The following is a 515238-nucleotide window of genomic DNA, read 5'->3' on the forward strand; positions in this document are numbered from 1 at the left end:
GGTGACTCATTTACACTGAAGTGACCCCTCTTACATCCATTTTAAGTAGGAAGAGTGCCTTATTTAGGCCAAAGGCGTCCATCTCCAGCAGTGGCATCTCAGGCCTCTCCAAGTTAACGCGTTAGCTGGGGGCTCCAGAGAGCGTCTCCACGTCAGTCTCCTTATCGCGCTCCATGGGAACAGGCAGGGGTCTTCTTCCAGCTACTGGCAGCTGGACGGTGGTGGGGATGGAGTAGAGCCCAGCGCACAGAACCTCCCATGGAGCCCAGCTCAAGACGTGGGAGTCACGAGGTTTTGTGTGGGAAAGCACTTTGCAAAACGACCATTGCAAAATGTGACTGCACAACACAGAGTGACATTCTAGGGAGGAAAGGGAGGAAAAGATTGACCCAAACAATTGAAAGCTTGGGCAGGAAAAAAAAAAAAAAAAAAGGCAAACTGGGATTACTCTCGGGAGACAAAAACCTAGAGCTAGAGAGAAAAAAACACCATGTGCGACACAACGTCTGCCAGCAGCTGTGCTCCTGAAAGTCACCCAACAGGAAGAGCGGGCCGCCAGATGGAGATGCCAGTGCAGGAATGCATCAAGGAGGGCCAGGGCTGGTGCGGGCTGTGGATGAAACTGGAGCACACCTGGGACCAAGAAGTAGCAGGGTCCCTCTCTGCACGTGCCCAGCGTCGGCACACGTGATGTTCAGCCCGACTTGGGCCAGAATGAGCATTAATTGCCCGGTAATAGCAACAGTCATGCCATATTTATAGATGGTAGCTCCTATGACCACGAGCAGTCAGTAGTGAAGTGCACTCAGCCAGCCAAGACTCGGGGTACAGGACAACACATTATCCTTCTGGCAGGTTTTTTGTTTGTTTGTTTGTTTTTTTGCCTTAAAAAAGATTAAAACATTTTTTTATGCAGTTTTTTTAAAGGTTATTTTCCGTTTACAATTCTTACAAAATGTTGGCTAAATTCCTTATTCTATAAATACATCCTTGAGCCAATGTTACATCCAATAGTTTGTACCTCCCACTCCCCCAACCCTTATTAGTGACCCCCCCCCCGTCCCTCCCAACTGGTAACCACTAGTTTGTTCTCTATTTCTGGGCTTTTATGTTATATTCATTAGTTCGTTGTATTTTTTAGCTTCCACATATATGGCTTTTGGGTTTTAATGCAATAAAACCTCTTCCACCCCTGTAGAGAGTTGCAAGCCATAAAGGAGCTCCAACAATTTAGGAATTCATAGGGTCTCTGGAAAATTCTATGTTGCCTCCCTAACTAAGTCCCTGTGTTCAGGCACTTGGATCTGTAGTTGATCTTCCCAGGTGAGTTGGGATAGTATGTCCAGAGTCCCCGAAGGAGGGAGCTCTGAAATCCCCAAGGGCCGAGCAGACACAAAGCTTCTGTAGTCCTTCCTGGGAGGGGCACAGATGCGCAAAGAGCTGGTCCCTGGGAGCATCCTGTGCAGCAAAGGCCACTGCCTGGCTCGAGTCTAAGTAAATCTTCACAGTGTAGTTCCGTGGGGGCTGCTACTCTTGATTTAATCAATAGTTTGTTTGTTTGCATAATTCTCTGCAGGAAGGACTATTAGCACATCAAAAGGATGCTAAAAGTATCCTGGTAATAATAGAGTAAATACAAACCTGGTTTATCTCTTTTGTCACTTTCAACAAACACCACTCTGATGTACTAACCTTTCCCAAAGAGGTGCCCTATTTAAGTCAACAGCCAGCCAAGTGGGAAATGTGAGTGCAGGACAGTCTGTGAACTACTTCATGGTGAAAAGCCAAAATAATTTCTATAATTATATATATATATATTTTTAATTTTCAGAAGTCTGAAAAATGCCAGAGGCATATGTGTGACTTTCCCTCCCTCCCTCCTTCCACTTAAAAGCTTTTGTAGAGAAACTGCTGGGCTGAGAGTACTTTCTTCGTATCTCAAGGGAGCACTTTGGAAAAATGTTTTTAGAACACTAATTTTTATAACACCCCAAGGAAAGAAGGGAAGGTGGGCCATTTACATAAAATCCAAGGATTTCTGTATAGCCCGTTTCTGTTTAGCCCGTTTCTGTTCTACCTCTCAAAGAAAACAGAGGGAGAACAGCAGATCTCCTTGAAATTTTAGGAGCCAGCTGAGGTTTGAGTCAAAAAGAAAAGGAGGAAATCAGAGACCGGAGAGAATGACCAGGCCTTCAGCAGCTTAAGACACGTCAAGAAGCAGGTGAAACCAGTGACCCCATGATGTACATGTTGGGCTGGGATTGGGGAAATTTCTTCCTATGTGGCAAGAATACTCAGCAAAATCTCTTCAAACTTTCCATGGGAACTTTGGCATTTAAGGCTTGGGGACTAAAATTTAACTCCTTAGCTAAATATATATATATATATATATATAAATATATATAAAAAATATATATATATATATATATTTTAGTTATGTATGGACTATATCCAGCCTCATTTTCTTGACACTGAACATAACTTTAAGTTTTTTTAAATGATAATCAACTGATATGTGTAAGCCTGATCACATAACCTGGCAGCTAGAGAAGTAAGTTCAGAAATCAAAATATCAATCCCAACTCCTCACCTCCACTTACTCCTGGGCAGGGGCTAATCTCAACTCCTTGCCAAGGCTTGGTTCAGAAATGATCATACATTCATTCGGACCAACAAAGGCAAAAGGAGAGGTTTTCTGGAAGACTGGGGGAAATAGCCTTGTTCTTCAGAGACTGCCATGGAAAGTCTCTCTGGACATCACTCTTCCTGGATGTGAGGCCAACTGCTACAGCTGTCTTTCTACCAGGCTGACGATGAGGTTATGAGTGGGAAGAGGACAGAACTAAGAGAATTGTAGGGAAATCAAGCCAGAGCCATAAGACCCCATCAAGCTCAAAGCCTCAAGTCCCTCTGGACTTCAGTTGTGTGTGCTGTACTTATTTTATAAAGCTTGACTTATAAAATAAGTTTGGCTTGACTTTTCTGTTGCTTATAAGTAGAACTTAACTAATACAAGTTGTTAAAGACCCCCAAATAGTACTAGTGACAATGACAAACATTTGCCTATTCAAGGAATGTCATATTGACTAAGGGACACAAAGAAGAGAAACTGCATTTTAACATAACAAGATGGCTTCATCTGCAGTGAAAATGATTAAGTTATGAAATAATTTAGCACTTAACCTAAAACCTTATCATCACTTAGGACAGTTTGAATATGACCAGGTAAAAGGACCCAAAGTCTTAGAAATGGATACCTGCCGCGGCCATACTCAACCTTAGCACTGGACCTGTTGAAGAGGATGAAGTAGACACATCCTACTGTACAGTTCAAAATGGCCCTCAGGATGCCCTGGTCAAGAGACCAGAGACTGTTCCAGAGGCTCTGACAATAGTAATACAGTTCCTAGCAGGTGGGGCATGGCCTGGAGGAGGGTCAGTCAAACTTACGGAAGCCAAGGCTCATTTTGTGCATAAATAAAAATGGAAGCCTTTAAGGAATTGGAAAAGTGTTCCCTTCCCATCTGAAAATCTCCCTCAAGTCCCTGACATTTGAAATTATGTTAACTCAGGAATAAAGACAGCCCCTTAGCAACAAGTGATAAAAGACCTCAGATACAATTTCCTTGAGGGCACTAATACGGTACTAAAAACTCGGCTTTGCTAAAGTGGACATCAGTTTACTTTCTGCCCCACTCGCTTTAGAATATAAGCTTTGGGAGGCCAGGGATGTTTTTGTCTTGTTCGTTGTTTTGTTTCCTGTAACCAAAATCGGGCTAATCCATAGTACATGCAAAATAAACGTTTGTGAGTAAGTGAACAAGTGAGCTAGCTGAATCCTTACCAAGAGCAAACTTTCATAGGAGAGAAGAAACCTTTAGAGGACGCAAAATGGCTGAAAGAAAAAAAGGAAAAGTGAACCATGTGGGAGCAAAAGGGACAAAAAAGGGGGGAGGGGCAGTTTTTTTCTTACATCATTTAGTTGAGGACAGCTTGTGATTGGATTCTCACACTAGATCCACGTCAGGGGGTTGAACACCCAACATCCTTAGGCTGGAGAATCACAGACCGTAGTTAAAACAAGTAGCAGAACCACGTTGCACCTGCACTCTCCACAGTCTGGTCCTTGTTCTCCAAATTACCAATGCCCCCAAATCCCCACCCCAAGGTCCACAGGTGTATTTATCATGAAGTTGATACAGGTTAAGCTTTGGTGCCCCCATCTGCTAGGAGGAACCTCAGCAATGCATTCACTTGTCATGTCTTTTTGCAAAATTTGTAAAAGTCATATATTTTAGTCATAATAGATCGGATGGCCATCTCTTTCTACTCCAACTTGCCCTCCTACCAGGTGGCATCCAAGTGGCTCCAGGCATTTGGGGCGGCCAGCTAAGGCAAGTGCAGTCAGAAATATATTCATTTGGGTTTAAAGGGATGTGTTTATGTGATTCCCAGTCACTTGCATATATAATTATTCCTAGTCATCCTGTGGTAGGATTGGCTTTCAGGAACATTTCCACAGCCCACTGTGGAAACTCATCTGGTGTCATCACGTAAAGTCACACGTCTAAATGTTGTATCACAGTGGGGATGTGCTCTATGATCTTAGTGGAGGAAAATAAAGCTTTGAAATAGAGCCAGAAGACATTCTGTAGAAAATTCTTTCTAATCAATTTTAAACAAAGGGTTAAATATTCATTGACACCTACTCAAAATGAAATTCTTCCCTATTGCGAATACACATGAAGATGCAATTATACTTTCGTCAGGGTTTTTTCTAATTTTTAAATTTTTTTATTGAAGTACAGTCAGTTACAATGTGTCAGTTTCTGGTGTACAGCACAATATCCCAGTCATGCATATACATATGTATATTTATTTTCATGTTCTTTTTCATTAAAGGTTATTCCAAAATATTGAATATAGTTCCCTGTGCTATACAGAAGAAACTTTTTAAAAATCTATTTTATATATCACACAATAAAATTATTTTTCATGTATTTGCATATGCAGTCAGTAGAAATTATTCTGACATCTAAAGTGAATTGTAACCAAAAAATATCTTTCCAAAAGTAGTAAATCATTAAGAGGAAGAGATCAATTGCTAACAGAAATAATAAATAGGCTCTTGGGTTATTTAATGATCCAATTAATGAAGAAGAGTTAGCTATATGAACATATTTGATAAAATATTTATATTTCTTGATGATTTGACAGGAATATGCATATCAACAAAAATGATGTAATTCATAATACACCATTCTAGTGAGGACATTGACAGCAAAGTAGTTAGCAGTGAATACCATCAAGTCAAAACCTTCAAGATTAGGCACTAAACAGCAACAACAATAACAAACTGGAAATGCTCTGAAATCCTATGGATAACAAAAATTTGAAGTTTCCAAAATTTGAATATAACCCTAAACACCTATGGGATGATGCCAATAATGAGTCGTGAAGCACACAGAAACTTTTCTAAATCATTCATTTGATCAACCATTCTATAGGAAAGATTGATTTATCTTTACACTCTCTGAAAAGAAAACATTAAAGAGCTTTGTCATGTGAGGAAGTAATCCAACAGTAGGGAGCCCCCAAAAATGAAGGAAAAATCTACAGGGTTATCAGAAAGTTAAGAAACAAAAATATTATGGATTTTCCATGGATTTCTTGGAAATCTATGGATTTCGTGGTGCTTGTGGCACTTAAATATTTTTTAAGTGTAATTTAGGGTGTTTTTTAAGTCATTCTAAATAATGCTCATTCTTGAACTTAATTTTGTATTAGAAATCTTTTTCTTTTAAAAGGCCTGTTAAATTATAGAAGCTTCAAATCCCACGAGCAATAATATAGTAAGAGGAAGAGATCCTGAATCCCCCTTCTATTCATTTCAACTCTGGATTGATTAAACCATTGCCTAGATTTTAAAACAGACAACACACACACAGAGAAAGAAAAGAAAAATTTATAAAATAGGTGAAATTAACTAAAATGAGTTTTTTCATATTATCAATCTTTCCTCAAAAGTACAGCCATCCTGACACTCCTTTGGATTTTGGTGGTAGGATGGTATATATGTACTGGGAATGCAAGGAAAATAATGGGGTTCTGGAATTCAGGAGACCTCTTAGGGTTTATGAAGTGAAAAAAGAAAAATCACTGCCCTAGGCAATGATATCTGGAGAACAGTGAGAAGAAAATTTATTTTGGACTCGGAGTGTCTTGGGTTTAAATCCCAGTCCTGCTGCTTAAATAGTTGTATGACTGTGAGCCTTGATTTCTACATTTGAAAAAATAGGCAGAATATTAAGTGCCTTTTAGAGCTTATGTGAAAATTAAATGCTGCTACTGAAATTAAATGAAGCTATAAGGATTAAATGAATAGGGCTGTTCTAAAGAGTAAATGTGCTCAGTAATAGGTGTTCTGTAAATGTTAGCTTCCTTCTGAAATATATAGAGCAGGATGTCAACTTATGCAAAGAATGTAAATTTGTTCTGGTCGTAAATGTCAATGCATTTTCTGACAATGCCAGAGAATTTGCACAGACTATATGGATTATAGTTCACCTTTTTGCCTTATCCTGAAGCTAATATCAAATAGGGCAATGACAGGTAGCGGCAATATATGAGAGGAGAAATAAGAATGTCTGGTAACATAGAAAGAATCGTTTAACATACCTGGTCATCAAACACAATGTAAACAATTAGATACCCTTTCATCTCTCAGATTGGCAAAGATAAAGAAGGATGAGAATGCCTGCCCACCATTGGTAAGGATTTGAGGGGAGGGGCACTTTCATAACATCAGATGGCTGGAGTTCAAATTGGAACAACTGTTTAGAGGCTAAATTAAAAGTAGACCAATTAAAAAAAAAACTTAAAAAATGTTTACCCTGCATTTAAAGATATTGCCTCTCCATGGCCTAGTAATTCCACTTCTAGTCTGCGTCAAAAAAAAAAAAAATGTGTACTTACATCCTCCAAAAAACATGTACAAGAATGTTCCCAGCAACTTTATGCATATAGCCTAAATGTCCATTAGCAGTAAAATGAACCAATACAGTGTGTGTTCAAAAAATAGAATACCACACAGCAATGTAAAGAATGAATGATTGCAATACAGTACACCATGGATGAAGCCCACAGACATTATGTTGAGAGGAAGGAGCCAGAAACATAAAATTACACACCTTGTCATTCCATTTAAATGAAGTTCAAGAACATGGGGTAGGTATTGACTAGGGAGGGACATGTAGGGGCATTCTGGGGTGCCGTGAAGGGGTAATACATTGATGTGGGTACTGGTTACCCAGGTAGGTAAAATTCAACTAGCTGCACATTTGTCATACATATGTTATACATCAACTAAAAAAAAATTTTTTTTAAATACCCTTGAGTTAGCCATTATGTTTTTATCCTAAAGGAAAAATCAGAGGTTTGCTTACAAGGTCCAACACCACAGGGTTATTGATAGTAGCAAAAATCTAGAAATAAATCAGTTCAAGAAGGAAGTAATTAAATTATAATACTTTCAAATAGAATGCTATATAGTCTTTAAATACAATTAAATAGAGGAATAGTTAAAAACACGAAAACATGTTCATAATATACTGTTGAAAAAAGGCAGGCTAACCAAAGGGTATTTAAGTTTTAATACTATATTAGGTAGAAATATATGTGTGTAAATAGCTAGAAACACACATATTTTAACCAAATGTAATATAGATTTTGTGTGTACCTTCTAGGTGTGCCGTTAATGGAGGTAGTCAACCTCTGCAAACTCAGTTTCTGGCTGTAAAATGGGAAGAATAATACCACCTATTTTATAGCGTTGTTTTCTGGATCAAATTAAATAACCTGTACAAAATAATCATTACTGAGTGTTTAGCAGTGTCCAACACACAAACACTTTATAAATATTAGCCATTACACTACTCTGGGATGCTGGCTAAGACCCCTAAGTTATCAGTGTTACCGAGTCCAAACTCATTCTGCTCACCACACGACAGGCCAGTAAATTGGGAGGCGAGGGGTTGGTGCGAGGAATAGCGACTTATTCAGAAAGCCAGCAGACTAAGAAAATGGGGGACTAAGGTCCTAGAGAACTATCCTCTCCAAGTCAGAATTCAGGCTCCTTTTATACTAAAAAGGGGAGGGGGTGTGGTTGGTTGTTGCAAGCTTCTTGGTGTCGGAATCCTTTGTTCTTGCAGCTGTCCACATAGGTCAGGTCACAATGTTCCTGTAAACCTCCCACAAGACAAATATTATTTTCTATTCTGCAAATTTTTATCTTTATATGAATGGGAAAGTGTTATACCCTTAAAGGTCAGAGCCTTGAGAATAGGCTCTCCTGTATATTTCAGGCTCAAGGCAACATTCTTTCACAAAAGGGGCAGAACCAGTATGACTAAGCCCAGGAAACAGAGCACAGGGTTAGAGCCAAAGGAACAGATCTAATACGGAGTCAGCTTTGTTCTTCCTACTACACCAGCACTAACTTACCTGTGCTTCTCTCCACCTTAGGTATCTGCTGACCTGGTTATCACTAGTTCCTTTAAGGGATGACTAGAACACTGCTGGGGGTGGGGTGGCTAATTCCACGGGACAACCCCGTCTGATCAGGGACATTCCTTCTGAAAGCCAGGTCTCAGGGTTCTTCCGCAGATGCATCGAATTCCAACTGATATGGGAGCCACAAGGACAACCCTGTGAGTCCCCTCAGAGGACCCTGGGGCCCAGGTTCCAGAGAATTCCGAGACCTATAAACTCAAGGAGAAGGTTAGGAAGAGCTGGTTTGCTTTCTTTGTGGGTTTCCTCCTCCCACTCACTACAGAGGTGTATTGCACAGCCGGCTTGCATTTCATTTTTTTCATTGTGTCTCCTCTTTCCCTGATTCCTGATTTCCTTGTTTTTTTGTTTCTACTTCCACTCTTTTCTGAAATGTTCCTTTCCAGAGCTGCTTCTGTGCTTTCTTCTCCCAGCACCAATCCGCCCCACCATCTCCTTTCTCCCCTCCTTCCTTCCCTTTCTCTCCCTTCTTTTGCATCTCTCTTGAGACAGGTCTAGTGGCCTGGTTGCCATCTGCCGCCTTTTTTTTTTTTTTATGAGGTTGAGATCAGATGGCATCTAATCGATCGTCATGGTCTCCATGGTTACCAGGGTGACAGAGCACTTGGGGGAGAGACACGTTCTCCAGCCTGGGGCTGTCAGACCATTCCTGAGAGGGAGAAAGAAAATAAAACCTCTTCCATCATATTTACACATTTACATCTTTCTCAGATGCAGCAGAACACAGACCCTGTTTATGTTTTACACAGCTACCTAGTGGCTTGAGGCCAGGGAATGCAGAGAGACATTTTTCTATCAAAAAAAAAAAAATGCACAAGGACCAAAGTAAAGATTATTTTTTTTTGAACCTCAAAATTCCCCCCATCCCCACTCTATACACGCAGAATCGCGTTTCCCCTTTTAATGTTTAGGCATTAATTTAGTAATTCTAATGAGGTGCTATCCTTCCAATAAATCACAGAGTAGTTCTAAAACTGACAATTGACAACAATTTGCTTCAGAAAAAGAAAGAGCCACTCATAAAATGACCAACACTTGAACTTTTGATTAGGATCAGCAGTGACATTAGTGGTGACTTGTTCTTTGGTCAAGAATTATTTGTAGTACAGGAAGCCATTCTTCCCACGAGGAACAGTCACATATGCTGAAATGTAAGCAAAATAACCCTTCTTAATGCAAAAAGGTGCCGGGGCATGACTGGTCTGTAACGCTTTATTGCACCGGGGCTGGCCAATCCGGCCCTTATTATAATAGAATATGATGGTGTTGACAGCCCAGGTCTGGTTGAAAGAGACATGAGAAAGGGCTTGGTAATAAGGATGTATAACTAATGAAACAAAGGCTAGGTTTGGGGAGAAACTCAGAAGAAAACAACCAATCTTCATATCATTAAATAATGTTAAAACTGCAAATGGAATCCTGTCTTTGATTTAGTCACACACCTTTAATGCTAGACACAGATGACTTGGGGCTATAAGCTGTTTTACTTCCTCTTCTGGTAATATTTTATGCTTCATAACACTTATTAGAAATTCTGCTCTTTTTTTATCTTTGTCAGAGAAAACTAAACTTAAAATTATGACACAGGTCCAAGGCCTATAAGTAATTATTTTTCATTTAAAGAAAACATATTGCAGCGAACGATGGGCACTGCCTCTTTTCTTCTTTCCTTTGTCTCTGATGTCCCTTCAGACCTCCTCCATCTCCTCTGTACAGTATCTTAGTAAGATTCAGATATATTCATCTGCAGTGCCTTTGGCTGTTAAGTAAATATCACACTGATATTTGAAATAGAAATGATGCCATCAATTGGAGGAGAGACTTTAATATAAAGGGAGAATAATTTCTCGTGAACATGAACCCTCTTATTTACTTCGGACCTCGGCATCTTTGCGGATGCCCTCCTCTCTTCCCTCTCTGCAATTCTTCCCACCCTCCCCCTCTTTCCTGGTGATCTCTAGAGGGTGGCCAGGGGAACTGCTTTTACTTTTAAGTTCCACATCCTCAGAGGAGCCATCTCCTGGCCACGCGCCATGTCACAGAGACCTGGACTCCTCACTTATGGTTCTCATGGCCTACACTCCTCCAGTACTCAACCTGCGCTGCCTTATATTCTTGCTGATATATTTGTTATGTAAATTTTTTGTCTCTCATTTCAATTGTAAGCTCAGAGGGAAGAGACTGTGTCCCCTGCTTCTGGGCTGTTCCTAGTTAGCCCTCACTAAGTTTGATGACAACGACCAAAGCCTGTTGTCTTTCCTTTTTAAGGCCTTGATTCTTAGCACGTCATGATCTGCAGTGATTTTACTTTGTGTCAGTCAGGAAGCTACCCTTGCGTCCTTGTCTCCCATACCCTGGTGTACAAGCTTGCTGCTCAGAGAAGGTGGGTTCCACTTCGGAGTGAAAGGAGTTGGCTGTTGCCATCAGGACAACCGCCACAGCATGGTGTCAACTCACTCCTGCCTTTGGTAAATTGAGTTTGTCAGTGCTCAGCCACACAGCTGAGTGAAATGTTGTGTGATGCGGGCTGTCTCCTGGGAGAGAGAAACTGGCATAAACCACATCCTAATGGGATCCAGAAACAAAGAAGCGTGAATGAAGTGTTAATTGCATTCATAAAGACATTAACAAAGGAATTAAAATGGCAGCAGCTTCCGTCCCCCACTCAAGATTCACAGGAAAACATGTTACCCCAAAGAATGTTTTAACCATAATCATCAAAGTTTATTGCTTGCCCACTGCAGAGATAACTCTCAATAAATATTAACTTTTCAAAGAACAAACATCTTTTTCGTTCATTATCTTGAGTACATTAGCTAGCAGACAGTTTAATCTGTCCCACCTCCAGTTCTCTTCTCGCTCCTTGCTGCCTTTGTATGATTTAAGTTTCCAAAGAATCAAGAGGCCTTTTCAATGCTGCTTCATTAACCATAAGGATGTTTGTTAACAGTTTGAACCTAATCAATGCTACAGTTCTTACTAGAGCAAAATGCTCATTATCTGGGAGATTTTTTTTTGCCTTTTGAAGTAAAATTACAAGACTAGGTGTTTGTCTTGAATATTCCTGTGATCACCTGCAGTGTGGGCAACCTGGGGCTTCTTCCCCCTGCCCTTTGGCAGGGCCCCCCAGCTGCTGACAGCAGGGCTAAGCTGGCAAAAGGTCAGAAGGCTGCGTTCGGCTGAAGATGGATCACATTGATGAATATTGCGTCTGCTTAATGAAGACAAGGCCACGGATTTGGGGCCTTTTATGGTTCCTCTCGTCTCATTCAATTTCACCCTCACAGCCCACACCGCGAATCCCAGCCAGTCATTTTGTATATGTTTTTGCAACCGGTGACTCAGTGACTCGATTAAAATAAATGAATCTCGTCTAGAAAACAGTGACCAGAAATCTCTGTCTACAGCGGAATCAGAACTAAAACGTGTGTTCACATAGAGAGTCTCACGCAGTCCACACAGCAGCTCCAGGAGATGCAGAGAGGAGATACTCCTACCCTCACCCCGCAGAGAAGAAAACACAAACTCCGAGAAATTAGGTAAAGTCCTGGGATTAGAATTCAGGTATTTTTGATCCTCGGACTGCTCTTTCTATGGCAGGAGTCTAACTCTCTTGGGATCTCATTTGATTCTCACAAGAATCCTGTGAAGTAAGGCAGGTTGCATAAACAAGTGGGTTGATTTGTCAGGAGCCATATTAATGCAACCAGAGTGAGCAGGTGCTCGTAAGCCCACGCCTAGAATTTGGCTGAACCCCCAGTTACCCAAACAGCTGTATTTCCCAGTCTTGCCTAAATCACCCTTATTCATGGATGGTGGAAGACTTGAAAGTGACAGAATTCTAGTCTATTGTACGCGTCTGGGCCGACCAACGTGGGCCGGTCAGAGGAAGGGGCTCGGAAGTGAAGACAGCATCTCAGGGAGCTCACTATCATCACAATCAGACCTGCTGAGTCTCTGGTCGCTTCTAGTTCTGTTGAAGACATCGGAGTTTTTTTTCTGGACATGACTTATACATTAAATTTCAGGAAATCACAAAATTCCTAAAATAAAAATTTGGGCAATTCTATGCTGCTCTGTTAGTTTCAGTCTCACACCTATGTTACCAAGCACTCAAAAGATGATTGTTTTCATTTCTCGTTAGATCACATCATCAATAATACTTGATTCCAAAACCTTCAAGCAAATTGAGCGCCAGTGTAGACATGCCACCACGTTGTTCAGGAGTCTATCCAAATAGCACTTAAAGTTAATTATCTAGAAGTTATTAATATTATCATTTGCATTTACTCTATTTGAATTTTTGTAATTTTCTGTCTTGATTAGAGGGTCCTATTATACCTTTATGTTGCTCCTCAGATAAAAGACTAGTGAATTGCAATCCTACTTGCCCAAGACTAAAAGTGGGATGCAAAGATTTATGATAAACGAGAAAGAAAATCAAAGTGAACAGTTGGTCAGTTACATATTCAATCTAGACAACTGATGTTAAAACTTTAGTTTTTCACCAATAGCAGAAGGCCTGAATATTTTTCCTTGGAATTTCCTGGGTCAGAATGCATCATTTTCACTTGCTTAAAAATGATGCTTGAGGACGTGGAGTCTGCCGCTATAATTATCTGCTGCTATTCAAAACACCTACATAATTATCTGGTAAAACATCTAGTCTTTAGAATTATTTTCTTTTCATTTTGTTAGTTGGATATTAAAGAGACGCAGAACCAGATGTCACCTAAATCTGGGGGACAGGGGCGGAGGAAGGGTGGGATGCATTTTCAGGCCTTTATTCACTCTATTTATGTCAAAATTAAGAGAATTAGTTCATGCTCCTAAGCCAAAATTGTGTCATTATCATAGGGTGATCATTCTCATCATTCATTCTTTCCCACTCATGGAAATCCAAATAGAGGAAGTCATGTAATAGGGCTATACTCTGAATTAAGGTAGCTACTAGTCAAATGTGGATATTTAAATTAAAAATAATTAAAATTAAAAATTAAGTTCTGTATTCTAAGTGCCCAATTGCCACATGTGGTTAGCGGCTACTGTATTGGGGAATGCAGATTTATAGAACGTTTTGGTCACCACAGAAAGTTCTATCAAACAGAGCTGATCTAGAGCAAAAGATTGAAATCCACTCAGGCCACAGAAATACATCCTATATCCAACCATCTACCTGTAGAACAATATAATTTCAATGCAGTGGCTTGTGGGCCCCGGCTGCTGGGGCCTGGGCAAGGAGGAGGAGATGGCCTGCAGCCTTCTCTCTCTGAGTGTCAACTGGCCCTGTGCGCCATGGGGGAGGATAAGCCAGATCCCTGGAGAAAGGGCAGGTGCAGATGAGCCATTTCTATTTTCCACTCCTGCAACTCTCAGAACCTCGAGTCCAAACCTGCCGCCAAGTCATGCTTGCACAGAAGCCCAAACCAAAGAGCATTTCGGATTAATTTTCTGGCCGTTACTTCTTTGCAAAATCTATCTTGTGCCTTTGATTAAGGACTTTCTTTTTGCCATGGATTTAAATGAATCCGAACCTCACAGTGGTTTCCACCAGCCATGGCATTTAGCATAGGCATTGACCAAAAGGAATAAGGCTTCACACAAGCAAGGGTTATAACAGAGACAGAATAGTACAGGGGGTTCCTGGACTGGAGATCTTTAAGTGAACACCATTCATTGGCTCATCATCATCGCTACTCAGCGAGTAAAACTATCAATGGACTGAAGTTCTTCCTCTAAGATAGAAAAGGTGGGAACCATCTTCAGTGTTTGCTGTATGAGCCACGTTAAACTTGTAAAAACTTAAAACTAATAAATCACCAATCCTATCCTTTTCTCCCATGTATCTCACTCTTACTAGGACTATCTCTACTATATCAAGAAAAAGATTGAGGCAGGATGTTTTCATGAGATTTTTCAGCTATTTGCAATAAGCACATAAGATATACAATTTTCAGTACTTTTATCATATACTTCTTCAAAGCAGGCTTGTTGGGAACATGTTTTATATTCTTAGTAGACTAGAAGTGCCTTGAAACTACTAATAAGATATGTTTGCATCCCGCAAGTACCTGATCCAGTAGAAGGTGCCTTGGTTCAATTCCATCCACAAATATTTATCTAACAACCTAATGAATAAATATGGAGATTACGAGTGACAAATTTGTCCAGGCTGGTAACTTTCCGCTGATAGCTATAGGAAGGGGGGATGGGAGTGGAAGAGGTGCAGAATTTGAGAAGAAACACAGATTGGGAGCTGATTGAAAGTGTATCACTTCAGAGGTTCTTGAATTTCCATAGTGTGATTGTTGCTCTAACACAGGTTCTTGTCTTGCTGCAGAAAGAATTCTGAGATGAGACATAAAGGTCAGGAAAGTAAAGTGAGGACTTATTAAGCAGTAGTGCACTCTCAAGGGGAGAGCGGGTGGACTCAGGTGAGTACTGTGCTGAGTTTCTTTGGCGAGCTGGTTACATAGGGTGTAAAAAGGAATGGGCAGAATATTTATTGGGGAAGGAGGAGTTTGGGGTTGTATTCCCTGATTTTCATCTCAGCCCCGCCTTCCTGAGGGAAGGAGGGCTTTTTGTCCTTATTTAATCTTGTTTGGAAGCGTCATGGCATTGATGCATGATGGGTACTTCTTATTTGCAAGGCTAATTTTATTGTAATGAGCGTATAATGAGGCTCAAGGTCTACTGAAAGTTGACTCTTTCACCATTTTGGATCTAGTTGGTTCTAACCAGTTCATGTCCTATTCTCAATGATTGTGTCATTCTTTTAATGGTTGTGTCCTGCCGCCTTCCCTCCTGCCTCATTATAATGGGAGAGAAAACATTTTTAAGGACAACTGTGTGTTTCAGTTGGTGGAGCAGAGGTTCAGAGATGTTCACCCAGCCTACTGTCTCCTTTACAGAATTTCCCTTCTGATATTCTTCCTGGAAGTAGGGAACCTAAAGTATTGTATGAATTTGTATTACATTGTTTTGTATTGATAGCTGAGAGGCACAATAATGGAGTTAGCTGTCACTGAAAATGATTTATACAATTGAGCCCAAGCCCATACACTTTTTTTTACAAACTGAGTGAAAACAAATTCTAAAACTAAAGTGACCACAGGAAAACCTTGAAATCCATCCCCATGCTTCAAGTCACCCCTGATAAATCAGGGTTCAGCTCTATCTCCAACATTTCCAAGAAAAGAGAACCACAAGTGTATGCTAAAGGCCATAAAAGGGAGTTTAAAAAATGTAACCTCTTTTGGGTTTTAACACCACCAGTCACTTACATAAACAATTTTGTGATGTAACTTTCTAGGTCGTGTATCTTTAAATCACCATGACTCATATTTGTCTCTTATTCCAACAGTTTTTCTGGTGTCTCTCTTGCCGAAATGGTTTCAATTAGAGCCTGGAAAGGGTTGATACAGAACTCTTGTATGGTGCTTGCCAACATGGGAATTGGTTTTAAACATGGCTGTTTTTCATCCAAAAAAAAAATCCCCCCTTCCTGCCCTGGAGTTAGAAGAGATTATTCTCAGACAGGCATTTAGCTGATTTTTAGTGTCAAAGAAACTTAATTTGCAAACTCGTTAGAAACTCTTTAGTAAAAGCCGCCTAGTAAAACAGATGATTAATATTGGTAAGCTCCTCATTTGCATATTAATTAGTCTCCATACTCAACTAATTAAAACTGCACTGCCTTTTTGAGGACTTTCTTCTAGACTGCTGGTCTTGTTTCTAGGTATAAGCATGTATTTTAATGAAATAAGGGTTAGTTTTGGAAATAGTGATTAGCTAATCTTATTAAGTACTTACTGTACGCCAAGTACTCTGCTCTTTTATTCATATTCTGAGTTCATTCTCATAATTTACAACCTAAATCCTATCATAACCTCCATTTTATTGATGAAAAGTGGAAACTTATTGGTTTTAAGCATCTTGACCTAAGTTGTTCAGCTTATCATTGGTGGAGCTGGGCAGTGAGCTTAGGCAGTGTGGAATCAGAGTGGTCTCACATGTCACATCTTATTGCCTCCTGTTTCCTGTAGCAATGGTATTGAGGGAAAAACCTTGATTCCGCCTTGATTTATGGAGAAAGTAAGTGGTCTGCATACTTAAAAGTCATGTAGGTAACAAGCACAAATGGCGCCCCCTACAACTGATTCTGCCGTGACACCATGACTGGGAACCACTGACGGAGGCTTGTCAGCACAGAGGGAGAGGATCAAGTGGTCTGTGTGTGTGAGAAGGGCCGTGGTGTGGACATACACACTCCTTCTTTCAAACTGGTGTGTGAGGACCATAACAACCCTTTTATTATCCTTCCCAGAGCTACAGAGTTTCTGACTGTTTCTTTCAAGGTGATAGTGACTGTGGGAAACCACTTAATATTTCTGTTTTAAACGTAGTTTTTAATGTTACGTAGATATGTGTCCAAAATTTGTATTTTGGGGGGAAAAAAGTATGGCCATTTAAAAATCTGAATCAATCTTATACGTGAACTAGATGCCTGCTAGTATGAGTTAGGAGAAAAATTGTAAGTCCAAGCAATTCATTATTAAACACCTAACGGCTGAGTATAGTACCTGTGGGTGGAGAGGCCCTCTCCTTTGAGGAGGTAAAAACTAATTGCAAACACAGAGTTGCTGAGAAGTCACACTGGGAAGCATGGGGTTCACGTAGCAGTTGTTTTCCATTTGCTGAGCCACATTAAAAGAAAGGTGGAGATCTAAGATGGAAAAAAAAAAAAGCATTTAAAATCCCTTGGGAAATTTATTCAATGACTAGGCATGAAAAAGAATAGGTGATAATGAGAGCCAGTGAGAGAGGCAGTAAGGGGATGTTTACTCTGTGTTGCAGGGAGCTCTGTGAGTGCTGAGGCTTTCAATCCCTGAAAAGACACAGGCCTGGCACATAGTAGGTGCTCAAAAATTATTAAAATAGCCAGCAAATCAATGAATGGTTGGCTGACATTTTCCCCTAGGTTTGAGAAAAGAGGAAACTTTATAAATATTATTGAAAGGAGTACCTGTTATGGACTGAATGTGTATGTCCCCCTCAAATTCATATGTTGAAGCCCTATCCACCCCCACCCAACATGATGCCATGGAGAGATGTGACCCTTGGGATGTAATTATAAGCATGGGGCCCTCGTCCAATGGGATTAGTGCCCTTCTAAGACAAGACACTGGAGAGCTTGGGCTCGCTCTCTCTCCAGCTCTACAAAGATGAAGTCATACAAAGACCCAGAAAGAAAGGGGTCACCTACAAGTCAGGAAAAGAGTCCTTCCCAGGAACCAAAAAGGCTGGCACCTTGATTTGGGACTTCTCAGCCTCCAGATCTGTTAGAAATAAATGTCTGTCGTTTAAGCACTCAATCCGTGGTATTTTGTTATGGAAACCTTAGCAGATTAAGACAGTACCTATATTCAAGACTTTATATATCTTTTATTTTTAATGGAATTACTGGGGATTGAACCCAGGATTTCAAGCATGCTAGGCATGTGATCTACCTTTGAGCAATACCCTCCCCTCTCTTAAATGCCTTTAAATCTTGTTCTACTTGAAAAACTGTATAATTGTACAACACGACAATATAATATATATATGTATATATTATATATACATATATATATAATATATATATTCATATGTATATATTGATCTTTTTAGTGTTTTGTTTCTCAATAAGTAGTTAACTTTGAATGTAAAATAACCTCCCTATTGAACAAAAATCACACTATTATCTATGACTCAGAGGTCCATGTTCAAGAAGTTGGTATTTAAATCATGGGGCCATAACCAGGGCCCTGCAGTCAAAGTGATGGTGCAATGCCAACACACAGGCAGTGCACCAAGGAAGAAATCTTGGTTTCTACACTATAGATAAGGTACAAACCCACACTTTGCAGCTCCATTTCTCTTGTTTTCCCTCTTTCTTTTTTCCTTGTATTGGGCCTTTGGGACACGTAGTAGATAGAAAAGTAAACAGAAGGCCATGTGGCCTCAAGATGGGGTGTGATGGCTGTTCTATGGGGCTGTCATAATAAGAACTTTCAGGGGAGGTTCAAATCCCTAGGGCCCCGCTTCCTGAGGTTGAGTTTGTAGGGCCGCAGAGCATCAGCAGATATATCTCTCTCGCTTTCACAGTCCTCTTCACAGTGAATGCAAAGCATTTGTGAGCATCAAATAAAATACCAGCAAGTCCCAGTTACAAGAGCTCTTGCTTCACCTGTGGGAACAGCCCCTTCCTTAGGTATACATAGCCAAGAGCTGATAGCTTTTGCTAAAATCTGTCGTAAAGGTGAGTGTGTCCATGGGAGAAAGGTATAGTTAAAGAGTAGCTAAATTCTGGAGACTAGGGTTGGATCTAATCTCTACTTCTTATTAACTGTGTTCCTTACTACCTTGCTTAATCCTTCTGAGACTTTCCCCTTCTCTGCAAAGTGGGGCTAATAATTTCTTCCCCATCTGCTTCAGTGACTTGATCTCAGAAACAAATGAGGCACAGTTTGGACATAAAACCCTTCCGTAAAATAGAATATTCTACACCAGCCATGTGCAAACTCTGGTCCACAGTCCAAATCCAACCCTCTTCTTGTTCTGTATGGCCCTCAAGCTAAGAATGGTTTTTAATTTTTAAGTGGTTAAGAAGAAGAAGACTTCATAACATGAAAGTTATGTGAGATTCAAATTTCAGTGCCCATCTGAATGAGTGTAACTGCTCATTTGTTTATGCATTATCGATGGCTCCTTTAACACTACCATGTCAAAGCTGAGTATGACCCATAAAGCCCCAAATATTTGCTCTCTAGCCCTTTAATGGAAAAGTTTGCCAACACCTACTCCACACAATTCAAGGGATCATTCTCTTTTTATTAAATGGATGCACATTTATTTACATGGTTTTTGCCAAGCAACTGGGCCTGCCACTGAGGTTGAGAAGGGTGAGAACTACCCCTCTCCTGGCCACAGTGTTGGGTATGCCCTGCAGCTGTATCATCAGGAGAAGTGGTGTAATATATAGGGCAGGCTGATCATGCCCTAAAGATGTAATAGTCATATGAGCAGATCCTTCTCCATGATTGATCTGCAATCCATTCCTATGGTCTTGGATAGGGAGTGGGGGAAAAAAGCAAGCCTTGTTTAGAGATGGCTCCACGTGATTTGGTGACACCAGTGGAAACAGATGGTGCAGCATCACAGCTCTACTCAGGGTGGCCCTGAAGGACAGTCAGGGAAGAAAATCACTCCAGAAGGTGGAACTTTGAGAGGGACACAATGCACTTTTTTTGGAGAGATGGCCTGAGATCAGGATTTATTCTGTTTCATAAGCAGAAGCCAGTGGTTTGGTTGGATGGTCAAGGACTAGGCAGGCACAAGATTGGAAGATTGACAGCAAGAGCGTTTGGAGAAGTAGGTTATAGGTGCCTGAGAATGGTCCAGAAATATGAGACTATGGCGTCTTATGTAAACATTTACCCAAAAGTCTCCTCCAAAGGGAAAGATTTTAATTGCATGGAGGAGATTACCTGCTCTGAGTTGTCACCCTCCTCCCCCAGGTACTCTAGGGATTGTTCAGCAGGTTCCTGAACAACAGTCCCTGGCAGTGGAGGTAGAGTCAGACATCTTCCTAGGCTTAACGTCATGGCCTTCCTTCTGTCCTGCTGCAGGCTTTGGCCTTTTCTGAGTACTTGACTTGCTCTGTGTTCATTAACCCAGGGTCCTAATATGATTCCATATTCCCCAGGGGCCCAGCTGACCCCTGGCAACATTGGACTCTTGCCTTCAAATGGGAAGGCAGGAATTTGTCCTCCCTGGAGTAGATCTGCGCTCTGGGTTCAAAACTGTTTTCCCTGCCCACCGTTCTCCTACCCTCCTTGTTTTCCGTAGGAGTAATGGTGCCTAGCACACTGCCATGGCATCCCACACACCACTGGTTCTGACCAAGGAACTCACTGTGCTCTGAAAGAAGGGAAGCAGTGAGATTCACAGGGCTTATTCCCTATCACCCAGAAGTAGCTGGCCTTATGGAATAGTAATGACAACTGAAATTTACATGCCGGGCGCTATTCTAAGAAGCTCACATGTGCCAGCTCATTTAACCCTTATAACAGCCTTCTGAAGTAATTACCATTATTATGCCAACTTCTAACAAGAGGACACAGAAGCAAGAATGGTTAATAAACTGCCTCTGGTCACTCGGTTAGTAAGGGGGACTGAGATTTGAATCCAAGCAGTCCAGCTGCAGAGCGTGTACTCATAACCACCACCATACACTGCCTGCAACAGGGGAGCAGAACGGTCCATCAGAGGCTCAGTATGGAGCCTCACTAGAACAAGAGTAGGTGAGGTTACAGCACAGTTCTAGGAGGTAAGGTTTGTTCTCTGAACCAGTGGCCAACATGTGGGGCTTTTTCTGCCATAGCAAGAATATACTTCAGGGAACCATACTGAATATCTTGTAATAACCTAGAGTGGGGAAAAAAATCTGAAAAAGAATACGTGTATATGTGTATAACTGAGGCTGTACACCTGAACCTAACACAACACTGTAAGTCAACTATACTTCAAAAAATTTTTTTTAAATTTCAAAAGAAAATATGACTATCTGGAAATCAAGAAAGCAGAAGTGGGAGTTATGTCTCACTCCCCCTTGGGAAACTCTGCTTATGTTCCCCATGACTCAGGGCCCAGCTGAAATAAAAGATTTATAATCTACAGAAGGAAATTAAAAGCTGGGGCTGTCACTGGTCATTTTAGGCTCCTCATGCCAAGGGAACAGGCAAAGGGAGGGGAGGCTTTCTGGTGCAGATCAGGGCTTTTGAGCCCAACTATTTAAGGGGAATATATCACTTACGGTGCATTTGGCTTTAAATAACTAATACAGCGATACATTTAAAAGTGACCTAACTGTATATAAAATAAGTCAACAAGGACCTACTGTTTAGCACAGGGACCTATATTCACTATCTTATAACCTATAATGGAAAAGAACTGGAAAAAGAATATATATATATATAACTGAATTCCTTTGCTGTACACCTGAAACATGATAAATCAACTATACTTCAATTAAAAGAATAAAATTAAATGGCAGAAATAAAATTAAAAGGTGATTATAATAAAATTCAATAAGTTAAATTACTATTCAAAAATGCTACTAATCAAATACAACAATTATAACCAAAAATAAGTAAATAAAAGTAACCTACTCCTAACAGCCTAAATTGCAGGGAGTCTGGAGGAAGCTGGTCCAGGCGTGGGTTCAGTGGCTCAAAGGTGTCATCCAAGAACCAGACTCCTTCAGCTTTTCATTCCTTCATCTTCAGCTGCTTGATAATGTCCCCCTCCTGGTGCCCACAGGTCTGCCGCAGAGCCTGGAGGGAGGTGGGGGGGGGGGAGGCAGAGAACCAAGGGAGACGAGGCAGGGCACAGAGGATTTGCAGGGCAGTGAAAATACTCTTTATGACCTATCACGGTGTCATTATCCATCTGTCCAAACCCACAGGATGTACAGTACCCAGAGCGACCCCTCAGGCGGGGGCAGCCCCATCCGTGTGATCTTGGTGTGGCTCTCTCTTCCTCACCTCCGTTTGTTCCTGGTCATTTTCTGACCCTGATTTTCCAGCTTTCCCAGTGAGTCGATGAGCTTCAGAATATCTCTTCAGTACATCTTTTTCCTACTTAACACCCGCAAGAACTGATTTTTGTTGTTTGTAGCTAAGAGGTCTGACTGATAATTTGAGTGTTTCATTGGTTCATTGAAAATGAGAGGTTTTTTTCTCTCTTTCTGTTGTTGTTCTTTTTGGTGTTCTCAGAGAGTTTCAAAATATGGCCAGAGAGTAAATATACCATTATTAGAATGTGGGCCATATTTACCAATTCTCGCATTACTTTAATGGCTTCCCCTCAGTAAAGTTAGCCCATACAAGCCCCAAAAGATGGCCTGGGAGAAGGGATACAGCCTCCCACAAATGCCGTTTATCGAACGCTTAATAGGAGCCAGTGCTATGGAAGCACGTTAGTGTGAATTCAAGTCTCACATCTTCCTAGGAGGAAGATGTTACTGTGTTGTCTGTGCTTTACAGATAAGGAAGGTGGTTTGAAGATCAGTCACACATGGTGCAAATGACCCAGGTCTGCCTGACTGGGTCCCTCCAGCGTACCAGGTTATTATTTTTATTTACTTATGCAATCAGAAATCAAAGGGACAGAGTTGACCCTCCCGAATCTCCACACTACTACTCAGCCATTGTTGAAGTTAATATCAAAAGCATCTATCTTGGAGTCCATCCAGAGGATTCTGTTCTAGAAGGGCCATAAAGACATTGATCACTTTTTAATGTAGAGTAAGGTCAGTAGCCCAAATGCTGAGGTGACCTCTAAAGTGTGTCTCCAGGCAATGCACTCATTTTAACTGAGCTTCACCTACCATGTACTGGACTTGTTTATGAAGCTTGTCCACCCACACGCCCTCTAAGAGAAAGTTCCACTGCCATCCAGTCCCTGGAGCTGAAGCAGACACTTTTTTATACTAATTGCCAGCACTGACAAGCCATGGACAATTTGCCCAAAGGCTACCAGTTTATAGACTAGCCTGTGGCTTATGCCAGGCTTGAAAATATGGACCATTCAGATAGCTCTCCTGGGACCCAGGAACTAGGAAACTGAGAAACCGAGTGATTTAGCAAACAGAGCTGGAGGGAGAGAGATGCTCTGAGGTCAAGCAGATTAAGAAATCACACTACTGCTAATGTTAGGAGGAGGCGGTGAAGTCTATGCTCTATAAAACAGAGGATGAGGAAGCTGGTTGATGGAGAGAAGAGGACAGAGTATACAGGCAGAGACACAGAAACACTCAGAGAGAGAGGAAAAGAAAGGGGAGTGGCTGAGGGGAGACAGGGGAGGGAAGCAGAGATGCTAAGAGAGAGACCCTGCCCTGGGGCTTCTGAGATTTTCTGAATTTCCCAGGAAACTTTGGTGGATATCTGTTCCTTCCACCTACATGATCCTGCTTGAAACTCTCTTTCTCATCAGCCTTTAAAAAGGAAACTTGTGAACTTTGTCTTTCATCTTTTTAGTTTTATTCCATTCTTCCTCTTGTGACCTAGCTCATCTAAAGGCTGGAACCAGGAGAAAAGTGAAATGGAAAGCAAGAAGTCAGGATGCTCCACAAACGTAAGAACCGGAGTCTGAATGCTAGAACCAGATCACATTGTGCTGAGACCTGGGCTTTTATAACCCCTCTGCTCCCCTCTGTGGATAAAGGCAGAATTGAGAGTATTTTTTTTTATCCTGTAAGCTCAAAGCAGAAGCAAAATGTAAATCTTTTTTTTTTTTCTCTTTTCATTTCATGACGATGAACTAAACACATCAATCCACTTCCTTACAAAAGATTTTTTTTTTTTTCTGATTCAGAAACCTACTCTACTTAAGTCTAAGGTGTTCTAAACACCCAGATCCTTCCTCTAAAATGCCAGGCAGGTGGTTTGAGCGAGAAAAGCTGGAGTGGGCAGTCATTTTGCTATACGTTCTCTAAAAGGTAATGTTTCTCCTCCACACTAATTTGCTTCATACCAGAGTAGCATCAGTTAACAAAGACTGAGGGCCCCTCTGCCTTTCTGAGCCCATGATAACGATCTCCTGGGACAGCCCAGCTGATGGAGGCATTGAGGATGGTTTCATCTGAGGCTGTTTGGCTTTCAAAGCTCCTTGAACCAGTTCACAGAGAAGGGTCCCCGGGCTCCTCCCTGATTCTCTCACCTCTTATATGCCGTTGTTTTCGTTGCTCGACAGAGCACGAAACAGGACTTCGCAAAGAAGGGACCATGGTGTGGTGCTTCTAGGGTTCAAGTCTTGCCTGTGCCACTTAAAAATAGATAGAACTCTTGGAACCTCAGTCTCCTCACGTGTAAGATGTGGATGATATTATTAGTTTCAGCTGTAGGACTAAGTGAGTTAATATTTACACAGGGTCCAGGATAGTGCCTAGTACATAGTGAACCACTGTCAGCGTTTGCTAAATCAATAAACAAATCTGGTGAGGGGAGGAGGGTATAGCTCAGTGGGAGAGTGGGTGCCTAGCATTCACGAGGTCGTGGGTTCAATCCCCAGTGTGTCAGTTAAAATAAATAATTAAATAAATAAATAAACAAACAAACAAACAAACAAACCTAATTATCTCTCCTATCCCCACCAAAAAGAAAATAAAAATTTAAAAAATAATAATAATTTTTTCTTTAATTTAAAAGATAAACATACCTGCTCCAAGGAGACGGGACTCTTCCTCCTAGATGGAATAGCCAGGCTGGTGGAAACATTGTTTTACTTGAAAAGAACTGAATTGTGTTTCTGGTTATAAAGTGATTTTTTTTTCCTTGCAAGAAATTTCCATTTGCTAATTTGTATCTTTGCTAGGCCACTGAACGTTTTAAAGTAAGAAAGTGTTTCAAATTATAGGTCACTTGTTTTTAGGGTGGGGGGAAGAAATTAAATACAGAACTGAACCATTTCATCAGGGGTTAATTAATTGGCAATTTAGAGCATGGAAACCAGCACCAACAAAAAAGAACGGAGGACTTGGAGGGACCTGTGCCAAAAAACCTGGGCTGAATCCCAACTCTGCAAGCTTTTAACTGCTTGACCCTTGGCAAGGCCTTTCCACTCCTTGAACTTCAGTGTCTGCATGATGGGGACACTTTCCCCGAGCTCGCAGGGTGGTCGTGAGGATGAAGTAAGAAACCCAGCACAGGGCAGGACATCGTGTGGGGCACTTAATGACTCAACAAATGTTGGAACTTAAACTTGAAAATAGTTTCCACTGAGCTCACCCACACACAGCCCTTCAGCGTCTGGCTCAGGACCTAATGACTCCTTTTTTAGGCACAGGTCTACCAAGCTGGGTCATCTGGTCACCCACAAGGGGGGAAACTCACTGACAAGTGATAAAAGAGACAGAGCTAAAAGAGATGATAAATATATAAAGAAGGAAAAAATAGAATATTTTATAAAAATAAGACAACATTCCAAATTTAGCTATCTAGGGTCCTTTAGTGCAGTTAAAACTAGTCATCCAGACCTAAGTCTCCACTGAGGGACTCACTACCTCACAGGCCAGTGTGGTGATTGAGTCATGTGTCTAAAGCCTCTTGGCATGCACAAAGATACACAAAGAATACTGGGGAGAGATCCTGTTGGGACTGAATGTGCCTGCAGCCCAGGGGAAAGGGACTTGGAGGAGGGACTCACCAGATCCTCTCAGGTTATTTGCAAATGAACTTCAAGGCCAGGAAAGAGGAAGCTTGAGGTCCCAGCTCCTCACTATAGGACTTTTAAAGACTTGAAAGGCCTGGAAGGATACCGTTTCACCAACTGTATAGGGGAAGAATCATTTGGAGCCTAAAGTAAGCGTCTATCTGCTGGACAGGAAACCGTCTCCTGCTGAAGAGGGAAAGAAGGCCTGTGACTGAAAGGACTGTCTGGGAAGGTGGGACTGGTCCGACCACAGGGCAGGTCTCAGGTAGACACATGGTGCAGAAGGCAGGCAGTCCCTTGTCACAGGTGGCTCCTTGCTTGGCTACTGGAGCCAGACGAATGGGTTCCAACCCAGGTCTTCCTCATTATTTGCCTGACCTCCTGCTTAATCTGACTTAATCTCTTCCATGTAAAATAAATACCTTCCAGCATTGTTGGGAGGGCAATTATGTTAATATGCATGAAACACTTAAAAGTGTGCCTGGCACATGGCGATAATTTGACCAATGTTAGCTACTATCAAATGCACCTTCACATATATTTTACTTTCCTGTGTTTCTCATCATGGGTTGTTGGGTTGCCTCAACTCCACTCACCAAAAACAATATTGTGATGAACACTTTCAGACTTTCACTCAATATGTATTCACTGAGTGTCTAATATATGCTGGGCAATGTTTTTCTTTGGTCCTGTGCAAGAATTAATCTCCCAGAGACACAGACCCAGGAATGGGTTACTCACCTAAATTTACTGACTGTTGGTCACCTGCTCACTAGTTTATACATTTGCTGGCAGCACAGGAAGGTTCTTGTTTCCCCAGTATCTTTGTCAACACCCAGTGTCGTCAGACCTTTCCAATTTTTGCCAGTCTGATTGATGAAAAGTAGCATTTTAAGTTTTATGTCTGTGGAGAGTGAGGTTGAGTACATCTTCTTATACTTGGTAGCTATTCCTACATCTTTTCTGAGAATAGTCTCTGTGTATATTTTGACTGTTTTTCTTTTGGGTTTCCTGTCTTTTTGTTGTTGATTTAAAGTTGTTTCTTTATATTTTAGATATGTAGCACTTGCTAATGTTGAATATTAGAAATGTCTTCTCCCACTTCATTACCTTTTTATGTTTAGATTTTCTTTATTGAACAGAAATCCTGTGGTGAACTCAGCTCAACTCCTGACTAGACTGATTTAATCCTCCATAGCCATGGTCTGTCAGAAAAAAAATCACACCTATTTCTGGACATAAACACTATTTATCTCAGTCTCAACTGTTCTACACACAATGTCCAGCATTCAATAAAAAATTACAGGACATGCATCAGAGAAAGACTAATACTGTATGATATCATTTACATGTGGAATCTAAAAAATGCAACAAACTAGTGAGTAGAACATAAAAGAAGCAGACTCATGGATATAGAGAATAAAGTATTGGTTTCCAGTGGCAGGGGGGGGGCAATATAGGGGTGGGAGGTACAAACTGTGGAATGTAAAATAGGCTCAAGGATGTATTGTACAACATAGGGAATATAGCCAATATTTTACAATAACTAAATGGAAAGTAACTTCTAAAAATTATATAAAACATTAAAAAAAAATTTTCAAGTTATAGGACTAAAAAAAAATTTATAAGACATACCAAAATCAAGAGGTTAAAACAGTGCCAAGCAATCAAAGAATCTGATCCAGATGTTCACATTTTTAGACATGGATTTTAAATAAGTGATTTATATCACTTATTAAAGGATAATGGAAGGATCTAATGGAAAAGGGGGACAAGAAGCATGAGGGAATTTCAGCAGAGGTGGAAACCGCAATACAGAATCAGAAAGTTACACATTCCATTTTCATTCTTCTCCTTATTTCCCTAAGTTAAGACCTTTTCTTATGTTTATTTTCTCTCTCTGTCTCTCTCTCTGTTATTTCATTTGTTTTGTTTCTCTCTTGATTTTGCTGTTTGTTTTGATTGTTTGGCCAGTTCATCAACCTCTTTCTTTGGCACCTCTAGGGCTGAGACTGAGAGGCAAAACAATTTTGCCTTCTTTTCAGGAAAAGGAAACTTCCTCCCATGCCTCCATTGTGATCTCCAGGCGGTGAATGCTTTGAGGGAAGTGACCCTCAGTAAAAATAATAAGAAATCACCACAGGGCTGATTTAAATGGAGGATCTATATGGGTTTATGAAAAGGGTTAATTTGCTTTTTGTTTGAGTAGAATATCTCATTCTCTGATAATGCCACAAAATAACATATTGCCTCCACTTACGATCATATTGCTAACAGGCAGTCAAATTAGAAAAACAAAACAAAATAAAGTTCATCATCTAATAATTATATTATTTGTCTTACAATTATGGTTTTTTTTTGTTTTGTTTTGTTTTGTTTTGTTTTGCCCAGTAATGTAAAGTCAGACATTTTTATTCAACAGTCACATACCCTGAAATACTCAGGTTCAGATCAGACATTTTAATATTTAATAAGCTTCGGTTGTGCAATTTTTACATAGCTCATATTTCCCTTCGTTCATTCGCTCACGGTTTTGATATCCTAGACGGGCTCTTTTGATGTTCTAGCTGCAAGACAGGAATTATTTGATGTTAGAGAAAAGTTGCTGAAAGAAATGGGGAGTTTTACACATTGGCCAGTTTGCTCCAGCATGTTTCATCACTGGAAATAAAGAAAATTGGACCTATGGGGACGTGACACTGAGATACCGTCCTCTGGGCTATGTATCCATCAGGCGCTGAAGGCACTGTACCTTTAGCCTCTGAGTTTTTTGAGGACTTTTAGAAATGTTTGAGACTTGAAATAAACTGTCTCTCAGATACCAAAGGAAAATTTTGTGTTCCATATGCTACGGGGTAAGGTAGTGGGGCTCCAAAGGGACAGTACTTAGAACCTATGGTGGTCCTAAACCAGTCTAGAACCTCCTGAAAATGATCCTCCCCCTGCTTTGTTCTTTGTCTACAGCTTGTGCTTTGAGAGCACCAGCTGATTGAGTACAATGGAGAGTAGCAGAGAACTGGAACGTTTAATGCTGAAGGCTGTAATGGAGACTGCCTATGCAGGTTTTCAAACTGTGCCTCAGATGTAAAAGGAAGGTGGATGCAGTGGGGCTCTGGTCCATCCTGCTCCTGTTTGTAATCCTATCTCCTACAACCCCCTGCCCTTACCGCTCTCAGAGCAGCACCACCTGCATCTGTTTAATATATTGGGGTTTGTAAACCTTTGTTTGGAAATTGAGTTCACTGCTTAGTGTTAGAAAACCACCAATCTATTCTGTCCTCACCATTTTGTTAATAAGTGCCCCGAGGCTCAGAGAATTTAAATAAGTTACCCAAGGGCTCCCAACTAGCTAATAAAGCCAAGTTTCCTGAATCCCAGTTCAGGGCTATTTCTTTAGGCAGAGACTGAGGAATCCTAGATATAAGAAAACAAGTTTATTCCAAAATCTACCCTTGACCTTGCATTGAGAAGTTATTGCTGTCTTGGGAGGCGTGTGGATTTTGCTAGAGCAGTTGGGATGTGGTTCCATCACCATTTCCTATGTGCATCTTGTAGGTCAAGGTCACATTCTGGAGGAGATCTTTTTGAAGGGCTCATAGAGCATCTGTGAAGCTGACCAGGGGGATTAAAAATCATTTTATCTTATTTTTAGTACATGGGTTTTCCTTTGACTTCCACTCCTGGAGAGGACGTTCTTCTTTCCCATTGAAGAAAAAGAAGATCTGTTTCTTAAAAAACAAAGATTTACAACTAACAAGAAAACTAATATATAAAAATACAACAAAACCAGAAAATATATAAAGGAGTAAAAGAATACATCTATGATAGCAAAGAGCCACTATTGACTAAGCAAAGTTTTGCTAGTTACTCAAAAAGGCTGTGTAACCCGTATGGTAGCTGGTAGCCACACGTGGCCACTGAGACCTTGAAATGGGGCTGGTCCACCCTGAGATGTGCTGAAGGTGTGAAATTTACACCAGAGTCAAGACTTAAAATGAAAATAATTTTTAAAGAATGCAAAATCTCTCAATAATTATCTATTTTATTGTTCATGTTGAAATGAGTCTATTTTGGATATACTGGATTTAGTCAATTGTGTCAAAATTAATTTCACTTGTTCTTTTTGCTACTTTTAATGTGCCTCCTAGAAAATGTCAATCACATATTTATAGAGAATGCTTGTATTATATTTCTCTTTGGACAACGCTGGGCTGGAAGTAACTAATTCATGACCGTGGCAACTGAGCTGAGAAGGCTGGGGTTCTTTCCAGGAATAGCTGCCCGCTTGCATGGCCAGAGACTAAGGTCTCCATCAAAGAGCAGCGCCAGGCTCCACACTTAGACTCTCAAATTATGTGCTTTCAGGGAGTGGTCATATACAGTCATTTCCATCAGAAACTTGACTTAACCTGGGGCTTTGTAGTTTAGCAGGTTTTCAGGGTTATGAGATAATGACCAAAAGGGCAAATTCCATCTAAGTTGATTTTCCAGCACCAGTTATGTGGAATCAAAGCAGCAAAGCAAAATACTTTCTAGAGTGAATTCCTACTTTCTAAGTAGGTGGGTGGGACTGTATCTGTTAAGAGCAGAAACATACTAAACCCATGCTGCTCAAGGCTTTGCCTGACGGAAATCTCTGATGTTTTATCTGTTGACATCTCTAAAATGAATCTTTCCTCAGATAAATATTTACGTGTCGTTTCACTGAAGGCACTTTTCAGGAGAGACACCTAATGTAAAACAAAACTGAAGTGTTCTGTTGACTTAGGATATACTTTCTCTTTCTTATAAAAACAAAGTTTTAGTCTGCGAAGAATGAGAGGCTCTACACTTTGAGCTGAAGTTTGATTAGCATTGAAAATCGCTGGCCCTCTGAAGAAAAAAAAACAATTATGAAGAACCTGTTAGAGTTCTAAAAATAAACCAAACCCAAAACAAACATTTACTTTTTTAAAGAGACAGTAAGATAGAAATTCAAATTTGAAAAAGACCCAGGGTAGACTGAGGAATGGCCCTCAAGGATACGAACATCCTAATTCCTGGACCGAGGATACTACCTTATATTGCAGAAGGGACTTTGCAGATGTGATTAAGCAAGGCTCTTGACATAGGAAGTTTCTCCTGGATTATCCAGACAGGCCCTAAATATAGTCACAAGAGTCACTGTTAAGTGGGCAGCAGAGGAATATTTGACTACAGAAGAGAAGGCAGTGGGGAAGGGTATAGCTCAGCCTGCACCAGGTCCTGGGTTCAATCCCCAGGTACCTCCACTAAAATTAATAAGTAAGTAAAAAAAACCTAATTACCTCCCCCCCTAAATAAATAAATAAGTAAATAAATAAATAATACAAAAATAAAATAAATGTTCTAAAAAACATTAAAGAGAGAGAGAGAGAGAGAAGGTAGTGTGTGTGACCATGGAGACAAAGACTGGAGTGATGATAAAGGAATGTCTGCGGACACCAGAAGGCGCAGGGGACGGATATTCCCCTGGAGCCTCGGCAAGGAACAAACCTTGTGGACACCTTGATTTTAGTCCCATAAGGCTCATTTCAGACTTCTGGCCTCCAGAATTGTACGAGAGTAGACTTCTTTTGTATTCAGCCACTATATCTGTGACACTGCGTAATGGCCACAATAGGACCCTAAAGCAGGACCCCAGTGACCTGATAAAATTAACCCAGGGACTGAATTTTTTCCCCTTCAACCACATTAGTTTTTATATGCTTAAAGCACGGACAATAGAAATCTTTAAGATAAAGGTCTTGGGAAAACACAGATCAAAGGTTTAAGTGCTCTAAATGGCATTTGCTCCCTCACCTTTTCTTAGTTTTTTTTTTTTTGTTTTTTTTTTAATTGTAGTCAGTTTACAATGCTGTGTCAATTTCCGGTGTACAGCATCATGTTTCAGTCACACATATACATACATATATTCATTTTCAAATTCTTTTTCATTATAGGTTACCACAAGGTATTGAATATAGGTCCTAGTGCTATACAGAAGAAACTTATCTATTTTATACATGGTAGTTAGTATCTGCAAATCTTGAACTCCCAACTTATCCCTTCCCACCCTCTTCCCCTCTAGTAACCATAACTTTGTTTTCTATGTCTGAGTCCGTTTCTGTTTTGTAAATAAGTTCACTTGTGTCTTTTTTTCTCTTGTTTTAGATTCCACAAATGTGTGATATCATATGGCATTTTTCTTTCTCTTTCTGGCTTATTTCAGTTAGAATGGCGATCTCCAGGTGCATCCATGTTGCTGCAAATGGCATTATTTCATTATTTTTATGTCTGAGTAGTATTCCATTGTATGAATATACCACAACTTCTTTATCCAGTCATCTGTCGATGGACATTTAGGCTGTTTCCATGTCTTGGCTATTGCAAATAGTGCTGCTACGAACATTGGGGTGCAGGTGTCTTTTTGAATTAGAGTTCCCTTTGGAGATATCCCCAGGAGTGAGATTCCTGGATTATACAGTAAGTCCATTTAGTTTTTTGAAGACTCTCTGTACTGTTTTTCATAACGGCTGCACCAAACTACATTGCCACCAGCAGTGTAGGAGGGCTCCCTTTCTCCACACCCTCTCCAGTGTTCATTGTTTGTGGGCTTTTTAATGATGGCCATTCTGACTGGTGTGAGATGATGCCTTACTGTAGTTTTGATTTGCATTTCTCTGATAATTAGCGATATTGAGTGTTTTTCATGGCCTTTTCGTAGCCTTTGTCCCACCCTCTCGCCTTGGAGTCTCCATTCCCTTGCCCTTCCTTGCTCTCCCTCTTCCAGTATCCTCCACCCCGAGGTTAGCAGCCCATCCAGATGCAACGTCCGATGCACTTTGGTGTCTGACATGCCAAACCTCCATCGTGTTAATGAAGGCGTTTCAATTTTCCTTGTGAAACCACGGAGGGGGATCATAAGAAATACAACTATCAACTCACGGTTTATTATAAGTGTGACTTTATTGATTCAACACATACTTGCTGAGTGCAGCTATGCCCTAGGCACTGTGTTAGATCCTGGCAGAACAGCAGTGAACAAGGTAGATGTGGTCCCTGCCTTCACTGACAGATCAGTAAAGGAGGTGGGCTAAAGCAAGTAAACATATAAGTGCATAAAATGACCAACTGTGGTTAAAGGCTGTGATGGAGACAAAGAGAGTGCAGTGACAGAGAATAACAGAACCAGCCTTTCTTAGAAAGTGGCATTTTGGTTGTAAAGGGACTCACCCTGTAAAGAGCAAAGTGGAGATGAAGAGAGCATCCTACATAGAGAGATAACACTCAAAGACCTGGTTGGGACAAGAGCTTAGTATGTTTCAGAGATGGAAACAACCCATCTGGACAGAGCACAGTGGAAAAGGAGGACAATGGCACAAGATGAAGTTAGAGAGGTAGGCAGGGGACTGATGACCTAGGGATTCAGAGATAATGGCAGACATCGCTGGTCCCTTGTCTCCTGCTGAACAGCCTGAAGGTATCAGGAGCTGGAAAGCCTCTTGCTAAGAAATATGCCAATAATTAAAGCTTTATCAGTACAGATGCATTCCTTTAAGTTTGGAAATTTTAGAATATCTTCAACCCTCCAGGAAGCACTTTAAACCATTATCAGTTAACACATTGGTGGGAATTCATTTTCTGGGCTCCTTTCCTTCACTCAACACTGCATGTCCTCTTGTGTCAGACAGCCCCGTTTGGGGTGCTACATGTGTCCGGGTGTTGAGGGTAGGAAAAAGCCTGGCCCTGTTCTCATCTGAGTACCATGGTGGGAAAGTGAGGGGAAATTACAGGGAGCAAAGGAGAGTGGCTCACCAGACACCCCAGACTGATCTGGGCCAAGGAAGAAGGCTTCAGGGAGGAGGTGGTACTTAAGCAGGAAATTGAAGGATGAATAGGAGTTGAGCAGGTTGGTGCAAGTGTGGAGAGGAACTGAAGAGGAGGATTCCAGGTCTGTCTGGAGCCCTGCGGAATTAGCATGCTAGAGGAGCTGAGAGAAGTCCAGTGCATAGAGATTAAAAGTGAGGAAGAAGGAGAGAGGACCGTGTGGGGTAACTGGCAAGATGGTGTGGGGCCTTGGAGGCTGTGGTAAATGAATTTGGGCTCTAAAAACAAAGAGAAACTATTAATGGAGTTATAAGCAGAGGCGTTCCAGGCTCAAGTTTGCATTTCAAAAAGATCACCCATGTTTTGGTGTAGAGATTGGGGTTGGAGGTAAACAGGAGTGAAAGCGAGAGACGCTGGGAAGGTGATTACTGGCCCTTGGGCAAGAAACGATGGTGGCCTGGATGAGGATGAGATTTCCTAGTTTCAGAAGCTACTTAATCTTCATATTTACACTTACTTACAATTTAGATTAAATATCAAGTCTTTATCAGTGATGTTGGTCATATATTGGGTATGATTTTTATTCCTTTGCAAAGAAGTACAGTATTTTTTATATAAGTGAAGTTAATTTCAGTTTCAAGCTGTATTCTCCTGGAAGTTGTAAATTTGACTTCAGTCATTTTGGCGAGGGGAGGTGTCTCTACTTCTTCCTTGGTATGAATCTGAATTTGGGGAGGAAGGTATGCTGAGATCTTGTATAAGGTGGGTGTCAGGGGACAATTTTGCCCCGTTGATTGTGTTCTACCCTGGAATCCACTGACACATCCTTGGTCTCATCTGACCTATGGTCAGAGGCTCACCCAGGCTTCTGCTGCACACTCTTTGTTCCATCTTGATACCTCCTTATGTCCACTGATCCCTACACCATGTCTAAACTATTCTCCAAGGATAACAAAAAAGTTCTGCTTCCTCCAAAACAATCTGACAACACTACGAGACTGTCCTGGTCACGTTAACACACCACGTATCTCTCTTCTGCTCTAGAACCACGTTTGGTGTGTAGGACCAATAGTTTGTTGCTGGATCTTGGGGACAGAGTCAAGACATATTTATAAAGAAAAAAATGACTGTACTTGATGACTCATATAGTCAAGAGTGAGGTTTCAAGAATAACTCCGAGATGTTTTTGCATGAGAAACTGGATGTTGCCTTTCAAGGAGGCAGGAACCTTGGAAGAGGAGCAGGTGCAGGGCAGTGGGCTAGAATCATGAGGCCACTTTAGAACATGACATGTTTGAAATACTCAAGATGAGATATTGATGAAGTGGTTGGTAATGGGGAAATTGGGGGCTTGGAAAAAGTCTGGAATTGAGAAAACACACACACACTCACACAGGGGTTTTCAGTTTTCAGTGTAACACAGATGGTAGTGGAAACCATGGGATAGCATGAGATCCCCTGGAGAAAGAGAAAAAGTAAAGTAAAATAAGAGGAAGGATTTGGAAAAAGTCTGAGGAATATTCAAAGATTCAGTAGGAGAACTAGCAGAGTAACCCTGGAGATAAGAGTAAAACAAGGAGGATGTCATGAAACAAAAGTTTTAAGAAGTGTTTCGAGAAGAGGGAGTGGTGAACAACATTACATGCTAACCTTGTGGAGTAAGATGAAAACTGAGAAGTATCCTCTGGACTTAAAAGTCATTGGTGATCCTGGAAAGAGCGAGTCTAGGGTGTGGAAAAGATAAAAGCCAAACTGGTGTGAAAAGTCTATGATGAACATGTAGGGCAGTCACTAGACTCTTCAGAAAAGTCATGACCTTGTTGGAGGCTGAAATTAGCCCTGCACCAAAGGCTACTCCAGACCCACTTCTTCAACAAAGCTTAAAAACGAGCTTCAAAAGTCAAGCTGATGCACAAATAAATAAACTGCCTGCTACAGCAAAAGCTAACATGCTGTAACTAAGACAACAAAATCCAGTGCTCAATAACAAAACTTCAAAATTTCGAGCTTTCAATAAAAAATAAGTATATATAAGAAGTAGGAAACTGGGACTTAAAACCAAGAGAAAACTCAGTCAATAGAAACAAGCCCAGAAAGGAAGAGATGAAAGAATTAGCAGATTAGTAGACAAGGACTTCAAAACAGTTAGAATATGGCCGTGTATTTAATGGAAAACATGAACAAAATGAGAAATGAAGATATAAAAAAGAAAATATAAGCAATCATACCAAGATTTCTTTTTCAGTGAGCACCCCCCTCCCACCAAAAAAAAAAAAAAAAAGCAATAACCAGCCCTGCAGCCTCTTTTCTGTAAAAGATTTTGTTTCAGATAACTTTGTGCTTTTGTTTCCCTGTATGGAAGTATGTTGAAATGGCCTTAGGGACTATCTTATATATAATTTTTAAAGAAAGTTTAAAGTGACCTTGGCAGGTGCTGGGGAAGGAGGGAGGGAGGCGTGGTTGTGATAGAACTCCAGATGCACTTCTGCCCTGAATTGACGTTGTTTGTAGAAAGTACAATACTTCCTGGTCAGTGAGAGCAGAGCAGCTGGCTAGGGCTGAAGGGATGACCAAGGTGCGTGTTCTCCTGAACAGGCTGGTGTCTCAGGTCCACCTGCCCGTTAATCCATCTGAATTTAAGATCTAGCAGTCCTCAGCCTTACTGTGGCGGAACTCTCATATTTGCTGGCCCTGTTATCTTTTCCCTGATTCTTTTAACCATCCTTTGGGAGCTTTAAGGGTGCTTTTTAAGGTATACTTACATTAAAGAAGAAATATTAATTAAAAGGAGAACATTAAAGTTCAGAAGCTCATCTGATGTATTTGTGAGAGTCTTACCATAGCTGTATTGTCTTGGTCACATTAAGCAATTTAGGGTAACAGGAGAAAGTAAGAATCTTCTCACCTAATTCTGCACCCCCATTAAGGAAGCATAGGTCACCCCTAAGGATATTCATCCCAGAAACATTGATCTCAAAGCTGAATTTTCAAATTTGAAATCCCGCATATTATCAGCTTTTCCAAGTTGGTCCATATGGTCCAGAACTCATGCAGGCTCACATTACTTTAGTTTATAGATCACTTTAGTTCCTAAAACATTACTACCGAGCTTACACTTTAAAATTCTAAGTGATTGGGCATATTTCTACTTACACTCTTTAACTGAAAACGTATTTATTTCTGCACAGTCTCATGACAGTACGAGAATTAGAGATCGTGTTTTTACTGTTCCCTGGATGAAGGAAAATAGAAATGTGGGTCTCAGTTGAGTGCACCAAGCTGTCATGCTTATGTTTGGTGCCAGCCAGTCCCTTTTTGGCAGGGCCTGAAGAGAGGCCCAGGGACAAATCTTCCTTACCTTCTACATCCAGCTTCAAATAAAATATCTCCACCAGAACACCTTCTCCCTGTGCAACTACATCACCGAATAGAAAACTTCTTCGCTTAAGTGATGTCTAGTTATCAGCTTGTATTTTCATATCCAACAAACTAAAATCTAAATTTTTAGTTTGAAGCACTTTACAAGGAGACATCCGTCTCCTTGAAACAGAGTGTTTTTATCTCGTATCTCACACATACACAGCTGAAAAGAGCAATGATAAAAATAAAAACACAAAATGACTCAAATATCTTGATTCAAATATCTTTATTATCAGTTGTACTCATTCATTTTATGCCATAGACATTTTGCTTCTAAAAATCTCATCTTCTTTTACTTCCTTTAGTTCTTCATTTTATTCCCAATAGACAGATCTCATGTCTCCACTGTGGGAAGAAGATGGTGAGGAAAAGGCAAGCTCGTTACCAGGATGCTGTACATGGCAATGACACATCATTAGAAACACAGTCATTTAACAGGCCAGGCGGAGAATACATAATTAAGAACCCAGACAGAAGATCATCGTCTTCTACCATCATTTAAAATTACAAAGTACCTCCAAAGGAACTGTGTACTGCTTTGTCTGCAAAAAAGTACTCCAAACAGTAAACCAAAGAGACAAAACATCTTTTCGTGGATTGTTAGAGCATGGAAGGAGGTGCAAATTGTAATTAGCCATGTGCTAGACTTTCACAGCCCAATAGAAAGATGCCTGATGGGGCAGGATCTCTGTGGCCCAGTTTTTCAGGTCAAAAGCAGAATGGCTGTTGAGTAAGGAATAATCCACAAAGGAGAGCTACCATGCTATTCCATTCTCTGGCTGCAAACATAGCAGACGAGCACTCCTCCTGCACACGTTCGTGACTGCAGTCACATCACTAATTCGCATATATGCCCAACGAGATAGAGTTTCTGGCCTGGGAGACAGTGGGGGAAGCCCCTCCTAGCTAAAGCCCAGACCTTAAAATCGTGGGTCTGGGGACACATTTACTCTGTTTACAAAGGAATCAGAGTGCAAATGTGTTGCAAAGATAATGTTGCTCTATATTAATATTTCCAGGTAAGAAAAAAAAATGGTTTAGAGATGGGGCCTATACCAGAGTGTGGTCTCAGGTAGTAAAAACAAAAACAAACAAACAAACAAAAAACAAAACCCACAGACTTTTGAGAACTTGGTTTATGTCCTGCTGTGCCAGCTACCTATGTGACTTTCAGTAGACCCCTGAATCACCTAAAACCTGTTCTCTAACCTCCCACAATCTTAATTGAACATGTTTATAGTGGGGGGGTTGGACTCAGTGATTTCTGAAAAAATGGCATTCAAAACATGTGTGCGTAACGCAACACTGCAAATCAACTATACTTCAATTCAAAACAAAACAAAACAAAAAAAAAGAAATTGCCAATAACATAGGAGTAAAACCAGGGGAAAAATGTATGTGTGTATAAGCACACCCTCTCATTTTCCTGAGAAAAATACATTAACTTTCACTAGATTTGCAAAAGGTCCTGTGACTAAAAAAAAAAAAAAAAAAAGTGAAGTGAGATTCTCAGGCCTGGTAGGAGTAGAAAATGAAACTGAGAACATTCAAAATCTTGTGCTGGAACAGGCAAGTGACAGGAGGATTTGATTTACTCTGATTGGCGGAGAATGAGACACTCTTCTCAAATGAAAACGGATGAAGATGAGCTTATATCACTTAAGATGCAATATAATCTTTTGGCTCAAATTGCTGTGTGCCAGTAAATTAGGGATTAACTTGGTACTGAAAATCATGCAAATTCTCTTTGTGAATTTGTGCATTAAGTGTAACTTTCTACCAAGTGACTTTCACTACTACAGGGAGATGAGATTTGGCTAATTCTTCTTAAGGCAGATAAACATAGGGATAAGAGCCTTTAGACTGAAGACAACATAATGGATACCTTCCTTCTTTATAATCTACTTGGTTCACATTGCTGTGTTTTGATTTTGGGTCCACTTCATGATCAGACAGTCATGCAAGTATGCAAATTTCCAAAGTCAAAAACTCCACCCTGCTCTCACTCACTCGACCTTACCCTACCCATCCGGTTTTGCAGCCAAGAAAGTCTTCACTGGAAGGCAAGTGCCACTAGGGAGAGTGAGAGGCTTTGCTGATTTAACCCTGGATCCCTCACACCTAGAACAATGCACCCAGCACATAGTGGTTGCTCAGCAAGCATTGTTGAATGAATTCTAATATTTAGGATTTTTCAGAATGGTTTTGGGATTGGACACTTCTTTCTGAGACTGAGCAGATCCAGGATATCAAAGTTGAGTCTCTGAGATCTACTTTGGCCCCCTGTTTTCTGAAGTCAATGCAAATTGCTGGTTTTAATTTAGAAAGCCCAGTTGGAGTTAAGAGTCTGGATATGCAGGTTACCATCATCTTTGTGCAATATTCTACCAACTAAAGTGGTTCAGGCAGTTCCAGTAGCATTCAGATTTTAATCCGGGGCAACTTTGAGGCATTTGTCCCAGTATAAGGCAAATTTTTATCCCCACACTACTGAATCATAGCCTCAACTGATCGACCCCCCTGCGTAGAGAAAATTCTCCCTTTCAGTTGTGTAGGAAATAGCACAGCAGTAGTAAGAGTAGCACCGCCACCACTGACCTTTTCATTAAAGTTGGGCGCTCAGGAATGAATCTCTGACTTAAATGAATGTCCTGTAAACAGATAATTCTAAGCTCAGTGCCTCTTGGGACAACATGTAAAACTGGACTCAGAAAGCAAAACACTCTACTATCTAAATTCAAACCTAATTAATGGCTAATTTCCCTCATATTTCATCTCTCTGCTGTAACCTCCCGAATTTTAGACCTAACTCTATTCATACTCTTTTGTTTTATTGCTAAGGTTTGAGGCATGGAAATGGCCAATTTCTCCATATTAAATTTAGATCTATTTTAGTATATACTTTCACTCACTTAAGGATGGGTTTTGAATGATAGTTGTTGGTCTAAGAGGCCAGATGACGGAGACACGTCCATCTCACTGCTAATCTGCTAATTCTTTTTACTTTTTTTTTTTTTTTTTTTGCTTTTTCTCCCTCTGTCTTCTTGCTTCTTCCTCCCAGACATCTGCCCACAAATTCTGGCCTCCTTGTGATCTGGTCATTCCCATCGTATTTGCTGTGTTTATATCAACTTAATGTTGACAGAGGTCTTGGTACTTTGGCTATCTGTACTGAGGTACGTTGCTGTGGCATACTAACAATAAAGAGTTATCTCAGCATGAAGAAGTTTATGCGGAAGGAAAAATGTTCTTCAGATTTTTTAAAAACACTAATAACCCTGGGTACATTTAGGCAAGTATACAACATTGATTTCCAAGGATCTGAAATAACACTTCACACACATGAAGTCTATTATCTTACACACCAAATTTCAGTAGCCTTCTGGGACACAAAATTACCAATTAAGCAAAAGGCATGAAATGACACAGTGGTTAGGTGTGCAGGTTTTATAATAAAAGAAAGAAGATGATGGTGATTGAGTATATTTGCTTCAAAGCTTTATGTAATTTACCAGCTAAATTTAAGCTTTCTTCCTTTCACAGCCCCAAAGGTATATATTTGACAGACACTCTATTCTAAACATTATTTACTTTATTATTTAAAAAAATTTCATTACTCCTAGCTTATAAAAAGAAAGATACAAGTACTATAAAATTATGGTAGGAAAGGACTTAAGAAAAAGAAAAATGAGAAAAGAATGGTCAGACGGAGAAAATATGCTCTCAAAATGGAACTCTTTGCTAAGAGCCACAGATGCAATACCTTGAGCCTCAGGAGAGCTTTAATTAGTCCAGCTCATCCTTCAGCGCGTGCTCAGAAGCTCTGGCAGGGACTGTAAATTAGGGCAAGGAAATCCAGCAGGGACCTGGGTGGGTTAAGGGGGAAGGGCAGGATCTTAAAGTGGCAATGACCATTTAAAATAGCAATGCCTCTGGGCTCCACCACTCCTGTCTTAGACCTTTCAACCTTTCACCACCAACCTGCTCCACCTTCTGCATTCCCTATCTCACGATCTCAGTTAACAGTACTGCCTCCCTTTCCCAGTTATTGAAGCCAGAAATATAGGGATCATTGCTGATTTCTTTCTCTTATGCTTTTGCAAAATGAATCACTATCAATTTTTGCATATTTTACCTTACATTTGATTTCACTTCTCCATCCCTATTATCATTGTCCTGGTTTAAGCCCTCAGGCCCTCACTGGGTCCTGCCTGGGCGCTTACAACACTGTCTCAACTGGTATTATATGCATTTTCCACTGCTGCCAATCATCTTTTACAAATCACACCACTCCAGCTTAAAAACCACTTCAGTCCCCATCATCTGTAGGGAAAAGTTGAAACTCCTTAGCACTGCGTACTTGGCCTCTGTCAACCCATAGACCTCATTTCTGACACATTCCAGGTTGCATATTCTGTTCTCACAATAACCAACTGCTGTTAGCATGTATGTTCCAATATAATGTGAATTAACACTGAAAATATAGAAAAGTTTTTGGCTCACTTAAAATATATTAACTTTTAGGGAATAAGATGAAATAACTTAATTTCTGCTTAACACTCAATTTATTAATTCTGCTATAAATCATAAAATATTGATTTATAATTTTTCCACTCCCACATATCATAATATCAAAGGAAAATTTCAAAAGTTAAAAATATGACTCTCTTACCACCACAAAATGAACTCATGCCAACAATTTTATTTTAATGGATGAAGGTACCGGTAACACGGTAAAGCTGGTTCTAAGAGCATTTGAGGAACTGATTATTTCTAGAAAAAAAATGTTGAAATAAGATTGCTAGATTACATACAAAATGAATTAGTGTTTTAGAGGGCAATGAAATAACAGATTATCTATTAAACATAATTATTTACATCTCTACCAAACAAAAATCTACAAATTTACTAGTAAATGCACAGTATCTGGACTTTAATTCATAGCAAATAGCCAAGTCAAACACAGGTACATTTTCCTACAGAATTGAACAATTAAAAAATCCTGGGGTGGGCTTGTTGAATAATGCTTCATTACTACTTGAAAAGACATATAGTCCTTTTCTTGCTTTCTTATTACTTTCAAAAGTGCAGTATAATTTTTCTTAACAATGAAAGTTTTTTCTTTTTTTTTTATTAAAACACTTCACATTAATCTTCTTCATCTGTGTTTTGACACCACAATAGTCACTTCTTGAGTCACCTAACAAAGTTTTCCAGAACATAACATTTTATGTCCTCTTAAGTTTTCTCAGATAAACCACTCTTGGAATCTCATGTAGTTTGAAAAGAGAATAGATATGTTAAATAACTACAAACATTGTAGGACAGTGTATAGTTATGTGGATGTTAAAATGCTGAGTGACTACCAAATAGTGCATCATCATCATCATCATCATCATCATCATTATGATGATGATGATGATGTAATCTGTAGCACCCCAAAATAGCAATAAGAGAGAATAGCCATATAAAAAGGGCTTTAAGACTCCAATAGATGGCCAGGAAGGAAAAAGAAAGAAGATGGTAAACACAAAACACTAAATAGCAGAAATGACTCCAAATATATCATTCACAATAAACATAAATGGGTTTAACACACATGTTAAAAGACAGAGACTACAAAATTAGAGAGACCAAAAAAAAAAAAAAAAAAATCCTGTCATAAACATGCCTAGAACACAACAAAACTGAAAGGATGAAAATAAAGGGATTACAAAGAAAATAACAACACAAACCTGATGCAGCAATATTAACATTTAGATGGAATAAAAATTAAGACAAAAAGCATTAAAAGAAAAAAGAGGCATTTGATCATGATGAAAAGAATGATTTGATTGGTATTCTCATGAACTTTCACAAATAAAAAGAGAACTTGATAAAAACTCAAAAATGATAATCATTTTGGAAGATTTTGATACATTTATTAAGAACATATATCCAGCAGAGGAAAAGCTAGTAGTAATACAGACTACTTTAACAAAATTAACGAGCTTAATTGAATATACAGAGAACCTTGCACCCAAATGGAGAGTATTTTCAATACATTCAGCACACTTTTCTAAAATGACCACATACTAGGTCACAAGAAAATTCAGTTTCCAAGATTTAATATCCTCTGTATTAACAAAGCATTTAACTTAGTAATCAACAATAAAAAGATGGTTAAAAAATAGCAACAATTGGAAACTTTAAAAAATGCACTAATAAAGAGCTTATTGGTTAAAGAGAACATTACAGTGTCATGGAATATTTAAAACTAAAGACAATGAAAGTACCACGTGACAAAACTTGCGGGACAGAGCAAAGTAGTACTTAGAAATGCATAGCCTTATGCATAATTATTCTTATAAAAGGAAAACTGAAAGCAAAAAACTAAACTTTCAAGTCATGTAGGTAGTAGAAGAATTACAGACTAACAAAAACAAAGAAAATAACTCATATAATCCATAAAATAGAAAACTAAGACACACAGAAAGAAAAATCATAAAATAAAACATGGATCTTTAAAAAAGTAATAAAGTAGACAAACTTCTAGCAAGACTGATAAGAATGGGATAAAAGTGAATACTATTAAAAATAAAAAATGGGGCATAAATACAGCTAGAGCATGATTTTAAAAACCCAAAGAGAACAAGGATGAAAAGTTTATTTCAAAAACAATAGAAAAACCAGATAAAATAGAAACACTTTTAGAAAAAAACTAAAAGTAATTCAAGAACAGAAAGCCATAAAATATGTGACATCTATCTATCTATCTATCTACCTACCTACCTCTGTAATAAAGAGGCTCCCGGTGCAAAACAAGCCAAGTCCAGATAGTTTAAAGAGTTTTACCAAACAATTCCAATTCATTTTAAAGCTACTATAATCTTACAGGCAAATCCGGACAAGAACAGTAACAAAAAAAAGAAAACTATAGGCCTCTCTCACTCTTAGATGTAAAATCCTGGATAAAGCGTTAGCTGGTCACCTCTTCTGTTCAGTACTGAATTGGGGGCCATGGCCTGGACAATGGAATACTATGCAGTTGTTAAAACCAACCTAAAGAGGTGGAAGGGAACGAGGGGGCTTAAGGCAGGTAGCCTGCGGCGTCCCGAGGTCCTGCTACATCCTCGTCTATTTCACGCCTGGCAAACTGCCATTTATCCTTCCAGCACCTTGCCAGCCATCATATCGTGTCCCACAAATTATTCTTTCCTCTTTTCTATTTCCTTAGTACCTCGTGCATAATTCTATAATCAAATGTATCTCTAGTTTTGCACGAATTTGGTTACCTGTGACCTAACCACATAGAGTTCATAGAGAGTAGTCCACACAGAGTAGGATTGGAAAGAAATGTTGAAGAGCACTCTTCTCCGAAGGATCTAAAACCCATTCCCACTTCCCTCATTTAACTGATTTGTATAAAAGGACAAATAATGCTGAGCCGTCACCAGGTGCCCCGCCCCGAAGCAGGGCCCACGGCTTAGGCGCAGCAGCCTTTCCCGTGTTTCTCCATCCGAGAGGATGCCTATGCCCGCGCCCACTTCCTCTTCCTGCCCGCTTTAAGCGGGCCAGACACCCATCCCTCTCATAAAAACATCTTTAACAGGAAGCGCAGAGGCCCGGGTACCCGGGATCCTGCCCCGCCCTCGCACGCCCTCGGCGCCCGGGCCGCCGCCCCCGGATCCCGCGCGGCCCCCGGCCCCGCCCGCGCACACGCGCCGCCCGCCGCGCCGCCCGCCGCCCCGCCCGCGTTAGCGCGCCGCGTCCGGCTCCGCGCCCGCAAGGCCGAGCGGGTGCCGGGCGCCGAGGGGTTCGCGCGCCGGGCGGGCCGGGGAGGGCCGCGCCGGAGAGGGGGCGGCGGCAGAGCGGGCAGGCGCCGGGCTCCCGCTGGTGCCTGGGCCGGGCCGAGCGCGCGGCCCGCCATGGAGGTGGAGGAGGCTTTCCAGGCGGTGGGCGAGATGGGCATCTACCAGATGTACCTGTGCTTCCTGCTGGCCGTGCTGCTGCAGGTGAGTCCCCCGCCGTTGTCCTGGCCGCTGGCCTCGGCCGAGACGTACCCTCTCTGCAGTCCCCAACGCCTGGCCGGGATGCCGAGGCTCTGCAGACACCCCAGGTGTGGCGAGCCTCCCCCGCCTCCACCCCCCAACCCCGGCGAGGGCGGCGCTGGGCGCGGCGCCGCGCGGTGGCCGGGGCCCCGGAACGCCAAGGTCGCCGGCCGGCCTGTCAAGCTTTGAGCCCGCCCAAGCCTCGGATCCTCGCCAGTTAGGCGCCCTGCTCCCCTCCCTTCCAGTGGGGAAGGAGTGTGTTGAGGGGATACCAGTCCATGAACTGGTTAGTAAGAGATGCAGAATTCCGTTGTTACCTGTAATACGCTGTGAATACGAAAGGGAATTTTTAACCTGTGGCACTGTCACCTTGGAATCCGGATCACAGAGAGGGCCCTGATCACCCTCTGACAAAAGATCCGATCTAGAGCTGCCTCTTTCAGCGCTGGTATCTACTTACCATCTTTTCCTAGATTTGGGTGGGGGGCTCCCTATTTCAGGGGCTCTCAATGCATAGGGTTTATTTCTCTCTGGTTTAAGTTCTGCTGGGTCATTCTGTTCGGAGCCCCCTTGGGTTGAGACTTTTATAAAAGTCGATAGTGCCATTACAACGCGCAGTGTAAGACGGAATCACTTCTTCCTTGTACAGAATCTTCAGAGACCGGTTGCACACTCCAGCCTAAAAATGTGGCTTTCATATGCTTGAGGTCATTACAAATATGCTTTGCTGGGCAAGAGTTACTCCTCCTTTGCCAGCTTAAATGGCCCATTTGACATCAATTACTTTTTTTATTCTAGAGTCATTTCATCCGCAAATCCTTTATTAGTATTACTATTGAGTCGGCCATGATACTCATTCCTTCATTTAACACATATTTAATGAGTGCCTACTGTGTGCTTAGCAGGGGCTACAATGTCAGATAAATCAAAGCCCCTCTCCTGTGAAGTTTGCATTCTATGGAGGGTGAGGTGAAGCAGGCAGACAGTTAAATAATTACAATTAACGTGTGATGATAATTATTCAGAGGGAAAGGGAGGGCGGTCATGGTTATAACCAACAGTCCAACAGTTGCTTAAACCTTGCATAAGTCAGCTGCTCAACAGGAAGATTGGGGGTGAGGGGAAGGTAAAATTTGACTTAGTGATTCTCATTTGCATTAAAATGTTTGAAAGTTCGGTTGATTTCATCACCAGCCAGAAGAACCATTCAAATGATGCCCTTATCGATGAAGTCAGTTCTTTCTCTAGCAAAACAAGTCCTCAGTTCACAGATACGCAATATTCTGAAGTTCCTTTATGTTTGTTGTTTTAGCTTTAAATGCACTTTCCTGTGGGGGAAAAGTATTTGTGCTAAATCACAACAGAGTATTTAATGAAGAGAGGATAGAATTATAACTATGACGTCTGTTGTTCATTTATAATACTTTGAGAAAATTCTTTTCCTCTTCTCACCAAGAATTTCAGGAACATGATTCCCTGTGAGTAATCCCACCTCGCTGTCCCCACACTCTTACCTCCTGTGTCATCATCTCACCTGCCTAGACAGGTATCCATGACCTCGAATAAATTTGTCTTGAGTGGAATGTGGCACTGAAAAAGCCACTGTTCTGAGTTCAGGATCTGTTAAATTTCCTTCACTTACTTTTCTTTATGGTTGATCTAGTTGGTTAGATTTTGGTACCAAAGAGGTCTAAGCCCATGACTGTGAACTGTTCACGGAACTCTGCCTGACATGTGGTCAGTATTCACCATAGAAGAACTTGCTCTTAGACTGCTGACAATGAGTGACTGTTTATCTGTGGGGAGGTGCCCTGCAGCTGTGCTGGTCCCCAAAGAGTAGGTGCCTAGGTCCAGGTAGAAGTAAATTCTTCACAGCTGTTACCTGTTTATGAGGACTCAGTTGCCCCAGTGAGAGGCACGATCCCTCTCTACCAAGTTGGAGATGATTCAGGCCAGGCGAGCCGGCCTGCAGGGTGTGAGTCCTGGAGAGCCCCGTTCCACAGCTGTAATATGATGCTTTCATCATTCTTGTGGGGTTGCCTCCTCTAATAGAGGAAAAAGTAAGAAGCCTTTTTCAGACTTGGCTTAAATTGAGGGAGATTGATGTTTGTCTGCTTTTAAAACCAAAGCACGTGTCTGCCAGTGCCCAGAGAAGGTACACACCAACTGCAGAGCTGCTCTGCTGGAGAAGGGGGGGGCCCTTCGGACCCCTGCATGTTGTAGATGGGGCTGCCGGGGAGAAGGGGCCTCTGTCTCTGCAGGAGCCTTTTCTGCACCAGCCGTTTGGTGATGACCCACCTCTGTGAAGAAACCCAAACCTAGAGGAACAGCAATGGCAACTTTACAGCTGCTTTTGCGTTTTCTTCCTTCTAAGACCCGTTAATTATTTTTTAAAATGGTTCTAACTCCCTTTACTTCAGACACATCCAGTTTCAAACTAAGAGGACAAAACCACATTCCAAGCCAACTCTAAAGGTCATTTGGTTAACTGTTTTCTTGAATTATTGATACCATCTGTAGCTCCTCACAAGTATTCTTGTTATCCAATCTCCTTTGGCTCAGAGGCTCACCTTCAACTCCTCGCAGACACACACGGTCTTTGGAATCTCCATAGTGGTCAACTTTCAGACGCGTAAAGATTAGATGCAGATTTTGTAGATTTCTCTTCAGTGTGATAAGATGCAAGGGCTCTGATAATGGTGATAATGTGGTTTTAAAGTACATAAGCAAAAAGCTAGTGGAGAACAGTTGCCTTTTGTAAAACTGGTTGTCTTATGAATAAGCAATAAGATTTACAGTTTTGCAGTTAGAAGAATTCTTACCCTCCTCCCCAAATATACATGCTGGCTGTCCCTTGGGTAAGAGTTACTTGTGGTATTTATTTTAGTTTTGCTTTTATTTTTGAAATTTTACTTGCTTATTATTTTTCACTGTCTTTTTGAAAGTCTTGTATTTATTTATTTTTAATGGAAGTACTGGGGATTGAACGCAGGACTTTGTGCATGCTAATCATGAGCCCTGCCACTGACCTATACCTACCCCACTGTGGTATTTAAATATGAATAATTCTGTTTACTTTATCACTGTTTCTATTTTCCAATCGCAGTTCAGAGTTGATGCCATCATCGCTGTTTTGTGTTTGTGTTTGTGTGTGCTGTTTGGAGGAAGGCTGGAATACAATTCTTTGTTTCTTGATCCCTTTGGGCATAAAGTGGAAATGGACCATGCTTTGTTCTAAGCCAGAGACCCCAGGTCATTCATTTTCCTCAGGCTTATGAATCATAGGTTGTTGTATAATTTGCACAGGCTTTAAAACATCCACTGACCAACAGGAACATGTAACCTGTAATAAGCATTAGTTTCACCAGCAGAATTGTGACGCTGCTGTGAACCTCAGCTTGAGATGCAGTACTGTTGTGTTTCAGAATGAATTATTTTTATGGAAACTTTTAATAGCCCCAATCTTATTTTTCAGATCCTAGAACTACAAGAGCATTCAGATCATCCACGCCATAAGTATCTTTTCATAGTGTTTTAGAAAGTAGAATGATTGAACAGGTATTCTACCAAAGAGGAAACTGTGACAGTCAACACATGGAAAGATGTTTACCTTCCATGGTCATCTCGGACAGGCATATTAAAATGACTATGAAACACCATTTCACACTTATTAGATTAGCAAACAGTAAATAGTCTAACAGTATAAGTATGATGAAAATGAGGAGTAGAAACTACCCCATTTAGAGAACAGCTTGGCACTGGCTAGTAAAATGACAACCAGCATTGGACTCCTAGGTAGATGTCCTACACCATCTCTTGAACATGTGCATAAGGAGATATGTGTAGGATGTTTATTGCAGCACTGTTTGTAATAACAAAAATCAATAACTGTCTAAATGACTCTGAAAAAGGGACTGGATAATTAAGGAGTTTTATAATTTTGATAGACTGTAACAGTTAAAATGAATGAACTAGATCTATGCACAACCACGTGGATGAATCTCTTAAAACACAATGTTAACTGAAAAAATAACCAGTGTGACATATACACAATGTGAAACATACTCTTACTATAAATTTTTAAAAACTAGGAAACAGTACTGTATTTGGCATATGAATGTATATGAATCACATAGGAGTGTGAACACATGGAGTAGGTGGATCCACACGCAATTCATGAGGTCAGCTGCCTCTTGGGAAGGCAGAGAGGGGCTGGGGCAGGGGAGGCATACATGGGAGACGTCTTCTGGACCTGTAACATTGTATTTTAAAAATCTGAAGCAAATAGGATAAAATGCCACTAGTTAATTGTGGTGGGTTCATGAATCTTCTTTTATTTGTTTTGCTCTTCTGTGTTAAATTAAAAAAAAAAATTTAATGATAAGAAATCTGCATACCTAGGAGAGAATGCTGCATTTTTACAGTTCACTGTCTGAGAGTAATTGTTGCTATTCCTTTAACCAGTTATGGCTGGCAGTTGTGGTCATTTGGCACCCAGGAGGGGTGAGGAAGAGTGAGTTCTGTTAGGATGCTTTACCTCCTAACTTTGTGTAGAACATCACCCCAGCTAATGGCTCCTGCCTGCTTGCATCTGTCTCCATGTCCACTCTCCCCATGAGACTCTTAGGAAGGCTACCTTTTGATGAGGTGTCACTGAGATGGACAGCTGGTGGTCCTAACCTCTCAACATAGGTGAGTGATGAAGTCCATACCATAAACCTTAGCAAAGAACTCATCGTCTAGCAGTTATTAAGACCAGTCCTCATGCCTTGGGGATTCTCACCACCACCAAGGGTTCAGTCGTGGTGAGAACTTGTGGGACTCGTAAGAGCTTCTGTCATGACTCCAAAACATGTGACCGTCTACCAGGGTTCTCTGCTAGTCTGAGCAAATTTTATGCCATGCTGACCCTCAGATTTCCTTCTTCCTGCCCCCACACAATGGATCAGAGCGTGGATGATAATCTGGGGAACCTTTGCCTGGTGTTCCTTCCATCAGTTTGTGTGAGTGGGGCACCGTTGGTCAAGGAGACCTTAGCTACCCTTGTCCACACCATGGCCTTAGGGAAACTGTTGTCTATAGACAGACACTGCCCCCTGGTGTAAAGCAGATGAAGCTGCAACTCTATCAGACCCTCAGATTTCCATCTGGGAAGGATACGGAGATGTAGGAGGCCTCCAGAAGGTTTAGGGAGCTTCTTTGAGCCAGGAGCATCTCAAGAACTGGGATGTACCTTGGAAAGCAACTAGCCTGACACCTCTATAGCACCCAAACCCCCAGTAGCATGCCTGGCCCGAGCCACCCACAGCTGCTTGACCTGTGCTCTAAGGTGTTGCCCTCCAAGACAGCACAAGGAAAGCCATTGAAAATATGAAGGCAGACAATGTGAATATGGCGATGGGAACACTAGACTTGAGTGCCGTGATGCTGCGCTGCAGGTGGCTTCCTGCAGCGTCTTCACTGTGCTCTTGGAAGTGGCTGGATCAGAAAAGTTGATTTTTTTTTTTTTTTTTTGGCAAGTTCAGGATCTCTTAAAGTTGCCCAGTGGCCCCGCAATTAGTTGGCATTGTGTCAGCGTTGACCTTGGGGTTTTCAGAATACTGGCTTGGCTCATCTCCACAGTGAGAGTCTGCGTTGGAAGGAAAAGCCATTGGAAATCTCCTCTCGAACTTTGATCAAACGATCAAACAGAAACTAACATCTACATCGGTGGGAGTCATATGGTACTCAACAAATAGTTTATGGTGGTTGTAGAGAAAAGAGAAGATGTAGAAAAGAGAAAAGAAAAAAATCACCAGAACTTCTACCAGCCAGAAGTAAAACATGCTCACGTTTTGGCGGATAGCCTTCTAGGCTTCTTATTACACAAACGTGTACATTTGTCGCTTTTACAGAAATTTGTATCTTAACCTGATTTCATCTCTCAGCAGTACTGTGGATGTCTTTGCTGTGCTCACAAATGAACAACTCCCCATTTTTTAATGGCTGCAGCGTAGCATTCCAGGGCATGGCCATCCCAGGACGGGCTTATTCAGTTCTCAGTAGGTTGGTGGTTTTCTCTTTTTCACTGTCCTGGAGCTCCCACGGCCCATGCTCGTGGGCAGCCTTTGGCTCAGGCCTTCACTTCTCCCAGTCCCTTGTGTACCCCTCTTCTCAAGCCCAAATTCCTGATGATTCTGTTCCTCTCATTTTCCCCAGATGTTCTTTGTCCCAGCTTTATGGATGAGATGGAGGGTACCAGGTGTGAACTTCTTAAGCATCCTTTCCTTTTACTTTAGAATTAATTTTAGATCCTCGCCTATCGTAATGTTTCTCCACAGTGTCCAAGAGGAAGACATATCTCTGCCCTCTTCCCTCTCTCACTTTTGCTCTTGATTCCATACATTGGTTATATCTGATCTTCTCTCTGCATTCCCTGACATCCCAAAGAACGGCCTGTGTGGTGGATTTTGGTGGTATGTGGAAATGGTATTAAATAGCTTTAACTCATAAAGGGAGAGGATTATTTCCTTTTCAGCTCTTCTTCTACCCTTCTGTTTATCTGAGAAGAAAAGTCTCATTTGGTGCTAGCCTTTCTCAAAACACTTGCAAATACTTCTGTTTTAACAAAAGGAATGAGCCAGAATTACAGAAGGTTCAGCCTTTGGCAGAAACACTACTTAGTTAGAGTTGAATAATGATATTCTGCTTTTATTGTATTCATCATTTGTTTTGTTTTAAAAGTCTTTTGAATTATGAAACATTTCAAACAAAGTACAGAGAGTAACATCACAAACACACATGTACCTATTTCTAGGCTTTATAAATGCTAATACTCTGCCGTTTTGGTTTAAGGTTGAATCAGTCATAGTTCAGCCAGAGAAACAGAAGAACTCCTAGGAGGGAGATGTATGTGTTTGTATATGTGTGTGTATATGTATCGTATGTATGTATGTGATTATAAATGTAACCAATGAATAATTTATTATGAAGATTTGATCCAATACAATTGGGAGCTGGTTCGGCAGTTCCTGTAAGACCTCTATATCTGATGTTGGAGCTTGAAGTCTGCAGGAAAGGCAGCCTGGAAGGGAAGAAGATACGATGTGGAACCCATCAGAACTGACTGGCACCTGTGTCATTCTCACTGCCTGCATCCTTGATGAAGCAAATGCCTTTCACCTTGGAACTGAACACACACCTGGCCCAAGAGTCAGAGAAGCTAAAGGAAGGTCCAGGGCAATGTGGGTCAGTAGCAGGTCCAGCTGCTGTGTCACACCCACGAGGTGAAGCAGCGAAGATGTGACAGTGCAGTGGACGTGAGGCACAGAAGCACCTGCCCCAATCTTCTGAGCATGAAAACCAATGGCTGCTCCTTTGCATTCTCCCTTCCTTCCAAATCTTGCCCAAAAATATCTCTGGTGACCCATCTTACATAAAAACGTCCCAGCCAACACTTGGCATTGTAACAGGGTGTTTATTTTGATGGTTCCATCTGACCAGTTAGACTTGTATTGATATACCATTTTATTTCGCTGTAAATTTACTTAACTTAAAAAAATTGAGTCAATTTAAAAGCAGACCATTAAGTACATAATAGAAAACAGAAATGGGCACGTAAAACCCTAGCAGGGGGCACACAGGGGACTGAAGTTTGGGGAAGGCTGAGCCTGCCCTGTAATACTTCTAGAAAGAACGCTAAATATATGTTCTTTACTACCCTGACTCTGATTTGACTCTTTCTTTGGCCTAAGAATTCCTTCCTTGGTTTTTGTGTTGAATAGACCACTAGCAGTCTTCCTCTGCCTGGCTCAGGTGTCACATTTGCAACGGTTTCCTTATTCCCCTAGTTGGAAGTCACGTCTGCTTTCTTCGTGTTCTCATTAACTCACTTCCACTCGGGCTAACACAGCATTTGTCCATCCCTGCCTTGTATTCATGGCTTTGGGTATCTTTGTTGTCCTCACTTGAATGTGTGCGCTTAGAAGGAAACAATGTTTTTTTATTCATCATTGTTATCACCCGAGGCTCATAATACACTGTGTTGCAAAGTGTTGATACTAAAATTTCTTAAAAATTGAACTGAAATAACAGAAGGTGGTCAGGTGGTGGTGTTCCCATTTTATTTGGGAGATAGAGAGTAACAGATGCAGGTCAAATAACGTGTCCAAAGTCTTAATCAGTGGTTGGAACCAAGATTAGTTTCCAGAGTAACTGGTTTTTAATCCATCATCATTTTTTTTTTTGCCACACTATCATGCAAGGAATTAATGATGTGTATCATAGGCTGAGACACAGTGGTGCGTTGGGTTTCTCAAAAGGATGTAGAAGGGTAAGTTAGGGTTTCTTCGGGAGATGATAGATCATTAGAAGAGAAAATTTGAACTATCTCTATATGGTCAAGTAATGGTACAAAATAATATTTCCCTAGTAAATAATACAGCCATTGAATGCTTTGGAAATTAAGAAAGGAGACATCAGCAGGGTCCACGGTGGTTTGCTGAAATTTTAGAAAGAAGGCTGAGCTTAAGCTGAACTTTAAAGGTTGGGTTTAGAGAGAAGTGGGAAGGTCGTTTCAGATGGAAAAACATAACACTGGAAAAAGTATAGAAGAGGAATAACCTAGACCCTTGCTACACAAAGTGTGGCCCAGACCGTCAGCATTGACTGCACCAGAGCTTGTTAGAAATGTAGACTCTCAGGCCCTGTCCCAGCCTACGGAACCAGACCCTGCACGTCAAAGCTTGGGAGGCCCTGATGCGTGGTGTTTGTGTGGTGCCCTACCGTTTACTGTTGGCTAAAGAAACATCCCCTTGGCCCCCAGAATAGATCAGTTAGATATGAATGAATGAGATAAAGACATACTGCTAGCGTGTGGTCCCACTAGAGGAAAATGTGAAGTTTAGGGGAGTTTTGATTGGCTGGAGCTGAGGTTCAGGCTCAGGAATACAGATTCCATATGGTTCTCACAGCACACCATGAAAAGTCATGTTTGGGGAACTGGATAGGCTAGTGCAGACAGCCTGAATGCAGATTGGGTAGCAATTGGGCCATGTGGTTGGAACCTGGATGCTAGGACATTTGTCATTTGTCCGTGAACATGTTGTGACTGAAAGAGGTTCATGAGGAATGTCTCAGGGAGACTGATCTGGTGACATCCTGTGGATAAATCAGAGTTAGGGAAGGAAGAGGACTCAGAGACACTGGTTATTCAGGGACTAATCACTGAATTTTTAAAACACGAGAAAGTAGGCAGTATCAGGAAGTCGCCCCACAGATGTGTGTTGAATGCCCACTTCGGGCTGGGCATCTGGTGCTGCCTTCATGATGTGGTCACGCTCATGGAATGCTTTTGGTCGCGTCAGTCAGATAAGCTGAGTACTAAGTGCATAAGGTACTAGCAGTGATGACAGTAATGAGGTCATCTTTGATTTTTTTCCCCCCACTTTTTTCTCTGAAAAAAGCTCTGGCCCCAGAGTTGGGTGGCTGCCAGCCTCACCCTGGTTTTGCCATTAGTGCTTTACGTGCCCTTGAACGACCCACTTAATCGCTCTGTGGCTGAGCTTTCCCACTTTACAGCGTGAACATCGCATCTCCCGTGACTTCACGGCGCAAGATATTGTGATGAGGTCATTTATGGGAGGCGTTGTCGGTTTCCTGAGTGTCATAAAAGCTTATAATGCTGTTAGGATGAAATTACGTGTAAAACGTTCATCTGAAACTTTTAAAATTTCAGTCCCGTAGTGCATGTTAGTCACTTTTCTAATTATAATGACACTGAAAGGGAAAAAACAACCCCGCCATCTGTGGCACTTGTTTGCCTTCCCTGGAGGCAGCGCTGGAGGAGATGACGGTGTATCTGAGATGTTCGTCTCACTCCGAAGGAGAACGGGTGGCGATTTCTCGATGTGGCTTTCAGGTGCCGATGGGCGCGGTTCTCCGCACAGAACCACTGGGGAATGTGTGCCCGGAGTAGTAGTCCGGGGCAGAGGGAGAGAGAGTGTGTGCCCTTGGGGAAGAAGCAGGATGAGAGCTCTGTCACGCTGTCACAGCCAAGAAGGCAAACGAGGAAAAGCACCCCCTATTCCGTGTGTGGGTGGCGCCTCCCTGGGACTAGCTAAGGGCTAAACCATCTTTGACTTCATAGGACCGCGGGGCCCATGTGTGTGGCTCTGGCGTAAAGGACCTAACAGAAATCTATGCAGCGTTTAAGCATCGCCCCTTTTACCTAATCCTCCTGGTGCCTTTTCAGAATTAGCATTATCATGCGGTTTCACAGCTGCCTGCCTGCTCTGTCTCTTACCTTTAGCAAAAGCAGGCATGGCCATTTGTGTCAAAGCCAAAAAGGCTGACACCACATAGAAAAGCGTGTGTTTCTGATCCCTCTGGTGACACAAAGCCGTGGCCCTACATATTCCGTTGGGGTCCCTGGGAGTGTGTGTGTGTGTGTGTGTGTGTGTGTGTGTGTGTGTGTGTGTGTGTGTATGGGTGGGAGGATGGCAGAGAAAATGAGACAGGTGGAAAGTGCGTATTCAGCTACAGACTGCTAGAAACAATACTGACTGGTACAGATAATACTGATCTGCTAAGTTTCACTGCTCCCTGCATTACAAACAAGGGTGTGTAACAGCACTACCTCTTTGTTTTTTAACTCCTTTCTACGCTTCATAATTTCTTCCAAGAATGGCAGGCTCTGCAAATGAAATACACCTCAGATTAGAGGACCCTTTGGAGCATTTTACCTGGAACATTTGCTTATCCTAGAATAACCTAGATAAAAATAAATTGTGTTAGTGTATTTTCAGCAGGAACTTAGAATGGTGCCTGGCATACAGTTAGCATTAGAGAAGCATTTGCTGTTCTTTTCTAGTATTCCGTCGTGGACATTCATTCATTTACTGATTTGAGTGCGTGATACCATCCATCTAGGCCCTGAGGTATTTGCTTTGGGAGCCTAAATGTGAATCAGAGATCCTGCCCTTAGGGAGAGTGTATTCCAATAGGAAAAAATTAGACTCACAAATACATAAATACAGTGCAGTGAAGAAAATGATATGGGCTATGAAAAAGATCTAGATGGAGCTTTGCGGGGTGAGCAGAAGCAGGAGGGGGCTTCTGAGGGGTTGGCAGGAAGGCAGGATGGAGGAGGGGTATCTGAGTTGCATCTTGAAGGACGGGAAAGGTCCAGACATTCACAGCAGGAGAGGGTGCTTTCCGGGTGAAGTGAAGGGTAGAGACAAAAGCAGAAAAAGCATACTTAGAGAGAAAACATGACTAGTTTGTTTTACCGGATTGAAGGCAGTACGTTTACCAGAACATATATTTTGTGTCATCTGAGTTCCCTTTGCCCCATTTTTGTTTTCATTTCTTTACCCATGAATTAAATTTCAGCAGATTGTAATCAGGAAGGGCAGTTACTAAAACGGGTGCGAGTGGCTTTGTAATTATAGCTGCTGCTAAATGTGTGCTCTATCTATTCTCGTGATTATTAAGGTTTTCATTTTTATAACTTGATCGCCTCCTGTTCTAAAACTTCCTTAATAGTATGCAAATAGGGGCCAGGAAGCGATATAAATCTAGAAACATGTTTTCCTTTGCATTTTACAATAAATCACCCCCGCAGACTGACCTGGGGCGGCTTTGTGCATCTCCAGAGGCCCACAGTCATTCGGGCACAATAGATGGGGGCTGCCTTTTGCATCCTCCCAGCCTTACTGAGGAGGGGAGAAAAAAAATCAGATCCTGGGCTTTACATTAGCTTTCTGTTATGACACACACAATGTCATGACTTCTTTTCTCTTTCCTTGACAGTAATTCCATCATCTACTTGTGATAAATTACTCTGCCTTCGGCGATTTAGCTTATCCACTTAACAGCTGAATATGCCCCTGCAGAATGGTGTGGAAGGAGCTGGGAGTTCCCAGCAGTGGAGATGATGCTGTTGGCAAGTCTCTCCGCCCTGTTATATCTCGGGTCAGCTCATCTATCCAGTGGGGGTGTTACTATATGCAGCAGAGAAACCACATGCTTTGTGTTTTTTAAACACTTACTCTATTTAAAGGTATTAAAAGCCTAAGTTCTAAGTGAATAGCAGTAATTTGGGGCGGGGGGGATCTTTCTTTATAACTTTTTTTTTTAATTGAAGTATAGTCCGTTTACAATGTTGTATCAATTTCTGGTGTACAGCATAATGTTTCAGCCATCCATATAATAATAATTTCTTAAAGTAAGACTGTCTCACTATGGAACAGACTTTTTTTTTATGTTTTCCTAATAAATTTTAAGCTTGCAGTACTCGTGGAACAATGAGAGCTAAATATAAATGGACCCATAGCAGAAAAAGGCTGCCCAGGGCTCAACAGCTTATAAACGCAGTTGTGAATAGCTGTCAAGCCCAAAACAGTCAGTGACAAATGTGAACACCTACTCCTGGGTTCCTGAATTTTTTATATCTTGTAAGTTGTGTGCTATACTTTAGTACGTACTCGGGTACATATTATGCTTCCTTGCTTTAATAGAGCGCCTGTCCTCCCCCTCCTCTGCCCCTCTCCTCCTCCCCCCTCCCTATATATATACATATATAGATGTCTGTGTCTGAGGCATGTTTTTGGAAACATTTAAAACTATGCCACAGAGTGTTTTCTTGTTTAGATAGTGAATCCAAGAACAAGATACTCCTGGGCTCTGGTGACACCTTCTCTGAACTGAGTGTAGTGTTGAGGAGGAAATAGCTGGAATGTTAGTCTTCTAATCAGAGTCAGTAATATCACCCCCCAACGCCCGCCACCCCCACCCCCTGCCATGTGCGCACCAAGGGCTGGTTGTTGGGTCTTTTATAAGGGAGGGAGGGTCACAAGGTGCCTGATTGGCTGTAGGTGAGGTGAGAAGTTTAGGGTTCCTAAAGGGCGATGGGGTTTGTGACTCTGATAAGGTGGGCTACACAAGCCAGCCCGAGCTGTTGTGAGATTAGGCATCACCTAGAGCTGTTAGTTCATTAGGGCAAACACGCCCAGTAAAGAATGTACTTTGTCTGCTGAGGGATCACAGGCAGACATCTGAGAGCCCAGGGATGGGGGTCCTTGGACTATGAGGGATGTCAGTTGGCCCCACACCCTAGCCAGTGTGGAACCACCTCTGTGCCCTGCCCTTAGCATCAGATGTATCTCAACATAGAAGAAAATCCTTGGAGGAAGCATAGGGTGCTTTACAGAGGGGCTCATGGTGGCCCTGTTGGTAGTAAATCAGGAAGCTTCCTTTGAACCGTTTGCTCCTCTGTTTCTGAAGTGTCTCGTTTCTTCCGCTCCTACAAACACACAAGCAGGAGCTGATCCCTCGTGGTTTGTGAGAGTACCACTTGCGTTGTCAGCATCAGTGGTCTTGTGTGTTTCCTCTTTCAGCTGTACGTGGCCACTGAGGCCATCCTCATTGCGCTGGTCGGGGCCACGCCGTCGTACCACTGGGACCTGGCGGAGCTGCTGCCGAATCAGAGCCACGGCAACCAGTCAGCCGGGGAAGACCAGGCCCTGGGCGCCTGGCTCCTGACCGCCAACGGCAGCGAGATCCACAAGCACGTGCACTTCAGCAGCAGCTTCACGTCCATCGCCTCTGAGGTACCGGCAGGAGGGTGGGTGGGGAGGGGACAGGCCCTCCCTCGTTGAGTGTCTGCTGCTTGGTCTTGTTGACTCAACTTCAGCACATCCAGTATCCCTTCATTCCAATATTGTTTTAGTTTTTTTTTTTTTACCATGAATGTGTGTTGAATTTTGTCAAATATGTCACTTTGCAATTTTCCACATGAAATGCAGAGATCATGTGATTCTACCTTCTAATATGGTGAATAACATATGTTTGATTTTCAAATACCGAACCAGCCTTACATCTCTGGATGACATATACTTTTTGTATGTTGCACAATTTTATTTGCTAATATTTTGTTAAGGATTTTTGCTTCTACATTCATGAGCTATGTTGGTCTCTAGTTTGATTTTTTTTTTTTTTTGTACTATCTTTGTCTGGTGTTGGTATCAGGCTAACACCACATTCATAAAATGAATTGTGAAATATCTGTCCTTTTCTGTTTTCTGGAAGTGATTGTGTAGAATTGATGTTAGTCCTTTCAACATGTGGGAGAATTCTCCAGTGAAATCATCTGGGTCTTTAGGTTTCTTTTCTGGGAGTTTTAAAATTATGAGGTCAGTTTCTTCAAAAGTTATAGGACTATTTAAGTGATCTGTTTTGTATTGTGAGTTGGGGCAGTTTGTGATTTTCAAAGAATTGGTTCATTTCATTAAAGTTTTCCAATTTATATGTGTAGAGTTGTTCATTGTATTAACTTAATATCCCTTTTGATATCGGCAGAGTCTGAAATACCTCCTCTTTTATTACCTGATATTGGTGATTTGTGTCCTTTCTAATTTAATTACTTGTCAGTCATGATAGCGTTTTGCCAATTTTATTGATCTTTTTAAAGAACCAACATTTTGTTCCATTGATTTTTTTTCTGTTTTTCTTTTTTCCATTTTATTACTTGTTGCTCGTATTTCCTTCCTTCTGCTTGCTTTGGATTTCTTTTTCTCTTTTTCTTTTTTAGGTTCCAGAAGTGGTAGTCTGAGAGTATCAGTGGGAGTCTTCCCGCTTGCTAATATAAGCATTTAGTGACAGAAATCTCCCTCTCAGGACCGTGTTAGCTATGTCTCACAAATTTTGATCCATTATATTTTCTTTTGCATTTAGCTCAATGTATTTTTTTTCTCATTGAGACTTCCTTTTGATCCAATGATTATTTAGAGGTATGCTTTTTAGTTTACTAGTGTTTGGAGATTTTCCTGTTAGCTTTCTGTTTTCTATTTCTAGTTTGATTCCATTGTGATCAGAGGACACTCTATGATTTCAGTTCTTTTAAATTTCTTGCTGTTTCTTTTATGGTGTAGGATGTAGTCTCCCTTGGGTATGTGTTCCATTTGTGCTTGAACCAAATGTATATTCTACTGCTGTTGGGTGTTCTATAAATATTGTTTAGATCCAGTTGGTTGAATTCTTCTGTATCCTTGCTGATTTTCTGTCTAGGTCTGTAGACTATTGAGAGAGGAGTGTTTATGTCTTCAATTACAGTTATAGAAATGTTTATTTTTCCTTTCACTACTTTCAGTTTTTGCTTTCAATATTTTGTAATTCTGTTGTTTGTTATGTATAAATTTATGATTGCTATGTCTGCTTGGTGGACTGACCTTTTTATCATTTTATAATACCCTTCCCTGTCGCTGGTCATTTTCTTGTTCTGAAATGTGGTCCATTTAATATTAATACAGCCACACCTCCTTTCTTTGATTAGTGTTAGCATGATATGTATTTTTTCCTCCTTTTACTTTCAATTTGCCTTTATCATATGAGAAATCAGTTTTTTATAGACAGAATATAATTGGATCAAGTTTTTTAATCTATACTATCAATCTCTGTCTTTATTTATATATTTAGATAATTTACATTTAATATAATTCTTTGTATGTTAGGGCTTATCTCTTTCACTTCATTATTTTTATGTTGTTCTCTGTTGTTTTTTCTTTTTCTCTTATTTTTCCTGCCTTCCTGTAGGTTCTTGGAACATTGTTAGAATTCCGTTTTGACTTACCTATAGTGTTTTGGGGTATGTCTATCTCTCTGTGTATAGCTATTTTAGTGATTGCATTACATTATATATGCATAACACCACAGTCTACTGATGTCCTGTCACCAGTTTAAGTGACAGAAACTCTACCTTACCTTATATCTCTTTGCCCTCCCCTGTTTATAATTGTGTTAAATGTTTTTCTACATACTTTTTGACCCACATTACACAGTGTTATAATTTTTGCTTTAACCATCAGATATAATTTAGAAAACTCAAAAAGAGAAAGTCTGTTGTATTTACCCACATTTTTCTTCCATTGTTCTTTCTTTCTTCCTGATGTTCCAAAATTCCTTCTTTTATGTTTCCTTTCTTTTTAGAGAACTTCCATTAGCCATTATTTTAGGGTAATTCTGATGACAATAAATTCTTTCAGTTTTAATTTATCTGAGAATACGTTGATTTCCCCTTCAACCTTTGTTTTCACTGGTTATAAAATTCTTGGTTGACAGTTCTTTTCCTTCAGCATTTAAAAACTCCTTTTGCAGGAAGAGGGTACAGCTCAGTGGTAGAGGGCGTGCCTTACGTGCACAAGATCCTGGGTTCAATCCCCAGTACTACCATTAAAAAAATGAGTAAATATATTCACTTGATTACCTCCCCCCATTAAAAAAAAAAACTATTAAAAAAAATCCAGAAAGGATTTGGAAAGGCAGCTCATCAAATTACGTTCAAAATTCAATTAAAATAAAAAAAATTAAAACTTCTAAGCCATTTCCTTCTGGCCTTTATGGTTTGTAATGAAAAATGTGATGTTATTTGATTTTTCTTTTTTTTTTCTTATAGGGAAGGTGTCATTTCTCTTTTGCTACTTTTAAGGGTTTTTTTGGTTTTCTTGTCTTTAGTTTTTAGTCGTTAGACTGTGGTGTTTCTTGGTTTGGATTTCTTCAAGTTTATCTTGTTTGGAGTTTATTGAGCTTCTAGGATCCTCAGGTTTATATCTCTTGACACGTTGGGGGATTTTCAGCTATTATTTATCCAAGTACTTTTTTTAGCCTTTCTCTCTTTCCTTCTAGAACTCCAGTGACAGAAATATTAATTCTTTTGTTATAGCCCCACAGACACCTGAAGCTTTGCTCTTTTTTTTCAGCCTGTTTCTTTTTTTGCGGGGGGGGGGTATTTTTCATTTATTCCTGTTTGGAGGAGGTGCTGGGGATTGAACCCAGGACCTCGTGCATGCCAAGCATGCACTCTACCACTTGAGCTATACCCTCCCCCCTTTTTTCAGTTTGTTTTATCTTTGTTTCCAGATTGAGTATTTCTGACTGTTCTGTTTTCAAGTTTCCTGATTCTTTCCTCTATCTCCTCTATCCTGCTGTCGAATCCATTTGTTGTATTCGTCAGTTCTAAAATTTTTATTTTGTTCTTTTTTTATATATTCTCTTTCTTTGCTGAGACTTTGTGTCTTTACTGAGTCTTTCTATTTTGTCATCTATTTCAAGCAAGTTTACAAGTGCTCATGATGACAGCTTTAAAATCTTTGTCAGATATTTCTATCAACTCTATCATCTCAGTGATTGTCTTTATTCATCCTACTTGAGATCTTTCTGATTTGGGGTATGCCAAATTATTTTTATTTGAAACTTGAAGTTTGAGGGATTATGTTAGGAGATGCTGGGTTTTATTTAAGCCTTCTGTTTTAGCTGGCTTTCTGTGACACTGCCCTGGTATGGGAAGAAAGGAGGGGTGCCTCGTTACCACCATGGGCTGAAATCCAGTCTCTCTGCATGGTCTCTACTGACACTTGTGGTGGCTGCGGTGGTGGTGGTGGTGGTGGTGGTGGTGGTACTGGGCTAGGAGGGAGGGGGGCTTTGGTAGGAATGAAAGTGCTGGCACCTTGCTGTCTTTTTCTGACATCACGGAGGTCAAGGAGGGTGGAGGTGACTCACTACAGCCTAGCCAGGGGGAAGCCTAAGTTCCACACTTAGCCTTTGCTAGTGTGGATGGGGTTGAAGCCACAGATTTGGCTGTGTGGAGGGGAGGGTGTGTGTGTTGGGGTGATCATTGGCCAAAATAAAGCAGTTATTGCCTGAAAGTTTTCTGTCCTGCTGAGCAGCCCCTCTCCTGGGCCTTTGTCTAGAGAGAGCAGGCTTCCTTGGGGCTCTTGTCACTTCGTCTTAGCATTTCTGAGTTGCTGGGTTTCTCCAGCACCCAGACTGAGATATGTGAGCAAAGGGAAACCCAGGGAACTGACCACTGTGTCATTCGTTGGGTCCCAGGGTCCTTAACTGGTCTTCTCCCCACCTTTAAAGTTGTCTTATGTTTGTTTTACATATAATGTCCAGGATTTTTAGTAGTATACAGTGGGAGAAACAGGGAAAAGTACATGCAGAAGGGTTCCTGGACCCACTTCCAGCAAGCAGATCTCGGATGCCGGCAGCATCGGTGAGAATTCAGCTCAACTGTGATGGTATCTACCCGGGGATAGATTTGAATTCCACAGGTAAAGGGCTCAGTCCCACAAGACTGCCCTCCGCTTCAGATGACAGCCACAAACACTCATTGTTACCTGTGTTTCTGACTGGCTGGCTACAAATTGGAGGTTCCAGTGACCCCCTCCAATTCAGGATGCCAATCCAAGTTCAGGTTGGTACCTGTACTTCTAAACAACTGATTATAAATCAGAAGTTCCCAGGACCTCCCCTTCAGGCTCAATTAATCTGCTAGAATGGCTCACAGAACTCAGGAAAAAATGTTTATTTACTAGACTACTGGTTTATTATAAAAGGATGTTAAAGGATATGGAACAACAGCTGGATGAAGAGGTACATAGGGCAAAGCCTGGGAAGCCGTATGGAGCTTCCGAGCTCTCTCCTAGCACCACTCTCCCCAATCCCCACTTGTCTGCCAATCCAGAAGCTCTGAACCCCATCCTTTTTGGTTTTTTGGAGGCTTCATTGCATAGACACAGTTGATGAAGTCATTGGTCAGTGCTGATTGACTTAAATCTAGCCCCTCTCCCCTCTTCCTGGAGGTTTGTGAGGGGTTGGTGGGGGTGGGTTGAGACTGAAAGATCCAACCATTTAATCACATGGTTGGTTCTCTTGGCAACCAGCCTGCACCCTTGGGTGGGACCCAAAAGTCACCTTACCCACAGCATTTTTTAGGAACTGAAGACAAGAGACCAAGTGACTAGCCCATTGCTCTTAACCTCAGCTCAGGAAATTCCGAGGGTTTTGGGAGCTGTGAGCCAGGAACTGTGGATAAAGACCAAATATATTATGACAGATATCTCTGAATTTTGGTCATCTGAATGGCCACATATGTATGTTCTCCTATAAATTACGAGACTGCAGTATGATTACTCCCTCTTCCTGGAGCTGAAAGTCCTCCTGTGTCCTTTTAACATCCCCATCTTTTTTCTTTTTTCCTTTTTGAGCACTTTAAAAAATTTTAGCTGAACAAGACATTCCAGGTTTATCTTGCATCTCCTTACTCCTGTTGTGGAATTAGCCATTTCTCAAAAAAGCTCTGGTTCTATTTATTACCTCCATTAGATTTTGAAATGGCCGAGAGCCATAGGTCTGCAGTCCAACAAACCCATTCACCAAATTATAATGAAAGTGGATCTCAGACCAAATTCTGCCACACATAGAGACGAACTTGTTAACTGAATTCTTATTATCAAAGAAGCACAAAATAAACTACCTTGCAGGCTTGAGAAGTCCTAGCTCCTGGTTTTATAGGTGTTCTGCACACTGCTTGCATGACAGGTCACTACAGGCAAACCCAATTTTACATAGTGAGGGTACGACACCTACCTTCTCACCAGCTTCAAGCAGTCAGAACCTTCCAGAGTTCTGTGGGCTCAGGACTAAGGAGGGGTTTTAACCTAGGGCATCACCTCGGTACAGAACAAACTGGATTATCTCACAAATTCATAGAAGAGGAGTGAGTGTCAAAAATAGGTTGAGCTAATCCATGTATCTTGAATGTCTTTCATTTCACCAGGGATAGCCCATTTTTTATATTCATCATTGCTCGTCAACAGGCCACTATTTTGGTCAAGAATAAGCAAAGCACCCATTGTTGGTGGAGACAATGACTACAGAAGCCCTCGTGGAAGCTCCCTCTGGAGAACGGGCTTTGAAGGGAAGGCCAGCTGACCGCCTGCTGGACAATGCAACCTTGATTAGAAAGCTCGTGGTGCCAGGATGAAAGCTTGACCTAAGTAACAATTATGCAGAATTGCCCACTGAATGTGCTTAATGCTTTAAATGAGGTAACATAGCAGCACAGTGCTTCAGCACGGCCGACTCTCAACGAATTTAAATGCGATCGAATTAAATCAATACTTATGAAATCTGTAATTGGGAGCCCTTTTAGACACCACAGGAGGGACACCATTCTTAGCAGATGTCACCGAGCAGTCTGATGCCAGAGAAAGCCTCAACACAGGAAGGAGAGTGCTGACAGAGCCTGCGCTCTGGGACCGCAGGAACAGGCACGCTGGTACCAAGCACATCTCCTGTGCTGGCGCCTGGGAGGCTCACCCTAACACCGCTTGCCTGGAGGCTGAATGTGGAGGGAAGGGAGCCCCGAGGGCTACTGCTCCCAAGACAAAGAGTTGGTAGAAGCAGGAGAAACAGAATTGAATAACTTCCCCAGCAAGTGCTGAGGATTTTTAAAGCAGCTCCGAGAAAAAGATGATAAAAGTCACCTAACTCAGATGGCCCCTCCCTTCCCTTCCTGTGACAGGAGTCCCATGTCCCTTTTCTGACCACCACGGGGGTGTACCCGTGAGTCACCATCTCTCTTGCTGTCCGTCTTGGTCAGGCTGCAACTATGCATCTGTTTTCCTTCCCTCCTCCTTTCCTCTCCGCATTTCCTATTTCCCTGTCTCTGGCGTTTTGTCTTTCTGAGTCCACTGCTCTCTGTCCCCACCTCTCTCCATCTCAGTTTCTGTCTCTCTGTATTTGCCTCCCATTTCTTTCTCCCTGCTGTCTCTCTTGCTCCCTTTTGCTTTCTCTCTCTGTCCTTCTCTTTGTTTTTTGCTCTTTCTTCTCCATCCTCGTTCCCTTTTCCTGGTTCCTCGTCTGTCCTCTTGCTCATTCCCACCCATGTAGATCCACCGAGATACACACACTTGGATGTATATGCTGTTCTGCATCTTGATGAAACATATATCATCATAGATTTATAAATACACGGCACTGTCCTCCCATGGTATAGAGGCGCACATTATATTCCTATCCTGTCAGAAGGCCAAACGGTTATCCACCTCAGAGGTGTATCTTCAGGCACAAATATTCCCTGTGCAGTAGAGACCCGCAGTCCCCAGCAGGGGCTCCACGATATTTGGGGAGGGGAGGGGGCTGCCCCGACATGCTGCCACCTGTGGGATCTCCAGGGAAGCCCCTTGGGATAGCTGAACTATCTTTGGGGTGTCCCAGATGCTAAACTGCCTGCTCCCAGCCGGAGTGGGTTCCTGATGCTGTCAGGGGTGGCTGTGGCCCGTCCGACCTGGGGCTGGAGGAGCACGGGGCCTTCATATACAGTCTGTGTATGTATGTATGTGGTTCATTTTGAAATTATCTGGTGTAAAATGAGATTTAAAAAAGAAAACAAGTATAAAGTCTTCAACAAAACTCATATTTCTGAAAATAAATATCTGAAAAATTTCTGAAAATAATTATCAAGATAGAGTCTGCAAAACACTACAGTTCAGGGAGACCATGTTAAAAATACAGATTTGGAAACTCCCACTCTGTGCCTTATTACATTCAGGTCAGGCCTTGCAGAAGCTATTCATGCAGGGTTTTGGGAAGGGTGAATAAAAGGTTATGTAGATGTGATTAACTTGGTATTAATGCAAAAAACCCCCTCTAATCTAGGAGTCTTGACTATTTTAAAATGAGCTAATAGCCATTGGGGTGAATTTATGTAGCAAATTGCTGTCTGCTGTATTCAAATTATTCCCTGAGCTCTGACTCATTCAGAAAGCACCAAATATCACGGAGACACACAATTATCATGCTTAATTAATGTTTGCAACCAAAAAGAGTAAGGTTGGAATCTTTAATATCATTGTGGATATTGAAGAACTGAAATTGACTGATTATTATCTTGAGATTAATATATTTTCCCCAAGCCATACCCTAGGGTCAAAAGACAGAGTATTAAAACTATTTGAAAAATTCACTGCAATAATTGCTTTAGGGGCTAATTTTTTTTTAATGTCTTGCTTCCTTACGCCTGTACTACTGATTGTTATAGGCTGCACACTTCACCCATTAAGTGGTAATTCAGAGTGACAACTACATTGAAATGAAGCAAGTTAGTTAATCACCATGAAACTGTTTCTGAACTACCCTGTCCAAGTCCTGCCTAATCACAGGAGGCCTCTGCTTACCTGCTTTTCTACTGAAGGGAGGTTTTCCTGTACATAGCTCTAAATATTTTTATGGGACATACAGGACAGCGGAGGGCTGAAGTTTGGTTGGAATTATTCTAGAACCGTTCAGAATTTGTCACAGAACAGTAGCCAGCGCACTGGTGGTGTGGAGCCCTCGGGGACATGCTGCAGGGGTGTCGGGGGAGCTACTGTCTGTTTCAGCCCTGTAGCCTTGAAATACTGGCAAATTGGGAGGCTGTCTGGGTGGGGCTATAGTGCTTGTAATCTGTCTTGGTTTTCACCTGCTTCCAGCGGCAAGCAGGTGGATCAGTAACACGTGCCCAGTATTGTTTGGCCAGCCCAGACAGCCAGGGGAGGCTGCCTTAGTCTTTATTTTTCTTTATAATCTGGCAGGCGACATCCTCGAATAGCAGTGGGCTCTGTCCCCATTCCAGGGAAGGCTGAGTTGGGACTAGTGATCTACGCAGCTCGTAGGCAAGTAGGCCTTTTTCAGGAGAGACAGGGAAGCCGGGTGGGGGGCTTGGGTGCCGCCCTCCAACCTGCCGTGGCTCCTGCCTGGCTTGTGGGCTCTCTGATGTTCTGTGTATCACGCACGGCCAGATTCTTACCGCTGCGGGACCCCTGTGCTTCCTGCAGTGGGGTATCTGTGGACCAGTGGAAGTGCTTTCGGGGCCACACGGCTTCAGTTACTCTGGTGTCAGAAAGTAGATGTTTCATTGGCACAGATTCTGCCTTTACAGCTTTTTCAGTCAGGTTTCCAAAAAACTGCCATAGTTAATTTTCTCCATAGTTTTCTTTCTCATTGATGTAGGGCTAAAGATGAAACCAAAGTGTTTCATATGTCAGACTGGCTCTAAGAGGAGGGCAAACCCCTCAAATTCCAAATCTCCCTCACTCTCCTTTTCCCAAGAAAGCCATTCAGTGGCTCCAAGGAAAAGGTGATGAGTTAGGCAGTTCCCTGCGTGTCCATAAATTTACAACTTGATGCTTGAAGTTGTGACGTTGAGATGGTGTATATGAAGATGCCTGTAAGACTATAGCATTTGCTCTTCTTACATAAATAATTCAGCAGCTGTTTAATTTGTGCCGACAGTGTCAGATACGCACTTTGGGTACAAGTGTGCCATTAGGAAGTTTGCGGCATCATGGGGAGGGGGCAGGTAAACACATGACTCACTGTATATTACAGTAGAAGCAAAAATAGGGAAGGAGATGGCAGAAAGGATAGAGTGGGCAGCCTGGCGCCGTGAGTCAGGCAGGACTTCACGAGGAAGGAGGAAGGTTGAGAGGAGCTCAGCAGGGGAGGAGGTGGGGGCTGGGGCTAGCGCGGAAGGACAGGGCCACACGAAGGGTTGTCATGTCCTGTAAGGTGCCAGGCTTCTTGGCAGAAGGGGAGTGAGCAATGTTTGTTTTCCTTTGGGGAGCCGTGCCCTCCCTGGCGGCTGTGAGGCATGACCCTACATTATTTATGTGTGATTCAAGTATGGCTAATGCAGAGAAGTTTACTTGGCCTTGGGCCACAGCAAGGAGGACAGGCCAGCACAACCTCCTTGTGGGAGGGAAGTGACCCTTGTTTGAAAAAGCTTAGGGGAAAGGGCTCATATTTACCATGCACTGCCCCTTGCATTAGAGTGGTCTGTAGTTCTAGCATGTTCTCAGCCCCTGTTCCATGAAATGTCACCATATATTAGTCGTGGGGAATGGGTAACCAAGGTCACGGGGGAAAACGGAAGCAGAGATGGACGAGTTTGTGGTATCGACAGCCGATGAGAATTCGCTCAGAGCAGAGGCTGGATGTGCGTCTAAGGGTCCTTCTTGCTCTTTAGTCTTCCTAGTGTTCATGACCAAGTTAAGAAGCATCTCTTATGGTCTGCATTCTCGGCCAGTGGGGAAGGAGAAGGCAGGTTCTGATTCTGTTACCCGGAGCACAATTTGGCGGAAGAAAGAAAAGAAAGCAACCTGGGGATGGTTGGTTTGTGTCATGTGGCTACACCAGGATATCAGATGGGAAAGGAAGGGATAAACGTTCCATTAAAAGGTGGAACTTTCACTAAGCATTTGTATTTAAAACATACACTGTAGAACGAGATAAATCTGCTCCTAAAATAATAAATAAATAAGCAAAACCAACTTGAAAGTTGATTTTAAAATGAATTATTCTGTTCTCCTCGCCCCCGGCCTTCTCCTCATCATTTCCCAAGCACACAGGCCACTGAACCTTAACTTCACATTTGACATGCAGTCTTCCTTTTCTCCCTTTTCCCTCTCTCTCTTTCTTTTTTTTTTCACCAACCCCTGGTTCTGTTACCCTAAGCCACAAGGACCTACTCATTTCTAGTCTCCTCCCTAATATTCAGTTGATTTTTTTCAGAGCTTCCTGAATAGAACACGTGCTAGAAAACAAAGTCTCTACCCAGCACTTTGTAACTTCAGTGCTTTTGGTTTAACACGCTCAAATATGCTGTTATGTCACTAGTTTGCTCCAGAATTCTAAGACGTAACCAAATTCGAGCATATAGTGCTCAAAGAAGATTTGGGGACAGATGCCTTGGCATTGGGACCAGGGTCCACTGCATACTCTAGTATGATTGTGTCTGAGCTGTGGTTGCATCATCTGTAAAACGGGAGTAATAGGTAAACGATTCTAAAAGGTGGTTGTGTGGAGAATAGTATGTGAAAGTTGGTTGGTTATTAATTATCTGGTTTTAAGTGGCATATTCCCATTAGACATACCTTTTTTATTGAGGCATAATGGGCATAATATCATTATATCCGTCATATTAGTTTCAGGTGTACAACATAATGATTTGATATTTGTATATGTTGTTAAAAGGTCATAATAAGTCTAGCTTACATCCCTCACCATCCATAGTTTCAAAACTTTTTGTCTTCTGATGAGAACTTTTAAGATCTATTCTCAGCAACTTTCAAGTATGCAAAACAGTATTAACTGAAGTCCCCACGCTGCACATTACCTCCCTGTGACTTATCTATTTTGTAACCGGAAGTCTGAATTTTCTGACTCCCTTTACCCATCTTGTGCCCACCTCGGCAACCACCAGTCTGTTCTTGGTATCTGTGAGTTTTTCTTTTTTAGGGTCCACATGTAAATGAGATCATATAATATTTGCCTGTCTGTCTTTCTCTGTCTGACTTACTTCACTTATCACAATGCCCTCAAGGCCCATCCATGTTGTTGCAAATAGCAGGATTTCCTTCCTTCTCGTAGCTGCATAATGTATGTATGTACACACATGCATACATGCCCACATACACACACATCTGACATTTTCTTTGCCCATTCATCCATTGATGAATTCCTAGGCTGTTTCCACATCTTGGCTGATGTAGATAATGCTGGGGTGCATATATCTTTTCTAGTTAGGGCTTTCGCTTTCTTCAGATAAATACTCCGAAGCAGAACTGCTGGATCATATGATAGTTCTATTTTTAACTTTTGGAGAAACCTCCAGACCGTCTTCCTTAGTGGCTGCACCACTTCACATTCCCACCAACGCTGCACGAGGGTTCCCTTTTCTTCATATCCTCACCAGCACTTGTTGTTTCTTGTCTTTTTAATGATAGCCCTTCTAATGGTCTGAGATGATATCTCACTGTGGTTTTGATTTGCATTTCCTTCATGATTAGGGATGTTAAGCACCTTTTCATGTATCTGTTGGTCATCTGTATATCTTCTTTGGAAAAATGTGTAATCAGATCTTCTGCCCATTTTTTTAATCAGATTATTTAGGGTTTTTTGCTATTGAATTGTATACGTTTTTAAATATATTTTTTATATTAACCCTTTGTCAGATACATGATTTGTAAATATTTTTTCCCATTCAGTAGGTTGATTTTTGATTTTGTTGATGGTTTCTTTTGTTGTGCAGAAGTTTTTTAGTTTGGTGTGGTCTGCCATGTTTATTTTTGCTTATTTTAAGTTTGCTTGTTTTTGCTTTAGTTAGTTTAGTCTAAAAACTCGCCAAGGCCAATGTCAAGGATCTTACCACCTATGTTTTCTTCTAGGAGTGTTATGGATTCAGGTCTCACATTCAAGTCTTTAACCCCATTTTGAGATAATTTCTGTGTATGGTGTAAGATAAGGGTCCAGTTTCATTCTTTTACATCTGATTTTCTCAACACTGTTTATCAAAGAGACTTTTCTTTCCCATTGTATATGCTTGGCTTTCTTTTTCACAAATCAATGGACCGTATTTAGTGGGTCTGTCTGGGCTCTCCATTTCCTTCTGTTGATCTGCATGTGTGTGACATATCTTTGACATGTATATTTATTACTCAGATGTTAATTTTGCTTTTAGGATTATATAAGCATGCAGTTCACTTTAAAGCAATAACTTTTTTTCAAATTATATTTCTGCCATGTCAGAAACAGTGATTGAGTTGATTTGTGACCATTCCATAAAGGTTTGATGATTTCAAGGGAGATGTTCAAAACATATTTTGTGACCACCTTTACAGCTTATCTCAAGCTTCACTCAAACTGTGGTTGATCTAGTCCATGCCTGTGGTGTCAGATAGTACCTATTCATGGGTGAGTCAGCCCAGATCTCTACCCAGCTTGACTCTGTTCTCTTCTCTGAGGTCCTGTCCAGCCTGGCCTGGATCACTGTAATGACCTTGACAGGTCTCCCCACACCCATGCTTACCATCACTATTCCATTCTCTGTATTGCAGCTGGAGCAGCTTTTCTTGACATACCCCAATACTTTATCCCTTTTTGAGAGATGCCATTTATTCTCAGCCTCTAAGAAGTAAGAATCCAAATATGAAACAGAAAACCTCCCAGTTGCTTCATTAACCCCCAGGCAGTAGCTACTGTCTTAACTGTCTTCACTTCTGCTTGCCTGCCTCTTTTCCTCTTTAAGAGCTGGGAGGCTTTGCATAGCACCTGGCTCTGCACCCAAACCTGTATTCGCCTTAGTTACGTTCCTTTCGTCTTTTCTTCTCCAGGCACTTGCTGTTGGTGTCTGTCCCCAGCTGTGCCTGATGTTCTTTCAGGTCATCTCTCTTTAGATGAGTGAATGATTGTACCAGCACTTTTAATGCTAGACCCCTCAAATCCTTTTTGAAAATACAGTATAATAAATGAACTTAAGAACTCAATTTAGTGATTGAGGTAAGTATATGAACGAAAATACAGATGTTGGTTATGAGATAAAAATAGAGTTAGCTAAAGCTGGGTCAAACTGAGAGACTAAAAATATTTTGTCTTTATAGTCAGCCTTTTCTATTCATGTATGGGAAAAGAAAAGTAGCTTTCCTGCTTTTTCAATTTGCAAGTAATTTTTCAGTTTGAAATGAATTAGTATAAAAAAGAACAATCATCTTGTAGCTTTAGAATTTAGCTTGTCATTAAAAAAATAATAGGAGTGTCATCGCTTTAATAATCTGTAGCCAATTAAGGGTTTGAGTGATTTATAAATTTATGATTTTTAAAATTTAAAGCCTCATAAAGAACATATTTTTCATGAATGTCACAGTCATCATATTTAAGTTTATTATAATTTAATTTCTGATGTCCTGGTTTGGGTTTTACTGTGGTATTTGACAAAAAGGATAAGAAAATAAGCTAGTAATTGAGTCTAGTCAGGTGGGTGACCACTTTCTAAAACTTAAAAAATTGGTCATATCCCCAATACATTTTCTCAAACACTGTGGGGATTACTCTCCTAGTATATTTTGTCTGAACTTTGACAAAATAAAACTCTTTAGATCATATAGTAGGTCTGTGATAAGTGTATAAACTATATTTGAAAAGTTTTAACAATTGAGAACAAAACAAAGCATTTAAACCAAAGTCCCGCAAGGTTAGGGGGCGAGGGATTCGGAAAGCTGATTGTAAATACATTGTCCCAAGTCCGTGGCTGGTCATTCCTGAGTCAGCCATCCCCAGCTCACCTCGATCTGTCAGTGAGATCCTTGGGTTCCAGTTTCACATTCTCTAATTTGCTTTTTAAAGTCAGGCCGTGCTTTGCAGGTTTTCTGTCAGTTCCTGAATGTATTCCAGGAGAAACAGGGCCATGCGTTAGTTAGCCCAGCCAGCACTGACCTGAAGAAAAATTATTAGGAATTACTTTGACGCTTAGAACTGGCAGCCTGAGAATTAGAATTTGAAATTTGCTGGTCAAACAGCCCTCAGGCTACGTCTTCCTAAAACTGCCATCCAAGCTGATGGTTACCCAGTTGCTGGAAGGATAGTGTTACTGCCTTTTTTGATGGATTTGAGAAGTTCTGCAGACGTGGTCCCCAGAACAGCTGATGATGGGGGAGCCACGTAAGCCTCTCCTTATTGATTAAACACAGGACTGATCACTATGAGCCTGAGCATCTTGGCCGTATAAATGGACCAGCAAAATCGAGGTGCAGGACAGTCAAAGCTTAACCAGCAGGCCAGATCTTAAAGGCAGGAAAGCACCAAAACAAACACTAAGAGTATGAAAGACATAAAAGCAAGTGTTTGAACTCCAAGGTGTTAAAAGCAAGTACAGTTAGGCCTTGTTCATGGGCCATTGTAAGGCAAGGGGTGGAGCCCTGTGACAAATACAGCCCTGTCTTCTCTAAGCCAACCTAGATTCTCTGCCACAGAAAGGTGGTGTGCTACTCAGTCTAGTGATGTGATCTTCAGATGATCTGATGCTTTTAAAGTTTGGTTACCTGCTTCCATCTCAGGTTCTCAGGTCCATGGATTAAAGGAAAAGCAGCCTCCAGTGGAGAGGGATCTAGTGTCATGAATGGTTTCTTTTGGGGATAACCAGATTTCAGTTAGGGCACGAATGGGAAGCATAGAGAAATTAAGGAAATAGGGGAATTTCCCGATGGTGACATTCTTTCACTACCCACTGTCCCTCTTATGTCTTCCTTGTCTCCTTAACCAGCATCTCTTTTATTATTATAATCATCACTCCTTTGCAAATCCCTGCAACTCCCCAGGGCCCCTCTCTCCTCTGTCCTATTCCTGGCAAACCCCTGGCTCTGTGGACGCCTAACTCCCCCACCTTCTCCTCGCAAAATTGATAACTACAAGACTCAAGTGTTCATTCAGTGTGGCTGGGCTGTCCTGTGATGTTGCCTTTGGATGGGCCATGCCGCCTTCCGAGAGGGGCCTGTCTGTCTTCTCCCTTCTTAGACTTCCGGCTCCCCCTCCACTGCCGCTCCCTTCAGCTGCCGACCTTACTTGATATTTCAGTGAAACTTAAGTGAAGCAATCTGCCAAGAACTTCCTTACTGCCTGTTTGAACCCTCACTCCACCCTCCTCCCTTTTACAGTAGAACCTTTCCTTCTTGCTTTTCCAAGTACCTTTCTCCTGCAGGGACGTCTCTACCGGATCGCGCTCATCAACATGCACATGTGTTAAAAAAACGCACCCGTAACCTTTGACCCCACCTGTCCAAATACGGTCCCATTTCTCGGCTCTTCTTCACAGTGAAACTTAGGAGCACCATTCTGTGTGCATCTGCTGCCTGCAGTCCCTCAGCCTCCTCCAACTCTTCGGCCTTCCCCAATCCAGCTTCCGTCTGTACTCACCTGAAACTGCTAATTTTTTTTTAAGTGTCCATTTCGTTTCCAAATATAACTGCACATCTCTATCCTCGTCTTCACTTGACCTCTAGAGCAGCATGCAACATACTTGACTTCCCCTCCCTCCCTGAATCACATCTCCTGGTGTAGTGTCCGTGACACCACCCGCCCCCGCTTCCTTGCTCTCTCTCTCTCACTCCTACTTAGGGGCTTTCTGTGGTGGTTCCCTTCTGCTCAGCGTCTGAATGTGGAAGTGTCCTGGGCCCCTGCCTGGAGCCGCCATCCTTGTCTCTAGGTTCATAGACCCTCGTGTCCTCCCCCTTGAGCTCAAGACTCACATCCAAATGCTTGCTTGGCATTTCCACTTCGGTGTTTTATTGGCATCTCAACCTCCGTGTGTCTAAACAGAACTCATACTGTCCCACCACATACATGACACCCCCTCGCAGCCTCCTCCATCTCAGTAAAGGTCACCACCATCCATGAGTGGCTAAAGTTAAAAACTTAGGTGAAATCCTTGACTCTCCCTTCCTCTCCTCCCCGCTCCACCTCTTGTTCATCAGCAAGTCCCCAGCAAGGCCAGTTCTGCCCACTCATGTAGTTCTCTCCATCACCATTGCCTTCATCCTGGTCCAAGTTCCCATTATGTCTGGAACTATTGCAGGAGCCTCCCTGCTCCCACCCTGCCCTGTTGAAATGCGTTCTCTACGCGTGGCCAGGGTGGTCTCTAGAGACATAAATCCAGTAATTCAGTGTCTTCCCATTGCACTAGGATAAAATCCCAGCTCCTTACCCTGGCTCAGGGCCCTGGGTGACCTGATGCCTGCCCACCCCCTGCCCTGGCCTTATTTCACACTGTCATCACTAGAGGCACCACTGCACTTAATCTCATGGTCCCCAGGCAGCTTTTCAGGGTTGGTCACTTGCTCATCATTCAGATCACAGATGTCACCTCCGCAGAGAAGGCTTCCCTGAATACCTTCTTTAAAGAGGCTTCCTCCCAGTCTCTCCCAACATGTTTACTTATTTAATGTCTTCCTTACTCCACTAGAACTTATACTCCAGGAGGGCAGGGACCACTTGCGTCTGTGTTCTCAGTGTTTAGAGCAGTTATTGGCCTCTAGTAGAAAGTAATCAGATATTTATTGACCACCGGAATGAAAAAAGTCTGGAAGTGCAGTTCAGTTTTCAGTCATATCGCTTCTGTCACTCTCTTATTTGAACCAGGGCTGCCCCCAAGAGCAATAACTGCCCGATTACTATTTCTCAGGGCAGCGATGCCCTAGACTGCTGTTTCTGACCCGCAAGGGGCTGGAAGACCAGTTCATTCATCTTGTTAAGAGCTGCGTGTGAAGGACAGGAGAGTTTGGAAGCAGAGTGCAGCGTGAGTGAGGGGCGTTCTCCTTTGTTGATGTGCTGGTGCCCAAGTGTTTTTGTGTGTTGTTGTTGCGTGAAGATGTATAGATGCTGTCTCGTCAGGATCTTTATCAGTCTAGTCTCGTAGGACATACAGGAGAAGGAGAGACGTTAGGTTGCTCGGGGCTGCAATGACTGGTTGTCAAAGTGTGGGGCGGGAGTGGTGTGAAGAATGGATAGTGGACCACGCGGGGCTGCCTCCGTGGGGGTTTCTGAGGCAGTGCTTTCATAACCCTGTCCTTGCTGAGCCTGGGGAAGGGGCTTTGAAGGGGAGACATGAGCGTTCTCTTGGTTCTCTGAGGTTCCCTCTGAGACACAGGTGGACTTTTGTCCTTATAGCCAAAGGTCACATTCACACATCACTAGACAGGTCTTTAGATGATGGCGCTTTATGCAGGGGATGGTTACTTTCTCTTTGAGTTTATAAATTTCCCTAAAAGAGAAGATAATAGTACTCAAGGGATTATTTTTATTGTGGTAAAATATACTTGACATCAAATACATCATTTTAAAGTACAGGGGCGTTAAGGACATTGCGTCATCCTGCAGCCGTCACCACTGTCTATGTCTACAGCTTTCTCGTATCCGAAACGGGAGCTCTGTATCCGTGAGACAGTGCCTTCCCTTACTCCCAGTGCCTGGTAACCGCTGTGCTGCTCTCTGTCTCTGTGGATCTGACTGCTCCAGGTAAAGGAAGGACACGCCTCCTGTGTCCCCTCTGCTGTCAGCTGCTTCAGCTCAGACGCTCCTGCCCCGGGTGTGTGTGGGTAGGGGGTGGGGTTCCCACGCAAGCAGGTCTCCAGCACCAGCTGGGCGTCCTGCCATTCAGTTCAGTCCTGACACGGTCTACCTGGAGTTGGCGTCAGGTCCCACAGGTGAGGGTGGGGGCCCACAGGACTGCCCCTGCCACCCCCTTCAGGCACCAGTCATAAGTTCAGGCTGTTTCCCGTGCTTCTGACTGTAAATCTGAGGGTCCTACTACCCCCTCCTTGGGTTCAGTTAATTTGCTACAGCAGCTCATAAAACACAGGAGAATATTTTCTTACTAGATCACTGGTTTATTATAAAAGATACAACTCAGAAACAGCCAGGTGGAAGCGATGCACAGGGCGAGGTACGTGGGAAGGGACACAACCTCCATGCTCTCTCTGAGCTCTCTGTCCTCCCAGCACCTCCATGTGTTCACCCACCTGGAAGCTCTCCACACTCCGTCCTTTGGGCTCTTTATGGAACTGTCATTTCATAGGCATGATTGATTAAGTCACTGGCCATTGGCGATTGATTCGACCTCCATTCACTTTCCCCTACCCAGAGCCTTGGAGTGTAGGGGCTGAGAGTTCCAACCCTCTGTACACTGGGTTGGTTCCCTTCCAAAAGTCAGCTCATTCAAGTAAACTCATTATGGTTGAAAGGGATTTATTATAAATAACAAAAGTCACCCATTTTACCTTTATTGCTCTGAAGCTTTTTTAGGAACTGGGAGCAAAAACTAAATATTGTAACAAAAGATATCCCTATGGTTTTTATGTAGGAAATTACAAGAGTTTTCAGGAGCTATGTGCCAGGAACCATGGATGAAGACCAAATATATATTTCTTATTGTAAATTACAACCATAAATGGAGTCACACAATATTTGTCCCATTTTGTCTGTTTATTTCACTTAACATAATGTCAAGTTTCATCCATGTTGTACTTGCCAGAATTTCATTCCTTTTTAAGGCTGTGTAATATTCCCTTGGATGTATAGACCACATTGTGTTGATCCATTCATCTATCAGTGGACGTGTGGGTTCATTCCACCTTTTGGGTATTGTGAATAATGCTGCTATGGACCTTAGTGTACAAATAATCTGTTTGAATCCCTGCTTTCAGTTTTTTTGTGTATATACATACTCAGAGAAGTGGGATTACTGGATCATATGGTAATTGTATGTTCATTTTTTGAGGAAAGTACTCAAGGGATTTTAAACCTATTAATTTATTAGAAAAAAAGAAAAAAAGACCCTTCATTTTTTGCCTTGTATACGCTATGCAGTATGTTAGGTGTCAGAGGAACAAAATTAATGGGATATGACTCATCCTCTCTAGAATTCAGGGACTTAGGATGAGAGACCTATTCAACGGATGGATAAATAATTAGCTATTACATGCTGTGTTCAGTGCTGGAATAAGATGTGTACAGAGTACTGTGGGAGCACATTATAGTAACGATTTCTGGTGTTTCTGAAGACAAAGTCTCCTTGGATATCGTCCAGGATGGATACTCTACTGAATGCTGGTTAATAGTGGTAAATGCAGTGGACAAATGCCAATATTCAAGTTTTTGTTGTACATTTGATTTTTTTTAATAGCTAACTCTGTCTATCTTTTCTGTGACCTAAATGCCTTTCTTTTTTTTTTTTTATTTCCCTTCCTCTAGTGGTTCTTAATTGCCAACAGATCTTACAAAGTCAGTGCAGCAAGCTCTTTTTTCTTCAGCGGTGTGTTTGTGGGCGTTATCTCTTTTGGTCAGCTTTCAGATCGCTTCGGAAGGAAAAAAGTCTATCTCACAGGTAATCTGTTAGTGTTCATGAACTGAATAAAAGGACTTATTTCCCAGGGAAGTAATAAGGGGACTATTTCCTTAAGGTTCTCAGGGAATTGCCACGTGGGCACAGCACTGATCTTTATTATGCCGGTAAGAGGCCGAGTTGATTCTGGCCAAGCTTTTTAAAGTGACCAGCACACCCTATGAAGGCCAGATGTTTGCACCATAAACTTTTCATGGCGGTGCTTTCTGCAACCCCTGGATTCTAATTCATGGCATGTTTCTAAGGACGACAAAGATTGCAACAGTCTACCAGAGCCATTTCCTTCTGTCTTATGTGTTGATTTATTTCAGATGAGCTCCACAGGACTTAGCATAGTTCTCTTGACGAGCTGAGTACGAGCTAGGATTTTTCAATTTCCAGCATTATTGTGCATAATTTGAAAGGTACACATGATAAGCAGAAATCAACTGGTAACAAAGAAGACCTCAGTTGTTCCTGATAGTTTTTTAGAGGAACTGTTTAAAAAAAAAAAGCATAGCTCAGAAAATTTAAATTCACAAAAGATGTATCTTTACAGACTAACAAGTATAATGTATTGTGTTCATCAAATACAGGTTTACCTCTGGATTATTGAATCTTGTTCTTCTCTTTCTAGGTTTCGCTCTTGACATCTTATTTGCTATCGCAAACGGGTTTTCCCCCTCGTATGAGTTCTTTGCAATAACTCGCTTCCTGGTGGGCGTGATGAACGGAGGGATGTCGCTGGTGGCCTTTGTCCTGCTGAACGAGTGTGTGGGCACCGCCTACTGGGCACTTGCAGGTACTGCTTCAGTCCACGATGAGCCGCTCCAGAAAGCCTGGCAGGAAACCACATTAACCCTGGAGTCTAAAAGTGCATTTGGACTTGAGGTGCCCTATCCAACTATTAGATTTGCCCTCTGGAGTTTGTTCCGTGTGACCTTGAACGAGTCACGAGTCAGTTTATTTGTCTTCCTCTGTGGAAAGTCTCCCCCGGGCCCACCTCCCCGATGGTCAGCTTGCCCCCAACCCTCGCAGGCTGCCTGCAGATTGTCATGAGAGTGTCGTTTCCCTCAGGAGGCCGCTGACTGCTCTTTCCCTTGAGCTGAAAGAGAGTGCAGAGGTAGGAGATGCTAGAAACTCCCTTCTCGGTGCCTTTATGTTGTATTTTATTACATCCTTGTCTCCTAGGCCTTTTTGGCTTTTACTGTTCTCTTCCAGTCGGCAGGCAGTGTTTCTTTACTGATGTTTAAGTCCCAAAACGGAGGCCATATTCTGTACTGTTTTTAACCGTCCCACCATCCTCTCAAGAACTATATTGTAGTAAAACAGATGATTTTAAAAGCTTCCTGGACTTACAGTCATGTCTTGGGAGAGCTGCTGCACTAAACCTCTACTTTGTGGACTGTAGGTTTGCAGTGAGAATGTCCTGTTTGTTTTGCATTTTCATTCATTCAGCTGTACTGTTGATGTTCTTGTACTAACATGGAAAAAGGGTGATCGTGCAACTGTGGAGCTGTGTCAGCATGAGGATGTAGGTGAGGGAGTGCCAGCGACCATTCGCTGAGCATCTGTTATGTGCCAGGGAACACGGGAGGCATTGGCCCATTCCCATAGCGTTCCCAGAGCCTATGAGTTAAGAATTTCTACTTGATTTTTACGGATGAGGAAACTTGGCCTCTGAAAGGTGAGGTGATGTGGCCCCTTTTTCACACAGCTCCTGACTGACAGGGCCAAGATGATGCCCAGCTCACGTTGTCCCTGAGGACTCTCCTCCCAGACCTTCAGGAGGTCACCGCAGGTGAATGCTGACCTGCTCAGCCTGTTTTTTCTCACTGGTCGTGTTTCTGAAGTTGGTGAGGGCTAATGTATTGAGCTGGAAGACAGAGGATAAGTAAAATAAACTCTGCTCTGCAATCTGTGTGTCCTCCACACTTCTGTCTAAGCTGAAAGCCCCAGGGGATTGGGCAAGTCAGAGCTGAGCAGGCGAGCGCAAGACCCCAGCTCCATCCTTGCACGACAGCGTCCTGCCTGACTCTCACACGTGGTGCTTTACTGCGCACTTTGTCTACAGCAGCTTTCAAAGGCTGCTTTTTTCGCAAGTCCGGCTCCTCAGCTAGGATCAGTGAGAAAACTTCCTCTGAGTCTTCAGTCTGCCTTGTGACTTAAGGTCATTTTTTTTTAAGGACTAGGGTCAGGCTTGCTGGGACTTTCTGAGAAATTAGTTATGATGGTGATCATGACCACTCACATTATCCTGGGAGGACACAAAGGCACCCCCTCATGGGGTTTGGGTTCTCCCGAGGCTGAAGTCTTGCTCGTGTAGAGCGTCATGGGTACATATTTTTCAGGTACCTGGCACGTTCCCCTATTAAAGTCTTGACATTTGACTTTCATTGTTCCATGAAGAAGATGCTTTCTTACAAAACACACATCCTGCCCCCAACCCTGCCAGACTATCTAGGATTATTCCTGCCCTGTTGCATATGTGCAGAAAAAAAACAAAAAAACAAAACACCTCCTGGTCTCTTGCTCCCCTGCCAGTCTGCTAAAGGCAGTAAAAAGATTCCTGATACAGTGCTTTAACCTTCCATTCTCGTCCCTGAAGCTGAGTTAAGATGAGGCTATAAAATTTCTGTAGCAGAGGAAAAAGGGAGAAAGAAAAAAATGACAACAGTAGAACCAGATGGTTGCCAGATTCAGTGTGAGATTCAGAAGGTGCGTGAGAGAGTTCCCGGAGAAGAAGGTGCGTGAGAGAGTTCCCGGAATGCCAGTGCCCCGCCCCGCGCCCAGGACAGAAGTAAGAGTCTGATGCGCCTGCAGCTCTTTTGGGAGGCACTTCCTTCTTCTTTCTTCCATGAGCTGAGTTTTCTCCGGAGTTTTGTCCTTGGCTATGCTTTTCAAGCTGTTCTCTCTCCAGCACAATTGTATACACTCCTATGGCTTCTGAACTTCAAGAAGTTGGGGGAAGAAACCTAAATGGTTAGCAAGAGGGGATTATTGGAAGTAGCCTAATTGTTTAGCAGTAAAAATAATAATAATAATAATTTGAACAATTGTGCTTGATTACAAAATAATATGTGCAGTCTGTATAAAATACTATGTAAAGTGTGTGCAAAAAAGTCTAAGTCCAAACCAAAAACATCCACTTTTGACCAGTTTGCTGTGTAGTGCCTAGCAAGAAGAATGAGGAGAATTGATTAAAAATTATTGAGAGTAGAAAAGATAAAATACTAAAGCTGTGAAAAATGTCATAGTAATATATTTATTATTTATTTTTTCTTATATAAATATCTTATAACAAAAGGAATTGATACTCACTGTAAAAAAAACAAACAAACCAAGAAATATATACAAGTGAAATATAAAGAATGAATACAGTCCTGCCCACCTAGAGACCATCTCGGTAAACGCGTTGCTGCCAGGGCCTCTCCTTTACACACCTGTTCTACAGCATTCATTTATTAAACAGACCCTGCTGTGTACCAGACTCTGCTTTCATAGGCACTTCGGATACAAGTTGTAGGGGGAGGCTTGCTCCAGTGGAGCTTATGTTTTAATCAGGAGAGGCATATGCGAATGTGAGGTAATTTCAGAACATGTTAAGTGCAGTGGAGAAAATGAAACAGGACAGTGGACCAGATAGTAAGTGCAGGGGACAGTGACATTAACTAGGATAGTTAGAAGAAAACCTCAAAGTAGGTGTTTGAGCAAAGATGTGAATGATGAGGAAGACGGGGGCAGTGAGATTCTGAAAGAACTTCCAGTCGGATAGAAAGGCGAGGACCACGGCCCTGAGGCAGGAATGAGCTTCTCTGAGGACCTGGGAAGATGCCCGTGGGTGCAGTGTGGAGAGGCGGAGGGAGGCTGGGGTGAGATCAGGTTGGAGGGGCTGGATGTGATAGGGTCCATGTTGGGCCAAATGAAGATTTTTTCCTTTTTACTCAGAGTACAGTGGGTAGCCAATGAGTGAATTAAATAGAGGAACAGGAGGATCTTATAGCCAGAAAGATTGCACTGGTAGGTGTGTGAAGAATGGATTGGAGAAGCAAGAGTGGAAATGGAGGGGTCACTCAGGAGGCTGCTGTGATTGGCCCCGTGGAACCCAGAGGCAGCTCAGACCAGGTGGGAGGAGTGGAGGAGGAGAGAGGGTGTATTTGCACTGGATTGGGGTGGGAACGTGACCTGCTAAACGATCTGCAAAGAAGGCGAGAGAAAGGGGCGTCAAGGGGACTTCATGCCTTGCGCTCAGAAACTGGATGGCCCATTGGTGTCATTTACAAAAATGAAGTCATCACTCGGTGCTGTTTTCTAACCTGCTGAAATTTGGCCTTTACTAGTGCAAACTGAGCAGGAATCACAAACTTGAAATTAATTTAAGATAAGCAGAAAAGAAATCTGAAAAATAGGTATACGTACCCAAGGACCCATAAACAGTTACAAAACCACCGATGGTACTCCAGAATTACAATATGCAAAAGGAGTGATTGGAAACATTCGTGTTTTTTTTTTTTTTAACTTCAATTTTTTAACCAAATAACCTAGAGCCTTACCACATCTATGTCTCCTTACCTTATCCTCGTCATTTCTGGGCACATATGTGTGGCTTCTTGCTGGACATTAGATATGAATGTCAATTGGCCCCTCAGATTAAAAGTATTGCCTTCTTTCACCTAAAATTTCTGTCCTCTTCTGGGACCTCTATCTATGGTAACGTCATCATGGTATTTAAAGTCACTAAGCTAGGACCTTTCAACCATATCCTCTTGTCCATCATAGCCAGTTGATACCAGGTCTTACTGATGGTGACAGAGATTCAATTGTGATGAGTGTACGTATAAAGGGAAGTCATTTGGTTAAACATGACCGAACCACTGAAGAGTCTGGCCGTGCCGATACCTGGAGCCAGAGTCAGATGCTTCTCATCTCTCTTCCGCATCCTCTCTGAGAAGCTTCCTCTGGTCAGTCAGGGATGGGGCCAAGCCGCTCTCAAGTTTCACCATCAAGTCCAGTGTGTTAAATCCTTGGCAGGAGCTCTGATCGGCCCAGGAGCTGTGATTGGCAGCCCCCGCTTGAACTGCAGGGATTAGGAAAGGGGAGATCATCTCTCCAAAAAAGGGAAAGAATGTTCTTGGAATGGAAAAGAGTGCTAGGTAGACAATATTTTATAATGGTTACTCACCAGCAGCAGCGTCCAGGTGGCTTTTTTGGGGAGGTTAATAGCTGTTAAGAGGCTACACCTATTTTTCAGTAGAATGATATAACTCACATTTGTACAGCGTGCATTATTTTGTTTGAAACTGATAGCTACCCTTCGAGGTAGAGATTATTATTTCTCTTTCATTGATGAGAAAACTGAGACTCAGAGACATTTAGTGATTTTCCCAAAGTCACACAGCAGTGTGTGACAGAACTCGGATCTGAACTGGGTCCCTCTGAAATGGTCCCATCCTACGGGCTCTCTTCTTTTTGCCTACATTGTTGTCAGTGGACACTGAGTCCTCAGAGCTGCTCTGGGCAATGACAGAAAGCCTTGTTCTTGGAAACCAGGTGCTATTTGGTGCACAGTAATGAACCTATAATAGCTATTGATTATCTTAAGTTTCCAGGGAAATCACAGAGGATGGAAGCCCCCATTCCCTTACTTAGCTAACCACGTGTTCTGATGGGTTTTCTGAACACGCTGAACTTGCTGCACCATCAGCCCTCCCTTTGGTTTCCCCCTTGTCCTCACCAGGGCAGACAGCATACAAGTCATTATTTTTTGTTATAGGTTGATAATCTATGGACAAGAATAAAAGAAACATTGTGTTACAGGATTACTGTAGAAAATTCTTGTAACAGGATCGACAGTGTCCTGTTGCTATGGGATGCCTGCCGGAGCCCGCCTTTCCCTGGGAGGGCGATGGGGAGAGGAACGGTACAGAGTGCAAGCTCTGCCATCAGACAGACCAGGGACCACGCCTCCTGGCCGAGCCACACAGCTCTGTGTCCTTAGCAGCACCTAACTTCTCTGAGCTATTTCCTCCCTCTGCGTATGGCTAATGATGGCACCTGTTTTGTAGGATAATCTATGTATAAGGCTTAATGCTCAATAAGTGGCAGCTCCTATATAAATAAATAGTGATAGATTTATTTAACCATGACTAGTAGTAGCAGTTACAGAAAGTGAGTCAGAGGTATAGAATTTGCAAGTATATTGGGCAAGCCAGCGGGTTTAGTCCCCAGTCAGCACTCATTTCAAAAAACATGGGACCCTCAACATCCCACGGTTGATTTCTTTCTTTCAGTGGCTGACAAAAATTCATGCTTCATGGAACTTATATTTCACTTGGGAGAGACAGACAATAAACAAAATAAAATGTCCTATATCTGATGGTGATAAATTAAGTAGGGAAGGACAGTGGGGAGAACTGGGGAGCAGGTTGTGATTTAGGATAAGGATTTCAGGGACAGCCTCAGGGAGAAAGATGAAGTCCCGGCATTCCCATAGTCATGTGACCTTAAAACCTTACCACCGTGTAGCCAAAAATATTTCCAAGCCTCAGCCACGGGCTCAGGCAGATGTCAGTACAATGTCAATGCAGAATGCGTTTGGGCAGGCCCTTAACATTCATCCTGACCACATGTGGTTTGTATTTTTCATCTGCCATCCTCCTTTTCCACTGATTTGCTGGCCTCTCTTCTAGTTCTGTCACCTGAACCTCCGTATTTGTGTAGATTTTTCTTTCTGCTGACATGTCGCAAGGAAGAGACTGGCCCTGTGACCTGGGTTGGAAACAGTGCTGCAGGTGCTCCTTCCTCCAGTAACAGGCGTCTCTTCCTGAATTAGGGTCGATCGGCGGCCTCTTCTTCGCAGTCGGCATCGCCCAGTATGCCCTGCTGGGGTACTTCATTCGCTCCTGGAGGACCCTGGCCGTTCTGGTTAACCTGCAAGGAACCGTGGTCTTTCTCCTTTCTTTGTAAGTAGTTCTTCCTCTTCGAGTTTTGATTTAATAAAACAGAAGGAACGTCTTAAGAGGATGTGGGTCAATGAGTGGCGTTATTCCCTTTCAGGAGTTTGCCTGAACTGACTTTGGTGAAGAACTAAATTCCGCAAGCGCTCCAATGCTTGGCAGCTCCTGGGAGGAGAGATGCTTAATTAATTCAGAATGCAGGTATCCCTTGTTTAAAGTGACCTCTCGGTAGACTGCATTTTCACCTTCACATTGCTGATGGAGGGTACCGATTTCTTTTTTAACCTAATGCCTGGCTTAAGGATCTTCAGGCTGGATCACGTCACGTGTTAGGGGTGCGACCGAGCTGTGATATCGCAGAGCAATCTGTGCATATTGAATATGTAGGGGTGACCCGTTCATCCCCCGGGTGAGTATCATCTCAGGGCCTCTACCTGTGGATGTAGAAGGCTTCTCAGATATGGGAGAAATCCTTGGAGTGCACGGACTCAAAGTGATGATTCCCTGAGTCAGGGCAGGGTTTACAGACAACTGATCCAGAGTGTCCCACCACGGTGAGCCATCAACTCAGGCCTGTTTCCCCAAAGGTTTTAATGTGCTTATGAAAGATTTTCTCCCCTCAGGTATCAGACCTCTGATTTTAATCATTAAAATCTTTGGGACAAATAAAAATGTGGGCCACTGGTACCAGCTCTCTTCTGTTCCATGAAGTGAGGGTTACATGGAATAGAATTTGCATTCAGATTTGATTTAGTCATTCTTTATGCAGGTTCTACTAATTGAGATTTGATGGGGATCAAACTGAAGTGTATTTTCATTTTCTCTTTGAAAGTAAGAGCATTATTAAGGACAAACATGAATTTAGTAGAAATAGTTAACCTACATTTAAAAAGGCAAAATTTATGAAATGCATTTAGTTATGTGAATTAGGGTGATGTAGTTTTATTAGAAAGGCAAGCTAACCACTTCTTACTAGCTTGTGTATTGTAAATTTGGGGAATAAATGGGTGCCTAGGATAGATCCCTTGAATTAACAAGCATTTATGTAAATAATCAGTAGATAAATGAGTTTTCTTTTAAAATATTTAATAAATCACATACTTCTCAATCCAGCCTGCTCTCATCTCTCCTTCAGTAGCACAGCGACTACACTGGATGATCCAAGCCATTCTGCTTTTCTTTTTCGGAATGTGTGGTCTGAGCTTCTTACTGCTTAGTGCTCAGTGGGGACAGTGACTCTCTGGGAAATTAGTTCAGGTCATGAAAAAGAGGAAACAGAGAAAAGAACACATGAAATTGAAATGTGTTTATTCCATTAGGCCTAGAAAGTAAGGCTTGCTGTAGTCAGCCTCCAGTTTGTCTTCGATTTTCTCCCATCCCGCGTCCCATGCGCTGTTCCAGGCACATTAAGCTGCTCGTTGTTCCAGTCTGTGCCTTAGGCATGTCTGCTTCCGTGCCTGCTACTCAGTGCCATTGCTGATTCCTTCAACACCCTCATCCCCATCCCTCTTATCTGTTAGTTAATGGCTTTCCCGCTTAGCTCAAATGCCACTGCCTCCAAGCTCTTCCTGGTCACACCTCAGTCGTTCGCTTTCTTTTCTGAATGCTGCAGCACGCACATCATTTGTACCCCTTGAGTGGCCCCTTATTTCTGCCTCACACAGGAGCTTGTCCTCTTTATAAAGCAGGAGCTCTCTGACAGCCCGGGCTCTTTGCTCAGGAGCATTCCCTCAGCACCAAAGCCGTGGGCCTGCCACGCAGTAGATGCTTCATGTCCATCAGACAGAGGGGGGCACAGAACCCTTTGGAATTAGCCTTCATTGGCCATCAGCAACATTAAGAAAGAGTCACGTTATTTTAGAGTCATACCTGGTTGGTTTGTTTTACTGGAAACATTATTGGTTAACTTAAAAATTCTCCATTTTTGTAATACTTGAATCTGGATAGTTTTATTTTAAAAATTAGTGCCCCCTTAATTAAAGCTTTTCCACCTTTAGAACAATTCACCAAAAAAAAAAAAAAAAAAAAAGAAGGAAGAAAAGAAAAGAAATTTACAGGACATTTTTGAACAGAGGCCTCATTGTTAAATTTACGCTGTCTCTTCTAAAAGTGACCAGCATATTGTGTAGAGGGTGGCTGTTCAAAGGCCTGCTTTTTCTTCTAAAAACCTATCTTACTGTTTTGTGTGCATCACCAGATGTGTTAGAACTCATATTCCCCAATCTGTCCATTAACAGCTAGGTGAGGCTTTGTTATTGAGACGCTTACTGGCTTCTCAAAATGCGGAGAAATACCAGGTCCTAAGTTTATATAATCCAGATAAACCCTTTCTCAAGTAGAAATGGTTTTATTAACTCAGAGTCAAATTTCCAAAGCCTGAATATCTCTCGAATACCATCTTTAAAAATGATTTATAAGGGGGAGGAATATAGCTCAGTGGTAGAGCACGTGCTTAGCATGCACGAGGTCATGGGTTCAATCCCCAGTACCTCCATTAAGAAATGAAGAAAGAAGTAAGCAAACCTAATTATCTCCCCCAAAAACAAACCAAAAGAAGTGCAAAAAAAAAAAAAGATTTATGAAGTTTTAAAAGTAATTTTTATTGCTTATAAAGAATTCTGAAAACACAGAGAAATTTAAGAGGAAGGAGGAAAAGGAATTAAATTACCCAGAGATTAAAAATGACGGCTAACATTTTGGTTGTTTCTTTGTTGGTCCTTTTTCACTCCCCTTAGTCCTCCTCGGTTTTAAGTTTTGCTATCATAGACTTTCTCATTATTTCACATTTTCTTTCTAATGTTTCACTTATTTTTCTATCTTTCTAGTATTTCACTTATTTTTCCATCCCAATATACTCTCTGTACTCACCCCACAAGTTGTCTTTTATATTTTTATTTGTGCTTAGACTTGCTCAGGTAGTTTTGCATAGCAACTCATGCGTGGCCCTGGGGATGGGGCCAGTTAATGCTGTGATGGTCAGCAGACTGAACTTCCAGCAAGACAGTCTTTTCCTTGATTATTTACTTGTGTTTCAGTAACAGTAATCAGCTGGCAATGAGGAAGTAAATAAGGAATTTTTCAGGATGTCATAGAGGGCTTTGTCCCTGCTTTTGTTGACAGCGAAACGTTGTGTATGAATAAATCTCTTCCCATTAGCAAAACTCCCGGTAAAACGCCTGCCTTTTTGTTTCTGTGGTCTTTCCTCTTAGCATCTGTTACATTGCTGGAACAAAATAAAAGAGCTCAATAAATATGGTTATGGACGGACTGGCTGTCCATGAAGTTCCAAATTCCATGATGTCTGTTGCCAATTCACCATCCTTACTGAAAGGCATGGAGAAATCTAAAACACATTTTAGGCAAATAATACCAAATTCGATCAGCAGGTACTTGATGTTGTGTTTTGTAAACAAGGCTTCCGAGTTCCTGCCACTCACTTGGTTTTTGAGAAGTCCTCTAAAAGTGTATGCAGAACTGTGAAGAGGAGAAAAGATACTTCATATCTAAATTTTGACACTGTAAAAAGGTGTCAGTTGGAATAGAAATGTTTAATACTTTGTAGTAATAGTAGAAAATAACTGTGGTGCCATAACTGGAAGTTAACCAGAAAATAACTTTTATTCTTTAAGGTCCTGGGGGATCAGGGAACAGCCCCAGGACATATTAGTGAGTGCGTCAGCTGACTGGAGTATTTTGAAGTCTTAAAGCTCAAAAGTTGCCAAGATTTGATAAACCCTGTTTCATTTTTATGTGAAGTCTTAACATAATCTCTACCTTCTTAATAACATACCACTATGTTAAAAACACTTGGAAATTTTTTTTTCTGGTGGATGATAGAGATTTTTATCTCCTTTGTGAGACTTTTTCAGAACTTAAAAAACCTACTCTCTGGTACAGTATTACTGTGACAACACGTGACTATGATTTAGAGCCGTATCCCTGACACGTGCCTTATGAAGAATTTGTATTGTTTGGTATTACAGACTTAACCTGCCATTCATATATTAAAATTTACTGAAGTAAACACATACTGTTTACTTTTTTACTGGGATTTGGAAGCGTGTTCTTGGTTCCCATTCATAAAGGAGGTGACCATTTAATGTTGGCAGCTGTCAAAAGTAGCCCTCTCTCTCCTACACGTGTCACTGGGAGAGTCAAGCTTTAAACCTAACATGGAATCCAGTCGTGGTGAGGGTGACGCAGGAAAGACGGATGTGGGCCATGAGGAGGGCCGTGTCCCAGGCTTCGGTTGAGCCCCTGGGACGTGCCCAGCCAAGTGTGGGTCCTTGGCTTCGTGCAGGAAAGAATTCAAGAGCAAGCCACAGTTGAGTAAAGGCAGATTTATTTAGAGAGATGCATCAAAAGGCAAGAGAAAGGCCACGAGGTGTGGGGGTTGGGTGCTCAGATTAGAGTAAAAGTAGGTACACACTCCATAGGCAGAGTGTGGGCCATCTCCAGAGAGGGAGGGGGGGTGGCCGTGAGGGGCAGTGTTGCCAGTTTTTATGGGCTCAGTGGCTTCATAGGCTAATAAGTGGAAGTACCAGTCTAACTACCCAGGAAGGGATTCCCAGGAAGTTGGCCATTTCCTACTTTTTGACCTTTGTGGCTACTAGCCTTGGACTGTCATGGTGCCTGTGGGCATGTCATTCACCATGTTAATATATTACAATGGGTATATATAATGAAGCTCAAGGTCTGCTAGAAGTCAAATCTCCCACCGTCTTGGGCCTCAAGGCCTGCTGGGGGTTGACTCCTCAGCCATCCGGGTGTTCGTTGTTGTGCGGTTCCTTGAATGGCTGTGCCCTGCCCCCTTCCTGTCTCAAGGGGACCACGTTCTTCGTGGGTGGTTGGTCTCCATCCGATGCCCGTGGACCTATACGAATATACAGCCTTTAATGACGTCTCTTTCAGATTCATTCCTGAATCACCTCGTTGGTTATACTCCCAGGGTCGACTGCGTGAGGCCGAAGCAGCTCTGTACCTCATTGCCAAGAGGAACCGCCAGCTCAAGTGCACCTTCTCACTAACGCATCCGGCCAACAGGAGCTGCAGGGAGACCGGAAGTTTCCTGGACCTGTTCCGTTACCGGGTCCTCCTGGGGCACACTCTGACCCTGATGTTCATCTGGTAATTCTGTCTAAGGGCTGTTCTGTGGAGCTGCAATTCGGAGTTGCTATAGGTCTACTGATAATCTGTTTATTCTTCAGGGTCACAGAAGATTTCACTCTTTTGTTCAGTGTGAAGTTGTTTTCACAGCAACAAGCCCCTCCCCCACTCCATCCCTTCAGCGTTGTGCTCACCTCTTGCTTTCAAGCATCCTGCCTTTCAAGGAGGAAATGATGGTGCCTGATAGCAGGTTTACTGAATGTGAATAAGTAGATACCAGAAATACATCTTTGCTTATTAGATATTTAGTATCATTTTTAAACCCCGCCCCGCCCCCCCAGAAAAGGAAAGCAAGCATGCACACCAGAGGCAGAAGGGTTTCTAAGGAGGATTTTGAAAGCCTCGCCCCTTGGTTTTGGCAGCAGTTAGACAGCATGTTCTGATTGCAGTGGCCTGTGCTGCATTTTGTGCGGCATCCCAGCCACCCGCCCACTCACTCACTCAGGTGGGCTGAACGTCATCCCTCATACAAGTGCGACCCTGGGAGGGTGACCGGCCAGACTCAAAGCCGTGTGTGCGCATCAGTGAATGAACAGATTAGCATTCTCTGAACCTGATTTTCTAGTTTGGCTCATTCTGACCTCAAAATGCTCTCAGTGTTAATGTAAATTGCACTGAATGGTTCAAGATGGTTCCGTTTGAGGAATAAAATTGTGGAAAGGGGAGAAATGGAAGGGCAATACTTAAACTATGTGGAGCACACATGTGTTTTAATATTATTCGTTCTGCCAAAGTGCCATGAGCATAATTAGGTCCAGGCTTGGACATGAACATCATATTTACTGGCTTAAAGGACTGCTGTGCTCTGGTTTGCAAGGATTTGCCAAGAAGGCTGCATGGAAACCTACATTTTCACGTGGGGATAAAGGAGAGTCATTTCATATGAAAGTGATCATATAAATAAAGCAAAAATGAAGAGTAGATTGAGAATAAAAAAGGCGCAAAGATAGCTTTCTGTATCACGATTCTTTCCCTACCCTGCTAAACCCTGGCTACCACCTGTATGGTTAGGGGCCAGGTCACGCCAGCTGCTGGCTTCCCTACCGAGCCAGCACAGTGCTGGAGATTCACAAATGCATAGAAGTGTTGAATGAAGGACACAGGCTTGGAAGCATGGAAGTTCAGAGAGCCTTTAAAAGCCCAACCTGACAACACAGCGTAGGACCTGCTAATCGAAGGTTCTACCAATTGTAAAGTAAAAACTTACAAAGTATGTTCTGGTACTTAAGGCTCCATAAAACTTCATTTGTGTGTTTTGTAGACAGTCAGTCAAACCCTCTGCCTTGGAGGAAGCATCTACTTCTTAGGTATTATTCACTTTTTGTTTTTAAGGTTTTTTTGTTTTTTGTTTTTTCCAGAAATGTTAACTTTTAGATTCTGACCTTCAGGGGATAAAGAACAGACAAACAAACAAACCAGACTTAGAGCCAGGGAGAATGTTCCTTTTTATTTCATGTCTTACACACAGCCAACGGAGCTCTTCTCAAATAAACTTCTTCCCCCTGGGCTCATAATGTTCAAACAGATGATAACAGAGACGATGTCATTCCACATACTGCCGTTCTCTTTGAAGAAGCCATAAAATTCTAAAATCCTTTCTGTGGATCTGTCATTGAAGAAAGCCTTAACTGGGGACGAAAATTATACCTCTGTGTTTAACATCTGTTCCTTTGGTTATTTCCCACAGTAGTGCCTTCTTAAATAGTTCTTTGATGCCCTAAATATACTGTTAAATATTATGCAAGCATTTTAAATTTTGTTTGGGGCCCATAAAGAGGATTGGAATGATTTTAATAGCTGTAATTATTCATCCCAACGACCAGCTCTACCATCAAGGAACCTTGCGAGCAAAGTCCTCACCTTGGGACCAGAGTCCTCCTTGCCTGTGTGCTCCCCATCCACTCTCCCTCTCCACCAGCTGGTAACTGAATTCCTCAAGTGTCTTGAACTGGCTTTGTTCATTTGTGCCCCACTTGCCACCGTCACAACCTGGTTTAACTATGCATGTGTGTTTCCATGGCTGGAATTACTTCCCTGGGATTTCTATTTTAGATGCAGTGTAGATACGCACTAACACAGACAACACGTTAGCAATAGTGTCATATAAGAGGAGGGTCTCTACTGCAGATGGAAAGGATTTTTTAAAATATTTTACAAAAGAATTTTAATTTGTTTAGCCTGCTGCTCACAGGCAAAGTGCTAGGGGACAGAGAACACAGACAAACTCAGTGTCACCTTGCATCCTTAACCGTGATGTCCCTGCGACGACTCTGCTCATCTTCCTTAGGATGTGAGTGACAGCTCTGCCCAGGAAGAAGTAATGGGAAGTAGCTGCTGCCCTGGCTCCTTTGCCAGAGGGAGATGAATCACTAAGCAATTCAGCTCCAGGGGGCCCTCTTCCCTCCCCATCGCTCTCCTTGGTTCCTGTGGCCCATTCTTAATAGCCCAGGGCACTTGGCCCACTTCGCTGCTTTGGCAGAGATGGAAACAAAGCTTTCCCTTTCCTGTTGGTCGCTTCAGAGTCACAGCTCATTGGACTTTTTCTAAGGACAAGGGAAGCAAATGGGAATTTCCCAGAAAATAACACTTGTCAAAATGCGTTGTAAAAACTGATGAACTTCCAAAGCCCATGTGTTTTACCGTTTGTATAGAAATTCATGGTTTGCAAAATATATTCGTCTACTAGCAAAGCCTAGTGTCGGTGTATTTTCGTTTATTCTAGCCTAGTTTATTTTATTTTTAATTATGCAGTTTCCTAGACACAGAAGTTCCTATCACAGTAGTTCCTCCCTTATCTGTGGTTTTGCTTTCTGTGATTTCAGTCACCCGAGGTCAACTGCAGTCCAACACTATTCAATAGAAAATTCCAGAAGGAAAAAACTCCTAAGTTTTAAATTGTGTGCCACTCTGAGTAGCATGATGAAATCTCACACCTCCACACCCCGTCCCACCCGGGACGTGAACCATCCCCTCGTCCAGCATATCCTGCCTGTCAGTCACTTAGTTGCTGTCTCTCTTACCAGGTTGGCTATCCCCATATCACAGTACTTGTATCCAAGTCACTCTTATTTTACTTACTAATGGCCCCAAAGCAGAAGAGTAGTGATGCTGGCAATTCGGATGTTCTTTTACTGTGCGTAATTTATAAGTTAAACTTAATCACAGGTGTATGTCTAGAAAAAAAATACATATAGGATTCGGTAGTATCCATGGTTGCAGGCATCCACTGGGGGAGTTGGAACGTATCCCCTGTGGCTAAGTGGGGACCACTATATTCCCCTCACTCTAGACGAAGTTCCTATTCCAGTCTGGGGCTTCAGGATGGCCCTCTGTCCAGCTTAGCTCCTGGGCTCCTAAGTTCCTGTGGGACGTAGGCTCTGTACCCAGCACAGTGCCTCCCACCCAGGAGGCATTCCCTCAGTGTTTCAGCAGTGGTGTGCAAAACAGATGAATAGCTTTGCTCCTCCCAGAGGATCCTGCCTCTGTCCTGGCCCTCGTCTTCTCTTTCCTGTTATGGGTGTCTGTAGCATGTGCACCTGCTGAATGCCGGGAGGGGATGAGAACCTGGTCAGCGGTTGGAGTCCCGGTCACTCTGGCTGACAGGCAACCCCCTGATGACCCAGGCACTTACCAGCATGCGTGCTCAGTGCCATCCTCTGTTGGCTTTCTCCACGGGAGTGCTTTTCTCAAGTCATTTCGATAATATCATAACAGTTGCCTTAGGCAAATGTTTTATAAATTGTTGAATTAAATAAAATAAGAGTAGAATCATTGTCCTCTATTAAATGCAGAATTGCCTGATGAAAGCACAATGTCTCCTCTGTCAGAAGCTGACCACTCATTTGCTTTATTATAGAGCATTCGGACGGAGCTCAAATCACTTTCAAGGCCTCTTTATTTTTTATTTTGTCCTAGTATAGAAATTATATTAGGATAGAAAGGTCAGTGGGAGAGTCAAACTTACTACTTGAGACAATTGTTTAAACCAGTATTTGAATCTTCTCTGGCAAATTCTTACGTGCTTTTCTGTTGTCTTTCTTGTCTTTTGCCCCCAATTGCAGGTTTGTGTGCAGCTTGGTGTATTACGGCCTAACCCTGAGTGCAGGCGATCTAGGTGGAAATATTTATGTCAACTTGGCCCTGTCCGGCCTCATAGAGATTCCGTCTTACCCTGTCTGCATCTACTTGATTAACCAAAAATGGTGAGTATGGGTGGGTATGAAATACACCGTATAGAGCACACACACACTCTAACACACGTCATTACCTAGATATTACTGTCTTTGTCCATCTGCCAAATACTCCGTGGTGATTAGAATTCTTTTCAGATCAAACACAGCAACAATTCATTTTTTAGTGTGGTAATTCTTGGGCTGCAAGTTTATGAGTATTTATTTAGGTTTTCAATCCAATATGAAAAGACATTACCACTTGACTGTTTCTGAGCGGTCTGTGTGTGATGTTAGTATCAACAGATGGGGTTATTGGCTCCACATAGATAGAACTCCATCAACCCAATCACTGTCGTTTTTTCTTAATTGACGTATACTTGATTTATAGTGTTAGTTTCAGGTGTACAGCAAAGCGATTCAATTACATGTACACATCAATTTATGTGTGTACATATATGTATGTATGTATATATTTTCAGATTCTTTTCCTTTACAGCTTATTACAAGAGAGTGAATCTAGTGCCCTGTACTATACAGTAGGTCCTTGTTGTTTATCTATTTTATATATAAGTAATGTGTGCCTGTTAATCCCAAACTCCTAATTTATTCCTCCCCCAACCCTTCCTCTTTGGTAACCGTAGTTTGTTTTCTGTGCCCCTGAGTCTATTTCTGGTCTGTAAATAAAATTTGTATCTTTTTTTAGATTCCACATGCAAATGATATCATGTGATATCTGTCCTTCTCTGTCTGACTTACTTCACTTAGAATGATCATCTCTAGGTCCAACCATGTTGCTGCAAATGGCATTACTTCATTCGTTTCCAATCACTATCATTTAGACGTTCTTATACAAGACAAAGAACTAGAGGAACTAGAAAGACTTTTCTTTCCTCTTAAAACCCGCTTGACTGTGCTGAGGGGAAAGATAATCCTGCTTTTGCTGCTCATTGTCAGTGGGCACTGTTTTGAAATATTTTTAAAAAGTTCTTTGGTAGAGCATGCTTTCGTTGGTTTTTTTCAGATTCCTTCTGTCATTGAACCCCTGACCAGGGCAATTATAAAAATCCTGTTCTGTGTGAGCTAGGAATCAGTTGGATAATGCCATTTCTCATTCTCCAGAAATCATAATTTCTACCAAAAATGGCATTCCTCTAGCATTTCACTGGATGCTGTTGTCATGGGTATTGAGGTTAGCGCATTTTAAAGGCAGATTTGGAGTCTCTTCAATTGAAGGGCTTTTCTCTGGGAGGTGATCTCAGTTGCCTCCGCCCACCCCTCTATTAGTGACTGAGCATGCTCTCATCATGGTCCAAGAGCTGAATCAGGCAGCATATTCAGAAATCTGTCCCCAGCATCCCCAGTGTGCCAGATACCTCTCATGTGTCTCCGGTTGCAGCTTCCTATGCTCACCTCTGAGGACCACATACAGTGTTAGAAGGATGCTGTCCATGGGGGTGTTCTGTATGTCTTTGTGTCCCTAGTGCCTGCCTAGCCCAGTGCCTGTCACTTGGAAAGCATTCACACCAACTATGATATTATGCAAAGTGACCTGGAGCCTCAGGTCCTTTCCTGTCTCCCAGCCACCGCCACCAGAGTCAGGATTAAAATCTCAAGCAGAGGGAAGGAACACTGCTTGGGGATCAGGCAGACCTGAGTCCAAATCTAGTCCTAACAATGTGTTAGTGAGGTCACTTCTCACAGTCATAAAACTAAGCCTCCATGGAGTTTTCCCTACACCAGGGATTGTAAGATTCCCCTGGCAAAATTGTTATAAAAATGACAAGAAATACTGACGCTCCTAACAGGACCTGGCATGTTGCCAGCCCCTAGGAAAGGCAAGCTTGTTAATGTCCATGACTTTCTTCCAAGTCTAGAGCTCGTAGTTGAAAATTATTTCTCCCAATAAAGTGTGCAATATATTTCACTTCATTCTGACATACTAACAAGAAATTCCTTTCTGTTTATATTTTTAAGAGAAAGAGGGGTGTGTTTAGAGTTTTAATTGCTTGAGCTGCAAGTAACCAAAAAATGAAATGAGCTAGAAGACTCCTTTCTCCGGGTTTCAGTTTTATTCTCTAGAAGATGGAGAATATGACAGCACGTGCCTTACAGCAGGTTTATTATCAGCATGAAGTAAGATAATAGAAAGTGTTTCCGACTGTGCCTGGACCATAGTAAACACTCACAGAAATAGGTAGAACGATTCTATGTTCTTTTCCTGCACACATCATTTAATCCTGCCAACCAGCAAGTTTTCCTTTGTTTTGTGATGATTGCTAATCTTAGGGCCTGGTCAGTCGCATTTGCCACTCACTCCTTGAGAAAAGATGCATATCTAATGAAACTGAGGACCTTTAAAAAGGAAGGTTGGGGAGATGGAGGGGATGAATTGATAAGATTCTCAAGAGAAACATGAATGTCTCTGTATTATTTAGGTTTGGTCGGAAGCGGACATTAGCAGCATTTCTGTGCCTGGGAGGACTGGCTTGTCTCATTGTCATGTTTCTTCCAGAAAAGAAAGGTAGGCCCTTCCAATTTCTCCGTGAGGGTTTTGAACAGCACTTTTATTACAATGAATCTCAATACAGTGGAGAGATTACCATATGCCATGCTTCATTTCTGTGATTGCATATTATTTAGCAATTGTGTGGGCTACAATGGGCCAGATTCTCTCCATTGCCTGAACTATTCTCCGGGTGAATAATGTGCTTAGAGGTGCACTATTAATTCTTTCAGGCGATTAAGCTACCATCTGGGGTGTCTGGACTGCAGTCCTGGTGATGTGAGAGTTGTTTATCTGATGATGATGAGGACCATTTAGTTCTGCACAGAAAGGAACTCCGTCCAAGGCTGCAGATTGCTCTCCTCATTCCAGCCAATCACTAGACTGGGGATGAGAGGCACTGGTTCTCAGAGGTGACTTTGGCACCCCTCGGTATCTCCATCAGCATTCCCAAGGCACCCTAATAGGACAACAGCAACAGTGACAATCGACCTTTTCTCAGTCTTGTGTAAAGTGTGAACAAAACATGCGCAGGAAAGTTGCTGGTTTTAAACTTGTGGCTTTGCTATGCAAACGCAGCGTCAAAAATGTCCCTTTGGCACCCTGTCTAACATGACTCCTGTGCCTCTGTAGAAATTCTGTAACTGGTGCTGCTTCTCAACCTCTTTTTCACACTCGTGCAGCTGAGCCATGCTCGCTGTTGCACTGAGAACTGTGGCTTTAGCAGTCGTGTTCAACAGTAAGGGTGGGTCGTCACAGATTTGTTTCCCATTGGAGCACATCACGTATCAAGTACTCCTTCAGCGATCGCTTCTCCTTGAGGGTCAGCTCTACCAGCGTCTCACTGAAGACTCCGAGGCCACGTGTCTCGTTCTGCGACCCTCCAGTACACCTGCCGTGCTGTTGGCTGCTGCCCCAAGTTCTGTGCCTTAAATCACTAGTTAGGATTTTACTCAGTATTTAGAACAGCCTCATAGTGATTTTCATGGAATCCTGGAAACTAGAGAATTCAGTAAGTTTGCCTGTTTCTTACCTCTTAGGAAATTGTTGCCTGTGCTAGTGCCAGGAAAAGGAGAAACTCCTCAGCTGCTGCCCTGCCGTGGGCTTGCACAACTATGTGCCCCGTTCCGTTTGTCTGGGACAAGACCTTAATGGGCTTGTGGTTCAGCAGATTCTGTTTTTCAAAGACAACCTGGAAATTCTGTTGTTTTCTACTGTAATAGCCTGGTGTTCTGTTTGTCACCTATAGAGAGAAGCTTCTCCTTGTTACTCTCTGCCTCACCTGTAAGCTGTCACTCCTCTGCAGGCCGGGCCAGTTCATGTCTTTCCTCACCGCCACACATCTGTACTGCAGGTGACCCACACCCCAGGACTCTGCACACGGCCCTTTCTACATAAACCCAAAGGGAGAGCAGATCCAGGGTCTCCTGCCCAGACCAGCCATCACTCTCTGCTCACTTCCAGTCTGTCTGAAGAGTGCAGCGTGAGCCCCTTGTTGACTGAGCCCCTGGTGGACCCTGAGTAACAAGCATAGCACAGCTGAGTGTCTTACAGACCCCCACAGATGTGCCTCGGAACACGATTCCTCTGTCATACTCACGAAAGTGGATGCCTATCTATTTTTGAAGATTTCCAGGGAAAGAAATTCCACCATGTCCCTTAGCAAATTGTTTCTATTTTTAATAGCCATTAGAATGTTAGAATCATCCTCTTCCACTACAACTGAGCCCATTTCCTTTCATTTTATTCATCACTAGAGATAGAGAACAGATGGTCACCCCCCCCTTTTTTTTTTTTTTGCATAATCCTTTCTCTGCTTGCAGGGAGTCATCTAACTATTCCTGAATCTTCTCTTCTTTAAGCTATTTGTTCTTTAAACTTTCTTTGAACCTTTCATCTTTACTCTTCAATATATTTTGATAGCTTTCTTTTAAATCTCAATTTTTTTCAAAGTTCTGAGCTTTAAGCTACCTGTTATGAAAGTCCTGATGAGTATATATTAAGAGAGAGAACTAGTAGTTTGAAAAATCCTATTAACATCTCATGTGAGCTTGGTGACCACTCATTTTCTCACTGCTTTGTATGCTCATTTGCCCTCACTTTTCCCTACCAAACGTGCATTCACTCTCTCCTTTCTGCCAACTTAGGTGTCCCGCCACCTGCAAACTCTTTTTCAGCATCTGCATATGATGGTGGTCCTCTGCACCTGAGGCACAGACAGAGGCATGCTGCTGTAAGAGAGAGCCAGGAAGCCAGAAAATAGATTGCTTGGCATTCCTCAGCCTGTGGTTGGTAATTATTAGACAGAAGTGCCCTATCCAGTACATACGTGCACCATGGTTGGCCCCTGAGTAAATGGTCTCCCCTGGGAGCAGTGTTACCAAGTGGTCGCTAATTTTTTCCACAGATTGGTCATTAAACATTTTACCTTGTCTCTATCCTTTCTTGAAGGTTCCTAATTAAGCTGCAATACTGGCAAGCACTTATTAAGTATTGACTATGTGCTGGGTTCTCCAAATATGTAGACGGTATTACATATTATCCCCATTTCTTAAGGAAATTAAAGCTCAGGTAGGTCAAGCAACTTGTCCAGGGTTGCACAGCGAGTAAGCAGCACACCTGGGATTTAGATTCCAGGTTTCTCTGACTCTAAAGTCAGTACTCTTTGGGAAATGCTGGTTTGCCCTCTTAGAGTTTTAGGACCAAAGTATTTATTGCATATGGTGAAGCTGTAGCCTTAGGGAATTAATGCTGCCTGATTTGGGCCCATTCTTAACTCTTCAGTGGGCAGGCCTGCTGGGAATTAGCCTGGGTTCAAGAACCTGGCATGTCAGGGTGCACTGGGCCAGGAGGTTGAAAGGAAGTTTCTGGTGGTTGTGATTCTACCAGAGGATTTGAATACCAGGAAGTCCCAGCACATGACTGGATAAACAGGGAGTGTCCTCAAACTCAGCTCTAGCAGAACCTTCATATCTCGTTTCTGTGTTCAGCCTCACCTGCCCATTCTTTAGTCATTTGACTTTTAAAGGGCCTGGTATATATGGGGTACTGTTCATAATTAAGACCTAGCTCTGGGCCTCAAAGAGTTTACAGTCTAGTGAGGAAAGTGAATGATCCATAAAAACAGAAACGAAAATAAAAACAATAAAAGACAGAAGGTGCCATATGAGTGTTGACAATAGAATGCTGCAGGAACTGTCATTTTGACAGGCTAGGATAGTAATGGAGACCAGCTAGTCTCCTGTTTTAAAACAACTATAAAACCAGACAAAATGTAAGAAACACTGATTTTCAGACATTGGACAACAGGCTGCAGAGGACAGATGGGATCCCTGAGAGAAAGGAAAACAAAGGGTGCCCCAGGAGTGCCCAAGCTCGGGTCTCCAAACCACAGTGCACAGAGGGGGCTTGGAGCCTGGTGAATCCTGGTGCTCTTACAGAATTGAGGAGACAGATAGTAAAGCTTGGGGAGGTCAAAATGGCTAGGATTTGCTGCACAAAATTCTGGAGAGGAGGAAGATACACAGTGGAAGAACTCCAGAGATCGCTGAAGGGGCCTGTGAGTCTTTGGCTGCTTACTGATCTGTGCATGCATTTGAGGAAGCTACTGAGGCTGGGGAGAGGGCCACCAGAAGGGAGCAGGTGGAACAATTTTGGGAACCTCAGGCCGTGCCTGGTTTGTGTTCTCTTCAGCCACGTGTGGAACATTGGGTAGAGACCTTCTGTGTCAAAGTAGCCCAGCACTGTAGGCTGTTCTCTGCTTGCCTTAAACGTGCTTAAAAAATTCAGAGGATTAAGTGATTCCAAGTAACTTAACTGCATTCCAGGAAAAAGAACAACAGTGTTCAAAGGAATACAATAAAATTCAGAACTTAACCGTGTAACAGTCACAAGCTATGACATCCAGTCAGTACTACCAGGCATGCAAATAAGTGGGAAAAGCCAGGAGAGAGGTCAATAGAAACAAAACCAAAAGTGATACAGATAATACAGTGAGGAGATAGGAACCTTAAAACATCTATTACAGATATATGCCATTTGTTTAAGAAGATAGAAGAAAGCATGATCACAATGAGCAGAGAAACAGAAGATATGAAAAAAGATACGTAACATCTAGAGATGAAACATACACTGTATGAAAAATAAAATGCAGTGAATGAGATTAACTACAGAAGATCCGTGAGAAAGACATAACAGAATAAACTCCAGAATGAAACAAAAGTCGTAGGACAACACTAAGCCCAGGGTGTGTGCCATTAGAGCCTAAGAAGGAGGAAGTAAAGAAAAGCTATTTGCAGAAATGATGCTCACCTGCTTTCCAGATTTGATGGAAACTGTAAACACGTAATGAGAAAGTGGTCAGTTCATCAAGAAGATGTTACAGTCCTGATTGTGTATACATCTGATAACAGATTCAGAGGACAGGAAACAAAATGGATAGAATTGAAAGGAGAAATAGACAAACTCAGCATAATAGTTGGATATTTCAATATGTTCTCTCAATGATTGATAGAAAAAGTAGACAGAAAAGAATTAAGGATGTGGAGACTTGAACAGTCAACGTGACCTCATTGACATTTGTGAAACACACTACCCTAAAACAGAAGAGTAGGTGTTTCATCTGAAGTGCATCCAGAACATTTACCAAGAGAGACCATGTTCTGGGCCAGAAAACAAGTTTCAATAAATTTAAAAGGGTTGAAATCTTGCAAAAATAAGTTCTTAGACCAGAATGGAATTAAACTAGAAATCAGCAAGAGAAAGATATCAGAAAAATCCTTAAATATTTGGATTTTAAAAAACAGTCTTCTAAAAATGCATGGGTCAAAGAAGAAATCACAAAGGAAATTAGAAAATATTTTAAATTAAACAACAATTAAGGTACAACATATCAACTCTGTGGGATGCAGTAAAACAGTGCTTCAGGGGAGGTTTATATATATAATTTAAAAATATACCAGAAAAAAAAGGTTTAAAATCAATGATCCAGGCTTTCCCTTAAGAAAATAAAAGACAAGTTTTTTTTTTAAGTGACAAATTAGACGCAAAGTAAGCAGAAGTAAGGAAATAATAAATATAAGAGCAAAATCAATGAAATAAAAACAGGAAAATAATAGAAAAATCAATGAAACCAAAAGCTGATTGTTGAAATCAATAAAATCAATAAATCTCTAGCCAAACTAATAAAGGAAAAAGAGAGAAGACACAAATTACCAATATCAGGACTGAAAGAGGGACATGACTATAGACACTGTAGGTATTTGTAAGGGAATGTTAATCAACATTTTTATACCAATGAATTCAGCTTAGGCAAAACATAAATTCCGTGTAAGAGACCAACTACCAAAATGTACTCAAAAAATAGATAACCTGAATAGCCCTAAATCCAGTAAAGAAATGTAATTGGTAGTTTAAAACATTCTCACAAAGAGAATTCCGGGCCCAGATAACTTCCCTGGTAAATTATGAAACACATAAGGAAGAAGTAATATAATCCTACACATTCTTCTAAAAAATAAAAAAAAAAAGAGGAAATAACTCTTCCAACCCAGTCTGTGAGGCCAGCAATTACCCTGATACTAAGACCAAACAAAGACATTCTGAGAAAACTATATAACAGCATTCTTCATTAATTTAGATGTAAAAATCCTTAAGTAAATATTAGCAAATTGAATCCAGCAATGAATAAAAAGGGTAATACATTGTGACCACCAAGCAGGGGTTATCCAGCAAGTGCAAGGTTGGTTTAACATTCAAAAGCCAATCACTGTTAATTACTAAAAGACCAAAAAGGAAAAAAAGAATCATACTATCATTTCAATACAAGTAGAAAGAACATTTGTCAGAATTCAACACCCATTTGTTACAGAAACTAGCAGCAACTAGAAGTAGAAGTTTCTTTAACCTGATAAAGAAAAACCTACAACTAACATCACATTAAATGGTGAAAAACTAAATGCTTGTTCCCTAAGATCAGGGAAAAAGGCAAGAATGGATATTCTTGCCACTTCTATGGAACATTGTACTGAAATTACTAGCAAATGCAATAAGGCAGTAAAAAGAAATTAGAAGGATCCAAATTGGAAAGGAAGAAGTAAAACTGTCTGTATTCACAAGACTACATGATTGTCTCCATAGAAAATCCTAAAAAAAAAATCTATCAGAATTAATCAATGAGTTTAGCAGAGTTACGTAACCTAATTTTATTTCTATATATCCATAGAAAATCATAAAAAAACTGATTAGAATTAATCAATGACTTTAGCAGAGTCACGTGACATAATTTTATTTCTATATATTAGCAACAAACAGTTCAAAATTGAAATAAAACAATACCATTTATTTTAAAAAATTAAAAATATGTAATACTTAGAACTAATTCCTTTTTTTTTTTTTAAATGGGGGAACTGGGGATTGAACCCAGGACCTTGTGCACACCAAGCATGCACTCTACCACTGAGCTATTCCCCTCCCCCCGGGATAGATTTTATAAAATATGTATAAGACTTATAGAAAACTATAAAATATAAAACATTGATGTAAGAAATTAAAGAAGGCTTAATAAGTGAATTGGTGGTGATGATGATAATAAGAGAAAAGCTTCTCATGATTAAGGATCAGAAAATATTGTTTAAGATGTCAGTTCTCCCCAAATCAATCTATCTTCATCACGATCCCAATAAAATTTACAGCAAGTTTCTTTTTGTTGATAGATATTGACAAGCTAATACTAAAATTTTTATAGAAATGCAAAGGATCTAGAATATCCAAAATAAAAAATTAAGTTGGAGGACTTATCCTATCCGATTTTAAAACTTACTACAAAATTACATTAATTGAGATAGTATAATGTTGTCATAAGAGTAGATATATAGGTAACAACAGAATTGAGTATGAAATACCCATGTATATGGTCAGTTGATTTTTATTTTATTTTTTGAGGGGGACTGAGATTTTATTCACCTTTTAAAAATGTTTTGTTCAATCATAACCCACATAGAGAAGAATACACATGGTCAATTGATTTTTTATAAGTCAATTCAGTGAGGAAAAAATCTTTTCAACAAACAGTGCTGAAATAATTGGACATCCATATGTAAAAAATTTAACTTCGATCTGCATGCCACATCTGCACATCACATCATATGCAGTAATTAACTTGAAATGGATGGTAGACCTAAGTGTGTGGACAAAGAATGTCACCTGCCATATCAAAAAACTGAGGATGCTGTGGCCATCAAGCCATCAGCCACTGCAGCAGCCCCACCCCTGAAGGTGCACCCTGAAGGAATTCAGGATGGAGAATACAGGATACTGGCCCTAGATAGTTAAGATTCATATCAGAGGAATGATTTCAGTGAGCCCAGGTTCTTGCATCTTCCCACACATAGAAAAGTTCTAAATTCATTAACTTGAGATGTCTGGTTTTTCTTTCATTAACAATAATCTTTTGATAGTCCAGTTACCTGGGGGGTTTTGGGGGGTTTTTGTTTTTGTTTTTTGTGGATTTTTTTTCCAGAACCTCATATATCCTGGCTCCTCCATTACCTCTTTGTAACAGTCCCTTAGAGCTGTCTGAGAGCCTGTCTCCCATGCTTAAGACCCCAGTATGTCTGCCAAATAAAACACGATTCTTAACTTTTAGGTGGTTCATTTTTTTCATCAACAGTGTAAAAGCTAAAACTGCACAACTTCTAAAAGAGAACATGGAAGAAAATCTCAGTAACTTTGGGTTAGGCAGACATTTCTTAAATATGACACAAAAAGCACAAAAAGAAAAAAAATCCATAATTTAGACTTCATCAAAATTAAGATTCCAGCTTTGTAAAAAAACATTGTTAAGGAAATGAAAAGCAAGATACAGACTGGGAAAAATATTTGCAAAATATATACCTGATAAAGAACTTGTACCCAGAAGACAGAATGGACTCTTCCAATTTCAGTAATGTGGAAGAAAATGGGCAAAAAGTTTGGACAGACACTTCTCCGAAAGAATATAAAAATGGAAGATAAGCATGGGAAAAGATGCTCAACATCATTAGACATTAGGGAAATGGAAATTAAAACCACGAGATACCACTACATGCCTATTAAAATGGCTAAAATTAGACACTGACAATACCAAATGTTGGCAATGATAAGAAAGAATGGAAACACTTTCTTATACACTGCTGATAGAAACAAAAAAATGGTACAGATGCTCTGGAAAACATTGGCAGCTACTTTAAAGTGCAACATAAATTTGTCCAACCCAACTTTACCCAAGAGAAGGAGAAACATAGATCCACACAAGGACTTTGATGCAAATGTTCACAGTAGCTTTATTAATAATAGCCCCATACTGGAAGGAACCCAAATGCCCCTCGGCTGAGGAATGGATAAGCAAATTGTGGTATATCCATACACAGAATTCCTCAACAACAGAGGAATGAGCTGTGACCTAGTGATACACACAGTAACGTGGGTAAATTTCAAAAGCATTATGCTGTACTAGAAGAAGCCAGACACAGAAGTCTACAAACTGAATTATTTCATTTATGTGAAATTCTAGAAATGGCGAAACTATAGAGACAGAATTTTCTGCATATGTGGTATTTTTCTTTAAAAAAAAAGCCAAAAGGAAGTAAAGTGAATTGTGGTTCTTTGCCCAACTTATGTGTCATACAAGAGGACCTATAGCTGTCTTAAAGGTTTGTTTTTTTTTTAATTGAAGTATAGTTGATTCACAATGTTGTGTTAGTTTCTGGTGTACAGAATAGTGATTCAGATATATATATATATACACATTCTTTTTCAGATTCTTTTTCATTATAAGTTATTATATTAGGTTCTCTATAGAGTACTATACAGTAGGACCTTGTTTATCTATTCTGTATATAGTGGTTTGTATCTGCTAGTCCTGAATTCCCAATTTATCCCCACCCACTTTCCTCTTTGGTAACCATAAGTTTGTTTTCTATGTTTGTGAGTGTCTTTCTGTTTTGTAAATAAGTTTATTTGTATCATTTTTTCTTTAGATTCCACATGTAAGTGATATTATATGATATTTGTCTTTGTCTTTGACTTACTTCACTTAGTATGATAATCTCCAGGTCCATCTATGTTGCTGCAAATAGCAGTAGTATTCCAGTGTGTGTGTGTGTGTGTGTGTGTGTATACACACATCTTCTTTTCTTTATCCAGTCGTCTGTCAATGGACATTTAGGTTGCTTCCATGTCTTGTCTGTTGTAAATAATGCTGCTTGCTGTGGACATTGGGGGTGCATGTATCTTTTCAAACTGGAGTTTTCTCTGCATATATGCCCAGGAGTGGGATTGCTGGATCATAGAGTAACTCTATTTTTAGTTTTTTAAGGAATCTTCATACTGTTTTCCATAGTGGCTGCACCATAATTTTTAACATAGGCCTAAACAATAGAAGTTTACTATAATCACCCAGTGAATGAAGTGGATGATTAAGTTGAATTTTTACTGTTTTGGGTCAGTGAAATGTGACTGTAACATACTGAGACATTTTGTTCTAGTGATCACAAATGGCCTCTGAGAAAACTTCAGATAACTAATTATAAAAATGATGTCTTTAGTAGCTGCATCATTGGAATAAACGTATGACTTCTTGAATTCAGTACTTGGAAGGATATAAGTGTTCTGAAAATAATATTTTCTTCCCCCCAAGATAATTGAGCTTAATTTTTCTTATTAAATCGCTCTTTTTTCCTAAACAGTCACTTTGAACATTTGTTGGTAATAGCCAATAATATCTGACTTCATTTTCAAGATCAGGAATCCAGGGAACCAGCCCAGTGGCTGCAGTGCCTTCCTGAACAACCCAGCAGCTCCACAGATGGCTAAGAAATAATTTTCTAATAGAGCTGTCTGAAATTGACATGGGCTACCTTGGGAGTAAGTTAGTTCCCCCAGGTTCAAGTGGCCACTGCAGACTCTGCTGGCCAGAACATAGGAGACAAGTTGCAAGCATCAGATGAGGTGTCAGGCTGGAGGTGGCTCCCTGTGGGTATGCAGCTGGAGCCAGGCTCCCCAGATGGGCCGCAGCCGGAAGTGTCCTGAGCTGGGAGACTTCTTCCAGACTTGGGACTTGTGGGCGTTTAGATGATAAGCCTTCTGTGACATGTTATTTGAATTTAATTTTCAGGATGGCAATCCCCTGACAAGTTTTAAAGATGTCACAGAGTGTCTGCAATACAGTTCTGAAAGATGCCATCCTATATGGGTTGAAAACAGTCCCAAAGATCATTTGTAGTCAAGCAAATGTGCACATTTCTGTTTGCTTCAGTGCCACCCAAGACCTCTTCCTGACTCACTCAGGTTTCTGGAAAATAATTGATGCATTTAATTTGCCCTCATTATTGGTTTAACTAAAATTGTTAGATATCAGAAGTGCAGACGTATATCTTGGGGTGAATGCTGAAAGGCATGGTTCTTTTTCCACAAGCACCTCATGGCTTAAAATAATATATTCAGTACCTAAAACTGCCGACATATCCTTCCAAATAGCCTGGCAGAAGAGAAGGCGGCCGCAGATGGTGGAGTTTGGCAGAGCCTGGGCCACTGCGTGCAGGACGCCATCTTTAAAGTAGATGAGGATTTATTTCATAGTCAAGCTGGAAATGTGAAGCTTGCACTTTGGAAAGGAGGGTCTTATGTGCCTCCCTCTTCAGATGTTGAGAGAGCATGAACACAGATTCTTTTTCACCCAAATTAATTCCTATTGTAGTCCTTACCCTTATTCGCTCACTAAATGTCTAGTGAACACCCCTGTGCATCATACTGTGGGAGGTGCTGTGAGGGAAACAGACACAAACAAGGCCTTAGCCTGAGACAACTCAAAACACATTTTGGGCAGGCCGGATGGAAAAAAAAAAGCAGCTACCAGAGAGTGTCTGAAGCATGCCGGTTGCAGGGATTGGAAAATCAAGGCAGTGGAGGTCAAAGGAAGGAGAGGATATTGATTGCACTTGAGTTATTTAAGGGAAGAGTGGTTTAGATGAGCCAAGCATGCAGTCCCAGGGAAGGGGCAGGCGTGTTCTATTAGGGCCGAAATGTCAAGGAGAATGAGAGGCAGTTACCTTGGTGATTAGGACATTGCTGTCAACATTCAAGAATAGAAGTTTCAGAGAGGGTGGTACTGAAGCCACATTGTACTGAGTTACTGGGCAGATGCATCTGAAGAAATGGAAGGTTGGTCCCTCGCTGGAGACGTTTGATAGTGAAGGGGAGAAAGTATCATAGAGTTAGTGAGCATTTTTGTTTTTTCTTCCAAAGGAGAAAACTGTGTTCTTGAAGGTAGAAGCTAGTGGGTTGTTGAAGGGGAGATGTTAAATCTGTTTGCAAGGGAATAATTAAATTGTGAGATCCCAGAGAAGATAGTGTTAATAAAGGAATGAACCATTGGACAATTGATAATATTTTTGATAAGGAAATGAAAAGACATAAATGGTATCTTTGCATTGTATGTAAAAACGTTCCCTTAAGAAACTCAAATATCATTATGGATCAATAATCCAAGTACGAAGTTGGAAAGGAGGAAGGATTAAAAGTAGCTCCATGCTTAGTCTTGTTTGTTAAAGAACATTCAGTTTTTGGGGTTTTTTTAAGGTTTTTTTCTTTTGTTTTTCTTTTTTTTAACTTTTTTTTATTGAGTTATAGTCATTTTACAGTGTTGTGTCAGATTCCAGTGTAGAGCATGATTTTTCAGTTATACATGAACATACATATATTCATTGTCACATTTTTTTTTGCTGTGAAAGAACATTAAGTTTTATATCTTCTATGGTAGTTTAATGGGGTTATTCCTTATCTTTGCAACGGAACCTCAAACAGAATGCAAACTGGATAGGACTGGACTTTCTTCTCTCACGTGCGCAGGTTTGTCACGCTGAATGATTTTACATCATTTTACATCATTGATTGTTGAACAAGGTTGGGAAGAAAGGAGAGGCGAGTAACACCCTTAAATAGACTTTTCTGGAAACTTGACTCCAGTACGGAAGTTTTCGGGGAGCTCTGTTGCTCTGGGGTGAATGCCGGTTTCATCACGCGTTGTGACAGTCACGGTGTGAGATTTCCCGGGAGTGGGCTAAACGCCGAGAAGTATTTGCGTGTGTGCTGTGTGTGATGACCACACTTTCTGGATGTGTGTTCGGTTACAGTACCTCTTCGCGGGTTGAGATCAATAGGAGCGCCTCTCGCTCCTTCAGAATTAAATCTGTCACCTGGAGGAGTTTTCCTCCCCTAAGGACCTCACAGGCGTCGCTCTTGTTCTCCTCAGACACAGGGGTGTTTGCGGTGGTGAACAGCCATTCCTTGTCCCTGCTGGGGAAGCTGACAATCAGTGCGGCCTTCAACATCGTGTACATCTACACGTCGGAGCTGTACCCCACAGTCATCAGGTACGCCCCACACTCAGCCCCCTCTCCCCTCTCCTTCCCTGGGCCTGCGCCCTGCTGGAGGGTTTTGCATCACCGGAGGCGTGGTTCTCCCCTCACCTGGAGAACAGTGACGGGGGCCCAGCAGCCACTCAGCAAGCAGTTGTGAGCCCAGACACCGTGGACACTGCTCCTCACCCGCCGGGCTAAGGAAGACGTAGCTTAATCTCGGGCTGAATTCCCTGGTGTAAATCACAAGAGAAGGTCTCTACCCTACGCACGTCCCATCACCCGGTAGTGCTCAGATGCCATTTTTATTTCAGTGGACTCACTTTATTTGGCCACCCCTCCTGTGTCAGGCACATGATGGACCAGGGGACAAGGTCCCTGTTATCACAGAGCCTGTATTTTAGCACAAAGTATATGTATTTTTAAAAAGGTAATTCCGTACGGTAATAAGTGAATATGAGATTTACAAATTAGTTGTGAAAGGTAGTTTCTAGTCAGTTGGCCATGCTTACTTATATCAAAACCAACCATTTCTAAGTTCCCCCTCATAAAATAAGCTTGTAAACAAACAAAAAAAAAACACCTAAACTTGAAGGGTAGGAGTCCAGCTTAGACTTTGCAGAACTGCCTGTGTGGGCTAGGCTGTACCCCCCCAGACAGCTCTTCCCCAGACTCTTGTGAGAATCATTCCAATCAGAGCCTTCCGTTCCCCTTACCTGTGCCAGGAGCCCAGTGGTTCTGTCTGCCTTTTTCCCGGTAAGAGATGAGGTTATGCAGTCACCTGGTCATTGCCTGATTGTTCCCGCCACCTACTTTTCTCTGGCTGTTGGCTGTAAAACTAAGATGACCATTTGGTGCAAACTGGGTTACTTTTGAGAGTGAATGTGGGCATTATTAACAATTAGGCTGGGGTAACGGGCTGACGTACGGTCACCCTGTCTGTAACGTCATCATCCTCCCTTCCTCCCCCCTCGCTGATACCCACGCTCCCCAAGGGGGTAATGTTCTTGGTTTCCTGAGAATCTGTGCTCAGTCAGTTCTTAGGTATATGCCTGACCCTTTCATAGTTAATTAGTTGAGTTTGAAGAAGTGGGCAGACTTTTCAGATCATGAAGTCCTGGCTCTTCTATAGCTGTTTTAACTGATGGGAAACCTAAGACACAAAAACCCTTCAGAACATTTAACAAGAAATACTCACATGCTCATTTCTGCACCAGCCTCTGTCCCAGCCCTGTCCAGTATGGTAGTTACTAGCCGCATGTGGCTGTTTAAATGAATTAAAATGAAGTGAATGGAAAATTCTGTTTCTCCGTCTCCATCACACTGAGGGCTCGGTAGCCGGATGTGTCTGGGGCTTCCACGTTGGACAGGGCACATTTGCAGCATCACCAAAAGTCCTAGCAGGCAGCACCCTCACGTCCTGTGCTTCCCCTTTGGGACATGTTAGGGTGCACCATGCCCCAGAGTCTTTCAGTTTTCCCACTAGAACTTTCTGATTTTCCTTTCTCTTATGCCTTTCAGGAACGTTGGGCTTGGAACTTGTTCCATGTTCTCCCGAGTTGGTGGGATTATTGCTCCCTTCGTCCCCTCACTGGTTGGTTTGTACCTCCTAATTTTGTTTTTCCTGAGTCTCTGCTTTGTGCTTTTGAGTAGAAAGAGGTAACAAACAGCTGCCGTTGAAGATCAGCCTGACACATATGTGAACCTTGTGCCTTTTAGATAAAAGATGGGTCAGGGCAGATGGACCCTTGCCATGGATGGTCTCTATTCACTGGAGAGAGAGCTGATGCCAGCTTGCCTCTTCTGGTCTCCATGGGTCAGTTAGTCAGTCAGTGAACAGTTCCTAAGTTTCTGCTGTGTGCTGGGCTCAGTGCTGAGCCCTCTGCGTATATTGTCTCGTGCAGTCTTCACAGCAGCCATATGAGGCAGGCATTGTTGTTACCCCTGTATTAAAGAGGAGAATGTGGCACACCACTTGGGAAAGAGAATTAGAAGAGAAATATATGGAAGGGGAACAAGAGTACATGACAGCCCTAAAATCCATCCAGGTTGTAAGAAAGATTCCTCGGAGCCCCTGTGCACATCTCTGCCTGGTCTCCTGCCCGACTTTCCCTGCCAAGACTCCTTGACGGGAGAGCGGGGCTTGTGAGCCTGTTCCGCAGGTAACTGCTCATCACTCGGGCATCTTTATTCACCACATCCTAGTACAAGACATCTCTGAAATGCCATTGTAGCCCTTTCTTTTCCTGAGGAAGTGTGACACACTTCCTTTTTCTGAGTATCTCTTCATGTTTCATGATCAATTTTAGATCACGAGCCCCCTCTTATGAAGGAGTCATATTAGTTCCATTCTGCAAAATGTGTCCACCAAGAGGTGTTTATCATTAAAGACACCCGCCTTTGGGTGGCTCTCTCAGAGCCTTAGAACACCCAGCTCTGTGTCTCCACTGATTCCCGCTAAGTTGGGAACAGGTGAGAGGGCCAAGTTCCCCTTGGTTGAACAACTCGTGTACAACCTACAGTTCTAGGCATGTGCTTGCATGCAGAGGGCCAGAGGTCAGACTTCCTCCTCCCCCCGCTCCCTCTCCCTCCCCCTCCCTTCCTCCCTCTCCTTCTCCATCATTTCTTCACTTTTGAAAAATCAGGAAAAGATGATCAGAGGGGACACCCTGATTTGTAGAGGTCTGATCCACAGAATTTGGAAGCCCAAACCAGGAGACGACAAAGTTGGGTGGCTCCCGTGAAGGAATTCAGGAATGGTAATCAGCTCAGAAATCCCCAGAGCCACCTCCTGCAGGGACTGGGGTGTGACCTTTGAACCCGTTTGTATGTAAACGAACTGTTTACATTTTCCTGAGAATATCTTTTGGACCAGCCCTCTACCAGCCCTGATGTTCAGATCAGGTTTTCAAACACGTGTGTAGGTTTCTGTAGGCTTTTGTCTCCCTTTTCAGGGTGTTTATAACCTCTCACCCTGTGCTTCTCAGCTCCGGTGCTGAGTGAATCCGGCGCTACTGCGCTGCATCCGCCCTGCTCAGAGACAGTCAAGGCCTCCTCCCCCCAGTCCTCACCTCGCGTAAACGCGTAAAATAGCCTGCAGCTTCTGATCCGCAGGCCTGCTCTGTCTTTTTGGTTTACTCACTCCCATCTCTGTGCCTGGTGACTGTAGTGGAAGAAGAAGGACTTTACAGTGTATTCTTGTGGGAAGGTTACCTGGACGGTAACCAGGACAGGTCCTCGGTCATAAAACCTGTGATGTGACCTGCCAGGAAGCTAACGGAGTCTTTGTTTGTTTTCATTCCACTCCCTGCCCCTACAGAAGTATGTGCAGTGGTCTTTACCCTTCATTGTCTTCGGAGCCACGGGGCTGACCTCAGGCCTCCTGAGTTTATTATTGCCAGAAACCCTCAACAGCCCATTGCTAGAGACGTTTTCTGACCTTCAGGTGTATTCCTATCGGAGGCTAGGGGAGGAAGCGCTATCTTTACAGACCTTGGATCCCCCTCAGGTATGGAATGTTTCTTAATCACTCAGATTTGGATGATGTTAGTTTTTGAGGAAAAAAAAAAAGAAGAATGTCTGGTTAGATTAAATAGAAGTGAGCAAAACTGCTGGAAAACAAAGGTGGGGTCTAATAGCAGGTGATTTTCCAAGAAATAAAGATGATTCATTAGCTTCCTTAGAACACTTGTGGGGCGAGTTCTTAGGGGGGTAGATGTCATAAAAACATATTCGTCAGTTGAATGCTCGACAGTAATTTAATTTTAGAAATGTCATGACATCATCTCACTGCCCTTTTCTCCCTTCCTGTTTTAGTCTGTGGACAAGGAGAGCCCTCCAGGGAGTGAGAGTGAGGAAGAGGAAGAATTTTACGACGCGGATGAAGAGACTCAGATGATCAAGTGAGGAGCCCCCGAGTCCCCCAGGGAAGGAGAGGACCTTTTTGTGCCTCTCACGGGGGCAGGTTCTCCCAGGAAACTGAAGAGGGCTTCGAAGGATAGGCTTGAACACACGTAGAAGGTACTCAGCGTGGACCGATGTTTCTTTTTTTAGGCACAAAGGAAATTGGAGAAGAAATTTTGTGTGTGAGGACATCACTGCATTGAGTGAACTGTTGCTAATTTGCCCAAAATTCGGGTTTAACTCCAAATTTTGACCTCTGGTCAGATTGCTCAAATCCACATGCCAGAGTGGTAAGCTAATTTGTTTCTAGAAGTTTGATTACATTGCTTTTCAACTTTGTGGTGACCTAAAGGCAACTGTGTAATATTTCTCCGCACCGTTAAGGTGTAATCTGTACATCGCACTTGACATCTGCCTGCAGTTGCTCCTCACTCGGCATCTTTTGAGGCAAGTTGGTGTTAGCATTTTATTTTGGGGCCAGATCAGAAGCTCTGAGAGGTCACTGTGTGCCCTGAGGCCCTCCAGCTGAGGAAATTTGGGCCCTCGCTTTGGTTCCTGGCCAGTGATTGGCTTGAGCTCCGGTGCCTTTAGTCCCACAGATGACCCACTAGGAAAACCCAACAGTACCAAAGTAACTTTCTCAGAGTGCCAGGTGTGGCTGCATCTCCCTGGTAGCTCCCTTTGGTACTCAGATCATGTCATTTCTTCAGTTCCTGCTTGTGTGAACCTCTAAAAGAATTTCCATCTCAGATTCTGGTACCAGCAATAACTTCCAAACCAGGCCCAGTAAATGATGACGTTTTATAAAGGGGGAGGCCAGTTAACAAGTGACATGTTGAGCACTTGTATGTTAAAAAGGGGGAGGGGAAGTGCTGGTTTTAATAAGGAAGAAAAGAAATTTACATTTCACAATTTTCTGTTTGTTCTCAGTGTTGTGTAATGAGGGCCTTGGGCAGCGTGTAAGGACTTGAGCTCTTCTGGGCCTCGATCAGCCCAGCCTGTTTCGTTAGACTGGAAGGCACAGTAATTCACAGGCAGTGCTGGCTTTCATTAAGTACGGCCAGCTTTCAAGCAAGTAAAAGTCATACTCAGTTTCCCAAAAGCATGTGCTGAAGGTACTTCCCATAGAGTTCGAGTGTCATCTCACATAGGAGCGTTAACTTGGCATCCACAAGCGTGGACAGCCTTGCTCTCGGTCACTTTCCCAACTAGGAAAATGTCTGTGTTTTCAGAATTTCTGTTTCCACTAAATCTCTTGGAGAAAAATTTCATTAGAGGTAAAGAGAAGTCGCCACCATTTCTGCTTCTGGAAACCTTAGAGGCGTCACCCCAAACTGGCTCCAGCACTCCCCTGTCCTCTTCCTTTGACCTCTTAGTTTGCACTATGTCAACTTGTATCTTTTCATTTGTTGAAGTATTTTTATGTCCTTCATGCCTTTGATTATGTATTGGGCTCTGTAGAAAGAGGAGCCATCTTTACTACTGTTTCTTTGTCTCTGGTGTGCCCAGAACACAGGCCTAGACACAGGAGACCTGATAAGTGTTACTGTTTCTAGCCATCAGGGAAATTGTGGAACTGCTCCCAGTATCATTTTTGCGAATCGCAGGCAGATCTGACCCAAACCCCCAAACTGTGGGATTTTGCTGTCTTTCTCTGGAAGATGGAGACCCCGCCCACCATCAAGAGGCAAAGAAAGGAAGAACTTACAAAGACGCCTAGAAGCTCTTCAGTGGTCGTGGAGTTAAACACAAAACAACAAACTAACATATAAGTGATTCTAGGTTGGTTGGAGCTCTCTTTGCATTGTAAGGGTAATACATTCATCTCATTATTAAAAATGTGGAAACTGGGGGGGAGGGTACATGTCAGTGGTAGAGTGCGTACTGAGCTTGCAGGAGGTCCTTCAATCCCTAGTACCTTCGTTTAAAAAAAAACTAATTACTCCTCCACTAAAAAAATAAATAAATAAACAAATAAATAAATAAAACATTTTAAAAATTAAAAAGGAATAACAAGAAAATGTGGAAACTGGAAGTTAAAAAATGTCTTACTCATAGGCCCAACACCCAGAGAAAGCCAGTGCTGTGGCTTTGTTCTGTTTGAAGACCAGTTGGGATCCGTCTCTCTGGGGTCCCCTCTGCCTCTGGCCAGGTAAATGAGGATTCCATTAGGGGCCCCTGGGTACCCTCTTTTCCCAATTCTAGGGTGGGAGAAGGCCAGGGAGGATACACAGTTTGAACACATGTTGCTAAGGCTGGGCTGACTATCAGCTGCTTATGCAGATGTGTCACTATATTTTGTTTCTTTCTAAATGATCTTTTGCAAAGTTTCATCCCTTTGCCCTTTATAAAAAAACATTTTTTTCCCTTTTGCTATTAACTGTTGAAGAATATTGATTGTGGAGAATGTGCACATGAGTCTATTTGTGTCGATTAAATAATTGGAAAACTTTTAATTTATAGGTAACGTATTTTGTTTGTGCAGGTGATTTGTAAAAGGTATCCTTTCAAATATCTTAATTGTGTTCAAACTTGCATTTCTTTTCTCCTAAAAAGCAGCAAGAGAAATGTAAGACACATAAGAAATCCCAGGGCTTCCAGGGTCAAAGTTCTTATCAACAGCTTGTCCAGAACCTTGACACCACATGGATATGTGGAAAGACACCGTGTTGTTGTTTCCCGATTTGGTGAGTTAAAACCAGTGCCCGTGGAAAATACAGTATTTGTCGTTTGGCTGATTTCAAGCAATGTAGACATTCCTTAGTATTTAAAAATGAACAAATAAAATACAACAAATAAGTAAGAAGCAAATGAAAGTTCGTGGGAGACTGCTTAAGTAAATGTAATATGGACAGGTATTTTCATGGAGGTCAAATTAATGAGGGTACTTTTGATAGATTTATATTCTTGACAAAAGCATATTGAAATAATTCCCTCTATTAAATTAGAATTAAAATGCAGCTTTCCAATAGGACTTACTCCTCCATTACAGATTCTTATTAGATCATCAGTTCTTAAATTGGAATTCTATGAAGGATTTTTTAAACTAAATAAAATGCAGGTATTTTGGCTTCTTGTGAATTTAATAAAGAATTGTAAAACATAGGCCTTTTCTTTTTTTCTTAGAGAATGTGTTAGGATGTATAGCAGCATCTTTGACAAATTGAGCAAATACAGGATCTGCTAGAAATTATGGGTGATATGTGCAGCCAAGTCAGGGCATCAGTGGGTATGAAAGATAACTAAAAATATTTTTAATATGTATGTTCATGTATAACTGAAAAATTGTGCTCTACACTGGAAATTGACACAACATTGTAAAATGATTATAACTCAATAAAAAAAAGTAAAATTTTTTAGAAACAGAAAAATTCAAAGATAATGCATTGTTGGAACATTCATCAGTGTAGGACATTAACAGGAGAAAGATCTTATGATTATCTTAATAAGTACATGAAGATGATTGGACAAAATTCAACACCTATTTAAAGCTATTCACAGATAAGGAATAAAAGGAAACTTCCTTAGCAAGATATTGTAGTACATAAGGTGAATTAGCGCACAGGATCTCTTCACCTTCCTGTTGCCTGGGCCTTCAGACTTTCTTGATCATGACCACAATAAGCAATGTTTTATACATATTCTCTCTCTTCCCTCTCCCATCTCTTTCTGTCTCTATATCTGTCTCTGTCTCTTTTTTCCCACCTTTACAAATTTATACGATGTATTTGGAAAAAAAAATATATATATATATAAAGCTTTAATGAAACAATGTTTATTTTTGCTAGGTACACTGATAGTTTATATTCTGTTCTATTTTGTTTTTTAAAATGCCATTTTGTGACCCACTAAATCAAATTCATGACCTACTGTAATTTAAAATCCATGGTTCTATCCTATCTTATACTGCAGAGGCTTTGAAACTAAGATGTACATTTCCCAAACACCCTTTGCAGCTAGGCTTCTAGGTACAATGAAGTTTCCATCAGTGAGATTCAGATGGAATTTGGAAGGTGGAAGTGAGGAGGAGGCCACATTTATGATGCATCGTTTTTTGTTTTTGTTTTTGTTTTTCTGCTGGGGTCTACAGGGAGGGAGGCATTTGGTTTTGCTGAGGCCGTTTCAATGGAGATGTTGACGGGCAATATTGATTAAAATCTTAACAAGATTTTTTTTTTTAGAAAGAGCTTGGCAAAATAATTCTTGGACTCATATAGAAAAGTGAAGTTCCAAAAATACTCAACAATCCCCCAAAACAAGAGCACACACAAAAGACTCAACATCCCAGGCATTGAAAGTTATAAAGCTGCGGTGTCGGTGCAGCAGTAGACAGGCAGATCAACAGAACATGATAGAGATCCCAGCACAAGGCCGAGCTTCTGTAACAACTTGGCATTTTTTTGAAGATGGCATGCAAATCAGTGGGAAAAGAGCGAACTATTCAGTTATCAATGTGGGAACTACTGGGTTTCCATATCAAAGAAGATAAAACTAGGACCTCACCATAAAAAAGATAAATTCCAGTTGAATGGAAGACCTAAATGAAAAAAAAAGCAAAACTTTAACACTGTTATAAAGTGATATAAGAGAGTGTTCTTGCGACCTTGGGGGATAGATGGATTTTTCAGGCAAGAAGTAAAAATTACAGATCATTCAAAAAGAGAGAGAGATGTTTCGCTGCATCTAAACTGAAGACTTCTCTCTATATGACCAGATGTACCAGAAGGTTAAAAGAAAAGTGATAGGTTAGGAAAAAATATTTGCAACTTCTGTAAAAGATAACAATCAGTATTCAGAATATAGAAAGAATTAGTGCAGATCAGAAAGAAAAATAATAGGAAAATTTACGAAAAATACTGTTAGGCAATTCAGAAGCGAAAAGATGCTCCACCCCGCTAATGAATCAGAAAAATACAAACTGAAACAGCATTAAGTTATTTAAAATCCATTAGATTGAAGGAAAAAAGAGTCCTAATACCATATTTTGAAGATATGAAGAAAAAGGAATTCACTTAATCCTGACAGAAGCATAAATTTATTCATCAACTAGATTGTCAATAGCAAGTCAGGTTGAAAATGTAAATGTTCTATGACACAGAAATTCTGCTTCTATGTGTATATTGTGGAAGAATTTTCAGATATTTTGACCATAGCCTGTTGTAAGAAAAATGTTTCACATTGTGGCACACACAGTATACACACCTGCATACATATCCATCTGTGTATATCTCCACAACAAAGTTTCATAAAACAATACCCTTACTATGTATGCTGCATTGTATTTTCTATGCTATTATAGTTTACTGTAAAATGAAAAGAACATTGGTGAAGACAAAAGTGATTTCACAATTCATAAGCAAATCAAAGCATGCAGTTGGAAAAAGTGAAACATAATATACCTCTTGTCTTTGCCTTAGTTCTTGTCCAGTGCAGGTGTGTGCAAGTTGATACGTACAGAGGTGTCCTTTGTAGTTGTAGCAAAACAATGAAATTAAACACCTTTGTTTAATTATATATTAATATGTATAGGGAAATATAGAGATACCATTTTATATTTATAGAATGGGGTAAAATGTAAGAGTTTTATTTATTGAAATGGGTGGATGTTCAATGTTGAACAAAATGTTAGCAAAATTTTGCTAGATCAACTCGTTGCGTGGTTAAATTCTTTAGTGAGTGATGGAAGTATTTGCTAATTAAAGAGATTCATATGCTTTCTGTGCCATACTTGACAGTCAAGACTATTGATACTCTGTTGCGGAAATATAAGTCTCACTGTTATTTCCACCCAGATGAAGAGTAATCCGTCTTCCCTATAGGTCTAAATTTCTCCTGAAAAAGAGCTTTGCATCTGTGGAAACATTTAGACAACTTCTCAGCTGAGACCCTAGAGCTCTGTAATATAAAGCTTAGAAGAGATTACTCATTTATTGAAAAATGTCAGCAGCAGATGTTGCCAAATTGTTATTAAAATAACCAGTCCAGACCTTGCAGAATAATTGATTTTGAATAGAATAGATTCTGGAGGAATTGCTTTGCTTCAAAATGTAACTTGGAAGAAATTGAATGGAAGGATTGTGTAAGATGGGCAAAACGCACACTCATCCTGGAGGAGAGCTTAGTAAATGAATGATTTACCAATGTGTGGGCAGAGCTTCCAGAAACCATGGAAGAGAAGGCAGTATGCAGAAGGAAGCCCGTGGATACAGTCTGCACAAGTCAGCCTCCTGGGCAAGCACAGCTTGAGGAGTGGATCCAGAAAGGTAAACCATTCAGCACTGGGAAGCACTTGAAAGTTGGTGAATATTCAGAGCGGGGGCAGGGGGAATAGTTCAGGGGTAGAGCACATGCTTAGCATGCACAAGGTCCTGGGTTCAATCCCCAGTACCTCCATTAAAAAAATAAAGTTGGTAAACATTCCTTACGTCAGGTTAGGGTTTTAAAATTGTCAGAGCTGCGATGTGCTTGCTGGTGATAATACAATGCATTCATTTGCTGCCTAGAGCCACTTTATTGCAGATGCATTTCACCATATATAGGCTGTTTGTTTTCCTATTTGCTACTGCAGGTGGCATGCATCCATTTAATTGTGTAGGAGGATCAAGTTATAGGTGTGTGAATGTACAACAGGGACTCGAACATATTTTACATCGCCTGCAGCTGGAGTGTGATCTGTCAGACAACCGCCCTCAGCCACTCTAATTCTTTCAATGGGTCCCGAAGTGTGAGAGTGTCAAGGACAGCACTTCACTATATCGGTCGTTTTCAAGGGAACAGATTATGATCAGCAAATATTTTAAAGTCTCACATCTCCCCCCACCAATTTCCCTGAAAATACAAAATAGAAAAACGGTGAACTGAAATTAATTGTTGTGCCTATAATATGCTTGCCTCTAATGCAGCATAGTTAGATTGGAAAACTTAATTCTGAAGTTAATAGGGAAGAAAATTGGTAGAGGGCAGCAGTTCTGCCCGTACTAGTTATTGTCATCAAGTTCTCCATTATAGTTTTCTCTGAATGGATACTGTAACCAAGGAAGGGGAGGAGGATGAAGAATATTTTGCTTTTACCGACAGAATGGCAGCAAAATAGACCAGTGGTTAGAAAGTGCCAAACTAACTTTTCCAGAAAGACTCCCAAGACGCTTTTTAGTTCACATAAGTAATCGAGTGTTGTATTAGTTACCTGTTGCTGCTGTAACAAGTTGCCACACACTTAGTGGCTTTAGACAGCACCCATTTATTCTATTACAGTTCTGGAGATCAGTCTATAAAATGAATCTTAAGGGATTAAAATGAAGATGTCAGTGGGGCTGTTTTCCCCTGAATTCTTGGGGGAAAAACATCCAATCCTTTGTCTCTTGCAGCTTCTAGAGGCTGCTGCATTCTTTGGTCCTGACCCCATCACTCCGATCTCCGCTTCTGTTGTCTAACATAGCCACCTTCTCACCCTCCTCTCCTGCCTCCCTCCTGTAAGGGCCTTTGTGATTACATCAGGCCCACCCAAGTAATTCAGGCTACTCTCCCCATTTCTATATCCTTAGTCACATCTGCAGAGTCCCTTTGCCATAAAAGGTCACATTCACAGGTTCTGGTGATTAGAATGTGGACATCTTTAGGAGACATTATTCAGCTTCTCACAGATGTCTTAAGTGTGTGTCATTAAAGTTTCCTAAGTAGAAAGGACCTGCGGGAGTCATCAGTGCAAAATTGTGAAGTTTTATGGGAAAACCTAGTCATCATCTAGAGAAGCTGGACCCAGACAGACCACAGATAACAGCCTCTAATCTGCTTTTATTATTGGGTTTATAGACCCTGTTGGCTAAGCTTAAAGCCTCCCACTTATTGTTTGAAAGAATGAACTGCTTGCAGAAGAATTTAAACCTACTAAGACTTGGTTTCTGAGTTTTACTGGTTGCTGTATCTTAATTTCCAGTAGGTTTTTTTTTATCAAAATCAATTATTATCTCTACCTTTTATTATATGCTCTTAAGCATCCTCTGCTTTTCCATAATTAGAGTGCTTATTGTGTAATTTAATCAATGGTGATGTCTTCCCTAATAAGCCATCAGCTCTATGAAAACTGGTTCCATGTCTTTCTCTTTTCCTACTACAGGCCAGCCTATAGGACTGAACCCAGTGTGTCAATAGGCACTTGGAGATTTTTGAAGGAATGCGTGAATCCCTCACCACTCTTTCATGTGAGCTTAGTTGCTACATTAAACTCAAAAGCAAACAAGGGCTGTATCTTATTCATTTTAGTAACTCTAAGAACTGGCATGGTATTTGGGACATGGTAGGCACTTGTTAAATTTTTGAATGAACGAATACCTAGACGCAAGTCAGTCAAGACTGGCTTATCTGGCCTATCAAGGAATGTGCTCCAACGGGATACTCTTCCCTGAGATCAATTTGAGAAGAGGGTCTGTGGATTACTTAGCTCTGAGAAAGCTACTTATAGGTGGCTAGAAAAACCTTCATTCCACACTAACATCCGTATTACCTAATCTCACTATTTTGTGCAAAAGGGAGAGTTAGGATTAGAGTATGTTCAACAGAGAAATGGTCCCTTTTAACAAGGTCTAAAGTGTCTGCCTTAAAAATAGAAGTTAGCAAACAGGTATGGATTATCAAGTAGTGATCTTGCTCATGTATTTATAGACATTACCAAGATACCATTTATCCTACTGAGTGGTAGAATAAATAAATTAGGTGATTTTTTTTTATAACCAAGACATCTCCCTGACCCCATAGGGAGGCAATCTACTGTATGATTTTCTTTGGAGGAATTTTGGTGTAACCATCAATGTTGTAACATTCAGATCTCCTAAAATAATTCATCTAGTGGAAACAGCATGTAAAAGATTCAGAAATGCCGTCAATTTTATTCTAGGCATTTGCGAGAACAGCATATTAAGAATGAAAGTCGTTTGGAGTTAGATCAACGTCTAGATTTCCGTGTTTGCTAGGTGTTCAGAAGCTGGCTCTCACATGTTGACTAAAACATAAGTTGCCCTTATTTATCAGAGGAATGCTATTTCAGAGAAATGAATAAATACCCGAAAACAACTCAGAGTAAAGCCTAAGGGGAAAGTTGGGCAGTTAGGCTACTTGTATTTGCTTCTCCATCCTGCCATGTACAGAAGCTATTTATTAATTGGTAAGTAGGTTCCAAAATGTCTTCAAGGCCAGAAAGTGCATTCAGATGCTGTTGAGCTATAGGATCTATTGGGATTGATTTGCCAATATCAAAGCAGAGTCATAGCAAAGCAAATGCATTTCTCACAGTGAAAGAATTTATGATCTTCCCAATCCAGCCCATCAGGGGGGAGATGAGGCTTGATAAAGGTTCAACTGATAAAGGAAAGAATAAATAGGTAAAAAGTTGAAGACCTGGACAGTGGCAGAGAATTTGGGGGGATGGGGAGCAAAGGTAGTGTTGTTTTGTGGAACAAAGTATTTGAGCTAAGCAGAGGTATAAAACATTAACAAATTTAGTTGACACAGGTGTCATAAAATGATATCTGATGTGAAATGAAGTAACTACCTAGGCTTTGTATTTCTTTCAAACCACCCCCAAAAGTTTCAAGTTTATCCTAGAAAATGTACACAAAAGATTTCGTTAATTAGTTTCTTATATTCAAGAGATTATTTCAGGGAAAAAAATCATTTACTCATGAGTACCTACTGTGTGCTATGTCTTATTCTCGGTGCTGAGTTAAAAAAGAGAACATGTATTGAGCAACATTCTAAATAGTTTCTATTTCTTGGCACATCCAGTCCTCAGAAGAAAACTATGAACTGTGTATTATTATTGAATCCATTTTATGGGTGAGAAAACTGAGGCCCAAGTTAAGTCACCTTCCCAAGTCAGGCAACTAACAGTTGGCAAGGCCTGGATTATCTGACTTCAGAGGTCACTTTTCAAGTGACTAAGCTATACTGCTATGATTCTGGAAGGGTTCTTGAATTTTAGCCAGGCCTTGTTTTTACCGTGGGCTGTTTGATGATAATGATGCTGACTACCATGCATAGAGTGTCACTGTATTAATACATTGTATGGGTATGTCCTGCAAGTCTCATGACAGTGCAGTTAGGTCGGTGTGTATAATCCCTGCTCTGCTGATGAAAACAACGAAGCTTGGGGGCATTTAAGTAACTTTCTCAAGGTCACAGCTAGTCAGAGGTGGTGCTGGGTCTAGATCCCATTTTGTCTTATGCTAAGGCCCATGCACTTAATTACCCCTCCTGGTCTGCCTCCTGTGAAAGAGAGTTAATTCAAGAGATGAGGAGGCATTCTGTTTCAAGGTCTATTAGAAACAGCTCCACCTTCTCTCTGGCTTTCTGGACAAGCACAGTGAATTGAAAAGAACAGATGCCGGTGGAACCCTTACGAAGCCAAGGCTCAGGCATTTCGATTAGGCTCTTTCTGGCGGCAGATCATTTTAAGGGTTCTAATTAGTTAATAAATTCTCCCTGTACTCTAGAACCATCGAGATTTTTTTCTTCTTTCCAGAACTACATCAATAAAGGACTACATGTCTGTCAAGTCAAAAATATGGATTGAAAAGCTCATGGAGATGCAGACTCCTCATTCATGAGCCAAATCCAGTTCTGATCTCATAGAGAAGATGGACAAATTCTCCACATCTCTGGAGTACCCTTTGCGATTACTTACTCACTTTGGGGCACCTATTGACCTACCATTCCACCAAATACATTTGAGAAAAATTCACTGAGCTCCTACTGTGCACCAGGCATTGTCGTAGGGTTGGAGTTGTCAAAGATCAGTGAGGTGGGTTTCTCAAGCTGTCAGCTTTTCCAGAGTCTTTGACCTAAATGAATATAGGGCGATTTAATTAAGTATTACAAAGGTGAAAGGGCTTTGGTGAAATTAGAGCCTCTGGGATCCAAGTTTGGGAAACTGGCTAGTGACAGAAATGGATTTCTTTTCCAATGAAGAGCTTCTTGAGAAGTGAGGTCTTAGGCTGAGACTTTTGATAGTGATTTCAAGGAAATCTAAGTCACATAACTTCTAAGCTATCTCTCACCCTATGCTTTTATTTATGCCAATAATTAATTAACAGCCTGTTATCTGGGGAGAGGAAGTTTCCTATCAGCAAAGGGACACATAAACGTTTCCTCTTGCAAATACTCTTTAACTTTATCAGATTAGCCACATTTCAAAGTCCAATGTAAAGACCGGGCCTTCCCGACTGCTACCATTTTTTTTTCCACATACCTCATTAAACATCTTTATTTGATACTTAATGACTTAGCTTTGGAATAGTTCAAAGTTGTCCCCAAAGAAATTTTAAGTACCCTCTGAAGTCTTCACAGTGTCTCATGAATATGGTTTCAGAATCAGAGAGACATTCTCATTTTCCTCTTCTTTAACATAAAATGTTAATAATACCATCTTTATTTTAAGTCCTTGTGCTGATTACTAAGTAATATATATGTAAAACTCCAGCCACCAAATAGGGAAGACTTCAATAAATTCTGTCACTTAGAAACTGCCAAAGAATTTAAAACAAGGATTCAATACACATTTTTTAAAGTGTTTAAAAAAAAGTGAACTCTCATGGTGCCATTTTTTTTGGTCCCAAAAATGAAATTGACATGGAGTGTTTCAAAAAAACATATTTGAAATCTGCTCCAGTTCATTTGCTGCCTAATTATGTAACTGAGGAAGGAAGACCACTTCCCTCTTTATCGTCCTTGAAGATCTGTAAGTGCCCTTCCCCCATTCCCCTCCCACTTGCCTGAGGAATCTTGGGTGGGGGAGGAGGCAGTAGCCTCCTCTTGGGAGGAGAGGAAGGACTATAAAAACCATTTTCTCCAGCCCTGGATAGCAGATCTTTTTCCCTTTTGGAACCAGCTTGGAAGGGTAAGTGTGGGAGAGAGGTAATTGGAGGGGGGGGGGGGGGGTGCGCGCGCGCGCGAGCGCGTCTGTGTGTGTGTTTCCCATCTAAAGCTCTACGAGGGAACTGGGGGGAGGAATGGAGGAATGCCCGCTGCACCGTTCTCTGGGCCAAAAAAGGAGAGAAAAAGATTCTTGAAGATTCTTTCTGGCTGCAGGTACGCTCGGGAAGAGTGTAATCTGGTCTGAGTGTTCTCAGTGTTTAAATCATGGAAGCCCAAGGGAGCCTTAGGTGAACCAACAGGAAGCAAATGCAATTACACATTGTATAGACCACCCTTAAGGTTGATGGACAGGTCTTACTGTTTTGAGAACAAACAAATGTTACCAGAGTCACTTGTATCTAGTTGTTCACAAGGGTTATGTCCCCTGTCCTTTTCCCTTTTCACTTTATGTATTCTCCCCGAGCAATCGCAACATCATGCACTCCAAATGTTGTTTTATTATTTATAGCATATCCTTTTTTCTGATTATAAAAATAGCAATCTATTAACTGTAAAGAAAAATCAGTGAAAACCAGCTAACATGGAAAATAAAAATTAGATGCAATTTCGACACCCAGAGAACGCCATTTTTAACCTTTTCTCCATGTTTGGGTAATGATTTGTGACGTCCTTTTTTCCATTTGTCAATATATCACAAACATTTTTCTGATATTAAATGTTCTTTTACTATGTAATTTTTAAAGACTGCAAAGACTTTCATCACATAAATGTATTAGAACTTATTAGCCCATGTCCAGTTGCTAGATATTTAGTTTGGGTCCATTTTTTCCTATTATAAACGAGGCATACAGAGAGTTGGTGTACCTCTTCTGTTTCTTCTTTATAAATTTTAAGATACAGACTTATTGAGTCAAGGGGCATGATTTTTTAAGGTTTTGATGAAAGTTGTCCTGTCAGGTTACACTGCCATTATTAATATATGAGGCCCAGATTCCCCACTGGCTTCTAAGCACATTACCTTTTTCTAGTTTTTGCCAAATTATCAAACTGGGGGAGAGGCCAGGTGAAAGGAGTATCTCACTGTTCAGAGTTTTTTAATTTGCATGTTTTTGTAATTAAGGGTGAAATAGTTTCGTGTTTATTAACCATTGCGTTTCTTCTGTGGATTGCCTGTTTGGGTTCTCTGCTTATTCTATATTGTGAAATTGTGTTTTCTAATTGTGAAGTTTTGAGTTCTTAATTAAGGTTTTCAGGACCTTCAGCCTCTGTTCTTCATATCCACAAGTTTAGATAAATGTTCATCTCCTTTCTCTTCTGGTTCCTCTTGTGATTCGTTTTTATATTTAATTCCTTAATTTACTTGGAATTTATCTCGGTGTATGAGGGGATATAGGGACCTGGCTTGATTTTTTTTTTTATTTTTCCTGAACTGCTGAGCATTTTTCTTTCATCTCAGTCGCTCATAGTGACCCTACAGATTAAAAACGCCACTTTATCTCAGGATCTGTCAGAATCCAGAATCCAGAATCCATGGTCAGGGTTGTTTGGGCAGAAGACGGAAGCGGGTGGGAGGAAACGGGGCTTGGGAAGACAATAAGGAAACTTCAACTTTATGAACAGTATTGTGTTAATTATACGTTTTTAAAAAGATCAGCAGCAAAAATGACAAATACTTTCATTTGTAAAGTCTGGACGTATGGGCCTAGAAATATTTTTCATTTGCTCTGTAAAAAATTTATGGGAACTGTATATTCCCTGGAAAATTAAAAAAATCACTAGTAATTTGAGCCTAGCACCTTCTTAGCAATTTTATCATTTTATCTATAAATGTTCTTACTTCTTTTAAATGAATTTTCCTCATTAATTTTATCCTAGGACACCATCCACTTTGTTCATATGTTGAATTAATTAGCATATAGCTTAGCAGATTAATCTCTCCATGTATATGACTCTCTCTTTCTGGTTCCTATTTTGTATATTGTAATTGTCTTCTTAGTTGATGGGGTTAACTAAAGTGTCTTTGTGTTTCTCTTTCTCTTGTTTTTAGTTTTTTTTTTTTTTTAAACTTCTAAGTAGTTTAGAAGTATTTTGTATATAAACATTTTTTGTTTTTGTTTTGTACTGGTCAAAAGATGTAGCCAGCACGATTTCTTTTTAGAATATTTAAGATTCTCTTTGCCATGACTTTTCTACATTTTTTATGAGCAATGGATAAGACCATGTTTCTGTTTTAGTTTTTGCCTAATTGATCTACCAAGGTCTGAGAAATGTATGTTAAAACCTTCTACACTATTGTGTTTTTCCAGCTTCTTTTCGTACTTCTAGTAGTTTATGCTTTATATGATTATGCTTAATGTCATTAATAGTAAAGGATTCCTTCTTGACTATTACATCATCATATTGTATATTAAAAACAGTAGAAAATTGAAATCATTGTGTTCCATCTGAGAGTCTATAAAGGAGTTTAATCCACATATTTTTTTTGTCATAATTGATATTCTGGGCTTCTGTCATCCTATGTTTTCTGGCTTTTATATTTCCTTGCTGTATTGTATACTTTCTACCTTTTTCTATATGGATTGTGTTTTTTTATTGCAATAAAATACACATAACATAAAACTTACCATTTTAATCATTTTAGGTGTACTGTTCTGTGGCATTAAATACATTCACATTGTTGTACAACATCACCACCATCCATCTCAAGAATTTTTTCATCTTCCAAATCTATTAAACTCTATTCAATAAACACTAAATCCCCATTCTTTCTCTCCCTAGCCCCTAGGAACCAATGTTCCGCTTCTGACTCTGTGAATTAGACTACTTAAGTACCTCATAAAGCAGATTTGTCCTTTTGTCACTGGCTTTTTTGACTCAGCATAATGACTTCAAAGTTCATCGTTGCATGTTGTCAGAATTTCCTTACTTTCTAAGGTTGTATAATATTCCATTGCATGTATATACCGTATTTTGTTTATCCATTCATCTGTTGATGGACACTTGGATTGCTTCTGCCTTTTGGCTGTTGTGACTAATGCTGCTATGAACTTGGGTGTACAGTATCTATCCAAGTCCCTACTTTGATTTCTTCTGAGTACAATTTGTAGCTCTTCTTTAAAGAAATGACTTTTGAAGTCCAATGCCCATTTTTTACTTGAATTGTTGTTGAGTTGTAGGAGTTCTTTATATGTGCTGTATATCAATCACCAATAGGTATATGATTTGCAAATATTTTCTCTCATTCTGTATTTTGTCTTTTCAGTTTCTTGACAATGTTTTCTTGATGCACAAGTTTTTAACTCTGATGTAGTCCAATTTCTTTTTACTTCTGTCACCTATGCTTTTGGTGTCATACCCAAGAAACCATTGCCAAATCCAGTGTCATGAAGCTTTTCCCCTGTGTTTTCTGCTAAGATTTTTATGGTTTTAATGCTTATGTTTGGGTCATTGATCCACTTTGAGTTAATTTTTGTATGTTATCTAAGATAGGGGTCCAACTTCATTCTTTTGCATGTGGAAATCCAGTTATTCTCATGAATTTGAGTAAATTTTTCAGGATGGCTCTGTAATTATATACTTTCTAAATTCTTATACATCTTCTTCATGCTGAATAAAAACATTTTCCCCCCAAACTTTGTCAATTTGCTTGATTGTAGTCTGTCACTTACTGCCATAGAGAAGTCTGTGGCCATCCCACTTTTGGCCCCTTTTCCTGGATATTGGTAGAGTTCTTTACTTATTTAAATTGTAAAAATTTGCTTGGACACATCTAACTAATCTTGTTCTCTTCATTTACGTTGTATGGAACGTGTGAGTCCTTTATCCTCTGGATTCGGGTCTTTTTTCATTGGAGGAAGCTTCCTTTGGTTTTTTATTTAATTATTGTTTGTTCTGCTCTCTTCTTAAGGTGCACCATGTGTTGTTTCTGTTTTCTTTTCTTCATTTTCATCATCTTCCCATCATTTTAATATTTTTGTCCTTTTCTTTTGCATTAGAGGAGGTTTCTCATATTTGTTCACATGATTAATTTGACTTACAGTAATGCAGATTCTTCTCTTTCTGCTTTTAATTCTGTTTTAAATTTATTTTTGATTATTATTATATTCCTCACAGCCTTTCTTTAACTTAGTCCAGCCAGATCCTTCTTTGTCTACCTATTGCCTTAGAGTTTTATCGTTCATCTTTTATTTAATCAATTTCATGCTTTTTTGAATTTTATATACACCATGAAAATAGAAACTACCTAAATCTTCTTTCTTATAGTAAATACTTTTACAAATATCCTCATGCTCCATTCCTTGAATGATGGTTTTCCTCCATGTTTTGGGGTTATATAATATCTTCACAACCCCGTGTTAACTTTTTATTGATTAAAGACAAATCCAGTCCTGATGCTTGTCAGAAACTTGTTGGATTCTTATTGGATCCCCTCACCTGGAAACTATTAGAATTTTACTCCCTGATTTTAACTTTGGGAGTTGGTTGATAGAAGTTTGCCTGAGTAGTTCAATGTCCCAGGACCTGGGTGGAGGGGAGACTGAGCTGGGGCTGCAGGCTGTCCCAGCAGGGGAAATCTGTCTCCTTCAGGCTGGGCAAATCCTCTGAACCAGGGTCTGGTCTGCCACATTTAATTTTCTGTTTGGCTTGGCTGCCATCCCAGATGGTATGTATGCTTGTTATCTGGGTTCTTAAAAGTTTATCTTCCCAGTTCTAGCAGAGTCACCATCTGGTTGTCTTCCTCCCACCCAGGAAGAAATACAACACCTTCTGAGACCAGTTCCCCACAACTGGACCTGGGAACTGGAAGAGGTGGAGCACCTCTCCTCTGGCTGATATCCTCTTTCCAAATTAGGGAATATTAATGGATTTTGGCATAACCCATGCCTACTGACTATAACACACATCCCATCCTATCATGACGGGGAATTGGTGCCTTCTAGGTTGTGTGCATCTGCAGTTTGTGACATATCAGTAATATCACCCCTTAGTTCCGATGTGAATAAAAAAGAAACGTCTTTTTCTTTTTCAGTGGTCATTTCATTTGTCTTGAGGGTAAGGGTGGAGGATGGCTTTTGATGCCTGGGCTTGTTTTGTCATTTGATTGGAAGTCTACAGTCATTTAGTGCCTCCTAACTTAATATCGCTATTGTTGCTGTCTTTCTTTCTGTGATTAGAAGGATTTCTTTCTGGATGCAAATGTTGTCACTTTATTTACCAGCTTAAAAACTCAGTGGTCCCCCAGTAGCTACAGGACAGAGTCCAGATGCCTCATGTTAGTCGCCACCATTATCTGGACACTGCTGACCTCTAGGGTCTCAGATCATACCACTTTCCACAGCAACAAACTCATTCTAGTTTCTTAAATGCCTTAGGTTGTATATATATTTTTCTTTTCTAAAATATTAATTTAAGCCTCCCTTTTGCTATGCATTATGCTGGACCTTGGGAAACAGTCTTTCTAATAAATTCGAACTTCAGGTGATCTTTTAAGACTGGTTAAGGAGACAGAGAAGTGTGTCATGAACAATCCAGTTTTGATAACTCCTATCATGTAGGTTAGCAGGAAGCATATAGAGTATGCTTTAGGAAAGTTCTTATGCCCCCAGTGTTTCTTTTACTTTTTTGTTGAGGTATAATTCATATACCATAAAATCTGCTCTTTTAAAATGTATGATTCACTGTTTTTTTTAGCATGCTCACAAGGTGGTGTAACCATCACCACTATCTGATTCCAGAATATTTTCATCATCCCCAAAAGAAATTTTGTACCCATTAGCAGTTGTTCCCCATTCCCATTTGTCCCCAGCCACTGTCAATTACAAATTTATTTTCTGTCTCTATAGATTTATCTATTACAGATACTTCATATAATTCATGGCCCTTTATGTCTGTTTTTTTTTTTAACTTAGCATAATGTTTTCGAGCTTTGTCCATATTGTAGCATGCATGTATCAGCATTTCATTCCTTTTTATTGCCAAATAATATTCCATTGTGCGGATATACCACATTTTATTTATTCATTCATTAGTCAGTGGACAATTAGGAGGTTTCTACTTTTTAGCTATTATTGATCATGCTGCTATGAACATTTATGTACAGATTTTAATATGGACGTATGTTTTCATTTCTCTTGGGTATGTACCTAGGAGTAGAATTGCTGACTCTCTGTTCAACTTTTTGAGTACTGTAAAATTGTTTCCCAATGTGGATGTACCATGTTACATTCCCACCAGCAATTTATGAAGGTTGTAACTTCCCCACATCCTCACAACATTTGTTGTCTGTCTTTTTGATTATAGCCATCCTACTGGATATTTAGTGGCACCTCATTGTGGTTTTAATTTGCATTTTTCTAATGTCTAATGATGTTGAACATCATTTCATGTGTTTTATTGGCTTATTTGTATGTCTTATTTGTTGAAATGTGTATTCAGATCCTTTGCCCATTTCTTAGTTGATTTAATTGTCTTTTTATTGTTGCGTTTTAAGACTTCTTTATGTAGTCCGGATACCAGACTCTATCAGAAATATAATTTGCAAATATATTCTCCCATTCTATGGGTTATCTTTTCACATTTTGTTGGTGATCTTTGAAGCACAATAGTTTTTAATTTTTATGAAATCTTATTTGTCTATTTTTCTTTGATTGCTTGTTCTTTAGATGTCATATGTAAGAAATAATTGCTATTCCAAGGTCATGAAGATTTATACCTATATTTTCTTCTAAGAGTTCTATAGTTCTTACAATTAGGTCTTCCATTTTTATTTAATTTTGTATATGGTATTAGGTAGGAATCCAAATTCATTCTTTTGCATATGAATATCCATTGTTCTAGTACCATTTTTGAAAGGATTGTTCTTTCCCATCAAATTGTCTTGACACTTCCATTGAAAAGTAATTGGTCATAGATGTATGGGTTTTTCCCCTGATACTCTATGCCAGTATCATACAGTCATGCTTATAGTTGCTTTGTAATAAGTTTTGATCAGGAAACATGAGTCCTTCAACTTTGTTCTTCATTTTCAAGGTTTTTATTTTGGCTATTCTTTGTCCCTTTTATTTGCATATAAATTTTAGAATTAACTTGTTAATATCTGCCCCAAGAGGTAGCCGGAATTTTTGTAGATATTGTGCTGAATTTGTAAACTACTCTGGGGAGTATTGCCACCATCTTAACAATAGTGAGTCTTCCATTTAATGAATATGAAATATCTTTCTAACCTACTTAAGTCTTATTTAATTTCTGTCCGTGTTTTTAAATTTTCAGTGTACAAGTCTTACACTTTTTTGTCAAATTTCTTTCTAACTATTTTATTCTTTTTTATGCTATTATAAATAGAATTATTTTCATAATATCATTTTCAGATTGTTTATTTCTAAGTGCATAGTAATAAAACTGACAACTGATTTTGTATATTGGTCTGGGTCTTACATCCACCAGCTTTGCTGAACTTGTTTGTTAGAACTAATAGGTTTGTGTGTATGTGGATTCCTTGATTTTCTATATACAAGATTATGTGATCTTCAAATAGAGATCATTTTATTTCTTCCTTTCCAATCTGAATGCTTTTTTTTTTCTTTTTCTTGCCTAGTTACTCTGGCTAGAACCTCCAGAATAATGTTGAATAGAAGTGGTGAGACTGAACTCCTTGTTTTCTTCCTAACCTTAAGGAGAAAGCTTTCAGTCTTTCACCATCAAATATGTTAGCTGTGGGTTTTTAAACAGGTAGCTTTATCAAACATAGATGACCTAACAAACTATAATTTGTTGATTTTTTTTTCATGATATGTTGAAATAAGCTTGCTTTTCTGCCATAAATCCCTTTTGGTCATGATAGATGGTCCTTGCTACATATTGCTGGGTTGGTTTGCTAGTATTTTGAGAATTTTTGAATCTGTATTCATAAAGGATATTGGTCTATAGTTTTCTTTGATTGTGATGTCCCCTATCTAGTTTTGGTATTAGGGTAATATTAACCTCATAAAGTAAATTAAGAAGTGTTCCTTCCTCTTGTATTTTTTTTGGAAGAGTTTGTGAATAGTTAGTGTTAATTCTTCTTTATTTGGTAGGATCCACCTGTGAAGCCATCTAGTCCTGAGTTTTTTTTCTGGGAGGTTGTTTGATTACTAATTTAAACTCTTTAATTGTTATATGTCTCTTCAAATGTTCTATTTCTTCTGGAGTCAGTTTTGGCTGTTTTTTTTTTTTGTTTTGTTTTGTTTTGTTTTTTTTGTCTGTTATAGATATTTGTCCATTTAGGCTATGCGCTTTGTTGGCATACAGTTGGTCATAGTGTTCCCTTATTATTCCTTTTGTGTTTCTGTGTGGTCACTAGTGACGCTCCTCTTTTATTCTTGATTTTTGGTACTTTGAATCTTCTCCCTTTTTTTCTTGCTCATTCTAGCTAAAGGCTTGTCAATTTCATTGATCTTTTCAAACAACCAACTTTTGGTTTCATTGTTTTTTTTTCTGTATTTTTTCTGTTTCACTTATTTACATTCTAATCTTTATTACTATTTTCAGTGTTCTTTAGGTTTAGTTTACTCTTCTTTTTCTAGTTTCTTCAGGTAGAAGTTATTTATTTGATATCTTTCTTTGTTTTTATTATAGGCATTTACAGCTATAAATTTCCCTCTAAGCATTGTTTTACCTGCATTCCGCAAGTGTTAGTATGTTGCGCTTTCATTTTCATTCATTTCAAAATATTTTCTAATTTCATTTGTGATTTCATTTTGGCCCATTTGTTATTTAGGAGTGTGTTTTTTAATTTTTACATATTTGTGAATTTTCCAAATGTCTTACTATTATAGATTTCTAATTCAATTTTATTGAGATTGGAGAATATACTTTATATGACTTATGTCCTTTTAAATTTATTGAGATTTTTATAGCCATACATATGATCTTTCCTAGAAAATGTTCTATGTGCACTTGAGAAGAATGTATATTCTGCTGTAGTTAGGTGAGTGTTCTATAGATGTTTATTAGGTCAATTGGTTTACAGTTGTTGTTCAAGTCTCTTATTTCCTTGTTGACTTTTTTGTCTGGTTCTTCTACCCATTACTGAAAGTGGGGTATTGGAGTTTTCAACTATTATTGTTGAATTTTCCTTTTCTCCTCTAAATTCTGCCAGTTATTGCTTCATTTGTGTTGGGTCTTATTGTTAGAGGTGTGTATATGTTTATAATTGTTACATCTTTTTGATGAATTGACCCTTTTTTACTTTAAAATATTCTTCTTTGTCTCTAGTAACAGTCTTTATCTTAAAGTCTATTTTGCCTGATATTGGTATATCCAACTCTTATTGTTTCTTTTTCCATTCATTTACTTTCAACCTGTTTATGTCTTCGAATCCAAAGTGTCTCTCTCGTAAAGCATAGAGTTGGAGTATGTTTTTTTAAGAACTTATTGTGTCAATATCTGCTTTTTAATTAGTGTGTTTAATCCATTTGTGTCTAATGTAATTACTGATAAGTTAGGATTTACATTTACCATTTTGTTATTTGTTTTCTATATATCATGTCCTTTTTCTTCTGCTCCTCCATCAGTGCCTTTTCTGTGCTAGGTATTTTCTAGTATACCATTTTATTTCCTTCTCATTTCATTTACTATGTATTTTTCATTTATTTACTTTCTGGTTACCCTGGGATTACAGTTAACATCTTAGCTCATAATAACTTAATTCAGATTGATGCTAACTTAACTTGAATTGTATACAAAAACTTTGTTCCTGAATAGTTCTATTCCTTACCCCCTCCTTTTGTGCTATTATTGACATACAAATTACATCTTTATACTTTGTGTGCCCATCAACAGATTTATAATTATTGCTTTATAGAGTTGAATTCTTAATCAGATAGGAGAAAAAAGAGAAAATACATATCCATTTATACTTTATTTTATATTTATCTTTGTAGTTGCATTTACTGATGTTCCTTATTTTTTATATGGGTTCGAGCTACTGCCTAATGTCCCTTTATATTAACTTGAAAGACTCTTCTTAGTATTTCTTATAAGATCAGTCTGCTAGTGATAGCTATTTTTTTTTATTATCTGTGGATATCTTAATTTTTTTCATTTTTTGAAGGATAGCATTACTTAATATAGAATTCTTGGTTGACAGGTTTGGTGTCTATTTGTTTTGGTTTGGATTTTTTTGGTACCTTGTATATGTCATTCTGCTTCCTGGTCTCCATGGCTTCTGCTGAGAAATCAGCAGTTAATCTTACTGAGAATTCCTTGTACATGATGAGTCACTTCTCTCTGGAGGCTTTCAAGATACTTTGTCTTTCAGTAGTTTGATTATGATGTGTCTAAGTGAATCTATTTGGATTTTTCCTACTTGGAGTTTATTTGGCTTCTTGGATATATAGAATAATGTTTTTCATCAAGTTTAGGAATTCTTCAAATATCTGTTCTGTTTCTTTTTCTCTTTTTCCTCTTCTTCTGGGGTTCCTTTGTTTATATATTTAATTGTGTCCCACAGGTCTCTGAGGCTCTTTTAATTTTTATTTATTCTTTCTTTTTCTTTCTATTTATCAGACTGTACAATTTCAATGACCTATTTTCAAGTTTGCTGATTCTTCTTCCTGCTCAGATATTATATTAATCTCCTCTAGTGAATTTTCCATTTTAGTTATTGTACATTACAACTCCAGAACTTCTATTTGATTCCTGTTCATAAATTATATCTCTTTATTAATTAACTTGATGAGGCATTGTTCTCATACTTTTCTTCAGGTTTTAGACATGACTTTCTTTTGTTCTTTGAACATATTTAAGATAACAGGCTTAAAATCTTTGTCTAATAAATCCAATGTCTAGGCTTCCTCAAGGACAGTTTCTATTTACTGCTTTTTTTTCTTGATCATGTGCTATCATTTTTATTTCTTTGCATGTCACATAATTTTTTGTTGTTGAAAACTAGACATCTTAAATACGTAACATGGCAGCTGAAAAAATCAGATTCCTCTCATCCCCAGGGCTTGTCATTGTTTCTGTTTGTTACGATTATTGTTGGGTTTTTGGTGACTTCTGAACTAATCCTGTAGTCTGTGTTCTTTGTTGTCTGTGGCCACTGAGATTTCTGCTTACTTAACTTAGTGGTCAGCTAATGATTAGACAGAGATTTTTCTGACTACCTGGAATCAATATGTGTCTCAGTCTCTGCCAAGGGACCCTGATGTGTGTTGGGGCATGCCTTCAACAAACAGCAAGGGAATTTACAACTCTCCCTTAGCCTTCACTTCCTGCTGGTGCAAAGCCTCAAGTCAGCCAGAGTTGAGAGCTTAGGGCCTTCTCAGGTCTTTTCCTGAGCATGTTTATAGCCCTGGAAATGTGAAAAACCCTATGTACAGGTGTAGCCTTCTAGATTGCCAGAAATTTGTAGGAGCTTTCCAAAACGCCTATGAACATCTCATCCCTCAGCTCTTTTAAGCTGTTGGTAGGTCTTTTGTTTGCCTCAACTATTATTCACCTCTTTAGGTAGTCATAAAGTTAAATAATTGACCATAATTATTTTACCAAATGCCCTTAGGGAAGTCTGTTTACACTAGGAGAGCCCTGAGTCAGTCAAATATAGACAGCAAGGGAGGTCTCCCAGGGAACTACTAGCCAGATCAAATAATGATAATTCTCTGGAAATGCAGGAACTCCACCCCTGTTCTACTTCCTCTGCGGGCTGCCAAGCTGTTGGTTTTCACAGTGTGTATGGGCTGTTAATTTCCAAGCTTGCTGCGGAACTGGAGAGTGAAATACTGAAGTTAAAACACCACAAAACTCTCTCTACTTACCAAGATTCAGCTGTTTTTCTTGAATAAATGCTCCCCAGGTTGCTGCAAGCCTTTAGTTAATTTCCTGATTTCTGAAAAAGTTGATTCTGCTCTTTTTTGACAGTTTTCTCATTACTTTCATGGAGGAGAGAATTTTTGAAAGTTTTTACTCCGCCGTTTTCACTGACATCACTTGCTTCTGTGCTTTTTAACCTACTGTTTTCTTTTCCTGGAGCACCTTTCCTTTGCTAAATGCCCTCATGGGGTTCTTTTCACCTTACAAGACCCAGTCTAAATGTTCCTTCTTCAGTGAGCTTTTCCTTAACCTGCCAGACAATATTGATCGTATCTGCCTTAGCACCATTGAGCAGTGGTCTTGCTTGTAGTTATCACTGTTGTACTTTTTATCATCCTGTATTGCAATTAGGTGTGTTTCTCTAAACATCACTAAAGCGGGCTCTTTTTGTTTCTCGTCTATAAGTTTGGAACTCTTCAGTGTGGTGCCATGTTTAATGTAAAGAAAAGTGTTCTCAATGTTCTATAACTTAAGTTCACACAACTACTCTGAGAGGTTTTACTAAAGGCTTTAAAGTAGAAAATACAAAATCCACTTATTAAGAGATTAAAACCAACTTATTAATAGACCTCCAAATAGCAAACAGATTTGTCAGTTAGGTGCTCTTCTGTCTATCTTACAAAGCAGTCTTGCTGGGAGTGGTTGACTTTTACCCAATTCAGGGTTGCAAACTATATGGAGAATAATTACTATGCCCCCAGCTTGTAGAAAAAAGCTGTTATAATTCCCTCATGATTACAGCTGTCCTTGTTTTACTCTAACTGAGTCATCTCAATTAATTTGAAATATTTATAACAGATATTTTGGTTTAGGAAGCTTCTAGAAGTAGTTAATCAAAAGGAATTATGTTGAGCTGTACTGGGCACCCACACTGAGGTACCAAGAACTGTAGACGTGGTTCGTTTTTATGCCATTTCTTTCATTTCCTTTTTGATAGGGCCTTTGTATGATCAATTTGTTGCCTAGTGTCATTCAGCATTGCCTTTTATCTTAGATCATTTTAGTCTCATTTAATGATTGAAGTATAGTTAGACTGAGCTGGGAAGCTGAGGATTTATGTAATCTTGGCCTTGATTGGTCATTGAAGAGGAAACCAGAATCTAAGCAGTTTTTGGTGCCAAAAGCCCCAAAGCCCTTAGATCTGTCCAGTGCTAATGACTGGCTACTCGATGTTGTAATAAGGCAAGAATTTACTGAGAAATAAGGTCATTATTTGAAATAAACCACATGAGCTGGGGATAAAGGCTTACTCTTTATTCTTGGTTGATAGTATTCTGGCTGCTTATGACTGATGGGGGTTGTCATGGTGATGGGAGAGAATGGATTGGGAGGTGGCTGTGATAGGCATTGCAGTGTGGAAGAAGGGGACTTAATCTACATATCCTTTTTAATAAGACTTTGTTATGACCTTCCTCTGAATAGGGCTTGTAATATCACATTGCCTTTCCTCCTGCTAGGGTCTAAAATGAAGGCAGTAAAAGTATCCTATGGTTCTGCAAATCAGACTTGTCTCTGGGTCGACTCCATCTTTCCACAACCCTAAGCAGGCTTACATACTGATGCAGAGACTTGGTAGTAAGAAAAATTTTAGTGTTTATATGATAAATTTAGAAACTAAAGCAAAATGTAAAGGAGTTATTTCAATTGGTAACACTCATTTGGTACTTTGTTCCACTAGTTTTTCTTTTTTAAATGAAATGTTTAATAATAAAGACTAACAAAGTTTAGTTATCAAATTTCATTCATTCTTTTCTATTCTTTCTTCTTCTTGTTATTGTTTTCTCTGGATGGGTTGACCTTGATCCCTTTTATTGAAGGAACACCTGCCCAAAAGAACAAATTTAATTTCTGCAACATCGACTGTAGATTATAAACTGCCATAAACCTATGGTAAAAAGCTACATTTTCCTTGGCAATTGGTCTCCTTAACCATATTTCAAGAACAAATACTGTGGTTTCTGAGTAGTGAAGCAGAGAAGTGGGGTCTGAGTGTCCCTCTTGCTGATGAAGCCTCCAGCAGGTGCTCTGGGAGGTTTTACGTTTCTCAGAGGAAGGACAGGGGTTGTTCCGACTCCTCTGTAGCCTTTGTAGTTTTCAACATTTCCTAAAGTCCTGAAGGAATGCTGGAAAGATTTTACTTTAGCAGGTTCCTGATTTGGAGGCCTAAATCAAGAATGCTGTGTTATTAAGACTCATTTGAAGAGCACTACCTGCCAGGTGTCCTGAAGAAAAGTAACAAAGAGGGAATTGGTGGTGGTAAGAGTGAGCTTCCTGTGGTCCCAGGATTGAAAATCCTGAGTAAAGAGGAGAGAGAAAGCTGTCCCCAGCTGCTGGTAGAGGTGGAAAGAGCAGCAGAAAAATGTCCCAGGAAAGCAAGAAACTCACCCTTCAGAAGACATCAGCTGAAAGGTTGCTGCCCTTCCTGGGGCAGTCAGGTGACTGGTTTCAGGGAGTTCAACACAGGGTGGTGCCTCTAAGATGCCTGTCTAGCCATGGGAAACACACTGAGGTCTTCAACAGAGGTGTACTAGTGTGCTGTGGCTGCATAACAAAATACCACAGACTGGGTGGCTTAAACAATGAAATTTATTTTCTCATGGTTCTGGAAGTTAGAAGTCCAAGATCGAAGTGTCAGTAGTGAGTTTCTCCTGAGGCCTCTCCTGGGCTTGCAGATGCCCACCTTCTCACTGTGTCCTCACACAGTTTTTCCCCTGTGCACATGCATCCCTGATGTCTCTCCCTCTTTTTTATAAGGACACCAGTCAGATTGGGTTAGGGTCCCAGTCAAATGGCCTCATTTTAACTTTATTACCTCTTTAAAGACCCTGATTCCAAATACAGTCCATTCTGAGATAGCAGAGGTTAGAAACTCAATATGTGAATTTGAGGGGAACATAATTCAGTTTATCGTAAGAGGGGACAGTAAACGCCACCATTGGCAGGTGGAGAAGAGGAAAGCCCACAAAATAGGACCTGTAATTTACTTGGCAACCAATGACCATCTAAGTATAGTCAAAAGAGCTGAAGTGTAGTTGAAAGAACTGAAACCTCTAGGTTACTTTGGAATTTTATCCCAATTTATCTTTCACCCAGAGCAGCAGGAGAAGGTGACAGCAGCAGGGGCATGATAGGAAAAATGCTAATACTCCTGGGGAAACCAAGGGTTATCAACATGTCAAATCATTCAGAGATCTGTGGGGCACTCAAGAATGTAAGACAGCCGCTAACACCAGAGACTGCAGAGTCTCCTTAAAGTACAAGGTAGGAACATGTGGGAAGTTATTAAATTCAGAGAAATGGTCCAAGCATTTACCAAGGTTTTTTGATGCCTCTGTGTGTCCAGCACTGGGGAATTCATTGGAGAGCCAAGCAGACCCTTGGTCCCTGACCTCTTGTGGCTTCCACTCTAGAGCAGGGAACAGATGTTGGTCTAAATGCCACACATTTAATCTCAAACTGTGATAAGTGCTCTAAAACCCAAGGACCGTGGGACAGGATTGAGTGTGATGGAGAGAACGAATTTTGACCCATTGTAAAGGAGTTCCAAGGAACTCACATTGTAGGTTGAGGCTTTCAGGATAAGGAAGAGTTAGCCAAGCAAAGCATTAGAGGGGCATCGTTGCAGCAGAGAGCACTGTGTGTGTTACAACCATAAGCAAAACACATCTTAAAAAGAAAAAAAAATAGCAATGCGAAAGTTTTTTTCTGATTATATAAATGATGCATGCTTATGGCAAAAAATTTTAATTGAAGTGTAGTCAATTTGCAATGTTGTGTTAGTTTCTGGTGTACAGCATGGTGATGCAATTATACATGCATTGTATTGCTTGTCATCGTCTTTTTCATTATAGATTATTAGAAGATATTAAGTATAGTTCCCTGTGCTATACAGTAGGACCCTGTTGTTTATCTATTTTATATAGTAATTTGTATCTGCAAATCCTGAACTCCCAGTTTATTCCTCCCCTCCCTCCCCACTCCCATAACCTTAAGTTTGTTTTCTGTCTATGATTCAGCTTCTGTTTTGTAAATAAGTTCTTTTGTGTCTTATAAAAAATGTTTTTTACACAGGAAAATATTTTAAAAATTACCTGAAACTTCACTTCCTTGAGGTAACTGCTATGAGAATATATGCTGTTTCATATGGTGAACAGCAACTTTAAGCTTCTTTTTCCTTTCTAGTTTCTTCCCATCTTCCCTCTGCCTCTTCCCTCTGTCTCCCACTCATGAGACATCTGTACCTCATTTCGTAATTAATAACAACAATGTGCGTATATTTCCATACTTTTTTTGTGTTAACAAATATATCATACTTTTCCCATGTGTTATTGTATGTTATACTGTATACAATATATGGTATTTTATATATAGTACTTAGTATATTATTATATCTATCTCTATATTGTGTGTGTACAGATCTATACACTAAATATAAATGTAGCATAAAGGTATAGATACACACACACAGATATTAGGTGGTTTGTATGTCGCTGGCTTCAAAAATAGCATTATAGTATGTATCCTCCTTGGCACTGTTAGCAATTTGTTACGGACATTACCCCCAAGTTAACTGCCAAATACCTAACTCAATGACTCTCACCCTAACTGACCCCAGGGGACTGAGTTAATTGGTTTGGGGAGGGACCCAAGCATCTGTGTTTTTCCAAAGCTACCCAATCTGTGTGTAACCAGGATTGAGAACTTATCCAAATCATTCTTGTAGAGAGTTGCATACTGCTGTATGATACAGGTGATCACATTTTATTCAATTGTTCCACCAACGATAGGCAGTCCCTTTGTCTTTATTAGAAATAATGCTGTACTTATATTTCCTAGCCCATTTATAAAATGGGAGAAGTAATAGTACTTACCTCATTGGGTTGTCATGTAGATACAGTGGCTTCATATTTATAAAATATTTTCAACAGTATCTGGCAGATAAAATGTGTTTAGTGTGTTACCTGTTACTACTGATGTTATGATCATTATGACTTGTATGTGATGATCCTTATATATGATTATTTATTTCTTTGGATTAGGTTTCCAAGGGTGAGACTTCTGAGTTATATGTTTTAAATGTGACAGATATCGCCAGATTACTTTTCAAAAAGGTACCAATGCTTTACCCTTATACTAGCAATGTTTCAGAAGTACCATTTCCCCCCCAGATCTTTGCCAGCAACAAGATTTTCTACTCTTTTTAACATTTGCCAGTCAGATGAGTAAAAAGTGATATTCCTTCTTTTCCTGCACTACAAGATGAGCTGAACACTTTTCCTATTGGTCATTTTGATTTGGGTAGTGGTGCTGGTGGATGTGTGTAGGTAAGAGAGAAAGAGAGATTCTTCTTTTATTATCCTTTGCCTATATTTTCTTTTTTATTTAACATTTTAAAAATTGAGTTATAGTCATTTTACAATGTTGTGTCAAATTCCAGTGTAGAGCACAATTTTTCGGTTATACATGAACATACATATATTCATTGTCACATTTTTTTCTCTGTGAGCTACCACAAGATTTTGTATGTATTTCCCTGTGCTATACAGTATAATCTTGTTTACTTTGCCTATATTTTCTGTTGGGATATTTATCTTTTCCTCATCATTTGTAACAACTCTTTGTTGACACAACTCTTTTTTCTCTTCATTTCCTTTGTAAATATTTTATCCCAAACTATTATTTACCTTTTTAGGTTTTTTTCAGTATCTTTTGTTCACATAATCAGTTTTAATGTTTGAATTATCAAATATATCTCTCTTTTCTTATGTAGCTTCTTGGTTTCTTGATTGAAATCCAATTTCTAGATTATACATAAATTCTCTTAAAATTTATTTCAAGATTAAAAATTGAATTTATTTTACATTAAAAATATGGTGAGGCATGGTGAAGAAAACTTAATTTTCCCCAGGATAAAGGTCCAGTTTTTACAGCACCACTTATTAAATAAGCCATTTTTCTAGCTTAATGCTTTTAGAGAAATTAAAAAAGGTCTTTGGGGCTAAATCTTCAAAAGAATGTGGGAAAAGAGCAGTGAGGGATGAGAGTTGAAAAGTAGGCAGGAATCAAGTCACATGGGGTCATAGGCATAAAAAAGGGCTTTGGAACTTATTCTAACAATGCAAGTTAAAGAGTTTTGAGCAGGAGTGACATGATCCAATCAAAATTTTAAGGTTACCCTCCACCCAAGAGTCTCATATCTTTGTGGGGCTCCCATACATATGTACATAATAAAAATTTTTTTTTTCTCTCTAGTTTAAAAAAAAAAAAAGATTGCTTGCTCTCCCTAGTGTGGGAATGGTGCAGAGAGGTGCAGGGGAGGAACTGGAGGAACAACTGAAAGGCATTGTAATAGTCCAGGGAAGATGTGACACTGAAGCAGAGAAGCAGTGGGGATGGCAGTTAGGAGGAATGGGTGGATGGACCCAAGAGCTATTTTAGAGGCCGACAAGATTGAACAGAAGATTGAATGCGGGAGGTGAAGTGCAGCAAAGAGTCAGAAATGACTTTAAATTTGAGATGATGATGGTTCCTTTTTCTGATCGCCATGAAACTGGACAAACAGCAGATCTGGGAGATATTTCAGTTTAGTATGAAGAGATGACAGTAATCATAAAGGAATATAATTATGTAAAAGTCTGTGGCAATAAACTTGAAAAGTTAGAGGAAATGGATGATCTTTGAGTCAAACATAAACTGCCAGTGTTGACCCTAAAAGAGGTAGAAAAGTTAAACATGGCAGTAGCCTTAGGAGATGTTCAAAAAAAGATTCTTTCACCTCTTAAAAAAACCAGGCCAAAATGCTTTGGCAGCTGAGTTGTATCTAAGCTTTGAAGAAAAGATATTTCTTACATTATTTAAGCCATTCTAAACTATTGAAAAATATAGATGAATTGCGGCATGGTTTGTTTCCAGGCAGAAACCTCAAAACAAAGGAAACCCCATCAGAAGTGGAGTAAATTGTGATATACTTGTCCTGTAGGCTATTATATAACTATTTAAAGAGTGAATTCTGTCTATAGCAGTAAACATGGCAGGTAAGGGGGTGGGAATTTCCACACTATATTGTTAGGGAGCGAGATACAGAGAAAGTGTGTATAATATTATCCTATTTTTGTAAAAAGAAGTAAAACAAGCTAAAATGTATGTGTGTGCAAATGCAGTGACAATGTAGAGTTTTTACTTTTCATATTTCAAATGGTTTCACTTGTTACGAGGAGAATACATTACTTTAATGATAAAAAAAAAAATCAAAATGAATCCAGTAACTTTAGATATGTTGATTTTGAGAAATCTCCAAGGTATCTAAAAGGAGATGCCAAGTGGTCAAGATGCTGTAAAATCTGATGTTTGAAAGAGTGGTGTGGACTGGAGGTCATCAGTGGGCGTCATGGCAACAGTGGCATTTGAAGTCATGGAAATGGATAGGATGGCTAAATGGGGTGTGCAAAGGGAGTGAAAGATAAAATCCAAGACCAAGCCAGAAAAAACTCCAGCAAAGAGATGTTCAGTGAAAGAGGAAGCACCAATGAAAGAGACAAAGGAGGGGCGACCTGAAATGCCACAAGGGAAGCAAGTATTTCTGGGATAGCAGACATTGAGTGGTATGAGGTTAATATGAACCTCACTTTGATAGAAGTGTTCTTTGTGGAATTTCAGAAACCCATAAGAGAAAGCCTCTCCCTCCTCCCCCTTATTTCCTTTCCCCTCAGGAACATTATTGCCAACAAATAGTTCAACATCCATCCCAGCTTCTTTCGAATACAGCATGAGGACAGGTATGAGGTACCATTAACTCAGAAAAACATAAATCTTCCTTGGTTAAGCTCACACTGTCACCTGTGAATGGAAGAAACTGACGCCAATCTATGTCTCCACAGCCAATGCCTTTGGAAGCAGAACTTTCTAGCAGAGGCATCATTGAGGATATAAATGGAGAAAATTTGTTAGAAAGGCCTGTGTTTGTGATGGACAATACCTGGAATCTCTCAGTGAAGCCATTCTAGTTAAAGTGCAAGAGAGTATGTCCCTTGGACCTTCCCTCTTCTTTCCAACCCCACTTCCTTATCCTAGTTCTGTGCCTCATCTGGTCCTCTATCTGTGGTTCCTCAGGGTCTCCACCTAATGTAATGCAGGTTGTGTACTGCACCAGGATGCCTGAGTGGGGGGCATGTGGGGCTGGAATCTAGCACGCTCTGCTCACTAAGCCATGAACCTTTGTGAAGGTTGCTTCTTCCTGGAAGATCTTTTTCACACAGGTATGGTCAGCTCACCAAGCACTGGCCGTGTAGATCTGAGTCTATCCAGAGAGGCCAGCCTTTGTGACTTGCACAATGGTATTGAAGCAGCTAGTATCAACCTTGAGTCCCATGACAACCGTGAACCAGACACAGTGTCTGCCAGGCTATGGGCAATCCCATAGACAACTAGCTGCAAAGTGAATCACTTTAAAGAACAATTTCTGTCACATCAGTGTGTTGTAAAATATCTTTCAAAGGCTCTCCATTGCCTACAAGGAAAAATCAAAATACCTTAGCCTTGAATTCAGCACCTTGTGTAATCTCTTCAAACTAATCTGGCATCTTTCAGGTGTATTGCTCTGATTATAGCCCCTGCCTATGTCTCTATGCCTGTTACTCCTGGCTTAGGACGCCCCCTCCCACCTACCTCTCAGAGTACTCATCTCCTCGGTGTACATGCTTCCTAGGCCTCACTATAGCAATTACTGTCTTCGTCCCTTGGGCCTTGATCCTTCAGTACAGGGCTGATGATAACCACTCTTTATACTATGGCCTTGACTCTCCAACTTTACCCAAGGGAGGAACCTTCGGAATCAGTAGGACCTTTGCGTTTGGTGCACCCAAGCACAGGACTTGTACAAAGCAGGACGCTGATGAGTTTGGTAGTATAGTGTGAAGATTCTTTTAAAATTTCCCAGTATACTTCCAAATATTAAATGCTTGCCCTTGAAATTGTGTAGCTACCTTGAAGATAGACATGTACTGCAAAATGATTTATGAAATGTTCTCTTACTGCCTCTGACCCACATAGATTTTTGTTTCGTTTTCTGATTGTATCTTTCCTGCCCCAGCATGATACATCTTAATAAAACGAACACAGAAATACATACTTTACAGTTGAGCTAATAGTATTTTCCTATTTTCAGAACACTTATGTTATAAGATTGAGTCTGTTTTCTAATTATGCAGAATAATATTGGCCAAACTGGAAAGCAAAGACAAAAGAAGTATCAAGAAATGAATTCTTTTTGTTTTATTTTAAATAGCACTTACAGTATTTACACCTTTTTCTGATCATAAATAGTATATGCTCATTGTGAAAAATGTATAAAAACAAATTTGCAAAAAGACATAAGCTCATTATTTTTCCACCATCCAAAAATAACCGCTGTCAATTTCATTTTGTGTTTTTCTGTCCCCCCTTTTTTTCCCTACATACTCTCAAGGATTCCCAAAATATCTGTTTATTAAAATGTATCATTCAGAAAGGCCACTGTCTGACAGTAATAGAACATTTACATATCCAGAATGGCCACCTGATCTTTCACTCGTAATATTAGACTTATTTAAATCTGATATGTTACCTGTATCATTTTAAAATTTAAAGTTACCATTAGCATTTTAATAATTAGCAATATTTGCGATCTAATAATGAACTGCAATGTTTGAGATCTAATGATGAGAGTTAAAAACATACAGTATTGGATTTCTGGTCTCTGATTCCACATATAAGGAGCTTGGAAGTTGCCACTCCATCCTCACAACAATGACAAAAAAGGCTGAACAGACTGAAAAATCAACACTTCTTCTTGGATTTGTAAGAGAAGAGATAACACAAGGCAGACCACTCTCCCCCAAATTAAAGAGACAAACAAGCTAACACAGGGAGTTACCGAGCAGAGGCACGGAAGTAGAAACCGCCAGAACCAGCACCAGGGTAGGGAAACCTGAACTGTAACTGACGAATTGCTGGGGACACAGTGAGGAAATGCCAGGGACCCAGTCATGGCGGGGGCCTCCACAATTTTGTGAGATTTACCTCTGGGTTCTCTACCAGATCTTCACAGTAAATGCCAGGAAAACAAACTGCCCTCATGCTTCCTGCAGCGGAGGGGAAAGGAAGCATTTTTAAATATACCAGAGAAATCAATTTTTAACGAGGCCTGTCCTCAGCAGAAACTAGTTAACCAAAGCCTAACCTGCTTGGATATTATCAGCCCTGGAAGAAGGGAGATACTCAACTGTAGTAAGCACTAGCCTTCCACAGGAAGGAAGGAAAACAGCCACCTCTAGCCCACTAGCCATCCTGTCCCACTTCTGGATGGAGAAACAAACCTGAGTAGTGAGGTTCACAGTCCAGAAGCACAGGCTCCCTAAAAGGCTGAAACCTAATTACAGGACTAGAGAACGTTTCCCCACCACCACATTGCTAAAGCCTATTTACATCAGTTCCTTTTAAGCAGTATATTATGTCTGATTGTCAAGAAAAAATTACAAGGCATATGAGAATGCAGAAAAGACAGTTTTAATCAGACATGGCAGAGATGCTGGAAATATCAGATGGGGAATTTAAAACAACTATGATTAATATACCAAGGGTTCTCGTGAATGAAGTAGACAAGATACAGTAACAGATGGGCAATGTAAGCACAGAGATGGAAATCCTAAAAAATAACTAAAAAGAAATGCAAAGATGAAAAGAGCCTCTGAAAGAGAAATGAATTATACCTTTGACAGGCATATTAGTAGATTGGACAGTCTCTAACTCAGAGATTTTTTTTCTTCAACTATCTCAAAGAAACCTCCAAAACTGAAAAATAAAGAGAACAAAGATTGTAAATAATTAAAAAAAAAATCTAAGGACTGTGGGACAACTACAAAAGGTATAAAATACACATAAGGAGAACACCAGAAGGAGAAGAAACAAAGAAAGAAACAGAATAAATATTTGAAACAATAACGACTGGAATTTCCTCCACCATACCACAGATCCAGGAAGCGCAGAGAACACTAAGCAGAATAAATGCCATGAAAACTACACCCACACATACTACATATAAATTACAGAAAATCAAACGTAAGGGGAAAATGTTAAAAGAAGGAAAAAGAACACCTACCTATAAAGGAACAAAGGTGGGAATTACATCTGACTTCTCAGAAGTGATACAAGCAAGAAAAGGGTGGAGTGAAATATTTAAAGTACTGAGGGAATAGTGTTCTGTACCCTATAAAATTATTCTTCAAAAGTGAAGGAGAAAGACTTTCTCAGACAAAAAATGAGAGAATATGATGCCATTAGACTTGTCTTGCAAAAAATGTTATAAGAACTTCTTTAAGAAGGAAAATAAAATAGTTCAGAAATTTGGATCTACATAAAGAAAAGAGCACTGAAGAAGGAATAAGTGAAGGTAAAATTAAAACTTACTTTTCTTATTCTTAATTGATCTAACATAAAGCAAAATAATAATATCAACAATGTATTTGTTTCTATATAGTATATATATAAGTGTATATATATAATAAATTTATATATACACACACTTATGTGTACTTATATATAAGTGAAAGAATGATAGCAATGATATAAGAGATGGAAGTATTGAGATAAATAATTAGGATCATTTTGTTATTATAAGGTACTCACACCACCTGTGAAGTAATATAGTGTTATTTGAAAGTAGACTTGGGTTAGTTATAAAAGTATATTACAAGCTACTAAAAAAATTGTAAAGTAAGTTAACTTATTAATTAACTGATAAGCTAAAAAAGGAGAGAAAATGAAATCACATAAAATGCTCAATTACAACCCCAAAAGGCAGAGAAAAGAGTGGAAGACAAAAACGGGCATAAAGAATAAGGGCAATAAATAGAAAACAGTAACAAATATGATAGATATGAATCCAACTATATCAATAATCACTTCAAAAGTTATTGGTGTAAATTCACCAATTAAAAGAATGTCAGAGTGGATCAAAAAATAAGACCCAAGGCCTAAAAATATGTTGTCTACAAGAAGTCCACTTTAAGTATAAAGACAAAAGATAAATATATAAGGAAAAATACTCCATGCCTACATTAATCAAAAGAAAGCAGAAGTAATTATATTAATTTCAGACAGAGCAAACTTCAAAGCAAGGAACGTTATCAGGGATAAAGAAGGACATTATCTAATGATAAAGGAGTTAATTCTCCAAGAAGACATAGTAATCCTTAACATGTATACACCTAACAACAGAGTGTCAAACTATGTGAGACAAAAACCCAATAGGACAGCAAAGAGAAATAGATGAACCCATCATCGTAGTTGGAGACATCAGTACCCCTCTATCAGAAATGGACAGACCCAGCAAGCAGAAAATCAGCAAGGACAGAGTTGAACTTAACGTCACCATCAATACTAGATACAATTTCCAGAAAGGGGAGAGGGGGTGGAGGGAGTAAAATAAGTGAAGGGGATTAAGAGGTACAAACCTCCAGTTATATAATAAATGTCACAGCATCAGGAATATGATCAATAATATTATAATAACTTTGTATGGGGCAGATGGTTACCAGACTCATCATGGTGGTCATTTCATAATGTGTGCAAATGCTCAATCATTATATAGTGAACCTGAAACTAACAATATTATACATCACCTATATTTCAATAAAAATGAAACAACTAAACATTTATCTAACAAAAATACTGAATATAATTGATATCTATAGGCTATTTTATCCAACAATAGCCGAATACACATTCTTCTTAAACTCACATGGAGCAGTCACCAAGATAGACCACATTCTGGACCATAAAACACAAGTTGACAAATTTAGAAGGTCAGGAATCATATAATGTCTGCTGTCAAACCATAATGAAATTAAGCTTGAAATGCATAACAGAAAGGTAACTGGAAAATTCCCTGATGAATGGAGATTAAACAACATACTTCTAAATAATACATGTAGTCTATCTGGGGTCCCCAGGCCCAGATGGATGCACTGGTAAATTCTACTGAACATTTAAGGAAAAAATTTTACCAGCTCTCCACAATCTCCTTCAGAAGACAGAAGCAGAAGGAATACTTCCTAACTCATTCTATGAGGCCAGCACTACCCTAACACTCAAACTAGACAAATACATTACAAGGAAAGGAAACTACAAACCAATATCTCAATACTCAAGAGTCAATGGCCTTCCTATATATCAGCAATGAGCAAATGGAATTTGAAATTAAAAATACAATGCCATTTACATTAGCACCCCCCCAAAATGGAATACTTAGGTACAAGATCTATATGAGGAAAACTATAAAACTATGATGAACAAAACCAAAGAACTAAACAAATAGAGTTTTTCTATGTTCATGGATAGGAGACTCAATATTGTCCCAATGTCAGTTTTTCCCAACTTGATTAAATGCAATCCCAATCAAAATCCCAGCAAGTCATTTTGTGGATATTGAGAAACTGATTCTAAGGTTTATATGGAAAGGCAAAAGACCTAGAATAGCTACCACAATGTTGAAGAAGAACAAAGTTGAAGGACAGACAGTATCTGACTTCAAGACTTACTGTAGAGCTACATTAATCAAGACAGTGTAGTATTGGCAAAAGAATTGACAAATAGATTGACGGAACACAATGGAGAACCCAGATACAGGCTCCTAAAAATATAGTCAATTGATCTTTAACAAAAGAGCAAAGACAATACAATGGAATCTAGTCTCTTCAACAAATAGTGCTGGGACAACTGGACATCCACATACACACACACACACAAAATCTAGACGTGTACCCTACACTCTTCACAAAAACTAACTCAAGGTGGACCACAGATCTAAATGTAAAACACAAAACTATGAAACCCCTTGAATACAACATAAGACAAAACCTGAATGACTCTGGGTATGGTGATGACTTTTTACATACAATACCAAAGGCAACATCCATGAAAGAACTAATAGATAAGCTGGACTTCATTAAAAGCAAAAGCTTCTGTTCTGCAAAAGACAATGTCAAGTGAATGAGAAGACAAGCCACAGACTGGGAGAAAGTACTTGCCAAAGACACATCTGATAAAGGACTATTATCCAAAATATACAAAGAACTCAAAAGTTAACAATAAGAAAACAAAAATCCCAATTAAAAAATGGGCCAAAGTCCTTAACAAGACACCTCACCGCTGCCAAACAGGTGGCAAACAAACATATGAGAAGATGCTCTACCTTATACGTCATCAGGGAAATGCAAATTATAACAATGAGATGCCACTGTACACTTATGGGAATGGCCAAAATCTGAAACACTCACTGACACCACTAAATGCTGGAGACGATGTGAAGCAGCAGAAACTCTCAGTCATTGCTGGTGGAAATACAAAATGGTACAGCCACTTTGAAAGACAGTTTGATGAGTTCTTACAAAACTAAATATATCCTTACCATATGATCCAGCAATTGCCCTCGGTATTTTCCCAAAGGAGCTGGATACTTATATTCACATAAAAACCTGTAACTGGATGTTTGTAGCAGCTTTATTCATAATTTCCAAAACTTGTAAGCAACCACGATGTCCTTCAGTAGGTGATGGATAAATAAACTTTGGAACATCTAGACAATGGAATATTATTCAGTGCTAAAAAGAAATGAGCTATCAGGTCATGAAAAGACATGGAGGAGCCTTAAGGCATATTATTAAGTGAAAGAAGTCAATCTGTAAAGGCTAAATACTGTATGGCATTCTGGAAAGGGTGAAACTATGGAGACAGTAAAAAAAGATCAGTGGTTGCCAGTAGTTCAGAGAGTGGTTGGGGATGGAAAAGGGATAAACAGGCAAAACACAGAGTATTTTTAGGGCAGTGGAAATACTTTGTACGATGTAATGATGAATACATTTGTTCAAACCCATGAATGTGCAATACCAAGAGTGAACCATAATGTAAACTAAAACTTTGGGTGATAATGAGGCGACAATGTAGGTTTATCAACTGCAATAACGCCAAATTAATGGAATCATTCAATATGTAACCTTTTGAAACTGGGTTCTCTCACTCAGCATAATTCTTAAATTATGCTTAAATTCAAAGTTTTAAATTCTTACATCCAAGTTGTATGTATCAATAGTTTGCTTCTTTTTATTGTTGTGTGTTATTCTCTAGTATAAATGTACCACAGTTTGTGTTTATCTGTTTGCTTGTTAAAGAAATTTCCAAACCATTTTCCATTCCCCTCAGAAATGTATGAGAGTTTTAGTTGCTCTGTATTCTTGTCAGTGCTTGATATTGTCAGTATTTTTTTTTCATTTTCGCCATTTAAATAAGAATGTAAGTAATTGTATCTTATTGTGTTTTAATTTGCATTTCCCTAGTGGTAATGGTATTGACTATCTTTATGTGCTAATGTACAATCCTTGTATCCTCTTTGGTGAAATGTCTATTCAGGTCTTTTGCCCGTTTTTTGATCGCGTTGTTTTCTTATAGCTGACTTGGAGAGTTCTTTATATATTCTGTATACAAGTCCTTTGTTGGGTATGCAGTTTTTCAAATATATTCTCCTAGTCCATATCTTATCTCTTCATTCTCATGACAGTATCTTTGGAAGAACAAATTTTAAAACTTAATGAATTCTAATTTATCAATTTTTTAAAACAGATAATCCATTTGCTGTCATTTCTAAGAACCGTTGACCTAACCTCAGGTCACAAGGATTTAGTTCATGTTTGTCATTTAGACCTATGATCCATTTTGAGTCCATCTTTATGTAAGGTATAAACTTTGTATCCAGGTTTATTTCTTCTCCTGTGGATGACCAATTGTTCCAATACACATTCGTGGAGAAAACGTGTCTTCCCTCTGCTGACTTGTGTTTACACTTTATCAAAGATCAAATGGCTATGTTTGTGTGAGTCTATTTCTGGACTTTCTATTTTGTTCCATCGGTCTTGATGCCTTTATCTTCTTGCTGAGTCTCTTTTAACTAGGAGAAAAAACAACAACAACAAAAACAGACAAATTTGTCATGTGTCCTGAGCACTAGAGGCTAGGAGGAAAAGAGTCCCCTCTGTGCCCAAGAACAAGCAATAATTAATTCCTCCCATCACCTATTTCTTGCCACGTCCTAACTCAGGTATCACATAAGCTGAGGTGAACAGCTCAATACAGTTAGCAGTTAGCTTCACGGTATAATAAAGTAATAAAACCAGAAGTCTTCTTCCTTAAAGGCTTCCCTCATTCCCGATGTTATCCTGGTGATGTCAACTGAAAAATATGCCAGCCTCACATGACTGTGAGCAGAGGGAAGGGAGCTGCACCCTGACTTAAGGGAAAGTTTCAGATGAAAATATAACTCTGTTTACCATGTAGAGAGATATGAAAATGGAAAATACCTTACTATTTAATTTGAAAATAAAGTGTCATCCAAGCCATAGTGCGATCAACAACTGATCTCTGTTAAAAGTAAGTTTCTGGGGTGCCTTTGAGCATTGAGCCATTTGAGGAAAATCTAATATGACATTCCAGTGCATGGAGATAGAGATGGATGGACACACAGACAGATGGAAACAGATCTAGACAGTCTCCTTCACTTTCCTCTAGCCCTGTCAGGGATCACTGGATATAAACTGTTTTGGAAAAGGTCATCTTTACTGTTTCATGCATCACAAAGTACTTTATTTTTTAGAGTGGTCACTTTCACGTTTAATGCAACCAAATACTCACCACTATTTATTAAGCGTCAGTTACGTGTTAGGTACAGGGCTCCATGGGTGATACAGAACAGACAGGGTCCCTGTCTTGCTGTTCATGGTTGGGGACTTCCTCACAGCTCAGACAATTATCTATGTCTGGTCCTCTAAGCTGTCAGATTTGAGTCACCCCAGGATTAAAAAGAAGTCTTTGAAAGAATATGTCGGAGTGTATTACCTTGGTGAACTTTAACAGATTTGTATTTTTAAGATTGATTTGGATCAAGCCAACTCTTCCCCTTCTTGGGATGAAAATCTTGGCCAGTAGGTAAATCAGTAACAAATACCTCTGCTGGTGAACTACGGTGACATTATCTTCCCAGGACTTCTCATACTAATGGTTTAAGGTTTTGAATACCTTGTTAAATCAACTTTAAAAAATAATTTCTTGGGGGGAGGGTATAGCTCAATGGTAGAGTGCGTGCTTAGCATGCATGAGGTCCTGGGTTCAATCCCTGGTACCTCCATTTAAAAACAAACAAATAAACCAACCAACCAACCTAATTACCTCTCCCCCACAAAAAACAAACAAACAAAAAAATAACTTCTTGGTCTTCACAACAAATTGAGCCAAAGCTGGTTTGCAAGTTTGTTATTGCATTTGATGTGAGTCATGAGAAATGAGGGTATGTATTTCCCGAAGAAGGGGGGAAATCTGAGTCAATTTTGAACCCTCTCACTGACTTAGCACAGAGCCTTAGGCAGTCTGTTGCTCAAGAAATATTTGCTGATACAATATCCAATTAGCCAGAGATCTGTATCTGCAAAGAAAGTTTGTCTTTGCCAGTCCGTCAGAGTGCTGTGTTTGCGGGACTGCCCTGCATTTTGGAGCCTTTGCCCGTAAGGCAGTAGTACATCAATGGAGCAGGGAACTGGTTGTGTTTATATAATATCTTGTTTCCCGGGTCCGGCACCCAGGTAAAATTAGACTGTAGTAAGCCACGTGAGCACGTGCTCCTTTCTTCTTCTCCCAGGCTCCTCGGCTGGGCCCGCTCATTGTTTGCCCTGCTCACATCTGGGAAGCGTCGCTGGACCCTAGAGCGGGAGAATAATTCCACTTTCAGCATTTCCACCAGCTGCACTACCGCTGGAACGGAGGTAGGGCAGCCACAGGCACAGAAGGATGCAAGTTTGTGCATCCGATGACGGGTGTCCAGGGCCTACGTTAGAACAGTGGGAAGGGAACTTCCGAGTTAATGATTGCAGTGAAGCAGAAGCGAGGACAAAAGTAAGAGCAGGTGGGAGAAACAGCAGGGCTTCGCGAAGTTGATAAGAGAACTCCGAATTGAGTGAAGTTCCGAGGGAGGGGCTCTTGCTCCGTCGGTGAAAAACCGGTAGTTTGAGAACAACTGAGCAGCGTTAAGAAAAGCCGAGGGAAGACGCTGATATATTCGGGAGCACTGGATGGCAAAACAGGGAAGATTGTGAATTACAAATAGAAGAAAATAGAAAGTCGAGGCAGTACTAGGGAGGGCTGGCTTTACAATATTTGTATCAGACTGCAGATTCAGGGAGGGGATCTGCGGAAGCTGGACCCAAGGCGGGGAGCAGGGAGGTGGGTGGAGCACGCAGCGGCCGGGAGCTACGGTGTGGCTTTCAGACAAGTGCGGAGCTCGTCAAGATATGCAAATACGGTGGTTACAGGAGGCAGAGTAGACCCGACTCCCAACAGGGTTGCCGAGCACTCGGAGCAGCACTCAGGTGGGTTTGGAAAGACGTTTGCTTTTGGAACATTGCCCCGAATGGACCCAGTCTCCCAGAAGTGCTGTAATTTCTTTAGATCATCTGATAGCCGGCTCTGATGTTTAACCAGGTTCAGGGAGATCAAGCCATTGTGATTTTTTTTTTTCTGTAATAAAACTCGCCCCAGCAAGCCAGACTGGGAATTTGCTGCCTGAGCTGTTTTCCAACACGGTTTTGCTGGCAAAACCAGATGTGAGCGTTTCCTTGACTCTTGAGGGGCCTGTTTACACGGACTTTATTTTTACTGTTAGCTTTCAGGTGGGAAGAGGGAGATTGTATTTAAAGGTCAGCAGGTGAGCGGTCGGATCCCTGTCCTGCCATTCCTGGGTGTGCCTGTGTGATTGTGCCTGTGTGTCCGTGCTTCTGCGTGTGTGTGTGTTTCTACAAGAAAATCGTTGTGCCCTGATCCGGTTAACCAGACGTGATCATTTGTTTGTAGGCAGAATGACGGGGGCCAGGCTGACGGTTTGGCAGTTTCCTATTTGTTTATTGTAAAGAAAGTAAATCAGTGCGGGATTTTCTGGATTGGAGGGCAAGGGATATTTATAGGCAACAGGATAAGAACAAGGAGATAAGAGACACTGAGCTCAGAGGTGCGTCTAGTGTCCAGATAAGAGCATAAAAAGTTGGGAAGAAGCAACGATGGGGAACTTCTGTCTTGAATGGAACTTTTGAGTATTTGGGAAATACAACTTGCAAAATAGCCCTTTGGTTAAAGCATCAGTCAATACAACTAAATAGATAAAACTGAGTGGGACTCAAATTGGTTTTCAACAACTCTCCTTAAATTGTTTTCTTTTCTTAATTTCCCAAAGATGAAAGATGGATACTTGCAATTTGGAAATGAAAACTGGAATGAAGAATTAAGAAGTCAAGTCTCTGGTCCACGTACACATTCCTGGAGAAATTCGGCACCCAGAGACCAGCATCACTGGGAAAGCTACCCACAAGTGCGGCTTCCACGGGGAGAAAACCAGCACGTTGCTGTCCCGCTCAGGACGGACCAAGAAGCCATGAAATCCCTGACTGAAGAAAACTTAGAAGATTGCCTACTGAATAAGGTAAGGACAGATGCTGGTCTCTCCCGTGCACCCCTCCCAACTCCTCCCGCCCAGCCAACCTTGATTCAAAAAGGATTTCAGGCTGTTTCCAAAGATACAGAAAATGCTCCTCAAGACTAGCACCCATAAGAGTATTTAGGGACTTATCATATTTCAGTCCTCTTTGAGGTCCCAGTGCCAGGGGCATGTTGGGTATAGAATGTAGAATGGAGACTTAGAACGCAGGCTGGAACTCCAGCTCTCCCATTGATGCATGGGTGGTCACAAGCAAGGCACTTAACCTGTCTGAGCCTCAGTCTGCTTATCTGTAAAATGGGAGTGATAATAGGCTCTTAGTGGAGTCATTGAAAAAGAGTAAATAAGAAAGCATTTTGAAAATGGTAAAACTGCAGGATTAAAAAATATATGAATTATCACTATATTTTTAGTACACATCAGTTAAGAACTAATTTCATTTCTTCTATACAGAGTCATAGTTTCTTAGGATGTTAGAACTTGAAGGGACCTTAAATGTTATCTAATTTAAGCCTTTCCATTTACAGATGAAGCTACTAAGGCCCAGAGTCACCCTTAAAATAAAAAAATTTGAACTAAGAGTTAGAGACTGGTCTAGGGGTTTCATGCCTTTATAAGTAAACAAAGCAGAGTTCACTATTACAGTGAAAAGTAAAGTTGATGTCTTAGGTAAAACCATTAAGAAAAGATAAATAGGGACAACTTATGGTAATAAAAATTAGCAAACAAAGTGATCACCCATTATTTCCCCCTTGAGGGGCTATAAATGGAAAGGGTGTTGGCTGGCATTTCCCCATGGTCCTGTGCTTTCTGAAAGAAAGATGTCCAAATATTTCGGCCTGGCATTAGAAAAGACTTGCTCTTTCTGCTCGCTGCTTCCCAGCATCCTCAGTCGCAGAAATTCTAAACAGTAGCTCCACGTGTTGAATCCAGCATCTGCCTGTTTTCTTTGGCGGGCAGAGAATTTTTTTAACTTTTCAGATTCACTACCAACATTTCCAAATAGTGAGATTTTTGCATAGAAATCCAGATTTCCATCTTATATGGGAAAAAAAAAATCAGGCTATCTGGTAATCACAGGTCCCTGTTTCTTGCCTAGCGCCATGCTCTGGAGCTGTTGTCCAACCTGAGGCTGCAGCGCTGCTGGGTCTGACGCCTGCCCTCTCCCCACGTATCCCCTGCTCTGTCCCCATCAGTGTTTAAGTCTGAGACTCCTGTTCCACAGGAACTGTGCCCTGAGGTCTCAGGCCTGAGTTACTCACCCCTCTCCACGGGAGGAAGATAGCCTGTCTCTTCTCCGTTTTCTGGCTTGTGCTCATCCTTCAGACTCAGCTCAGAGTCTGCTTTCTCCAGAAAAATTCCCCTGACACCCCTGCATGAAATGTTGTTTCCTTTCTGTGACCTCCGTCAGAATGATTACTGACAATGTTGATTCGGCCATCTGTTGTATCATGGCTCCTGACACCTTTCCTATTATTATCTTGGTGACAACTTAAATATTACATCATTTTATTCTTTATAAGTTCCAGAGGGAAGAACAGTGTCTTAGGTACCCTGGACATTTACACAGTATCACTGCACATACGTGGTCAGAAGTGTCTTCGATGCTCATTGAAGCCGATGCAAGACGAATGTAAAACATGCTGACCCATTGAAGACCCACAGCATCTCATTCACTCTAACCAACAACCACGTGACATGTGTGTACTGTCTCTACTTTTTTTTTGTTTTACCTTCATTTTTACAGAGGAAGAAGCAGAGGCTCGTGGGGATTAAACAACTTCCCCAAAGTCACTCTATTAATGAAGGAACTGAGGTTTTAGCTTACTCTTTTTTTTACACCAAATCATGTTTCCTCTGCTAAACCCTCTACATCGCCGTAAACACACACTGGGCACAAAACGCTGTGCCCCAAACACAGGTCCAGGTCCGAGCTGTGGCCTGCTCAGTGAGAGAGAAATTCCGTATTTGAGGTATCCTTAAGGATAGTCCTATCTCACCTGCGCATAACTCCAGAGGCAGAAGAAGGAAGTTCCCTGTGCAGACAGGCAAATGCTTAGCATCATGAGGGCTACACAGAGATTTAAACAGGGTGCTGGAGGAGAAGAGAGGACTGCTGGCTCTGATGGGAGAGGCGTTTTGCAGAAACAGGAGGGGAGACAAAGCCTTAGTGCATGTGTAGGGTTTTAACAAGGGGAGGAGAGGACTTCCAGCTAAGGGAACCCCATTCAAGCAGTTAGCATGGGCTTCGTTCCCAGTCGCCTGGTCCTGGAGGAGGCAGAGCTGTGCAAGCGCTTCAGAATGGCACTGCCTGGGTGAGCGTCTCTGTTCTGTGACTTGCTAACTCTGGGACCCTGAGTAAATTACGCATACTTTCTGAACTCCAGTTTCCTCCTCTTTAAAACGGGGATAGTCATAGCATCCACCGTAAAGGCTTATCAGGAGACTCACAGGCGCCAACCTTGTGGAGTACCCTGCACCCAGCAATGACCCACCGGTCCTGGCTCCGTGGTGCTGCTGCTCTGACTGCGTCCGCCGCGTGTGGGCGCTGCAGATCGCCTGTGGGCCCAAGCATTTGGTTCACAGAAGAATTAATCTGAAAAGATGGGGATGTGTTGTCTTATCTGTGTGTTATCACTGAACTGAAGTCTCCATGCCTTTAAATGATTAACCCCTGGAAAACAGAGACAATGTCTGCCCCTTTAAAAAAAAAAAAAAAAAAAAGAACAAAACTGATTACTAGATTGAATGCAATTCCAGAATTAAAAGTCTGACTTCCTGTTGTCTGGAAGGAAGTTCTCAGCCTTTTTTTCCTGGTGGCACTCATCGTGGGTGACGTTCACACAGGCCACACACTCATGGGTGTGGCCAGGCCAGTGTGGCATTCCTGGTAGGCTATTTAGTACACCCCCTACCTCTCTCTCAGGAAAACATGTGGACAATCGAGTGAGTCAGACTGATGTTGTTATAGGGAATAACCTTGAATCCTCAATAATTTATATTTGAAACAGTAAATCATTCACAAACTTGAGCTATTAATAGTAACAAATGATGTGGGACAACAGCGAGCCTGACGCCGTGTTTGGAGGGGTGGACGTGTGTATGGACACGTAGACAAGCCCTGGAGGGGGGAGGGCCCACAGAAATGGATGGTACCTTCAAAGGAGCTTCTGATGACGGTTTTTGCATAAACTCCGCTTAATCAGAGTGACTGAATCTGCACGCTCATAAGTGTGGCATGACTTTCCCGGGGTCAGTACAATGGAAGGGTTAGGTTAGATGATGCAAGCTCATGTAGCGTGGGCCTGGTTAATTTAGTAGAATTCATTTCTGCTTTTGCTCTGTCACACCCACAAACGCAGTCTTTTAAAAAGAAAAATGCACCTTTGTTCATTGACCTCATCAACAGAGGAAGTGAGTGAAACTTAAACATCACCCCAGATCAAGTTTGGATTGAATGGGTCTGGATCCAACTTTGTTTTTAATTTCCAGAGTGGTATGAATTTATTTATTATTTTTTAATTTTATAATTTTTATTGAAGTATAGTCGGTTTACAATGTTCTGTTAATTTCTGGTGTACAGCAAAGTGATTCAGTTATACATATGTATTCCTTTTCATATTCTTTTTCATTTTAGGCCATTACAAAGTATTGAATGTAGTCCCCTGTCCCCTGTGCCATCTTCTTAAATGATCATCTTTTCCCCCTTAGATTTGTTTCAAAGCTTTGCCATGAAATTACTTTAGTGACAAGGATGCTTCAAGGATGTGACTGGCATCTTAGCTTGCTTCTTGAAGTCTGAGAGGCGGTAAAGGGATTCAGGGATTTGGCTGGCGATAGGTCCCTGCCTATGGTGGAACCTCTTTCTTCCAGTAAGATCACTCCCTGTAAAGCTGCCTCAGGCCCCATTCTCTGGTTTTCCACACCCCAAAAAGGAATCTTCTTGCTAGGCCATGATCTGGACAGCCGGAGGGAAACAGTCTGGGGTTTCTGGGTTGTGGTTTATACCACGGGAGTGACAAGAAGTATGTGGGACTGAACCTAAGAGACTCCCGGCACAAACCCCTCCTGGGGCTGCTGAATAGCACTGGGACCCTGTTTGGTAAGAACCGCCTGCAGGAAGTGTGTCCAGAGACACAGGGAGAAGGGGCTGCCCATCACCTAACAGGAAAGAGGCTCCCACTCGACTCCAGTGGCTTGGGTACTGGGGGCAGGCCTGGCCACGGCAGGGCTCTCCTCCAACAGCTCTGGCTAAGCCCTGCATCACTGTCAGGCCCCTGCTGTGTGGCCCTTGTGTGCCTGTGGGATGCCAGACCAGTCAGGGGTGCCCACAGAAACAGAGACTGTGGACTTGTTACTTCATCAGCTCCAAATGGAAAGCATGGTTAGATTCAGAAAGAGGATTAAGGTAGGTCTTGTTCCTGGAACTTCTCCTGGAGGGTGTAGCACAGCGTGACAGAAAGAGGAATTAGGGGACCTAGGCATTAGGGCTAGTCATTCTGCTCACTACCCAGGTGACATTAGAAGAGCCACCTTGTCACTCTGGCTTCTGTAGAGTGATGCCGGACAAAATGACCTCCGAGGTCCCTCCCAGTTCTCAGAGTCCAAATTACAGCAGAACTGATAGACAAAGAAAGTCAAACCAGAATTAGTGGCTGCAGGCCCAGAAAAGTATTTCCTTATTCTGACTTTCAACTTCAGAAGCCAAAACCGATCCAAAAGAGGAATAATGAGTGGGAAATTACAGGTGTCTTCTAAGGAGTGCCTGAACTTGTCTTGCCTGGGAAGAAAATTCTACATCAAATGGTAGCATAATTTGTAGATGAGATTCACAGTGAACTTTTTCAGTCGTGCGCACGTGCATACAGACACGCGTGCACGCGTTCTCTCCAGCTTTTATCCATTAAAAATTATTTTATAGCATCAATACGGTAATGAATCTTTCGTTAGTTTATTATCTCGGGAAACAGAATGTATATGCATATATAGAAGTCACCACTATGTTACTAACATGGCAAGTTCTGTGGACTCACATCAGGGGACTTGAAAGATCTGGAAGGTTAGCCTTAGTTCTGGATACATTTTGAGAACTGAACTCTTTGAGAATACCATTTCCCAACCACGCTGCCTGCCACGTTCTGTCTAGTTAGCCCTTGTATAAGTTTTTCCCATTATTCCTGATGAGACTTCTGGTCCCTGAGCTTGTCCAGTATGTCCTAATCTACCAAACTGGCTTCCTCCATTATCTGCCCAGGCTCAGAAACACGGCCAACCACAGACACGTTCCCTTGATCTTAAGCCTTCTCTACATCTTGCCAGCAAATTCTAATCTTAGTGCCTCACTGTTACCCCTGGAGGGCAGAGAGGTACTGGAGAACATCTTATAACTGAGCCCACTGGTACCCCAGTGCCTCACGGACCCACAGTCGAGTCTTGGTACTGCCCGGCTACCTTTACACATGTGCCTAGCTAGCCCCTCATTCCTTAGAGAGGCCATTTCCAATGTCTGTCACCCTGAAGTCCCCTGCCTTCTGCCTCTCTGCCTCCCTCTCAATGTATGGCCTTGTCTTTACTCTATAAAGAAAATAGACATCATACAGGGGACCTCTCCCCTTTATCTGCATCTGTATCCGTCTTTCCTTCCTTCTGACACACCGAGGTACGCTCATGACCGGGTTTCTGGGTTTCCACGACTCTTTCTACCGAGAAATCCTTGCTCAGGGCATTTGTTCTCTACTGCCTCTTCCTTCTCCCCTGGCTCTCTCTCTCAGCATTTAAACATGTTTGAACCTATGTGTCATTTTGGAAAAACCGGTTTTTGCCTTGTTTTTGTTTTGTCCTTCCCCAGCCAAACTTCCTGAAGGAGCCACTTACCTCTGTCTTCACTTGTTCGCCCCCTGTTGTCTCTAAACCCACTGCCAGCTGGCTTCACACCCGCTGCTTCTCCAAACATCCGTCCTCTTCTGGTTGCCAAAGTTTATGGATATTTTGGAGACCTTGTCCCACTCAGCCCCTTAGTGTTGACTTTCTTCTTGAAATTCTTCTTCCGTTATTTTCAAGACCTCTTACTGTTTCTTCTCCCACCTCACCGTTCTCCTCCAAGGCAATCTCTGCTCCAGCAATACAGGAGCAACTGCATTTCTCTCCGTGTGCTCCTATGTTAGGAGTCTACCTCTTTCTCTCTCTCTTTCTCAAACAAACTTCATGCCCTTCTCTTTCAAGCTAACTCCTGCCAATCTTTCAAGATTTTCAAGGGCGCCCCAACCTCCAGACTAGAGGCAGTTTCCTGTCCTGTGGACCCGTAGCGTCCCGTGCAAACCCATACTTAGCACTAGGTTGCTGTCATTTTAATTTCCAGTTTACTTGTCTGGCTCTGTCATCTCATCGGTCCACCTCTTGACAACATGTATGGCCAGAACCTGGCATGAAGTGAATGGCCAGCAAAAACTGGTCGAATGGAATTGAACCCCAACACACTGGTGAAGTCCTACACTGGAGAGGACCCTTAATTCTGTTTCTAAAAACATGACAGATGACCTGCCCCTCTCTGTGACAACCTTCTCTCTTCCACTCGCACACTCCGGAAGATGCAGAATCTTGCTACTTTACAAATGCTCAAGAGAGCCCCCCTGGGTCCCTTCTCCCATGATGAATTTCCTGAGATGAATACAGAGAGAGGCATGGCTGGCTGATGGTGGCAGGAAGGTGATATTAAAAGCTAGTATCGACACAGTCGTCATATTTAAGGTCAGACAAGACACCTGGATTTTGAAGACAATTTCATGTATATCGTGTAGTTTGTTTGTTTTTTTGCATACTGTTTCAGTCATACATATGTTCCTTTTCATATTCTTTTTCATTATAAGTTACTATAAGATATTAAATATGGTTTCCTGGGGTATGTAGTACAAACTTGCTGTTTATCTATTTTATATTTAGTAGTTAGTATCTGCAAATCTCGAATCTCATCATGTATTTCTTTCTTTTTTTAAATGTAGTCTAGTTAGTTTACAATGTTGTGTCGGTTTTTGGTATACAGCACAATGCTTCAGTCATACATATACCTACATGCATTCATTTTCATATTCTTTTTCATTATAAGTTACTACAAGATATTGAATATAGTTCCCTGTGCTACACAGAAGAAATCTGGTTTTTATCTATTTTATGTATGGTAGTTAGTCGTCATGTAATTCTGGTGAGATTATAAGCTCCTTAAGATCAGGGGCCTCATTGTATTCCTAGGCACCTGGAATGTACTAGTTTTTCAAAGACGGCGCTCTGTGTGGGGAAAGATACATGTAAAACTAGGCCGAGTGCCCTGTTGCACCCCGTGGCACCCCACACTTTCCTGTCAGGGCCCCCACTTCTGTTCTGTGCTTGTGTCAGTCTCCCCACTATCAAAGCGCACGGCTGTGTCTGCGGTACTCATTTCTGGGTCCCAGCAGGTCACAGAGTGCCTGGCACATAGCAGGTGCTGCATCAATATTTATTGACGAACTGACTTTGCATGTGATGTTATCAACGAGCTGACCGTACAGATGACCTGCGGCACATGGGCCGATAGATGCAGATGCGTGTTCGTGTTCTGCATCCATATGTGGCTGGCTCGCTGGCTGGGCGGAGGTACGAGGTCTCAGGTGATGGGCCTAGTTGATGACTTAGTTCAGGCAAATGGATAGGAATCTCCCTGACTTGGGCTTTTTTTCTTGACCGCATTATGGATGTCTCACCACTCTAGAACACATAGAAATAGCCATTACACAAAACTCGGAGGGAACATGCAGATTCACGGATGGACGTTGCATTTAGATGTATGAGCTCGGTTCCTGGCCGGGCTCTGCGGCGTCTCTGAGGGACCTTATAACACACCAGCCTGCAGGTGCTGCCCGAGCAGTGTAACCAAGAGCCCCTCATTTCTGGAAAAGACCGCAGTCTCTTCCCATCTCTTCTTTATTTGTATTTTTCTGACTGTCCTGGAGATTACTAAAAGTTACTTTGTGTTTCCTACAAACACCTATTTCCCCTAAACCTTAAGTCTCTTCGAAAGTATATACTTTTTGGTGTTCAATTTTCTGCGGGTGTTTTCCAGCGCCAAGTCAGAAGAAACGCCTTTTCTTATGGGTCTAGATGCCAAAGGAGGAGGTGAGCTTCGGGGAACAGGGACCTATCATTTAGTGACGACATAGCAGGAAACAGGCTGTGGCACGTTCACCTGCATAAAATTGTTCAACAGTCACCAGCCTGGATGGCAGGCATTGTTATCACATTTTAGAGTCTCACCCCAGTTCACACAGTTCACAAAACCCTATAGGACAGCCTGGCCCCTGCCGTCTTTCCAGACTCATCTCCTATTACCTTCCTTTTTGTTTTCCAGGCTATGACCACAGGGGCCTCCTTGCTGGCCCCTGTGCCTGGCCAAGCTTGCTCCTGCTTTAGGGGCCTTGGAATTTGCTTTCCCAAGCTGTCGTCAGGGCTCACTCAAATGTCCCCTCCTTCAAGAAGCCTTCTCTGGCCATTCAGTGTAAAATAGCAGCCCCTTTATTCTCTAGTCCCTTGTCCTATTTCATTGTTCTTCTTGGGATTTACCGTACCCTTTGTTTTATCCATTCTACACGTGTGTGTCCACATATATGGATACATGTGTGTATATATACACATATACACATGTATCTTATATTTTCATCTTGAGGGCGAGTATCTCTGTCTTGTTCTCTGTGTGCCGGGACCCTAGACGGACACCTACCACATGGCAGGTACTAGATAAATATTGAGCGATGCTTCTCTCTCAGAAGGGAATGTTGATGCACCAACGAGTGTCATCAGACCTAAGTTCATCTCCCCTGGAGTTATTGGGAGGGCAGGATTTTCTGAGCTGACGCCTTTGGTCACCACCACTGTGCCCTGTCTCGTCGCTTCCTCAGGGCCTGAACCGGGACTAACCGCCTTTGCTCATCCTTTCACACCCAGGTGGACTTGAGGCGCCAGTGGATTTCCCAGATGGTGGAGGAGGTGCAGAAAGTTGTCCATCATCTGACCACAGAAGTCAGCCACCAAGACATTAGATTTCAAGCCATTCCTTATTCTGACACATACAATGAAAACATTAAGGTAAGTGGTCCCTTGTCTCTTAAGTGCTTATCCAGGGAGCCAGGAAACTTGGGTGGGTGGTCTCAGTATGGTGCGGGCACTCACACCACTGAGAGTACTTATAAGACCTCACGTTCCTGCAGGCATTCTTACTATTGACCATTTTACACACTCATTTCAGAGATGTTATCGCAGTTGAGGCCCCACATTCCTACTTTATAGATGATAAAAACTGAGGCCCAGCAAAGTCAGATAACTTCATCAAGTCATATTAGGCGCTCAGGCCAGAACTCCTGGGGCTTCTGATTCCAAAGCACATTTCCACTGTACTGATTAAAGTTCAGTTGGGCACACATTCATTTATCAAGCGCTCACTTAAGGGACTGGGGACGGGATAGAAGGAACTCAACGTTGGTGAGAAAATAGTTGAAAGTGATAGTCTGTGGGTTGCAGGTAGGGGAGGAAGAAAATGAAAGAGGTGGTCCTTAGGAACTGCGCAAGCAGCCTGGCCACCCTGTCCCTGCTGGAGTCCCACCGAGCTGTGAGCCCCCAGGGCCACGTGTGAGGACCGGCCCTCATGCAGCAGTGCAGTGTGGGGAAAGCCATTCTCCCAGAAATGATCTCACTCAAACCCGCACACAACCTAGTAGAACAGACACGATGGTTTGCATCCTCTTAGAGACGAGAGAAGTGTGGCCCTGAACCGTTCTGAATCCCTATGCTCCTTTATCTCGATTTTTCCTATGATGCATAAGAACGTTTTTCACTCGTGTTAAACTTCTATGTACTCATGCCCCAGCTCTCACACAAGACTGTGAGTTCCTTCCTTGTAAGAATCATGTTTATTGACTATTCCATTCTTAGCACCCAGCATTGGTGTGTGGCCCACGGTAGACCCTCCATTTCTGCTGAATGAGTAAGTAAGCAAAAGAATTAGTACCTGAACAAAAGATCACTGCTAGTCCAGTACATTTCAAGTCTGGAGAGCACAAGGGCCACCCACAAAGTTCCAGAACTTGTGGATTTGGGGACAGTTATCAGATTTTAGGAAATTTACCCCGGGATGAAATTGTAAAATCAAGCTGGGTCCTGGAATGTCAGAACGTTATCTGCCCACCTCTACCACCCCACCGACCTAAATAAGACAAATATAGACCAGTAACTGGGAACAGAAACATAACATCACTTTTCCTAGGACTGTATCTGAGGAAATTTCCTTCTGTAGTCTCACTTAGAATTCATAGCTTAAAATAGATCTTGTATTTATAGACATCGTGTTCTGCATGTGATATAAGTTTTGAAAATAGTTATAGCGGGGTATATAAAAAATGCCTTTTTAATTTTCTCTTGGACCAAACTCAGTAATTATTTATTTAGCATCATTTATGAGACTAATAACATGATAGCTGTGTTCTTGAATTCACATGGAAGTGGGTTCAAACAATGTGTAGATTTTTATTTTTTAATAATTTTAAAATAATGTATAGCCTTTTTATTTAATCCCACTCTATGTCCATGGACACCAGAAGTCACGTAGGCTCACCATCTAAAGCATCAAACTACTGTTCCCTGACAACGAGGCAGAATCAGCTGTTGCTGATTTGGGTGTGCACCCCTGAACTGGCCACTGACTGGACCCTGGGTAAAGGTTATCCAAATTCCATCGTCAGAACTTTCCATGGAAGGGAGGTGTCTCCAGCATGCAGCCAAGTGATAGGGGAACACGCGGGGTGGAGTAGGCTGCCGTGTGATGTGGTTAAAGGTCATTTCTCTTTGGTGGTACCATCTGTTGACCAGTTTGTTCTATGCCTTGGACTATCGGCCTGACCACTACTTACTCAGTTCCTGTAGAGACAGAGTAGGTAGACTCTGATTGTTCATGGTTTTCCATTAAACTTAGAATCATCCCAGTAGCTCACACTGTTTCAACAAACAGGCTTTTATTTCACCTGTGATTCTGCGAGGGTTAGTCATTAATACTGTCTGTGAGTCATCAGTCCAGGCAAAAAGAAAGGGAGGCATTTTTCAGAATTCTCTCACTTCCTCTCCCAACACCAGATATCTCACCCATCCCGGGGCATTTATACTTGACTAAGAACTGGGTCCTGAGAGAAAATTAACCATTGAACAAGCGATCAGAAGACCTCAGCTCAAGCTCCGGCTCTGCCACTTACCAGCTGTGTGTCCCTGGGGAGATCGCGAAGCCCCTCTGAGCCTCAGGTTCCTCATCTGGGAAATGTCAGCAAAGCCCAGCTCATCCTGTGACTGGGAAGATCAGACGGGCTAATGCAGAGGAGCTGCGGTGCTCAGTATGTGCAGAACGCAATGAGTGCCAGGCCCCTTCCTGCTCTCTTCCCCTGTAAACGCTAGGAGCCCTTTAGAGTTCCAGGTCCAGTTCACTCTTTGTCCTTGCAGACCCACGAAACCAAGGACTCAGTGAGTTCATTTCTTTGCCCGAAGCTTTCTGCGGGGCGGTGGCGGGACGGAGGCGGGATCCTCTGACAGCACGCAGCATGGCCCTGCCCTCTGGTCACATTGCCGAGGACTGAGCGTGTAACTGCGTGGCCTGGCTCAGCAGGGCGGCTCCCCGAGGACTTCTGTCACCTCCCGAGTCTGTGAACTCACACTCCTCCTCTCTGCTTCCCTGACCCAGGTTTTGGCCCCCACGCAGTTCCTCATCACCGTCCCAGTGAAAGGCCTGGCGGGCTACCGGGAGGCCCGGCAGCAGCGCTGGCGCTACTACACCCTGCGGGGCGCCCGGCTCCCCTGCCCCCTGCGGGACCCGGAGCGCCTGCAGCAGTGGCTGGAGGTGGAGCAGTTTGCCAAGAGCCTGTGGCAGTGGCACGAGGCCGACGTGACCATCGAGGGAGACATCGTGCCCGCCAAGGTCCTCCAGGTGTTCCGGAAACTTGTGGAAAACGCCATAGAAACCTGTCCCTTGTCAGGTGAGCTAATCAGTAAAAGCATAAGGGAAATGCCTGGATGGCCTGTTTGCTCTCAAATTCCCGTGCCCCGAAATTGAGGGAAAACTCACGTGTTTTTGTCATCTGTCCAATCCCCATAATAGCAATTAGCTCTGTTTTTTGTTTTGTTCTGCTGTGACACACAGAGTGGAATTCCTCCTCTCAGTACACATCCGCGGACTTGAGCAGATCACTGCCCTGGCATAGATAAGGCAGACTTTGGGTTACGCACCCTTTCCAAGATGTTAGCTTGGGTACTTTTGTGAAAAAGAACATTACTCATAAGCCTCAGATCTTTGTTATTAGCACATTTCCACTACAAAACCCTCCCACGGACCGCAGTATTCCAGTGTGTTGAGACAGCACATTTGGAAACCACTGACTTAAACCAAAACACAAAATCCAGAAGCCATAAAGAACTGATTAAGTTTGACAACCCCCAAATCTTAAGCTACAGTACAGAGTAGCATACGTGCACACACGCACACACACATATTTTTTTCATACAGGGTAAAACGGTGAATTTCAAACTGTGAAAAATGGCTAATTTCCTTAATGAGAAGAGTATTTATAAACCAATAAGGAAAGCTATAAGCAGACCAATAGAAATAATGACAAAAAAAAGATGACTCACAGAAAAAGAATATAAATGGCTAGTAAAAAATCGTGGAAGTCCCATCTAACACATGTTTCAAGAAATTTACATTAAAACACCTAGTAGACTGACAGATGAAAACTTGCAATCATGTTCATGCAGGGGTGAGTGTGGTAAAAACCAGCATTTGCATGCATTGTTCTTGGAAGTGTACATTGGTACCTCCTCTTTAAAGGGCAATCAGTCCATTTTTGCTTTGTTATGTCCTTGCCAATTCAACAATTTCAGTTCTAGAAATACATTCGTAGGGATACACGAAGAAATATGCACAGGGTCATATTGTCCCACTGTCAGGCTTTTAATAGTAAGTAGAAATCAGCCGAATGGCAAACAAAGGGAAACTGACTTCATACCTTGTGCTGCCTCTGCCTAGTGGACTATTAGGCAGCCTTTAAAAGGAATGAGATGTGTCGATACTAGATTGGAGACCCACACACCCTGCCTGCGTATCCGGGGTGCGTTTCTCCAAGAAGACTTCTGTTGGATTTTTCCTGGTCCTCTCAGAAGTAGCATCTTAACTAGATGATTTGAGAATGTAATCATTTAAGCCTTAGACACGGGAGGGTGACTAATGCCTTTGAAATTCCAGGGAGGAGAGAAAGAGCTTGGTTTTTTTCCACTTGGGGTTGGTTTTTGATGTTTTTTTAGATCCACTATCCAGAGCCCACAAGAGATTCTGTTTCTCTTAGTTCATGATTTTTCTGAAGGTATAGCTGTTCCTGATTCCAGGTTTGTGAGGAGCGGTTTCTCTTCTGACTCACCAGCGAGCGCAGCCCCAGGCTCGGCCCACAGCACCCCTCTCCCCTGTCCTCTCTGTGCAGTTTCTAGACACAGAAGCTGTCAGCACCGAGGCTGAAGGCCATCAGGGTATTTTCGCAATTCTCCCGCTTAGTACTTGCCTGGATGGGTGTTCCTGCTTCCTTGCTAGTTTCAAATGATGCTCTGGCTTTCTGGCAATCTCTTTCACTACTTAAGAAGTAATGTTTTTAAATTTGTATGTCTTATAGGCAGTGGGTTTGGGGCTCTCCATTCCAATATATTACTCTAACCAGAAATCCCTCCTTTTCATTTCCCTTTTAAAATATTTTGTTTACTTTTGCATTTGCATGTATTTCTCATGGATAGAGTAAATTGAAGTAAAAGAGAAATTAGGATCTAACACAGAGCGGGGGGGGGGTATAGCTCAAGTGGTAGAGTGTATGCTCAGCATGCACAGGGTCCTGGGTTCAATTCCCAGTACCTCCTCTAAAAATGAATAAGTAAACCTAATTATCTGCTCTCCACCAAAAATAAAAGAAAATGAAATTGTGATGAGGGTTAAAAAAATTTAACAAAAAAATTAAATTAAATTAAATTAAAAAAAAAAACAAAACAGAACCGGGGTGTGTATTACACACATACAGAGTTGTGAAAAATGCCCGAGCTACATAATTAAGTGAAAAACAAAACTGCTGAACAATATGCAATCCCATTTGTATAGGAAGAAAAGGACTTGTGTGTACTTTTTCTTATCTAGACAGAATAGTTCTCAACAATTCCGTAATGGAAACAGCTCATGTGTAATGGATCTTTACCACATATAGAATGCTTACACAGATTATTTGATTCAATACCCACAGCAACCCTATTAGAGTAAGAATCACTTTTCTAACTGTCCTGCAGGTAAGAGAACTGAGATTTAGAGAGATTGAGTAACAGGCTGAAGGTCCCAAACTGAGGGAGCTGAGCAGCAGAAGCAGGGTGTGGGCCAGGCAGGCTGGTTCCAACACTTGCTCACCTCCGCAGTTTGCAATACTGGTAATAGTGAAAGTGCAAATGAGAGATTCAGACCCAGCCAGGTTGGCGAGGTGCTTTCAGTAAATAATGCTGAAGCGCCAGACGTTGTCATGTTCCTGTCTGGGCATCTCTGATGAGTTGCAGACAATCAGCTCTTTATCACATCCCAGCCAAGGAAAGGAGTGTTTTCCTTTTGAACAACCTAACACAATTAATGAATGAGCTTCCACTTCCTTCTCTGAGCCAGGAAAAGCAAAAGACTAGATCCCAGTTCAAGACAGCTCATCCTTACCTGTCATGAAGGCCACCAAACAAAAAATTGCTGTGTGTCTTTTGAAAGAAGAGGGAACCAATTAGAAATGAATTCTCATATCTGAGCTGGAAAACTTTCCCAGATCCATTTATTTTCTCTCCCTCTCTTTGCCTGGTTGGAAAAGACAGGGAGGGCTTCCTTCTGCTCACTTGACCCTTTAAGCCAGCGGCTATGACACACTTTGAAGTGTCTTATGATTACAAGGCTTATGATGATAAATACATTGGAGGTGAGGCTGGTTAACACATGGTGGAAACAAATACCGTCTCTGAGGCTGTGACTCGGATAAGAGACAGGTTAAGCCGAGCTCTACCAAAGGCAGACGAATAAGTAAGGGGTCCGAGGCCGTCCTAAAGGGGGTCATACATCGGGGTGGAATGGAGGGGTTAGAGAAAAATTCTTGGATTTCACTTCCAGTAGCAAAAACTGTACCTTTTCCTTGTATTCTGTGTCTCTTTTGAGTTGAGCCTTCTAAAAAGAACCTATTAATTTTTTTTTTAAAGTATCATTAAAGAGCTGGGGGAGACTGAAGAAAGAAAAAAGAGAACCCCACTGGGGTGGGGTTGGGTATAGCTCAGGGGTAGAGTGCATGCTTAGCATGCTTAAAGTCCCAGGTTCAATTCCCAGTACCTCCACTGAAAAAAGTAAAAAATAAAATACATTTTTAAATAATAATAATTTTTTTTAAAAAGAAAGAAACCCCTACCAACAGTGAGATTTTCCAGCAAGGCTTCTATTAGTATTTACTTGGCTAATTGTCTAGTGTTGACATAAACACACCGCCCTTGGTGAGATACTGAAATTGTGAAAGTTGCCCCACCAGTTACAAGGAGCCAGTTGGAGCCACAGCTCCCAAATTCCTTCTTTGAAGGCTGGGACTGAGCCCAGTTTTGTCTTCTCACTGTCCGTCTGTCATTTCCCACCAGGTAAGGTCAGCATGCTGACGGACAGCACTGTGGTTCGCGTTGCCGTGGAAACATCCTCAGGTCAGGTGGAAGTAGAGCTGACCCCCTCAGTGGAGATCCCCACCGCCTGGTCCAAGAAAGCCCAGTGGCCTTCGTGTCTGAAGCGCTGGCCTGCCCCAGAGAGAGTGCAGTGCATCAAGGTATCAGCGTGCAGGGCCCCGGCCCACCAGAGACGCTCTCAGCCTAACCAGCCACGGCACCGCTGGCTGCCAGCCAGCTCCGGAAGGAAACTGGGACTTCACTAGGTCCCCAGAACCTGCAGTGGCCCCCAAGAACCTGTTATAAATGCAGATTCCCGGGCCCTGCTCTGGACCTCCTGAATGAGACTCGGTGGGCAGGGCCCAGCAATCTGTGTTCTCACACGCCCTCCAGGGGACTCTGGGGCAGGCTCAAGTGGAAGAAGCACTGCCCAAGAGAAAGTGGACACAGCCTCCCCAGTTAATTGCCCACGTGCCGGGGCTGGCCCTGAGGCTCCCTCCGTGTCCCCACGTGGGATGGGCTGCCCGCCCGGCAGCAGGTCCCCGACTCTAGTGGACTGCTTCGGAGATGGCTTTCTCCTCGGCCAGCATCATCCTTCTCATTTCCCACTGTTTTTCTCTTCCCCCAGTCATTTGGGTTTAGCTTGTTGGCCTGTTCAAACTATCACTGGCAGCTGAGCTTCCTGCGGGCCGAGCAGGTGCTGCTGGAGCAGCTGGATGAGGACGGGGGCTGCCGCAGGAAGTGCTTTCAGGCCCTGCGGCAGATGAAGGAAGACGTCTGGTGTCCCGGGAAGAGGCCTGTTCTCACGTCCCACCACCTGCAGGTGAGTGTGTGGCCGCAGTCCAGGCGGCCAGGGCTACTGGGGCTGGCCGGGTCCCTCTGCATCCTGCATAGGGTGGCCAGAGCCCCTTGGAGCAGGGGGCTGTGTGTGACAAATAGGAGGGGGCACTGGCGTCTGCATTTGCCATCTCACAAATGATCACTCCTCATGGAGGTACACAGCCCTGCCCGGCTGTGGGTGTCCACAGCACCTCTGCCCAGGGTCACTGTCCTCCGCCTCTTCCCTCTCCCCTTCCAGTTCCCCTCTTCCCTTTTTTCCTTTCTGTCTCTCCTTCTCTCTCCACCCCACCCCACTCCCCTCCCCTCCTCCTTTTATTTCACTCAACCATCAGCAAACCAACACAAGTGCCCGCTATGCTGCTGAGGTTCAGAAGTGAATTACAGTACATGGTGTCTTCCCTGAGAAATCTATAGTCTGGTGAGTTGCTGGAACCTCAGCTGGATCCACATTTACCCTCATGGTATGACTCACTCAGGCCCCACCTGAGCCCAAGTGCAGCCACTTAAGACACACACTCTGTGCAGAGGAGGAAACCAGGAAATGTTGGGCAGAAACATGGCGGCAAACCTCAACTTCCCAGTTGCAGATCATCAGGCGACGGTTTTCCCTTGCTCCGCCTCCCCCTGCCCCAGACCCAACATTATACAGCCACGAATGCAGTCACTCACTCGCTCAGCCAGTGTTTACTGAGATCTCCGTGGGCCCGTCGCCTGCCCCCGGCACCTGCTCCGTGCCGTGCACCTGGAGGTACAAGGTGAACAAACGCAGACATGCTTCCTGCTCTCGTGGAGCTTGTGGTCCAGCGGGGGAGACAGGCTTGGTCAGACAGTCCTGCAGGTGTGCATGGAATTGTGCCACGTGGGGAACGCTGGGGAGGAGCGTTGCTCTTTGCAGGCTCAGGGCAGCAGAACCTCACCCGGACTAGGGGATCAGGGGCTCCCCCTTTGACCACACTCTCAACTCCTCTTTCTCAAATTTCCAACAACACATGGTGAGCTGGACACTCACGCAACACCGAGTGCAGCTCACTGGGGTTGGGAGGTAGCAGACTCTTGCAGACTGCACCCCCAGAGCTAGCATCCTTCAAGAGCTTCAGCCCTTCTCCCTGACCTTCCGCACAGGGGAGAGCAGGTCCCTGGGGCGTGGGGCACCTTCCTTTCACGCTCCTCCCTGTGCCTCATCTCATTCAACTATTTCCCAGCCCTGTGTTCCTCTTTCAGCTCGAAGGCAAGCTATTTAAGGGCAATCAGCGCCCTTCTTATCTCTCCCTGTGCTTTGTATGTAGTAGTTGCTCAGTAAATATTTACTAATCCTACGAATGAGTGACTTCACATTTTATTCCAGTTTTCCCTCTACAAAATTGCTAGCATTTGCTCTGTTTTCTTATCTTCTCTGATAACCTCTTCTCCCTGACCTGCCCAAGAATCTATCAACGTCTCATGCTGGGGCCTCTCTTTTCTGTTTCATTATTCTCAGTGTGAATGCACACACCCTAAAAACACACCCCTGTTCTCCTGGATTGAAGGCACGTACTTTCTGAAGATAGTTTAATACATTTGGGGGATTTAGCTTGCTTCTTGCCTGCCTTTCTGCAGGCCACCCTAGGCAGAGTCAGAGCTGGGAGGGAACCTCTTCTGTCTCATATCAAAACTCGTACTCTTAACCGTTGAGTTCGTTGCTCCGCAATTAAGATGGATAGAAACGCTTTCAGTAGCATGGGTGTTTTCGGCAAGGTTGAATAGGGCCACCACGGGCCTCGCAGCCCTTGACTGCTCTCAAAACTGCATTCCATCCAGGATTTACTTGTATTCCTGTGGCTCCTAAATCATTTGGAGGATTTCAAGGCAACTCCTTCAAGGTTCTCTGTTTCAGTCTTCCCTAATCCACCCACATGGCAGAATAAAACTGTGCATTCTCAAGAATGGGCATTTTAAAAGGGGGTTATCTGTTGAGAGACAGAAAAAGCACTGGCTGCCTTTTCCACTAGTCTTCCACTGCTGGTCCAAGGGCAGAATTCTCCCACATGTTGGGACTGGGATGGACGTGGCTGATGGCAGTGTGGTGGTAGGCAACATTCTGGATGAAGCTTGAGCGCTCAGATCCTCGCCAAGGCTTTGATCTAGGCTTTAAAACAGCACCAGGAAGGATGTGCCAGTCGTGGTCCCCTCACTTTAAGGCTGAGCCTCTCCTGTAAGGTCTTCACCTCCTTCCCAAAAAGGCTCCTCCCTCAAAGCGACTGCAGGTGAAGTAAGAACTTACCTTTCATTGGCTCATATATTCTTAAACCCACTCAAAGGCAAACCTGTAAGAGGCTTGCTTATAATAGGCTTAACTGATTGTTTGCTTAGGGAGATAAAAGCTTAACTACAAGAGGAATTAAAACATGTTTTTATATCTAGGTTATCTTGACTAGCAGGAAATTATCTCCAGCTCATTTACTCAAAACAATAAAATCTAAGTCAAAACACATTCAGTATCCTGCTGTGAACCTAAAACTGCTCTTTTACTTTTTAGTAAAGACTATATTTTTAAAATACGCGACGTCTAAACCCAAACATTAATTATTTCACTGAGTCAGTCAGCGTTTGTTGACTGCCTCCCACGGGCCAGTCCCTCTGTTCGAAGTTAGTGACATCACAGGGAATAAAACAGGCAGTCCCCTGCTCACGTGGAGCCCACCGGATAGTAGGGGATGGCACAACCACGTGGGAAAATGACTGCTGCTGTTGTCACTGCTGCTTATGAGAAGGATGTGACAAAGGGAGTGTTAAAGGGTGTCATCGGGAGCTCTGCTCTGATGGATGAGTTTCCTGGACAGGTCGGGGGAGGAAGTACGCTCTGTACAGAAGAAGTAAGATGCGAAGGGTCCTGGGATGGAAGACAACATGAAACGAGGCCAGTATGGCCAGAAGGAGAGAATGAGGGACAACCTAGGGCAAAGTGAGGCTGGCAAGGAAGGGAGGGACCAGACCTTGTAAACCAAGCCATGCTCAGGATTGTGTTTTTAATTAACAAACACCAGGAAGTATTTTAGACAAGAAGAAACATAGGAAGATTGATATTTCAGAAAGATCACTTCGGCTGTAGTGTGGATGGCGAGATAGGATGGCGACATCATGGGGCAGAGTGAGTGGATGGCTGGGGCAGAGGTCCAGGTGAGACGGCATGGAAGAGGGTGATGATGTCGGCCCTGAGAAGAAGTGGGTGGATTTGAGAAATACGTTGGCAGGAGGATTGGCAGGACTTGATCAGAGGTGGTGAGGGAAGGGGATGACTCCTAGGTTTGTGTCTTGCACAAGGAGCTGGAAAGGCAACTCTGGAAGCACACCAGGTGTGTGGGGGAGGGCCACGAGTTCAGTTTGGACATGTTGACTGAGATAACTTTCAGAGTGCCGAGAGAGAGCAGGTAAGGGGCTCAGAGGAGAAGTGAGAACTAGAGGGAGGAAAGGGCAGGTCATCTATATTTGGTGGGGATTAAATCCTCCTTTGTGGAAAGAAGATAAGTAAGAGGAGACGAGGGCGTGCAACTGAGCCCCCAAAACTCCAACACCAGGGCAGGTGAAGGAGGGTGAGCAAGCCAAGGAGTAGCTGTACTGCTCAGAGAAACCCAGAGAGTATGATGGCTTGGAAGCCCAGTGGAGGATGGCTTAAGAGGGAGAGTGCGGAGGAGAGAACCACATTCTGCTGAAAGGTCAGGTAGGGTGGAGCCTGGAAGAGGCCTGTTGGATTTAGCAACAGGAGGATCATTGGACCTTAAAGAGAGCAGCTTTTGAGGACTGATGGGGTGGATTAAGGCAGGGAATCGGAGGAAAGGAAATGATGACATTATTGAGATGATCCTTTGTAGAAACCTGGATTTGCAGAGAGGTGAGAGTGCACCTCTGGATTTGCAGGAGGGAGGCATGAGATTGCAGGGGCAGGAAAACTTGAACAGATATAAAAGCCAGTGAGAAGGGGAGGGTATAGCTCATGTGGTAAAGCACATGTTTAGCATGCACAAGGTCCTGGATTCAATCCCCAGTACCTCCTCTAAAAACAAATGAGTAAACCTAATTACTTCCTGCCCCCTCAAAATAATAATAATAATATAATAATAATAATAATAATTTTAAAAAACCAGTGAGAAAGAGGGAAATCAATCATTTACTGGAATAAATAAATCCTGGAAGAGGAGAGCCCAGCCCTGCAGAGGGATTTGCCCCTGCTAAGAGGGTGCAGAGAGGAAGATGCTGATGAAGGCAGGATGCTGGTTCATGGGCACGCGGGTTTCCGGCAAAGCATCTGCAGGGGATGGGAAATTGAATATTTAAGGAGAGTGGTGATCATTGGAGATGCCCGTGAAGAGAGAATAAAGTACCAAAGAGGCGTAGGAGACCCGCAGGATGAGGCTGAGGGCCCACCTGAGGTTGGGCATCGTGAATCCATGGCAGAACCAGCTTGCCATGGGCGGTCCTGCCTCCTGCTTCTGAGGCCACGTGAGTTGAGTCACGTTCCTGAAGACACTCTCCTCAGTCGCCCCAAAGGATCGATGTCTGACACCACCTCTTCCTTCCACAGACAGTGCTCTTCTGGACTTGCGAGAAGTATCCCGACCCGAAGGACTGGCGGGTCTTCAGCAAAGCGTTCCTGCGCCTGGTGAGGAAGCTGCACAAGTGCGTGAGCCAGCACTTCCTGAAGCACTACTTCGTGCGCAAGGGCAACCTCCTGCAGTACGCCAGCCCGGCCAAGCTGGACGCCGTGGCCCAGAAGCTGGCCTCCTTCCTGAAGGACCCCCGGATCAGCCTGCCTTGAGGCTGCCCTCCCTGCCTGGGAGGCTCGTGGATACAGCATTCGGGCTTGACCTCACTCTCTGTGGATCCGAGGCCAGCATCCTGCCCAGGAAAGAAACAAGGGACGGCAGAAGAAATTACATCAACCCGTAGCACTTCGGGGGGTGGTGGGGAGGACTGTGCTCCAAGACGTCTGGCCCAGGCCTCCCTGGAGCCAAGCAAGCATTTCTGGCCCCACGAGCTACCTCTCTTGGGCGGCCCTCACCAAGCCTCCCCAGGCTGTAGATTGTGAACTGATGACAGTTCTGAATGTATTTTCCCTTGCTCAGGCTCTGATTGTCTGATGGGGAGGATGTAGACCAGAACCCCTGAAGGCTAGGCATCACGCCTGCTGTCCAGGAATGGTTCTCTAGCCCACTGACCATGGGCTCGTTATTTTTCCATTTGTAAAATGGGATTGTTAATGTGCCGCCCTCAGAGCAGGGCTATGAGCCTCCAGGACTGCACTGCCGCCCTTTCAAGGGGAAGGCGCTGGATCTACACAGATGTCCATTGGTTTAGTGGCCGGTGTTTGCATCATCAGTACCTTCGCCACTGGCTCGGTGATTACGTCTGAGGGGTTAACATGCCTGTGTTGCCCCTGGGGCCCTCCAGTCGTAAACGGGGGTTCAGGCTTGTGGCCCTGCTTCCCGGGTGTTCTCTAAGAAGGGAGGAATGGTTCTGATGAGGTGTCAGTCAATGGTGAAATTGCAGCGACCCCCATGACTGCCCTTCCTTGCTTCCCATGCCGTGGGCCAGGGATGGGACTGCCTTCTGTTTATGGAATGAACTGGGTACTGTGATCTGCACGGAGTGACTTTGGTGTTGCTCACCTCTCAGTTCCTTCCTGTGCTCACTTCCTTCGTTCACTCATTCACTGATACATGTGTGCTCTTCAGGCCCTGGGGATGCAGCAAAGAGCAAGATGGACAAGGACTTACCCAAGGTGGATGATGCCTCATGGTAGAGACAGGAAATGAACAGCAGACCAATACACATGATTGTTACAAACTGTAGCACGTGCTCGAGCAGAGTATTGGAATAGAGCCACAGAGAGATCCCTGAAGGATGAAAAGGCAAACAGCTGAAAGGGAAGGAAAGGGGGCCGAGGGCAGACTTGGAGGGGCCGGCATGAGTCAGGTCACTTGGCCTTGTAAAGCTGGTGAGGAATTTGTATTTTACTCTGAAATCAAAGATGTGACGTTTGACCTCATCAGAGGCAGAAGGGTGCTATGATTTGATGTGCATTTTAAATGCCCGTTCTAGCAACTGTGTAAAGGGGGTCTGGGGACCCATGCGAGGATGGGGACACTGACGGCCCTTGAGCCCACCTGTTCTGAATTTCGCTGCGGTCCTCAAGGCCGCACATCCTGTGAAGCACGTTGACCAGGAGCTGCGGGAGTTCTCAAGAGGTCAGTGGTTTCTTCTGGCACTTATTTATGCTTCTCCCTAATTACTTAGAACATTTTCCCCAGACATATAATTTCTAAAGGCATGAACTGCTGATTTTTTTTAAGTCACATTTGAAAATGAAAACAATTATTTTTACAAAAATGTTGTCAGCAAGTGGTGGGGTCTTTGGACTACCACCTAGGAAATCATGGTTTTAAAAAGTTGAACAAACCTACAGTAAGTTTGTAATTTTTGAAAGCATGAAATGATGAGCAAACCAGTATTTTGTTGGGTCGTCAAAACCTGCATTCAATTTCTCATGTTCCTAGATCTTGGGAAATACAATTTTTGAGAAGGCGGCAGGTGTGTTTTTTTAATGATGAAACCACTGGAAGCAAGTTTTAAAACAGCTGCACAGGCACAGAATGAGACAAAGTGAAAGCTGACTGCCTGTACCGTTGGTTTGAAATGTGTGTATGTGTATGGAAGGGAGTGGGACTGATAAACTCCACAGTCTGATTCCAGGAGATTCTTGCCTCGTTTCCCTATAGATTTGTGTTTTTTGAAGGGAAGTAGGGCTTTTGGCAGATTCCTGGGCATTCCTAAAGCTGGCCAGCAGAGGGCAGCAGGGGACTGCATATGAAAAGAGCCAGGTTCCCACCCATAATCCCCAGAGCCCAGCAGGTGTCACCCTCTCCAGCCCATAAGTTGCATCTGGCTTCTAAAAGGGGATCAGGGACAGGATTTCAACTGATGCTAAATTGTTGGCCTTTCCTGCCATTTTGGCCAAAATTACAGTCTTTCTGATTAAAGCTCAGATTTAAAAAGGGAGTCTATGAGAGGATAGTCCATCTATTCTGTTTCCGGGACTGACTGCACAGCTCTGAAAAGTCTGATAATATTACTCCTTTATTTGGGTCAGCTTTTTTTTTTTTTTTTTTAATTCTCCAAAAGCCCTTTCCATTCATTTCCACTCTTCTAGACCCAGGACTGTGTTTTAGTGGAATGATGGGCATTCAGATGCTGAGACTGATCTGCTTGTATTTGCATCCCAGCTCTGACAAGGTAACTGCGTGCCCTTGGCCGGTTGTTCAACCTGAGTCTCCATTTCTTTATGGGCATTGTTATGGGCTGAATTGTGTCCCACTCCACCCCCTACCCCCGCCCCCAAATTCAGGTGTTGAACCTGGAGCCCCCAGTACCTCAGAATGCGACTGTATTTGGAGCTGGGGCATTTAAAGGGGCAATTAAGTTAAAATGAGGCCGGAGGATAGAGTCCTAATCCAGCAGGGCTGATGTTTAGAAGGGGAAGAGACGCCATGAGCAGGCGTGCAGAGGAACAAAGGCCGCCTGCAAACCAAGACAAGGACTCAGGGGAAACCAGCATTGCCAGCACCTCGGCCTTGGGCTTCCAGCCTCCAGAACCGTGAGAAAGTCATTTTCTGTCGTTTGGGTCATGCCGTCTGTGGCACCTTGTTATGGTGAGCCTGGGAAGCTAGTGGCTTCTAAGCGATTCTATACCTCACCACTTTGATGGGGGAGACGGACAGAATACTGGATGTAAAAGGCTCTTCATTTACACCTGGCACTCAGTAGCCGTTGAATACACGTTCAGCGTTTTAGAAGTCTGCTCCTCACGTCCACTGGTCCACCCCTGCCATTTCCGCCAACTACCCCTACTGCACAGATAAATCTCTCGTAAAGGAATTGGAAACCATCACAAGGAAAACCTGCGCAAAATTCCACCAGCTATTCCACAAACCCATCTTTTCCTTTGTCTCTCTTGCTGCAATAGGGGAAGCATCTCTCCTGATTTTTCCATGTGCGATGGACTGGTGCCTCCCAGGCGCTCCGGCCGTCTTACCACGTGTTTCCTATAGCATCCTCCACAGCTTCCCCCTCCACCACGTGCCTCTCTCTCCCCTTTCTCTCTCCGGCTTCCCGAGTTACTACATACATCCTTATCTCCTCACACTTCTTTTATTGTAAAAAGTCTCATACATGTGAGAGTCTACACTGTTTCAAGAATTATAATAAAACAAATACCAATATACTCACTATCTGGGTGAAAAAACAGAATTCTCCTAGGTGCCCCTTCCATTCCCTCGCCCCCTCCCTCCCTGGCATAGATAATCATGATGCCAAATGTTCTGAGTCATCCTGCTGTTTTTCTGTAGTGCTACCACCTGCCGTGTCTCACTGAACCTCAGCCTCCAGCAATCGTGAGGTGCATCAGTATTTCATGTCTAAGAAAGAAAAAGCGCTGTTAAGGCTGATGACAACACACAACTGCTTATAAGATGCATCCTTATTTTAGAGAGATTAAAAGGTGAACAAGTGTATTTTAGAATCAACAAAATAATGACCTGCATCCATCCTGATGTCTTTTTCATTTTGTCTGGTTTTAAGTTTTATGTAAACGGAGCCAGACTGAATGAAGCCTTCTGTGATTTGCTTCTTATGTCCACAGTGTGCTTGTGAGACTCTCCCCTGGGCGGCTGTGGTGTGTTCCTTTTAGCTGCTTTACACTATTCCAGTGTAAGATTATGCCAGTTTATATATTTATGTTACTGCAGTTGTTGGGCATTTGGGTTGTTTCTAGCTTCAGTGTTCTGAACTGTTTTTATGCATTTTTTTTACGCATGTCTTCTGATGCACTCAGGTCTTTTAAGGGCCTACACATAACAGTGAAGTTTCAAGGAATAAATGTATGTTTAAATGTATGAGATAATGTCATCATATTTTCTGAAGGGATAACAGTGATCTAAATTCTTCCTTTTACTGTTAGTGAATTCTCAGTGGCTTTCTCGATTATAATGGAGCACATTTTGTGTCAGGTTTAAGAAACTTTTCCTATTTTGTTCTCTAAAGTTTTACAGTCACACCTTCCACCAGAGTTAGGAAGTGCCCTCTATTTTTTCTATTCTATTCCACTTCAAGCATAAATTATTCTTGAAAGTTTGGTAAAACTGATCTAAGAAGCCAGGTGGGTCTTGTGTTTTCTTTCACAGAAGATCTTAAGCTATTCATTTATTTTCTTTTAGGGATAAAGGATATTCAGGTTTTCAATTTCTTCTTGAACTGGTGGTGTCAATTTGTATTCTACTAGAAATGTATCTGTGTAATCTAAGCTTTCAAATTTATTGACCAAATTGTTCATAATATTTTATTATTATCTATTTTAAATGCATGCGTCCGTGCACATCTTTCTTGATAATCAGAGACTCATCAAAGAAGATTAGTTTTGTTGATCCTATCCATTGCAGACTTGCTTTCTGTTTCATTAATTTCTGCTCATCTCTCTCTGTCCCCCTATTTTCCTTAGCTTTATTCTGATGTTCTTTCTATAACTTCCTAAATTAGTGCTTAGCTCAGAAATCCTCAGCTTTTCTTCTTTTCTAACTACTTAAACGTCCTGGTCATACCACGTCAGTGGAATTTTACAAGGGTTTTGGTATATTTCACAAGTTTTCATCTTCTTTCAATTCTGTTTATTTTCCAATTTCTACCATGACTTCCTCTTTGACTCATGAGGTGCTTAGAAGTTTTTAAAAAGTCTTGTTTTTGTATATTTCATATATATTTCATATATTTCATATTTATTGGGTTTCCTGGTTATGCTTTTGTTACTGATTTCTAGCTAAATTGCCTCGTTAAAAAAAAAGTGGTCTGAAAGTCCTCAGTCCTTTGATACCCCTTGAGGCCAGCTTTTTAACCTAGCATTTCTGCACTGTTCTATGTGCATACAAAGAAGGTATGCAAGTTTAGATGCAACGTTCAAGAAATGTCAGTTAGATCTCACACTGCTCAAATTTTCCATGAAACACAGATTTCCTTTTGACTGCATTTTCCACCATTTACTGAGAGAGTTGTTTTAAAATCTCCCATTATGAATGTGGATTTTTCCATTTCTCCTTATCATTCTGTCAAACTTTTACTTGGTATATTTTGAGATGATATTGTTAGGGACATACAGGTTTAGAATTTTTATGTCTTTCTATTTAAAGATGCTATCATTATAAGGTGACCTGTTTAAAAACTCTTGTACACATTTTGCCTAAACATTGATTTTTGTCTGGTGTTAATACAGGGACACCACTTTGTGCTGGTTACCTCTTGCCTAGCATATCTTTTTCCATCCTTTACCTTTCAGTCTATCTGTGTCTCCATGTGGTTGATAAGAGTCTCTTGTAAACAACCGATTTTCTAAAAAATCCCATCTGACAGTTGAGGGCTTCACTTCTAATGCGTAGTCCATTTACATCTGTTCTGATGAATAATGCATTTGGATTTATTTGCTTAGCTCTTGTTATACACTTTCTACTTGACCCATTTCTTCCTCTGCCTTCCTTTTACCCTCTAAAAAAGTAATTTTTTTTCTTTTTCTTTTTTTCATCCTTTTTCCCCCTTACTAGTTTGGAAGGCTCATATCCCATCTCTGTCCTTTTAATAGTTGCCAAGGCTATTTGTACATATAGACTAAATTCTAGAGTTAAAAGTCAACAACACCTTTACCCTCCTTTCTAGCAAGATAGGCTTGGCTCCTGCTGGGCCCCCTCCCATGGTACCTACTGCTGTAACCCAGGATTTTGGTTCTAGCCTGTCTGCCATCCCCCCACCCCCCACAGACAAACACATATATAAATGGGTATTTTATTAATATTTTATAAATAATATTTTATAAGTATATATTATAGATATTTGTTTTAAGTGTTACATTATAATTTTATAATATTATATAAATATTCTATTTTGTAAATAATAATTATTCTTTTCTTATTTTACTTATATACCTGCCACTCTGTTTACTCGCCATTTCTTCTGAATCTCAAACTTCCAGGCGGGGGGTCATTTAGCTTCCGCCTGGACTGCATGCTCCAGCATGTCCTGTAATGAGAGGACTCAAGGGTCAGCTCTCTGTCTTTATTTGTCCAAAATTGTCCTCATTCACCTTCATTCTCGAGAGTTCCTCTGGGTGTTCAGTTTTAGGTTCCCACCGTTTTTCTCAGCAGGTTGAAGATATTTTCCACTCTCGTCTGGCTTCATGGTTGCTGTTTACAAGTCAGTCTTTGTCAGGCTGTTGTAGACAATTTGTGTTTCTTTGTGGAGTGGCTGCCTTCTCTCCCCCGCTGCTTTTCATTTCTTCTCTGCCCTCTCCCCGTCCTCCTTCCCCTCCTCCTTCTCCTTCCTCCTCTTCTTTTCTCTCTCTCTCCCCTCTCCCCTCCCGTCTCTCTTTTTCTTTGGATTTGTTAGGCTTCCTAAATCCAAGGAATTATCTCCAGTATTTTGGAAAAATTATCAGCATTTAACACTGAATGTTGCCTCTTTCCCATTCTCTCCCTGTTCCATTCTAGAAGGAAATGCAATTTCAAGGTAGAGTGTATCATGCTACCCTCTGGCCTTTTAACTTTTATAATTGGCATATCTTTATCACTCCGAATGGCATTCTCAATCATTTCTTTGGCTCTGTCTGCTAGTTGAATAATTCTCTCTTCAGCTGCATCTTCTCTAGTGTTTAATCCATCCACTGAGTCATACATTTTTAGTGTTATGGTCCTCATTTTCAGTATTTGGTTATTTCTCACACCTGCCTGTTTTTATTCTTTAAAGTCTCTTATTCCTGCTCATGTTGTTAAGCCTCTCTTCTTGTTTAAGCTAACTAAACATAATTATTTTATACTCTCCATCTGAAATGCAAATATCCAAAATCTTTGGTTGTTTTTGCTGTCTATTTTTTTTTGTTTGTTTATTTTCTACTGATTGTCAGTCATAGAGCTTGTTTCCTTGTATGTTTTGTAAATTTTTAAGGTGAACTATTCATTTTTGCTTGAAACTTTGTCCGTGAGAATTTTTTGAGGTCTGGATTGAAGTTGTTTGAGGTACCTAGAAAGGATGTTCTTTACATTCTGCTGGTTATCTGAGAGTATTGCCAAACCAAAACCATTTAAATTAAATTTAAATGCTTGAGATTTTTCAAGCCAACAGACAGATGAATTCGGACAGAAAATCTGAGGCTGGGGGGAGGACATAGCTCAAGTGGTAGAGCGCATGCTTCACATGCAGGAGGTCCTGGGTTCAAGCCCCAGAATCCCCATTAAAATAAATAATTAAATAAGTAAACCTACTGCCCCCCCCCAAACCACTAAAACTGAAAAAAGGAAACATTTGAGGCTTGCTTATGGTTGCAAATCCTGGGAGGATTGTTTTCCCTCCACCCAGAGCCAAGGTCAAGCCAAGCTAATTGCCTTCTTCATGGCAGATTTATTCCTATTCACTTTTATTCTGAGGATATAGCCTTCTGAGCTCCAGATGTATGCAGGAGAATACCGCTAGGCTTTGCTCCGTGGTATTATTTCATGATCATGATCTCATCCATCCCCTAGACTTGCACAGCAGCCAGTGGAAGGCCTGGGGCTCCAGGAGGCAGCATACCCTTAGGTAAAAGCGATCTTTGTTCACTCATCCGCCAGGGTTCCTAGTTCAACTTCATTATTGGAGTCTGTGGATTTATTGCTTTCATTCTATCTCAGGGAACCATTGATAAAGCTTTTAAAATACAAACATTTAACCCAGCATTTGAGCTTAGTTAGGAGGGTCATCGGAACACCTAATCTGCTGTACAACTAGCTATAGAGCCCAGCCCAAGCCAGCTGGAAACTTCCTTCAAACATCAGCTCAGTTGAGGCTCCTGCCCAGCCCTACACGCCAAATCCAGGGCCACTTCTCTGTCCTCATCTTGCGCAGCTTCCGCCCAGTCTACCTCTCCTCCTGTCCCACCTTCTCTAGCTTCCTGTGCCGCCTCTCTCTTGCTTCTTGCTGTGCTCCTTCCTCGTCTCCCTTCTGGCTCCTTCTCTGCCCACCCCTAAATGCTACCATTCCTCCCTCGAGGCCTCAGCCCTGGGCCCTCTTCTCTTCAGACTCTACACATGCAGCCTAAGCCATTTTACCCACTGCTGTGGCTCCAGATCCCACCTACAATCCCAGGATGTCCCAGTGCATAGCTCCAGCCAGGCCGTCCCTGGGAACTGCAGTTCATCCCTGCGGAACACCTCCAGCTGACGTTCCACAGGCCGTTCCAACCTAACAAGTGTCGCCCCTGCCCCCAGAGTCACGTAATCCTTATCGAAAACGCCTCAAGCTCATACTCTGCTTTTCCAGGTCAGTCCTCAGCTCCCAGCCCTGCAGTCACATCTGGTCTCACTCACACTAACACCCAACGGCCCTGGATGAGCCGGAGCCCCCTCCTCTCTAAATCTATCTTCCCCTCCCTTTCCCCTTTCTCGCACTCATCTCCAGTCACACTGCTTCCTTCCTTGTCCTTCCTAGAACACTCTAAGCATGGCTCCACCTGAGGAACGTTATACTCACTTCCCTCTGTCTGGAGACCTTCCCTAATGTCTTTGTATAAAATGGTATCCCTGGTCCCCATCCCCTCCTCACCCAGTCCTGACATGTTCCACACTCCTTCTCTGCTTTATTTCTCTCCATATCAGTTGACACCACCTGGATACTCTATTTAACTATCTATCTGTCTGTCTGTCTATCTGTCTGTCTGCCTATCTATCTATCTATCTATCTATCTATCTCCACCAGAGTGAAAGCTCCATAAGGAAGGGACTTTTACTTACATTTTCAAGGTTGTATCTTTACAACCCCAGGCACATAGTAAATGCCCAATAAATAATAAAAACATTTGCAAAACTTTTTCAAAAGTTGACCATTCAAGTCTCAAGTTTCTTGGACTTTGACTATGCATTAGGGTCTTTCTTTCTTACTTTCTTTCTTTCTTTCTTTCTTTCTTTCTTTCTTTCTTTCTTCCCTTAAAAGCATTCGAATCACAGAATTTTCTAGCTTGAAGAGATAGTAGAGGTCTTTACCTTTAGAGTAAAGGACACTGAGGTTCAGACAGGTTGAATGACTGTTGGGGTGCAAATCACAAACTTTGAGGTAGTTTGTAATTGAAAGTCTAAAATGCTTTTCCTTTCAGAAATCCTTGAAGTTTCTCAAATACAAACCTAAGAAATGTAAGAAATGAAGTCTAAATCAGACTGTGGCCAGGCATACTTTTTTGGTGATTCTATCTGTGCCCTCTGCTCTGACTCAGTGCGCTCACCCTCCACCCTGTTTCCTTTTTCCTGGTGTCAGGACATCAGCGTGGGTGGGACCCCTTATGGGAGATGGGGACTTGTTTTTGTTTCTTCCCTGTCTCTCTCTCCCTTTCTCTCCCCAAAAAAGAATTAGAAGAATCCTGTCACTTCTTTTCTCTGAATTTGAAGTGTATTGGTGGGTTTAAAAGACATGGGATTGTGGAAGAATTAAGAGAAAGAACCCTAATGGCCACAGAAAGATCCTGAGTATCTCGTGGGCATCTCCTTCGCTTTACAGCTGAGAAGGCAGAGGCCAAAAGAGATGAGGGAAAATGATTTGCTCAAATGTATTATGCCCCAAACTGAACTCCCGATTTCCCCTCTCAAACCTGCCCTCACCTCCATAAATGGAATCATGATTCAACCATTCGCTTCAGCCAGAAACCCCGAAGTTGTTCTTCAGCCCCTCCTTCCATCACCCAACACTTTCAATCCACCAACAGACCGTCTTAGCTCTGCCTTCTAAATATAACCCAAGGATGAGTCCCCACACCCTCCAAGTTGTCCCCACCCCAGGCCAAGTCATCCTTTGCTCCTTTCCAGACTCTGCAGGGATTTCCTAATTGGCCTCCTTGTACCCACTCTCACCACCCCACCTGATCCCACCAGTCTTCCCCACACAAGAGCTGGAGTGGTCTTTCTCACATGCACATCAAATCATGTGTTTCCCCTGCTCCAATCCTTCCAACAGCTTCCCACCACTCTTAGAAAACACCTGAAGCTCCCTTCCATGGCTCACAAGACCCTCATGGTCTGCTTCCCCCTCTCTCTGCCCTCGCCCGCTACTATTCTCCTTCACTCCACGCCAGGGACAGGGACTCTGGCTCCCTAGTTTTGTTTCAAACACACCAAGTTCATTCCTGCCCCAGGGCCTTTGTACCTGTTGGCCCCTCTGCTCAGAAATCCGTTGCGCCATGTGTTGACACAGCCCACTCCTCCCTGGCCAGTCTAACACAGTTAGCACCCCATTGCTCTGCCCTTGTCTTGCTTTACGTTCCCCGTAGTGGGTTGCCTGGTCCCCTGTTAGGATGTAAGCTCCGTGCCGACCGAGAGTTGCCTTGCTCACTGCTGTATCTCCCGCATCCAGAGTGATGCTGGTGAACGGCAAATGTTCAATGCGTATCTGTTAAATGGATGGAAGAATGAATGATTTTGCTCCCTGACAGGCATCTGCTTCGTGGCAGGGCCTGGATCTGAACCCAGGTCTTCTGACTCTCAGGCCAGGCTCGTTCCCCTACAAAGTAACATTTTGAGAGGTTGAAGAATCATATCTATAGAGAAAGAGAAATTACCTCTGGCTCCAGAAGCTTTTTTTCCAGGAAGGGCCTGGCTCCTCTCACAGTGCAGGGCACAGCGCGGTGCAGCGGCGCTGGGGTGCTCACTCATGCTGCAGAGGGGCCGCAGGGCACCTCAGCCTCCCGCTGCTGCCAGTGGGGGTACGGCCACCGCATATTCGTTGCAGTGCTGTTGGCCGAACACAGCTAGCTCAGCTGTGATCCAACACATGAGTTTTGTAGACTGTGAGCAGCACACACACATGCACACGGACACGCACACACACACTTTGCATTTAAACAAAGCATGTCAGAAAGGAGCTCAGGTTTTCACCCTCCCTTCCTGCCAAGCCTGGGGACAAACAGTAGTGGGCTTGGCAGAAAGTCTCTGAGTCTAGACCCTTCGTTTCCGCCCATTCAGCCAGCTTTATTTTTGGCTGTTTGACTTACTTTTGTGAGCTTGTATCTTCTGTGTTCAGAGTTGGGAACCTATGAGTCTCCAGTCAGGACCCTCCCCTTGAACACCGGTACAAAAGACCAGGTCAGAGTGCTCCAGGGAAAGAGACTGTCGTTGTAAATAGCAAAACGCCTGGACAAACCAACGCAGAACTCGTGCTGATCAGGTGAAATGGCACAGAGCGGTGTTAGGGTATTAGGTCCAGCACTCAACACACTGCGTGCTCGCTAGAGAGTGCCCCAACGTGTCCTTTCAGACCTGGGAGACCAGCCCAGCAAGCCAGGCTGCCCTGGGGGAGGAAGGCACCGCTTGCGACATTTGGGGGTGGGGGCTGGGGTCACAGGGAGCTGAGCTCGGGCTCCCGCGCCTCTTCCCGTCCTCACAGCCGCGCAGGCGGGCCCCTCCTCTGCTCTTCCTCTTCCTCTTCCCTCTCCTCTCCTCGGCCCACGTGGTGAGATGCGAGGGGCATCACGAACACTCCCTGCCCTTGACTCTCTCTGTCCAGGGGCTGCCATTAGTTGACTGGTGCCCTTGGTGACCAGGACCCGGGCTCTTAAAGGAGTGATAAAGAGCAAGAGAAGGGGGAAGCGGGCGCACTGCGGTTCAGCGCAGGAGTCCAGGGAAAGCCCTCCGCGGGCTGGGCGCGGAGGGGATGAAAAGGACCGGATCTGCGGGCGGTGGTCGTGGCGCTGCGGTTCAGGGCAGCAGGGGGCGCCCGCGGCTCCCTCTCGCGGACCTGCCGCCGCAGCCCGGACTCTGGGGAAATTCCGCCCGCCCGGAGCCAGCCAGCCGCGGGGGGCAGCCCGGGACACTGCGGACCTCGGCGCCGCTCCGCCTTCGCCCGCGGTCGCGAGCGCGCAGCACCGGCTCCCAGCGGCCCCACCCAGGTCCTGCATACTCGGGGTGACCGTCCAGCTCACTCAGTGCCCAGAAAAGCTGTTCTGATCCGCAAAGCTGACCGTGCTCCCTGGGCCCCTCTTTGCAGTGGGGATCGTTCATTGCAAGAGCGGAGGCCTGGCCACCCCAGCACAGACATCACTGGGTCCTGCGGACCCATCTGTGCCGCTGCAGGGCCCTCAGTCGCCTTCCCTGCAAGGATAGAGGGGCCGCAGAAGACGAAAGAAAGCTGCCGTACTCTCGTAGACCCCCTTTCCTTACATAATGTCTGTAGGAAAAGGAAGGGGGAAAAAGTAGAAGCCGGAGGCGTCCTGGTAGGAGGGTAGAGGAGAAACTGGGGGGTTGTTCCAGGAAAGGGCGCCAAGATGTGCTGATAGTTTCGTTGCTCCGAGCGCATTTTGGGGGTGCTTATTTATCTCCCTTTGAGGTAGGTAGGCATCATCAACCCATTTTGCTGTTGAGCGTTTGGAGGCTGAGGGAGAAAGAGGAACTCCCCCACGGTCACCCTGCTGGATGTGAACAGAGCCAGGTTTTGTGCATTTGTCCTAATGAATTTCTCACAGTACAGGTGACAATAGAGACACGTGGAGACACCGGGCTAGGACCTGGGTTCCAAGTGGAAGCCTCAGCCCTTTCTGCTGTCTCTGCTGCCAGAGGAGCCCGAAGGAACCAAGGGAGGGGCCTGGCAGGAAGGGAACCACACCCTCTGATCTTGACATAGGACACTCCTCACATGGGCATGGGTCAAGGTCCTCAGGGAAGGGGGGATGGGTGGAGTACATGGGGTGATGATGGGAGAGAACACGTTCTTAGAATTTGCCCTGGGCCAAAATTTTCTAAGTGTCACCTTTGAACGCTATAAAAGAAAAAAATCCTCAAAACTCACTTTCTCTGGGGTTAATCATTCACTCTCTCCATAGGCCAGATGACCTTTGCCATGTGGTTGGGGTTTTGTTTGCTTTTCTTAAAAGTCCTGGAGTTTGTAATTGGACCAATGTCCTCTCAGGGAGGAAGAAAGGAATTTGGGGTCCAGGACAAAACTTGGTTTTCTTCCTGCCCTCCATCTTCCAGGAATTCGGAAACATTTTCTCAGTGAGAGTGGTTGTTTTTTGTTTTCATTTTTAAATATATCTTTATTTCTCAAACCCAAAGCTTTATTGCATCAAGTTCTAACACATTGCGCGTTGACAAGTGATTTCTCCTGCATCACATAAGAAGGTCGGGGACCATTACACCAAAGAGGAAACCTCACACATCCTAGGCACCACTAAGAAATTAATATTTCAAAGACTATGCAAATATAGAATGAGAAAAAACTTCCAACTTAGTCTAATTTGTATCTTTTCATCTATAGTAATTTGGAAATTAGTGGGTAAAAACTTAATTTTCCTAAAGCAGCTATTTTTTTTTATTCATTAAAAAAAAAAACTAACAGCTGGCTTGAGTTTTAAAACACCCACAGAGCCACATAATTTAACAACTTCCTCTTTAGTGGATGATCTTCTCACCTTCCTGTGCAAACACACATGAACAGTCTGCACCAACTCAGGACTCAGAATGAATTGATTGTCAATAGCTGTGGCCCTGGGGAGAAGGGTGCTATGTGGAGGAGACCCTAGGAGGCAAAGCACACCAAAACCAAAAAACAAATGCAATCCCAGCCACCACCCATCCTGCACCTGATTCCTTTTAGGAGATTTCTCTTATCTGGGTGGCAGCTGAGTTGACCAACAGAGATCATTTTCTGTTTCCTTATCCTGGTCCCCTAATCAGCTTTGCACTTCGAGGCAAGATCAGCTCAGGGTTGTTCTATTTTAACATTTCAATCACCTAAAAGCTCACTGACCTCCCTTAAGAATCAGGGAGGGCAAATTGGCTGTGTGACCTTGGGCAAGCGACTCAACCTTTCTAGGCCTCAGATTCCCCTTCTGTAGAGAGGGGTGCTCCGGGGTCCCCTCCAAGGCCAGTGCTCTGCACCCCGCAATCCTGCAGGCGGCCGTAAAAGGCTCCCCAGCTCTGTTCCACTGACTATTTTTGGCTCAGTGATTAGAGGGCTTGTGGGCCACACCTAGATCTCTGACATTCTGACAGCTGGCCGGGCATTTGTCCTAGATATCCTGCTGGGCCTGCAGCCTTCACACGCCCCGAGCAGACGCAGCGTCCCTCCCCTCTGCCCCTCGACTCGTCCCAGCCTAACCCCTCTGACTTCCCCTTGTCCCTCCCTGGCCTGGGAGCTGGGGGTCGATACCATCTTTGCACCTTGCTGTCCTTCAGTCTCCATATTCCTTCAGTTGTTGAGCCCTGAAGAGGCTGGTCTTGTGTGAAGTGCCCCTCTTCTCCATAGTCCCCAGACTTCCACCCGTTCAGGCCCTGCCACCTCCCACAGGGGGGCTTGTTCCTCCTGCCCTGGCACCCCCAACAGCCTCCCTGCTCTCACCCTCCGCTCTACCCAGATGGACTGTCACTACAGGGTACCACTGAGCCACGACTCTGGCCAGCCTCTCCCACTACAGACACTTGAATGGTTTCCTGGGCCCAAGTGAACAAACTCTGCCATCTGGGACTGCCCACGATAGAGGCCTAACCTAATGTCCCCTCCACACGCCCCCTGCGCTACAGCCCAACTCAGCGTCCCTCACATAACCAGCTGTTCTTTTTTTTTTTTTTTAAGAAAATTTTGTTTAAATTATTTATTTGGGGAGAGGGAGGTAATCACGTTATTGATTGATTGATTTAAGGGCAGTACTGGGGACTGAACCCAGGATGCTAAGCACACGCTCTCCCACTGAGCTACCCTTCCCCCTCACAGGAAGTTCTAAATACTTACTGTGCATCCAACGTTGTGCCAGACACTGTTGGACTACAAAGGCTTTACAATTATTTATTGATTCCACTAGACAGTTATTTCCAATCTATTTTCTTAAATTTTGCACCCTATCAGTAAAAATTTTCAGCATACATATCCAGTATATACATATATGTTTATTATTAACAAACTTTACATATGTACTGTTGTAGTAGCATATTCGTAATTATAAAGCATACACAAAAAAGACATTTTAAAAGGGTGATAAACATAAAATTAACAGCATTTAGAAAATAATTGTATTTACCACTGAGTTATACTCTCCCCCCGTCTCTCCCCCCACAGCCAGCTGTTCTTTGTCCCCCACACTCTTCCTGTTCTGTCTGGAACACACACAGCTTCCATACCTGCCCAGGAAGAACAACCTTTTCACCAGGGCAAATGATCTTTCTTCCTTGAAACTTTCCAAGAGGTCCCCATGAAGGATCAGTTTCTCATGGATTCCCTGGGTCACCAAACATTTATTGAGTGTCAGCTGTGCAGCAGGTTCTGTTCCCGGCACTGAGAATTCAATGGCAGATAAGAGTGAGTTCCTGCTCACAGAGAGCTTCCTGTTGAGGGTGACAGAATGCAGACGAGAAAATTTGAGATGCTAATAATTACAATGGAAGAGTTCTTGGAGTCGCTGGCTTTGATTACAGTCTACTTGTAACATGCTTATTCTTGAACAAATACTGCCTTGTAAGCCCTCTGGAGGAAGAATCTGAGTCTAATTTATCTTTGGAACCTCCAGGATGCCTAACATCATCCCATCTGTGCGGTGGTCCCTAGGTGTGTGTTTGTGAAAGGAATGAAAGGAAGAAAGCAGGAAGGGAGAAAGACAAGGATTTGGAAAACATTTAACAAAGACCCCTGGCCAGCAGTGGAATGCCTATTACTAGATTTATTTATTAAACTCAGAATCCATTCTTATCTTGCATTTGTCAACCTTGCAATCCCTAGAGATGGCTTTTGGTGTGAGACCTTCACTCCAGGTAGGAGAGGTGACATAGGGCAGGGGAAGGGCACTGTGCAGACCCAGGATTTTGTCCCTGCCTCACCATGTAATTGTTGAGAGCTTTCGAGCAAGTTCCTTAATCTCTCTGAGCCTTAGTTTCCTCAAAATGGGATCATAAAACCTGCCTCCCAGAATTGGAAAACCAAATAAGACGGCATGTGAGAAACTGTTTCTTAAGCTAAAACAAAGTAACCCATAATCTTGACATCAATTCAGGACTATTCTAGGTCCTCGTGCTGGCTTTGTTTGGGGAACACTAAGGCAGGTTGTCTGAGTTCGTACTCTTCCTTAAAGTATGTCCTCCTAGGATTGTGCCTCTTCCAACCATTCGGGGCTTGTCACTTCAGGCATAGAAGCCACACCACCGGCTTCCCTAAAAAGCACGCCCCGTACCTCCTGCTCCCAGAAAAAAACAAAATGAAGTCATCTCTTGCCCTTTGCTGTGATTTGCTAGAGCTGGTACGTGAAACATGGCTTTCCCACACCCTCTGCTCACCAAGCACAGGTTGCAAAGACCCTACAAACCTCTCCCTTACCTGCTGCTCCCTTCCAACACAGCCTCAGACTCAGTTTTACATCTTCTGTGCCTTCTAGAATTCTCTCATCCCTGCAGCCCCCATGCTCGTTCCCCTGAGGTTGGAATGGCAGGGAATGACTCAGCTTGCCCAGATACTGCAGCCAGAATCAAGCCTGAAGCACAACATCTCTCCAGCAAGATGTGATTTCAGTAGGGTGACCGATGGGAAATAAACTTGTCCGGTGCTTGTCCAGAGTTTCCTGATGGGTTCTAGCATTTTAGCAGAAGTTCCTGCAGCATCTTGAGATGTGATTCCATTTTAAAATTAAGTCGTCTGGGGTGGGAGGGTATAACTCAGTGGTAGAGCACAAGCTTAGCATGCATGAGGTCCTGGGTTCAATCCCAGTATCTCCATTAAAGCTAAATAAATAGACCTGATTACCTCCCTCCCCACAAAAGATAAAATTATAAAAATGAAATAATATTAAGTCCTCTAAAAATGGCTGTTGGCCATTAAGATCTGCTTCTCTGATGAAGTGATATAAGCAATTGCTTGGTATCAAATACCCCTCCCGTTATTTGATATTCACTGAATTGAAAGACGGTGTGAGATACACAAAAATACACAACCTTTAATTAGCGTACTTCTCATGAGTGTGTTTTTGGCACATTGCCCACTCCTCCCGAACACCTCAATCAACAGGACCCCAGTGGGGGTGCCTCCCGAGATCCTTGTCTCTGCTTCTCCCGTAACACACGTACTTCTTTTGGGAGGGTGGGGCTGGGAAGGAGAGAGTCTCTCAGATACGTGGTTTAATGAAGTTTCAGGGAATTAGAGAAAATAGAATTGAAGACTGTGGCAATCTTCGTTCTCACTCCTCCACTCACACCTCCCACTGCTTCCTGGGAACATGGTAGCATACCTTACCCTCACTGTAGAAAAGAAAATCACAAGAAAAGTAATCACGTGGAGAGCAGGCATTGAAAGAGTGGAAGCCTTTTCTGTTGCGGGTGATCTGAACTCTGAGTTACCTAGAGTTAACTGCCAGGAACTGAACTACAGCTTCCCTGCGCTGTGAGCTCCCATTCACTGCTCCAAGGGGGTCCCAACAGCCTCTGGCTTTGAGCAGGATTGCACCTGGATTTACTTTCTCTCCAGGAGACACAGAATGTCACTGCCATCACCATCCAGGGATATAAGCACAGAGCCAAGGGAGAGTTAGTGAGAACCTTGGCTGATAGGACCTTCCACTGAGGGTCTGGACCTGTGGCTTAACTCTCTTCATTAATACACGGCAGGTCATTGCACCTGAGACTCAGTTTACCCATCTGTAAAAATGAGCCCGTAATACATACTTCATATGACTGTCGTTAGGGGAATTTCATGAAATGTGTGTGAAAGCACTTTGTATCAGAAGAATAATACAAGGGGGAGGGTATAGCTCAAGTGGTAGAGTGCATGCTTAGCATGCACGAGGTCCTGGGTTCAATCCCCAGTATCACCTCTAAAAATAAACAAACAAACCTAATTACCTACACTCTCAACAAAGAAAAAAATAAAACAAAAAAAACTTAAAAAAAAAGAATAATACAAATGCTAGTTACCATTGTCACAGAGATAACACACACACAAAACATTTAATTTTTAAAAACTTTATTGTAGAAATTAACATACAGTGAAATTGACTGGTTTGTGTGTGTGCGTTTGTGTGTAGTTCTATGACTTGCAATGCGTATATAGATTTGTGTAACCACCACCTCAGTGGGAACATAGAAGAGAATCACTGCCTCATTCGTTCACTAAAGGACTTTTAGTCATGCTGTATTATTATTGTATCACTATATCCAATTTGCCAATATTTTGTTGAGGGTTTTGTATCTGTGTTCATGAGGAATGTTGATCTGTAGTTTTCTTTTCTTGTACTTCTTTGTCTGGTTTTGATATCAGGGTCATGGTAGCCTCATAAAGTAAGTGAGGAGTATTTTTTCCTCTCCTATGTGCTCTTATTTCTTCTTGAAATGTTGGCTAGAATTCTCCAGTGAGACCATCTGGGCCTGGATATTTCTATTTCAAAGTATTTAAAAACTGTGAATTCAAGGTCTTTAATCATTATAGGACTATTCAGATGATCTATTTCATCGTGACTGAATTGATAGTTTGTGGTTTCTGAGAAATGGGTCCGTTTCATCTAAATTGTCAGGTTTGTGTGTGTAGAGTTGTTTGTAGTAAACCCCCTATCATGTCCTAATGGCCATGGGCTCTGTCGTGGTATCTCTTATTCCTGATATTGGCAGTCTGTGTCTCCTCTCCTTTTTTTTTTTTTTTTTTTTTTTTTTATTGAGTTATAGTCATTTTACAATGTTGTGTCAAATTCCAGTGTAGGGCACAATTTTTTAGTTATACATGAACATACATATATTCATTGTCACAATTTTTTTTTCAATGTGAGCTACCACAAGATCTTGTATATATTTCCCTGTGCTATACAGTATAATCTTGTTTATCTATTCTGCACATGCCTGTCAGTATCTACAAGTTTTGAAATCACCCTCCACCCCCTTGGCAACTACAAGTTTGTATTCTATGTCTATGAGTCTGTTTCTGTTTTGTATTTATGTTCTTTTTTTTTTTTTTTTTTTTTTAGATTCCACATATGAGCAATCTCATATGGTATTTCTCTTTCTCTTTCTGGCTTACTTCACTTAGAATGACATTCTCCAGGGACATCCATGTTGCTGCAAATGGTGTTATGTTGTCATTTTATGGCTGAATAGTATTCCATTCTATAAACATACCACCACTTCTTTATCTAGTCATCTGTTGATAGACATTTAGGCTGTTTCCATGTCTTGGCTATTGTAAATAGTGCTGCTATGAACATTGGGGTGCAGGTGTCATTTTGAAGTAGGGTTCCTTCTGGATATATGCCCAGGAGTGGGATTCCTGGGTCATATGGTAAGTCTATTCCTAGTCTTTAGAGGAATCTCCATACTGTTTTCCACAGTGGCTGCACCAAACTGCATTTCCACCAGCAGTGTAGGAGGGTTCTCTTTTCTCCACAGCCTCTCTGGCATTTGTCATTTGTGGATTTTTGAATGATGGCCATTCTGACTGGTGTAAGGTGATACTTCATTGTAGTTTTGATTTGCATTTCTCTGATAATTAGTGATATTGAGCATTTTTTCATGTGCCTTTTGATCATTTGTATGTCTTCCTTGGAGAATTGCTTGTTTAGGTCTTTTGCCCATTTTTGCATTGGGTTGTTTGTTTTCTTCTTATTAAGTTGTAGAGCTGCTTATATATTCTGGAGATCAAGCCTTTGTCAGTTTCATTTGCAAAAATTTTCTCCCATTCCGTAGGTTGTCGTTTTGTTTTATTTATGGTTTCCTTTGCTATGCAGAAGCTTGTAAGTTTAATTAGAACCCACTTGTTTATTCCTGCTTTTATTTCTATTGCTTGGGTAGACTGCCCTAGGAGACCATTTTTAAGATGTATGTCAGATAACGTTTTGCCTATATTTTCTTCTAGGAGGTTTATTGTATCTTCTCTTATATTTAAGTCTTTAATCTATTTTGAGTTTATTTTTGTGTATGGTATAAGGGAGTGTTCTAGCTTCATTGATTTACATGCTGCTGTCCAGTTTTCTCTCCTTTTTAAATTAGATGTTTATCAATTTGATTGATCTTTTCAAGGAATTGTCTTTTGGTTTCACTGATTATTCTCTAAAATTCTTCTGCTTTGAACTTTATTGATATCTACTCTTATTATTTTCCTTCCTTCTGCTGGCCTTGGATTGATTTTTCTCTTTCTGTTCTAGTTTCTTTTTTTTTTTAACTTTCTTTTTTTTTCATTTAAAATTAAATTTTTTAATTAAAAATTTTTTAACTTTCTTTTTTAATTTAATTTTTTAAATTGTTTTGTCCAATTATTTTTTTTTAATTTTTAATTTTTTATCTTTTTTGGGGGGAGGTAATTAGGTTATTCTTTTTTTTTTTAATGGAGGTATGGGGATTGAACCCAGGATCTCAGGCCTGCCAGGCATGCACTCTACCACTGAGCCATACCTTTGCCCACTGTTCTAGTTTCTTAAGGTGGATTCTTAAGGTAGGTCTAGTTTCTTAGATGATTGATTTGATATCTTTCTTCTTTTCTAATATAAGCATTTAATCCCCTAAGCTTCCCTCTAAGCACTGCTCTAGGTACATCCCATAAATTTTGATATGTTTTCATTTTCATTTGGCTCATAATATTTTCTAATTTTCCTTAAGACTTCCTCTCTGACTAATGGATTGCTTTTAAGTGTTTTGTTTAATTTCCAAGAGTTTAGAGATTTCCGCACATAAACTTTTATAACCATTAAGTCAAGGAATACTACAGAAATCTAAAAAAGCCATTATTTAAAAAACTCAATAATTTATTGAACACTTCCTGTCTGCAAGGCACTAGGCTAAGTCCTGTTTTGGATTTAAGGCTGCATGAGATTTAGTTCCAGCCTTCAGGAAACGGACTGTCCAGGAGGGAAGCCAAGATGCTCTCAAACAAGTAGGATGCATGGTGGTCGGTGGTACATGCTTCTACGTGGTACAGAGTAGCACCAGCAACAGGGGTCTCTTCCAGAGGAGGTGGTCAAGGTCACGAGTGTGAGGTGGGCCTTGAAAATGAGTAGGATTTCGGTGGGGAAGCTATAGCTCAACCGGTGGAATACATAGCATGCATGAGGTCCTGGGTTCAATCCCCAGTACCTCCTCTAAATGTAAATAAATGGATGAACCTAATTACCTCCCCCACCTTAAAAAAAAAAAAATGAAAAAATGAATAGGATTTCCACAGTGAAGTTCTTAGGGAAGGCCATTTCTAGTTCGAGGGAACTTGCTTGGCAATAGCTTCTGCCCTGTGGGCACCACTCCTCCAGGTGCCCAGCTGAGCCTGCTGCCACTTTGCACCCTTGGCCTGCTCAGTTCACACACGTCTCGGGAATGAACTCATCAGACTCACCAGACTGAGGCTCTTCTAAAAGTTGGGGGCAGCTCCTAAAACCTTCAGAGAAATGGGTATTGTTCTATGTTTTCTGGGCCAGCAGAGGTGAAGGTGGAGTCACAAAGATAAAACTAAGATCAAAAGAGTATTCCACCTCCCTCATATCCTGCAAACTCACAGAGTCTGTCCTTTAAAGTGAGCTAAGCATGCGGAAGGCAAGGACTCAAGACAATAAAGCAACTCTTGGGAAGACCCTGGATAAGGCTGCCATATTGTGAACATGAGTCAAATTAGCTTTGGGATTCTGGTTTCTCTGGCCCACAGAAGACAGAGAAATACTGGAGTCACTGGAGCCAAAGAAGATTAGAATGACAAGGGGTGGGAGAGAAAATACTTGTTTCAGGCCCGAGGGCTCTAGCCCAATGCCTGAAGGAACACAGGGGAAAATGTGGGGTAAAAATAGCTCCCATCCCTTCAAGACACAAAAGAAATCTACCAGCAGGAATGAACAGACCAAAGTCCTCAGGGCAAAGTCTTTCATACTTCTTGAAGTTTTCAGTCATATTTCACTTTCTTTCCCATCTTTCTTCAGAAACTGATTTGCAGGGTCTGCTTTCAGCGCATAAGAAAAACATTTCTGAAATTTTGGAATTTGCATTTTTTCCCATCAACTTATTTTGCACTTGCATTTTTTTTTTTTTACTAAGAAATGATGGTGCAGGTGTCAGTGATTTAACAAGGAGGAAATACTTAAGTCTTCTAGCAAAGATGAAAATAAATAGATTAAATTTTATAGAAAAAATATTTTTAAAGAAAATGGTTAATTTCTCATTGAATTTCCATGCACAAGGTACTTATAAACTCTGTAAGTCTCAGGTTTCTTATCTGTAAAACAGAGATCATAAACCCTACCTCGTGGGGTTGCCATGACATGGGAAAGATAAGATAGCAATCTTAAGAGCACCTTGCATGGCTGGGCAAATGCAGAACATTGGTATGCCTATGAACAGCATGAATAAATCAATGACAGAGTAAATCACCCCAACACTTTATGAAATGCTATCATGCAACTTCCATGTAATGCTATAAAATTGGAACTAATATTGGTACCTTAGTATCTGGCCCCCAGATGAAAGGTCAGTATGACCTGTTTTCTTCTTCAAGTAACTAGTTTGTTCTAAAGAGAAGTAATTCTAAGGCAGAAGGAATTTTTATAAAGAACCAGATTCTGATGTCTGCAAAGAAAGCAAGATGTCCTGGGGGATTTTATGTTTTTTATAGTGCTTTATAGTTCATAAAAGACTTTCACATGCCTCATTTCTTTTGCTTTACCAAGATCACCCCCAGAAAAAAAGGCTGGGAAGGGAGCAATCACTTTGGCTTTCCAAATGGGGAAGTGAAGACTCCAAGAAAGTAAAGAACTCCCCATGGCTAATAAGGGCTAGAAGTAGTCTCAAACCCAGTCTCTTATGTCCAGTTCTAAGTCTCTGTGATCTAGAGGACTACAGTTAAAGCTATTCAAAGGAAGATTGAACCCTTTTGTACATATTGGTGCATTTCTCTAAAATGCTTGCAAGCAATTGAGGAATGGTTTAGACTAAGATCTGATTCGTTGTCATGATGACAGTATGTGAGACGTCACTAAGCTACTTACATAACTATCTGTATGTATGTGTCTGCAAAGTCTCAATTGACTGGCCCTTTATAGGTACCTTTCACAACTCAGGAAGCAATGACCAAGTACCAACCACGCTGCCAGGCACTGGTGATACCATGAGGGCTAGGACATCATTGGTGACTCGTGTGGGAGAAGACAAATGTGCCTTCACAGCAGATGCAGTGGGGTCATGCACGTATTGCTAGGGAAGCACAAATGAGGGGCATCCAGCTAAGCTTTGAGGACTTAGAGCATGCAGATGGGGGAGCCTTCCAAGAGGAGACAGCAGGTAAAATGCATCTGGAGAGGTAGGTATTACCCAGGAGAAGCTGGAGGGAAGGTGATGAGGTAGAAAAACAGCCTACACAGAGAGAGAGACAGAGGGGTGCAAAGCTGTCAGTGGGACGCAGGGTGGAGCATGTCAAGAGCTGAAGCTGGAGATGGGGGCTGAGTCCTCACACCTTGATGCTTGGACTTTACCCGGGTTCAGATGCTGACCCTGTCACTTAGGAGCTGTGTGGCTTTAAGCAAAGTACTTAACATTTTTGTGCCTCAGCTTCCTCATCTGTAACATGTGGTTAGGAAGATACCTGTCCTACAGGGTTGCTGAGAGCATTAGAGGAGGCAGTACATGCAAAGCATGCAGACCTGTGCCAGCCCATAGTTAGCGCTCAGCCAATGGTGGTGATCATTGTTGCCGCCACGGTCATTGTTCTTATTATGCTCTCAGTGATAGGGAGGCATTGAAAAGCTATGAGCACCTACTACATGCCTGACTCTAAGCACCAGGAATACAGCGGTTTTACTTGTCATATGATGCTGTATGAGAACTAGACCTTGCAGAAATCCAGGCAGAAAGTGTCATGAATCTGGACTTCCCTGGTGCCAGTTGCCAGAATGTTCAGAAAGTGGTAACGGTCCATACATCCTTTGCAGAAGGTGCTCAGGAGCAGCTCCAAGCATACGTGTGTATCTGAGAGCCCAGGAAGGCAGGACGTCCAAAATCAGGGCATCAAGAACTCAAGTTGGGAGCCACCTGCTTCCCTCTCTCCTAAAAGGAAAATACCAAATATGCTTAATAGTGAAGAAAAGCATCAAGCCTTCATTCGACCGGACTCACACTTGATCTTGGACAGCTTCTCTTTGCCTCAGTGGCCCTATAGAGTCAGCAACTCTCTGAAATGTCTTCGGATGCATGGAACCCTTCCGTGGGGCTCTGCTTTTTCACACGAAAGACACAACCTCACTTCCGGTGTGTCGTCCAATCTGGAGCTCGGACCAGAGAGGGGCGGGCCCTCACCCCGGAGTCGTGCCCACCTGGCTTTCTCCGCCCCGGAAGTGGAGCCCGCCCCGCTCCGAGGGCTTGCGCTGGGCAGGACAGCAGTCACTCTCTGGCCTTCCCCCTGGAGCGTCTGTCTGGCTGCTCTGCTCATGGGACCTTCAGAGACAAAAACGGAGCCTGCAAAAGAGGCGGGGAGGAAGTTCCAATTTGCCGCAGGCAGGTCTGCACTCCCCACCCCATTTCTCCCATTGACAATGCAGTGCGCAGAGATAGGCCACCCACTTTCTGCGGAACCCCTTCCAAGGCTTCTAAGCTGACTTCCAAGGTCAGAGGCCTCTCTGTGTAGGCCAGCCGCGTGGCGGTGGACCTGCTGCGGAAACGCTGAGGATGCAGCGCTGACGCTGAGTGCGGTGGGATGTAGGGGGGTGAGGGGTAGGGGGTGGGGGTGGGAAGGGTTCCCCGTGATGCCCTTGGCCCATGTTCTGCTTGTCCGCCTGCGGGAGCAGCGGTCGCTGGCAGCTGGCCACCCCGGCCACCCAGCACCGGGCCATGCAGGTTGGGCTGGCTGACCGTGCGATCTCTAAGTGCTCTGGGCTCTTCTGAGAAGGAGGCATTATCTTTGATATTATTATATAATGATGAGGAAATGGCCTTTTATTCCGTGGCTTTCTGGTTGAGCACACCGTACTCTGTGAGGAAATACGCTTTTATTTATTTTCCTTCCAGAATATCAAAGTTGACAGCACAGAGACACAGGTCTGTGGTCATTTTCAGAACATTTACCTCTCCTCACCCCAACTTCCTCTCCTCCTCAGCCACCCCTTGGCCTTCCCCTGGGCCTCCCACCCCCTCACCCATCTACCCACCTCTTTAGAACTCAGTGTACAACACTGTTTAAGCACTTTGTTCAAATGTATCCGTTTAATTCTTACAATAACCCTAGGAGGTAGGTAGGTATTATTGTTCTCATTTCACAGTTGAGAAAAATCCAGCTCCAGAGAGGTTAAGTAATTTGCCCAGGGTCACACAGTCGCTGGCAGAGCATAGATTCAAACCCAGGCCGCCTGGCTTCATGATTTGTGTTTTTAGCCCCACGCTATTCAGCCTCCAGGTTTGGTGGTTTTCCTGTGTGGATCTACACACAGAACAAATGGTGGGCATGTAATTTGTGGCATCCAGGCCAGCGGACACCGTGGAGCTGAGGAGCACGGTTGATCAGCACTGACCACCATCCACGTGGGAAGAGGAACCCTATGGAAGCTTTAGGCCATGCAAAGTGGACAAAGTTCCCCCTTCTCCCTGAGATATTCCCAGAGCTTCTTGGATAACCCTGGTTTGAGTGCCTAAAATCCCTATGGGAAGCCCAGCACCTCCCCAGAGCAATTCCTGGGGTTCTCAGAGCTTCCCAGCACCAGCCTTGGCTTGAGTAGCTAAGCTATGGACGACCAGGTTCTAGACACCCAGGTTCTGGAGTCTGCTGTCTGGGCGTGGCCAGCAGTTGGCCATGGAGAGCTTCTCCAGGAATGCCCAGGGGTCACATTTTGGGATGTGTCATGGTGTACCTCTGGGTCTGGGCCGGTCTGTATAAATGGACAAAGGTGTAACTCATGAGGGTGTGCTTCACTGGTTGTCACTTTGTGTCTTTATTTTGCCCACTTGTGTGTGTGTGTGTGGTCGGGAGGTGTATGTCAGTTGTGGGTGTGGACCAAGAAGAGCATAAACTGTGTCAAAGTCATGTGGAAGGGGCAGACTGGAGGTTCGTGGCTGTGTGTCCACATGTGTGTACCTGGGTTCACTCTCCTACTGCCCCTCAACACCGCTAGTGGCTTAGAGCCGCCTGGGCATTCTTCCTTTGCTACTCCAAGCCCCACCCCCCTGCAGTGTTCCAGGGTGATTTGGGTCTTGCTTGGAGAAGGGAGGCAGTTTAGTTCTTTGGTGGCTTGATTTTGCTCCTGTAGGAATAGCCCCTCCAGCTTTCCCCTTACTTCCCCCGGTGTCTGCTCCCCTTTCCTGCTCTGGCCCACCCATGAGATCTCTGCACCCTCCCCTCCCCCCCTAATAAGAAGGGAGCTGTCAAACATTTGGTTCAGAGGCAGCTTTTGAGCCAAAAAAAGACAGTGCCTGGAGCCACGGCAGGATCATGTCCTTGAGTTTCTGCATCCCACACTCCATCCCCTTCTGACCTGAGCCTCTCCTCGCTCCCTGGGTGGGCACAACTCGTGGGTGAGGGCCCTCCCCTCTCTAGTCATTCTGCCTGTGAGTGGGGGGCAGCATCACCCTCTGAGACCCCTCCTTTCTTGGTCTCTGGGGATTGTACTCGTAGCCTCCATATTGCCCTCAAAGCTGGGAGAGCTGTGGACCATGGGGGCTATTACATTCTGTGACTCTTTGGACTCTTAATGGAGAGGGAGATACTAAGCTGCTGCCGGGTTGTTAGGAGAGAAGTGCCAGTTCAAGATGCAGATGTGGGCGATGGGTTCCGCAGCCTGGCAGGGAGAGGCAGCTCTTGGCACCAGCTGCCAGAGGGCTGATGCAGAGTCACTCCCTGTGCAGTTCCTCTGGGCTGCCTCGCGCTCCCTCCTTCTCAGCACTGTGCTTCCTACAGATCCTCAGCCCCTGTGCCCAGGGTTTCCCAGGGTGGGGCCGTCCTCATCATGCTATTTGGCCAGTAGGGTTTAGGCAGGGTGCCTGTGGGTGGGGACTCTCTTAGGATAGGAAAAAAATCAGAAAGCTCTGTCATGTCAAATTGTGTAAGCCCTGTAAGGCTGTCTTATCTGTAAAATGGAGATAACAATAGGGGGATGGTGAGAATTAAGTGAGTAACTGCATGGAGAGCACTTAGAACAGTATCCGGTATATAGAAAGCACGCAACAATTGTTTGCTACTGTGAGAGGTTGCTGCTATGAGGTCAGTCTGGCCTGTTCCCAGGGCCTGCTGCATGTGGGGGTGGGGTGGGAGTGGGTAGAGAGACCTGTCTTCTGTGGTGTCTAGGCTGGAAGATGGGAGGGGTAATGCCCTTCACCCCTGGGAAAGATTCCTACTGTCCTGGCATTATTGGGTGCATCCAAGATGCCCTCTGGACTCAGGCCAGGGCTGCCCCCCTGTCAAGGCGGGTGAGGGCTGCCAGCATAGCAAAAGCCTGCCCTCCCAGGACAGAACCTGCCTCTCCCTGCTCTTCTCTCATCTCTGAAGCCTTTTCTTAAAGGTCATTCAAGCTGAGAGACCCCTCTAGAATTTGTCTCTGGCGATAAGAGTAGCAGACATGGGCTCTAAAAATAAACCTTAATAAGATTTTAAGGACACACTTTCCACAGCAGTTCAGATCACGATTCCCTTTTCTTTCCTGCAGCAATGTGAGTTGTAGTGAAACCCATTCCCACGGAGGAGGAAATGTCAAAGGCTTCCAGAGTGCGGGATTGAATCTGGGTGAGGCTCTGCTCTGCAGCCCAGCCTTGCCAGAAGGACCCGCAGTCTTAGTGTTGAGAGGCCCCCTCCCGGTCCCACCCCAGGGGTGCCCGCACCCCCACCCCCTAAATGAACACTGAGCGCTGTTGCAGTATCTCTGTACCCAGAGGCCAGCAGGGAGAGGGAGGTGTCTTTGCTTTGATATATTTTGCTTTTTCCCCAGTATGTGGCTCTTAAAGGTGGTATCTGAGGACCACCGAGGCTGACGGGTTTACTGGGGCTGGCGCCAACCCTGACTGATCACACAGGACAGTGGGGGGGCTGTGGACCGCCCAAAAGAAGGGCCCGGCGCTGGGGCTCCCAGCAGCACAGCAGGCCGACAGGGACAAGGCAGCCGGGCAAGCTGCAGAGAGGTCTTTTCAACTCCTTCTCACTGGCAAGGCGGGAAAAGGTCAGCGGGGTGCTGGGATCGCTGTCAGGGCATCAGCCTTCTCCGGGGGCGTTCCAGACCGGGAGGGGTCGGGGCGCGGGGAGGCTGCAGGGGGTGGAGGGAGAAGGGAGAAGAGGGAGGGGGCGGGGAGGAAAGTGGGGAAGAATAGGGAGGAGAAAGGAGGGAAAGAGGAAGGAAGCGAAGGTGGAGCCAGGGGAGGGGCGGGAAGAGGACGACAAAGGCCGCGCCGTGGCTGGCGTTCCCTGCGCTCCAAGCCGCCTGCGCTGCCGCAGAGGGGGGACCCGCCGTCCCCGCTGGGGCACCTGGAGGGGATGCAGGAGCCGCGGGCGAGGCTGCGGTGGGAGGGGAAGGAAGATGCCGGAAAGGAAAACAAAGGGCGCGAGCATCTCGACGGGTGCCGGGCGGGTTTTACTGACGCCCGGGGGGAGGGCGCGGGCCGGCTCCCACCTGCGCCCCCAGCGCCAGGCGGCCCCACAGCGCATGTGGCCGCCGCCCCACCCGGTCCCCGCCCCGCTGAGTCCACTGAATTGCCTCCCACCTATTGGTATTTTCTCTTAGCTTTCAACTGAATGGTGGAATATTTCACCATTTCCTTCCTGGAGCTGAGGTTGAGGCCCACTGTCTCCGCTGGCATGAAATACTATTGTACTCTCGCCTCTGTCTGGGGATTTGAGGATGGAGAAGGTGCATTCTGTCATAATTAATTTAGATGGCTGTCACTGTGGTCACAGCAGGCCCCAGGCAAAGAGCAGAGCCTGAGAAATTGAGGCCAGGATGGGCCACAAAGAGAACTTTACTCGCCTACTGCTACTTGGCAGAGCCCGCTGTTGGTGCAGCATTCCTCTCTCCAGCACCCACCGCGCCTCCTGACTCGTGGGTGCCAACCATCTACTAAGCGTTTGCTATATTGCCTCTCTTAACCCCAGAGTCACTCCATGTATTAGCTAGTATCAGCCTCATTTTATAGATCAAAAAACTGCAATTCAAAGAGGTTAAGTTACTGCACTCTTTCCCAGCAGCAGGAAAAGCTCGGATTTGACCCCCGATCTCTCCTGTATCCCAGGCAGCCCCTCCCGATTCTTTTCTGTGGAATCCTAACATTCCCAGTTCCCTCCATCCCCCTCTTTCTCATCCCACCCACACAGAAGTTTCAGTGACTGATAACAGCCTGAAATAGCCCCTTCTCCCTACCCAAGATTTGCCTTTTAAATAGAATTTAAGCCTTAAGTTGAAGGACTAGGTCCTAAGGGAATTGATTAAGTGACAGCCAGGAAGGTGGAGCAGTAATGTGGGCACAGTAAGTCCTGCAGGGGCCCCGGGAGCACCTAGGGAGGCTGGGCTGCTCCTTCCGCGGGTTCGGCTTTAGGAGGTGGGTCTGGAAATGAGCAGCCGCAAACTTTCAGTTGAGAAGCTACTGCATGCTTGGCTTATTCTGCCACAATTGTCACCCTTTATCCCTCACAGCTGCCCAGGAGGTGGTTGCTACTCCTCATCTCACAGCGAAGGACATGAGGGTCTTCTCAGAGGTGAACAAATTTGCCCAGGGAAATGTTGCTAGTTACTGCCTGAGTTGGAATTGAAGTTCATTCATTCATTCACTCATTCATTCATTCAGCATATTTTTATTCTTTAGCTATTGTTTTTGCTGTGTGCAGAAATATGGAGATGAGATACAGTCCATCTCCCCTCACTGTTTATGTTCCCAAGCAGGCAAATAGATGTGAACAAATGGCCACAGTTAGGTGTGGTATGATAGTCAGTCATATTGGGTACCGTTAATACAGGGGAAAAGTGGGGGTGGGGTGCGAGAGGATGGCCGTGGTGTCCCAGGTCTCGATTGAGTCCCTGGGACTCGCCCTGCCAAGTGAGGGTCCTTGGCTGAACACAGGAAACATTTCTAGAGCAAGCCATAGTTAAGTGAAGGTAGATTCATTCAGAGAGATGCATGGGGTGGGGGCGTTAAAATAAAGGTAGATACACACTCTATAGAAGGAATGTGGGCCATCTCAGAAGGCAAGAGAGAGTGTTTACATGCTAACAAGTAAGAGAATTATTCCAGTTACTTTAGGGAAAGGGTGGGGATTCCCACGACCTGGGCCACTGTCCTCTCTTTGACCTTTCCTGGTTAGCTTCCGAGCTGTCAAGGGGCCCGTGGGCGTGTCCCTCACCATGCTCATGCATCACAACGTGTATAATGCAGCTCAAGGTCCACTGGAGGTGGAATCTCCTGCCATCTTGGGCCTCCAGGTCTATTGAGAGTTGACTTTTCTGCCATCTTGGTGCTAATTGCTGTGTCATTCCTTTAATGGCTGTGTCCTTCCTTTAATGGCTGTGTCCTGTCCCCTTCCCTCCTATCCACAGTGAGTGGGCCACAAACACTAAATCCTGGCCAATTCTCCCTAGGGGCAGGCATTGGGTAAATGGAAGGGAGTCAGGAAAAAAGAAAACCTTGAAAGAGACTTATGCAGCCAGGCCTTTTTCTTCCCCCTTCTCGGAGCATTGCCTTGAGAAACACTGTGATGTGCGAGAGAGGAGCACAGAGGCCTCAGATGAGGCCTGTTTAAATGTCCCTTGACTCCCCTGCTCTGGGCCATCTGACTTCACTGCGGCATTCTGAGGTTTAATAGATCATTATGAAGTGCACTTGTATTTCTTGATATATTTGGGCAACCTAAATGTGCAGGAATCTTTTTCTTTCTTTCTTTTCTTTCTTTCCTTTTTTTTTGGCTTTCCCAGTTCAACAGGAGATGATTTTAAAATATGCTTGACTTGAAGAACACTGATTTAAAAAAAAAAAAATGTGGGTAGCCTGGGGTAAAAATGGAAAAGAGATGAAGCCCAAAGTATTTTCAAGGTGTCTTTCTCTGTGTTTCTATTTTGCAGGTTTTAAAAGCAGAATTAAAGTGTAAAGACAAGGGAAATGTCTGATGCAGCATTTACATAAGAAACACATTCAGAAAAAGAGGCTGTGATTCTGAAAGTGGCCTTATTATACTGCACTAAAAAGCTCCCTTGGGATCAGTGGAGGTTTAAATTAGCTGGGGAGAGGAGGAATTAAAATCCCCCTTTTCAAACTGCAGATTTCTCCCAAACTGAAAATTTCGCCCCGAGGAAATGGCCACACTGTGTTGAGGAGCAGACAAAGCCCTCTTTGAGTGTGGGCTCCACCTTCTCAGGCATTCATTGCAATTCCCTGCCTCCTCCTACACCCGCTTGACAAGTCCCGACACTGCGCTCCTGCTACGTCATAGGCCTGGAGCACCTCTCTCAGGGGAGCCCTGGTTGTGCAGTGGTTGTGCAGTTGGCTCTAGAAATGTATCCACAGACCATTTCGTTGACTCGAGAAATCAAAAGTCCGTGGGAATAGCACAAAATGTCATGCACTTCCTCAAGCCCACGTTATGAATGTGTGTATTTGTATATATTTTCCCCAGCATCTATCAAATATTTGCATGTTATACTGCAAATTTCACACAAAGGATAATGCTGCCCACACACTGTTCTGGTTGCCTGTTGCTGCATAATGAGCCACCCTAAACTTGGTGACTTAAAGGGCAACCATTGTATTATGTATTGTGATTTTGTAAATCAGGAAGGAGGGCAGGGCTCAGCTGCGTGATCGCAGGTGACATCCCCTGGGATCACTCGGTGGCATTCAGCTAGTGGTGAGACTGATCTGGAGGGTCCAGAACAGTTTTACTCACACATGTGGCACCTCAGCAGAGCTGGTTAGAAGGCTGGACTCCATGGGCCCCTCTGTCTCCCTCTGGACTCAAGACCTCTCCCTGTAGTCTCTCCAGCTAGCTGTCCAGACTTCTTACATAACAGTTCAGGTCTCTAACACCAAGTGTTCCTGGTATATATAAAACCAAAACTGCCAGACCCTATTTAAGGCCTTTCTTTGGAGTCCCAACATCCCAGTTTGTTCCTCACCCTCCCTCCCTCTCCTTCACTCTGATCCTATCTCACTATGCCCAGAACTGGCACAGTGTCCTGTCCTCTGCAGTCTGTTATTGGTCAAAGCAACTCACAGTGCAGCTCAGATTAATGGAGAGGGGACATAGAGGAAAATCCAAGAATTTGTGTCCATCTCCAACCCAGTGACCAACTACACCCAGTATCAGTAGGGCTTATATTTAGATTTATTTTTCCAGGGGTAAGAATAGACTACATAGCATCATGGAATTTGAAATTTGGAAGGGACCTTAAAGATCACCTAATTCACCATTCTAATCTTATAGATTAGTGAGGCTAAGAGATCTAACAACATGAGAGAGATTGCACAACCAAAACAAGCCTCAAACCCAGGGATTCTGACCCCCAATTCAAGAAGATGTGTACTAAATGCCTACTAGGTTCACAGTGCGGCACTTACACCGAAGGGAAGGAAAAGACACAAAGTTGAATCTTATGCAGTTCTGCGTGTCCAAGAGTTTACAACTCAGTGGAGTCCAGGAAGAGTCAGGAAATGAAGGTAATAATAGAAAAACAAGAAATGCAAATAACATGCCATGAAATTCTGTGGAAGAATAAATCTAACTCAGCAAGAGAGTTTAGAAAGGGGTTTCTGAAGACCTAGGTTTGATATGGGTCTTCAACTATGGGTGAATGGTTTGACTGGTGGCAGTATAGCAAGAGGCTGCCCCAGCCAGAGTGTTGCCAGAGAGCAGGTTCTTGTCTCTCACAGCAAAGAAATCAAGAGCAAGCCCTAGTGAAGTAAAGGTAAGATTTATTCAGGGAGGTACACACTCCATAGACAGAGTGCGGGGCATCTCAGAAGGCAAGAGAGGCGGCCCCAGACTTGGGGTCATCTAGGAAAGTGAGATCGGCCCTGAGATGTGGGGGTGGTTAGTTTTTATGAGCTGGGTAATTTCATAAGCTAAAAAATGGGAGGATTATTCCAACTGTTTTGGGGAAGGAGCAGGGATTTCCAGGAATTGGGCAACACTTATTGGTCTTTCATGGTCAGCCTAGGAACTGTCATGGCACCTGTGGGTGTGTCATTTGGCATGCTAATATATTACAATAAGGCTATAACGAGGTTCAAGGTCTACCGGAAGTTGACTCTTCTGCCATCTTGGGCCTAATTGGTTCTAACCAGTTTATGTCCTAGGCTCAAATGCTGTGTCATTCTTTTAATGGTTGTGCCCTGCCCTCTTCCCTCCTATCTCAAGAGCACATTGTGAGCAAAAGGAGACACACAGGATAGATAGCCAGGGATCAGGGTAAGTGTCAGGGTGAGGAGTGAGGACTTAAGTCTGTCTCATCCACACTCTGACCTAGTCACACTGGAGACCCAGGTCTCCTGTTTAGATAGATGTCCAGACCTGCAACAAGCCTGTGGTAGGTCACTGAGATGCTTTACAGCTAACTCTCTAGCCTGGCTGTCAACACTGACTTGCACAGTAAAATCTCCATGGATGTCTGGGGCCTTCCCCAGAATGACCAAGTTAGACTCTCTGGAATGGGAGCTTGAGTCTTTTTTTTTTAACTCTTCAGGTGATTTTAATGTGCTGGAGCAGTGGTTCTCAAACTCTAGTGAGCATCAGAATTACATGGAGGGCTTATCAAAATGCAGATTACTGGGCCCTACCCCCAGAGGATCTGGTTTAGAAATTCTGGGGATGGGGCCCAAGAACTAGTGTCTCTAACAAGCTCCCAAGTGATGCCCATGCTGCTTGTCCCTGGACCATACTTTGACAACCACTACTCCAGACAGTCGGCTTAACCAGTTACAGCTGAATCCACCTCCTTGGAAAATTGCATAGCCCAAAGCCCTGCTACTCAAAGTGCAGCCCGGGGACCTGCAGTATTGGCTTCACCTAGGAGCTTGTAAGATACGCAGGCTTTCAAGCCACACCCTAGACCCAGAGAATCAGAATCTGCATATTAACATGATTGCCCAGGTGATTTGAAGGTACAGTACAGTTTGACAAGCTCTGCTTTTGAACTCAGTTTGCTTGCTTGCTTGCTGGCTTGCTTTATTCATTCATATATATATATTTGATGGGAGGTAATTAGGTTTTTTTCTTTTTCATGAAGGTACAGGAGATTGAATCCAGGACCTTGTACATGCTAGCCATGCACTCTACCACTGAGTTATACCCTCCTCCCTTGAACTAAGTTCTGAGTGTTAATTCCTTTTAAACACCTAAATCTTGCCAGCTCACAAGATGAGCAGAGGTCCCCAGGCATAGCAGCTATAATGACTCACTGGAGATGGACACTAGCTGAGACATTGGTAACATAGGAACTTTCCTGAGCTTTTTAATATATAAACTATGAATTTGGATAGTAACAGCTAGATAACAAACACAACAGGTCTGGGTTTCTTGGTGGGATTTTTTGGGTTGGTTTTTGTTTTGCCTTTTGCAGTTTACGAAGCACTTTTACCTATGGCTAGTTCTACATCTATTAAAAAATATTGAAATACCCAACTCAAGCACAGGTAAAGAGAAACAAACTCTGATCCCTTAACTATCAGGAATACCTACTACTTTAAATTTCCTTCACGCTTACCAATGGATGGCCCCAGGCCATTTTCACAGCATTTGGCCCAGTTCCAGACTCGATAAAGTTTCCATTTTGAATTCAGTTATTGATTGCCCTCTTCACACTGCTGTCAAAACTAAATGCCACCGGTTGACTCTGAGTTTCTTGCCTAAGGAGATTTTTCTTCCTTTTTTACAATGTGGAGAGTTAATGATTCCTTCGGCAAAGATTCCACCCAGTGGGTCTGGAATTTGCCTTGTTTTCAGGTGGCTTGCTCTAAACCAGCTCCACCTGTGCATTTCCACTGGCATGATACTGAAAGCCTTCCCACCCCCTCCCAACATCCCAGACCCCTTGCCTTAGCTTCTAATTCGATTAGTTCAATTTAATCCTTTCCAGGCAAGGGGTGCAGCGGGGGTCAGGTTGCTGCCCTATCTCATTTCGTCTTTCTCTCTCATTTAAGTCTTTCTGTCTCCTTTTGCCAATCTCATGATCTGTTGGATTGTTCCAAAACCTGAAGTGCGGTCTTTCATAGAAAAGAAAAAAAATCACCTGGGAGGTCACTTCAGGTCTCTCAGGGGTGCAGGCAGGTAGTCAGCGCCAAGATGGCAAGGCCGCAAGCCAGACAATTCCTCATAGACATTTTTGCTGTTTTCACAACGTGCTGTATTTTTCTGTCGTTAACAAAAGAACACCATTGTCTGGGGATGAGAAAAAGTTTGAGCATATATGAAAGAAGAAAGTCACATCAATGCCGGTAAAAGAGTAACCTCTCTGGATAGAATAATCAAGTCAAGGTACAGGTGGTTGTACCGTGACTGCGTGCAATCATCAAAGTGATCCTAGTCTGCTGGATCAGGTGGCTTTTCCTGAGAGTGCTACCTTGTGGCAGGATGGAGAGGGGGAACTCTGCCGGGTGGGTTTCTTTGTGGGTGCGTACATGTGTGGCCAGCTTTGGGGAAAACAATGTTACAAAAATTAATGGTTGTGAACTTGAGCAATCAGGGAGGGATTATCTGCTTGCAAAAAGAATTTACCACCAGTTTCTTTAAATACTTTAAAGGACCTGGGACTTGGAGAATCTGAGAGGAGGGGCAGCTGTTTGCTTGTTTTTTAACTGAGATACAGTTGATGTACAATATTGTATGTTTCCAGTGTACAGCATAGTGATTCACAATTTTAAAAGGTTTTATACCATTTATAGTTACTGTAAAGCATTGGCTCTGTTCCCTGTGTTGTACAGTATGTCCTTGTAGCTTGTTTATTTTATACACAGTAGTTTGTACCTCAGTCCCCTACCTCTGTCTTGCCCTTGCCCCACCTCCTCCCCACTGGTAACCACTAGTTTCTTCTCTATATCTGTGAGTCTGCTTTTTTGTTATATAAACTAGTTTGTTTTAATTTTTAGATTCCATATTTAAGTGATATCATACAGTATTTGTCTTTGACTTATTTCGGTTAGTATAATACTTTCCAAGTTCATCCATGTTGTCACAAATGGCAAGATTTCATTCTTTTTTATGGCTGTAGTATTCATATATATATATATATATATATATATATATATATATAAATATAAATAAATCATATCTTCTTTATCCACTCATCTGCTGTTGGACATTTAGGCTGCTTCCATATCTTGGCAATTGTAAAAAACCCTGCTGTGAACATTGGGGGAGGTGCATGTATCTTTTTGAATTAGTGTTTTTGTTTTTTTCAGGTATATACCCAGGAGTGGAATTGCCAGATCATACAATAGTTCTATCTTTAGTTTTTTGAGAACCCTTCATACTGTTTTCCACAGTGGCTACACCAATTTACATTCTTATTAACAGTGTACAAGGGTTCCCTTTTCAAGATGGAGCTCTTTTGAGGGAGGCTGGCTGGCCAGGTCTCTGAGGATAACAGCAACTACAGAGAGATAATGCAGTCTAGAGTCTGTTTCTTGGCCTTGCAGATCCAGAAGCTCAGTCTGGAAATATTGCTGACAGGGGTCTATGGGACTGACTACCATTAATCTAACTCACAGGAGTCCAAAGTATAGCTTAGTTGCTAATTTGTGGTTTTCTATGGGAACTCCCCTTTCCATTAATTAAATCAAACATTTAATTGAGTGCCTGCTATGGGCTCAAATTTCCTGCCTTCGTGCTGCATACATTCTAGTGGGGAGACCTATGAACAGCAGATATCTATATATGTTAGGTACGATACATGGTCTGAGAACATTGGGGTAGGTTAAAGGGAAGAGACGTGTTAGAGTGGAAGTGAGGGTAAAAAAGTGTTCCTGTTTCATTTAGGGGTATCAGAGAAGACCTTTCTGATCAGAAGACATCTGAGCAGAAATGTGACAGAGCTAGACTCAGAGATTTCTGCAGGAGGGCTACCCCTAGCAGAGTCAGAGTCAGTGTGGAGGTGAGCATGTGCTTGATGTGTTCAGGGAACAGCAGGCAGGCCAGCCTAGCTGCAGAGAAGCCAGAGAGAAGGGAGGAGGGGACAACATCAGAAAAGCATCCAGGCCCAGATCCCTCGCAGGCCTTCGTAAGGATTTTGGTTTTTGCTGGGCAAGATTTTGAGCTGAAGAATAACACACTCTGATTTATACTTAAAGACATCCTTTGGCTGGCTGTGTTGAAAATAGATGCTGAGGGGTGGGGGAAGAGAGACGCAGGGAGACCAGTGAAGATGCTTTTGTAGCAGTGGAGGCAGGACAGGAGAGTGGCTTTGACCAGAGTCAGTGGCAGTAGCAGCTGTGGTCAGGGGTCAGATTCAGGATACATTTTGAAGGTGAACTAAGTGGTATTTGCTGATGGTTTGGATGTGGTATGGGAGAGAAAAGAGTATAGTTGAGGATGACCCCAACAGTTTGATGTGAGGAACAGAAAGAATGAAGTCCCCACTTGCTATGAGTAGGAAGGAAAACTTGGTATGTGTGTGCTGTGTTGCCAGGGAAGAGACAGGAGCCCCGTTTTTGGAGAGGGTAATTCTGACATATCCATGATATATCAGGGGAAACATGACATGGGATCTCGTGTGTCTGGAAGTCAGTGGGGATATCTAGGCTGGAGATATGACTCTGGAAGTCAGGGCACGGTAGGTGGCATCTAAAATCCTGACACTAGTTGAAACTATGTCCAGTGAGAGTGTAGGTAGAGAGGTCTGAGGTCTAGGACTCTCCAGTCTCTAGTGGTCAGTGGAATGAAGAAAACTCAGCAGAAAAGACTGAGAGGGAACAGCTGGAGAGGAGGGAGGAGAACTAAGAGAGAGAAACCCATGGAGAATGTTGTTCCGGGAGAGACATGACAGCCTGTGTCAGACGCTGCTACCAGGCTGAGTAAGATGGGAGCTGGGATTCACCCCTGGAATTAGGAGCCAGGAAGTCATCGTGAACCTTGACAAGAGCAGTTTCAATAGAGAGGTGGGAATAAATGTTGAACTGGCCTGGGTTCAAGGAAGGATGAAAGAAAGGGAATGAGGAGACTGAGGATGGAGATCTCAAAGGTTTTGCTGTCAAGGGAAACAGAGAATTGAGGTCATGGTTGAGGAGAGACTGGGGTCAAGGGAGTTTTTATGTTTTTTGTTTTGTTGTATTTTGTTCTGGGAGGGACAATATCAGAGCATGCTTGTTAATGAGGGGAACATTTTTTGGAGTGATGTTCTGGGATAGATGGGAGGAGATGAGGTCCAGGGCACAGATGTAGGGATCAGCCATAAATAGGAGCATGGCAGCCCGTCCAGAGTAACAGCAAGGAAACCAAGTGCACGAGTACCACGTTAGATGCTATGGTGGGAACAGCACGTATTCTCAGTGAAATGGGCAGCAAGGCATCAGTGGAGATGAAGGACCAAGTGGGGGGAAGTGTTAGATGTTTGAGGAGAGGCTGATGTCTAGGATAGTAGGGGTCAATGATCTAGAGCAGTGGTTCCCAAAGTATGGTCCCAGGACCCACAGCATCAGCGGCACCTGAGAACTTGTCAGAGTTGCAAATTCTCAGGATCCGCTCTAGCCCTCCTGGACCAGAACCAATGCCGCCAAGTCCAGCCGTCTGTGCTCAAACAAGCCCTCCAGGTGACTCTGATGCACACTCAAGTGTGAGAGGCACTAGTCTGTGTGTCTCTGGCCTGTGCAAGGTGGCAGTAAGAGCCTTCTTGAGGTCAGCAGCCATGAATTTAGCGTGAAACCAGTCAGTGCGTTTCATCCCAGCTTATCCTGATAACGCATCCGCCTTCCTGCGATGCCGTTAGGAGTGGACCCCAACCCCATTCTAACTAATGTGGCAGGAGGGAAAGTCTGCAGGGAAGGGCTTCTAGTCAAGATGGCCTTAATCTGGAAAATGAACTCAAGGAAGACACGATCCCTTTACACTACCAGGGTTTGTGGTGTGAGGATATGGCAGCTGTCTTCTAACCTTGGAGGACAGTCTGAGGATGAGGCCAGGAGGTGGGGAGGGCGGAGTGGAAGGATGGAAGGACCTTTGGCTGATGATGTTGGGTCACTGGACTATCGCAGAGCTGGACTTACTGCTGTGTCACGTAACATAGTCCCACTCAGTCCCACCATCCTCATCTGTGAAACAATCAAACTGACTATAATTGCCATCTCCCAGGAGTGTTGTAAAGACCAAGGGAAGATCATGCCTTTGAAAATAGCTTCTCCCATTGTAAAGCACTGTACAAATACAAACTCCAAATATAACTTCCATTAGTACATTTTGATTTAAATTCTACACATTCTGCTCATAGGCAACTTTCTAGAAAGTGAGATATAGTGTTAGTGGGGGCACCAAGGCATTTGGGGCTTCCCCAGGGTGCTCCAAGGTCAAGTAGGCTGTCCCAGCATGAATTGTCTCAGGACACCAGCCAGCCTGGTACAGCACAGACAGAGCTGCTGGTTCAGTAAACACACTCAGTCCCCGCTCGGCACACCAGCTGGGCAGCGCAGGCCCAGAAAGCAGGTGCAAAAGAGCAAATCCCACAGCTCAGAGCACTGCCACCCCTCACCCCATTGAATGAAATCTTTCCCCTGTTTCTAAATTCCACCGTCCATTTCAACTCTCCCTCTAGGGTTACAAATGTCATTCTGGGTGCCCCCTTCCAAAACAAGCAAAATCACCCCATTGCCAGAGCAGCCTTCCTTCCCAGATGAGGCACATACACACCTTCACCCGCCACATTGAGCCCTCGTGTGCCTCAGACCAGAGATCAGTTCCCCAGCAGAGAGGTCACTTCATGTGACCTACCCGCCTTCCACCTCCTCTCCTTGCCAGTTACTGGCTTGGGGGCTTTCCCCTCCACCATCTCTTGTCCCTGCCATTCAGGAGCAAGAGGTGTTTCTTTTGCTTCCTTATCTCAAAGGCTCACTTTCAAACCTCAAGTTAGCATTCCCTCCCCATTACCTTTGAGCTCAGCTCATAGCTCCCCATAGACAAGCACCACATGTGCGCTGGGCATGGCATGAGGCGGTATCCTTTGACCTGTGTAACTTTCAGGTTACTCTTTTTTTTTTTTTCTCATTTGAAGTATAGTTGATTTACAGTGTTGTGTTAGTTTCAGGTGTACAGCAGAGTGATTCAGTTATACGTATACGTATATATATTCTTTTTCATATTCTTTTCCATTATAGGTTATTAAAAGATACTGAATATAGTTCCCTGTGCTATACAGTAGGTCCCTGTTGTTTATCTATTTTATATTTATTTATTATTATTATTTTTTGATGGATGTACTGGGAATTGAACCCAGGACCTTGTGCATACCAAGTACACATTCTACCACTGAGCTATACCCTCCCCCTCTCTTTTATATTTAGTAGTGTGTATATGTTAATCCCAAACTTCTAATTTATCCTCCTTCTCCCTCACTCTTAGCTGAGGGGTCCTGATTCTGCACCAAACAGGTTGACACTTAAGCCAATGGCACTTTGAATGCGATTTTGTCGTTCACTACTTTGCCATTACTGCTTCATGCTTAGGGCTGAATGTTGCTGGCTCTGCCTCTGCCCCGTCAAAAGCCTCTGGCCAAAGGTGGCATCAGGAGAGACTTGGTGAGTCCACCCAGGGAAGGAGACATTTCACATCCATGTGAGGCGGGGAGAGTAGTAAGAGGGAGAGACGAGATTGCATGTAGTGCCCACAGTAAAACTGCAGTAGTGAAACAGTAAAACAATCCACTAAAGGAACAGAGAACACAGCTCTACACAGAGACCAGGTGACCCAGGGACTCTTGGAGACACAGTCAAGCACAAGGGACTTCAGCCTGTCATGATTGAATCTCCCCACACCTGTTTGCAAAGAGCCAGTCAGAACGAGTTGGTGCAAGGTGGCACCTGGATGTGAGGGCCATCCCATACGCCGGGCACTCCCAGACACCGCTGGATGTGCCTCCGAGGACCAGCTCACTCTCCTACAGAGTTGTGCCCTCGGTATCCCTCTCCCCTCAGGATCCCATGAATGGCTAGGACCTCTAGCAGGGGCCATATTAAACATCGAACTGGGGTCTCTACACAAGCAAGGGGTCCCAGGGTGAATCTGACATCTCTAGGAGCACAGAGGACTAGGAGCTTAACCTGTGTGCTCGTCTACTGAACCTTGGGTCTCACAAGGACAGAGGCAGTGCACTGCTCATCAGTGGACCCCTGAGAATGAGCCCAGAGCCTGGCATGAGTCAGGTCTCATTGAAAGTTTGTTGACTCAAAGACCTACACCTGGGGTGGGCAGACTTTTCTGTGAAGGACCCAGTGGTAACTATTTTAAGCTTTGTGGGCCATATGGTTTCTATTGCAGCTCTATTTCAACTGTGAAACAGCCACAGATCATGTGTAAACAAAGGAAGGAGGGCGATGATCCAGTGCATTTTTATTTTGTGGACACTGACATTTGAATTTCATATAATTTTCACACGTCATGAAATATTCTGATTTTTCAACCATCTAAAAATGTAAAGCCATTCTTAGCTTGTGGACTGTACTAAAACAGACAAGAATTGGCCCTCGGATTATGGTTTACTGACCCTTGGTCCAATGCATTAAAAAATAAAAGGCCCACTTCCTGTTTTCAATGGGAGTAGACACATCTTCCATGGGCACTTCTGGGTCACTTAAAAGCCATTGGGAGATGCAGTGCCTCAATAGCTGGGTCACCCCCACTCCTCTCTGTAGTGTGCACGTGCACACACACACAGATCCATCTAACACATGATCAGTGTTCTGGAAACCAGGGTGTGAGGTGAGGTGGACAGTCTCCAGGTTGCCATGGTAATTGCAGATACACTTTTGGGACTGTTGCTGCTTCTAGGTGAGAGAGAGATGTGTAGACTGTCAGTGACTTGAGGCTGATTTATCTTTCTACCTCCTTTACCCTCCATCAAACCAGTGCATCTTAGGTCAGGGTGTGAGACCACAAGTTAGTGTGAACCTGGGAGAGAGACAGAGTAGCAAGGAAAGATAACAAGTGGTCAAGAAAAGGATTTATTTTATTGAATGAAAGATTCTTTAAATTCTATAGTGCTTTCCAATTTTCAGAAGTTTCGCACACATGATTTCATACAATCCCATAATAACCCCCTTTTCCCCCCAACCCTACTCTGCTCCCTGCTTCCCTCTCACTACTGGTAACCACCAGTTTGTTCTCTATATCTGTGAGTCTGCTTCTTTTTTGCTTTATTTAATAGCTTGTTGTATTTTTTAAGATTCCAGATATAAGTGATATCATACAGTATTTGTCTTTCTCTGTCTGATTTATTTTACTTAGCAGAATACCCTCCAGGTTCATCCACGGCTGAGTAGTATTCCAGCACATATATATCCCACGTCTTCTTTATCCATCATCTGTTGATGGACACTTGGGTTGTTTCTATATCTTGGCAATTATAAATAATGCTGCTATGAACATTGGAGTGCATGTATCTTTTCAAATTAGTGTTTTGGGATTTTTTTTTTTTCAGATATATACCCAGGAGAGGTGAGTCATATGGTAGTTCTATCTTTAGTTTTTTGAGAACCCTCCATACTGTTTTCCACAGTGGCTGCACCAATTTACATTCCCACCAACAGTGGATAAGGGTTCCCTTAAGAAAAGGATTTCTAATATTAGCAATGCTTCCTCTTGAATTTTTACATTTTTTTAGTGCACTTTAATTTATAGGGCTCTCTCACATACTTTAGTTGACTCTTATTCCCTACAGCCCCATAAAGTATAATTCGCCTCACTGAGGAAACTAGTCTGGAGGGTTCTGAGGTTTGCTTACTGTCACAAAGCCTTTACATGGCAGAGCCAGGACTCAGATACAGGTATTTTATACAAAGTTTATCTGTCATTTATTCAGTAAACAAGTTTTGAGGGCGTCGAAGGTCAGGCGATGTGTTAGGCAGGAGGAATATAAAGATGAGTAGGACCTGGTTCTGGTCCTCAGCGTCTCACCCTTTAGCTGTGATTCTCAAGCCTGCCTTCTCATCAGCATCCCTGGCAGTTCTCTCTAATGACGATTCTCAGGCCCAGCTTTCACGGGCTACATGGGGCTCTGCAGTCGGAGCAAACACCCCATGGAGCAGACACCATAGGCCAAGCACCCTCCTTCACCACCACCCCTTCTCAGGACTCCAGACCCAGAGGATGCTCCTTCCATCCAGGTGCTGGAGGCCAATCCTAGATCAGGATGTAGTGCCAGGGTCCATTAGGTGTTAGGTGCCCAGACATCTTTTAAGATGAAGACAAGCCACAGGTTTCTTCCTGCATCAGTCAGTGTTTGAAGTGAACTCACTGAAGAGGAATACAAAGTGAAATTCACATTAAATTACTTAAAAAGTCAGAGAACTCCATCTCCCAATGTATTCTGTTGATATTTGTTGGGCACTTTCTGAATATTAATTAATATATCCTTTTTGGTTTTTCGGGTGAACTCCCGCTGTCCTCCCTTCACAATTAAGTTTTTGTAACTTCAGATAGGTTCCATCTGGTGTGATCCAAAGCTGTGGCTCTCCTGGTCCTGCCCTTCCTCCTGGCCCCACCCTTCTCCCTGGCCCCATAGCAGAGGCTCCGCCCGCCACCTCCTGATTGGCTCTGCTTTCTCCGACCTCCTAGAGGACACGCCCCTTTGCCTGGCCGCGCAGCCATGAGTCTAGGCGAGAGGTTTTTCTTCCTAGATAAGGGGCTTCTGCCTAATTTCCATGTTTTTTTAACCTCAGTTAGTTGTAGTTTTTATTTAATACTTAGATTTTAATAGTTGATTGCTTTAAGTGGGCTTTGGAATTATTTATTTTGCTTCTGATGACTCTGTCTTCCATCTAAAGTATTAAATCCCTCTGTTTTGGGATTTATAGCCTGGCTACTCTAGGTTCGCAAAGCTTTTCCATTAAAGGTCTCTCTCCTTTGCCAATATTTATTGCTAGAGTCACCGTTTGCCCAGAAGCTATTGTCTGCTGCATCTTCTGGGAAATGAAATTTATGTCTCCTGACACTGATGGGGGTGACATCACTGAAACACTGACTACATCACCAAATGGCATGAACCCTGAGCTCAAGCCTCGAATGGATGGCAAATGGAAGGGGTGGGAGCGAACAGAGTCAGTTTACATAAACAAACAGGTATACCTCTTCCTTCCCCTCTCCTCCCATCCCTGAACCATCCCACCTACTACTTGTACTGTTGGTATTATTATATAATTAAGAAAATCTCTTAAAATTTACTCCCCCTCTTAGAACTAGTATTGGGGGTTCAGGGTCAATACTGTGGATGGATGGGCAGGAAGGGGGATGCCCAAGCTCTGGGTGGAGGGTGTCTGCTCAAAGGGCAACAACCGTGCCTTCCCTCTGTAGCAAGTCACCCTCATATAAACCATGTGACACACGTTTTGCTCTCCTCTATTGACAGTTGAGCTAACTCAGAGACAGAGACTCAGTTTTGCTAGTCCCTGGAAGACTAGGATTTGCGTTTTGCTCTCCTCTATTGACAGTTGAGCTAACTCAGAGACAGAGACTCAGTTTTGCTAGTCCCTGGAAGACTAGGATTTGAACCCAGTTTTTCTAGCCCAGGGCTGTCTCCTCTGCATCCACGATCTCCTGGTTTGGTGGCACATCCCTTGATAAGGGTGAGTGGAGCACTCAGCCCCAGCCCCTCTCGACCTGCACTACATGAAAGTCACCCCCAGGCTCCAATGGGAGCTGGTCCAGGAAAGAGGGACAGAAAATGCCTGGGCAGTGGTTTGCTGGGGGCTTGTAGCCTGTGCCCACTGTCTTCTCTCTCTCTGTATTTAGCCAGCTTTCTCCCACTGCATCATGTCTATTTTCTCCAAGGAATGTTGGCACCATCTCTACTTTCTCACCTCCCCTTCTCTTCTCAACCTGCTGTGTTCTCTTCCCCTCTTCTCCTCACTTCACCTGAATTGACCAATGATCTCTGAACTGCACAGTTCAATGGACAGCTTTGGGTCCAGGGCTGACTTCATGGACATGGGATAAATGAATTTGCACAGGGTCCCTGCACTCAGAAGAGCCCACACTTGGTTTAATGCTCCACTGTTGCTGTCTTGAAATTCTTAATACATTTTGAGTGGGGAGTCTTAAATTCTCATTTTGCACTCAACTCCCACAAATTATGCAGCCGATCCTGTCTGGGTCCTTCAAAAATGTAACATCAATAGCAGACATCATCCAGTGTCTATGCGGCATGCATTCTTCCTCACTCCCTCCAACAAAATCCCATTTTTTTCAGTCACCATTGGAGACCCCGGATCTCAGGGAGAGGCCATTCCTCAGCTGCAGAGAATGACTCTGACTGATTAAAACATGTAAAACATTGACCAGTTTCAACTGGTTTTGCCTCCTTAAATAGGTTATTGGTTAATCAAACCTGGAGTTATTTTACAGAGACAGCATTACGCACGTGCAAGATGGGAACCCAGGTCTCCAGGATGACCTGGAACCAAGAGTCTTCAACCTACGGAACTCAGAGGATAGAAATGTTGCCACTGGAGCCCTTTAAGAAGCAAGAAGTCCTTCATTAAGGAAAATCTGGCTTCCAGCAGCAGGGGTAGCTCGTATGGACTAATTCAAGACTAGCCAATCAGCTTCCAAGTGTGAAATTCTCCTAACCTCTTAAAAATGGACCTAAACCCTGGGTCAAAGCAACAGGTTTGAGAGCCTTGTCTCCTGTCTTCTTGTAGGTCAACCTTGTATAAAGTTATTTCTTTTCTTAAAAGCTAGTGCCATAGTATTGGCTTCTATGCATGTAGCGAGCCCTTGCTGGTTAACAGAATCTCAAGAGTTTTGGTTAGGAATTGATTGAAAGGCGACCATGTGACCTAGCTCTCATCAAAGAAAGGAAAAGAAAAGCTTCTTCTAGGAAAGTTTTGGTGTTCCTGAGGCAAAAATGACAGACTCAGCTGGCCTGCTCCTTACCCTTTTGCTCATGCACCCTCCTTCCACTGTGGATGTATACATGACACCTGGAGGTGCAGCAACCATCTTGTGACATAAGGAGGAAATCCAGCACACTGCAATGGCAGAGAAACAGGAGCTGGATCTCTTCTGGGATTGTTGAGCCACTGCCCTGTCTTAGACTACCTCCCTCTGAACTGCATGTCATGCACCGAGCAACAACAGCAACAGCAACATCAAAACCACTGTTTTTTAAGTCCTCGCTGTGTTGTTTTTCTTTTTTTGCTTCCAGTGAACTGTTTTGTAATTGCTCTGACTTCTTGGCAACATTTAAGACAGTGTTGTCTATTCCCTTCACTTAGAACATCCTTCCTTTGGCATTTTTGACACCATGTTGCTGGATTTTCTGATCCTCTCTCCTCTTCCTCCCCTTAGCTTAGTCATTGACGGTGGGGTCTGGCAGGATTTCATGGTTCATTCTTTTATCCATTGCTTGGTATTTACTGGGTATTCCTGTGCTAAGTGTGGCAGATACAGCCATGAAGACAGAGGAGGCACCTGATCTCATGAAGTTTACACTCTGGTCTAGTCCACGTCCCCAACCACCATCACAACCACTGTCCACGCTCCTTCTGGAAAATCTCATTTACTTTCTTGGCTTTACCACGTGCAGCTGTTTCATTCCAATGCGAGACTTCAAGTTGACTTACCCAATTTCATCAACAGTCAACAGGTCCTCCTAGAAAAGAAAAGAGGCTGGACTGCCCGTGGTGAGTCAGTCATGAAATAATTTGCTCTTTATATTCTTAGCCAAGAGATGAAGGGAAGACATTAAAGAGTTGGCTTCGTCTTCTCATACCTAAACCCTGACTTTATTTTTCTGTAGCACTTAGACATGTTAGGCGACTCTCCGGGAGTAAATCCCCTGACAGAATCCTGCCATATGTGGAGATTTTCTTTTATTTCCCATAAAAGGTATTAAAGTTCCCATCAGTTTAACGGTCATTGTGCTGTCAGTACCACCAGCCCTTCACTCAAGCACAAACTGTGACAGAAAATAAGAGGCACTAGGAAGTGAAGATGTGTCAAATGTCCCCAGACCGCTAGTGAAGGAAGACTGTTACTCTTTATAGTAGCATTTTCAGAAAGTGCTTCATTTGGGAAAAGTTTAAAATGAAAGGGCTAAAAACAAAATGGCAACTTACTCATTCCATTTATCAGACCATTAGTGGGGGATTTGATCTAAGGTTATAATTCCAATGATAGAAAAGAATTGAGCCATAGATCTGCTTATTGTTAAGTGATAAAAAGTTGGGAAAAACTTTACCTATTGTTATCTATGTGATTCATTACATTCTTAAAGGGGAAACACCATATGATCATCTTGACAGATGCTTAAGGAGCACTTATTAAACTCAACAACCATTCCTAATAAATAGTTTTAGTAAGCTAGGAATAAAAGGAAAGCTCTTAATTTGTAAAGGATGTGGTAAAACAAAATAAAACCGTCACAACAAACTTTATACTGAACAAGGAAACAGAAAAAGCCTCCCCATGAGAGTTTTTTAAAACCCCCTACCGATCCTCTAGAGCTAGGACTATGGTTAGGTGAGTGATGAACTTCCTTCGAGGTACAGAATTTAAGAGCATGCCAAAATCTCAGTAATCAGTAGAAGAAATAGGATTTTAATGCAATAATTTAAAAAATCAAAATTAATGCAAAAACTCTTTGACAAACAAAACAGACAAAATAGACACATTTTAAAGATAGACAAGATCAGTATTTCTCCTGATTTTTTCCCTCTTGCTTCCAGCTCTGATATAGCTCTCACATTCATTAAAGTACTTTCTGTATCTTGATTCCCGAGCTTTTTGGTACCTCCCTAAATTTTGCACCCAAGGCAAGTACTTCACCTCATTTTGGAGTTCACTGAGATGTGAATACACTTCACTGTGGTCCTCTGAGGTGGCTTGTGCAGGACTATAACCCATCAGTAGAGATTTGGTGGTCTTTGCCCTAGTCTGCCCTTTCCCCTTAACCCCCTCATCCTTTAATCCAACCTCTGCAAAGGGCCTTGAATAGGGGTTTATTTTCAGGAAATATTTAATAGGCCAGCACTAGGAACGCAGTGATGCCCACACTCCCAGCCTTTGTGGAGTTTAGGGTTGGCTGAAGGAGAACAATTAAAGAAGCCATAGCACTAAAGCATGGTGCGTGCCACGATGGGGCTGGGGGTCCAGGGAGTGATGAGGGCGCCTGGCAGGGCTCTTGGCCTGGTTTACCAAGTCAGAGGAAGTGAGGCCCAGTCCCAAGCCTGAAGGTTGATTAGGAGCTAAAGGGGCCAGGGAGGCTTTGGAGGAGGCTGCCATCTCCTAGATGGAGCCGTCTGCTCATGAAAAGGCTTATTTGAGAATGTGAACAAGGTATAGTATGGTTGGAGCTCTCAAGAGACAAGTGTGGTGCAGAAAGAAAGAAAGTGAGAGAAGTAGATGGGGGCAGATTGTGAAGGACATTGTAAACCATGTTTAGGAGTTTGGAATTATTCTGAAGAGCAGTGAGGAGCCTTTGAAGCAGGAGAGTGCCTGGATTGAATTTATGTTCAATTTATGTGAAGGACCATTCGAGCTCTGCTGTGAGGAATGCAAGAAGGTAAAACTCTGTTCAGAAGACCATTTAGGAGGTTGCCATGGTAATTGCTATAGATAGAATGTTTGTATCCCCCACAAATTCTTATGTTGAAACCCAGTCCCCAGTGTGAGGGTACTCGGAGGTGGGGAGATGATTACATCATGAGGGTGGTGCCCTTATGAATAAAATTAGTGCCCTTATAAAAAAGGCCCCGGAGAGCTCCGTAGTCCCATCAGCCATGTCAGGACTCAGTGAAAAGACAACCGTCTGTGAGCCAGGAGATAGTCTTTCAGCAGACGTGCAATCTGCCAGCACCTTGATCTGAAACTCCCCAGCCTTTAGAAGTGGGAGAAAAACATTTCTCTTGTTTATGAGCCACCTGGTCTATGGCATTTTTTAAATAGCATCCCAAATGGACTAAGTAATCTAGGAGGAAAATGTTGGATGGGGGTGGTTGGTGGCAGGGGCAGGGGGTGTTGATACATTTTAGAAATATTGAGTAGGTATAATCAACAAGATTTGATGATTGATTTGATGCGGGAGATATGGAGAGGAAAGAATCAAGGATGACATCCAGGTTTGTGACATGTGCAGTGGATTTTTTTACATGTTAATCTTCATACCCAGCAAGCCTGGTGAATGTTCTTTTCAGTTCTAAAATATTAGTTGTAGATTTTCTATGTAAAGAATTATATTAACTGTAAATAAGGATGGTTTTGTCCTTTACCTTCATTTATGTTGATATGATATCAGTCAGTGTTCAGTCAGGAAAAGAGAAATTGCTCTAGGTATTTCAAGCAGAGAGATTTAATAGAGGGGATTAGATGCTTACAAAACTGTTGGGGAAGTGAGAGTAGTGAGAGCTGTTGCTAGCTTTTAGGTTCACCACGGCAACTGTGGTCCTACAAACTAGAAAGTTGTTGTTGCCATCCAGGTCAGGAAACTGCAGGAAGCCACCACTGATGATCACAGCGGTCCTACGGCAGTGAAGGGGGTGGTTGACAGGGTGCTTCGAGAACTTTGTAAATCCTTGTTTGGGTCAAAGCCCAAACACACACAAGCCACTTCCAGAGACAGAATAACACAGCTTGCTTCTGACTCCCTTCCATCCCTAAGTGTAAACAAGTGCATCTCATTGGCTGAATGTTAATGGAGTTCAAAGCCCTGGAGATAAAGGAGCATGGGACGAGTAGTTCCCAGGCTTCCAGCCTCTGGAGTAATGGGCAAAGATGGTGGAAATAAAAGCTGGCTGCAGAAAGAAACCAAGAAAAACCAATATCCAGCTTTAATTTGCTAACCTATTGTTTTGTATGTAAGGTATCCAAAACACTTTCAAAATGACCTAAACTCTCTGAATGCTTCACTCACCATTCTTCCTCCTCTCTGTGTACTCTGTATTCCAGGAGGTGCACAAAATGACATGCACATTTCCAAACGTATTTCCATGCCTTCGCACTTGTTCCGCCACTCAAAAGTGACCTTTCCTTTGCCTGTGAAGACTTGTCCCATTCCTCCACCACCCTCTCCCTCCCTGCCCCATACCTGCAATCAGGCAAGATTGACCCTGACCGCTGCAGGACTTCCCCTGCACTTGGTTGCCACTTCTGTTATGGCGGCTTGTCCTAGTGAATTTCAGATTTCAGTCAAAGTATCCATCTCTTCCAGTAGACATAAGCATCCCAAGGTGAGGGACTAAGACTTATTGCATGTTAATGTCCCGAGGACCTACTGCAATGTTTGGAACATAATAGGTGTTCGCTGAAGGTTTATCGACTGTATGAAGGGCTGGGTCTAGGTGGCCGCTCAGGGAAAGCACCTGAGGTTGTACAAAGAGCGACCACCTTCAGAAACAGGTTTGCCACTTGCTCCTGAAAGGGGGTCTAACCCTGATAGAACCTTAGAAGGACAAAAATTCATTTTTGTTAATTGCTTGTTGATGCTAGCTTCATATTCTAAATTCTTATTTTCTGTTAATGTTGACTTTTTCCTTTCTTTTTTAAGTTTCTGCCATCTGTCTTTGCTTCTGAAGCATATAGCACTGCTTCCCATGAAAATATGATTCCCGTGTAACATTCTGGTTGCTCCCATCATCTCAAATTAATGCCGAGACACTTAGGCTGCTGGAAAAATATGGATTGTTACATGTTGCTGACGGTAACATTGACAGTGACACTGAGGCAGGGACAGAGAATATCTTAATAAGTGATTACTTATACAAAATAAGAGAACTGTAGATTTTGAAATGTCCTTAAGGATCTAATCCTTTTGTTCATATAAAAATGGAGATTGAGAATTTCCCATGATTACTTAGCACTGTGAAAAATTGGTTAGTGAGCTCATCTCCTTCTTCAGATGGGGGAAGCCTCTACAGCCAAACCTCTGAGACTCCCCAGCTCCCAGTACAGTGTTAGATGCATAATAAGCAATTAATCAAATGTGTTAAAATGGGTGCCCGGGTGTCCTACTTATTAAATCCCTCAAAGCCGGTACTGTAGGGTCCCCTATTGGACCATTTGCCCAAGGTAACCTGGAAGGTCTTTGATTTTCTTTGTGGCAGCTGCTGTACATTTGCTGATTCAGCGTCCCTTCCGAACCTCATTTCTCTTCCCACCTTGTTTAGAAAGCCCAGGGAAGCTAAGTACTTTTCCAGCTTCCCTGCACTGGAAGTAACCAGGTGACAGTTCTGGCTCATGAGACATAAGCAGAAGCCTGCAGGAACTTTCTGTGAACATTTTGCTTTCCTGATGGAAGGGAAAGAGGACGCAGGTGCTGCCCTGGCCCCTCCTCCCGTCTGGAGGGTGGATGTGTTGGCTGCCCCTATGTCAGTCTTTCTGTGCCCGTAACGGAAGGGCCAAGAGAGTCACAGAGATGCTGGCCCTCGTGTTGCTGAGCCGCCAGACCATCCCCGGCACCACCTACCTCCTGACTTCTTGTTGTGTGGGAGAAACAAACCCCTCTTTGTTTAAGCCACTGAGTTTCTATTCCTTGCTCCTAAGTGGTTTTCTAATATTTGCTCTCAACTAGCTGTGGAACCTTGCAGAGGTCATTGCCCAAAACAGGAAGGACAGGTCCACGTCTATTAAATAGGACAGAGGTGGACATTACCATAAATCCACTTTGCAAGTTGAGTTTTGTAACATTTACTTGTCACTAATAGATAAGAAGAAGTTTCAATGAATACATAAAATTTGAAAACAAGGGAAACCAGTGGCAGTTGCAGTCTTATATCAGCCTCACCATTCAGTGTATTTTTTTTATCGAGTATAGTTGATATACAATATTATATAAGTTACAGGTATACAGTATGGTGATTTATAATTTTTAAAGGTTATACTCCATTTATAGTTATAAAATATTGGCTCTGTTTCCTGTGCTGTGCATTATATCCTTGTAGCTTTTTTACTTTATATGTAGTGATTTGTACCTCTTAATCTGCTACCCCTATCTTGTCCCTGCCCCCTTTCCTTTCCCCACTGGTAACCACTAGTTCGTTCTCTGTATCTGTGAGTGTGCTAATTTTTTTGTTATACTCACTAGTTTATTTTACTTTTTAGATTCCACATGTAAGTGATATCATATAATATCTGTCTTTCTCTGTCTGCCTTATTTCATTAAGCATAATACCCTTCCAGTTCATCCATGTTATTGCAAATGTAGACAACAAATTGTAAACAATTTTATTCTTTTTTAATGGCTGAGTATTATTCCATTGTATACATACACCACATTGTCTTTACTCATTCATCTGTCAGTGGACACTTAGGTTGCTTCTATATCTTGGCAACTGTGAATGATGCTCATTCAATGTCTTTTTAAATTTTGTGTTAGTTGCACAGTATTGAGAGAATCTTAATTCATGCAAATATACAAGTTTTTCACCCTGCAATTTCAGGTCTGAAAGTGTGAAAGAAGGCTGTGAGGACAATCTCCCTTCAAAGTGGAGCAATAACAGCAGGTAAGACCTGCTCTCCTTCCTTAACTGGGAAACATCCAGTCTGTCCAGAAATTCTTCACTGTTCAAAGGGAAATACAATGCAGTGAGTAAGTCCAGATTCTGGAGGCAAACTTTGTTGGTTCAAATGCTGAGCTACCACTTGCTGGCCCAGTTCCTTTGTCTTGGTTCTTCATCTGTAAATGGGGAACATTAATAGTTCTGATGTTATAATGTTGTTGGGTGGTTTACATCGGTCAGTATAGGTGGGGCCTTAGAACGGTGCTGGATACATCATAACAACAACTTACTAGCAATTACAAAATGTCAGTGATGTCCCAGGTTCTCCATTGCCTGTCTCTGTCAGATGTTTACTCGAAATTTTAAAATAGACAAATTTATTTGGCTTGGAACACTGAATATATATTTTAGGTTGAATGTCTGTCCTGACCAGGTATCTAGGATTTACCTAGAAGCTTCACCTTGCCAAGGCGAGCTTGTTGTCTATAAAAGGAAGAGAGAAGCCTTCCAACTGTACAGTAGGTGCTAAAACTATACATAATGTGACACAGTCTTTGCATCACAACACTTGCCCAATTGTTTAAAACTTATTATTGTACCATCACCATATGGGGCTGAGCAAAAGTATATTTCACCTGACACTTGATTTCACAGGGCCCATGCGTGCTCTACTTGACACTCACATGTATGATTTTATGCAAGCAGACTTAGGAAGGCCGGCGTTTAGATAATAATAGTAATATAGAAAGAACCAGTACAGAGCTGCACATTCTAAATCAATGAACGTTTACAGAATATTTATGGCAGGAGCTGTATGCACAGAAGCTTGCAAAGCTGGAAGCACAATTTAATATCTTGGTTGTCTCCCGTATAAAAACATTTGGTGTGTGAAATATTTAACTGCGTTTTTTTTTTAATTGAAGAATTTTTAAATTGTAGAACAACAATTCTAAATGAATTTGAGTCAACTGTCTATAGGTTTCTAAAGCATCCCCACATAACTATAGGGGTCCATTGGTCAGAGTCTAAAACTCACCTAAATTATTTCAAAAATCTCTTCTAAAATTTGGAATTCGGGGTTATATAGGTTAATTCATGAGCTCTTACCTAAACTCTCCTATTTTGGTTATTCACCCAGTTACACTGGCTCTGTATTCTCTATGAGTCTCTCTCAAAAAGAGCAAATGATCTCACTCTAAGGCATTCCATAGAAGGTAGTTCCATAGCAAGGTACTTATGTTAATTAGGATGATTTTGCCAACAAGTCACTGTCAACTCGATTCAAAATGGCTTAACCAATGAGATCATTTGCTATCTCCCATAACATAGAGTTTAGAAGGAAGGCAGTTCCTTGGTTGGTTAACTTAATATTTCAACAATCTCATCAGAGACCTGAGGTCTTTCTGTACTTTCTGCTCATCCATCTTCACTCTGTCAGCCATTTCCCCTTATGGCACAAGATGGCTGCCGCAGCTCCAAGGATCATATCTGTGTGCAACCATGTTCAGAGGTAGGAGAGAGACCTCTATACTCTTTGTAGTTCTTTAAAAAGCTAAAATCTTTCCCAGAAGAGTTACCCTCCAATCTCATTAACCAGAATTGAGTTACATGTTTCTTCTTAAGCCAATTCTTAGCAAGGAGAATAAAATTACCATGATTGGTGAGATTATCAAGATTGATGTGCTAGGCCTGGGAATAGGGCCAAGTTCAGGAAAGTTCATGACCACACTGAGGAGAAACAAACAAACAGGGATTCTGGGTGGGAAACCAAGAGTGTCTGTTAAAGAGGCTGAAGGACAGCATTCTAAAGAGGACTAGAATCACCATCTCCTGCCCGTCTGCCATCTCCCCTCCTCATTGTGGATGGAAATAGGAAGAAAAAGACACGGGGGGGGGGGGAAATCAGGACAAGAGAGAGATAGGTTGCATTTACACAGAGCCAAAACATTCCAATAAAAGTGAAGATTCAATCAATCTGAATGTTTTAGGCAGCCCTGTGCCAAATATTTGGAATAATTAAAAAGGGCTTAGTTTGGAGGATGTCATACTTGCACTGGAGTGTATGGGGGGTGGGTAGGTATTGGGTGAAAAGAAGTGTTCAGCAATATAGCTTTTCTTTTTATGATGTGCTATTTAATATTTTGTGTGTCATGAACACTTTCATGAATCTGCTCAAACTATGGATGGACCCCTCCTCCCCAGAAAAAGAGCCAATGTGCACTCTTTTGCAAAATCTGCAAATAATTTTGGGAGATTCCTTGATACCCTGACACTTATCCAAGGGCTCTAAGCTATAGCTTTGTGATATCCTTGATGGGTATCGTGATGGGAAAAAAGATTACATGTGAGGAAATAAGCAAAACAGAACAGCGATATCAAGAAGTTGGACAGACACTTGTTAGCTGTGTGACCTTGTCTGAATCTTTTTTAAGACCTCCATTTTACCTAATAAAATAGAACTAGTAAAGTTATTTCAAGAACCAAGTGGATCATGTATCAGATTGTTTAAAATTACACAGCACTTTACAAATGTTGGCTTAAAAATGGAATTACCAATAAATCCAAACCGCATGATGGCTTTTGCTTCCTAGTTGAACTTACTGAATACAAAACTGTGCACCCCATGAGGGCACAGGTTTTGCAGTTTCAAGGAGCAGAAGGTTCCTTCTCCACAAGCAAATGCCATTCTCAAATACATGGGTTGAGCCCTGCACCTTTTCTTCAGCAGCTGGTTTCAAAAAAAAAAGGCACCAACCGAAACATCCCTAACCCATGGACAAGCGCTACTCCCACTGGGTGAAGTCAGGACATGCCAATGTTGCTGGAAGCCTGGGGATGGAGAGCAAATGAAACAGAATTCTAGATGCTCCTTCCTCTGCCTGTCCCAGGCGAGCACCCAGCTTTGGGACCCCTCATTACACTCACCACTGGCACCATCCCAGGCCTTGATTGGTCTCCTCTGTGAATCTACTCGAAGTTTCTCATACCCTTCAAGGCAGGAATGCCATCTCCCATCCCCTCTCCGTGGTGCCCACTTCTCACTCTTCCCCTCTACTCCTTCCCATCCTTACTTCCTTCCAGTGTATGAGGCCCAGCTTGCTCTTTTGTTTCTCAGATTTTCACAGCTTTCTTTCCTTCCCATGCCCAGCTGCCTTGGCAGCCACCCCTTCTCCACTGAAGAGTAAAATACCCACCAGAGTTTCCCCAGAGATTGATCAACAGAGAGGTACAGAGGGCGGCAGACATCTGAGGCACTGAGGTCTGGGGTGGACAGACCTGGCTCCTGTCTCTGTCTCCGCAGAGCATGCAGTCAGGACACAGATTTCCTCCCTGCCTCTCCCAGTGCAAGCAGACAGCTGACTTGGGGAATTAGGAGGTTTTGCTGGGTGATGAAGAACATCACCAATGAGAAAGCAGCAGAAAGTTACTATCAGTTACTATCAGAGGCAAAGCAAGTCCCAGATATGCCAGAGCCCCAGTGATGTTGCTGATAGCACAGCCATCCCTGGGGACCTGATTCCTCCGGTTGGTGCAGGACCCATGTTGCCTGCTTTTTAGGTCCAAATTCTTCAATTAGTGGGGTGACCGTCTATACTTGGGGGAGCTCAAGGACTGTGAGAAGGGCCAGTTTCTCTGCATTCTGTACTTCTGTGATTGAACTCTATAATTGTGGTGCAGGGGATGAGGAAGGAGGCAGGTCCAGGTCCCAGTCTCCTCCATGTCCATCGTGCCCCAACCCCACAAGATTGTGAACCAGCTGCACCTCCTGATTCAAGCTTTCGTCTCATCCTCTAAACTCCCAGGCCCCTGCTACATGCACCAACAACAGAAGTTGGGGAAACTGATGCCCAGAGAGCTTTCAGGTTTCCCACCAATCCAGAGAGTGGCTGGTGCCTGGGAGGGGTTTTGCAGAGAAGGCGGACCAGCCAGACCGTGCAAGGCACAGGGAGCGGGGCAGCTGGTAGGTGGGTTGACTCCTGGCTTCAGTATCACTTCAGGAGGCTGCTTCAGACAAAAATGGCTTGTCTCCTCAGCGGGTCTCAGCAGAGCCTCCTTCAGATTTACAGCCGCTCGGGAAGCAAGGGAGAAGGAAGATCTGCAGCAAATGGGCACCTTTCCCTCCTCTCATCCGACTGTATCCTGGCTTCATGAACAGTCCTCTGGAACACACTGGCTCCCTGACTCGTGGTTATAAGAATGAAAAGGTTATTATCTTAGCAAACCACGTTCATCTTTAGAACCATTTTCATGAGCACTGCACAGTCTTTGCAGACTCTGATCTGACCCTTGGTCCCATGGCCCTCTTCCCTTCTCTCTCCCTGTCTTTCTTTTTGCACCTGATCTGGGATAAGCTGAAAGTGTTCATTTCCCTACACCAGTCTCCTGGCCTTAACTTCCAAGGGAGCTTCTAACTACAGGTTTGTCCTTCTCTGTGGACAGCAGGCTGATTGTTATTGTTTGGTCCTTTTGGGGCTGCATGGAGTTTCCTTTCTTTCATCTCTGCTTCATTTGTGTGTGTTTTTATTTAATTTGTCTAACAAAAACATCACTACAACATCCCCCTTGTCATGACTCTATTCATTTTCCAAGTTTTTCTTTTTTATTTCCCCCTCCCCTCTCGATAACAAGGACGATTTCAGGTTTGTTTAGTCCTGGAGGTGTAAATATAGGAGAAAGAACACGGCTTTAGGGTCACTAAAGCCTCTGTGTGGTCAGGTCCCCCTGCTGCCACTTGCCAGCTATGATGCACAGTTAACCTGTATGAAGAGGTGCTGGGAAGAAAAGAATCTCTCCTTCCTCTCCTAGAGGGATGTCTTGAGGGTAAAGTGAGCATGGGTAAAAGAAAGTACCAAAAATGATTATAAAACCCATATTCACCCCCATGTGTCAGCATTAGTCTGTACCAGTCACCAGGCTGAGCTCTTTACATGCTACGCTACTTCATCTCATCCTCAAGATGATGCAATAAGGGGTAGTGTCATTACTCCCCATGTTTACTCGTGAATAACTTGAGGCTTAGGGGTGTTGAATAATTGGTCCAAGATCACACAGCGTGGTAAAAAAAAAAAGGGCCAGGATTTGAATCAAGTCAGTCTGGCACCAGACTGTGGCTGTTAACCACTGTACCATCCTGACCCCATCATTCGGCTGGATGCTGGTCCTGACTGTGCCACTCCACTCCAGGAAGTCAAGTGAGTAGGAGACAGTGAAAGTCCCAGCATGCTCTCTGAGGGGTTGTTCATTGTGTAGCGGGCTGGAGAGGAATCCCTCACCAAAATTTTGCTTGAGTTTCCAGGATCAAAACTCATGCCATTGACCAACGGGGCAGCATGGTGTGAAGATAATTAGCATCTGTGTCTGCAATTAAAGAGCCCAAACTGTAACATTGGACAGGTCAGTCTCTCTGGCCTCTTAGATCCTCCCTGGGAAGAGGAGGAGCTTGGACAAGAAAACCATTAGGGTCTGTGTAAGTCACAACAGTAATAATAGCTAACATTTATTAAGTACTTGCTGAGTGCTAGAGATTTTTCTAAGTGCTTTATGTTCGGTCTTACATAGTTCTCACAACAACCCTAAGATGTAGGCACTGCTGTTATCATTCCCTTTTTGTAGGTAAGGAAACTGAGGCACAAGGAGGCTTGCCCAAAGTCACATAAAGAGAAGCAAAGCTGAGAACCCACACACTTAACCATGCAATTATCTTTCCTCTTAACTGATAGGAATTACATGATTAGTTGCCTTGGATGGATGGGTAACCACATTTCATCACTTTATAGCCTGCCCCAGCTTTTCCCTACTCCAGGTGAAAAATAGTGTATGTTTTTAATACCCCATCACACTGCCTGGGACATCGTAGGTGATCAGTAAATAATTTGCTTACCTGATTTTCTGGTCGTTAAAATAATTGCATGGAAAAAGACATGGAAACAAACAAGAATACACCAAGAAGTAGAAAATAATGAAGCTATATAACTGGGAGAAATGATCTGACTCAGACCTTTTCATATGAACTCTCCTGCCAGAGAATAATCCAAAGATAAAACCAAATATGAGGCCACATAGTTTTTATCTCCATGAAACAACCGCCAAAAAGAAAAAGAAAATCAAATTATCTCAGTTGCAGAAACTTGATTATTGACTTTGGCAGTGCTTTTTCCATCTCTTTGTGCCAATAAAGTTATTAGAATTGAATTGAGAGAGGCAGACGCACAAGAAGAGCTGAGACAAGATGCTGAGCAGTTGAAATCAATGATTTGCGTAGCTGATCCCCTGCCAAAGGCTACACCAGCTCCCAGGAGGAATCCACCACTCTGGCCAGCAGTCCAGCCCTGCAGAAGCTGCAGGTCAGATTTCTGGAGGGGACTCCCAGGTGGCTGGCGACCAGCAGGTATGGGAAGAAGGAGAAGAGGGCCCTTTCTGCTACCAAGGTCCAGACAAGCTAGCACCCATCAGGGTTGAGAACAGTGAGGTTTTGCTAGACTCACTGTCCTCCCCAGGCTGTGAAAAGGGAAAGGAGGCAGAGAAGGAGAATGGCAGAGAACACAGTGTTATTCACAATCTGTTTGTGACAGGATGAGAGAGTGGCTTAATAACCCAAAGCCAGATTAATGGAATATTCCTTCTCTCTCTTGGCAGAGCTGGTCCTCCAGTGCTATCACCCATCAAATGGACGGCTGCTGCAGGAGTCATGGAGCTAATTAACAAATCTTCCCCTCAAGTGTGCCAAAACCCATTCCACTAGGACTGCAGAGGTCTTAAGTGTTTAGATATCAACTTAATGAGTAAACCATTAGCATTCTCTGGAAGCCATTGTGAGCACTTGGCATCCCTTCCAGTCACTTCCTCCTTTGAAATCAGCTACCTCCCCACCTTCTCCTAGGTCAACCCTAAGCATCTTCCTTCTGGTCACATTCTCTATCATCCACTCAATCATGAAGCATCAAAGCCACCATTGAAAGTTTGTGTCCAAATCTCTGCAAATGATTGCACTTTTGTGAATTTCTACAAAGATCCAAGCAAGGGTATTGGCTTTTGATTAGCTGAATTGTGTATATATTTGCTTCCCTGTGTACATATTTTCTACAACAACAATAACAATCACTAACACAATAATAACAAGTATTGAATACTTGTCACATGTCAGGCACTCTTTTAAACACTTAGATTATTTAGGGAATCTGTATAACCTATGAGAGACAGACTAGGAATACTGACATAGGGGGTTCTCCAACAGTCTTACATTGCAGGACAAAGTCTAAAGCTCCACCCACTTGCCCAGAGTTTTCAATCAACTTAAAAACTCCCAATTATAGATGAATAGTCCACTCTCTTAATCATGATCGGATATCCAAATACTACTGACTATCTGAGGAGAGCTGATAACGTGGACAATAAACACCAAGGTGAACAACACACAAACAAAAACAAAAGTAGTGTGTGGAGGTACTGAGAGCATGCAAGGAGAGGAGAATTCAACTCTATGTAAACTATTTCTTTACAGAGACAAGAGAAGATATTACATCCAAGAAAAAAAGACCAGGGTGAAACAGAAAAGGAAGGTTCAGAGGCTAAAATGAAATTCTTAGAAATTAAAAATAGGAGAAATTAAAAACTCGTTAGTCTCTCAGAAAGTAGAGCAAAATTTCAAAGATATTTTTAAAAAAATAGAGAGAAAAGAAAGCAAAATTAGAATACTAGTCCAAGAAGTCCAATTTATAAATAATAGGAGTTCCAGAGAGAGAACAAGAAAAAATAGAAAATGGAAAGGAGACAATCACAAGTGAAGTGGCTCCCTCAAATTTCCCAGGGATTAGAAAAAGACAAAAGTTTCCAGTTTCAAAGGCTACATGAAATAGTCAACACTTTGGAAAACAATAGATCCACAGTTAGGCACCTCATTGGACATTTTCAAAAAATTGGTGGAAATAGAGTCTATGCAATTTGAGAGAAAGAAGAAAGTCACATAGAAAGAATAAGAAATTAGAAATGGCTTTGGACTCCTCAGTAGCATCCCTGGAAACAAAAAGAAAATGAGGCAATGTATTTAAAATTCTGAAAGGAAATGCTCTCCAACCTAGAGTTCTATACCCAGCCAAATTATCCAAAATGTACCAAGATAGAAGAAAGACGTCTCACATACAGTGTCTCAAAAAATGTATTTCCCATGCAACCTTCCCAAGGAAGGGAAAGGTATAATAGGAACAGAAATTTCAACACAGGAGAGAAGTCAAGTTATTTCCAGGAGGCTGGAGAAAAAAGATCCCAGAATGACACTGTACACCAACCACAGAGGGCAGTGGCCCAGATAGGAACACCACCAGTTAAGAGGTAGACATGCTGGAGCTGCCCAGAGTCACTCTATTGTCTTTGCAAACCATGGATGGAATGTTGAATTAAGCTTGACCCGTATTCTCAACATGTGCTCTTCTCTACTCTTTGCTTGCTGAGCTTGGCTCACCCCTACAGAAGTACTCCACTGTGACCTGCTCCTAAAAGCTGAAGTAGCCCATGAAGGACTTAGAGGCAGAATATACAAAGCAGTCCCTTTTCCCTGAAAATTTTCGTGTAGGAAGGTCTCAGAAGCCCATGTGCACAAGAAATAGAAGGAATCTGGAGGGAATATGGGATGAAAACTGCTAGAATACCCAATAATATCTGCTAAGCCTATAATTGGTATGAAGCCTGGAGTATGAATAGGAATTCAGCTTTTAAATATTCACATCCTACTGTCTCCCAAGTTATTTTCAGCTAAGGATGTTCTCTGTTTGGATTCCAGGGTCACACTCACATACTCAGCTGCTGTTCCCAGAGTAGGTCCTTTGTGCTGGCATGGGGGTTCAAAGAGTGGGGCTTCTGTCCTTGGTTGCTCACTGGGCCAGAATCAGCACTCCTGTGTCAACCATCTAGGCCTGACATTGAACTTAATGACTTTCTCTTGGGGGTTCTTGGACCCTTTGCTGCCAGCTAACACCATTTCAAACCATCTCAATAATTGGAAAGATGATAAACATGTCAGGATCTAGGACTTCTAGGTTCTAAGAGGTTCTTTGACTTTAAGTAATTTGGTCTAATTTCTTCCTAGGGGTATTTAAAAGATCAGGCTTTGTCAAACACAGAAAAGTTCCTGTCACTTCTTTCCCCTCTAGATAATGGGTGCCTATGAAGCTTACATTGAGGGAATACTCAAGTGACTTGAGAAAAAAGATTTGCCTTCAGAGGACCTGCTTGTCTCCACTCAGACAGATGACAACTGACCTATTACATGACAGTTTCTGTTGCTAAAGTTCCACCTAAGTTGGTACCAGCTTTGCCCTAGTAGAAAACCTTTCAATGAAGTATGAGACCTGCTAACTTTCTACAGTGCATTTTAGTTCTTTATATCCATGTCTTCTTCTAGACCAAGTTCTTTGAGGGCAGAATCCACATAACTGAGGATTCTGAGGATTCTTTTTTTTTCTCCCAATTTTTTTAAATTGAAATATAGTTGTTTTATGATGTTGTATTACTTTCTGCTGTACAGCATAGTGATTCATACACACACACACACACACATAAATATACACAGTCTTTTTCATTGTAAGTTATTACAAGATATTGAATATACTTCCCTGTGCTATACAGCAGAACCTTGTTGTTTATTTTATATATAGTAGTTTGTATCTGCTAATCCCAAACTCCTAAATTATCCTTTCCCCTCCCCTTTTGTAATCATACGTTTGTTTTCTATGTCTGTGAGTGTTTCTATCTTGTAAATAAGCTAATTTGTATCATTTTTTTAGATTCCATATATAAGTGGCATATGATATTTGTCTTTCTCTCTATGACTTACTTCACTTAGAATGGTCATCTCTAGGCCCATCCCATATTGCTGCAAATGGCATTGTTTGACTCTTTTTTATGGCTGAGTAGTATTCTACCACACACTCAGGCGCGTGCACGCACGCGCGTATACACACACTCACACACATATCTCACATCTTTATCCAGTCATCTGCCGATGGATATTTAGGCTGCTTCCATGCCTTGGCTATTGTATTTTAATTTTTTTAGGGAGGAGGTAATTAGGTTATTTATTTATATTTATTTATTTTAATGGAGGTACTGGGGATTGAACCCAGGACCTTGTGCATATTAAGCATGTGCTCTGCCACTGAGCTATACCCTTCTCCCTTGGCTATTGTAAATAGTGCTGCTGTGAACATTGAGGTGCATGCATATTTTCAAATTAGTGTTTTCTCTGGCTATATGCCCAGGAGGGAGATTGCTGGATCGTATGATAACTCTATTTTTAGTTTTTTGGGGAATCTGAGTATTCTTTATATCCCCCTTTCCCTACCTCCCAGTGCTCAGTATGGTGCCCAGCACGGAGTAGCTGCTCAGTGTATATTTACGGAGTGAACACATGAATAAATCATTGAATTCATGCTGACTCCTGAGACAGCAAGACACATAAATCATGTTAGGATAAGGCAGTTCTGCCTGTTTCCAGAAAACTCAGATGCATAATTGAGCATTAAAATAAAGTCTCATGAACATGAATGTGAGGTGAGAAAGCTTTTTAAAATTAGTGACAATGATACATTATAAAAGTAAAGAAATTCACTTCTATATAAGAACTTACCTCAATTCAAACTAGGCCAACACGGGGTTCTATGATGGAAGACTTAGTGGATAGAAGCGTGACCTGTTATTTACACAGTTATCATTAACATATTGACAGATACTTCTGAAGTGTTGAGGGTTCTTGAAAGCTGTTGCTCGTTTCAATATTTTAAGCATTCCTTATTGAATTGCATTTTATTTAAAAATACTGTAGAGCCAGAGCGTTCATACACTGCAAGGGAATATAAATTGGCACAAACACTTTGGCAGCATCTACTGAAGCTGAACAAACGTCCACCCTGTTACCCTGCGATACCATTCTTGGACATACACCCAACAGAATGAGTGCTATGACCCCAATGCATGTAGCCAAGAATGTTCGTGGCAGCACTATTTCTAATAGCCCCAGATGGGGAAAGACATTAGTATCTATCAACAGATAGAAAAACTGTGATATGTATTTCCATAGTGGAATACTTCATAGCAATAAAAAACTTGCTAACCCTTGCACACAACAAAAGACACATTACTGAGAGAAAGAAATTAGATACCAAAGAACATACATCATGTGATCCTATTTATAAGAAGACGAAGAAACAGGCAAAACTATAGCAATAGAGGTCAGAGGATGGTTACTTCTGTGAGGGATACTGTCTGGGTGGGGCCATGAGAGAGCCTTCAAGTGTGCTGAAAGTATGCTGTAGGTTGGAGTCGTTGGCTTCATGGACATATACATACATACATACACAAAAATTCATAAAGCTACACTCTTTGTGTTCTTCAGTGTAAGTTACACCTCAACTGAAAAAATACTGTGAAACTCAGTTCTATTTAAAAAAAAAAAAAGCTCCATGGATTACAACAAAAATGTTTCAGACAGAGTTCCTGACCTGAAAGAGACACAAAATTAATTACAGAAGAGAAGATATACACTCAAATAAACATGCTGTAAAGCAGTGTCTGAAGATGTTGGGTGAGTGGTCCAAGTGGATGTCACAGGGTTGCAGAGAAGTGATGGAACAGGGAAGGAAAACGGAGCACATGACAGCTGAGCTCAGCTCTGAGCATCTTCTACATGCTTGCTCCATCGATTTTGTCTCTCTTAAATCTCCTTTAAAGCCTTTTCCCATGCAAATCATTATATTCTAGTTTCCTCTACTGAACTTTCCTCCTTGGGGAATCCTCCAAGCTCTCTCCTTCCCTTCCTAGCTGAGTTTCTGGAATAGTCTACCTACTGTTACCACTTCCTGCATCTCATTCACTTCTTGACCTACTGCCTCTGGCTTCTCCCAGCATCTCCTACAGAATCATCTTCTACCTGGTCAGCAGTAGGGACCCAGGTGCCAGATCTGATGACTCCTTTTCACTCCTTACATTCCTTGACCTTTGCATCATTCAACACCTTCAAACACTTCCCCTTTCTTCTGAAGTCACCCTTCCTTTGTTTTCTGATAAGCCTGTCTCCTCTTTGCTTGCTCTCCTTGTGGAGCTCACTTTCCTCTGCCCTTGGCGTTCTCTGGTGCAGCACCCTTAGTTTGCTCCTCTGTCCATGTTTGTACTCTCCCTAGGCAAGGTTTCATCTCCACCTGCTGTTGTCCCTGGGACCCGTGATCTCCAGACCACACCTTTCTCTGAGACTTGGATTGCTATACACATCACCTGAGGGGTACCTCAGTTTGACTGCCTCATTTAAAAAGCAAGAGCAGCCTATCAAAAACGTAATCATTGTCTTCTCCAGCACATTTTCCCCTTAGCACCCAGGTACTTCCATCCACTCAAAGAAACCAGGAATTCATCCCTGAGCTCCCCTCTTTTCTCCCTCCCCCATATGTCCATGGTGCCTACCTTTGGAACAACCTTAAGGCTTTGTTTTGGTCCCCGGTCATTGCTCTCCTGCAAATCCCAGTCACTGCTTACTCCTGTCCTTGCTCATAGCCTTATCCTCATCTAGGTCATCTCAAGATGATCTTCCTACAGTTGGAATCTGATCATACCACTTTCCAGCTTCCCTTCCAAAATCAGCACCCTGCTCCTTAGTCTGGACCACCAGCCTCAATGTCTTCTTTCCGGACTCACCTCCTGCCTCTTTGTCTCAGGTAGCCTGAGCTCCACCCATAGTGAACTTGAGCACTTCAACTGTCCCACACTCTTATCCGCATGAATCCCTCTCTCCCTCTTCTTACCTCCACCAGAGAATGCCTGGCGGTGCTTCAAATCCTGACTCCTGCAGATAGAGGTGGACCCCCGTTCCCCTGCCCCTGTAACACCCGCAATATGGGAGCTGTTTGCCTGTTTTCCCCACTGGCTGGCCTCTCAGAAGGTAGAAATATTTTTATGTCTTATTCATCTTTGTATCCTAAGCACATGGCTCAAAATTGGTGCTCAAAATATTTGTTGCATAAATGAGGAAATGTTCAGCCCTTAGGTATATAGGCTTTTTTGCTTCAAAGATACTTAGCTCAGCAACTGCATTTTGAGCATCGTCACTGTTTCTATTTCTGAATCTAATTGCTATTGCACAAAACTGTTCAGGGCAGAAACTGCAGTAAGTGGAATGGTCCAGCGACTCCCTTCCAATGCAAATGCTCCATGCTCTTAGGAAATTGCTGCAGTCTCAAAAGGGTGTAGGCCTCTGGAATTTTAGGCAAGAAAAAGAAATCACTGTAAGGTATGCTGCCTGGAAGAGTCTTACCCCACTGTTGATTCAGTCCCCTTTCTCCAGGATTGCTGCCTCCTCTCTCCTGCAATTCAGATGAACAACATTAAAAAATCACAAATCTAAGAAATCCAGGGAAGTCCCAGGGGCGTATGAACTACTGCACGGGCCAGAAACCAAGGCCCAAGGGGACAGAGTTCTTCTTTAGGTCCTGCCAGATGCTGGATGTCCTTCCTGGTGGCAAGGTCACGGGGTCATGGGACACACGACACGGAGAGCAGCCAACCATGAATTTACCTGAAACTTCGGTTGACGTGCTTTCTATGCTTACCCTCCACTCCCTCTGGGGTAATGAGTCCTGGGAGTTTATTACCTGCTGGAACCGAAATAGATTCCTTTCATGTACGTAACCTGAAAGTCCTCTTGTTTCAAGGTCACCAACCCCTTCCCCAACCAGCACTTCCAGGATGGAGTGAACAAGGGCTTGCTCCCGAGCCCTGCGCGTCCCGTGGGGCTTTGTGGGCCTCCAGCAGCCCCTGTCAGCCTTCCGCTTTCCAGACTGAAGGAGACACATGGTGTCTGGAGGAAGGCCGCAGACATAAATACCGAATGATGATTATGGAGCCCATGATGGTGAGAGCTGCCTTTTTAAAAGATTTCAGATTCTAGCCATGAATCTGGGAAGTGAGAATTACTAATAAATCATTGCCAAACAGAGTGGAGAGACAACAGATGAGAGGGTTGAGGACCCCCTGGAGCCAGCAAGGTGCACTGCTTCCAGAGCTTCCCGCAGGGGTTTCTGTTTCCAAGTGGGAAGCACCCCTGTGTGTGTGTGGCAGGTTGCCTTTGCAAGGTGGCTGGACGCTGCCGAGCCTTTCTGAGGCCTTGTGGGGGGAGCCTGTTAGGAGGAGGAAGGAGAGAAGGAAGATCTGATGGAGAAAGAGGAAGCCTCCTCAGTGCCCAGCTCCTGTCTGATGCCAGGCGCTGCTCTGGGTGGTCTGCGCAGGTCATGTCCCTGAGCCTCCACGATGACCCTTTGAAGGGGCATAAAGTGAGGAAAAGGGTGTTCCAGGAGGCTGGGGAGCATGTCCAGGATGCTAGAAGCAGTGGGTCTGGACTTCAGAGCCAGGCCTGTTGGAGCCCAAAGCCCGTTGTGTTCGCGGCACTGCCCTGGGCCCCCTCCCTAGAGGGCCGTGTGGCGCCATGTGACCCTCCTGCCCTCCCAGAGGCATGGTTTTTGCCCCTGTTCAGGACAGCAGGCTGGCTCCCCTTCCTGCCTCCTCCATCCTCCACAGACTTTTATGGCCGGAGCGCACCCAGGCCTGCAGGTGCTACAGGAGCTGGCCGGGCACCCCGCCCTCCTTTCTTTTCCTGGCCTTACCTCCTTGCAGGAAGCATGGGAACAAGATGGCAGCAGTGACTCATCGCTAGAAGAATGAAATCTTGAGTCGGGACAGCCCCGAGTGCGTGGCTGGATTCTCTGACAATGGAAGAATGTCCCCTGAGGTTTGAAGGTCATTACCACTCATGGCTCTAAAAACGAAGGCTGAGAAAGGACCGCAGCCAGGGCTGGGGATGGGAGTGCAGACTAGGGGGAGCAGGAGTGGAGACCACAACACTTTCCAGGGTGCACAAGGAAGAAGAAAGGGCTGGGAGACAGTTCTGTGCCTATAATTGGAGCTCTTCGTAATGTTAGACAAATCCCAAGTGTTTTTTAATTAGCAGATTAACCTGGCCTTCACAGATGGTGAACTTTCTCCACATCACAGGCCAGGCACGCAGAGGCCCTCGTGGTTCAGTGGTTTAACCTGTGAAATGCATGAGGCATTCTGCCCAAGCACACACTAAGAAAGGCTCCTGGGTCCTCACCCCAGGAGGCGTCATGCTTCTGCTGAGTAACAGATGACATTTGTTACTCTCTCTGTGGCTCCTTCTCCTCCCCCAGGCTCATCCAGGGCCTGACCGTTGGTCTCCCCAGAAAGACAGCTGTCCAGGCAGCTCTGCCAGCCTGGGCTCCTGCACCGTGGCTCAGGGGCACCCCCCCACCCCCGCCCCTCGGGTGATGTGGCCCAAGCACAGCCAGCTTCTAAGCTGGGGAGGCGCCTAGGCGTGGGCAGGCCAGAGGCTGGGGCCTGGGGCTTTGGAAGGACAGCAGACACCTCTGAGGGTACCCTCATTCCTGAATGTTTCACTGACCACTTCTGTGGACCAAATTGTATCCTCCCCACCCCCCCAAAAAAATCATATTGTTACATGAGAGTACGTTCTTGCCTTGTGCAGGAAAGAATTCAAGAGTGAGCCATAGTAAAGTGAAGGCAAGTTTATTTAGGGAGATACAGTCTCCATAGACAGAATGTGGTCTGTTTCAGAAGGGAGAGTGTCCCCAAGGTGTTGAGAGTGGTTTTTATGGGCTGGGTAATATTTTAAAATTTTTTTATATTTAATTAATTTATTATTGTATTATTTAATTATTTAATTTTGGCAGTGGAGGGGAGGTAATCAGGTTTATTTATTTTTAGAGGAGGTACTGGGGACTGAACCCAGGACCTCGTGCATGCTAAGCTACGCATGTGCTCTTCCACGTGAGCTACACCCTCCCCCCTGGGCTGGGTAATTTCAGATGTTAACAAGTGGGAGGATTATTCCAACTGTTTGGAGGAGGGGAGGGAATGTGGCCCCCTGCCCACTTTTTGGCCTTTTATAGTCAGCCTGCAATCTGTCATGGCACCTGTGGGTGTGTCATTTAGCAGCGAATGTATTACAATGATCATATAATGAGGCTCAAGGTCTACTGGAAGTCAAATCATCTTGGGCCCAGTTGGTTCTCAGCAGTTTATGTCATATCCTCAATGGCTGTGTCATGCTTTTTTAATGGTTGTGCCCTGCCCTTTTCCCTCCTGTCTCAATATGTTGAAAACCTAACCCCAAATATGACTGTATTTGGAAATGGTGCCTGTAAGTACGTATTTAGGGTTCAGTGAGGCCGTAGGGTGGAGCCCTGATCTGTTAGGATCAGTGCCCTGGTATGAAGAGACACCAGGCAGATTGCTTCCTCTCTCTCTGTCATGTGAGGACACAGTGAGAAGGTGGCCCCATCTGCAAGCTAGGAAGAGGGCTCTCACCAGAATCTCAATTGGCTGGCACCTTGATCTTGGACTTCCAGTCTCCAGCACTGTGAGAAATAAATCTTTGCTATTTAAGCCGCCCAGTCTGTGGTACTTATTACAGCAGCTGGTGCTGACTAGTACAACCATCACCAACTAGTTGCCACCTGAGCAGACTGACCCTCAGTTTCCCTCTGCTTCTGGCCCTGAATTTTCATTGCAGTCTGAGTAACCATTGTGCTACAATATCACCTTGTAAAAATTACTGCCGAGGTGCTATTCAAGGAGAATGTGCTCAGAGGAGGAAATCCTCTGGCCTGTCTTACTGCATCCCACCTTCCAGGTCAGTATTGTGCCAGCACTAGGGCCCTGACGGTGTCCCCCAGACAGCCAGCTCACAGCTTTGTGTCCCTCTCTGCAAAAATCCTGAAAGTTACGGCAATTCACAAGGATTCCAGTTTCCTTAGGAAAATGCAGTTTTATCCAGGCTGAAAGAACTTAATGGATGAAAAACCTGGCTTTACAAACTGGGTGTGATTTATAAAAATACTCTCAACGGAAGTCCTTTTCACTAGGCCTTCCTTCCTATCAAAAATACAAGGCTTTAAAATTTTGGTATTTTTACTTGAATTCCTCAAACACATTTGTCTTCTGTGAAATAAAGGTACGCGTGGATTTGAAACGAGTGCTGGAGTCAATTTCATGAGACTGAATCTGCCTTAGGCCTAGGGAATGGCCAGATAGGACCCAGGGCAACCACCCAGAGAGAATGAGGGAGGGGGTGGGACTGCGGGAGGAAGACGGTGGGGCTGGGGGGAGGGAGGAGTGGGGCTAGGGGGAAGGAGGGGGTGGGGCTGGGGGAGGGAGGGGGTAGGCACACCAGGAAGCCTGGTGCTCACCGTTTCAAGACTCCAGCAAGGTAACCCCTCAGTAACCCTCTGATGTTATGTGAGCCCTTCTGTCTCCAGTTCCAGCAGTAACCATGAGCATTCCTGACCACAGGCAGGTGTGAACAGAGGCTTCATTCCATCTGTCCAGGCCTCATCCCAGCCTCTGCTTTTGGCCCCTAAGGTGCTAAAACACCACCCTGATGCTGCACTCCCCCAGCCCCATGGCCCAGAGGCACCACGAGACCCACACAGATGTGTCCTGCTCACCTTCTCATCACAGAAGCACACTCGAGATCCCCTCTCGGCCTCCTTGAGAGTGTTGTGCGAACTGGCGCTTGGAACCCCCTATTTTCTCCTTGGATCCCAGGCACAAACAAGAATAAAGCCTACATGCCTAGGACGTTTGTGAGCTCCAGGGCCCACAACATTTCTTAGGCCCGAGAATGCAAGTCTGTCATTATGGTATTTGCAGAACCAGAGACTGTAGTTAAGGCTTCAAGATGATGCTTATTATAACCCTTTCTTGGACTCTCATGCCAAAAACACCACATGAAGAGTCTTTCTCAAGGAAATTTGCCAGGGAAGGCAGAATGCATCAGATCACAGAGAAATTGTTTTGGGTTAGTTTCAAGCTGTAGAGTCTGTGGGAGGAAAAGGTTTCCCCGAAGGCTGCCCTGGGGAAGGGGAACCCACACAGGGCTGTGCTTTGCATGACTCAAGGGGCTGCCATCCCCAGGAATTATGATGGGAAGGGTACCCTCTAGGAGTGAAGACTTGGCAGTCCTGATGCCACCCATAGGAAGTGGGCAACTATAGAAGACATCGAATCCTGAATTAAAGATTAGTAATGGGGGAGAGAGGCGCTTCCGAGGATAGCTGAGGATTCTGAGCTCTCCTTGCGGAGCACAAAGAGGGAGACGGGCGGTCACCAGAGCCCATCGCATCAAACTCCCAAAGGAATCACGTTGGGTGGGAGGAACAGAGGCACTTGCACACCAGTGAATTTCCAATTTTCTAAAACCATTTCAAACCCGTGTTCATTACTCAGTGATCAAAAGTCATCCTGCTGTTTTGAATTTCTCCTTTTTTAAAAACCCATAATGCAATTAGAGACATTGCATTCACATCATTAATGTAACTATTAATGATGTTAATTACGACATTAAAAAAACCTAAACTATGGTATCATTTCCTCTTTTATTTGCTATTCCTTCGCCCATGGGGAGGAAAGAAAGTGACCTGCACGCAGTCCTGCTCTAGGACTGCTCAGGAAGCCGTCTAGGGATGGATGGGGAGAACCAACAACGGTCAGGGAGATGCTCTGTCAGCAAACATTTATTGGACACTTGCTATGTGTTGGGTGTATAAAGATGGTTTCTGCTTCTGTGTCATTTTAGAATCATCCACGAAGCAGACACCAAAACAATTTGAGGTGTAAGAAATGTACGGGGGGAAATGCCCGTGAAAGATTGACGAGAGAGAAGCAGGAGCAGGTGAGGAGAGTCTGTAGACTTGATGCAGGTCTAACAACACCTGTGAAAAAGCGCAGGAAGGAGGAGGGTCAGACCCAGGGCAGCTCTGAGCAGGTCTCAGCCAGGCCAGCGGAGAGCTTCCCAAACCAAGGCTGCTGGAGGGAGGCACTCCCCCTGGGGCAGGAACAGACCAGCTCCAGGACCCCCGGTGTTCTTGCTGGCTGAGGACAGACTGGGAGAAGTGGAAACGCCATGATGGATACAAAAGGCAGCAGCTGGAGGCTGTCAAGTTCATTGCCCACAGCAGGTGCTTTTGTAGATCTGAGTGGAGCACTTCCATGGGCAGACACAGCTTCCAGGAGCTCTCCGTTTAGACAGATACACGTACACGTCACGGCTCTAGTCCAAGCCTGCAGACGAGCCCTTTGGGGTTAGGTGTCTGTTCCATGTTCAGTCAGCCACAGCCTGGATTGGAGGTAAAACCCACGGTATACAGCATGGCTGCCTGGAGAGAGAGGGCTGTGATATGTGAATAGGCACCGCCGGCAGGTCCAGGACAGAAGGGAGATGGTTGATATAATGCAGTTATGAACAAGGTGCAGCGGCAGGAAGGAGGGAATTAACTAACTGCTTATGAAGGAGAGGCCAGAGAAGGTTTCAGGATAAAGGGATGTGGCCGTTGGGTTTTAGAACGTGACCAAAATTGATCACATCCACCGGAGGAGATGCAGCGGGATCTGTCTCATTGAAACCTGAATTCACATCCTGGCTCTGCCACTTATCAGCTGTGAGACCTCAGGTAAGTCTCTTAACCTCTCCTAAGCCTTAGTTTCTTCATTTGTAAAGTGGAGATCACGAGAGCACCTTTTTACAGAATTATTATGCTGATGCACATGGTTTCATTAGCAGAGTGTCTGACCTACGGTACGTGACCCATAAACAGTAACAGTATTCTTGTCGTTATTATTTCTCACATCCCAGGCAGTGGGGACAGCCTGTCCTAAGGTGGGAGAGGACGAAGGGCAGCCAGTCCAGGGAGCCAGTGGTTCTCTGTGACCAGATCACGTGGTAAAAGGGAAGCGGTGGTAGAAAACAAGGTTGGGGGAATGAGCCCGTCAATGAAAAGCCTCATGGGCTGTGGAAGAGATCTGAGGTTTCACGCTAGGTGATGAGACTCTGTTAGAGGACATCACGTGGGTAAGGAGAGGATCAGATTTGCGTTCTTCTGTTTTCTCTCTGACGGCAGGGCGTTCAGTGGATTAGAAGGAGAAGAGACTGGAGGGGGGCTATGGGTTTTGAGGCTTTTATATTAATCCAAGCAAAGGATCAAAGGACGTAAGAGAGAGAGAGAGAGAGAGAGAAGCAGCAGGTTTAAAAGATATTTAGGAGAAATAACTGATAAGCAATGGAAACCATTTGGACCTACTGGGGAGGGAGGCATCTTGGGTGAGGAGTCTGCCTGGTTGAATGCCTGGGTGGTTGGAGGCATAGTGCACGCGATAGCAACTCGAAGGCAGGTGCAAGTGATCAATAGAATTGAACTGAAGGTATTGAATTTGAAAGGCCTGTTGGACTTCCAGTGGGGCTATTGGGCAGACAGTTGGATGAAGGGAGCCGGGGCTCAGACGAGAGATCTGGGGGCACTTGGAGACTATGTCCACAGTCCAAGTGAGGACCTGAGTAAGAATGACAGTGGGAGGAGTGAAAAGAAGAGGGTCTGGCAAGAAGAACCACTGAGCGTGTCATTTGCCTGGGGATCTCATTGAAAACACATGGTGGAATTATGCTCAATGCCCCTCCTACCTCCTGAAGCCCCTTGAATCCACAAAGAGGCTGAAGGATTAAGCAACCAGCTGCGATTGAGAGAGTGAAAATCAGCTCAGACTGAAAGAGAAAAAAGGAGTCCCCTGGTGAATCGGGCCAGGAGGTCCAGATCAAAGCCGCTGCAAACTTCACAGGCAACTTTGTTTCTTCCAAGGTCATGCAGTAGCTATAAAATGAATGACCACCACATGCTCCCTGGGGGCACCCCAGGCCCGCTTTGCTAAGTCCAACCAGGACTGAGGACACTCAATGAGTAAGGTGCCTACATGGGTGTCATGATAGTCCTTCATCTCTCCGCTTCCCCTGGTCCCGAATCAGAGCATCCAGTCCAGGGCAGATCGCTGTTCCCCTCCCCACTCCCCGCCCCCTGGAATCCTTCTGCAGGAACACACATCTCGTGGCGGATGCTTCCCACCTCCCTCTTGGCCTCTGTTTCTCTGAAGTGTTCTCCTTATGCAACAAGCCAGGAAATCGAACTGTGATGTGTGTGTATGTGTGTGTGTGTGTGTCCCCCAGACTGCAGGTTGTCCCTCGTGGTCTTTGACTGATTCAGTTTTAACAAATACGTACATCCACAAAACAGAAGTAGTGCAGAGGACAATATGCTACCCAGCAGGATGGCGGGGGGCCGTGGGAGCCCTTGAGAGAACAAAATATAAGAGGAACAACCAGACATCTGGCATGGGGAGCAGACCTAGCCACGCCTGCTGGGAGCTTGTTCTCTAGAGGGCTACTCTTCATCTTGAAAGGGACATAGGTAAATGGGAGAGCATTTTCCAGGGAGAATGAGAGTCCTAAGATTTTAAAAAGTCCAAAATAAGTCACATGAGGAGTGCTCGTAAAAACTGGAGGGAATTTGTTTCTTGAAAGGGCGATGCGAGGAAACTATCATCTGTTATCCAAGAGGGCACAATATTTAAAAGGGATTAAACCAGCTCATTAAGGCCTGTAAGGATAGAATAGGGCCAGTGGTATTATCCTCAGCAGAATATGGGGCAAGGCAGATTCAGACTCAAGAGAAGGAGAATATCCTTTTGTAGGCAGAATGGACCGCAGGTTGACTGAATTGCTTTAGAAGGCCTGGGCCCCTTGTCCCAGGGGGTATTTAAAAAGAGGCAGGACAATGTCTTGGTCAGGCTGTGGTACAAGGAATCTCAGCCTCGTGGGGACTTTGGACTAGATGACCTTTAAGGTCCTCCTACTCAGAACCTGTGTCTGAAAGCAGGGGCCCTGAGACATCAATGCCTAGATCTCCCTTTTCAGGGAGGTGAGGGGCAAGCGGGGGAGGTGGGGTTATGGAATCAGCCCAAAGCCCTCTATTAAGGGACATTCCTTCCTCAGAAACCATCGCGATCCCACGTGACTGGCCGTCTGGCTGTGGCTGCCTGAACCAGCAGCGGGCAAGCAATTTTGCAAGAAGTTTCTAGCCAAGCAGGAATGTGAGCTATAGGTTGTGGAGAGAGGGCTGGTGGGCTTGGGGGCAGAAAGAGAAACTGCAAAAACTCTACAGAGAGTAGGCTGTCAAGCGGGCTGTGGAGGCAGCAGGGTTCCTGATGCAGTGGAAGTTGTGGGACAGGATGAGGTTACAGAATTTCCAGCAGCAACAGCAGGAGGGGAGGGTGGTTTCCATAGTGACGTGGAATTGAAGAGCCCATGGGGCCAAGATGAGGAGAGAGAGAGAGAGGGAGGAGATTATTGCTATCCTGGGGTCCTGTGGTTCTGGCTCTGGTCCCTCTTCTGGCCATGGTGGAGCCAAGTCTACTGCAGTCCCTGGGTTCCCATGAGCGTCCAGTAGTCTTTGTAGCCAAGCACAGGCATGCAAATAAGGCCCCTACTTGAAGCAATCTGAGTGAGATCCTGTTTCTTGAAACTCAAAGCGTTTAAGAGAAGGCCTGAGAAGGAAAGTCTGTCACCTGTAAGTGTTGGAGAGAGCTTGTGCAGTGGTGCAGACTGGAAATCAGCATCAAAACCAAGGGAGTACAAATCCTTTCGTCAGACTCATCTCCCCTCAGCCTGATCTTCCATTCCTTCATCCTTAACCCCCCAGAAGCCAGCAGCCCCTATGTCTCCTGCAGCTTCTCTCCTGTCAAGATAGCAGAGAACCCTGGAATGAGAACACAGTGCCCCTGGTGGGCAGGGACCCACCAGGTAGACAGAGTCCTAGGTGTTTCAGCCAGAAGGAGTTTGTCCACAAAGGGAGTGCAGCCTCCCTTCTGTGAAGTGAGAGGGTATCTGAGGTGAACAAACAGCCTCGAATCCTCCCATCAATCCTGGCCTGTTCTCTAAACGTCTGCAGCAGGAGCCAACAGCCCCGGGAGCCCAAGGCTGCAGAGGCAGCCTGGCGACCTCTCACGGGGTCCTCTCTCCGGCGGCCAGATTTCTCTGTAAGACTGCAGCGTCATCCTGAGGATTCATTAAAGTATGAGTGATGAAGTCTTTTTTGACCCCTACCCTCCAAGGAAGAGGGCTCACCTCCCGCTTTGTGACTGCAGTACAGCACTTAACAGATGTCCCCGACCGAGCCCTGCAGTGAGAGCTGGTTCCCGCAGCTGCTTCAGCTCTGACAGCTCCCTGCCCATCCATTGTTTTTATTTTCTGAACATTGTTATATTTCAACAAGTCATCTCCCTTGAGAGCCAAAGGCCTCATTTTTTTTTTCCCATGTCCCCAACACTCAGCCCAGTGCCTGGCGTAGCATGGGGCTCAATAAACATCTGACAGATGAATGCCCTTCAGATAAAATAACTAAACTGAAGCTGCAGAAATTGTTCCCTTGGCTCTATATTCATCCCACATGTCTGATTTCTGGCGCCCCCTCCATGCCCCCAGCAAATATGCATCCACTTTGAAACACAGGATGTAGTATGAGTTTAGGTGTCACCTTCCTGAGGCCCTCTTCTTGAGCTCCTCAGCTGTTGGCCACGTCGCCCCCAGGCTCCAGACTCCTGAGAACAGGGACACGTTACCCAGCTTTCTTGTTCAGGCTTCAAGACTTACAGTTGGAACATGGGTCTTCATCCTCTGGGTTTTGCAAGGACATAAAGTATTAAAAAGGCAGGAAGTAAGGCCATGAATTCATGTCCCACTAAACAGAGAGGGAGCTGTTAGCACTAAGGTGTGATCTGTAAGGAGAATGATTATAAAAGCATGTTCTTTGTATCTGTGAGACCGGGCCCAAACCCAGCTCCACCACGCCCCATTAGTGTGGCCACGGACCAGTTTCTTAAATTCTCAAAGCCTCACTTTCATCCTCTGTAAAAGCAAGCACTTAGCCTAGACTTGCCACAGAACAGGCTCCGAATATGTGTCGGCTGCTATTTATTGCGGGTCTCAAGCTTATAGATATAGGATTCAAAGACATCTTAAACATCACTAGAGTCTGGAGTTCTTCATCCACCTGGTCAAAGGTGCCTGGAGAGGAGTGAGGGGGAGGGGTGAGAACTCAGGAGGACACACTCCTCACTTTAACCAGAATTGCTCTGTGTGTGTGTCAGTTTGATCGAGCTTTTATGGAGATTTTAGGGGAAAAGAAAAAGGAAGTATGTTCCCTGCCAAAATTAATCCAAACTGCCATCTGGTGCCAGGATCTCCTCTTCAACGTCCTGGCCAAACAGTTGTCCGGTCTTTTCTCAAACACTTACATGCTGTCTATGAGGCCCCAAACTAATTTGCTTAGCAATTTCTCTTACTCTTTCGAATTTTCAGGAGCTCAAACAAATGATTAACCAAGTTTTATTGCCTTGTAGAAGTCCCGCCAGACCTACTTAAATGAAAAGGGCATTGTTCAAAATTAATCGAAATCCAATATGCTTACAGTTGTGCCACAGTACTCACCGAAAACGGTTGTCCTCTGTCGGCGATGAGTGTCTGGCCACAATCTTGGCCACAGTGTTAATTTGCCTAGCAAATCTTTTCAGTTATCGCAAGTGGAAAGATCACAATCAGCCCAAACTCTTGTGCAAATGACCGCACGTTCAGAATCAATGGAATCTGAAATAAGATTTTGGTGTTGCTAGAACAATGAATACCCTTCTGCAGCACTGCTGATTGGACAAAGCGTTTCTTATATGATGTATGACTTCAGCCGATCTGAGCTGAGGTAAGAAGCCAATGAAATTCTACAGGTCAGCATGCTCTGTAAACTGCGAAGCTCTGAAAAGGTTTGTCATGAATAAGTTATTAGACTCCAGGTCTCTTCGCTCTAACTCACTGCCTGTCCTATCTCCTTAGGCCTTGAGGCCTCTCTTGCTCCAATAGGATGGAAGATGACTCAAGGGAAAGCTGCCTAGCCACAGGGAGAAAAATATCCCACACATCTGCATGCCTCTGTGTCTTCCAAGACCAGGAGGATGCTGGCAGCTGGCAGGTGCTAACACAGAGGGGTACAGAAATGGTGAATGGGGGAGCAGGTGTGTAGTTAGTGCTGTCAGGAAGGGGCAGCTGAAGGGTCCTCATTTGCATGAAAACCTGCCCTTGGCTTTGCAGTTGTCACTGCTCTTTGCCCTGCTTGCTGGCCTCACCCCATTTTCATTTTCAGGTTTATATCCATCTGTCAAGCCCACGCTAACTAGCTCAAATGCCACCTCCTTCAGAAGTCAGCCTAATTATCTCAAGTTCAAGTCATCCCTCCTTCTCCTCTGAACTTTTAAAGCAATTTATATTGCCTCTGTATTGCTCCTCCTTCTGCATTGCCTTGCATTGCTGCTCGGGAACAAGGCATTTCATTCCCACAAGTTTATAAGCAATCTGAGACCAGCCCCGTGCAATTTTCATCTTACCTCTCACCCTGTTTTATGTTGAGCAGATTGTGGCAGGCACTGCTACTCTTCCCATAACCCATTCTCTTCTTCTTCCTTTTAATAAGTCTTAGTTGAATTCATGGCTGCCAAGCTAGAGCTACATTTCCCGATTCCTTTGCAGCTAGGCACAGCCCTACCTGGTTTCCACAAAGGGGTAAGAGCAGAAGTTAGGGGAACATCCACTTCACCTTCCTAATAACAGACTAGCTTGTCCCTTTTGTGTTTCCCCTTTCCCATGGGCTGGGACGCAGACATAGCAGGCATGGCAGAGCAACAAGATGAAAGGGACTTGGGACTCTATCAAAGCTCCCCACCCCTTGGACAGCTCACCCTACACATCTATATGAGAGATAGATACAATCCTATTTTTCTCACACTATTCTATTTTGAGATCTCTTTATTAAAATTGCTTTGCCTCATCACTAATCAGTGTACACGTTCTCAATACAGTTTCAGTGTGTCAAAGAACAGATGCATAGATTAACAAAAGAATAAAGAAAATGAACGCACATATTAGTAAATGACCCGTTGCCAATTGCAGTTCTGCTTGAAATGACATCTCCTAATGGCATCTCTGATTTTCCTGGCAGAGAAGGAGCCAGGGAAGAGTCTGAGGGAAGAGAGGGAGGATCTGTGCTTCAGATGTGGGTCCCCAGGGAGTGAAGTGATGGCTTTGCTGCTGATTCACTGTGATGTGAGGCTCTACTCCCCAGGGAACTGCTCTCTGAAAACTCAGAAGGGAGTTTTCTACTGTCAAGAGTTCAGCTGAAAAAGCTTGGGCTGGCAGTGTGCAAGGACTGTGTCAGATGACAATAAAAGGCACTCAATGAATCTATCCTTCTGTGACAGTGTTCTTGAAGAAATTCAAAGTATTTTGCCTGTGTGACCAGTTGCATCTCTAAGGGGAAGCGGCATCATGTGGTGGAGAAAAATCTTGTGTGCTCCATGCTCCTGGCGGGGTTAGACTGCAGATCAGATGACGTGTGTGTGAAAGTGCTCTTAAACTATTAAGCACAGTAGTGTTTTATGAATGTTGTTTTATCTGCCAGGAAACTTCCTTCCATTACCTATCCATGTGATTCTGGTTTGGCTGCTAATTGCTGTCCCCTCTCCTGGGCCAGGATAGTGAGAAAGTGACCCAAGTCTGGCCAATCACAGTCCCCAATTACCTGGCACAGTGATTCATCCGAGAGGCGAACACATGACCCAGGCTGAGCCAATCAGAGTTCTTCCCTAGGAAGAACTTATATGGCTCTGTTCCCTCGGGTTACCAGCTGGGATAAAATCAGCTTGGAGCTCTCTGCAGTCCTGAGTTCTGAATGGATGAAGCAGACTTCAGAGAGGGAGACTCTGACTGATGGTGTCCGAGACAGTCTCCACCTCTGTCCTCCAGAATTAACTGAACACATCATATTCATTATATGAAAAAAAATCCCTTTTCCACAAGATGACATAAGTATCTTTCACCTGGAATCAAAATAATCGTAATAAAATACTAAATACAAGTAATGCAACATTATCCAAAAGACCTGTTCAAATGGACTGTGAGAGCTTATTTAGAGGTTTGAACCAGGGACAGTGCCACTTGAGGCTCTAACCAGAAATGGCCTTTCTTGGTCTGGAAAAGGCATCCTTTTTGACCAATCCTGTGGCTTCTAGGGGGACATAGGCATAGTGGTGAAGGTGGAAGAGGAACCCAACCAGTCAGTGAATCCAGTCTAGCCCAGCTCGGTGATCACTGGGATGATAGTTTTGATTGAATATTTCCAAGGATGGGACTGTCACCTGCTCACAAGGCAGACCACCCTACTGCTTAGATATAAAATCAAATCTGGCCCCTTTAGGCTATTCTTTGTCTTTGTGTCACTCTCTGAAGATGCACAAGACTTCAGCCTGCCCCCACCTACACCTCAGCCCTTCTAAGTGGACGGCTCTTCTGATATGTGAAGGTAGATAACGTGTTTCCTGAATCTTTTTTTTCTGGACTGAAAAAGCGGTTGTGCTCAGGTTAAACTCTTCCCCAGTCTGATTTGCCTCTCTGGGTACTCACCAATGAGCCAATGCCTCTCTTCAACCGTGATACCCAGAACCACGTTCACAGTGGCAGCCGGCCTGTGCAGAACCCATCCGAACCATCACCGTCCTTGGTCTGGATCTGTACACCCTAGAAATGCAACCTCAATTTATGTCTTTTTAATTCTTCTCAGACTGTGGATTCATCTTGAGCTTCAAGTAAACTAAAACCCCTAGTTCTTGCTCATGAAGGGCTGTTAACCTGTCTTTTGATTGTGTGGCTTACTTTTGGAAACTAAGTGAAAGAAGTTACATTGATTCTGATTTATTCTTTGTGGTCCATGATTTCAGATTTTAAAAAACACTGAGTGTGGAAACAAGCATGTTTTCTACATTGCTCCAAGTTGGGTAATTTGTGAATTAGAGAAGCTTGCCTCTTTGACTATTCAAATAATTGATTAAAATATTGACTATTACTGGTCCAAGAGCAAGAAACTGGGAGGCCAGGGATTTTTTTTTTTTTTTTTTTACAGGGTTAGGGCCTTCAGCCAACTATGAATCTGCCCAAGGATACACTGTCCAACCCACCTTTCTCCAGCTGGTGTCCATCAAGAGAAATTTGTCAAACTCCTGAGCTGACCTAATTAATGCATTTATGATCATTCTCCCTAGCATTGGAGAAAGGCCTAGACCAACAGGCATGGGACAGGCTCACTTTGTGGGTGGGGTGAGAGGAGCAGCAGAATGAGCCCTGCAGAGAGAAGATCAGACCAGCACAGGTGCCCCGAGGACTTGGGGGTCCGGGAGCTTTTGAAGGAGATGTAGAGAAAATCAGGACTCCATTCCGTCCCATTCGCCATTTACCCAGGCAGGACTCGTAGGGACATATGCTGGCCTTAAGCACCAGCACGTGGTTATTTAGTCCTTAATAGTGATGAGATTATGTGGTACAAGCAAGGTGCTACAAAGATGCTCCCAGAGCCAGAATCAGCCTTCCCTCGTTATGAGGATTTCAGGTACCTCTGAACACGTTCAAGCCTCCGAGCCCTTGACCTGGGGAGGTGAGACATAGTGCTATACGTTCTTGTGGGCTGGGGTGTGGGGCTCAGCGGAGCACATTTCTGGGGAAGGTTATACAAGACCCATAGCACAGTGACAGGGGCGGGGTTCTGATGGGGGACTCATGCCCTGGGGAAATGCTCCAGGAGAATGCTGGGCCCAGAGAAGCTGGCCGGGGCTTCCATGGGGCTGCTCAGCCCTGCGGTTTGGACTGAGGGTTGAGTCCATACCTTTCACATTGAACATTTGTGAGAAACGGGAATTTCAGAATTGCACCAGTTCCATGAGGCTACTGCAGCAGTTTATCCCAAATTAGATGACTGAACGCAGTAATTTATTTTCTCACTGTTCTGGAGACAACAGTCCAAAATCATGGTGTTAGCAGGGCCAGACTCCGTTCTGAGGCTCTGGGAGAGAATCCACTCCATGACGCTTTTTTAGCTTTCAGTGACTGTTAACAATCCTCGGCGTGCCGTGGCTTGTAGCCACATCGGTCCTAGCTCTGCCTCTGTCTGGACATCACCTTCTCCCCTTGGTGTCTTCTCTCCTTCCATTGTCTCCAACCACCCTCTGCCCTTCTGTTACAAAGATACTAGTCATCATATTTAGGACCCATTGGATAATCCAGGATGATCACAACCCAAGATTCTTAGTTTAGTTATGTCTCCAAAGACCCTTTTCCCCAATCAGGTATCATTCACACGTTCTGGAGATTAGAACGTAGATGTATCTTTTGGGAGGCCATCATTCAGCCCACTAAAAGAATCCATCTTTCGTTAGCACCAGATCTTCTCCCATCTTAACTCTGAGCAGTGCTTTTGCTGCCAAAAGCAATCAAGAATTGCAGCTGGAAATGAGCAGTCTGTTTATTACCGCCTCTGGATAGAAACCCAGCATGATGTTTACTGGGATCCAGAGAAAACACACACACACACAAAGGAAATATTTCATTGTAAGTTCCCAACACCAAACACAATCTTGTTCTCCTTAGCTCTTTTATCAACTAGAGTGATTATAAGCATGATCTGTGTGTGTGTTTTAACAAGTCATTTGATCAGAATCCATTATTATTTTTGTTTGTTGCTTTTGTTTTGATGTAATAATTTGAAGCCCCTTTTCCATGTATCTCCAGATCACTGCATCCTTCCCTAGTCTCACTCTTGCCCTTGACTATTCCTGCACCAACCCCAGGCCTTTGATGGCCAGCAAAGAGATGATTCAGGCACCTCCTCTTACCTGTAAACTGGACTTCCCTTGCCATGATGGCCCCACTCCTAATAGCTGCTCCCAACTATCATATTCACCTCCAAGGAGCTGCTGCTGGATAGGCTAGCACTTGAGGGCACTTGGGAGGAAGGTCAAGGAGCATGACAGTGGTGATGGCATAGGGCTACTGCTTGAGCAGTCATGAATTAGGTTCACTCATTCATCATTCACTCAGGCAGATCTCTCTGAATGCCAGCTCTGTGCAAGGCACCATTCTAGGTCCCAGGAGATGGGAAGGGGGGAGTTGTAAAGATGATCCCTGCCACTGAAGCACTTAAAGCAAGCTCACAGCATCCTGTCTTTCAGACTGAGAACTTTTGATCTAAAGTAAAAAGGTAATGTTATGTCAGTAGAGTGACCTGGGGAGCACTGTAAATGCCTCTTTTGGTTCTTCACCAGCAACTTTCACACACATCATCTCATTCCACCTAATGGTATCACCCTGGTGACGCTGGTAGCCTCTCAGTTTTTAGAGGAGGAAGCGGAAGCCCAGGTGTTAAACCCATGTTCTCAGCCAACGGGCAGCAGAGATGGAACCAGAGTCCAGGTTTCCTCCACTATGTCTGGGGATCCCTCCACTCTGCCACAAAACAATTTGTCTTTTCTCTTCTGTGCCATTCACAGCCCTCCTCCTTTCTCTCCCTCAGTGCTTCCGGGACCCATGTTCTTAGTGGTACCCCGTCTCCCCACCCTGAGATGGCCTGGGCTCCCCGCTCCTTTATCAAAGGGCTTCTCAGTTCTGTAATTTGATAACTTATGCTAATGGATGAAAATAGGTCAAACATGGCAAATTTCCAATCCTACTTTAAGCTTTGGGGAGATGAAGCTTTAATGGAAAAGGAATACAAGGACTATTTAATCAACATGCTGGCTGAAGGGTAAACTGCTTCCATCATTATGCAAACATTTCCCCAGTGCCAGCGTCTTGGCGGAAATGATCTGGGAAGTACAGGAAGGGTGTGGTGTGGTCCCCGGTGCCGTGGCACAGAAAGCTTGGAGTGGGGGGCCAGTCAGAGCTCTGCTTGAGTCCTGGCTGTGAGACACTGGGTAAGCGACAAGCTCTCCGAGCTTAGTGTTCTGTGAAACGGAGATAAAAATATCTGCTTACAGGTTCTTCTGAGGATTCGATGGGCTAAAGCACACAGACATGCCTGCCAGGGGTTGGGAGTTCAATTTTTTTTTAATGTGTTAGTTCCTTTTCTTCTCAGAGAGCTTACGCTCCAGTTGGGGAGGTAAACTCACTAGGGTGAATTGACTTGAGGTTAACTAGGCTCCAACAGCTTCACCCTTCCTGAAACTGCAAAAAAGCCACGCACTCTGGGGAAGGGGTAAGAAGATGGGGCAAAGGTGAGTGGACAGGAGTGAGAACAGGGACACAGGGCAGAGGGGAGGGTGCTGAGGAGGAAAGTACGGGTGCAGGTAGAAGACACAGGTGCAGGTGAGAGGACAGGGGCCCGGGTCTGCCACCTGGTGGGTAAGGTCAAGTACGTACATACGTACATACGGGGACTTGAGGGCAATCAAAGGGGGTGGTGGCAGGAAGCGCCCTGCCCCTCCTCGGGTGCCTTCTGGTCTCCCTTGCATTCTTTGAAAACATGTTTGACTTACAAAAATAATACATACTTGTAAAAATAAAAAGTTCAAGCAATGCAAGATTTTCTGAATTCTTTACGAAATACCGTGGGCCGCTTCTCTCGTGCCCCTAGCCCCAGGGCTGCACCGAGCTTGTTAACGATCTGGTAACATCCTTCCATACCTTCTCCCAGGCCCAGCTGAACGTATTTTACATGTACTGCTTTTGATTTTAAAGCAATGGTTCACTCTAAGAATTGTTCTGAAACTTGCTTTTTGTTGTTGTTTTTCACTCAAAGTCTATCATAGCTCACTTTCCATGGCAGTGAATACAGCTCTACCTTGCCATTTTGAAGACGGACATGGTATTACAGAGCATAGATAGATCATAATTTAACTTTTCCCCAAGAAATTGTCCCCAGTTTTTCACTGTTATAAACAATGGTGGGGTGGGGTGGGTATAGCTTAGTGGTAGAGCGCATGCATGGCATGCATGAGGTCCTGGGTTCAATTCCCAGTATACTTCCATTTAAAAAAAGATATTAAAAAATACATTAAAAATAGTGCAATTTGTTAATTCAATAAATGTGGGCTGAGCAATTACCGGGCACCAGGTGCCAGGCTGTGCTTCAAAGACACAAAAATGGGTGAAAAAGTTCACAATCCCAGTGACCAAGGAGCTTGCAGGTAGTTGGGAAGCAGACGCCAGAGCAGTAGTGACACAAGTAAGTGTAAAACTGTAACCATCACTGGGAGGCACCTAACACTCTCAGAGATGGAACAGGAGGGTGACCTCCTCTGGAGACAAAGCAGGGCTTCACAGGAGATGATGCTGGAGCAGCAGCAGTCAGCCTGTCGAAGGAGAGTTGCAGTTCTGTGCAAGAGAACGGCTCCCAAAAGCCTCGTGGTCAAAGGACTGATGGTAGACCGGTGGGCAGAGCTAAGAGAGGCCAAGTGCAGGGCTGCCGGCAGGGCCTTCTAGACCAGCTGGAGGAGTTTACCCTTCATCCCCAGCGCCACACAAATCCATGCGAGGGTTTCATCGGCAGGGCGGTGCCACCAGATTTCACTGTGATAGGCTCACTCCCACCGCGGGGAGGGGAGGACCAACTGGGAGGGAAGCAGAGGGATGCGGGTAGACCCATGAGTCCGGGCTCGGGCCAGAGACGATGGGACCTTGGACTATGGTGATGGCTATGGAGGTGGAGGTAAGTGGAGATTTTTAGATATATACATAAAATAAAATAAGTAGTGCTAATCAAGTTTTGGTGACAGATTGGTTATAGGAGAGTGAGATGTAAGAGTGACTCGTAGATTCCTGGCTTGTCGCAATTTGCGTAGTGAGGATGCTGTTAATTGAGATAGTGAACAATGGAAAAGAAACCAAAAGAAACCGCCAAAAGACAGGTGAGAAGGGAGGAAAAAACAGAACGCTTCTTTTGGTCAGGCTTTTGCCATCTCCTTACTAAATACACCCAGTCCCAGTCCCAGCAATGATCTCACTTGGATGTAATTAATTGTTCTCTGTAAGTTCATTTTTCTACTTTCACACTTGTCAAGAGTGGGATGCACACCTTTTAATGTTCAGACCCGCAGCGGTCAGCATCAAGTCTCTGCTGAGTGTGTTAGTTTCTTAAGGCTGTCGTAACAAATTACTAAAAGCTGGGAGACTTAAAACAATGAAGTTTATTCTCACAGTTCCAGAGGCCAGCAATCCAAAATCAAGGTGTTGGCAGGGCCACATGCTCTCTGAAGGTTCAGTAGGGGTGGTGGGGGAGAGGGTCCTTCTTTGCCTCTTCCAGCTTCCAGAACTCCAGGCATTCCTTGAGTTGGGCAGAGTAACTCCAATCTCTGCCTCTATCTCCCTCTGCCTCTCTCTATGGCTGTCATTGGACTTAGGGCCCACTCTAAACTCAGAATGAGCTCATCTTGGGGTTTTTTTTTAAGGTTTTTTTTGGGGGGGTGGGTAATTAGGTTTATTCATTTGTTTTAAAGTTTTTTTTTAATGGAGGTACTGGGGATCGAACCAGGACCTCATGCATGCTAAGCATCCGCTCTACCACTAATACTCTCCCCTCCCCTGGAGATCCTTAATTACATCTTCCAAGGCCCTTTTCCCAATGGCTAACAGGTGCCCCAAATCTTCTTCTTAAAACCCTCTGAAGCCTGCTGATGGGAATGTAAAATTGTGCAACCACTCTGGCAGTTTCTTAAATAGCTAATCCAACCATTCCACTTCTGGGAATTTACCTAAGAGAAGAGAAAGCACATGTCCACACAAAGATGTGCATTCAAATGTTCACAGCAGCTTTATTTGTAAGAGTCAAAAACTGGAAACAATCCAGATGTCCACCAACAGGAGGATGGATGAACAAAATTGTGTATCCATGCAATGGAATCACACCCAGCAATAAAAAGAAATAAACTACCCAGCCACCACAGATGAACCTCAAAGTAACTACTGAGTGAAAGAAGCTAGACAAAAAAGAATGCATACTGAATGATCCTGCTCATATAAAACTCTAGAAAATGCAAATGACCTATAGTGACAGAAAGCAAATCAATGATTATTTGAAGATGGCAGGGGCTGGGAGGGGCATCAGAGGGAGAGACTATAAAGGGACACAAGGAAATATTTGGGGGTAATAGATGTGTTCACCCCCTCGATCACAGTGATGTTTATATCTGTATGTCAGAACTTAACAAATTGTACACTTTAAATATATGCAGTTTATTGTATAGCAATTATACCTCAATGAAACTAATTTTTTTAAACCCACCGGGGAATTTTTAACTAAGGTAGAGGCATGATCAGATTTTCAAAGATCTTCCCATTGTACAGAAATGAGGAAGACGCTAGAGATGAAGAAACCAGCTAAGGCATATACATGTAAATAGTTAGGTCAGAGAGGAAGTGCTGATTCACTGATTTTCATAGCTGTGCGGTGTTTCATTGCGGGAATATGCTAGAATTAATTTTTCCACTGCCCGTTGGAAGATATTTAGGTTGTTTCCAGTTTAGTATTACACCAATGCCTGAATGAATAGTCTTATAAGTTTCTCTAAGTGCTCACATGTGATCGTGTCTCTGATAAAATACCTGCAGGTGGAACTGTTAAGTCAGAGTATGAGTGCCTTTAAGCTTACCAAATATTGCCCAGTTGAGCTCTCCAAAGTCACTGCAAAAATACTCCTGTTGGTATTTTATGAAAGTTCCTATTGTTCTATATTCTCATCAACACTTGGCATTATCAAAATTTTGATGGGTGTAAAATGGTATCTTACTGTTTTTCTAATGTGCCTTTCGGAGACTATTAATGAGGTTGTGAATCTTTTCTCATTTCTCTTGGCCATCGAGGTTTCCTCCTCCATGGATTCTGTACGTGTCCTTTGTTCATCTAGCTGGCTGCTTGGTTTATTTTTATTGATCTGTAGTTCATTCTTATGATCTAAGTCTTTGTTGGCTGCATGCTTTGCAAAAATCTTCTCCCAATCCGTGGCTTATCTTTTCACCTTGGTTTATGGTGCCTTTGGCTATATGGTGCATTTATTTTGTGATGCTTCTGTAACAGTGTACCACAGACTTAGTGGCTTAAAACAGCGAACTTGCTGTAGCCTGGAGGACGGAAGTCCAAAATGGCTTTCACTGAGCTGAAATCAACGGGTTGGCGGAGCTGCATTTCTTCTGCAGGTGCTAGGAGAGAAGCAGTGTCCTCCCCTTTCCAGCTTCTAGAGCCCACCTACATCCCCTCCATCCCTTGGCTTGTAACCCCTTCCCCCATCTTCACAGCCAGCCACATGCAACGTTCAAACCTCTCCCTCAATTTGACACTCCTATGTCCTCCTTATAAGGACCTTGGGTCAGCCCAATCTACTAAATAGTTCCCTTTCCCTGCGAATCTGCTACGCCATCTTTGTTGTACAGCAAGCTTTCATAGATCCCTGGGCTTGTCTCTGGGCTCTTTATTCTGTTCTTGCAATCGCTGACTCCCTTGCTTTTCAAAGTAGTGGTTCATGGACCAGCAGCATCCGCATCACCTGGTAGCTTGTTGGGAATGCAGATACTCAAGCCGCATCCCAGACCTACTCAATTAGTATCTGTGATTAACAAGATCCCGGGAGGACTCCTAGGCGTGTGAGAGTTTGAGGAGCAGTAGTTCACCCGGTAGTGCTGTTGAAATCTTACTAGAGCTTTATTTCAAGTATTGCTGTCTGGTAAGTCGTGTCCCTCTTTGTTCTTCCTTACGTTGAATTCATGGTTTAATTTGGGAAGGGCTATAAATTTTATAATAATTGAAGTCAATTCATTAGCTCTTCATGTTTCACCTATTTAGGTTCTCTTTTATGTTTTTGAGTAAACTCTGGTAGTTTTCTCCAGAGAGATTCTGTACATCCTTTTTGTGGGTTTCATTCCTTAGAAATTTACAGGCTTTGTTGTTATTGAAAATGCTATTTTTTATTAGCTTTTCTAATTGTTGTAGGTATGTTGGGATGTAATCTGTATTTGCATATCGATTGAACAACTTTGCAGAACTTTTTTTTAAAGTTATTTGTTTTTTTAAATTGAAGTACCGTCTGTTACAATGTGTCAATCTCTGGTGTGCAGCACAATGTCCCAGTCATGCATATACATACATGTACTCCTTTTCATATTTTTTCCATTAAAGGTTATTAAAAGATATTGAACATAGTTCCCTGTGCTATACAGCAGAAACTTTTTTTGAAATCTATTTTTATATACAGTGGCTAACATTTATAAATCTCAATCTCCCAAATTTACCCCCTCCTCCTTTCCCTGGTAATCATAAGATCATTTACTATGTCTGCAAGTCTGTTTCTGTTTTGTAGATGAGTTTATAGTGTCCTTTTTTTCCTTTTTTTAAGATACCACATATAAGTGATATCGTATGGTATTTTTCTTTTTCTTTCTGGATTACTTCACTTAGAATGACAGTTTCCAGGTCCATCCATGTTGCTGCAAATGGCATTATTTTATTATTTTTAATCGCTGAGTAGTATTCCATTGCATAAATATACCACAACTTCTTTATCCAGTCATCTGTTGATGTACATTTAGGTTGCTTCCATGTCTTGACTATTATATATAGTGCTGCTGTCAACATTGGGGTGCATGTATCTTTTCCAATTAGAGTTCCCTCTGGAATTACTGGATCATAGGGTAAGTCTATTTTTGGTTTTTTCAGGAATCTCCATACTGTTTTCTATAATGATTGCACCAAAGTACATTCCCATCAACAGTGTAAGAGGGTTCCCTTTTCTCCACACCCTCTTCCGCATTTATCGTTCATGGACTTTTGGATGATGGCCATTCTGACTGGTGTGAGGTGATACTTCATTGTAGTTTTGATTTGCATTTCTCTGATAATTAGTGATATTGAGCATTTTTTCACATGCCTATTGGCCATTTGTATGTCTTCCTTGGAAAATTGCTTGTTTAGATCTTCTGCCTATTTTTGGATTGGGTTGGCTTTTTTGTTGTTATTAAGTTGTATGAGCTGTTTATATATTCTGGAAATTAAACCTTTGTCAGTTGCATCATTTGCAAATATTTTCTCCCATTCTGTGGTTGTCGTTTTGTTTTGCTTATGGTTTCTTTTGCTGTGCAGAAGCTTATGAGTTTAATTAGGTCCCATTCATTAATTCTTGCTCTTATTTCTGTTGCCTGGGTAGACTGCCCTAGGAGAACATTGCTAAGATTTATGTTAGGATGTTTTGCCTATGTTTTCTTCTAGGAGATTCATTGTGCCTTGTCTTTTATTTAAGTCTTTAAGCCTTTTTGAGTTTATTTTTGTATATGCAGAATGCTTTTTTTTAATTAATGATAATGGTGTTTCTAAAGATTCTCTTGCTTTTTCTTTTTTGTAGATAATAATGCCTGTGAATAATAGTAGCTTTATTTTTTTCTTTCTTACCTTTCCAACTTTTATTCATCTTCCTCTTGTTTATTTGTTTTGTTTGTGGAGGTGGTAATTAGGTTTATTTACTTATTTAATTTAATGGGGCACTGGGGATTGAACCCAGGACCTCATGCATGCTAGGCATGCACTCTACCACTGAGCTACACCCTCCCTCACCTCTTCCTCTTGTTAATCCACCAGCTAGAATTTCCAACATGATGTTGAGTAGGTGTAGTGAAGCAGTGATGGTCTGGACCCTGAACTGAAAGATCATTAAAATCTCCAATGTTATATTAGACGTTTGTACTTGTTTTTTGATGGAGCACACTTTAGAAGGTTAAGGAAATGTTCTTCATGTTCTAGTTTGCTAAGATCTTTCTAAAATTATAAATGGCTATCACATTTTATCAAGTGCTTTTTATGCATCTACCAAACTGCCCAGTACGCATATAAAAAGGACCACAAGGTGGGGGAGGGTATAGCTCAAGCAGTAGAGTGCATGCTTAGCATGCATGAGGTCCTGGGTTCAATCCCCAGTATCTCCTCTAAAAATAGAGAAATAAGCCTAATTACCTCCCCCTTCCCCCCCAACAAAAAGGGACCACAAGGGAATCCCCCAAAATGGCAATTATGTTAGAGTGGAGAGGTTCTAAAAGATTACTCTCATCTACTTTCCTGTTTGTAATACTGTCACATCGGTCCCTTATTTTATTTTTATTATTATTATTATTTTTGGACTTTTTTGAAGTATAGTTGATTTACAAGGTTGTGTTAGTTTCAGATGTACAGCAAAGTGATTCAGATGTATATATATTTATATATATATCCAATATATTATATAGTATATATTCTTTTTCAGATTCTTTTCCACTATTAAAAGGTGTTGAATACAGTTCCCTGTACTATACAGTAGGTCCTTGTTGTTTATCTGTTTTATATATAGTAGTGTATGTATGTTAACCACTGACTCCTAACTTACCCCTCCCACCCCCTTTCCCCTTTGGTAACCATGTTTGTTTTCTATGTCTCTGAATCTATTTGTTTTGTAAATATGATCATTTGTATCTTTTTTTTAGAGTCTACATATGAGTGATATCATATCTTTCTCTGCCTGACTTCCTTCACTTAATATGATAATCTCTAGGTCCACCCATGTTGCTGCAAATACATTGCTTCCTTATTTTAAATACTCGTTCTTCAGTGGTAGTAGTGTAGAGCCCAAATGAAATATATTTTTCTGTTGCTTTTCAGGAGACTCAGATGTTTCTGTGGTGTTAAGGGAAAAATGGCCATAAAAGTTCAGCTCCCATAAGTACTCACATAGTCGAAAAGCATTTGAGCACCTGTTATATGCCAAAGAGAAACAAGGATAAAAAAAAAAAATTGAGTAAGACTGAGATATTTTCTCAGAGAACAAGCATTGTATGGTGTCTGCAAGTCCTAGAGTCAGGTTAACTTTTTACAAGCACTTGGTCTTGGGTAAATTACTTACTTAAGCTCTTTGAGTTTCAATTACCTCATTTGTAAAATGGAAATAATAATAGAACATTCTGATCGATTTTGCAATGATTAAGATGCTTTGGGCTACAAGTAATTCAATGTAAACAAGAAGGAAAATGTATCTCCTCACATAAAAAGAAGTCCTGTGACTCCTGGGTTGGTTACCTCGGGAATCAATGACACCATCAAAGACTCAATTACTTTCCATTTTTTGGTTCTGACATTTTCTTTATGCCTCCTTGTTCTTAGGCTAACTACAAAATGACTGCTAAAGTTTCTGGCATCCAGAAATTATCGAGAAGCATTCTCTTTCCTCCACTCATATCTCATGGCCAGAATTTTATTCTGTGTCTAGACTGAAACCAATCACCCTAAGAGAAATGGGATCACCGTAATTGGTTTAGACCAATTGCGATATAGCTTTCCTTGAGTTACGTGGAAGAGTGGTAGACACTCAGATGAAATTAGGGCCCTGCCAGCCGTGAAGAGAGGAACTGGTGGTTTGGTAGCCACAGGAGTGTCCGCTGCAGGGCTGTGTTGTAGACCTGTAACGCGATCGTATGTTACACTGGTCCCTGGTGCGTAGCAAACACTCAAGCAATGTTAGCTGTTACATTTCTCGTGTATTTCCCAATTAAGTTATCAACCTGGGCAAGTTTTTAAAAATTGTATTTTTCTCATGATAGTGAATGATAGATGTAAACAAGGTGGCCACTGGAGCACAAAGGATTTCCTATCCTGGTGTGGAGAGAGGACTGAAGGCTGAGGAGGGATGGAGAGTCCATCAGGAAAGGCTTCTCAGAGAGAGGCCCTTGAGCTGAGTCTTAAAAGACAGGAGTGAGCAGATTTAAAAAAAAAAGTGGTGATTAGGGGGGACTGGGCATGGTGCTGGGGCTAGAGTCTCACCTGTCCTCCGTGTACTTGCAAATGCCTAGGCAAGAGGAGGCGAAGAAAACCTTTGTAGCTGGGTTTGCCCTGAGGACAGGGTGATGTCAAGACCTTAAATATCTCAGACAAATTGATCTTGAGCACATGTCCAAGCTTGTTATCTTGCTAGCAAAGAATCCAGCAAAGAGACCAAAGGGTATGCTGGTTCAAAGAGAGGTTATATAGTTGGGGAAAACAATCCTGCATTAAGCAGCCAGTTTTGAAAGTGAGAAAGATCGGAAGATCATTTCACAAGGTAACAAGAATATCAAGTCCATACTGGTTATACGAAACCAGCAGTTGGAAAATCTAAGATGCCGGTGTGCTGACCATCAGTCAAGAGAAAAACAAACAACACCACAATCCTGCACGTTTAAGAAGCAAAACGACGAGGGCCTGTTCCTCTTGGCCTTGGGAATAGCTAAATTGCATCCCCAGGAGTAGCGTTTCATGTGGCTAGCAGTCTGGTGAGCAGGAAACAGAGGTGACTATTCAGGGGGCTGAGCAGAAGCCAGAGTGCGAGGGGAAAGTCAAAGTGGGACTTCCAGTTCTCATTTCAAACGGTCATCCCTGAGGATTTGTTTCATTCGAGCCACAAAGATGCAAAATACAGTCTGCCCACTGCTTGCCTGGGGATAACATTTTTTTCCTACTAGTAATGAAAAGCAGATGGTAGCAATGCCGGGGGTGGGGGTGGGTAGGGTAGTGGGGGCAAAATTTATTCTGCAAGTTGGACAGCACCACTGCTACATTGTAAGGCTCTGTCCCTGGGATCTAGTCCCTTCCTCCTGGATCTGGGAAGTCCTACCATAACACCCAGAAGAAGGAGAAACAAAGACAAGCAATATACCGAGCGGTGCAAATTTTTTTCCCCCCATTTTGAGAAGGCAGTGTATCTGTGCCTTTAAACGCCTGCCTAAAGAACTCTGATGGGCTGAAACTGTCTTTCAATAAGAACCTGCAAGTAGCAACTATCTGAAATAACCAGTTTTGTCAAACCCTTGGCCTGCCCCCTCTAGAATCAATAACTGCAGATTTCCTGACCGATTCTCAGTGGTCCAATCTCCCTCCAAAGGCAGCAGCAGCCAGAAAGCACCTGACTGCAGCAGCATCTACCTGAGGTCTCCTTTGCTCTAGACCAGGAAGGGCAGCTCCTTCTGAACGCTTTCCCAGAAGGGACATCCTGCCAGGACAGAACGTTCCAACTCTGCTACACCCTGAAGATATAAAACAACCAAAATGTTTGAGAGAAGCAGTAATCAAGGGAGGGAAAGTAAATACTTTTGTATTGCCTTGGTTGGCTAGAAGTTGAGAAGGAAGTAAGCATGCCTTCCCGGCACTCCGTGGAGCTGTGGGCCCCGGTCAGCCCTTTGTCCCCTGCTCTGCTGTGACTTAAGCCCTCACAGCCTGGTGCACATTAGCTACCCACGCCTCCAGGCTCCCAGAGGCACCATCCTCAGTGAAAGGGACACTTTTGGGGTGGTGACCAGGGACTCAGTCAGCAAGACCTAGGGAAGGACTCTTTCCTCCTCCCCTTCTCCCATCCCTCAAATCTGTATCTTGGACCAAAAAGAGTAGAAAAGGAAGGTAAGAAGAAGGTAAACTGTGTGACCAAGGAGTCATAACCATCTTCCCGAATGCCCTGTCTCCTGCCATCCCCTTCCTACATCTCACCCTGGGCAACACCTGACTCATTCCGGGAGGCCACACAATGTGTCACTTCTCTGGGCTGCCACCCATGCTGGGTCCCTTTGGTCTGCAGTGTTCTGCTGATGCTCATAGGAAAGTGGGGCCAGGTGCTCCTCCCAGGTACCACAGCATCCTGCATTTCCTTCACACGAAACCCATCACTCTGCAGAAATTACTAATGACCTGTCTCCTCCACCATCCCATGACCCTCTCAAGAGCAAGTTGGTGTTCAGGTTTCCAGCACTCAGTCCCCTGTAACCTAAGTCCACCCTGACCCACTCTGCCTTCATCATTGGCTCCTCCTCTCCAGTCTCCTCACTGCACCATTGCCACAAGCCACTACTTTAAACTGCTTTTTTATCTTCTCTGTCTCCTGTGTGAGGATCTCCTGCCTCCTGCTTAATCCACAGGGTCCAAATGCCTCAGCAGGACCTCAGAAGTCTGGTAGTAACCACCCTCATTTCTAGCAGCTTCATGTCCTGCTGCTCCTTCACATGCAGTTCTCCACAAATAAGATCAGTGCTTCTCGCCACAGGCCAGTGGGCCTGACAGGAAGGGGGTGTGGAGGATGAGATGATCGCCAGGAGCAGGTGAGACTTCATGGAGAAGGACGCGTACTGTTCCCTAGACTCACTTTTTTTCAATAGCAGTTATCAAACTGTTGGTCAGGGGATTGATATAAAGATGGTACATCTAGATTTCACAAAGCTGTTGTTTCCTGAATAATCTGCACGAGATTGACAAAGTGGGGTCAACTGGCTATAATGTGCTCCCACTTGTCTGATATGTGATTATATTAGCCAGGGCAAGTGTTAAGCTACAGTAACAAAGAGACCCCAAAATGACAATGGGATAAGCAAGAAACACGTAGCAGTCTGGGCGGCCCTGGCTGTCAGGACAGCTCTGTCCCATGACATCAATCAAGGACCCAGGTTTCTTCTATTTTGTACTGCCTTCAGCTTCAAGTCGAAGCGAGCTGCCATGCCCACATTCCAGCCAGCAGGCAAGGGAAAAGAGGATATGGAGAGACAGTGAATTCAGTTTTTAGGAAGTGAACTGGACTTCGCACATGCCACTCCCACTCATATCCCATTGGCTGAAGTCTAGTCACATGGCCCTCCTAATGCAAAGGAAGCTGGGAAATGTAGTTTCTTGATGGGTAACATATGCTCGGCCAAAACTCAGCAGGGAGCAGGAGGTTCTACTGAAAGGGAGAAGGGGAGAGGATATATACAGGTCAGAGCAGCCTCTGCCACAGTAAACTCTGACCAATCATTTCTCTTCTTTAGCCCTCACATCCCCACCTGTTACATGACGTGTTACCTTCCCTATCTCATAGAACTATTTGGAGAATAAAATAAAATTGGACACATGAGGGCTTTGGATTATTTTTTAAAGATTTTTCTAAGTGTTGTGCTAGAATGCAAAATCCTACTGCCACTTAAAAAAAAATCTATCAGTTTCTTATAAAGTTAGACAAAAACCATATGATCCTGCAATCCTACTCCCAGGTATTTACCCAAGAGAAATAAAAACTCACGCTCACATAAAAACCTATAGGCAAATGTTAACAGTGGTTTCTTCATGGAAACATCCAAATGGATAAAGAAACCATGATGTCTCCATAGGATGAAATGCTACTCACTCAACAATACAAAGGAATGAATTGCTGAATATATGAAATAACTTCAGTGATTCTCAATGCATTATGCTAGGTGAAAGGAGCTGGACTCCAAAGGCTTTATGCTGTATTATTCAATTTAAAGTGTAAAACTCTAGGGATAGAAAGCAAATCAGTGATTGCCAGGGTCTTGGGGTGGGAAGAGAAGTTGGCCACCAAGGAGCGTGAGGAAGTGATGAGGGTCGTGGAATTGTTCTATATTGTCACTAAAATGGGCACATTTTATGCATTAATTTATACTTTAATAACCTTGACCAAAAAAGCTATGTGTTAGCTATGCTATGCTAACACATAGCTTTTATACTAATAACCATCTACCTAACAGATCAAATAATGGGTTAAGTTCTCATTTGAATGAGAATGATATAGTCCATAACTTTGTTTCTCGTACATTTCCTCGAATGAATCCCACAGCAGCCTGGAGAGGCAGCAGGGCAAGCTGGTTACCGCTCTTCATCAGACGAAGCTCAGAATCCTTCAATCATTTGATAATGTCATGCCCCTAGTAGGTGACTCAGCGGCCTTTTTAATTTTCTGACATCTGCCCTTTACTCTTTCAATGTCATCATGCTGTTGAGGAGTTTTGAATAATGTCAGATAAATAACTCCTCCAAAAACATCTATTGGTTTGGAGCAGGAGCAATTTCAGACTAGCGGAATTTAAAAAATTCCAGATCTGCATCTGCCTTTCCCAGTGCCCCAGGCAGGATCCTCGGAAAACTCTGTCCCAGTCACGGCCACTCTCTCCTCCCTGGGGATGACAGTGTGACTCAGGCAGCATGATGGAGCCTCTCTGGCTGTGGGAAAACAACACAGAGGCAAGATGACTTCTAGAACTCTGCCCCCTTGCAGCTCAGCAGCAGCGCCCTTCCCGGGCCGCGGCGGCGATGGGCCCCAGGGTCAGAACAAACCGCAGAAAAAAGTCGGATGCCGAGACCCACCTAACCAAGGAGGGCTGCGATAAGGAATGGGTGCGAGTGCTGAGCAGTTAAAAGCTTCTTCATCTAATTCTGTGCGTCAGAAAGATTGCTGGTTGGTTCAGGTCGGTCTCTTTCCGTTGCATAAGCCATTAATATTTGTACCACCCGTTAAAATGAATGAAATATTTTCACTTGTGTTCGGTGGTTTAATTCTCCCTACAGAGAAAGTGATATTCGCATCATCCTTCTCTGCAGGAGAGAAGAGAGAGACCCAGAGAGCCAAGCTAACCCTTGCTAAGTCTAGCTAAGCTACAATCGGCTAAAAATTGGTGAAGTGGGATTTGAACTCACCTTCTGCATCCAAAGGCCACATTCTTTCCTTACGTCACTCTTCCTCTTATTCTTACACCCTTCAAGGATAGCACCTACCCTTGCAGAGCGCACAGGCTGGGGGACCATCAGTGAGGACGTGGGCCGTGACCTTGAATCAGACAGTTCTGATGTGCTCCCAAACAGCTCCTCACTGGCCGCTGCTTTTAATAGTGTACCTGTCATTCATGAATCTTTTAAACGAATTTCTGTTTATTTATTTAAACCCATTATACCTTTTGGAGAAAGTAAGCTCTTTGAATATTACTCTGCTCTCTATAAAATGCTATTTCATTTTTTTATTTCTCTTGAACTGACCTCTTCCAAGTTCAAGTTGCAGTAATTGTTCCCTTCAGGTTGTATGAAGGAATCACTCCAGTCATGCCTCTCACGGTTTTATTCACATACTCTGCTCCATCCCAGAGTTCATTTTGTCGTGGGTCCACTTTGGTCCTCATCCAAAGAGGGTAATTGCCAGGGAGATCTCATTTCAATATTGTCCCCAGGGCATGGACTCCAATGATGCTTTCAGAACTAGGCACCTATGTGTTAGGAAAAGGAAGGCTGTCAGGATTTGCTGAGCAGAAAAAAATGCTGTTTCCTTTTATGAATGATTTTACTTTCTCAAAGGAGAAGGGGTGTAAAATGCATCAACTGTTTTGTTCTTCAAAACCTGCCTCCTGTCGCATCGCATTTTTTCTGTGTTCACTGTTTTCAGACTTAGCCCACCCTGAATAACCCTGCTCCGTTTACCCTCCTGCGGTCTGAGGCAGGCCCCCTCCCAGAGCCCCTAAGTGTTGGAGCTTCCGAGCTGCCTAATTACCTGCCCCGTGGCAGCCAGGAGGAGGCTGGCCCCAGCTGGAGCCCAGCTGTAGAGAGATGGAATATTAAGACATTTTCCTTTCTTCTGAGTCCTTGTTAATTCTTCCTGGTGGTGATTAGCCAGTTATTTTTAGCTCCATCTAAGCGCCCTGGTTAGTATTCAGGGCTGGTTTGGACAGCACTGAGGCACACTCCATATGTTAATGTCCTGATTCCGGTGGTCCCATTGCACTGAAGGAAATGAGCCTGCAGGGCGGGCCCATTCCCCAGCCCCCCCAGGTGAGGCACCCTTTCCTGCTGCTCCCTGAAGTGCCGGCTGCCTGGCGTCCAAATGGCCTGCTGCTCTGGGGCCAGGGACAAAGTCATCCAGGAGGGGTCTGGAAAATGAGCAATCTGGAAGCCATATGAGGAGATGGAAACAACACTTGCACTAGGAATGGCGGAACCAAGGTTGTAGTCTGGACTTTGTCACCAGCTAGCTGTGTCACTCTGGGCACATTACCTGCCTTTTCTGAGTGTGTCTGGACCAGGGGGCCCCTAAGTCAATAGGACTAAGGTCCTATTGCATCACTAGGTCTAAACCGGAGCTGAAAGTGAAGACACCTGAGCGTGTTGAGGTTGTCTTGAGAGCTGGATGCAGGTGCCCTTTTCTTTCTTCCTTTGATCCATCTGGCTTCCCTTTTCCAAAGCTAATCCTGCAGTGAAGTGGTTGTTCTTACTCCGCACCCCTGCCTCAGCCTCCTTCCCATCACCTTCATCCCTGGTGTCAGCTGCCGCCCACAGAACTCCCAGGGCTGCTGGGCACTCTTGGGAACCACTGTCCATGCAGCAAAAAGCGTGTCTAGGGAGATTTGGGCATCTCAGTGCACTTCTGTTAACAAGATGGAGGAAGCCACTGGAAGTAAGAAAGAGACCCAACTCCATCCCATTGAACCAGCCTGGGAATGATGAATTCTCAGTGATGGGTCTTGCTGTACTTCCTGGAGCAAGGACAGACTCGAAGCCCGTTCAAAGGGATGTGTGCGCATCACCACTTTCCAGCAGCCCCTGTCCCTCCACCTGGATGCCGCTTCCTCCCTTCCTCGCTTGTAAAATGGGGATGATAGCTGTCTGGGTAATAGTCATAAGGATTAAGTATTATGAATTCATATATGTAATTTGGCCCAGTGCCTTGCGCCCAGTAGGTGCCACTGTACCTTTTGTTTAATCAGCCTTGGTATGAAATTCAGTAATAATTGCCAACTTTTACTGAGGGTTCCCTCTGGGCCAAGCAGTGTGCAATGTACCAGCATGTCCAGTGCTTTACAATGAGGACCACTCTACCCTTTTTACAGATTAAAACTGAGAACTATAGGAGGTCAGCCACGCACACGCCTGCAGTGTACGTGAGAAGTCGGACTTGAACCCAGGCTCTCTGAGGCCAGCGTCTGAGCTTTCAACCATACAAATATACACATACTGCCTCTGAATGTGATGATGTGAACTTTTTAAAGCATGCATCTTGAAGGTTGCACTCATGTTAAAAATTCCATTAGCCTTACACAAAGTAGATTTTGCGGGGGGGAGGTGGGGATTAAAGTTTTTTTTTTCTTTTTTGTTGGGGGGTACTTAGGTTTGTTTCTTTTTAATGGAGGTCCTGGGAATTGAACCCAGGACCTTGTGCATGCTAGGCACATGCTCTACCACTGAGCGCTATGCTCTTCCCCAAGTAGATTTTAATAGATATTTTACTGATAAATCGAAACTATGCCCAGTCCCGTCTTCACACCTTTAACATGTGTGTAACCAGCCATGGATTCTGCTGTGTCATTTCTCTCCTGCAGAAGCTCGAGACAAGGGATTCCACATCCTCCACAGAGCTCTGCACTTCCCTCATCTCATTTTCTATCTCAGGGGTTGTGATATCTGCATAATTTTTGTCCAAGCCAAATCAGCTGTGGACCAGACCAAGAAAGGTTCCTTTGGCTCTGAGACCTCTGGTGGGCTTCCTTCCAGTCGAAGCCCCAGTCCTCTCCCTTACTGTTTCCTTCCCGCCCCAGGATGCCACTGAGAGCTGCGCTTGCGAGCACCTCTCGGCCTCCCTCCCAGTCTTCTTCAAGGGCACAGCTCTCACTGGGCTGACCTCTGGCCCCTTTGTGACCAAGTCACAGTATGTCACTTCTGAAATTAGTCGAGACCATAATGGGCATGGGGCTGGTCAGGTATCACTAACCTGTGGCTGCGAGGCAAACATCAGAGGACATGTGTGTGCACCTTTGAAAGGTTCCCACCATTTCTGCTAGGACTGCGCTTTGGTTGACCAGTAATCCCTCAGGGTGCAGTTAAGATATCTGTGTCTGGGACAAAGACTTTCAGATAGAGCAGGCTGGCTGACTCTGCAAGGCTGGGTCAGGTGGGACAAGTTCTGTCCAGCTGGGATCCGGGGCAGCCTACCCTGCCTGACCTCCCACTTTGTCCCTTTGTACCGAGCACCCTGTATCTGGGTGACCCCCCCCTCTAGCCCCTGCAGGGGGAAAGGTCTTTAAACTGCTGCTGTTTGCACAGACAAAGCCAAGCGCAAGGCCTCCTATTTTAACAGTCCCCTCCGCAAGTATGTCCTCCGAGGGACCGCAGCTGGCTGATACCCGCCCCACCCTCACTTTGAGTTTCAGAATTGAAGGAAACTCTTGGAAATCCTCCCTCGGACTGCACATTTTCTTGCAGTCATAAAGAGCAGCCAATGCCACAACAGGTGCAGCGGGGAGTACCATCTGCTTTGTTTCCCATTCATCCAGCCTGGCAGGCCCCAGAACGGCTGGGGGAGGGGCAGCTGGGCAGAGCCCCGGGGATTGTATTGTTTCTAGAGAATCAGAGAGGGGGCCGTCTACCTTGGACTCTGGGAGCACTGGGCGGATGTTGACACTTGACAATTCTTACACACCTACCTGCTGTGGGGCCCAGTTTGAACTCCAGTTTTTCAGCTGTGTGCCCTTGGACCAGCTGCTTCACCTTTCCCATCTGTTTTCTCACCTGTGAAATAAAATAACTACTGTTTAGGGTAATTCTGAAGAGTAAACGAATTAAGGGCCCAGGAGTGGGGCCTGGGTTCCCTCTGTCAAGACTCTGCCCACTTTCCTGGATCAGTATTTGGAAATTGGCTTCTGAAGCTTGTCCTTGGTCAGAGAATACCCACTCACCCCAACCCCGAAAGCCAGGGTTTAAGGAGAGTAATGGGAAGCCTCACACCCACTACAGGGCTAGTACTTACGAAAGCAGAAAACAACAGGCGTTGACAAGGATGTGGCAACCCCTGTACCTTGTTGGGGAAAATGTAAAATGGTCCAGCTACTGGGGAAAACAGTATAACAGTTCCTCAAAATACTGAAAATAGAACTACCGTATGACCCAGTGATTCCACTTCTGGGTATATCCCCCAAAGAATTGAAATTAGAGTCTTTTTTTTCATTTTCATATTCTTTTTAACCGTAAGTTACTACAAGATACTGCATATAGTTCCCTGTGCTATATGGGATAAACTTGTTTATCTGTTTTATGTGTAGTAGTTAGTATCTGCAAATCTCAAACTCCCGATTTGTCCCTTTCCACCCCCTTTCCCCCCTGGTAATGATGTTTTCTATGTCTGTGAGTCTGTTTCTGGTTTGTAAATAAGTTCATTTGCATCGTTTTTTTAAGATTCCACATATAAGTGATCTCATGTGGTATTTTTCTTTCTTTTCCTGGCTTACTTCACTTAGAATAACGATCTCCAAGTCCATCCATGTTGCTGCAAATGGTATTATTTTATTCTTTTTTATGGCCAAGTAGTATTCTATTGTATAAATATACCACTACTTCTTAATCCAGTCGTCTGTCGATGGACATTTAGGTTGCTTCCATGTCTTGGCTGTTGTAAATAGTGCTGCTGTGAACACTGGGGTGCAGGTGTCTTTTTGAATTAAGGTTTCCTCCAGATATATGCCCAGGAGTGGGATTGCTGGGTCATAGAGTAAGTCTATTTTTAGCTTTTTGAGGAATCTCCATACTGTTTTCCATAATGGCTGCACCAAACTATATTCCCAACAGTGTAGCAGGGTTCCGTTTTCTCCACACCCTCCCTAGTATTTATTGTTTGTGGATCTTTTCATGATGCCCATTCTGACTGGTGTGAAGTGATACCTCATTATAGTTTTGATTTGCATTTCTTTGATAATGAGTGATATTGAGCATTTTTTCATGTGCCTATTGGCCATTTATATGTCTTCATCAGAGAATTGCTTGTTTAGGTTTTCTGCCAATTTTTGGATTGGGTTGGTTGTTTTTTCTTATTAAGTTGTATGAGCTATTTATATATTCTGGAAATTAAGCCCTTGTCATTCTCACCATTTGCAAATATTTTCTCCCATTTCATAGGTTGTCTGTTTTGCTTGTGGTTTCCTTTGCTGTACAAAAGCTTGTAAGTTTAATTAGGTCCCATTTGTTTATTTTTGCTTTTATTTCTATTACCTGGGTAGACGGCCCTAGGAGAACATTGCTAAGATTTATGTCAGATGAAATTAGCGTCTTGATGAGATATTTGTCCACTCATATTTGAGTCAACATTAATCACAATAGCCAAAAGATGGAAGCAAACCAAGTGTCCATTGACAGATAAATGGATAAACAAAATGTGGTCTAGTCATATGATGGAATATCATTCAATCTTAAAAAGAAAGGAAATTCTGATACATGCTACAACACAGATGAAAGGCGAGGACATTTTGCTAAGTGAAGGAGCTAGCCACAGAAAGGCAAATATTGTGTGATTTTCCTTTATGAGGGCCACCGAGTCGTCACATTCATAGGGACAGAGAGTAGAATGGTGGCTGCCAGGGGCTGGGGGAGGAGGTGAATGCAGAGTTGTTGTTTAAATGGTACAGAGTTTTAGTTTTGCAAGATGACAAGTTCTGGAGATTGGTTGCACAACAATGTGAATGCACTTAACAGAACTGAACTGTGCACTTTAAAGTGGTGAAGATGGTCGTTTTAATCTTATGTGTATTTTACGAGAGAGAGAGAGAAGGTTACAGAGCAAAATGGCAGTGATGGTAGCGACTGGTAAAAGGGTTCTTTGAACCAGGGCAGGCACTGAAGTCTAGCCTTCATCTTTCCAAACCATTCTTTTTGGTTTATTTTCTCTACAGATGTAGAAAATAAAAATAATTACAACAGTAAATGCTACTGAGAATTAACGTGGGGTTTGCACGTATCCTTACCTTCCATTTTTACAACAATCCAGTTAAGTAGGTATCATTATCCTCAATGTGCGAGTGAGGGAACCAAGGTTCAGGGGCTTGAGTATGAGTTCAGTGAGTTCTGCCATCGGCTAGCTAGTGCTTGGCGTACAGCTGCAGGGGTCTGCACAGTGTGTGCTCAGCACAGGGGCACCAGTGTACGTGGAGCTTCTCTGTGACCCAGGAGGTGACATACACAGTGAGACAGGCTCAGAGTACAGCCTTGAGGTTACAGGAGGGGGCATCCCAGAGACTCGGGGGTTCTTGAAGAGGAGAGGGCACTGAGTCGGCAGAAAGTGGGGGAGTTGGGAAGCCCTAAGTTCTAGGAGACAGGAGGTAGATTGTAGATCTAGATAGAAAACAGAATTCTTTAGCAGGGGAAAGGGAAGTGCAATTACAAGCAAGATTTTCTAATGTGGGGAAGAGGTCATTAGGCTGGGGAAATGCTACGTCGTGCTGTCACTGCAAGCCTGTTTAAATCCACATCATATTAGCTAATACTTATAGAGCCCTAATTGTGTACCAGGCACGGCTCTAAGTTCTTTACATATAACAGTGCACTGAATCCTCACAGCAAACTTGTAAGACTTGTTCATTATACTCATTTTATAGATGAAAAAAACCAAGCCTCAGGAAAGTGAAGTGACTTCATCTACCATCAGGGAGCCAGCAGAAGGGAGTAGCAGAGCCAGGATTCAAATCCAGATAGTCTGACTCCAGAATCCAAACACCCCACCCCCGTCGCGTGTGGTTTGGTGATATGGAGTAATCATCCCACCAAAATCATTTGTGTTTAGTCCTCGGCATGAGTAGCAGTCTTGTTTGGTCCGAAATGAGTATTTTGGGATTGGTCACCGATGTTCACGTTTTGTGCGTGTGTATGTATCCCAGAGGCTCACAAAGAGCCTGTAGATGAACAGGAGGAGCTGTGAAGGGGGTGTGGGTGTGGGACTGAGAATGGGTAGTGACCCTACATGTTGTTTCCGACCATAAGTCATGACTTGGCCCCGTGGATTGTGTATTTGGCATACAGCCAGCAGAGATCATGCGAGGAGCCTGCAGAGATCAGAAGGGACCTCAGTTAGTCAGGAGGTGGCATTTTTAAGTGACAGAAACCCAACTCAAACTAGCTTAAGCGAAGAGGAAAATCTGTTGTCTCCCCAGACAAGCTTCGGAAACAGCTGAGAGTGAAATCAGCTTAGGAACACACAATTATCTTGGAGATCTCCTAAATTATCTCCTAAGAATCACTCCTGCTTAAAATTGGACTAAGGGTCATTTGCGTGAGAATCACTTAGAGGACTGAGATGGAAGAGTGAGATAAAAATATAAATATGGGGAGAAGATTCTAGACCTATTAAATCAGTCTTCCTGGGGATGATGGCAGGGTGGGATCGACATGCTAAGCAAGCGTCCCTGGTGACTCTCCCAGTTCGAAACTTGAGAGCCACTGCCTAGGTTACAACAGCAGCAACAAGGTGTGTCACGTGATCTCTTTCTTTGCCACTTTGCTCTCGCGGAACAGCGTTCCTTTCCTAAAATCTAATTGAGTCATTCTCCAACATTGTGAACACCTGAGGAAAGCCATTTCCCCACGGGACTGTGGGCTGCAGGAGGGCAGGAAGAACATGCGTTGGTATGATGCTGTCTGTAGTATCCTCATTGGCTAAGCTCAGGGTCTGGTGCCTAGTAGGTGCTCAATTAATACTCATCAAATGAATGATTTTAATGACTTTTTGTGCACAGAGTACTCTCACATACTTTTCCCACTTAATCCATACAATAGCCCCCTATGAAGTAGGTAGGCTAGACATTATTACTTCATTTTTCATGTAAGAATTCTGAAATCCGGAGACAGGTTGACTGGCTCCAGTCACATACATAGTAAGCGGTCTCTCACCTCCAATTCTCTGGTCTTCCAGTGGGCTCATCCAAACAGGCTGGGATGAGAGTCTGCTGGGTCGCTGGGCCATTATGAGAAGGTTCTCAGAAAGGCAGGGGTGGCACACACGATCCCATTCCCCAGCTGGTCCACAAGCCTCTTTCCTGGGCACTTTCTTCTATTTCATGTGCTTCTTTCTAGTGCAGCTCAACTTTGATAATGTTTTATATTAAACCAACTCGTCTTCTCCCTCCAGGGGTTGGGAAAGGAAATCAAAGGAAGAGTGAGAAAAAGAAGAGTTCAGTGACTCAGAGACCTGCAGGCGATGGGACAAAGAACCTCACATTATATCCAAATGTCCCCAGACTTGGTCTGCCGTCTGTAAACTCCGAGATGAGAACACAGACGTCTAGCAAAAGAGCTACAGACCATTAGGATGACGGCAAATAGCAACATTCATCTGCCGAGATGCACAGAACTTCTAGGCGTTTTGTTCAAAGTATCGGTAAGTATTTATTGAACTATATTTGATTTACAATGTTGTATTAGTTTCTGGTGTACAGCATAGTGATTCAGTTTTATATATATATATGTGTGTGTGTGTGTGTATATATATATATATGTATATGTTCCTTTTCATATTCTTTTTCATTATAGGTTATTACAAGCTATTGAATATAGTTCCCTGTGCTGTACAGTAGGTCTTTGTTGTGTATCTATTTTATACATAGTAGTTTGTATCTGCTAATTCCAAACTCCTAATTTATCCCTCCTCCCCTTCCCCCTTTGGTAACCACAAATTTGTTTTCTATGTCTGTGAGTCTGTTTTGTAAATAAGTTCATTTGCATCATTTTTTAAGATTCCACATAAAAGAGATATTGTATGATATTTGTCTTTCTCTGTCTGACTTATGAAGTATCAGTAAGAATTTACTGAGCACTTTTCATGCCCCTAATAGTCTTCTGGGCACTAGGGAGGGAAGACAAAAAGAACAGAAGACGCAGACCCTGGCCTGAAGGAGCACATAGCATCCTTTATGTTGGGAAGATGGCGAAGTTAGGACACAAATTAGGGAGAAATCACAATGTGTCAGACACTGGTGTTGATGCTGTAGTGGGGAGGGAGGGGGTGGTCAGGAGCGGCTGTCGGGCCAGAGGGCATAGAAAGTGTCATGGAAAATGTGACTGAGACTGGAGAGAGAGTTGTAATTGGAAAAGGCTGTGAGGAGGGGGAACACTTCTGAGAAGGCAAAGATGAGCTTGGCACGAGAGTGGCAGAGGGAAGAGGCTCTGGCAGGCAGGGCCCTCCCAAGCCTGTACTTTCCTTTCCCCTCCTATCAAATGAGATGGCCATCATTATTGTAATAACATGCTTTTAAAATAAAAAAAAATCACAATAATCTACTTCTGTAGGGTTGTTGTTGTAAGGATTTGATGACTTAAGATAAGGAAAGAGGTTTTTAAAAGTGCTTGTTTTGTATAACTAGTAGCTATTGTCAGTCAACATTCCCTGAGCCCTTGCTCTGTGGCAGGCAAGCAGCACTGGGGGTGAAAGATAAGACCCTTTCTCTCAAAGATCTCCCAGGAAGAAGAAGGAGGAAGCCAGGTAGGCACCGTTGCAGGTGCTAAGTACAAAGAAAAGCACAGGGCGCTGTGAGACTCAAGGACAAGGCACCTCTAAGCCTGCCTAGAGGCATTCCCGGAAGACTTCTCAGAGGAGGTGATGACAGTAGAATCCAAACTGAGAAGTTTCTCAAATGAAGAGGGGAGAAAGAGAAGGGCCATGGAGGTAGAGGAACCTCAAAGTACTAGAATTACTAAAAGAAGTGCAGGGTGTGAGGAGAATTGAGATTGGAGAGTTAAGTGAGGGGAGGGTCTGGAGGGACCTTGGGTACCAGGCAAAGGAGGTAGGACTCAATACTCTACAGGGAGCAATTAAAGGGGCTAAAGAGGCTTAAGCAGGGGAGGGATGGGGCATGTGGAGGCTGGATCTGAGTGTGTGGTCCCCTCACCTCCTGGGTCTTGTTTCTGCATCTATAAGGAAGGACGTCTGCGAGAGCCAATCCCTGCCCTCGCTCTGAGAACCTAGGAGCGTCACACCTGTCTAGTGGACCCTTGCCTGCCCCTCTCCCCCATCCTCCACCTTGCCTACCAGATCTCCCTGGACCAGCCACAGCGCTGCAGAGAGGGATGGGTTAACGGACATATCTGAAGTGCTGTTAACTAATTTATTCGACAAATATTCATGGAACACCTACTCTATGCAGGCACCGGTGAACAAGTAGAGATGTCAAGGCCAGACTCCTGAAAATGGCACAGGAAGGGACCTGCAGAGCCCTGTCTAGGGGCCCCTCTCGCAGCTCAGGCAAAGACAGCTCAGTCTCCTCTCAGCGGAATAGAGCAGCTTTTGTGCAAGGGCGTGCACCCTGCGGGGATTCGGAGGGAGGGGTGCAGCGAGGGATAAGGCACTGTCTTTGGCTCTCCTCCCCTCTGTCTGTCTATCTCACCTGTCAATCAACCTTCCTGTTAAGACTTGAAATGGACATTTCAGTACTTGAGATGGAAGCGGGCATGTACTGAATCTGCCAGCAGGGACCTGGCAGGATGAACTGGGAACCCTGGTTCCCAGAACCCTTGTGGTCCCCATTTCCCGCAAGACTTGCATACTTGAAACGCTTGTAGAAGATGAGGTAAATACAAACTCTCTTGCTCTCGGACTATTTAAACCCCACTCCACAAATGCTTCAGAACCAGCCTGCTGGGCATTTTCCCGTGGCAGCGAATGTTTTCTTTGTTAAATCTTTTAATCCTGCTGTCTCTTATCTTGTCTGCTCCCCCACATTCCCACAGATTCCTAGGGAGCCTCCTCTCAGTTCTGATACAGATTTATCCAACTGGAACTAGCTCGGGTCCAGGAACAATTGGAAAATAATGGGCTGGAGTTGTTTCTGTCATTTGCTCAAAGACAAAGGCTGGCCATGAGCGAAGCCTGGCGTCAGAACTAGGTCCAAGGTCAGGGGACAGAAACTCCCCATGGGCAGCTCCTGGGGGCTGCTGGCTGAGACACCCAGTCCAGACCTTCAAGCTGTTCCTAGGACCTGGCCTGGCTGACCCCGGGCCCTTTTTGCCCACCATATGACTAACTGCTGGGTGTCCCAAAGAGTGATCCTTGATTGTCCCAGACCAACCTCCTCAGGTCCCCAAGGTCTCCTCGCCCTGCTGCCCGGTCTCTGCTCGTGAACCCTGATATCACCCTTCACCAGATGTGGATTTGGGGCTTTATGAAAAGTAGGGACGGTATTTACTTCACATAATTAGCGTGAAGTTTAAATGAGATAATACACGTAAACCACATGGTAGATGCTCAGTAACTATTGGATTCACTCTTTCTTTTTTCTGGGTAGTCTGACACTCAAACAGTCAACAAAAATTGTATTGAGCATCTGCTGTATGCCTTGTGCTATGTTAAGTACCATGAGAGATACACTAGAAGTTCCCACCTTTGAGTCAGTCCATTAAGTAATCAGAAAATGAGTGTTATGGGCTTCCTCTGTGCCGAGTATCATGCCAGGAACAGTGACAAATTACAATATGCATGACCCGTGACCCCGTCCCTTCCCGTGAGACTCTTACTCTAGGGAGATGACATACGCACAGGAAAAGCTGAATGACAGTGAGACGTAGCAATTTTGAAAGAACAAATATAAGAACCACGTGACATTCACTGGGCCATGGGATGGAGGGTCTAGCAGAGCAGAGGCGCCCCCAGGCTAGACACTTGGGGGTCAGGAAGCCACAGGGAGAGGACAGGAAAGGGGCTGGGGACTCCCAATTACAACTGGGGTTTAGGTTGTGGTGATGGTTGTGATCTTGGTCAAGAAAAGAGGCTAAATCCTGTACCGTGGACCACAGTGTAGAAAAGGTGGCACGCTTGGTGGGTCAAAGGCTGTGGGGTCCGGGGACTGAGTGAGATGGTCTGTTTGGCCCCTTCATTGCTGAGCAACCTGGAGCAGGTGACTTGACCTCCCTAAGTCTCATTTGCTGCGAACAGGAATAATAGTAGTTCCCACCTCATGGAGTTGGAAAGACTAAATAAGATATTTCTGTATGTTTCAAGTAACATAGCAGCAGGCACTTATGCGTCAATATAAGTGAGGATTTATTATTAATAATAACCTAAGGAGAAGTTATGGTGTCGTTCTGGGGGAATATAACCCACCCTCAGCCTTGGAAGTCTTCTTGTTTGCTAGGAAAGAGGTGGTGACGGCTATAGTACGTAAATGAGAATTTTTACAATTAGTTTTCATATTTTATTTGCTAATGGATTTGATGTGGAAATATAAAAATCCAGCCACTCAAGAAGGGAAAACCCTGAGTGTTTCATTTATCTCAAAACCCATTTTTCTCCCATCCTCCACGAGAGACAGTCCTTTGAAAATTCTGGGTGCATACACACATGTACCCAAGGCCTGCAAGACAGGGCAGCACGGGGCAGGCCTTCCCGGTTGCAGCCTGGGACCTGGCTCTGGATGTGTGGATTTCAGTTCTTCTGTTTCTTCTCCTGGCAAGACTTAGCACAGGGGCTCAAAGAAATCAAGGCTGTCGTTTATTGTCCCTAAATGGGAACAAAAGTAGCAAGAATGCTCGAAATCCACATTCCACCCAGCCTGCTCCTTAAAGAAACCCTCCACTGTGGTCGCTAACAGGCCTAACACGGACCGACCTCCAGTCCTCTGCCTGTTCCCGCTCTGGTGGGTGCAGGAACGAGGAGAGCCGAAAGGAAGCTGGCAGAGGGCAGGAAGAGAAGGAGTGAGGAGGAATGAGAGGTGGAACCATTAGTCTATGAATAATTGAGAGCTGACTCTATTTGGAAATTGACTTTGATAATGGTTTGGCCAGAGCTGGGGCCCGGGAGACTCCATTCTAGCCTCGTCATGGAAACCATGGGGCCCAAGCCCAGGCCTTCAAGGTGCTTTTCTAAAAGCTGCTGCTGTCACTGCCCACAGGAAGGCATTTCAGGGATCGGCGGCCCCTGTGCAGGCCTTTAGCCATATTACCAAGAGTAGAGAGAGGCTCTGGGACCAGGGCCCATGTGGCCCCAAAGGACAGTGGTCTTCTCCCAGTTACATCTGCCAACACTGAGAGCCAAGTGAGCCGGGCCTTTGGCTTAAAGGCTCTGAATTTTGGAGCCTTGGAAAGGGGCTTTGCAGCTTTCTTTGGTTTTTCTTTCTATCCAACTTAGTAAACTTTCATGGAATCAAGGGCAGGGCAGGGATGGTATTTGCTGCAGGTAGAGACTCGCCATCTCATTGCCGTGTTGGCACAAGGCCCCCATTGTGAGTGAACCGGGAAGCTGGGTCATGCTCGCTTTGCATCCATGGGGGCGGCAAGTTGGGTCTATCTGAACATTCAGTCTGCTAATTAAGGAGTTGTTTACTTCTTTAGTCTGTGGTGTTACCTCATTTACCCAGAAAGAGGCAGTCAGGGGTTAGCAGGAGACCGACGGGGGCTCTATTTAAGCAGTGTGACCCGAGGAAATCACCAGATCCTTCTGAACTTCAGTTCCCTCCACTATGAAGGGCAAATACGCTTCCACTCAGCATTGTTGGGAAGATTATATAAGATCAAAATTCTTTCGTCATTTAGCATCGTTCCTGACAGACAGCAGTCAATAGCATTGTCTCCCCCGTGAACACCCGATGGTACCAGCATTTGTGCTCTCTTGACAAGGGGACTCATACCTTCTGAAGTGGACAGTCCCCGGGCAGAAGCTGCTGTTGACCTTTGCTGTTCTTCATACCGAGGGGACACCCAGTATCTGAAGTCTTGGGGTCTTTCTCCTTGAGGGACGAGAAGAACACTTCTCTGCTTCTGAAAAGGAGTAGTTCAAATTCCAGGCGAGTGAGACCATGGAAAGTAACAAACCTCTAGCTACTCCGAAGGTCAAACCATGAAAACTGGGATAAGAGAGCACTGTCCTCCGTCAGCAGGGGCACAAAGCCAAACAGAGCTTAGAGGACCACCGGAATGAAGAGTGATCATTCCAGCCGGTTCATTGGAAGATTCATGGAAGAGCCTGGGTGCAGAGGAAGTTCGCTAGAAGAGGTGATTGGGGCTGGAGTAGGTGTACAAGGTTTGAGAGGTGAAGTCCTTCAGCCTGACTGACCATCGGGAAAAGATGCCAAAAAGAGACAGTGATGCAGGGCTGGCAGCGAGGAAGCCTCCCACTTCACTGATTTACCTGAATTATTGTTTAATTCCTCCAGTCACTTGGCTTTTGAGAGTTGTGGACCCTAGCCGAGAAAAGGCAGAGGAAATGGAACAGAAGGCATTGCTGAGACATATGCAGGAAGAAGTCCCTGCCCACCACATTGCAGAGGGGCCATATCAGGAGCTGCCCTTGCCTAGAAGATGGTATCAGATGGGAGAGTTGGGGGTGCTCAGACTTCACCCTGTGGCCTCACCCCGACTCCCCATGGTGCTGGTGAGGAGGCAGCCCCTCCTCCAGACTAGCTCTCCTTGGCGGGGCATCTGTCTCCCCAGGGCAGCCAAAGGAGATGAGCTCATTACCCAAACCCGAGAGGCGGCTGGGACTCCATCTTGCTAGTTATTGCTGGAGTTGGGTGGCTGAAGCCAGGCAGGGCATCGTGCTGGCCCCAGGCCAGCCTCGCCTCGGGCAGATCTGCTGACTCATCTCCCTCTTCTAAACAAACCCTGGGAGCTGGCATGCAGGAAGAGGCACTGAGGAGCCTGCAGGCTGATGGCTCAGGCCACCTGGCAGGGGCTGACCAAGGCTGGGGGAGGGCAGGGGATGGCAGCTTTCTGCAGGAGCCATCACCCACCTGCCACCCCAGTCCCACCCTCCACCAACTGCACAGGGGATGAAAGTATGTGCTCGCCTAAAGATTTCAAAGCTGCTTTCACAAGCGGAAACAAGCATCTCATAGGAGGGAACGTTGCAACAGAGAAATGGATACTTTGCATGAGGAAAATGGATGACTTGAATAATCTTCAAAAATTATGCTTGGTGTATGGTAAAGGTTAGTGGCTTAAAAAAAATAAGCACCACACATTAGAGTTTGAAAAATAAATACAGAGAAGGATAAAACAATAAAACAAATTTGGCCCAGAATCTCCTCCCAGCCACCATCAGATAATATCCATAGATGTGAATGAAGACAAGTACTTGATTAGATAATATGTATGTACCAAAGGGTTCAAAATGAAAAGTGAAAGCTCCCACCCCCTTTCTCTCCCAAGGGCACCACTTTGAAGAGTTTCCTTTGTTTCTTTCCCAGGAGAAAAAAGATTATGTTTATACCTACGTATCCATTTGAGCTTAAATGTTATTAACACCAAAATTGCCCGAGGACACACAACTCTGTGGGATACGAAGCCCTCTGTGCTTTGTGGAGCCCTGAGCACACAGTGTGGACGGTGCCCACCAGAGTTATGCAATGTGCTAAGGGTGTTGTTTCCACTTCATAAGATATCCCAGTGCTCTTTCCAGATCAACACAGATTTCTCCCCTTTTCTTCAGTCTGACTTCATCGATCCCATCATTTGGATGTACCATAATTTACTCAACCAGTCCCTGTGGATGGACAATTTGTTCCTCCCCCCGACCCCCGCCCATTACAAAAGTGCTCCAATTCATATCCTTGTGCAGACATCTTAGCAAACTTTCGTGAGTGTCCGCAGAATAAATGCTTATTGCAGGATTGCTCAGTCCATGAAAAACATACTTTTTAATTTTACAGATATTACCTAATCAGTAACTTCATTACAAGTAACAGCTACTCCAGGAACAAAAGAGCCTCCCTGATTGAATGCCCCCCTGGTGAAACGGAGTGACCTGACATTGGAACAGGATCCCCTCATTACTACGCGCAGCACTGAGTGTGTGTGCACACAGGTTGGATGAATAAGAGAGAGGTGAATTGGATGAGGGAGAAGAATGAAAGAAACTCTTTGGAATTTGAGAAGGGCTGTCACCCTAAGCACTGATCAGGAAGAAGGTGGACACAGGGGTTATAAAGGCTGCATATGTAGAGTCACTGTGTCTCCGCTAGTGCCTCCCAGGAGCCCGGAAACAAAGTGGGAGTTCACCCTGAGCTGGAGGCTTCGAGGCGCCATTGTTCAGTGTGTGTTTCAGGAACCTACTGCAGCCCCTCTAAGTAGTCGTCTCTCTCACGGTTCTGGGGGCTGACTGGGCTCTCAGATGGGTGGTTCTCACTCGGGTTCTCCCATATAAGTCATATTGTTTTGACTGGAAATGCCCAAAGGAATTTATAATTTTTTTCCTAGCTTCCTGTAGATAACTCTCTTCCCAAAGAGAGTAGGATGGAGGCTTGGCCATTCATCTCTGGGTCACAAGAGACAGCTACCAACTCACACTGACTTAAAGGAAAGGAAGAATGTGTTGACTCAGGTGACTGAAATGTCCAGGAGTATTTCAGGAAGAGCCGGGTCTAGATGTTCAAGGAGTGTCATGAGGCATTTGTTTCCCTCCATCTCTCAAATTCACTTTTCTCTCTCTTGACTTCTTTCTCAATAGTGGCACTAAGAGATTAAGATTAGCAACCTCGGGAGAAAGAAACCCTCTTTGTCATAGCAGCTTCAGCATCATTCTGACACTGTTGTTGGACTGACATGGGTCACAGGCAGGTCCCGGAACCAATCATCCCAACCGGGGAAGGGGATACACTGGCCAGGGTTGGGTCTGCTGCCAACCTCTGGGTCTCAAGGTGTAATCAGACTCACCCAAATCCTATGAACTGAGACTGAGGGTGAGGTGAGGGGTTTCCTTAAAGTAAAAGTGGAAGAAGAGAGACACAGGAACCCATCCGCGCCCATCCCCAACCCAGTGATGGAATCCCTTCCACATCACTTCTGTAGACACTTAGAAATTGTGAGCGGAAGCTCAGTCACTGTCTCTGCTAGCAATCTGTTTCACTCTTAGCTTTAAGTGTAAGTCATTATAAAGTAAAATAAATACTAACACGTTAAGTGGTTTCTGTGTGTCAGTCACCGAGCTATTTAATTTACATGCGTACTTCAATTTCTTTTCATAATATTCCAGCAGAAAGATTTACTATTGTTAGTTACACTTTACAGAGGAGGAAATTAAAACAAAGACATTAGGTAACCCAGGTATTTCAAGGACAAAATCTTCCTGGTAAACATCTACACTCTGAAGCTTCCACCCCAGGATTTTTACTCACTGATCGTACTTTGGCTTTTTGGTGCTCCTTGGCTAAGCGCTTCAGATGACCGTAGACAGTTACCCCCTAAGACTTCAGTCTTCTCAGGAAACATCCCTAGCACCTCTTTACATCCTGAATGTCAAGTTGATTGCAGAGATTTCACTAAATGCCCTTCTCTGGGCATGCTCAGTGTCCGTCTTAATATAGGCTTAAAACCAACTGGCTCCGGATGGGGTCTGATTAGTGAGAAATACCATGGGACCCCCTTGTCTGGCTATTATACCTCTGTCAGCTGAACCTCAGACTGCACGCGGGTCTCAAGGGGCCATGTTCCACTGACAACTCGGACTGAACTTGGAGTCCTCTTCCGTCCTCAGATCTTCCTCATCTAAGCCTCTGCGGAGTCTGCCCAGTGGTTGCTTTGCAGTCACAGGGGCAGGGCTTTCCCTTTGTCCTTGTTAAAGTTCCCCCTGTCTATTTATTGTCCCAGCCATCACTGGGGAATCTCATTCTGTCATTCTACACCGCGATTCTCTCTCCCAGCTTGGGTCCTCTTCAAATTCAACGAGCCTGCATTTATCCAAGTCAGAAATTAAAGACAGATTTGACAAAACAGAGGCATGAATATAAAATGCCACTGGAGGCTTTTTTACGGGCTTACTGATCTGTTAACAAATCCCACCAACCAACCATCACACACCCTTCAGTTTTCTGCCTTTTCTGCCTGAATTTTCAAGAGATTTTGCCAAATACTGTGATGGACTACTGGTAAACCACGTCCAAGGATCCAGTGCTCTGTGACAATATTTCAGGAGGAAAAGAGATTAGTTTTGCATTCATGTATCCATTCTATTATCTAATATTTCTTGAGCGCTAGCTCACTACTTATTAGCTGAGAGGCCCTGGGCAAGCTGCTTTACCCACCTGAGCCTTCATTTTCTAATCTGTAAAATGGGGATATTAACCTCACTGAGCTGATGTGGAAATTAAGTGAGATAACAAACAGATTGGCTTAGAATAGCTCCTGGCATGTGATAAATGCTCAGTAAATATAAAGTGCGGAGCCCTATCATGAACCCAGGAATGCTAGTTTCCCTCCCTTCTTGGTTCCTCAGTCAAATCCACTTCCATGTTTGTATCTTGTTCTTCTCTGAGCCTCTCAGCATCCTCGCCCGTTCAGATGAGGGCCTGGTGCCTCCTCTTTTTCTCCCTCACTTTGGTGGTTACCTGTGGGTTTTCATGCTGGAGCCATATTTAAGGCCCTCTTGTTGTCCCTCCTGCCCAGTTCTGAAGTCCCTCCTGGCAGGCACCTGCAGCGGGCCCTCTGAAGGCTCGTGACAGCTGCCTGGCAGGGAAGGCTCTGCTGTCTCCCTTGTCAGCCAGTGGTCAGCAGTGCCCTGAGGCGAGGGCCTCAGTTCCTGGAGACTCCTACTTGGGACCACAGCTCTCATCCTCTCTTCCTTTCTGTGAGCCTTGATATTAGGACTGAGGGGGTTCTTTCCCTGCAAAGATTTCTCATATAAATGGATTTAGGGTCTGAGTATTTCCTCACCCCAAACTCCCTACTCAGCACACGCGTGCGCGCGCGCACACACACACACACACACACACGCTCTCTTCAGCCATAGAAATCTGGGTAATTGTATTATCAGAGGAAGATGTTTCCTCGCCTCCCCCATCTTCTTACTCTCCCACTTTTCAAGGCACCCCAGGGCCACCACGGAACCAACTCCAGGGAAACCATTTATCTATGATGTGTTATAAACGGTGGCACCCTTGACGCGTGCAGCACAGTGTGGCCAGCTCTCTGCAGCAGGGCCCTCCTGTGCTCCACCCAGCTCCCTGTGGGCTCTCCTCTCATCAGCTGAGCCTTCGGTAGCTTAGAAGAGCACACTGAGATCCTGGTTATGGCTGGGTTGTGAGGGGCGAGAAAACCGTCTTGCTGACACAGAGGATAGTGTCTGAAGAAGACAGCCCCTGGGGTGCCCAGGGCTCAGTGGGATGCTGGCCGGCTGAGAGGAGGGACATGGGAATGAGGACAGAGAGCCTCTGCCCCTCCCCAGCCCAGGGGCCATCCTCTGTTCACATGCTGAGCAGCAGTGACCAAGCAGAAGTCCCCAGCTGCACGGGGTTGGGGGATGCAGATAGACCACCCCACCCCACCCCCAAAGAAGAGTCTAGAAGGAGAGAGAAGGCTGGACATATGTCTGTGGTCCAATTCTGCATGATCAGGTCCACCCAAGTCTGTCTCAGAAAAAGAGAGACCGCAACCCCCTGATGGTGTGGGAGGAGGGCTGGCAGTCACACCATCTTCTTGTAATTCCCATGTGCTTTGAGAGGGCGAAGGACTGACCCCCAGCCTCTGTCTCTCTTTTTTTAATTCTATTTTTTATTGAAGTACAGTTGATTTACAATATTAGTTTCAGGTGTACAGCAAAGCAATTCAATTGTATATACACCTACATGTATATTTTCAGATTCTTTTCCATTATAGCTTATTATAAGAAATTGAATATAGTTCCCTGTGCTTTACAGTAGGTCCTTGTTGTTTATCTATTTTATACATAGTAATGTGTATTTGCAAATCCCAAACTCCTAATTTATCCCTCCCCCCACTTCCCCTTTGGTAACGAGAGTTTGTTTTCTATGTCCTTCAGTCTATTTCTGGTTTGTAAACAAAATTTGTATCATTTTCTTAGATTCCACATATAAGTGATATCATGATATTTGTCTTTCTCTGTCTGACTTACTTTACTTAGTATGATCATCTCTAGGTCCATCCATGTTGCTGTAAATGGCATCATTTTATCCTTTTTATGGCTGAGTAGTATTCCACTGTGTGTGTGTGTGTGTGTGTGTGTGTGTGTGTTCTTTATCTAGTCATCTGTTGATGGACATTTAGGTTGCTTCTATGTCTTAGCTATTGTAAATAGTGCTGCTATGAACATTGGGTCCATGTGTCTTTTCAAATTAGTTTTCTCCAGATATATGCCCAGGAGTGGGATTGCTGGATCACACAGTAACTCTACTTTTAATTTTTTAAGGAACCTCCATACTGTCCTCCATAGTGGCTGCACCAAATTACATTCTTTTGGGCTCTTTCTTGAGAGTACTTCTCACCTCAGAATCAGCAGCCCTGGAATCTGCCCCTGGGCACTCCCTCGCCAGTTTTTGGTTTCTTGTTCTGTCTTTTGTTTTTCTTCATGTCCTTCTACCTGCTGATATTACACAATTTGTTTACTGTTTACTCCCTGCTAGGATGGAAGCTCTAGAGGACAGGGCCCTCATTCCAGAGCCTAGAACAGTGCCCGCCTGGCCCAAAGTGGCACTTGGGGAAAAGCCATTGAATGAATCAATGAGTGGCAGGAAAACAGCTCAGTCCCATGAAACGAGCTGGAAGGGACTTTGGAGATGGCCTAGTCTTTCCCTCTAATTTTTCATGAAAGGGAACTGGGAGCAGTCCAGAGATTCTAAGTGACTCTTTAGATTTGACACTGTAACTGGACTTGGCGTTTTTCATGGGGCTTTCAAGGCATACTATCCCCATTTGACTTCCCACATGCTCTCTGAGGAATGTTCTGCTGGTGAAAATTGAGGCTTAGAGAGGCTGTGTTGCTCAGGATTTAAACTCAGGTTTGTCTGACTCTGGAACTGCTACCTTAAACCAGTAGGCTGGTGAAGACAGATACACTTCATTTCAAGAGCCAAGTGCAGTTAACTGGGGAGGCTTCCTGGGGGCACCATTTTGAGGAGTCCAAGGCTACATCTAGGTTCTAGACAAAAGTGCATGATTGATTAGCAATGTCTGTCACAGGCATAGGTTGGGGAGTGGGTGGCAGGATTCTGCTATCCCTGGGACCAAGTGATATTGCAAAATTATAATATTAGTCTCCTTATCCAAGACTCTTTCTTCCTCAACATACTGCTTCTGAAATCAGTATTTCTACAGTTCCTGATTCAACAATGAGAAGCCTTATGGGAAGATTGCCAAGCACAGCTAGGCTGGAGGCCAAGCACTGCGAGAAAGAAACTGAATGCACATTTGGCAATTCTAGAATATTCCATCCATCACACAGGGCTTACATCACCTGCATGTAGGAAGGGCACAAATATGTTAATGACAGGGGACAGATAATCCAAAATTATTTATGTCTAACTTTGAATGGGTTACATGACCTCTGGGCACAGACTTACTTGGTTCTGTTACCCTCTGGGTCCACTGAGAGCACAGAAACATCCCGGAAATGCTCTGTGCAATGGTGGGACTGGAGAAGCATCTGCTGCCGATCATCACAAAGCAGAGAGCCCATGTGCACAGGATGGCACACGGGCTGTGTAGAGAAGGTCTGGCCACCCTTAGCTGGGACTCCCAGGAGTTAACTCAGTGAACCCACAAAGGCTTATTGAGTCACGAGCTAAGGCTGTAAAATGCCTTGCATCACACAGGCCTTGCACAGGCACACTGACGGGCATTTCCATTTTCCCCCCGCTGCCTGGACATGTTCTGCACGGTGCTAATAACATCGGGCTGAGACACGGACACTGTGTTCAAGGGCACGATGCCCCGGGTGGAGAGACCAGACTGACCCACCCCTTGCAAAGGCATGTACAGTTGGCCCGCATCCCTCCCCACCTTCGTCTCCCTTCCCTCTGTCCGAAGCAGCCTATCTTGATGCCCATCTTGGAAGTCCCCTGACATGTGCTGTTCATTCCTCGAGGCCTTTGCTGACTCTCCTAGGCTCCCTGGCAAACAGCTCTTTATGGCTTTCAATCCTGTCTTTGAGTCGCTGCAGCGCTGAGGCCTTGGACAAGTTCTTTAACTGCTCTATGCCTCTGTTTCTTCCTCTTAAAGTGGGGATAATAATAGTTTCACCTCCAAGGATTGTTGTAAAAATGAGTGAGTTAATACACATCAAACCCTTAGAAGCGTGCTCAGCGCAGAAGCAGCACCAGGCAAGAGTTGCTAATTGTTCTTACTCATCCCGCAGGACTCAACCTGAACATTATCTCCACCATGAAGCATTGCAGGAATACCACATACAAAGTCAAAAGACAAAAGATTGCCCAGAAAAGCCATTTGCAACACATGTGACAGTTTACAAGGAACAAGCCCAAATTTGTAGGAAGACAACACCCAATGGACAGGAACATTCTGTTCACAGGGGGGAAAAAAAGTGTCAATAAGCAGGAAAAGATGCCCAATTTCACTGATTCTTAGGGAAGTTAAGCAGCAGCGAGAGGGCATTCTTGGCCTATCAGATTGGCACCGTGTTTAAAGTGTGGTGATACTCCATGTCGGCAAGGAGGGGAAACTAACCATCTGCACTTGCTCTTGGAGGCAGTGTAGTTCTCTGCAGCCATTTCAGCGGGCATTTTGGAAATATTTATCCAAACTAAAAATGGGCATTCCCTTTAGTCCAATTCTCCTGCTGGCGCTATTGATACCCTCCCCAAAGAACAATAATATATGTCACTCCTGTATACTAGGTTTCACCACAGTGCCTGGCAGGCATAGATGCTCACCAGATACTTGTTGAATGAACACACAAAACAAAACATTCACTGCAGCGATGTTTGTAATAGAAACTGGAGGCAACCTGAATGTCCAGCAACAGGGAGGCTTTAAATAAATGACTGGAGAAGTCTGCAGCTGTTAAAATCAGTGTCTTACACCTGTACCTTCTGACCCAAGAAGATTTCTAATGTGGAAAATGAAGAAAACACTGAAAAACATCAAAGTTTGGGACAAGAAGCACTATACATGATCATGGGTGTAAATAAGAAAGAATATACATATGTAAACATTCAAGTATATGAATTTTTTTTCCTGGAAGGATGCCTTGGAAGCTGTTTATAATTAATTTCTTTGTGGGGAAGAACCAGGGATAGGGAGGTAGGCAGACAGGGAGAATTTTAGATTCATTTTACAGGATTCTTTTGAAATATTTCCTCCCTCCCTCTTTCCCCCTCCCCTCCCCTCCCTTTCCCTTCCCTCCCCTTCCCTTCCCTTCCCTTTGCTATACACATATACTGATTTTATTTTAACGTATAACTGATCATGCATTTTGTCTTTTAGTTCCTGCCCAGGATCTCCAAGATCTGCCCTGCCTGCCTCTCAGTCTCCTCAGACTGTCCTCCCAGGCCTTTGCTCCTGCCACGTGCCCTCCTCACTCCTTCCCTTCCCATGGTCTCCGCTCCCCCTCCTCGCCCCCTCCATTCTTTAAGGTATCACCCGCATGCCCCATTCCCAGGCTAGGCTGGTGCCCCACAGTACCCTGCTCACATAGCTGTCCCTGCACCTCTCCATTGTCTTGTTTGGAAGAGGACAGGTGTAAAATACCCTTAGGACAGGATACACTTCCCTCATTCACAGTCTCAGCTCTCCGCACTGTGCATCTGACATCAAAAGCTCTCAGTACACATTGGATAGGTGGATACTGAGGGAAAATACCTTGTCTGGAAAATTATGAAGAAATTCTTAAGTCCTTTGATGACTGACACTAGAATTCTCACATAAAGAGAATACAGCTACTGGCAGAGCTGGATATTTAACTGAGGAGAGATGCAACTTGTCAGAAATAATTGATTCCAGCACCAAAATCAGAATGAGCAGCATCTTTCTGAGGCTCCCTTGCTGCTCTCATGCGGTCTTGGCTTCTGGCCACAGCTGCAGCCGGGGCAGCCTGAGGGACGTAGCAAAGCCTTAGAAGAGAGAGTCTCAGACGTTAATTCCCCCGTGGACTGAGCACTTGCTGTGTGCCTGGCCCTGAGCCAGCAGGGCTCTCAAAGCCAGCAGGGCTGGGTCCTCACCCTTAAGGGGCAGGGAAAGAGGAAGTTGGGGAAGGAAACTAAATTCAGATGGAAGTGGAGGAAAAAAAAACAACCGTCCATCATAGAGCCCAGAGCCTCCAGGTCTCCAGATCAAGACCTTGCTGTACCTAGTGATAAAACCCCTGTCGGGGGGAATGCCCAGGGAGAGCTGGCAAGGGTCAGAAGATGCCACAAGAACTAGAAAATGCTGCTGCAAAGAATCCCTGGGTACCAGGGAAGATGATCACCAGAGGGAGCAGATAGAGTCAGAAGTTTTAAGGCCAAAGATGCAAAGACAATACCGTCAGTGAAAGTTTCCTGGCTGCCCTGAAAGTGATTTTCTGGCCACTTCATGGGGCTTAGTTCTTTCACGAAGGGAAAGCACATGGATTAGACAAGTCAGGTTAAGGTCCTCGGTCATTTGTACTTGGAAGCAGGTGCTGTAGGAGGTGGCTGGACCAAGAGGGGCTAGGTGGGATGAGCTGCAGACCTACCTCTCCACTTTCTGGCTATTTCCCGTCCTAGCCCAGCCCTCTCCCCTCTGCTCTGCCCTTGACCTCTAAAGGACAAAGGTCACTGTGGCTTCAGCACCAGCAGCCTGAGTGCTTTCAATAATATGGCCCGGGAACTTGCGTGAAACACGCATAACAGTGTGAACACATGCGCTGTAGGGATTCAAATGGGCTGGTACCCAATCCCTGTTCTGTCAATAACCTGCTGCCTGACCTTGAGCAGGTAACCACTCGCTCTCTGTGGCTTAACCAGGTATACATACCTGAGATCCCTTCCTCATGAAAGTTCTCTATCAAACTTTCAGCTTCACATATTTTCTTAGACTCTGAACTTCTAGGAGCACCTGAGGTTACACAGAGAGAATGAAGTTTTGCTGAAAGGAGGCAATTCAGCAAATACACCTTTCATCTCTCACCAGGGATTTCATAAGCAATCATTGAAGCATTTCACCCACAGTTTCTAACTTAATTGCATGACGTTTATTGAAGGCTTATATGTCAAGCAATTGGATTAATATTTTGGAACAACCACTGTAAATAATACCGAGAGTGATATGCTGAACACTATTACGTATGTTCCATTTCTAACTCTCGGCTCTGGGAGGGTAGGTACAATCATCTCCATTTATAGAGGGCAAAGCAGGCTCTGAGAAATTAAGAAAGCTGGCCCAGGGCACACAGCATGTAAAGGCCTGAGCCAAGATAAAAACCCCTGGTGGTCTGACTTCAGAACCCGAACGCTTTACTAAGATTTACGGACTCACCTGGAAATAATTATAGGTGGCTTCGAAAGAATGGATAATTATTTCATGACCTGTTATAACAAATCTGCTGCTGGTCTAAGCAGTGCTTTCTCTTCCCTCACCAAGTTTCTCTTCCAACCAAGCTGGACCTTCCCCACCGGCCGCCCCTAACTCAGCTTGCTCACCTGATCCCTGCTACACCACCTCCTGATGATAGATGGATGGTGGACCCACCTCGCAGGCCTGTTTACTAAACTCCTTAAACTAGATTCAGTTTCTGTGTGGAAATTGTCGTGAGCAGCTCTCAACAGGAAGGGAAATGGAGCCCCTTCATCATACTGCTCAGAACGTGGTCGCCACATCCTACTGAGCTTAAGAGACCTTGCTAGAAGTCCTCAGTGATATTTGGTTTGTGGTGGTTATTTAAACTCAAGGTCTGTTGAACTAGTTGACCAGACAAAGACGTAGATGACAATTTAACTTTCTAGAGGTTGTAGGTGCCAGGAACGAGGGAGCCCCTGCTCTATGGCTGAGGGCTGCACCTCAGGGTGGAAGGAGAGTCTTCAGCCTTTTTGGGTGGCTCTGGGGGCCCGCCGGTCCCTGCAGAAATCTTGGAAGCCAATAGAGTAACTTCTGGCGCCAAGCGGCATGGACCGAAAGAGGTAGGTCTGGTCTAGCTTTGTGGGTTCACAAAGTGCTGATCTGAGGCCCCAAAACAGTGTTCTGCTCCCAGACGTGGAACAGAGGAAAGGAGCTTAGCTGTGGTAAGCCTGAGGCAGTCACAGACAGCACATCAGATTTCAGCACAGACTCAGAATGCAAAGCAGCTGTCAAGAGAAAATCATAGAGTTGAAGATTAGGTAGACGTGAGGGGCCAACCTTGCAGACTGCTGGGAGAGGACAGCCGTCTGGGTAAGTGGCCCCCTAGGGCGTCCCCAGGAGTGAGGTGGGGGGGATGTCTCCTGAGATTTCCCCACCTGTTAAAGAATTCTAGAATTACCACTGCTCGAAGGACTTCAGACAGCTTCCAGGTCATGCGTGAGGGAGCTGAGACCTAGGGAAAGGAGGTGACTTGCACAGGGTCTCACAAATATTTAATGACTGAGTGAACTCTTTTCTCTGTTGGTGTCACAGGGGTGCAGAGACCTTAGTTTAGAGGTATGGGGGATATGGGCATGGTCTTGAATCCTGGTCCCACCACCTACAAGTGGTATGGTGTTGGCAGATTACTGGGCTTCCGTTCATTTCATGTGGCTCATTTGTAAAACAGCAATAACACTAGCCCTTTAAGACCAAGTCACACACAGCACAGAGAGCACAGAGCCTGGCTCACGTCGCTGCTGAATGCATGTTACCTAGTTATTAATAACTTGGAGGAGTCTTTGGTGAGAAAGGTTCAGCTGTGACCAGTTTAAACACTGTGAAACAGGGAGTCGGCAGTCAGAAGGTTTTTCTACCACACGTGAGCTCTCTGCAGAAGGAGAAAGGGCAAGTTTATCAATGATTGTTAGACAGCTCAGCATTTCAACTTGTAGAAAGCTGTTAGTCAGTCATGGTGCATGTGATGATATTTAAGGTTGTGTGTGAATAAACAGGATTTAATTGGCTATAGACTTTCAGATGTTCTCCAAGGGTGAAAAATTATGATCCACCCATATTTTCTCACATATCCCCCTGATGATCAATCGCACACAACTGGCTTGATCAAGGCTGAGCAGCCTAGAGTGATGGGGACTCACAGGAGAGACCTGGTCGCAGAGGGACTAACCTTGGCCCTGTTCACCAGCTGCTGGTCAAGTCCCCGAAGTGGAAAGTGTTTTCTCATCCAGTGCAAGTGTGGCCCCTTTGTGCTGTGGGTACTGTTGTTATTTACTTCTGGCAGGATCTCTTAATGTGTCCTAGGTGTTTTGGCAGAAGTCTCCAAGCCCTCCAAATCCCCCAGGTTAAGCCAGAAACAAAATAATCACAGGCAGGTGCAAATCCACACTAGCAGGAGGCTGAGTCAGAAACACGTTGTAACTCAGGACTGAAAATGCCCATGTCGATAGCCTCCTGGATTCTGAGATTTTGTAAATTACCCCATATGCCTGCTTGCAACGTATTGGTACATCGGTTTTCTTCACTCGTGTTGGGAGAAACATGGCAACTTCCAGAACTCTTTGAGGCCATGTGGGCAAGTGTATGTGAGAATGGCAGCTGGAGATTTACCCACTCCCTCATTCACATGAGTGAAGCCCTGACCCATCACCCTCAAATCACAGCTCTCATTACGAACTGCTCATCTCTACCACGTAGAATTCAATTGTCAGTATCTCTAGGGTCTGAGAATCTGCTGTTTGTTCCAAAGAATTGAGGTTTCATAAAAAAGAAAATGAAGAAATAAAATCCATATTTTCATTTCTTCATGTTTTTATCTTATATGTCAGGATCCAGGACACTGTGATCCACTGTCCTGGGAATCAGTTGCCCTCTCTCTGCAGAGACAAACACTAAAAGTTTTCTGTCTCTGTAACATTTCCTCCTGGGCCACGTCCCTCTCACCTTCAACCATGCATATCAACTCTCAACTGGTAACGAGGCTGCCACCTGCCACCAAGCACATTCCTAAATAGCCACAAATATTCTGTGTCCCACTGGTAACTCAAACATGCTTCTGTATCCTTCCAGAAAGCACAATATATGCCCCCAGATGCTCCCGTAAACATCTATAGACCAATTCCAAATCTTATGAGGAAGAATCCTTAGTGAGTAGGAGAGCTCGAGGGACGATAGGAGTGGGAGGAGCTGTGAGGGAGGAAGTCTGGAGTAGTTCCGGTCCACACTCGGACAGGAACTCATCATCCACCTCATCTTCCTTCTGTGACCCTTTCCAGCCCCACACGGGCCACACTCTTCTCTCAAGTAGTCAGACACTGAGATATCTTATGCTCAGCACTCCAGGTGACCTAGCCCCAGACAGGTGACAGCAGGCCCCCCAGGGCCCCATTAATTGAAAAATAAACAAGTCCTCACTTTCCTGCAATGCAGTATCCTAGTAGACGATATTTTTCCAGGTGAAGAAAGACAAGAAAGTCACTATGCTGTGCACTGGAAACTAACACAACATTGTAAATCAATGGTACTTCAATTAAGGGAAAAAAAAAAAAAGACAAGAAACAAGGCTGACAAGGACTGGCTCCTTCCCTCTGATGCTATTCGCTGTTAGTCACCCACTGAACTGGCACAAGTAGGCTTCCCCAAGGAGGTGGCTTTCTTTCAGGAGCCCCCTATGCCACCCTAGAGGGCTTGGTTGATGACAGTGTAAGGAATTGCAAAGTTTCACTGAGGCCTCGTACAGTGCGGTGTATAAAAGCCTCAGGAAATGGGCTGAGCCTTTCTGCCCGTACCACCAGGCCTGGGACTTCAGGGCTGGCCTCCTCAGCTTGCAGGGCTCGGAGTCTCTCCAGGTTGCTCTGCTATGAGGCATAGCCACACCGTGAAACTGAAGGTTTGCTCTGCTTAGCTTGACCCAAACCCCACCCTGTCCCGGCCTCGGTCCAGGCACCGGCCTCATTTTAGCCAAAATGGTGGGAGCCGCATTTCAGCCTCTGCCCTGGCACCCACACTGCGTCCTGGAGCTCTTCTGCTTCTGAGCGCCCATCTCTCCCTCTTTGGCTTGGCCACCTCTCTCTTCCATGCTCACCTCCAGCTCTGCTCCCAGGTCACCTGGCCAATTCTCTGCCCCTTGAAGCACTGACTTTTCCATGCTTCCGTTTCCTCCAGGAACCCTTCCTCTTCCCTGAGGCTTTCCTGGCCAGGTGAGAGGGGAGGTGGTGTTTACCCTGCTCCACTCGGCTAATCTTTTAGACTCCACCAAGCCAAACCAATTAAAGAAAAAGAAAAGGTGGTAGAGTAGGGAAGGACACAACCAAATCTCTAGGAGGGGAGAGGGCGCATCTCTCCACCTTTCTCTCCCACTCAAGCAGAGCTACAGGGGGACTGGGCCCGAGAACTTAGCAAACCATGGGAGGGCAGGAACCAGATGCTCAAGGAGCTGGGGTACCCTCGCTTGAAATCCACATGGTTATGCCCACACCCACTTATTCAGCTGCTAAGTGAGAGGTCATTACGAAGGCAGGCTTTCTTTTTGCCTGATTCCTGTTCCAGTCAATCCCAACCTCCATTTTCTTATTTCCTTCTCCTTACTTTTAACTCATACTACTTTATTACTTTTTTATTACTCACATAAACCACCAGAGTCCTTTCTAGAACCAGACAGGTCCTAATCACATCTCCCATAGTCTCTTTATTATATGCCCATCCATGCAAATCAACACAAATGTCCCCCTCAGACAACTAAGAACACACACAAACAAGCAGCTGGAGACCCATGTGAGTGACACACAGAGATAAGTGCAAAAAGAGGTGTGTGTCCACAAAAAATCTGAAACATTCACTTAGGGGAGCCCAGAGATTAACATATTGACCTACACAGGTCCATTCAGAACACTGGGTGAGAGGGTTCCTGGCTATGCTCTCCAGGGAAAAGGGTGACTGAGCGCAGAGGTGAGGTCTGAGCAGGAAAGGGAGGGAGAGAAGGGAGTGAGAGGGAGCTAGTGGGTGTGAGATATACTGCATAGTCACCTGAAAGGCGTAGGGGTATGCTGCTTGATTGATATTAGTCTGATCTTGAGGTGTCTGTCCAGATTAGTTTGTCTATCTTAGGCTGTAAACCTCCAGAGAACAGGACTGAGCCCACATCTAGTGCTGCCTGTGCTCCATAAGGCACGAAGGACTCATTGCTGGTAGTGATGAGGGTGGGCAACTCAGCACTCGTCGGTTTGTTGACTGACTAAGTGACCTATCTCTCAGACCTGAGTGTCTTTACAGCCCTGATGGATTGTGGAAGAATACTGTAAAATACACTTTCTCTGGGCTATACCAAAACAGAACTTTTCACCTGGTGGAAATAGTTTTGTTGCCATCCTACTGAAAATCAGATGTGCTTACATGAGCTACTAACAGTAGAATTCTTCAGCCTTAGAATTGCTGTGATGAGATTCCCAGGATTTAAAGATGCCATGATCTGACATATCTTTTTATTGACTGTTTGCATGCCTGCCTCCCTCAAGAGCAGAAAGAGCCTGAGCATTATTCACTATTGCATTTCCAGAGCTTAGAACCATCCTAGAACACCATGGATGCTCTAGAAATGCTGATCTGAGGGAATCAATGAGCGGGCGCCTAAAGAGTGGAGTTCGACCCCACCTCCACCCCCAGAACCCCCTTCACACCCACTCAGGGACACCCCAGGAGTTGCCAACCTTCTAATTAACCAAAAATGCAGAACTTCCTACCCCTGGCTCACACAGGCATTTGAGTTTGCAACTTCTAAGGTGAGGACTATTATAATTCCAATTTATGGATGATAAAACTGAGGCCCAGAAATGTTACAAATGTTATCTGGGTCACATTGCCAGGAAGAAGTAGTGACAACACTGCTCTTCCAGACCCGAAACCCATGTTCTTAACCACCGAGTTAATCCTTACGCTCTGACTAGCTTCGTTCCCATGGCTTAATCACCCAAGTGCTCTGGTTGGAGTTTCCTTGTCCATAAAATGGAAATGATAAGACCTACTTAAAATAATGGTGAGATTTGGATGATGTATATGAAACAATAAGCAGAGGAATTGTAGCTATTCTTTCTAAGGGATTTACCCTTAAAATGTGAAGGAAAGAGGCCCATGGAGAATTTTCCTCTCTAAACCAACTTAGGTAAGAAGTTTTATTCATACAGAGCCTCCCCCTTGCACTACTTAAAATAGTGATCAATTCACCTACTTGTCCTTTTACTCATTCAGCAAATACATCTCAAGGGTCCTCCCTGTGCCTGTTGGTACCAGAGGACAGGAAAATCCAGTAGGAAAGTGGGCTTAGACTGACAGCTTTTCTCTTACTTCTACCAGCTGAGTGAATTCGGGCAAGACACTTAATTGCTTGGCCCCCAGTTTTCTCATCTATAAAGTGGGATGATAACACCTCACCCACACAGCTGGGAGGTTTAAATAAGATTTATAGACAAAAAAGGACCAGCTCCAGTCTCTGATACAGTGCACACATCTACAAGATTATAGCTACCATTTCCATCATTGGTCTGCTAAGGGCGGGAGTGGGAGAGGTCCAGCCCAGTTTAACAGTAGCCACAGCCATTGTTTCAAACAGATTAGCATATCGTTTTCTGGGAGGGAAGAGATATTTCATCACTGTTATTGTTTAAAATTGCCGATTACATGGTGGTAATATAAAAGCAAACTGACTGTTAGTTCATTTTATTATTTTAAGTTCCCTACAGACAATGCATTCCTTACTGCCTCTACATGGACAGACTGCTCCCATTACCAGCCTTTGGCAAGCAAACGAATTGTACACTTGTGCCAAAGTATTCAGGTGATAATTAGAATTAATTGTCTTTGTTATAAACCACATTTATTGTAACCCCCTCTAGAGTCTGTGTCTGAAATCAGTAAGCTTTGTTAGCAGCAATCATCTTAGTTAATCCAATGAAGGATTTAAAGATTTTTCCCCTTTTTAAAAAAAAAAAAGCTTATGGTAGTGTAATATATGTAAAGAAAAGCATATATTATACAGCTTGCTAAATTTTCAAAAGCAGAGCACACTCATGTAATCAGCATCCAGATTAACAGAGCACTGTCAGTACCCAGAAGCTCCTTCTTGTTTGCTTCCAGTAACCACCCCCTTTTGCCCATTTTTATAAATAGGACTCATATAGTAAGTAATGATTTGTGTCTCGTTTCTTTCGTTGAACATTATGTTTATGAGATCCAGCCACATTTTTGTGTGTGGTTGCAGATGGTTCATTCTCACTTTTGTATAGAATTCCATTGTGTGACTAGACTGCAGTGTATTTATCCATTCAACTATGAATGGATATTTGCATTGCCTCCAGTTTACAGTTATTATCAATACTGCAACTATGAGTACTCTAGTCTATGTCTCTTGGTGACTATACGTACACGTTTCTGTTGGCATATTCCTGGGAGTGGAATTGCTGGGTCTTGGAGAATGTATGTGTTCAGCTGTATTAAATACTGCTGAACAGATTTCCAAAGTGGTTTTTCAAAGACATGCTGAGAAATGCATCGTCACTTCTAAACATGAAGCGAAGTAATAGGCTCCTATAAAAAGGCAAGAAATGGATGTTTCTGGTTAAATGAATCATGCAGCAGAGAACCTTCCAACATTTAAAGTAGTCACTCTAGGAACTTGCCTGGACGAGCACCAGGCTTGGTTTCTCAGACTCTCCAGATTAAATTCTCAAAGACCTTTCCTACAAGATGTTCTAGGCCATCTCCAGTGATTGCTGAAAAGGCAAAGAGAGAATCAAAGAAAGCAAGGAAAGAAGGGAGCATTCGAAGGATGGAAAGAAAGCAAGTCAAGTTCTAGAGAAAAGTCATGGAACTCAGAGCCAACAATTGGAAAGAAATCTGTAAATCACAAAAATGAAATGATTAGCCAAGCTCTTCCTTCTCTTCTTTAGAACAATTCTTTCAACACCAAACTCCTCGAAGAACCATCCTGAGAAGGGCAGTCTGAACATCTTCAGGCAGGATCAGCCCTTCCTATCTTCTTACCTTCCTCAGCCCTGCCTCCAGAGCCTCCTCTGTCTCCTTGTTGAGGGTTTCACTTCATTGCCAAGACACGCCTGTCTCTCCTGAGCATCAGATCTGTGTGGACCACACAGGTTGGCTTCCCTAGACTGCACCTGAAACTCAATACTTCTACCCACTCCTTCAATTATATATAAACTGAATCACTTTGCTGTACACCTGAAACTAATACATTGTAAATCAGCTATACTTTAATAAAAAAAAGAATTCTATATTCATTAAATTGTGCAGCCATCACCACAATCAGATGTAGAACATTCTCATCACTCCAGAAAGAAACCCAGCATCCATCAGCAGCCACTCCCCATTTCTTTTCAACTTCCTTAGCCTGAGACAGCTAACAGTCTACTTTCTGCCTCCATAGATTTACCTGTTCTGGACATTTCATATAAGTAGAACCGTACAATTTATGGCCCTTTTGACTGCCTTCTTTCACTTAGCATCATATTTTCAAGGTTGATCTATGTTGCACCATCTGTCAGTACTTCATTCCTTTTTATTACTGATTAAACTCCCATTATATGAATATGCCACATTTTATTTATTCATCCATCAGTTGATCAACATTTGGATTGTTTCCACTCTTTAACCATTACGAATAAAGCTGCTATGAACACTCATGTACAGATTTTTGTATGGACACATGTTTCCATTTCTCTTGGATGTATACCTAGGAGTGGAATTGCTGGATCATATAGTAACTATGTTTAACCTTTTGAAGAGCTGCCAGATTGTTTTCCAAAGCGACAGCACCATTTTGCATTCCCCTCAGCAGTAGACAAGCTTCAATTTCTCCATTTCCTCTATAACGCTTCTTATTATCCGTCTTTTTCATTATAGCCAACCTAGTGGGTGCCAAGTAATACATCATCGTGATTTTGCTTTTCATTCCCCTGATGACTAATGACACCAAGCACCTTTTCATGTGCTTTGCTGATCATTTATATATCTCCTTAAGAGAAATGTCTATTCAGATCCTTTGGCCATTTTTATTTTTTTATTTTTTTTTCTCTTATATATATATTCCTGCTATTTATTTTTTTGAAGGATCCTTAGTTTATTAATTTTTAACTTATGTTTTAATAATAATACTAATTTTCACAGCTCATCATCCTTACAGCCAACTATTTTTTTTTCCATTTCTTAATTATAACAATTATATCATGGTTTTGGGATTTTTAACATTTATTCATTTATTTATTTAGGGGTCAACAAAGTTTATTCTAGGAAGAGCAACTCATTGAGAGAGAAAACTGTTTTAAAATTTACAGGCATGTACTGTTTATGGTTTCTAAGAAAAATTTAGAGCTTTAGCTTTTTAAACAGTTTCAGTATAATGGTAAGTATATAACAGAAGTCTGGATATCGTACAAAGAACACAGGAAAGAAGGACTAATTCTTTCTAGAGGATTCAGAGGGGGCTACGGGTTAACATTTGAGCTGACTCTTGAAAGATGAATGAGATTGAAGAGACCTTTGTGTGTCTGATCCAACCCTGCATCCAGCCTCTGAGTCCCTCTGCAGCATCCCGTCTCATGGAATACAGCCTCTGCCTGAAGCCCTTGAACCTGGAGGCAGGCATCTGGAGGTTGGCTTGAACTGGAGGTAGGGGAAAGAAGAGGAGAGAGATGCGACAGAGGGAGTCACTCAGCAGAGTCACTTGGCCTGTGTTTATGGAGCCAAAGGAAGACACGATGGAAGGGAAGTAACCACCAGGGTCTGTGGGCTGCGGTCTCACAGAATAAAAGAAAGACCCTGGACTTGGGAATCAGTCAAAGCTGGATTCCACTCTCAAATAGACAACTATTAATCTGTGTGACCTTAGACAACCGTTTAATCTCTTTGAGCCTCTGTTTTGTCAAATGTAAATATTAATTAATCCCTGTATTTTAGAGTTGTGGGGATCAAGTGAGAGAGAGTATGGAAAAGTACCTGGCACAGAGGAGGCTGCTGATCACTGTCCGAGCCTCTTCCTTTCAGTTTGCCCCAGGCCAGCCTTGCTACCCTCTTCCCTTGGGTGAGAAATTTGACCTTGATTACTCATTGTCTGAGCCCAGTTAGAATGCCTAGGTTTATTAACTTCTTACTATGTGCCTGACCTTGTGTTGACATTGTCTCTTTTCATCCTAACAACAACCTAGGAGGTTGGAAATCTCTATCTTACAGATGCAGAAACTGAGGCTCAGAGACATTAAGCAATATCATTTGCTCAAGGTCTCATGGCAATAAGTGGTCAAACTGGAACTTAAATCCAGACAAGGCTGACATTAAAATCTCTGCTCTGCACTGTGTTGCTTCTCGGAAGATGGTTGGAGATCACCCTGTTGGGTAATCACGCCTTTAATCCACGCCTGCCAACTTTCAACCAAAGCTCAAGAATGCTGTGCTTTAATAACGCCTATAAACAGCAAAATAAACAAAAGCAAAAAAGCAAAACAGTAAGCTAGACAAGCAAAAATTCCTTAAAAAGAAGGTAATCTAAATAAACACTTGTAATAATAGCAGCAATCTCTTGGGCACTGGAGAATGTCATCATGGTTCCCAGACAGCCGAAGGCGACAACTGTAATAAGACCTGAGATCCTCCCTTAGGGTTGTGATTAAAGTCGCCTGGGATGGTGGTAACATCTCCCCTCACAGTCCGCACACCCTGACATTATGCATGAAGATCCCCAACACAAAGACTAATATTTGTGTGGTGCTTACAGTTGAGTAAACATTCTCATTTACAGGGTGTCTGCTGACACTTGCAGCCCTGGGAGATGTAGAGGGCCAGCGTCATTTGTGTTCTCAGAATAGGAACCTGAGGCTCAGACAAGCAAGGTGACTTGCCCAAGGTCAATGAGCTAGTAAGAGACAGAATTGTAATTTAAACTCCATCTTCTGACCCTACCTCCACGGGTGTCCCCAGTCCAAATTAGGAAATTGAGGCTCTTTCAAAGCAAACTTCTAGAATACTGGAAACTGTGTAAATTTTGGCACAAGGCTGGAGGATGGATTGGAAGGAAGTGGAAGATAGTTTTCATGATAAAAGCAGAAATATAGCATTTCTTGAAATAACTGCTCTATTGAGATATAAGTCATATACCATCAAATTCATCCTTTTAAAATGAACAATTCAGCAGTCTGTAGTATGTTCACAAAGATTTTCAACCATCACTACTAATTCCAGAACATTTCATCACCCTAGAAAGAGATCCCCGGCCATTGTAGTCACTGCCCATTCCACGTCCTTTCAACCCCTAAAGCCCATTTATCTTCTCTGTTTCTTTGAATTTACCCTATTGTATGTTTCATACAGATACAGTCGTTCAATATGTGGCCTCTTGTGTCTGATCTCTTTCACCTACATCGTAATGTTTTCAGGTTTCATTCACAGTGTAATATGTATCATACTTCATTCTTTTCATGGGCAAATAATATTCCATTTTATGAATGTACTGCATTTTACTTATCCACAAATCAGTTAGCAGATGTTTGAGCAGTTTCCACCTTTTGGCTATTATGAATAGTGCTGCTGTGAACATTTGGACACAAGCTTTGTGTGGGTGGCTATACATCATTTCCCTTGGTATATACCTAGATATGGAATTACTGGGTTATATGGTAAATCTATGTGTGACTTTTGAGAAACTGCCAGAATAGGGCAGTTCTTTATTCTATTTGTTCCTTTATTGTTTACTCTACTATTCTATTTATACTATTTCCAAACTGGCTGCATCTTTTTATATTCCCAGCAGTGTAGGAAGTGTTCCACTTTCTCCACCTCCTCCCAATACTTGCTATTATCTGTTTTATTATTATTGTTGTTGTTATTATTATTATTATTATTATTATTAACGTTACTATTATTACCATTCTAGTGAATGAAGTGGCATCTCATTGTGGTTTTGATTTGCATTTGCCTGATGAATAATGATATTGAGCATCTTTTCTTGTGCTTATTAGACATTTGTACCTTCTTTGGAAAAATGTCTGTTCGCATTCTTTGCCCACTTAATTCGATTGCCTTTTTATTACTGAATTATATATTCTAGATATAACTCCCTTATCAGATATGTGATTTGCAAATATTTTCTCTTTCAGTGGATCATCACTTCACTTTCTTAATACTATCCTTTTAAGTAATGAAGTTTTAAAACTTTGATAAAGTCCAATTTAGCCATTTTTTCTTTTGTTGCTTATACTTTTAATTTTATATCCAAAAACAGATGCCTTATCCAAGATTGTGAAGATTACACTTACATTTTCTTTCAAAAGCCCATGATCCATATTGAGTTAATTGTTGTATATGGTGTGAGGTCAGTAGCCAACATCATGCTTTTGCATGTAAATATCTCATTGTGCCAGCACCATTAGCTGAAGACTGTTCTTTCCCGCATTGAATCGGCTTGGCAACCATGTCAAAAATCAATTCACTGTAAATGTAAGGCTCTCAATTCTATTCCACTGATCGACATGTCTGACCTTATTCCAGTACCACACTGCCTTGGTTACTGAAGCTTTGTAGTAAGTTTTGAAATTGGGAAGCGAGAATCTCCCAGCTTTGTTTTTCTCTTTCGAGATCACTTTGGATATTCTGGGTCCCTTGCATTTCTATATAAAGTTTAGTATCAGCTTGTCTTTTTCTAGGGGAAAAAAGCACTTATGATTTTGAATGGGATTGCATTTAATCTGTAGATCATTTTTGGAAGTTTTGCCACTCTAACAATATTAAGTATTCCAGTCCATGAGCCGTGAATACCTTTCCATTTATTAGGTCTTCAATAATTGCTTTCAATGATTTTTATAGTTTTCAGTGTATAAGTCTTGCATTACTTTTGTTAAATGTAGTCCTAAGTATTTTTTTTTGATGCTATTGTAAATGGAATTGCTTTTTTGGTAATATTGTGATTTATAATATGAAACACGTATTTGGTCTTCATCCTCATTCCTGGCACACAGCTCTCCAAACCCTTGTAATTTCCTAAGAGAGTAGAACAATAGGGGCATCTTTAGTTATAATATTTGGGTTTTGCCCTCAGTTCCTGAAATGGCTTCAGAGAGATAAGGGTGAAATGGATATCTTTATTACTGAAGAGTAACTTCTTGTCTCACACAGGAAAGAATTCAAGAGCCAGCCACAGTAAAGTGCAAGCAAATTTATTTAGAGAGACACCCATTTCATAGGCAGAATGTGGTCTGTCTCAGAAGGGAGAGTGGCCCCAGGGTGCTAGGGTGGATATTTTTATGGGCTGGGTAATTTCAGATGCTAACAAGTAGAAGAATTATTCCAAATGTTTTGAGGAAGGGGGCGGAGATTTCTAGGAATTGGGCCCCCACTCACTTTTGGCCATTTATGGTCAGTCTGGGAACTGTCATGGCACTGGTAGGTGTGTCATTTAGCATGCTATTGTATTACAATGAGCCTATAATGAGGCTCAAGGTCTATTGGAAGTCGAATCGTCTGCCATCTTGGGCCTAGTTGGTTCTAGTCAGTTTATGTTGTATCCTCAAAGGCTATGTCATTCTTTTAACAGCTGTGTCCTGCCCCCTTCCCTCCTGTCTCATCTTGTTATTCATAACAAGCCCCTTTCAACCATACCTGAGTTTATATTAATGAGGGGACTTTTGGAAAGCCCTTTGGTGGGGCCTGGTTGTGTGGAGAACCAACCATGAATAGAGGGCTACAACTGTCAGTCCTACCTCCCACCCTCTAGAGGGGGAAGAGGGACTGGAGGTTGAATCAGTCAGCAATGTCCAGTGATTTAACCAATGATGCCTATGCCATGAAGCCTCCATAAAATTCCCAAAAGTGTGGTTAGAGAGCTTCCAAGTTGGTGAACATGCAAAGGTGCTGGGAAAGTGGCAAGCTCACGGCTGGTATGGAAGCTCCACACCCCTACCCACATACCTTGCCCTGTGCATTTCTTCCACCTGGCTGTTCCTAAGTTGTGTTCTTTTATAATAAGTGGGTAATCTAGTAAGTAAAGTGTTTCCCTGGGTTCTGTGAGCCACCCTAACAAATTAATCTAACCCAAGGAGGAGGTTTTGGTAACCTGTGATCTATAGCCAGTTGGGCAGAAGCACAAGTAACCACCTGGACATGCAATTGGCATCTGAAATATGGGGGGTCAGGGCCATACTGATGGAATGAACCCTTAACCTGTGGAATCTGATACTATCTCCAGGTAGGTAGTGTCAGAATTGAGTTAAATTGTAGGTCACCCAGCTGGTGTCACAGATCTGTTTGGTGTGGGGAAGCCCCACACTCACATTTGGTGACCAGAAGTATCAGATAGTGTGGTAGTAGTATGAGAGGAAAGGCGACACACTGGAGTGTGTTCTTAATTCACTTTTTGGACAGTTCACTACTCATGTATAGAAACACAATTGATTTTGTATCTTATATCCTGCAACCCTGCTGAACTCATTTATTAGAGCTAATAATTTTTACTAGATTGGATTCTTTAGGGTTTTTTATATACAAGATCATGTCATCTGCAAAAAAGAAAAAGATATTTTTACTTCTTTCCTATCTGAAAACCTTCTATTTCTTTTTCTTGCTTAATTTCTTGACTAGAACCTCCACTACAATTTTGAAAAGCAGTGGCAAGAGTTCTTACCTTGTTTCTGATCTTAGAGGAAAGCTTTCATTATTTCACCATTAAATATGATGTTTGCTGTGGGTTTTCTATAGAAGACCTTTAGTAGATTGAAGACATCCCCTTCTATTCCTAGTTTGTTGAGTATTTTTATCATGAAAGCACATTAGGTTTTGTCAAATGTTTCTTCTGCATCTCTTGAGGGAATTCTGTAGTTTTTGTCCTGTATTCTATTGGTATGATGTATTACATGTATTGATTTTCATCTGTTAAACCATTTTTGTATTCTTGGGATAAATCCTACTTGATCATGTGCGTGATACTTTTCACGTTGCTAGTTCAGTTTGCTAGTGCTTTGTTGAGGACTTTTCCATCAATATTTAAGAGATATTGGCTTGTAGCTTTCTTTTACTTCAGTGTCTGCCTGGTTTTGATATCAGCGCAGTAACGACTTCATTGACTGAGTTATGAAGTTTTCCCGCTCTTTCTATTTTTTGGAGGAAAGTTTGTGAATCATTTGTGTTAATTCTTTCCTCAAGATTTGTTAGAATTCATCCATGAAGTGATCTAGGCCTTAGCTTTTCTGTACATGGGAAGGCTTTTTAATTAATAATTTAATATCTTTACATATTATAGATTTATTTAGATCACCTATTTATTCTTGAGTCATTTTAAGTAACTTGTAACTTTCTAGGAAATTGGTCATTTTTGTCTGTGTTCTCTAATTTGTTGACATACAATTGTTCATAGTATTTGCTTATCATCCTTTGCATTTCTGTAAGATTGGCAGTGATGCCTGGTCTTTCATTCCTGATTTTAGTCATTTCAGTCTTTCTTTTTCTCTTGCTCAGTCTAGCTAAAGGCTTGTCAGCTTTACTGGTCTTTAAAGAACCAACCTTTTGTTTCCTTGATTTTCTTTAATGCTTTTTAATTCTGTTTTACATTAATTGCCACTGTAGTCTTTATTATTAAAAAAAAAGATACTTTTTGTCTCTAATAACTATTTTTGTCTTGAAGTCTATTTTGCCTGGTATTAATACAACCATTCCCTCTCTTTTGGGTACTGTTTATATGTAATATATTTTTCCAGCCTTTTACTTAAACCTATTTGTTGTCTTTGAATGTAAAGTACGTCTTTTGTAGTGTATAGTTGGATTGAGGTTTTTCCTCCGCTTTTCCAACCTCTGCTTTTTTATTGACTTTTCATTCCATTTACGTTTAAATAATTATTAATAAGACAGGATATCATTTGTCCTTTTGCTGTTTTTTTTTTTCAATATGCCTTAGGGACTTTTTGTTCTTCTGTCCCTTCTTTTGTGTTAAATAGATATTTTCTAGCATAAAACATTCCCTTGCTCTCTCACTCTCTCTCTCTCACTCTGTCTCTGAGGAGAGACAGACAGACAGAGGGAGAGATGTAAAAATATAGAGATATATATACACACTTACGTACATATGTGTATGTGTGTTTTACCTTTTTTCTTAGTGGTTGGCCTGAGGATAATAAGATCTTAACATAAAACAACCTAGTTTAGATTAACACCCTGCATTTTTATAGCACGTTCTCATTTACATTTCTTTATTTAATTCTCAGAAAGGAGAAAATAAAAACTTGTGGTGCTTCTCTAGGAGCAAATTATAGCCACTTGAGAGAAATCCCTTTCTGCTTCCCAGAGTATAGCTTTTCAGGATGATCATAATACTTTTGTATGGATTCGCCAACTTCCAAAGTGCATTCACATACATCAGTGATTCTCAAAGTGTGGCCTAAGGATCCCTGAGTTTTCCTGAAACATTTTCAGGGGTCCCCAAAGGTAAAACTCTTTTCATAATAAGACCAAGATGTTACTTACCCTTTTAACCTCTCATTCTTTCACAAGAGTCCAGTAGAGTTTTATAGAAGTTACATAGCATGTGATATCATAACAGATCGAATGCAGAAGCAGGTACAAGAATTTACTGTCTCTATGAAGTCAAGCATTAAAGAGGTTTGCAAAACTAAAAGAATGTCTTTCTCTCTAAGTTGTTTTTGAGAATATGGTGGTATCTCATAAAATGTGTTCTTTATGCTAATATAAAATAGTTTATTACTATTAATTTTAAATAAGTTATTTGTTTTAATTTCTCAGTTTTAATTTATAATATGGTAAATATAGACAGATATAACACATGTAAACAAAAACTTGTTTGGGTTCTTGATAAATTTTAAGAGTATAAAGGGGTCCTGAAAACAAAAATTTCGGAAAGCTGCCGACAGATTATCTAACTTAACCATCACAACAGCACCATGTGAAAAATCAGACGCGTTCAGTCCCTTAACACTATGGCTCCTTGGATGAGAAAACTGAGACTATGGGCCTGAGACTATGCCTGGGAGGACTGGCTTTGATGAGAATGTGGTCAGTGATTCTAAGGCCAGCACCAAAATGGTTAACTGGAATGACTGAATAGACACTATCTAGGAGTTATGACCTCTGGATGGCCATTGACAAGGTTGACCTCTCCCATGCTTTGAATGCTCTCCCTGCCTTGGTTGCCATGACGCTATGTTTCTAGTTTTGCAAATGGCTTCTCTTCTTCAACTTGCCCCTTAGCTATGGCTATTACCCAACAGTCTATCCTCAACTCTCTTCTAGTCTCACCCCATGGTCTCCCTGGATGATCTCACCCACCATTACATAAGATATTTCCCAAATGGGTCTCTCTAGCTTAAAATCTGTCCCTTGAGTTTCAAAGCTAAGTACTGAATGTGTCTACCTGGACATTCCTCAGATGTTTCAAACTCATATGCTCAAACTTCCCTAATCACTAGGCATTCAATATACTGTTCTAGGCACAAGTAATGGAACAGGGAACAAAACATAGTGCCTTGTCTTAAGGAAAGAGCAATCTAGTAGAGATGATCATTTTGTCCAAAACCAACTTCTGAATTTTGGATCTGGCTATTGTTATCCACATTGGCCCAGTTACCCAAGACTTCTCCTTCTTCCCCATCCCCTCCATCCAGTGAGTTACCAGGTTTTATGCATTCTATTTCTGCAATGTCTTTCGAGCCTTCACTTCTCTCCATCACTACTGCAGCTTCCTCAGATGAAGTGTTCCTCATCTGTCTTATGAACTATCGCCATAATCTCCAAGCCAGTCTCCTGGGCTCCTGTCTCATCCTCATCAAATTCCTCCTTTACACTGCTGCCTGGGTGATCATTTCATAACCTCAGATCTGCTTTCCTTGGTACCATGCTAAAACTTCAATGGCTCCCTCTTCCCTATAAAACAAAACCTGAACTCACTAGCCTGATTTGCAAGGTTCTCTAGGAACTGACCTTTGCTTCACTTCCAGTTGCTTCTCTGAATGTATCCAAGAATTCCAAATGGTGTTTCTGATGGCAAATATGCCCTCCCTAATCACCTGGTCAGCCTTCATGACCCTTCAAGTATCTTCTCCTCTGTTAAAATGTGGATGAACTTCCCATGAAGTCTTAGTAATTCTCTCTTTTGGTCTACCACTGTATCTTGTACACGTTTCTGTTCATTGTAGTATTTATCACAATGTATTATCATATTTCTTATTTCCCTGGCTATCTCCCCCTCTGGACAGAACACTTTGATGGCAGGAACTTACTCACCTTGGTATCACCAGTCCAGGTGCATTGCCTGGCATAGAGTGGGTATTAAATACATATTTATTGACTTAATGTTGAAGGCCTGTAAAATATGGATCACATCCAAATTTTTCCCCATTTTCTAAATTTACAATTCCCTTCCCATTTTCCACCCAATCACCCAAACCAAAAACCTGGGTATCTCTATTAATAAGCACCACACTCTTCCTTATCCCCTATAGCCAGAGTCACTGAGCCCAACTTACTCTGTCTCTGTAATCTCTCTCCAGTTTGTCAGTTGCCCTCTGGCACCACCTTTGAAAAAGTCACCTATCCCTTATGAACACTGCAGCCATATTTTCAACCTCCAAAATTAGGACATGGACTTTCCATGACACCACCAGATACGAGGTATTCTGAGAAACAGATGTAAGTTCTGAAAAAGTGGAGTTCTTTAAATGTTTCCATGATTTCCAAGGACAGCAGTAGAGAATATTTGAAATCAGAATGCTATTAAGAATTCAGGCTGGCCAGTCATTTAGCCTTGATAATAAGGTTCCTGGGCCTCTGCTTTAAGAGTCTCAGACCTTAAGCTATTATTTATCATCTGAATGACAAAGGACAAACGTACAGGCAAGAATAATTAAAAACACAATGTTGTAAATACCAGAGAAGCAAGAAGGTAACTGAGGAGAGAAATACAGAGGAGATGTGACCTGAGCTGGGCTTTTAGGTCCTTGTAACAGAGGTGTGCCAGCTACCACCTGAAGCTGCCCACGTGGAAACACCCCAGCTCCAGTCCCCACTGATGGAATTGGATCCTTGTCTACCAGCCACGGTTGACTGACCAAAGAAAGTTGACTCAAGGCCAGTTCTTCCTTGAACACTCCTGCATCTCTGTCTCGGACCAGCATAAAAAGATGAGCTGTTCTAATTCCCTTCCGGAATGGAACATCTGGCAACACAGGCAGTTGCTAAAAGACTTGCCGCGGGCATTAGCTTCAGGTAAAGGTAGGGCTGGAGGTTTCAGGGCAAATCAGAGCCAGAGTAGACAGAACCAGCTGTCAGTAGAAGAACCAACGATCAAGGGAAGCGGCAAAAGCAAAGGAAAAGAGAGACCTTGCACCTGAGACAAGAGTGGTGGAGCAGCCTGTCCCGGAAGCCACCTCGGAACTTAAAGTCTTGCCTTTTCCAGTCCAAATCTATATGGGTAGCCTACCAGCTACTCCTTAACCTTCCTTTCCTGGTGATTTTTTAAAATGCTGTTCCTTGCAACGTGAGAGCTAAACTGAAACACATTCAACCAAGCAGAGTGGAGGGGAAGAGAATTTCAGGAGCCCAGGTCAGCATGGATGGAGGCACAGAGATTGAATTTCTCATGGACTACTCAGGGATGGGTGGAGAGGGATTTTTTGGGGTTTTTTTTGTTGTTGTTGTTTTGTTTTGTTTTGTTTTGTTTTAACGTGGGAGATAAAAGTGACTGGAACTTCTTGAATTTTAAACAAGCCAAACTGGTATCTGGTAAATGAATGTAGGCTAAGGCCAGAAAATATATGCCTTTGAATAACAGGATCGAGACTTTAGACTTGATGCCACAGGCAACAGAAAACCCCAGCAGTTTGGAACAGGAAAGTGATACCATTGGTCTGGTACTTGCAAATCAGGACGTTCTTGGAAGACATTCCCTTCACCAACACTGAAGCATGCTTGCCTGGTCCCGCCATGATGGACTGAACACGTGTGGGTAACGTATGGCCAAGAGCAGTGGTTGGGAGGCAGAACTACTGATCAGGATGGCTGGAGGGAGGCAGACAGCCTAGAAGCTAGGAAAGAGAGCCAGAGACCCCCAGCCTGGCACACAGCTATGGGAAATGCTGTGACGCTTCCTGACGGACCAGCGATAGCTATAAGATCAGTGAATGCCACCTCCATGTGCAAACCCATGCATGCTCAGTTCTAAATGGGCCCATTATGACAAGGACTGCTGGGCCCTTTATGGACTTCCATGTGGAACCCAGATGTCAGCTGTCCCCTCATCCTTTCAACCAGGCATTTGCAGCAGCTGTCCGTTTCACACCACGTCAGCATGGACTTAGGTCTCAGCAGCTCCCCCCTCAAATCCACTCACATCATGTTAATGAACAGCGGAGACTCTCCCGACAGTTTCATGCGTATTTGCATGGCACAGCCCACAGCAAACAGTTAAAAAGAAGAAACAACCAGGGATCATGTTCTGTAAAGCCCTCCTTCGCTGGACAGCCACCAGGGGTCTCTTTTTCAACCCATCCCCCTGGTCTAGTCTCCTGGGTCCTCTTTCTCCTTCCCAGATTCCTCCTGCTCTGTTATGCAGAGTCATTCTGTTCTGCCTGAGCTGCCATTCCCCCAATTTGCATACTCAAGCCTAAGAGTTCGCAGGACCCACCTCCCCTGAAATGACAATTGAGGTTATAAACAAAGCATCTGTTGTTGCACAAACACAGCAATAAGCATATGGATTAGTAGTTTCCAACCTGGCACCAGCTGTGTTTCCTCGGGCCCCATCACTTCGCTCTCTGGGCTTTTGTTTCTTTCTTTCATCTAAAAGGCATAGGGGGTGCAGTCTGGGTGAACCCCATCTGCAGCCCAGCTCTCGGTTTGGCCTCTGGGTAAGAGTAAAATGAAAAGACCAGGGTTGGGGGGTGTAAAGAAGCCAGCTGTATAAACTGGGCCTTGTGTTGAGGGATTGGCTGCCGTAGTTGGATATGGGGATACTAGGGGCTAGGGTAGAAAGGATAGGGAGGATGGGGTCAGGCAGGGTCCCGGGGGCAGGGAGAGTGAGGTGTGGGGCTGCCAGCCTCCGGCAGGCAGGATGCTACCCAAATGCAGAGCACGGAGGAGAGATGACTTTGTCTCCGCAGCCACCCACGCTCTGACTGCATTAAGGCTCACACTGGGCCCACGATGACTTTTTGATGAAGTGGACGCAGCATCCTGCAGTGAGCAACAGTCGCAGGGAAGAGAAAAGCTCAGCAGAAAGCACCCCCAGCTTTCCAATATGCTCTTCTCTCATCTGCTTTCTTTTTAAAGTGCGTTTTCTGGATGCCGATTTCATTCTAAGCTATCTATAGCTTCTCAGTAAGCGAGAATGGGGGAAAATCCAACAGCAGTGACAGCCAAGAGGTCAGTTTCTGTGGGAACACCTATGCATGTCTACTGTACTGGGCAAGAACGGAACAAAGTCGCTTTTATCTCCAGCTTTCCAAAAGCCTTTGTGTGCTTTAGAAGCTGGTTATTATTGCATTATTAAAGCCCCAGTGAGCCGGAGCCAAGGCATGGATACGCCAGAGCTGTCCCAGGCAGCTTCAGCTAGTTCAGACTTCTCATCCTGTGACCTAACCTGACTCCTAGCTTGCCATCCATAGCATCCCAGGGAGGAGGGAGCAGGAGGGAGAGGCCAGGCCCTTGGAGAAGGTGCCTTGGGCTTCTAACCAAACTGGTCTGTCCAGTTCTCAGGAATCATTTCGAGCATAATCCATTTTGCCAATATTGTGTTTCTTAAAGCACCCGCAGTGTAAACTGGGGAAGAACTATTGCGTAAGGACATACATATCTGAAACCAGATTTTCCCAGGTTTCAGCCAGCAGGCTGTGCAGAGGTGGTTGGGAGGGCAAGGTGTTCAGCTTTATGTGTGTCACTGGGGGCGGGGGGTTGGGCTGGGGCATAATTTGCTGAGTACAGATTTGCTCTAGTTTGTCACAGATGCCTACTCACCTGTGCGCCTTGTCTTCCATCCCAACCCCTCCTCTCACAGAGGAGAAGAGGAAGCCCAAAGAGGCAAAGGTGACTTGTCCAAGGTCACACAGTGACTCGGTGTCCTGCTGTGATATCCACAGCCTGGACACCTGCTGAGCATGCGTGGTGCTCATTCTCCAGACCTGCAGGCACAGATGCCCTTTCAACAACAGTGTCAGTTTCACCTTGGTGTTTGGGCAGCTAAGCCCCTAGAAGGCACAGACTGTCTATTTCAAGGGGCCTTGTGTGGCGTGCAGCAAGGCTCAGACACGGGTTGGAGCTTATGCTTCTGGACAAACCCTGAAAAAAATGATCAATGTCACATCCTCCTGATTAGGTCTAGTGCAAGTATTCTCAAGTAAATACAGGGAAAATGGTCCAGCTGGAGAGGGTGCAGAATGAGAGAAAGTCAGAGAGCTGCCATGGATGGTTGTGCAGTCCACGCACTCCACAAGAAGCCTGGATGAAGGACCAAGCAGTGGCCAAAATCCAGCTGCCTTCCACTAACCGGGCACTACCCTGGCAAAATGTTTCTCATCTTTTCAGTTTCATCAAAACTTCACCTTTGGGTAGAAAAGCTTCCCTCTCTGCCAGCCCTTCCTCTGTCCTTCCCTTTTACCTCATTCCTGTTTAGTAAAAGTTGCACCTTTTTTTTGTTTTGTTTTTTCAGGTTCACTTTTTAAGCTATAATCCTCAAACTAGTTCTGCTCACATCGCACTGTTTGAAGCCACTGAGCCCATCTTCACTTGAGCCCAATCCACTTCCTGGGCATGGTCTTCCCATGATGCATCTGGCCACCTCTGTTCATGTGTCACTTCCTCCAGGAAGCCTTCCCTGACCATTACCTTTTCCCTTCACACATCTATCGTCCACAACATCCTAGGCACATGTATGGGAGCTTTCAATACATTGTGGAATGATCTATTCATAAGCCCATCTTCCCCTTAGAACTGCCCTGGCCAGTGTAGTAGCCACCAGCATATGTAGCTATTGAGCATTTAAACTGGTCTAGTCTGAATGGAAATGTGTTGTAAATGTAAGATATATACCAGATGATGTAAAGTATCTCATTGATAATTTGTATATTGATTGCATACTGAAATGACAATAGGCTAGATATATTGGATTAAGTTAAATGGCTGATTAAAATGAATTCCACCTGTTTCTTTTTATTTTTTAATGTGGCTAGTAGAAAATTTAATTTACATGTGTGTCTTGCATTATATTTCTGTTGGACAGCACTGCTTAGATCATAAACCTCTTGGGGTCAGAGACCATGTCTTATTTAACTTTGTACCCCTAGACCTGATGCTGACACACATTTGGGTGCTGAGAAGTAGCAATACAGTTGTCACTGTGTATTGTCACTGTCATTAGCCAATGTTTGTCTTTACCAGGATGCTTGTCTGCCCTGAGCACAGAGACGGTGCCCCACCTATCACAGTGCTTGGCAAGAGGCAAATGCAGAAAAGAAGAATGAGGTAAAGAAAATATTTTAGCTAAATATGTAAGAAGGGTTTCTTTTAATTTAATCTTGCTTTATTTCTACAGGGGGACTAGAGACATGATAAGGAAACTTAGTATGTGGGAAAAAGCCAAGTAGCTGGTTGGACGTTTCTGTTAAGACAGAGGAAGTAAGTGGGGGAGGAGGTAGTGCAGCTGCGCCCCCGTGGCCAGCCCAGCAGTCTGTTAGATGAGGGGCAAACGTCCTTAAAAGTCAGAGATTAGATGGGGGGAGGGTCTAGCTCAGTGGTAGGGCGTGTGCTTAGCACGCACAGCATGAGGTCTGGGTTCAGTCCCCAGTACCTCCATTAAAACATACAAACAAACAAAGTCAGTGATTAGAAAAACCGTTCTGGGCTATGCAAATAAACACAGGACAAAGGACACAGAATATAGAGACTAATATTCACAATGACATCATTTAATAACTTAGCCTGTCCTCTTTGGTATTGATCAGTGTGCTGTTAATTCAAATTTTAAAAATCTGTAAACTTTTTTTTGACTATGGAAATCAAACTGGCTCATTGTAAGAAAAAAAAAAATTTTTTTTTAAGCCAAAACCTTGTGGAGGGGGACAGGATATAGCTCAGTGCACAAGGTCCTGGGTTCAATCCCCAGTACCTCCATTAAAAAAAAAAAAAAAAAAAAAAAAAAAGCCAAAACCTCACAATTACATTGAAACTTTTAAAATGAAAAGTGAAAGTCCTCTGTGACCCACTCCACAGAAAAACCCAATAACCACTAATAACGAGTTGGTCTTCTTCCTTCTAGGCTTTTCCATCATTCAGATACTTTCTTTGCTCAACTTTTTCCCCCCCATAAATCAGATTCTGTTCTAAATATCATCCTGCAACTTACTTTTCAAATGTATAGGTATACTGTCAACATCCCCCCCCCACACCATGTCAGTATATAAAAATCTATCTGTTCTTTTTAGCTGGAGCAGATTGTTCCAATTATTGAAATAACCCCCTTGTGTCTGGACACCAACAATAAGGACACTTTTTTGCTCTTGCAAACAGGCTGCAGCAAACATCCTCAGACATGTCTTTGCAACTGTTGTGTTTCTATAGGAACAAAAACAGTTTCATTTCTGTCCTAATGAAGACTGTGCTGCTAATCAGAATAGGACCACCCACATTAAAAACAACAACAACAGATTGGGGTTTGGGGGGGTGCAAGGAGGAGTTGTTGGTGGTAATGGGGGATGTTGAGGCTTGGTTTCAGTTTTTTGTAGGAATGAAAGAACAGTCTGCTTAGCACAAATCTCATTTTCTAGCTCAAATTCTAATATTGTTACCTTTTTTAAAATTGAAATATAGTTGATTTAGTTACAATGTATTTATTTCTGGTGTGCAGCATAGTGATTCAGTTATATATATATTTCTTTTCATTATAGGCTATTACAAGCTATTGAATTTAGTTTCCTGCACTGTACATAAAACTGTTACTTTAAAACTTAATCTGAAAGTTCAGTTTTGGATCAGCCTTTGTGAAATTCAAGAATATTCTCTTACCTGTATCCCAGAAGAACTGTAATTGGATACATCCTTGGGTCTGGCATTCACTGGGTCAGTTTCCACTTTTTCCTATTGAGGGACTTACAGGTTCTTTAGTTACACAGGTAACTGTGGTGTGAAATTCAAAACAACAGTATGTCTCCCATACTTTTGAGAAAGAAAACTTCGGATGGTAAACAGTGCCCTCAGGGTTTGTCCTGCCCCACAGGGTACACCTAGATGCCCTCCCGGATTTGCCTTATATAGGGCCAGTGTAGACCAGTCACTCGTCTCTCCTGTGAAATGGTGCCGTGTACTTTATCATCCTTGTCAGGAATAATGTGAAGCATCACTGCCAGGATTACAGATAATGTGTGTAAAGCACAAGAACAAGGTAACTAGTATTATTTTCAATGGAAACTACTAGGATTAAGTAACAAACGAGAAAGATAGAAGTAAAAGGTAGTGAGGAGAAAAGATCCAAGGCGTGTTAGTCGTCACTCTGGACAATTTCATTGCAGCAGCTTTGACACCTGTTGTCTCTGGTGCCGGGAACTAACGTCAATCATGGGGATGCTGTCTGCCGAGTTCTGTGTGAGGGATTTTACATACATCATCCTGCTGAATGCTTGAGACAAATTTGTGAAGTCATCTTTCCCCATTTTATAGATGGAAAAAACCAAGACCCAAGTTTAATGTCTAAATGGCTATCTCAGACTTATCGAAGGAGTAAGTGGTTAAGCTGGTGTTACAACTCAGAGCAGTTGTCCCCAAACCCACGCTTGTCTGGGTACCAGGCCACTGTCCACAGCATCTACTGCCTCACGAAGCCTTAACAGTTGCATATCTTCTGCACATCTTTCTCCACCTGACCCCACTCCGATCTGTGGCAGATCCAGGGCCTCCCTCTTGCCTTGTTTAATTCTCTACTGTATCAGTCAGGACTCTCTCAGCCACAAGTGGCAGAAAGTCAAAGCAACCTGGCCTAAGCGCATTGACTCATGTACATGAAAAGTCCCAAGGTTGACTTGGGCGTCAGGTATGGCTGTACTCAGGGGCTCAGATAGTGTCAGTAAGCTCTGTCTATCTTCCCTGAGCCTCTGGGTTTTAGGACTGACTTTATTCTCAAAGGGCTTTCTTCTCCAGGTAGAAACCACAGTCCACGTCCCCCTTCCCCTTGCCCAAAAAGAGCACCCTACCTCCCTCTCAGCATCCATCTTGTGTGTCTGTCAAATGTTGGTGACAATTCATATGCCGATTTCTCAAACAATCACTGTGGCTGGAGGTATGGTGTATCCTGCAGGCCAGGCCTCCATCTCAGGCCCACCCCTTTGACAAGGGGATTGGGGGTCACCCTTACCTGAGTCACAAGGAATGATCCCCCACAGAACATAGGGTCAGTAATGAAAGGAAAGACAAAAGGAATCCTCAGTAGACCAGAGGCACAGATATCCTCTGCAGAATTCTTGTTTTTCACTCAGCAGTGGCTCATAAACCCTGTCTTTTGCCTGGGGAGGGGGGAGAACCTCATACTTTGGATATATAAGGATTCCATGATGGTTTCTTTTTTGCATATTTCTCTTGCATTATTATGTACAGTCTTCACAAGATGTATGCAATTCCCAACAGACATGGTGTATCCTGGCCCCTGTTTCCACCCAATTAGCATAACAGCACTGTCATTTTTGATGCTTTGGGCTGCAATTTGCAGAAAGCTTTAATCAAAATGGCTTCCACAATGAGGAAAGTCCTTGCCCACACATGAGGAAGGGCAGCTCCAGGTTGACTGAGTCCTTGGCTCAGATTCTCTCTCTATGTCTCTCTCTGCCACCCTCAAGGTGTCAGCTCTGTCCTCTGTGCTCCTGTCCAGCTTCCAGGATGGCCACATGGTCCTGGGTACCGCACCCAGATGTGGCAACATCCTGCAGGAGGAAAGACTCTGGCTGCCCTGTATTTCATTTGCCAGAACTGTCACTTAGTTACCTGGCCTGAGCTGTGCAATAGTTGTGGCAATTGAAGTTTACATTTTAGTTCACTAGAATTTGATAAAAGCCCAAGAACTTCAGTTACACTAGCCATATTTCCATGATCAGAGGCTCTTCTATGGGACACCTCCCTAAACCAATCACTGGCAAGGAGAATACAATTACTGTGGTTGTCAGGTAAAACATCGATAATGGAGCCCGTCATTGATTCTTACTAAGTTCCAGTTTTGTGCCTTGACTTTGCAGGGGGCTGGAAATGCATGAAATGTGTGCTCTGGGCAGGGTGATGATAGACTCATATACAGACAACCACAATGACGAGTGGCTTTCATACATGCTAGAAGACGAGAACCAACCAAAGGGTTCTGGGTGTTTGGACAGATTGCTTCTGCCAGGGGACAACAGGCAAGGCCAGCCTGAGAGCATTTATGTGGCAGCAGTGCATAGGGTAGATTAGAGAGCTTACTTAAGAGGCTGTTGGCATAGTCCAGGCAAGCAGAAATGAAGGTTAAGAAAGACTGGAAAACAGGAGACACAGGTCGGATGCATTGCCTTAAGAGTCTGAGTTCCCATATGTGGAATCCAAAAAAAAAAAGAAGGAAAAAAAAGAAGACACTAATGAACTTATCTATAAAACAGAAACAGACTCACAGACATAGTAAACAATCTTATGGTTAGCAGGGGGGAAAGGGGATGGGAAGGGATAAATTGGGAATTCAAGATTTGCAAATATTAACTAGTATATATAAAATAGGTCAACAACAAGTGTGTTGTATCACACAGAGAATTATATTCAATATCTTGTAGGAACCTATAATGAAAAAGAATATGAAAACGAATATATGTACGTATATGAATGATTGAAACATGATGCTGTACACCAGAAATTGACACAAAGGAAACTGATTATACTTCAATTAAAAAAAAAAAAAAAGAACCTGAGTTCCATAGAAAGTTAAAAACCGGAGTGACTATAAAAAATCAGAATTTCAGAATATTTTAAAGAATTTTTTTTTTCCTTCAAGTTCATGTTGTAAAACAAACCATTAGGATAAACTGGAAAGGGACCACAGGACGAAAGACCTCCGTGTGGGATCCAAGCCCTCCTTGAGAAGTTTACCTACAATGAGGCTTTCTCCCTTTGGTCACCAGACTGCCTCCTGTATTAGTTGATGTTCATCGCGGTGTATGTTTGTTATGATGCAGTCGTCCAAATTGAGATTCAGATGTCATGTTTACATTGTAACAAGAGTGACAGGGTTTTAGTGATGCCATTTCAAGGGATGACTGGTTGCTTTTTCATGGGTGGCTTGACCCAGAAACAGTGGGCTGCCATGGACGGAAGATATGATGCCACCACGTTAGCACCAACTGATCTCTCTCCAGAGCAGCCCAAGGTAGCGGGACACCTCTTCTGGTATGTGCAACTGCAGTTGCTTCTGCTGGAAACTGCTGACGAAACTTTTGGCCCTCCCTTGACCAGGCCAGTTGGACTCCCTCCTTCTCAGTTTGCCCAGACAACACCCCCAGTCTCAACCTGGTAAGTATGTGCCACACCCAGTCCAGCTTGCTGAGAGCTGTAGCTCTTTCTCTTCCGTGAACTAGAGATCCCCCTTCACCATGAAGTCAATGAAGCTTAACCTTCAGATCCTCTCATTGGCATTGACCCCTTCCAAAGCCCTGGCAGGAGTCTCACGAGTGTGTTCACATGGTCTTAGGTTTTTGAAAAATTTGCAAAAGTAGTGCATTTTCATTGCAATGGATTAAGAATGCTGCTTCTTTTGCTCAGATTCCCATGCCATCACATATCTCTAGGTGGGGTAACACTGGAGGGACCCCAGGCATTTTTGGAATCCAGTAAAGGGGTAGATGAATGAAGGATAAGTTTAGTCTGGGTTTATGAGACGATGTTTGTGTGGGTCACAGTCACTTCCATATGTAGTTTTAGTACTGCCAGCTGTCCCAGAGAGGGATGACTTTCCCAAACATGCCTATCCGCCACTGTGCCAGCTCACCATCTTTGTTCTCACATACAGAGTCTGGGGTCACATGGAACTATGGACATGTCCTTTAGCCCCAGGTCCAGATATATAAAAAGAGTAGAGGAAAAATAAAGTTTGACATGTATTGATCCGGAGATAATATATGGAAATTCTTCCAAACATAAGGTATGGACTGTTAAGTGGATGATTCTGTTCTCACACCACCTAAATCAGACTAGAACTCCTCTCTTCTGTGATCAGGAAAATGCCTGACACCATACCGTATACAGTGACAAAGAAAATCAAATCCCTTGTGTTGTTATTTTTAATGGGCACTGTGAGAAATGGGATGCATGAGAATTTCTATAATCATAGGGTGTCCACTCCAAGCAGAACAACAAAAGCAAGTGTGTTCGAAATGGTTCATATGTGATAGAAACAAGAGACATTTATTCAAATTTGAATACAGTCATAAAAATGCATATGACACAAATAACGAGTTGGGAAGCTAAGAGAAAAAAGAATTTAGGTATCAAAAATAATTGTAAAAAATTGATTAACCATTCTGGGATCTTCCAAAAGGACAGAAATATCAAATTATCTTTTTCCTCCATTTAGGTGATGATATCACAAAACTGTTATCAAGTGAAGGGAATGAAACAGTTTACAAAGGATGTTTTTAAAAGAAAAACATTTTAAAGAAGTATGGTTAGTAAAAGGCACTAATAAGATTGATAACAAGAGTTAAAACTACTTTGTTATTTTTCTGGATTTATAATATTTGTGGTATCTATCAACTTAAAATTTGTTTTTATTGAGGTTTAGGTGATTTACAATGCTGTGTTAGTTTCTGGTATACAGCATGTTGATTCAGTTATACATATATATATATTCTTTTTCAGATTCTCTTTCATTATATGTTATTACAAGATACTGAATGCAGTTCCCTGTGCTACACAGTAGGACTGTGTTACCTGTTTTATATATAGTAGATTGTATCTGCTAATCTCAAACTCCTAATTTATCTCTCTCCCCAGTTTCCCCTTTGGTAACCATAGTTTGTTTTCTGCCTGTGAGTTTCTTTCTGTTTTGTAAATAAGTTCATTTGTATCATTTTTTTAGATTCCACATATAAGTGACATCATATGATATTTGTCTTTCTCTGTCTGACTTACTTCACTTAGTATGATAATCTCTAGGTCCATCCATGTTGCTGCAAGTGGCATTATTTTATTCTTTTTATGGCTGAGTAGTATTCCATTGTATATATACCACACCTTCTTTATCCATTCACCTGTCAATGGACATTTAGGTTGCTTCCATGTCTTGGCTATTGTAAATAGTGCTGCTATGAACACTGGGGTGCATGTATCTTTTCAAATTAGAGTTTTGTCCAGATACACGCCCAGAAGTGGGATTGCTGGATCATATGGTAAGAATATTTCCAGTTTGTTAAGGAATCTCCATGCTGTTTTCCATAATGGCTACACCAAACTACACTCCCACCCGCAGTGTAAGAGGGGTCCCTTTTCTTCACACCCTCTCTAGCTTTTATCATTTGTGGGCTTTTTAATAATGGCCATTGTGACCAGTGTGAGGTGATACCTCACTGTAGTTTTGATTTACATTTCTCTGATAATTAGCAATTTTGAGCATTTTTTCATGTGCTTATTGGCTGTCTGAATGTTTTCTTTGGAAAAATGTTTATTTAGGTCTTCTGCCCATTTTTCAATTGGGTTTTTCAACTTTAAAAATTTTAACTTATTGTGATCCTTCTGTCAATTTAAATAAACATTTATATTTGTAATAATTTTTTTACTCATAATTTTTATTTTTTTTCTGACAGAGGATCCCCTAAATCAAAAAAGCTTCAGGCTCCCCACAAAACCTGAATACATGGCAGGTCAAGGGAGAGAGTGAGGAGCAGTAAAAGTTACTTTTATTTTACTCCTAGCCGAGGAGTCTGTGTTGCTGTGTAAGTTTCCACTCGAAGAAAATGGAATTTGTTCCCTTGGAACTGAAAAATTAGCTGCAGCCAGGCCAACAAAGGAGGCAGCGTGGAATGACAACAGACACTTGATTCGGGTTTAATTTTTGGCTTTCCAGTAGACTGAGAGAGCTTGGACATGTTACTTATCCTTGGAAGTCAGTCTCATCTGTAAAATGACAGATTTGGCTTAGATGAGCTGCAAGTTCCTTTCCAATGCTATTTCTGATTTTAACAGCTAAGAGTTGCTAAGTCAGGGTGCTCCATGACTTGCCTTGGAGCACACAAAGAAATGGCTCGTTAATTTTTAATTTGTAAGTGACTGCTGCGAAGTTTGTGGAACCCGATCATTCTCATAAGTAGGTTATGTATCCCTCATATATTAATTGCATTGTTCAATTATTTAATACATCCTTTCTTCATAACAGGGCAAAGGGAAATGTTTGCACTGCCCCTTCTACTCTGCGTAAGTGGAATCCAAAGCAAGTAAGTTTTACTGTTAAACCTATACCACCACCTTTATTTCTATATACTTTTTTAAGCTATCCTTATATATGCAATCCTATTTTATCTCCACCAAATTTTTAGAGGGCATATGGAGCAGGGGTAATTATCTCTGATGGGTTTGGAAACTGAGATGGAAAAAAGCTAAATCACTTTCCTGTTAGTTGACTAGAGGCAGAAACAACTGGTGGGGGAGGGTATATAGCTCAGTGGTAGGGTGAATGCTTAGCATGCTTGAGGTCCTGGGTTCAATCCCCAGTACCTCCATTAATAAATAAATAAAACCTAATTACCTCCCCCCACAAAAAAAAAAATTAGAAAAAAAAAGAAACAACTGTGAAGGTCAATATGCAGTAATAAATGTCTGGGATGGAGTGGTGGACACTCTGGTTGCCGGTATACCAGATACTGGCATATTTTGGCCAAAAGCCCTCGGATTTCATGACAGTGAGAACGTGGGTGGTAACACAATGCCTATGCAATGCAAGGGCAATATTTCTGTTGGGGACAGATGTGGAATTCATTTTAAATATTAGAGGAAAGGCCGTTGAGACTAGCCAGTCCCTGAAGTTTAGTGGGACATTGTCCAGAAACCCCTGCCAGCCCCAGGGCACAGCTAAATGTGCTGGCCGAGCCACTAGCAACCGGCAGATAGCGCAGAGTCTGTAGAACAAGATAGCACGTCTGCACGCGGGGTGGCTGGCCTGCACCGGCTCCTTCTCCCCGACCTGTTCTCCACTGGGTGCCCGAGATTAGGCGGTTTATTCTGGGCAGCGTCGGAGAGGCCACACGAAGAGGACATAGGCACGTCCTGCAACTGTGCACCTCAGCACACGTGTACCTGTTCAGGGGCCTCTATTCAAATATTGATGGCCAGCAGCTTCGTCACCGAGGCTGCACAGCCACCCTTTCAGTGAAATAGGAGCTCCCTCTGAAGCAGGCTCGTGCAGACGAGAGCAGGGCGTCTGAGAAGTACCCCTATGGGAGCCCAGTCTGGGACAGATCCCGGGTGCGGGACAAGACCCTCTGAGATGAGTTTGGGATTGGTTGTCTTGCAATAGTTGCGGGCTATTTCCATGTATCCATACACATAAACCACAGAGACAGACGTCCTGAACACATTTTCGATGTGTAGGTGACACGGCACTGGACCCTGGGTCTGAGCCTATCAGTGAGCTGGCTGTGGACTGTCTGGGGTGTGTCCAGCCTGATTGTCCAATCGCCGTCCTCCATGACTACATCAGGCCACTAGAGACACTTGAAGTCACCAAATGCAATCAGAAGTTCAGCCCTTTTAGCCAAAATCAGATCCAAGTGTAAAGTGAGACTTGCAGTATCCGACTGGTGGTTCTGGCTTCTCAGAGTTTTTAACGGAGAACACATTTTGGTTTTATTAGCCACCCAAATGCTGCTTTGTAAGGATTCTTTCCACCTAACACTTAGTATCTCTGGTGAAATTGTTTTTGTGTGTGTTCCCTGTACATCTGTGTTATTTCCTGGCTTTTGTAAATCTATAGCTTCCAGAAATAAAGAAAGGGATGGAGTAGGAGAAGATAATTTATGCTTAATGAATGCCGTCTGGGACGGCAGGTCTGTACAATGTATATGTCTTTTATAGCTCCCTCCAACCTTAAGAGGTCAATATTAGAATCCCCATTTTACAGATGAATAAACTGAGGCTTTTTAAATGTTCTGCAGTTTGCCCAAGTTTACACAGGGAGTAGATTCTGGCCTGCTCAGCCACTGAGACCCATCCATCTCCAAAGTGCACATCTGTGAGCCATGTTTACAACAGCTAACAATTTATCAACTCTAGGGACTCTTTGGCCCTCAACAAATGAAATCCATCTGCATTTGTGAGTTGCTTAAAGGTTCACAAGTCTGATATTTCACCACAGGAAGGCAGACTCATAAAATATTTCATGTGGTAAAGCTGCTAATAAAGGCAGGACCCTAAGAACTTGCAGTTAATTATTTTTCTAACTGTTCCTCACTATTAGTGGACCTCGATCACTATTTCACTAGCAGCATAAAGAATCTGGGAATTTAAATCAAAAACTTGATTTTCAAAATGTTTAAAAAAAAATACTTGCTTTTCTCCTGGACTGTCAGATGATCTTAGTTTTGTCATTTAACTTTGCTGTGCTCTACATTCCTTCTCTGTAAAATGGGCACAATAAATTATGCTAACGGTGTAATGAGACTATATACCTGAAAGCTCTTTGAAAAGATTATGTGGGTGTCTTGGCTTCTGTCTAAGTAATATTAGCAAGGTGTGAAATAGAGGCAGACTTGGATAATCACAGCTGGTGTTCATTGCGTATTTACTGCGCACAGGCACTATGCTAAGTGCCTTAGGGTCATTTCATTTAATCCTCCCGACACTATGAGATGAATACTAGTATTATCCCCATTTTACAGAGCGGAAAAACAGGCACAGACAAGTAAGAAACTTTCTAAGTTACACAGGTAGAAAGTGGCAGAGTCAGGTGGGATTCCAACCCAGTTAGTTTCCTTCCAGAGCCCGTGCTGTTAAGCACTACGTTATACTGTCTCCCAATTATAACAAAACGACACTCGGGGCATTTGTATAAACAACTAGGTTAATTATCAGAGAGTAACCATTTGACCTACACGTTCTTGCCAGAAGATTCCAGTTAAACCTATCCCTGACTAGGCTAGCATCCTGGAAGACAGCCTCGTTAGTCTCCAGCGCCAACAGGTAAGGTCTCTGTTCTGGGGGTTCCTGATCAGTCTCACCTCTTTCTTCCCTTCAACCATAATCACCCTCTGGGCTTTCCCTCTGCTGATTCTCAGTGTCCTGTGGTATCTACCCACACTGTTTCTCCTGCCTGAGACGTCCTTCCAGATCCCAGGATTAGGCTGCCTGTCTGCCTTCCATTGACCCTTAAAGCTCCCTGAGCTGCCGTCTGTCCTGGCCAGGCCCCACCTAGTGAAATCCTTTACTTCTGCATCTATTTCCCTGTGACGTGCTTGTTGAGGGCTGCCCTGCTTTTTGGTCATCTTTGTATCTTTGGCACTGCATCCTGCCCACATTCAAATTTGTCCATGGCGAGTCTTTAAAAATTGTTAGACAATGGTACCTTGGATTGGATCCTGGAACGGGTGAAGGACATTAGAATGGAAAAACAGGCGGAATCCAAATAAAGCCTGTAGTTAGGTTAATAGTACTGCATCAGCTTTAATTTCCTAGTTTTGAAAAATGTAGCACTGTTGTATAAGATGTTTACATGAGAGGAAGCTGGGGAAGGTTACACGGGGACTCTCCAGACCATCTCTGCAACTCTTCTGTAGATCTAAAATTATTTCACAGTTTAAGAATCAATCTTTAGATGACTCAGCATTGTATTTAAGACCATCCTTTTGGAGTCAGACAGACCTGAGTTAAATCCTCACTAAACCATTTACTACATATACTGTGTGATCTCAGGCGAATCAAAGTCACATGGTCCCTCCGAACCCCATTGTTAAAGGGCCTGGGACTGTGGAAACAATACATGGTAGTTGGTTTTGAATGTTATATTCATAATATTTGAATAGCATATTCATAACACCTTTCATAATATTAACATATTATTATGACAATTTATCAAAAAAAATGGCCCAAGCTTTCTTTTTCAAACTTACTCCCGCTGCACAGCTCCCAATACCCCTACGCACCCTACGCTTAAGCCACAGACACTTGTCTGCTCCACAGGTGTGACCGGGTGTTCTGGCCACTGTCCCAGCTCAAGATTTATAACAAGGAATGAAACAGATAAAAATCTCCGCCACAAAGAGCTTACATTCTAGTGGAGAAAGACAGGCAATAAATTAGTAAAAGTTATAATGCTTCGGTTCTCAAAGTGAGTCCCAGACCAGCAACATCAGTATCACTAGGAACTCGTTAAAATGCTCGTTCTCGGGCCCCACCCCAGATCTCCTGAGTCCAAGGCCAGTTGTAGTTTCAACAAGTTCTCCAGGTGATTCTGGTTCGTTCTCTCATTTAAGAACCACTGATATGGTAGGTCAGTGATAAGCAGTGTTTTAGAGAAAACTTAAGCCGGAAATGGGGTGGTAGGCTACGGTAGGGAGAGGGGTAGGTTACAATTTTAAATAGGGTGGTGAAAAAAGCCTTACTCCAAAGGTGACATCTGCTCACAGACATAAAGGTGAGGGAGCAGGCCTCCAGGATATCCAGGGGGAGAGTGTTTTAGGCAGAAGGAATGGCAGGTGCAAAGGCACTGAGGCAGGAGCAGGCCTGGGGGCCTGTGCAAGGAACAGCAGGGAGGCCAGTGCAGCTGGCCTCAGGTGAACAAAGGGGAGAAAGTGGGAGGAGAAGTGGGAGAGTCATGGCACTCCAGCCTGCAGAGGGACTTGGAAGCCACTGCAAAGAGTTTGACATTTATATAGTGAACTGTGATTCTTTTAAAACATTCTGCCTTTTCCTATATAGTCTAGAGGCCCCTGCCACCCTCCAAACCCACCTAGCCAGCCCCTTCCCTTCCTTAGGCTTCCCCATCCCATGCTGTCAGAATGAGCCTCTCCCATCGCTAACTTCCACGGGCACTTCGGTTTATCCCAAGTTACAGTTTCCCTTGGCCTGTCTTTTGCCCTATTGAAGTGTGTCCACCTGAAGTGTAAACCTCATCTTTTTCATCCTTCATTCCCACTACCTATCAAAGTGTCTGTGCTTTGCAGTACTACAGAAACATTTACTGCATTTCTCTTTAGCCATCAGGATGGAAACCAACCTAATATTGGCACTCAGTAAGTATTACAAATGCTGCTGATAATTGTGCAGTTCCTTCTATCAGAGATCATAAGAAAAGGAGCTCATAGATTTATTCTCAAGCCACCAAAGCACTTTGGATGTAGCTGCGGCATTCACCCAGAATTGGACTAAAACTGGCGCAGTCACTCTTTCCAACTGCTTCCCTTTGTGTCTGATGGCCTGCCTACCTAGTTCTGTTTTGGCTCTGTCTCTGAGTGTTGCCAGAGATTTACATCAGTTTACTGCTAGCCTTGAACCAAAATGGACCAGGATGGGGGCAGCACCAAAGGAAAATGGGTGTTAGAATGAGCCAGAGCTCCAGCACCCACAGAGAGCGCCTCCTTCCTTTCTCCTTTTCTCTTTCTTTCTCTCCATCCTTCCTTCCTATTCTTCCTTCCTTTTTTATTTCTTTCTTTTGTTTTCTTTCTTTCTCTCTCTTTCCTTCTTTCTTTTTCTCTTTCTTTCTCCTTTCCTTCCTTCCTTCCTTTCCTTCCTTCCCTTCCTTTCTTTCTATCTTGCTTTCTTGCTCTCTTGCTCTCTTTCCCTTCCTTCCTGCCCTTCTTTTTCTTTCTTTTTCCCCCTCTCTTTGTTTAAAAATCATGAATCCTTTTAGTATCTGTTGAAGCCTATGGGCTGTTTCCAGCTATGAAGTTTTCTAATGCATAAAATAAAATATATAAGACTAGAGAGGAAACATTTTTACTGAACTATAATTGAAATTGTGTTAAAAGCTATCAGGATATTTAAAAATTAATTCATTGCCGTAATATTTTCACCTCTTTATTAGTACATTAAATAATAAGGTCTAGAGGCAAGTTCAGTCAGTGCCAACATTTTGACATAATGATGAGCATGGAAGATATTTGAGATAGTCACAACTGTAACATGATATGAAATGATCTGAAATTCCTGTTACTGACATAGTACAGGTACTGCTATCACTCCAGTGGGTTGTGACTTACATTCATGACTGAATGAGATGCCAAAGTCTAATATGACTCTGACTCTAATTGATAGAGTTTAGTGGGAGGAAAGTTTTTTTGCCATCCTATTTTATTCTGTATACTGTGCAAAGACCCCTTCATTGACCCAGAATACAAGCTGGGATAAATTACTTTAGTTCTCTAAATGTCAGTATCCCTATCTATAAAGTAATACTTAAAAGATGACAGTTGTTGTTATTATTATTATTATTATTATTATTATTATTATTATTATTATTATCATTATTATTATCATTATTATTTTAGCTACAGTGATAGGAGTTAAAGACTTCTCATAAATACTCTAGAATATACTCTGGGTCACTTCCTGGGCACAACCAGAGTCAGCTCTATAAGCTGATCCATTTGGCAGTCATCTTTTTAAGCTGAGGATTTCTATTCTCAAAATCTCTCTTATTGGCCTGAAGTGTCACCCTTAGAGAAGCACACATGCCTTGGGGCTGAGAGACTTTCAACTTCAAGAGACTCCTAACCAAGAGTAAGTACTGATGAACTGTCACCCTGAACGCCAGCCATGCCCGCCTACAGTCTCAAGTTAGGGAGTGGGACGTGGTCTAGCCCAGCAGCAGAGGTGGATGGCTGAAAAAAAACAAAGGTGATACATTCTCGGGGCAATCTGTCCCCAATTCACTCTATTTCTAGAGGACTCTTTACAAAGACCAAATTTTTGCCAAGTAAGATCATGTTTAGTCTTCAGCCATGGTCTTAAGGGGGATTTTCCCGAAACTCAGCGCTGTGTTTAATTATACCTTGCATGTGCCTGTATAAGCCTGTATTCTAATTCATTTCCCAGTTAATTTCCATCATAAAATCGTATTTTAACTCTTAGTGACATTAAATTAATTTTCAAGCACTTGAGAGAAAGGAGCCAGCCCCTCGGGAATTGCTCTCTTGATGGGCTCTGCCATTTCTTCAAGCTCTGCTGTGCTTCCCAAGTGTGGGTGTGTGTCAGAATTATCTGAAGAATCCATTAACACCCAGGCTGCTGAGCCCCACCCCCAGAGAGCCCGATCAATAGGCCAAGGGTGGAGCCTGAGAATTGGCACTTCTCAATTGCCCCCAGGTTTCTTTGTTTCTATGAGCTCAGAATTAGTTTATTACTTAACCAGAGGCATAATATCATCTTTACAGGACTACTGAAAGGATTAGAAAAAGATAAGATAGGTGAATATTCTCAAGATACTAAACCCCTAACAGAAATTTAGTAACTATTCATTCCCATGATGGGGCATTGTTGTGGAGAGAAGGACTTACAGAAATGATGCCAGAGCAGTGTTTCTTTGTCCCCACCACCCAATTATAAAGGACACTTAAATGTGCTTACACATATTTAAGAAATCAATAATCTAAGTTATAAATAATAAGTAGTTCATTTGTATCTTTTCTTTTTTAAGATTTCACATATAAGTGATATCATATGGCATTTTTCTTTCTCTTTCTGGCTTACTTCACTTAGAATGACAAGCAGTCTCTTTTTTTTTTTTCCTATTTTCCTTTTTCTTTTTTTTTTAATTGACATGTAGTTGATTCACAATGTTAGTTTCAGGTATACAGCAAAGTTATTCAGTTATACATCTACATACATACATATATACACATATATTTTCAGATTCTTTTCCATTATGGCTAATTACAAAAAATTGAATATAGCTCCCTGTGCTATACAGTAGATCCTTGTTGTTTATCTATTTTATATGTAATAATGTGTGTCTGTTAATCCCCAACCTCTATAGTTTACTATTTTCTTTTTTTAATTTTAATTTTAATTAATTAATTTATTTCCCCAACAGAGGCACTGGGGATTGAACCCAGGACCTCGTGCATGCCAAGCACATGCTTTACCACTGAGCTCTACCCCACCTCACTAGAGCAGTCTTGAAGAAACAAGAGAAATTAGCCAGGGAAGAAGGGAGTGAGGGATGTTTCTGGCATAAAAAATAGTGTGCAAAGGTGGGGGAGCATGAAAAAACCCATAGCTAACTCAGAAAGCTGCCAGAAGTAACATTTGGGTAAAGCAAGTTCATGGGTCATATATACATATACAGGGACCAAGGGCATCCTCTGCTATTCTTAAGAGTTTCAACTCTCTTCTGAAGGAGATAGAAAACCATTGAGGTTGTTTATAGCAGGCAGTGATGTGAAGTAGGGACTGCAAAGGGGAGGAGTGGGAACAGGTCGGGGCTGATGGCTAAGTTTCTCTCTTGAGTTTATAAGTAGGTGATGGTGATGCAACCCACCGGAAGTACTACAGAAGAAAGAGCCGGCTGGGAGACTATCACGAGCTACATTTTGGATGTTAAATTTAAGGTAACTATAAGACACCCACATGGGCACACTAAGGGATAGTGAGATATGTGAATCTAGATATTTCAAAGAAATCTTGAAATATAGCTTTAGAAGACCTCTGCCCTTAGGTGGAAATTAGATCCACAGGAATGGATGAGATAGCTCAAGGGGTGTGTAGCATGAGAGAAGCCCTGAGGACTGAATTCAGGGGAACAGCCCTGTTTACGAGCAATCTCTAATGGAGCTTAAGTCAACGTTAATGCCAGTCAGCAGAACCTGTTTCCTAGTCTTATATTATCTGTATACAAGCAAACTCTGGTTTAAATGGACACTGAGGTCAGCCTTGATCATTGGTACCCACAACATCCAATACAACATTTAGCAGTAGAAGTAATGCAAGGAAACATCACCACCACGGTCCGTAGGGACCATGCATGGAGTCAGAAGGGAAGGCATGGGCTGATAATAACAGCAGGTGAATGTGATCGTCACCAGCACTGCCCACTCCTCATTATCCAGGTGCCACAGTCCCTAGAGTAGCGAGTCCAGGAACAACTGTCCCAATTGGTCATCCTCTAGAGATGGGTCTCTTCCCCAGTTAGTGAGACCCCTGGATTTGTCAAAACTCAGACATCACCTGCTGGGAGACGGACATTGTGAACTGAGTCGTCACAAAAATAAATATTTCCTTTCCTCTTCCTTAAGATAAACAAGACCCACATGAACCCTATTTCATGCAGCCAGAACTCTCCTGCCAGGTTTGGTCAAACCACCACAAACCAGCAGGATCCCGCATCAACCCAGCCCTGTGTACTCGCCTTTCCTGCCACAGGCTTCTGAACAGTCTGACCTACGGGGAACAAACGCAAAAGCCTGCCCCGCCAGCCCAGGTAGGAGGAAGGTTAAGGAAAGTGGGCTAGAAGGGAGCCTGGGCTCTCTTTGGGTAAGAACAAACAGCAGAGGACCAACTGGAAAAGTTCCCGGGCAGAAGGAAAGGCTCTCTTATGTAGGAGGTCTACAATTAGACCACAGTTCAAAGGTATCCGTGTGTATCCTCAGCTCCCCTTAAAAAAATTCACTGCTTACAAAAATCTAAACCTATCAGATAAATTGGGACAATTTCAAGTATCTTTTCCTCTGTCTTTTGCTTAAGAGTGACTTTAAGTAGGAGTTCATGCTCTCTCGTTTTAGGGAATACATTATGCAAAAAAATGAGGCACACCTGCATGGGGGCCCAGCTCTCCTCCAATAATTAAGGAACCTCGTCATCCTCAAAGATGTTTTCTTGGAGGAAGGGGACCTGTGGCCTCACTCCCGAAAGAACGGAACTCCATCTTGATTTCACAGTGTTGGGCCAGAGGTGTGGAAGTTCGGGAAGGGGACTGAGGCTTTGATAGGATTGTCACAGGCTAGGAAAACACAGGAAATGTTTAGTCGGGAGGAACGAAAACACAGTGTACGGATGGAAATCTGATCTCTGTAGGCCTATCTTTATTACAGCTGGGGTGGGGAGAAGCAAATCTAAAACCAGCAGACTGTTAAAAGAGAGCTGTAATGGGGCAAAAAGCCTCCCTTGAGACGGAACCCTCCTGTCCTGCATTCAGTAAACACCTGCGCCGGCCAGGAGCCGAGGCATTCGGGCTCTTAACTACCTTGGGCTGGAACATACCCTTCTCACAGGCTGCACCTGTGAACTTTCTGGAGGGCTTTGTTGCAGTTTGTGATGACTCCCAGGAATGTTAAGGCTTTAGCTCTGGGTCTAAAGAGACCATGTCCCATAGCAGCGTCCCATAACAAAAGAGAAGATAGGGGAAAGCCACAAAGGGCCTGGATCCAGAGAGGAGAGCAGGAGTGGGTGGGTGGGGGCTTAAGGGGAGTCCAGGGCCCACGTTCATTTCTGAACTTCCCTCTGAAGCTTCCCGCGTGGGCATGACCACCTGTTTGCCATCAAAGGCTGAAATTCAAGCAAGAAAGGCTTCTTTGCCGTGTTATTTTGTCAAGTAAATCTGTCTACCCAGAGGAGAGGTGCTCTGACAAGTCCCTGTATTACCTGCGATGGAGGCGGACAGGAGCTGCTCTCCCCAGGACCAGATGCCGATTCGATCCTGATTAGCTGAATTAGGTAAGACATTCACTTTGGTGGGACTGGAATGGTTTGTTTTGTTTGATTATTTGCATGCACAGGATATTTCCCCAAAGAACTCCTACCCTGGCCACCAGATCCAAGCCCAGCGGCTCAGACCGCATCAGGGGCCAGCGATTCTGGTTCCCTTGCTTGCTCCCCTCCTCTGGCCCCTTCTGAGGCCTCCTTGCCATCTCTCAGGACCCCCACACTCCTCCGCACTCAGTTGGGAGACACTGAATTGACCAATATCACTGCGCGTCGTCTTGGATTCCCTGGAATGATCAGGCTCAGTGCGCAGAGGGGCTCAGTTTGCAGCAGAGCCTCGCACATTTTAGCTGAATTGTCAGAGCAGGCCTCCGGCTCCACGGTGCCTTGGAAGGCCTCTGAGAACCTTCCCTTCAGTAAGCTGGCAGCTCCCACACCAGGGGCTATGGGTGGTATCTCGTCGCTACACTGTTCAAGCCCCAAATCAGTAAGAGCCTTCTTGGACTTCCTCTAATATTCATTGTCAGCACGTATGAATAACGCCTAAATTACATAATTACACTGCTGAGCTAAATTAATCTTCTCTAGAATGAGTGTATCCTTAATACTTACATCAAAAACTAATGAATGCGTTCTTTTTTAATTGAAGTATAGTCAGTTTACAATGTTGCGTCAGTCTCTGATGTACAGTGTAATATTTCAACCATACATATACATACATATACATACATATATTCCTTTTCATTAGTTACTACATGAATGCATTCCGATTTGGGAAAAAGAGAAAAGGGTTGCCTTATTTCCAAGCATCTTGTGTCAACAACCCATTTTAGTTTCTGTAATTACTACTCCTGAATAATTTAAAGGCAAGGTCACACATGTCACTGAAGAAACCTACAATTAATGTCTAAGCATCGGCATTAGATTCTCTAAATTGACTCAGATTGTTCTTAAAAGGGTGGTAGGGAAGAGAGAGCGTGACCTAATTTTTTTTTTTTTAGAAGAAACAGCCTGCTGTGTTTTCATAATTTTTGTTGATGAGGAGATAAGCACAAATTTCAGATAAACTCACTGATTAAATGACACAGCCATTTTATAGCTGGATATTGCCAAGGTTTTGAAAAAGTTGCAGTGACACGATCTACCTGGTAGATAACAGAAGGAATGTCAGACGTTATCAGACCCTACAACCGCGTTCTTCCTACCCATAAGGAAACTGAAGTCCAGGTGGATAAGAAAACATTTTTCGTATCATCAGCCTAGCTAGGAGGCAGACACAAACAAGAACCTCCGTGTTCGTGGCTCTAAATGCAGTGGTCTCATGTAGTAACATAACAGCAAGGCAGGCAGTAGACATCTCTCAGGTCTGCTGCTTTGCTTCCGGCGCAATTCAGATAGCATTCATCAGACACATTATCTGCAGCTAACAGGGAAAGCCCGCATGGGTTTGTATCCTGCACACATTTGTTATAAAAGGAATGATCCTTAGACTTTCAGATATCTCCCTCATCTCTTGGGCCTCTGTGGACCAGCTGGATCAGAGTACTTCTGAAAAGTCGAAGAGAATGGAAGGCAGGACAGAACACAGGGGTTGGACTGTGACGGGAAGGAGGCAGTGTGGTGTAGCCCGGGGGTTCTTAACCCCAGATGCACGAGAATCACTCAGAGAGACGTTTTAAAGTACCAGTGCTGGGCTACACCTCCAGAGATTCTGATCTCTTTGATCTGGCCTGGGGTCCAGATACCGGCATTTCCCCAAGGCTCCTTTGATGGTGTGTGTGTGTGTGTGTGTGTGTGTGTGTGTGTGTGTGTGTGTGTGTGTGTGTGTGTGTGTGTGTGTAGACAGGTCTGAGACCCACTGCGGAGCAAAGTCTTGCTGTTGGACAGAGCTGGGCTAAAAACCCTTGATCCTGAAACACATACCTATTTTCTCTTGAGTTTCCCTCATATATTTAAAAAGAAAGAAGGAAAGAAAAATCCTATCCCACTGAGTAGCTATAAGCATTAGATGAGTATATAAAACTTACTAGTTTCTCAGTAAATTTGACTCTCCTTTCTCCATTTAAATGGCAATAGCGAAGAAGTAGCCCCAAGGCAACCAGCAAAAGAGAACAGGAACGAGGGTAACTCGAGGGGCCTGACCCTGTGAAAGGTGCTTGGAACAGGATCAGTATATGTGAATTCTTCTCTGCCTTCTGCTTGCTCCTTTTTTTTTTTTTTTTTTCCTGAAATAAATATCAATGTAAATCAATGGCTGGGCACACTTAATCCCCCAGGATGCGGTCTGTCCACTCAATGATTTGCATTACTTGGCTCAGGTTGGGCAGCTTCCCTGGACCTTCCAGTTTGTATAGGTTTTCTGCTGCTCATTGTTAAGCCATCAGGGGAATCTTTTTAGGAGCTAAAGTGAAGGCAGAAGGAGACTGGCTCAGGGCTCTTCTCTCTGTCAGACGCACTTTGTGCCTCTTCTAATTGCAGGAGGCGATTCTCTGCCAACTCAGCCCTTGTAAGACATCTCAGTGAGTGTGCAGATAATTCAGCATGGCCCTTCCCAGGGGCATCAGGCACCACTTCCATTCTCGGAACACACAGCATATGGAAAATTCTGGTGCCACAGGAGGCAAGGCATGGAGCTAGAATACGTAAATTACAATGATCAATGCCTTTGAATCTTGGAGCCACCCTAGTGACAAAAGCAAATATTATTCTCCAGGCTTGGTTTTTCTTTATTCCATGTGTACTTGAAAAGCTGCAGGAGGTAAAAAGAAAAAACAAAAAAAGAAAGCAAAACAAAAAACCCAGGGCTCTTGCATCCTGGACCCTTGATTTCCGCTGGCCACCCTGCCCCAGACCACTGTTTGGCGTCAGCCCATGTCCAGTGATGGCATAGTGGGGGCCCCCTCCAGGCAAGAAAGCCACCTCTTGTGTCTTCTTCTTGGACCTGCCCTTGAGTGGGGCTCCTCCCCAAGCCCTGGCCAGCCCTCTGGTTTGGGGTTCTTTTCCATTACCCACACCTTTTGGTACCCACCTTTTCCCCACCCGGTGACTGGGTTTCCCAGTGTTCCGGCTGCAGAAATCTACCTCAAGCAGGAAGCTTTGTCCCCCAGACATGGTAGTCCAGCTCAGGGAGGTGGGGGGAGGCTGGCAGAAGCATGGTGTGTGGAGGCGGTGGTGGGTTTTGCTGCAGCCCCTTGCTAAGGAACTGCCAGTCGGCCATCCAGCTGCCTCCTCCTGCCGTCTCCCTTGTTGGGTGACCCTCTGCCATTGTAGTCTAGAACATTTCAATGGGCAAGATGGCACCAGGTACTTTCCCAGGGGTTCCTGGCCCATCTCCTTCCTTGCACCCAGCATTCCTGGGCCCTTTCTCCTGCAGTCATTGAGCACGTCAGCCATTCAAGCGTGGAGCTATTTTTACTAGAGTGTGAAGGATTCTCAGGACACAAACTAAATTTAGCAGAGGGTAAAGTTCACATTACATGATCAGTGGGGCACAGGGTTAAATCATTAAATAGCCTGTTTTTCGGTCTTCCTGGTTCACTCCTCTACAAATGGGCTTTTCCAGTGCTAACCCTTCCCCTATCAGTTCAGCCTACAGGGACTTCAAGGCCTTTGTTTCCTGAAAGAAAGGGGATTCTTTTCTTTTTAGGCCTCAGGTCCCTCCTCCACCTCAGATGGGGATTTTCTTATGCTCAGCAGAACCTCTAATTGAGCAGATATCTATAAGGAAATGTTTAACGGAAGCTTTTCAGGGTTGAAAAATCGCCTAGAAATGCTTAAGAATGCAAACTACCCACCCAGTGGCTCAAATTGACACTCACTGACAACGGGTAGTTGACTTTTCAGGCCAAAGTACTAAGAAGGGGTTCCATTTGAGGGTGCTTAAGTCAGCATGAGAGTGGAGAGGAGAGCGCTAAGAGCTAGCTCATCGCAGGAGAGGAACAGGAGAGTAGGTCCAGGACTAGGTGTGTAACATGACAGGAGGCCCAGCCGGTCCTTCAGCCGCAGGAAGTGCTGCGTCCAGGCAGCCGGCGCTGCCAGCCCTGCGCAGGAAGTGCCCCCACTGGAGTCACCTCGCTCAGGGTGACAGCCCTGCCTGGGGTGGCCTACATCCAGTGACTGGTCCGGGTTGGATACAAAGGCCCGGCCCCTTCACCTCGACTCCGGACAACCCCAGAGTAGCATCCTTGCTTCGGAGCTCTGGGGGGTCAACAGCATTTCGTGGAGACTGCTTCAACGCCTGGCTTCCCCTCTGCCTCTTGCACAGGTAGAAATCTCCAGAGCCCTTCCTAATGCAGTTCTGATGGATGTCCATCTCGGCCATCAATTCCCGGGGCACCCAACCTGCGACAGTGACCAGAAAAACCTAGTAACGAGTCTTCAACTATGGGACATCCTCACGATAAATGCTGTTGGATTGCCCCGTGTGGCTACATCGCTACAAACGTGCTGTCAGCAGACCCGGCAGCATCAGTGTCCCAGGTGAGGGGCAAGATCTCAATCCCCATCCCAGACTGACAAAGTCAGCGTCTCTATTTTAACACGATCCTCAGATGACTTATATGTATATTAATGTTTGGCGAGCACTGGCCAACATGGTAATCGGATGAGAAGTGATCCAGCAGGGGCGTTTCCTGGTAGCACAGAAGTCTCCTGACCCAACGAGAGTCACCTGTTTTTAGTTCAGAAGCTGTTTTTCCTATGAAAAGGAGTTAAACCCACTACTATGCCACAGTCCAATCACCAACGAAAGGGCAGAAAACAAAGGCAGTCAGCCCACAAACTGCTCAAGCTGGGAAACCAAGCTACAACATTAAGTAAACAAGGAAAAAGCAGGTATGTAAAGTAAGCACCAGGCTTTCTAAGAGTGCAGAGCAAAGGTGAAACACTTCCTTGCAATTCGACAGATGAACTTGGAACACAAGCAGTGACTTCGAACTTTCCCAAAAGACCACAAGGAAACTAGTATGAGAAAACCACCTCGTGGGCAGGCACACGCACACAGCTGGGCAAGGGGATGAATTCACACGCATTCTCTCGGCCACACCATCTGAAGAGTTCCACCGCGTCTCCAGTGAGAAGGAGCTAGTTTATATTAGAATGCAATAGTTTGTTGTAGGGAACATGCCAAAATGTTAAGATATAGTGAAATTCTTCCCTGGTTCTTGTTTCACTGGGAGGATTCCATCATTCTCAACTGATCCTTTTGTGCATCTGAAGCACAGACTAAAACACTACACTAAACTGTCTCTCTGGACTTCTTGAAGGATGGCTGTCTAGACTGAGTTTGACCTCTATATGTCTTCCAATAAAAGCCCTAGAACACAGAGTAGGTGAGAACAGGTTAAGTGTTGTCCTAAAGAATGTTGCTTCACTGTGGTTGATTTATGTCTGGCTGTGGTCTGTTCTCAGTGAAGCAGGGAAAAGGGGAGATGTCAGGTGACCGGAACCCCTGAGGGGAAATGTCAGTGTCTGCAGATGTCAAGGGAAGAGGCAGAGGATCCAGTTCTGGATGAAATGAAGTAAACACATTCCACCTTGCCTCTCCCGCTGAATGCAGCTGTCAGACCTGGACAGGAAGTATGCAACAGCCTATATAAGGACCCTGAAGGGTAAACGGTGGCAGGGGGCCTGGGGAGGAAGACCAGAATTTGACGTGCCACTGAAACAGTTGTGAACTTTCCACTTGTCCTCCATGCCCCGAGTTTGGATGCGAGGCAGCCCCCAGTCTGGAAACGAGCAGCAGGTGTAGATGGAAAGCACTCCCTCTTGTCCTGGTTCCAGGGGCAGTTGACACTCAGAGACAGTAGGGAATTCCCCTGTTCTTCTTTGTTCTTTTCTCTGGTCTCCCACGCCCCAACACCCAGGCGATCACAGCAGTGGCAGTGAGAGTGGCGGCAGCAGAGCCCACAGGGGACCCTGCCTCTCTGTTCAGAGAAGCTGTTTTCCCAAGAGAATGGGAGAAATCCATTTCTTCCCTCCTCTCACTTCTCCCACCACCTGGCCCCTAATGTGGGCGCAGTCACGGGAGGGGTGCAGTACAGCAGGGGAGACAGAGCACTAGCTTTCTGTCCGGAGGGTGGACAAGGGGGACCACAGAGTGCGGGAAGGTACTAGGGAGATGGCAAAAAGGGAGGAACCCGTGGGTAAGTGGCCCCATAATGTTGTTCATAAACTCAGGCTCACTCCTGTGCTGTATGGATGCAAATCTGCTCGTAATCAGCACACCAAAGACAATGAGGACAGATCTAAGGGGTAGACTGCCGCCCAGGACCCAGAGTAACCCCCCACCCCCACCCCTAGTGCTACACATGTAGAGAAAACTAGCCGCAAAGGCACTGAAAACAAAACTGATATTGAAACTACAGCTTATAAAAGGCTGGCAGAATTTTCAGCCTGAATCCATCTGGGTTCATACCCTATTAAAGTATAAATATTACCCTTTATATAAGATGTAAGTAAAACCAGGGTCTCAAAACATAATATTCAAAATATCCTAGATACAATCCAATATTACTCAGTGTGTTAGAAAACCACTGCTGCTACAACAAATGACTCCAAACTTAGTGGCTTAAAATAATACATTTGGGGTTTTTTTTTTTAAGTTCTATCTGTCAGAAGTCCAAAATCAGTTTCACTGGGCTAAAGTCCTGGTGTAGGGAGGGCTGACTCCCTTTGGAGGCTCTTTGGGAGAATCATTTCCTTGCCTTTTCCAGCTTCAAGAGACTGCCCTCATTCCTTGGCTCATGGACCCCTTCCTCCAACTTCAAAGCAAGCAACATAGCATCTTCTTGACCCTTCTTCCATTGCCACCTCTCTTTCTGATCAGAACCAGGAAACATTCTCTGCTTTTAAGAATGCTCATGATTATATATGTTCCACCAATATATCTCCCCATCTCAAGATCCACACCTGATAAGCAATCTTAATTGCACCTGCAACCTTAATTCCTTTTGCCACGCATTCACAGATTCTGGAAATTAGGATGTGGACATCTCCAAGTTTATTCTACCTTCCACCCTCAGCGTGTGAAGAACCATCAAATATCAACTCACCTGAAAATAGACAATCAGCAGATGCCTGCACTAAGGTGATGAAGATGTTGGAATTTTCTGACAAGGACTTTAAAGCAGGAATTATAAAATATTCCAAGAAGTAAAGGACAACATTCTTGAAATGAATAGAAAGAGAAACCCTTGGCAGCAAAGCAAAGTATATAGGAGATCCAAATGTAAGTTTTAGAATTAAAACACGTAATAATTGAATTTTTGACATTTAAAGAAAATGATAAAAGGCCTATCTATGTAAGTTTCATTGCAATATCCTCCAGTTCTCATCTTAGGAATTCATTAACTAGTCTTTCATTCTTTTTAGGGAATTTAGCATTTTATTCATTTCCCTTAAGGGAACCCAATCATCATATTCAGCATCACCTAGTGTATAAGTTTTCTACTGCTGCATAACAAATTACCTCATATTTTACCATCTCAAAATAACCAAAATATATTACATAGTTTCTGAGGATCAGGAACCCAAGAGTGTCTTGGCTGGATGCTTCCGGTCAGGGTTTCTCATGAGGTTGTAATTAAGATATTGGCCAGGGCTGTAATCATCTGAAGGCTTGACTGGGACTGGAGGATCCACTTCTATGTCCCTCAAGGAGCTGTTGGCAAGAGAATTTGGTTTCTCACTGGCTATGGTCAGAGGCTCAATTCTTTATCACACAGGCCTTTTTGTAGGCATATGGCAACTGGCTTCCCCTAGAGTGACTGGCTAAGATGGAAACTGTAATGACTTTTATACCCTCATCTTAGAAGCGACATACTCTCCCTTCTGCTCTAGTCTATTGGCCATGTACACTGACCTTGGTACAATGTGGTGGGAGACTAGACTAGAATGTGGATACCAGAAATCAGAGTTCATTGAGGGCTGTCTTGAAGACTTACTACCACAATTAAAATTTCCCCCCTCAATCTCCCCTCCCTGTCTAAGTTCATAGACCTTCTAAGAACTTGTAAAGTGTAACTCCATCCCTAGAGCACTACTGGTGAATTTAGGGGTCCTGGAGCACCCAATCCTTCATCCAAAGGAAACCATGTGCTCTAATAGGAAACTTCAGTTCACAGAGCCCCAACCTGCTCCTGTGAACAAGGGAATTTTGATGCCTCTAAAATGTGATGATTAAGAAGAGCTGAGAAAACTGCAAATGTAAATAATTGATCAAAGCCAAAAACATTGGGGATAATCAGGTGCCTCAAAAAGAATCCCTTCAGCAAAGGATCATGTCATTTGTTCCCACCCCGTAGACCAGCCTTGAATCTTCACAAGTCGAGACAATCACCTCTTCTCCCAAGAGGAAATTCCCGTAAGTGGTGGAGACGAGGAAGTGGAAATGCTTGCCAGCTTGTAGATCAGCATGAAGGCTACAGGACTCATCTGTTACTGAAAAATGTTAGAAGGCGATCAATAACATCTGGGGGTTAAAAGACATCTGTTTCTACGCAAAAACAAAATGAATCACTCCAAGGTACAGCGTATCTGAGAATTTGGAAGAGAATTTTCTGATATGTAGATGTGCCTGATTGCAAAAGATGTGTATTGTATTCTTAGGCGTATATTTGAATGTATGCTGTATAATGTAGGTTTACCCAAATGTGCAAGTCTTTGGTAATATGTAAATATGATGGAGAAATAAGAGTTGATTCATCACAGGTAGAGCAACCCTTATGCAAATGGCGTTGATTAAATCAGTGCTGTGAACTTAATAGAAGTAAAGTGCCTCGGGGCTTTGAATTTGGCCCTGTCTCATTCAACTTTTTCATAAACTATGTGGACAAAGGCAAATAAAAATGTGCTTATTATATTTTCAAGTATTATAAAGTTAGACAGGAGAGCCAAGAAACTGAATAATAAAATCAGAATTCCCAAAGGTCTCCAACAGATTGAAATGACAGGCCAAAACCCACGGCATAAAAATGAGTGGGAAGGAAATGGCATAAAATCTGCCCAAGTACAAAAAAAAATTGAGACATGGCACAATACCAGTTAATGCAGGAAAGCTTTAAGCAAACTACAAGCTTAATATGGGTCAGCAGTTTGCCAATTCTGCCAAAAAGGCAATGCAGAAAATTAATCTGCATTGTAAAGAATAGGAGTGCTCAGAACTGGGGAGATTTTGATCTGATGAACCGTACGCTGTGAATATGTAGATTCCTGGAATGATTGACAGATCCTATATCATGTGTCCCTTCTAACTCCAAGATTATACAGTTCTCTTTTTATAATATGCCCCTGAGTGACCAATCTAGTAATTCTATCAAAAAAAAAAAGGAAGTGAGTTTATTTTACTCTTTTCTTTAGTGATATTTATTGAGAAAAAAATATTTGCCAGGTACTCTGCTAAAAGCCATGAACACAAACATGCTTGGGACACGCATATTTTTCAGTTATTTATCCAAACACTAATACAGGTGCTGATGTGATGGGATTTGGTCAATGTAGTCAAAGTTCCAGATCAGCTGACTTTAATACAGATTATCTGGGTGGACCTGACCTAATCACATGAGCAATTTAAAAGCAGAGAGTTTTCTGTGGCTGATAGCAGAAGAGTAAGTCAGAGGCTCAAAGCATGAGAAGAAGGGTTTGATGCACTTTGCTGGCTTAAAGATAGAGGGGGGCCACATGGTAAGGAGTGTGTGTGGCTTCTGGGAGCTAAGCTTGGTACCCAGCTGAAAAGCCAGCAAAGAAACAGAGTCTTACATCCTCTAGGAGATGAATTCAACCACAAGACTCAGCCTGGAAGAGGACCCCAGAGGAGACCCACAGCCCCAATCAACACTTTGATTTCAGCCCAGTGAGAACCTGAGAAGAGCATCCAGCCCCACGACACCCGGACTTCTGATCTGCAGAAACTGAGGTAATAAATCTGTGTTGTTGTAAAATACTAAGCTTGTGCCAATTTGTTATTCAACAATAGAAACAACTAACACGAGATAAATAAACAGCAGCCACACAGTGAGATCAGATGGGGCAAATCTGCCGTGTATGTGGTCGGTTGTTGACTCTGGACCGATTTTCCGCCTTCTCTTTCCGAAGTGCATCTCAGTTTTGTTCACTGCTCATCCATACATACACTCACCACCACTACCTGTGCAAGTGTGGGCTGATTCGTCTAAATCAGGCTTTCTTGATTTTGGTACAATTGACATCTTGGCCTGGATAATTTTATTGTGGGGGAATGGTCTGTGCATTGTAAGGTGTGTAGAAGCATCCTTGGCTTCTACCTACTATTTGCCAGTGACACACACTCCTCTGACTCCCAGCAGTGACCATCAAATATGTCTCCAGATATTGTTAAATGTCCTGGGCATGGGCAGGTGGGGAGCAAAGTCACACCCAGCTGAGAACCTTGTAAGCTCACCCACCCTGCTAACAATTGGTTCAAGAATAGGTATGTGATCACTTTGGGAAAATGAGCTGAAAAAAGAGGTTTGGGGGGAAATTCTAAGAAAATCTCATCCATCAAGGAATGTCACTGGATGTAACCCTGTTTCTCTGCCTGTAGACATTATTGTGTACAGATTGAGTCCCAGGGATGCTGCAGCCAACCCTGAAATCTACCTTACCTTTAGACTTCTCATTACGGGTGCCAGCTTCCTTATTGTTCAAGATAGTTTGAGATTGCTGGAAAGAGTTCAACGGATATTTGGTTTTTGCAGTCGAGAGTTGCCTGGCTGGTGCCAATGTACAAGGTGCTTTTGAAACTGAGGGCGGGTGCACTTCAGGAAGCTGAGTCAAGAAATAAAAAGGTGAATCTGGGAGAAAACAGTCACAGAGGGCTTTCACACTCTGTTTTTTTGTTGTTGTTGTTGTTTTAAGAAACCTACTCCCTTAACAACTGTCAAATATGCAATGCAGGATCATTAACTATAGTCACCATACTATATGTTACAGGACTTCTTTATCTTGTAACTGGAAGTTTGTGCTTTTTGATCCCTTCAGCCATTTCACCCACCATCTACCCCCCACCTCTGGCAATTACCAATCTGTTCTCCGTAACTACAAGCTTGGGTTTATTTATTTATTTATGATTTCCATATACAAGTGAGATCATACAGTATTTATCTTTCTCTGTCTGATTCATTTCACTTAGCCTAATGCCCTCAAGTTTCATCCATGTTGTCACAAATGGCAAGATTTCATCCCTTTATTACAGCTGAATAATATTCCATTGCATGTGTAAATATATATGTGTATATATCTATATGTTTTCATGTTTTCTTTATCCATTCATCCATCCATGAACACTTAGATTGTTTCCATATCTTGACTGTGGTAAATGACACTGCAGTGAACATGGAGGTGCATATATTTTTCGAAGTTAGTGTTTTCATTTTCTTCAGATAAATACCCAGAAATGGAAGTACTGGATCATATGGTCATTCTACTTTTAATTTCTTGAGGAACCTCCGTACCATTTTCCACAGTGGCTGCACCAATTTACATTCCCACCAGTGATGCACAAGGCTTCCCTTTTCTCCATATCCTCACCAACACTTGTTATGTCTTACCTTTTTGATAACAGCCATTCTAAAAGGTGTGAAGTGATATCACATTGTGGTTTTGATGTGCATTTCCCTGGTGATTATTAATGTCAAGCATCTTTTCATGGACCTGTTGGCCATCTGTATGCCTTCTTTGAAAAGATGTCTGTTCAGATCTACCCATATTTTAACCAGATTGTTTGTGTTTTGGCTTTTGAGTTGAATGAGTTCTTTATATATTTTCAATATTAATTCCTCATTAGATATGTGATTTGAAACTTTTTTGTCTCGTCCAGTTGGTTGCTTTTTCATTTTGTTGATGGTTTCTTTTGCTGTGCAGAAGCTTTTTAGTTTGATGTAGTCACACTTATTTATTTCTGCTTTTGTTGCCTCTGCTTTTGGTGTCAAATCACATCCTTATTTGATCCTAACTACACCAGAAGAATGTACTATTACCATCATCTTATGTCTCAGGAAAGTTAATGCTTGTCCATCCTTACAAGGCAATGATGAGTCAAGATTCAAACCCAGGTCTTCTGATACCAGTTATATTTCCCTCCGTGTTTCCTTGAACAATGACTCCTTCCTGTCATCCTCCTGCTCAAAAATATTCAACATATTCCATTGTGTCTAAGAAAAAAATCTCAAATTTTTGAGCTCAGAATTTAAAGTTTTCCATAAACCTACCTCTACTCATCACCCCAAAATAAGTAAACTCATCACTCCAGCTCATCACTCCAGTTGGGTCTTTTCTTGGATATCCCCCATCTATAGAAGTATAGAGGACTGCTGTTTCTTCTCCACTTGTTTTAGCCCATTCTTTTATAAAGTCCAAGTTTATTCCTGAAATTATGCAAAATAGCCCAAGTTTTTCGTGAGGTTTCTTCCTCTTTCCTCTCAGAGCATCTCCTCAGCACATGTCACCTAGATGATCCTGTTTCACCAGATGGGGCTCTAATTATAGTCATCATAATTCTAAGAATTTGGTCCCCACCTGCTTATATGGACCCCATCAGCATACAGCTTCTTCTCAGGACCCCTCCCTCAGGTCTTCCTTTTGGAGAGCTTCGCCCCCGTACCTGAAACCCCTCTCACTCTGAGAACTCCAACATCTGGACCAAGAGTGCTGCCTTCTCATGCCCAGATTACCTCTAGGAAAAAGCTCAAACTTTTGAACTAAGAATTCAGTTTTCCATAAACCTACTATGAGTCTCAACACTCACAGTCCTTACATGGCCAGCTGTGGCAGTCCACACTGAAGAAGGAAGGATGTGTTTCCTGATCTAGGTCACCCTTGGTTACTTGGAGGCCAGAGCAGCTTGCCTGGTGCCTCTGCTCACCCATCCTATCCCTGAAAGACAGAGCCCAGCAGAAACAGCTTGTTCAGCCTCCTTCTGCAGCTCCTTCCTAACATGGCTCAGTTCAAATGGACAGTAGCCCCATGCTGCTCCCTCTCTTCTTTGTCTCTATTTCTAGACATGATATCAGCCGCCAGGTTTGGACTGCTTACTCTAAGCGGCATTATGCTAAGCACCCGACAAGTTACCTCATTTAATCCTCATCCCCACCAGATGGGATAGGCATCCTTATTCTACCTGTTTTACAAAATGGTCCCTTAGAGCTAAAATAGCTTAAGTAACTCACCCAAGGGCACACAGATTATCAGAGTCTGGACTCAGTGAAAGTCCTTGCATAATTAACACATATATGGCCCTCAAGGTACCAAAGTCACAACCTCTTCCTCAGTCTTTGCCAACCAAAATCAAAACCCCCTTAAAAACAAGCTCCTGCAAGTTTGCACTTGGTCTGCAGATGCGCTCAGACCCACAACATACAGTATTACAAGTCATCACTGACACGGACTGAATGCTTACTATGTGACGGGCGCTATTCTAAACACTTTGCATTGTTGATGCATTTAATCCTTAAAACAACCCTGTTAAGTAAGCACTATTATTATCCCCTGTTTCACAGATGGAAAAAAAAAAATAAAGAAGGCACTAAAATGTTAAGAAGCATGCCTGAGGTCACACAGCTAATAAGTGGCAGAGCTGGGGTGAGGACACAGGCAGTCTGATGCCTGAGCCCACGCTCTCACACCTGCTACCAATTACTGAGCATCTGCTATGGGCCAGGTACTGGACTGGGTCCTCTGCATGCACTTTCTCTAATCCCACCTCATTCCTGCCAGAGACTGATGTCCCCAGGTTTATAACTGAGGAACCTGAATGACAGATTAAATTAACTCGCCTAAGATCTTGCTTAGGAAATGTAAACATCCAAGTCTCTGCTCTGTTGTAAAGTCATTTGCCTTTTCATGCACACGTTTCTTCTATTGCCCCAAGCAGTTCCCCTGCTCCAACTTCCCAGGACCTCTCTGAGAGCTATGGCTCAGGTCTGGGCATAAATAGGAGGAGGGAGAGAAAAGAAGGTGGTGGCTGCCAGCTGCTGCTTCAAACAAAATATATCCACATTTACAAAGGCACCAGGTCTGCTGTTGCCTAGCAATGGCTTTCTGCCTCCCAACCTGCTCCACCCATCCTTACCCACCACACAGTCCACACACCCCTTGGCCCCCAGTGTCCTCTGAGACATCCCCCTTCAAGGCTGCCTTTGTTCATTTTAACCTGATTTGCTAGGCAAATGCTTGCAACTTGCAGGGAGTCCAGGAAACACACAATTTGGATCGCAGATGGCCTTCGAGCAGGCAAAGCAGAGCTGTCCTCCCTGCACGGCCCATACCTTGGTGCTCACAGGGTATCTAAGGCTGTGGGAAGGAGAAGGTCTCATTTCAGGCTCTTTGTCATATCCCTGAAGGTTTAAAAAAAGAGTTTTGTGTTTCACATATGTCAGGTCCTTTAAATAGTTCTTTGAAATAAAAGTTTGATTGGGATGGAACTAAAGTAGACTGTCTGGATTTTTTTTTTTCATCTTATCTCCCATGTTTGAAGTTGAGAGCCTCTTAAATTTAAACTTATCTGCAGTTCAGCCAGTCTAAAATGCCTTGGGGCTATTTTTGTCCTAGAGTCTTAAAGGGAGGTAGGACAAGGCAGAATACACAGTTCTCTGAGCTGTTCTTTCAAGCATAAATAAAAAGGGACAACAGTACAGCAGCCCCCTGGCAAGCCCAGAAACTTCCAACTTCATGGTGAGAAGGTGATGCTGACTGACCGGAGAACTAAGGCTGTATTATCCCTCTCATGGGCCCCTTTGCCATCCTGGGCCCCTTTGTCCACCAAAAGAAAGAAAAAAGATTAACAATTGTATTTTACAATTCTGCTGGTCTGAAGATGAGTATAAACCAGACTGAATTCATTCTGTACATTTATTACTTTTATTATGCTCTGTTCATCTTTTTTTCTGATTAAAAAAAATTAAAACATTTTCATGGACCCTGAAAGGATTGTGGGTCCAGGCCACTGCAGAGCTCTGCCTGATGAGTAAGACGACCTGCTAAGAGCACACCAGCCTGCGCAGCATTATTGGGATTGGTACCCAGCCCCACGCTCAGAGCAGAGAGGCTAGAAAAAGTGTGAGGTGTGGTGCCTTCACTCAGGAGGCTTGCAGCTAGCTGGGCAGAAGAGCAAAGGCAACAACAGCAATCCCTCAGCCACAGAAACTCACCAAGAAAATCATCAAGGCCCCTTCCTTACTTGGTTGCATTCCCATTTAAACAAATAATGCATTGTAAAAAGCTGATTGAGAAAAGTCCAGAAAGGTGGGAGGTGGCTCTGGCAAGCATGGTGATGATTGGATGTTGGGGTTAAAGAAAAGCCAAGGATCTCTGGGTCATCTACATAGACAGGAAATACAGACAGAGGAATGGAGTGGAGGAGGCAGCAGTGATTCCAGTGTAAGGCAAGTTGAGCTTAGATGCCCTTAGAGACCAGGGCTGTTTCACTCCCCACTGGAGTCCTAGCTCCCTGTGCGTGGATCCAGGTGGAGAAATCTAGTGACGAGTTGCTTTTATGGATCTAGTGCCCAGAACAGACATCTGGGCTGTAGTTAGACCCTGGGGTGTTGCAGCAGATGCTGGTCTCTGACATGCACTCTCTACCTGAAGTCTATTAATATGAACACCTGCAACTCCCTGCCTGTTCTGCCTTCAGGAATAGCTTCGGCCCATACACAGGACACACTGGTATTGCCAAAGGGTTAATGCCCCAGAGCAGCCCTCAACCAGTGATGGAAATGAGGTTGGTAGATCAACAACCCAACTTCTTCATCCTTAAGTTGGGATAACTCTAAGGCGTGATCTGTATCATCTCCCAGAATTCTCCAGTGAGATTGAGTTTCTAGAGCTTTGGTTGAAACAAAGACTAGAGACATCCTGGCCACACCTTTTTTGGGTATGAGGCTTCTTTGGGTGAGGGGCTATGTAGCCAGCTCCAGGAGCATGTACATATGGAAAGGAAGAGTTGAAATTCTTAACTGATAATAGTCAACTTCTACCTAAATACTTATTGCTTACACACAGAGAGCTTGCCAACTCAGAGACAGCTCATTCTATTTGCAGGTAGATCTGGTTACTGGAAAGTTCTTTCCCCAAATGAAATAACATAAGTTTTTGACTTCTGCCTTTTGGTTCTACTTTTTATTAATTAAAAGCTTTATTTTAGTTAAGAAAAGTTTATAATTCAATGATTTTTAGTATGTTCACAGAGTTTTTCAACCATCATCACAATCAATTTTAGAATACTTTCATCACCCCAAAAGGAAATACCATATCCATTAGCAATCATTCATCAGCACCCGCTAATCCTCCTAGCCCATCCCTAGTCCTAGGCAACCACGAATCTATTTTCAATCTCAATAGATTTGCCTGTTCTAGACTTTTCACACAAATGAACTCATATAATATGTGGTCTTTTTTGAATGGCTTGTTTCACTTAGCATAATGTTTTCAAGGTTTATCCATGTTGTTAGCATGTATCTGTCCTGCATTCCTTTTTATTGGCAAATAATATTCCATTATGGATAGACCATATATTTAGTTTATTAATTCATGAACTGATGACCATTTGGGTTGTTTCTACTTGTGGATATTATGAAGAAGGTTGCTATGAACATTTATGTACAGGTTTTTGTGTGGTTGTGTTTCAATTTGGTGGGGAGTGAAATTTCTGGGTCACATGGGAACCCTATGTTTCTCTTCTTGAGGAACTGCCAAACCGTTTTCCACAGTTACGCTCCAATCAGCAGTGTGCAAGGGCTCTACTTTTTCCTGATTCTTACCAGCAAATGTAACTTTATGTCCTTTTATTACATGGAACATAGTGGGTATAAAGTGGTATTTTGTGGTTTTGATTTGCATTTCCCTAATAACTAGTGATGCTGAAAATTTTTTCATGTACTTATTGGCCATTTGTATATATTTTTGGAGAATTGTCTATTCAAATGCTTTGCTCATTTTTAATGAAGACATTTGTCTTTATGTTATTAAACTGTAAGGCTTCTTTATATATTCTAGATACAGATCCCTTGTTAGGTAAATGATTTGCAGGTATCTTCTCCCATTCTGTGAGTTATCTTTGCACCTTCTTGATTGTGCTTTTTGTAGCAACAAACTGTTTAATTTTAATGAAATCCAATTTATCTATTTTTTTCATTCATTGTTTATTCTTTTGGAATTGTGTCCAAGAAATAGTTGCCTGATTTAAGGTCATGAAGATTTACTCATGTTTACTTCTATAATTTTAGTTCTCCCATTTAGATCTATAGCTCATGTTGAGCTAATCTTTGTATATGGTGTGAGGTAATGGTCCAACTTCATTTTTTGGCTATCCAGTTTTCCCAGTACCATTTCTTGAAAAGACTAGTGTTTTCTCCATTGAATTATCATAGCAACTGTGAGGAAAATCAACTGAGTATAAATGTGGAGGTTTATTTCTGGACTTTCAATTCTATTCCACTGATCTATATGTCTATACTTATGTCAGTACCACACTGTGTTAATTACTGTAGCCCTGTAGTAAGTTTTGAAATGGAGAAATGTGAGTGCTACAACTTTGTTCTTCTTTTTCAAGATCACTGTGGCCATTGTCAGTGCCTTGCCTTTTCATTTCCATATGAAGTTTAGAACTTATTTGTTCACATTTGCAGAAACAAAGCACCACAAAGGTATTTGAGATCTTAAGTAGGATTGAGAGGACTCTGTAGATCAATTTTGGGAGTATTGCTGTCTTAACAGTACTACATCTTCCAGTCCATGAACCTAGGATGCCTTTCCATTTATTTACATATGACACCCCTTTTGTTAAATTTATTTCTAAGCATTTTATCTTTTTAATGCTATTTTAAATAGAATTGTTTTCTTAATTTCATTTTTTTTTTGGATTGATCATTGTTACTGTTTAGAAATATAATTCAACATAGATATACAATTTGTGTTTCGATGTTATACCTGCAATATCATTTATTAGTTTGAACAGTATTTTTGTGTATTCCTTGGATTTTCTATATAGAAGATTATAACGTATACAAATAGTTTTAATTCTGCCTTCCAATATGGATACCTTTTATTTCCTTTTCTTGTCTAATTGCTCTTGCTTAAACTTTAATTACAATGTTGAATAGAAGTTGTGAAAATAGACATCCTCATCTTAGAGGAAAGCTTTCAATTTTTGAAATTAAGTATAATATTAGCTATGGGTGTTTCCTAGATGCCTTTTTTTTTTAATTGAAGTATAGTCAGTTACAATGTGTCAATTTCTGGTGTACAGCATAATGTCCCAGTCATGCATATATATAAATATATTTTCATATTCTTTTTAAAGGTTATTATAAGATATTGAATATAGTTCCCTGTGCTACACAGAAGAAATTTGTTTTTATCTATTTTTATATATAGTAGTTAACATTTGCAAATCTCAAACTCACAGATTTATCCCTTCCCATCCCCTTTCCCTGGTAACCATAAGATTGTTAATTATGTCTGTGAGTCTGTTTCTTTTCTAGATGAGTTCGTAAGTGTCCTCTTTTTTCTTTTTTCCTTTTTTTTAGATTCCACATATGAGTGATATCATATGGTATTTTTCTTTCTCTCTCTGGTTTTCTTCACTTAGAATGACAATCTCCAGGTCCATCCATGTCACTGCAAGTGGTATTATTTTATTCTTTTTTATGGCTGAGTAGTATTCCATTGTATAAATATACCACAACTTCTTTATCCAGTCATCTGTCTGTCCACTTGTCAATGGACATTTAAGTTGTTTCCATGTCTTGGCTATTGTAAATAGTGCTACTATGAACATTGTGGTACATGGATCTTTTTTAATTAGGGTTCCCTTTTTAATGATAGCCATTCTGACTGGTGTGAGGTGATACCTCATTGTAGTTTTGAGTTGCATTTCTCTGATAATGAGTGATATTGAGCATTTTTTTCATGTACCTATTGGCCATTTGTATGTCTTCAATGAAGAATTTCTTGTTTAGGTCTTCTGCCCATTTTTGGATTAGGTTATTTGTTTTTTTATTATTAAGTTATATGAGCTGTTTATATATTCTGGAAATTAAACCTTTGTCAGTAGCATCATTTGCAAATATTTTCTCCCATTCCATAGCTTGTTGTTTTGTTTTGCTTATGGTCTCCTCTGCTGTGCAAAAGCTTATAAATTTAATTAGGCCCCATTTGTTTGTTTCTATTGCCTGGGTAGACTTCCCTAGGAGAACATTGCTAAGATTAATGTCATATAATGTTTTGCCTATGTTTTCTTCTAAGAGGTTTATAATGTTTTGTCTTATATTTAAGTCTTTAAGCCATTGTGAGTTTATTTTTGTGTATTGTCTATGGTCCCTCATCGATGTCTTTTATCAGGTTAAGGAAAGTATCTTCTATTCCTAGTATGTTGAATATTTTTGTCATGAAATGTGCTGGATTTTGTCAAATATTTTCTCAGCATCTATTGAGATGATCATGTAGCTTATGGCCTTTATTCTATTAATATAGTGTATGAAATTAATTGATTTTCATGTGTTAAATCAAGTTTGCATTGTTTGGATAGATCACACTTGATAATGATGTAGAATCCTTTTTAGGTTGTTGGATTTAGTCTGCTATATTTTATGTAAATATGTTTATATTTATAAGATATATTGATCTGCCATTTTCTTCCTTCCTTCCTTCCTTTAGTAGTGTCTTTGGTTTCCATATCAATGTAAACTGATGCTCATAGAATGAGTTGAAAGTGTTTCCCTCTCATCTATTTTTGGAAAGAGGGTATAAATGATTCATAATAAGTATTCTTTAAACCTTTGGTGTAACTCATCAATGAAGCTATTTAAGCCAGTGTGTTCTGTTGTAAATAATTGCTGGGGTTTTTCTGTTGTGCTTTGTTTCATTTTGTTTTGTTTTTTACCTGATTCAATCTCTTGTTTTAGGTCTATTCAGATTTTCTAGTTCTTCATGAGTTAAGTTTTGGTAGTTTGTGTTTTCCTAGGAATTTGTTCATCTCATTTAGATTATCAAACATTTTGCCATACAGCTGTTCATTGTAGTCCTTTATAATCCTTTGCATATCTGTAAGGTTGGTAGTGATGTGCTCTCTTTCATTTCATTTTCATAATTCTTTTAATATTTTATTTATTTACTATTGTATTATTTAATTATTTAATTTTGGCAGTGGAGGGGAGGTAATTAGGTTTACTTATCTTTAGAGGAGGTACTGGGGATTGAACCCAGGACCTCATGCATGCTAAGCATGTGCTCTACCACTTGAGCTATTCCCTCCCCTCATTCAAGTAATTTGAGTCTTCTCTTTCTTTTCCTCCTTGGTAAGTCTGACTAGAGGTTTGTTCATTTTGTTGATCTTTTCAAAAAACCAATTTTTGATTCTGTTTATTTTCTCCAATACTTTTCTATCTTCTATTTCATTATTTTCCACTCTATATTATTTCTTTCCTTGTTTCCTTTGGGTTTAGTTTGCTCTTCTTTTTCTAGTTTCTAAGGTGAAAAGATGGGTTATTGATTTGCAATCTTTCTTCTTTTTTACATTTATAAATTCCCCTCTAAAACACTAGTTGCACCAAGAAGTTCTGGTATGTTGTGTTTTCATTTTCATTCACCTCAAAATATTTTCTAAATTCCCTTGTAACTTCTTCTTTGACCCAATGGTAATTTAAGAGTTTGCTGTTTAGTTTGCACGTATTTAAGAATTCCCCCAAATTTCTTTCTGTTATTACTTTCTAATTTCATTCTCTTGTAGCTAGAGAACATATTTTGTATAATTTCAGTCCTTTTAGATTTATTGTGTCTTGTCTTATGGCCTAGCAAATGGCTATCCTGGAGAATGTTCCATGCGTACTTGAGAATATGTATTCTCTGCTTGCTGGATTGAGTGCTCTATAGAAATCTGTTCAGTCTAGTTGGTTCACAACATTATTCAAGTCTATTATTTCCCATTGATCTTCTACAAGTTGTTCTAGCCATTATTAGAAGTGGAGTGTTAACATTTCCAAGTATTATTGTTCAATTGTCTATTTCTCTTATTAATTCTGTCCATTTTGCCTCATGTATTTGGGGGCTCCATTAGGTGCATGTATGTTTATGATTTTTATATCTCCCCAATGGATTGACCTCTTTTCATTATAAAAGTCTTTCTTTATCTACAGTAACATTTTTTTATTTTAAAGTCTATTTTGTCTGAGATTAGTATAACCTCTTGTATAAGTTTCCTATTGCCTCTGAAACAGATTACTCCAAATTAGTAGCTTAAACAACACAAATTTATTATTTTATAGTTGTGTGGGTCAGAAGTTCGAAAATCAAAGGGTTGGCAGGGCTGCGTTCTTTTTGGAGGCTCTAGGGTAAAATCTATTTCCTAGCCTCATTCAACTTCTAGAGGCTTCTTGCATCTTTAGCTTGTGGCCTCTCCTCCATCCTCATGGTCGGCAGCATAGCATTATGAAATCTCCTTCTTTCCTCCTCCCCTGCTGCCCCTTCATCTCCTCTGCTTGTCATCCACACTCCTGCTTCCATTTTATAAAGACCCTTATGATTAAATTTGGCCAACGTGGATAATACAGGATAATCCCATCTCAAGAGTCTTAATTTAATTACATCTGTAAAGTCAATTTTGCCATGTAAAGTAGCACTTCCACCGGTTCTGGGAATTCATATTTGGGCATCTTTGCAGAGGGGCAGGGACATTATCCATCCTACCCCACCACTTCAGCTTTGTTCACCTGCTTACATGACACATCTTTTGGTTTTACTTTTGACTTTCCAAAATAAAGAGTCATGATATTTCCCCTTTTTCTTCGTCCAGGTGAATCAATTCCAGTGACCATTAACCATTCCTTACATGACATGATTTTGGATTTTTCATCATCTTGAACTTTCAATTCTTGTATGCCTTAAAGATGTTTGAATAATAATCACTGTAAATCAGTAATAAATACTTGCTGAATGCTTGCTTTGTGTCAACCGCTATGCTAACCTCTTGACACAAATTGTTTCATTAGGCCTTACAGTAAACCTGTAAGACAGCTAATATTATCTGCATTATGTGTGAATGAGGAGACTGAGGCATAGAGAGGTTAAAGAACTTGCTAGGGTTTCTTAACCAGCAAGAGGCAGAGCCAGAATTTGAGCCCAAATGGTCTGACTTGGGAGCCTCCCTTTGCATCATTTCTTAAAAATAATATACCTATTCCATTAAATTCAAGTAAGATCTGATTTAAATTTAACCAAAAAAAAAAAAACCCCAGCACATATGATATGATACAATTGTGCAAAATTATTTTTCTCCCATTGCCTTATTATCTCTCCTTCTGGTTGTCAGTGTGAGTAAAGTAGTATCTAGAATGATATTCCCCAAGTGTTGACCATGGTTATTCTGAATAATGGAATTTGGGAGATTTTTGTTTATGGTTTCTTTGCTATTGTTTTTATTTTATTCTCTTGACTTTTTATGTTCCTTGTCTCCTTATAATAAACATGTATTATATTTTTTGTCTTTCTCAATGACCTTATGGAGATAGAATTCATATACATAAAGTTCACTCATTTCAAGTGTATACTTCAATGCATTTCAGTATATTGGCAGAACTGTCAACTATCACAACAGTCTAATTTTAGCACATTTCCATCATCCTAAAAAGAAATCTTGAGCCCATTTACAGTCATTCCCAACTTCCCCCTCCCACTCTATGCCAACACTAATCTACTTTCTGATTCTATATATTTCCTTTTTTGGATTTTTTGTATAAATGAAATGATACAATATGTGGTACTTTGTGTCTGTCTTCTTTCACTGAACATGTTTTTGAGGTCCATTTATGTTGTAGCATGTACTGGTACTTTGGTCTTTTTTATTGCCAAATAGTGTTCCATTGTATGGATATATGCTATGCTACGTATCCATTTATCAGTCTTTAAAGTTAATTTTTCAGCCTTAATGAGGTATAATTGACAAATATATATATATAGTGAGGAGCTGGGGAAGGTAATTAGGTTTATTTATTTTTAGAGGAGATCCTGGGGATTGAACCCAGGACCTTGTGTATGCTAAGTATGCTCTCTAACTGCTTGAGCTATACCCTCCCACTTAAAATAGTATATATTTAAAATGTACAATGTGATGATTTGACATACATACAGTTTGTGAAATGATTACCACCATCAGATTAATTATCACATTTATCACCTCACATGGTTACCTTTATTTTTTAAATCCACTCATCAGTTGGATTGTTTCCATTTTTTGAGTATTGTAAATAATGTTGCTACGTGTATCTCTGTAAACAAATTTTTATGTGGACAGATACTTTTATTCCTCTTGAACAGATACCTAGGAGTCAAATTGCTGGGTCATAAGGTAAGTCTATGTTTAAGAAACTGTTTTTAAGAAACTGTCAAAATGTTTTCCCAAGTAAGTGCGCCATTTTACATTTCCATCAGCAATTTATAAATGTTTCAATTCCACGTTCTCACCAACACTTGCCATTGTTCATCATTTTTATTATAGCTGTTCCAGTGAACGTGAAGTGGCGTTTCACTATGATTTTGATTTGCATTTCTTAATAACTAATGTATTGAGTTTTCTCATATGCTTATTGGCTATTTATAAATCTTTTTTTCAATATGTATTATCTTTACAACAAATAAAACTATTGTTTAAAAAGACTGCTATCTAGCATTGGACATAGTCATGCTGATGACATCTGACCAGCACAGAGGACAGTAAGCGTGGATGCCTATGACTCACACGCTGCACTTTTACTAATGCAGGCAACACGTTGGGCAACTTTTGTAGCGGACACATTTTATTATAGCCTCAAACTAAGCCTGCGGTCAACTAAACACCCCAGATCCTGTTCTCATTCATTACTGTGGAGCTGGGTTTCTCCCATTCTCTTTTGAGCAATTGATTTTATTGAGCTTAAATGCTGGAGCTAACATTTATCCCCATTGAATTTTATCTTGTCAGGGTAGACCCATTGTCACCTATAAAATTATTTTTTCTTAAGCCTGTCATCTCATTTTCTCTGCCTGGCAACCTCATTTTTTATGTCAGAATATCTAAGAAGGGGGATTTTTAAAAATCACTACCTTTTTGTCTTTTCAGAGTCAAAATGAATTCATGCCTTTCATAAGCAATACAAAGACAATTACAGTGCATGAAATTTGTAAAAAAAACTAATAAGTACTTCAAAAATATAACTAATGTAGGAGATCTATAGAAGTCTACATTGTTATTTTTCATAATCAACACAGGGACATATCTCTAATATATGAAAAGTTGTTAAAAGTAAGCACCAACATTCAACTTTGCTTCATAGTGATAACCACTTTTAATGAATTTATGTCTTAAAAATGAGGTTGACGAGAAGAGAAAGATATACAATGTCACTACAATGCAAACATTTCATATATAGGGTATTCTATTACATTTTGAATCTTTCTGACTTCACTCATAGTGGGAATTTTTTTTCTGGAGATGCTGGAAATAATTTGCTGTCACTTTATGCCCTAATTATTTTACCCATAACCCCTTTGCATCTCACCTCTATTTTTGAAAAGTCGTTTGGGTCTTCCCAAACCACTTTGATCTTTTCCCTTCTCTGAAGTTCCTATGCAGAACTGAATTCCTCATTCTTCTCAGTCCAGAGCGTATCCTCCATGGTTTACGCATGGCCCATCTTTGTTTTACTTTCTCCCTTTCACCCTCATCTTCAATTCCCACTTCCTTCCTTTTTCCAGCACCCTCTCTGGTGCATTTAATGTGTGTCCTTCCAGTCTGACTTGTGTATGTTTGTTTGGATAAATGTACATCCACAAGAAACTGTTTCTATGTCTGAGTTTTTAAATTATATAAATAGTATTGTGCTACAAATCTTGTTTTATTTCTTTAATCCTCCAACCTGTTTTTTGAGAGCTACCCATGTGCTACACATCACTGTAGTATAATACTTCTGCCTGTTGCATACTAGTCTATCAAGCACACATTCAGAGTGTACTTACCCATATTCTTCAGGATGGACCCTCAGGACGCCTCCAAAACACTTCCATGAACATCCATGTAAACTGACTATACTTACAGTGTTCTCTATGCTGGTCACAGAAACTAACCATAAAGAGAAATTTGCAGCCTCTCCTTGCGGACAGTTTTCTCTATGGTACGTTCCCAGAAGGGAGGTCTCTGAGTCCATAGGCTCATGAGTACATAATTTCAATAACAATTACCGTATTACTCCTTCCGAGAGCTGCAGTAGTTCACCTTCCCACACCAGTGGTGCAAAGCTTTGTTTCAACTCATTCTCAACAGCACTTGTCAGACTTTATGGTTTTTGCCAGTCTGATGATGTGAAGTCACATCTCAGTGATGCTCTATCGGGCTCTTCTCTGATTGCTGGTCAGATTGATTCTCTTCTGTGACATGCCTATGTATATTCATTGTTCTTTTTTTCCTATCTTTTTACTACTGACTTGTACTAATTCCCTGAACATGTTGGCTGTTAATATCTTACAGATTTTAGGTCTTGCAAATATCTTCTAGGCTGTCACCAGCCACCTGTCGCTGTTAACTTTGTCTATGATGTCCCTCCTCGAACCCAAGCCTTTCATTTTTGATTGTTGTCAAATTCTTCAGTTTATCTCTTGTCACCTTGAACTTGCGAGGTTTTATTTAGCAATTTCTCCACCATCCAAGGGTAAACAGATAGTCCCCAATATTTTCTTCTATTAGTTTTATAGTTTTACTTTCACATTTTGAAGTTTTTTTTTAATGAATCAAGATAGGGATTCAAGTTTATTTTTCTCCATATAGTAAGACTACTTTCTCCCAAATTGTTTTAATAGTCTATCCTTTTACTACACACATCATATACTTCTCATAGATATATAGTTTCATTTTGAGACTTTTCATTCTTTCCATTGATTTGTTTGCTGGTTCGGCACATAAACTTCTTAACTTGAGGTGCTATATTTTTCTCAAATGTCTCATTTTCAAGTAGGATTGTTCCTTCCCTTTGTTTTTCTTCTTCAAAGTTGCTTAGTTACTCAAGAGCCTTTATTCTCCCATATAAAATTTAAAATCAGTTTATCATAGTCCCAGAAACTCCTGCTGTGATCTTGATTGGACTTGTAATGAACTATAAAGCAATCTAGGGACAATTGACACCAGAGCAATACTAAATTGCCCCAGTCATTCATTTAGGTCTTTTCTTTTTTCCTTTAATAAAGCAACAAAGCTCATTTTTTTTTTCTCAATAAAGGTCCTGTAAATTCTTTATTAGGATAATACTAAATACTTTTCTTCCTTTTGTAAATTATATCATATATCATATATATGATATGATTTTATAAATTAATACTGTGTTTTCTATTTGTACTCCTGGGACCTCTTCAGGGTTGCATTTGAGGAGAGGCAGCCAACACTTGAGGCTATATTTAATATCAGTATATTCAAGTACACATTCAATGTCTCTAACCTAATGTTTCACTGGTGACTAGTGGCCCCAGTGAGATCATAATCTTCATTAATATGGCTACTTGCCCATCACATTTCACATTACTTTTCTCAAGATCTAGCCCAGTGCTGTAAATATGCACATAGACAGAAGGAGACAGCTTCAGCCTCAGGGCACATAGTGGACTTGGAGTCAGAAGGCTTGAGTGTGGTCCTTCTATGTCTGACTTTGAACTAGGCCCTAATCCCTGTAAGTGTCTCCTTCCCCATTCCTAATGCAGGATTAAGTTAGCTGTCACAAAAAATTCAGAGGAAATAGATGTATCTTGCACAGAATTTTGCATGTAGAAAAAATACCTGCTATTTGAATCTAAAGGCAAAAAAGATTTAAATCAGCTATAGCCAAAAGAAGAGCACTGGTAAGAAAGAATTATGAGCTCCAAACACTGTTCCCAGTGATTAAAGGTTCCTACCAAATTACTCCAGCCAAGGACATCAAAGACAATTTATAATCCTGTCTCTGAAAACCAAGTGATTTCATCAGAGGTTTTAAAAATTTGTGGCTGAAAGGAGAAGCTCCCACCCCTTGAAGACCACCACTGGTGCTGGGCTTTCTAAAGCAGTCCAGAAAATGTTTACTCTGGGATCTGGTCTTTTGCGTACAGGAGAAAGCTGCTGTGGGTGATGAGACGCTCTTCTACAAAGAGATAATTTGAGCAGAATCCCAAATACATAGAGTTATCTGTATTCAAATGTTGCAGCTCTTCAAGGCATGGTTGAAACAAATGGAAATTCCCCTAAAGCTCTGTTATTGTTCATCTTTTCCACTAGGCTAGAAACTCCATAGGAGCAAGGACCTGGTCTGTCTTCTACATGTGCCTAGATTGGTGCCATGCAGAGTGGACGCTCAGTGAATGCTTTTTGAATGAATGAAGGGAGCCCAGACCCAGAGTGATAGCTCCTTTTAGTTTCCACACATCACACATGGGCATCAGCTGACCTTTGTGGCAGGAAGTGGAATAGCTGGGTGGAACTTGCTATTATAAGCAACTACTCAGTTAAGTGCCATCTCAAGGAGCACTTTGAATTGATCTTCCTGGAACTCCAGCATTAAGAACACACATTAGCCCTGACCTGACTTAACCCCTTAGTTCCAGTGACTCCACACATTCTTGAGGTTATCTTTCAGATAAACTGAATAATCTGAGATAGAGAGTCTATGGCAATGGTCTTGAACGAGTGAGTAATGCAACAAGTGACAAAGTTCTTAAAAGAAAGTTTGAGGCTGTCTCCTTCACATTCTCTTGGGCTTCTCCAGCCTCTGTTCATTGCATACGGTGGGTGGGGTTGGTGGGGAAGGGTTTGTATAAAGTAAGTATCAGTTGTTCTATTTTTCCTTTGCTCCTACCCCTCTCACTTTATTTTTTGAGAGAAAGAATGAAAAGGCTAAGACTGGAAAGATGGTGGCAGGTTTCTAATGAAATCAAAATTCTTTTCTTTTTTTTTTTAAGAAAACGATAATGCTAAAACGATAAGGCAAGCCAGTAGGGGGTGTTAAAGATAAAATTACCAGAAGTCAATTGAAATGTAATTATAGGTGATTATTGCATGTTCTCTGTGTCCCTTGTAAGTGAATTGACCTTTAAAAATGAAATTGCTCTTGATTGTTTTTTAAAATCTCATTTTCTGTGCTTCTGAGATTGTTTCCAACTGTTATATGTATATTTTTAAAATCTCCAAATATAGTGTTATAAATAATACTTGTTATAAATAATTCGTTGGGTTATTAACTTCCCCTTATATTTTTAAAATATTCATATTGTATATATCACCATGAATAAACAAATGACATTGCCATAAAATGGAATATTATGCAGAATGGAAATAGTATTTTTAAAGGAAAATTTAAAGATATATAATGATGTCCATTATATAACCTTAGGTTAAAAAAATAGGATATAAAACTGCATATAGAGAATGTTCTTCATTTGTGTTTTTTTATGTTTATAAAATAATGATTGTGGGAGTGTGATTACAGATGAGTTTTATTTTCTTCATTATATTATATAACTATTTCTCTGTAGTTTCCAAACTGTATTCAATAAATGTCACTCTTAGAATCAGAAAAAAAAATGTATTAAAACGCTCAGATATCTTTTCAATCCAATTTAATTTGTCTTTAAAGTATATTTTGAGGTAGGCAGGGGATAGCTATAATTTTTCTACTTTAAAGTGGATATACTGAGCCATCAGGAAATGCCCTGCCTCAAATCACATAATTCATGGTGGAGAACTGGAATCAGAAAGAGAAACCAGCCTCTTGGATTTGCATGAGCCCAATGCAGAGTGCACAGGGCTGGTCCCTTCTTGGAGCCTCGCGGTGGCTGGCTCTCAGGGACTGCCTTCCTGCCACACTGGTTGCACCTGGAGGAGCCCCAGAGGCTGAGCTGAGGGTCCCCTTCCCAAGTCAGCTGTCTCCAGCCTTTTGCCAGGGAAAGGGAAGAATCCTGAAATGTATCTCTGGATTATCACAATTTCTGAATAACTGGATCTATTTGGTTGAGATCCTTTCAGATACAAATGCTGTTGTCAGCGAAGGCCAACATTGCTGTGTTTCTAAATTGCTGGAAGCCTAACTTCAGAATCACCATGCTCTTCTCTCCTTGATCATCTCTAAAGAGTAAGGACTGTGTCTATTCCTTTCCATAGACTCCCCAGGAAATCCGCAATACAGAGACACTACACATTCTCAATACTCATTAACTCACTAACCATCAGCCTTAGAACATTGTACCTTGAGGGCACTAGTTCACATGCAGAACTTGGTGGAAAGTAGATGCAGTAGGCAATGTTTTATTGTCATGTGAGAGGACTCATTCATCAATGTGGGATCTCTAAATTTCCACTTGGAGAATCAGTAAGTCTTATGATCTACTTTCAAGTGGCTCTTTTAATTTTTTGAAGTGCCAAATGACAACTATCTCTTTTAGTCATGGCTCTTGATTTAAAACAAAAAAATTTGATTACCTGGGCTCGCCTTCATACATTTGGCTTCAGCGGGTTCCCAGCACGGCCCAGACATTTGGTTGTTGGTGTATTTGTTTTAAATCTCGTTTAATAATTCTAATGCACAGCCAGGGGTGAGAACTACCAGTTAAACTCTGATTCTTTGCCTCCATGACATATTTAGTATCTATGATTTATCTGATGCCAAGTCTTTGGTCAAGAATGCAACATCCAATTATAAGACAGATCCCATGAGTTAGATCAGATTTAGGATTTTCCATGTGGTTTCCGGAAATGTACTGCAGCAACAGTCAAGTATTGTTGAATTCTGTTTTGTTTTGTTTTTTTTGCTTTGGCAATTCGGAGTCTTTTATGGTTCCATACAGATTTTGGAATTGTTTGTTCCAGCTCTGCGAAAATTGTCATGAGCATTTTGACAGGGGTCACACTGGATCTGCAGATTGCTTTAGGTAGCATGGCCATTTTGATAATGTGGATTCCTCCAGTCCAAGAGCACAAGATATCTTTCCATTTCCTTTTGTATCATCTTCAATTCCTTTCACCAATGTTTTACAGTTTTCAGAGTATAGAACCCTCCTTGGGTAAGTTTATTTCTGAGTATTCTGTTGTTTTTGATGCAATGAAAATGCCTATGCCAGTTATAAAATTCTGGTTTTTGAAGTGCAAAAAAAAAAAAGAAAAAAAGAAAAAGTGAATGAAGGGCCACAAATGGCAAAATATCCCTCTTTTTATGGGTGAGTTGTATTTCATTACACACATATGCTGCATCTTCTTTATGCATTCATCTACTGGTGTGCACCTGGGATGCTTCCATATCGTGGCAACTATACATAATGTCGCTGTTAATAGGGGGAGTGTATTTATCTTTTTGAATTAATGTTTTTATTTTTCTGGGATTTATGCCCAGGAATGGAATTGCTGGGCCATGTTGTGGTTCTGTTTTTAGGTTTTGGAGAAACCTCCATATTGTTTTCCATCATGGCTACACCAATTTACATTCCTACCAACAGTATACAAGCATTCCCTTTTCTTCACATCCTTGCCAACATTTGTTATTTGTGTTCTTTTTGATGATGGCCATTCTGACAGGTGTGAGATGATATCTCATTGTGATCTTGATTTGCATTTCCCTGATACTAGTGATGCTGAGCAACTTTTCATGTTCCTGTTGGCCACCTCCATTTCCTCTTTTGGAAAAATGTCTGTTCAGTTCTTCTGCCCATATTTTAAATGGGTCATTTGTTTGCTTGTTTGCTTTTTAATTGAAGTACAGTTGATTTTAAATGTTGTATTAGTTTCTGGTATAGAGCATGGATGGACTTGGAGGGCAATATGCTGCATTACTTATATTCCTGTAGGTATGTAAGTTGACGACTCCTGGCATAAATCCTCTCTATTTCCTTTCCATTACACTTGTTAGTCTGGATATTTTATATTTATCTAATACCCCAGCACCTTCCAAAGAAGCACCTAGGAGAGGCCTGTTTTCTTAAATGTATAGCTGTTTAGAGAGAATGACTTCTTTGCAATATTGAGTTTTCCAATCTATGAACATTATTTTTGCATTTATTTAGGTCTTACATCAGTCAGAGTCCAGTGGAGAGATGAAAACCAGACCAGTACTTGAAACAGAAAAAACTTAATATAAAAATTTGTTAACAACTAGTAGGAAGGTGGATAACTACTCAAAAGGGTAGAAGTTGCCTCTAAGGGAAGGAGCCACTGCAGAGAGCAGCTACAACCTCTGGGGCAGAGGGATAGTGAATAAATGAAGATACCTGGAAACTTCAAAGGGCCGCCTTAAAAGGAGCTGAGATTCAGACCTGTTTGTTTATTTGTTGTTTGAAGTATAGTCAGTTTACAGTGTTGTGTCAGTTTCTGGTGTGCAGCACAATGCTGCAGTCATACATATACTTACATATATTTGTTTCCATATTCTTTTTCATTATAGGTCACTGCAAGGTATTGAATATAGTTCCCTGTGCTATACAGTAGAAACCTGTTGTTTATCTATTTTATATGCAGTAGTTAGTATCTGTAAATCTCGAACTCCCAGTTTATCCCTTCCCACCCCTTTTCCCCCTTGGTAACCATAAGTTTATTTTCTATGTCTGTGAGTCTGTTTCTGTTTTGTAAATAAATTCATTTGTGTCTTTTCCCCCCCAGATCTCTTTGGAGGTGTGGCTGCCATAGAAACATTCAGTCCACCAGTGATGGAGAAACAGGAGGGTGTGAGCCACAGGTGAGTTGCAGGAATGACCCACCACTGAGTGGAGAAGGAGGCTGTCAGAGGCATGGGTAGAGCAGCTGGTCCCAGGACTTCCATGATGGTGGGAGAAGTGGTGGTGATGGGTATCACTCACTCGTTGCCAACCTCAGGGTGAAAATTTTCCATATTTCACCAGACTTGTTTTTTCGATGTTTTTAGAGGCGGTGGGCATCACCCATGGAAAAATCAGGATAAAGTTCGCCCATAAAAATGCAACCTTTTATTATCAGTGGGGTATGATTTATGGTAAGAAGGGCAGCCTTCAAAAGGAAAATGAGGTTACCAAAGAAGTCTTTGATACCTATGTTGAAAAAGGGAGGAGTTTTGCCGCTAAACCAACAGCTCTTGCTCAGAAGGCACCGGGGTCCAGATCCCACCAGCCCCTCTGCAGAACCACCCAGAATCAGTACTTCACTGCCCACCACCACTATTCCAAAGTGTGGGGATCTGATTTTCTGTACATTAAGCATGATCCAGAGGCAGGAGTTTTTCTGATGAGACTTTTCAGAGGGGCCAGGAGCAGAGGCTGTTCTGTGTAAAGGCAGAGCCGTGGATAGACAGAGCCGTGGATAGACAGATGTGGCAGCAGAGAGGGAAACAAGGGTGGGCAAGGGAACAAGGAGATTTGAGAGACTGTCCATTTGGCAAGAAAGATGAAAAGAAAGAGAGAGTAATGCCTCAGAGGCTACAAAATATTAGTGATTCTTGATCAATATGGAAAGAGCCCCATTACACAGAATCTGGTTTGGAAGAAGAACTTGGAACGCGACTGCTTCAGGACAGGATATTGTGGATGAAATAATCTTAGGGCACCTTTTCAAATTTAGGCAAGTGCCCCTTTATTGGATTAAGAAAAGAGATGTGAGCCAGGCTGAGCAAGCAGAAGTGAGCCTGCTGGGAGTTGGAACAGGCCACCCCAGGCTGTGCTGGCTGGCTGCCGCCCCCTTGACCTCTGTTTGTCATCTGCCCAAGCCTTACCCCAGCTCCACACCCAGGCCCTGGCCCCCAAGCTACTGCCCTCTGTGTTCTCTTCCAAGTGCTCCTTCTCCAACAGCCGGCAAAGGAGGAGAAAAGTCTGAAGATGTTGGAGCCAAGACAGCCATGGAGTGGGGCTGGGCACATCACCGAGCAGCTGGAGAAACCCCATATGGGTATGATGCCAGGTCCAGGACCCTGTCACTGGACACAGAACAGGCTTCCCAGGAAACCCTGAGCCTAGGAACCCTGCAAAAATTTTTAATTTAATTCTACCTTGATTCCATTTTGAAAAAAAGAAGAGGCTTCCTTGAACTCACTCAAATTTAAAACAGTAACGTGTGCGTTTGTCTATGTGTGTATGTATGTATGTATGTATGTATGTATGTATACCTGTGTGTGTGCGTGTTCGGATGCAGCTCCCTTAGGTGAGTGAAAAGAGGTTGAGTGAGATTTTTTAGAATGAACCTATATGAGTACACACAGCATCATGGAAAATTCTATTTTAAAAAAGCTGGTCCTTTAAATTACATGTTTTGGATAACCCTCATCTTTTTCTTTGGAAGCAAAACATCTCTGTCCTTGAGTGGATGTTTTCTAGTGGTCCTAAGGCTCAGGAAACAGCATGGTGTGGTGGAAAAAGTAAGGGCTGGGGTCTTGCTGTGACATTAAGCAGGTGGTCTGTGATGCTGGGTGCACATCAACTGGCAGACTCAACTCAAAAGAGGGCAGACCAGGTTATTTGGGGTGTAGAATTCTCATTCCATAAGCTCAGTGTCCTTATGAAACCCATACTCCCCTGTGAGCAAGATTTCTGTCCAGTGCAGAACTTTCCTCGCAACTCAGAAATCACATGTTGCCTGATCACGGCCCCTAACTGCACTCAATTCCGTTGTAGACATTTTAGATTCTGGGAAATGGACTCAAAGGAAGGCATACGGACTTGCTCAAGATCACTCAAGTTCCCAGCCTTCTTCCGTTTCCTTTTAAATCTTGTCCTCGCCAACCCTTCTGCTTGCTACCAGCTCTGGCTATGCATGTAAATGGAAGGTACACTTGACCCAGGCAGCCTGGGCTGCTAGCTGCATGCAGAGCTCCTGACTCCTTTTCTTGGCATGTGGGAATCTGAGGTAGGGGAATAGGACTAACCTCATTCCTGCTGCTTGATGGTGCCTCCCTTTGGAGAACAGGGGTGGCTGTTGACCGAAAAGGTTGCTGAGAAGGGCAGGGTGTAGCATCCAGCCTATAGAGAGACCCCTGACATTCCCCTCAGGCTCCCCACCCCTCTCTCCACTGAATAGCTGGAAAGGCTCAGCCTCCTGAATCCTCTAGGAGAGCAAGGTGATTTTACTCACGCATATTTTTATGACATGACTGTCCAAACAGGAAGCCAAAGAATACTGGCTTTCTGTGGTTTTTTTTTTTTCTTCTTTTCTTTTTAAGACAGCATGTGGCTAGGAACAGATGAGACCAACATTACTGCTATAATTCTAAATGTCTGCAGCCTAAGAAATTCACCATGCGTTGATAAAGAACGGCTTTTGCTCTTCAGAAATTAAGCTTTCTGCGCTGCACATGGACGGTGAGCCTGTGTTTAGAAGTCAGTGCAGGACCTTAACTGACACTTCCATACCTACCAGGAGCCGCTGATGAGAACCAGGTGTCCTCCTTCAAGCAGAATTCAATTACCCAGATGGCAACTGTTTCTTAATTCAAAACTTTAACATAGCCTTTTTTTTTTCCATTATGAAAAAAAATGAAAGGGGGAAGAGAGTACACTGAATGTGAGCACTTCTGGTTGATGAGAGTAAACGCACCAGAGGGAAGTGGATCCCTGGTCCACGCCGACTCCCTGCAGCTCCAGCCTGCAGCCCAGTGCCTGCAGGATTCAGCTGCTAATTCCAGGAACAAGAGTGATGGTCCTGAAACCCAGCCTCCTCTTGGGTCTGTTCTCAGGAAGGTGTAAGAACTCGCCCTTGCCAATTACCGGTTGCATTAGCAGATGGTATCTTTCTTTCTTTTATTAAGTAAAAAGGAAAAAAATAAGAAAGCCTTTAAATGTGTTAAATTGCATTTGGAGACAATGCTTTCTCCCCCGCTGCGCCAACCACCCCCCGCGCCCCCCCCCCCCCCAGAGGTTGTGTTGCATCAGCCCCTGGAGTCCAGCACATGGATATTCAGGCTTCTTATCCTGAAGGCGCAAATTTCTGGCAAGGCCAGTGCTGTGTTTATTTCCCTGTCCTCACCTGCGGTTGGTGATAACCAGGCCAGTTCAGACAGGTGCAGGGTTGCCCAACCTCTGCTTATCCGTCTCCTGCACTCCTTACTCTGGTTTCTGCTACAAGCTGGCTGTATATCTGCAGTCAGGCCTGCTGTTGGATACAGGAGGATCCTGTATGGGGGAGAGGAAGGCCAGCCTAAAGCAGACTCTGCTCTCACTCCCTCCTCCTCTAGACAAATTTTCACAGATGCCTTCATCCTTCCTTGAACCTTACTTCTCCCAGGAAGAGTAGGAATTTAAATCATGACAAGATCATTCCTTACACTTTTTGAAGAGTTACTATGTGACAGGCAACATTTCATTGAGAATATCATGTCAATTAATCTTCATATCAGCTCGGTGATATGGTTACTGATAAAAACAGACTCAAAAGCTTCATGTGAGTCAGAAAGATGCTATTGCTTGAAGGAGGTGTTTGACTGAGATCCTGTTATTTGATCAACTGTTCTGAGTCTGCCATCTTTACCATCACTGCCTCCTCTCCCCCACACCCCCTCCAGGACCGCCACCTCACCATTTCCACCATCACCTCTGCTGCCATTCCCACTACCAGATGCTAAATGTCAAATTGACAGGGAGTTGTCAAAAAAATAAAGAGCTGAAATTTGTTGGCATGGAGACATCTTTTACTTGAACGATATGGACCACTGAAGCCAAACATTCATTCATTTGGCCTCTTACTCCATTCTCTTTATCCTCTAGAGTCCCAGTCTTTATACATGAGATTGGGAGCCAGGTGGCCTGATTTTTCTTTAGTCAGTGAAGCTGCTTCAAGAACCCATCTCTGAGAGAAGGGGAAGCCAACAAAGTCCTTGGTCTGTTTAGAATTCGGTTCAGCAAAAAATTTAGGAAAACTGGGTAAAATGCTGTACCTTCCCAGTAATTGAATCATCTTCCAGGATCAGGGACTTGTAGACTAACAGATTGTTTAATTTATGTCCAAATCCCAGTTTTTCATCATATCTGGCAATTTGAAAACCTCTGTTTGGGGAAAGTAGTGGATAATTGAGATGATAATGGGGATCAAGACATGTATGTATATGCACAAAAAAGGAAGAAAATAAACTTAGCATGCCATCTGAAAGATAGATGGGGAAATGCAGGTGTCTTGAGATTCTGAATTCAATAATACGATTGGAAGAGCTTTGGTAAATGCGCTGACTGTGAAATCTTACCCCTGGATTCTGGTACTCCCAGAGAAATCTTTCCAAAGCACAAATCTGATCATGCCACCTCCCTGCTTCAAACCCTGCAGTGTGCCCTGTGGCCTACAGGATAAAGTCCAGGCCCTCAGAGGGCATCGAAGTCCTCCACAATTTGGACCCTGCTCACCTCTGCAGGCTTCTCTCCTGCTGTGTCCTCTCTCACAATCTGTGCTCTAGCGATTTTAAACTACTAGCCAGTCCTCCAACAGACTGAGTTTGTTTAGGTACCAGAGGTTTCACTCATGCTGCCACTTTTGCTTGCAACTACCCCCATGACAGAAACACGCACACGCACGCACACACGGCTCCATTTAATGAACTCCCATCCATCTTTCAAAAGCCAGCCAAAGAAGCCTTTCCAGCTCTGTGGGCAGAACTGACCACTCCCCGCTTCATGCCCCCACCACACACTGCATTGATAAAGCACCTCTCCCTGGGTTACTAGTACCTCTTTGCATGTCTTTCTTTATGCCAGATGGTAGACTATTTGAGGGTAGGGAATGTGTCTTAGTCATGGTTATATGCCAGCACCAAGCACGGTGCTAGGCTCAGAGTAGCTGCCTGATAATGGCTATTCTGCTTTTTGTTTTTGTTTTTGTCTCGCCTGAACTAGCTCTTACTTCTGTTAAACAGTGTAGAGTGCCAGAGGTAGCAGCTGGAGAGGGGAAGAAAGAGAGGGAAACTTTCTTAGGGGCCTATCAGTAAGAGTCCACATGTGGAGGTTACCCATCAACCAATGGCAGCCTCTGGAGTAAAACTTAAGCTGTTAAAAATGAATTGAGCTGGTTACTATTTTGGTCCCTGACCTACTTTTTGGTTACTTTCTACTGCTGTTACAAAAGCTCTCAGACTTTTATCAATGAACAAAGCCACTTTTTGATGGTTTTGTAGTCTCACCTGTTTAGGTAACTTTTCATTCTACGAAAGGGAAAATCTTGCACAGTCCCTGAAACCCAGTTTTAGTGCAGACTCATCTATGGAAGAGTCCTGTTCTCAGCAGGACCAGCTTCCACAAGACTTTCTCAATTGTTTTTCCATAGAAGACTTAAAGGCCAAGAATAGCAAATCCATCCACCCGAAAGGCAACACTCATCTCCTTAGTGCTCATGGCTGTGTTCCCCTGAGAACAAGAAGGGTTCCATGACACTTATCTCCTGCCATCTCTTTGCCTCCAGCTCACCCACGTCGGGTTGTAAGCCTGCCTGAAGCGATGTCTCTACTGTCTAGGTGCAGATGGAACTCCGGTAATAGAATATTTTTCGGTCCAGATTTCCTCTTTCTTGCCATTTAATTGTTGTGGACCTGGGGTAAAACACTTGGGAAACAACCAAAGAATCCTTTCTAACTGTTTCATTGGCAAAGACTGCTATTAATAAGCGCAAATTATTTAAGTGGCAGTTGCGTTGAAGGAGTGCTGAGGAAAAAGGTGGAGGACTTGACTCTGTGTGTTTGATAACAGCTCCCAGGACAGGTACCAAGTAAATGTTGACTTTTCTAAATTTCCAGGGGCAAAACTGAAGGGCTTCAAAAATCATTAACAGAAGAAAATATGTTTACAAGCATACTGAAGAGCTTTAAAAGGGAGCTAGGAGAACGGAAAAGGGAGTCAGAGAGGAAAAGTTCAAGAGTCAGAATTATTTAGCCAACAGATTTTTGATGGTCTAGGTCTGCCTAGAACTGTGCTTTCATTTATTTACTTTATTTTTATTTTTAATTGAAGTATAGTTGGTTTACAACGTTTGTTCATTTCTGGTGTACAGCATAGTAATTCAGTTATACATAAATATATATTCCTTTTCATGTTTTTTTTTTTATTATAGGCTATTACAAGGTATTGCATACAGTTCCCTGTGCTATACAGTGGGAACTTGTTGTTTACCTACTTTATATGGTAGTTAATATCTGCAAATCTGAACTCCCAATTTATTCCTCCCCACCCCCTTTCCCCTTTAGTAACCACAAGTTTGTTTTCTATGTGAGTCTGTTTCTATTTTGTAAATAAGTTCATTTGTGTCATTTTTTTAGATTCCACGTATGAGTGATATCATATGGTATTTTTCTTTCTCCTTTTAGCTTATTTCACTTTGACAATCTCCAGGTCCATCCATGTTGCTGCAAATGGCATTATTTTATTCTTTTTTATGGCTGAGTAGTATTCGTGTGTGTGTGTGTGTGTGTGTGTGTGTGTGTGTGTGTGTGTGTGTGTGTGTACAGCACATCTAGAACTGTGCTTTTAAAGCAGGTCTGCTGCTAGATGGGAAAAAATAGATTTGCAATGGTGGGATAGATATTGGCAAGGAGGAACTTTGGAATGGTGAGAAGAGTTGGCTTTAATGCAGTGACAGTGGCAGCTAGGTGGCTTTTTGGGGTACCAAGCCAATAGTAAAAGACAAAGGTGCATGCTTAATATTGTTTCACGCTACTTCTATAGAGTGCAAGCTGGGCCACAGAGACTTCTGTCCTTCCAGATCCCTCACTCATGGGTCTCCCAAATACTTGTTTCCTATGGAAAATGCTAACTTCGTGTAGTCTTCCAAATCTTATTGTAAAGCCCTTAATTGCAAAAGCATGTTTATTCATTTCAGCAAGTACTTACTCAAAGTGCTAGCACTCTTGGCTCAAAATATTTACTTGCATCATATTTTTCATACAACTGCTGACTGTTCATAATGACTGGGCCAAGCCTCCGTGGTTGTGTCAAATCCTCCTCGAAGCCATCCACATTTGGCAGCCTTGAAGGCTGCAAACACTGAGTCTCTGGGCCCATCAGTTTAATTGTTTCCCAAGCTGGGAGCTTAATAACAGCTGATAGGATAAGAGGCAGATAGGATAAGAGGTAGAATTCGCCCCATCTTCTCTTCTGGAAGTTCCTTTTATCCTCTGCACTGCTCTGGGAGGTCGACAAGGTGCACAACAGTTCTGCCACCGTCCTGGGACTATCCAGTGCCAATCACTCCCTGGGCATCAGTTTCTTCATGTAAAATGAGGGGAGTGTTTGATCTCTAAGGTTCCATTCAGAAACCTCTCCCAAGAGGAAAGAAGCCAGTCCCCTCAAAAGGACTTCTCCCCCATTGGTCACCTGTGTTTCAAGGCAGCCCTCTCTCATCTGAGACCTCTGCCCATCAGTTCTGACCATGGCGTCCCTTTGTCTTAATTGTACAGGCATGTCCAGGGCTCCATATTACAACCCGGCAGGGATTCTTTCCATCGTTCTTTCCCATAAAACATTTGCAACTCCTGCTTCTTTACCATACTTTTCCCCTTCTCTTATTTTTGTTTTAGACTTTTATTCCCCTAGGGGAGGTAGGTAATTAGGTTTATATATCTATTTCTGTATTTAATGGAGGTCCTGGGGATTGAACCCAGGACCTCACACATGCTAGGCAAGCACTCTACCATTGAGCTATACCCTCCCCACACGTCTCCTATTAAATACTGTCCTCAACTCCCAGCAATAAACTTTACCCCTAAAAACACCCTTGAAAAGTGCCCAGAAATGCCTAGACCTTACCACTTGGGTGTAGCATTTATAGAAACATCAACTCTAGAGGAACAACAGCAAGGCCCTTTCTGATACCCCGAAATGTTTTTGTTGAATTATATTTCTTTCAATAGGACTGAAATGAAAAACACGGCATAATCAGATGACTTGCAGATGGAGCGGGATTCGCCTCCAGAGGCAGGACCAGGTGGGTCAGAACAGGCGGGAGGAGGGTTTGTTGATCTGTATCGGGCATTTCTGTAGAAGAAACCGTCCTCTGCCTTACGGCCATGCACATAGTAGACTGATGAAGAGTAGGAATAGGGGGAAAAGGCCCTCGGTGAGGTCTTCTTGGTTATGAAAGAGGAGAGGCATATGGAAACCCGCTGTATTTGTACAGAAAGCAATGTTGAAAGCAACTGCTAGTGTCCCACCAAAACTTCCTTGGTGCTATGCTCAGAGACCAAACTTTACAAGTCGGAAAACGGCTTTCATTTTGCAGTTTTCAGGCCAGGCTTGTCTACTCACTGGCTCAGTGGCCTTGTGAGAATAAAGTCCTTGAGCCTCCAGTTTCCCTCTCTGTAAAATGCAGCTAAAGCCCTTTACCTCCCAGACTTGGGAGAATCCCACAGGATTTTTATATGTGGAAGTGCTATGCAGAGGTGAAGATAAAAATAATGGCTTTTAGTTACCATTTCTTGTCTTTTTTTTTTTTTTTTTTGCCTTTTCCCCACTCGAATAGAACTAGAGCCTTGAGGTCAACCTGTAAGGAAAGTCAGTAATCCTCAGCTGTCAAGTAAATAGCTTTAGAGACCAAAGGAAATGCCTTGGTATATCAGGGTTATGTGGTTGAATGAAAAAAATGATAATTTTATTTTTTCTTAAAAATTATTTTTATTTGTATATTTCTGGGGGGAGGTAATTAGGTGTATTTATTTTAGTGGAGGTACTGGGGATTGAACCCAGGACCTTGTGCATGCTAAGTGGGCACTCTGCCTACCACTGAGCCATACCCCTCCTCCCAATAATTTTACTTTTGAAGGGAGGAAAAGGTGATCAGCTGGCAGGGGAAGTCTACATTGTTCAGACTTTTGCTTCCTACATTTTATTGTCCTTGCTGTGCTTTTTCCATTCAGACCAGGGCCCAAGGGATAATTAATCTCAAACGAGCTGAGAGATCTTCAGCAAGCAAAAGCCTCCTGCAGGTTAGCAGTAATGGTGGATGTAGGGCATGAAAATCAAGCATTTTCTAGACCCGTGGAGACAGAGCCCTGATAGCACTCCATAAATTCCTCCTGTTGAATTAGCAGCGTTAGGAACTCAGCTCTGGATTCGAGGGCTCTTTCCCCAGCAGTCATGAATTTGATTTTAGTTTACAATTCCTCGGCTCCTCGGGGCCTGCACTGATTTAACCAAAGCCGAAGATCTCTGGCGGAGGCACCAGCCCTTAACAATGCATTCTTGGGCAAGAGGAAAGAGACTCATAGAAGAAACAGAGTAAGAACTACCCTAATGGCCTAACTGATAACACAGTTGCTAGTTTCCCCCCCCACACCCCTTTTTCTTTCTTCCTTCTCTCCTTATTTCTTTCCAGCTTCACATCTTTATCTATTTGTGTTAAATTAGTACTTGAAGTTGGTAGGGCCAGCCTCAGCTTGCTTAGAACGTTAATATTTTCCTTGTTTCTTGTTGGAATTCCCAGACATGGAGTGACTTTCTCCCGCGAATCGTGTGCTTCCCCAGGGTATACTTGACATCCTGACATCCTGAAGACGTTGTTAATGATACTTGCTTTTCAACTGTTGGAGACCGTCAGCCACCGTAGCCTCTGCAGAAGCTACAATGGGAGGAAAGCCGCACAGCGCAGCCAGGCCAGGGCTCTTGGGGTTGGAGGGGCCGGGGTGGGGTGTGGGGGAGGGAGGTTCCTGGGCTCCTCACCACAGTCCAGGCCCAGGTCCCTTTGAGCACCAAAGCCTGCGCCCCAAGAGGCCTTGCTGTGCCATGTGGGAGGCAAGGAGAGGTACCAGACAGGTCCTCAAACATCTCCCCTTCAGTCGGCCCCTGTTGCTAAAGATACGCATTCCTTCAGGTTCCAGGTATTCCTCTCCTCAAAAGCGAATGAATCCCCAAACTGGACAAGCAGGATTCGTTCACACAGCAGCATGAATGAATTCATTGCACGCCCTCTGGATTGTCATTTGGGGGGTCTTGAAGCAAAAGACGGAGAAGGAGCTTGGAACCACTGGTAAGGCCAGCTCAGGCCCTGTAGGAAGTGGATAACTGGGGTCCCAGACCAGAGGAGGCATTCAGGAGGGCACCAAGAGGCTGGCTGGGGAGGCCATCCGCAGGTGGGTGCGAGGCCTGGACTCTGCAGGGCGGCCTGGACTCCGCAGGGAGGCTAAGTCCTTTCTGCCGGCGCTGGCTGCAGTCACACCCGCACCGCCCCCCACCTCCATCCCGGAGCTTCCCTTAGTCCCAGAGGAGCTCCTTGAAAAACAGAAAGGCTCCTCCACGCGAGATGCCTGTCCCAGGTCCGCGGAGATTCGGGGGCCCAGTTCGGAAGACGTACCCGCACCCACTGCGGACCTTGCGTGCCCTCCAAAGCAGGCCGGTCACGCAGGGCGGCGGGAGGAGGGGCACGGGAGCTGCAAGCCGGCCGAGTCCCAGCCGGCCAGCCAGCCGGCGCGTCCCGCAGTGGCGCGGCCGCAACCTCCCGGGACTTGGGCACGCGCGCCCCAGGCCCCGGCGCCCTCCTGCCGGGAGCCCCGACCAGCAGCAGCCGCGACCAGCAGCAGCCGCCTCAGCCCCGGCCCGGGGGTGGGGCTTGGGGCGGGGGCGGAGCCAGGCCCGCGGCCGGTGTCAGGTTGCTCCGGTAACGGTGACGTGCCGCTGTGTGGGCGGGGCCAGCACGCAGGTTGCATATTTTAGGAAGTGAGGAGGAGGCGCGGGCTTGAGCTGCGGCGGGGTCTGGGGCGCAGAGCAGCGGCGGGAGGAGGCGGACACGTGGCAGCAGCAGCGGTAGCAGCCCCGGCGGCGGCGGCGGCGTCTGCGGCGGCAGCGGCAGCAGCGGCATCGGCCTGAGCCGCCGGCCGTCTTCCCTCATTCCCGCCCGGCGGCAGCCCTAGCTCCGTCCTCTTTGCTCCCCCGGCCGCACTCGCTCGGCCGGGAGCCGCTCTCTTCTTTTCCCCTGATTCTCTAGCGACAGGACCCGGCGCCAGGCACGGACCACCGCCAACATGGGGAAGGGGGTGAGTGTCCGGCGAGCCCGGGGAGGGGCGCGGGGCTCCCTGAGGGGCGGAGAGGGAAGAGGAGGAAGTCAGGAGGGCGACCGCAGCCAGCGGGAGGCGGAGGAGGAGGAAGCGGCGCGGCGCGGAATGGGTTGGCAGAGCGGCGAGGCTTAAAAGACGACGCACTTTGGAAATGTAGGGAGCGCAGTAATGGGGGGCGGGCGGGCGGGGGAAGGGAGCGCCGAGGACCCTCGAGTGGGGCTGCGGGCCCCCTAGTCCAAGTGCGCCGCGGGCCCGGGGGTTCCTGGAGGCGGCGCCTGGGAGCCTCGGGCCCGGGAGGAGGAGGGAGGACGGCGTCTGGGCGGCCCAGACCAGGAGCGGGCCGCCGGCGGCATCCCCAACCCGCTCCCCTCCCTCCTCCCCTCCCCTCCCCTCTCCTCCCTCCGCCCGCCCTCACCTCCCGTCTCTCGCCTTCCTTTTTCCCTCCGCCCTCCGTGCCCCGAGGAAAGGCGTGCTCCTCCCCTTCCCCTGGGGCCCTCTCCTTAGCCCCATCCCTGGCTGTGGTTCCCGCCGCGGTTCCAGCCTGGGCGCTGGGGGGCTTCCGACGTGAGGGCGGCTTTAAGGTCCCAGGTTCCTTCTCCTGGAAGCGCCGGTGCTTAGCTAGTAGCTCGCAGAGGCGGCCGCCCTCCCCCCAAAGGAAAAAGCTGGCTTCGCCTTACTGCGGAGCCGGTCGGGCGGGCTGGTGCCAGAAAGGGTGTGTCTTCGCCCTAAGATGGCCTTTAAGGTATACTTTTGGGAGCTTTAATGAGCTATTTTCCGTAAACACGGGATGCACCCAGGACTGCTGGAGCAACTGGAGTGGTCATCTTCCTGGTGGGGAGGGTGTGTGTAGATTTTATTTGGAAGGATGAGCCTGGAAGGAGGACAGGCTGATCCACGAGGGCCTCTGGATACAATAATCTCGAGAAAGGACGAGAGGCGGGGTGGGAGTGCTGACCCGCGGAAGAGCGGTTTCCCAAGGAAGGAAGGGTCCACGGGACAGGGGAGGGAACGCTGTGGGGATACCAGACAACGGGAACTGTGATGACCCGCAGCTACAACAAGAGACTGGGTCCCAGATCCCAACGGGGCCAAAGTCCAGTTGAGAAAAGTTGATACAAAATAACAGCCGAAAATATCACCTGATGAGATGAAAGGACCAGGTTGTGGGAATACTGGTAGGAGAGAATGTGCTCCATTGTATCCAGAGCTTGCACAGTGCCTCGCACTTAGTAGGTCTTTGAAGGTTCTGGGGGCAGTAGGTCTTTGAAGGTTCTGGGGGCTCCTCCATGTGGTGATGAGCGAAGAGAGAGGGTGCATTCTTTGGGGACTCTAAATGGGTTTTGAAGGAGGTCATTGAAAGGCTTGGACCTGGTAGAGAGGATTAGAAGTGGGAATGCACAACTTGTATCTTTGAAAAGCACAAAATGCGGAGGAGGGCTGGCTCAGGTCAAGTAGCTAAAGTCAAAGAGCTGAGTGCCAGCCTCTGTGCTCCCGGCGATGAAAACTGGGTTAGTGGCCTGTGCTGGTGGCACACCATCAAGCCCTTGGTCACGCCGGTAAACAGGCGCTTCAAAGCTCATTCCTTCATCTCTCCCCCCTCAAAAGCCGTAGTTCACGTCCTGAGCCACACGTGACTGATTTGGGGGGCCGTGGAGCTCATAGATATGTACCCGAGGCCTAGGAAGGTGAAGTGATTTGCTCAAGGTCAAATGGTTGGTTAGTGACACACCAGATGTCCCTGATTCCTGAACAGCCTGTGGTCTCCCCAGCCTGAATAGTCACCCAGTCCTTAAGATTGCCTTATATGCAGAACTCTATAAAGTTATTTTTCAGATGAGACTGGGGTGTTTGTGGTGCTGAATTAATGGACCAGAGAGACGTTTGACTAAGTTATGTCCATAGATCCATATATCCCTTTCGTAACCACACACATGAACAGTAGTGGTAAAGACAGCAACACACCTGGGTTGTGGAGGCTCAACCAAGATGTCTTATGGATCCTAAGAAAACATCTAGCAGCTAGCAAACACAAAAGTGAACAGTAACCGGTTAACACAAGCTGATAATGCCACTTATCTGCTGGTTGGTAGTTAGTATTTTGGGGACTCTGATAAATTGAACATGATACATCGGTGGTTGTGTATGTATGTGTGTGTGTGTGTGTGTGTGTGTGTGTGTGTGTGTGTGTGTGTGTGTGTGTGTGGTGGTGGTGGTGGTGGTTCTCCTTGGGTAAAGTTACCCCTTTTGTCCCCAGTGATTTACTGTGATAGTCCAAATGTTTAGAAGGATATTTTATGCTGAAATGTTAGGATTTTTCCACATGGGGATTAAAATGTGGGTGGAGAGGTGACTAAAGCCCTGCTGATAATTGGTTAACCAGGAAGCCTGTGTTGGCAGCTGATTTTTAAGGTCATTGTTAATTTCTTCACCTCCTCTTCCCACTACTGTTGGGGGCCTAGATTTTGATGATGATTTTTCAGGTGATTTTTGTTTCTCCTTAAAAATCGATTTCCTGAGCTTTTGGGAAGGAAATGAAAGAACAGCTCCTGCTGAATCATTCCTGGATGAAATAGGATTTTGTCCTTTTTTTCATACTGGGTGTTTTTGCCAGTGACTTGGCTTAAATCCACAACCAGGCCTACCACCCACAACCCTTTGGCTCACCAAAGGTACGCAAGAAACTCTTTTTTTCCCTCAAGTTCACAAAAGATGAGGGGGAGGGGGGATGTCACCAGGTCCTCTACTGCAGTTTTCCATTGTTTGAATATTAACTTAGTTACCAAGAAAAATCACAGCTTATGGGTAGTGATATAAAGAGCAGGGAAGAGGGTTCAGGTGAAGATTGCACAAGGGGTACACATGTCAGCAGAAATCCTGGTTGTATGGTAACATTATCAGCTGCCCTTTTGGAGCTCAACTTGAAAGTGTGACTAAATCCCCTCTGGCTGCTATAAAGCTGGTACTTTAGACTGAAAACATTGTCAGGGAGAGTCCTCAGAGTGGAATTTTGCCCAGGCCCGGCCCAAGCAAGTGGCCTGGTTACTGGAGGAACTAGTGACTAGCCCTGGGGACAAAGAAGGTCAAGGTTGCATCACACCCTTTGCCTGTTAAGTGGCCCCCACTCCCTCCCAGTTCTGTACCCTGTTCTGAGGGTGTATTCTCTTTGGGTAACTTACTGTTTGTTACTTTGTAGTGTTCTCTGCCAGTAAGTTTGTAACACTCTGGTGACTCACCTTTGGGTGGGAGGGTAGAAAGGGGGAGGTCTGCATCATAAGTCTGAGAAGATTGAAAGTAGGCTAAACCTGACACCCCCACCCCTAAAGGGGGGGGGGAGATTTTTTAAAATCCAGTAAAGTGTTGATCCAGGGACAGCTAAAAAAACATAAAATATCCAGACCCCTGGAAATGCTGTTTCTAAATTGCATTTAAAATAAAAAGTGGTGAATTCAACATTATAAAGCACCATAGGCTTGGTACTGAACATTCTGCATTCTGAAACCCTTCTAAATCATTGTTTTCTGGTTATTTTAGCAACAAATCAGCAGATAAGTGACTTTCTGTCCAGTGAGACTCTTCTTTTAAGCAGAATACCGAAACTGCAGAATGAAAGAGGCTTTAAGGAATAGTTTTTGAAGGATTTTGTATGGAAAAGTAAGTAAAATTAGTTTCTTGATTTAAAACAAAAACTTAAAAAGCCCTGAAGTGTCAGTTTCCCCATCTGGCCATTAGGTTGAATACTCACCCAGGGGAAGTCACCTGTTTTGTTTAGAGAGAGTACAGAGCACGTGTGAGTGATGGTCCAGCTCTGAGGGAAGATCTGGTCTTTATGAACTGTGAATTTGCTGTTCATCAGTTAGTCCTAAGCCTTTTCAAAACTAGAAAACCATTTTTCTTTCACCTGAACATTGAAAAGAATGGGAAATATTATGAATTACTTTCCAAAGGGCAGCTGAGTGGAAGTGTCAGGGGACAGTGCTGAGATGCAGTGGAACAGCATCTTGGAACTTTCGTCTACTTTCATTTTTCAAGTAAAGGGCTTTACATTTTTAGAGTGTGTGTCAAAGTCTTGCGAAATAAAATGGGCTTTTCAGCCCTCTGTGATGGGCGGGAGGGTGAACATTTGTGTGCCTTCTTCTAGCCGCCCAGGGCGCTCTGCCAGCCAGCAGGCCAGAAGAAGAAACACGAGTGTCAGATCAGATGGGCTCACGGTCATCAGAGTGGCTGCTTTTGGACAGCAAAACACTGGGCAGAATGTTTCCCCATCCCTGCCAGAGCTGTCCGATTCTGGATTCTGCTGAAATTACGTGTCCAGCAAGTGATAATGTGGAGGACAGAGAATTTTAAAAAGCCCACTAACAGTCTTTTTAAACTCTCTTTCGTTTTTATATTTTGGGAAAAGGAGACATAACCTAGTCAGGTTTGAACTTCTCTCACATTGCAGTGAATTGAGTGTGAGAGGAAGTGTGTTCTTTGGCTGGAGTCAGAGGCTGTTCTTTGCATATGAGTCACCTCCTTAGTTGTGCTTAAATCTGTTGTCGGGAATCCACAAGAATTTCTTCACGTGTGTTTGACTGACTGTTGGGGATAGCACGTCCTGTCAGTGAGAAGAGAGGCACCCCAGTCCACCCCCCGACCTGCCCTGCAGTTTTTCCAAGGGAATTTTGGCTGGTAGACCCCATTCCTTAGTTCCTTTGTGACTTTTCGATGAATTATATCTGAACGTGAATGATCTCTGTATCCCTACTTAGTAACAAGTATCAGGTGTTTTCTGTTGGTGATCTGGAGAGGTGATCCTTGATGGCTTGTCCTGTCGTCTCTGGGGCCCCTGTTGTTTGGGGGCCGGATGATCAGAGTCTTAAGGTTTTATGGCTCCAAACACCTTGGTGTTTATCTTTCCAGTTTGTCATCATGGTGAGGGCAGGGCCTCACACACTCTGGGGTGTTATCCTCTTGTGTTTTTCCTGTACCCTCTACATGGTGCTTCCATGGTGCCATATTTGTTTTATTTCAACTCAGGTGACATTTCTCTAGGGCCTTGCACTGCCTTTGTCCCCTTCAGCTCGGCAGCCGTTTTACATCCCACCGTAGGCTTCAGGGTGCCAACTGAGGCATGATCAGGACTTACTGGAAATTGATTAAGTCCCCTGTTAATGCCTGTGTCAGTCATTAATCCATTGTCTCTTAAACCCTCAACTTCCTTTGAGTAGCACTAGCCAGAGTGGTCTGACAAAATGAAAAAGGGGTGAGGAGGGCCGCAAATTGGGGAAACGGGCAGAACATTTTAACTCTTCATAAGATAACCCCATTGGAAAAACAGGGTTTTTTTTTTTCCCTAAACTGAGAAAACAAAGCACATTTTTAAAGAGTTAGTAAATCTAAAATATGTTGATCATTTAGATGTTTTAGAATTTTTTTTAATGGTCATGGACATACGATTGCAGGGAGGGTGGGCTGGCAGCCTGGTTAAAAATTTACATGTGGGGAGAGGGGGGAGGAAGGTTAAGCCTTGTTCATCTGGGGCCGAGGGAACCCGCTGGCTAGAGCTGGAGCTGTTTTCTTTGCCCCCTGCCGGCTGATGGGCTGCAGCCCAAGTTTGGAGGTACTGAGCTGGGCTCATAAAGAGACCCAGTGCTTTGGCCTTGCTACTTGATACTCCAGCTCACTGCTGGCTTAGGTGAGTGAGTGAAGGAATGTGAAGGCATGGTGGTCCCTCGATCACCTCCTGTTCCTTCCTTGCCTGCCCCCAGTGCTGCTCTGGGCTGTCTTCCCTCAGCCCCAGCCATCTCTAGCCTCAGATCCCTGGCTAGAAAATTCCTTGTACATAAACTAAACTACTTAAGTCATTTAGGAGCAATTGGAGGTGTGATGAACTGGGCGTGGTCATTTCTCTTATCTTTTAAGTTTCAATTGATGATGAAATTAAAAATGCCCAAAATGAGGTGGGTTTTTTTGTTGTTGTTGTTTTTTTAAGGTTTAAAAAGACTTTCGTACTGAGGAATGATAGTGATTTATATGTTAATTAAAACCAAGTTATAATAACCCATAGCGCTTTTTGCAGAGTGCCTTCACATATGCGATTGTGTTTGATAACGATTTAATAATATATCACCACAGGAAGATTGGAAAGCCTGTCCTGTAGCAGTGCCTCTGGGCAACTGGCAGGACCAGAGACCATCCCACCCCTCTGCATTCCCTGCTAAGGTGGAATTTGCCAAATTGGGTTCAGAGGTGCCGTTTCTACAAACCTCTTGGCCAGCTTTGACGTGGGCCACCTTTGGGGCAGTGGCTTGGATCCTTCTCCTGGCCCTTCTTGATAGCACAAAGCTTTTGTTTGTCTGTCAGCCTTGAAAACAGTGCAGTTTTTTGGTGTTTTGTTTTCAGGTTTGACGGCGGCCCCTCGAGTAATCAGGCTATCAGGGTGCCTACCCTGGATTCTTTTGTAGTTACACCAGGCATTAGGCTGACTGTTCAAGGTCCCATCCCTGGCACATGACAGAGCGAGAGTGACTTGGGCTGACCTTACAAGCACCATCAATAGTCCTGACTAAGGGACGTAGACATCTCAGCTCCCAAGTACCCTCTAGACTTTTATCAGCAGCAATTTCTGATGTCGGAAGAACTCCAAGCTCCCTGCTGGCCACAGGGCATTTTGCTGATATGGTGGGAAGTGTGGCCAGACATGCACTCAGACAGCACTGTCAAGAAAGCCTCTGAGGCCGGCCCTGAGGGAGACTGGTTGAGGTGGGTCTGAAGGCCTCGGGGCGGCTTCAGCTTACACAGACCTCTAGTGACTCACCTCTGGGATGGAGGCTGCTCTCCTAAACTCCGTGCACCTTTTGATGTGTGCCTTTTTAGAAACTGGGGGATAACTTTCCTTTTCTGCACCTGTCATGTCTACCTCCCACTCCACCCCCTTAAAATCATTAATCACTGGAGAAGAGGGAGGGGCATCTCCAGCCCCAGCAGGTCCCCGGGGGGCCTTGCTCATTGTAAGGATTCAGGCTGTGTTTTAAAGGAGCGATGGTTAACCATGGTTCCTCCTGTCAAGCGTGTTCCCTCCTCCTCTCCTGGGCACCCTTTCCGGCTACTCAGATTGAGTGGTGGCACAACTCAGAGTCAGTCTGAGGAGATGAAACCCCTGGGAAGCACAGGGTGAGGGGATGACACACTGGAGGCTGTGTCACTCTGGGCAAGCCCCTGCCCTTGCTGTGACCTCCCACTTCCCAAATTAGAATGGAAAAAAAGAACCGGAACCCAACTGACTTCTTGTTCACAGCGGAGGCCTTGAGCCCCTGTTGTACCTTTCCTCAGAGACACCACGGTGGTGCCCGAAGGGTGCCATCACCTGCAGCATGGTGGGGCCAGGGGTGGGGGAGCTGATCTGACTTTTCTAATGAAAAAAGCAGGAGTTGTGTACCCCACCGCCGAGAGGAATGTGGAGGTCACTGCAGTAGACTGGGGAGACCAGTTATCTTTCCCCTTGTCATGACCTTGTTTTTTTTTCAAAAGCTTTTAAAAGAATAGAGAAAATGTTGTCTTAATCCGTTTTTAAGTTGTTCCTGCACCCTCCCTCCAAACACACACACACACACACACACACACACGCACGCACGCACGCACGCACACACACAGATTTTTTTTTTTTTTTTGAAACTCTAGTCATTGAGACTGGTAGAGGCTGAATTAATACTTGGTTCCCATCCAGATGAGCTAGCATTATTCTTTTACTTGGAGGAAAGAACCAAATTATATGAGCCGCCTGATCTTCTTGACAAATATTGCCTAGTGAAATAATTAAAATCTTGAAGGAAAGGAAATTTCACTTGTGAATACTTTGTGTGTCTTTCACAAATGTTCTCATTGAGGCTCCCCCTTAAATACCATGAATTGATGAAGGAAGGGGAGGGTGATTAGGGAATCCTGAATCCCAGCTACCTATTTTGTAAGTGGGGATAAGACTTTGGAACGAGTCCAAGGCCTGGCTCCTCCAATAGTTCTCGCCCCCTCTTGGAGTGAAAAATATTGAAAGTCTGAAAATAATGAAAGCACATAAGTGGCAAGGCAGAGGGATTTTCAACTCCGATTTCCATATATTGAAATTAAATATATTTTAATGATACTCAACTTGCTGAAAGAGAATTTGCGAACTAGATTTTAAAAATCAATAGAAACTGGCCACATAAGTCTTTAAGAGATCCCTAGTCAATGTCTCGGAAATGATTTTTAAGTGCTGTGCTTCCTCATGAAACAGACGAAGGAAATCCCACTCAGACCATGGTTCCCCTCTGGTGGGAGCCTCACCTTTCCATTTTGTCCTGTCTTCCTGTTTGCTTTCAGCGTGCATGATGATTTTCCATTTCAGCTCTGGCACCGAGGGCTCTCCCAGAGAGGCACTCACAGATGTAGTTGCTCCACAGTGGAGAGAATGTCAAGAATGCTGACTATCTTTAGACCTGCTTCATTCTTAGCAGATAAGATATTATTGACACTAAACAACACTCTGGAAAAAAATTAGTTGTCAAGGAACACGGTAAATGTGACCACACGAGTCTGCTCCAAGTGTCTCTACAATGTGGGCAACACCAGCTGACTTGGGGCAGATCTCTTGACAGTCTTAAGAGCATATTTTCAAATTCAAGTGAATACTGTATTTCTTTGGCATAGCCGTGTCAGCTATGACTGAAAGACACCTGTGCTGTTCGCTTTTTTAATTTATTTTTATTTTCAGCTCAGTGAAATTTTAATCCAGACTCACTTCTGCTTGTTGCTTTTAGTGGATGGTCATGTCCTTCTGTAAGTTAGACATGAGCCAGGGAGAGCCACAAATGAATAGAAATAGCACTGTGTTATCATCCATTATAAGTAAACTGTTCACATCGCCTTTCTTTGCCCTTCTGAGGCGATAGCGGTTGCGGGAGGCCCTTGGTGGGGTGGGGGTGCCTGCAGTGAGGGGCCTCGCCTGCTCCGGGGTGGCGCTGTGGAGCGCTAAGTTCAGCCTTTGTGTAGCTGAGCTCAGACATTTTAAACAGGAGGTGGGGGAGTGGAGCAATCTAAATTTAAACTATAGAATCAACATTTTCTCTCAAAATTGTTCCAGTTTTTAAGAGGCGTGGGTGGATCCTGTGAATTGTGTGATAATGCACATGCTTTTTCCTCCCTCCTGCTCGTGGCAAAACATTTCCAGTGACTTGCATTTGGGGGCTTTATTCTCAGACTGCAGGCTGGGGCGGGGGCTCCCTTTTTTGTCTTTCACTTTTTTAAGAATTTTAAGGACTCTTGGGCTGGCTTTTTTTTTTTTTTTTAAGAAGAAAAGCTTAGAGCCCTTAGGTGATCCCTAAAGATGTTTAAACTTGATGTCACCACTTCTTTGCAAAGATAAGAATTTAAACATGATAAAAGTAATTAGCATGGAGGTGTTGATCAGTTAATCCTGTCAAACTTTTGAGGAGGTAGGCAGTATTACATGCTCCACCCTAGGGAAGAGAAACTTGGAACTTGAGAATTAGTGACTTGCCGGAGGACAGGCAGCTGGTGAGTGGGGAGCCCAGGATTGGAACTCAGGCCTGTCTGATTCAGAATGCAGGTGCACGCGTTGTCCTCGAAGTTAGGATGTAAACATAGTTTCATTTTTTCATTGGGGAAGATGGGAGGCCAAGGTATGGAGATTTTGACAGCGCAAACCCTCTCCCCTCCACCATTTACCCCAAGTGGAAGCAACTGGCAGGGCCCTTCTGAGGCCTGGCATGACTTTCGCACTGGTGCAGGTGGCCTGTCTCCAGTTAATGATGAGTCCGTTTGTAGTAACACTGCTCTTGAGTGTGCGGCGTAAACACACGCTTCCATGGATATTGCCCCAGCCACTGTTCAAAAGGATGCTGTCCTAACATGGCTGAGATTCCTTTCCTCACAATCTTGAGTTTTGAGATGCTGCTCCTAATTCACAACCACACCGTTCCCACGTTCTCCTGTAGGTTGGACGCGATAAATATGAACCCGCTGCCGTTTCAGAGCATGGCGACAAAAAGAAGGCCAAGAAAGAGAGGGATATGGATGAGCTGAAGAAGGAAGTTTCCATGGTAAGTACTAGGAGGAAGGTGGCCTTTTGTTCTTCTTAAAAATTAATTGTCTTAATCTTTTGAGTCTATGAGCCCTCCACCCACAAGCTATCCTTCAGGCGGAGACTTGCTTCATTTTCAAAGTAAAGAGATAATGGCAGTTGGACAGATCTCACTGGGTTGCACAGGTTAATGTGGAAAGTTTTCATTTAAAAAAAGCTATTAGAAAAATAAATAGATAGGTAGATAGAGCAAGCTGTTAGAGAGTTGGGCACATTTTTTTCAACACTCTGGCATAACCAGAGGTCCACAGAGGAACGACGGTGGACTCCCTGGGCCTTTGCTTTTGTGTCCCTGGGTCATGTTCAACATGGGGAACTTCCGACGCCTCCAGGCTTGGAGGCCTCCCTGGAGGCAACCCGTCTAGACTTTGGTCTTCAGAGAAGGCAGGTGAGGTCTTAGTCTCTAAGACGGATGGGTTTCTCCAACGACATGGGGCGGCAGTAGGGCTCCCACCACACAGCTCGGGCCGCCCTCCAGTGGAGACAGCTCAGGAGGTGGCTGTGTGGTCGCCAGGCCATTGGGCAGCGGGGAGAAGTGAACCAGCCGTCTGCCGAGGAACAGCTCGTTCTGAGCCTAGTGATCATGATGCGTGACACTGAGACTTTAAAATCCTTCCATATCCATACGGTACCGTGTTTAATCCTGTTCTGTCTCTTTCCCTCAGGATGACCATAAACTTAGCCTTGATGAGCTTCATCGCAAATACGGGACAGACTTGAGCCGGGTATGTACTAATTAATCTGTGTTGTCCAGCGCCCTGGTTTCCCTCTCACGTTTTCCCCAGTGTCCTGGGCCTAACCTTGGGGACTCGAGGAGAATAATGACCGCCACCAGCTGACAGGCACAGAGCCAGGGCTTTTGTATGCTGTTCTGCTGTTTTGCTTCCCCCAAAACTTTTTCAAAATGGACATTAGTTCCCCCATTTTGTAGCAGGTGACGGACTGCCAGTTAAGTGGGAGCCCCAGGATCTGAAATTGAATTGCTCCAAAGCCGCGCTTGTCCCCTGACCTTGTGCTTACAGATCTTCTACGTTTGTTAAATTGAGTTGACAATTTTCAACGAGTTGAACCCTCAACAGTTCAGATTTTTGCAGTTGTATCGGCCAGCTCGTTGCAGTATGTCAGGACCTTGGCTGGTCTGTCATTTCTTTGAAACTTGTTTTTTTCACGTGTCAAAGAAACCTTTCAATAAAGCATCTGTTGTGTGCCCTCATTATCTAGGGCATTTTGATACTAACTTTGCTACAAACAATATAAAAGTAAACAGGGCTATGTAGGGGTGGAGTTTGTTATTTTCTAGACAATCACTAAAAAGTCCGGGGAAGGACTTGTAGCCATTGTTTCAGTAGATTATCCAGCCGTTCTAAGGCGGGGTGGTGAACTCTGAGAGGAGGCCTGATTCTAAGGCCTAGCAGGCAGCTAGCTCTCTGAGCATGTCACACGGGCCGTGTCACTGGAGTTTTCAGTAGATTCCTATGAAGTGTGTTCTCTGAGATCCCAAGTCAGTTACTCAAATGCTGTGGGTCTGTTTTCTTACACGGAAGATGGGGTTAATAATACCTACAAGGTGTTGAGGTGAGAATTAAACAGTTAATCTGAAGCACTGGGTTCAGTGCCTGGCATGTGAGACAGCCTGGATGGCTGGGGTTGGGGGTTTTATTCTGTCTGGGGATCGCACCATGAACTGGAAGCAGAGGAGGGTCTTCCTGTAACTGCTTGGAGTTCTTTTTCCCTTTCCCCCATACTCCCTAGTTAACTCCAATATGAAAATAACATGAAAACAAAGTATTTATACACACTCCAGGCAAAAATGTGTTTTATGTCTTTTTTCTGACTTGGCATCGTATCATGAAAGTGATCGCATTTTCCCCTCATGGCGGAAGCCTTATGTCTCCTGTCTGCTGTCAGTGCATCTTGGCTTTAAGGCCCATTGGAAAACAGCAGGGGCTCCGTACAGTGGACCCTTTCAGGGAATACTTTTCAACTGACAGGTGTACTGGGGGCTAGCTAAAGTATGCCCATGTGTGAGCCCTGCCCTGCCCGACAAGAGTTTTAATTGCTATCCAGAGAATGAAGTTCTATACTAGAGCTTGGCAATTAACCCAATAACAGGCTGGATTCCTACGAAGATTTTTTTTTTTCCTCCTTTGGTATTTATAGAGTGGGTTTTTTTTCCCCTCTTCCCTGACAAATTCAATACATAGGAAACTCAAAGCTCTTCATTTGCAAAACTGACTGATTCGTTAAAGTTGATATCTTTTTTGGTAAAAATGGAATTTGGAATGAATCCTTCATCTGAAACTCAGAAGAGACCAGACGCAATTCAAATCTGTCCATGGATCAATTTTAAAAGAATTTTAGTCTGGGTGTTGTAGGTTCCTCTGGAAACTTGGGCTGTTATTGGCCTGAACCGTGTCTGGGAGGGGGGCCCATCATGAGAATTTTCCAGCTTCTGTGTGGGCCTGGGACATAGAGTTTTCTCCCCAGCTCCCTTCCTGCAGCTTTCCTGCTGTCAGGTAGGTGTTTTAGCTTGTAAGTCCTGGAGTAGTTTGACTTACTTACTCCTCTTTCTCAGGGCTTAACAACCGCTCGAGCTGCTGAGATTCTGGCCCGCGACGGCCCCAACGCCCTCACTCCCCCTCCCACAACTCCCGAATGGGTCAAGTTCTGTCGACAGCTGTTCGGGGGGTTCTCAATGTTACTGTGGATTGGAGCAATTCTTTGTTTCCTGGCCTATGGCATCCAAGCTGCTACAGAAGAGGAGCCTCAGAATGATAATGTGAGTGCTTAGTTCCTCACTGGGATCAATAGGGATGTTCAAAGCCAGCTTTGCCACTCAGTTATTTTCAGTTACCCCTGGTTATTTGATGGTTTTTAATGGGGAAAAGTAGCGTCAGCCACTGGTGCCCTCAAGGCCCGTCCATCCCTCCTTCTTTCTTTCAAGTTCTCTCTCCACCTCCTGTCCCATGTGCAGCGCTGCTCTTCCAAGCTGGGCGTCCATCGTGCAGGTGGCTGCTGTGAACGGGCAGCTCTGCTCAGGCCTTGGCCCGGGCCCGGCTGCCCCTCCCTGGCAGAGCACAGCTTTTAATGTGGGAACATCACACGTGTCCAGAAATGTTTGGTAGCCATGCTTCAAAAGTCACAAGTTTCAAAAGTCTTCGTTTCAATAAAGCAGGAGAAATCGATTGATTTCCGTTCCCAAAGTCTAAGTTAGTGGCCAAGTGTTGGTGTGACTCCGTTTCTGACCCTCCTGTCCACCATCTCTAGGACAATAAATATGAAGATATGAATTCTGTCTTTCTGAAGCCCTGATCTCTGTTAAAAGTCTGTTTTTAATTCAGTTGAAAATGGACTGGATGTTCCCAGTTCTCGGAGAGCCGTGCTCCTAACTCGTTTGTTCTGCCCCAGCTGTATCTCGGTGTGGTGCTGTCAGCTGTCGTCATCATAACTGGGTGTTTCTCCTACTATCAAGAAGCTAAGAGCTCAAAGATCATGGAGTCCTTCAAAAACATGGTTCCTCAGGTACCTGCCACTTCGTCCTTCCACATCGGTGACTTGACAGCCCCAAGGACGTGAACTAGTGTGAGGTTAGGGTTTTCCGAGTATTCAGTGACTCCGTCAGAGGGAGAGAGGGGTGCTTTCTCCCCCCGACCCAAAGCCAGACCTATCTTTCCTCTGCCCCAGAAAGTGACTGTCTTTTCCCTCTGAACTTACACTGAAAGCGCACCCCTGATGGGAACAGGACTGCCGCTTAGATAGCCTGAGCAGAGCAAGCTTTTGTAACTTGTATAAATAAAAAGATGAATATCTCTGTTTACACGTTCAGATAATCAGGATTACAGATGGCGTTTTGTGATTTGATTTGCTTGTTTTGACACTCTCTTCTCATTGGTATGCGTTTTTATCTGATGGAATGGTGAACTGTTTTCCCCTTCCAAAGCAAGCCCTCGTGATTCGAAATGGTGAAAAAATGAGCATAAACGCAGAGGACGTTGTAGTGGGGGATCTGGTGGAAGTGAAAGGAGGGGATCGAATCCCTGCCGATCTCAGAATCATATCTGCAAACGGCTGCAAGGTAGGTCTGACCAGAACCTCCGTGAGTCGCGGCAGCCTGAGACAAGGCCGTGTGCTCACAGGACGTGTCTTCCTCACGGGCAGGTGGACAACTCCTCACTCACGGGTGAATCAGAGCCACAGACTAGGTCTCCGGATTTCACCAATGAAAACCCCCTGGAGACAAGGAACATTGCCTTTTTTTCAACCAACTGCGTGGAAGGTAGACCATTTTAAAGCACTCTTTATCTTTAGCACGGTGTGGCGCTTATCTTGGGCACCACCAAAAAGGACCACAGGCACGATTTCCCTCTTCGTTCTATTGGCCCCATTTCTGACCACATCGGTCAAGCACAGAGCAGAAGCAGAGGTTTCTTTGCTGGCAGGAAAGCCCAGGGAGCCTTGGGCTGTGTTCCCTGCTCCCTCCCTCCAGCATGCCTCATCTGTTGGCAGCACTAATAGCGTGGGTTTGGGAGCCTGTGTCCTGCTAGTGGAGAGAACGCCCCTGCCAGAGTCCCAGCATATACCACCCAAGAGCTGGCCCTTAAAAATATGTGTGTTCCTGTCTGTTTTGTTTTGTTTTAACTCTGCTAGGTAGTCATACACATTCTGTGGCTTCTTTGGTAACATGTGGTACAATTCTGCCTCCCCCTCTTCTTAAGGCACCGCACGTGGCATTGTCGTGTACACTGGGGATCGCACTGTGATGGGCAGAATCGCCACGCTGGCTTCTGGACTGGAAGGAGGCCAGACTCCCATCGCTGCGGAAATCGAGCACTTTATCCATATCATCACGGGCGTGGCCGTGTTCCTGGGCGTGACCTTCTTCATCCTTTCTCTGATCCTGGAGTACACCTGGCTTGAGGCCGTCATCTTCCTCATCGGTATCATTGTAGCCAATGTGCCCGAAGGTTTGCTGGCCACTGTCACGGTAAGAGGCTTGGGAAGGTGACGCTCGCTCGCTCAGATCTTTGGTCTTCAGCATGAGACTCTCTGCTGCCCTTCCCTGGGGGCTGCCAACTTGGCTTTATTGCACGTGTCTGTACATGGGTCTTCTTCAAAGCCACCCAGTAGGGTTAGACGGTGAGCAGACCCCGGCATGTCTTTATACAGGAGATAGTAACCCAGAGTATACTTTGTTTCTTAAATGATCACAAGGCCCAGAACAGTGTAGCAGAGAAAGGAGATCTTCAGGGTGAGTGGGGGAAACAGAATATGATAAATCCTAGCCATTTTCACTTTTCATAGACTGCTCAGTGGAGGAGGGCAGGGGAAACCCCATAGACATGTTACCATGATTACTTCTTCAGACTTGAGAGGAAGGTGGGAGAGATACAGACAAATGGCTTCCACGTTAGGGGGTACCAGCACTTGTGTAGAATCTCAGCCTGGTTGAGTTTGAAGTAATCAGGCTCCCGACACTCGCAGGTGTGCCTGACGCTGACCGCCAAGCGCATGGCCAGGAAGAACTGCTTAGTGAAGAACTTGGAGGCCGTGGAAACCCTGGGCTCCACGTCCACCATCTGCTCAGACAAAACCGGAACTCTGACCCAAAACCGGATGACGGTGGCCCACATGTGGTTCGACAATCAAATCCACGAAGCCGACACAACGGAGAATCAGAGTGGTAGGACCAGGGCCCACCGCACACTGCAGCCTTACCTGCTTGCTTCTGTTTTTGCTTCTTAATTTTTTGATTTTGATCATTTGGTTAAGGAATAAAGGGTTTTAGATTTTTTTTTTTCCTCTGCATGTCAGTACAAATATGGCTGAAAAATACCTAAAACCCGACTAGTTTCACTTAACTGGGAAATGAGATGTGGGGTTTCACATTCTTATGGGACTTCTAATACAGAGTTAGCGCATTCTTTTCCTCTCCGCTTGCCTCCACCAGGTGTCTCGTTCGACAAGACCTCGGCCACCTGGCTCGCTCTGTCCAGAATTGCGGGTCTGTGTAACAGGGCGGTGTTTCAGGCTAACCAGGAGAACCTCCCTATCCTGAAGGTATGCTCGGGCGTTCTGTTAGGCTGCCTTTCTAGTGCGCAGATGCCACACAGGAAGCACCATCTGAGTGTTCTTTCTAATGGCACGTGACCTTTGGGGGCTGTGAAATAACTGTTCATCGTAGGACACTCAGAATGGTCCACGGGGTGCTTTGCGATGTGTAACTTGAGTTGTGTTATCTGTAGATTGCAAAGTACTTGGAGTGCCCCGTGGTCCATACTGGCCGGTAAAGGCAGAATATACAGTTGAAACTGATCAAGGGGGGTTGGGGGAGGCAGCCTTTACTGGTGAAAAAAACCTAACTAATGAAATCGAGTCTTACCACGCTTGAGTTTATATGATAATCACGTAACCTCATAGACAGCAAGGTCTAGTTTTGTGACTCGATAATCGCATTTGCATATTAGGATATAGTGGATTCCAGTAAATCCCTTAAGCCATTTACTTTCTTAAAATAGCTCAGCTATTTCTCTTGTCTTATTTGTTCTTAGCTTGCTTACTAATGATGCAGAAATAAGCTCAGCCTCATGGAATGCACATGAAATTTGAAAGGACTGAGATTTTTCTCTGTTGCCCATTACGTAAAGACGTGGTCCCAGAAAGGTCACGAGCTGCACAAGGTCTTTGAGGACGGGGACGAACCATACAAGGCCCTCTGGGCTGGCCCACTCTCAGGGAAGCTGCCTGGGGTGGGTCTGGGTAGAAACCACGTTGTCCAAGCGGATGTGGCTCAGATGGAACGGGGACGGCTTGTGTTGTGAAGCTAGGGTTCCTTTATTCCTTAGAGGAGATGAATTGACGTTGATTTGAGGAGGATGTTGTTTATCTTGGGATAAAACTTGAAATGCCTGCTTCATGTTCTTTACCTCAGAGTGGAAATTTTCTAGGCTCTGAGCACAGGGACCCACAAGTATCCAATCTTTCCTCATTTAAAAGCTCCAGAAAGGTAGCATGAGATGTATTTCTAAGTATTTCAGGAGGTTGGGGCCATGCGATGTTAATGGCATCATTTTAAAAAAGAAAAAAACACAGTGCAGCCCTATTCTGCTTTAGTAAAGCTGGTCTTTATTAAAATGATCCCACTTATGTCATTTTCTTACCAAACCTGTCCACGTTTCTTATTATCAGAGCTACTGCTTTTGGAAGCGACTGTTCTGTTAATCTGCTCATTTTTGTGTGCAGCTTGGCACACCAGCATTCTTAAATGTTTATCTGTGTACAAGTTGGCTGCAGCAGCTGAAAATGTTGTTAGTATGTTCAAATTCAAGTGTGTCACACCAAATATCAGTGTGTGTTACCTGAAGTGTGGGCTTTAACTAAAACGTTGGCTGATTACATTACCAATGGAGCTAATAATAGCTTTCAGTTTGCATCATTCAGGCCCAGATAATTCTGCTCAATTGAATTATGTTTAGAACGTAAAGTCCTCTGCTTTGCCCTTGACACAGGCAGTTTGCCCTCAGTCTCGAGAACCCAAGGCGTTTTCTTTTAAACTGCAGGGCAATGAAGGGTACCATAAATATTTATATTCTCCCTCTGTGTTTTCAGATTCATAACCAGGAATAGGTGGTTGGGAATACTGTTAGCTTTGAGATTTCTCAACAGGCCTGGGGAAGGTTAAAAAAAAAAAAAAAGAGACTGAAGTAAGTTGGAAGGGTGTGTTATGTTTCTCCCAAGGGTAGGTGACACCTTTGTGCACTGATTCAGGTGGGGAGGCTGACAAGGAGGAGGTTGGGGTTGGAGTCCTACAGGCTGTGATGCCATGAGTCACTCGCCACCACCGTGCTCCTCCTCACCAGACCCTCCTGTGCTTCTGATGGGATGGGAAGACATTCTGAGTTTTCTGCTGCTTTTCAGTGATGCCTCAGTGAAGCGTTTTCAGGGTCATTAACAGAGAGCCTCTGTTCACAGCGGGCAGTCGCAGGCGATGCCTCTGAGTCCGCACTCTTAAAGTGCATTGAGCTGTGCTGTGGATCTGTGAAGGAGATGAGAGAAAGATACGCCAAAATCGTTGAGATACCCTTCAACTCCACAAATAAGTACCAGGTCTGAAGAGCTGGGGGCATCCTGGGGTGGGCGAGGGGACAGAGGGAAGGACAGAAGTGAGCGGGAAGAGCTGCCCACCCTCCCTTTCGGACTCTTACAAGTTAAACACTTTCTAAAAATGAATTATTCAGACTTTTTATGAAGGATTTAACTGTAAATCCTAATCCTGACCACATACTGAGAATCCTAATTTATTTGAATATCAGTAGAATAAATGAAGCTTTTTTTTGTTTTTGAGGGGGGAAGGTAATTAGGTTTATTTATTTTGATGGAGGGACTGGGGACTGAACCCAGGACCTCGTGCATACTAAGCACACACTTTACCACTGAGCTGTACCCTCTGCCCCAAGTGAAGCCTTTTCTAAAATGCTTTCTGGGTCTTTTGAATTCTTGTTTGTGTTTTGGAGTAGGTGTGGGTATGTGGGGAGGGGGCTAGGTAGGGCTTTAGGTGCTCAAGCATGTACCAATCCCTTGTTCTGAATTTTCTTCAGGAAAATTCTGTCCATGAACATGTGTCAGGGATGTATGAGTACCTCACCAAGCTTGGTTTTTACTGTAGCATTCAAAGTATGCCCCAAGGTGTGAGGCACTTCAAAGTTCAGAAATGGGATTTTGGTTTTGTTTTTTTTTTCCCCCGAAACAAATACTAAACAGTAAGGAGCTCAGCTTCCCTCCATGGGCTGCCATGGCCAGCCATCCAATGTTCACATCTCCACAATCCTTTTCAGTTGTCCATTCATAAGAACCTCAACACAGCTGAGCCCCGGCACCTGCTGGTGATGAAAGGTGCTCCGGAAAGGATCTTGGACCGCTGCAGCTCCATCCTCATCCACGGCAAGGAGCAGCCCCTGGATGAGGAGCTGAAAGACGCCTTCCAGAATGCCTACCTGGAGCTGGGCGGCCTTGGAGAGCGAGTTCTGGGTATGTAGATCACCCGGTAAAAAGGCCAGGAGATGATTGCCGTTTATTGTGTTAACATCTGTCTCCTGTTAACCTCCCTACAGCCTTTCTGGGCCAATCCTCCTTCTCCTTTATTTGCCCCCTATTGCTTTGAAAACAGTGCTGGAGAAACTGGGCAACAGAATCCTACTGGTTTGCTTCTGACTCGAACTTAGACCTTTGGTCTTGTCCTGGTCAGTTCTGTTTGCTCAAAAAAAAAGAGGGGAAGAAGAGTTCCATTTTCTGACTTTTGTTGCAATGTCTGTGATCTGTAAAGTTAGTGAAATTGTAATGAAATCAAAATTCCTGGGGCACCTAGATTAAAGCCATTTCCTGACTCCCATAGAATGGTTGTGAATTTACACGGGCATTTACGCCACCAGCTCATAAAGTAGATAAACAGTGAACGTTGGGCCTAGAGTGCCACCTGTCCTTTCTGCTGTCAGCCACTGCGAATAAGAAGTACGTTCACCCATTGCGTCCTTGGGAAAGTGGCATTTACAGTATTTTGTAGGTTGACAGGTAAAAATTTATGTAATTCTGTTCTCCTTAGTTTGGATTACTTAGAACTGGTCCCATTCTTTGCTCATACCTGCTCCTTCATCTAACATGAAGTGTCTTAGGTCTTTGTCCAACTCAAAGTTCACTCGAAAATGTTCTGTGTCTGCACCTCCACCCTCCCAAAGGAGAAGCAAGCTCATGAACCTGCCTGATACCACTTAACGTAATCTTCCAACAACATTGAAAGAAGTGTCTTGAGTATCATGATTCTTGTATTAATAATACAAGATGATAACCCCCTTGGGCAGAACATGTCTGATCTGCATTTATCCTCAAAGAAGCTGGCATCGTGGCCCGCATGGGTGCTCAGGGATAGATTTTTGTTAACTGAACGGTGAGCAGAGATGCAGCCTTGATCCCCCCCACCAAAGGAAGGGAAGCTGAGACAAATAATTACATGATTTGCCAAATCTGAGTAACTCGGCAGGTCTAGGAGCCTGAAACCCTGATGCTCAGAATCCGTCTTTTCCACATTAAACCAAAACCTCTTCCCTTGAGGCTTGGGGACAGGTTCTGTCTTTTGCCTGGTTTTTCTTCCAGTGACTGTGTCATTCATCAGTGTTCACTAAAACTCATGTGGTTATCAAAGTAGACTTTAAAAAAATATTCCAAACTCAGCATCCAGCAAGAGGCAGGTGGTCTGAATGACAAGGCTCTGTTGTCCTGCTGCTGCCTTGGTCACTGGAAGTCCTCACAGGCTTCCCGCCCTCCTGCAGGTTTCTGCCACCTTCTCCTGCCAGACGAACAGTTTCCCGAAGGGTTCCAGTTTGACACCGACGATGTGAATTTCCCTCTTGATAACCTCTGCTTCGTGGGGCTCATCTCCATGATTGACCCGCCGAGGGCTGCTGTCCCTGACGCCGTGGGCAAGTGCCGAAGCGCCGGAATCAAGGTAGTGCTCGGGCGCCCTCCTTAGTGATGTTGCCCGTGGGGTCCACGTGGCAGCTGGTGTTCTCACCTGGACTATTAATTTCTCATCTCCCAAGCTTTAGTTACCACCAAAGAAGATGGTATTTAATACCAAATGGTATAAAAATGTTGGTGTAAATTGCAGGTGTGGGATTAAAAAACAACAACACTTAGATGTAAGCAAATTAAAAAGAGCAAAAGGCTTTAAGCTTTTGAATTTTGAAATATCTGCCTTGTTCTAAATGAATGTGCTCCTTGCAGTGAATGGCAAGTCTTCTGTGTTTTCAGTTCGCTTGGTGTGCTCTGTCTTAATTCAGGTGCGGATACAGTGTGGTTTGTTTAGTGTCCCTTGTTGCTGGCTGTTTGATTTGTTTCCACTTCTTCGTCCCCATGAGTATGGAATGGAATGCAGCCCTGAAAAACTTTGTAAAAATTATTTTCCCACCACTTTGACCATAGTCTTCCAGCTATAATCATTGTGTGAAAAAGAGCAGTAACGAGTTTGAATTCTTGCTCCTTACTGGTTTCCCTCCAGATTGGGCCAGTGTAAGGATGCTGACCGGTGATATATGGCGCCTTCGCCTACCAGCATCAGATTTTATCATTTTTTTGTTGGTTTTAGTAAATTTGAGTATTTGTTTGTGCTAGTGTAAAAGGAAAGATACTCTAAGTGACCCTATGCAGAGATGAAATCTGGGTGTTACTTTGTGTCTTCTGTGAACATGTGTTTATATTTTTGGCTAGTTAACATCTATCAGTTTCACATTTGCATTTCTTTCCCTTTGATAGTCCAAGCTGAGTCATCCTTAACATTTACTCTTGCCGACTGAGACTTCTTAAGTCATTTGCTTGGCAGCTGCATTCAGTAAATTGTCCTGTTTCTTGTTGCAGGTCATCATGGTCACTGGAGACCATCCCATCACAGCCAAAGCCATTGCCAAAGGTGTGGGCATCATCTCAGAAGGCAATGAGACCGTGGAAGACATTGCTGCCCGCCTCAACATCCCAGTGAGCCAGGTGAACCCCAGGTAAGGCAGAAACTCAGCACAGTCTGCCTTGAATGTGCAAATGGTAATGGTTGGACACCTTCAGCTTGGTTCTACATGGTTTCCTCCTAGGCTCCCTCTGGGTAGGGATGCCCCTCCAGGGCCAGGCAGCAGCCTTATTGTTCCCAGGGAGGGTTTTCAATAAGAGCAAATCGTAATAAGCACCACTTACATGGTGCTTGCTCTTCTAATTACTTGATACAGTAACCTGTGAAGGTAGGTGCTATCCCCACCTTGCAGAGCAGGGAAGCTGAGGCCAAGTCATGAAGTTCACCCAGCAGTCTGACTTCCCATCTCATGCTGTTAACCGCTGGGCTCCACTGCCCAGCACCTCGTACCCTGTCAGTTTTCAGGTCCACACTAACAGAATAAAATGGGGAAGGCACGATTGTCCAGGTAGCTCCAGCCAAAAAAGGAGAATTTTGGTAATGAAGTAAAAAATAATTTGAGACAAGATAGTTTTGTTTTTAACATTTCATTAAGGTTTAGGGCCACCCCCACCTCCCACCAAACTCTGGTCTTTCCGTTAGCTTCTGCCACTATCTAAAACTTAGTCACGTTATTTCAGTGAGTCTTACAAAGGTGGGGAAAGGAAGATGACAGATACAGGCCTGCCCACCGGTTGTTGTGAGTCTTGAATGAGATACTATATATGAAAATATATAGTAAAACACTGCTCAGGTAAACGCTTTTACCTTGGGGGCAGTGTCCTCTGGCTTTTGTGTTCTGTGGCAGTGTTCTGCATAGCGTGACAACATGCCCTCGTGGTGACGGGCACCGAGCTGGTGAAGTGACTGGTGACCTTTTTTTTTGGTTGTAATCGTAGGGATGCCAAGGCCTGCGTGGTACATGGAAGCGATCTGAAGGACATGACTTCTGAGCAGCTGGATGACATTCTGAAGTACCACACCGAGATCGTGTTCGCCAGGACCTCTCCACAGCAGAAGCTTATCATTGTGGAAGGCTGCCAGAGACAGGTCAGCACCCAGCCAGGACCGGGCTCTTCCAGGCGCCACTGACCTCAGTGGTGGCCGTTCCAGTAAAAACAAAAAACAAAGCAACAGTGGTGGAAACACGACCCAGCTTTTCTCAGTGTCAGTCTACGCGTGCCAGTAAGAAGCTCCAGGCACACAGAGAAGAGTGACTGGGTCATGGTGTAGCGGAGACACGTCCTCTCCTCCCTTCACCGTGACCCAGTCAGCCTCAGAACTCGCCTGGAGTAGCAGAGTGGGCCTCCCGTCCACACTGGGGGTGTGCATGGCCAGGGGACTCTCATCCCATACATTGAAAAGGCCGGGGTGGGGGGCTGGTGCATAAAGGAATGGGGCTTTCCAAAGTGCGCATGACTGAGTAGCTCTTGTTAACAAGTGGGGAACATGGGTGTTGTCACTTACTGGGCTCTGGGGTTTGGTAGCAGCTGTTGTGCGTTCTTGGCCAAGATGGTTCTGAGTCTCTGCAGAGTCTTGGTGGGGATGGAGCAGTGTCTGTACCAAGAGGTGAAGGGAGGCTACACCTCATTCATCCCCCTCTCTAGGCTGCGCTGTCCCTAACCCACACCCCTCCCTGTCCTGGCAGGGCGCTATCGTGGCCGTCACTGGCGACGGGGTCAACGACTCTCCAGCTCTGAAGAAGGCGGACATTGGGGTGGCCATGGGGATCGCTGGCTCTGATGTGTCTAAGCAGGCTGCCGACATGATTCTCCTGGACGACAACTTTGCCTCAATTGTGACTGGAGTAGAGGAAGGTGAGCATGCTGCCTGGGAAGCGTTCACTGCAGCCTCGTCCAGATGCTGCTGAGCAGAGTGATCATTGCTGTGCACTTATGGGGATATTGTCCCTCTCGTTAAAGCTACACAGTTAAAAAAAAAAAAAATTCTTGCTCTCCTATTTCGTAGGTCGTCTGATCTTTGATAACTTGAAGAAATCCATTGCCTACACCCTCACCAGTAACATTCCAGAGATCACCCCCTTCCTGATATTTATTATTGCAAACATTCCACTACCCCTGGGGACTGTTACCATCCTCTGCATTGACTTGGGCACGGACATGGTGAGTGCGTGTCCCAGCTTCCGTACCTCACAGTGTTCAGGTGTGGCACTGGGCTCCCTGCGGTGCTCCCAGGAGCCGCGTGGCCACTGTCAGAAGAAATTCTCAGCAGTGATCTGTCCAGTGTGTCACAGCCTCAGCATCAAAGGATCAATGTTCATCCTTCCTCAGGACAGCTGTCAATACCCATTTATCAAATAGGAATCTTCCCTTGTGTATAACTTTTTTTTAAGTGGGACTTGTAATATCTGTTATGAAAAACATAAAAACAGATTTTTTAAGGGAGGGCAAGAATCTTAGACTAGAAGGTTCCCAACATCAGCTTGCTGGTTTCTGATGACTTTAAATCCCTCCTCCCCAGGTCCCTGCCATCTCCCTGGCTTATGAACAAGCAGAAAGTGACATTATGAAGAGACAGCCCAGAAACCCCAAAACTGACAAACTCGTGAACGAGCGGCTGATCAGCATGGCCTACGGACAGATCGGTGAGCCGGCAGATCTCCTGTGTCTATAGCGGTGGCGTCTGCCTCAGATGTGGGGTGACTTTCAAATCTGGGATGAGCCATGACCTTGGGTGAGAGTAGGGATTTTTTAGATTCCCTTCCATGTGAGAAAAACTCCTTTGCTGTCTGCCCAGAAACCGGAGTTCTCTAGACCGAGCACCCTGCGATGGGGCTCGCCTCTGCCTGAGAGCAGAGGCTGCCCCTGCTCCTGGGGCCTTTCACATGCCAGGCCCGGTTCTAGGGAGCTGCACTGTTAACCGAGAGGCGGCCTTTCCTGGGGAAACACAGTATCTTTTGCTAATGTGGATGAGAGTTAGGCTTTGAGGGTTTGGCTTTGGCTTGATTTCTGTTCCACCCATAAACATGACCAGCTAACAGGAGGTCTAGGTGGTAGGCAGTGGGCATGCCCTTTGATCCTAGAGCCCATGCCTTTTAAAACTTGGGGAAGCCACCAGCTAGTTTGTTCTCTTCTGGAGTAATGGGTTGCATCACTGTGAGCACTTGGGTAGGAGGGAACAGAAGGAGTATGTTACGGAAATATGGTAAAGATTGATTTGACTGCTTCCGACAACAGAGTACCTGGCTGATGGCCAGAAAGACCTAATTTTGAGCAGAAGGAAGACTGCGTCCAGGCCAGGGGAGGAAATCCCACTCTGGGGCGTTGAGGGTTGTGTGGTTGGATTGGATCCCGGGGGAGAAAGGTCCTGAGCGTAGGGGAAGATAAGGACTGGGTCAGAAAGTGCCACATTCACCGTTTCCACAGAAGCCAGCAGGGAGGTAATGTGTGAAAACTGAGAGATGGGGGGAAAAGTTACAATTTCTCAGACATGAAAAAAGGAGGGAAAAGGATTTTTACCCCCAAGGTCCTACCTTGACAGAAGCAGAGGTGATCGGATAATAGAGGTGGAAGTTTAAGAGCCAGGCCCGGGTACCCCCTTTTAAGCCCTAGAAAGTGACTGAGAGTGGAGCAGGCCTGGGCGAGGAGTGTGCCCCACGTCCTCCGACCCACCATCCTAGCCTGTGAGTGATGGGCCATGGCGATCGCGCTCCCTCCAGTCCCCTCCCAGGCTGCTGCCGTGATCAGATGAGGCGTGGGGCGATGCCCTTGCACCAGGCCCTGGCGCTTAAGTGGTCTTTCCCACCTCTCAGGTATGATCCAGGCCCTGGGGGGCTTCTTCACTTACTTTGTGATTCTGGCCGAGAACGGCTTCCTCCCAATTCACCTGCTGGGCATCCGAGTGGACTGGGATGACCGCTGGGTCAACGACGTGGAGGACAGCTACGGGCAGCAGTGGGTGAGTGAGGGCCTCCCGCCTGACCAGTGCCGGACGGGACTCCTCCAGCCCCGGGGATGGCTGGCAAAGAGCCAGGCTCACTTGTCTGCCTTGTGCGTTTCAGACCTACGAGCAGAGGAAAATCGTGGAGTTCACCTGCCACACGGCCTTCTTCGTCAGTATCGTGGTGGTGCAGTGGGCCGACCTGGTCATCTGCAAGACCAGGAGGAACTCGGTCTTCCAGCAGGGGATGAAGTGAGTAGGCTCAGCCAGGGGTCCTGGCTCACAGAAGGGGTCAGGTGATGTCAAAGCCTTTTGCAAAAAACCCAGCACCTAACACAAGGCAGAGTTTCTGGAATCTTGTTTTGAGAGCGCATGTAGGAAGCAAAATGTAATTTTCTAGGCTTTTTCCTCTGACCCCGAGTACCTGAGTTCAGTAGTAATACATGAAGACGCTAACCTGCCATGCAACACGCAACTTTAGAAGATATACTTCTGTTTGCATTTTTAAACTTTCCCCCCAACCTTGTTTTTAGGAACAAGATCTTAATATTTGGCCTCTTCGAAGAAACGGCCCTGGCTGCCTTCCTTTCCTACTGCCCTGGAATGGGGGTGGCCCTGAGGATGTATCCCCTCAAGTAAGTCGTCTTCTAGCTCCAGAAAGTGTGAAATAGCCAATGTGGCTTTTCCTCTCTGACACGCATTAGTAGCCGTTACTCTCAGAACCTTTGGGTGATGTGTACAGGAGTTCCTCTGTCCTGGAAAGTGAGGAAATGCTGACTCATTGGTAGCACAGGCCAGCGAATCTAGCGCTTAAGATTCGGCCTCGGTGTGGCCACCGGGCTCTGTGACCAGGGATTGCTCGCCAGCTCACTGTGCCCAGCACTCGAGTCCACCACAGTCCCCTTGTCCTGAGAGGCCAGCGAGGGTAGCCTGGAGTTTGGCGGCAGGTTCAGATCTTGATCTGCTGACCCAGTCACTGTGCGTCTCACAGCAAAACCCCCCCACCTTTGGGGGGCTCTCAGAGGAAGCAGCTGGAGCAGCAGATCTGAGGTCCTCTCGCTTCACAGGCGATCCCAGGTAGTGTTCGTGGATCCCAGGCAGAGTCAGTCAGAGGAAACTGGGTGTTAGTCTTTGGTTACTTTCAGGATGAGATCAGTGAAAGGAGGCGAGGGGAACAGGCTAATGAGAGAGTCCAGATGGACCAGAACCTGACTGGCCTTAAATGCAGTGAACAGCTCTGCACTTGAATATTCAACAGACTTGAATTTTTACATACAGGATTTACCACATACTCCAGTAGCATTGTGAGCACTGAGTGTGTTTGTGGTGTCTGCTAACTGGTTGCGGTCAAGCAGCTGCAACCTGATTAAGCCACAGAATGTGGGACCCTGTGAGTCAAGCTTCTTGCCCAGATCCCTCTGGACTCTCACTAGTCTGTTCCCCTCACCCCTCTTCACTGATCTCATCCTGAAAGTAACCAAGTGCCATTGGCTTCACCAACTTCCCGACTATGGCGCTGGGGTCGCCTAGCGCCCAGGGGCTCATCGTGCCAGCCCGTCCCAACACCCATCCAAGCTGATGCTAGTGACTTCGGTGCTCTTCCTCTGCCTGCATGTTTGGGAAGGCTGTTCCCGTCCCACCCCATCAATCCTGGTAGTTCTCCTGGGGCTTGTCCCCACGTGGTCCCGCCTCCTGGGCGCGTGCAGCTGCACCGCTTTGCCATTGTTGTCACCCCATAGATTTCGAATCTCCAGAGCACGGACCACTGCATCTTTTTTGACTTTGTATCCCCAGCCCCCTGCCCAGAGCCGGCACACAGGTCAAGCCTTGTCCAAGCTGAACTCTGTCATCACAGGCCACTGGTTACTCAGAGGAGGCTGGGAGGCCTCTAAAAGGCCAAAATCAAAACTCTCACAACAGCAGGCTGGTGCCTCCGGTCACCTCTTGCTGCGACTAGACAACTTGTTCCCAGTAGGTTCTGTCCAGCGTGGAAGGCGGTTTAGTCACTCTGGTGCCCAGCTCAAACGAGGTCATCTTCTCGTGGCTGTGGGGGACACACAAGACAGGAGGAGGAGATGCCAGGGCTCTGCCCTGGGACAGCCTTCCCCGCGTGGCTGCTGTGGGGAGCTGGTAGTCAAGAAAGCATTGGCCTCCATTGGAGGCTGCCCATCTCCAGGCTGGAGACAGTGGCGGCACCCCCTGGGCCCCCAAAGGCCCTGATCTCTGTTAGAGCTCAGCGTCTTCATTCCCCATGTTTGGAACTCAGTACTCACCTGACTGTCCCAAATTCCACTGTCAGAGACCAAGTTCAGGGGATGGTTAAACTATTTGTGACCCGCTCTGGCAGTTCTTTACCTAATGCCACAGGTATACTTGAGCGTCCTCAGAAAAGCTGAGATCATCGCCAAAAAACTCTAAGCTGACCTACAAGCCCGTTCTCAGAGAAGCCCAGCTACAGCTGGGCAGGCGGTCTGCATCTCCTGCCCCTGAGGGCCCTGCGCACACAGAGCAGCCGTCTGTTTGCATTACGCGCTCTGTTAGGGCTCGGCCGTTGCCTGGGCTGGGCTTGTTCTCCTCGTTGTCAGTGTGCTGATGCGCGGTTCCTCTTTCTTCCTTTGACTCGTGTTCACATGTAAATTGGCCCCTGATTCCATTTCCAGACCTACCTGGTGGTTCTGTGCCTTCCCCTACTCTCTCCTCATCTTCGTGTATGATGAAGTCAGAAAACTCATCATCAGGCGACGCCCTGGCGGTAAGTACAGGCATTTTTAGTTGGGGGGAGGGCGGGCGGGGGGCCCCAGCTGCAGTTCTGCTGGCTTTTGCTACATTTCCTTTTGTAATGTCTGGGCTCCTCCACAGTCAGCCTGCTTGGCTGAGTAAGTCCATTGGAAGCCAGCGGTAAACTGACTCCCGGGACAGCCCATCCTCAGCACGGAGGTCCCAGCTGAGGAATCAGAACTGACCAAACACAAACCAAATAGGACGCAGTGGAAACTTGGTCCGAAATCCAAACCATCTCTCCAATTAACACATTCCTCTTAAAAACACTCTTAAAAACACTTAACTAAATACAGTCAAGGGTCCCATATTGAATTTGGTTAAACACCTCACCCCACCCCATTGGCCCATTCTTCTTGTCTTTCCCTCCCTTCCCTGTCTTTCCCTCCCTTCCCGGGGGAGGAAGACTGACTGAAGCTTCTGTCTGTCTCTCTGCTGCCCGCAGGCTGGGTGGAGAAGGAAACCTACTACTAGACCCCCTCCTGCACGCCTCGGAGCATTATGCCACACACTCTGCACCCACCACCCACCCCCTTTTTGTGTACTTCAGTCCCGGAATTCCACCCTGGTAGGAAAGCACCGAAGCATGTGGGGGAGCCAGATGTCCTGGAATGAAGCATGTGGCTAAATGGGGGGCGGGGGGTGGGGAGGGCTGCCTGAGAAACATCGTCTGGGAACGACTGCGAGGAAAGTTTCACGTGCCTTTTTGTTTTTGTAAAAAGGAAAACTTGGAAAGACTGAGAGAATACATTTTATATCCGGATTTTTACAAATAAAGATGGCTATTATAATGGAACTTGTCTAGTGCCCGCATCACTTCTGGGGTGCAGATATCTGTGCAGGGTCCAGCTGGAATGGTGGTTCCCCACACATGCATCCCCGGCTGGCAGTTCAGCATCACCTGGGAACTTGTAACAGCAAACACTGATCCAGGAGCTACCCAACCAGCGGTTCAGTAAGTCCCCGGGTGATTCTGACTCACATTCAAGTTTGAGAACCCTGGGTTAAGAGGAAGCTTTCTGCCCACATTCTTGTAGTCTGAGTAGATGAGCTTACCTGACCCACGTTCCCATGGGCTCCTGCGGGTGCTGTCGCTGCAACTCCGCCTGCTGCCTTCACATCTTGCTTCTTGATGGACATACCTGTCATATAAAGAACTTTCAGACCCTCAGAGGAGAGAGACCCTTCTCTTCCCGTCCTGGTCACAGCCCCACCTGCAGTTTCTCAGATCACCACAGCCCCATGTGTGTCTAGACCAAAGTTTGAGAAGCAGAAACCGACATCTCTACAGTCAATCAGGGCACATGTGCATCTCGCAGTGTACTCCCTTCCATGGATCCTGCTCCTCCTGGCACAGCATCAGACAGCTCCGCTTCAGAGTGGTGATGTGCCAGGGGGTACTTAGGAATAAAAAGGTAAAAGAGAGCTGTTTACTTCAGGGTCAAGTCTAAGACTCCCCCCTGCTTTTGAAGAGTTAGTGTAAAAGGCCCCATCGCTCAGTAATCCATCCTGAGTGCTGTTAACTCCCTACACTTCAAGGCTGTCCTTGCTTCAAGCAGATACAATGAGTCCTTACGTCTGGGTCCAAACAAAAAGCACGATCAGCCAGATGATTGTAGATGGGGTTCAAGTTGTTTGTTCTCCTCTGAAAAGCCTAATTCATTGCTCATCCCTCTTGTGCTACTCATGTCCATGTGCAGGTGGGAGGGCAACAGGTGACTCCCACATGCTGGCGGGTCATTGCCTCCAGCCTCTCCTGCGAGGGGAGCTGGGAAGGCAGGAGGTCTGTGCCTTCCAAACCCAACCCACCAGGTCCTCCCGTCTTGTCTTGGGATGCCTTCTTCCAGAATGATCTCCATGCTTGGAGTGGAGGGAAGTCTTTTTTTTTTTTTTAAATGGAGGTACTGGGGATTGAACCCAGGCCCTCGTGCCCTCGTGCATGCTAGGCATGCGCTCTACCACTGAGTTATTTTCCTCACTCCTACCTCCCCACCCCGCCTTTTTTTTTTTTTTTTTTTTTTTTGGTGGCAGTTCATTTTTAAAGAGTTGTTCAGCCCAGCATAAGGAAACTAGGATGAAGCTAAGCATGACAGCTCTCAGGCTAAGCAGGCTGGGAGACAAGTGGTAACCAGGCCCTCCCTGAGGATGTCCTGCACATCGCTGACTCAGCTCTGAGGCCAGGAATGAGGCTACCCTGTGTGCCTAGCCCTGTGGCACAACCTCCCCAGGGGTTCTCTGTCCCCTCTCTTAACTCCCCATACACCTGTTTCCGGCACCTCTGGACAGCTGACCGGCGAGCACACCGCTGAGGAAGGTCATGGGTGTTCCCTGACTTAAAGGCTTTTGAAGCACCCCAAAACCGTAGGCTTGGAGGTGACTCCAGACAGCTCCCTGCCCAGGGCTGCTGTACACGGCCCTGGACTTCTGGGAATACGCGGGGAGGGAGGGCAGAGCAGGACGAGGCCAAGTCCGCCATCCTGGCTTCTTTCCACCAGAACATCTGCCTTTTTCTGTTCAACAGTCGTTTGAGTAAGAAGTATGACAGCCAAACGGTTGACCTGGAGACCACAGATAAACGATGGGCAAAGCTGGCACCAAAGCCAGGCCAATGAGAGGGCCAGGTCTTCCCAAACTTGCTACAGGCAGCAAGAGTTGGTGCTGGGGCCTCATACCAACCCCTTCACACTCAAACTCTTAGCCCTGTCAGTAGGAACTAAAATTCGCTCCAAAACAACAGAAACAGTTCCTGAAAACCGACCGCAGCTACTGTCAACCCCTGTAATCAGCGGAGCCCTCCTGAATGCCCCCTGCCATGCCCCCCCCATGCCCTCCAGACACTTCCAGAGTAATGCCCTCTTGACCACCCTCTGAGGTGCCCTCCTGACACTTCTGACCACACGTCCCTTTGGCCATCAGTATCTGAGTTCTTGCCAGTCATTTTCAACGTCCTTGCTGTTTGCTTATCTCTTTAGCTCTCACCCTCCTTCCTTTCATGGACAAGCTTCTAAGAAGAGTAACCATCACTTCTTCCCTGCACTTTCCATCCCTCCCTCTCCTGCTGGCTCCCATTAACACCAGTCCACTGAGATTGTCCTGGCTGAGGTCGCCACTGACCTCCTGATTGTTAAATCCATCCGTGGTACTTCTGACTCCATCTCACGCCTCCTAAGACCAGAGGCCTCGTCTTTTGCTCTCACCTCTGGCCATTCCTTCCCTTTTGCCTCATCTTCACCTGTCCCTTGGCTGCTAGTTTTCTCAGGGAGGTCCCCACCCACTTCCCGCCTCATTCCTCCTGGCGGTTCACGACACGTCATCCATATGATGCTTTCCAACTCTCCGATTTGGTCCTTCTCCTGGACCCCAGGCCCATAGATCCAGGTGTCCCCTGGGTACCTGTGCTCGTTCAGAAAGAGCACAACACACAATAGCATCCTAACCCCAAAGACAGACCTGAGGTCCCTCAAAATGAACACGCTCCACTGCTACCCTGTTGCCCAAATCAGAAGCCTAAAAGCCCCAGGAGACTTCTCTCCCCTCCCTCGCTGCAGGGGCCCCCGCCACCCCCACCAGCCACCAACCACTGCTGGACCCAGCGTGGTGGCTGAGAACACGGGCTTTGTGTCTGCAGCCTGGACACAGTGGCCCTGTCACTGACTGACCGTGGGCAGAGAATTTGGTCTGTTTGTGCTTCATTTACTCTAGAACAAGGATGGTGTTTCAGAGTTGTTAAAAGGATTATGGGAGATTATCTGTAAAGGGATTAGCACAGTGGCTGGTGCTATAAATCCTTCTCTGCCGCCATTGTCCTTCACATCCGGACATCTGCCACAGCCTCCTGGCCGTCTCCTTCCTTTCTGCCTTCCTCTAATTCAGTGGCTCTCCAGGTGTTATCCCTAGGCTGTCATCACCTGGGAACTTGTTAGAAATGCATGTTCTAATTCCAATCTACTGAATCAGAAACTCTAGGGAGCAGGGAGAGAGCCGGTGATCGGTTTCAATAGGCCTCGCAGGTGATTCTGGTGCGTGTCAAAACCAAGACCATCGCTCTACCCCATCTTCTAAGCTCCACTTGGTTGCCTCTCCCTACTCATGTCTTCACCTTGACCTCAGCCCATAAACCTGTCTCCAATCAGCCACTCAACCCCCGGGGCAATCTCAGTGTGCTCCACACAGCTTCCTCTGCCATCTTCCAAGTCCTCATTCCAACTCACCCAACGTTGGCCTGACTTGCCGTCTCCTGGCTAATTGACTCACCTGTCCAAATACCATTCAGGCCTTGCTCCTTGGGAAAAGCTCCGTGGGCCCTCTTTTTCACATACCTTACTGTAGCCCTGAGGCCTCTGTTTAACGATGCATCCCCTTACCAGGGAACTAGACTTCCTGAGCACACGGACCAGACCTCCCCTCCCCAACATCTGGCACAATCAGTGCTTGTTGAGTGAATAAATGCTCATTACCAGACTTTTTCTTCTGCTGCCCAAGCAGCCTTATGCATAACATTTCACCCTCCCCTTCAGTCTCTGATTTTGAATTGGAGCTGACACCACCCAAAGGAAATCTACACCCAGAAATTTGAGTTAGGGCCTCTCTCCGTCTCTCAAGATTCAAGTTGGAAATTAGACAATATTAAGAATGAGTCACAGGGAGGGCCTATAGGCTCAGTGGTAGAGCACATGCTTAGCATGCATGAGGTCCTGGGCTCAATCCCCAGTACCTCCTTTAAAACAAACAAAAGAGTCATGAATGGAATTACGATGTCAAGAAATGGACTGGGAGACCACGGCAAGTGACCCAAGAAGGCGGGGAGGATGAGGAGATCTACACACAGACACCGAGACACAGAGAGACACAAGTCCTTGGACTGGCCTAGGTTCCAGAGCTTTCCAATCCCCATTCTGGGCCTCAGTCTCGCAAGAAACCCTTCCTGCTCTCCAGCTAGGTTGGAATCACCTACTAGGTAGTTGACTAGTACTCCGCTTCACAGAACCCACAGTTCTAACTATTTATTACTCAATTATGTAATAATTAACTTAATACCCATTTTTGCTTGCTAACCTATAAGCTCCATGAAGTCCGGGAGCTGGTCTGTTCTTTCCCATTTTATCCTTGGTCTCAGCTCAGTGCCTTAAAAAGAGAAGCTGGCGCTTGGCACAGTGGCCAATGCTCCATATTTAAAGAGAAGGGCAAGTTCTGGCTTAAGATGATGATGCTTGAAGATTCTGAATTCACCTCCTGCCACAGACACTGAACCTCCAGGTACATATGGAACAATTTCCTCTGAAAAAAAACCTAAAAACTAGCTGAGCAACTCCTCCATATCAGGCAAATGAGGGAAAATTCACGCAGAAGCAGGTGACAAAGACTGAGACACAATCTCGACATAAACTCCACCCCCCAACCAGCAATGACAAGGGAACCCAAAACCCAGAGCTACCCCCTGAGGAGCAAAGGGTTTGAACCCATCAGGTCCCCCCAACTTTTAAGATCTGCACCTGAGAGATAAGCTCCCTAAAAGGCCAGCTTTGAAAACCAATGGGGGTTCATGTCTGAGACCCACGAGGTGAGAGTGAACTGAGAAGCAGCTCTTAAAGGGCTTGCATGTTTGGACTCACTCACCCCAGAGACCAGCACGGAGGCAGCCCATTGAGAGGCATCCAGACCTCGTGTGAAAGAGGCTTGTTTGCAGATCTTAAAGCATCAGCTGGAGGGTAGGCAGCTCATTTGACACAGGTCTGGGGGGCTGCCTGTGTCCCTCTGGAGATGCAGGCTGGCAGGCACTATCTTTGCGCTGTCCCTTCACCTTGCTCCAGCTTCGACCCTCCTCTGACACTCTGATCTTTGTGGCTGCCACCCAAGGGACACCTCTAGACCACCTGGCTCTGGGGACTGGTGGGGCTTATGCTCAAGGGTCCCATACAACTGTAACCAAAGGAGAAAGAGTTCTTAAATAGCCATCACGCCCCAGGACCCAGCAAGAGGCAGCAGTCCAAGGAGCCCAGTCTCCCTGTGAAAGGGTCCTGCCTGTGGGCTTATCTTGATAGCTACGGTCTGAGCGTCAATCTTCTATCTAGACACACATCCCAGATCCTACAGGAACCTGGAGACCTCGGAAGATGGCATTATCTTTGCTCTCTCCCTCTGCCACACTCTACAGCATCAGTATCCCCTGAGACGGGCTTTTGCACATGTCCGGTGCCCCAGGTTTTAGGTCTGGCGGCCAGGGGACACCCCTGATCGTCTGGCTCTCACGGCCAGGAGGGCCTGCATTTCTAAGTCCCACGGGACTGCAACAACCAGAGTTTTTGGCTGGCCAGCACCCCAGAGCACAGCACAAACAGCAGACTGAAACACACCCCAAGTCTTTCTGAGAAAGAGGCCTATTGGCTTGTCCTATTTGACTTCCGGTTTGGCACACTTCTAAGAACCCACTAAGATGCACTCCAGGAGCAATGGAAGCCGCATTTGCCCTTCCTTTTGCCTCGTGTCTAGTGACTGGTTTCTCCCAGGAGGGAAAATACAATCTAGGAATTGATTTTTGCAATGGTATCCACATCCCCTGGTGTTAATGGTCAATGGGACTCATGCTTGCAGTCCCACTGGACTGGATACTACTTGCATACTTCAGAAGCTGCTGCCTGAGGGCCTGGCTTTCAGTCAGCCTGAATCAAGGTGCTGAGATCCTTTCCTCTGGGGCACTGACAGGTCTTGGCACACCCTCAATTACTGAGAGCCACTAAAAATAAGCTGCTTAGACAATCTCAAAGGTTTGTGAGACAACCAAGATCTAGGGCAAAGTTTAACAATAAGGTTCATCTCCTACAACACAAGGCCCCTTTTTCAAGAATGGGAGAGGTGGCTGTTTTATCCAATGCATAAAAACCAACACAGAGGGTCAAGGGAAATGAAGAAAACAGCAGAATATGTTCCAAAAATGAAAGACCAAGATAAAACCTCAGAAAAAGTCCTCAGTGAAACAAAGATAAGTGATGTACCTGACAAAGAGTTCAAAAGAGTGGTCATCAAGATGCTCACCCAACGTGGGAGAGGAGTGGATGAAAACAGAGAACTTCAGCAAAGAGATACAGGAAAGTACAAAAGAGAAGTCACAGAGCTGAAGATATATACAATAACTGAACTGAAAAACAAACTAGAGGGCTTCGACAGCAAACTAGACGAAGTAGACTCAAGATCACTGAACTCAAAGACAGGACAATAGACAAATGCTAAATGCTGGAGAGGGTGTGGAGAAAAGGGAGCCCTCCTACACTGTCAGTGGGAGTGCAGTTTGGTGCAACCACTGTGGAAAACAATATGGAGATTCCTCAATAGACTAAAAATAGACTTACCACATGACCCAGCAATCCCATGCCTGGGCATATATCCAGAATGAACCCTAATTCAAAAAGACACCTGCACCCCATTGTTCATAGCAGCACTATTTACAATAGCCAAGACATGGAAACAGCCTAAATGTCCATCGACAGATGACTGGATAAAGAAGCTGTAGTATATTTATACAATGGAATACTACTCAGTCATAAAAATGACAACATAATGCCATTTGCAGCAATATGGATGTCCCTGGAGAATGTCATTCTAAGTGAAATAAGCCAGAAAGAGAAAGAAAAATATCATATGATATCACTCATATGTGGAATCTAAAAAAAAAAGAGAAAGAGAGAAGAAGACAAATGAATTTATATATAAAACAGAAACAGACTCACAGACATAGAATACAGACTTGTGGTTGCCAGCAGAGAAGGGGGTGGGAAGGGATAAACTGGGAGTTTGAGATTTGCAGATACTGCCAGGTATATATAAAATAGATAAACAAGTTTATACTGTATAGCACAGGGAAATATATTCAATATCTTGTAGTAGTTCATGATGAAAATGAATATATGTATATTCATGTATGCTGTACACCAGAAATTGACACAACATTGTAAACTGACTATAACTCAATTTTTAAAAAAAAAGAAAAAGAAAGAAAGAAAGAAAGAAATACATATATACATACACACATACAGGACAGTGGAACTCACCCAACCAGAGCAGAAAAAAGAAAAGAGAACTTAAAAAATGAAGATAGCTTAAGGGACTTATGGGAAGACATCAAGTGACCTAATATTCACATATAGGAGTCTCAGAAGGAGAAGAGAAAGAGAAAGGGGCAGAGGATATATTTGCAGAAATAATGGCTGAAAACTTCCCTAACTTGTGGAAGAAAATAGACACCCAGATCCTGGAAGACCAGAGAGTTCCAAATAAGAGGAACCCAAAGTGATCCCCACCAAGACACATTAAAATTAAAATATCACAAGTTAAAGATAAGAGAGAATCTTAAAAGCAGCACAGGAAAAACAATTTGTTATGTACAAGGGAACTTCCGTAAGGCTACAAGCAGACTTTTCAGCAGAAACTCTGAAGTCCAGAAGGCAGTGGCATGATATACTCAAAGGGCTGAAAGAAAAAGGCTTCCAAACGAGAGTATACTACATAGAAAAGCTGTCATTCAGAATTGAAGGAGATAAAGAGCTCTCCAGATGAGAAAAAGCTAAAGGAGTTTGTCACCACAGAACTGGCCTTACAAGAATTGTTAAAGGGAGTTCTTTAAGCTGAAAAGGAAAGGTGCTAACTGTAACAGGAAAACATATGAAAGTATAAATCTCATTGGTAAAGGTAAACATATGGTAAAATTTAGAAAAATCTAATGTTGTAAAGGTGGCAGATTAATCACTTATAAAGCTAGTATAAAGGTTAAAAGGCAAAGGCAGTAAAATGACTATAACTACAATAATTAGTTAAGGGAGACACACGATAAAAAGATGTAAAAGGTAACATCAAAAACTTAAAATGTAGGAGGGGGAGAGTAAAAATGTAGAGCTTTAATCTTGTGGTAGCTCACAGCGAAAAAAAAATGTGATAATGAATATACGTGTGTTCATGTTTAACAGAAAAATTGTGCTCTACACTAGAATTTGACACAACATTGTAGAATGACTATAACTCAATAAAAAAAGTTTAAAAGAAGAAAAAAAAAGTAGAGCTTTAGAATGCATTCCTACTTAAGTTACTATTAACGTAAAATAGATGGTTATAAATTTATGCTGTTGTGTGTGAGCTTCATGGTAAAGCAAAAACATATCCCAGATACACAAAATGTAAAGAGAAAGGACTGTTAAGCATAGCATTAAAGGAAATCATCAAATCATAAGAGAGGAAAAGGACAGAAAAAAAAGAACAGAGAAAGTACAAAATAGCCAGAAAATAATCAGCAAAATGGTAATAAGTACATACTTATAAACAATTACTTTAAATGTAAATGGACTAAATGCTCCAAACAAAAGACATTGAGTAGATGAATGTATTTAAAAAAAAAAAAAAGACTTGTCTACATACTACTTTTAAGACACTCACTTCAGATGTAAGTAACTGGAAGTGATGTAATGGAAAAAGACAGTCCATTCAAATGGAAACTAAAAGAAAGCTTACATAGCTATCCTTATAGCAGACAAAGTAGACTTTAAAACAAACCCTATAATAAGAGACAAAGAAGGATATTACATAACAATCAAAGGAGTCAATCCAACAAAAGGATGGAATATTTGTGAATATTTATGCACCCCACATAGAAGCACCTAAATATTAACAAGCCTAAAGGGAGAAATAGCAATACATTGATAGTAGGGACTTTAATATCCTACTTCCATCAATGGATAGATCATCCAGACAGAAAATCAATTAGGAAACATCAGCCTTAACATGTTAGACCAGATACACTTGACAGCTATATCCAGAACGTTTCATCCTAAAGCAGCAGACTAAACATTCTTCAAGTGCACATGGAACATTCTCCAGGATAGATCACACATTAGGCCACAAAGCAAGCCTTCATAAATTTAAGAAGGCTGAAATCATATCAAACATATTTTCCAGCCACAATGGTATGAAATTGGAAACCAATTATAAGAAGAAAACTGGAAAATTCATAAATATGTGGAGATTAAACAACATGCCACTGAACAACCAATGGGACAAAGAAGAAATCAAGTGAGAAATTAAAAAATACAACACACCAAAACTTATGGAATGCAGCAAAAGCAGTTCTAAAAGGGAAGTTAGAGTGATAAATGACTACATTAAGAAACAAGAAAAATCCCAAATAAAAATCCTGACTTAAACCTCAAGGAACTAGAACAGAACAAAGCCCAATGTTAGTAGAAGAAAGGAAATAACAAAAATCAGAGCAAAAGTAACATAAAATAGAGAAAAAGGTATCACAAAAGATGAACAAAAGTAAGTTCTTTAAAAAGATAAACAAAACTGGGAAAACTCTGCTAGACACATCAAGAAAAAAAGAGGTTTTAGATAAATAAAATTAGAAATGAAAGAGGGGGCATTACAACTGATGCCAGAGAAATACACAGTATCATAAGAGATTACTGTGAATAACTATACTCCAACAAATTGGACAACCTAGAATAAATTAATAAGTTCCTAGAAACATAGAACCTAGCAAGACTAAATCATAAAGAAATAGAACATCTGAACAGATTACTAGTGAGGAGATTGAATCAGTAATCAAAAACCTCCCAACATATGTCCAGGACCAAAGGGCTTCACTGGTGCAAATTCTACCAAACACTTAAAGAAGAATTAATACCAATCATCCTCAAATTCTTCCAAAAATAGAGAAGGAGGGAATACTTGCATTTGCATTTTATGAGGCTAGCATTACCAGGATACCAAAACCATACAAGGACATCCCAAGAGAAGAACAAGTCAATATCCCTGATGAACACAGGTGTAAAAATTCTCAACGAAATTCAGCACCTTGAATTCAATAGTACTAAAAGGATCAGACACCACGATTGAGTAGAATTTATCCCACGGATATAAGGATGGTTCAACATCCACAAATCAATAAATGTGATATACCGTATTAACAAAATGAGGGATTAAAAACATATAATAACCTCAGTAGACACAGAAAAGACATTCATTTGACAAAATTCAACATCCATTTATGATAAAAACTCTCAACACAGTGGGTAAAGAGGGAATGTTCCTGAACATAAAAAGAGCCGTGACAAGCCCACAGCGAACGTCATACTCAGCAGTGAAAATCCTTCAGCTAAGGTCAGCTTTTCTAAGATCAGGAACAAGACAAAGATGCCCATTCTCATCATTTTGACTTAACATGGTATTGGAAGTCCTAAACAGAATAATTAGGCAAGAAAAAGAAATAAAAGCCATCCAAATCAGAAAGGAAGAAGTAAAACTGTCACTATTTGCAGATGACATAATACTACACATAGAAAACCCTAAAGACACCATCCAAAAAACCTGTTAGAACTAATAAACAAATTTAGTCAAGTTGCAGGATACAAAATCAATATATAAAAAACCTGTTGCATTTCTATACAGTAGTCACAAACTATCAAGAAAGATAAATGAAGAAAAAATCATCTTTGCAATTGTATCAAAAAGAATATCTAGGAATAAACTTAACCAAGGAGGCGAAAAGACCGTACACTGAAAACTATGGCACTGATAAAATTAACGAATTGAAAGAACCAATACTGTTAAAATGTCCATACTACCCAAAGCAATCTACAGATTGAATGCAATTCCTATCAAAATTCCAATGGCATTTTCCACAGAAATAGAACAAGCAATCTTAAAATTTGCATGAACCACAAAAAGACCCAGAACAGCCAAAGGAATCATGAGAAAGAAGAGCAAAGTTGGAGGAGAAAAAATTCCTGATTACAAATTATGATATTACAAAATTAAATTAATTACTATACCTTTGTAATACAGTAAATAGTATGAAACGGACATAAAACAGAAACATACGTCATTGGAAGAGAACAGAGAGCTCAGAAATTGCATTTACGGTCAATTAATTTACAACAAAGGAGCCAAGAATATACGATGGGGAAAGAATAGTCTCTTCAATAAATAGTGTTGGGGAAACTGAACAGTCACATAGAAAAGAATGAAACTGGACTACTATTTTAAACTATACACAAAAATTAACTAAAAGTAAATTAAAGATTTGAACATAAGACCTGAAATCATAAAACTCCTAAAAAAAAAATTACAGGCAGTGGGCTTCTTGACATCAATTTTGGTGATGATTTTTTTGGATTTGACACCGAAGGCTTTTGCTTTTGCAACAAAACTGAAAATAAACAAGTGGGACTACATCAAACTAAAAGGCTTTTTGCACAGGAAAAGAAACCATCAACAAAATGAAAAAGCAACCTACTGAACGGGAGAAAGTATTTGCAAATCAAATATCTGATAAAGGGTTAATGTCCAAAACTCATACAATTTGATAGCAAAAACCACAATCCAACTATGAAATGGGCAGAGGACTTGAATAGACATGACAGAACAGATGACCAATAGGTACATGAAAAGGTGCTCATCACTAATCATCAGGGAAACACAAATCAAAACCACCATGAGACATCACATCACACCTGTTGGAATGGCTAAATCAAAAAGACAAGCAATAGCAAGTGTTGGTGAGGACGTAGGACAAAAGGAAATCCTTGTGTACTGTTGGTGGGCATGGAAATTGGTGCAGTCATTATGGAAAACAGTGTAGAGTTTCCACAAAAAATTAAGAATTGAACTACCATATGATCCAGCAATTCCACTCCTGGGTATTTATCAGAAGGAAATGAAAACACTAAATTGAAAAGATAGATGCACAACCTTGTTCATCACAGCACCACATCTGACCCTTGAACAACGTGGGGTTTAGAGGCACCTCTATAGCCATAGTTCCACATCCACCAAGTCAACCAACCACAGATCATGTCATACGGTAGTACGTATTTAGTGAAAAAAAATCTGCACGTTAAGTGGACCCACACAGTTCAAACCCATGTTGTTCAAGGGTCAACTGTATTTACAATAGCCGAGATATGGAAAAGGCCTAAGTGTCCATTGACACCTGCACTCACAATGGAATATGACTCAGCCGTTAAAAAAAGAATGGACTCTTGCCATTTGCAACAACACGATGGAACTTGAAGGCATTATGCTAAGTGACATTACCCAGTGAAAGATATGTGGAATCTGAAAGCAAAACGAAACACTCCAGCTCATAGACACTGAGAATGGAGTAATGATTGACAGAGGCGGTGGGGTGGGGGTGAAGTGGGTGAAGTTGGTGAAGGGGGTCAAAAGGTACAAACTTCCAGCTATAAAATAAGTCAAGAGGAGGTAAAGTACAACATGGAGATTATCGTCAATAATATTGTAGTGCATATTTGAAAGTTACTAAGACAGTGTATCTTAAAAGTTCTCATCACAAGACAAAAAGTTCTGTAACTGTGTGTAAGTCTAAGTAAACCAGACTTACTGTGATCATTTCCCCCATATACAAATAGCGAATCATTATGTTGTATGCCTGAAACTAATGGGATGGTCTATGTCTATTATACCTCAATAAAAAAATATATTAAGTAAGATCACTCAGTGTGTCAAAATGAATGAATAAAGAGAAGGGCAAAGAGGTAAAGGGACTTGTCCACAATTTCAGGTAGCTGAGAACAGAAGGCAAGGCTTAGCTGGGGTTGTCCCGCTCCCTGCCCCACCAGAGGCAGACCCTGGCGTGCAGAGCTGCAGAGCGGGGTGCCTCCTGGCTGGGCTCAGGCTTGGTTGCGGGGCTGCCTGGTACTTGGGCTCAGAGTTTCAGGTGCTGGGTTTCTTTTTACTTCTTTGTTCCCTGCGGTCGGTGTGCCTAGAGAGAAGGGGTCTCAGCAGTGGTTTGGGAAGCCCGTTTCTTCAGTTTATTAAATGGGCAATCTGGACAAGGAACTGACTTTCTCCACAACTCTGTCTGCAAAGTGGAGGCACCTGCCGCCCCTACCATATGAGGACGCTGTGAAGATTCAGTGAAGCAAAATGCAGACATGGCTTGGCACAGCGCCTGGATCTTTGTCAGGGTTCATTAAAGGCCCCTGACTCACTTCCTACACTCGCCCCCAGGCATGTCGGCCCTGTACCTGTGCTCCACGTGTCCCCAAACCTAAGAGAGCATACTTGGTGTTCCAGGATAGAAATAGCTCCTTGTGCCAGGCAACATCCTAAACTACAACCATTCTACAAATGAAAAAACTGAGGCACAGAGAAGTGGAGTAACTTGCCTGAAGTCACACAGCTAAGAAGTGGCAGAGTTCGGCGAGTCTGCCTCAAACCCAGACAGTTGAGATCCAAGCGCGGACTCCTAAGACTTTGTACCTGGCCCACATAAGCAAGCGTTAGGGACGCGTTGGCGTCGTGGCAGAAGGCTAGTGCCGGGGCCAAGAATTGGAGAAGGGCAGTGTTTTTATGAAAAATAAAGGACACGGAAGGTGAGAGTTGGTGTTCAGACATAAGATCATGGAAAGTTTCTTGGAAATTAAGCACAGGCTGTTGAATAGTTACTCAAATGGATTTGCCCCCAGGAGCTGCTGGGTGACCAAATTGCAGTTTGCATAATTGGGCAGCGTGAAGGCAGGTGGCTCTAATCCCGGGCCAGCGCTGCTTCTGCCATTAGGCTAGTGCAGGGCTGTGAGCTAAAGGGTGGCAGGCCCCTTACTTCCTTCAGGCTCTGCCTTAATGACCTCTTGTCAGTGGTGGGGGGTGCTAACACTGCCCTTCCCTGCTCTGCCTTCTAGAGAAAGCAGGGATCCCTCCCCTTCCAGCATTCTGGACGGCCCGGTGTCGTTCATTTGTGCGCAGGAAAGCAGAGCTGTGTAAGGAGGCTGTTCAGTACCACGCAGAATATTCTGTAGTATAAATAATTGCTCCACTTAAAACTGACAGCAAGGTTTTAATTTCTTCCTAAAATAATAGACATATGAAGACACTATTGCCAACCAAATATTGTCCCAGAAATGTAGTTTCATCCTTTACTACGGAAGTCTTCCGTGGGGGTTTCTGTCCCTAAGAACAAACAGCCAAACATGCACAGCCAGTGCCTCACTGCGCGTGCGTGTGCGGGACGCGCTGCCCAGGGTCTTGGCAGATCCAGTGCCCTAATCTCTGGCGCCAACAGGGCAGTATTTTCCAAAACAAAGGGAACTAACATTCACTGAACCTGTACTATATGCCTACAGCACTGTCTTTGGACTTTGATTTCATTTAATCCTACAAAGTAGCCAGATAGTATTCCCACTTTACAGAGAAGGGAAACTGAGGGTCGGAGAGATTAGTAACTTGTGAAAGGTGGCTGAGGAAGGGAGCACAGACTTGTAGGCACGGAATCTTTCCACCACATCAGGCTGCCTTCCTCTATGGACAGAAAAGCATCCCGTGTTGCCACTGGTAGTTTTCCCCTGGAAACACTCACCCTAAAGCCAGGAACTCCCACGTGCTCACGTCGGCTCCCAGACTCTTGTGCATCCATCTGGGCATACTTGTTCCATAGCAGCGGGGAGTAGGTAGGTAAGGCAGCAACTCGCTAGCTTTTCAGCAAACCGTGCCCCTCTCCTCCTGAGCGCCCAGTGAAACCATACTTCCCAGCCTGCCCTGCAAGGCGCGGCCGTGCACCAGATGGATCACTTCCGGGCCAGGCCTATTAACCCTTCCACGTGAAGTCCTCACTCTCTTTCCACACCCACCTGTGAGTGGAGGCAGCGATAGTAAGGCCCCAAAGCAGGGCCCTCATCCTCGGCCCCACAATGCAATCACCTGGGGAGCTTTAATGATCTCCATGGCCACGCTGCCTCATCAATTAAATTAGGAGCTCAGAAAGGGGGACCCAGCCATCAGGAGTGTTTAGAGCTCCCAGGTGATTCCTCTGTGCAGACAAGGGCAAGAACCATTGCCCGAGGTGATGGCCTGGTTCTCAGCATGTGTCCCCTGTCCAGCAGCATCAGCATCACCTGGGAACTTGCAAGAAAATGCACATTCTCAGACCCCATCCTGGACCTGCTGAACCAGATCTCTGGGGAATCACGTCTTCAGCTCTCCAGCGGGTTCTGATGCACGCTGAAGGTTGAGAGCCACTGCCCCAGAGGAAGGTAAGTCGCAAGACAGAAGCAGCCTGGGTCCCGAGCTGCTTCGAGGAGGGTCATGTAGGAGAGCTGCTGAGTCAGGAATATCCGTGTTGGAGTGTGAGTGGGAAATAAAATTATTTTGTTAAGTAAGCCTATTGGTTCAGTCCATCAACGTTTGTGTAGCTTACTAGAGAATATGGAAGGTTTGAAGGGGGAACTAACTCAGCAACGGTATGTGAGAGCTGGCTTCTACCAGCTCGTTTGATTGATACATTTTCAGGGATTCTGCAAGCCCCTGAATTCACACCAGTAGCTGGAAATTGGCCAAGGCTGGAATATTTACACCATGGAAATCGTCAAATGTTGCAAACCAGGGCTTGTTTTCTCAGAGAGGCAGCTGTTAAACATTAACCCACACACTTGTTAGGACCGAGTACCAGAGCATGAGAAGACAGTGTGGTGCACAAGCCTTGGACTGTAATGAGCCATTAGAGAAAATGCCATCAACATGTGAGGCTTCCTAGGCCCAGGCCACACTCAGGCTTCTCTTGACAAACCCTGTCTTGGGCAAATACTTGTATTTAGAGCTTCCGGAAGCTGAGAGAGGATGGTAGGAAGCAGAGGGGGTGAATGGTTAGAACTTTCTTATAGGTTGAGAGTGATTGATAGGTTCAGGGCAGGGTTTTCCAACTCCGGCACTGTTGACATTAGGGCTGGCTCATTCTTGGTGGGGGCGCTGTCCTGTGCACTGTGGCATGTTTAGTACATCCCTGGCCTCTACTCACTAGATGCCATCAGTCAGCCCTCTCCCCCCAGATATTGCCAAATGTCCCCTGGAGGGCAAAACCACCCCCAGTGGTTATCAGAAGCACTGGTTATGAACTACCTAAAAGGGAAGAGACACATCAAGGGGGCACACTGGGCTTGGCCTACCATTGCAGCCCCACAGCAATTTCCAGAAGATGTTCTTGGGTTTGATTGCAATCACATGCTGGCCTCCCGCTACCGCCTCTTTTTTTTTAAATGGAGGTACTGGGAATTGAAGCCAGGACCTCTTGCAAGCTAAGCACGCGCTCTATCACTGAGCTAGTACCCCTGCCACCGCCTTTAGCAAGCCCTTTTCCCTGGTTTCCCATCTCCCTGATCAGGTCCTTTCCTTCTCAACCACACCAGCACCTACACCCCAGAACCTGTGCCACCATCTTTAGCTCTTGGTTTGGGAGTGTCTGCTGGTGCTCTCAAAGTGCTTTAAGTGTGTTCGCTTCTCCTCATAACACCAGTGGCCACGATCTCTCCCTCGAGACAGTATGGTCCAGAGATTGAGAATATTGATTCCAACAGCAGATGGTCTGACTGGATCCTGCCCTGCTGTGTTTTTGCTGTGTGACTTTGCACATGTTTCTTAACCTCTCTGATCCTCCATTTCCTTCAAATGGGGAAAGTACTATTTCCTACTTCACAGAGCTGTTGTGAGAATAAAATGGGACAATGCTCAACGAGCCTTGGCTACTGTTTTTTAATAAACAGAGCTTATAGAGTACACCCAGCAGGGTGAACCCTATGCCACGTGCTGGGGATGCACTGTTGAGCAGAACACAACATCCCATGCCGTGTAACTCTCAGTCTGGTGGGGAAGACCGTGCAGCCAGCAGGTCCTAAGATGTCGTGGAGTAAGTGCTAGACTAGGACCCGACCCCCCCCCCACCTCCCCCACTACCCTCGGCCCATGCTGTAGAAGCTCACAGGAGGAGCCTAACCAAGCCTTGGGGGTAGGAAGGAGGCTCCCTGAGAAAATAAACACAGACACTGTGCAAACCCCGCTGTTTGTCTGCAAACACACACCCCTTTTACCATTATATGTCACACACTCCATGGGGGCATCCTGAGTTTTCTGGGTCTTCCTGATGGGACACTAAATATTTTCTCTATTTTCCTTTCCCTTTTATTCTCCATGTCCAACTCCCATTCCTTTCTTCCGCCTCACAGGTACCATTTTAATGTGTATCTTTTTATTTCAATGGGTTCCCACAAATGGCTATTGTTTTTGTGTGTGTGTTGTTTTAAACTTTAATTGGGAAAAATCTCTAAGATATACAGAAGTAGAGATGATATAACAAAGATATAGACAATTTAACAAAATAAAGATAATATAACATGTAGCCATCACCTAGTTTGAACAACTACCAATATTTTGCCAATTTTGTTTCATCTATTTTCCCCCCTTAATGCTCATTTTATTTAGGGAGTATTTTAAGACAAATTGCAGACATCATGTCATTTCACCTAGAAATACTTCAAGATGCATCTCCAACAGAAAGTGACCTTTAAAATCTCATAACCACCAAGTAGATTTCTTTTTTCCAAAATACATTGTTTTTAAGGTCCATGCACGTCGCCATGGGCACCTCTGATCCGTCATTTCTAACTACTGCACAAGGCCCTGTTGGTGCACCCACATTTGACCTCTTCCTTCTCTCAGGGATGGATATGGGACTGTGGACAACTCCCCTCCACCACAAGTGAAGTTGCAGGGAACATCCTCACACATGCCTCCGGTGGCCTCTGTGAGAACGTGCCTGGGAGCAGAAATGCTGGTCACATGGTACATTCATTTACATAATTTGACCAAGAAGACCAGACTGCCCTCCAGAAGGGCTGCACCAGTCCACACGCCCACCGGCAGTTCTCCCATGGGGTTCCTTTGTCCCTACTTCCTGCCAAACTGGAACTGACCAGCTTTCTAGTTGTTAATCTAATAGGTATAAAATTTCATTTGAATTCATGTTTCTCTGGTGCTCAACAATGATTTTGAGTCCTTAGTCATATGTTTGTTAGCTTTTAGTGTTACCTCTACTATAAATTACATGTTCGTATCTTTTGCCCATTTTTATGTTAGGGTTGCTCTCTTTTTTCCTGGTTTATAGGAAGTTCTTGTACATTCCATATATTGGCCCCTTGTCACTTTTCAACACTGCAGCCATCTTCGCCCGTCCTGTCATCTGGTCCATGGTCAAGACACTACTTTTGCTCAGGTGGCCACCCTTCCCTCCCCTCTCCAGCTCCAGCGGGATATCCTGCTGTCTCTCTAGTCATGGGGGTCATATGCCTCTTGCCAGGAATAGGTTTAGACCTAGAGTTGCGACCAATTCTCCACTGAGGCGAAGTCAGCTAGATTTCCTCACTCTTCAGAGACACAAGAGCATGCATTCCCTGGATACAACATGTAACATCTGCGTCCATCTTGCTACCAGCCTGGGGATAACCCCACCATGAGGGCTTGGCATCCTTGGTGGCCTAGTGGAGCCTGTATCAAAGTGCAACCTGTATCCTGGGGCCTGCCCCACCTCTGGACTTCCTTTTAAGTGAAATAATAAATATCCTTCTTGTCTAAACAAGACTGAGGGTTTCTGATGCTTGTAGCGAGAAGGGTCAGGACAGATACAGCCTCTAAGCATTCAATTTTTTAATTTTACTACCATCACCAATGAGAATTCATTTCATACACATAACTGAAACAACAGTTATCTTTATTACATCTGATGTGCTCGGATAGTCTGTTCTGTTTCTCTTAACGATGGGTGTGGCCCACTAAATTGACTACACAAGCTACTAATGAGTTACCCACAGTTTGAAAAACGCTGCTCTAGGTCTCAGCCCTCTGAACTGAGGCCAAAAGAAAAATAAGCATTTGTCAAGGAAGATAGTGGGCAAGGAGAATGGCAAGTTTTTTCTACCAGGCCCCCACCAGGAAGCGGCCAGATACCTCCCTCCCCCAAGGATGACCACAGACAGAGCCCTTGATAAGCCTTCAAGTGGACTGGCTGTGTCCCCTCCCACAGCTCTCCTCCTCCCACGATGCCTTTCGGCAGCCTTATTCTGTGACCAGATGAGGCTGGAGCTCTTATCTCACCTCAGCCTCGCCCTCAAGACACTGTGGGCCCTGAGGCCTGCTAATTAGAGATGGCTGGGAGGATTACCAGGGCCCTATTCTGGCAGCTATGCCCAGCTCTAAATTCAATACGCAGTGCCTCACAGGGGAAGGGCTCACCTTGATAAGCCCCCAAGACAAAGCAGGGAGACAGACGGAGTTTGTTCTCAACAGAGCCCTCACCCTCTGAATACAGTTTTTGTTTAAAGCCCAAGGCTGGGAACATTCCACGCTCTGGCCAACTCCCCAACTTCTCAAGGTCAGTCCTTCCTCAGCATTCCTCTCTGGAAACATCTCCCACGGCTGGCCCTGCTCCTGCCCCCTGGCTTCGGGGGGCAGTTATATAACCCCGAGGAAGACCTAAAAATGCAAGCATATGGTGTCCTCAATTCCCGGCACAGACTGGCTGCTTCACATTTTTAGCTGATGCTGAGAGACTGGCTTCACACACAAATGAGCACACACGTACACATCCCTGACTCATAACCACATTTCTGCTGCAGATTTTTTTTTTAAATCCAACATCTGGAGCCACCTAAAGGTGAAAGCATAGGACATTATGTCCCAATAACTGGTGGGGAAGAGGAAGTGCGTTCCCTAGAACAGGTGGATGGAGAGGCCTCTGAGGCAGGACCCAGGGAGGCCACGCCATCACGATGCCATCGCCACTGCAGAGCCAAGGGGCCTGGCCCCCCTGGATTTTGCTCTGAGGACGTGGCTGGGCAGCAGGTGGTTGCAGCTGAATTCCCTCACTAAAGGCCGCTAAGCGTGGTGCTGAGCTTACAAATTCAGCATGCATGTATTATGTGCTTACAAGGAATAAAAGCCTAGTGAAGGAAACCTGGTTTCAGAGGGTGGAGGAGAACCTAGAAAATGTGTTCTTCAAGAGGCTTTATTAGAGGCCCTGAACATGAAGACAGAAAGCATTTTATTTAAAGCAGAAAATATGGGTATGTACTTAGAAGAGTGTAGTTGTGAAGAGCAGACTGTATAAAGTCGAGATCAGCCCAGTTCCCATTCTGGCTCCGCTGCTTTCTAGCTACAACCTTCAACAACTCTCTCAATCTCTGAGTTTTAGTTTTCCAATATGTAAAATAGACAGAACATTGTGGGGTGAGGTTGTGAGAATGAAATGAGATTACAGAGCACTTAGCACAATGACTGTAAAAAGAAAGGGTTCTGTAAGTGTAGCCGGACTACAGTTCACTTTAAATGCAAGTGAAACGCCTTTCCTTTGGACAATGGAATAATGCCATGTCAATTTACCTTTCTCCAGTACTCTACATAAAGTGATCCGTTTCCTGCGGAGAGGAGGAGGGACTGACCACTGCTGGCCCCTGAGTTGGCTATTTCCAAGAAGCTCACGGGAGGGCCTCCCTCACGGAGGGGTGGGGGATGGGGGTGGGGCCTTCACCTGCTGACTTTGAGGGGCACTGCCATTGGTGTGTGCTGTACTCGCTGTGCTCAATCAGGACAAGCTGCACTTGTGCTCCCAGCCTCAGAGAACAGGTGTGGGAACTGATGGGTGTAGCAAATGCAAACAGCAGGCAGGGCAGGGCAGAGTGCAGACTCGCTAATGAGGGTCAAGACTGCTGGCTGCCTGGGCATGGCTGGCTCCTCTTTGCGCTCTCAACCCACACAGCATCTGCCTTCTCTCTGCCCACCTGAACTCATGAGAAGGAGGTGCTAAGAGCGTATGTTTCCAACTGCAGGGCTTGGGTAGTGAAAAAATTACTACCACTTCCCAGGTCCTAATTAAATGCAGATTCTGTATGTGTATTTTCTCTCTTAATTCTCACAACACGCCTATTAACTCCAGCTTACAAATGAGGAGATCCCCCAGGAGGCTGTTGCCGACGTCCAGTTGTAAAGGGCAGTGGCAGCAGAGAAACAGATTGATTCCGGCATCAGCCACTGGGCTAACCCCTCTAGATACAATCTCATTGAATCCTTTTTAGCACTCCATCATTCTTATTCTCGAGTAAGGAGATCTGGGATCTCTTTGGAGGGCCCATACTGTCCCCTGGCCAGTGCCAGGAGTGTTGAGGACGCAGTATCCCCCTCAGGAAACAGAGGAAACCCCTCTTTAGGCTGGCTGCCCACATCGGGCTTGCGCACTTCATTACTGCATCCACATTACCTCGCTCAGTCCTCACACGGCCCAAGAGGGAGGAAGCCATTTTACAGGTGAGGCAGGCAAGGCCCCGAGGCCCCGAGGATGCTCGGGAGTCACCCAGGTTGGTCCGATCACGCAGCCCTAGCAGAGCTCACGACGCGCGGGTTCGGCTCCGCGCTACGGCGGCCGCCGAGGGTCCTGCCGCAGAGCCTGGAGCTTCGCGGCGGCTCCTCTGGCCGCGGCCGTGGCGGTGGCGGTGGCGGTGGGAAGCCCACCCAGGCTTTTAAATCCACCCCGGCCTCGGCCAGCGGGGAGAGAAGAGGGTCTTCTCGGCCCACAGGCCCTCGGGTCTCTCGCCAGGGGCATCCACGGCCGCCTCCTGACCTTGGTCGCCGCCCCTAGAGAATCTCCCTCCCGCGCCGGGAGTCGTGCTGGGAACCGGTTGGCAGAAGAGTTCTGTCCGCTTAAGCACCCGGGTTAAAACCATGGTGCAGCCCAGACGCCTTCCAGTCATCACATCTTTGAAAATACTGAGAACAATAAAATGATTTTAAGAGCCTCTCTAATTCTGCCACCAAGCAAATCATTGTTGCCATTTGCATATATTTCCCCTTCATTCTATGTCTATGTATATGGATATATTTTTATATAGCTGTGATAAAATGCACCTACTAATGTGAATCAAGCATTATTTCCATTTTATAACATAAATATTTTTGTTATATTACAGAGTCTTACTATAATTTTTAATGATGAGATATTTTTTCATTGGGTGCATATGCCAGTATTTACTTGAGCATTTTCCAAGTGTATAACATTCAAGTGGTTTCCAAGGTTACACCATTATGAATTATTTTGTGACAAATATTCTTGTGCACGAAGTCCTTTCAGTATTTAGACACCAATTTCCTTAGGCTATATGCACATGAGTAGAATTACAAGGTCAGAGCGTGTGAATGTTTGTAAGGGCGTTCAGTATGATTGCCAAATGACTGCACTGGAGCCTTATGGAGGGTTTTGACACTTGGAACACTTGCACTTACATTCTAGAATTTCCTTTTAGGAAAATTTCTAAACTACACTTCCACTGAGATGTAGTAGTCCTTTCTAAAAGTGTCTACATTTAGATGAAGATCAATGCTTGAACTTGAAACATTTGTACCCTAATGGTGGGCCTTCAGGCATCAGAAAGTTCTTTTGGGTTTGGAGGGTTTTTCTGGTGATGGTGAGCAGGTAGCCACCTATCCTGTCCATGCGTAAGATTAATCTTGACCCCCAGCCACTATAGAGAGTTCTGAGGGTGGCCAGGGGTCACAAGGCAGATGGAAGAGAGTTGACTTATAAATAATTCAACCCCCATACCTCGTGGCCTTTCTCTTGCCTTTTGAAACAGCCTACATTCTACGCAGTATGTATCTCTCTAAATAAATCTATCTTTACTCAAAAAAAAAAAAACAGAATTAATGAATCCACAAACTATTGATAACCATATCCTTTCTCTTACAGATGACAAGGTAACAAAGAGTAATGACATGGGGACATAGGATAATGTCCCCAAACAGCTATATGTGCACCAGCCACCAAAGCCCATAAATATTGCTGAATTGACCCTGCTGTCAGAGTGTGGGTTTCTGGGGTGTGAGATCAAACCAAGCCGTGGCCAGTTTCTTGCTTTCCCTGTGTAAACCTACTTGCTGTCCAGAATCTTTAGGCCAATGTCACCACCACTTATTCTGTCATTTCTAGTGATGAGTTGGAAGTGACCAGCCGGCAAGCTATCCCCCAACAGGCAGGAAAGCCAAGCCTTGCAGCGACTGAGGTGCAGGGAGGCAAAGAGAAACATCCCTTCTGAATATCAGCTCTTATCAGAATATCTTCTGAATACATCTCTTCCTACACACCTTGTCCCTGTTCTGGACCCTCCCCTATACCCAAGCCTTGGAGGGTCCCCTCCAGTTCACTGACAGCCACCCCACACTAGAGTTCTTAGTCCAGCTGTAGTGGACACAGTGATGCACCACTCCCGAATGGATGGGTATATCCTCTATCTGCTGGGGGTGCCTGACCGATAGCCCGGGGCTGTCAGTCTTCCCTGGGAAGTCTCTGCAGAGTGACAGGACTCATTAGGTTTACACCCCCTTTCTGGAACAGTCCACATCACTTCAAAGCTCTCCAGGGATCAGCTGTGGCCTTCGTTGAGACTGTTTGTAGCCACCTTCTTTCTCTGCCGAAACCACCTTTCTCACTTCCATTCCCTTCCAAAGCTTGATCTCAAGAGCACTACCTCAGAAATATCCTGCATGGAAATCACCATAATCTGGGGGAATCCAACCTGTGACCCCAACCCCACATGAAATATTCACTTGCTACTAAGTCTTTCTTCAATTAACATTATCTGGCAATAACATGAGGATAAGTCATAAGGCAAAATAGACTAGTTTATGTCTCTGTAGCTTTGTGTCACTTCTCTTTTCTGACCCTCCCATGACCTGTCGCACTGTGATACCTATTGCTAGGTATGGTGGACAGAATAGTGGCCTCCAAAGTTGTCTCTGTTCTAATACCCAGAACTGGTGAATGTGTTAATTACATGGCAAAGGGGAATTCAGATTGCAGATGGAATTCAGGTCGATGATCAGGTGATCTAAAAACAGGAAAATTATACTGGGCTTAATGTAATCACAAGAATCCTTTCAAGTGGAACAGGGAGGCAGAAGTAGAGGGTCAGAGTGAGACAGGACTACAGAAGAGGATCAGAGAGATGCAATGTGAAAAATGCTCCACTCACCAGAGCTGGGTTTGAAGATGAAAGAAGGGGGAACAAGCCAAAGAACACAGGATACCTCCAAAAACTGGAAAAGGTAAGGAAATGATTTCTTCCTTAGAGCCTCCTAAAAGGAATGCAGTCTTGCCAACACCTTAATTTTAGCCCAAGGAGGCTGGGTCAGATTTCCTGCCTACAAAACTGTAAAATAATAAATTTATACTTTTGGGGGGGGGTAATTAGGTATATTTATGTATTTAAATTGTTGTTATTACTACTTTTAATGGGGGTACTAGGGGTTAAACCCAGGACCTTGTGCATGCTATGCACACCCTCTACCACTGAGCTATACCCTCCCCTCCAAAGTGATACTGTTTTAAGCCGTGACATTTGTACTGATTTATTACAGCAGCAATGGGAAACTAACACTAAGCAAGTCCACTTCTTTAGTGATCCCAAGTGGTAACTTACAGGGGCAGGAGGTCTCAGCAGGAACAACGAGGAGGAAGCAACTGGTACAACTTCTCAAATGAATTACCCTTGGTCCTTGTCATAGACTGAATGTTTGTGTCCCCCTAACCCCTTGGCCAATTCATATATTGAAATACTAACCCCCAATATGATGGTGTTTGGAGGTGGGGACTTTGGGAGGTAGTTAGGTTATGAACTAGAGCCTTCATGAATGGGAATAGGGTTCTTATCAAAGGCATCCCAGAGAGATCTCTTGTCCTCTTTCTGCCATCTGAAGATAAGAGAAGAGGGCAGTCTGCAAGCCTCCCCAGAACCCGACCAGACTGGCACCCTGACCTTGGACTTCCAGGCTCGAGAATGATGAGAAATAAATTTTGTTGTTTATAAGCTATCCAGTTTATGGTACTCTATTATAGCAGCCCAAACTGATGAAGACAGCCTTCTTGTCTTAGTGCTATTATACAAGGAAAGAGATTTTAGCATTTTTCTATAACCTACCTTCTTGGAGTGACATAATAAATCTGAGAATTTCAGTGGTAGAAAACAGTATAGGGTTCATTCCTATCAATCATTTCAAGCTTTTTTTTTTTTTTAGCAGAAAAACTCTTCTTTTTTTCAAATGGGAAAAATGACATTTAATATCTCATACAGATAAAAGTGAAGCTGTTCAGATTGAAGACCAAGGTCCCTTTTTCTTTCCCCATCACTGAGGACAAAGTTTGGAAACCACAGAACCAGGTCACTGTGGTTCTGTGCTGTGCTGAAGAGCAGCAAATCCAAAAGTGCAACTCAGGTCTTGCAGCCTTTCCCCAGAAGCCTAAGTAGAGAAATTGACTGTGGGCTGGTCTCAGAACCCTCCATATGGACAGGCTTTCTCTGCCTCCTCCAATCAATGAGATTTATGTCACAGAACATCTGTGGATTTCCTACAGGCAGATCTAATTCTTTGTTTATGTAGTTTGGTTTATGTTTTGTGTTGTTATTAGTCCCACCCCATCGCCACTGTGTACACAGGACAGGCAGCTTACTACATGGTGTGATTCATGTGGCAACAAAAGTATCAACTGAAGAGAAATGAGAAGAAAAAAAATTGCATGGAGACTAAACAACATGCTACTAAAAAACCAATGAGTCAACAAGGAAATCAAAGAGGAAACTAAAAAATACCTTGAGACCAGTGACAATGAAAATACAACCACACAAAATCTATGGGATGCAGCAAAAGCAGTCCTAAGAGGGAAGCTCATAGAAATACAGGTCTTCCTTAAAAGCACAAGAAAAATCTCAAATAAACAACGTAAACTACCACCTAGAAGAAGAAGAAAAACAACAACAAGAAAAACCTAAAGTCAGCAGAAGGCAAGAAGTAATAAAGATCAGGGAGGAAACAAACAAAATAGAGATTAAAAACAATATAAAAATTGGGGACAGGCAGTTGCTAGACTTATTGTGATGATCACTTCAGAATATATGCAAATGTCAAATCATTGTGTGGTATACCTGAAACTAACAAAATATTATAATCAATTATATTTCAATTAAAAAATCACTGTATTTTTATTATAGGGCCTTAAATATCATTAAAGGATGAGAACATAAAAAAAAATACAAAAATGCCATATGGTATCACTTATATGTGGAATCTAAAAAAAAAGGACACAAATGAACAACTTATTATTTACAACTTAGATGACTGATATCTTGAATATGTGTAAGCACATTTGACTGTCCTTTATGATTGGATTACTGCATTCTGTTGATTATTTTGTGGTTGGCTTTATTCCTTTCATAACTATGTAAGTTTAAAAAGCTAAAGCTCTAAACTGTTCTTAGAAACAATAATCAGTACATACGTGTAAACTAAAAAATATGTGCAGTATATTGTATATACATATTATATGCAATATACTGTATATGTGCAGTCAAACTGTAACAATTCTACCTAATAAAACTGAAAATTGAAAAAAAAAATAGAAAAAAATCAATAAAACCAGGAGCTGGTTTTTAAAGGAGTAAACAAAATTGACAAACCTCTGGCCAGGCTCACCAGGAAGAAGAGAGAGATGACCCAAATAAACAAAATAAGCAATGAAAGAGGAGATACTACAACAATACTACAGAAATACAAAAACCGTAAGAGATTACTATGAACAGTTACAGGCCAGCAAATCGGACACCCTAATAGAACTGGACAAGTTTCTAGAAACACAGTGTCCACCAAACCTGAATCAAGAAGAAATAGATAATTTGAACAGACTGATCACTAGAAGTGAAATAGAATCTGTAATTTAAAAAAAAAAACAACCCTGTGCATAAAAGTCCAGGACTGGATGGCTTCACTGACGAATCCTACCAAACATACAAAGAAGAACTTACACCGATCATTCTCAAACTTTTCTCAAACTCCCCTCTTGAAGAGAGGGAACACCCCCAAACTCATTCTATGATGCCACCATCACACTGATACCAAAACCAGACATAGACACTACCAAAAAAGAAAATTACAGGCTAATATCTTTGATGAATACAGATGCAAAAATTCGCAACAAAATATTAGCAAACTGAATCCAACAATACATTAAAAAGATTATACATTATGATCAAATTGGATTCATCCCAGTGTCATAAGGATGGTTCAACATACACAAATTAATCAATGTGACATACCACATCAACAAGAGAAAGGACAAAAACCACGTGATCATCTCAATAGATGCAGAAATAGCATTTGATGAAATTCAACATCCATTCATGATAAACATGCTTACTAAAATGGGTATAGAGGGAACATATCTCTACATAACAAAAGCTATTTATGACAAACCCACAGCCAAAATAATACTCAACAATGAAAAGTTGAAAGCCTTCCCTCTAAATTCTGGAACAAGACAAGGATGCACACTCTCACCATTTCTATCCAACACAGTATTGGAAGTCCTATCCACAGCAATCAGGTAAGAAAAAGAAATAAAAGGGATTCAAATTAGAAGGGGAGAGGTAAAATTGTCACTATATGCAGAAGTCATGATACTATATACAGAAAACCCTAAAGATTCCATATAAAAACTATTGGAGCTGGTAAACGAATTCAGCAAGGTAGCAGAATATAAGATTAACATACAGAAGTCTGTTGTATTTCTTTACACTAACAATGAAATATCAGAAACAATTTTTTTTAAACCCCTTTTAAAATTACATTTTAAAAAGTAAATAAAATGCTTAGGAATAAACCTGACCAAGGAAGTGAAAGACATATGCTGAGAACTATAAAACACTGATAAAGGAAATTAAAGATGATTTAAAGAAAGATATCTCATGCTCTTGGATTGGAAGAATTAATATTGTTAAAATGGCCATACTACCCAAAGCTATCTACAGATTTAATGTGATCCCTATCAAATTACACTGGATATTTTTTGCATAACCAAAGCAAATAATCCTAAAATTTATATGGAACCACAAAAGACCCAGAGTTGCTAAAGCAATACTGAAGAAAAAGAATGAAGCTGGAGGCATACCCCTCCCAGACTTCAGACCATACTACAAAGCTATGGTAATCAAAACAGTGTGGTTTTGGCACAAAAACAGACATATGGACCAACGGAACAGAATAGAGAGCCCAGAGATAAACTCACACACCTACAGTCAATTAATTGTTGACAAAGGAGGCAAGCATATACAATGGAAAGGGGGCGATTAGCAGATACAAACTACCATATGCAAAATAGATATACAATAATGTCCTACTGTATAGCACAGGGAACTAGAATCAATATCTTGTAATAACCTATAATAAATAATAAAGAATATGAAAAAGAATATATATATATATATATATATGTATAACTGAATCACTATGCTGTACACCAGAAACTAACCCAACATTGTATATCAAGTATATTTCAATTTTTTTAAAAAAGTACCAATGGACTCCAAATTCTCTCTGCACCAAACTCTCTCCCTACCAACCTGCCAAGATGCCTGTCACTCCACCACTGGAGTGGTGCCACTAAGACATTGCCTCAAGAAGGCTCCCTCCACAATTCATATACCATATGTCATTGAGTCAGATATTGCCATATTCAAACATCTTTAAAATCAGGACAGAACTTTAAATACTAGAGTCTTGCAATTATGATTGTGTTTTTCTTAACGGCACACAAACTAATGAAGCATCTTGCAATCAGTGACATCTTAGATTTGACGAAATATGGGATGGGACTTGGGAAGATGAGAAATAAATTAAGCCATTAGTACCCTTGAAGGCTAAAGGCAGAGATCAGAATCCACAATGAATGGACAACTTCAGAGAGGAACTTAGTTAAGAGAGAGAAGCCTCTGCGTGTAGACCGGAGTTTTGTGCATGCGTGTGCACGTGTGTGTGCAAGGTAAAGTCTCCACAGTATGAGGAGGAGTCTGAGCACCCAAGAACAACCATGAGAGGCGAGGGGATGGGGACATCGGAGGGGTTCTCCAGGGCAATACAATGTTTCTATCATGACACAAGAAATTAAGTAAATTAATACACTCATTTGTTCTTGGAAGCAAATAAGATTCCAAAATGATTCGTAGAGTTTATGTTACAATGACATTCCTTATTTCAGAGTCTGTAAATAATGGAGAAAGTACAAAATATAAAGTTTCAAGCACAAATCTTCCTCCTTCATTCTACAGAGTAGACATACTTATTTCTGTGTTCGGCTGAAGACTACATGACAGCTAATGTTAGCCGTAAAGACTAACAATTTGTTGACTGGGTTTCCGTCTGCTCTTCCAGTTCATTAGGTTAAATGAACTGGCAATTCATTTGACCAGACTCCTCTGCCTTCATCAACGGCAAGAGCCCCCAAGTATTTGCCAATCCCAGGATGACATTTAAGATCGACAAAACAAAAATATACTTTTGAAATACAGAATTCTTTCATTAATTCATAATTACGGTTAAGACAAGAGTTCGTTATTTAAACCATTTCGTTTGGGGAACAGAAGGAGAAACCAAAATTGCAATTCAGGGACTTGTTATTTTGTCTTCCCTGCTGCAAAAATTAGCTATCACTTGGTGTCTGGCCAAGGCTGTGAAGTTCCACTTTGCTTGCCTTTCGTTATAAATTTGGAGATGTGCTCATCTGGAAAACAAATTGGCACCAACAGATAATAAAATTCTGTGCAAAAGGACAACAGACCTTTAAAAATCACACAGAGGAAAAAACAACAGTTTTCTGCTAAGAGATTCATCGTGTTACTCTCTGCAGTTCACCAATATGGATGCAAATGGTTGGCATATTTTTGTTTGGCAGAAAAGCATAAAGGTCTAAAGGAGAAATATCATAATGGCTCAACTGCACAGAACATAACGAGCTGAACATCTCTCTGCTTTAGCAACTCCCTCTCCAGTCCCTTCATCACGCTCAGTGGTACACAAACCCTGTTCCCAGGGCGCCCTGCAGTAGCTACTGGTATTTAGCAATATACTCGCTGATCTGAGGGAAGGTACAGGGAGATAGGGATGCCAAAGTGACCACTGAACATCACCCTTAGCGAACAAATGGGCTGAGGGAGCTGAAATTTCTGCAAACAAGTTCCATCTGTGAAATCAGTTTCCTGAGTTTCAGATTCATTAGTGGTGAACTCCCATATGCTGAGTTTCTCCGGAACACAGAAAAATCCCATACCATGATTCAGCAGATGTTTCCTGTTGGCATACTGTGTGCAAGGCATTGCATCTGGCCCCAGGGAGGGTACAAATTGGCATCATATAAGGGTCCCTTCTCTCAAGGAGATCACCATCCTGAAATGTCCAGGACAGACAGCCACCCAGCTACAAAGGATAACAGGATGGGTTGGGAGTCACAGGGGAGAGGGAGATGCGATCTAACCTTGACAACGGGATGAAAGCAAACAGTGTAGGAACACTGGTAGGTGAAGGGAGGTACATTTGGTCCAGATCTTGAAGTAGAAGTTATCCTTCATTCCCTGTTAAAAGAGATTTTAACAGGGAATGAAGGAGAAAGGGCATCAGGGCAGAGGAAACAGTATGAATAAATGGATGAAGGCCGAAAATTCAGGGGTGTTTGGAGGAAGACTGAGTTGCTTGGAATGACAGTGTTAGAAAAAGTGAAGCGGGCTTGGGTTGCGAGGGGCAGCCCAGATGTCTTCCTGGAGGACCAGGGACTCTGGGTAGCTGGGGCGCAGAGGGGTATCCTATCAGGTCGCACCGTCAGTCCTTGCCTCTGGTCCCACCCATCAAGGGCCCTGCAGAGGGAGGAGTGAATACCTCTTGTAGCCTGATTTTGTAGAAGTTAGAGGAATCATGGCCCTGCCTGTGGTCTGATCTCATGCTTTAGCCTTGTCTGCAGAGGCTTTGCTGTGGTCTAGCAGCCGCTGCAACTGCAACAGGCCACCTTGGAGTCAGTCTACACCTCCCCACCGGGCCACCAAAGGGAATAATGAGGGCAGAGCCCAGCCAACTGAGTGATGCTCCTACCACCTGCCCCCCAACCTGGAGCTGGCTTCTCAGAGCTAGAAGCCTGTTCATCCCAGCACCATGATTAAAGTTAGTACATTTTTATCACCCTCCAAAAGAAATCCTGCTCCCCAGAGCCATCACCTCCCAGCCCCTCCTATTAATCTCCTCAGCCCTAGGCAACCACTAATCTACTTCCTGTCTATAGAAATCTTTAGAGATGTTCCTCGTCTGGGCATCTCATGCAAGTGAAATCATGCAATGAGACCTTTTATGTCTGGCTTCTTTCACTTAGCGTTGTGTGTTCCAGGTTCATCCATCCTATAGCGTTACCAGTACTTCATTCTTTCTTTATGGCCAAAGAATATTCCAATTGTGCCACATTTTATTTATTTGTTTAGCAGTTCAAGGACATTTGGGTTGTTACAACTTTTTGGCTATGGTGAATAATGCTGCTCTGAATACTTACGTACGAATTTTTGTATGGATGTATGTTTTCAACTATCTTGGGTATATGCCAAGGAGCAAAATTGCTGAATCTTTTATTAATCATCCCCATTTCTCCTAGCAACTAATATGAATAAGTATCTGTTGAATGAATAAATATTTGCTGGGAAAAAAAATGGATGAGTAAAAAAAGCACCTCCTCTTCTTAGAAGGTATTTTGGGGGTTACTACAGAATACATCAGCATTAACAACTACTGTTGGCAATTAAACCTGATCAGAGTTCTCTTCCTGGCTTATTTAGTTTGAGATAAGCCTGGGATCCATCAGCTCACTGGCCCTAGCTCTTCTGGGGAAGCCGAGGAAGCTGGGGTGGGTGGATAGAGAGAGCGAGCGCCTCCCCAACCCACCCAGGAAGCGGAGGCTTGCCTTAACTCAGCAGATTCTCTGAACAGTGAAAACCCCACAATCCAGCTAACCCACTCCAGGACATGGGGCTGCTGGGAGCCCATTGGTCAAGATGGGGCCTCACAAGCATGGCAACTCAGGTCTGGGCTGCAGAACGGGGGTGGGCAGGGAGAGGGGCTGCACCCACCCACCTACCTAAGAGATGCTCTGGGAGGAGTCCAAGGGCCTGATGTATGTGTATAGGGGCGGGGCCGAAAGGCCCATATGGGGTGCTGGCCTGGGCGCCTGCATCCGCAGGTATTCCGATGGGCACATGGCCCATAACCCGAGTGTGTTATCAGTAATAAAGAGCCCGGCAGGGACTTGGAGCTCTCGCCCTGATGTTAGATGCCTCCGCCTGCGCACATAGCTCGGTACCACCCACGCTCCTGCCCTGGCCGGCGCTGAGCGGCTCAGCCGACAGCACACATCCAGGGCAAACTGCTTTGGCAGCTATAATCCAGATTCATGAAGGGTGGTGGGCAGGTGGGCAGGTAGGCAGTGCCCTCCTGGCTGGTGCTGGGCAGGGCCCTGCCCTGCTGCGAGGGCCCCTGTATCACACCCGCCCAGGTGAGCGTCCTCATAGTTAGGCTTGCAAACAAGGCCACCGCTCTATGGGGTTCGCTGGTCTGAGCAGAGCTACAAGAGTAAGATGAAGCAAGACAAAAAAACTTAAGGAAGAGAATATTTCTTTTTCCATAACAGCTTTCCTGAAACCTTCAGAACACAGCCCCCAACTCAGAAATCATCAGAAACGGTTTCTCTGCCTCATGAAATCACGGTCAAGTCTAATATCATAGCCACAAGCCTGGCCCTAACTCAGAGCCTCTGTGAATATTTAACATGTAGCCAATATTTCAGGCAGAAATAGTATTCAAGTGTTTTATTTTAAAAACAACACATGCTCAATGCAGGAAATAAAGTCATACAGAAAGAAAGGAAACCATCTATAATCTACACCCAGAAGTAACTCCTGGAAAATGTTGGTGTATATTCTCCTTCTAAGTTTCTATTTATGTTTATTACTTTTTTCAGGATTGCCATCATAGTGTATGTACATGTTATTTTATAACCTGCTTAACATATTATGACTATATCAAAATGCCATGAGATAATCTTTTGCAATTTCAATGGCTTGTACATATAACATTCTATCACATGGACTGAACAGATTTTATTTAATCAATGCCCAATTGTTCCTTATATTGACTACTTTCAACCTGTAAATTTATAAATAATGTCATGATACATACTCTTGTATAGAAATATTTTTGCACACATTCCTGAATATTTTCTTAGGGTACATTCCTAGAAAGGATCAAAAATTATGAAGTTTTTTAAAGCTTCTTAAACTCACTTGGTAATTACCCCTCACAAGGGCAGTATCAACTTATACCCCTACTGGATTTGCCTACAACAGTTTGTGATAAGCCTGCCTTCCGGTCAGAAGCTTCAAAATACAAAGAGAAGACCAGGATGGCAATGAGCAGGCCCAGGGACATCAAAAGACAGAGTAAGAAAAACTGATACAACAGGCACATTGCGGGGTGGAACAGGAAGACATGCGTTCGCCAAGTTACTTTTACTCATAGAGAAAATATTCCACCACAGCACACACTCCCATGCCCAGTGTCCTCGGCGTCAAAAGGCAGGCAAGGCTGTAATACATTTTGGAAAGAGCTCCTTCCAAAGCTTTCACAAAAGCGAGTGGCAGCCCAGTGGAGCGAGGGGGAAACTCGGCATCAGAAGTCTCAAGGTCACTTCGCCTGCAAACCCCACCGACACACATGGAGTCAGGTGCCCTCTCTGCCCCTCAGTTTCCTTATCTGTAATTAAGAAGAACACAGAACCCACCCCGTGGGGTTCTGTGAGCATCACACAAGATCAGCGATGTCAGCGCACTCTGTAAGGAGTCGAGTGCTGTCCTGCGGCGAAGACTGGGAGCTTGGAGCAAGCACTGCTCTTCCGAGTGGAGTATGTAATCTCCCTGGAGATGCGGGGAAAACCCAGTGTGGTGGCCATCCCCTCCTGTCCGTGCAGCCCCTAAGACACACGAACTACCCATTAGTACCTTCTCCCAACATTGAGGAGACGGCATAAGATCTCACTTTCAGGTGTCATGGGAGGAGAAAGGAAAGGTCTTTTCCTATTTAAATTCTGGCCCATAAGGTTTTGCTCTAGACATGGCCAACTCAAGGCTTCTCTTGGTCCTCCACACCACAGGAACCTCACTGCTCTACATTTGTGGAAGCTTAATTGGCTCTGTTGCTAGAGGATCTGTTCCTGATGTTTTCCTTTGCATTCGTGACAGGCCTTGGGGGAGACGTTGGAAATAATAACGTCCCAAGGTGAAGTGAGGCTACTGCTGGAAACAGCTTGGGAGAGTATAAAGTACTATGCAAAGGTGAGCTGTAATCTGTAGGCCCCCGCCTGAAGGCTCTAGAGAATAAGCCATGGGCTGAACTGATAAACAAGCTATGAGAAATGTCACGTATTCAGGCTGAATAAGAGATGGCCTATTTAATGTATCCGGTATGGATGGCTGGATAGCCAACGACGGGTAAGATCCTCAGAGGACAACCTAAGACAGGCACAGCTGGCTGGATAAGAGATGACCTACTTAATGAAGTTTTGTGACGAACTTTAAAACAATCTGTCCTTGATCATGTAACATCCTGGGCTTACTGCAGGAGCCTGGGAACCTGGAGCCTGGAAACCTAAATGGCTTAAGATTATTAACATTGTTATAACTTAGATGGTATGTGAGGCATCATGCATGTCCTATATAAACCCTTTTACGAGAATCAATAAACAGAGTAGCCATCAGCTCTCTCCGCATATGGTGTGTTATGTGTACATGATATTGCAACACTGACATAATCTCATTCAGTTGTGATGGGAAGACCAGCTCTGCAGGCCACCCTGCTTAGCCCAGAGCCAGACGTGAATTTTGGTGCAGATAAGTATGATATTGCATCCTGGCTTTGTTCCCTACTAATGCATGACCTTGGGCATGTTATTTAATCCATCAAAACCTCATTTTCTCATCTTCACAATATTTTTGGCCCTCTGAAATTGTCCTCTTTCTCATGTGTTTGTGGTCGGGTGCTCTCCACTAGAAGACAGGCTCCTTGAGTGCAGAGATATACTTGGCCTTGTTCACGGATGGATCCCTAAGACGAGTGTCTACCTCCAAAGTCTTTGTCAAATAAATCAGTGATTCTGGCATTCCCTTAGGACACTATCTCTGCTTTGTCCCTGTCCCTCCAGCCACCTCAAGGGCAGCTTGATGCTGGGAATAGGCGTAATGGGGACAAGAAGAAGGGAAAGGAGGAGGTACCATGGAAAGAATTTACCTACATTAGTACAACTGCATCTTCCTTTAGGAAACGACCCACTCCTTTTTTCAAAAAAAAAAGATAACTGCTGAAGAGATTGTGATTTTATGGGCAGTAATTACTCCTAAAAAGGACTATTAATTTGAATTGTAAAACACTCCTTGCCTTTGAAGTACAGAGACTCAGTAAAGATCATTTCCCCACCCCTACCAAAAAAAAAAAAAAAAAAAGCTATTGACCAACGCAAAGCTCAAAACAACCCCACAGGCCGAGATAGTCTCTCCATCAGGACAGCACCTCCTTCTTCATAACTTCCTTCATCTCCCACCCAGTGCCTCCCTCCCTCGCCTGCACTCCTGGCAGAAGGCAGCCAGCTGCTGCAGGGCTGGGGTGTAAAGGAGCCAGCCTTTCCTGTAGAAAAGTTAGGAGCTGCAAATGCTCAGTCAGACCTGGGCTCTGCTTCCCTGCTGGGGTTTCCACAGTGACCAGTAGTCCCCACAAGGTGGGCAGGGCTCAGGACTGGTTCAGATCTGCACCCACAGTCCTGACAAGCTGAGTGAGGGAAGGAGTAGGAGAAGCTGGCTTAAATGAACGGGTGTGTCTTGAGGGCCATCTACCTGCCAAGTACTGTGGGAGGCACTGTCCCCGATTTCCCCATCATCTTACAGCAGTGCTGTGATGTTGCAATGACCTAAGTTCTTAGTCAAGGTGAGGAAATGGAAGCAGTTTGCCAAAGAACCAATCTGGTACTCAAATCGTGGTTTGGAGCTAATAGATGGCTGATAAAAACTCAATTTGTGGCTTTATATTTAAGGAGTTTATAAGTAATTTAAGATTTTTGAAAAAGGTCGGAGTGGATGAGTTTTGGCACGATCATCCCAACCCAGAGAGGGTCTCTCGGCACTGCTGTCCTCGGCCCAAAGCTGATCAATGTCTGGAGTGAGGACTTGGAGTGTGTGTCTCAGGATCTGAATTCAACAACAACAACAAAGCTGGAGAGAGAGCGAGTTACTCCACTAAGTGAAAGGATCAGGATCCAAGGGATCACAAGAGTTTAAATGAGCAGCTAAATCTGAAATGATGCCCCCCCAAATTTATTCAACTTCAGTCAATTAATTTACAGTCTTGTCAGATTCCTAAACCCAACTTTACAAGGAGGAGAGGGAGAACTTGCTTAGTAGTGAGTCATGGAATTAACGGGCTGCGCTAGGACACTTGCCCTGTTGTATTGTCATTACTGAAGCGAGGGAGGGGCAGGAAACCACTGTGTCCAAAGGTAAAGGAATGAACCTAGCTGGAGGGCAGCCCCGCCAGCAGTCCAAACTGCAGCGCGCCTGGTGCTTACCAGGTATCTGGAGGAAATCGCAGACGCTATAGGAAGGTAATGCAGTTCTTACCAGATAATAGTTGCACCAATCTTACAGAGATGTGGTGAGGACTAGATAAAAGAATAAATATAAAGAATTCAATGGTGCCGAGTACATAATAAGCACTTAAGCAATATTAGTCACTGGTATTTTTTTTTCCATTCTTCCGTATTATACATTTCTGTGTTGTACATTTTCCTTTATGTGAAGTGTTTTCTTTCCCATTTAGGTTTATTTTCTTTAGCTAAATTCCCAAAAGTTAGATTCTCAAATCAAAGGGTATAAACTCTCTTAGTTCTCTTCATATTTCACGTACATTGCCAAATTGTGCTCCTAAAGAGTTATAGCAACATCCATCACAGCCAGCCACAGGGAGACTGGATTTTCAGGACCATCGATGGCACTGGGTATTATTGGGTTTTACAATAGTTGAACTGGTTCCATCCTGAGAATGAGTGGGCTGGGTTTAGCTGGAAACAGGGCAGGGCCAAGTAACTGGGTTGGAATGGACCCAAAGGCAGAAAAGGGCTTCTAAGGCTGAGGAGGGCAGAGATAAGGAAACCGACAAAGGCAGGAGTGTTCCCAGGTGCCCGCAGCTGCAGGGGGTGGGGCTGCAGGATGCACTTTGACCCTCCAGGAGGGCTGCAGATAAGTGTGGATGGGACAAGAAGTCTCTGAGGCCTGAGTAGCTAGCTGGTGCTATTGGGAGAAAGGGAGGGCAGGCGACAGGCGGGGGAAGCTCGTGGAAGCCCAGTGCACGGGCCCTGGCAGTCAGTGAGTTATAAGGAAACCTGTTGGGAGGTTTGGAATCATACATATAGAAGACTATTCTCAGGATGGAAAAGATGTAGTGCTATCCAGTGTGAAGAAGGAGAAAGCAAGAAACTGAAACTCCTAAGCTCGGGGGTGGGAGTCCCAAGAAATTCTACACCTGGTGGATTGTATTGGGAACAGTGATGGCCAGGCCAGAAAGCACAGGTCTCCAGGAGCTCCAGTCAGTTCGGAAGTCTGTGGGCCTCACTCAGCATTTCTGATCCAGACACTGAGACGCAAGTGCTGATGTGTGGGTGCATTCTCAAAAAATAGTGCTAAGTATTTAGAATCGGAACTGACCAAGAAATGGGGGCTGGAGTCAGTCACCTACTTGTGGTGTAAGGAAGTGATTTTCAAAATTTGGAAGGTGTAAGAATCGTGTGTGTGTGTGTGTGTGTGTGTGTGTGTCTGTCTGTCTGTCTGTCTGTCTGTCTGTGTTGGCATGTGCTGTTGGTTAAATGCCAGTTCCTAGGCCACCCCTCAGAGACGCGTTTGGGTAAGTCTGAGGGGAGTCCAGGGATCTGTGCCTTAAACAAACATTCCTGATGGCTCTGCCGTATGCGGTCAGGGGGCTGCTCTTTGAGAGTCATTCGTGCTGTGTTTGGTCTCTGTGAGACCTCTGAATAGGCTGGTCACCCTAACTTGAGTTTGACGCTCACACATACTTGACATGAACTTCCTGAGAGGGATCTGACCATTTCCAAAGAGTCAGGGCCATGCAGTGATCTCAAGAGGCTATGTCTGTGGCTGGCCCTAAGAATGTAGCTTGCAGACTTCCAACTACTGGGAGCGTAATTAACCAAGGGTCCCAGTGCTACTTCTGAAACCCACAGCTCCATGAACACCCAACACCCTTCCCAGGCAGTGACTGAGCATGTTGGGAACACAAAGGCAGACTCAATCCTGGGACACCCAGACTCCTTTGACAGTTGATTTTGGCCTGAGGACCCACAGAAAGTCTTGCTGAAACTTCCTTATCTAGTAGGGTTGTCCCGGAATTTTCCACTCAATCTTCTTTCTCTCTCTCCTTCCCTCCAGGTCAGGCATGCAGTGTCAGATAGCCCTCCAGCCTTACCTGACTTCCTATCCATTTTATTTTACGTAGGCACTTCCTCTACTACAATCCCTGCAATTTAATCTCGTCTTGTCATCTGCTTCATCAGAGGACCTGCACTAAGACAATGGCCCAAAACACCCCTCTGAAATCTGCACTTCATGGACACTGTCAAGTCAGAAACAGGTCATGTTTCCAGAAGGCCTGTGTGGCTTCACGCATATAAAGAAGACCCAACCCATATTAGACAGTATTGTTTGTCTTTAAATTTGGGGTTTTTAAAAAAAATTCAAGTGTGGTTGATTTCCAATGTTAGTTTCAGATATACAGCAAAGCGAGTCAGTTCTACGTATACATATGTAAATATTTTTTCAGATTCTTTTCCATTATATGTTATTATAAGAAATTGAATATAGCTCCCTGTGCTACACAGTAGGCCCTTGTTGTTCAGTATTGTTTTACCTTACGGCCCTGAAGCACTCGAGCTGGGAGGGGCACCTAAGGGTAAGAGAGCCCTGGCGACAGAGCCCTGGGGGGACTGTAGGAGGGGAGTCCCACATTCCTGGGACCCATCTTCAGAGTGATGAGAGGGGTCCTATCACCCAGGCGGATAATCTCAGACTCTCAAGAAAAGACACACTGGTCCCCAAACCACAAAAGGAGATCTGGGAAAATAAAGCAATAATCTCGGCAGGTCCCACACCTTCCTTCCCCATCCTCATCTCTCAGGTGACTGAAGCCCCGGGGATGATGGGCAGGCCTGGGGGTGGCTCCAGCCCAGGGCCAGGCTCTGCTTTCCTGCCCTGCTCTTGGCACTGCGTCCTCCTATGTCGGCTTCATCAAAGGCTGGCAGCCCAACAGGAGATGTCAACATCGGGGGGGAAAAGATAGGGGTGCCTCCAGAAACTCGCTCTAAGAACAAGGAAGGACTCATTTGTAGGCCAAAGGGCCCACTGTGAAAGGTGCAGTGGGGAGAAGACAGACAGATAAAAACAATCGAAATGACTCCAGGTAGCAGCAGCGCAGACAGGTCCCCTGACACAAGGTCTGCTGGCTTGTCAATCACTCCAGCAACAATACAGCCTAGGAGACCCGGTTCCTCTCGCGGACGCATGACATGCACTCGTTGTGTGTTTTGTACACAAACGCTGGTCATTCTTCCTGATGGGGAGGGGCTGGATGGTGTGATGTGCCAACTCCACTGTGGCCAATAACAGACTTATAGATTGTGCGACAGAAAGCGAAAGATACCTCTTCCTTCTTTGGGTGTGAGCTGTATTTTCTGAGAATTATTAGTCCTCCTAAGGAAATCAGTGTGTAAGTGTGTGTGTGTGTGTGTGTGTGTGTGTGTTTGCTTCAGGCTTAGCAGCTCCACCGTGGGCACACCTCGAAGGGAGCGCTCAACCCACTGGCGGGACCCGATGTGAGATCAATAATGCAGTGCTTGGGGGAGGAGGTGGATCCGAGGACTTGGCCCACGAGGAGAGAGGGGACCACTGCAGAGTGAGGTCAGAAGGAGTGCAGACTGGCTCAAGGCACTCCTTGGGGATTGTCCTCCGCTTTGGAGGAGAAATCGTATTTTAGTGAATAGTTTTGAAATTTCCGCCATCCCATTGCAGTCCCCTTCAGGTTTTCCAGCACTGATTGACTCAGAGAGCTTCCAGCGACCCTGTGCTGGGGAATGACAAGGCGGCATGGGGGAGGGAGGCTGCCCCACAGGAGTGGCTGGGTCCCTTCCAGGCACAGCCTTCCAGGGAGCAGGGAGCCAGGAGGGGTTTGGCCTGTGATGGATTTGGAAGCAGCAGCTGGGAATAGGAGGGAGGAGGAACATGGGGCAGCCAGCCCCGGTGGGGGGGTGGGGGGGGAGGGGGAGAGAGAGAGAGAGAAAGAGAGAAAACGAACCCCTGGGGAGACTGTAAGTCACCGCCTGTCCTGCCCTCTTGGCTTTAGACCCTCAAATGGCCACCTATCCCTCCGAGAAAAAGCTGAGGTCTTTACCGTGGCTGCAAGGCTGGTATGGGTTAAGTGTGTTCCTCGACAAAGATGTGTTGAAATCCTAGCCCCTAGTACCTCAGAATGTGGCTGTATTTGGTGACACAGTCTTTACAGAGGCCATCAGTTAAAATGAGGTCCTTAGGGTGAGCTCTAATGAAAAGGAGACATTTGGACACAGACCCATGAACCGAAGGATGCCGTGGGAAGATCGGAGTGATGCTACCATAAGCCGAGGCACAGCCAGAAGCCAGGAGGGAGGCCTGGCACTTTCTTCCCTGGCGCCTTCAGGGGCAGCCTGGCCCCGCTGACACCTACGTCTCAGACTTCCGGCCTCCAGGACGCGATACATCTCTGTGCCTAGGGCACCCCGCTTGTGGTACTCTGCCATGACGACCCCTACAAACGATCACAAAGGCCCACACGATCCGGCCCCTTACCCTCACCTCCCCTCACTCTGTCCTAGCACAGCCCGCCTCCTTCTGTCACAGGTGCACCTTGACCTCAGGGACCTGGAAGAGCTGCTTCCTGTCTGGAAGGCTCTTCCCCCAGAAATCCGCCCACCTCCTTCAAGTCTTTATATCAATGGTACCTTCTCCACGTGGCCCTTCCTCACCACCTGACTGAAAATTGAAACCTTCTCTCTGCTGGTACCTCTGGTCCTTAGTGGGCTCTGCTTTTCTCCCCATTTCCCTTACCACCTTCTCACATCTAAGAGATGTTCCGTTATCACCCCCTTTGCTGTTTCTTGCCTGCCTCCCCCCAGGAAAGGCCACATTCTTCCCAAGGCAGAGATCTTTGTCTCTTTCATCCCTAACTCGTCCCCGGGGCCTAGCGCAGTGCCCGGCACCTCGCAGGCACTCAGTAACTGATGAGCGAATGCATGATGTTGAGTGGCTGGTGTGTGTAAATGTCCACCCCATGCTAAGCACTGCTTGGCGCCCACGGAATGACCTGGAAAACCCATGGGGTAAGAACTAGTATGTAATGTATGTAAATGAGGAAACTACAACTCACAGAGGTTAAGAAACTTGCCGATGCTACGGCACGCCAGGATGTTGGAGTCCACATTCACACCCCAGGCTTTCTGACTCCGACCCACACTGGCTCCGTGCTGGGTGTTACCAGGGACAACACCCCTGACCCGGTTTCCTAGGGATCAGGATGGTGGACCAGGGCAGCTGCCTCTCCACCACCCGAGGAAGGTGTTCCTAGAGTGACCCTGTGCCACGGCTGGCCACTACCCAGCTGGTTATCTCTCAAATGTCCAGGCTTGGCTCCCTGGAGATCAGCTGGGTCCAGATCACCCTGGATCTGCCACTCACACGTGTGCCGGGGAAGGCAGGAGAAAGAGAAGACAAGAGAGGGCAGTAAATGAGGGCAGGGAGACGCAGGCTATTGAAATTCTAGACTTGTCGGGAGCCAACTGGGCCGGGAGGCTGGTATTGCTGGCTGTGCTCAGCGGGCACCCAGTGGGCAGAAATCCCATTGCCCGGCTCTCCTGGGGTGGGGGTGGAAGGGCAGACAGTAACTCTGTAGTTGTATTGTGATGGCGAAGGAGGAAACAAGAGCAGCTGATCCAGCCCACATCGGGGGTGCCCACGTGCGCACAGATAGGCCTTTGTGTCCTGGGCCCAGACAACAGGCCGCATTCTTCCCCCACCTCAGTGACGTCCTTCACGGACATGTCCCCAGAGCGCATTTTCAAAGGCTTAATCAGCTGTGGATCAGACGATGTGGCATTCCCTCTGCTACCCACTCTTTGCTCGGGCTGCACCTCCTCTTGGTGGTCTTGAGCGCAGAGCGGGTGGCCGACCCCAGCCCTGCCCCTGGGCTCCTTACGGTGGTCCCTGCACAGCTGTAGGCCTCATGGTCTTAGGCATGAGAACTTCAGAATACGAGCTGGACGGGCCCATGAGCAAGTCCAGGCCTGGGTTTTAAGGGAGAGGCGATGAAGACAGAGATGCAGCCATCCCTCAGACTCAGGGTTCCTGCCCCCTACAGCAGTGTCCTTTCTGGTACCAGAGCTGAGCTGCCCGAGGAACCTGGCTGTTACAGCAGCCCCGCACCAGGGCCTGGATCACCTCCCAGAGACACCTGAGGGGAGCAATTCCTCATGAAGTTAGACTTAACTTTCACTAGGTTGCCTCCCCTTCCTGCCTGGCTGGTTTCCAAAGCAAGTGGCTTTAGTGGTCCAAGACAAACACAGGAGACAAGAAGCATCTGAGGATGTTGCTTTTTCTGCTTAACTTCACTGTGATTCTCCTGAGGGGTCAGTTACCTGTGAATTGCACTCCCGGGATATAAAATACATCCCTTAAATACTAATATGGCTACTTCCATGGACTGAATGTTTGTGTCTCCCCCAGGTTTACATGCTGAAGCCCTAACCTGCAATATGATGGCATTCAGCGGTGGGGCTTCTGGGGGGGTGATTAGGCTTAGATGAGGTCATGAGGGTGGGGTCCCCAGGATGGGATTAGTGCCCTTGTAAGAAGAGATGGAGACCAGAGTTCTCTCTCTCCACCACGTGAGGATACAGTGAGAAGGTGGCTGCCCGCCAGTCAGGAAAGGAGCCCCTTCACCAGACACCGAATCTGTGGGCGCCTTGCTCTTGGACTTCCAGCCTCCAGAACTGTGAGAAATAGAGTTAGTTTATTTCACATCACTCAGCCCATGGTCGTCTGTTCTAGCAGCCTGAGCAGACTAAGACAGCCACCTTCCCTGGCTTCTCCAGGTGGTGCTTTCAGAGATGGGAGACCTGGGTTCCACTGCAAGATCTTGGAAAAAGAGAGCCCTCTCTTGCCTTCCATGTTCTCACCCAAAAAATGGGGCTTCTGATCTCTGCCTTTTGCCTCTCACAGCCAGTGTGAAGATCAAATAAAACAATGCACGTGAAATACTGCTCCGAGGGCGACAAGGACCACAGCTACTGCTGTTCCCACTGCCACTGCTGTTGCCGGCGCTGCCACCAACAACGGCGGCCAAGGACTGAGCTGCTGCTTTGCGGGCCAGACCTTCATTCTCTCACTGATTTCCAATATTTTCAAATATAAAAGCCCTTTATACTTGAAAATATAGAAAAGCACAAGGCTAATTTTAAATTACATGTTTTTATTGTACTGAGTACAATAGTGTTTAAATACATTTTTAAGTGTTCAAAGTGTACAATTTATTCTCTACCCAAAATGCTTGGCATCCTTTTGGATTGACAGGCCTCCTGCAACAGCTGTAGGTTCCCCGAGATACTAAGTTTTACATTCAGTTGAAGCCTCCAGGGAGAGGGTGTAGCTCAGGGGTAGAGCGCCTGCTTAGCATGCACAAGGTCCTGGGTTCAATCCCCAGTACCCCCATTAAAAAAAAAAGTGAAGCCCCCACATGACCCTGTGATGTAGGTAGTCTGCCCATTTTACAAATGACAGTAATGAGGGTCAGCAAGATCACAGAGCTGGTAAATGTTGGAGCCAAGACGCAATAACAGAATGTCAGACTCCAAATTTTGTGTTCCGCCCACTTCACTACACTGAGTGTCTTCCAAACTTGCAGAATTAAGCACATCTACACCGTTATTATTATCCAACTAAACTCACCCCAACTCTCTTAAAAACAAATGAGCTGCATATGTGACTGATAATTTTTTCTTTTTTATCTTTTACTGATTATACATTAAAACAGTTTCTCTTCTTGGTGAACGGGTCTATGAATTTTAACACATATAGAGATTCATATAACCATCACTACAAGCAGAAGATGGAACAGTTCCAACATCCAAAAAACTCCCCAGGCTTGGCCTGAATCATCACGCCTTCACCTCCTCCTCACCCCTGAAAACCACCTGATCTGTCCTCCATGTCCACAGTTTTGTCTGTTCAAGAATGCCCTTCAAATGGAATGAGCCTTTCTTTTATTACACTAAACTTTCAGTTTTGAGATAAATGTGGATTTATGCAGTGGTAGAGAATAACACAGAGATAGCTTGTGTCATTTATCCACTTTCCCCTAATGGTAACAGCTTGCAAAACGACAGTACAACACTGGTGGAATACGGGCGTGCTACAGTCAAGATGCCCCACCTGCGACAGCCCTAGTCTGCTCTCCATTTCTAAAGCTTTGTCATTTCAAGAATGTTATATTAAAGAAAGCATACCATATGTAACCTTTTGGGATTGTTGTTGTTTTTTTTTTTTTCCTCACTAAGCATAATTCTCTGGAGATGCATCCAGGCTATTGTGTGTATTGATAGGTTATTCCTTTCTACTGCAGTGGTATTATGTAGCGTGGACTTACCAGTTTGTTTAAACGTTCACCCACTGAAGGACATCTAGACTGTTGCCAGGTGTTGGCTATTATGAATAAAGCTGCTATAAACACTAGTACACCTGTTTTTGTATGAACTTGTCTTCATTTCTAAGGGAGAAATGCCCAGGAGTATAATTGCTGGGTTATATGATAGTTGTACGTTTAGGTTTTTACAAAACTGCCAAATTGTTTCAGAGTGTCTATAACACTCTGTCCCCCCAGTGATTTTGGGTGATCCAGTTTGTCCACATCCTCACCAGCGTTTTTCAGCCATTCTGCTAAGTGTGTGGTAATATTTCATGGTGGTTTTAATTTGCATTTCTCTAATGGGTGATGATGTTGAACAACTTTTTTTTTTAATTGAAGTATAATCAGTTACAATGTTGTGTCAATTTCTGGTGTACAGCATAATGTTTCAGTCATACATATACATACATATATTCGATTTCATATTCTGATTATAGGCTATTACAAGATATTGAATATAGTTCCCTGTGCTATACAGTACGACCTTGTTGTTTATCTGTTTTATATGTAGTAGTTAGTATCTGCAAATCCTGAACTCTTAATTTACCCCTTCCCACTCCCTTCCCCCCTGGTGACCGTAAGTTTGTTTTCTATGTCTATGAGTCTGTTTCTGTTTTGTAAGTAAGTTAGTTTGTCTTTTAAAAAACATATCTAGTTGTTCTATCAATCATTGAGAAAAGGGTGCCGAAATCTCCAACTGTAATTGTGGATTTGTCCAATTCTCTTTTCAGCTTCATCAGTTGCTTTATGTAATTTGCAGCTAGGTTGCTTGGTGCATATACATTTGGGATTTCCACGTCTTCTCGGAGGATTGACCCTCTTATTATAATGTAATCCCTCTGTTTCCAGTAATTTTATTTGCTCTGAAGTCTGCTTTATCCTATAGTGATATGGTCATTCCTGCTTTTTTATTAACATTTGCATGATAAATATTTTCCCATCATTTTACATTCATCTGCCTATATTGTTATATTTGAAGTGAGTTTCTTGTAGACAGCATGAAGTTGATTGATTTTGTTTACTTTGCCAATCTGTCTTTTAACTGATGTATTCAGTCCATTTACATTCAAGGTAATTATTGATATGTTAGGGCTTAAGTCTTTTCATTTTATTTTTTGTTTTCTGTTTTCTCTTTTCCTGCATTCCTATAGGTTATTTAACCATTTTTTAGGTTTTCACTTTTATTTATCTATCTTTTCTTTGAGTGTATCTCATATAGGTTTTTTAGTGATTTGCCCTTGGTATTCTATTACATACGTGTAACAGCGTAGTCTACCAGTGCCATAAATTTACCAGCTCAAGTGTAAAAGCCTTACCTTCTTTTAGGTCTTTTTACTCTCCCTTCTTTAATTCTTTAATTATACTTTTCTTAGATATTTTCTCTACATACTTAGAGCCACATCAGAAGTGTTAGAATTTGTGCTTCAATCATTAAACCTCATTAGAAGACTCAAGAGGAAACTTGGCCCATGTTTTTGCTTACCATGTTCTCCTGGTCTTCCTGATGTTCCAAGATTCCTTTGTTTCTTGTTCCCTTCTGTTTAAAAATCTCCTTTAGCCATTCTTTTTGGGTAGGTCTGCTGGCGATAAATTTCCTTAGTTTTACTTTATTTGACAATGTCTTCATTTCCCTTCATTCTTAAAGGATATTTTCCTAGGATACAGGATTCTGGGCTGGCATCTTTCAGCGCTTGAGAAATGTTGTGCCACTTCCTTCTGGCCTCCACAGTTTCTAATAAGAAAGCTACTGTCATTTGAACTGTTTTTCCCCTACAGGTAAAGTATTGTTTCTATCTGTGCTTTTAAGATGTTTTACTTTGTTTTCAGTTTCTCTGAAGTTTATTAAGATATATCTTGGCATAACTTTTTTTGGGTTTTATCCTGTTTGGAATTCACTTCTTGAATCTATAGGTTTTGGAATTTGCCAAATTTGGGGGAGTTTTGGTCATTAGTTCTTTGAGTACTTTTTCAGGTTTGCCCTTTTTCTCCTCTCCCTCTGGGACTCCAGTGACACAAACATTTGATTCTTTGTTATGATCCCCCCAGTATGGAAGTTCTTGTTAATTTTCTTCTCAGTGTATTTTACCTTTGTTATTTAGACTGATGCTAATTTGAGTAATTTCTGTTGTTCCATCATCAAGTTCACTGATCCTTCTCTCTTTCCCTTCCATTTTCTTATTGAGCCCATTCAGTGAGCTTCTCGGTTTAGTTATTGTATTTTTCAGTCCTAAAATTTCCATTTGGTTCTTCTTTATACTTTCTATTTCCTTGCTGAGATGTTCTATTTCTTTGTATTTTCATTTGTTTGAAGCATGTTCATAATTGCTTTCTTTATGATGGCTGCTTTAAAATCTGTGCTATGTAATTTGTAGTTTCCGTCATCTTAGTGTTGGCATATACTGTCTTTTTTTACTCAGTATGAGATCCTCGTGGTGCATGGTATAATGAGTAATTATTTCTGTTGAATCATTGACATTGGGGGTAGTAAGTTGTGAAATTCAGGAACTTTTTGAAGCTTTCTGTTTAAACTGGCTTTCTCTGACACTGATCCAGCATGGAAAGGCGGTGTTGGGGGGCTGGTCCCACTTCATTACAGTTAGGTGGATGAAGAAGACCAGGTTCCCTGCTTGGCCTCTGCTGACACTTGAGGGGAGGGGTCCCTCATCAATGCTGGGCAGAGATGGGAGTTCCAGCTCCTCACTGTGCCTCCACTAAGCCACCTTCCTGGCTGGGAGAGATCAGATGGCTTCATTACTGCTCCCCACGTGGCCACCACAGGTACCCCGGGGGTGGTGGCCTCTTTCCCATTGGATAGTGATGAAAGTCCTGACTCTCCGCGAGTCCTGACGCTACCTCAGTGGGGGCAGGAAGGGCACTTTGTTACAACCTGCGGCATGAGAGAGTTTAGACTCTCTATTTGACATTTGCTGTTGTGGGAACTATAATTTCTTCCATGGTGTTCGTCTCACGTAGAGTAGCTAATTTCTAAAAATTATCTATCTTGCAAGTTGCCTTTTCCCTGGTCATTTGGGTAAGGAGAGCAGGCTTTTTTTTAGGGCTTTTTTCGGTCTGTCCCCACTGGCATATCCAGGTTGCCAGCTTCTCCAGCACTCATTCTTGGATATATGAGGGGAAAAAAGCCCTTCTTCTCTCAACTCTCAGAATCTTCTGTTTGTTTTGTATATAATTTCTAGTCTACTTCTTGGAGGAATAGGGAAACATACTCCGCCTTCCTAGAAGCAGAAGTTGCTGCGTGGCCTCTGGGACTGGCTCTTCCACTCAACACACGGCATTCAAGATTCATCTACGCTGCACGTGTCGGTAGCTTGCTCCTTTTTCACTGCTGAGTATTCTGTTACACGTACCCGTTTGTTTCTACATTCATCTTTTGAAGGAAATTTTGTTTGTTTTTTAGTTTGGGGGATTAGGAAGAGAGCTGCTATAAATACCCACAGGTTTGTGTATGAACACAAGCTGCCATTTCTCCATGGTGAATCCCCAGAATTGCTGGGTTGCATGTTAAACTTTATAAGGAGCTGCTAACCTGTTTTTCAGAAGGGCTGTACCATTTTGCATTCTCACCAGAAATAACTTTTCCAGGAGCCTGTCAGGAGTGGAGGTTGGAGGCGGGAAGTATGTCCTCAGTGGCCGGCTATGATGGCGGCCAGCAGGAGACCTCGCCTGGGAGTGGGCAGAGACATGAAACGGTACCCCGGGAGGGGGCGTGTGAGGCCATCGTGCCCTCCTGCTCCTCCGCAAGGTGGCCCCCAGCCTGTAAGTTTGGATGGAGAGCCCTGGCCCTTTTGGAAGCAGGATGTCAGTACTGATTATTAAAACTTGCTCTGTGTCCCCATCATCCTGCCTGCCCTCCATCCCTGGGGTTTGGATAATCCAGTCTCTCGTCTCCTCCTCAACACCTGTTCCAGCAACCCCTGTAATAAGTTCCTTCAGGAAAGTTTGGGTTCTAGATGTTCAAGTGCTTCTTTTCAGGGAAGGGCTCCGGGGGTTGAAGGAAAGAGCAAACTGAGGGACAGGCGAACATGACACTGAAGTTTCCTCTGAGTGTCATGTCGGTTTTGAATTGTTCTTTAATTCCCCTACCTTTCATGTCAAGGCAGAGCTCTCCTACTTCACTGACTGCACATGGCTAAAGAAATCAGTGCTAACTGTGGATGCACTTCTAGATCGGTTCCAGTTTAACTCAGCACGTGAGAGGGTTACCCAGAATCCAAGGTCCTCCTGGAGTATATCTTGGCAAAATTTTATAAAGGACAGGTGGTGCTTCCCTGACCCACTGTGGCCTGTCCCTGGCCTGTAGGAGACCCTCCAGCAACATAACACCCCAAACTCAGCCTGATTCTAAACGTGACCTCCGGCCCACTCCCAGCAGGAAGACATTCCGAGACGGCTCACAGAACCCTGGGTCGTACTCAGAACCCCAGGCTGAGCTTCCTTCAGGGGCTGCATGGCGTGTGGTCACAGGCCAGGGCTACAGATCGAGCTGATGTCTACTCAGCTGGGCTTTGCCATTCGTTTGCTAGTCAAGTTTGGACCAAACCCCAAACCACTCAAGCCTCAGTTTCCTCATATGAAAATGAGGGAACTTTCCTGCCTACACTCTGGTGTGCAGTGAGGCCCACGATCCAGTTAGGATCTTAGCATCATTACTTATTAGCCGTGTACCTGAGGGTGAATTATTCATTTTCTGTCAGGATGCATTTCCTCATCTGGACCAACGTGGATAAATAAATACAATAAATACAGAGATGCTGTAAGGGGAGGAATAGAACCATAGGCTTTAACACAAGGTTAAAATACCCGTTATCGCCCTCTTTCCTCTCCCCATCACATCGCTGACTCACATTTGCCCCTCTTGGATCTAAAGCGACATATGACTATTTCCTGACATATATTTAGTGAACTGAAAGGGAAAGAAAAAAGGTCAGTGTTTCTTCTGAACCCTAACAGTGCATTTTCAGTATTTGGTGCCCTTTTGATTCTGACTCCTATATATGGCCCGGTGCTTAGAACAGTGTCAGATGTATATGTGGCATTTAAAACAAAAAAAAAACCTTGCCAAATGAATAAATGATTTAACAAAGATCTGTAGAGAAATTGGGGTGAACTTATTATACTTAAGCAAACAAAAATGTGATGTTACTTTTTCTGCCCCCAAAGTTTGCTCATGTCCACGGAATAGGCACAAGCCAGACACCTTGGTATCTTCCTTGGGTCCCTCCCACCTTATCACCTTCCCAGGTCATTTGATCAACACATTTGGTTCATTCTGCCTCTGAATTGTCTCTCTCCACTCCAAAGATTGTCCTCTCCACTCCAAACCCTTTGCCGCATCCCAGATCAGGCTGGGGCATCTGTCTCCTGATTAAACAACCTGCATCATGCTTCCAAACTCAAGCCAGATCCTCTCACTCCCATGCTTAAATTCCTTCAGGGGCTCCCCATTCTCTGTATAAAGTGGTTTCCAAACTTAGCTATTTAGGAGAACCCTCTGGGGAGAACTTGACAAAACTCAAATTTCTAATGGCGGGTCCTGGTATCTAGGATCTGTGTGCTTTAAAAGTTGCCCAGGTGACCTCGATGGTCAGCCAGATTTGGGAACCACAGGTTTCCAGGCTAAAATCCCAACTCCTTTGCATGGTATGGAAGGCTCTCCATGAAGTATCTCCCCCTGCCTTCCTCTCTGATATCATTTCATGACTCTTTCCCCGTCTTGAATGTTGGCCTCCAGCACGCTGAAACGGACAGTTTTCACACATCATGTTATTCCGTCGCTGCTTGGAGCACACGACCCCTTCTCCCCACAGTGTGCTTCTCTACCCCGCCCCTCAGAAAGTCCTGTTTATCCTTTTGGCTCCGTCTCAGCCTCCAAGAAGTTTATGCAGAATGGCGCCGTTTATAAAAAAGTTCAAAACAGGCAAAATGAATCTATGCTTTAGGGTCAGGAGAGTGGTTACTCCTTGGGGGCCAGGGAGAGGGGGCTAGCAACTGGAAGGGGACAAGAGTGGGGCTTCTGGAATGCTGGTCATGTTTCTTGTTATGGGTACTAGTTCCACTGGTTTGTTCCAATTTGTGAAAACTCATCAAATTGTACATTAATGAGGTGTGCAGTTTGTTTCTTGTTTATTTTTAATGTTGAAACTCACTTGAGAGCTTGACTCCCAGGACACTTCCTCCAGGAAGCCTTTGGGGATACCCTCCCTTAGAGTTTATCTTGTGCCTTTCCCATTGCCACTCTGCCTGGTCAATCTGCTTTTTCAGTGTATAACACTCTGAATTATCATTCCTTCTGTCTCCCCACCTAGACTGTGAGCTACTTGAGGACAAGACCCAAGGATCTCCAGCATCTTCCCAGGGCTGTTCCCCAGGGCAGAGGTATATGGACAAATGTACGCGGGCGGCATGAATGATGAAAAAGTGAGCGTCGGCGCAGTGGCGGAACTCCTTCTACCTTTCTTCCTGCTGAGAATACAGTGTTCTGCTATTCATCTGCTTTTAACCAACCAGGGCAAGAAGTTCAATGACTCTCTCACGGTCTCCGCCCAACCCCCTCCCCAGTCCAAGAAAGGCTGACTGCCTCCCACAGCCAGGGCTCCAGACGCCGGGGCCCCTGTGGCGCGCTCTGGGCTCCTGATGCCCCCGAGCCAGTAGCAGCCCTTCTCATCTCATCCTGTGTAAACACCACTGCCCAGAAGGGTGCCTGTGGGTTCGCCAAGTGGGCATTTGCTCACTGTCTTCCATTATTGCTCACCTGGAGGAAACATCTCACTGCTCCAGGCAAGTCATAAAACAACAACAACAACAAAAAGTTTTTCAAGACTTTAAGGACTAGGAGGGGGTCCTGTGGCCCTTTATGAACTAAGAACAGACTCACTCCTTGGCAAGGGTGTAAAGCTGGCACAGCTCTCTGAGGATGCTCCCTACCCCTCCCCTGCATCCTTTCAGGAGACGTGCCACCTGCAAGTTCCTAGGTTCTAAGGCTGTGGACATCTTTTCCTCCTAGCAAGACTAGCTTTGGGACAACGGACATTTATGGCTCAGCGTATGTGTATGAGAAAGTCCGAAACAGTTGTGCTACAGGGAAGGAGTTCTGGACTTGGATCCATAAAATCTAGGTCTCAGTTCTGTCACCTACTGTCCTCAAACAAGTCACTCGAATTCTGTTGCTCTCAGTCTCTATGTATAAACTGAGATATGAACAGGGCGTACCCCACATATACTGCTGTGAGCATTCACAACGAGGGGACGTCACACAAATGATTTACACACTGTAAAGTTCCATACAAATGCGAGGAGGAGTCATAGTGGTGTGAACAGAAGTCCATCTTTTCAAGGAGCAGTTGCGCTTTAAACCTTGTGTCTTGAAGGAATGTTGAGTCCCACTGACCGAGCTGACTGAGGGCGGGCAGTATAGGTCAGGTGACTTGCTGGGAAGAGCGCTCTCTCCAGGACAAAAAGACAGGAGTACGTGAAAGGTCACTCATCTCTTTCAGGGGCTATATTTCCACATCTCGAGCATCCTGCCTCACTGGTTTTCAACGCACTCAAACCTGAGGTCACAGGACCCCTTTCCTATGTAGGAAGACCTATTCCCCAAACTTAACTGGGGCTCCAGTCTCATGCCTGCTGTCCCTTTGGGAGAGCGGGTACAATTCCCTGCAGACATCTACAACATAAGCGCTCAGGCAAAGCCAGATGGGCAGGAAAACAGACACATCTGTCAGCATGTGATATCCCTGGGGATGGATAGTCAAAGTCAGTTCTGAAAAGCCATTTGTAGCTAAGGGCCTTCAGCTCATCAAAGAGAAAAAAAAAAAAAAAAAAAAACCTAGCACCTAATTTTTAAAAATAGTTTCAACAAAGGATGCTCTAAGCCTCCCTCTGAGTTAACAATTACAGGGTGCGTAGAAGGTGTGCCCAAGGAACCCCAAGTAAACTCATAGTGCAATTGTGTAAGAACATCTGATGGTGTGAGGACTCAGATACATTCCTGTGAAATTGGCCTGTTTGCCCCGTAAGCATCCTGGGAAGCCGAAGATACTCATCTTTGGATGTTCACAGCCATTGGCACAGTACCCAGCAACACAATGATTATGATGAGAGGCTCTGGTGTTTAATACAGGATGAAGTCCATTTAATCACCATGTGACTCTGAGTCAGGTACCATGAACTCATGAACTGTTTCTTTATCTGCAAAATAGGAATTAAAATGCACACCTTGTGGTGGCGCTTTGTGAATTAAAGGAAGATGATGCATGCAAAGTGTTTACCAGTGGCTGGCAGATTAAAAACTCAATACATGGTTCTTATTTGAAAATTCAGCTTCAGAACTAATTTTCTAGCAAACTGGCCGTTACAGGAAGACCCAGACATTGGTAAAGCACAAGCATAGTTAAATTCTATTTTTATCCTCCCAAGATCCATTAGGAAAGAGAGGGAGGATAGCCAGACAAAAAGTGACTTAAGGGATGTGGTTTCCTCTCACTCCCTGCAGGGTGTGGTGCAAGGTGAAGGTGAACATTGTACATGGGGGTTCATTCCAATAGCCTGAGTCCCACCCGAGGAAACTAGATCTTTCCAAGTTGGGAAAGAACAGGACTTCCAAAGATTGAGCCAACCTAAGCAGCCCATACCAGGTAGAAGAGTGTTGAAAGCTTCAGCCTGTCCCAAGAAACAGTCCCACTGGCCATCTCTCATGGGGCCAGCAGCGTATCATCTGGATTCTTAATGAGAATGACCAGCCATTCAAGGACTGGGTGCTCATGCAAAAATAACTCCTCAAACTTTCAAAAACATTGACCTAAAAGAAAATTAGGCTCTTACATTTCAACCACAGCATAGACACTCAACCCCACTGACCAAATTATAATCACCTGGCATCAGCCAGTTTCATAGTTACGCCTACGAGCTTCAATTACTTTAAGGAACAGTCAAGTAACAAAAGACAGTCTCTTTATAAAGTGGGCTCTAGTAAGGAGCTTCCAGTCCAGAAATGGGATTATCCTGCCCAAACCCTATAAGAGTCCACAGTCGATAAATATTTACTAACCAATTGACTGGTTCATTGATTCCTTAATTCATTTATTCAGCAAATGCACGCGAGGCACTTACTCCTGCAAGGCTCAAAGGCCAGAGACGAGAAAGACACAGTCCCTGACCTCAAGAAACTTAAAACCCAGTGGAAGATCACAAAAAGCTGACTATTACACCAGGAAGAACGAAGTAGGTGCTTTAGATGAGCTGCCAGTAAAATGCCGTGGGAGCTGGGAGGGGGAGGGGTTGCCCAGCACAGCGGACACGAACAACAACATGCAGGCACGCGATGCCTGTTGGATCTGGTGAACGATGACCAAAGGTGAGCTGCTCGGCTCCCGACACTGTCTGCGAGGCACTCCCCATCGGCACGCCTCTGCCCCCCGCAGACCCTCACCGGAGGCTCTGCCATGGGCCCAAGTATCAGGTGGCCAGCCCCTCCCAGCATTCTCGGCTCTGCCTCTCTCCACTGAATTCAGGCCAAGCATTGATTCTCCTGCGTTGCCAACACGTCACATCACTTTACGAAGCCAGCATCTTCCAGGCTCAGCTAAAAAGCCCCCATGGATCTTAGGCAGGAGTCTCAGCCTGCAGGAAAGTCAGTTCACTTCTGAGGCCTGTTGTGACACATCTTTTCCCCCATTTATTAGATAAGGATCTTGTCGATTCGGGAGATTCTTTCACTTTACCTACAAAAACAGAATAGAGAGGGAGAGAGACCAGAGGGCAAAAGATAAAGGAATGAGAGATAAATTGGCATCAGGAATTTTGTCAAGAGGCCCAGTGCCCAGGAGTAGACCATTTCCTCATTGTACAAGTGGAATGGCTGGATGACTTAACACAAGAAAATCCCAGCAGGATTCTGACTTTTCATAATCATAAGGTCTGGAATTTGTCAGTTTCAAGGTTTCCAAAGTGTTAGTCTGACGGCAAAATTGAAGCAAAGAGGAACCTTTGGAAGAAGGGACATCATCAGATGGGGGCTATGCTGGGTCAGGGGAGCAGCAGGGTGGCCCAGGAGACAGAGGGAGTGGAGCCACTGTGTGGCCCTGTCAGTGACAGAGGGAGTCCCAGATCGAGGTCCTGGCTTTTAAGTAACCAGACGTGGGGCCCTTGATAAACTACTTCACCTTAATGAATCTCAGTTTTCTCATCTTTAAAATGAGAGTATTAACATCCATTCTGACAAGATGGGCCTGAGACTCAAACACCATGAAATTCTTTTCCAGAAAACAGAAATCAGTGCCAGGAGGATTTAGATAACAGTGAATTTGCAGGCCAAAGACCACAAACCTAGAATAGGGTTAGCACACATTATGAAATCTGCTTTCCTTAGATGCTTCCTGTCACTAATTATCAGAGAAATGTAATTCAAAACTACAGTGAGGTAGCACCTCACACCAGTCGGAATGGCCATCATCATCATTATCACAAACAGTAAATGCTGGAGAGGGTGTGGACAAAGGGAACCTTCCTACACTCTTGGTAGGAAGGTAATTTGGTGCAGCTATTATGGAAAACAGTTTGAAGATTCCTTAAAAAATCTAAAAAAAGTTACCCTACGATCCAGCAATCCCACTCTTAGACATATATCTGGAGAAAGCTCTAATTTGAAAAGATACACACACCCGAATGTTCATAGCAGCACTATTTATAAAAGCCAAGACATGGAAGCAACCTAAATGTCCATCTATAGATGACTGGATAAAGAAGACGTGGTACATATATACAATGGAATACTACTCAGCCATTAAAAAGAATAAAACAATGCCATTTGCAGCAACATGGATGGACCTAGAGAGTATCATACTAAATGAAGTAAGTCAGACAAATATCATATGATATCACTTACATGTGGAATCTAAAAAATGGCACAAATGAACTTATTTACAAAACAGAGACTCACAGAAATAGAAAACAAACCTATGGTTACCAGAGGGGAAAGGAGAGGGGAGGGATCAATTAGGAGTTGGGATTAAAGATAGGAACTACTATACATAAAGTAGATAAGCAACAAGGATTTACTGTATAGCACAGGGAACTATATTCAATATCTTGTAATAACCTATAATGAAAAAGAATATGAAAAGTATACATATATATAACTGAATCACTTTGCTGTATGCCTGAAACTAACACCACATTGTAAATCGAATACACTTCAATCAAAAAAACCTACTTTTCTTTTTTTGAGAGTTGAATATTCCTCATCTCTTAAGTCTTCTAGCTCCCTAAAACGACAATTAATTCTAATTATAACTGTTTATTGAGTCCTTACTTTGTGCCAGACTAGCTCTGTGTTAACCGTTCTATAGATAATATCTTATATAATCCTCAAAACATTCCCATTAGATAGGGATTTTACAGATACAGAGGGAAAGAATCAGAGAGGGGAGTAATCTGCCCAAATTGGTCACATCATTACGGGAAGAGGCAGGATTTGGACCCAGAGCTAAATCTTCCTCAGGACTAGCATTGGTTCTGAAGAAAAGGGCCGGAGGATGGCTCATTCTGAACTGATGTGACATTCATGGGCCTCCGAGGACAGAACCCTAAAGCATCTCCACTTCCTCACCCTCTTCCTGGAAGCCTTGCCAAAGGGGCGTGGAGGAAAACAAAGCTTTCCTGATGCCATGGCCCAGCGCCTCACAGACAACAGGCTAAGTAATGGCAATTATTATCCTGGCAGCCACATTGATGGAGCAGTTACTACCTGTGCTCAATACGTAACCCTCATCTCAGTTAACCTATTTATGCTGCTGTAAAACTTCCCCCACTTTACCAGTGGGTAAGTGGACTGATGAAGAAGGAAAGTCCCCTGTCCAAGTCTTACAATGTGAAGCCACACAACCTCTCTTGTTTCTGCTGCCTTCTCTTGAGACTTGAGCCCAGAATTTATGTAAATGTTGCCTGGGTGGTCCTTGGAAGAAAGCTAGTTCCTGGAAACTCACCTCAGGCAGCCTGTCTCAAACTGCTTTGAGATGAGCTGAATTCAGATCCCTTCCCCTGGTGTAGTTATGGTGGCAGGAGGCAAAGGAATGGAAGAGAAGGAGAGAGAACTGGTCTTCTGCCACCTGGGAGTGGGGAAGACTGGCCGTGGCTGTGGAGACGTGGAGACCCTGCAACCTGCTTTCAGGCCAGAGAAGCATCTTTCCCGTCAGGACAGACTCACTCGGCAGCAGACTCCCGAGGCCCTCGTGAGGCTCTGTCCAGCTGGCCTCTCAGGGCAGACTGCCCAAGGGCCCCCACCCTTCATGGACGGAGCCAGGCTCAGCCTGCTGTGTGGACAAACCCAGCGGGAGATACCGAGGGGCAGGGAGGGTGACAGAGAGGACAGGAGGGAGGAGAGAGAGGGGAAGAGGGCTTCAGAGAGGTGAGAAGGGAAGGGAGCAGGCAGCACAAACAGAAGCCACATGAAGATAGATGTCTGGTCTGTCTGCTGTGTGTCTGAGGCCCGGTCTGGACCTGAGGATGGGTGGGCCCAATTTGGGGGTAGAAACCAGAGGCAGTTCCAGAGGAGTGAGTCTTTAATGTAGTCGGGAGGGAGACTGGCAGGCCTGCACCAAACACCAGGTCCAGACAGAGCCAGAGAAGAGGTTCAAGCCAAGCTCGGAAGCTGGGAGGGTCTAGACTCTGAGGGCTCCCGTGTGGGGAGGTGGGGGGAGGTGGGAGGAGGTTGGGAGGGTGGTTAGGACGCAAGGCCAAGACAGAGACCTTCCCTGAGAAACTCTTCCTGTGACGTTGGTCCTGCCCCGAGCTGGGAGCCAGTGGCTTCTCTCACTGTCCCCCTCCTGCCCCTGCCCCTGCCCCTGCCCCTCCCTCCTTACAGTGGCCAGCCTGAGGCCAGGACCAGAGCGGAGTCTCCGTTCCTTTCTCCCCTTCCTCCTCATCCATCCTGCGGGAAAGTCACAGAGAGGCTTCCTCTCTGGGCCAGCCCCCCCCCGGGGACTGTCAGGGCCCCCGGGCTTGCCTGTGAGGCTGCCCTAAGCCTTGACCTACCCCAGAGGGACTTCTGGAGCCAAGCTTCTGTGGCCACTGCGTGGTAACAGTGCCGTGTTTAGATCCAGTGTTTGATCTCATAGCTGTGCCCAGCCAAACATAAGTTCTGAAGTGAGGGGAAAGCAAACAAACAAACAAAAACAGTCCCAGAGTACCAGAGACTGGTTATTTTAGTCAAAACAAACAATCCTGGCCGACTGCTCACAGATCACAGTTCGGTCTTGAGCAAAATGGCAAAGGTTGTCTTTCAGCCTCATTCTCCCCAACTCAGCCTCAACACACAGACCCCCCCTTGGTGGCCCCTGCACTTGACCTTCATGCTGGCAAGTGCCCCAAACCCACATGCTGCTCCAGCTGCCCAAGGTGCCTCCACCCTGCACAGTGCACGGCGTTCCTTCCTACCCTCTCCCAACAAAAGTAACCCATGACCCCACTCTCACACTCCCATTACATGGATTCTAACAGCCCAACAGTGAGGCCTTCAGAAGGGAAGGAATGTTAACTCACTGAGCAGCCACATTCCAGTCACTATAATCAGCACTTTACAAATGCAACACCAGCAGGCCTCACAAGGACCCTCCGGGGTGGTGGCTGATATCGCCATTCTGTACACAAGACCCTGAAGCTCAGAGATTGAATAACACGCTCAAGACTACGCAGCAAAAACTACCCTGGCCAATATCTCAAAGCCTTTTTTTCACTTAGGGGCTCTAATTTTTAAAGTTTTCTGAAGTTAGAAGAGGACAGACTTTATGCACTTCTGTATGCCCCAGAGTTGATTTAGTGCCAGCAGGTAACAGATGCCAAATAAATGTTATCGAATAAGTGAATAGATGAATGGAGGAAGGAACGAAGGAGAGAAATGGGTATGCTGAGAAGAACTTTGATGGCCAGAAACTGCAGGGTTAGTCTTCTCAGATAACACCCTCATGCATTTGTATTCTGAAGACTGTTTTGAAGCAGGTCTCATTTTAGCGTGTGCCTTCCTTACCAGTTCTAGAAAAACTGAAGCTTGTTCAGAGGAAAAGACTGGAATTGAAAAGAGATCCCAGGGGAGGGTATAGCTCAGGGGCAGAGTGTGTGCTTAGCGTGTACAAGGTCCTGGGTTCAATTTCCAGAAACTCCATTTAAAAAAAACTTAATTCCCTTCCCCCCACCAAAAATATAAATCAAAAAAAAAAAAAAAAAAAAAGAAAAGAAAAGAAAAGAAAAGAAATGAGATCCCAATGATTTATCATGAGGAAGAGTCATTGAGATTAACAGAGAAGAGGATATTCTGCGTTCAAATATGTGAAGGCTGGGTAGAGGGTGCATGGAGAGGAGGCGGGCTCTTCCCTGTTTCTCCAGGCTGTCAGAACTAGGATCAGAAGCGACACGATGGTGGGGCTAACTCCCGACCAGGGTCTTCTATTCTGTGCATACATCCAACAAGTACTGTTGGGCAGCTGAGGCACAATAGACGCTGTCTAAAGAAGGAATTGCATGTAAATTCTCACGTCTCTCTAAGAATGCGAAATTGCTAGGGCTTCTCTAGGGCCTTGAAAAAGATCTGTACATGCAAGGGGTCCTGAAGCATGAGCTTTATTACCTTTTCAGTCAGTTCACCCCTGATTCACAGCCCCTTCTCCCCTGTCCACTCTCTCCTCCATTCATCATCTTTTCATTTATGATTTATGTTTCCATTAAAAAAATTAGCAAATATGTGTAAGTATTCACATCCTCCTTTTCTTAGACAGAAGATAAAATGCTATACTTTTTTTCCCCTAACTTAACATTGTATCCAAAAGATAACTGCATGGCAGTGCCCAGAAATGCCTTGATTCCTTTTCGCAGCTGCATGGTGTTCCACTAAGTGGATATGTCACAGTGCCTTCCATCACTTCCCTCTCAATGGACATGTGATTCATTTTGTCCTTTACTCTCTAAAGAGTGATTCAATGAACGGCCTTGAGAGGCATTTTTAAATGTTTTGCCAACATGTCTTTAGGATAGAGTGTTAGACGTGGGGTTGCTGAGCCAAAGTGTCAGCGCCCATGGGCTTTTGTTGGTTCCTGCAACAACAAAGTGTCCTCTTCCCCAGGCCCGTGGTTCAGGTCCCTCCCGATACCTGCCTCTCCTCCCACCTGCTGCTGCTTCGTGCACGGCCCAGAAGTGCAGTCCAACAACTCCCCCAGAGTTGCCCGTCTCTAAGGACAAAATCAAAGAAGAGGGAGTGTCTCAGGGTCACGTGGCGGCAGGCTGACAGGAGCCCTGAAGTGGAGACATCTATCATGCAGGAGCGTTTCTAAACCCGGTCCAGGGCTGCCTGACATCAGTAGACCTCTATGAGCTCCGTCCGAGTCAGGAGATAATTAACAACAATATTAATATTAATAATCTGAATGATAATATGTGATTGAGGAGAATGGGTCAGGCCGGTAGCCGTACCAGCCTGCTGTGCCTCCACATGCCAAGGGAGGAGAGGAGAGGGCCTCCAGACCCCAGGGTCGGAAGGAAAGGGCCCCAGCCCTCCCCTCCAGGGAGCCCCTGCCACCCACCACTGCTCTCAGCCAGTGTGTTCACGCTCACAGCGCCCTGGACAGCGGCTGCCCGGGACTTAGCTTATTTATAGCTCCAGCTCCTCTTACCCTCACCCCTGTGAAAATCATGCGAGAGAACAGCTCAGCAGGATGGCCACGAAGCCATCTGCGACTCTGTCTCCACAACAAATGCCTCACAGCTGCGTGTCATCTGTCGGGCACTTGAGCTGCTGGCCTTCAGGGTGCAGCTGGGGCAGCGCCAGGGGAATCCCAACCCTCTGTCACCTCATCCCTTCCCCCAGGAACAGTCTGAGGCCAGGACCGCCTTGGAGGTCACCCTATGTGCCCGTGAGAGAATAAAGAACGGGTCCATGACCAGAGCCTGCCGCTCGCGGGGGTGCAGACAGCCCCGACGCATCCCAGCGGGTACCTCGGTCCCTGCCGCAGTCTACAGTGACGCGAGGCTCCATTTAAGCCTCGCAGAGCCCAGGAGCACAGTATTCCCACTGCAGCACAGAAGTGCACGGGTGAGACCCATCAGAAACAGGGCAGGTGCCTGCCAAGCCTCCTGCTTGGGAAACTCGGAAGACCAATTTTATGCCCACATTTTGTCACTAATTCTACTACTGAATCAGGCCGATGCTATTTTTAAATGGTTAGGGTCATGCTCCATTTAAAAAACAAACAGGAGTGGTCAGGCCCCTTATCCAGATCTGCCCACCTTAGCTCCGGCAGCCAGCCGTCTCTCCCTGCTCTCAGGCACCTGCAGTCGGTCTGGGAGCTGTGAAGGAAAGGTGGCCAAGGCACCCCACCTTCCACCGGTCCTACTCTACCTCCTGACTCCAGCCCATCGCAGGGGTGCCTTGCCCGTCGCCCAAGAGGAATCGATTCGTGAGGGAGGCTTTCAGTGTATCACTACAAAGAAACCGCCATCACTACATTTGGAACACAGCTAACAATGGTAGCTCCTCTGTCAAGTGCGATGCTGGCTACAGCCCAGGGAGAGAGGGCAGCATTTAAAACCTGCAATTCCTTCAGATGTGAGAGCCTTTAGAGACAGAAATGTGGCTTAGGATTTGCGTAGTTACAGTTGGGAGGGAAAACCCTGGTAGTAACATGCCTTTCTTCCATGGCTGGACCCCGGGGATGGAAGAGTGTGGTGGGAGAGCTGAGGGACTGGCCTTGGGAGATGGCCAGCCTTCAGCTCTTTGCTAAGAGCTCAGCTGACCCACCCATGAACCACAGCAGTCGATAAGGGCTTGACTTTCAGCCCACTGGGTATTTGCTCTCATCTCCTGGTCTCAAATTCCTGATTTTGTACCCAGGATCTTTTATCTGCTCCTGCCCCCTTTGATTTGGTAAATCCCTCAGTTCTAGCCTTTTGGACTTAAAAGATCTCAGCTCAACCCACAGAGTCCCCACTCCATCCCCCAGAAGAGAAGGACAGCATCTCCACTCTGACAGCTCACCTCCCTTAATGCCCTGCCCCGAAAAAGTGCCCGCTCTCAGGTCTTTTATAGAAGAGACCTGTGCACTGAGATGTTGGAACACTGGCTCTGAAACCAGATCCCACTAAAACCGAGTTCCCCTGCTGAGCTTATGATGAACCTCTCTATCCAAGACTCTAGTCTCTTTCTTCTCCTGCCCCCACTTCTCCTCAGGATTGAGGAGCATCAAAGAAATGATGGGGGTGAAACTGAGTGGGACCCTGTAGGGCCCTCCTGAGTACAAAAGCCCCTCTGGGTCCCCCGTTCCTTGTTTGTAGAAAAAGGCTTTATTCTCCTAGGCCTTCCCTGAGTTCCAAGGACTAGATTCAAGCAGTTAGTAATTAGGGAAGTGAGTGAATGTAGAAACAAAGGAAAAGCAGTCAAGACACAATAGTGCAGCTACAAAACAGGCCTAGTTCCTCCAAAGGGACATACCTAACAATCTGACACGTCTTTGTGTTGTTCTGCGGGAACGTAGGCCCCCACCCAGGTGGAGGATGGTGACTACATACTGACCACAAGCACTGAGACCCCAGACTGGTTGGAACCAGAAGTCTGATGATTAAGATTCCTGAAACACCACCCTGTTATCTCACCACCAATCAATCAGAAGAAAGTCATGCCCCTGAAATCCTCACTCCAAATGCTGCCTTTAAAAGAACTTCTTTAAGTGGGGAGGGAAATAACAGTCACAATGCACATGCTTAGCATGCACAAAGTCTTGGGTTCAATCCCCAGTGCCTACATTAAAGAAAAGAAAAAAAATTTTTTTTTAAAGCCCTTCCATGAAAGCCATCAGGGAATTGGGGTCTTTTGAGTAGGAGTTGCCCATTCTCCTTGCTTGGCACCTGCAATAAACACTGTGCTTTCCTTCACCACAACTTGGTGTCAGTAAAACTGGCTTTGCTGCACAGCGGGCAAGTTGACCCAAGTTCAGTTTGGCAACAGGTCCCCATCCCCATCCTGCAAGGTAGAAGGGGAGCATTGGACCCTGCAGAAGCCAAGTCTGGAGGGATGGGCTTCCTGACCCAGCCTCAGAACAGAGTCCTGGAATTTCAAATCCCAAGAGGCTCTAAGATAAGGACTAATCTGGACTCTCAGCTCTGCAGCGAAAAATTCATGATGTCAGTGATGGCATTCCCCATGCTGCTCCCTGCCTCTGTGTGTCACATTTGTGGAAAGGGAATGACATTCTAGTAGACAACAAGGGTTGCCCACCATCAAGCCATCAGCCACTTGCATTTCCCCATACACAGAAAAGTACTAAACTCATTAACTTGAGATGTCTGTTTTTTTGTGATTAGCAGTAATCTTTTGATGTTCAACTACATGGTTTTTTGACAAAAAATCCTATATATCCTGGCTCCTCCTTTACCACATTAGAGCTGTCTGAGAGACTGTCTATGGGATTACAGTCCTCAGTAAAGTGCCCCAATAAAAGTTAACTTGCAACTTTTAGGTTGTGTCCTTTTCTTCAGTTAACAAATTCCTTCCCTTCCAGGCCCCTTTCAGGGAAAGGCAGACTCCCTTTGGATTCCTGGTCCCTCAGCAGCCAGAGAATATATATTCCAGATGCTTAGAGTTGGAATGTGTCAGCTTCTGTTTTAAGCAGTTGACATGTATTAGCTCCTTTAATCCTCATAACAAGCCTGTGAGATAGACACTATTCACATCCTTATTTCACAGATGAGGACACTGAGTCACAGAGAGATTAAGTAACATTTCCAAGGTCATCCAACTGGTAAGTTGCAGAGTCAGGACTCAAACCCAGGAAGCTGAGCCCTATCCACCACGGAGCCAGCTGTTTGGTACCTGCATCAGACCACAGGTTTATCATCCTCTGTCCACTGCTGCTCACGTAGAGCCTCTTAGGATGACAAAAACTGATGTTTCTCTCTGGAAAGTGGATGCCATAAGAATGACAACTGTGAGTGCCAGATGGAAATAAAGAGATTTTTTTTATCACTCCTTCCTCAAAACAAAAACTATAAACCAATTAAGGAGTAGAACACCAAGTTGGCAATGACTCAGGTCTGTGCCCTGAACAAGTCCACCGTAAGCTGTATATGAAACCCAAGAACAAGCAATTTCTGAATCTCTACAAACATCTGTCTAGACGACTGTGTGAAAGCTGAAAAGGTGTAGCCTGGAGGTGTGAGAAAATGTAAAAGGAACAGGAGACCTGATAGAAATTATCCACCATGGATATCTTTGCAATTCTGAGACTCTACCAACATCTGGACCTATAAGATTCGTGAATGCAAAGGGTCTGCTCTACTTAAGTATGATGTTTGGTGGGAGGTTGGATGCAGAAATCTGTTGACTGAAAGAAAAACGCACAGTGTAAAAGTTGTAAGTTAAGTTTTACTCAGAGACCTTACTGAGAACTATAGCCTGGGAGCCAGCCTCTCGGACAGCTCTGAGGAATTACCCCAAAGAAGTAAGGGAAGAGCCAAGATACATATGAACTTTTCTTGCTGAGAAAGACATGTAATCAAGTAACAAAAGATTACTGCAAATCACAAAGAATAGACATCTCAAGTTAATGATTTTAGTGTTTTTCTATGTATAGGAAGATGCCAGAATCTGGGGTCATTTGAAATTTTTCCTTAGACATCCATCTTAACTATCTAAGGGCCAGTGGATTCAAAGCACAGAATGTTTCCCGTTTTTCTCCATCCTGAATGTCCCTCAGGGTGCGCTGGCACTGTCCATGGTGGCTGCAGTGGTAGCTGATGGTTTGATCGTTGTAGGACTGGAATGGGAGGCAACAAGTTTTTCTTCACAAATCTTTTTTTCCCTCCTTTTTTTTCCCCCCAGAAAAGCAAGCACGTGGGAGCATCTGGGACTATGAGGGTCCCCTGATGAAGTAACCTGAGCTAAAACTCTAATACCCCTTCCCCAGACTCAGCCAAAGGGCCAGCCTGACCCTCCTTCCCAGCCTCCCACGTCCCCAGGGCCGTCCAGGAACCTCCTCCCAGACTGTCAAGTTCAAGTTGGATTGCTCCATAATGGGCCTCAGATTCCCTGAATTCCCCACCCTGCTTTATCTTCTGCTCTCCTAACTTCAGTGTTTCCATGGGCATTTTCAGTGCAGAAGGAGACTCATCCGAACAGCTTCTAATCGGGCCTGATATTCAGCTTGCTCAGGAGCCAACATTCTTGGCATTTCAGGAAGGAACAGTAAGAGCAGAGGCATCACCAAAAACAAGGACAACCAGTGAGCCAGTCTCTGTGCAAATGGTCCCCTTGCCATTCTCCTCCAGCTGAAAACAAATATCCTGAAACTACCGACTAGCAGCCAATTCAGCTAAATATCTAATGAAAAGACCTGGAACTGATTTAAAACTGAATACTTCAACTATTTGCCGATCTGAGCAGGGTGAAGCTGGGGGATTTCTCTGAGTAGCAGCAGCAAATAAACTATTTATAGGTCTCAGCAGGAATAGATGCAGAGGGTCTTGTTTCTAAGGAAAATGCACATGTGGTCGTTTTAAATCCACCCTGGTGGACGCCTGATGCCTCAGAGTTAGAGAGCGTGCAGGGAGCGTCGGTCGTAGGGGAGGCGCCAGTGGCCGGAAGTGGGCTCGCATCGCCCAGTGTTTCCAGATGTGGTCACTCCTCATAGAACGAGGAGAACACTGTGAGTGGAATTCAACCAGGGCTGCCAGAGGACAACAAATTATCTTTTTAGTATAAGTATGTTCCCAATACTGTGTGGGACGTACTTACACTAAAAGTGCATTTGTTGGTTATCTGAAATTCAAATTGAACTGGGCATCCTGTATTTTTACTGGATCCATTTGGCAATCCTAAATCCAAGATATGCAAGTAACCCCCCACGACTGGGAGTGTAGCTGGGAGATAAGGGCCATGAGGCCATTATGAAAATCCGGGCCTCCTTTTCTTCATCTGTAGAATGGGAAGATGGACACTTACTATTCAGAGTTGCCTTAAGGATCACCCATGGAGCCATAAGCCGCCGAACTGCCCCATTTTATGTACTCAGGAAACAGTAGCTGTTATAATATGTAGAGGGTCTGTAGCCAGTGAGCAGCACATAGTAGGCCCTCAATATGAATTAGTTCTCATCTCTAATGGAAAGAGAGCTGTTAGGTAAAAAGAAGCACCATTTGGGGGAACCTACTTATACCAAGGGCTTTGCAGCATTGTCTCATTTAAGTCTCATAATAACTACAAAATAAGTATGATGATCGCCTCTTCATAGATGCAGAAACTGAAGCTCAGAGAATTTGGCTTCATTTAAATTACTGTTACAGGTGACATTACCTATAGCAGGCAGAGCTGAGGTCCAGATCTGCTTAACTCTAAATTCTGAGCTCTTTTCTCTCATCTTGGTCATGGGACTCCAGGAGGGCCTAATCCTGCTGGAAGAACGGATTCTCCTGTTTGCCACAGAACTGGCCTCTTCACCTGAAGCCTTCATCACCGATTACCCGGGGGTTTTCTTTTCCTGTGGGAACACGGCTACGGTCTCGGGTGAAGTCAGTGGAAAAATCGGTTTGGAAATTCTGAAGCTCACTTTCCCATCGACCTCCCTGATAGGTCTCTTTTGCCTTAAATGACATACTTGTAAAATGTCAAAATCAGAAAAGACATAATCCCTTTGGGTGGCTAGCAGGAAGAAATTAGCACGGATTCTTTACACGCTTCTCTGAGGCCTCATTCTGTCCTCACACACACCCCTCCCCATTTTTTTTTTAATGAAACCGGGAAGGTCTGTGGCTCCTTTCTGCTTAGGAGCTTGACTGGTCAGAACAAACAGTAAAATGATGGGCAGGAAGTCTCCCAGCCAGAAAAAGAGCTCTTTAGGAGGGTGACACTCAGAATTCAGTTTCTCTTTTAGCAACGCAAAGGGTCCTCGTCAGGGTCCCACTTGGGGAGGAAGAACCCCTCGCTTTGACGGCACCACGATGTGGGGGCGAGAAGATGGCAGGGAAGATAACTCTTACGGGATTGAAGGCATCAGACAGACTTGGGGGAAGACGGAGGAGCAGGTGTCGTGCCAACCATGCCCAGAACGGGAAGTCACGACACGAAGCCGACACAGTCCACAGGACAGATAAATTCCAACATCGATCAGATTTAAACCACAGCTCCCTCCACTCAGTGTGAAACTGTCCACATGTGGAGACATGACCTCAGTGACAGTCCAGTGTTTTCAGTATGTGCTTTCCCAGTCTGATTTTACCTTCAACCTCTTTTATTTTTTGATTAATCAAAACACTCAGCACTTTGGGATTGCTCCCTAATTCTACTTAATTTTGTATTGTAATTTTGGACTGGGTAGATAAAGAAGAATCTTCACCCCTTCCCCCTTATAACAGTAAGTTCCTTGAAAGGCACTTGACTGGCTCACTTAGCTCCTCACTGAACTTTACCCTACTCCCTCTTTTCTTCTCTCTCCTTCTCCAATCTCTTTCTCTTTCACTCCCTTTTTCCTTTGTCAGCAAACCTTGTCTTTAACAGAGCAAGCCCAGCTCTCACGCTGACTATACTCTTTCCAAGCCGTGTCCAAGCTGGTTCCATGCCTGTCTCCCCACTGGACTCCCTCTTTCGTATCTCTCGTCCTTGGCTCACTCATAAATCCTCGCGCATCCTGGAACCCATTTCTGGGCCCTGCTCCTCGGGCACAAGTGCAGCCCCCACGTCTGCGCTCCTGCACCTGAGATCTGGTCAAACGCTGAATTTGTGTCTGAGGGAGCGCTGTTTACACGTCTGCAGGCCCAAGGGGGCTTATTTGCACAGAGCTCTTACCTAAGCAGAGCTAGTTAGATGTCCCAGGGGCCCCCAGAAGGCTTCCCAGGCCCCCTAGCCAGGGTGCAATTAGACAGCTGCGGAGAACCCTGGTTGCCCAAGTCAGATTTCAGCTTCCAAAAACAAACCTTCTGACACAACATTATAAACTGACTACATTACAATAAAAAAAATTAGAAATTAGCCATAAAAACAAACAAACAAACAAAACCCAGCCTTCAGACTTGATATCAAGCCCTTCCCTTTGTTTGTGTCAGCAGGTTCTCGAGTCTGAGATTTCCCAGTGGGGCCAAAGCCTTCATGGCAGAACTACATTTGTCATGCGTTTACGTGCAAGGCCGGTTCTAAGACACCTTTTTAGATCACGTCTCTGAGCTCCCACTCAGGGCCTGATGTGCAGACAGACACACGGGCATCTTCATGTCTGGGGCTTATCAGACACTGCTTCTCTTTAACCCAGTGATCTTGTAGCTTTGGGGGCCGCCCCAAGGGTGCAGGAAGAAAGCTGAGCTCCCTTTGTATCTGTTGAAAGAGATTATGAAGCCATAACAGTTTGGTTCATGGCTGAGTACGCAGTGGTTCTTTTGCACAGGTTGGAGTAAGGGATGATGGCTCTGTTTTTGCTTTTATGTTCGTGTCATGGGTTTACATCACGCTTCCAAAGTGTGGCTGGTATGAAAGGGAGAAGTATCTAGCACAGAACATTTGATTTGGGGTCCTTGGCTTGGGAGTGGTGGGGAGTAACGTTCATGAACATTAAATATATAATATTCAATTTTTCTTCATAAACAGGTGATGCTGGTGGCAGGGGTGCTGATGCTGGTGGTGGAGGTGGCAGAGATGAGGTTGGTGGTGGAGAAAGAAACAGAAGATGAGGAGGAGGAGGAGGAAAGGGAGGGGGCAGTGGTAGAGGGAAGGAGACATTTCTATCACCATTTCTTCTGGTTCAGAGATCTTGGCTGGAAAGATCGCTCAGATAGCATTCCCTTCCACTAACTGCCCCATGAACTCTGATCTTACCAGCATTCAAAAACATCAAGTTTTAGTGGACAATGGTTGGATCTGAAACGAGACAAATACAGCCATTTCTCACAGAGCTCCCCAGCATCCAGGTGGCTTAGAGAGAGTTTGACTGTCTATAGGTGTGGTTACTCTTAAGCTCACCTTGTCGCCTAGAGGGACAGAAAGAAATACCAAGGAAGACTGTGGTGCTTTGTACCCAACACCTGCTGGAAGAGAAAGGCGTGGGCTCTGGGGTCATGTGGATGAGAGTCCAAATTCCAGGCTTTCATTTCCCAGTTACTTATACTTTTGAAGCCTGACTTTCCTCATCCATGAAATGGGAACAATAACACCCACCTGACAGAGCTGCGCAAATTACATGAGACAGGGCCTGGCACCTAGTCAGTTCTCAATACATGTCAACTTCTCGGATGCTCACACCATTTCCAGGCTGGGCTCAAGGCAAGATAAGGATGCCCAAGGCAGTTTTATGCTAACTTTCTGCTTCTTCTCATTCTAGCTCTCAGCCAGAACCAGGAGGCACTTCCTGTCCCAAAAATTTTTCACGAGCCATGTTTTCATTTATTAAGAATCATCTTGATTCCTGTGACTTAGGATAACAAAGCTTCAGACGTCAAAACAACAGTTTAAAAAGAGAGAGAGTAATTTTAAGCACTCAATGGGTTGTTTTTCCAATGTGGCCCAACTGTTTTTTTCCACTGAATGGACTGATATTTTGGTTGACTTACCCATGTGAAATGACTCTCTTAACAGTTTTTTCACACTGTCGGATGTTTTCCTTGACGTCTGGCCCAAGTTCTTTTTGCTCCTGTCATTCCATTACTCCTACTTAGGCTTTCTGGTACCTGAATAAAACATCTAGATTCCACCCCTTGAGTTTGTTCTTTTCAAATATTTATAAACCAGAGTCCTGACTTCATAGAGTCAACCCTATACATATTTAATTTCCCTTTATAAACAAATCTTAGTTGCCCTAAATCATTTCTTTCCTCTTCTGAAATCTTTCCAAAGTTGCTTTTGCCTTAAGAGGAGGCAAACTAAGTGGACTGTTATCAGGCAGACTCTAAAAAGTAGTTGTTCTGGAACCTGGGGCTTTGTTTTTAAAGTGCAGATCCCCTGACCTCATCATCAGGGGTTCTGAGTCACGATTCTGGGATATGGGGCCCCAGAATGTACATGTTAACAAGCCATGCCTAACCTTACACCATCTCCAGGTGACTTTGATGCAGGTTACCTGTAGAACACATTTGAAAGCACGGCATCACATCCTAGTTGGTACAATAGAGTGACATAGGAAGCCATTAGGATCCTTGTTTCCAGTTTGCAATCACAGTCAGGCCTATCTCCCTGAGATTACACCACCTTGCAAGATCACCTTGCTTAGTGTTTGAGTGTTTCCAAACCCTTCAGTCAAATACGTCATCTCGGTTTACAACTGCAGATGGCTAAACATTCGTATCAGAGACAGATTTTTTCCATTTTAAGTTCTAGAAGCGTCTCCCATTCCCCTACTCTTTAGGTTCTGGGTTGAAGGGCTGGGGATCATGGAAGGTGGATCTCACTGCCACCCCCGTGTTCCTAGAAATCTAGCAATTTTGCCTCCTCCTCTGTGATTACTATTCGTACCTCATTTTTTTTGTAAGAATGTGAATCCAGTTAAGAACAGTAATTCTTTGTATTTGCCCAGCACACTGTGGTTTGCAGAATACCTTCACTCCCATGATTTCATTTGATCCTTGCAACAACACTGGGGTGGTAAGCAGGCCAGGCATTACTGTGTCCATTTCACAGACGAGGAAATGCTGGGGAGAGGAAAAGCAACTTGTCCAGGGATTTATAAAAAGTAAACAGAGGACCCAGGACTTAAAATGATGGATTCTTTCCCAGCCTCTACCTTAAGGCCACACTCTTCCAGATGTTGTGCTATCAAATCTATACTCTTTGAACCTTGCTGATTAATAAATAATATAATTGCTTCATTAAGGTATCTGTTACTCAACATAGCTGTTTGGAATGGACAGGAAATATTCAAGTAGGTTTTTTTTTTTATTGAATTGCTGTCGATTAACAATGTTGTGTTTGTTTCTTATGTACAGCACAGTGATTGAGTTATACACATATATATATTCCTTTTCATATTCTTTTTCAACATAGATTCTTCCACGATATTGAATGCTGTTCCCTGTGATATACAGTATAACTTTGTTGTTTATCTATTTTATATTCAGTAGTTAGTATCTGTAAACCCTAACTCCCAATTTATCCCTTCCCACCCCTCTTTTCCTTCTGATAACCATAAGTTTGTTTCTTATGTCTGTGAGTCTGTTTTGTAAATAAGTCCATTTTTATCATTTTTTTTAGATTCCACATATAAGTGATATATGGTATTTTTCTTTCTTTCTGACTTATTTCACTCAGTATGATCATCTCCAGGTCCATCCCTGTTGCTGCAAATGGCATTGTTTCATTCTTGCTTATGGCTGAGTAATATATACAATGGCATACTACTCAGCAGAGTATTTTTAACTTACCACTTAACCTTTGCTTTGATGTTGTCCATAATTGTACAATAATTTGAGAAATTCCTAATTTCTCAAAGTTTTATTTTGAAAGCTAAAATAAAAGGCAGTGGAAATTCATCCTCTAGTAAAGAATACACCTATGATACCTCAAGGGTTCAACCCACTGGCAGGAGAGAGAAGAGGAAAGGGGTTCCCAGTTCCCGAATAAGGCCCAGGCCATGGGTCTAGTTTGCCCAGGAGACTGTCAGTCAGTAGATCATAATTAATGAAAAGGATTTATCGGACACTGGCGATATCCAAAGTCATTGGATAATACTGAAAGAATGCAAAAGGAATATAAGAGAATCTGGGTGCTACGTGACTTGTGAGTCCTTGAGCTTGTCACTCTTCCCATTCACTCATTTACTGAATATTTTATAGAGCACTTACTGTGAAGCACATATTGGATCAGGCAGTAGGACTACAATAGAGGACAGGACAGAATCATCCTCGCATCAGGAAACTAACAGCCTGGTGGCAACCTCGGGCGGTGCGATACATGCACTGAGAGGGGAAGGGCAGGGTGTTAGGCAGGCACTTAGGGGGGCGTCCGGCCAGATGGCACTGAGGGGCCTGTGCTGGGAGGCAGTGCTTACGTAGTAGGCCCGCTGTTCTTACCTGGATTGGGGTTTAACTTGGAGCGGTTTGCAGAGAGCGTGCTGAGGGACTGGCTCTCATACCCTTCAGCACACTGAGGGCAGTAAGGAGTCATTGCTTTACCCTTACAGTTCTTTCTGCCTGAAACAGCTTCCTCTCCTTCCCCTTTAGCTAAATTCTAATGCCCACAGGTCCCCAACCCTGACTGTACGAGGGCGCATATTAGATATCTCACCTCTTTGCACTGCAGCATCCTGTGCAAATCCTCTAACATCATCCTCATCACCCTCGTTGTCCCTCACACGTCCTCCCGTTGGGCTGCAAGCACTTCTAGGTCAGGCCTCTGTGACCTACCCACCTCTGCATCCCCTGCACTGAGCAATGCCTATTACACAGGGAGCTGGATAAATGTTGGTTGAATGCACAAATGAGCGAGCGCCTCTCACCTTTAATACCTGATTGATGAGGAGGTAGGACGCTGAACGTAAACTAACGAACCCATCTGCAGAACAATTAGGCATAAGTCAACACTTCAGTGTATAAAACCCTGCAGCACCCCAGCCCCCAGGGCATTGACAGTGCACCTCCTTTACCCAGCACACAGATTCCTGAGGGTTGCAGACTCCTCCCACCCCACCCCGCCGCCAGGCCTGAAACGTGTATACATGTTATATGTGCTTAATCTTCTCTAAGGAGAAAAGTATCAGAGAATTACGTAGGACCAGCTAATAGTATTACTCCACCCCAATAAAGACTAATAAGTCATTTTGGAGATACTGGGGGTGGAGTCTCTCATAAACGTGGATTGAGTAGGAAAGTTTCCATCAGAAAGCTGCTTGGTTGCTGGGTAAAACCCACGGAGCCAGGATAAGAGAAAGGTGAGGAGGCCAGGTCACACAAGTGCAGGGTCAGATTGGGTTTACATTTAAATTTTTGATCATTTGTTCTTCATATTTAGTCATCAGTTTTGATTTTTTAAAAGATTGCATTGACCTAGAAGTTGCTTTCCTTAGTATTTACCCAAAGGAGTTGAAAACTTATGTCACACAAAAGCCTGTGCAACTGCCAAAACTTGGAAGCCACCAAGATGTCCTTCAGTAGGTGATGCATAAATATATTGTAATACATCCAGACAATGGAATGTTATTTGGCCCTAAAAAATGAGTTATCGAACTCATGAAAAGCCATGAAGGAACCTTAAATGCATATTATTAAGCGAAAGAGGCCAATTTGAAAGCCATCATACTGTATGATTCCATTCCGGAAAAGGCAAAATTATGAAGATAGTAAAAAGCTAGAGGTTTTCAGGCATTAGGGAAGAGGGAGGGGACAAAAGGTGGAGCACAGAGGATATTTTAGGCAGTGAAATTACTCTCTATGACACTATAATGGTGGATACATGTCATGTCATTATACATTTGTCGAAACCTGTAGAATATACAATACCGAGAGCGAACCCTACTGTAAGTATAAACTCTGGGTAATGATGATGTGTTGGTGTAGGTCCATCAGCTGGAACAAGTGTACCACTCTGGGGGGGGATGTTGATAGTGGGGGAAGCTATGCATGGGTAGGGTCGGGGAATCTACAAGAAGTCTCTGTACCTTCTCTTCAATTGTGCCGTGAACCTGAAACCGCTCTAAAAAAAATAAAGTCAGTTAAACAGATTGCATTAGGATATTTTGATTCCTGTGGCTTTTTTGGCTACCCCCTTAAATTTTGTGCCCACTCCCATCGCCAGAGGCCCCCTGGGGTCTGCCTTCCTGCAGGGAAGGATCCTTCCTGCAGCCTGCACTGCAGGGACACTCGGACTCCCTCTGCAGGAGCCTGGCATCAGCTTCATCTGGGCTTAGTAACTGCCGATCCCTAAGACTCACTCGGCTTCCCCGGTCCTCCTGCCGTTCCTGTTGGTCTTCCCCTCCGTCTGCAGCAGTTGGAGCACCCTGCATATTGCTCTCACTGCTGCTGCTCCCCATCTCACTCCCTCCCACCTTCACACTGTCTCACCCCAACATCCACACTTGGGGCTGTGCGTTCTCTGCGGTGTGCTGTACCTCCCTCCCCTCCACTCACAACTGCCTTGCTTTATAGTGAAAGAGGCTCTTCAACACCTGGGAAATCCTGCCATCTGGTCAGGAAAGGACATGCTCATTGGCCAAACCATCGAGACAGCTCCCCCATGGGAAAGGGCCCCTAATTCCCTCCAGATCTCTTTTCTGTTTCCCTCTCTCAAAAGTGTCCCCAGGACCCTGCAAAGGGGCTGCAGAACAAGAATCCGAGCTGCCCGCCAGGCCCACATTGTCCCATTTCCTGTGGCTTCCCTCCCACTGTGCTGGGCACACGCTCAAACCCACAGCCTCTGCTGATGCCCATACAGCCCTGTGCTGCTCTCATGTGACAGAGAAGCAGAGGCACCACAGATGATGTCACATCCATCAAACGCATAACCAACCATGTAATGTAATTTGGTGCAGCCATTTTGGAAAACAGTATGGAGATCCTTTAAAAACCTAAAAATAGACTTACCATATGATCCAGCAATCCCTCTCCTGGGCATATACCCAAAGAAAACTCTAATTTGAAAAGACACATGCACCCCAGGGTTCATAGCAGCACTATTTACAATACCCAAGACATGGAAACAACCTAAATGTCCATCGACAGATGATTGGATAAAGAAGTTATGGAATATATATTCAATGGAATACTACTCAGCCTTAAAAAGAATGAAATAATGCCATTTGCAGCAACATGAATGGACCTAGAGATTATCATACTAAGTGAAATCAGACAGAGAAAGACAAGTATTATATGACATCTTTAAGATTTCACTTATATGTGAAATCTTGAAAAAATGATGCCAATGGACTTATTTATAAAGCAGAAAGGACTCACAGACTTAGAAAAAATACGTATACCAAAGGGGGATGGGGGACGGATAAAATGGGAGTTTGGCATTTGCAGATACTAACTGCTATATATAAAACAGATAAACAACAAGGTCCTACTGTATAGCACAGGGAACTACGTTCAATATTTTGCAAAAATCTATAGTGAAAAAGAATATGAAAAAGAATATATATATATAAATATATGTATAACTGAATCACTATGCTGTATACCAGAAACTAACACATTATAAATCAACTATACTTCAATAAAAAGCAAACGAACTGCATAATGAATCAGGAACAAAACAGAGATTTAAACCTGTCTTTTGACCCTCAGTCCTCTGTTCATTTCATTATTCCATGAACTATCCCCCCTCATCGCTCCTGACCCCCTCACATCTACCCCCTGGAAAGTCACTTCAGCTCTCGATCAATTGGTGTGGATGAGCCAGTAGTGATGTTTTTAAAATAGGAAACTTTAAGGCTTTTAAAAAACTCGAGACACTTTTCAGGTCCCTGTAGACACATGCAACTGCTGATAGAAAAATCCTCTCCTGCTTTTCCCCTCTAGTCTGAATTTATTCACCAATTTTCTCCAGCTCCTCTGCAGAGCCTTTCACAAATTCTCACTTGCAACGTGGCTGAAGGATGAAATGCACAAATGCACCCTCTCAGACGGACGGCAGCATGCTTTAAAAACCCAGGCATACACCAGTATGTGCGTGTATTATATTTCTCAGCAGAACCTCCTCAGAAGCTGGGGAGGTTGGTTTTCCACCCCAACATGTAGGCGTTGTGGTCCCTGAGCTTGTGGGAGGGCAGAGCCTTGCAGAGAGACCATTGTTTTCCTTGCCTTTGCTGATAGCTTGAGATCAGCTACATGATGGTGGCAGGTCGCCAAAACCAAGCAAAAGAGCAACCAGGGGTACAGTAATGGGAAGCAGTTAAGTTGTAGAAGATATATGTAATCTAACCAATGTAAGTCATGCCTTTTCTGGGAAAATGGAGCACTGAATGCCTGATTGCCTAATGGGTTTTGAGGCCCCAGTAAGTGTGTGCGTGTGCGGTGGGATGGGTACCAGCCAACAATCATGATGACCACAAGCCACACCTCAATCCATATCTGAGATCCCCACTGAGAATGGCTGGAAGGGCACCAGGCTCTGGCAGCACTCGAGCCTTTCACATTTGGGAGGTGATGCCCAGGAATGCCCATCCTCGTGCTCTCCAGGTGAGGTCAATCACAACATAACTACCTGTCAAACGCTGATAGAGGGGGTTTACACATAGGGGCAATGTCATCTTAGAGAACCCTCACCACAATACCAGTGGGGAAGGTGTTAGGATAGCCCTACTTTAAAGACGGAGAAATTGAGACTCGGAGAAGTTACGGTCATGCATCTATTAAGAGGTAGGGCCAAATCCAAACTCAGTTTTGTCTGACTCCAAAGCACATGCACTTAACAACCTCACCCTGTGGGCATCAGAGCCCTTTGGCCTCAGTTACTCCAAGCATCGCTAGCTAGAAGTCACGTTTCTGTCATTCATTCAACACTCAACAATACTTAGTGAGCACCTACGTTGTGCCAGGCCTTTTGCTAGGTGAGAGAGACAGGGACCAGACATTCATGGAACTTGAACCCTGGGTGAGTACCAGGTCTGCACTTAAGGGTGAGCAGGTTGGGTCCCGCACAAAGGCTTATGGCCAAGGGGCAAATGGATACGGAAATGCAGTTTGCATTCCACTATATGCCCATAAAGCTGTATCCACAAGAGGAACCAATTTTTAAAGATTTTCCCAGAGCATTATATGGGCAATCTGGAAGTGCCCACTTTTCCCTGTATGTTTCAAGTTCATGTCACTCTAAAGGAGCCCCACACGTACCACTGAATCACTATGCTGTACACCAGAAACTAACACAACTTTGTAAATCAAGTATACTTCAATTAAAAATTAAAAACTAAAAAAAATAAAATAAAAATAAAAGATCCCCATGGCAACCTTCAGTGCCCGGGGAACAGGAATCTGCACCAGGGAAGATTCTGGATGGTGAGGAGCTCAATAGCAAATCCAAAGAAAGTATAACCTGATCCACTTGACCCCAGCCAATGAAGCCCACACCCGCCTTCAGGGAAACCTGGCCAATCAACCATGATTGGAATTAAGCCCCCCTGGAAAGTGCAATTCACAAAGACTGTACCCCCATCTCCGCCGAGGGCTGACCCCTTGCTTGGCCCTGGACCTGCAGGCCTTCTGCCCACAACTGTCAGGCCCAGGGCAACTCTAAAGAAGACTTCCAGAGGTAATCATTGCAGGGAACAAGTGAGAAGAAAGGTCAAGGTGACCTCAAGTCCAAAGCCTGGGAACAGGAGGAGAGCAGCCCTGTTAGCAGAAACAGAGGCCAAAGGAGAAAGTGTTTGGGGAGAGATTAGTTCCTCGTGTTGTGCCAACTTTTAAGCTATTATCATATCAGGGCTTGTATGTATGGAGACTTCCCGTGTGAGATACTATGTGTCATTCTTACAAAAATCCTAAGATAATTCCCTTCTGCTGGATGAGGCATTGATGCCCAGAGAAATAATCTGGCCGAGGTCACGTGGCAAGGAAGTAGGAGCACTGGAAAGTGGCAAACTCGGGTCCTCTCGACTCAGGAGATGTGTAATTAACTTGCGTTCTGGCTTCGAAGGAGATGCCCTCAGCCCTAAGATGAAGATAAGGGAGGTGAGGTAAAGGGAGTGAGGCCAGGCAGCGGAGAGGCCGACGGAGCGAAGGGAGAGAAGAGAGAAGCACAGTTAGCCGAGGGCAGGCCCCAGTCACTGCTCAGAGACGATAAGGAAATACGCTGGTGCAGCTAGTTAGAAATGGAGCTCACTGGTCTCTGAATCCAGAGCAGGAAATGTCCAAGTCGGAAAGGACCTCTGTACTCTCATCCAGTCCCTTGTTTTATGGCCAAGGGAGCAGAAGCACTGAGACAATTAGCATCTCCCTCAAGGTTCCCCGGGCTGTTCCGGGGGCAGAGTCAGGTCCAGGTCCCCAGTCTTCTGGCTCTCAGCTCTACTAATTTTCACCAGCCCTGCACGGGTGAGTATCACCAGGGACCACAAAGCTATAACCAGCTGTGGTCACCCACCGTCTGCTTACTTAGCACCAGCCATCTTGGCACCCATCTTTGCTGTGTGGCTTACGAAAACACTGCCCTGGTCATGTGAGCTTCAGAGGGATGGAAAATTCCAGGCCAGCAAACAACACTCCCTCCAGGTACCCTTCATCAGCCCTGCCTTGGGAGGCTCCCAGGCCCTTCTGTCCCACCACCAGTTAATATTTCACCTTGGTGAGACTTTAGGGAACAAAGAACACGAAGCTGGCCTTGAGGGGCCAAAGGTAGGCGGCCAATGGCGCCTGATGCGGCTCATAAATAAGAACAAATGTACTTTCGATGAGAACACGCTCGGCCTCCTGCAGAACAGCTGGGAGGCTATTCACAGGCAGGCGTGCTATTTGCGTCTGCCTGGCATTTGAATTAGGCTCCCTAACAGCAGCCGCCTTCCCCTTCCCTTCCCCGCAGATGTGAGTCACGAGCCTCATTCACGGGCCGGGAGTGGCCGGGGAGAAGGAGACTTGCTTCGCAGGGGCACTGAGGGCACCTGGGGCCAGGAGGGCCGTTTCCAGAGATACCTGCTGCCCCTGTAGGACGGCTTAGGGTCCAGAGAGCGCTTTTGGTCATAATATCAGCCTGATTGCTCCCCACGTGGGAGCCGTGTGTCCTTGGATTCTTCCTTCGTCCAGGCTCCTAAGCAGACACAGGGGACCACCCGCAGCCCCTCTTGGCCCCCCAGGGTGGCTTAGGCTGTCCTCTAACATCGGGTTTCCCAGGTGGAAAAGCCAATCTGCACAACCATGAAAGGGCAGCTCCCAGATGTCACTGAGCCCTAGGGCCACCTGCACCCTGGCCACCATATTACAAGCTCACATGCTGGGGACTAGAGCCCTGAGGTGGTGTGTGAGGTTGTGTGAGGGCTGAAGTGTGGGTGACTCTTCCCCGTGCTTAGCACCGGCCACGCTGGGAGATGTCACCCACTGGTCCTCCTCCCTGCTATGCAGTGAAGCATAATTCTGGCTGGTCTTGAGGCAAGAGTATGCCATAAGCAGGACCCACCCTGGTCCAAAGTCACCCCAGGAGGTCCAGCCCAGGCCTGGGTAGCCCTCGTCCAAGGAGCCCTGAAATGGTGCTCCCAGGGCTTGGAGCTTAGCTGCAAAGTCAGTTGCACTCACAGCAGCCCTGATGGTTCACATCCATCTCAGACCTAAAAGGAAAACGGCAGCTCTGCACCAAAAACAAAGTCGCACTGAAGCCCGCCAGACACTAAGCGTTAGGAATGGGCCAGGTCTTCCTTCCTGTTGGTTTCCGCTTTCCTCCACTGTGTTCCTCTCTCCTGCTCTCACAGACCCAGGACCCCCCCCCCCCCCCCCCCGCCTAGGGCCCCTGTGCTGCTGGGGGCTGCAGTCAGGGGCTGTGCACACCTAGTAAGGACTCAGGTGTGCTTGGAGTGCATTCAGTCGTGAATGGCTCCGCCCCCCAGTTGAGCCGGGAGCTTCTCCAGGGAATGCACTGTGCCGTCATCCCCGCAGCCCCACGCGGCGGCGGCTCACGGCTGGCGTGCGCTCAGGAACTTCGTAGGCACTTAACACTGGACCACATCTCTTCGGCTCCTAGATTTTGCTCCTGGCAGGCAGAGACTTCTCATCTACACATTTCTGCAGGTCCCAGTGTCAGCTCGGACACAGGATAGGCACGCACTCAGTATTATTGGTTTTAGATGCCCAGTTTGGGGAAATAACTTTGTAAATGATGCAACATTATGATGTAACGGACATAGACAAGACCATCTGAAGCACTTGGAATTTACACCAGTGGACATCTGATGGCAGGTGCTTTGGGAATGGAATCGTCTCCCCACTCTTACTGTAGGTGACAGCTTGTCAACAGTCTAAGGTCAGGTGACATCTCTGGAACAAGTCTGCTTGTCTCAAGGACTCTTCCTGGCTGAAAATCGCTGCCTGGATCTACTCCCTGGTCAGTCCCAGCGGCCAGAGTTAGGTGAACAGGCTTTCTGACACGCAGGGTGGAACTTATAGCTGGAAAGCCAGGCTCACAGCATGACAAGGGACACCCTCGGGCACCTGGCAGGAGGCCACGCCTGGCCACACCCGAGGTCTGACCAGCTAAGTTTGGACAGACCCTCGTTGGTTCTTTCACCCTCCCGTGACTAAAAACCTTATCGTAATAAAAGCTGTAAAATGCCAAACTTTAACCTTATTAAAGTCATACTGTTCTGGTCTCGGCCACCCTAATAGGATTTTACAACTCATCCTCTACAACGGGAGTCCTTGAACAGTGCAAGGTCTGCCGGAGTCCGTGATGGGTGACTAATGCCTTCACGGATAGGAATCCATCCTCTTTCCCACCCTCTCCTAGCCAATCCCCCACCGGCCTTCCCGGGGCCTTCTGTAAGGGCCTCCTGTTTTGTGACAAATGGAAACTAAGAAATTTCCACTCTCCTGGACCCCAGGAAGAATGTATGCACATACCCTGCAGCGCTCATCAGCCCACGGGGGATTTTCCCCGGGATTAATGAGGCGCGGTGGAATTCTGAGCTGCTGTTGTAATGATTAATATGTCAAATCAATATCACAGGGGAGGTGAGAAGGAAAGCGAAGTGGCAGTGAGAGTAGGAGGGGGAGAGAAAAGGTGGGAAGGGAAGAGAGGAGGAGGGCAGGGCGGAGGAGAAGTGGGCAGGTGGCCGGCGGGCTTTTCTGCCACAGGCTGTGCTAGATCAAACAGGCCAGAGCACATCCAGCACACTCTACCCTGGGCCACAGATGGAAAGTTGGGTCGTCAGTTCCTAAGGAGCGGTTATCAGTGGAAGGTTCTGCTTATGTTGTGTGATGGGGAGTCATGGGCCCTTGATGGTTAGAGGACAGCTATGGGCTTTCCCCCCAGAAAACGTGCACAAAGAAGAGGGAGATGGGTATCACTCAGTGGCAGAGCACATGCGCAGCACGCATGAGGTCTTGGGTTCAAATAAATGAACATAATTACCTCCCCAACCAAAAACAACAAAAAACGCACACAGAGAAACTATACAACTAGTGTCTGGGGCTCACTGAGCCCCTAACGTTCATAAAAGACCAAAACAAAACAGCCCTCTCCAAAAACTAACATAGTAAATCAACTGTACTTCAATTAAAAAAAAACAATCCCTGTGTCTAGCTGACAGTGTTTCAGTGGCTGGGACCATGTCACCTCTCTCAGCGTCCCTCTACAATGGGGAGCCTTCCCAAAACAGGTCTGGGAAGGTAACAGTGGCGTTGTTCACCTGCATCCTCTCTGCTGAGCCGTCGCCTTGCCTGACAAGAATGCAACCCTCTCCTCCCTCCCTCAGGCTCACCCTGCTGCAGCCCCCCCGGGGGGCCAGGCCTGCTGGGTCCCCTCGCTCACCCCAGGCCATCCAGATGCCCCCACAAGAAGTGGCGTCCACCCTGTGCGCGTTTGTGCTCTGGGCCCTCGAGACTAACGCACAGATGGACTGAGGGATGGTGGCCAAACTGCCGATGGGAAAAATATTTGCAACACAAATAAGTCCTCCAGAGCCAGGCTTTCGCCTCCCCAGTCAGGATGTATAATAATCTCACATTCTGTATAATCAAGAGCAGACTCTATGTAAACACCCTCACCTTTATTGAAATCACCTGTCAGTTTCAACCGGTCTCTGAATTCTCTTTCCAGTCCCTTAATCAACTCCTATAAAAAACATCCTGGGCCAGGTGACTCAGGTTTATGGAACACCGTGTACTATCCTGTGGACCATCACACGTTACTGCTTCCCTAAAAGTGAAGGGGAAAAATCAGGTTCTGTATGTCCCGTAATGGTTAAATTATCTCTGCAACTGGAGAAGAGGACAGCGCTCAACAACAAACACTGATTTGCATCCAGCAGAGGAAAGAACGAGCAATTTACACATTTTATTTCTGAGTATATTTTTGCACCTAATGTTAATTATCTCTTCAATTCTTTGTCCACATTAAGACCACTGGAAAATGGATTTGACTCTGACATGGCCACTACAGAAACGGCCATCCCAGGGGCTCACCAGCACATAATGAGCCCCAACCCACCCACCCAGGGACCTTAGTGCGGCCCCCAGACTGTATTTCCTTAAAGAAAGAGGTCCTGCAGGGCAAGCTGCCGGCCTGCTGACCGTCACCTGGGGGGACCCAAGTGGAAAGGGAGGATGGTATGATGGGAACACTGTCGGTCAACAGAGGTCTCAACACCCCTCCTTTCCCACCCCGAGTGGCATCATGGGAACAGGCAGCTGGCGGTCCTCTAAGAAGGAAGGTAACCATTGTTTAAAACACAGTGCTTCTAAAGATGGACCTAGAGATGATCCCAGTAAGTGAAATCAGACAAAGACAAACATATGATATCACTTACATGTGGAATCTAAAAACAATGATACAAATGGACTTATTTACAAACTGGAAATAGACTCAGCGACATAGAAAACAAACTATGGTTATCAAATGGAAAAGGGTTGGGGGGGAGGGATAAATTAGGAGTTTGGGATTAACACATACACACTACTATATACAAAATGAGCAACAAGGTCCTAATATATAGCACAGGGAGCTATATTCAATATCTTGTAATAGCCTGTAATAGAAAATATGAAAAAGAATATATATGTATGTGTATAACTGAATCACTTTGCTGTACACCTGAAAATAACACAGCATTGTAAGCCAACTATACTTCAATTTAAAAAAAAATACGGTGTTTCCTTCCCAGAAAGGAGTGTTTAGATTTCTACCACCCACTGTAGCACACCCATGGGAGTGCTTTCCTCGCCTGTCCACCTCAGTATGGCATAAATGCCCAGCCTCTGTGCCCAGCACAGTGCCTGGCACCCACCGACACTCAATAAATGTGCTGCAGGTGGTGGCAGTGTCGAAGCAGCGAGGCCAAGAGGGATTACAAAGGATCACCAAATGTGACGAGCGAGATGTCATTTCATTTAAAAACCTGTCACCTGAGCTCTTGGACAGCAGGTGGGAGCCAGGGATCCTAAGGGGGAAAACAAACAGTCCCTTTCTTTCTCCTCGTCACCTCCAGCTCTGACTGTCCCCCCTCCCTTCACGCCCTCCGTCTGCCTCCCAGCGTCTGGGACAGAACTCCGGGTTCTGAGCAGGGTGGGGCTTCTAGCTGAAAAGCCAGTGGCAGGGGAGGTGAAACGGGCACGCTGGGTGGGGTGGTGCCAGAGCTGAGGCATCCAGGGGACTCTACAGGCACAGACGTGAAGGAACAGGATTAGAACTGCCCAGAGGAAAACAAAAAAAAAGACCAAACACGCACAGGATGGAGGAGACTGGGTGCCTTTCCCTCCATTTTCCCCTCCCCACATCCACACCATCACTTTCCAGCCTTTGACTCTTTACTCTGGGCAGCCTGAAAAGTCTGCATTTTTAGACGGTAGTTGGAGGCAAAGAGCAGCCATGACCCTCGTCCTTGAAACTGCCTTGGGACTCCAGACCCTGGACCACTTCCCAAAGCTCGGCTTCCTCTCCCGAGAAGGGTAAGGGGGTGTGGCTGGAGTTCGCCTGGAAAGGAAGTAGTCATGGACACCAGCTCTTTGAAAAGAACAAGGGACGTTTAAACCCAGGGGTCCGCCCCACCCCCAGCACCCCAAAGGTGACTGCTTCTAACCAATTTCCATGAGAGTCATTTCATGCTCGATCAAAGGTCGGTGAGGAGCTGGCACCGGCCTCTCCCCTGTGCACGCATCCCTCCTGGTCTCCTTCATGTGCCCTGTGTTGAGTGTCAGTTGATATGGCCTCTGTGGAAAATTCAAGATTCCTCTAGCCCTGGAGATGAGGGGAGGCCCTTCTTTGACCCCAATAAAGGCTCTCACTACCTCCTCAGAGCTTCAGAGACTTGAAGGTATCCATGCCTTCATAACCAGATCTGCTGTGCATTCCGTCTAAGATTTGGTTTGCCGGGAAAACTCCACGCCACAAACTCAGCATTTCTTCGATAAACCCTGTTTTTATTTATCATTATCTTGTGGCTGAAAATAACTCAAACTCCTGCCCTTTGTCCTTTAAGGTGAAAGACTATGCCTATTAATAACAGTCACCAAGTCCTAAGAGGCCCTGTTGAGACTCTGGGTTAATTCAGCCTCCAGCAAATCCAGATGTTGGCTGGGAGACCCGAGTCAGCAGGATTTCACCTGCGCAGTCAATTTTTATCTAGAACAGGGCTCTGCCTGCGTTAATTCCTCCCCAGTGGCATATAAATGATGAACCCACCGAAAACGATAGATTTTGGCATGAGGAGCGGTGGGTCACTCAGAAACGCTGAAACCCAAAGCCCGTGAGAAGTCTGTATTTCTCAGCACCTAACCAGGAGACAGGAGAAGAGCTGCCACCTGCCACCCTGAAAGTGTCTCTACGTCCATCCCTGCTCCCCAGTTCAATGATGTCATCCCGTCCCATCCTTCCCATCAAAGCTTCAGTTTCACCCTCTCACAGTGGCCTCCAGGACCACCCCATCTAAGCCAGATCCCACCTGCTGTTCTTATCCAGGCAGAGGGGATGGCCTGAGTGAAGACTCTGAGGCAGCACAGAGTGGCGTTTCTAGGGACTGGGAGGCAGGGTGACTGCCTCCGTGAGTGCTGGGGAAAGCGGCTCACGCTAAGGTTGGAGAGTCAACAAGGAACAATCAGTGCAGGACGTGGGGGCCATGGTGAGAAGTTTTCCCTTTATCCCAATGTCCAGAGCAGGGAAGAAGAATCTACACGTTTCTCACATTAGTTTAAGCACCGTTTCTGCCCTGATTCAAGCCACACCACACGTTAGTGTCTGCTGAGCCTGACTGCCCCGAGCTAGCCACCTGGAGTAGAAGAGAACCACGCCTGCCGCCTTCCCCACCCTCCCCTGGAACATGGAGTTCTCTCCTGTGGACTCTGGGAGGGCCCTGGACCGAGTGCTAGACTGAACCCCCTCATTGGGGGAGGGGAAGAAACTGGATGGAGGACAAAGATGGAGAAAGGGGAGAAGAAACAGACTTCCGGAGTTTCTCCCTCACATATCACAGCCCTTTCCTCTGAGAAAAAGCAAAGGGAGTAGGTTTTTAAAAATAAACTCAAATTCTGTCTGTTGGATTTGGTTGGCCCCGGTGATCCCACCCAACTTCTCCTTTGCCCTGCTCTGTCAGGACCACCATCTGCAGCAGTAGCACAGTGGAAAGTGCCTACTGTGTGCCAGGCAGGCATTCTGCAAAACCTGGGTCTAGGAGTTGAGGTGGCCAACTGTCTATTTGCTGGGACTAGGGATTTCCCAGGATATGAGACTTACAGCAGCAAACTCAGGTCAAGCCCCAGTAAGCTGGGACAGCTGGTCACCCTCGTAGGAGGTGACCATATGGTAGAGCCAATGATCAAGTAGGTAAGTCACAGCACAGTGTGGCTTGTGGGCAGGGCAGTGGCAGGTAGGAACAGAGAGTTACCCTCAGAACTGGAAACGCCTTCTTGGCATTGAGCTCCCTTCCTGAAAGGCCCCGGGTGCCTGTGTCCATGATGCCACCCCAGGCCGAGCCCATGCTTTAGGATGGGCAGGCTGTCCATCTCTGCCGTTTGCTCAGGTTGCTCTCCTTATGTCAAGCTGCAGGAGTCTGTCCTCTGGCTCTGTGGGTGAAGGTCAGCTAAGGACAGGCGATTAGCTTGCCCCACTGGGCCTTTCTCTTGGTGACACCGCCTCTGGCTCAGAACAAAGGCTCCTCATTTTGCTTGGACACCGAGTGTTGAACGTGAGAGTGCTGCCACCTGCTGGCCACAGGGGCTATTTTAAGGAGGTGAGCGGACGCCTCAGGAGGGAGGGTGACAGGTGAGCCCAGGGGCTGCTGAGCACGCGGGCCACAGCAAGGCCTCCCAGAGTGCCCCGGGCCAGACCTCCAGGGAGAAGCTGGGGACCCCATCAAAGGTACACCTGGAAGAGCACTGGGAGCCTGCTAGTGCCTGCAGTTTCTCAGTCCAGCCATGGATTTGGAAAATTCCCAGCTAACATCTTCAATACAATCCTCTGGGCCCCAGGGGTGTGCTGGAGTGGACTGCACCAGAGTCGATGATTAACTACTCAAGGAACTTCGCAAGCTGCAATAACGGCTCAAAAGTGATCATGCTGGGAACATTTACACCATGGAAACTGGCAAATGCTGCAAATGAGAGTTCTCCGTGCTCCCACCCACCTCCAGTGGACTTGTCGGCACACCACTGCAAAGCCCCTAAAAAAAAACAAAAAAAAAAACTTCTAATTTCATCACCTGGGAGAGGGAGAGCCTCAGCCGGTTTGCAGGTCTTTTCTCAGATAAACCACCAAGTGTGGAACCAACGTCAGAGAGAAGAGATATATTCTGATAAGAGGGAGGCGGGGGGGAAGACATTTTTTTCTTAAATTCCCTAAGAACAACTACTTAATAGTTCATGGCCCTGGCATCAGAGACACCTGGGCTGGAGGGACAGCTCCTCCGCCTGCTAGCTGTAGGACAATGTGCGAGTGGCTTCACCTCTTGAGCTCCCAGCTTCTCTCTCTCAAGTGGGGGTAATATTAGCAGCTACCTCAAATGGTAGTGGTGAAGTGATGCAGTTAAATGCTTAGAACGTTCCCAAGGCACAAAGCAGGTGCTCAATATATATTAACTATTAGCAGTTACTGATTAGAACTGCAGCTCAGCAGGCATGGAACTGATCCAGCCATCTCCCTACTAAAACCAGTTTCACCTCTAGGTGTCCTTCGCTGGGTTGGGGCGTGGGGATTGGTTCCTCCATCCTCCCCAGCAGCTAAATTTTGCCACCAGCCTCACTTTGGGCTACTCATTTGTACCTGTCCCCTGCAGTTAGTACATAGGGCAAGGCATCCCTTAGAACACAGAGATAAGGTGATAAGGTAGCACCCTGACTGTAAAAGCACTAAAGACGCAGACGTGCAGACGCTTTCCGTGAATGGGTCCCCAGCTGGTTAAGATGTCCTGTGTGTAAGTTCAGAAAGGGTAAGATTCAAATCTGATTGTAACTACAAGACCTGAATCCTCCTAAATCTTATTGCCTTCTAGCCAGCGCGAAACCAGAAGTCTGACACTTCTGATCCTAGAAGTGGCCAGATGTAGTCATGTGATCACACCTACATGCAAGAAAGGTGGAAATTGTCTTTGTTCAAAGTGGGGATAGGAGGCACATGTGTAACCAAAAACTAGGGGTCCTATTTTTAAGAAAGGAAGCTGATATTTGGGGGGTAACCCCTAGACTCTGCCGCAGTAGATCAATTTCTCTAAGTTGGCTCACTTCTTGACCTCGGGCTCTCCTGGATGACAACCCCCAGGAAAATCTGCCGCGCGTTCAGGCTGGCCAGGTTGCTGGATGCCCTCAGTGACATTCTCTCTGCCTCGGTGTGACTGCAACCCCCACATCCTATTAGGCGTGAAGCCCCACTCTGTCACCTCTGCAGCTCTTTTCAGAGTTTCCCTCCTTTCTGGTCCTAGTTCTAGGTACAGACCTTCCACAAAAGAGGAGCCCCTTCTGGACTTGTGTTTGAGGGGCTGTGAGAGGAAACGGAGTGGGGCTGGTAAGGATTGCTGTCATCTTTCCCCTCTTTTTGGTTTTAAGAATCAAAGTGTGAGTAGCCATGAAAATCAAAGCTTTGAGGGGCAGGAGGGGGTTCAAAGGAAACTAAATTATCTTGACAAACTTTTTATTTTTCAGTTGAGGAAACTCAGTCCCAGAGAAGCAAGGTGGCTTGGCCAAGATCACATGGCCAGTGTGCAGGGACAAACTTAGACTGTCCCAGTTCCCTGTCTACTACTTTTATGCTCCACCACTCTGGCTGTCCAGATTACAGACACCATCCATTCTCGAGGAAACGTCAAGTTTTGTGAACTACGAGGTTGTGGAGGTTACATGTAGGTTTGTGTGTTTATTTTTCTGCTTGTCATCATAAAATCATTTTATACTTAGACAACCAAAGAAAGCAGACAGGCAGCCAGTTTTCAAAGCTTAAATTCTATATGTCTTTCCATCCGTTATTTAGATTTTCCCCCTTCTCTGTCCATTGTCACCTTTTTCCCTTGGGAAAGTATCAACATGGCTTTTCCAACTTTCTGTTGGGGCCAAGAAGTCTTGGTGGGCTCGCCTGTTCTCACCCCAGTTTGTAACTGGCTAGATTTTATTGTGACAGATAAGACTTTGGCCCACAGGCTATTGAAAGGCCCTTTGTTTGTGAATTACAAGGGGGCCACTCGGTTTATCTCATTCATTATGCGACCCTACTTTTTTGAGTTGCCCAGTTAAGGCCCGGGGCAAGATGCGGACGGAAGGGAAAGCGAAGTTGTACTGTTTGTGTTCCAGGCCACCTTCACCTCCCGTGGCTGGTGAAGGTTATGACTGCCGCCCCACGCTCCAATGACTCACTCCAGGGAAAGGACATGTGACAAGAACCTGGCTCTCATGGGACTGCATGCCAGCAGTGCCAAGACAGAGATGGCATTGTTCAGGGAAGCCTCAGGAAGTCAAACATCCGGAGACAAGTGTGCATGGTCAACTCACCCCACGGGCTGGAAGGGAACATATTTTTCCCCCGCTGATCAATCTGTGTATTTACCTCCTCAAGGACACTCAGAGGACTTTGGGAACGTTCATTCCCTTCCATCTCAAATGCAACATTTTCAGTGGGCCCAGGAAAGGAAGGGACCAGGATTCCTCGAGGCCTGCTGAATGCCGGGTGCTCTACCTGTGGTCACGCTTAGCTCTGTCCTCCCACAGCCCTTCGAGATCAACGTTATTGCCATTCACTATTTGACAGACGAGAAAATTTAGGCTCACGGAAGTTAAGGAAGTTGGCCAGGCCCAGCCAGCTACTGAATTGCAGACCCAGGAGTCCAACCTGGGTCGAGGTTGACCTTGAAGGGCATTTCCAGTATCACAAAAGGTTGTCCTTTCCATGCTGGTGTTAGCGCCCAGCTGACAGGATGCTTCTGGAAGCTTTGTCTCTCCACTGCCTCCCAAACACAGCTTTGTTCTGACCTCTTTCTCTCTATCCACTTATCCTTCAAGACCCTTGCAAATGCCACTTTCCCCATTAAGACGTCCTGAGCAGACCGGTCTGAGAGATGACTCCCTCTTTCTCCCTTGCCCTCTAGCCTTCTCAGCCTGTGCTCCAAGCTCAGCCCCTACAGAGAACAGAGCTCAGCTTGCTTAAGCTTGCATGTGCAAATGGAAACTCCAAGTGGTACTATAAACTCTTCAAGGGCATGGGCGCCGGCCTCCGGGGAGCCCTGAGAATGCTCAGCTCAACAACACCGAGTAGTTGCTAGTAAACAGGTACCTGGTAGGAGAGGTTACAGAAAGTCCCTGTGATGCTCTCTCTTTTTTTTTTTTTTTTTTTTTGCAGGAGGAAGTAATTAGGTGTATTTATCTATTTATTTATTATCTCCTTTTTTTAATGGAGGTGCTGGGGATTGAACCCAGGACCTTGTGCATGCTAGGCATGCACTCTACCACTGAGCTATACCCTCCCCTCCCTGCTCTCCCCTCCCCCTCCATGATTCTCTTAAGTAGAGAAGCACAGAAAACAGGTGCTCGCTATCTCTGGCTCCCAGGACAAGATTCACCTTTGTACCACAGTCTGTAATCCTCTCCCCGATTTTCTGGGGCTTGCAGGGGAGACTGCCATTGCCCTGCACTCAATCCATGCGTCAATCACCTGCCAGCCCTGGGCAGAGGGGCACAGGGTGGCGGGGAGCAGCCTGCCCACTGGGTCCAGGCTCTCAGGCAGCCTTGCCTGGTCTTTAGTCTGTTCCCAAGACCGGGCGCTCACTCCCCACCGCACCCCAGGGACTCCGCGATGATGGCCTCACCACACTGGCCACCCACACCACCTCGAATCTCCTCTTGTGACGCATCTGCCGGCACAAACCCCAGCTCTCATCCCCCTCCCTCCTGGGATTCTACCTGCTCCCCTTCCCCTTAACTTACTGTCCTCCTCTCTGAGCGGCCCGTTCATCTCCAGCTCTGGGGGGAGAATGACGAGGTCAGAGCACCGACACCCACAGCACGTCTGCTCCCGCCTCTCCCCCTCCTGCCGCTCCCAGGTCCCTGGGTCTCCTGGGGACCCCCTCAGCACCACTCCTCCATGCAGCTTGCCCTCCTCCCCTCCGCATCCACAGGCACCTTCCCCCAGGTCCCAGTGTCCCCTGTCCACACGCAGAGGCCAGCCCTCCCTGGGGTTCTGTCTCCCTGCACAGCTAGGAGGACCCCAAAGACGCCGCCACCTCTTACCTTGATTCCTGGTGCCTGGCCCTGTGATTGCCACAGAGAAGGTGGTCAATCAACATTAACTGACGGTGGAAATGAATGGCAAATGAATAAATGGTTTTGCTTTATGAAAGCACTCGACGCAGTAGATCAATCTCACAATTACAGTTCAGTCACTGCCAGTAGGTGCCTGCACGAGACAGGACTTGGCAGCGTGGACTAGAGCCGGCACTGCATCTGGAGGTCATTACATCCACGAGATGAGGACCAAGACGGGGAAGGGACTTGCCCAGGGTCACACAGTGTGAGAGGCAGATCAGACTAGACCAGACTCTGGTTCCGTGACCAAGGCACCACCTTGGTCGTGCCTTCAGAGTAATAATATGCTTGCTTTGGTCCCAGAGTACCTTGTGATTCAGGCTTACTTTTCTCCCAGTGATTTCTAATTAGTGAGGTTTGTGCTTGGGCTACCAAACCTAGCAAGCATGGGTGAATCCTCTTAGAAAGAAGGCAAGCACCAGGCAGGTAGGGACGCCAGGATCCTGCGAGGTCCTGCTGGACTGACGACCGCAGCAGGGCAGCTGTCCCAGCAGAAGCATTAGGAATGTGTGCACGATTCGGACGACGCACTCAAGCCGTTTCCTCTCTGCCTCCCAGACCCACCATCGTGCATCCCCCACCCTGCCATCACCCTTAGTGGCAGCCGGGCAGAGGCTGTCCTGGCTCTCCCTGCCAGCATCGCTCTTGTTGAACCTATCAGGTTGTTGCTGTTGTCCGCAGCAAACAGCTGATGCCGCACGGCAGTTTTAGCATTTGCTCATCCCTGCTCCATTTATCTTGTAGTTTGTACGTTTTCTCTTCTTTATGAGCAGGGGCACTTACTGGAAAAGTAGATCTCTGTCACTTAGTGGATTTGTGCGTTCCTTCTGTTCGTAACCCACCTGGAGTCAGAATCAGGTCTCTGTGACAGAACAGTTGGTTGCTATGGAAATGACTGTACCAATCCTGGTGGGTGGGCACAGGCCCGAGCTGCAGAGAAGCAGAGAGAGGCACGCACGGGGGTGGGGGAGGGAGATGGTGTCGCAGAATCCCCAGTGTGACCTGTTAGACTAGTGGCTGATTTCTCTAGGCCAACGTGGCCCCTCTGCTCCCCTTCCTCCTAAAACTCTGTGCGTATGTGACTTCACTTATCCATACCCCCACCCCAACACTGACCACTCCACCCAAATACAGAAACCTTCTCCTACCTTCTCTCTGCAGCCTCCACGTCCAGTTTAGAGCTCGCCTCCTCACGCTGTGGTTATCCCCACCTGGCCAATCCCTTCTCCAATCAAAACCCATTTCTAGTGAGCTTGCGCTTAATTAACTTGAGTGGAATCACTTGCTTTTGTTTCTCATCGTGCTTTTTTTCTTACCAAGCTTCAATCCTTTCTCTTCCCAGCAGTATTCAGGCCTCACAAGAGCATATCTGGGCCAGTTGGTTGCATCTTCCTACAGATCCCAGGCCTGGCTCTGCTGACCACAGGTCCTTGGTGAATGCAGCTCCCTGATTCCCAGAGAGATGACAGTCCCAGCCCCCAGCCTGTCCAATGAAACCCACCCAGTCTTACTTCTTAAGCATCACTAAGCCTGGGGCGACAGGCAAATTGGACAGCTCTGGATATTGTTTTGAACATTTGACAACCAAATGAGAGGGAAAAAAACTCCCAAGCTTCAGTTGCCTAAAATACCCGCAAAAGATAAAGAATGAAAAAACAGTACTGTTATTTAGAAGTATTATATTTTTGCAGGTATTCAATCAGTTTCAAGTTTTTGTTTCGCCTCATTTGCCTGTCACCTGGGACAAACCAGGGAAACCTTTACCCCTGGGGCCTGTGACCCCCTCAGGTTAGCCTGGCCTCTTCCGCATTTTCTCGTGAAGGGCTGTGCATGACTGCCCAACCTAATGGCAGCACCTGGTGCCTGGGAGAAGCTGGAGCCCTTCCAGAGCGCTCTTTAGGGCAAGGCTAAGCTTACAACATGGACTTGGGGGTCTTCCCTTTGACAAACGGGCGACATCCCTCTATCCAGAGCCTGGGAGTGCAGGGCTGGCGAGGTCCCCTCTTGCTGTGTGTGGCTGTGGGCACAGAGCTGTGCTGGACCACAGGGTGAAGGAGGCAATGCTGGTTTTAGTGTCCCAACCTCCTTTTTCTGCAATCTGCCCCCCAGTCCCCTGAAGTGGGAGTAAACTGACAGAAGTATCCCACTCGGGTAAGAAAGGGGTTTGGAAGTCAGGGTGCTCCCCGTGGGGGTGGGGGGGACTCAACAGTGGAGCCGGACGCCACATCCCAGAGACTGTCTGGAGGAAGTCCTGGACAACAAGGACCTACTGTGTAGCACAGGGAACTATATTCAATTTCTTGTAATAACCTATAATGGAAAAGAATCTGAAAATATTTATGTATGTATACGTATAACTGAATCGCTTTGCTGTACACCTGAAACTAGCATTGTATGCCAATTACACTTCAACTAAAAATAAAAAAGAAGAAGAAAATAAGTCCCTGGCATGCAGGCTGGAGCTGCTCAGAGAGGGCTCCCGGGCCCACCAGTGACAGTGTGGTCCACCAACATTCAGCCCAGGGTCGGGTCCACTCATGGAAAGGGGCGCTGATTCCGGCGCTTGGTGGAGGAAGGGGGTGGGCTCTGTGGGCATGGGCCCAGCTGAGAGACGACCTGGATGCGCCAGGGGCCTGCCTTTCCCCCATCCTCAGGCGTGTTTCCATTTGGTGGGGTAGGGGGGTCCCCTGAGGTCTGAGGAGGTGCTGGTGGGTGTCCTCACCAGGCAGAAGCCAGAACAAACACCAAACCTGGATCCCTGGGCAGGAAGGCGGGCCATGGACAGCCTGGCTTTGGTCCCTGGCAGCTGGGAGGAGGGCCTCCGCTGGGGACACCCCTAGTCCCAGCCATGTCACCCACTGCCCTGTTGGGAAGACTGACCCTGCCCTTCCCAGGGGAAGTGGTGAAGCCGGGAGAAGCCCGCTTACAAGCCTCAGCCATTCTTCTGACTGCACTCTGCAGCCTCAGCTCGAGACAAGGCCTCTGCTCCCCGTGAAGTGAGGGCTTGGACAGTGAACGCTGCTGTTCTTTCCAGTTCTGCCCTGACCATAAAGAGAAGAGGAGGTGCCCCAGTGGCACCCCCTCACCCCCGTGCCCCCCCCCCAGGGTAAGAGACCTTTCCCACTGCCTCCCTGCTTACGTTTAGTGCATGTACTACAATTACTCACGGAGTCAAGGGCTCTCTCCGAAACTAACTCGCTGCTCAGAGAGGCCAGCATTCAACTCAGGCCGTGCGGCCGGCCACAGAGGCGCACTTCTGAGTTGGCTGTTCTGGAAACAGAACCACAGGCTAACATTAAATCCCAGTGGCCTCACCCCTCACGGGACACAACGGGAGCCCGAGGCAGCCAGCTTCCTAATGTGCCTTCAGCAGCTCGGTGAGATGCTTGGTCTTTCCCAAAGAGATAATTTCAGTGAGTTCTTCCCAGGAGAGAGGAAAAACAAAGCTCAAATACCGGAGCCCGAGCAATAGCCCGAGGCTGATTCGCCCTGCCACGGGTAGCCGAGGTCTCCCGCTGACAGCCTCGTCTGAAATAACAGAGGAGCCGTGTCAGGCCCCTTCGCAAAAATGCAGACACCACTCCAGATGGGTCCTTCTCAGCACATTAAGGAGGAGAGAGGGACCAGCAGGGCCTGGAGGAGTAGGAAGGGGGCGAGCAGCCAGGAGAGGAGAAGGACTGGATCAGGTCTGGCTGGAGCTGGAGCTAGAGGTCATTGGAGCTGGACGTAACTGCATTATGGGAAAGACTGAAAGGTTAATATGAAACCAGCTGGTACTGAAAGAGAACAATCAGGAAGGTTAAGGGGCTTCATATTAGATTAATGAGTGCTCAGGAGAAAGTTCACAGCTTCCAGGAAAGAAGTCTGACTCAGAGAAATCTTTGTAGTTGACGGCTCCCGGTCTGGTTTTGTTGATGTATTTTTTTCTTCCTGGTAACTGAGAGAAAAATGACCATTCATTCGCCCACCATTCATTCTCCCCTCCCCTCTGCCTTTCTTCTCTCTCTCTCTCTATTTGGAAGTGTCAGATTTTCCTCAGGTTCTGCAGTGGATGTTTGGGTCCCACCTGTTCCGCATGCCTTATGCCACCTGTCAGGGTCCCCCTCAGTGAGAATCGTGGTGCTCTATACAAATATTTTCTCCATTGTTGGTTGTATTCAGGGGATATTTCGGGCCACTAAATGGTTTCACAGATCAATAGCTCAGCTCAGGAGAGGTGTTCTGAAATAAGATAGTAAATAAGATAGCAGAGAGTTAGCCCAGGCCTGGTGAGTGGCTGAGGAGGCTGGGGGAGGGGGTTTCCAAGCTTCCTCAACCCAGCAGCCACTCAGTTCCTCCCAGGGAGCTTTTAACACACAGACTCCCAGGCCCCACCCAGCAACTGAATTAGAACCTCTGGAGGAGCCCTCTGGGAGTCTGTATGAAGCTTCCAAATGACCTCCCGACCAGCCCAGTTTGGGAACTACTGGCCCCAGGCAGAAGGAAGAAAGGCAAGGCAAGGGGACCACAGACCCCTCTACAGGGTAGGTGGGTCCTTCCTGCGACTCCCTAGCTCCCATCCCAGCTGGTGAGTGGCTTGGGGCAGACACTTATTTCATTCATCTTTATAATCCCGACAACAGGGCTGGCCACATCCTCTGTGTGGGAGTTGAATTAATTTTCAGAATTTCCCCCTTCCCGGTCCCTGAGACCAGTCCAGTTTTCAAGCTGACATTTTCAGTGGCCTGGATGATGGAGACCCAGCCCGCTCCCACGGAATCAGGTCCCGGCCTAAAGCAGCCTGGCAGGCCGGATCACAGGAGCACAGGAGCTGGGAGGTGGAAGGGCCCTTAGAGAACTCCTAGTCCAGTGGTTTGCAAATTGTGCTCCTGGGCATCCTGGGGTTCCAAGGTGGAGCCTCAGAGACCACTGAGGGGTAACAGCAGAAGCCCACGGGGAGGGGCTTTAGGGTCCCCTCCACTTCCTCGCCTTCATACAGGGCAGTCCCCTCCGCTTGTAAAGCTTTGTACAACAATTAAAGAGAAGAATATGTCACGCCTAAATGTGCCACCTTGGCAAACTGGTGACTTTGAATTAAAGGGACTTAAGAAAAAGCTGGTACAAAAAAGACACCCTAACCCTGCTTTGTCCTCCTGAAAGCAAAAGATAAACTTCCCACGGGAAAGGACCCTCTCTGAACCAGGAGGAAGGAAGGCATCCTTATCACCAGAGACAGGAAATTCAGGGCCCCGAAGGCTGTATAAACAAGCCTTGATAACTCTTTACTTTCTATCCCTTGTCTTGTCAATTCTTCACAAATGCACTGTTTCTTTGTCAAAAAAGCATAGAAGCTCCCTGTTCTGGCCACTTCTTCTGGTCTTCATTCTCTTGTGGAGACTTCCAGGTACGTGTAAAAAATCAATACAATTTACACACTCTTCTCTTGCTGATCTGTCTTTGTCAGTTTAATTTTCAGACCCAACCCAGGACCCTAAGAAGGTTAAGGAAAACTCTTTCCTCCCTGCCCTATGGCAGTCACCTCACTGGCTTCCCAGCGTCCAGCCCCAGACTCTGTCTATGTTCCACCCAGGGTTCAGAATGATTGTTGCAAAACATAGCGCCGGTCAGGTCGCTCTTCTGTTCAGGAGCCTACACTGGATTTCCATTTCACTCCACTGACCATCCAGGGTCCTCACCATGGCCTTCGAGTCCCCACATATCCTTGCTCATCTGCTCCAGCCGCACTCGTCTCCTTCACGTCCCTGAACACTCCCAGCAGGCTCTCGCCACATTTCTGTTCCTCCTGCCTGAAACACGCTTCCCCAGACACCCACCTACCTTGTTTCCTCTGTTTCTGACCACTTGTCATCAATGGTGCCCTGCTCCATCAGCCTCTAGCCCCTCCTTCTGCCCCATGGAGTGTCTCCTCTGCTAGAATATAGGCTCGATGAGGCAAAGGACTTCGTTCTGCTCATGCAGTATCCCTCGCACCGACAACAGGGCCTCACACATAGTAGGCACTCAATTAAATACTTGTTTCCCGAATTATCAGGTTGGTTTTCAGTCTAGAATCCTTCTCGGGGGAGAGGGTAGAGCCCAGTGGTAGAGAGCGTGCTTAGCATGCATGAGGTCACGGGTTCAATCCCCAGTACCCCCTCTAAAAAATAAATAAATTTAATTATTTCCCCCTAAAGTAAAAAAAAAGATAAAATGTTTAAATCCTTCTCAATCTATTCTTTACCCATGTCTATATCCTCCAAATTTTCTGCAGTGAATATATATGACTTCAAGTCACAAAAAGCAACAAATGAAAATGAATACAATATTGCAAATCAACTATGTATATTTCAATTAAAAAAAAAACTTAAAAGTTTATTTCTTTACTTGGGGAAAAAAAGCAATAAATGACATAGTGTTTTTTCCAGGATCATTCTCTGGGAGTCCCAGAGCTACTATGGAATGACTTAAGAGTGGAAGGGAGAACTCGCCCAGAGCCCTTTCGGGTCTGAGTGGCACCAGGCCAGTCCTGAGCGCCTTGGAGCCATAAGAATGCTGGGAGGAACCACGGGTTCCTGATGGTGGACAGGGAACTCAGTGGCACCGAGCAGCCCCTGTTTATCCAACAGCATCTTGTCTTGGGATCAGGAGAGCTGAGGAGGGGAAGGAGGGAGTGAAAACACGACGAGCACCAGCTGCGACATCCAGCCCGCTCCCCTGCCCAGGGCACAGGCGGACAGACACTTTCCAGGGTCTCAGCCCCAGGCCCCTGCCCTCCTCCAGAGACGGTCCTGCTGCCACTGGCCATCATTTCCCTGGCACGACTTGCTTTCTTCCGTTACGTTTTCGCTCTCCTTCCTTTGGGAACTGTTCCTCTGGGCCTGGCACCTGCTGCCTCTGCTCATTTGTGTGGCTGAATCAAGAAGAAAGCAGCAGCCTGGCTCTGGCAGCAGGTCTCAGGCCTGAGGAGCCCCTGCTCTCTGTGTGAGAGCCCCCTGCCCCCCCTGAGGGGGTGGGGGTCCCGGTCTCCCATGGCTCCGAGCTCCCATGCACAGGAACACAGCAGTTCTGGACGAAAGCGCAGCCTCACACATTAGAAACAATTCAGGAAACAGAAGCCCCTTGACTTGACTATCGGCTCATTTTCTGATGGAATCTTTTCTGATCCTCTTTCACAGAGTCCATCCAAAATAGACCCAGAAAAGAGAACCAGGAGGCCTCGCTTCCCCTTCCTCCTCCAGCCCCAGAGCTTCCCTCATGGGAGTGACTTGGAGGCCCAGGCCCTGGCTCCTGCCTGTTTTATTGTGACCTGACAGCCAGGTCCTACCACACCCAGGGACAGAGCTGCTGTCTCCTGGGCTAAGACAAGCCTGAGACACGCAAGAGCAGGGGTTGGCCAACTCCTACCAAGAGCCAGATGGCAAATATTTCAGTCTTCGTGAGCCACCTACGGTCTGGTCTCTGTCACCTCTGCTTTGTTTCCTACAACCCTTTATAGAAATGTAAAAACCATTCTTAGTTCACAGGCCTTACAAAAACAGTCTGTAAGGGTGGGCAAAGTACAGCCCACAGGCCAAATCCAGCCCACTGCCTGTTTTTGTCAAATGAAGTTGTTTTGAAACACATCCACGCTAGTCTGTCTGTGACTTGAGACAGGGAAGTGGGCAGGGCACAACCATCAAAGAAATGACACAGCAGTTAGCACCAAGATGGTGGGAGAGTCAACTCCCAGGAGACCTTGACCCTCATACACTCACTGTAATCCGCTAGCAGGGTAACCGGCACTCCCACAGGCGCTAGACAGTTCCGAGGCTGATCATAAAAGGTCAGAAAGTGGGCGGTGGCCCAGTTCCTGGGAATCCCCAGCCGTTCCCCAAAATAATTAGAGTAATCCTCCCACTTGTTAGCATATGAAGCTACCAAGTCCATAAAAACTGACAACCCCGCACCACATGGTCCCTCTCTCTGGCCTTCTGAGACGGCCTGCACTCTGTCTACAGGCTGTGTGTCTCTCTGAATAAATCTACCTTCACTCTGCTGTGGCTCACTCTTGAATTGTTTCCCACTCGAAGCCAAGGACCTTGGCTTATCACCTGATGGGGTGTGTCCCAGGGACTCAACCTAGACCTGGGACACAGTCATCCTCTAGTGCCCCATTTTTCCTGTATCAGGCTGTCTGTGCTGCTTTCATGCTGCAATAGAAGAACTGAGCAGTTATGACAGAGACCCTAAGGCAACAAAGCCCAAAACAGTTACTGTCTGGTTTTTTACAGAAAACTTTTGCCAAGCCCTGCTCTAAAGTACTAATGTAAATGACTCACAAGTATTTCACTTTTTAAAATGTTTCACACACATTCCTATTTAACACTGGAAACATTTTTTGAGATTCATATTTGTTCCATTTTACAGATAAGGAAACTGAGGACCAGAAAGGTTAAGGCTTGCCCCCAGTCACATAGGTAATAAGGATTTTTGACCTGATAAACCGGCTCTGGAAAGGGCAATCCCTGAAGCCTGGAGTCTGCCTCTTGCTCTGCCCCATCAGGGATGAAGGCAATAAGCAGGTCCCTTGGTGCAGCATCTGAGAGAGACACCGGGCATGGAAAGCAACTGGGCTGACCTGTACAGACACTCTTAAGATCCTCATGAAATCTTAGTGTGCCAGGAACATCTCCAAGGGGTTTCTGTGCGCCGGAAAGTTACTGGCTGCCTGTTGGCAGGAAAGAGGTCCTTTAAAATCCCAGTTTGGCTTCTATAAACATTTAACAGGTAGTCATATCATTGTGAAGAGCATGGAGCCACAGCAATCCTCCCACGGAGTTCCGGGCAGCATTGCATCCAGCTGGGTCCCAGACCCACCATTTCCCTTAGAATTGAGGACGGCAGTGTCATCATTGGTGTGAGAGAGACATCCAGTGGACACTGGTGGTATCACCGCCCCTAAGAGTCACTGCAGATTCCCAGGAGCTGGCTTCCTGGGCTGGGAGTGAAAAAGGCTAGTGTCACCTTTGAGCAACTATCCCAGCACATGAAATTAAAGGAGTGTTGTCTTCCTCAAAGTCCGCCCCACCCCAAGAGAAGCTGATGTCTGCGTGTTCTCACAATGCTGCCATCTCATAGAACATGTTAGAACTGCTTCCTTGGGGCCTGTCTTCATGGCCTTTCATGTGCCTTTAGTCTTATCAGTGGGGCAAATCTGACTCCTGAGAACAGCTGGCCTTTGGGAAGCTTTGTTTGAGCTTCCTTTGTGAGAGCAGGCAGATAGCTAGACAGGAGCAGAGAAAGGGGGACACGGACCAAATGGCAGGAACCCATACATCTTGTAAATAATGGGGGGTCCCTGGGCAGACAAAGAAAAGCAGGAACCTCTGGACTGATAAGAAATCACATATCTTAGGGTGACAATTATCCTGGAGGCAGGCAAAGGAAGGTGGGAAAAGGCAGGACTCTCCAGTGTCTGAATGTAACCTTTTGCTCATTATGCCATCATTACAATAAAATTAGCCTTGCAGATTAGAAGTACCCATCATGCATTGGTGCCATGACACTTCCAATTAAGACTAAAGAAGGACAAAAATCTTTCCTCCCTGCGGAAAGGTGGAATTTGGATGAAAATCAGGGAATACAACTCCAAACCCCTCCCTCCCCAGTGAATATTCTGCCAATTCATTTTTACACCACATATAACCCGCTTGCCAATGAAACTCAGGGCAGCTACTCACCTGAGCCTGACTGCTCTCCCCTTGAGAGTGTACTGTCTACCCTTTAATAAATCATCTCTTTACTTTCTTGACCTGTGTGTGTCTCATCTCTGAATTCTTTCTGCGACAACACAAGAACCTACTCACCAGCAACACCTTCAGTCTAACTTTTCTCCAGGACCTGTTTTGTGCGTCTCATGATGTTGTTAGTCTGGGTTGTTGCTATTGGTTGTGGATTTTTTTTATTGGGAATTGAATACCAAAATTATAAATCAGGATTCCCAGCATTTCTGGAAAAGCTGGACAATACTGGTTCTAAGTGTTGAAACCAGTGGTTGAAGCTGAGGGGCTGCCATCCCCTTTGAAGGAGTCTCCAGTTTGCCACAGTCATCACTGTTCCCTACTGTCTCTTACCACGTGCCCTGCTACTGACTACATGGCCTTCCTGGTCTCTCCAGCAGCTGTACAGTGACATCGCACATGCAGAGTAAATGCCAGAATGATAGCTGTCATGGGCCACGCACTGTGCTAAGCACATATATTCTTTCATTTAACCCAGTGAAGTAGGTAGCATTATTCCCAACTCAAGGAAGTGGAAACTGGGGTTCAAAATCCCTAAGCAACTTGCCTGGGATCAAACAGCAAGTATCTACCCCATGCAATTAACTGCTGTGGTCAGGCCGCAGTCAGACCTGGACTGAATTCCATGAGACAGTGGAAAGTCAGGTTACACAGACCTAAAATAGCTTTATGAGCCAGAGGGTTGAACTGAAGTTCAGTTATGGACATACGTATTTTGTATTGTAAGATGATGGCTCTTCCCACTGGTTTAGGGGGTGTGGCTGGCTCAGTAAAGGCCCCAAACAATCACTAGGTTTTCCTCTCTCTCTCCACATAATGTTTTCAAGAATGGCTAGCCCTGACTCACAGATATAGTAAATAATCTTATGGTTACCGGGAGAAATGGGGTGGGAAGAAATAAATTTGGGAGTTTGAGATTTGCAAATGTTAACCACTATATATAAAAATAGATAAAAAAACGGATTTCTTCTGTCTAGCACAGGGAACTATATTCAATATTTTAATAACCTTTAATGAAAAAGAATATGAAAATGAATATATTTATATATATGCATGACTGGGACATTATGCTGTACACCAGAAATTAACACATTGTAACTGACTATACTTCAATTTAAATAAATAAATAAATAAACCTAAAAAATAAAATGGCTAGCCCTGATCCCAGTTAGGAAGTAGGCTGAGTATCTTTGGTGTTAAAGACCCTGGACTATTCCCCCTCTCTTCCTCAGGACATCTGTTGGTTTTTTTTTAATAGAAGTATAATTGATTTACAAGTTGTGTTAGTTTCTGGTGTACAGCATAATGATTCAGTTATACATATATATATTCTTTTTCGTATTCTTTTTCATTATAGGTTATTACATGCTATTGAATATAGTTCCCTGTGCTCTACAGCAAGATTTTGTTGTTTATCTATTTTGTATATAGAAACTTACATCTGTTAACCCCAAACTCCTTATTCCTTGCCCC

General features: G+C 44.0%; 3 protein-coding genes, 3 long non-coding RNA genes and 3 other non-coding genes across 21 annotated transcripts; 3 read left to right on the plus strand and 6 right to left on the minus strand.

The window, feature by feature from the left end:
• The first annotated feature begins 44807 nt into the window (after positions 1-44807).
• Positions 44808-116169, plus strand: SLC22A15 (solute carrier family 22 member 15). Of its 3 annotated transcripts, XM_074370257.1 has the most exons (13): positions 44808-45062; positions 58475-58687; positions 78474-78606; positions 79241-79405; positions 85436-85565; positions 90471-90686; positions 94787-94927; positions 97333-97418; positions 109690-109810; positions 111317-111389; positions 113115-113303; positions 113612-113697; positions 113849-116169. In XM_074370257.1, the coding sequence occupies exons 1-13, from the start codon at positions 44976-44978 to the stop codon at positions 113949-113951; spliced, it is 1743 nt and encodes a 580-aa protein (XP_074226358.1). In that variant the 5' UTR covers positions 44808-44975; the 3' UTR covers positions 113952-116169. The 3 variants fall into 3 exon arrangements, 2 of the variants coding, with proteins under 2 accessions (XP_074226358.1, XP_074226357.1); XR_012509196.1 differs by lacking the exon at positions 113849-116169 and having other exon boundaries at positions 44817-45062; positions 111317-111393; XM_074370256.1 differs by having other exon boundaries at positions 44821-45062; positions 113612-116169.
• Positions 103800-103871, minus strand: TRNAT-GGU (transfer RNA threonine (anticodon GGU)). The gene has a single exon. It is a non-coding gene; the product is annotated as a tRNA-Thr (tRNA).
• A 6543-nt stretch (positions 116170-122712) lies between the features above and the next one.
• On the plus strand, positions 122713-383776 carry MAB21L3 (mab-21 like 3). 10 transcript variants are annotated; one of them, XM_074370260.1, is made up of 22 exons: positions 122713-125588; positions 156717-156962; positions 165948-166088; positions 168721-169012; positions 172701-172879; positions 173347-173541; positions 178117-179779; positions 231071-231133; positions 283601-283849; positions 323638-323721; positions 328547-328767; positions 331625-331682; positions 339685-339785; positions 340470-340654; positions 341680-341886; positions 346143-346353; positions 351640-351787; positions 373517-373592; positions 374657-374770; positions 381696-381769; positions 383264-383447; positions 383651-383776. In XM_074370260.1, the coding sequence occupies exons 2-7, from the start codon at positions 156717-156719 to the stop codon at positions 178348-178350; spliced, it is 1287 nt and encodes a 428-aa protein (XP_074226361.1). In that variant the 5' UTR covers positions 122713-125588; the 3' UTR covers positions 178351-179779; positions 231071-231133; positions 283601-283849; positions 323638-323721; positions 328547-328767; positions 331625-331682; positions 339685-339785; positions 340470-340654; positions 341680-341886; positions 346143-346353; positions 351640-351787; positions 373517-373592; positions 374657-374770; positions 381696-381769; positions 383264-383447; positions 383651-383776. The 10 variants fall into 10 exon arrangements, with proteins under 10 accessions (XP_074226361.1, XP_074226359.1, XP_074226362.1 ...); XM_074370258.1 differs by lacking the exon at positions 346143-346353; XM_074370261.1 differs by lacking the exon at positions 346143-346353 and having other exon boundaries at positions 383305-383447.
• On the minus strand, positions 177683-178259 carry LOC141578640 (uncharacterized). The gene is made up of 2 exons (XR_012509198.1): positions 177960-178259; positions 177683-177840 (listed from the first exon to the last, which is right to left on the minus strand). It is a non-coding gene; the product is annotated as an uncharacterized LOC141578640 (long non-coding RNA).
• On the minus strand, positions 178295-190567 carry LOC105079496 (uncharacterized). The gene is made up of 4 exons (XR_012509197.1): positions 189631-190567; positions 189199-189370; positions 179201-179269; positions 178295-178430 (listed from the first exon to the last, which is right to left on the minus strand). It is a non-coding gene; the product is annotated as an uncharacterized LOC105079496 (long non-coding RNA).
• TRNAT-GGU (transfer RNA threonine (anticodon GGU)) lies at positions 218895-218967 on the minus strand. The gene has a single exon. It is a non-coding gene; the product is annotated as a tRNA-Thr (tRNA).
• TRNAI-AAU (transfer RNA isoleucine (anticodon AAU)) lies at positions 241224-241299 on the minus strand. Its single transcript has one exon. It is a non-coding gene; the product is annotated as a tRNA-Ile (tRNA).
• Positions 275678-292954, minus strand: LOC123612563 (uncharacterized). 2 transcript variants are annotated; one of them, XR_006719844.2, is made up of 5 exons: positions 292834-292954; positions 289086-289215; positions 283363-283594; positions 279138-279222; positions 275678-275933 (listed from the first exon to the last, which is right to left on the minus strand). It is a non-coding gene; the product is annotated as an uncharacterized LOC123612563 (long non-coding RNA). The 2 variants fall into 2 exon arrangements; XR_006719843.2 differs by having other exon boundaries at positions 292578-292928.
• Positions 383777-384528: 752 nt separating the features above from the next.
• ATP1A1 (ATPase Na+/K+ transporting subunit alpha 1) lies at positions 384529-413670 on the plus strand. The gene is made up of 23 exons (XM_074370255.1): positions 384529-384809; positions 394802-394906; positions 395613-395672; positions 397523-397726; positions 398356-398469; positions 398888-399022; positions 399106-399223; positions 399663-399931; positions 400429-400627; positions 400895-401004; positions 402916-403050; positions 403779-403971; positions 405267-405442; positions 406351-406487; positions 407332-407482; positions 408081-408249; positions 408401-408555; positions 408914-409037; positions 410205-410350; positions 410454-410584; positions 410866-410967; positions 412993-413084; positions 413556-413670. The coding sequence occupies exons 1-23, from the start codon at positions 384798-384800 to the stop codon at positions 413582-413584; spliced, it is 3066 nt and encodes a 1021-aa protein (XP_074226356.1). The 5' UTR covers positions 384529-384797; the 3' UTR covers positions 413585-413670.
• The last annotated feature ends 101568 nt before the right edge of the window (positions 413671-515238 follow it).

This window comes from Camelus bactrianus, chromosome 9, assembly GCF_048773025.1.
Source record: "Camelus bactrianus isolate YW-2024 breed Bactrian camel chromosome 9, ASM4877302v1, whole genome shotgun sequence".
NCBI lineage: Eukaryota > Metazoa > Chordata > Mammalia > Artiodactyla > Camelidae > Camelus > Camelus bactrianus.

Coding starts and splice junctions, on each gene's coding strand:
- SLC22A15 (XM_074370257.1), top strand. CDS start 44,976: ATGGAGGTGGAGGAGGCTTTCCAGGCGGTGGGCGAGATGGGCATCTAC. Junction 90,687..94,786: donor CTGACCCTGATGTTCATCTG/GTAATTCTGTCT, acceptor CCCCAATTGCAG/GTTTGTGTGCAGCTTGGTGT. Junction 97,419..109,689: donor GTTTCTTCCAGAAAAGAAAG/GTAGGCCCTTCC, acceptor TGTTCTCCTCAG/ACACAGGGGTGTTTGCGGTG.
- MAB21L3 (XM_074370260.1), top strand. CDS start 156,717: ATGAAAGATGGATACTTGCAATTTGGAAATGAAAACTGGAATGAAGAA. Junction 156,963..165,947: donor AAGATTGCCTACTGAATAAG/GTAAGGACAGAT, acceptor TTTCACACCCAG/GTGGACTTGAGGCGCCAGTG. Junction 169,013..172,700: donor AGAAACCTGTCCCTTGTCAG/GTGAGCTAATCA, acceptor ATTTCCCACCAG/GTAAGGTCAGCATGCTGACG.
- ATP1A1 (XM_074370255.1), top strand. Junction 403,972..405,266: donor CCTTGGAGAGCGAGTTCTGG/GTATGTAGATCA, acceptor GCCCTCCTGCAG/GTTTCTGCCACCTTCTCCTG. Junction 410,351..410,453: donor ACAGCTACGGGCAGCAGTGG/GTGAGTGAGGGC, acceptor TGTGCGTTTCAG/ACCTACGAGCAGAGGAAAAT.